Raw genomic sequence first — 569,026 nt, 5'->3', positions numbered from 1 at the left:
TTTTTTTCTCTTTGTCAGTTTAACAGTTTCTGTTTTGCCTGTCACTGTCCCCTGTCTGTTTTCTTACCTGGTTCTTCCCGACCTTGTACTTTCTCCTCACATTCTCCTCTTTCCTCTCTTCCTCTTCGGACTGACAATCATACACAAATAGATTGTATTCAATTAGATGAAAAATTACATTAATATGAAAAAAAAAATACTATTAAGATCACTAACAAAAAGTCCTCTCAGTGTACTTTCAACCAAAAGGCAAATAACCAAACCACATGTACATCTAATAAAAGATAAATATTGAAACACTGATCCAACATTATTGATCATTTGATTTTATACTTTTACCTGAATGTGGCTCCTTTTTTTGAAAAAACTTCCTTATATCCATTATGAATCTGGCTGCCTCTCTGTACACACACACACAACAGAAGTTATAAGATTAATGGGCATCCAGTCAGTTAGCTAGTTAGTATCCATTTCAAACAGGACAGTGGTAACAACAATAGGCTACGGAGAACTTTAAGTTTTTGATTTTAAATAGGCTGTATACATTTCAATGGGAGCAACAGGACGGTGAAATGTTGATGATTTTACTACAGAGTAGGACGGATTGTAGGGTAGCAAACATTGTTGGAAAACACGTTTTCAACAATGCAGGTTACCTGGTGTAATGTTTTTCAGCTAAAAAGAAACATGGTCTGACTCCTACCTAACTATATAAAGAGTAACTGAAGGTTAAATGCAGCTAACATGTCCTGTTTTAAGCCAGGCACTCACACCTCCGCAGCCACCATCGCTCTGGCAGCAAGAGCGCTAGAGCCAGAGCAGGGGAGAGGCGAGCTGGAACAAACCACTTTGGGAGGGGGGGTTATCTATACTTCTGTTGTTAAAATGTTACGTCTCAACCAAGTACTGTATGCTTTTTATATTTTTAGTAGTGTGTCACACAAACAGCAAATATTGTCAAAAAAGTAAGAAATCTTTGGGGGTGCTGTGATTCATCCCTAAAAATGGGCTAAAATCGCCCCTGGATGCAAGTAAAACACAGCAGAAAATAAATAAAACCTGTTGCTCTGTTTTCACCTGTATAGCAGGAGTAGGGCAGGCGGAGGTTTGCCCTGGTGCAGGTGTGTCACAGCGGTCAGTGGAAGGATCTGGGAGTTTCACATTCCCGTGGCAGAATACTGTCGGTACTTGCTCGGACGTTTAGGGTTTTTGTCGCTGTAAAAAGAAGTTTTCTTCCCACGCATCCCACGATTACGGAATCAAACGCAGCGTGCTTACAGGAAAGTAACAGTAATCTAATGACCTTTTTTGCAATAGTAATCCCTTACTTTACTCGTTACTTTAAAAAAGCAGTCGGATTACAGTAACAGTAAGACGTTACTTGTACTTGTAATGCATGTTACTTGTAACTCATTACTGCCCATCTCTGGTAGATAAATAAGAAAAAACATATAAAAACCACAAATATTATTACCAGGCATCCAAATTCAAAAACAACCCAAAAAAATGAGATGCAGACACTGAATATGGGAGCAGGCATTTACACCCATTTAGCCAGATGAGACCTTAGAGAAGTCCAACACTGATGTTGTGCAACGACATGTCCACAATCATTGTTTCAGTTCATCGCAAAGATGAAAGATTAAGTTACAATTATCATGCAGATTGTCTTTATGGACCCAGCTTTGCTGGCATGAACACTATCAAGTAAACACTGGATAGGGTCTTCCACAAGAGTTTGCAAAAGACAAGATTATTTAAGTTCAGTAGCATGACGAAACATTTAAAACAAAAACTATAACAACTTAAAAAAATACAATAAAGTAAAATCTTTACTTTTTTTTAATTAAATTTGCCAAAATATGAACCAAAATGAGGAATTTGTACATGTGTTTATTGAGCGTGTGATGTCTACATCTCTCAAACAGTCTAGTGTAGTTTGAAAATTAAACATTCTCAAAATAGAAACTCATAGGAACAAATAGCCAAAAAATTTATCTCTGGAGACTAACTGAATTGAAATCCAGCTAAAATAAAACAAAATATTAACAACTAATGAAAAACAAACTTTAAAAAAAAAAACAGACACCATTTAAAAGTTTACAAAGGGTGTCCATATACTTTTGGGATATGCAGGTAAGAGACCTGAGCTTGAGAAAAGAGCACAAGAACGCAGCGACCTCTGGTGGTTAATATGAAAACGACAAATACAGAAACCTGCATTTAAATTAATCACATTTTTCACATTATTATTAATATTTAACACATTTAAAATTATTTTAAGTAAGTAAGAAAAATGTATTTATATAGCACATCTCACGTAAATATAACAAAGTGCTTCACAAAAAAGCAAGAAAAAAACAACATATCATATTAATCTGAAGCAATAGACACAACATAACATCATTTATTGTTTGGAAATACTAACAACTGTCACTCAAAGTTCTAAAGCCTCACAATGGCTGCCCCATTAATTCGTTGTACAATACATACTTTTTATGATTAAAAAAATCAACATAACGAAGAGCATGAATTGTTCCTAAGAAAAAGGAAAAGTAGTTTTGTTGTGAACTGAGTAAACTTAATTTTCCAAAATATGAACAACTATAAAATGTGCCCGTCTGTGGTAAGAAGCTCGTTCATCTGATAAACAGTTTTGTTGGTCGCTATCGTGCAGGTGTATTGTGTAGCTGCTGCATGTTATGTGTGCTAGGTTTTCATGCTTTGTGGTCATCTCTGTGCAGCTAACCAGTGGATTAACTTTAGTTGTGTCTAGCTGATTTCCCACTACCAGAGGATCTGAACCAAGGAGCCATTACTTTGCAGTTTTGAGGTGGAATCACTTTGCACGTACTGGGTACAAAGTCGCCATCAAACCTCTTCTAGTAGGTACAAGGAACCACAACCAACCACCACCCATCACTGGTCTCACTAATGCCAAGCCGGCATGTCGGCAGAACCAAGAGGAGCATCAACAGTACAGCATTAATGATGAAAACCAGCGCAGAGCTAGGAAGGGAGATGCACCCAGGGCTGTTCAAGGACAGTGGTAGACCACAGAAAATCCTGGAGGGTGAAAATCAGACCTACATCCAGCTGCAGAGCCACACTAACAACAGCAGCAAGCCCCACCGTGAACGTAAACACCAGCAGACCAACAGACACGCCTCCAGCAGGGCAGACACAGACGGAGGCAGCAGTGGCACCAGCAGTAGCAGTAAATATGTAGTCACAAAGGGTTCAGAGTGGGTTTGAAACACAGACAGTAAAATTATTTAGCTCAGTTCAGTTCAGAAAGTATTAGAAATAGTATCCTGAATACCTTTTGTTCTAAGATTTGGTGCCAGGTTTTTATTTACCTTGATTAAGCAGAGACTTTAATGCCCCAATTGAAAGTTCCTTACTTAAACCATCTTAAAGCAGCTTCATTCAAACTGAGCAACCCTTTATGTTACACAATTAAAGTTATCTTTTTCATTGCCATCCACAGTTAAAGATTTGAATAATTTTGTTCATGCTTAATTCTGCTTAATTTATTTGTTGTTACTGTGACCTCTAGCAGTACATCTGTCCGGATGATTAGGATAACATTGTATTACCGTCATGAACGTCGCTTTTCTGTTTTTTTCTGATAGTAACACATATTTGTTTGCTGTGTTTGGATCCAATGTGATTTCACATGAATATTTTAAGAATTCATCTCTGGTCTTTGGCTCAGATTCTGGTAGTGAACCATCCACATTAGTGATTTTCATTAAAACGTTTGTCCATTTCTCTCTTAGAATTGATTGTAGTATATCTCTGGTCTCTGATAGTGCCCTTTGCACTCTGTCAAAATGCTGCAGACAAAAGGAGTGGATTGTAATAAAGCATATAGACTCACTGAGTGCTGACAGTGAGGGGTAGTTGTGTAGAAACTGGATGTGATCCTCTGTGTGTGAGAGCTGCTTCAGCTCAGCATCTTTCCTCTTCAGCTCAGTGATCTCCTGCTCCAGCTTCTCCTGAAGCTCTTTGACTCGACTCACTTCAGTTTCCTGCTGGGATCTGATCTGCTGCTTCACATCAGAGCTTCTTTTCTGGATGAGATGGATCAGCTCAGTGAAGATCTTCTCACTGTGCTCCACTGTTTGATCAGCAGACTGATTGATGGCCTCCACCTCCTGTTGAAGCAGCTTCACATCTTTCTCTCTGTCCTGGATTCTCTGCTGGATGTTTTGTCGACTCACCTCCAGCTCTCTCTGCCTCTCAGTCCTTTCTGCTGCAGCTGAGACTGTGTCGTGGCCTTTATGTTCATCCACAGAGCAGAGATAACAGATACTCTGCTGATCAGTACGGCAGAACATCTTCATCACCTCATCATGATGAGAGCAGATGTTCTCCTGGAGCTTCTTGGAGGGCTCCACCAGCTTGTGTTTCTTGAATGTAGGTGAATCATAATGAGGCTGAAGGTGTTTCTCACAGTAAGAGACCAAACACACCAAACAGAACTTCACTGCTTTCATTTTTCTCCCAGTGCAGACATCACAGGCCACATCTTCAGGTCCAGCATAGCAGTGATCAGCAGGAGCAGCTTTGAGTCCAGTCTTCTTCAGCTCCTCCACTAAATCTGCTAACATGGTGTTTTTCACCAGGACAGGCCTCGCTGTGAAAGTCTGTCTGCACTGAGGGCAGCTGTAGATTTTCTTCACATCCTCCATGTCCCAGTGACTCTTAATACAGTTCATGCAGTAGCTGTGTCCACAGGAAATAGTCCCCAGATCCTTCAGTAGATCCAAACAGATCGAACAAGAGAAGGCGTCCTGATCCAGATCAACTCTTTTTATCGCCATTTCTCTTCAAAGTCCCAGGGTACTTAAGTTTGCTTCAGTTTCCTTCAGCAGAGTTTGAACTGTAAGCCAAAAGCTCGCCATGCTTGTTTGTTAAAGAGCCTGCAGTAAATGACGTTTATCAACTCTGACACTCAGCCGCTTGCACCCATCTAAAACCTGGCAGGTCTGTGAAGCGGCGGGACACTTAAAATATCTGGACAGACTGAAATGTGCCAGTTCGCTTGTTTTGTTTTGTTTTTTAATCAAAGTCTCAGCAGCACTTCTACCGACCTCAACCAATCAAATATTTGGTTTCATTAGATTTGCACTCCTTGAGTCCTTTTTCAGTACGCACATTCTTCATCATTTCTCTGCAGAGTGCATCAGTTCTGTTGTCTGAGTAAGTGTAGTCAAGGCAGCAGATTCAGACACACATACAATCTACTGTATAGATTTATCACAGTAAATATATCAACAAAGGATCCAAAGTGATATCCTGCTCTTGCATCCAGGTGGCCAAAAGAAAACGAAAATTGTCACAAGCTGTGAAGAAAGTATTGGTTAGTCCAGAGGACCCGTCATCAGTAAACTGGTATTGGCTGGGATGTTTCATGTAAAAACCAACTGTTCATCATCTGAAACCTTTACAGACATATATGTATTTGTATATTTGTATAGCGCTTTACTAGTCCCTAAGGACCCCAAAGCGCTTTACACATCCAGTCATCCACCCATTCACGCACACATTTACACACTGGTGATGGCGAGCTACATTTTACCATGTCGGATCATTTTTCACAAACAGCTGCTTAAAAGCAGGATGAACGCCAAGACTTGTGCGCAGTGGAGTAAATCAGTAAATCATTTAAGCTGCTTTCCAGAAGAAGAAGCTTTATTTATTTGTGGGTACAAAGTCACAGTGAACTGAACAAACTATACGTGCTGTTTCCTTTGTCGGTGTGATTGGATGAAATGTGTCACTTAAAGAAGAGTGACTTTCAGTTTTGTTTTTTGTAATTAAGATCCTTCTGATCAGATCCGTGTTACGCACCAGCTGCTCACTGCAAGATATCTTATCAAAAAGTCTGTGAGGAGCGATAGGGGAGAAATTAATTTCAGTGAGAGCTGCAGCGCCGAACACTCAGACTGTTGAGTCTAAATACAACTGGAATGGTTTTATTTTGTTAGAGTCAATGATTAAACATCCAGACAGTCAAATTTTTAAACTTGACATTCAATCTACAAACAGGTCTGAAAAAGTAATTTTTTAAATGTGTTTTTTAAATAATCAGCTATGTCTTCACTCGCTGTCCGTATTTATTTCACTCTTCTTTCTTTGAGTGTGTTGACATTTTAAAAGTATCTTTGTGTAGCAAATGCTTGACACTTTACTGTCTGGTGAGGCTCACACTGGATTTCTGAAATTCAAAGTTCCTCCACAGATGTAGGAGTTAGAAATGTGCATACAAATTCAAATTCAAATTCAAATTTTATTTGTCACGTACACAGTCATACACAGTACGATATGTAGTGAAATGCTTGGACAACTGCTCGTGACCTAAAGAAAACAAAAAAGGAAAAGGCTATGAATAAGATAGGAAATAAATATGAAAAATTAAAAAGGGTAAATTTAACTAGGAAGGATGGCACACATCAGATGAATTCCAATGACGTTGTAGGGGCGTAGCGTGGCGTCATGGTAACAATCCGCTACAATTTGTCTCACATGTCGACTCAAAGATTTATTGGCCAGATTTTGACAAACAGCTTTATAAAGCTAACGCAGTTTCCTCTTGCTGCCACTTGGTGCCGCCTGTGCTCTTTGTTTCCCTAAAGCAGCTAACTCATCATGAGGCATGATGGTTTTTGAAAATAGAGCATCACACAGGTGATACTTGTGTGTCAAATATGATGCACTTGGCTTTACAAGGTTTATTATGTCACGTGAGACTGATAGCTGTATGTTCTGTTAGTCTGTAATGATGTTGATGTTGTGAGTTTTATACTTGTGTATATTCCCATATTTTTACTGCAACCCTTTTTACAGACCAGACACTGCAGCTGACAACGAGGCTTTAAAGATCCTCTCTTTAAGAAGCTTCGGTGACCCAGCTGTGGCTTTCTATCAGTAAATATATGAGCACCAGGAAAAATAAATAAGCTCACTTTAAAGCGTTGACCTTTATCCATGGCTTTTCATATGAGTAGAGTCAGTTTCAGCTGTATAAACAGCAGCATGACGACTGCAGCCAATTAACCTGTTTAGCACTGCAAACATATACACTGAACCCGGGAACTCAGGCGCGTTTGGAATCACATTAGAATCTGCTAAAGCCATCTGGATCCTGGATTTGAACCCAGGCTCTTTTGTTAATAGTCTTCATATCCTCCCCCGAGCTTGCAAAGGTTCCTCTGGTAATTATCATTGCTGTTGTTTTTTTCTCACAATATGAAAAAACTAAGTTACTCTGTGAAAAAAATCCTTCAGTTTGGTTCTCAAAGGGCAAAAAGACCATCTGGTTTCAGAAATAAGCCAACAAAAGCTACTTTTTCCCATAAAAATAAAACAAAAACTTTATTGTGACTGAGGTTACAATGACTGGAACTATGCGTGGGATGAGTTACCTTTATTTATTATTTGTTTAATCTTAGGAGCAGATAATAACATGTGCATAATGTTAGAGTGAGCTCAGCTCATGTAGCTTAAAAGGTGCAAAACATTCAGTATGTCAGAGTACTAAAGTTTAACGATTTGTTAAAACTACATTTCTAAAACCAGCAAAAACTACAGAGAAATTGTTTTGTGCAGCAGCCACTTTCAGATTTTGTTTGAGTTTTATGAAGTGAACTTCAAACCTTAATGTTGGTCCTTTTATAAGATAGTTTTTTATGTTCCCTTCAACAAATTTCAATAATAACTGCATGAGAAGAGTTTGTTCATGTTTAAGTTTGTGCCAGTGTTGATTGTGTCTGTAAGTAACTAATGAACATGTGCTGATCATCTGCAGTCTTCTGCTGAGTCCTGGGATTCCTCCTGATCGATCAATTCATTACACCTGCACTCCCCAACAGCAGCAGCTTCTCCTGGCAGTATCAGCACTACAGCAACTTCAGTCTGACCACCAGAATAAACCTGATCCAGGAATGCCCCCAGACCAGGACGAGCAGCTCCCAAAGGATCCGCTGCCAAAGTCCTCAGACCAAAAGGTGGTTTGAATGTTGGGGGTGACTGCTGTAAAGTTGAAGCATGAGTGAAGAGGACCAAACACGAAAAGCCAGTTTGAAATAAAAACAATTAAAGCATTTTGGTCACAGTCCTACTTCATACACGCAGACTAGATAAAATAATCAGCTGCAAACCTAAAAATAAACTTCAGTTAAACAAACAACCACGTACCTGATTAACATACAGTTATCCGATGCTGCTGTAGCGCTGAAGCTGTACAGTAGGCCGTTAGGGAGATGTGATATGATCTCCCAGTCTGTCAGCGAGGAAACCACCAGTAAATATTTAATCAGCAATTTAGTTTGCCTTTCAAATATTCATGAAATCTAATCAACTTAATCACGGTGTGATCGTTATTTCACAGCGTAATGAAACTCCCCGCCAGTTCACTCAAGTGTGTCCAGGGTGGCTGACTTCACGCCGTCGCTCTCTAAAACAATAAGACTGACACACACACACACACACACACACACACCTAAAGATGCAGGCACACATGCATCACATAAAAACAATGTAGCTGACTAGGAAAGGAGACGGGAAACCAATAATTAAAAAGATTTGCGTGAAAGGAAGCAAAAAAAGGAAAGAAGGAAGGATAGAAGTAAGAAAAGAACAAAGGAAGGCTAAAAGAAGGAAGGATATAAAAACAATGAAAGAAGGAAGAAGACAGAACGTAGGATAAATATAGAGAAGAAAAAATGAAGGACAAAGGCAGAATGACAGATAATTGTAGTTGAGAAAAAAAGGAACAAATAAAGGACAGAAGGAAGGAACAAAGGAAGCTGCATTGTTTTTCAGCTTTGCTGTTATTCTGCCCCCTGGTGGCTAAAAAGCCACATAAAGCAGCTTTAAAGATTATTGGACAGTTTTTGTACAAAAAAGGAAACAAGATGATCAATATGAAAGATATATTCAACTTCACACTAAACAGACTCATAAATTATTGACACCATCAGCCATAACTCTGACTTTACAGGAGCTGTTTCCCATTTTTAGAAATACATTTATTCCCTTTCTTGCCAGGAGTTAGTCAATAAGACTCTTGGGGGGCCGAGCTAGCTGTCCTCCCGCAGAGCTTCCAGTCTTTATGCAAAACTAAATGTGCAGCTGGGAGTTTTGCATACTGATGTGAGCGGGCTATGAGGCTGCTATTTTATTATCCGAGTATTTTCTTTTTTATGTTACAGCTTCTTCAGATGTTTGGTTTGGGCTTTAAGTGGTTTCCAGAAGTTCTCCCCTGAAGGCGAGATGACACCAGAGGCATCAGATGGATTGGAGTACCCTTGGAGCATTAATTTTTACAAAACTTCTCAAGAGTTTATTTTATTCATCTCAAACTGATTAACTTTTCTGCAGTTTTGAGATGAAGTTGAGCACGTACCAGCAGATTTGATCCCATGTTGGTGAGGGAGAGCAGGAAGTAACATTATGAAGTGTATACACACATGCGCCTCAGAGGAGATCCTGCAGCTTTCTGCTGTGTGCAACAAAATATTATAATATGGCAAGAAATGATAACGTGTACAGCTTCTCCTCCTGCCGTTTCCCGACATCCAATCTGATAAGATGAGATAAAGTGGATGTGAGACTTTAGCATCACGCAGACACAACAGAGAGGCTATTACTGCGTCTGATGAAAAGCAGATAGATTGCACTGTATTCCAGCCTGTGGCTAAGATCCCACAGGGCAGGCAGAATGAGGTGCTCTCCAAAATGAGCTCGACATCGCCGCAAATAGGACACAGCAGCTTCCCCGTGTTCTCCTCGGGCCAAGCATTACTCTGTACATTAGATCCATCTCACCGTTCCTCTGTGGAGAGCTGCAGCAGCATGTACGGGATAAACGGAGGTGTATTGTTGTGTCACCTGGAAACATCCCGTGTTATAGAATTAGCATATTTATGCTTCACAGTCCTCAGTTTCTTTGTCTGGCTTTAACCTGGATTTAATTCTCCACAGTTTTAAACGTGCTGTTTAATTCAGTTTAAAGCTTCTTAACGTGGGATTCTTCAGTGACTGTGGTCATTGTTGGATTCTTGTTGCTTCGCATTAATTACTGTTTTATTGATACGCATGCACACACACACACACACACACACACACACACACACACACACACACACACACACACACACACACAGTGTAAATGACTAGAAAGGGAGAGGGAATGGGGTTGAAGAAAGGAAGGAAGGAATAATTTTAAAAAGGCAGGAAGGAAGGACAAATGGAAGGAAAACTGATAGAAAGAAAAGAATAGAAAAGCAAGAATAAAGGAAATTATGGACAGAAGTAAGTATGGTAAGAAAGGAACCAACAAAAGAAGGAATGGTACAGAGAAAGGAAGAAGGAAGGAAAATAGAAATAAAACATGAAAAGAATGACGGATGGATAGAAGTCAGGAAAAGAAGAAATCAGAAATAAAGGAACCTGAAGGGCATAGAGACGGATTAAGGGGAAAGAAAAGGAAGAAGCAAGACTAAAAAGGAAGGAAGGAAAGAAGAAATTTTATAGAGAAGGAAAAGGAGGAAAGTTAGGAAGACCATAGGGAATGAATGAAGGAAAGGGAAGAAACAAGACAAAAAGGAAGAAAGGAAGAACAATAGAAGGAGAGGTAGAGAAACAAGAAAACAAAGGAAGGCAGAAAGGAAGGATTGAATATGTATTTTATTAAATGTGTAGGAAGCACTCGTGCTGCTCATCACTATGAAACACAACAAGCAGCATTAATGAAGGATAGACTGTATCTAAACAATGGACTTAGCTTCAGGTAATGTAACAAATTACTTTCTATCACTAAAGTTGTTAAATGTTTTTAAACGTTTTTAAACTCTAATGAGTAACATGTAGTTACTGCTGACTGACTCCCTCGGTCTCTCCTTTTTCCTTGTTCTAGAGTCCATTGTTGTTTCCTCCAATTAGAGTCCTAGATGCTGAATTATTATTATTATTATTATTCTCTCTCTTTTTTTTCTTTTAGACAAACCTGCTGCATTCTGCGCTTGAGGCCTTGTTACAGTTTTCATCTTGTTTTCCACCCACCTGCCTTTTCCCTGTCTGAATACCAGGTCTCTTTAGATGAAGCGTGACAACCACTTTGCGTAACGTCAGCCTCGTGGGATCATTAGTGTGAAAATAAACTTTGTTATTTTGTTTTTTTGAGGGGGGTTTCTCTTTATTTCCAGCTCCCGTGTCAGAATGCAGAATTTATAGTCTGCATAAAGACTGGAAGCACTGACAGCTAGGCTGGTCCCCAAAGAGCGTTATATATTATCTCTTGCTAAGAAAGAGAAAATAGCGATGAAAAATGATGAATTAATGACGCTCAAGAAGATCTCACAACCATAAATTTGAATAAATCTTACATATTGATCGCCTGATTGTCTTTTGATGTGCAAATCTGGCTGATTTAAACTCTTTAAAACTGTCATGGGTGACACAGAGCATCATTAGCATCCTTTAAAGCAGAAACTTTAAAGAAATGTTATTACAGCTTTCCAGTGCATATGGGATTCATGTCACCCAAACACAAAAGATCCCAGAATGAAGTTACAACTGCAGCTTTACCAGTTCCATGTCTGTCAGATGCTGCGGGTGTCACAGAGTACAAAGCATTTAAAGTCATGTTCTGGGGCAAAGTCAGTAAAATTTTCCTTTGAAAAAATTCACATTTGACTGTTGACTTTATATCAGCAATGTTTTCATGTGACCACTTAAAATAATTTGAGATTCAGTAATACTTCAAAGTAAATGCCTAAATATGGTCCCAGAGGCATTTCATGGCGTTTCTGATCCGCTGACAGTTTAAAGATGGACTGTGATTGACACTGACATCATCCATTTATTTTAACTCTGTGTTTTGAAGCCTCGGCTTTGGAGTTTGTTGCTTCAAGCCAGAAGTTACCATATTTGGATGAGAAGGTACAAATGTATCCTTTAACAATGCCCATTTTGGTTCGTAAGCTGTATTTTTATATGTGCTTTAAAGTCCTGAGTTTCCTTCCTGGTTAAGGGATTCCCAGGATCGTGCTTAAAGAAGCTGGATCCTGGGAGCTACAGGGAAATTTTAAGCAGACATATCAGTTTGAAAATACAGCATTCATATAGTACATAAATGTATTTGATTGTGAGTCATGTCACGCCAACTTTTCTACATACAAATGAGAGAAACCCTTCACCTCCTCTCCTGCTGAGCCACACTGATGGAAGAAACTGTACACAGTCGTATAAAAACACAGCAGTGGAGCTTCGGGAGTCAGCAAGGTGAACGCTACAGAAAATGTGAATCCCAGAAGCTCGACACGTGGCGATAAACAAAGAGGAAGAACACCTCGTTATAGAGGAGGGCTGAAATGATGAAGTGTGATAGCAGCAAGAGCTAAGTGAAGGTGAGGAGCAAAGCAGAGGGGATGAGTAGATGCAGATGTAACACAGTCAGATTATCAATTTGAGGAAGTGATTGACGGGGATTATACAGCCATTGTTAATTGAAAGTAAGGTTGAAAGGACAGGAAATGAGAGGGGATTATGCAAATGAGACATTATGATGCAAAAGAAAGCTTCAAATGTCTTTTTAGATTCATCATTATGAATAGAAATGTATTTTTGAGCATATGTTAGTATTACGGGGGGTTTGCAGTGGTTCCCAGTCGCTTCCACTTTGTTATAATGCTGATAACAGCTGATTGTGGAACATTTAGAAGTGAGGAAATTTCATGGCTGGACTTGTTGCACAGGCGGCGTCCTATCACGGTAGCACGCTGTAATCCTCTGAGCTCCTGAGAGCAACCCGTTCTTTCACAAATGTTAGTAGCAGCAGTCTGCATGTCCGGGTGCTTGATTTTATACACCTGAATTTGATGATTTGGACGGGAGTGTGAATACCTTTGGCAGCTTAACGTATTTGATATATCACCGATTTTCACACAGGACGCCTTCCTGCTTAGTGTCACCTCCCGGTCTTGAACCAGAGATTGTTTCACATGTTTGAACGTGAACGTTTTAACACTTGATCCTTTTGCATTTGGGTTTAAAGTGCTCCTCTGAACCTGCTCATAAGAAATACTGACGGTGCTTTGAATTCAGCGTTGGCAGGTCTCCTCTGTCATCTTTTAGACAGCACAGCATTGTAAATACACCTTGTCTCTTTGCCTTTTTTTCCCTTTAATTAGGATACAGTTTATGCATACATGAAAATCTTTCATCCTCTGCCTCTTTCTCACTTCCATAGGGTTGGTTTTGAAGCCTGCAGACCTCAAGCAGGAGACACAAAGCAGATAAAAGTGTAGCACGACGAGAAGTTCAGTTTGTCTCCTGCTGTTTCTGAAACAACACAGCGGGAGCAGCTCGCTAACCTACATTTCAAGCTTCAATGTTTAATATGTGCGTGTGTGTATTAAGTGTTATATTGTTGCATGCATGCAGTATGCATAACTGTCACATGTGCAGCACAGTCCATATTTATGTGTGGCCACTGCAGAGTTCTGTGCATTGGTCGGTCTGTTTTAGGCATTTCACGTGTGCTCTAGTATTTTATAGTATGTGCTTATTATTAATTTATCATTTTCTATTAATGCTATGATTTCTGGACGTTTTTGAGTAAATGTGGAAAACTATATTACAAATCTGAGACTGATAGTTTATTTAAAGCCAGAGATTTAACATGTTTTAGCGCTGTAACCATGGGACTAGCTCAGAAACTTATAGGGTTTTATGACTTCCTTTCCACCTACATGTAGAAGTGGTTTCATGCAATCCCCCCTAAAAAAAAACCCAATTTGTATCTAAAAGCTGGCACAGTATCAGACCTGGGTCCAGAGCTGGACCACTGACATCAGTGACTGTGGGAGGAGCTACTCCAAGAAATTCACCAGCAATCTGCAGATTTTCATCACTCTTAAATTACTTAAACAAACTGTTTTCACACTCCAGAAAATTTCAGGGGAGTCACGTCTGCATATTTTCAAAAATTGTCCTTTTCTCATGTGAAGCACACAGCAGGAGGGAGTCTGCTTCAGCATTCGTGTAGGAGCCGTCTGGATAGAGCATGTGGGACGCGTAAACTCAAAAGCAGCACATTGTTTGGACTAGATGCTTCTCTCACATTGGCTCAGTCTGACATCACACAGGTTAGAGACGGGCTGATGTCCAGTGTGACCACATTCTCACGTGCACCTCAGTCAGAGGATATGTGGAACAGTTCAGCGGAGCAGCTCACGTGATGTTCAGTCCTCAAACAGCTGGTTTCTCTGCTCTCTTTCCACAGTCCAACGACATGCATGATAGGTTAGTTGGTGAAAATGATAACTTTGAATCCTCTGACCACATGCTTCAAATGTTCTTCATCTTTCTCAGAAACACTCATATTCCTCTGTTTTCTCCCCTAACATCAATATTCTGATGCTTATGTTTGGTTGTAGCGTTCAGACACTAGTTCAGCGCCTCTGTATGATTTACAAAATGTGCCACTGACCACCAGCTGATGCCACCAAACTCAGTGATGCTGAATCACAGCCCTTTCTCTCCTCGTGATGTCACAACCTCAGCAGTCGCCCGCCTCCTAAAGCCGGCAGCGGGAGAGAGAAGTCAGTCACTGTGCAGGGCTTCCCGCTGCAGAGCTGCACTCTGATTCATTTGTTTCAGACCAGCAGAAGAGAAGAAGCAGCAGAAGGACAAACTAGTATAATAACAGAGGAAAAAACATCTCCTGAATGGCACCGGGGACCTGCAGCAGAAACATGGAGCGGTCAGACCTGAAAGGAAAGTCTAAGAGGAAGAGGAGGAGGAGGTGCAAAGGCAAAGGTGAGTCGAGCAGCTGTGATTGTTAAACTTTATGTGGGAAACAGATGATGATGCTGACAGTTATTTGTGGCAGTATTCAGTGAGCTTGGGTCTTTTTTACTCCACTGATGAAATTCTTACACAGGCTTTGTTTTGCTTTGCCGTTAGAGTTACTGCATTACATTACATCACTTACAGCGAGTGCATTTAGGAAGAGATGTTTTACAATTTACCACAGTCCACCTGCTGTATTTGTGAGTTCAAGAAGAGCATTTACAGGAAAAATAACGCTTATTGCTTTAGTCTCTGCGTTTGGTGATGATTTCAAGTGTTTGGTTTTCTGCTAACTTGAGCTTTGATTTGGTTTTGTCCTTCGCTGCTTCTCTGTCTTTATGTGGGGATTTTCCTGCTGTCTCTGAGTTTTGAATCCTTGTTTGGGTCTTTCTTTGTTTTTGGATCTTGTTTGTGGGTCCTGGCTTGGTTTTGTTATTTTGGGGGTTAGACTGAATTTTAGCTGCAAGCATAGTTTCAGAAATAGTCAGTTGTTACCACTGACAGACCTTTTGGGCTGTTATGAGACTTTTTTAGATATGCTAAATCCCACATGAAGGTGTAAATAAAAACGAATTTAAAACTTCTGGACACCTGGATATTAAGAGCATGTTACAGGGATAGAGCTTTCTAGTTGAGGTTTAACCAACCAACAGATGGAAATTAAGTGGAAATCACTGGTAGTGTGGCCGAGTGGTCTAAGGCGCTGGATTAAGGCTCCAGTCTCTTTGGGGGCGTGGGTTCGAATCCCACCACTGCCAGGCTTTAGTGGCTCCACATGTTCTCCTCCCAAGCTGTGAATTGAGTTTTTAAACTGGTTATATACTCTGCAAATTCACATGAGAGGAGTGGGCTTGGCAGCGCCTAGCCAATCTAAAGAAAAAGTTTCTTCTGTCTACAGTAACTGCTCCCTGTGATGGAAATTGCTTCAGTTTGTCAGCACATCAAAGTGAAATGAATTACATTGAACAGGTTTTTGTTCTGTCTTCTAGTAGCTGTAGTTCCAACCGGGTAAAAGAGACTTAAATGCAGATTAGAATCACATATAAAAAAAAAATTTTTTTTACCTGTTGCCAATCGACAACGGTACCGTTTGCCCTTCATTCACTGATTTTAGTAAATTATGGCTTAACAATCTATATGATACATACAGCATGCTGTAAGGAAAACAGTGATTTTAAACATAAACGCTGAGCGTACCCTGCTCCTGAAGGTTTAAGTTTGTATTCTTTCAGCTGCGGCGTGTGAATAAAGATTAAATATAAAAGTGATTTCATACCTGTTGATCTTGAATCTGTAAGAAATGACCTTCCTAGTACAGAAAACCCAGGATTGATCCTGAGGTTATCCGGATAAGATCCTGCTTCATAGTACAAACTTCTGCTGTGGCGACGCCTTAAGGTACACAGACTTTACAGGCTCTACATCAAGCGGGTCACTGACAACCTGTTATGAGGAATGGATTTTTGATATATCAATAAAAAAAAGGCTTCGACCCTTTGCTCTGCTAAATTTAATATAGCATATTGCAAAAGCATTGCTATATTATATTTGCATTTGCTTAGAACACAACGAACCCTAGCTCCGACCCTAAGTAGGCCATGGTGACCTGGTGGATGTGAATCAGTCTTATTTTGGGATTGGAAATTGAAGCACTGATGCAGACACTGGGATTGTTTCTCCCTCTGGAGCAGTTAAAAAGTCAGGGATCATCTCATCTTATTAACTGCAGTCAAACTCAAACTTCAGCTCCAAATGATGCTAAAAATGCTTTAGTCATCCCTTATGGTCCAGTTGGTTTCTGAGTGATTAAGTCAGGTTGTGCAAACTTCATTCATCTTTATAGCACTGGAAATCGCTCATTTTTAAGCCCATGAATAAAAACTTTACGTGTTTTTATCACCATAATAATCTGCTCGAAGTGCCAATGCTAACACATATATATAGCAACAAATGCAAATAGCCTGAGCTAAAGAGTATTTATAACTGGTTATTTGTTGGTTGATGTGTTGGATTCGATTTTATTAAGATCCGTGTGTCTGAATGACAGAACAGCGAGATGTCTGCGTGCAGGTTTAATGTTCCTGTCAGACTGATGACAAAAAGTCTTCCTGAGGTTTAGGAGCTGGTGTAAAAAGCCAAATTGGTGCAGTTGCTATTTAACCACATGACATCAGTCAGGACATTCACATATCTGCCCTGGTGATTGTTGTTTTCAGCTTTAATTATTGTCATCTTCAGTTGGTGGATGTCTGCAGAGAGTCTCAGGTGTATGCTCCCTCTCTGTCTCCGTGGTTCAGACTCTCCGGAGAACCCTTTCTGCTTGATTTGTTTGTTTGCTGTTTTTGCTCATTCATTTCTGGGCTCCTATCAGCGTTTATAGCTGTAACACAGGATGAGCCAAACCCAACTGCTGATCAAGCAACAAAAATGTGAACAATGCAAGCATGGCAGCGCGGTGCATCTCAGGCATGTTAATCAATTAAAGAAACCAAAGACGAGATCCTCTGCTGCCAAAAATGAAGATGTTACAAGAAGAAGGAGTTACAGGAATACAGCTGCTGCCACGGCCGACTGCGACACCATCACCTCCGTTCATCGCCAAAAAAATAAACACTTGTGAGGAAGGACAGAGGCGATTGTGACTCAAAAGTGTCAATGAAGTTTTCAGTTTGCTCCTTTTTCCACTTTCTGTGTCTAAGAAGTCCCAACGTGCAGCCAAAAATGTTCACTTTCTGTTTACTCGTGTGAGTATAAATGTCTCATCAGGATATGAGCTCCGATAATCATAATTACAGTGGTCTGACCAACAGGTCAGCCTTTTAGGATTACACTGGCATTGTTCTGCACATGATAATCCTCGGTAAATGCTGCAGATTACTCCATGATGGCCACGGTATTAAATCCAGCAGTTATTCAAAGTGCGCAAAGCCTTTTCCACTTTCATTAATGACCCGTTGGCCTTTTTTGTGCATCAAAGCGTGCCCTCTACGAAAAATAAATGCCTCCAGAAAATCATTAGTCCCCACAAATCCCACTATTTTCGGACCACAATGCACTCAGCTAATGCTTCCACAGTATCCAACAATGAGCCGTACTTTAATGCCAGCTGTCATTTTAGAAACAGAAGGTGGGATCTTTTTCTCAAATGGCAAACGTCTCCACTTACAATGGAGCTCTGTGAGCGCGCAGCAGGAGGGAGACTCGTGTCGTGCGACTGCTGTGCGCTCAGTAATTCAGCAGTGTTTGAGTTTCTCTGTTCTTCTGAGACTGTGAGCTTCTAGACAGCTGGATGTATAAGCAAACTGTCACTCAAACAAGTAAATGGGGAGGGGGAAAAGAGGAAGTAATCACATGGGATTACCAAGCCTTTTCTGTTTACAGTGTTACAGAAACATCAAATTTAATTTAAAAGGAAGTTGAATGTTTTTCTGAGATTTCCCGTTTTCCTTTAAGTCTCTTATAAAGTCTTTATGTGCATTAAAAGGTGAGAGAGTTCAGAAAACACTGCTGCTGAACTCTGCGGGAACATTTCCACATGACTGGCAGCAGCGGCTAGTTTGGCAGAGCCGATTCCTCCCTCACAGTTTGGTTCAAACATGAACAGCCATTACGCATCCACCCATATGTGTCATGGTCCTGGGCCATGTGGGCCCAGTATTCTTAGTTTTCATGTATTTTTGTATTTTGTTCTTTATTTAGGCCATGCTTCCTGGGTTGATCTGTTACGTTGTTCCTTATGTGTTTTCCCTTCGTGACTCTTACCCCCTGTGTGCCCCTCTGTGTATTTATGAGCCCTCGTCTCTCTTTGTGCCTTATTCTATGTTTTCCCCAGCCCGTTATGTCTGCGTTCTCCCCGTGCTCTCTCTCCTCCTGTTTGAACCTCTGTGTACTTCCTGCTTTACTTTGCCCATCTCCCATCAGTGTTACGTTCACTCCTGCCGTGTCTTGTTATGATTATCAGTGTCACCTGTGTTCCCCGTGTGCATCCACTTCCCCTGATCATCCCTCATGTGTATTTAGTCTCTGTGTTTCGTACAGTCTGTGTCGCGTCGTCTGTGTTCCCACCCTCCGTGTTTCCACGCCCGGTCTATTGTATTCCAAGTCATAGCCTTACCTTAGTTTATTCCCAGTTTAGGTTTCTGTTTAGTTATTGCTCTTGTGCTGCCCTTATTCTGGTTTGCTTCTTTTGTATTCATCAGCCACAATAAAAGGCTCGCTTTTGTTTAAGTTCACTTCCTTATCACTCGTGTCTGCACCTGAGTCCTCCACGCACTCTCCACTCGGTCCGTCACAGCGGACCGTGACAATATGTGAGGGTTCACGTCGTATTTTTCATCATCGGTTGGGTGAACACGAGGCTCCGCGCACACATTTGTCTACCTTCCAAATCATGGTGAGAGCACAGACCCGTTTCTAAAAGGTGCTGGTGACTGCATGGTGGACTGGATGTTATGTGGACTGTTGTTATGTTCTTAGTCATTAGTTTCAAATCTTACTGAATCCAACATCCATCTATCGATCCGTTATCATCAACTTATCCAAAGCAGCAGGCTAAGGAGGATATTCACGACGCCCTTCTCCCCAGCAGCGCTGAACAGTCCCTCGTGGCCCCCAAGGCCTGATCTCACCAGCAGGTTCTGGGCTTGCTCCAAAGTCTCCTCCCTATTGTTGTGTGCTCAAGAAACCTCTACTGGCTCCTTCCAACATAATGGAGTAGTTCTTCTCTTAGCTCCCACCGGGCGTCCAAGGTCCTCAGCCTGTCAGCCTGCCTCAAAGACAGGGAAACTCATTTCAGGCACTTGAATTCACAGCTTTGCTCTTTCTGTCATTTTTTAAGATTGGATGAATGTTTGGAGCTCTCTCTTCACCACTTTAGCCGAGTATAATGCCTCCAATACTGCTGATGCACCAATCCACGGGTCCACCTCTCACTCCACCCTCCCATTAGTCATGAATAAGACACTTGAGTATCTTGCTTTGGGTTATTTCTCTTGCCCAACTCATAATGATGATGCTGGATATTTTGTTCCTTTTAAATATTTTTATTTAAATGACTGTTTTAGCCTAATGAGAGTTTTTTATGGTGTGGAGTGAAGGTGGTGGAGAAGATGACCCAATTAGACAAGAAGTGAAAGCCAGGGAGGGATACACAAGGAAAAACAATTCCAAAATAAAACAGGAAGATATGATAAACACAAGGAGAAGACGGAGGGAGGGAAAGGCTGGAGACACACAAAACATTAAAAATCAAAACAGGAATAAAAACTCAATAAATCCCAAAAAAATCCAGGACCATGAAATTTATAAACCGGTGGGTTTCATATCGATGACATCTGTTTTTATTACACAGATCAATAGTCACACATGACACTGAGTACTGCACCGTATTGTAGACCCCTAAATAAAGTCCTGAATCTGCAAATGAGCACAGCCCCGTGGAGCAGCACTCGCAGCTTATTCACCTTTTTCTGTCCCCATAATTAAGGCACTCAGCTGTCACCTATATTCCTCCACAGGGAGGAGGTTATTTTGAGATATTTTACAGCAGTTTCAGGAGATCAAGCGAGGCAAAGTAAAAGTCAGAGAAAAGAAATAATGGGAAGCACAATTATGTCAAAAGATGCGCAAAAAGCTCAGAAACAGAGAGACAACAAAACCAGCAGGGTAGTTTTCAGCTGCATCGGAGTTCACCTTGAAATAAAAACATCAGTGAGTTGATTAAAGAGGAAAAAAAATCAAGAACATGTCAAGAACTTTCTAGATGCAAAGCCGCTTCATTTCAGCTCGTTTATTACAGCACGCTGTGAGGACCCTCTGAGCGCAGACTGCAATGAAATTACTTTGTTAATCTGGATTTGTATCTGTTTTTTGTCTGGATACAGATGAACTTTTTGGGGGCATTTCAGTAAAAATAAACTGCCATTTGGCTGTAAAAAAAAAATCCCCTTCTGTTGCCTTTTCAGTCAAATTAACAAACTGTCATTTGTTGGCTGCAAAGTCTCGTTGGAGAAATGATTTGATTGTCCTGCTTTTAGCGAGGATTATGATTCTCCGACATGCGACAAACAGCTGCTGTCTGCTACGGCTCTGTGTCATGACGTGGCGTGTGTTTGGCTATATTTGTATATTGGATGCGTTTTGGATAAGTGAGCTCCATCGTGCAGTCAAACTTAGTGGGGCATGTCAGTGCGCAATTTCACTGATGGATTCTTCAATCGCCACACTTCTCTGGGGCTTGGGCTTTGTGAAACCATTAGCAATATGGTTTGTGCGCCCATTTAACTTAATTGCAGGGATGCTCAGCGGGTAAAGTGTGGCTATAACTCTGCAAGCGTTAGGGGTCCCATCTTCTCTGCAGCTTGGAAGGACAGCTGAGTTTTGATCCCCAGTGGGGCTGAAGCAGTGACAGAATAAGATAGTCACTAATATTTTTATTGCAAAATCCAGAATTCTTATTTTTAAATTGCACTTTTAATAGTAAATTATAAAATAAAAATAGCAAATGTGATTAACTTCAGGCTGACAGTGCTGCAAAAAGTATTTGCCCCCTTCTGGATTTCTTACGTGTTTTTTTGTCACACCTGCGTGGTTCAAATGATCAGACAAATGTTCTTATTTGACAACAATAACCCGAGTAAATACAAAATGCAATGAGATGAGATGCAGCGAGAATTCCAGGGATTTAAGTAAAGGTTGTTGAGTTCTGGCAGGTAAGTGAAGATTAATCCTTTCCTTAGAGGAGCAAACCAGCCTGAGACAGCAGGTGAGTACTAAACACAAGAGGAGGTCTTCAGCCAACCGAACACGAGACTGCAAGGCAGAAAAAAGGCAACGTTAGGAAGCACACAAGCATGACTGAGCCCGATCACCACAACAATCTGGCAGAGAATGGCTGCTCGAGCAGGTGCTCAAGTACTGGCAGGTCATGAGCAAATCAGAAACATGTGTGTTGGCTGAAGAGCAGGAAACTGAGAGACCCTGACAGTTGGTGGAGTCCAAGAACAGAGGCTTGGACTCTAGACTGAGGCAAAGTGGAAGTCACAAAATGTTAAATTCTGTTCGAAAAACATGGATGCCACTGTTTCTAGAATTAAGAGGAGAGGGAGCATTTGGCTTGTTATCAGCTGGTATTGGAGGTCATTAGTACTTATGGAACTGGCAGCTTGCACATCTGGAAAGGCACCATCAGCGTTGAAAGGTATATGCAGGTTTTACATCAGAATATGCTCCCATCCAAACGACACGTGTTTTAGTCGAAGGCTTTGCATCAACAAAACGATGCTAAACCAGCTGAAAACATTTGGTGCAGCGTGAAACAAACAGAACAAACAGGACCCCTGAGCAGCTGGGTTCAATCGCATTCTGCCTTCATTTAGATTTTACACAGAGTCCCAACTTTGTTACAATTTGATTTGTATAGACACAGAAATGTAGGCTGAGACAACATGCCAGTTTGATAGAATTTAGGATCATATTTTAAGGGAACAAGAACAATAACATAGTTGCTACAAAAAGGTTGTGTATGTATTAAAGACGTGCTTCAGGGGAAGACAAAGATTTTAGATGCTTATAGAATAAAACTTTAGGCTCTCCTGTTATCTGTGCACAGTGATCAGAGACATCTACAAGGAATGGTGATGATATTTTCCAGAGATCTGATTGGTCAGTAGGCGGTGATTTCTTACCTGATCTTTAATCTAGAGCACAACAACACTGCTCCAGAGATTATATCTGCAGCATAAGTAACCATGGCGATGTAAGTATGACATAGCAAGAAGTAAACCGTCTCCATAACAGCGAACACCCAGGGTTAACCCCGAAATCACCTGGATAATCCTGCTTTGTAGTACAGACCTGTGGCTGAGTTAAAGCAGCCAGACTTACCCTGTGCAATGACCCCAGAGAGGACTCAAACACAGGACCAGGCAGTCAGAGGAAAAGCACTAAATCCTACTCTTTAATCCAGGCTAATGTCAAAAAGTCAAAAGGGCCAAAAATCTGACATAAACATCACAAGGAATGCGACTGGGACTAACAGGATGCAAAAAATACACAGAGAGAAAATGGAAACACGAGGAAAACGGTGGAAAACTTGACTGTAATGAGAATGAGACAGTCTGATGGGGAATAACGGGGAGCATCAGCTGATTGACAGCAGGTGAGGATGTCTAACTACAGTGCAAAACAAGCAGAGATTACAAATTAAGTCAGGACCCAAACCGGCCCCAGTTAAGACCAAATGTGGCCCAAAGATAAAGACGCTCTGCACACTTTAGCCAGATGGTTTATAAAAAAAAAGTCTAATCTACAGAAAAAAATGATATATTTCTTTCTTACACTGACAGCAACATTAGATTTAACCCACTCATTTCTCTGACTACACTTGGGCCTCGATAAACTAACAAAACAATTAAGCGATTCTCCAGCTGTGAGCCAACAAACACGGCTCACAGTGAGAGATAAGCACCGCCTAATCATTCAAACTGATGAAGTGACAGCGAGTCAGCAGGCGAGGGCATTAAAAGCTGAAGCGAGGCCCATTGGAAGCAGGCAACAGGCTGCCATAGATTACTGCTGCCACTGTTATTGTCTCTCGTTTTAGTTTCATTGCACATCACCGTATGTTTCAGGCAATAATTTCATCACTCGTTTCCAAATAATGATCATCAGCTTGTTGATTTGAAAGCAGACGTTTGTTCCCTGAGTGCGATGAGATGAGACGACGTACTGAACTAAACTTAGGCCGGAGAGAAGCTTTGCAGCCTGTTCTCGCTGTGTGGGGAAGAAAATGGTATCTGACATGGATCTGTGGTGAAATCGCAAACACTTAGCTGCAATGTTTTAATTAGACAAAATGGAAAAATGGGTTTGAAAGCCAGCACAATACATTTGGAAAAATGCAGTCAGCTTGCTGCTATTTATTAAACTTTAGATAAAGATTTTAAACTGTCTTTGTGCTTTCTGCTCTTCTTGACTGCCTCAATATCATCAGTGAAAATATGCAGAAAGGGTCCAAAAGCATTTTATCCGGATTTTGTAGATGTGTTTATCATTTTTAATGGAGATTTGACGCTTGGTGTACTCACCAGGATTTCTTAAATTCGAGTGAGAAGGATGAGATCAAGAACCAGTCAGAAAATTCCCAAACCAAAGAACTGTGAGGTACTGGACTGACACACACACACATATACCTTCAGACACCAAGTGACTTTTTGCACAATACTCAGTGTTTTGCACATTTCTGTTGCACTGTTGTGTCTGTATCGCTCTGTTCTGTCTGGTGTTGCACTCTCTTTGTTTTGATTTTTTGCAATTTTTGCACACTTGCACTTTATCTAGTCCTGTGTTGATTGTTTGTTATATGTCATATGTAGCACCATGGTCTTGGAGGAACGTTGTGTTGTTTCACTGTGTGCTGTACCGCTGCACATGGTTGGAATGATAATAAAGCCACTTGACTTGACTTGACTAATGAAGCTAACACAGAGCAGTCTGGATACAACTGTAACTGTGTGTGTTTAATTCTTTTAGGGGGTAAAAGTAAAGACATTACTTTTACTGCAGAAGCCACAAAATGTTAATGCCCCAAAACCCAGTTTTTATTGTTTCTGTCATGAGTCTTATTTGAACAAATGTCAGAGCAATAGCATCAAGAAACAGCTACAGTTTATTTTCCTTAAAAAATTAATTCAACTTTATATTTTCATATTTTTCACCTGGTTCTCCGTCACCTGCAGTGACTCCATGTCTCACCCACAGTGGGCCTTGCCCCACAGTTGGAGAACCACAAAGTTAATCACAGTGGTGCACATCCCAAAAAGTTGATTCTGTTCATCTGGATGTAGCGTTTGCAGTGGGAGAAACGTTTCATCGCTCATCCAAGTGACTTCTTCAGTCTCAGCTGACTGCAGGTTTCCCCAATCTTATAAACAGTACAGTTGCACAATGACTGAAACCAGCCCACTGAATGAACAATGGGCTGTGAGGTCCGCTGCTTGATTATTAATATGCAAACTGTCATGACCATTGATCAATAGCCATGAGTACCATTCACAGAGTTCACAGCTGCAAGATGGTGAAAGATGTACCCTTAGGCCCCCTCATCAGTTCAGAGATGGTCTTTTACATAGATGGTCTTGGATTTATTTACCTGGATGATTGAGCACACATCAAGACACAGTGGTGCACTTTTTTTTTCAAAATGTGAAAACTGGTAGTTTTACATCTAATAATACCAAAAGTTTTCATTGCATTTTTAACTATTTAAAATAATTTACTGAGGAGGAAACACTGTATCTTCACCCCTTTGTTCCCACAAGGAAGCCTCAAATGGTTATTCTGATTTGACAACACATTTTTATTTGGGGCCAGTTAGATTTTAGATTTCTTAGTTGATGTGACAAGACAACACATACTGTGTCTGAACCACAGCTTCCCACTACCTCATGGGTACGTGGGTTAATCTGGACATGGTGCCAAAAAGAAGCACTTCGCTGTGAGCAGGATTTGAACCTGCGCGGGAAGATCCCATTGGATTTCAAGTCCAACACCTTAACCACTCGGCCATCACAGCTGCTTCCTTTTGCTTCTTTGCTTTAGTTTTTGCATGTATTGTGACACCACCAACTAAATCATTTCCACTGATTTCTGCAGTGAATTTTTTCACTTGTCTCTTTGCATTGTCTCCACCTGAATCTCACCTTTTTCACAGCACAGCTTAGGTTTGCAAAGCTGCATTTAAACAAACCACCTAACCCTTTTGCACAGACAATGTGCAATACTGTGCTAGACCTTGGAGGGGTGATGATCTGGACTTGCAGTTTTTGAGGCAAAAATGAACTCTTCTGTATACCAAAGTCACATGAGAAGCCATCTGTCTGACAGTCAAAACGTGGCCAAAATTGAGTCATGCAACAGCACAATGATCACAAGCACAGCAGCAAATCTGCAACAGAATGGCTGAAAAAAGAAAGAAGGTGCTGCACTGACTGAGTAAAAGTCCAGACCAGTGGTGCAACCTTAAGCAAGTAGTGCACCAACAGCCATACTTGTCAAAAAGATCTTTGGCTTTAAGTTCAGGCATCTACAAATACAGCCTGAAAAGATTGTGATGATATGTTTGGTCGTGGTTATATCTACTAACGACCCAATCAAAACGCAGCGTGAGACATGCTGATTAAGACGTAGCTCATTTGGATAATGATGATGATGTGTAATATCATCAAACGTCTAGTTTCCAATTCTGTATCCATCAAACGTAACGTCCTACAGGTTTTTAGATCGACGTCGCACACTGAAGTGAAATCGCAGTGTGCTCGAGCCTTCAGAGGCAGATGGCTGTTTAACCCTGTGACGAACTGTACAGAGACTTTGACCACAGTGACTCACCTGCTGGTGGACAACAGCGCCGTGCTACGTTTGTCATTCACTTTGGTGCGTTAATCGCTGTTTTTCTGTAACTTTGTAGGAGTATGTGTGGGACGTGTGTTTGTGTGCATCTGTGTGAACAGCGCGCGTTGTATGCAAATGTTTAGCTCATTGGAACATGCTGTCAGCAGTTTGCTCTCTCAGCCCGCCCACACGTGAACGGAGAGCTGATCAAAGCTGGAGGCGTTATCACAGCAGATTTTCCTCACAGGTAGATAAAAAGGATTTTTTTCTACTTTGAAAATCTAATTTTTTCTCAACTCTATAGTGTTTCTTCTTGTAATGAGCAATGAATTAGGTCATGTTTGAGCTCAGCTCTACTGTGCACACCTTCTCTTATCTCCTATAAACAAACTCTAAAATGAACATTGGTGGGATTTTAAGGAGGAGCATTTTGAAATCCATTTCATCGTTCAAAGACGCAAACAGTCTCTTTCCATCTTAAGAAACATAGAAAGAGACATCAAAACTAATCTTAGGCAACACTGGAATCTGTAGAAGCGCTCTTTTTCTACTGGATAATAAAAGAACTGCAAACTCTTCAGCATTTTAAAGGACAGTGACAGTTATCACAACTTTAGCCCCAGCACCAAAACTCAAGACTGCGCTGCTTCGGTTAAAACATCTCATATTAAATTAAACTTCAGCCGGTACACTGGACCACTAAAACAAACTTTTCTGTTCACGAATGTAAGTAAATAACTTACTTACATTACAGTTACAGTTATTACAAATAACTTACTCAAATTATCATCTTAATCAAAAATAACAAAGTGCTTTTCTATTTTTTTTTCTTTGTTTTGTGAAATAGTACATTTGATAATTCATGAATAACAACAATAATTAAATTTTACTATTAAAAATTACAGAAACATAAAAAATATATTGGTGATTACAATAATATAATTAATAAATACAGTATAATGATTAACATACTTTTGAAACAGCTTGCACATTTGATTGGTTACAAAGTCACATGTTGTCTCCATGCAGGTCCATTGATTTGGACCTACATTCCCTCACTGAGCTTCCAGTCCAGCGCCGTAACCTGCGCTTGAATGTTGCATGTAAAGGCAACTTGTGAGGAAATCTAAAAAAACAATGATATATGTCAGTTTATTTAACTGCTCCAATGTGACAAATGGCACATGCAGTTGTAATGGATCATTACTTTAATGTCTGCTAGCAAAACACAGATGAAAGATAATACAGACTAGTTCTGCTGTTTAGAGTAAAAAATGAGGGTAGGACAGATAAATAGCATAAAGTGTGGGTGTAGCTTCTACCTTTTTTCTCTGGGACTTTAGAAGACAGCTGATGCATTTATGGTCATAGTTTCAGGCCATACTGAATGAAAATGAAGTCAGGTTAGTAAAGTTTTATCATTCTGTAAGTCAGAAAGGAGGATTATCTGGTGAAAATGGTTGAGTCCAGGATTTTCTCTATTTTCACTCAGTGGTAGCATAGTTGATGAATGTAGGCTGTAGAGCCTGGACCAAAATCTTCAATGCACGACTGCTTTTTCTTTCCTTGCTGCATCAGGAGGACATCTGGAGGTCACATCGTGCAAACAAACTTCTACTGATGCAACTAAACTGGATTTTGTTAGAAGCTCACCATTTCATGCAATGCATTCCTATCAGCCTAAAGGTCACCCATGCATTGCATGTATTGAAGGTGTCTCCACTACTGAAAAAACAACATCTTAAGTCAAAATTTCAAGTTTTTTCTCAAACCTTCCAGCTATTAACATGTTTTTTTCTGGAACACCTCATAATTGCACAGTGCTCACCGGTAATCATGGCTTTAGAAAGTGTTGCCTGTTATAAATATTATTATTTTAACTTTAGCCACTGGGAACAGGATTCAAACCCGTGCAGTGAAACCCAACAAAAGTTCAAGCCGGAAACCCTAACAGCAGAACAACCACAGCCCTGAAGTCCTGGCCAAGAATGGCATACTTACTGTCTCATAAAAGAAAGACCAGCCTTTTTTCCTCTTTTATATTTGTACTGAGGCTCATTAAAGACAATAAAGTATAAAAGTAAGAAAGGAGCAGGAGCTTTAATAAAATAAGAAAAAAATCTACTCTTACAAATTTCCTTCCTTATACCGAGTCAGTCGATAGGAAAATTAATCCAAAAAGTTTTCATATTTCTTTGCCCTTGAGAAAAGACAGTCCACATTACAAGTAAATGAAACCACTTGCCATTAATTATGCTTAGCAAATGAGATTATCCACAGCTGTCAGCCCACACACACAAACCGGACAGTGAGCGGGTGCTTCTTGCTTCCCCCCTGCCATGCCTAATTTCATTATTCTATTAAATAAGGTTCATTAACACCGGCTGAATGGAGAAACTTCCCTTCTTAAGCTTTGATAAACACAAGCAGTGTGCAATACGAAGCCACGCAAGCTTCCTGCTCTCTCTCTTTTTTTCCCTCTGCTGTTCTGCATCTTCCAGAACATTATGGCCTTTTGCGTGCAGGCAGCAATCATCTGAACGACTAACATCAGCATTTTCTTTTGCACTTTCTGCACCCACTGATGAATTTACCTCAAAGAATGCAAGGACAGAAAAACCTGTGGTGGCTGAGAGGCTAAAGCGAGGTACAGAAATCAGCTGGATTATAACACCGGTGATGTGCGGCCCCAATATTTGATAGGTCGACCTCAACACATCTGCATACCGGTATACAATGATATATACACTAAGGAATGTTTTGTGCACTTTTGTACAATCTATAGCGACTGACTCTCCTTTGGATCCAGCCTCAGGCGGCCACGAGAAGAACTGTGGGGTTGTCTTATTGTTGCTGCTCAAGTGCATTATCACTTTTTTATCACTTTGGTATGACTGCTCCTTTGTCTTCATGTAAAAAAATCATAGTTTGTACTGCAAACACTTTTTTGACATAATTAAGTTGGATGACAAAGACTTCCGTGCACCCCTACCCAGCACCAATCCCCTCCAGTTATTCACCAATTTGTTCTTTGCTACATGCACATGCTCTCTAAAATCTGCTCACCTGTTTTGCAAAGCTCAAGCTGCACAACACCATCGTGTAGATCTGTTCATGTAAAACTTTAGAGGTAGATTAAGCAGACAGTTTGTCACATTGCAACTTGGATAACCTCTATTTAAATCAAGTGGAAAGTCTACTATTTCATTCACAAATGGGTGTGAGTTAATGAAGGGCTTTGTGGACTAGCGAGGGTGTGTTTTTGTGTCTATATCAGAGGATGTCAAGTGAAAGATGATGAAAAACGTGAAAATGGCAGCAAGTGTGGGAAGACGCGAGAGCTCAGTAGATACGACGCAAAGAAAAACAGTTATTAACTTCTTTTTTTGTCTGAAAATAAATGGTCCCATTAGCTGTGATGATGCAGGTCATTAAAACACCTCCAGCCTCCACCTGCCTTCAGAAGCACAGGACTCACATCATTACGTTCACATCCCATCTCACGGCTCTCATTCATATCATCCCACCACTTAATGGCATCACACGCCTAATATAACTGAAAGGTGGAAGGTTAATGCACAATAGTTTAGTGTGCACTCTTCATTATTCTAATGACTTTTAGTTTGCTTTGCAGTGCCCTCCAGAATCAGCAGTCACTTGGGGTAAAAATTAGGAAAATAAGCAGTAAAATTACCCACAAAGAAGTCAGAAAAGTTGCATATTTAATCTGACTCTAGCTTCTTTAATATTACTTTGTTCCCAAAAGAAATATCTCAGTTTAATGGTGAAATTGACACCACTTTTACTTGCATGGAGCACAACTAATTTCATATGATTCTCTGTAATTTGCAGCCATGTTCAGCTCATAATATTGGTTTTTAAAAAATAATTTTTCATTTCAGGAAGCCTTAAAAGTGAAAAATGGCATGTAATAAAACTGCAGACTAGTTTAATGTTGATCCATAATAGTTATAGTTTAACAGGAATTCATTAATAGCTTATGAACAGTATAATTGCTGCTGCTGCTCATATTTCAGTGTTTATGTGAATGTATTCTAACAAGAAATGCTACAAAATAAAAACTCTCAAATGGTACTTGTGCATCAGATAAATGGGAATAAATGGGGTCACTGGTTTGGGGACCAACAGGGATCAGCAGGTGATCTATTATGGTGGGTTTTTTTCCTGAAGCCAAACTCCAAAAACAAAACAAGTGGAAGTTGTAGTGGAGATGGAGTAGAGAGGAAAGGGCTGCATATAGAAAGTAAGGTGTGAGAGCTTTACAGAGGATTGTGCATTTTAAAATCCATGTTGGAATCTGCCAGTAACCTGCCTCAGTACCGCAAGCTCCTGTCAGGCATCCCCACTCTCCAAAATTGGGTACCAAGCCCCAAAAACAACTTGTTACGGCCGATGCCGGTGTGTTGTGGACCCAAAAGCACAGGAGGGAAAACTGAATCAAAGAAAAAATGAGCCGTTACTGTGGCCAATGAAACACATGAAAATAAGTAATAACATGTAACACACACACATATATATATATATATATATATATATATATATATATATATATATATATATATATATATATATATATATATATATATGTGTGTGTGTGTGTGTGTGTAAGGAGAAGAGGATGGATGGACATAAACGAAGGGAAAACACAATAAGTTTAAGAATTAAACTCCACATGCTGACGGGGTATAGCTATACCATTTTGGAAACGATTAATAACTGCAGTTACTGAAGACTCCCCCAAATGGCATGTGTGTGAGGGATATTGTAGATATAAGTTACCATGAGCGATAATAGCCACTAAAAGCAGAAATATCATTATATCCACCAGCAGTACAGATTATAAGATTGACAAAGAAAAAAAAAAAGGTTCACGGGGAAAAGTGCTCATTTACTATCCATCCATCCGTTTTCTTCCACTTATCCAAATTAGGGTCACAGGAGCCTATCCCAGCTGTCATGGGGCAACAGGTGAGGTACACACTGGACAGGTCAGCAGTCTGTCACAGGACTAACACAGAGAGAGAGAGAAGCATTCACACTGATTTTCACACCTAATTTAGAATCACCATTTCAACTAACAAGCATGTCTGGACTGTGGGAGGAACCCAGAGCACCTGAAGAGAAGAACCACACAGACACAGGGAGCGCATGTGAATCTTCTTCATGTGAGGCAACAGTGGTCACGACTGCACCGCTGTTACATCCCCACATATATGTATATAATGATATATAACTTTTTCACCATCTCCCAGATAGCACAGGACCATCATCCTTCTCAAACTAGACATTTGTGCCAGTTTTCCTTAAGTGTATATGGTAAGTCTGCACACTTTCCACTACACTTTGCAGCTGTGATGGCCGAGTGGTTAAGGTGTTGGACTTGAAATCCAATAGGGTCTCCCTGCGCAGGTTCAAACCCTGCTCACAGCGGCTCAATGATGCCATGGGGTTTTTGCAAAATAACAGAGAGACTGGGTGTGCTGGTGATTTTGACCCTCAGTCTTAAAGCAGTTAATTGTCTGCACAGTCTGCAGGTGATAAAGTCTGCGTATGAGGAAGGAGGTGGCAGCTGACACTACAGTTGGAAATCCATACAGCAGAAATTTTTGTGCTGTCAGTTTTATTTAAGCTGTTTAAGTTTCAGATCACATAAAATTACCAGGTTTGGATTAGAAAGCTTAATTTCTTTATGCATGCAAAGAAATTAAGCTTTTTAAGTTAAGCCTTCTTCAGTCTCAGCTGACTGCAGGTTTCTCAACCTTATAAACAGCACATTTGCATAATGACTGAAACGAGCCCACTGAATGAACAATGGGCTGTGAGGTCCGTTGTTTGTGAGGTGACCGAAGAAGTCGCTTGGATGTGTATTGAAACATTTCTGAAAACATTACGTCCAGATTAACAGAATCACATTTTTGGGAAAAGCTTCATTCCTGTGGTTGGTTTCTTGATAATATTGTCCCATACTACCAGCAGTGACAAGGACAGAAGCAAAAATAAAAACAGCCGAAAAACCTTCAGGAGGAAAAGGGAGAGAGCAATGTTCGGTGGCCACCACCAGCAGAAATATTTATATTTTGGGGGGGGTTTCTCGTGTTTTAGCCTAACTATTTGCCTAAAAATCTGTCATCAGTATTATATGAATCATGATAAAACACGCCTACCATGTTTTGGGTGCCTGCAACTGGTCCGTCGGGTTATTGTCTAACCAGAAACACTTCCCTTGTGTTTTTTCCTATTTCCGTTGTCATTTTTCCCATATCCGTTGTGTTTTGTGTGATTTTTCTTATTGTTGGCGTTTTCTTAAATTGCAGTCCATTTGTCCTCTAAGGGCCACCGTAATTTTTTTTATCACCTTTTTCTTACTAGTTTCTTTATTTTCAAATCATCTTGAAAAAAGTAAGTGATTTCCAGGAAATGTTACTTTCAATATACCCTTATAAGTAAGAAAGGATGTGGGTGGATATGCTTGCCGTAATCTTATTCATTTTTACGTATTAATATAATTAATTTGGAAAACTGTCGTAGGGTAGAGGCTGGGTAAAACCTGGACACACGTGGGCAGCCTGTCAGTCGATCACACTTTGAGCCACTCGCCAGCCTTTGGAAAAGATTTTGTGCTCAGTTTAAAATCTCTGTGACTGGGTTAATAATACAAAGCTGTTCATTTAGTTTAAAGCCCATGATGCTTCTTGTGTGAAAGCCTCTGTCCTTATCACAGACACCTTTCAATTACCCCGGCTGGCTCTGAGCCACCTTTCTGTTTGTTTTCATTCAGTGGGAACTCTAATGGCGTTCATGGCTTCCTGCAGCAGATTTTCACTATCACCGTCTATGTGTTTACCTCAGTCCATTTAATTTCTTCTGCAGTTCAGGCCGAATATAAAACTAAGCATCAGAATCATTCAGAATCACAACACTGACTCGCTTCACAAACACAAAATGTCAGAGGACACACTGTATATTTCCATTTAGATGACAATTTATATAAGATGAAAATGACCTCAAGTCTTTTTCATTGTGTTTTTCAGGATGCAGCAGCACGCCGTCAACCTTCATAAGCCCCATAAAACACTGGGATACTGAAGCATCATCAGCTGAGGATGCAGACAGTTCAAGTAAATGCCGTCCCTCCTCTTACTGCACACAACTTGCTCTACATCCATTATTTCAATGTGGTACATATCTAACATTTGAACTGCAGGCAGTTTATGTGGCTATTTTACAAACACAGATGTTGTATCAGCCTACATTACACTCTCAGCCATGTTAGCAGCATGCTGGCTTCATGGACTGCAGCATAAGCCTGTCGGTCATTAAACAAATGCATTGTTCCAAATTTCTCTTTATGAAATGTTCTGATATTAAAATGTTTGCAGACTTTGTTGGATGGACGAATCATTCCGTTGCCCTGACTTTTTAGCACAAATGCTCATCCAAAGTAGGCCAGTGCAACCATTACCTACAGTCACAGGAATCCCAGTGACTCTTTTCCTGCCAAAAAATAATTTTATGCCTCAGCAGCCATTACTGTGAGTGCAACAAATATAGTACAGTCAGTATGAATTATAATAATTTAAAGGGACCTAATATGCCCATTGCCACATCTCCATTTCCTTCGTCTCTAATAGAATAGCTTTGAATTAACAATACAAATTAATAATTATTTGTACTTTCTCGCTGGGCCCCTCAGTTCATCTTCTGTCTAAGCTGGTTTTATGTTGATTGGCTGCCCCTCATAACCACAAGATCTGAACAGCAGATAGGAGAGAGTTGAGAGCTGTGTTTCCAGAGATGCCTGTAGAAATATATGCTCTCATGTTGGCATCATGAAGAACCAGGAGTAACATAATGTCTGAATCTCAGTGTGTAGTCTGAAGCCTGAGCTCACAGGGACGTCTGTATGTATGCCGGGTTTATTATTTAAAAACTTTGGCCAATGGGACAATATGTGTGAGACTGCCACTTCAACCTCATCCTCTGCCTACTGGCAAGAATTTAGTTGGTACGATTTTTCATGATGCCAAAACAACAAATAGGTGGAAGTTCCTTTTGCTGGACGAGCTGTGGGGAAATTGCTGCAAACCACACCCACATATTCTGGTTGTTTCGAAAACTTTCTACATTTTGGGAAGATGTTATATCAAAGATAGAACAGACTATAGGCTTTAAATCAAAACAACGGTCCGTCATAACATTTTATTTAGGAGACTTACCCAAAGAATGAACAAGCAATGACAAATATCTCCTGAAGATTCTTACTGCTGCTGCAAAAAAAGCAAGTACTGGTAAGTGGCTCTGTACTGACCCCCTGTTCTGGGCGACTGGTTGAAGGTTGTTGAGGACATTCATAAAATGGAAAAACTTACCTTTTTGTTAAGGTTGCAAGCTAATACTTATACTAGAGCAGGGTGACATGACCAAAAATATTTATCACGATATACATTCGAAAATTTGCGATAACAATATAACTGACGATATAATTGACACTAGACAAAATACTTTACAACTCCACAACTTTATTAGTGCAAAAAAACCCCCCCAAAAAAATCATTGTATTTTCACTTACACAAGCAGCTTTTTTAAGTGCATTAAAGTTATATAAAAAATTAACAGTGCAAATGCAAATTCCTCGCTGACAGTTTAACCAAAAGGCATTTCCAGTGGAAACTGGCCGACATATCCTCAGCATAACCATGTATAATATCCACAAAACTTAAAAAGAGGTTACACACACACAATACGGTAATATTATGTTGAAGCGCAGTACATATCACTCCCCGAGGCTCCTGCCTACGATAGCCATAATGCTCCGACAATCCATCAAGCGGTGCAACAGATTTTCGGGCGCCGTGTAGCACATAAGATCGTTTCGAGGTCAGTAAACACCACCAGAATTCATACATAAGGCACACGGGATTATAAGGTGCACTGTCGACTTTCAGAAAAATCAAAGGATTGATTTTAAGTGTGCCGTATTTTCCAAAAAACACGGTAATAACGACGGCCCGCTAGCATGCTCTACCAAAAATAGTGCTTTGTTGTGTATCTGACGGATGAAAGCTAAACCAGTTCCCCACCACTGAAGTTGCAGCATTTTTACAAACCAATTCTGCTTCATCTGTTTCATTCAACAATCCGCTTTCGCTCTTCTCATTCTCCGTCGCCGCCATGTGCGTATGTAAACAAAGGCACTGCGCACGCGCGTTTTACCCATATTCTATCGCGATATTTCATTTTCTTATCGTTGCCCAAAATTACACCGGTATTACCGTGAACGGTATGATATAGCCCAGCCCTAACTTATACTACAAGATGGTACAAGTGGTTGAAATCTGTCCAAAATTAGTATGGGTTCCTTTTTTTTCTGTTTGTGCCTCCTCACTATATACACTTCTGTATGCCTCTCCTAGGGTGCTCATACATCTGTAGACGTGTTGTCAATTCATGAATACAATGTTATGTTTTCACTGCCAGAACAGCTTTGTAGAAAAAGCTGTGATTTTCAGTCGACTGCTTGTTTTGTTGTTGTTGTTGTTGTTGGGCTTTTTTTGTTGTTGTTGTTTGCCCTTTTTTTTGTTCTGAAAAAAAAAGTAAAGCCTTTATTAAAAGCTTAGTCATATAAAAAAATGTGGCCATGTTTAATGTGAGCTTTCAGAAATATAACAATATAAACATGACAGAAGACGTAAAGTACAAACTCTGGCTTTACACAGATGATTGCACAACAATCATTTGCTGACACAAACTCTTTATGTACCTGAATGGTTTAAGTACACCCATGACTTAAGTACATGGAGACACAATGGATGTGTGCACTTCAGATTTAGTCTCTGTTCAGACTTTATTGGAAATGTTAGCATGCTAACAAACTAAACTAAAATGGTAACTAGGTAGCTAAAAAAAAAAATCTTACGCCTGGTAAATATTAGCGTATTTGGCATTAACTGTCCTTTCCATGGACAGATGAAACCAAAGTGGAGATGTTTGAGTTCCGGATTTGGCATGAACCACAAAAACTATATCAGCACAAACAACAAGTGGCGAAGGAGGGATGATTTGGGATACAAGCTGAAAAATAAAAGAATCATTGTGTTGCAATGGCCGAGTCAAAGTCCTCAACCTGACTGAAAGGTTGTCACGGGACCTTAAAAGAGCTGTGCATTAATGAATGTCCAAAAACCTCAATGAACTGATGCAACGCTTTAAAGAAGAGTTGACCAAATCACCTCAACATCGATGTGAGAGACTGATGAAGTCTCAGAAAACAAGTTATTCCCTCAAAAGTTGGTCCTATGAGCTTTTGAATCATAGGGTTTACTTGGCTTAGTTTTAGAGTCCAGTTAAAATGTTTTAATCATGCGGCTGTGCGAGAATGCTGATGATTTTCATGTACAATAAAGCAGGACAGGATTTCTCACTGCGAACACTTTGATCTCGTAAACAGGTACCAGCAGTTTGGAGGTGAAGGAGAATCAGGATGACAAATGCCAGGTGGAGCGTGACCTCCTTAGAAAGTATCACCCATCAACTTTTTGCACAACTTTCCCCAGAAATGGACAAAGAGCTTTGAAGAGGAAGCAGCCGCTGGTGGACGGAAAAGACCAGCTGCTCTACCAAAGCCACTCGACCTGTAAAAGAGCAGCTTGGGGTGTGACTCAGAAGAACGCACTGGTGCACCTGAATGAGCTACGACCAGGCCTGCAGTATGATATCACATCAAAGACTGGCCCGCTGCACGCACCGGTGTTTTCTGTAGCCGTGGAGGTAAACGGCTTCCACTTCGAGGGCCGAGGACCAACTAAAAAACAGGCCAAGATGAGGGCTGCAGAGCAGGCTCTCCAGTCATTCATTCAGTTCCCAAACGCCTCCCAGGCTCATGCCACCATGGGGAACTTCACCAGCACACCTGTGGACTTCACAGCAGATAAAGTGGATATTCCCAACGGATTTTTCAAAGAGTTTGAGCCGTCGGTGCTTCGGAACTGTGATCTACTCCACTGCAACGCAGCAAAAAAGGAGGTCTTCTCCAGCATTTACAACCACAGAAGACTTGTTCGTCTAACACTGGACTTGGTGTCCTCTACAAATCCAAAAAGACGAGCAGTCACCACCTCACTGTTAGAGGACCTCAGTCCAGTAGCACTGCTCAATGAGCTGCGACCGGGGCTCAGGTACATGTGCCTGACTGAGAGAGTTCCTGGCAGGCCGATGAAGACTTTTGTTATGGTGGTCAGGTTGGAGGGGCGGGTGTTTGAAGGGTGTGCCCCCAGCAAAAGACTGGCCAAGGCCAGAGCAGCAGCAACTGCCCTACAGTCTCTTTACAACATAAGTCTGGGACCAGAGAGGACCTTCATGGGCCTGCAGGACAGCAGGGCCAAAAATCAGCTACCTCAGGTGAGTATTTTACCTCTACTCTCCTTTTATAAGTGCAGGAATAAAAAAAAGGAGTTGTATATGGAAAGAAGTGGGGGAATAGTTTCACTCAGGTCATCTGTAATGAGTAAATAAACAAATTTTAATGAGTTGATTTTCGAAAACATGTCCTGCTTACATGGATGAAAAACTGTATTGAGCTTCGAGTCACCTACCTGAGCAGACCCAAAAAGGATCGGGGAGCACGTGGACCCGAGCCCCAGCTAAAAGTCAGTCAGTCATCAATCAGTGGGTGGCTGTGGCTACAATGTAGCTTACCATCACCAGTGTGTGAATGTGTGGATGACTGGATGTGTAAAGCGCTTTGGGGTCCTTAGGGACTAGTAAAGCGCTATACTTACCATTTACCATTTAAACAGCAATAAAAATGCAAAGAGATGCAAAATGACCAGGTAAAAGTTAAAAAAAGACTCCAATAGGCAAACATGAGCACTGTGGCTATCACAATATACATTAATTTACATCTTTCTGTCCCATGCATGACTGCATGACTGCTCATAACCGGTTATGTAGTCTTCTCATTGGAGTTTTTATATAATATTACATATCCCATACAGCACCTCATATGTGCCCATGATGATATCTGATTTCATTCAGTGTTAAAGGCAATAGATGTTCAGGTGTTGTTGCAAACGCATTGGTCGCATCTCTTTTCCCACCATGTGGCATTGGCTAAGGCCCCCCTAGCCCTTACCTTTATATCACCTGTCATTCCGAATAATAAAATAATGTAAAATGTTGAAAATACAAAGACATCACACTCTCTAAATCTGCCTTTTTCTCACCTTTCCGGTGATCTTTGTTGATTAGACACAAATGCAGATAAAAACTGAAGCAGACTGGCATGAAAATAATAACTGAATAGTAACTGAAATTATTATTTTTTAAAGAAAACACAGGATTTTGAAGGTAAAGAGATAAACTGACAAAAACTGGGAGCAAATCAAGATGCAGCATCCAAAGCTGAAAAATGAAGCCAATGCAGATGTGCCCAAAACTGCAGCTCCTCTAGGGAATCCAAAAGGAGAGTCAATCCAATCAGATAACGAGGGCGGAAAAAGGGGGAATGCAAACAAAACACATATACAATAAACAGCAATTTCTCTGTTCTTACGTCTCTGTGTGCAGATTTCTCCAACCCTGATCATAATAACATAAAACCAGTATTGATCTGGTGTTGTTTACAGTTGTGCAACACTTGTTTGTGTCTTTGTTTCACAACAGTACCAAGATGTGACACGTTTCACTTTCCCCATTACAACAAGCAAGAGAAAACACGAGGGAAGTGGAAACACCAGGGTAACAAGGCACAGCTGAAAGTAATTAAGACAGTAACAAAGGAAGTCAACCCAACGGAAAAGCACAAGAGACAAATGACTAACCATGTAATCATGAGGATGAAGACAACAAGAGACGACTGGGGTGGGAAGAAAAACCAAAACACATGAAACCAAATACCAACAAACCAGCAAGGTGTCACGGCGGGGTGCGCCGATGTGTGTGGAAACAGGACCCAAAAGCAGATGATGACGAGTAGTTGACAGTTTGAGCAGAAAAGTGATCCTTTATTAGATGACGGCAGGAGTAAACCAGGAAACCAAAGTAAACTGACAAAACACTAAGAAACAAAACACTAAACGGTAGTGATGGGACGTTCTGTATCGAGGCTTCGGAGCGTGTGTCGAGTAATGGAGGGGGCGTTTCCGCGAAGCGCGTATCGAGGCTTGCTTCATTTATGGGAGGAGCTGAAAATGATGACGTCCGAAGCCTCGCTGCCCGGCTGTACCACGTGACTGGTTCATGAAGCGGTTCGAACTTTGCCGCAAATAATCATTTTCCATACTGCCAGCATAAATATACACAGTATACTGCCATCACTACACTATAGGTGTTTTACACACTCCTTTTGTTGTTGACATTTACAGGCTGTGTGCAAAATGCCACACTCTTCAAATTCATGCCAGCTATTATTTTTACGTCCAGTAGGTGTCCTGCTAGAGCAAATGAAGCTTCATGAAGCTTCGCGTTGGGGTGAACCAATTGGATGAAAAGCTTCAGTGCTTCATGGGGCTTCATCTGCCCATCACTACTAAACGGTACTGAGACCAAAACCTAAACTATGACTGTGATGGAAAATAACCAGCAAATACTATGACTAAGACTAATGATGAATAACAGATGAAAACCATAACTAAGACCGAGGTCAAAATAAACAGAACCAGGCTAGAACTAGGGCAGAATAAACAGACGACCCGACAATGGCATGAAGAAAACAAAAGGCTTAAATACAGACATGAGGTGATCAGGGGAAGTGGAAACATATGGGGAAACAGCTGACAGCCATAAACCTAATGACAGGACCAGGAGAGAAAAGCTAAATTCAATTAACAGAGAACACATGACATTGTCAGAATAAAACGGGAAATACTAAAACTAAACATGACAACACAACTTAACAGACCTAATACGTGATGAATAAATACCAAACCCCAAAACATAGAAAACCCAGGAACAATAACCAATAACTGCCTAAACTAAAGGCAAAATAGGAAATAACACAAAAACTAATAACATATCAAAAAATACAAAGAAAACTCAGAGTGCTGGGTCAGAGACCCAGCCTGTGACACAAGGCACAAAACCCGAATCCTTAAAACATAAAGTCCTGTTAAAATCACTAAACATAACTTCTAAACTGAGATCCTGAATGAGGAAAACCACAGTGACAGAAACACACATGACATGAAAAAGGAAAACATCACATCAAAGATGGAGTTAGAAGATGGTCAGAGACAACAAAGCTGTCCCCCAGATGTTTGTTCTGTGCCCACCATTTTTATATTGAGGTGACTAAACGTTAACAAACTGCAACATCGTTCTCCTCTTACATCCTGTGGGTCCTCACTTTGAAACTGTCAGCTTCAAGTCGTGACACTGAATTTCTCCCTCTTCTCTTTAGCATTTGCCATTGTTCGAAGCAGTCTGGATAAATGGGTGTGAGGTGCACCGTATGCTACCAAATGGAGTGTGCTGCACATCAGCATGGCCATCATGTCCTGAGGCCTGAGAGCTGGATGGTGTCCTGCACACTCCTCTGCAGCATCTAAACAGCTTCATTATGTCTCAGAGCCGCGGAGAATTGTCCCCGACGTCTTTTACTGTCGTGCTGCCGTGTTTTATGAATACAAGGCGACTCGTCTCCTCGGATCGACTCCGGGGAGATGAAGGGAGTGACTGGGCATAAACCCTTTTACACAGTTGTTGAAATATGCAAATGATAATGGAGAAAGACAGACATGTACATACTTCATTGAAGCCTGAGGGAGGTTTGATGAGAGGATCCACTGACGGGTGGGTGCAATGGCAACATTTTGGGTGAAAAAGGGGATTCAGATGCTTTGATTTTGAACAAAAAGCACTTTTACATGGCTGTATGCTGATACACCAATAAGTGAACAATTTGCCAAATCCTCCCTCCTCCTCCTCCTCTTTGTGTGGAATTTTTATTTCCCATCATTTAGCATCAGCCCTCCCTCCTTCGCTTCAATATGAGCTGTCTGTCAGACGGCGTGACGCATTAATGAACATTATTACAGCACATTAGGGATGAAGGAGGAGCGGCAGCGGAGCAAGGAGATAGAGGTGGAGCAGGAAGGCGGTGTGAAGAGCATAATAATCCAACAGATAATTGTTTAACACACTCATTACACACGACCTTGTGCCGCTGTCATCCAGAAAATGTTGAGCTTGAGAGTTTCACTCAAAATAAGCTCGCTCAGACCACAGAATAGTTTGAACCTTTAAAAGGTGGTCGTTGAGAACATGCTGGGTTAGCATTACTGGAAGTTTATATGGTTAGAAATATAAAAAAGACATTAAAGTGTGACACTTTCTTTTTAAAGGGGGCCTGTTCTTCTCCTTTCCAGTTCCCCAATACTTCTCCTTAGTTTCTAATAGCATAGCTTAGCATGATCCACTGGCTTTGATTCAGCAGCTCAGTTCATCCTCTTATCGTTGCTCTGACTGATCTGAGGAGTGTGGGTCATTATCAGCAGAGCTTTCACTTGACTTTATCAGACTGCTGTTTTCTTTCAGTTTATTGTTGCTTGATTGTCCATTAAAAGATTTTATTTAAAGGTTTATTCTCTGAGCTCTGAACGTCATCGTGAGCTTCAGCCAGATCTGATCCAATAAATATAGATTTTTTTGTTTGTTTTGAAAAAGCAGAGAAATTTACACAAGTTAGGTTTTTGGGGTTTTTTTTTTTAGCTAACTGGTTATTTACTATTCCTACTGTGGGATGAATAAAGTATTCTCATTCTGATAAATTCCATAATAAAGTACACAAATCGGATCTTCAAATGTAAATCTTGCAACAGAAAAAATATTATTCTGAGTGTAAGTAACAAACTGTTTCCTAGTGATATTTCTAAAAACTCCACCTTTGGTAAAATCCAACATTCAAATCTTCCCACAACAGACTAGAATAAATATTTTAAAGTCCAGACAGTCAGTGGAAGTATAGTTTACCTCTAATCACATCTGAATTTACCATAATATGAATTATTAGCAGTTACTTCAAGGCTCAATTCAGACAGTCAAATATTTAATCTGCTGTCCCCAAACTGAGGGAACAGACTGATGTGCTGGGCAGTCTCTTATCCTGCAAATATTCAGCAGACGGTAAATAGAAGGACATTGAGCAGGGCTGCTGTTTAGTTTAAACCTCCTGTTGTTTTGATGCTGTTCCTTTACCTTACTGTAACCTCCAAGTGCCTCTCAAAAGAGTGACAGGCCTGAAATATCAAACAATAAGAGATATTTTGGGATTGTGACACCTCTTCCTTTGAAAACTGGGGGAGTTAATTGATAGAAAACTCTCGGCCATCGCTGACAAACTGTCGGATTTTCAGACGAGCTCATGCGCTCGTAGTGTTGGGGAATATGGCATTAACACAAGTTTACCCAGCCAACTTTTCAGACAAAGTGAAGGAGCATTAAAAACTGTTAATATCTGTGGGTATTTGATGAATAGAACAAGTTTTATCAACAAAAATGGTAAAAAATACTGCAAAAATGTATGAATCACAAATCATTTATTCATTATATATAAAATAAAAAATACAGTTTTAACAGTCCCATAGTTATTTGATCATCTGCGCAACACTTCATCAGCTAAAGGTACTTTTTGTATTTACAAGCAAAACTAAACTAAAACTTTCGCCACTAGAGGGCAGAGTTTTCCCTTGAGTGTTTTACTGTAGCTGTTCATTGACATAATGAATCACAGCATGCAAAGTTATCCATTGCTGTGTGTGCTCTCTGTGTATCCTTTCTTGTCATGCTGGGATGAGGACAGTTTCACTGTGTTTGCACAGATGTGGAGAACAGCTGCCTGAACAAACACATTTATTTGCTTTGTGCTACAGTTAGCGAGTTGTCACAATCTGGCCAATAGCCAGTGATAAAGAGGAAAGACAAGCTAGGTAGACCACTTTATGTCACTAAAAGATAAAAAAAAGGGTTTTAGTGCTTCCGTTGTAACAGTGTATTACATGGTTACATTCCTAAAGCTTAAAACAAAGACTAACAGGCAACAGTATCCTCTGAATAATGAAGCATCTCGTGATCTTCAACAAAAACACACTTTCAGTTTGTATCCTCCGTTTTCTTCTTCTGTAGTTCTTTGCAGAGTCAATCTTCCACTTGGTGAGAGAGAAATACACAGCGCTCGCAGACAGCTGTTCCTCTACCTCGCACGCCCGACACAAGGTGCTGGCAGGGATCGTGATGACCAGAGGTGAGTGCTGGCGGTATGATGGTCAAAAAGTATGACCGAATTCGACCATGAAGAAGAGGTCAGAGGTCCAAAGTAACGTGATCACATATCATTCCTTACATGCTGATCTGTTATCAGTAGAAAATGTTTTTGTAAAGCAATTCATTGAACTTTGGTATTTATCCCAGTGAACAGCAGCATCATGTAATCTTTGTTGTCATTCATCACACTAGCGTGCTTTCTTCATCAGGTATCTTTGAAAAGAAAAGAGGCATGCACCCATAGGGCATCCTGTGTAGGCTTTGTTTTTCATTATCTGAAGGAGTCATACATCATCTACATTCGTACTTTACACACTCCCACTTAAGTCACAAAAAAGCACTTTGGGCTTTGCTCTTTTCTCTAATTTGTGCCTCGTCGTCTCCTCCATCCTCCAGCCTGAAATTAGTCTCTCTAAATTTAAAAGAACAAATTACAAGTCCAGAGTTATTCCTAAATTGTTCTTTATAACTGCTTCACATCTCCTCCTTAATTATTAAAGATCGTTAATTATTATAATATCTGATTTTATTTTACTTCTCTTCCACTTTTTAATTTTCTCTATCTCTTGCTTTTAAGCCCCGTCTGATGCCATTTCACCTTTATCCTTGTAAACATTTTATTTCTGTTTATTAGATTATAATTCGGTGATGGACTTCATACAAAGTGGTGTAGAATTAAGTGGGAGGGGTGTGTGTGTAGGTTATGTTGCTTTGCTGATGCTGTTGATGCTGATCAGCGACAGTCTGGTGCAAATATCTGAGACAGGGTGGGATTGTTAATGCAGAGACTATAGGAGCTTCACATCTATGACCTTAGGAGCTGTGATCTGACATGGCGAACACCCAGTGAGTTTAAAATATTGCTCTTTATTTCACAGAAATCCTGCATCATAGTGACACAGTTATCAGTCAGTCCTGGTTCTGTTCTCTGGCTCGCTTCATGTTATCGTTCGCTCGGCTTTTTGTCGTCTGAAATTTGACGCAGACGCAGCAGCGTCCGATCTTCTAACAGGATGTTTTGCCACTTGTCTGGGCTCATCATTTAAAGCAATCAAAGAGTCGCCCCGGATCAGAGGCGAGACAGCCCTGTGAATGTTTGATGAGGTCGGATAGAAGCACAACAGCCCCTCTTGGAGACGACGGAGTGATTGTTCAGTCATACACTTTTCATTAGCCCGTCTCAGCCTGTTAACGCTCCGGTTATGACCCGACACAGGCGGAGGGGAGGAAAAGAGGAAATGCCTCATTTTCCTGTTCCCTGAGTGAAATAAGATGGCCCGTTTCAGCGGCAGCATGCCAGAAGTCTCCTTCCATTAGAGCCAATCACAATCATCCTGCCTGTCAATTCCCACATGCTTCATTTCTCTCCCTCCAGGACTCGATCTTCGATCAGCACAGGTTGTGTCTCTGGCCACAGGGACGAAGTGCTTGGACTTGGGTGGTGTGAGCGACTGTGGCTGTACGCTCACCGACTGCCACGCTGAAGTCGTGAGTCGACGGGCGCTGGTTCGATTCCTGTACAGTCAGCTGGAGCTGCTCCTCTGGTATGATTAGCAGTCTCTGATTTTCTTTGTGGCCTTAAAGTGGTTGGTCAAATATCAGCATTGGAGGGTTGGCTGAGTTAAATATGGCATTATAAATAAATCTCATCGTTCACAGATCTGAAGTGGAAATGACACCTATTCTGAAAACTTTGGATAGATTTTCTTATTAAGTATTTTTATTCATTTTCCAATAAAATGTTCATGTTTTTGATAGATGAGGCTTAACATTGTGTCCAGTTTTATGTGGATTTTGTCTTTTTGCACAGTTTTCTAAGACCTGGATTAAACCTAGTGCTGAACTAAGGCTTTAGTTTATAGGACGAGGGTTAATCCATATTACCTGGTGAATTAAACTACTGTGTGTCTGTCTCTGCCCACATCTGTGTCTTCGATGTGGGCTTGAGGTCAAAATACACAGGCCCTCTGATTACTGGTCATTTTTAAAAATGTATTTTGTTCAGTTTTGGGTGATATTTGCTATTAAACCTAGTTTAGCCTCTTTTTGTGTTACATTCGTGTTCATTTGCATTAGAAATGTTAAAAAATATTACTTTGTGTAAGTTTCTAGCTGTATTTTTCCATTAGAAATGTACATTTTTAAGTTTTTTCATTATTTATGTGTGCTGCTGTGTTATTTCACAAAAAAAAGATGAAATTGTTTTCGTCCTTTTTGCTCCTTGTTGTAAAATAGTGTTTTTGTTTTGTTGTTTTTCCTGTCTGATCGTTTCCTCTCTGAAGCAAGTCAGTGGACAGCGAGAATCAGTCGATCTTTATACCAAATAAAAACCGCGGTGATGGCTTCCGGCTGCGGGAGGGCGTCCACTTCCACATGTACGTCAGCTCGTCGCCGTGTGGAGACGCTCGACTCAACTGCCCCTACGAGACCACAGCTGCATGTGAGAGGAACACATTTAGATTGTTTAAGTAAAGCCTCTGCGCATCATTTGCAAAGCTTCTGACCACATCTTCTAAATACTCCCACGTTACACCTCTGCTGATCCAGTTGCACTGGCTCCCCATAAAATTCAGATTCCACTTCAAGATTTTGACTTTGAGATTCAGGGCTCTGCATAGACAAGCACCAACCTATGTCAGAGATCTTTTACATCAGTACATCCCCAGCAGGTCCCTGAGGTCGTGTGATCAGGGCTTCCTGGTCGTCCAACATACAAGGCTGAACTCAAAAGGCGATAGAGCATTTGTAGCTGTGGCCCCCAGACTCTGGAACTCCCTTCCTTTAAGCCTGAGATCTGTGGACTCATTGGTTTCATTTAAAAAACAGCTAAAAACCATCTTTTTAAACTTGCTTTTGGTTGATTTCTGTTTTTCTGTTTTAGTTTTTCTGTGAAGCACTTTGTGATTTCTGTCTTGAAAGGTGCTATACAAATAAAATTGTACTTACTTAAGATTTTTATTATCGTTTTGATCCTACAGGAGCCCATTAAAGGTCCATTAAATCAATTTAAAAAGTGGAAAAACATGTGAAAATCATCTGGATGCTGATTCTGTTGCGTTATCAGATCTAAAGCATCCAGATCCGGGCTTCAGGAGACAGGAATGATGAACAAAAACTAGAAGAAAACTAAAAACACTTCAAAAGTCTCAAGATCAAGGCTGAAAAACAACAGCACAGGGAAAATACAGGGAGTGGATAATTAGGAATAAATGCCATATGAACCAGAACTGCAGGCTGAAATGACAGCTGAACGAGCCCAGGTACACAAACAGATCGTGTTAACAGGTGGGAACAAACAGCAAAGATCAAACGAGAAAGGTGGAAGCAGTGCGAGCAGGGCGCACAATCAAACAGGGAAACAGGATGTTATGGTCCTAATCAGCTTACCCAGCATTTCCAAGTTTTGTTTTTCTAATTTCCTTTGAGATGCTTGATTTACTTCGCACTTATATTGCTGAGTATTTTGTCCTATTTAGCATACTTAGTTCTGATCCTGATTGCTAGTTGCTTTTCTTTTGTGCCAAGTCTCTTACGTTAAATTCTTGTGTCGGTGCTTTCCCGGTTTAGTTTTGCTTCCTGTGTCTCATCTTCTCTGATTCAGTTCAGCTGTGTGTTGTTTTCCCAGCTCTCTCCACTCTACTGTCCCTGTCTCCCCTTGTCCTTTCTCAGTTCTCCCTGCCCTGGTCTTTCCCTGCCCCCATGGTTTAGCACTAGTGTGTTTTCCAGGTTTTTGTTTTCCTATTTTGTTCTTAATGTTCCACCTTTGTGCAACCAGCCTCCAGCCCACAATAAACAGCTCGCCCTCCTTTAATCCTCCCTGCCTTTGTGTCCTGCATGTGGGACAAGCTCATGACACAGGAAGTAAAAACTGCGTGATGTGAAACTAACGATTGTAAATGTTTTTCTTTAGCAGAGATGATGCTTCTGTAAAATACTTTCTTCTTGTGTCAGATCCCAGCAGGAGATTTCGCTGCCACCTCAGGGTGAAGGTAAAGGGAGGTGAGGGGACGCTGCCCATCACGGCACGGAGAGCCAATCAGAAATGGGATGGCTTATCGCCGAGTAAACCTCTCGTTACCATGTCATGTACAGACAAACTGGCAAAGTGAGTTATATTAAAGGCTCAGTGTAGTTTATTCATTATGTTTCTTTACTGCTGTGCTTTCACTTGTGTCACCAACACAGTGGTGTGGTTACCTCTGCAGGTGGAGCGTCGTGGGCCTCCAAGGGGCTCTCCTGTCTCACCTGGTGGAGCCGGTTTACCTCCAGAGCCTAACAGTGGGCACGCTCAGCCACACGGGTCACCTGGGTAGAGCTATGGCACGCCGCCTCGCGCCCATCAAACACCTCCCCTTCCCCTACAGACGACAGCAGCTGCTGCTCGGCTGTAAGTTTAAATGATGATGATGATGAATGAGCCAGAAACCACAGCTCAGGTCTTGTGACACTTAGGGGAGGTCCTGAAGCTGTGCAGAAGTGGGTTCTTAATAGCACTAAATATGCTACGAAAAGTACAAAAGCAAAAGCCGAGTAGTTACCGTGAGCAATAAGAGGCACTAAAATCTGAAATGCCATCACCAATCAAAGGTTGTCATATTAAGAAAAACACAGGTTAGCAGGGTCTTGTGATGCTCATTCACTCTTCAGTATTTTCATTTTTTGACTCTAGGGTAGCTTGGCATGATTCACAGGTCAAAATAATCCTTATTTGTCTGGGCTTCAGTCCAGTCGGATGTTTAATGGGAACCACAGGTTCATGTCTGAGATGATCATATTAGGGATTTCACCTCTGCTGACATCATAATATTTGAAATATGAATTTGAAATCTTTAGGGAAATTGTTCTTGGTTTAAACTGAACGTGTAGCATCCATCCATTTACTTCCACTTATCCAAAATTTGAACGTATGGAGTAAATTTCATTTGACCAGATGCCATTAAATGTAACATTTTATATTGTACTTATGTAACAAACAAGTCTTGGCCTGATGTTTTAGAGATGTCTGAAGCCTGTTGTCAGAAATGTAAGAACCAGCCTGTCTACTCAACAATCAAGAGGAACACAGCCTGAAATGATCCTGAAATAAACTCTGTGCACCTCAATCAGAGGGAGCAGATTAAAATTAAATATGCAAATCAAGATATTTGCGATTCCAGCAACAAAAGAAAATCCATTTGAGCAGAAGCTTTGTTTGTATGATATGCATAATCATATTGGAAGCGAGATTATTAGGTCCAGGTTGGACAGTGGGTGCATCAAATTTACAAAAAATCAGTGTTTTCAGGAGGAAACTTCTACAGGTATTTGTTTCCATGTTTGCCACGCAGGTTTGAGCAGCAGGGACGCCCGGCCAGCAGGGAAGCCTCCCAACGTCAGCGTGAACTGGAGCTGCGGTGATGGAGGCTGGGAGGAAATCAGCACCTCCACAGGGAGGAGGAAGGACTCAGGGACGCCATCGCGGCTCTGCAGGCGCTCGCTGTTTGCCCGCTGGCTGAGGCTGCAGCAGCAGGTGAAACAATCGCAGAGCTGAACCAGTGAAATGTTACACAGCTTCAAACAAGGAGACACCCCAGTCGGTCAGACGAGCTCAGCGCTCATGAAGAATTAGGGTTTGATCACATGGATCTATAAACCTGCATTTTTTCTAATGACCAGCAGGGGGTGGCACCTCTGGTTCTTATTCTATAGAGGTCTGTGGGAAAATTATCCACTTCACACTTGACTTGTGTATTCAGTAAACATGTTCATGATGGGATCGTGGTATTAAATGGTAGCTCCAGGTCTTATTTAATGTAATAAGATGCTCATTTTGTAAATTGTGCTCATTATTAGTATTCAGATGGATGATAAAGCTCAGTATGCTTTAGGGGTGCTGTTTTATTCTGTTAAACTTAAAACTAAAGACTGGGACCATAAACTCTGAGGTATTTCTTCTATACAGCCCCCTGCTGACCATTCAAAAGAACGCAGGTTAAAATGCTTTTTTATATAAGTGAAATAGGGGGAGCTACAATGTGCTGCAGATGCCCTTCTTTAAAAACTGTCTGTAAATGATTATTGAAGCAGCACTGACTTATTCACATCATCACATGACATGAAATGATTATAAATACTAAAAGCGTGCTGGTAAATTAAAGCACAAGTCACAGAAGCATGAATTTCTTAAGCTGAAATCATCTGAGCTCTGCCTCAGACCAAAGCCATCTACATTATAATGATGTCGTTGAAAGAGAGGTCTAATTTCCTCTGTGAAATTAAAATATGTATGCAGAATGCGCTGTGTTGAACCAAATGGCTTCAGTTTAAAGTTTGATGACGGCAGCCAGAGTCGTGGTTATTTAAAGAAGCGTCTGAAATCGCTGCAAGAAAAGACAAAGCCACGGCCCAAGAGAGAGAAAACCCACACTTTACGACTCAGTTTAAAGAATTAAAATGAGGAGAAATAACCTCAGAGTTTGTTATGGATGTGTGATGGTGTGGACGTGCTGGGAGACCAGACAACAAACAAACACATAACTCTCTATAATGCTTTATTATCATTGGTTTGAAGGGAAACTCGATCACTCGCACTCCAGCTGCATCAACACAGATCTCGAGCGAAGGCTCTAAATTAATTAGCTCATAGATGTATTAGAACATTAAAAGTGTCTCCAAGTGCAACAATCGCCGCCCTGCATCAAAAATGGCTGCAGTGCAATTTACAAAAACTGCAGGGTGGCTCCGAAGCACACGGCCAGATGCTGAGGTTGTTTCAGCCTCCAGCAATGTTGAAAACCAGGAAAGATCGCTCATAGCACTGTGACGGTATCACACAATATCAAATCTTTTACTGTTCTGAAGCTATTTGTCCCACTGAAGGAATACAGACAATGTGCTTATTTAAGCCTAATGAAATCTCTTGTAGCAGATCAGCCCAACTTCACTAATCCTCCGAGCATCACTGGTATTTAGTTTTCTGGCTTCGTTTATGTCTGAAGTCATAGGAAAGATGTAGTTTTTAAGAAACTACTTACTACTTTAGTACTTGGGATCAAGCATTTACCCCTGGCACTAAGGGGTGGAGTGTCAGGCGTGATTTGTGACAGAAAGATAGCAGGAGGAGTGGAAGGGAAGGTTTACAACGTGGAGATGGTGGCGCTGACAAAAAGACAGGGGGCTGAGGTGGAGGTGCTCAGATTTTCATTGGGAGTGACAGCATCAGGAGCGAGTACATCGAGAGTACAGTTCAGGCGAAGCTGTGTGGAGACAAAGTGCCGAGGAGGATGGGGTATATTTGGGTATATTTGACAGAGGATGTTAAAGATGGAGCTGCCAGGCAGGAGGAAGGGAGGAAGACCAGAGAGGAGCTTCATGGATGTAGGACATACAGAGGGATGGTGTGTGCTAGACTCAGATGATCTGCTGTGGTGATCCCTAAAGGGAGCTAAGACTTGTTGAAGGTGTTGAATGAATGTGGAGGGTTTTTAACTCTCCTCAGCGTCTGTTTGCTTTCAGGAGTTGAAGACTGGAGATGGAATCAGTTCTGCTAGCAAAGACTAGATGGGTTGTAGATCTTCACTGGTGGGAGGCAGCAGTGCACTTCCAGAATGGAAGCTGGAAGTTACAAACTGGGTCCATTCCTCGGCGCTCCAGGCAAACAAACGCGAATGAGACATCCCTTCATGGCTCTCCAGACTCCATACTTACCCGTTTATACCAGGTGTGAGCAGGACCCAAGTTTCACACTGGACCATAATTGGCTGTCAGACTGTAGGAACTTTCCTCCTTCAGCAGACGGATTTGAAAACCGTCTTTTACTCATTTACATTTTCAGTTTGAACACTTTTCTGACGTCCTGACTTGTCACACTCTGCTGGGTATGACGAACAACATTAATGCCCATCCAGGCATGTCACTCCCAGGTCCCAGCTGCTGAATCTCCACCTCTCCTGGAGCCATCGTTAATGTCATTAGTGCCACCTTAGAGTTTCCTGCGTCATCTCAAAGTGACACCTTTCCATTTCCACTAGACAGGTGTCATTTTGAAGAGGCAGAGAAATATTTTTACCTGAAAATATAATTTAAGAAGTGCAGCACACTGACTGGACTGTCAAACTGTAAAAATAAATAAAACCAGAGAGTTATATTGCAATAAATTAACTGTTTATTTTTGCCTTTCTTTCTCAGCTAATCAACCCTGTAATCGGGGCAGAATCCACAACAGGGACGTATTGTGCTTCCAAGATGTCTGCTCAGTGCTACCAGAGGGCGGTGCAGCAGTTCAGCAGCGCTCTGCAGAGAGGTGGTCTGGGGACGTGGCTGAGGAAACCGCCAAAACTGGGTCACTTCACTGTCAGTGTGTCAAAAACTGAGCGTTAAATGGTGATTATGGAGGCTGCAGGTTTTCCTTTTGGCACCGCATCACGAAGAAGTTTTATTTTATTTATAATAAACTACAAAAGTAAAAGTGGCCTGAACAGAGCTGGGACAGACAAAGTTAAATAATTGCAGATTAATACAACGTAACAACACTGTTAGATAACAGACTAACAGTCTGAATGAACAATCTCCTCCTGTTTTGGTCCTGATGCGTTATAATTAATGCAGAGGGTCAAGAGGGCTTCATGAGGTCCCTAATGTGAATAGCAATTGTACTAATAGCACCTCTCAAATCTTTTGTACAAGTAAAGATAGGCCAGCATATCCTCACCTTCCAGAAGTGTCCTAATAAAGGTCTACAGCTCGTGTCAGTCCTTGTGAGAAATTAAAACAATAAATGTTCTGTAACAAACTTTATCCCAACCTTAACCAACCAGCTGAGCCAGCAACACTGAAATTTTAGCCATGAATCAGAAGAGAGTCCCAACATTGAGTTTGAAAGATTTCCCTCCTCACAAGTTTTGTGTTCTTGTTTATTCTGTTTAGAAATGTTGTGTTTGACGTCTTATTATCTTAATGTAGGCTGGAGAGAGTGCTGTAGGCTCAGGAGTGTGATGGCACACTGCCCCCTAGAGGTAGGTGGTGTGCTTTACAAACTGTAGAGTCGAGGTTTGATGAGCAAGAAAGTCCCGTTTTCTCCTTTTAATCTAACTTTAAAATAAGTCTCTGGAATATCTGTAATTAATGTGTTTCTATGTTAATTTATAGGAAAAACTACATTTTGTTGAATGTGACCTAAAAGAGAACTTCTTATGAAAGCCATCGGTGTTGGATACTATGAAGTTTCCATTATTAGACATGCAGATTGTCTTCTATATTAGTCAACTATTTTTATCACTGGAAATAAAATTATTTGTGTTAGTTTGTGTTGTTTTTATCTACAAATGCACAACAAATTTAAAATAAAAGCCTCCGTCCTAAAAATGTCCCAAGACATTAACACAATATACGCACACACAAATCAGACAGCAAATGTTCAAACAGCACAAATGTTTTATTTTTGTTTCACAAGCGACTGCTTGTTCCTCGTTGCACAGCTATAATCCACAAAACTCAGTAACATTTTCCTTTTTCTTTTTTTTTTTGGAGAACTGTGAGCTGTTGTGTTTTTGTTTTACATCGACCACACAAAACACAGTTTAAACACCGGGAGACCACAGTCTGACGAGGGTTCAGGATGGCAGCTTAATGACGGGCGATGCTCAGTGATCGGGTTTTTCTGATGGCGTGAAAGATGAAACTTAACGTTCGGTTAAAACTGGCGAGTCGTGAAGGTGGTAACAAAGTGGCTCAGTGTTGGTGGAAAGAGCAGTCGAGTGCAGTGAAAAAGTCAACAAGGAAACACACACACACACTCAAACAAATGTTCTGTCATTAAACCAGGGATGACGGCCGGAGGAACAGATTAGAGCCCCAACTTTAAAGATAATGACCACCTCTGCATATACATGCGAGATAAGAATACAACGCGTCGGTATTTACTACAGATTATTCATCTACTTCATGTAATCAGTCCATTTTCAGTCTCTTGTGTGGCGTCACTTTATCTTCAACATCAGAGCACAGCCCTGCACAACAGCCTGAGAGCGCTGCTCGTCATTTTCCGAATCAGTTTTCATTTTTTCCTGATACAATTTTGAGATTTCCTATCAACCTCCTACTCCTAGCACATTTATTTAGATTTCACTGATCTCTGAAGTTCTTTGTGTTCTCGTAAGTTAGCAAAAGCTCTGACAATAACAACATATGCGGCTTAATACAAAATAAATATGAGTAATGCTGGAAGGAAATCCTGTCTGTGCAAACAATTCTAAAGAAACCACAAAAAAAAATGTACAAAACAAAACCTCTGCCTGCGTCTTCCCTGGCATAAGTGACAAAATGAATTCTGTGAATGTGAATGAAAAAAATCACTATCAAGCAACAAAACTGAGTTACACCAGACAAGTGGTAACAACGTGTCATGTTATAAAAAAAGAAACACGTTGCAGCCACGTACAGCCAACCTTTCTTAATATATCACAGTCTGTGACACAAATGTTAAAGTAAGAGGAGTTCAACATTTTGCACACACACACACACACACACACACACACACACACACACACACACACACACAAAAGAAGATTGAAAAATGGTCTCACGATGTCCAACCAAGCAGAAACAAACATGTTTGCAGCCTGATATTTAAAACTGTTCCAGCCTCTGTGGCAGGCTTCCCTAAGCTTTAACTAACACTGAAGTTCAGACCTCTGTGCTTGTTTCACTTTATTCAGACTAATGATCCTTTCACACCTTCTATCATCAAACAGTTCTGCTGGAAAGTAAATATTCAGGGTTGCAAAAGGCGGCAGTAAAGCTCGACCATGTTTACCCACAAACAAACAAATAAAAAGGTATTTTGTTCCCACTGAAGAGATAAAATGTTAATCATATCAGTGTGCTTTCTACAAACCAGTGAACGCTCCACAATTATAAACATAAGTTTTACATGAATTGTGCTTGTTTACTGTGTCACTGCTGTAACTCACGAGTGGAACACACACACACACACACACACACACACACACACACACACACACTACAGAGTCTCCCATTCCCTCAAATGCAGCTTTGGCTGAGTCTTTTAGTGGCAGTGGGAAAGCGAAGCCAGTAACAGTAAACACGTCGCAACAGTGCTCACTTGTTTTGAAGTACCATTAAAAAAATGTGACACACAAGAGAATCCCCACGATATCGTTTCAACACTATTCACTAAAGGGCACTGCGATAAACTACAAAAAGGTTTTACAATCATGTCAGGCATTGGTACAACAGCTGGACTGAGCAGACAAGGGAACATTTCAACAGATCGATCTCTACGTTTGACGACACTTCTTTGATGCTCATTTAAAGTGGATGTTTTTTTTTCCTTTATCAGATGTCTGCACTGCAGAAAAAAAAGTGCATGCCTGTTGGATTCCTGGATCTGGGATAAACACACAGGGAAAAAAACAAAAACAAACAAACATGAAATCTTCATTTCTATCTGAGCAAATCCTGATTTTGCTGTTTAACACCGACTGGCTCCAAACAAAAGTGAGTCTCTAATTAAAATTCTAGCGAGGAAAGGTTCGTCCTGAACATTGCAGCACAAACAGAGCTGCACAAACTGGAGTGAGACAAACCCCTGTGCTGCCAGCACGAGATATTACCCTTTTTCAAAACCACCATCCTGACCATTAAAGTCCTTCAGGTTATGTGCCACCATGTCAGCTGACCAACAGCCAAAAGTTACCAGAAAAACATTTATTTCCAACAGCAGCAGCAAAAAGAAAAACTGTAACAGATACTTTTTTTAAAAAGTGCATCACTTGTTTATGCTTGCTTTGACATAGCTGTGACATCATCACACCAAAAAAAAACTTTCCACCACAGGACCAATCGGGAAGTTTTAGGGTGACGGTTTGCCAGTTTGTCAATGTGGGACTTGTTTCAGGGTCAAATACCAGCTACTACAGCTACTTAAATTTAGAGAATTCTTGAATGGGTTAAACTATGAAAAAGACTAGAAGAAGAACCAGCAAACTACTGGAAGCCAGGTGGAGAACAAGGAAACGGAGAAAAAAGATGAATAATGCAGGATGCCAAAGAGTCATTGCATGCTGACCCATGTTAGCCTTGGCAAAAACCAAACAGTGATGTGAAACAAACAAACAAAACAACAGTAGTACAAATGTCCTAAACATCGATAGGACCAACACATCAAAAGTGGCTCTGAAACACGAACAAGGCCAGTGGATCAGCGTAGTCTGGTAACACACCTGCACATGACTCACTGCTAGACTCAATGCTAGGTTTTGCAGTAGATGACAGCAACGAGCAGTCAGGGGTTATGTACTGAGGATTAATAATAAACCCAACATGGTTTAACTGAAGAGTCTACATTATTTAGCATGCAACGTTAGCTAGTAGCAAGTAGCTAACATTAATATCCATAAACAATAAGTAGCAACTTTTAGAGCTAAAAACTGAAGATGTGCTCAAAACTGCAGTTCCACTACTGTCCACTTGAGGCTGGCTCCAGAAGTGAGTGAATTCACAAAGAGCGCCGTGTTAAAATGCCCAACTTTACCGCATTAAAGAGCCTGTTTATAGCGAAAAACGCTTATAGCCTAGTAGATAGTTTCCTCCCCCATAACAACTCTACACAGGTTTTTTTTTTTCCTATATCCATCCATTTGCTTACTGTTAGCTTCAAAATTGGAGGTGTGGCGACTTTATCTGACAGGTATTGCAACACAGGTCACTGTATGGACATCGATACCATGTTGGTGCCTTTTGGATACCAACACGGTGGCTCCGAGCAACCGTCGCTAATACACTCATCTAAAACCAATGAGTGACATCACAGTGGCTACATGCATCTTTTATATACAGTCTATAGTTCAAACAGACAGTTGGTTATGTGGAGTAGTGTAATGTTTTGCTGCAGTACCAGTTACTCTTGTAAAATTGTTAGCTACTTGCTAAAGTTTCATGATAGCTCACCAACAAGCGGCCACTGGATGAACGTCGGCAGGCTCACATCGAGAACTCGCAGGAGTCATTTTACAGCCTGTATTGTAGCTTACTGGTCCTCAGTTACACTCTCATAACTATTGGTTTTCATTTATTATGCGAGTTACAGACAGAGCCAGGAGCCAAACAAAATGTTTGGAAACTTATTTCAGTTTCCAAGAAAAACGAAGAAAAAAAAAAAAGTCAAATATAATAGTGAATGCTGAAAACGAACGCTTTGTTAGATCCCAGTGCAGGACATGAGACTCAAGCGTTCCAGCAGTGAGGGCTTCCACTGCCACGTTGCATCATAACCTAGGAAATGTACGTGACGCAGAAAGTAAACAAGTTTCACAAATAAGTTTTCATTGATGTAACTCTTGCAGTGTATTAAACAGGGAAAACTAATGATATATAATGAGTGGATCCTTTAAAGCAGCAGACCGCTGTCTTTGTCCAGCATGAATCTGCTGTTAGTGGCACAGATTAGATTTAGAGTATTGCATTTTAAATCAGCATCAAGCAGAAACGTCAGCACGTCACAGATCTGATTTAACATTAACAGAATGCGTTTTTGTTCGCGGCAAAGAAGAAGCTCGTGTGCTTTTTTCATTAGAGATGCACAGGATTTTTTTTTCTCTTTTCCAGATGTTAAATCACTTCCACGCAAAGACCACAAATGTGTTTTGTATATTTTGGCAGCGGTGATTTAGTGAGCGTGACAGATGGAGTAGACAGCAAGTGCAAGGCCTTTTTCTGCTTTACCCCAAACAAAGGAGGAGAACAGAGCTCAAAAGACATCGAGTACAAATACCGACCCCCCCGTGGGCTCAAAAGACGGCTGCTGGAAACGACAGGAATTTCATCCTGTACATTACAACATGAGACAACTTTTCATCGACACAAAGGTACGAGACAAGTTTTCTCCAGCCGCCTTTTAACCCCACTCAAAGGTTTCAGTGTTTGATATTCCAAACAGACTTTTGGTGGCATTTCCCTGTAAGGTGACAGTAGGAGGAGGTCATTTCTCCTGCAGCAGAGCGGGGATGTTTATGTTCCAGCCGATGGCTTGCCGATCAAAGCCACAGGTGAACAGGTTGCAGGTGGTGTTGTCTTCACACCAAGCGGAGCAGCAGACCATGCGCCGGTGACCCTAAATCATAAAACAGAAGACGCGGCAGCTGTGAGGGTGACATTTTTACTTTGACGTGGATCCTGAGCATCCTTGTTCTTAAGCAGTAAACAGAAAATTTCAAGAGGCTGCACTTTTCATTTTTATTTCTGTGGCTTAAATTCTTAGTGGAGGTTTAGTCTTTGTTTTTTGTTTAAATGGTAAATCTCGCACTCACCTGTCTGTTGCTTCGTGGGAGTCGAGCCAGTCGCACCCCGGACATGTCAAACAGCCGGACCTGCCGATTGTCGTGAGGAAGAGCGATGATTTTCTGGTTCACCGACACGCTGATCCTGAAAGGAGTAAACAGGGAACACAGGGTCAGGCTTTATCTGCAGTATATGGTCTAATCAGAGCCAAATCACATTCATATTTGAAAGAGCAGGGACGCGTATGTTTGTGACATTTAAAACTGAGCCTTTTAAGCTCAATTCTGCTCCCTTATAAATACATTTGTAGATTTTTAGTAGACCTGCGTAGTCATTTTAATGTATTCCTTCCTATAATCGTTACTTTTTAATGACATAAATATAAACAGGTTTACACACCTGTTGACTGCAGAGTCTGTGCGGATGGTTGCTATGGGCGACCTCATGTTCTTCAGGTCCCACACTTTGACGGTTCGATCGTCGCTCCCAGACACCACGTTATCTCCCACTGTGAACACTGCTGACGTCACCGTGCTGCCACAGGACGAGAAAACAAGTCCAGTTTAGACTTCAGAAAACTTTCATTTCATCAGCTTCTTGTTCTGTTTCCTTTTAAAGCCGCTGTAACCGTTTCCATTACCTCCTAATTGCAGTTAGGAGGTAGGAACTGAAAACGTAATGTTTTATAGTGGATTTCTTTCAGATATCTATCATCAGTAAAGATAGTGGGTGAAGGGGCAGTGGTGGTATAAAGCCCTGTGCAAATATTAAATGATTTACTAGTCGTGCTTCACTCTGAAGTTGATAGATGGTCACTGTAAAGAACAAACTCTGATTACATAGATCTATCTTCCACCTAATCTTATATCCATCTGTGCTTTCCTTCACTCCCTTGGTAGTAGCTCCAATAAGCTGCTTTAAAGTTGAGAAGCAAACAGTAATTCCAGCCCCGCCCACTTTGCATTAGCATAACGTCACGTGTAACAGGTCGCTGAATTTTCTTCCACCCTCTCTGGTGACCATGTCAGTGTTAGTCTCTTGCTGTGTGCAAAGCTCATTTCACAGGTTTGTCACCAGCAAAGAAGAGCTTGTGCACAAATATGCCAGCAGCTGAAACCAAGCAGCACCAGCACTCAGGAATGAGAACTGACTATTAGTCCCCATAAAGTCCCTCATTAAAATATCCATCTTTACTGTGGCTTACAGCAACAGAAATGACCGTTAAAAATGGTACTGAAAAAGGTTTTTGTCTTTATAGCCAAACTCTCTATTCCTAATACAACACACACGTTAGGAAACATGTATGAAAGTTTGCATTATTTGAGACATAGCTGTATGCATCTATACACCAATGCAAAATAACTGGGCTTCCACTCCACTGTGGTTAATTGTACTACAGCACTCTAAAGTTCTCTTTATGAACCACCTGCCATAAAGGCAACAGATAGAGATGGATGCATGGGTGTTCGGCTTACTCAGTGTGCCCCTGGAACACGTTGACAGAGTGGATGGACGGGTCTCTGAAGTCCCACAGCCTGAAGGTGGTGTCCCTGGACGAGGTGACTACCAGACGCTGGGTGGGGTGTGTGCAGCAGTGGGTCAGCTCCTGGTCGTGCCCTGAAGAGACAGCAGCACACAGTGAGGAGCATACACACCTCCTTTTTTCCCTTCATGTTTATCTTTCTTTTTAAAAGCTGCCATTCTTACACTGAGGAATGTTTTCCAGTGCAGCTACACTGCACCATCTCCCGTTTAATATCTTAATTTATTCCAATTTCACAGAGAGACCTTCATTCGGCTGAACACCGCCCAGTTCAAAACTGACTGCAGCACCTTTAATGACACACAATCCCTCCCAATTTCCTGGTTTTTGTTCATCAGTCAGACAGATACAAACTCCACTGTCTGACATGACATCAGTAGGCAAGTGTAAGCACGTCCATCACAGAGGCAATCAAAAACGTTAGGAAATATTGAATGTTATAGTTTGATAAGCGAGTAGAAATAATGATTTATTTAGACATATGGTAAAATACTTTCTTGTCTGAAACTACACAAACGTGGGGCCTGATACTACATTTCTACACGCCTTAGAAACACCACAGGCCTCCTCTCAGGAGCAGAGGAGGCCTGTGGCGATTTAAACCGATTACATTCTCACTGCATTCCTCTTCTGCTTTGACGTAATTGGGAGAAGATTTACGATTCCCTGCTTTTCAAAAATGGCAGATTCCAAGTTGTACAGGTCATCTGTGTTTTAAATACAAACTGAAAGAATTAAGGGCAACACAATTACATCTCTGAGATAATAAACATCTACTTTAGGGAGATGACTAAATACATGCCAATGAAATAAGATCAGCACCATAAAAGGAAGCAGAATTTCATAACTGTAGTGCAGAACAGATGATTTGAAATGTTTAAACAGTTCATTTTCAACTAGAAAGGAGAACCACAGCTTTGCTCTAACTAACCAAATCTGACAATATAACCAAAAACACTTCACAGAAGTTGGGTCAACTCAACTCAACTAATAAAATGTCATCAAGTCAACTTCAGAGAGATTGAAAGGCATATTTTTCTCAGTGTGGGCTCCACATTTTTATAATAAACACAATATTTCATATTTCAATACTTTCGTCTTCCTACCAGTGAGTGAGTGGACCAGCTCTGACGTCTCCACATCGTACAGATTGGCGGCTCGGTCCCAGGAAGCCGTCACAACCTGTTTGCCCCCAACCAGCCAATCAGCAGCGATCACCACACCCTGATGGCTGCGGAGAGTTGTAGTCGCCACACGGATGGAAGGGCAGTCGTTCGGCCCCTCCGCCTCGCCGTCGGCCTCATCTTTGTCTGAGAAGTCCACGTCGTCTTCACAGGGTGTCTGCTGCTGATGTAGGAGGGAGAGGAAGAGGCGTTGACGACAGGAACACTAACAAGTTTTAAAATATTAAGGGGGAAAGCTTACGCTGATATCAGCAACAGGCTGTGGAGTCGGCAGCTGCACCATGTATCTCCAGATGTGAGCTGTCTGATCTCCAGATGCTGTGGAGGAGGCAGAGATAAAGGGGTAAAACAGCTGCTGAGAGTCAAGGAAAAACTAATAAAAAGAAATAATGCTCCATTTGTGTCCATGTTTTACTTTATGGTTAAAACCAGCAGTAAAAAGACAACAGCACTTATTCGTTGACACTTTCAGTCCTTCTGCAGAAGCCTTCTCGTGTCTGGGTTATGGTTTCTCAGATGTATGGAAACAATATTTCACTTCAGTTTTATTTTTCCAGCTGCTGCAATAAGTACACGCAACACAGATTTGGCTGCTTCAGCTTTAACTCTTAGTTATGTTGATACTGTCGATGGTTACCTGTTAGAGCCATCTGTTCAGTGGGGTGGAACTTGATGGAGTTCACTGTGGAGACACAGATATGCACTCTGTCACATGACAAACACCACTGAGGCATAGTATACCAAGTAATGTTTTTCTGACTGCCAGTTTTATGATGGCTGTTTAATCACTGTGCAATAACAATTTTAGCAGGTCACAATGCTGCAGGATCTACTCCTTAAACAGAAGAGATTATCACGTGCTGGTTCAGCAATTCCAGGGTTGGACATTTCTAACTCTACCTGATCCTTGATGACCCATATATTTGAGGAGGCACTTTCCCGTCTCAATGCTCCACAGCATAGCAGAGTGGTCTGTTGGAAAGCACACGGGACAGTCTGAGTTTTTATTTATTAACAATTGTCCATCACGCTTTAGTTTAGGTCTCAGCTTGGAAAGGAAAAAAAAAGATCTTAAACATGTTTAAATATGTTGACATTGTAAACAACAGAAGGAAAGATAAAGACACATGAACCTCTGAGTTTGAAGACAGAAGATGAAGCTAGAGACAAAACCACCGCCACAGAAATGAAGAAAAAATAAGACTGTATGACGTAAATAAAGTACGAGAGCATAAAAGAAAATACCTGCAGACGCTGTCCCGAGCACCACAGGTTGGGTCCTGGTGACGCTGAGGTCCCAGATGCCGTCCCTGTGACCCACATACTCTTTGACCAGCTGGCACACCGCTCTGGACGTGGTCGCTTTGAAACTGGACACAATCTGATGGTAACATCAAGCCAATGTTAACACTGACCAGGAAATCCCAGATAATCCCAGACGTGTCCCTAACAGGATTCCTACACACCTCACCTTCTCAAACCCCCCCCAACCCAAACATTCCAGGATCCATAATGTCACTAGAGGTGACTGAGGGGTCTTACATAAAAATATGTAAGAAATGTCTTTAAGTCTTTTCCGAATTGGTCAAATCTTTCAACACACCCAGTGTGAGGCCCCAGACAAATGTAAAACTAACAATGGAAATAATAAAAACTAAACAATCAACTGAACTGAAATGTGTAAACTCGCTCTGGAAACTAACTGAAACTAAATTAAAAACTAAATAAATAACTGATAATTCTGTTATTACAAACCAAATCCCTGACCCCACTGTCTCTCCTGACACTTGTCATCTTTCTCTGGGCCCCTCTTTGGCATTTTGGTTTGTTTGTTTTTTATTCTTTAAAGGGGATAAAAGTTTTAAGATGTTACTAAATCTAAAGTTCAATTTGATCACAGATTTTATTGTTAAGCCATCAGTTTCTCGAGCTGTGTAGGAACCCTGGTCTGATGGAGGGAGGGAGGAAGCAGGTCAGCAGGACTGAGGATCACTGAGGAGCTGCTCAGCAGGGTCCTTATAGTATGCCAGTGCTAATTAGCTTTGGTGAACAGCAGTGTTATTCACTGGGTTCAAGAGCTTTTACCAAAATATCTTTGTTCCTGTTTCTTTTAAAGCTCCTGAAGTATCAGACTGGCAATCGCACACTCAGACGAGCTTTAAAACAAACTACCAGACAAACCCAGATGAAAGCATTCGCATTATTCATACGGTATCAGTACTGCGGATCACTAAAACTAAAAAAGAGGGAGGAAAAAAGAAAACAAAGCGGCCAAAGTTATGGTTAGACACGAAACCGAGGAGTAGTTTTTGTCATCTGTATCAAGATTTTGTTGAGACGTTTACATTAAAGATGGGGATGATACAAACAGGACTTCTGGTTCGTTTTGGGCACAGACCACTAAATAAGTTCCAACTGAAACAAAGTAGGAGAACATCAAGACAGAAATCAATCATCTGATACACGAATCAAGAGAAACATTAAACAAAATCTGAAGGATTGAAGACAACAAATGATAGTCAAACGGATGACAGGGTGTGAACCAGCGGTTGTGATTGTTAGCAAGCAGAGCAGTACGTTCTCGTGTACAAAAATAAATAAATAATATGAAGCAAGTAATTTCTTATGTCTTCTGTTATAACACTGGGAATGATATTAATCCATAACTTGTGCACCTGTAACATCAACGCACCATGTTACATTTAAAAAAGCAGCAACAGGGACGTTTGGGGAGGTTTAAGGAAATGCGAAGCGCTGCAGAAGAATTATGGAGCAGTGACTCTCTACAGTTTGTAGTGTCAGAGTGCAGGCTGCCACAGCCACAGTGAGATTTTGCTTTTCTTAGTAAAATAATCAGTTAAAAGTGTGAATTATTTATTTAATATATCACTCCACGGTATGAATAACAGCTGGTCTTCTGTTCGGGGTCCCCCACTCGGCTGCTGGTTTCAGGCTGCTCTGCATAAGTATCATTCTGGCCACCAAAGTCCTCAAACTCACAAAGAGAGCAAACATCAACTTTCTGATGAAGGATCATCAGCAGTGATGAGAGCTGGACATGCAGCTACAGCTGAGCAGTTTTCAACAGAAGAGTCCCCATTTTCTATGTATTAGAAAATAGTATTTTCTAATACATAGTATTTTGACTACTCCCACTTGGGGATCTTAAATTAAATAAATAAATAAATAAAACAGCTATGGTAAGGCTTTTGAGTTTTAGAGTCCCATGCCCTAAAAACTGTGATCATACCTCATGTTTTTACCAGGAAAATGAGTCGTTCTGTCTGGGTTGTTACTTTAATTGAGGAAGTTCAAGTAACTCGGGATTCCTACGGCCAAGTTTTAAAACAAATATGAAGATATGTTTGGGTTTTCTGTCATTTTAAGTCACCCAAATATTTAAAGTCACCATTAATACTGACAGTTAAAAAGTAATCCAAGTAAAAACTAAACGTTTTTGTTTAAAAAAGCAAAATCTGTTATAGGCAAAGACTTTTGAGCAGGCCACACACGTGACTCTGCCAGCAATGATCTACAGCAGCCAGGAAATGCTCCTCAAAAAGCATTTTGAAGCTGGTCCGTGTTAAAGATGCCTCCACAGTGTACCATTATGTGAATGCCGACGGTAGCGGCATAAAACGAAATAAAAAGGTGCAACTGAAAAGGCCCGTTAGGGAGATGATAAAGAGCTGGTTTATCTCACGCAGGTAATGAGAGAAAAGCTCAAAAGCCTACATTTGGATGACCAAGTCTCTTGGGGAGGGAGGTTCGCCCCCCTGGCTGGGCTGTTCATGCATATTGGCACACAAGGGGAAGAAATCAACAAGTTACCCATGAGTCTCCACCCCACAACTCCCAGCTGGTTACGCTGAAGTTGCGGGATCCACCTACTCTGGCATGGCAAGAATTTGAACGCGGCTACAAGCAAAAAAGTGAAAAAAGAAAGCAAAGCAATTCTTTTCTTTAACATTCAAAAGTCATGTGAGCTCACACGGACAAAGCGGAAACAGGCGCTAAATAAACCTCCTCAAATTTTTGTCTTTACTGACTGCAAAACAAGTGACACTGAACATTTTTACTGCGTTGTTTTCTTTATATAATTGAGATGGACAAAATAATATTAAAAATAGACTAAGGGTGCTCTTCATGATGCCAACGAGCTTCGTCTCTCCTCCCATGGCTCAGAAATGATGCATCTATACTGAAGTCTTGTTTTTTTGTTTCTTTGTTTTTTAAATTGAGGTGACGTATACGAGCTGCACCTCTACACGGCACAGTTTACTCTCACTGTGCTTCCTTTGTTGTGCTGTGAGTAAGAATCAACAGATAATAGAACATGGTAAATGTATGATATGAATAATGTGCCATCACACATAATGTGTGATAAACCTGAAATAAAGAAATAATTTTATGGCAAAATGTTGAATCATCACACAAAGTAGTTGTTTATTTTACCACTGACACGCTTACACAGCCACACCGTTTATTACCCTTCAGGTTATAATAATGAAGGTAAATAAACAGCCGAGAACTTATAAGAAGAAGACACTTGTACATAAATTGGAAGGTTTAAAAGGAATATTCAATATAGATTAAAACAAACAGTATTACTACTGCTAATAATAATAATCAGCTATTTTTGTCAGTTCAAGTATTTAATAAGTAACTACCTTTTATCTGAGTTCTGGGGTCATTTATATCAATTATTTTGAGCTCATTTAAGGAAGAGCCACAGTTGGAGGAAATGAGGAAACACGTTAGTATAATGAAAAGCACCCAAAGGCTCACAAAAACTGAACTTCAGATCTTTTGTGAAGGAAGGATTTACAGAAACTCTGTTTAATAAGCAATAATTACAGAAAATTTCCAAAACCTTACAAACTGGTAACTTATAATATCAGATACATAAAACAATTTAATTTACAAACATTTTCGATTTACCTTGCTCGTTGAGGCCTTGTAGGTCGTCTTCAGCTTTTGAGAGAGCTGGCTGGTGCTGTGGCTCGCTGTGAATTTCATACAAAAACAAAAAGAAGTCAGAGAAGTCAAAGGTCAGAGGATTAAAACAATCAAAAAAAAAGATGAGTAATATATCTATGCTACCTATAACATAACTGTACATGAATCTCACCTTTTGTTTTAAGTGCTCCTTTTGCTAAATCTGCCCCTTCAAATGTTTGTCCCTCTGCAGCCAAGCGATCATTCAGTGTTTCAATCTCTCTGCGTACTGAAAGTCAAACATGTCGCGCATTAAAAGACATCTGAATGTGTCGTTTTATTCACCACAGCAGGGTTAGCAAGTTACTCTCCATTGCTGAGTAGCAGCTTTCTGCTTACTTGGCCACAGAAACTGATAAATTCATTTTATTTTGTAGGAATTTATCATTTTTTTCATGCATCTCAATAAAAAAAAAAAAAAGTTAAATGCATTGAATAAAATTAAGAAATGCAAACTGCTTTCGTTTTTGTGTTGGGTCTCTTGCTACACAGTGAATTATTACAAAAGCTAGAGCAATCACTTCTGCTTTCATGGGAACTTACATTCGAGGTTTTCTATGTAGAGGTTTTCAAACTCCCTCTCGATCTGACTGAACAGGTCCAGCAGATTGCTCCTCAGAGACAGAGGCAGCTTGGAGTCCTGGAGAGGGTGGAAAAAAGGAGAGCATTAAAAAAAACGTGGAAATATGAGGGATTATCCAAAGAAGCTGTTCTGGTCACTTGGCCACCTTACTGACGTGCCTCTGCCCACTTATTTTGAAGGATTAACTAAATTATATCTAACTTAATTTCACTGACTAGGGCAAACAAACTGCTTCCTCTGGATGTTTTCAGTGGGAGGAAGATTTCATTACCCTGAATAGAATCGACTTTGTGCCATTTTCTAACCTGGATCATTGAGCATGCATCAGGACTGACTGTGAAACATGACAAAAAATGCTTCAGACATTTGCTGGCGCTGCCCAAAAATAAGGCATTACAAAGACGTTTTCCCTAGGAAGGTAAACTTCTACCATCCTGTTGCAGAGTTCTCCCATAGATTTCAATCCATTCTCTGAGCACGAAAACAACATTACAGAGTGAGAAAGCCTGCAGAACAAGCAGGCTATATATCTGGTACCAACAGCACAAATTTACTGCAACAAAGCACAGGAACAGCCTCTTATCACACCATAAACCTGGAGGAAGGAAATAATCGTGAACTCAGGCTTGGGCAGGAAAGAAGGAAAGAATTAGTAAAATCATCCATAAAAGTGAAAGAAACAGTGAGATGGTTACAGAGCACTGGGGAGGTCTTGGTGCCTTACAGGTCTGAATGTGTTTTTATAGGGCAAACAAACAGGCTTTGACAAATGTATACCATTCTGCAAGACTACTGCTGCTATAAAAGGAAACTCTAGACAGAATTTCTCTTTATCCCATTTTACAATGTGCTTTAAACTTCCTTAAATAATCTATAATGTGTTGTAATGGACTGATATACAAATAAAAATAAATACACAATATCTGACTTTTTTTTAAAGAATGTCATGGGTTAAACTGATATTTAGACGATTTTAAAAAATGTCCATCAATGGGACATTAATCACTGCAGTTTAGGTTAAGAGTCATTTGATAACTGTAGCTTTCAAGTTTCTTTAAATTACATGAAAAGCACAAAAGATTTAACAGAAAAAACCCAAAAGACACAAAAAGAAAAAAAGAAAAAAAAAAGGTAAGCGTGCACAAATTCAGACATTTTTTAGAGGTTATTCCCAAAGGCAACATAATGTGATGGGAAAGTCTGCACAGTAACTGCCTCTGATTAAAAAATAAATAAATAAATCCATCCTCCCTCTTCACCCCTTATCCAGCTCAGAGGTCAGGTCACCAAGCAAGACCAACACAGAGGCAGACAACTGTTCATGCTTTAGAAGCTCTAATAAACTAAACTCGACAATAAGTAAAAAACAAATACCCAAGGACAAAAACTATGATGAAATATATGACACCTGAGGGTGTGCTCACGTCAGGCATTCCACACTGCGCCTGAGCATGCCTGCAAAAACAGCATAGTTGGACACATGTAGCATGACTGGTGATGAACTCTACCCTAACGACAGCCAGCACATGTACAGAGAGGGCAAAAGTCATCACCTCCAAAGATGATGACCACAAAAATGTATAAAAAGATTAACCTTGTCATAGTCTGTAGGAGCACTTTACAAGAGAAGAGTATGTGAGAGGAGAGGGTACATCCTCAAACAACTGTTAAAAAAGTCATTTAAAATAATAAAAAACAAACAAACATAAAAAGCACTGACAAAATGTCCAGTGCTTTAAAAATCAAGTGTTATAAGTCAGATTTGAATCCACCTGAGAAGGCTTTTTCACAGCGAGTAAACAGTTTTGTGTCGCTTTCCGTCTGTAGTTGAGTCAGCAGCTTCGACACAAGCACGGAGTGGAAGAGATCTCCAAGCTTTGGCCAGTCACGATGAAACGGGTCAGTGTGTGGAGCTCTCTTCGTTGTGTACTCTGCACAAAGCATGCCTTCTTTCTTTGACTGCCTTTGTGCTCGCAGCTACTTACATAGAAATCGGTCGTGGGTCAGCATTCAAAGGCTAAAGGGTTTGTGCTACATTTGAGATAATGACGTGAAAAAAAAAAAAGAGGGCTGACTACGACACAATGCTGCATGATGATACATGTACTGCTGCGTGAAGCCACAAGTCTACAGACTAGAGCACACTGAGGTATGAGATCTCAAAGTCCAAAACGACTGAAAATCTTTGCCTAAAATGAATCAAATGAGGGCAAAATGCAAAACATTCTTATGTTTTTAATTAGTCTTATGCTCAAAAGACAAATTCCTTTATATTAATCCTTATTACCGGTGTGGAGAACATTTTACGCACATGTGAGAAGTCAGAATATGTTAACATATATGAGCCTTGATCCCACAGGATTCAACATAACCAGTGGGTCCAATGTTGGGTAAATACACTGGCCAGGTGCTGGAGAGTGACATGTTTCCAACAGACAAGTTCAGCCAGGAACCGACTGAAATGAAACATAACTAATGACTATTATTTTTCTGTTTTCACATGAGTAAACAGATGTTCAAATAAAAGCTTTACATTTGGTGAATTTCCTGTAACCTTTGTTGCAAGTTGACAGCGATACCTACAAATGCAGGGAGAGTCTAAAGAGGCATGATACAGATTTTGAATACAACCAAAATCCACTGATACATTAGGCTATTTCCTTACAGACTCAGGATTAGTATATAAAGAAGGTGATGTAAGATTCAAACACCTGCTGATTCTTCACATCAGTAGAAACATATGCAAGATTGAAGTCACATCCTTCATGTGCATCATTATTTACATAGACCAGCACTATTGTGATTTGCATAAGAACAACTTTTCCACCTCAAGTTCACAGAGCTGAAAACATCCCATCTTCTCTCAAAGACATACTAAACAGGTCACAAACACTGATTTATTTGTAACTGCAAAATGTAGATATTATTTAAATAAACACAAAAGAAAACATCCTGTAATCTAGAAATAGTCACATTTTTTAAGGAGACTAGAAGTGCAGCAACGACCACACCTCACCTCCACCTATTACTAATCAAGCCTAAACTACACCAAACGTATACAACTAATGCTAAAGCTCTACAAACTATGAGGGAAGTTACACTATTATCTGAAACACAGAGGGCGAAACACCTGAAACTTACCTCCATTCTCATGAAGGATTCCAGATTATCAGAGGACTGAGACCAAAAGGGACCAGAGTGAGAAAACAAAAAGTCATGAGGAAGGGATTACACCACGTCTGGTTAGAAACAGGCGCTTTCAGCAGGTTTAAATCTGCAACAGATTTAAACCTCTTTTCACTGCATGATCACAAGTTCAGCTTCCACATTCAGGGAGTTTTAGATTTGCAATTTAAGAAATTTGCACCATTTCTTCTTCTTAAGGTTATGAACCTTTCTTGCAGCAGGAAAAGCACGGATGCTGCTGACAACATTATCAATGTTACCGCTACGCTCAGGTGTCTCAGTAAACTAGAGCTGCTGAATGGTCATAAAGTGATAAAGACCTCCATCTGTGCTTTTCCTACTGTGACATGTGAAAAGGACCAACATACAAATGCAAAAATAAAACAATAAATTACCTTAACTCAAGAAACAAACGCACATTGATTTTGATTCTTGGACTCTACTAACATAGATCAAAAATAATCCTTTTTTTTGTTCACTATCAGTTTTGATTATGTTTTTCTAGTTTCCTTTCTGCTCCCTTTAAGGGAACTTTCTTCTGATTAGCTGTCTCTTACAAATAAAAGGTTTGAACAGCAGGTGCTCAGAGACAGAGCTGTGCGCCTGAGACAATCATATTCATCATGTGCCACATCACTGACATCATACAGAGCCAAGAGTAAAAAAAAAACCTGTCTGAAGCAGGCTGCCTGAGCGTTTGGCCCACGGGGAGTACAATGTTTTACAACCATCAGCTGCAACTTTATATCCACCAGTAAGATAATCATGTATTGACCAAGCATTAACAAACAAGCAATAATAAAGCAATAATAAACCTGGTTATTAAAAAGTTTTACTGAATTTCTTCATATAAAAACACTAAAGTTAATTAGGAAAAAATCCTGCCAACCTAAATGAAACACAGGTCTGAATATCTATTAAGTCTACATGGCAGAGTGTGTTCAACACAGTCAGTCAAGACTGAAACCCAAAACCACATGTATGGGCTGAGCCAACAATGCCCTCACGTATTAAGGCTCACACGAGGACAACATTAATCCACGTGAAGCAGCAAACCCTGCTTTACAGATGCAGCTCAGCACTTTGTCAGACCCGAACAAACGATCCTGATATTTTTATTTTTATCTGAAGGTGCTGGACAGTATGTTAAAGCCAAATGCTAAAATGCCTCCCTGGCAAATAAATGACATGCACTGATCCTTTAAGAAACTGCAATAAAAAGGTGCTTCAGTGATTTTTGTAAGTGGTTAGATTACAGGTACACCAGGCAGGTGAGACAAGCCAGTGAACTGTGTTTCAGTTCAACAGGCTTTAACTCTCCCTGCTCTACATGTGCACCTCTAACTGAAGCCAAGTCTTAATTCAGAGGCTCCTAATCCTTTCCCTCTCCCTTTTTTTCTTGATTTACTCTCGATTCAGATAATTACCTCCAGGTAAGCTGTGTTTACCCTGCATCCTACGAGTATTTCAGCTCCTTATTGGCAGGCCACAGAGAAAGCGAGCAGGGTTTTTAACACCTGAGAAACAGGAACAAACACCACTGAGCTGAACGATCCACCCGAGCGAAGTTCAAATGGCTCAGCCTGTTCTAAATCCATCTGTTTATCCACTAAATGAAAACAATCTTACAGCACTCATCCAGTAATTGTGGCAAGCCAGCAACAATATAAACCATCATGTGTCCTCTAAACGGTTGTATTAAAAGCTAATTGGCTTAGGCTTACAACCAAAGTGCTTACGGGTGCTCACAGAAACAGCAGGACAGCACCAGGCTAATGCTGAAAGACAGCAGAGGAGTGCAGTTTCCAGAGGAGTAGCTGGAAATACAAGGCAGTTTTCATCCGTTCTCAGGGTACAATTTAAGGAATCATCACCTGTCCCTCCAGCATGTCTCTCTGCAGGCCGGAGCGGTCCTGCTCAGTGCTGTTGGTCCTGCGGATGGACAGGCTGTGGGACTTCCTCTTCTGCTTGGCCTGGCGGGCAGCAGCGCTACTCCCGCTCTCCACTGGCATCCCTCCGTTCAAACTTGATGCAACCACAGACTGAAAGTATAAAATCACAAAAGAGAGGCTGACCAAAGGGCGAAGAGAACAGATCCAGTCTTCTTCACTCACTGCAAAGCATCAAGACGAAATCCTAACCACTGCCAAGTACTGCACTTGGCAGTGGTTTTATTTGGCAGCTTCCACGTGTGAATGTGTGAAATGACAAAGTGAATGAGTGTGAAACAGAGTGTTGCTCAGCGAGCACGCTTAATAAATCCCACTGGGATAGAAACTGAGAAGCTAACAACCACATCACAACCTTTTCTTTCAGCTCCAGAAACTGAAAACTGTCTGTGTTCAATATTTTGTTAGAAGAAGCTGAAATGTTCCAGTGAGAGACGAGCAATATTTGGAAGAAAAAAAAAAGATTATGGTTTCACAACAGCCAAAAGCTCATTCAATAATTAGACATGTAGATTTGCTACATTCACTAATAGAAATGTTCTCACTTTATGCAAGAAACGGCTGCACATGCAATATATGAAAAAAAAAAAAAACCTCTGAAATATTCAGTCTTTTTAACTTCATTCTGGAAACAAATAATACATTTGTAAAATGGATGAAGCAACAGGCAGAGAGGTTTTTGGAGAAACAAAATAATTGTTTCCAGATTACAAAGATATATTACTGTAATAAAATCCTGTCTCAGGTAACATTAACCCTTCGGTTATTTATTACAACATTAATCTTCATGACAAAATACAGAGAAAATTACATTGGATTGGACCTTTTGGCAGGCCTGCTCTGGCCCGGATTGTTCAAACCAATCTGCATAGTGCCACACCCACTTTTCTCTACCCAAGGAAACCAGTTTACCTGTAAGCTTACCAGAAAGGAAGCAGTTAAAGTTTTATTTTAAAAAAGAAAACAGAAGGTCTACAATATTAAATCTAAAAAAGCATCAGAATTTCCAACAGAGGAAACTGAAATAACAGCACCAGAGAAGGACGCCAGAGACGGCAGAACACTCAAAAGTGTTTTCTCTGGAGTGACAACAGTTTAAATGTTTTAAATAGGGTTACTTATGGCTCTGAGATGCAATTACATGAAATCTGCAAGTAAAAAAAAGAAAGAAAGAAAAAGAAAAGGTCTCATGTCAAATTTAGTGTAATAAATAGAAGAATGGACAAAAGAGGAAAAGAAGGACGAGGAGTTGTTGATCTGTGAGCCCAGGCCTCAGGTACAAACCTCTGAAGTACATAAAGTTGAGTCAAAATGTCAAACATTTTAATTTGCATTATAAGAGAACTTCAGTAAAGTTAATTTTATACCTACTCCAAGCATAATTATCTGTGGCTACAATAAAAGTACTTAACGAAAGAAAACAGAGTCACTGATGAACTGCAAAGTCCTTAACCCAACACTGGATTAATTATGATCCTGTCATTTGAGCAATTTTAACCCAATATTAATTTTTCTTTTAATATCACCGTTAATGCCAATACCAGTTTATCATGGCACAAGTGGCCAGAAAATCAGTGTTTTTAGATGATTTTATACTTGGGCATTTTTTTAAAAACACATATTTTACCCAAGGAACATAACTTTATGGAGTTGACATCCACCCACTCATGTCTCCTTATGAGGGTGGGCCAGGTCAGTCATTTTAAGGGCTGTAACTAAAATGAATGCAACATTTTTCATGACTTCATTAAATGTTCTAAAGATACAGGAGAGAGAAGAAGAAAAAAAAATCAGGTGGGCAGCACTCACTGACTCGTTCTTGTCATTTCATAAATCAGTGAGAGAGAGCAGAATATTTTCCTCTTTGAAGTGTTCAGGTTGGCGTTTAACTTGTTTATCATGAATCATAACTACAAAACAAAATCCCACACCATGATAGAAGCGGATGATCAACATCCTGCCCACTCCTACTTGTTATGCAGCTGAATAATTTCTAAGATGTTAAAAGAAAGCCTGCTGATCATACATTCATCAGGACCCATCACTTGAGATGTATGTATTTTAAAATAATCTAAATATTACGAATGACAAGTTACTTACCCCATCTGACTTACACAAAAAGCCTATGTGTGTGTTTTGCTCCAGGAACATTTCTGAGGTTTGAGTAATGTTTACACTTCACTGCTTACTGCCAGAAACAGATTATCAGAAGTCGGCTGAGGTGATAAGAACGCCAGGTTGCGTTGGATGACTTTACCCTTTCTACCGAGAAAAGAGGTCTGGCCCCTGTGTGCCAACCAACAGTCATCGTCGACCTCTTAATTTTATTTTTTTCGGTTTTAAGTTTTGTTGGATTTAAGAACCAAAACTACTCAGTTATATTTAACCAACAAAACAGTTGGATTAGGTTCAGGAAAGGACAGTAATTTAGGTTCAACTACACAGAGAAACACGAAAGGAAGATTAATTTTTGGATGTTCAAATCAGTCTTCACACACATCTGAGCCTGGTGTGTGTTACATTTGTCCTTGAGTTGACACAAAGGTGTCTGGATACTAAAACATGCAAATAAGATGCGTTTTTAAATCACCAGTCAGGCTGAAACTATCACAGACATCAGAGAGTCGTCTATCCGTTACTGCCCGTTTCTGAGGAATAAAACCAGCCTTGTTTAGCTGTCTGGTGCCTAGTTCCTCCTGCTGACTGTCACTGGTGTAAGCGCAAAGAAAACAGCGCTAAGGTCACATTATCTTGCATTACATTTGGATAAAATGTTTTTTTATTTAAAAAAAATAGCATTTAAGGTTTTAAAAAGAACGAAGATACCTGGGGGGAAAAGTGGACCTTAACATTAGCAGTTCTAGACAATTTAAAGCGGCGATGCCCAGCTTAGCCAAGCTAACGTTTCCCCGATTAGCTGGTGCTGCCAGGCATGCTAACGGTGAAAATAACCTGCTCAAACATGGAGGCCAACTCACCAGAAAGTCTACAAATACTCGTTTTTATTTCGGGAGTGGATGGGAACTGATGTCGTCGCTAACATTTTCTTCAAGGTCTGAGAATGCTGCGCAGGTTTTGTCCAAAATCCGCGTTGACAGCAGACGGGTACCGTTACGCGAGAAAAGATAACGAAGCCAATTCCGGTCCGAGGTTTTTTCGCAATAAAAGCCTACGCCGGTCACAGCAAAACTCCATCCAGACTTTGTTAGTTTCTTGTTTTCTTGATTGTCGCCACATAAAAACAAACTAGTCTAAATTTATGGAGCTTTTACAAATAAATTACATGTTTTTGTAAATTTGGCTTCATGAAAATTAAATTAGGGCATGAAGCCATTTCAGAGATATAATAAAAGCACTAAAAGCGGTTTTAATCATGCTGGTGTAAATGCTTTCTAATAATGGACATAATGAACAGGGTCTAGGAAAAGGTCCAAGCTCTAAAACCAGGTCTTAAAAATCCCAGAAAACACACATCCGTAAAATGACAAAAAAACAAACAAACAAACAAACAAAAACGTGACAGTAATCGACCCCAAATAGACATAATGGTGGTAAAAAGAGATGACAAATAATCACAGCATAGCACAAAGACATGAACAGCTATCACAAGGAGACACAAAACGACCCCAGAGAGAGAATGGGGTAAAAAGAGATGCAAAATGAGCTAAAACTGTAAAATAAAAAAAATCTAAATGTAACACAAAACAGTATCAAAAAACAACTGTAGGAAAAGATGCAAAAAGGTCATACAAAAAGGATCAAAGAGAGAAAAACAACCGAAATGAGACAGTTACTACCAAAATGTGAACCATCACAACAAAAAGAGTTGAAAATTAACCATGAAATTAAACTAAAAAAAAGAAAAGAAAAAGAGATGATTGGTAGGACTGTCCATGTTTGTTATGAAAAAAATGAAACATTCAACTAAAAGGGTTTGAAAAACATGTTGGTGCATATTTAACACAAGCAAGAAAATGTGTTATTAAAATGTGAAAGTAAGTTTGGATGTGACGTTTCAGTGCAACAAAACTGCACGTTTGGTGCTGCAAAATTGGCACAACTGTTGCACAACTGAGACAATTATCACCAGTATTTTCAAATCAGGAATATAAAAACACAATAAGGTTGTGTCACCACCTTGTCTCTTTAAGATAAAATCACTCCATAGAGAAAAATATGACACCTGAGATATTTTAGCTCCGATGTGTTTATTTGGCTCCCGTGTTAATATTTCTCAAGAAGAGACTCTAAAGGAAGCATCATCATCACTTTATCCAAAGTAGAGCCACATGCGAGCTGTAAGGCAAAAGGTTTCACTTTACTGATACTGAATACAAATCAGCTTCACACATGAACTACTGCAGTAACACAGTAAGACATTAACCACTACAAAGTCTCTGCCATTCAATACAGTTATGTTTTCGTTACAGCTGAGATTCACTTCCATGAGCAAATGCTTGAGCTGAAAATTGGTATTAATATAATCACTAATCATGTAAATGGTTCCCCGGCAATGGTGCCAGCAGAGTGTCCAGGTGTCAACAGTCCAGGAAAAGCAGTTTTATCTGCGATCTGTGGTGCCCGACTTCCTCTTCCCAGCCAGGAGGTGTTTGGGTTTGAGGTCAAACACGTGTCTGTCTGCCTCTCCCTTCTTGCCCTGGCGGTTCATGTCTTTCTGGGATTTCTTCATCATCTTCTTCGTCTTCTTCGCCATCTGATGAACAAACGGACAAAGCCAGCGGTCAGTTTACAGAACGAGGGATTCACTTCATGTCATCTATTACATTTTGAACCCCAGACTAGTTACTGCATGTAATCCACTCCTTCCTGTGATTCAACCGTCACTAATGAAAGCAAAAAGAAACCTTCAAAAAAAATTAAAATCACACTTGATGCTTTTTAAGAGCTAAAAAATAAGAAATAAGAACAATGAAATTGTATTTTTAACCTTTTAAATAAGCTGAAACTACTAGTAACGTATAAAACTGCTGATAAATGCAGTAATTCCTGCACACAACAGTATGCAGTTTAAGTGAATCCTTGTTGGTCAGACAAAAAAAGGAATTCAAAGGTAATCAGGTATTTAGGGTTTCTGCTGGTTTACTGACAGCGCTGCAGTCAGCTCAGCCTAAACTGACCCTCTGAGATTAAACATCAGCGAGTAACATTTAGGATCAAATCTTTCTTTGCAGAAGGTAACTGGATTAAAGGTAAGCTGGCAAAGACTTCAGTTATTTCAGTATTGGCCACTTTGTGATTAATTGTGTGAAACAACTAATGTTTACAGATCTCTGATGTGTCCACCTTTTCATAAAACCTAAAGGACTAATAAGCGAGTCGATCACAGAGCAGATTTTAGTTAAAAGCTGAGCAATTCCACAGCCTCGTACCTTTGCATCTCGTAAACCAGACTGGTCTCGGGGTGGACGGGAGGCGCTCTGGCTGCGGGTTCGGGACGTCGGAGGGGCCGAAGCTTCACGCTTACGCTTCTTAGCGACGCTGCGGGAGCGTCTGGCCTGCTGCGCGTAGTGACTCTGAAAGTACACGACAGGAAACACTTAAGACACAAACATCTCCAAAGATTCACTCATCAAGAACCAGTATGAAGAACAAGAACATGAGACCACATCAACACCATCAACACCGAAGAAACACGTAACCATGGAAACATGAATGAGTTTACAAACTCTTCAATAATGTAAATAAAACAAATAAATCTCAAAACAACCAAACTAATTAAAGAAAATATAAATAAAAAGACACATATTTACCAAAATAAAATGAGTTCAAAGAAGATCATACTGAAACAAACGTTTCACTGTAACTATTCAAAAACCCTTATATTAAAACTCCAACAGTCCACGCACCAAACCCAGCAAGATTTTATCCTTTATTATTAGCAATAAACAAAATAATATAAAAACCTAGCCTCATTCCACGCCCCAGTTTGACAACTTTTTACTATTAAACCACATAGTAAAAGGTTGCCTCTTTTTTATTTGTTACCGTGGGCACCATTGTAATTATAACTTAATATCATTATCATTAATTCAGTTACATACATCCTGTAGGCGCCGATTTCAAATCAGAACTTACATCGTCCTTGTCGTCCATGTCCAGACCGAGGTTACCCATCTCCTTCTCGAGCCGCTTCCTTTCAACCTGAACATACCAGAACAAACACAAACATGAGCTCAGACATCCGTGTGAAACGTGGGCTCAAAAGACAAAAGACAGTCAAAGAACTAAAGGAGTCACCAGCTTGAAGCTTGACGGAGTAACTCTGAGTAAAAAGCTCCACTAGGTGGAGCCTTCAAAATTTGTCCTGAAAGCGGTTCATTTTCCTTTTTCTTTCTTAAACCTGGCTAAATCACCATGGTAACTGATGATGAGCACATAACCTGGTTTCCATGAATGCCACGTTTTTCCACTGATTCTTTTTTCCACTGATGTTTTGAGTGCAGTGTCGATTACTGAGGGAATATGCTTCATATGTGCCCGTTTTAAGACATACCAGCTATAAGGACCCAGCAGCTCAACCTGTGTGCACGCTGTCCCTACATATGTTCAGCCAACGATGTGACGTCTTTATATTTGATTCTAATCTGCTGATTCTCACCTGCTGTCAAGTCTCTTATTCTGCTGGAAGTGCAGCAAATTTTCCATGTTCGAAAAACAGGAATAGCGACCAGCAGAGGTGAGGTGATGAGTAGGAACGCATTCATAATTCTTTCACCTATTTGTCAGCACTTGATACAGTTTAAGCTCTCAGATGTTTGTTGACATCAAAGAAATTAAACACCAACAGGTATTAAAGAATAGGGGGGAAATCTGCTATGTCGGCATATATTTTTATTATGTTTGGAACAATCAATATAAAGTATTTGAAGGCAGCTGTACTTAAATTTGACCCACATCTCAACTCCAGCAGGGTGACGGTGAGTAGCTTAAACTGAGCCCTGCTCACCTTGGTGGCGGTCCTGGGCATGCGAGGTCCATGCACATCCTTTTCTTTCGACTCCAGGACCTTGAGTTGCTTCTTTTCGCGGATCTGTTTGGCAAGAATGCGGATCTCTTGCATCTCCTCGTCCTCGCTCTCTTCGTCAGAATCGTACTCCCCGGCTCGCTCCTTCAGCTCCTCCTCCTTCTCCAGCTCCTCCAGTTTCTGTGAGGGTCGAGAGAAAAACAAACACACATTTAGAGGACAGAGTTTAAAGGGCAGAAACACATTTGACAAATGCCTTATCCCTCTTTTTCTTCATTAAGCCTTTCTGAGAGCATCCTGGAGATAAATGCATTACATTCATGCTGAAGGCCTCAGTGGTTCAGTTGTTATCATTAAAAGCTCAGAATAGGTTATATTTCTTTAGTTGTTCACATTATCTTCTACATTTTGGAATATCAGTGTGGTCGTAAACAACAGCACGAATAGCTCAGGAGTAAATATAGAGGTATGCATTAGTTATAGAGATTAGTGTCCTCTGCTCGTGTAGCAGAAAACAAAAGCACAGAGGAACAGTAGATGACAGGAAAATGCACTTTCGCTACACAGAAATGAACCCAGTCACTATTAATCATAAAGGATCTTGTGGTTTTCATTGTTTAACAGTTTGTGCCCTTTGTTTCTTGGCATGGCGGAAGGACCAGTTAAGGGAAGTAGGTTTCCCCAGATTAATCTGGAGGCTGTTACGTTTTTAATGTGAACTTCTCCTTTGTGGAAGAACACAAACACAGATGTAAACAGCAGGTAACCACAGCCGTTCATTTTATACGACGCTCTAGCCTGCTCAGAGGAAGCGTTCACAGTTGGTGTCCTTGTTTGCACACAGATGTCTGCAGAATCTCAGCAATGTGAACCTTTGCAGGCCTTCGTGCACATGCAAAAGCAGACGCTCACCTTCATGATGCCGGGATCAATGAAATCTGCGATGTTGTGGCCCTCCCACACTTCAGGAATCTTATCACGCTTCTCATCCTCGTTCATTAGATCCCAGTATTCTAAAAAAAAAAAAAAAAGAACGGCAGTGAATAGATGGTCTGAAATGTCACAGCAGCAGCTCCGTTATTAAAGGGAAGCAGTTCTTACTCTGAAGGTCCAGAATGTAGTCATCACCCAGCTCCAACTCCAGATCTCTCTCCTGTAAGAAGAACAGTAAACATTTTACAAACAGCCGCACAGAGAGAATTAAACTCAGCAGAGGAAGAAAAACTCATTATTACTCATTTTTTTGCTATTTAGAGTCAAAGAAAGATTATTGTCTCCGGGTTCGGTAAAATAAGCTAAATATACAATGAAATTAAAGTAAAGAGCTTAAGTAAATGCTTGCCGTCTCTTTTGCTATAAGCCTGAAGTTCCCACCACACCTACCAGTTTGCGTTTGGGTGCGTCCACCTCCATCGCTTTCCTGCGCATCATGGCTCCCTCTGGGATGAACGGAGGCCTCTCCTGAAAACATGAACAGGTTTAACCTTTAACAAATGTAAGAAAAAAAAAAGCAAAAGTCTCACGTTAAACAGCTTTAAACTGTTTAAGAGTGCCATTCAAGAGCTGATTGACTGACCTTCTCATCCCTCTTGGCGGGCATGGCCAGGTGCAGCCGGTTGAGAACATCGTGGACCTTCTTGCCCTTCATCTTGGTGTTGACGCGATGAGCGAGGAGCTGGTCGCACGCCTGAAAGAAAGATGGCAGCCACGGTGAGATCAAATACTTGACACGCTCCGGGACCAGAGCGAGCCCGAGTCGGCTGTTTCTCACCTCGGTTTTAACCTGCATGACGCCCTCCTCTGTCAGGGTGCTGGTCTCGATGACGGGGATTCCCTCTGCAGACAGGTCTGCAAAGATTTTCTGACAACAAAGAGGACATTTAACGCGTTAAGCAAATTCTTAAACACATCCTACACATTCCTGTCTTTGAGATGTGCAACCTGTAAACCACCCACCTGGTTCTCCTCAGACAGCTCGCTGATCTTCTTCACGTCACATTTGTTTGCCACAATGATGAGAGGCTGCGGGGTACAAAAACAATCACCAACAGTGTGAGTGCTAAAAAAAGTCAATTAAACCTGAAAACCCACCAGACCCCCTCAAGATCAGATGTTCTTTTTTCTACAGTAACTTTTGCATATTTGAGCCATGAGAAATTTTAACTTGATACTAGGAAATGTTTCAGAGCTAGATGTCCTCAAAGTAAATAAGGGTAGGTCAAATTTGGCGCTTTTAAAATATGTGGTATTTTTTTCCAGCATCAGTACAGGTTCAAAAACATGTTTAAACAACAAACATTTTTGTAAATCCACCCAAAGTGTCTCTTAGCAAAGTCTCACTTCACTCCCTTTACAACTTGGGGCAGTTTTCTTGTGGCATACAACGGCACAGGCTTCTACACACTTCACTAAACACAATCAGGAGACCGGTTGCAGTTTTTAAAACAGCTTAAATCTCTTTTTTTTTTTTCAGCCCTGAAAGTGTTTGTGAAGTCATCAACAATGATCATCTGAATTAAGAGACACAAATATTAGACCCATCCCTCCTTACTAACTCGTAAAATATTCATAGCATGACGGACATTTTTTGCGTGACTGCTTAGACTGAAGTTCTTGTAGATAACGAATCAGCTGATTTTGAGGGGGTCCAGTGGGTGAATTTTCAGGGACTGACTCATCTGCAGAGCAGTTATGATATGCTGCCGTCTGACCTTGTTGGCGAACAGGGGTCGGATGCTGTTGAAGAGCTCCAGCTGCTCCTGCAGGGTGTGGCCGCACTGCTCAGAAACATCCATGACGTAAAGAACCGCTGCCCTGAGGTGAGCCAGAGCCGTGATGGCTTGCATCTCGATGGTGTTCCTCTCCTCCAGAGGGTGGTCAAGGATCCCGGGGGTGTCCACCACCTACACACAAACACACAGTTAGCATCTGACTAACAACAGGAGGTGGTAGCTTACTAAAATGGTCTTAGGTCAGCCTGTCTCACAATCCACCTTTAGGAGAAAACAGCTCCCACTCCTCCTTTAGAGTGAGGGGAAAGCACCTATGCTAGATTTATCAGGATGCATTTCAAGATGTTTAGTTTGAGCTTAAGTGAACTCTGCTAGGGAAACTGCTTTTAAACCTGAGACAAAACGCTGTGGCCATTTTTGTTTTCCTCAAAATCCAAGCAAAAAAATAAGAAACTCCTGAAGTCCTGAATGTCTTTCCTGCAGGAGTCACATTTATTTTCACAAGATTTCCAAAACTATAACCTAAAACAGATAAAACTAAATGCTGATTTCTACCATGTTTATTTTTCCTGGGATTGTGTGGTCTCGTGAAGTTGTCCAGACTCTCAGCCAACTTTAAGCACATACATAGTATCATTTAGTACAGGCAAATCTCAGCAATAATGATCGTAAGGCTAATAAAAGAAAAACAGCTTTCATATAAATTAAACACAAACAGGAAGAATTTCAGCAGCTCTGCAGGTAAAGAGTTAAGATCACCAATCCCATGTTTAGTTAGACTATCAGTACAAAAGCTGCTCTATTCTGCCCCAGCGTTGCTTATGAGGGGCAGCCTATCAGATGACAGCTGGCTTAAAGGAAGGGAAATCAGGATAAAGTGGCTTGTTTCAGTGAGTGGATGAACTCAACCATGCAAAGCCATTCAAAGTGAGTCCAAGAAAACAATGTGTACTGAAACAAGTGCAAAGCTTTCCTTTTAAACCTCATTTTCACATGCTTTACGTCCACTGTCCTGGAGTTCATTTTTACCAATGAGATGATAACCACAGTAAAACTCAGGCGAGCAGGATCATCTCACCTGCCAGCGGAGGTATCTGTAGTCCATGTGACCCACAAACAGAGACTTGGTGGTAAAAGCGTACGGCTGGACGTCAACATCAGCTCTGGTCACCTGACAAGGAAGAAACCAGTTACACTGTTAGCTACACTGAAAGCAGGCAGATGGAGGCGACTGTTAGTGATTGCAATCTCTGTTCAGTACAAACAGAAAAAGAAACATTAGATTATAATAATTTAGGATTAGGATTCAACTTGTCCTTACACATGTAAATATACAGGGTAACGAAATACAGTCTGAGTCTAATCAGCAGTGCAAGCGCAGTAAGTGCGATAATTTAAGAGTTTAATCAAAATCTTGCTCGTAAAGTTGGCTCAGAGTGGAAATCAATGATGGTGATAAATGTGTCTGGGATTTACCTTGTTGATGAAACTGGACTTGCCCACGTTGGGGTAACCGCACAGAAGCAGGGTCCTCGTGTTTGGGTCGATGCTTGGCAAACGGGACAGATGCTGACGCACTGAAAGACGAGTAACGGTTATGTATGGAGACAGAAGAAACAGACTGAACTACTCAAACTAGGGCTGCTCAATTATGGCAAAAATGATAATCACGATTATTTTCACTGAAATTGAGATCTCGATTATTTGACGATATTTATTTAACAATAACAATGTATTGAATAATGACTTTAAAGACTGTCAAAAAATAATATAAAATAGTGCAAATACTGATAACAGTGCAAATGTTTGCAATATAAAAAATAAATGAAAAATGTAAACATCTATGTTTAGTGAACTTTGCAGTGTTGCTCTGTGGTGCAGCTACATTGTAGCAAAGTTTACACACTATGTCTACTTGATCCACGTCTGACTCCGCGAACCCATAATGTTTACACACCACTTAAGTTTTTTTTTACCTCTCTTTTCAACCAACGGCAGTCACTCTCCTCTCCAAATAACTTCTGCTTAGCTTTCCGAGCTTCCCTCGGGTCCTCTTAATCAGCGGTCCCCAACCCCCGGGCCTCGGACCGGTAGCGGTCCGTGAGTCGTTTGGTACCGGGCCGCGAGAGTTGAGGCTCAGATGTGAAATGTATAGTTTTCAGGATTTTTATCGGTTTTCAGCGTTATTTTGTTATCGTTTTTATCGTTTACTCGGTTTTCCTGGGTCTTTTCACGTGTGTTATGAATAAATTTTCTTTTTTTCGGTACCGGTACTAGTTTTATTTTGTTGTATTTATCCGCGACACCTTAAAGGCCGGTCCATGAAAATATTGTCGGGCATAAACCGGTCCGTGGCGCAAAAAAGGTTGGAGACCGCTGCTCTTAATTGTTGTGACACGTGTTCGAAATGCAGAGAGGTGCGCTCGATTTGCCACACGGAGCAGCGCAAGAGTAAAGCACGAGGGAGGGGCTAATAATCGGCTCAGTCATTTTTAATGATCGTTGAAAGCCCAGATCGTAATCGTGATTAAAATTCGATTAATTGAGCAGCCCTAACTCAAACTTTTCAGCTAAAAGGAAAAGTACGATTTTGGACGGACTCAGCTTCTCAATCACAGCCTAAACTCTGCTCACCTTGCTCCAGGTACTCCAGGCTGGATTTCTGCCGTTTCAGGATGGTGCACATACGCCCGAGAGCAGCTCGCTTCAGCTGCTTACACCGATACAGAGAGTCTCCATACTTCATCAGGCGCACGTAGTCTTTGGCAACACTGAAAGAACAAAAGATGCCTCTTCACTACTTTGTTATAGGAGAGTAAGTCTAGACGAGCGTTGGGGTCGTTACTCAGAAAAGTAATGTAGTACAAGTCACTTTTTTTAGGTAATCAATTAAATTACTTGATTATCCTCTGGAGAAAGTGATTCATGACACTACTTTTTGCATTACTTTGAAACACTCACATAGTTTTGTTTAACAATATAAACCTTCCGAGGACACACAGGAGACGTGTGTGATCATTTTACAGTTTTAATTTTAACACCAAGCTGACAACAAAGTTGAAAACCAGCCCAAACAGAAGCACTTAACAGCGATCAACACATTCGACAGTAGAAATATGTACAGGTGGAAATGGAGGCATCAAAGACGTGAAGTCCTGCTGCTACACTGCAGGTCTGATTACGCTCAGCTTCAGGTTCTTCACGTTGTGTTTGCATGCTGTCTTGCAGATGCTTGCAAGGACCTGACATCCTGTTAGCAGCGGCAGACAGTTTCTTATGTTTGCACTCTACCATCATCCTCTTGTTCTTTGTGCAATAAAAAATAAATAATGGTCATAAGTCAGAGCTCTAGACCACACCATCATTTCAGGAAGAAAAATACTGGCAACTGCCAATGCTTACATGTGATTACAGTAACACACTGATGTAACTAGGGCTGCACAATTAATCTACTGTAAATGCAAGCACTGCCAATAGAACGCAAAGCAAATCAAGCGCTCCATAAATCAGTGCCTGTTCCTGCAGGAGCCACAGCTGTTCTGTAGCTTGAAGTTTCTGAAGGTGTAATATAAATGCATGAAGGCCAAGAAAAACAATGCAGTGGCTGCTAAACTGAATCGTCTAATGAAACCCAGACATTTACAAAAACAGGCCTATTGAGCGCATCAGCATACCCACCAAGCTCACATAGATGCACTGAAACCAGACTCTCATTCTGAAGGTAAGAAATCAATCAATACACTGAGTAACAAAGGCTTTAAGAAAATGGACAAACGATATCTTATCACCTTGCACAAATATTTTTCCAAGGTTCCAAAATATGCACTGTATGCAAACACCACAGAAGATGTCAAAGCTTTAGATCCATCAGTGAAATCCATTAGTGAATAGAGTGAGAGGCTTTTGATTCAGATTTGTACATCAGGAGGAACAAAGATCTGAAAGCAGTGTTCACAGCACAACAATAACCAGCATTAGATTTTAGATAAACTTACTTGTCAATCAGATTCTTGGCAATGTTTAACTGTCCTAAGGCCAACTTGTAATGATCTTTGTCATACAAGACGTTCATTAGATCAGCATAGAAAGGGTGGATGTCCTGAGGAGATGGAAAACATCACGTAACATTAAGCATCATACGAGTTTGACCAGATATTTAAATGAAATGAGTCTGTTTCAAATTTTCTTTTCTTACGTCGAGCTTGGGGAAGTCGGCGAGGATCTGCGTGAGGCGGTCATGGTAGTTCTGCTGAGTGAACTTCACCTTTCGCATGTAAAAGTGTCGGATACGGTGAATCTGGTAATGTTTGTGTACCACCGTGGGCGTCTTCCTTTGGGTTTTGGATAAAGTGACATCGATGAAATCCTGCACAGATTTAAACAGGGTAAAGGTCAGCCATAGATCACCACAAACAAACAATTCATTATAACATCATCTGAAAAAGTGATTTTATTTTTGGCCTCTGTCTTTAATTATTTGGCTATTTGAGGTTTATCAATACACGAATAGTTACATTACGTACAAGAAAATTCCATTTCCCTGTAATTCAGTACATTAAACCTCATATAATCGGTTTTCCTAGAATCCAGCCAGACCTCCCTGAGAAACCAATCAGTTTAATGTTTACTCGGCTACCGGCCAAATCAGGCAGCTTATAACACAATTTTATGTGACGCTTAACACGAATTATAGTGTTTTTTAAAGTTCGGCATACAAGTTATATTAAAAAAACTGTTTGAGGAAAGAAGGCAGAGTCTTTCATGACTGTCTTCTCATAGTAGGCCGCCACAACGTAGTGTTTAAAAGGACTGACACCACCGCAGCCACACGAGAGTCATTGGGCCTGTTTTCATGAGGTGATGAAAGTATCTTATACCTGCCGAAGTGAGCAACAGTGTCTCTGCTCACAGGAAACAGAAACCTATGAAACAAACAGCCTTAAACTTATACAGAGGTAAGAAAACACATACGTAAACCTCCAGATTTGTGAATGCAGTTCTGAAAGCGAAAATCAGAGCTACCACCGGCTAACACAGACTTTTACTGGCTGTTTATTCACATATAACGACATGTCAGACTCAGTGTAGCAGTTTTCTGCCTGAAGTCTGCTTTTCTTAAACATGCTGGTCTCTCTTCAGCCCAGTACGGCACGTGTTTTCTTTTCCACCATCTATTATCTCCTGCCATCTCCCACAGCGAGCCGCACCGAACCTCAGCCGCTTTAAAACGCGATGTTAACAAAAGGTAAAACTTACCTTGGCGGTGGGAACCACCATAATTTTCTTGAAATTATAAAGTGCCATTTTGTCGGGACACGTTGTAGTCCGCTGACGGCACAGGGAAAGAAAGCCCGGAGTTCCGCTACAGCCGGAAAAGACTCAGAAAACAGTTTGTGTGTGTGTTTTTTGGACACCGCCCCCTGGCGTCCGGACACAGACACAACAAAAATAGACACAACCACAAGAAATCCAAATCATCAAAAACAAAAATACTGGTTGTATTGAATCATTTAGATTTATTCAAGAGACACAAAAGCTTAACAGCTTTTTTCAATAACATTTTATCTTATCTATCTGTGTGAGTATGAGATACATAAAAACAACTTAAATGTACACATGCATATTTAAGTACTATTCATTTATATGTGAGTGTATTTATTTACATGCATATTATTACTTCACAATGTACTTTTTAAAGTGATAATAAAGAAATTTATTCATTCATTTAGTGTTGCTGTTTACGTAAGCAGGGTTTTCTTTAGAATATTAAAAATGAAAGAATTTTTTTCAGATTTTCTAAATTATTATTAAACAAAAAATCATATATTGAGATTGATTTACACCCACTGATTCCACCGTATGTCCTACACAAAGGAAGCAGAGTTGAGTTTTTATTTATTTCCTGTCTGTAAAAACAGGTCTGAAAGTAACTTTGGGACTAGGTAGGTAGGTATTAATATGGGAATCTCATTAGGTTTGTTTGCTGTTTGCTCATTACGTCCGAAAAATTACAGTGACCTATTTTATCAACTGATCTAATTTTTTATGGCATTGATACATTTTATGTCAGTGATGCAGTTAATGACATATATGTGTGTGTGTGTGTGTGGGGGGGGGGGGGGGGGTTCTTTTACTAAATTCCGTTTTATTTTGTTTTGCTTAGTCTGAAATATTTGTATTTTTTATTATTTGAATTCATAGTATTTTCTTTGTATTGTCATTTTTATTATTTCAGATTACCTTTTATCTGACTGAGATATTTGTTTTGTCATGGCAATCTACTTTTTAAAATATTTTTTGCTATGTATTTAATTAGGCTTTAATTAATTGTCTTATTTTTTCATTTTTATTATTATTACAACTTCTTTGTTTCTTTGGATTTATTTATTAATTATTCGTTGAATTGGATAAAATTTGGCTATTATTAACACTTCAAGTTGCCAGAAAGTGTCTAATTTTCATTTTAATTTAAGGTTTTGTTATTTGTATTATTTAATAATAAACAGAAAACTTTTTATAGCGCTGTAACTTGGAGTTGGTGACATTTTAATAAAACAATATTTAATAATTAATAATAATTATTTATCATTCACATATATATATGTACGTGTGTGTGTGTGTGTGTGTGTGTGTGCTTGCTGCTTTGACAGCATTGACTCTAGTTTGAAAAACATTCTTGTTGTGATCCGCGCGGAGCGACAAGCAGCCAATCAGCGGACAAGAATAGCCCGTGATCCCGCCCACTCTCCCTGATCACGAGTGGATCCGCGTGCACCCACGGGCAGTGTGGACCAATCAGGACGACCTGCTGCGAGCGCGAGCGAGGAAGAGTAAAAGGAGGGGGGAGGAGGGGCGGGGGCTGGAGCCCTGTGTGACAGCTCTAGGCGCAGAGATAGAAAAACACGCGAAGAGGTATCACTCCGCTGACGGAGAGCGGCTCGTGTTTACATCCGCCTCGATCCTCTGGCTCTGCTCCTCCGTCCTCAGTGAGAACTGAGACTTTAGCGCAAGCTCGGTATCCGCTAACTCAGCACCAGAACAGAAAAAGTCAAAACAGGACAACATTTTTTCCTTAGCACTTTAAAGAATTTTCCCTCAGTGTCAGCTTTCCTCCTGCACTGATGATGAAATATAGCCTTGTGAGAAAGTCTTTCTTTATATTTTGCTTAAAAATGCAAAATAGGTGCAACATTTTACTGAAACACGGCAGCTCACGTGGAAATATGGAATATAAGGTAAAAACAGAGTTTGTACAATTCTTTAGAGCTTGAAGGTCAATATTTGGTACGATCACTTTTATTATTTAACACAGCCTCAACTCTGTTAGTCTTCAGAAGTAGTTCTCCAGGTTTCTTGAAGGACATTCAAAGCTCTTCTTTGGATGTTTGCTGTCTTTTGTTCTGTTCTCTGTCAGGATGATCCAACAATGCTTCTGTAATACTAAGATTCAGGCTCTGGGGAGGCCAATCCATGACTGATGGTGTTCCACTGTTTTCTATCCAGGTATGATTTTACTGCACTGGCAGTCTATTTGGGATCACTGCCTTTCCAGTCAGATATTTTCAAGATGATGTAGCATGAGGGGGTCAAAATCTGATGGCACTATTTCATCAGCATTGATAAGATCCCCAACAATACTTACTACACTATGACAGAGCTTCCAGACAGTTTTATAGACAGATACTGACTGATTTTTAGTCCAGTTCTTGTGTAACCTGGAACACCTCAGCCTTTTCTCCCTGTTTCCTTTGCTTAAGAATGGCTTCTTGACAGCCACCCTTCAGCTGAGAGTATTTCTGATGAGGCTTCAGTAAACAGCAGATGAATTATCCGAAGGTCCAGGATTCACCTCTCAGGTCCTGTGTCAGGTCTTTGCTGGATTTCATGACAGTTTTTAGGCCTGTCACTTGTACAGGTCACTCCGATTTGTTAAGGACACACTGCACATGATGCTTAGGTATGCCATGGTGTCAGCTAATAGCTCTTTGGGAATCCCCTTGTTGTTGCAAAAAGTAACGTATATTCCTGTCAAACCATTGTGGGAGTGGGAATAAATGTGTTTTTTTTGACAGGCTATTAGTAACAAAGAGCCAGAAGATAGAATCTGAAAATTTCTTCACTTGGTTGTCTGTTATGTGTGGACACAACACAGGTTCATCCCGTAAGTTATGTGGTTTTTTCATCCATAGGTCAGTGTAAAGCTGGTGAGGTACAAGGACTGGACTGAAAATGAGTGAAAAAGCAGCCAGTGTCAGCAATAAAAACCCAAAAAACCCACAAATAATCTGTCTCATTTGAAGCAAAACAAATAAATGAGGTGTGACTTGAAACTTTTGCACATTTATTTATTTATTTATTTATTTATTTGTTTGTTTGTTTGTTTGTTTGTTTGTTTATCTATCTATTTGTTACCATTTAAATATTCCTATCTATTTATTGTCACTTAAAGATTAGTATTTAGATTTGTTCATTTGTTATGGTTTTTTAAATTTTCATGTCTCGCATTTATTATGATTTCAAATTAATTTTTTTACTTCTCTTCATAATAGTTTTGTCACGCTATATTCTTATTTTACTGACTCATAAGCTGTTATACTTATTTCCTATATATTTGTTGTGTTTTACTTCATTCTCACCTGCTGTAACAAATTCATTTGTCAGCAGTTATTTTAAAAAGTTGTCTTGTTTGTCTTTTTAAGTCAAAAAGATTATATTTAGAAAATAACCAGTAGCCCACACAGGAGTGGATATACCTTGGTGGCATTGTGAGAGTCATGTTTTTCAGTAAGTTTAATACCTGCTCAGGATGGGTGTCACTTCCACGGTCTCGTGGCTGTCTGTTGGTTTGTATGGCGGGGGAGCCATGTCTGATGTGGTGCTTATCAGTACTGGGGCACCACAGCTGACTGTCCTGTCTCCATTCCTGTTTACTTTTCACTGTTGGGAAAAGAAGTGCTCTGATGACGCTGCAGTGGGTGGGTGTATTAAGGGCTGGCTGGAATTGGAGTGCAGGGAAAAAACCTCCTGAATGTCAGCAAGACAAAAAAGAGTTGGTTGGCTTCCAGAGGAGAGCTACAGGTGTTCACTTGAATGGCAGACTGGGCTGGAGGACCAACATTGGTGCTGTATATGAGCAGGGAATGAGCAGACTCTGCTTTTGGAGGAAGCTCAGTGTGCGGCAAGGGCGCTGTTTACTTTGCAGTTGACTGCTGGGTGGACAGCATCGGTGCCAGAGATGGCAGCAGGCTCCACAGGATCACTGGCCAGAATCTGGAGGCGTCTGAGTCAGTGAGAAACAGGAGGTCACTGAACAAACTGCTCTCCACCATGCCCCATCACACCTGCTCCGCTCCACACTGCAGAGGCAGCAGAGCACATTCTTCCTCAGACGTGTTCAACCTCACTGAATGAAGAACGCTTCAGGAAATCATTCCTACTGCTCTCTGTTAAACTGCATAACGGGTCTGTTTTTCTGTGTCAGGTGAACACACCTGTCATGACAGCAGAGTCCACATACCTTCTTTGATTTATACTGCATATATTATTAATTAATGCCATTTGAAGTACTCTTTCGCACAATCTGAGTCTGAATTTTATATTTTTTAACTTAGCTTCAGTTCTGTCTTCTTAATTTGTAATCACTGTTGTGTATATATAAAAATTCTTTGCACCACCTCAAACTATAAGATGTGTCTTTCTACCTATTATACAGAAACATAACACAATAAACCTATTTAACATGTAGCGTTAGTCTATTGATATGAGGTAAACAATATAAGCCGCCTTTAAAATACTCTTACCCGAATAGAAAATCCTCATTTGTCTTGGACCTTCTTATATTTACGAAAGTCTGTCACAAACTGACTCACCCTCTTAGATCTTAGATATCGAACTTTGAGCTATCAGCTTTCACAGTTAAAGTCCCCAAACTGTGGAAGATTAAAATATTAGGGAAGCAAATGCTACAGATAATTTCAAGAACACGTTTTTATTTACTAGTCCTTTTACCAAATATTGAAATTAAGAATAGCAGTGCACAGCCATGCCTGTTGAGCTCAGCCACGTTTGGTAATCTAGCAGATAAAAACCATTTGCATGCCTTCCTGATTAGTATCAAAATTGTTTCTTATATATATATATATATATATATATATATATATATATATATATATATATATATATATATATATATATATATATATATATCCATAGGTCCCTCATCCTATTCATGTAGCCCCTTCCGCCGGGGTTACTGTGCACTGCCTGGATTGATTACAAGAAGGCCTATGACTCAATGCCCCACAGCTGGATACTGGAATGCCTAGAATTGTACAAGATCAATGGGACCCTAAGAGCCTTCATCAGGAACTCAATGGGGATGTGGCGTACAACACTAGAGGCCAACTCCAAGCCCATAGCACAAGTTACCATCAAGTGCGGGATCTACCAAGGAGATGCTCTGTCCCCACTGCTGTTCTGCATAGGCCTGAACCCCCTCAGTGAGATCATTAACAAGACTGGCTACGGATACCGACTACGGAACGGAGCAGTTGTCAGCCACCTCCTGTACATGGATGACATCAAGCTGTATGCCAAGAGTGAACGAGACATCGATTCACTGATCCACACTACCAGGCTATACAGCAATGACATTGGAATGTCGTTCGGACTGGAGAAGTGTAGTCGGATGGTAACAAAGAGAGGGAAGGTAGTCAGAACTGAGGGGATTGAACTACCAGAAGGCAACATTGCAGACATAGAGGACAGTTACAAGTACCTGGGGATCCCGCAGGCAAATGGGAACCATGAAGAGGCCGCTAGAAAGGCTGCAACCACCAAGTACCTGCAGAGGGTCAGGCAAGTCCTGAGGAGTCAGCTGAATGGTAAGAACAAGATCCGGGCCATCAACACATACGCCCTGCCCGTGATCAGGTACCCTGCTGGGGTAATAGGCTGGCCAAAGGAGGAGATAGAAGCCACTGACATAAAGACAAGAAAGCTCCTGACCATGCATGGAGGGTTTCACCCCAAGTCCAGCACCCTGAGGCTGTACGCTAAGCGGAAGGAAGGGGGCCGGGGACTGGTGAGTGTCAGCACCACAGTCCAGGATGAGACAAGGAACATCCAAGAATACATTGGGAAGATGGCCCCAACTGACCGAGTGCTCAGTGAATACCTCAGGCAGCAGAAACCCAAGAAAGAGGAGGGAGACGAGGAACCATCATGGAAGGACAGGCCCCTGCACGGTATGTACCACCGGCAGATAGAGGAGGTGGCTGATATCCAGAAATCCTACCAGTGGCTGGACAAAGCTGGACTGAAAGACAGCACAGAGGCACTAATCATGGCAGCACAAGAACAAGCTCTGAATACAAGATCCATAGAGGCTGGGGTCTATCACACCAGGCAAGACTCCAGGTGCAGGCTGTGTAAAGATGCCCCAGAGACAATCCAGCACATAACAGCAGGGTGCAAGATGCTAGCAGGCAAGGCATACATGGAACGCCATAACCAAGTGGCCGGCATAGTGTACAGGAACATCTGTGCCGAGTATAACCTAGAAGTCCCGAGGTCAAAATGGGAGATGCCCCCAAGGGTGGTGGAGAATGACCGAGCTAAGATCCTGTGGGACTTCCAGATACAGACGGACAAAATGGTGGTGGCTAACCAACCGGACATAGTGGTGGTAGACAAACAGAAGAAGACGGCCGTAGTGATCGATGTAGCGGTTCCGAATGACAGCAATATCAGGAAGAAGGAACACGAGAAGCTGGAGAAATACCAAGGGCTCAGAGAAGAGCTCGAGAGGATGTGGAGGGTGAAGGTAACGGTGGTCCCCGTGGTAATCGGAGCACTAGGTGCGGTGACTCCCAAGCTAGGCGAGTGGCTCCAGCAGATCCCAGGAACAACATCGGAGATCTCTGTCCAGAAGAGCGCAGTCCTGGGAACAGCTAAGATACTGCGCAGGACCCTCAAGCTCCCAGGCCTCTGGTAGAGGACCCGAGCTTGAAGGATAAACCGCCCGCAGGGGCGTGCTGGGTGTTTTTTTTATATATATATATATTCCTTGATTATGTTTTGCTGATTTATTTTTACTTATGATTATTTGTGTGTATGTGTGTGTATTTCTGATAGGTTGCTTGTTTGATTAAAAGCCTGGTTTAAGATGTAAGTGGCCCCATTTTTAAATATGTGAATACGTTTGAAGCTATCTGATATTATTGGGCTTTATTAATTAAAATATTTATAATGAAGCTCTGGTCTTTGGTGGACACTTAAAAAAAGTTTTTCGGAGCCGCTGAGATGTCCGGTAAATCTGCGCTATAGACGATCTTTGCGCTGCACACGAAAAGGAAAGGAAACGCCGACTTCTCCATTCCAAACCCCCCTCTTCTCTCTCTCATCTTTAGCAGGAGCGAATGTTTGATCGATCGGAAGCTGGAAGACGAGTCACGTTTATTTCTCACTTTTTAGGCTTCCCCTGATTGTTTCTGGACTGGCCTCCCTCCCTCAGAGCCTGCTGTTGACCGTGAGGGATTTTGCTTCCAGACGCCAGTTTTCATCGACTGCACAAACTTGATAGGCAGGCAAGCTAGCTAGCTAGCCACCTAGCTAACTTGCTAACTAGCTTGCAGTGTTGTTAAGGGGGACCTCGTTTTCCTTTCTTTTCCCCCCCTTCCCCGTGTCAGTGTTGGAGTGTTTTTGTCATTGCGCTGTAACTGGCTGTGGGTGGGTCCCCTGACACCTGAAGACTGTTTGCTGGTGAAGTTTGAGCCGGTTGTTCGCAGCTAGCGTGCTCGATACAGCTTGCTAGCTCGCTAGCTAACACCCTGCGCATTTAGCCTGGAAGCCAGTTCGAGGCCTCAGTCCAGCACCACCTCCAGCAGCAGCTACCACAGTGTTTGCAGAGCCGTATAGTGAGAGTTGACAGGTGAGTAAGAAGCTGTTCTCTGTCATTAAGGGGAGAGGGGTGGTAAACACACGGTCAGGGGCAAGTTAGCTCTCTTGCTAACTAACTGATTCAAATCGGTTGGGGGTTGGGGAATCCGCGAATTCACGCCTGAGGTCGCCATCTTTCATTGGATGCTGCTGCAAAACCAGCTAACAAGACATGGCTGCTACTTTGCAGTCGGCTCAACTTTACTACACAGGCGTCGTGGCTACAGTAGCTGTGTTTTTTCTTTAGCCACGCTCAGGCCGCACTTCGTCCTCATCACGGCGCAATTATTAAAGGAGTGTCGCTGAGTTTGGCCCCTGGCATGTGAGCTGCAGTCACTGCCGGCTGTCAGCTGCTAAACGCGCCTGCATTGCGTCTCCACTGGAAGTTGTTATGTTTTTTGACTTGTCAAGTTGATCCAAACAAATGCTTCTCGAGTGTGTGTGGATGGACGGAGGTACACGCTGATTAGCAGCTGATTAGCAGCGTTTACAGACATCCAAGATGTCTTGCGACCATCCTCCACCAGCGGTAAGCAACCGACTATAAATACAGTCCTGTGGACCACCCTTGCATTTTTCACCGGTAGAGTTGAACCTCGGCCTTGTTTTAGAGCACCGGCTGGGGGTCATAAATCACCTGAAGTGATTGAGCAGGGTGGAAACACGACAGGGGAGGAGTGAGCAGAGCTTGTTTTGGTTCAGGCCCTGTCTAAACCTCATGATTGAGTCACTGCATCTGTAGAGGAAATGGGATGTGGTTTGATAAGGATCACTGTTTGTTGAAGGGTTGTATTGAGGGGTTAAAGTGGGGATTCGGGGGGCAGCCTCAGGTGTAGTGGTAGCGGGGTTTCTGGACTCACAATGGGCATTTTTTGTTATGAGAAAAGCGGTTGGTCTGCATCTAATTACTTAACAGACATCTCTTGTTTTCTGGTGTTTTTGTGGATTTGTTCACAAAATATGTACTCAAGGTTAAGTAAATTAACCCACCCTTTAAAAACATTGCTTATTAAAATGTTTATTATCAGTATTGTCGTTTTCCTTTGGAATAACTTTGAAATAAGTTGTTTAACATTGTCTGTATTGTGTGCTCTGAGGTCTGTACTAGGAAGCAGAATTTGGACTTGAGCAAGATAACTTCAGGTGTAACTCTGGGTCTTTGGGGTTATGTAGGTATTTTTGTTGTTAAGGCGATACATCGCTTGCTCCAGAGCAGCTTAAGTTCAAAATAAGAATGCTCAACAGGTACGAAATAACTATCCATTTATCAGTCAGCTCTTTAGAAAGTGGTGCTGCTGTGATTGCTCTGACCTCGGGCAGGAAGGATTGTTTCTACATGACTAAACATCTGCACATTTATTCTCTGAAAGAGTGACACAATGAATACACACAGGTGAGGTTTTTGTGTCTCTAAAAGTACTTACTACAAATACCACTATAGCTGGTCTCCTCACTGCAGTTATAATAACAGCAAGATGAAAATAACTAGTGGCTAAAGGTGATAACTGCTGAACCACTAACCTCTAACCATGCAGTTCTTATGATAGATATAAGATTTGGAGCTTATTCTTATATTAAGTTGCTCATTCAGTGCAACCTCTACCATAGTAGAAGTTGCACTGAACAAAAATATTATTCTACTGCTGTTAGTCCTCTTTAACCATGGGAGACACAAGAAGAATATTTAAAGTACACAAAACATGGATATGAATGAAAAGTTAATGCGCCCTCTGAATTTTGGGGGAAAAAGCAGAAAAGAGAAGCTGCTGCAGCAGGTAAACCAGAGTTCCACTCAAGTTCCACTGTAGACTGTAAAGGTGTTGTGTAGGTCGGATGTGGGTCCACCTCTGCAGTGCTGCCGCTGTCCTGTGGCTGTGCACCAGTGCAGATGCAGGGCTGAGCTCGATTAGACAGCTTTATCTCTCTGTGGCAGTATCATGTCTTAGAATTATGGGAATTGATTAATCTTACCCTGGACATACTCTAAAGTTCTCTTCTTCATTTGATGAGCATCACTCATAGAGACTTGAGGAACACATTTATTCCTGTTTAAAACTATTTTAAAACAATTTGTTTTGTTAGGAAATTTGAAAGTATGTGTCCACCAACCAAGCACCATCACCAGTACTGTTTTATTTTATTTTTTTAAAGGATGGTAAACCAGTATTTTTAAGTAGGGTTTAATTTACTGAAACTTAACTTTTTGTTTGTGAAATCCACAGAAACAACAGCAGCTAGCATAAATAGAAGTGACGTTATGATGTTATGGTGACTAATGCTGAGAGTATTCTGGCACTTTGAGGCGTCACATTAAGTAATTTCCTAATTCTAACCGTGGCTCTGGCCTTTCTGTGTGGAGTTTGCTTGTTATTCCTGTGTATGTGGGTCCTCTCCATGTTCCTCCCACAGTCCAAGGACTGCTTATGTTAAATGGTGATTGTAAATTGGCCGTGGATGTGAGGTAGATTAAATGTGGCCTTGTAGTCTAAAGCTCTTTGAGAGGGCAGCAAGAGTTGAAATTTGCTATAAATGTGTTTTCGCTACAGTTATATGCATACCAGTCGTGCTTATGCATAGGTGCGCATTAAAGTCCCACTCTATGCCAGCAAAAATCCTACACACTAACCAATATGAATCCTGTTTTTAATTTTTGGTCTTTATTTCTTCACAAACTGTTTATTTTATTTTATTGTTTAATGTTCAGGCTCCATCTGAAAGTAAAAAGTAAAAACCTGAAACTTTTTTGCACACATCAACACCCCCCCCCCCCCCCCCCCCCCCCCTTTCCATCTTTAATAATAGAGCTTTGACGTGGTCAGGCTGTATTATCTTCGTATTTTCTAAAATTATAATTTTATCTGAGTCGGTCAATTTTGCTCTCAGCACACTTATGATTGTGATTGGTCAGATGCTGCCAGTGTTAATTAGATTAAGTTGACAATGGCCTTTGTGTAATCAGTTGGCCTAATTGTTGATGTTTGGTGTAGTTAAGCCAGATAAAATAAAGAGATCTGGGCATTTTGTTATGCCTTTTGTAAGTACAGGTATAGTTGGAGTTAGAGTGGGATTGGCTGGGGGGGCTCTCTAAGTTCAGGTACAGTGAGGGTGAAATAAGCAAGAAAAGAATTTGTCTTGAGTTGTTTCTTTTTGAGCAGGCAGTTATGAGCCAGCCTGTGTGTTTATCCAAGTTCAATTTGACTTAATATTTATAAGCTGTTACTTTAAACCACAGTACTACACACTACCAGGTTAGGCTGCCTTATTGCTGTGTGATTAATGAAAATTACTTTTCACTTACAGTTTTGGCTTCTCACAATTATCCATGTTAAATGTTTTGACAGACTGATAATATTTCAGTGACGACCTGTAGAGCGACCAAAGGGAAACGTCTCTGGTCTGGAGTTTATCCTGCATAAAGTAAATATCACACTTGGCTCACTCTCAGAGTGCAGGTGTTTTCTCTAAAAGGCAGTTTGTGTGTTGGTTGAAGGTGTTGTCTCAGGTTAAAATTACAACGCTGTGGGCATGAGATGTATTCCTGCTGGCTGCTTAAAGCTAAAAAATGTAATTGTTGCTGAATTGGAGAGAAATGCGCTTCTTTAATTATATTTTAAAATAAACTTCTGATTTTTTTTTTTTTTTATCTGGATTTAATTTAATTTTAAAATGGTGTGGGTGTGGGGAGGTGTGAGTTCTCTTCTTAACTACTTGCCACAGGAGGGATTTATATGCTTTTGAAATAATGAGTAATTCAAATTGATGAGCAATTAGTGAGTTACTGTGCGTGATAGCAAAAACAGAATTAAGAAAAACTCAACTTGGTTAATATTTAGATGACATTTGATGAACAACAGCTCCCAGCGCAGGACGCAAAATCGTCATCTTTACTGTTTTTGAGAGCAGCACAGTTCACACAGTCTATTTTAGGACAAAAGCTGTCCAACCTTTCTGTGTATTTACTCTTACACAAACAAGGCAGAACATGTTAAATGTTTTAGCTGAATCAATTGGACTGATGCTTTACCTCAGTAACATTAGTATTACCAGTGTGAGGTTCCTGAAGTAGTTTAAAATAGTTTACATTAATGTCACAACAACTGTCATTTTCACAAGTTCTCCGTTTCCTCTGAGTGGTTCTTTCAGTTGATTCATATTTACATTTGTGGCTAGTGATCCAAGTTTGCATGCTTTCAGCTTCATGGTGTGCGATAGTTTCTGACCAGAGTGAAAAGGTTGTTCTCACTACTCTAACACAAGCATTGCCCAACCTTTGGGCTAAACGAAGAGTATTTTAGCTGATATCACAGCCTGGTAGCTATGTCATTTGTTGTGCTATGGGTCAGCTTATATATCAAGTAGATGTAGATCTAACAGGTTCATAATATGATTTCAAGTTTCTGCACAAAAGTATTGAATTTAAAATTTGTTTATAAATTTGGCGGCCAGCAATCATGAAAACGACACAGTCCGGATCAAACGATGACTATTTTTGCTCCAGCAGGAAGCATTTGGTCCTCCACAAAAGCAAAGCCTGATCAGCTCGAGTCAGGATGATTAAAGGAGAGCTTTAGCTCGGTAAGATCTCTCTAGAGGAAGTAAAACTACTGAGGTTTCTGTAAGTGAACCTGTGGAAGGATTATTAGTGTTTGCCTTCAGCTTCTTTTATCTCCAGAGTGCTCACAGGCTTTCACATGGTCTGCTTTCAGCTCTGTGCCGCTTGCCTCGTAGGTGCAGTGCAGAACATCAGTTCAGCGTTGCCTGTTGCAGTCTTCTCCCCCATCTGTACCCCAAAAGCTTCCTGCAATTCATGTAACATGGGCTCTGCCAACAAAAATGGCTGTTAGGGTGTTTTAGGGACAGACTAACACCATTTTTCTTTTCTTTTTTTTTTTCCCTTCCTTAAGCTGTTTACCAAATAAGCTCTTACGGTGTCTGTAGTTTTAAATCTGCAGAAACCGTTTCAGACCACGACCCTTTCTGGAAGAGCTCTCTGAGGTGAGCGTGGTTCAGCCTCAATTGGAACAGGCAGTTGACCGAAGGGCAGCTGACATAGACAAGAATGAGACTTTCTGGCTTTAATCACAGCACCAGGGTTTTTTTTTTTTAATTTATTTATGTGCGTGGTGATTTTTATCAGAGGTAGAAGTTCAAATCAGAACGTCAGCATTAAAGAGCAGTAGTTCGGAAAAAAGGCTGCCAAGACTTTGTTGTGTCAGTATGTCAGTCCTTTAAATGTGTGACAGCAGAAACAGAAAAATACATCACAGAGAATTTGGTACTGAAGCACACAAGGTGACATGAAAACCCAGAACCCCCACACCCAATCGTTGGGTACTGGCTTCCTATTTAGTCCAAAAATAATAAAATAATAGATTTTGCATGACTTGTCAGCTAGTTACACACTCGGGTTGTGTGCAGGTTTCAGTTGTCAAACCGTTTTTACAATGTTAGGTGCAAAGTTTATCACGCAAACAGATGCTTCAATTATTGATGTGAGTTGATGGAGGCTTGTGCTATGCCCCATTCATCACAGCAGCAGTGACACTGTGTCATTATGTGGATCAAAGGTCACCGGCTTTACAGCCACACCATTCTTTTTCTGCTTTGTATGCGAACACAGCGAGGGCCCGTGTCAGGGACAGGCGCCCGATTGTTGGGCGGATTATCACCGCTTTACAAGCAGGACAGAAAAGAAGGTGTTTCCAGTGGTGTTTTGTTTTGTCCCCCCCGTTACACTGAGGTCAAATGTTGTGGAAGTGATCATCCAATCGGGCCTTGGGGATGACAGAGTGATGTCGAGAACTTGACCTACAAAACCTCATGACGTTTGACTCGTGTATAAACAGAAAGCAAAAAGTGCAGCTAAGCGTCCTTTTTACGTGGAAAAGAATTCAGGGAGGCAGGGCTTGATGATGTAAGTGTTTTGCTCGCATTTGTGGCTAAAAATAGATGCACGAGGACAATAAAAAGTATTTAGGAGTGTATGTTCAAATATTTAGCCAGAAGGATGGAGCGTTGTAGCACTGACAGGGGCAGTTGTTAAAGCCCATAAGAGTCCTTCATTAGACCGCCTGAAGAAAAGTGACATTTTTGGCTTTAAGGAAAAGCTGTTTGTTTAGTCTGCTGCGAGCTGTAAATTTGGTAAACTTCAGGTTTATAGAAGCTATCCAATCTCTCTAGCAGACTTACCTGCTATTACAGTTATTTTAAAGCTTTAATAACAAATATTGTCTTACACATTTAGATTTTAAAAACATAGCGGCAAACTAAACGGACAGCTTTTATTTTGACTTATCTTTGTGCGTTTGCTTTATTGCTGTGTGAAACGAGAGAGCAGTGGATGAGAGCAGCTGAAAAGATTATTTTCTTCACGTTTGTTGAGCAGTCAGTCCAGAAAAGACTGTCACAATCACGGCAGGTAATAATCCAACCAATGACGAGTGCTGCTCCTGTTAACTGAAGAAAAACATTTTTGTTTTAATGCGCCTGCTTTCACCGCCTCAGAGAAATGAGGCTGAAGATCAACCAGAAATTACACACATGATCTGTGTCCGTCTTATTGTTGGTTTATTATCAACTTTTCTGTTGAGACAGCAGATTACAACATTAGCATTAATCATTTTTAATCACTCACATGCTGCTAACTGATACAGACTGCAGTTTTTAGCCACATATGTGGAATATGATGATCATTGCCACCTTCTACGATACAGTCTTATCAGAATACTTCACTCATGATATGACAATTTAAATTTTTAAAAATATTTTGCGATGAGTATTGCAATAACACATACTCTACTTTTTCACATTTTGTCAGCTGCATTCTTTCAACACATTTGAAAAAACCCCCGATCACATTCTTTTAACTAATTTTTTTCAGTGATGTCCTCAAAGTTTAACTTAGCCAGTATCTGTTTTATCCTATAAGATAAAGTTATCACACTTAAGCTGTTTTCTTTTCTTTTCTTTCTTCTTCTTCTTTTTTTTTTTTTTTTTTTGCTGCAAAAATTCGACTGTCATGACAACCTGCCATAAATGCTGCCAGACAAAGTCTGTGTGCTCTGTCTGCTATTGAATGGGGTCAAGTAGGCAATTAACTGTGATAAACCATTGACAAGCACATATCTGCTGCTCTCTACATAGACAGAAATTCACATTTAATTAATACATTTCCACTCTGCAACCTTGCTGTTCTATAGGCATATAAACCAGAATACAACTAGCTGGCAGCCTGTTGTGTTGAGTCCCCTCGAATCCTGGTCATTGACAAAGACTCATTTAGACTCATGGCAACTTGTTGGCAATCTGTCTCATTTATGAATTAGCAATTATTTGAAAGCTTCCAACAATTTTTCTGAGTTACTGCAGTCTGTCAAAGTTGCAACTTTGACAGTTTGTTGGTATTAAGATTGCCTCCTATCTGGAAATCTGTGCAATCGCCCTGCCATCATAAGTGGTCATGAGAGTGCAACAGCATCAAGCTCTGGGCAAACATTTTGTTACCACGAGTCTTAATCTGTTGCAGAATGTGAAAAAATTCAATACAATGATTTCTTTCTTTCTTTGTTTCTTTATTTGATTGGCCCAGATTATTGTGTTTCATTACAATACAGATTTTTGGTGTCTCTGTATAGATACAATACCACCATAACAAAATATTGCAATGCTACTATGTATCTTTTTAAAAAAAATACCCCTAATAAAAATTGTCAAAAGAGGTTAAAAGTTCACTTTTTTTGTGTGCCCCACAAGCAGCAAATGTAGCAGGTGTTAAAGATAGAAAACTGTTTACTTTCTATGGATGCACCTGTTGTTTTCAACATAACTGCATGATTGTTCTATGCTGGGATGCACCATCACACACGTACATTTTTTTTTTTTAAATTTTATTTTATTTTTAAAAGTGAGAAAAAACCATAATGTTAAAATTCAGTCCTACAAGCATGAGTGCTGGTAAACCCATAAAAGCACGAGATAAACATCAGCACTGTCATCAGTAAATGTCAGTATCCACAGGCAGCAGGAAATGGAAAATCCTTTATTGAATGGGAATATAAAATACAAAATTTGACCTTGACAAATGCAACCGTTCAATAAAAACAACAGCACAAAAGAACAATTACACATTTTATTTAAATAACTGGCTAAATATTAAAGCCTGCATCGTTTAATGCAAAAATGGCCAAAACATGGCCAAACTGTCGACTAAACAAACAGCTGCTAAATATGAATCAAAGCCACGTTGTGTAATCGAGGCCTATAAAGTAGATGGGTCTAATTCGCCGGTTGTTTCTGTTATGAGTTTCAGAGCTTTTTGTGTTACTGTATTTGTATTATTGCTAATTGATAGCTTGTACATTGGTGTGACATACTTTCAATGTGTCAGAACAAGTTGACGTTTGATTTTTCACATTTTGTCATCACGACTGTCTGAAGTGTCTGAAATTAGAATAGTGGCCTCCGTACATGTCATTAAGCACAGATTGAAATGGTTTGAACAACAGCATATTGTCAGTTTTGCCATTACAATTTTAAGAGAAACAGCAACGTGTTGGTAGTTTAAATTAGTGTAAATTAAGTCTGTACGAGGAAAATATCCACACATGCACCGATTGTTATTCTGTCCATATACAAGCATTAAAAACAATTTGTGTGAAAAATCAGATTTAATAACGCAACTGTCAGACACTACCTCCTGACTCCTTTGTCTTACACATGTACCAGCTGATGATACGCTGATAAACATCCGTTGTTGACTCAGACTTGTTTGTCCCTTCTGCCCCCCTGTAGCTTACTTGGTGACACAGAGACTTCTCCCTGAGGAGCCAAGAAGCAGACGGCTCATGACTTCTGACCAGGACACGAAAGTTGTAGCTGAACCACAGGTGCAGCAAGTACAAGAGGCAAAAGAGAACTCTCATTTGGTGAGTGTAACGTGCAAACACTCATGTTTTTCAGTTGAGCTTTACACCACTGTGCTGTTTTTACTGGAGCCACCTGCTCGGTTTGTTGTAGTTCAATACTGTTCCAGCATGTGTTGAGCTTGTATGCAAACACAGTCATTCAGGGAGTTGTAGCTGCACTTAAACTGAACAAAAAAGGTTGGAACTGATCCTGTTTTTGGTCTGGATACCCTTTAGCTGAAGAGCCAGGCATATTTCTTTGGATCTTTGGCCCTACAAAGGCGTGATTGCTGACTTTCAGCAGTCACTATTGTTGAGCGCAGAAATTTACATGCAAATGTAAGCAAACTTGGATCAGTTCTTGGCAGCAACTTGAGCAGCGCTGTAGACGGTGACTACAATGAAAGATTTTTAAAAACAAGAAAGAAACTGAGGTGGAGCTTAGAGTAGAAGGAGAAGGAGGGGTACACAGTAACACGCTGACCTGGCCCGTGTTCCTGTTCCTCTAAGTCAATAAAGTTGTTACACGAATGAACCGTACAGAAACAATTTGGTTTATGTTGTTTCCAGTTCATTAAAATAATCCATTTGTCTGATGGAAAACATGGCGCACAGTTTTTGGTTGCATCAGGGACATTTTCACACTGGTTTTCAGACAAAGTTTGATGTCTGTGTTAAGGATACACAGCAGCTTTTCATTAATATTCAACAAAAATGTCTTAACGAGGGCACAGTACTAAAGCAAATACATTAGGGCTGTAAATGCATATTCTTCGTATGATTATATATTTGAGTGAGTCTTTGTAAAACAGATGTTTAAATGTGAAAATAATAGATTGTGGGGTAAACATAGATTTGAGCAGAGCCTTACCAGCTGGAGAGAGAAATTATTTTGTCCTTTAAACAGTGTCATAAGTCATAAAACTTTTTTAAATTTATTTATTAAGTTTTTTGTTCTATTAACTGTTTTATGCTGATTTTTATGTGTAAATAACAGTTAATTACTGCATGAACAAGCCTAATGATTGGACCCTTACATCTGATCTACAAACTGGCTCAGACCTGGAAATCACAATAGTTTGATTCTGTGTGGAGGTTTTGGATTCAATAATGGAGCCTTTACAGCTTTGACAGCATTTAATTAATAAAATTATTTTTGATGATGTAAGATCACTTTTCTTCAGGCCATATTTATCTTTTTTTGTAGCTTTTATTTTATTTGCCTTGTTTATCCATGTAAAGCACCTACACAAATGCTGAAATTAAAAATTAGCCAAAAACAAACACAAAAAATCAAGTTCATGTACATTTGAACAGTCCCAGGCCAGTGCAAGTCTGCCTCTAAGCAATTTATTCAAAATCCTTTATTTTAAGTCCTTTCTTTACTTTGTATGACAACCCTTTGTCCCAGTCTTGGAGAAAGTTTTTTTTTTTTTCCTGTCTGAGCTTTCACATCAACAGAATCTCCTCAACAGCAAACACCTCATTCTGTAGCTTGGTGTTTCAATCCTTAGTCAGTGTTTGGTGATAATTTTCTTTGCTGGTGTCAGATATGTCCTTACGATATACGTCCCTTATATGACAACTCAAGTATAGGATCTGAAATGATCTTGGAATCATATATTTCAGAGTCTTTCACCAAGCTTACCTAAAGCTGAATAAATCCCAGTTTTATTTTCCCAAATGTGAGTGTGGTTTGGTTCCATATGACCACATTTTCATAATTTCCAGCATGGCTGTTTAGTGTTTGTCTGTTTGCTTGTAATTTGGAGCATTAAAGTTAACAATCTGGTTCTTCCAACTAAATTCCCTCAATTTCAGTGATTGTGTTGTTGATGTGGTATCAGATCTCTTCTGGGATTTCTTCATCCAGGTCCCGTTTGAATTTATTTTTCATATATAAGGTTATAATGTATGTCAGATGACAGACACTAGTGTGGGAACTGTTTCTTGGTAAGATGTTCCAAGTGTCTTTATAACAGGATGCATTTTAGCCTAATTTATCTTTATGCCATTTATGTTGTAATCCCATATCATGGTTTTGTACACAAAGCCATGTTTATAATTTTTAATTGTAGGATTTTATATGTGATGTCCAGATCACAATCCTTATAGTTTGTGTTGGAATAAGTGAAAAACCTCTGCATTGCCGCAGACAGCCTGTAATAGTTTCTATGCCCTTAGAAACCAATGACATCATAATAGATTTTACCTGAATATAAATACTATACAATCTGTATTTTATATTAAAGTGCTGCCGTGCACTACTTTAGAGTTGTTCTATAATGGGCGTAGCAGTAAAGATACTCTAAAGGTCAGTATTCATGTCGCATTTTCATAATGTCACATGAGTTGTCACAGTGAATTATCTTTTGTGGGGATGGCTTTGGGGCTGTACCATAACATAAATTCTCAAAGTATCGAAATCTAAAAAACAAAAACCTCTTTTTCATATGTAACAATGGAAATAAATGTAATTTAATTTTAAATCTTGGAATATTCAGTTTTTATTTCTGGACTTTGGATTACCTGTCACATTTATTTATCTCTATGGATGTATTTCATAGTAAATCAGCCAGAGAAAGTTTAAGTTTCTCCAGCAACAGCCTGCCTACATTAAACTACATTGGGGGGTGGGGTGTGGTGTATCTCAAACCAGCCAAAATGGCATCATAGCTGCCACAGCCTGCTTTCCACTGCAGCTGATTTCCCACACTGATTGCATATAATAGATGACTGTTCAATAAAGAATCGGGAGGCAAAGAAAAAGGCAACTCTTGTAACTAAATAACCATGACCTGTTTTTGTTTCTCACTTTTCATGGGCCTGTAGCAGTCCTATTGATCATAGCTGTGACATTTTATTTCTCGTTGAAGCGTGAAGGCCAGACACATCAAAGTTTGAGTCCTGTCTTTAGGTAACATGTTATTTTTTTTTTTTAGTAAAATGACTGAGTGGGTCTGACTACACTGTTTTTCTATGACAGATGCTTTGAAATGTTCTAATGTAAATAATCATGGTTTTCATTTTTACACAAAAGGGTTAGAAAACTAATTTAAAAGTCCTCATCGGTTTAAAACTCGGGATTGAGTCTTAAGTGGCTTTCCTGCTTAATATTTGTAAGTTAAAAAATAACACAGTATAAACAGATGTGGTTTCTTCTTTTTAAACACAGAGAAATATCTCAAGTTCTCTACACGTTGTATATTAAAGATGAATCACACCGATCAGTCAGTTTCGTTCTGTGGTCTGCACTGACTGAGCCGGTGCAACGTGTGAAGTGTCATTAACGTACATCTGGGTGTGTCTGAAATTGCAGAAGGTCACCGTGGGTGTCAAGCAGACATTTCCATTATCCGAGTTCAAGTCAAGCATAATCTTTGTTTGCCTCACAAAGATTATGCTTCCCATTAGTACTGTTTTGGAAAATCTTCCGAGGGAGGTGGCACCAGGATTTGTGGCCTCTTAAAGCCTTCCATCATACAGAATAAACAGTTGCATCTTGTTGCAGTCATCGGTCGTTTTGCTCTTTCCACACGAGGTTAGGAAATGTAAATTAAACACACAGTTTAAAAATAACACATTAGCTCTCTGCTTGAATTTCCCCCCCCCCAGATCTCCCACAATATTGTCTATTGGGACAACCCTATGGCACACAATATTTGTGAACTAATAACTCCACGTTAATAAAATATACCGCTGAACAACCTGCTGGGTAATGTTAGTTCGCCTGGTAGCCTAAACAGTCTGTGCTAACAGCTGTGAAAGGCTCCATCCATCACAAGGTAGATGTGACAATGTAGAATGATATGGAGAGCAGAGATACTTTAAATCAGCCTCAATGCCCGGTGTCCTGCAGGTTTTAGATCTCACCCTGGATTAACACGCCTGAATCAAACGAGTAGTTCATTACCAGGCCTCTGGATAACTTCATGACATGTTGAGGAGGTAATTTAGTCATTTAAATCAGCTGTGTCGGATCAAGGACACATCTAAAACCTGCAGAACACCGGCCCTTGAGGCCTGGAGTCTCCCCCCCCACTCCTGCTATAAATCAACCTATAAGAGGTTTTTTTTTTTTTGTTTTTTTGTTTTTTTAAATCCCGGGCAGGGCAGTTGCTCCACGCAGAGCATCTGGGGACCCGAGTGTTGTGCTACGAAGCAAGATCAGTGGGTTCATGAAGTATGTAGAGCTTCTCTAAAGGTGGACTTCACTCAATCATTATAGCAGCTAATGCTGAACACAACCAAGTCATGACTAGGGATGGGTATTGATAAGATTTTCACGATTCGGATTCAGTTTTCGATTCTGTTTAACGATTCGATTCTTTATCGATTCTTTTTAAAAAAGGAGAACACTAAGGTCGATTAGCTTAGAACTTTGTTTTATATCTGCTCTTTGAACAAGAGAGAAATTTAGGAGTAACATGGCCTTACAAACCCAACAGTGAGATCTTAAAAGATCCAGCCTACGGCTCTACAATGGGGTGTCACAGGGTCCCCAGGAAAAAAAAAATGTAAATGTAAAATAATAAAATGAATATTCTTCTGTGGCAATAACAAAGTATAACATCAATTATTCTGTAGCAATTACACAAGAATATCCAGTAATGTCCCTGCCTACAATTAAACACATTCACTTACCGAAAATCGGGGCATCTGCTGTGGCAAATGGGTTCAAGCCTTTTACCACAAACTTAGTCTCTGCTCTGTGACATTCGTCTATCCTGGCCTGAAAGGAGACGCTACCGGTAGACTGCAGCGAGAACTGCCAGCATCTGAGCCAGACTCTGTCTGTCTCTCTCATCATGGTCACCTAAATGCACAGTAATGGTTTTGTAATGAGGCAGATCGCGCTAAAAACACGACATTCATTTAAGGTCATCGCGGGTTTTGTGAGCAAATGCTTTTGCATATTCGTAGTGTTTCGTTTAAGGGAGAAAGCATCTACTTTGCAAGTATTGCAAGTTGCCCTGTTGTCATCCGTTCTCGCAAAGTATAACCAAACTTTTGAGCGTTTGAGCTTAGGCACCGTGTTTCCTGCCAGGTAAATGACGCTCCGCAACGTGGTGACGTCATTCGGGGCGACTGGAATCGATAAAGGAATCGTTTGCAAAAATGGCAAAAAATTCCAAGGAATTGAAACAGTGGGAACCGGTTCTCAACAAGAACCGGGTTTCAATACCCATCCCTAGTCACGATGAGTTTTTTTTTTAAAGTCGCCTAACAGCAACATATCTTCTCAAGTCTTTATGCTTAAAGTGTAATATTGATTCTCAGCTCGGCAACCTGTTGAGCCAGACCTCACTAACACCTCTAGATGAAGGCCAGCACTAGAGCTGCAGCACTGCAAGCTGCATGTGTCACATCGTCCCTGGAATTTGCATGTAGCTAGGTGTTGATGTAGAAAATGTGTAAATGTTTTTATGCTTGGTCCTTGTCTGTTGCCCAGTATTAACACTTCATGAACTGCAGCTACGAGAACACAGGTTGGAAAGTAATTATTTTAATTTGTAGGTTTTCACTGAGAATAATTAATCAATAAACTTTATTTCACTTTGATTTGGTCTAAAACTGAAGTCGTTTTTCTTTGCTGCAAGAAAGACACATGCTGTCACCTTTTGCTGTTTATTTCAAAGCTTTTTAAAGATCACTTGTCTTACTGCTGACATCTTTGTTTGCAGTAGACCATGTTAAGCTTTTGTTTTTGTTTGTTTGTGGAAGTCGTGTTTGACCACCACCAAATTGATACAGTAAATAAACATCGGAAATCCAAAAAGGCTTATAAGGATCCATATTGACTTTTATATTGGTGTGTACGTAAACTGAATTGTGGAAAAACTGCGTCTCTTTTCATTATACTTCAACAGTACTTATGTTTGACAGTACTAATAGCCCACCAGCATGGTTATTTTCACCCTGAAATGCTGCCACTCTGCTCCTTATTTATATGCTAATTATTTTTCATTGAAAACCTTTGGACGTGCATTCAAAAAATACATTTCAAATTTAAACACAAAATGTAACTGGACCTAATATTTTTCCATTTCTGATCACTTAACATTGACTGTTCCACAAGCCTTTCGGATCAGGAAGTGAGAATGAAAGCATCCCAGATTTAAAGCCTGCTGCAAGGGAGAAATACTGCCAGAGCTAAAGTGGTTATTCCTGTGTGTCTTCCTTTTATCAGTGACTCTGCATATTAGCCCTCAATCTTGTCCCCAGAGATTCCTCAGTTCATCTGCACGACCTCTATGCTTTCGTAGGGAACTTCACAGCTCTGCAGGTTTGATTGACAGCAACACATGCGAGCCTGTTGGGGCTAAATGTGGTCACTGGGGTGGGATATTACAGCAGGCTCTGACCAAATACTGGTAAATTCTGGCTGTGACAGTAAATACGCCTTCTCTGTCGTCCACTTAACCAGCTGCTGCTTTTCTCAGGCCAGACGTGTCTGGTTAGACTGAAGGTGGGCGGTGAGGTGTAGTAGCTGTGAAAGCTAGATTTAAAAACATAAGTTTCCTATTCCTCCCCCGGTTGGGTCGAACTGTTTTCCTGAGAAGCGTTTGTGCCACTTTTCTGGTGTGGTGTCTGGCTCTCTTGGCTGGTGGTGCTACACGATTATTGGTTGTATTAGGGTTGGGCAGTGTGGTCCAAAAATAACATTTTAGTGCTTGTATCCTCAATGCAGGCAGAGATGTACAGTGGGGCAAAAAAGTATTTAGTCAGCCACCGATTGTGCAAGTTCCCCCACTTAAAATGATGACAGAGGTCAGTAATTTGCACCAGAGGTACACTTCAACTGTGAGAGACAGAATGTGAAAAAAAAAAATCCATGAATTCACATGGTAGGATTTGTAAAGCATTTATTCGTAAATCAGGGTGGAAAATAAGTATTTGGTCACCTCAAATAAGAAAAATCTCTGGCTCTCACAGACCTGTAACGTCTTCTGTAAGAAGCTTTTCTGTCCCCCACTCGTTACCTGTATGAATGGCACCTGTTTGAACTCATCATCTGTATAAAAGACACCTGTCCACAGCCTCAAACAGTCAGACTCCAAACTCCGCCATGGCCAAGACCAAAGAGCTTTCGAAGGACACCAGGAAAAGTATTGTAGACCTGCACCAGACTGGGAAGAGTGAATCTACAATAGGCAAGCAGCTTGGTGTGAAAAAATCAACTGTGGGAGCAATCATCAGAAAATGGAAGACATACAAGACCACTGATAATCTCCCTCGATCTGGGGCTCCACGCAAGATCTCATCCCGTGGGGTCAAAATGATCATGAGAACGGTGAGCAAAGATCCCAGAACCACACGGGGGGACCTGGTGAATGACCTGCAGAGAGCTGGGACCAAAGTAACAAAGGTCACCATCAGTAACACACTACAACGGCAGGGAATCAAATCCCGCAGTGCCAGACGTGTTCCGCTGCTGAAGCCAGTGCATGTCCAGGCCCGTCTGAAGTTTGCCAGAGAGCACATGGATGATACAGCAGAGGATTGGGAGAATGTCATGTGGTCAGATGAAACCAAAGTAGAACTTTTTGGTATAAACTCAACTCGTCGTGTTTGGAGGAAGAAGAATACTGAGTTGCATCCCAAGAACACCATACCTACTGTGAAGCATGGGGGTGGAAACATCATGCTATGGGGCTGTTTTTCTGCCAAGGGGACAGGACAACTGATCCGTGTTAAGGACAGAATGAATGGGGCCATGTATCGTGAGATTTCGAGCCAAAACCTCCTTCCATCAGTGAGAACTTTGAAGATGAAACGAGGCTGGGTTTTCCAACATGACAATGATCCAAAACACACCGCCCGGGCAACAAAGGAGTGGCTCCGTAAGAAGCATTTGAAAGTCCTGGAGTGGCCTAGCCAGTCTCCAGACCTCAACCCCATAGAAAATCTGTGGCGGGAGTTGAAAGTCCGTGTTGCTCGGCGACAGCCCCAAAACACCACTGCTCTCGAGAAGATCTGCATGGAGGAATGGGCCAAAATACCAGCTACTGTGTGTGCAAACCTGGTAAAGACCTATAGTAAACGTTTGACCTCTGTTATTGCCAACAAAGGTTATGTTACAAAGTATTGAGTTGTATTTTTGTTATTGACCAAATACTTATTTTCCACCCTGATTTACGAATAAATTCTTTACAAATCCTACCATGTGGATTCATGTTTTGTTTTTTTTCTTTCACATTCTGTCTCTCACAGTTGAAGTGTACCTCTGGTGCAAATTACTGACCTCTGTCATCATTTTAGGTGGGGGAACTTGCACAATCAGTGGCTGACTAAATACTTTTTTGCCCCACTGTATATTGGTATTTATCATGAAAGCAACAAGTGAGATGTTGCAGCACTTTTTGATGAGGCGTTTTTCATTTAGTATAACAAATGGAGTTTCAGTTCAGTTCTATTTATACAGCACCAAATCACAATGGTAGTCACCTCAGGGCACTTTGTATTATAAGGTAAAGACCCAACAATAATTACACCAAGACCCGAACAATCAAGCGACTCCCTTTGAGCAAGCACGTGGCGACATTGGGGAGGAAACGCTCCCTTTTAGCAAAAAGAAACCTGCTGCAGAACCAGGCTCCAGGAGGAGCAGCCATCTGCTCCGGTTTGAGCTGGGTTCTCAATCAATGTTGGCCTACAACAATTATTAAAAAAGGATAATGATGATAAAAATGTTAATTGTGCTACATTTATTCATGCTATTTATTTTTGCTACTAACTTAACACCCAGATTTGTCAGTTACAATTTTGGCTTCCTACTATTATGAAAACAAAACCTGGAAAGTCTTGTGATCAGTCACACCTGTTTCCTTAAACACAAAGTGCTTTTTGAGGGCATTTTTTTTTTTTTTTTTTTTTTTTTTTTTTTATTATATCCAAGCGCTGCGGTTTGAAGCTGAGTGTTTCTAGTGTTGGTTCCTGGGCTTTAAGCCACTCCCCTGATATGAGTGTATCTCATGCTCGTTTGTGTTTTTAAAAGGGAAAACACATTCTTACACTCGCTGTTTCTTAATGGTAATTCTTACTGTAGCAGAAACTGGAATTTCCTCAGTGCAGTGAAGCATAGCTGCTGCTGGTACAGTGCAGGTGAAATATGGGGACTTGACCTGAGAACAAGCATTCACAGGGGTTGACTCCTCAGGTTGGGCTTCAGTCAACCTCCTCAAAAAGGAAAGAATGCACAATTGAGGAAATGGGCAGAAAGTGAGCGGATGGCCTTGAGGCGAAGAAAAGTTATTTTTCCCGTGTGCTCCAAAATTAGGAAATGGAAAGAGCCTGCTGGGTGTTTTTTTTTTTTTTTTTTTTTTTTTTTTTTTTTTTTTTTTTTTTTTTTTCCCCCCCCCCCCCACTGTCATTTACAGATGCACATGATTAGAAAGTAGATTGGCAGTGAAAAGGAAAGAGCAAACTATCCTCATGGTTGGGTAGGTCTCAGGTGGGATTCGTTGTGGGAAAAGTGGTCAGAGAAGAAAAATACAGCTCTCAGTTAAATCCACACAGTTCAGCATATCAAGGTTACTGAGCAAAGAGAGAGCACCACATCATATAACGCACAAGAGCTGTAGTTTAGGCCAGGTTACTTTCACATTTATATAATGAGCATTTAAAAGGACCGTAGACTCTACATGACCCAGCTGCTACCAGCTAATTCAGTTTTGAACAAAGGTTTGAATCTAAAGCTTGTGAAACTGTTGAGCCCACAGGAAGTAAAACTTGATCGTCAACCAACATAAAAAAACAAAAGTGTTAACAGTTACTTCCTCAGAATTCAGATTGAACTGCGGGTTAGTCTGCACACTCATTTCTGTCAGATATGAATAAAATTCCGCAACAATTAATCATGCAGTTTGTATCTTTGTAATCTCAAAAAACACTTACTACTGGGCTATGCAGTTATATTAAGGCATGCTTTGTAAATACGATTAAATAATTAATTAAACGTGTTGATAATTCAGTAATGATTGACCCTGTGCACGAGAAAATGCTAACTTCCTGGTTTGAGACCGGATGTAGGGTTGTACATTTCCGGTAGCTTTACTTGGCGGTCAATCGCTACTGCGAAGATATACTCCAAAATCATGTCCAAAACTCGAAAACGGAAAGATCGCGTTAAGTTACAAAGAGCAGAAGGTGGGAACACTCACCACTGTTGTGTCATAAAAAATCTAATGATCAATTTTGACGTTTAAACAGTTTAGATCGATCAGTTGTTTACATCACTCAACACAAGCAGAACTGCATTACTGCAGCAGAAGACACATCATCCACATTCAGAAGCACATCTCTGTATAGTGACTGGTCTCATGATTTAAACAGGCAAATGTTCAGCATTCAAACTACAGGTGAACAATAGTCAAACCAGATGTTTCCCCCATAATGTCGAGATCAGCTAGTCAAGTACACACCTACACAGCATGTTAACAAACCGAGAAAAAAAGCCACACAAAAAATGAATGATTGCTGGTAAGGGTTTCTATACATTGGTATTTACGAAGGGTATGTTGTGACTTACCTTCAAAATTACAGCGGTCCCTCGCTAATAATGCGGTTCACCTTTCACCTCACTGTTTCGCAGATTTTTTTTAGTGCAAGTTTGCATGCTTATTTATTTTTTTTTTTTAAACGTCACATTGTGTCCTGTGCCCTGATCGCTGCAGACGATCTCCTCCGTGACGTCTCTCTTGGGACAGTACAGAGTCGCTGCATCGATCGATAGCAGTGTGACTCTGAAGTGCAGTACTGTATGTCCACGATGTCCACCAAACGTTTTGCACCGTCAAAAAATAAAATCGGCTACTTGATTTCACCTATCGCTGGTTATTTTTAGAACCTAACACCCGAGGGACAGCTGAGAAATATAACATTTGAATCCCTTTTCTCTTTTGCTTTGAGGCGCAGGGAAAAAATATCAACCAGTCGATGAAAATCATTTACAGATATATTGGGTAAATGCCCAAGACATCTATAGAAATGTAAATCGCCGCTTGATTCATTCATTTGCTTAACTTGTTTTGGACCGTAAACAAGGCGCTAATAGGACACCGGAAACAAAACTCCCCACAGGAGTTTCCACACCGGAAGTAGCATATGCTACCGTGCACATAGTCTATTCATTTAAATATAAATTGATTTTACTTGAAACTTGTTTCTCTAATTATTTCATGGTTGCGGTGCTACATTGCATCTTGAATTTGTTTTACTTGTCAATCTAATCCATTAAATTCAGGGACGGGTCTAAGAACCATGTAGTCTAAAAAAATGCTTTGGTTTGAAGTTAGCTTTGGCTCACAACTTGGTCAGAGATCTCAACAAATGCTGGTGTGCTTTTGCAAATGAACTTTTTGGCAACGGTACCATTTTAAAACTGGACTTAGATTTTAGGGTGCTTGACATTCATTCTGGGATACCTGGCTGCCCCACATTAGCCTCAACTTGCTGTGCAGGGAAACTGCTCATCTTGGGGTCCTGTGGATGGATGAATATTTGGTATTTTAAGTAATTATGCGTTTAATTGTGTATTAATTTTATTTCCATTTTAATTCACACATTATTTTCTGTATTTATTTAATTTTGGCACTCCTATCACTCCATACGGTAAGTTTAAAATTGTAACAGTAAAACACCAAATTGTAAATATAATTGTAGTAAAATAGCACTCAGTTTTATGGATAATAATGTGCAAGCCATTTGGTGCTACCAGAATTGTGTTGTTCCTTATTCACACGCATGCGTTCACACAGAGACGGAGTGATACACCATATGCTTTGCACATATGTGTCAGAAACAGACCAGAAATTGAGCGTGACCCATTTTTAGCTGTGCATGTTAAATCAAATCAATTATGGACACAAGCTGGAAAGAAAGTGAGCCTGACGGGAATCTTCACAAATTTTTTTTATTTTATTTTATTTTTTTAGTGGGTCATACGACAGAGAGAAGCTGCAGTTTCACTGCATATGCAGGTATGAAAATGCTCTGTGTATGAATGCAGATGTAATCAAAACTATGGGGACAGAAATGCAGACTAGTTTTTAAGGAGTTATCCAGCTTTGGAAACCGAAGGGGATGTACTCAAAAAGTGTAAATGTAGTTTAGCAACTGGGTAGCCATATCAAAAGATTTCAGATCCTCATTCTTAAATCTGTTGCCAAAGCAGGGAAATGCCACCAATACACAGACACCACACCACTGCTTTTCTCACCACTGTCCAGCCTCGTCAACAAATCTCTTAGATCAGTCTTTTACGACTTGGCTTGCCTTTGCGTTATCGTCTTAAAGAACCACGGTTCTTATACAAATGTGACTAATAATATAATGCTGTTAGTTTTGTTTTCCTCTGGAAGAAGGTTGCAGCGTTAAAGTGAGAAGAGCTAAATGGCTCGTTTCTGAGAGAACTTAAACTTAAATAAATAGAATAAATAGAACTTAAAGGCAAAGAATAAGCTTGCATTAGATGAGAAGTTCAGAAACTTGCTGTAATAAGCACAATTGCCATTTCTTCTAAAGAAATGTTTTAATTCTAACTGAGCCACAGTTTGCTGACTTCTGGTTAAAAGTTACCTCAGCAACCCCCAACACTCGAACCAAGCACAGTAGAAGGTAAAATATATGTTTAGTTATTAAGCATAGATTTAAATTTTAAAAAAAATTTAGCATAATTAAGGTAAAATATCTAAAAATCAAGAAAGCTAAATAAACAAAATAAGGTATCTTTATAAAAACGGCACAGCAAATATCAGATGATGTTACAGTAAAGTGTAGTGACGATACAAATAAACTGTTAGGGATCATACAAAGCTCCTCTAGTCTAAGAATAAACATAGCATCAGTTAAGTTTAAGCCAGTATCAAGCAGCCCACGTGGACTTATTTTGTAATTTTGACTGTAAAACTACAAAATGCAGTTGACCCTGGTATTCGCAGGGGTTAGGAACCACAACCGCCCGCAAAGAACTGAGAACTGCAAATAATTGAGACGTGGAAAACTTCTTGGCACTACCACAGAAGCTAACATCCACAGTCTTCCTTATCTTCACCTCCTCCTCCTTGATGTACTGGGCGGTACTCTGTTCAACATGAAGGAAAATGAATGGCACTCCTAGATTGGCTGCTTTGCAAACACCAGCCAATAGCGTGTCAAATCAAAAAATCTGTGAATAGGCGAATTTTCCCCAAATAATTTGGAGTTACTTTCCACAGAAAAATCTGCGAATACTGAACTGCGTATAGATGGAGGTCGACTGCAGTCATCTTTCTGGAACCATTTGAATAAAAAGCACACACTGTAAAATCTAGGTTCCCCCGTCTGGTGTTCACACAGTACCTTATGAATGCTTTGTGCTACCATGATACACAGAATATCCCTGTAAAGGGCATCTTCTCGTCTTTCCCAAACTGTTTACATTTTGCCTTTAGAACAAGTGGTAAAGGAGTTTAGAAGGCTTGTAAAATGGTCCTGCTGCCAGACTGATGGTTTCAAAGAAAAATAAAAAAAGGTTAAACTGTTCAAATTTGTCTAAATAATGACCTGGGGGGAAAACAACTAATCTGTAGTTGCTAAATTAGTCTAATATTGTAGAAAATGCTGTTAAGGATGATGCATGTTGTAGTATTTGTGATGTGCTCATCTGGCCCATCTGGTCTCCCCAGATCTGTCTGTCAGAGAGGAAAGAGGAGCCTCCGGTCTGCAGACAGACAGATTAGTCCAAATTCAGCTGTTTTTGTTTTCCCTCCCTAAGGACTCTGGTTTGTCTGCTCTGTCTCTCTGTCTGCCTGCCTGCTGGGAGCCCACCTCCATCAAGGAGGGAGAGCAATAAACCCGGTGCTACGTCGGCTGCCCTCCAATGACACGGACTATAACTCATCTCTGTCCACGGTTCGTGATGAATCACATTCTCCTGTTTCCTCCAAAAATACACCCTCAATCAGAAAGGCTGCTAACCTTTCCTTCCTCTGTGAGAGAGGGGAACATTTTAAAATTTTGAAAGGTCAAGCGATGCCCTGGACGTACACTTCCATTGATGTCAGCAGCAGTTTCTATGGCAGCCGCTCGGACAGGAGTGGGAGTTTTACATTGGAGGAAGGATGGATTATTAGCATAGGCGGGGATTTGTCTCTGTCTGGCCAGGCACATCGTGAATGATCTCGTAGTGCCATGTTTGTGAAATACGACTGAGGAACAACATCTCTTGCTGCTCACTTCTTAATCTTGTTGTGTTTTTGTTTCTCTTCCTCCTCCCTTTACTATGTTCAAAAAGAAACCAGTTTGCCCAGCCCTTTATTTTGCAACTTAGCTTGTTAGCAGAATAATATATTAAAGCCAAGGCTCTGGAGGTCTGAATTTGAGTGATGCCTCAGGGTTGATTTAACATGTGGCAGACCGGAGCAGGCATTTCATTTGAGCGCAGGTGTGCGACTCAACGCTGCCTGCACAGCTCCAGCGTTTTGTTTTTTTTTTCCTGGGGAATGACTCAGTGCAACGGCGACAAAACAAAAGCAGAGACGGGTGCTTAACGGGAGCGAGACAGCCAGTCAGCTTCTGCAACGTCAGCCCTGGCCCACCGGGGCAGCCGAGCCTCAGTGCTGTCATCAGATTTGTTGAATCAACCCAGCAGCCTGTATCGGAGGAGGGCAGGCAGAGCGTGGCGGTAGCTGTGATTTGACGAGGATGACTTGGAGAGGGGTGGTGGCAGCCGCTTTGCTCAGACGTTCGCAGGTTAGAGCCTGAGGCAAGCCAATGTCGGTCGGAAGACTTCCTTCCTCTGCCCACCAGTGGACATACTTAGACCTTATCTTTATGTATTAGCCATGGATTGGATGCAGTGGACTCTAATACCACCAGCGGCAGGCAGCGTCTGGCCTGCTGTTCCTCAGGAGTTGAGTGAAACGCTGACTCTGACCACCGCTCTGGGTTATAGCCTCTTAGCCTGTGAGACATGCATGCTGAACTGCCGCTTTGATCCTGTGAGTATTTCCAGCAGACACCAGGGGTTTATTAGCCTGGTTCCTGTCAAAACGATTTTTAGTTTGAGGAGTCTTGTTGTCGATTGAGACTTATGTACAACATGACTGATGAATGCTCGCCTTTCTGATTCTCAGCGTAGACCATTTCGAAGAGTCGAGAAGGCATTACAGAAACATTACAGTGAAACGAGGGGTTCTTTTCTTTTTTAAATGCGGGGTTTAAATTAGTTGATCGTAAAGCACATTTTGACCAGGAAAATGCTTAGACTTGAGTAAGTCGTGCTTACATGCACAGTCACCCAGCCGAAAGGCCAATTTTGAGCCAGGAGAAATCCCGGAAATAGAAACTTCTTTTCTGGGCAAGTGAATCTGTCATTTAAATGTCTTATTTTATACTTTCCCTGTATTTTTCTTTAGAGTAAGCAAAGGGAAAATTGTTGTAGAAGGCTTTGCAGTATTGGTATTCTCACAAACTGTAATGTGAGTTGAGACATGAAAGATTTTGTGAAGACTTTTTTTTTTTTTTACCAAATTACTGTTTGCTATAATATGTCTGGCACATCCACAGTGTTTTATTGGCATATTTTGAAATGTACAGTTCATTGTGCTTATGAATATAAATAAGCAACCTATTTAAAACTGCCTTAAAAAGCAATACATGTGGGGAAAATCGGCTTCTACAGTCTTTGTGCACTTCTCTCTCTTTAGCACTGTTATATTAGCTCGTGTCACTGACAAAATGAGACCCCATAATGTGGGTCACTCATGATGGATTTTAATTGGGTAGAAGGCAAACCCTGATGATTTCCTTAGACACCATCTTGTTGAAATTTTTTATTTTTTTTCCCTTCCCTGTGACCTGGGTGGGTTGATGTCAGCTTGGCTCTTGTGATTGATTTGTAGCAGTTGCAGCGTTTCCTACAGATTCGGTCTTTGATGTTAGCTCATTTGCACTTACACAGGCACAACCATGCTTGCTTCAAATATTTAATTTACTCTGTGACAAATACTGAAGGAATATAATCAGATCAGAGTCTGTGATCACCTGGGTGGACTTCACTTCCACTCGTCTTTGCTGGTGCTGTTGTTCTAACTCTGCTGCGCAAACACGGTGAACTCAACAATATGGTGCATGAAGCAGTTTTCCACCTGCTGCTCTTCTGATTAGAGTGGCCTTCTAGCTCAGAGAGGATCTGCAAAGTGGACTACGGACTGTCGTAGCCAGCTTCAGTCCAACGCAATAGTTTGTTTGAGAGACGGAGAAAATGTCTCACAGGCCGCCACAGCAGGAATGTGGCCAGCGAACCAGAGAGTGGGGAAAAGCAAGACCAAACTTTAAGAATAAGAGTGAGAGGATAGTGGTTTATGTTTTTCATTCAGATGAGTGAACAAGGCAAACATTAGCATATGTGGCTGGTTGGACTACATAAAATCTGTATAGGAAACACTGCTTTGTTGGTGTTCTTTAAATTGCACGGATGAAACATAGGCCACATAAGTCTGTTAGCATGGTTTTAAATATACTTTCAGAACCTGTGAGGTGTATATTTACTAGTAAAAGACAATTCATCGATTACAGTCGTATGATTTATAGTCAAAGTTGATGCCCAAGAAGTTAATGTCATTTCTGATCTTTTTTTAGTAACTACATATACTGATGTGGTGACATACATAAGCTGAAGTTGATTTCTCTAATCGGGCTCTGTTGTTTTGCAGGAATCTGCCAAGGTTTCGGACCTCAACCCCAATGCGAAAGCATGGGCCAACCACATGTTTAGCCTGGACCCCAGCGGGACTGCCGACACCACAACTGCTGCCCTGCAGCCATGGAAGGAAGGCTGCGATAGTTCGGCCGATCCCGGCCCAGAAGGTCATTGATGCACAAAAACTGGCGTCTTATATACTTAGAATCTGACTTTTGGCCACTATAGTGCAAAACAAAGTATAACTGCTCTCCATTTCAGATATATCGAAATAACGCAATACAGAGCATAGATAAGAACATAAAACGTTTCCTGTTTCTAAAACGGTTTATCAGTATAGCACTGAATCATTATTCAGCATTAACAGGAATTTTTCTGCCTATAAATGGTCTTTGTGGCTTATTGTGCATATAACCATGTTTGGTAAATGCATGGCTAAGGCAAAGAGACTGTGTTACCTGACTTAATAGAAGTCTGTGCATTTTTGTGACATTACTAGTGATTTAATAAACCAAAATCTAATTAATCTAACTCCACTTTTTAAACACGCCTTTAGCAGAAGGCCCAAACCCTTTTTATATGCAGGTAAACTCCTAATATGTTAGGCACCATATAAGACAGGGGGTGTCAGACTTGTTATAGATTATGGTCCTCTTTCAAACCCAGTGTTATTTCAAGCTAGGCTAACCTGTAAAACTATTGCATGTTCAACATAATTGCAAAATAATGTTGAACACGTCCCTAAACAGACAGAAGTACATTGTGAAAATATTTACGTGTGGCAGCACAGTGAGAAGTTGGCAGTTTGAGCCCAAGCAGAGCCCTTCTTTAGCATTTTCTTTAGCTAGTGTGGAGTTCAGGTGCAGGTTTGTAATTTCTCACGATTGGACATAGACAACGTAGTAATAGTGCTAGTATTTCATTGAAAAAAAATGGGATGATTAGACTTAGGCAGTCATTGGTGGGTGAGGTATTAACCGCAGGCTGCATGTTTGACACCCAGAATCTTAAATCTTAATCTTAAATATTAAAAAAAAACAACCAAAGTGCACAAAATTGTTCCAGAGAACGTAGCCGTTAAATACAAAATGATTCTGCGCTGCCTCTAGCACCATTCTTCTGGGCTGTAACAGAGATGAAATTGTGTTGCAAGATATTAACTGAAGTTCAAATAAGTTAACTGCAGTCTTGCATAACACCCATGTTGACCACAAGATGGTACATGGAGTAAGTGTAGTGTTCACCATGACACCAACATAATTCAAGCTAGTGTTCGCTCAGCATTCATATATTACTGTTGTATTTTGCTGACTTGTGCTGACTTGGGTAACTAATAGTTTTTACAAATTTACATTAATGAGAAGTAGTCCGTTTAATGCACGTTGGGCTGATCAGCTGCATGAAAACCTTCTGGTAAAACGCTGCCACCATGTGGTGAAAGTTTTCAATTTTCAGAGGGTCTTTACAAAAAGCACCTTTAAATTGTTGCAGGTAAATACTGGACCTGGAAAAAGTGGAGAATTATAGGTTTTGGTGGTTGTGGCAGCGTGAAGCAGGTGAACATAGCCAGCAGCTAATTTATTAATGTAATGCGGAGAAACTGAAAATAGTATACAGCTAATCTGAAGCTGAGGTGTAGAAAAGAAAGTGAAATGTTGGCATGTAGTCTGCTTGCTAAGTCTGGCTCAGCACATTGAAGCGAGTAGTGACAAACGGCACGGTCTGGTGTAAAAAGCTGCTTTGTCCACTCTGGTTCCCTTTTCCCACCACACAGGAGACACCCCTTTAATCATTCATACTCAATCTAGAATGAGTTATGAATATTCCAGCTCCAGTCACCCGTCTTTCTTTGTAAATGACAGTAATCACTCGCTTCAATGTGCTGAGCCAAGTTTAGCCACAGAGGCAACAAGGACATGGTGGTGAAACAGAAATTATTGATTAGTCTCAGTTTGATGCGCACTGACGTCCTGGCCTACTTCATCTTCCACGTCCGCAAAGACATTTATGGAAAATTTATTACAGAGCACTGCTGATTTAATGCAGTTGGGCCATGCATGTAGTGGTCTGTGACGGAAAATTCACACCACGCCTGCAGTGGTAACAGTGATTTAGTCATGATACTGGCTGGTTCCTCTAATGTCCCCATTCACTGTCAGTATGCTAAACCATTACATGCACATGGAAGCTTATTCTGATTCCTTTGTCGACAAACAAAGACGGACTATTAAAGGTTATGAATTTAAGCCACTTATTATCATTCAACAGCCCTCCTGTCACCTGTTTTTCCTTTTACTTTCATATTGACTTCAAACTTGGGTCCTTCATTTACTGTGGACCCATTGTTTAAACAAAACAAAAAACAACCTGAAAGTTATATGGCAGATGATGAAAAACAGGAACTTATTTTATTTAATGGTTCATCTTTTACTTACTGACCTTGGTGCTGCGTTTCAGACTGTAGGCGATGCCTTTCTCACTTAGAAGGCCGTAAAATGGAAAAAATGAAAATGTAGTTAAAAATTAAAAACGTATGTGCTACGTATCAGCAGTAATGGTTTAGTTAGGGGTTCCCATTCTGTCCCACAGGCCCAATGTTTGACACTCATGGGTTAGCAGTTTTTCTGATGTTTGAGTATTCACCATTATGTTTCACACTTGCCTGATGTGGACGTGACTTCAAAAGTAAAGGTCAAGATTTTCAAATATTCAAATTTGGGGTGGGTGTCATTCGTTGCCTAGACGATGAAACGGTGCTTTCCCCATTATAATCGTTCATATTTTATTAATAAATAACAGCATGGTTTCTGAGACTGCTGGGAGTGATGTGCTAAATTAAGACAGATGACACTCACAGAAGCAGCGTGTGAACGTATTTAGCAAAGGCATGTGGACTCGTAGGCTCCTTCACAAGACCCTTGTCTGGAGGACTCGATCACTTGTCGCTTCTAGTTAGCCACATCTGTGTTTATTTTCACTTTTGCGGTGTGCTTTGTGCTGAAGTTTGAAAGAGTAAGCAGGTCTGAGGATTTGAACAGACGTCCCACAGGCCTAGAGACTGTTTAGTGACCTCATCACAGCTTCCGGCCACTAGAGAATGTGATCCTCAACCAGTTAGCGAGTGGTTGCTGGAGATTGACCATTTAAAAATGGTAATAAATGCTGTTGCAAAACCACCTTGTGATTGTTTTGGTTGCCAGCAGGTTGCTGAAATCACCTGTAGTTTCCATGGAAAACACAAACTTGTCTGGAAATACTTAGATTTTCCTCACCAAGCTTTACTGAAACTTGAAAAGTGGAAAGTAATTGGAAACGTTTCCCTTTAAAGTAAAAGTTGTGCCTCACCAGTACAGCCACCAAGTTCAAAGGATGCAACGTTTACTGAACCTCCCACGGATTACTTCCAATCAGAGAGTTCACTCTCTTAAAAGATTTACTTTTTTATTTTTATCTGTGAAGTGGCCTTTGTGCTGTGCTGTTATGGTCGCTGTTATGCTCCTGCCAAGTCTTTTGTGTTTGAAACGAATCTAAAAGATAAAACGAACCATTTCCCACGGGGGACACGGCTCTGAGTAGATGAACTGTTTTCAGTTTAAGTCACTGTACCGTTCAGTCATGTGCAGAGTATTTCCATAGAGCACCCTGAAGAGAGTTTAGCCAGACCTTAAGGAAAATTGCCGGCACTGTGATTTGATGGAGGTTGCTTAAAACCCTCAAACACAAATTAAGAGGAAAATGCTCTTGAATACGATGGCATTACTAGTCCCACACTGTTTAACCCAGTATTAAAATTTGTCCCAATACTGTTTTAATAAATGGTTATGTGCTTAATTACCTGAATGTAATTTTTCTCTGGTTTTAGTATATTATCATGTTTCATTCTGTTCTGGCACATCTCTCCTTTGTGATCTGTTTTCATTTTAATTTGCTGTTGACTCGACATTGCCTTCATACCCACTTTGTTTTTAATTCAGTGTAAATGAAATCCACAGCACTAATTCTCAGGATTTATTGCTAGGCTTATTGCTACGCTACAGCCAGAAATGGTGTTTGTCTGTAGCACAAAATATACAGTTTCTTTCTTGGTACAGTTTATTTGAGAAACATTTCCAGTAAATGTATTTATCATTGCATAATGGACCAAAAAAAACACTTGTTAGTACTGTTATTAGTACAATATTACCAGTAGTGCAATATTTACATTTATGTTAAGATGGATCATTTGTTTTAAAGGCAATACTTGTTTTGTTTAGATGTAATTAGTGCTGTAGAAAAGGTTTTATTTTGGAATTACATTAGTTTTTTGCCCAGCCTTTAATGATTCATAATTATTCATTATTTAAGTTGCTCACATTATCATTGTGTATTTCTATAAGATCTGTTGTGCTCTAAAAGGAAAAGAGCGTTCAGAATGATGGTCTTTGCATCTTAATCAGGAAAAGGCTGAGTTTATGTGCCAGGCCAGATGCTTCAGATTGCCTCTGGTAATAATGTCCATTTGTCATTGCACAGGTGTATTGTTGCTGAACTGGGACAAGGTTGGAAATTCGGCACTTAGAACTTAAAAAGGACACTGCTCTCAATTCACATTGGAGCTGTTTTCTTGCTTTTCCTTATCTTCTGCTATATATGTTCATATTAATCAAATCAAATTTTCAAATGATGAGAGCATCTGTCATGTAAACAGTGTGAGCCAAACACTCAGACTGATCTAAATACTGAGTATCTACTCTGTATGATATCACCCCCACCCACCTGCTGTTCACACCTTCTGTAGCTGGAGGGGCAGCCAATCAGAACCAACACAGTTTAAAGGTAGGGTGTCCTTAAATGGCTGGTTTTAGAGGTTGAGCTGAGGGGCTGGATCAAGGCCCAGTTTAAGATTCCAATAAACTAATTTGAACTACAAACCATGTAAAATAAATAAATAAATAAATAAAAATAACTACTATTATGCTCATAGCCCCCCTTTTAAACATCTGGTGATATTCTTATGCCTTTAATCATTATCATAATGCCCATTGTTGATTGTCACAGGCTATGAAGCCAGTGAAGACAAGGCTTACAAGGAGCCCCTTCTAACCGACCCAGATGAGCCTCCACCGGTACCAGTAATGCTGGCTGAGCCAGCCGCCGTCACTCTGGAGTGCTCCGAGTCAGCCTACACAGAATACCCCAAGCCTGGGCAGCCAGGGCACACAGGTGGGCTGGTTAGTGATTGGTTGTTAGTCAGAGGAGGCTCTGAAGTAGTTGTGTATCAGCGGTGTTTATCCACATGTCTACACATGGATACTTTTGTGCTGATTTTTGATGGGGCGGCGTGGACACCCAAGTTTGTAAACAAAGTAACTTGACGATGTCCACATTTATACCACAGGCACGGCTATTAGAAGGCTTTTAAGGATTTTAAGTGTGTTGGCCTCGTCAATCACACGGGGATCTAAATAAGTTTGATTTCACCTGATCTTGGATAACTCAAGGTTAGAATGAACTACAACCAAACACAGTCGGCTAATGTGGTCGAATATTAAGGGACAGTCTGTCCTCGGGCAGTAGATTTATTTTTGAAGGAGAACAGTGACCGCTTGAGAGGTATTTGTTTTATGTGTTATTTATTGCATCATTAAAATGTCATTGACCTGTTCCAGACACGATCTGCTACGAGACATATATCTTTTTAAGTGCCCTCTGCTTGAAAGAAGTGTTGACAAAAACAACGAGGCTAAGGGAGGAATGGGTGGTATTAAGATGACTGTGATTATACAACCGTGTAGGAGTAGGTTTCTTAGCGCCCGTGCCATTGCTTCCAACACATTAAATTAGCTTGCATGAGTATTTGCTGTGTGTAAATACGACACTTTTGGTGCTTTTCTTCTTTCTTTTTTTCCTTCTCCATATTTTACAACCCTCTCCACCCACATCCCATTTCATTGTCTGGATAGTGTTTAGAGGATTAGACATAAGCTTAGTTGCTCCTTATTTTACCAAAATCTTTATCCTCTATCAACAGGCAGTGATCCCCAGCCTGACAACCCCCAGGAGGGCTTGAGGGAGCACCTGAAGAAGACCCTGGAGTTCTGTCTTTCCCGGTGAGCCAGTAGCTTCATATCACAGTACAGCCCAGAATTTTATGCTTTTCTTTGAATGTAGGGACATCTCCTTCACTAAGCCTCGAACTGTCCATGAGAAACTGGCGTACTGTGCTGAAATCTCAGCCCATCTACTTCAATCATTGCTCAGCAGCTGTTTCATACTTGCTAATGGAGAAAAGCACTTAGATTAAGATCTGGAAGGAAAAACATCTACTTGAAAGTGATTAACACAATGACTTGTGGATGACTGTGTGCAGTCCACTCATGTGTTATTCTGCCTCCTTGAATCCTGTGGTTCCTGATTGGTATAATCAGCACATTAGGCTCAAATAATACTTTCTGTGGCAGTGAAACCTCAGGCGTCCACAGTAGCCTTCATGACGTAAATGTTGTCATCTGCCTGTGCTCCCAAGGGTCTGCATCTGTGCACTCCCCAACTATGACTGTTGGCTGGCTGCACGTGTGAACACGACCTGAAACCCACTGTACCATAAACAAAAATGTTTCTGCTCTATGCTTGCTCTCATATGCTATTAGTTTTCTCCTGGTTTACTCCCAGGGCCCAAATTTTATTTTGTTTTGGGCATCAAGACAAAATCCAGACTTTTAATATGTGGTTTGTTTATTTGCATTTGTGTGTATTTGTTCTACTAGAGAATTTAAGATCGTCTCGAACAACGGTGACTGCCCATGAGATTGCTTTTAAAGTACAACATGGGGCTTTAAACCATAATGAGCCTTGTGCAGTGTCCAGCTACAGGCGCAGTGTGCATTTATACTTGCTCATGGGAGGGGGGATTGTACTGCTGCAAATCTTAACCAAATACCCATCTCATATTATAGTTCTCTTTATTAGTGGTATTAGTAGTAGTAATCTGAAAGCTAAAGGTTAAAAATGAATCCGCCTTCCTCTGTAGACTCGGACATCTCTGCTAGTAAGAGAGGGGACGGCTGCTTTCAGCCGGAGGCAAAGTTTACAAGAAATCTTCTTAATTTAGAAAATTAAGCAAGATGGGGCTTTTTTCTTTCTACCTTCCTTGTTTAAAACAAGCCTGTGACCAATGATGTTTAAGCTTTTTGACCATGACTTTTAGGTTTTGATTACATTTACAGTGACGGCGTTAACAAGGGCTGCTGTTAATTCTAGGAAAACATTTTCTCCCACTCCAACTGGGTCGTAGCACTGCCTCCTAATTGTGTGGATTTTGTGTGTTTCAACCTTTTTGTTGGAGGGACACTTAAGCTCTGTGGGTTGAATGTTGTAACACTGCTCATTCGGACTGTCACAAACTGGGCCACACACTCATTCCAATTAAGGCTTATTAAAGTAAAATAACCATAAAAGAGAAGACTTAAACAGTGGTGGGTGAAGTCAGTATGGTCAGTGGTGTGAATGTCATATTGTATGACGCAACAAAACAAAACAAACGGCCGACAAGATCCAAAAGTGGTGTCTCAGGGTGCCTTCGTGGAGCATTTGTACACTGAATCAGCCGTCTGTCTGCTGTGTGTGTGTGTGCGTCCGTCCGTCCGTCCGTACAGGGTTCATGGGAATCCTGCTTTTTTATTCCCCCTCTCTCTTTGTCAGAGTAAATTAATATTTTCGGTCGTACTGGGAGGTGTGATGGTAATTATATATGTTCCAACATCATTGTTCATGCGCTAAAAGAATTATTAAATCCATCAATAATTAAATGTGTGTGTGCAGCTAGTGTACTGGAAGACTATGTATTGTTTTTGATACCGATCAGGCCTCTTCTCTCTCTCTCTCTCCCCCTTTGGGTGTGGGCGTCAGGCGTAGTCTGAATGAAAGCCTTATTTCATACTTTTGAATGCCTCTGCGGTGGTGGTGGCTTAGCTGCTGATTTGAAAGGAACTGAGGCCTTGAAAAATTCATTTCATTTTCTCCTCTCTGTGAACTTGGAACAAGCCAACAACAATAGCATACTGTTAGCTTCTCCAAAACTACAGTGGAAGTTAAAAGAAAAAAAAACCCAAAACTGATCAGATATGAAAACAAGAAGCTATAGAAACCAAAAGACTACTGCTGGGTTACAAAATACTGGACCATACACACCTACAGTGCATTCTTTTGAGAAAAATCTCACAGTTGCAAAAGCAAAGCAGCCAAATGTGCAACAGCTGTAAACTGAAGGAGTTTCAAAAGGTGCACTTGTTACCAGAAGAGCAGCGATTCAGATGCAGTGTCACCCTCAGCAAAGCTGATGTTTATTACACGTGTAAGAGTCGCTCTTATTTAAGAGCAGCTGTGGGTGCTAATCACAGAATTGTTTATCAGAGAAAATGAAGTTTGTTTTCACTGCTGCACCTTTTGCCACCTACACCATGAAAGTCTAACTAACCTCTCCTGTCTGCGTCTCCGTTTGGCAGGGAGAATCTGGCCAGTGACATGTACCTCATCTCCCAAATGGACAGTGACCAATATGTGCCAATTGTGACGGTGGCCAACCTGGACCACATCAAAAAGCTCAGCACGGACGTGGAGCTGATTGTGGACATCTTACGATGTGAGCGACATGCTTTCAAAGTCACAGTTTTATGCACCAGTTATTTTTCTTGGAGTTCAATCAGAACTCGTCATTGTGCTTGTTTACCTGAACGAGCTGCATGTCAAGAAAACCTTATCAGAGTGAATTTCTATCAGCATGTGGTTGGAGTTGATTTCCCAGGAGAGGTCGTTAAAGTGCATCCAGCAGAGTCTTACCTACTTGTGTTTGATTTGTGCTCGTACTTAGTTTACTGCTTAAATTAATCCTTTCTAGCTTGGAGGCCTTTTTATTTAATGGCTCATTGATCTGTACACTGCCAAGAGTTTTATATTTGAATTTAATCAGGTTACTGTAAATAAACCATCATGTAATTACGCTGCGATTAGGCTTTTTGCATTAATATTTTTTTCTGAAGATGTTCAAGTATGAAACTGCTTGTAATTTACAGATCACCCGTTTGGCCAGTTTCAGGTCCTGCATCCATGATTAGAAATTTTACATATTTATCTATGTTATACAAAGCCTGAGTGCAGCCCCCGTCCATCCTGTCTGAAACAGTCTCTTTTAGCTCCCTTCCCCTGCATTTAAGACAACTTTTTTCCTGATTGGCTGCTCCTCACAAACAGGTGGATGGGGCTGCTGTGCCCAAAGCTCCAGCTATGAGATCATAGCTGGAGCTTTGGGCGCATAGGAGTTAAATACTCTGACCTCATCATTTTAGACTTTGTTCATATTTAATATGAGACTGTTGTACACTCTGGTGTGTGTGTGAGTGTCTGTCATAGAAAATAAGAGTAAAACTGCAAGATTAGTCAGTATTTAATTTGCATTATTTTTTTCCAGCATATTTGAGTCCTCGTAATTTTGTGAATACAGGAGGTACCCACATGAAATTCAGAGCCTGAAAAGCACTTTTAATATCTGTTACACACAGAGTCTAGTCACATCTGCACATGTTAAAATAGAAGTCTGTTAGAGGAGTCGTGCACCAAAATGCACCCAGAAAGTAGATTTGTGGTCTGACTGTTTTGGACCAGTGGCCACGGTGATATCAGCCTTTAAGTTCACAGAAAAGGAAAAAGAAAATCTTCAGAAACAGATTGACAGATCACACAGAATTTCAGCCCACCTGTGAGTTCCTTCAGGACACATAACCAGGAAACGTTTCATAGTTTGAAGGTGAACATTTTGCAAGGTTTCATTAGATCTGTGAAAGTTATTGTACGTAATAAACTAGCTGATTATGAAGGGCTTATTAGGTGGGATGTACCGATTGATCCTTCCTGAAATGGCCCATAACACCTTTTCTTTATGGCTTCCTGCAGCTTTGCCATTGGTCCAGGTGGATGAGAAGGGGGAAAAGGTGCGACCCAATCAGAACCGCTGCATCGTGATCCTCAGAGAGGTTCCAGAGAGCACGCCCATAGAGGTCAGTGCCGAAACAGGATGTCCAATTACACGTCTGTCATTTGACGCTACTGTCATGAGTCAACAAACACTAGAAGCATTATTATTCCATGGAAATGGCTCACGCCTAGAACACAAGCATAGCTTATGTACACTGTAGACGCCAGTCTGGTCTGGGTGTCTGATTGATAGTTTGCCTTTATGGTCTGTTCACATTTGTTTAGAAGGTCTTCTATTTACAGTCCCAGTAGTTAAACTGGGATTGTAAATAGAAATGCAAGTAGATAAATGTTTGCTTTTAGTTAATTAAATTTAGTTCTTCTTTAATATTTTACTCATTTCTGAATTCAGGGGAAATATTCTGCTAATGAAGTTCAAACATGGATGAAGTCGACAGACTCTGAATTATTTAATGTTTCTGTTAGGATGCATAACTTAATATAGTGAATTCTTATGCCTCAGTCACCATAATTAGTTTTTTAGTTATCATATGTGCTTGAACAGTTAACTCTACACGTATCCTTGATTTATTTAGGATTTGGTGTGTTTTATGTCGTGTTCTTGGATATTTTTTAAATCAATCTTTGTTATGCTTAAAGCGGAGTCTGCAGAATGCTGTCACTGTTACACATTAAGCTAATTAAACCATGATAACGAGGTGGTATGACTCCAAAGGAGACCAGAGAGTAGACATTTAAGGTAGACACCTCACCTTTCCAAAATGCAAAGTCGGGATTTTATCCAGTCATGACCCGTCCTTTCCCAGCAAGCACCACAAACCACACATTTTGAGCATTTTGAGGTTATTGAGAAGCATTTTCCTGTCGAGCAGTGACGGTAAAACATTTGCAGAGGTCTTGTGTGATATCAGTAACTCTCTTATCTGCCCCAGCCTGACAGAACATTTTCAGTTCAGCTGACTCCGAGCTAATGACTGTTATCACAGCGGTGCATTTTCAGCTCCGCAGAAAGTCCACGTCAAACAGATCTGGGGCCCGTTCTTCGTACCTCGCTAAGTAGGTTAGCCGGATTAGATTGTTGACGATTTCGCGTGATCCTGGATCAGTCGGTTCCCCGAAGCTCATCCGGGACTTGCTGTCATAGCAACAGAGCCGTAAGCGTAAACCTGCTCGGGAGCAGGTTTACTTTATGTAAACAGGATTAGATCGCGGCCACGCAGGTATGTCCGCTTCATTTATACGAAAGCAACAGCGATAAATAAATAACATCAATGTAACTGAAGATAATGCAGCACTTGATCCTTTTATTGATGTCACACAGATACATACAGGTCATTTCCTAAAAAAGGGAAATGTACTATTAACATTCTATTACATGTATGTGATTATTACAGATGTAATTCATATTTCAGAGTAGTAATTGTAAATTACTTCGTGTAATCAAGATGAGAGACCACGGCTATAAAAGCCAAGGTGGATTTGGGAAGCCTGTCGCAGCCATGTCCTGTCCGTTTACGCGAGCAACCCATTGCGGAAGGTGCAAGATTGATAAGGAGAGTCCTCAGAATTCAGCGTATATTGCGGGACAGACAGGATCCTTTAGCTCAGCGCGACAGTGTGCTCATTGAGAGATATCGATTTTCCCGTGAGGATATTATTTACTTAACCAACTTGTTGACGAGGGGGTGCAGGACCACCACCTGTCTTTTTTTGCTCTGCCCTTTTCTTGGTTGCTGTTATAAACAAACAAACAGATTATTTCAGGCTCTCTTTCCAAGAGACGAAAAGCAATATAAGTGATAAATATTACCATTCTGTAGAATATTCTTATATTTCACTTTTACTTGTTCCCATGTTCTAGTGGGTCCTGTTGTGGCTCTAATGTGAAAGAGGATATAATATAACAATATAATATAATGTAATATAATATTGGATAATATAGTGTAATATAATAAATCTACCCTACCGCCTACTGGTGTTGGCCAGAGGGGCCGATGGCGCAATATGGCAGCCTGGCTTCTGTCAGTCTGCCCCAGGGCAGCTGTGGCTACAACCGTAGCTGCCTCCACCAGTGTGTGAATGTGAGAGTGAATGAATAGTGGCATTGTAAAGCGCTTTGGGTGCCTTGAAAAGCGCTATATAAATCCAATATATTATTATTATTATTATTATTATTATTATTATTAAATTACTTACGAGTTTAATTTGTCAGCAACTTTCTGCCAGCCCTCTCTCCTTGCTTTTGCAGCCTTTGCAGTGTTCCCTTGCGTTCTGATTAAACTCTGAAACTCCTGAAATCCCTCACTCAGGAGTTCTTGCTCTGCTGCCGAAAAATACCGAGCCGAGCGCGCTCCTTCGACATTTTCGCCGACCAATCAGAGGGTTGCCGATCAATGTTTCTACTATCGATGCGTAGCCCCTTTTATGACACCCAGTGATGTCACATTACTGCGTCCAGCTGTACTAATCGTCAACAGCAGGTGTGTTCGGGGAACCGGATTAGCGAGCTCACGGTTAGCGCGATGATTTGATCTTGGATGTGTCATTTGATCTTGGATGTAGTAAGCGACGTACGAAGAACGGGCCCCTGCTCATATAAACAATATTTTTCTATCACATCATTCCCCATATTTCCTTAATACTGGAAAGTACACTAGTTATTTTGCTCAGAGCATCATATTTAGTTGTGAAATATAGAGAGAGGAGCAGCGAAACGTGGTTTTCTGCAGCTTATTCAATTATGGGTTGTTTGTAGTCTAAATCTTACGAGTATTAAATGTAATAATGTACCTTTGGTCCAGTTTAACCTGCGGGAATTTGTGAAGGCTTCTTTAAAGCTTTTTGCACCCACAGAGAGAAGAAATTGGAAAACATGCTTGTAGTGTCTCCTGATGTCTTTACGGCAGATATGAAGTAAATTCATCAAACAGCCAAAAATTATAAGCATCTCTAGAAGCAACAAGGGGTCGCCCAGTAGTGCAGCTCTCTGTGATGCACTTCATGATGCAGCTAAAAAAAAAGGGGGGGTTTGTTTTGCTTGTTAAGAGAATGTGTAAACTAGTACTCTGTGGAGTTCAATAATAATAATAATGACAAAACAAAACCAGAAGGTGAATCTGGCTGCTTGAAGAACCAGTTGGAAAATGGAAAATAGCCTTAATATTGGACACATTCTCTGCTTCAAGGTGTAATTTTGAATGAAGCTGCTTCAGGTTAAACTAATACAGCACTTGTGTAGTTTATTTCCCACGGTGCAAGCTGTGCCAACAAGAGGCCACCTATGAAATCATTCACATATAGCAAAGACTGATCTAATCTGCCATTAGACAATAATGACAGATGGAGGAAGCTTCCAGGTCTGAAGCGTGACGTCAATACAAAGTGCCATCTTATGACCAGCAGGGGGCAGCTGTTCTGATTGCAGATTCTATTGAAAATAAACATGTAAGGCAACATGGTGGCTATGTCCACTTTTAAATCTGTAATTGGGAAACATAACTGAATAGATCTTCATTATTATTTTTTCATAGTCTTGCTGCCCAGCCTGGGCCACCGGGGTTGTAGCAGATCTGTAGTGAAACAGTGGAATGAAATGAGTTTCTCTTGTTTTGCAGGAGGTCGAGGCTCTTTTTAAGGGGGACAACTTACCCAAGTTTATCAACTGTGAATTTGCCTACAATGACAACTGGTTCATCACTTTTGAATCAGAAGCAGATGCACAGCAGGTATCCGTACATGTGGACAGTTAATTTCATGCATTCATTCAGTTTTGATTTCATTAGTAATTTATACTAGTATTTAAATCTGAGTTTAAGCATCAAAGTTATCAGTGAACTTTGTGTGTTTTAAGTCACTAATGCTGTCCTGCGTTTCCTTTGTTTTAAAGGCATATCAATATCTCCGTGAGGAAGTAAAGACCTTCCAAGGGAAGCCAATAAAGGTAGGCTCACATTTTATTGGTTTGAGGCTGAGCTGGAAAGAAAACAATTTGCAAATCAAAAGATGCTCGAGAACCAGATGCACCCTGCTGGTGGTGATTTCAGGCTCTCGTCACTGTCAGTTTATGCATTTTGAGCTATATTCAAACCACTTCTGTTCATGAATGTGGTCTCAAAAGTCAAATATTATCCCCTGTCATGCAAAATGAATCAGCAGAGAAGCACACATCCAACTTTTTTGTAGACAGCTCACAAATCACAGGTTTTTGCTTAAGGGGTTCATTCAGAGGTCTGCTTGTTATTTAAGGACCACATGAAGCGTGTAAATGTAAATTGCATTCCTCTGTACTAAAACAATTTTTTAGATTTGGCTGAAAAACGTTGATCAATACCTCTAAGCCCATGGTACACATGAATATTTATTAACAACCGATGAAACAAACAAATTTTGTGAAGATGGTTGAGAAATGTATTTTTTTATTTGTATTTTTTCCTCAACTGTATTAGCAGTTAGTTATAATATCGATCTCTCTTTTGGGCGCTGGTGCTAATTTCTCTCTCTGTTCGGGCTCTTTCTACCAGGCGAGGATAAAGGCGAAGGCAATCGCTATCAACACTTTCATACCAAAGAACGGTTACCGGCCGGTGGAGGTGAACCCGTACGCTCAGCAGCGCTACACATCCTACTACATCCCGCCGGTTTACAGCCCCCAGCAGCAATTCCCGTTATACAGCCTCATCACGCCGCAGGCCTGGTCGGCCACACACAGCTTCATCGACCCCGCGCTGGTAAGAATGAGTTACTGTGTGTTTATTGGATTTGGGAAAGAAGAAGTCAAACAGGTGCTCAGTTGTGTATCAAAAACGGTAAATTCACAATTGTTTTTGGATTTAAGATTAAATCAGGACCAGCAGATCAGCACCAGGATTAAATTTAGTTACTTGTGTTTAATATTGACTTTTTCGGTCTGAATAATACACTGTGCTTTCTGTAGTGGCTGCTTTATTAAATATAAACTGTTTAAATTGGTGCTATGAAGCATTAATAGGTTTGGAGCCACTTTCACATTTTTAAGACACTTTTTATAAACATACAATATCAACAACTACATTAGAAAACATTAAGTTCAAAAGTCACACAACTAGCTTAATAATTTGTTACTTAAATGCATCTTATTTAACTGTTTTTCTGTCTCCAGGTTACTCCATTTCACAACAACCAGTTCATCAACGGATTTACATCTCACAGTTTCAAACCAGCGACGTCGCCCCTCACTGTCAGACACTACTCGCCCAGGAACAGGTTTGTTATAGTTCAGTGGAACAATGTAGTTAATGTACGTGCTGTTGGAATAATAAATCCAGGTAAACTGGCAGCATCTCACCTTTCTCCACTTGTAAACACACTGGAAGTTCGTCAGTCGTCCTAGCACATCTCCATCACCCTCACACAGGGTGTGATCAGCTGTTCACCCACTAATGTTGTGTGTATGACACACAGCTGTGTGTTTAAACAAACCGAACATAGAACATAAAACATTTGTTTTTACTTATTTGTAATCCCAGGGGTGATTGACAGATTAACCATATGATGATTATTTACCTGCTTATCAAAGTTTTGAGGTTGGTTTTTTTTGGGTTTTTTTAAATTAAGGATTTGTTACAATATGAATTTAATGGGGTAAAAGTCTGTGAAGTTGTTTTCTGTTGTCCAGTTTTGGTGAGCCCACGTGAGTTTTCTGTTTTTAGCTGACAGGAGTGGCACCAGGTGTCGTCTTCTGCTGCTTTAGCTCTTCTGTTTCGAGGCTTGAGGAGATCAGAGATGCTCTTCTGCGTACTTTAGCTGTAATGAGTGGCTTTTTGAGTTCAGGTCGTCTTCCTGTTTGCTTGAAGCAGTCTGGCCCCTCTGCTCTGACATCAACGAGGCATTTTCGATCATAGAGCTGCTGCTCACTGGATGTGTGCTGTTTTTCATTCTCTGTAAACCCCAGAGATGGTTGTGCATAGGGCTGCCACGATTAGTCGACTAGTCACGATTATGTCGACTATTAAAATCGTCGACGACTAATTTAATAGTCGACGCATCGTTTGAAGCTTTGTAAGATCCCAAAAGACGCAGGAATAAGTAGCAGGATTTAAGAGTGTAATAACGGACTGAAACAGAAGATTGCAGCACTGCATGTACAAGGATGCCAGCTGCCGTTAAACCCCGAAGAAGAAGAAGCTGTGTCCCAGAATTCATAGCGCAGCCCAGCGCAGTTGTCAACAATGGCGGCAGCTAGTTAGTTTTAACTTTACTCTTATTATTCTTTCTGGGTCACAAAAAAAACGTTTAACATATTTTCAGGCGAGAATGTAGCTGTGTAAACCTCAAATATCTGCTCAGTTTATCAGGACACATATTTTCAAAAGCGCGCCGACGTTTTCGGAGACGTCTGTTACCCACTAGCTCGTTAGCTAGGCGGGTGCAAGGCTAACTAGAGCCGTGAGAACACCGGACTCCCGGCAAATCGTTTTCAAACCCACCGCCGTCTTTCGCTAGTCAGGTTAAACATATATATAATGAATATGAATGAATGAATATTCTTTATTGTCATTGTCACAGGTACAATGAAATTGAAAGATGTCATTGTACCTGTGACAAGTCACTTAGATAACTTTAAAAATGTTATTGTTTGGCTTTCTTTAGTATTTTATTTGTTCCTGAGTAAATCGGTTTGGCTGAGATTAAAGTTATAGTTTTTGCACAGCTAAAACTGTCAAGCAGACAGCTGATCATCAGAAGTTTGAGACGCTGGAGAATATACTCCGGTGTCCTGTTATATTTTAGAAAGCAAGGAGTTTATTAAACTTCACCGAAACAATCTGCAAATTTCATTAAAAATTAATAAACTACCATCTTGTCTTTATTTTTAGTTAGCACAAACACTTAAAGCTGTAAGCTAATGATAGTTATATAAGAGCAGATGCTGCTGGTGCAATAAGCTGTACGTTTTACGTCCAATGGATGATGATCTGATTAGTCGACTAATCGCAAAAATAATCGGTGACTAGTCGACTATCAAAATAATCGTTTGTGGCAGCCCTAGTTGTGCAGCTAAAATCTCAGAAAATCAGTTCCTTTTGTATTTCGTAAATAAACCATCAGCATATGGGAAATGATTGTATCTAAATAATTTATCCACTTCCAGTTTCACTGAGTTTGTAGATTTTTTACTCCTCCAAAGGCTGAAGACGCAACACAAACGCAAAAATGAAATCTTACCATCTGGTTTTACCTGTCACTTGCGGGGTCCTTCACAGAATGAGTTTATTGTAGGCCCAGGGTTCGATTATTCACTTTAAACCCAAGTTTTAATGCTCACATGGACTCACAAGGTTTTCCTTTTCTGCAGGAATCACAGCAAACCTCACCTGAGGCCGACCATCCCCACAGCGGATCGCAGCACTGGGCTACTGGACAGCCCGAGCCTCTTTGCCGGCTTTCCCAGCGAGAGGCTCAATGGGGCTCGCAGCAGCCCGCCAACGCGACTCCCCACCAGCCAACCCAGAACCAGGTTACCCTCCACTGCAGCCTTCCCTCGTAGGGACACTGTGGGCACGGGGCGAGTAACGGAGCCCGCAACCACAGACTACTCGCTGGGGATCGGCCGAGGAAGGTCAGGCACTGATCATTTACTTGTGTAGAGCAATAACTCTGCCACTCCCCTCTGATAGTGCAGGTTTCCAAAGTGTTATGAGAGGAATTCAACAGTTCACGCTGACACTTTGAATGTGGTTGTCCTAAAGTGAAAACATGAGTAAACTAACAGGCTCAGGTGATTCTCTTTTGTTCTTGGACACAATGTCTTTGGAAATGGGATGCCACACATTTCCTGAAGTTTTGGTCCTCTTAGGGGAAACAGTCAGTACAAAGTGTGGTCAAAATGTTTGGAAATTGAGCTCTAAAAATGAAAAACCTTACCTGATTTAAATTTGGCCAACCTCCCATTCAGAATCATCTTCGCATACACCTCAACCGGCTCGTTGTGGTACAGCGTCCGCAGCACTTTGTGTTGGGCAGCAGCCCAGGCGGAGGCCCTGTCGGACCAATCGCCAGCCTCGATTCTTCAACTGGATTCAATTTTTGTGAAAGTGGAAAAACTAAAAGCGAGGCGAATCGTGCTCCTGCTGTCACTCCTCGCATGACTCACTCTGTTCAGTCTTACAAACTAACTTTAAACTGAGACCCAGCTCCCATCACCAGTGATCGACCTCCATCCAGATTTTGCGTCACTTTAAAACGAAAGACAAGATTTGCCGTCTGGCTAAATTGCAGAGCAAAGAGTGTAAGTGGGCACAACAGGACTTCTAAGAATAGCAGCCGCATTGGAAGCTGTCTGGACAAACTAAGAGATGATGACACTGAACAGGGCATCAGCCAAATTTGAGTGAGGTAATGTTTTGGAGCTTTTTGGCCACACCTTATCCAAAGCTGTTCTGAGTGATCACCTTTATCCTCTGATGAAACATTTATGTCGTGCTGCCAGCGATCACTTCCAGAATGACTCACCATTAAAACAGCAGATGAGCGAGTTTCTTTTAGAGGACTTGAAGCTGATCTGGTGGCCCAACATCTTAAGCTTTACGTTTACTTGTCTCTGTGTTTAATGGGATCTGGAATTATATATTTTTTGCCCTGTTTCGGCTGTTCCTCAAAAATTAATCGGCTACTAAAAGTTTTGCATGTATCTGGATAAAATGATGAAGTGGTGACATTTCATATCCAGGAGGCCAACCTCCTTGTGCCATCACGATTCTGTGCACCAACTGAGGAACAGAAGGGGAGATTGTGGCCATGTTTCACGTTCTGTCAGATGCATAATTACTGAAACTAGTCTTTGGTTCCAACCTATTAAAATCTTTCAGTCTCAACTAATTAATTCTAGGTGACGTTGTGTAAGGTGAAGTCGGTGTTTTTAGATAGAACGGATGTTTGTAAATTGAGATGTTCTTTTTCTTAAAGGAAAAATGTTTCTGCTTCTAGGAAAAAGAGGGACGAAAAGTTTACAGTAAGTACTGATTTTTATCCTCGTCATTCTGATTCTTTTCAAACTTTAAATTCCACAGTTTTTCTGTGAGTTTATGCTCAGTTTAAAGGAAGCAAACCAAGATTAGTACTTATGTATTCCTTACATCTTGAAAGTGAATTGAAGACTGTTTTGTTTCCTGACTCTTTGTTGCCTCTGTGTAGAGAGTGACGCCTCAGTCGCCGCCTCCGCCCCCAAAACCTCCATCTCCAAGCTTCGAGCTCGGTCTCTCCAGCTTCCCTCCTCTGCCCGGAGCAGCCGGCCAGCTCAAAACTGATGACGTCTTTGACAACCGACTAGCCAGCAGCGTAGTCGTCGGAAACTCCAAGGAACGGGTAGGAACTGATGCTAAACTCAAACTGAGCTATAGGTTTGTCAGTGGTGTGTTAAATTATGTATGAATCAATGTAAACTCCAATAAGCCCTGGAGGTTTATTGTTATATTAAATTAAATCTTCTAGTATAAACAAAATATAATACAGTAAAGTGCTTGGTTAGCAAAGATGATAATAGACGCAGGTTTTGTGGTAAAGATGGGTACAATCACAGCGCCTGCTCCAGGAAGCGCCATTTTGCCGGTTTTACTTTTGTGAGGAGAGCAGTGAGCGTGCAAAAGAAAAATACGATTTTCTTAAAGAAAAAACAATCGGGAGTGACCATGACAAGCTGCCACTCAGCACACAGCATGAAAGTATGACAATAATCCACACACAACACACATCAGCCATGTTGGTGATTTGTTTTTGTGAAGGGTCAGCATGGTTTTGGTGCATGATTTTGAATTGTTTCATAAAAGGTGCCCCAGTGTTAGAAAGAATAGAGAATTCATCCAGCTCTTATTGTGGCTGCCACACAGATATTTCATGGTGACTCGACTCAGGCACTTCCTAAAAACAAAACGGGCTGTTCAAACTGCAACAATACCTTTAAATAGTCTAAGGAGCTTGGAAAGAAAAGCGTCTGGACTTCTAAGTTGCTTGAAGACGTTCCATCTCTCATCCGAGAAGCTTCTTCAGTTCTAAGGTCAAATGGTGGAGATTCTCAGATTTAATCCCTGTGGTGGTTCCCCCTCTACCCAATCACATGAGCCAAGGTGTGAAAACAGGTGTGGGTCACAATCAGCCAGGGTTTCGGGTGAACTCATTGTGAAACCTAGCCCCACCCCATCTTGTGATTTCCTGAGGTCAGAAGGCCCAGGATGTGAGTGGGCGTTAAGGCGTCTGGGAAGGGATCTCAAAACTGGATTATAGATGGCAGACGGTTGGTTGTCGTAAACCACCGCCTCTTTGACCCTAGAACTGAAGAAGCCTCTCAGATGAGAGATGAAACGCCTTCAAACAACTTAAAGAAGTCCAGACAATTTTTCTTTCCAAGCTCCTTAGACTACGATGACCTGGATGACTGAGAACCTTCACAGACGTACCTTGAAATATGTTGGAAAACTCTTTATTATTTTTTTAATCTTCCTCAAAATAAAGGTGAGACTCTTGAGAGTAATAATCTGATTCTCGAGTGTGTTGGCTCACGATATGGAGCATTAATCTAGCATTTCTTTATGATATGGAAAAACAGCACAAGTATAAAGAAGGCTTTAGGAAGGCACCACCAACACTGCAATTTTAGCTACTGGTCCTGCTTTTTCATTGTACACTGATATACGCTCACCTGTAAAGAACTTCTCCTTCTGCTAATAAAAAGAACTTGCTGTAATACGTCATTTCTGCTGCTTGCTGTTTGCTTGATGTCGCTGCAGAATGTAAGTGCTGAATCCAGTAGTGGAGGCACTCTCTCTCCAGCGGGTCCCAAAGAGCCTCTCCGGTCCTCAACGTCCCCGATGGCCACAACCTTCCAGCCCTCGCCGACCACCCCGACCACGACCCCCGCCTCGACGCTGCCCCCTTCCCCTGGCACGCCGCACAGTCCCGCTCCCTCCCTCCCAGTAACGTAAGAAGCACTCAGATGTTGTTGACTGCAGCACGTAGAGCAGAGTCTGTTAAAAAGCCATTTACTGACAGCCGTAGGGTAGAAGATAAGGCTGCGAACATACACAGCATTCGCTGAAATGCTGTCATTAATTATCATAATGGTTCTAGTATCTGTTAAGAAAAGCGTGTAACATAATAGCCTACGATTTAGAGAGAGAGAGGATGTGACAGGAAAGGTGCCATCCACCCACGAGAACAGCCTGACATTGCAGGTAAAGACGCAGCGTTTTCCAGGAAGCTTGTGAGCCTATTTCAGATCATTATAGGAAGTAAACGTGACAGAAAATGGAAATTAGGAGTATTAACTACAGAACTGGAAAGGCAGCCACACACCATACCTGCAATGGCACTGTGACAGTTTCTCACAGCTATGAAATGTGTCATTTTGGACATTTTAGTCATGTGGCACCATTAGGCTTCATTCTCTCACCCTGAAATGGGTGAGGGTTGCCACAGCGGGAAGCTCCGGATGTTTTATAAGGCAGAATTTTTATAGTGAATACTTTTCGTGTCTGCTCCTGGGAGCAAACGCTTGCTTCTTAAGCAAATGTGTAAACCACAACACACGCACGTCTTCCAAACTCCTAGTGGTTTAAAATGAGTCCTCCTAAGATATTACCGAGGCTTTGTTTCTTTAAACTTAGGTCTGTGAGAAAACAGTCCTGAGCTGCACAAGAAGATAATGTTGAATATTAGGTTGGCCACATTAAGGTGAGGAGGAGCTTTCTGATTAGATCTCGTCTTATTACAGTCATCAGTTTGCCTCTTCATGTTGCACTGATCACTTCTTTAGCCATTATGTGCGTTTCGAGGACTGCAGACCTCCTAAATGATGTTAAATTCATTATTCCACCCTAATGCTGTTGGCTCATGTTTCTTTATTCCAGGGAGGTGAAGGTGACAGAGGTGAAGCCGAAGGAGGTGCAGCTGTCTGTGGAGCGAGTTCCTGGGACTCTGTCCACTGCAAGCAAATCGGTGCAAGTCAACGGTGCTGCCACAGTCAGTATTGATTCCTCCTTTTTGTTTTGTTTTTTCTGCTCACCGGCGCTTTTTAATATTTGCTGCCTCTCAGACACCTCAGTCACCATTAAATAAATCTCATCCTGAAGAAAAGAAGGCAAATTAATTGCACCTTAATTCTGCGCAGTCTCGTATTGATTTTGATTGCAGACAACTCGATTTCTAGAGGAAAAAACTGTGCATTTTTAAAATGGACACATGTAGCAGCCAAAAAAGCTTTACTTGTAACAAGCCAAAGGCAAATTTCCTCTTACAGCTTTAATTTAGGTCTGTGTGAGGTGTCAGAAGGAAACGGTGCATTTTGAAGAAGAAAATCTGTTTTGATGGAGGGGCGAAAAAAAACAACCCCTGCTTTCCTCTCAGCTTTGGTCTTTTTTTTAATAGCAATAAAACACGAGCCAAGGTCTGAAACGTACTGCTGCTAAAACAACGACCCCACACACACACACACACACACACACACACACACGCGCGCGTAGGAGTGAACAGAAACGGATCTGGCAAATTAAATACAATCAACATGCCAAATGTGGGTTCAACAATCATATCACTGCTGTCATGTTGAACCTCTTAATCTCTGAAATGTTCAGGAGCCAAAATTCTGAATGTTTTTAGCTCAGTTGCCGTGTTTATTACAGCGTTTTCCCAAACTGTATAAAAGGGAACGTTTGTAGTTACAGGCTGTCCCCAGCGTTATATTCATACATGGAAAAGTTTGATTGACATGTGCCTGCATCGGCGTGAAATACATTTTTTCTCATCTCCTTGTTTTCATGTTTGTTGTTTATTAATAAATTATATACACTTAATAAAAATTTGCCTTTGGATTGAATTATCAGCCAAATTCTTTGATTTTCAATATTTTCAATTTTAATTTTTCAGTCCTGACATTAAAGTTTCTGCACACGTTTAGGAGACTGCTGTGTAGTGTAAACCAGCGGCCCCCAACCTTTTTTGCGCCACGGACCGGTTTAATGTCCGACAATATTTTCATGGACCGGCCTTGTCGTGGATAAATACAACAAGATAAAACCAGTACCGGTACCAAAAAAAATAAGATTTATTCATAACACACGGGAAAAGACCCAGGCAAACAGAGTTAACGATAAAAAAGATTAAAAAAATAACGCTAAAAACCCTGAAAACCGTGAATTTCACACCCGAGCTTCAACTCTCGCTGCCCACTACCAAAGGACTCATGGTCACGCTGGTGTAAACCAAACAGTGAGCTGCTGTGAGCAGATTGAGGCAGAATCTGTGCAAAAAAATAAAATCCCAACACAGCTGATGAATGTAAGTAAACAGAGATCAGCTGAGCAGGTACAGAAACTTAAATCCCACAGTTTGCCTGGTTCTGTTGTATTTTTAGAAGCTTCTTTACAGTTTTACTGACTTCGAGCTGTTGTAATGTGGGCAAATTGTAACTGTTATTGGGAACAAAGTCTATCCCTGATGCTTCACTTCAGTCTGTCCTTCTGTTTGGGGTCCTCTCTTTCGGCTCTCTCTGTCACTTTGTGGCTAATGGCTCTCTCTCTGAGCCTGTCCCTGGAGATGTCTTCCTGTTAAAAGGGAGTTCTTCCTCTTTACAAATGTCTGCCCACCAAAACTGTGTCTAAACTCTACAAAAGGGCTAGAAAAACAAAATGGTAACAACACACTATATGTGCACCACACAACAAACATCGACTTGTTCCAAAAGGTGGAGGGAATTTGTGCGGAAAACTCTATTTAGTAGGGGTGCAACGATACACAAAATTCACGGTTCGGTTCGGTTCGATACTTTGGTGTCACGGTTCGATATTTTTTCGATACAAAAAAATGTTCATGCCTTTTTAATTTGTCATTTATTAAAATTATAAATATATATTTTAACTCAAAAGTACAGTTTTTAAATTTAACCCTAACCCTTGTGCGCGTTTTTTATTTTGACAGCGAATGCGCACCTGCGGACCACTTATGTGCACCCCTGGTTATTTAGCTCGTCATATTGCAGCCACAGAAATTCTTTTGTCCATGAAACCATAAAGCTGCACTTTCTTTTTTCCTTATAGTCTCATTTGTCATAACTTCTCCGTTTTGTGGTAAGCTTTTCTTTGGCTGTCACTTCTTCACCCCGACCTGTCTTATTTGGCTCAGCAGAACTAAAATATATATACTGCTACTTTTACACACGGACTCACATAAGCTCAGCGATTCTCTGCGCGATCAACCTCTCACATGTTTAAGCTTGCTGCGGGAGATTTCACTTGTCATGTTTGCATAGTAAGCTAACGATTAATAAGACTATGTCAGAGGAATTGGTGCACAAATTATCATCACTCACAGATCAGTGCTGTCGCTCTCTATACACAGTTCGCACGATTGCAAAGTGAAAGCAAAAAAACAAGCGCAAATTCAAACGCGATTTCAATATGTCACATATTGACAGTGGCTCACCGATGCCAATGACATAATTACCCAGCTACATTTCCGAAAGAATGCAAAAGCATTGACATATATTTTCCTTCCTACAATAGCCCGACGGGCAGGGAAGAGATAGATTTTGGTAGCCCGACTGGAAAAATCGCTAGCTCCGGGACGTCGGGCTAGCGATTTTGCAAGCCCTGTATCTGATTGAGGAATCACTCATCTTTGGAAAAGAGAGTTTATTACAGAGAAATGTCTCTTTCCAAAATAAAAGCTATACTATCCGCTTCTTCTGGGCTATATTCTCAGCAGCATATTAAACATATAAGGAGAATCACGTGCTAACAGCTGTCTAAATGACTCGGCTAAAGTTAGTAGCATGCTTGTTGTTTTTGTCTTTGCACTAGGATGATGTCGGCGTAAATGTGCAGTCATATTCGTTGTGTTCCCACTAGTGCTTTCAGGTTAATCTCGTTGAAATGACCTTAACGCCACAACACGGCAAATCTCCGTTAACGAGCTACCGCCGATCGCTCCGTGCATGGGGCTAGACGGCCAACACGTTAACGAGCTAACTGCGCTAACACATTAGTTCACACCCATGTAATTAAGCATTGCATGGCACATCCAACATACTGTTTTACTTTAGTCCATGACTCGCTTACCTTCAGGGTCATACGTCACATGAAAACCAAAATAATTCCAAACGCCAGATCTGAATGAGGGTGGGGGAGGTCCATCTTGCAAGGAGAGCTTAACTTCTGTCTTGCTAGCTTGCCCTGCGCTCTTCCTCCTGACTATGCTGTCTGTGTTGAGCGCTCAGTGGATCTGCGCTCGACAGTGCAGCCTAGGCGGAGTAGTCGAACGCAGATTCACTGAGCGCTCAACACAGACAGCATCGTCAGAAGGAAAGTTGATAAAATAAATTACAAATGTTGTATTGTTCGATACATATGCGTACCGAACCGAAAGCACTGTATCGAACGGTTCAATATCGATACGAATATCGTTGCACCCCTACTATTTAGATTCTTCATTACTCCACATATTACTAACAAATTTCAAGCGCACCAGCAAAAATGTTGGAGACAGTGTGGTCACCCGAACGCCAATCACTCTCATATCTTTTGGACGTGTACACAATTGACTTCATTTTGGGGCAGTATATCCAAGTTAACAGATGACATCATGTCCTATGCCATCCCTAAGGACCCCAGGATCTTCATCATCTAAAAAGGCCATAACAAGGAATTGGCTTAAGAAGGATCCTCTCCAAGTAGAGCAAGTGCTAGAGATTATAGAGGACATGCATCTGATGGACAGACTGACTTTCTTTCTATGACTTAAAGGTCATCCTTTTCAACAACATTGGACTAAATGGCACAAATATAAGCAAAGACCTGAAGATTCTGTCACTTAATTCAGCTTACCTCTCTATTTGTGTGATGCTTGGACCAATTTGTTGTTGGGGCTCTCCTTCTGGAGACACGTGTGCTACAGGCCTGAACCTTTCCAGGCATTGTATGTGAGATGCATGTGAGGAAGTTCGTTACTGACGCTAACGGACCCATACGGGGATCTAACTCTGATTCTGTCCTGTTCAAGGTGGAAATGAAAACCACTCGTTCACAAACTGCCCGCAGACGAGCTTTGTAAGGATGTGTGCAGAATGTTTTACAACTGTCTTGTGTTTTCCTGCTAGGAGCAGAGGAAGCCCTCCTACGCCGAGATCTGCCAGCGGGTGAAGGATACCCCGACGTTACAGCAACCAACCACCCCTAAGGAAGCTAAGCCAGCCTGCGCCGCCACAGCAGGCGAGGAGAGGAAGTGCCCCGACGCCTCCACGCCTTCAGGGGAGGCCAAGGCCAGAGAGACTTACCACCCCTCCTCCAAACCCAGTTCAACGGGTGCCACCACAGGCAGACCCCCGAAGGAGGTCCGAAGGCCGGGTGGGCGGTGGGCCTCTCCGCCCCCACACCCAGGGAAAACCCCCAACAAAGATTCCCACCACACCCCACCCAAATCCCCGCAGTAGGGTGACGACCTTTCCCTCCCCAAGTCCTCCAACCCCACTACTATGCTCCACAGATGCGTTTAAAAAAATAAAGGAAATACAAGTCAGGGCTACTCGATACTTATATCCCAGAATCACCCGTCACAAACAAGCATAGAGGACGCCTTCTTTTCTGGATCAGGGCTTGCAGACAAAAAGCACTTTACTGTGCATGTAGAGCACCGTTTCTTTTTCTTTATATTCTATTTATTGTTTTTGGTTTTTCACTTTTATTTCTCCTTTTCTCTTTTTGCATTACGTAGTGGTGTCAGCCTGTCAGGTGGCACAGACAACACTGAAATTTGTTCATTCTGTCCAAACGGCCTTGTGGGATTAAATTAGCCGCGCGCGTGTGTGTGTGTGTGTGTGTGTGTGTGTGTGTGTGTGTGTGTGTGTGTGTGTGCGTGTGCGCGCGCATGTGTGGGAAGCAGCAGGGCATTGTTGGAAGCCACCCCAAAGGATGATGGGAAAGGGTGCATAAAACAGACTCCATCTTGTTTGGCTGTCATAATGAGGGGTTTGTTTGCATGTTGAGTGGCAGCATTGTGCAACTTTAAGTGGCTTAATTATGGGTCATTATTAGTCCTTTTGTTTTTAAATACATATTCACATCCATATGCAACTCAACATCACAAGAAGACTTGGATCCTTTGGTTTACATAGAATTTTTTGCAGGTTTGTTTACACTAGGTGGCTTTTATGTCTTTTTGGGGTTTTTTGCAAACCGTAGTTGGCTGTTGGTACAGTAATTGGTCATCCTCCCCTCGGCGTCTTCTCCCTCTGATCCTGTTCTTAAAGGATCACCCCTCCTGCTGTTATTCCCTCTCTGTTTTGCTAACATGCTAACTCACCATAGTGTGCGTCTGTGGCTTAACGTGGGGTCAGCGCTGTTTTGTTTTTTGTTTTTTTTAGTATCACACAGGAAGGGCACATGACTTTTCTCTAAAATGAGGCATCTTGTTGTAACAGTGAAAGTAGGTGAGGTGTTGCTCACACTGCATATGAGTCTGCAGACATTTAACTAGTCAGGAAGCTAAATTCTCTCCCCGCTTTTCATTTCCTGTCAAACTGTTGATCATTATTGTGGAAGGAAGGAAGATGCAGGGCAGGTTTTAGGCTGACAAACTTAAAAATCGAGCGGTGACGAGGAAGCCGCTTCTTCCCATCTGAAAGGGTTTTGTTTATTCTGGAGGCGAGGAAACGCTGGCAAGCAGGAAGGAGGAAATTAACACTAGCTACCAGCTATCAGCTCAGTAAACACGTCTGTTTACAGGCGCCGAACGGAGGGTTTTTTGGTTTTTGTTTAATTTTCTGGAAATCTGCTGAGACACAGTGACTCATCAGGAGGCTGAGATGTGTGTGAGTTTCCTGCCATAAAATGGGACAAGTCCAGAGTTCAGTGTGGCGATTTGATCCAGTGGGAAGTTTCCTGTTCAAACTGTTCAAACCTCCTTTCAAACGGTGGCATGTTTGTAGTTCTTTCTCCTACTTATGGTGCTAGATATCAAAACCTGGAATCTGTTACTACAACTCCTCTGATACTGTAAGTAGAAATACTTGATTTACATCTGCAGACGTTTAATTGCACTGTTGTTGTTTTCTCAGACTCTCGCAAGCAAATTCATGTGATTAATCCTACCTAAAGTGAAAAAAGGGACTAACTTTGTTTTGTTTTTTGGGGAGGAAGTTGGGGAATGACACACACAGTTCAGTTTTCCAGGAGGGAAGTTGACGAACACCCTGCTGCATCATCTCCATTGACACAATCACTGAAGCTTTTTTGTCTTGTCGGTCATGTTGAAGCATCTGTGCAGCATTAAATTTTTGAAGACTGATGCTTAACGTTTTTTGTTCGTTTGTTTGTTTTTGTTCGGTGCTGCTTGAATAGACATGCAGTGGTTTGGATTTTTAACTTTGGGTTTTGGGTCAGTGAGGATTTTGTTGGAAAGTGGTGAAAATGGGGAAGTGGGATGGTTGAATAGACGAGTATATTTTTATGAAGGTAAATAACGAGTGGATTTTTTTTTTTTTTTTTTTCTGGAACGTGGTTTGCAATGTTGAAGTGAGAGAGCGATAATTTGGCTTTGGGGGTCCCATCAGGACTCGTGAACAGCCTTAAACCAAACATTTAAGTGCTGGAAGGTTTGGAGCAGGAAGGTGTGTAAAATCCATCCTTGGGGTGAAAATGTTCCGCTGTTTTCCTCAAGTCTATACCACTAGGATTGTTTATTATTGTTGTTTGGGGGTGTTTTTTTTTCTTCTTTTCTTTCCTCCTCTCTGTCGGCGTGCTTTGTTGTTTTCTTCTAGTTTGTTTGCACTCTTTGATTTCTCTGAAAAAATTGGAAAAGATCAACCGGAGCACACGGGACTTCCTCTGTTGCCGCTTCACTCTGGTTACCTTTGATAAATGGCAGCAGACAGGAGGACGATTTAAAGCACAGAGTAAGAGGAAACATCCTTTACTCACCTCGAGCCTGGCTCGTTTGAAGCGCCGGCACCCAGTTGGTCAGAGCTTTCATGGGACATAATCGAAGCAGTGATTTTATACCAGAGCTGGTGGAAAATTTTGCATCCTGCACCAGAGTGAAGTAGCAAGCTCGCACGTTCAGGGAGGGCAGCTCCAGCTTTGGTTGGAAGGTCTGCCTACTGTAGCAACCACTTTGGCAGATAACCAACCGAGTGTGTTTTTTAATTTGAATGTAACTGTCTGAAAAATGACTTAAAAGACTTCCCTCCCTGCTCCTCGGTCATGTGCTCGGGTTCATCTTTTGAAGTCGTCACCTAAGATGCAAAAACACCCTGAAAAAAATAAATAAAAACCACTGTACTATACACAATATCTGTTTAGGTGGGACCTCGCATGTCTCGCTGAAGTCTTCCTGCAACAAAAAGCATTCTGGGTAATCCCACTAAGAGAAAACAGGAGCCTGGAGAAGGGAAAGCTTCATTTAAAGAGCCTGTACTCCTGGTCAGAGCTGCTTTTGATTTGGATGCTACAGCTTGAGTTTAGTGAAAAAAGAAAATATTTTTTTATTATTTTGAAGGACTGAGATGCACTTGGATGGGTCTATTATTTTCTCTTTTTTGTTTTCCTCATTGGTGGAAATGGTAAAACAAATGTAAATGCACCATATCCACTTATTTATAAAGCAGTGCTGTTTATTCCACAAGAAATATCATTAAGTTTTCTTTTTGGGAGAAGGAAAAAATGATGTATTGAGCTCTCAATATACACACACACACACACACACACACACACACACACACACACACACACACACACACACACACACACACACACACACACACACACACTTATATATATATATATAAGTGTGTGTGTGTGTGTGTGTGTGTGTGTGTGTGTGTGTTTAAAAAAAAAAAATCCATCCAGTGTTTGAGAAACTTGAATTTTATTTAAACTTGAAAAATGACTTTGCCTTAACTTTTCTACAAGACAAGCATAGAGTTTTATTTCTTTTCAGAAAAGATCCCCAAAATGTTAACGAAGCGTGAGATGTGGAAATATTTAGTCACACCAGACGTCACAAGTCTTACTGCGAGAGAGAGAGAGAGAGAGAGTACAAATCTAGCAGCGTTTCCTTTCTTTTCCTACTTTTTGTTTTTTGTTTTGTGTAAAATGTACGAAAAATCTTGGGTCGTTCTTTTGGTTTCTTGTTCAATAGTTTCAGGTTTTTTGGTTTTTTTGTGCAGGGGGGTGGGGGTGGGGGGGGATAAAAACCTTGTAATTGCAAATCTAGTCAATACTGTATTAAATATGTGCACTTTGAAGTGTGTGCTTTGCTTGTACAGATGTAAATACTCAGAAAAATATAAGAGGTACCTTAAAATGATTATAAAAATATATTGATCCTTGTTAACTATAATGTCGCTATCGAGCTGGATGTAGAATATAAAAGAAAAAAAAAAAGACGTGATGTCGTGCGTTCGGAGATATTTTTTCTTTAACTACTATTGTTTTTCAGTTTGGGTGTGCTGAGTTTGATTCCTGCTCCGCTCTGCAGTGTGAGCAGATCATTTATTGTATTTTTTTTGTTTTCGTTCTTTCATTCCTTTTTAAACTTTCGCTGTGGGTTCGGTCGCACCTGGATGCTCAGGTGCGACAGTAACCCCGCCCTCCCTCTCCTCAGCGTTCACAGTCTGTGGTTCCGACAAAGCCGAGTGTCCACCGGCATCCTCTTCGAAGCTCTGGCTTCTTTTTCTTTCACTGATTACAGTTGATTTTGGGGGAATTTTCCTCACAGTGTGTTTGCTTTTTGGACAGTCTGAATGAAGGTTTTTAGCAAAACAAAAACAAACAAAAACAAAGCACTACATGTTGGATATTTACTCTGTTTTTGCCATTGTTGAGTACTCTGCTAACAGTGCCAAAAGATGAGACGTGACATGAAAGCTGCAGCTAAAGGCATTAATGCAAAACTTTAGGTAACACTAACACTTAAGATGAGATGTTCATGCATATGCAGCTCAGTAGGCTATAATCAAACTGCACTGTGTCCACATTGGTCGGGCAGCATGACTAGACTGCAGCTTTTATTTGAGAATATTAGATATCCTCGTTCTGGCTCCAAATATCCACCAACTCTGCTTAACGATGACCATCTGAGGGCTTATTGGTTTTTGTCTGATGAGCTCAAACTCTATTTTCTGCTTTCTGTCCATATTTTAGGATGAGTGAGTATCACAGTTTTGGGGGAATCAGATTTCAGGAAATGAAAAGTCTGAGACCAGGAAGCGATGAAGCTAGGTTAGCAGAAAAACACTGGTCGCCTGGCTCTGTCATGTTTTAAATCTGTTTTAAATTTCACTTGTCAACACATTTGATTTTTGCACATACACCAGTTTAAATGTGCGGAAAAATAAATAGAAACCAAATAAATTGCACATTTCTGTTGTTAGTCAGTGAACAGCACAAAAAAAGGCAACTAAACCTCACAAATCTTTTTGTGTGGCAGACCGATTATTGGTTCTTACGTGTTTTGTTAGATAAGCCATTTTTTGGTTTGTTTTTCACAAACAGAGCCACGTGCTTTATTATAAAGGACAGGCAAATACTCAAAATACATTTTTTTTAAAATTAAGTTTTGTATTCATAGAACAGCTAAAAGCTTTCCTGCAAAGGACTAAGCTTCAGTTTTAAAACAGGAATAGTTTTGCTAGATGTCGTTTCTCAGATTTAGTTTGTTTCACTGGTTCTTGTGCTCGGCCCTGTCATACACCTGTTTATTTAATGGGTTTCTTAGAGCTTTGTTACTGATTTTTGGATTTATCTGTGATAAATCGCAGCGTTCAGATTGTACCAACCTGCACAGTTAGAGCCAGAGATGATCTTGAAAAGCTATTCAACTTCCTCTTCACCTGAAACTGAACAAATTTTGCTGCAGACCAACAGGGGGCACCCTGAGTGAACCAGAGTGAATCAAGCAGGTTTTGTAGTTTTCACAATCATTGATAAATTGTCAGATTAGAAATAAAACAGTTGGTGGGCTTTTAGACCTTGCCCATAAAATTCCGGCGTTCGAATCCTTTCAGATTGACTGGATTTACGACAGGAAACACTCTTTTGATGGTTTTGGTTTTCACACAATAATGAGATGTTAGAAGTGTAGATAAGCCACAGTGGAAACTTCAGTGTGCCTATAATAAGCAGCTGGTCGTGGTGATGCCATCAGGATACCATGGAGGTGGTTCATGCTCCACTGATGTCTCTGGCAGAAACGCATTTTTCTACAGTCGGAAACCTGTAAAAATCTAAAAATTTAGCTTTTATTAATCATTTCAACCACTTCTGTCAGAAACATGGTGAGGGGAAATGTTTACTGGAAGTTCAGAGAGTGGGAAGAGTTGTTTAAGTCCAATCTGACCAACTTCTGCAAATGTTGAATTCTCAGTTTATCCATTTCTCTGTGCGTTTGGGTCGGGGTCCAGTAATCCCTTTGGTCTGATTTCATTTGGTAAGCCTTTCAGATGCTGGACAGAAAACCAGAGCTTTTCAGACAGAAATCAATAAAAAGAAAGCCTGAACCATCGAAGCTGGCCAATCAGCAGCTAAACCGACTTTGACGTACCATCGGGCGGATGCTGGTTTGCTGAAAAGAGGGATTGTTGGTGGACACTTCTTGGTTTAGTCGAGGCGATGTGATGTGTGACGCCCATCAGAAGCTTCCCAGCGAGGCACATCTTGAACACTCGGCACTTGAGGTGGGGGATTATTGCAGCCTGCCGCCAGGTGACGACAAGTCTCGGGCCCTCGGATTGTGCATTTCGTTTAAAAAACAAGGCGACTGTTTGGAGTCGTCATTGCGGCTGTTTGAGATAAAAGTTTCCTGCCCAGGTGTCGATGTGAGCGCGAGACATCCAAGGAGCCCAAAACCATTCGACCTGCTCTGTGCAGTTTTGTTTTTTTTCTCTTCAGATTAATGTTTGTGATTTCTTGTTCATGTTCATCAGCTCCAAGATTTCCTCTACTGAGAAATAAATGTACAAATGTTTTGTTTTTTTCCTATGTGCTTTTTTGTTTGTTGGGGGGGGGTTAAAGGCTCAACTGGAATGAGAGTAGTTTACCTTGTTCAGAGCGATGTTTCTCACGTACAGTACATTTAACACGCAGTTTGAGATGTCTGTTAAAACCATTTGATCACATGTGGACTGCAGTTCGATGTGGCAAAGAAAACCAATAACCGTGCCATTATACAACAGTCGTTTAACCTGTACATACATAGCTGAGCGCTTACCGTCTCGGGCTTTTATTTTTGTTTTTTACTTTAAGATGTGATTTTCCTGTTACTGGAAGCCTGGAGACACCTTCAGTTTGACACCAGTGACTGCAGGAGCGTTTTTCACGCGGTGTAACTTGCGGTGGATCCCTCGCCTGAGGTCGAGGCGTCTTCTGCCTCTGGTGGCCTCGAACTTTGAGAATACAAACTGGGCATCTCTGAACTGTGAATGTGTGCATGTGTGGAAAAAAAATAAAATGTACCACCCAGCTAATCCAGGCCGATGCAAAAGTGACTCTTTCCACAAGCGGGGTACCTCAGACTGGATGGTACCGCTTTCAAAGGGATCTCTTATTCTGGCGGGAAAGACACCGCGAGCTCCGCGCCTCTTCAGTCTTGCCGGCGTTCATCCAGATGCTCAGCGGTGGCATTTTTGAAGGAGCTCCCTTTTCCTCGTGGACTTCTGCATGGAGCGTCACACTTCATATCAGCCTGTTGGTCGCCTCAGACCTCCTTCCTGTTCGTCCATTTTGACAGTGCCATTTTTTTCTTTTTTTCTTTTTGGTTTGTGTTTTTTTGTTTTTTCCTCCACGAGGGTTGCATCTTGTCATTTAAAAAAAAAAAAAAAAAAGACCCCCTTGTGTTTTTGTGTTTTCATTTTGTTTTTCAAAGATGTATAACAATGAATGCACATCAACTGACTGGAAAAGGACTCTATGAACTCACTGTGGTTTAACTCATTAACACTCTTACCATGCTACGCTAACAGCTGTGGACAATCGACGACTCCACCGTGTTGGGGTTTGGACAGATAATTTTGCCTAACGACACCTTTAACAGACGTGGAATGGAGGTTTGCGATCAAGAGGGCTTCTCTCTATTTTTTTTGTTTTGTTTTTTTGTTTGTTTTTGTTAATTTTTTTTGTTTGGGTCTTTTCTTCCATCGAGACTGGAATCAAGCGTACATGTCAGCTATAGATAATTTAAGTTACTCTTGTGTCATGATGTAAACTGTCTAATTTGGAGAAAAAAATGTAGCTTACTGAAAAATAAAGATTTAGGCACTGTTGAGGAGCTGCCGTGTGATTTTTTTTTTTTTTTCTTTCTTTCTTTCCAAAAGGTCTTTTCAAACCTTTCTTGTTAGTTGTTCCATAATTACAGGAACTACAGTCAACATAGAGAAAAATTACACCAAGTTCTTCCCCATGAGCGGGGGGGAGAAAGTGAAAAACCTTTTTTAAGCAATACCTTGCAAAAAAAATCTGATTGCCTTCAGGATGTAAAGTTCAAAGTGGCACTGTTATATTGTTATAAGCATCAATATGCATCACTCAGAATCAGCTGTTTGAACAATGCAATCCAGGATAGAAAGAAAATATCTCTTTGTCGCTGCCGAGTTTTGGCTTTTGGGAGAACTTTTAGAAAAGCCTGATCGTAATAATTCGCAGTAGCAAAGAAGTGTGAAAGGCACAGAGTCGTTCTCAAGCGTTACTCTGAAAGGAGGATGTTTCCAATTTTGGCGATATTGTGATAAAACAGTGATACGTTGTTTGATGTGACGGACATATCCTGGTGTAAAATGACTGGAGCTAATGCCATCGAGAGTATCTGTTTAACCAAATAAGGTTTTGAAATCCATGGAAATCCCAACCATCGCTTTAATGATTCTCAGCGGTGGGGGAGGGGGCAGCAAATTTTTTGGGGTGGCCGGAGCCCCCTTTGGTGGCACCACTGCATGAAGGTCTTTAAGAAGTGGCTTTAGTTTAATTTGTCGTCTTTATGTCACAGGTAAATTGGGTGTTATCTGCATAGCAATGGAAATTATACTAATAATATAAACAAACAACACTTGTCTTTCAATTGAAAACACTTAAGATGTTGTATTTCTTGAACTAATCTTATCTAGACTTCGAACCACGCGGCCAACTGAGCTCCTTTATTAAGCCAATAAGGTGAAAAGTGCGTGCAGTCATGAATAAAGACTGAGGAGTTGAGTTTGACAGGATGGGCTGTACCGACCAGCATGTTCCCATCTTATCCCCCTGTGGTTGGTTAACTTCTCACTTCCTGTTAGCTACTCGTCTCTAGTGTCTGGTGTTTAGTTTTGCTTCCCTCCCCCGTCTGTGTCTTTGATCATCTTCACCTGGGTCTCGTTACCCTCCTGTGTCCCCGCTTACCCTTTTCTCTAGATCCACTGCGGTCTTCCCATTTTTGTCTCAGCGTTTGTCGTCATCCCCATGTGTTGTGAAGTTTTATGGTTTAGGTTTGAGTCTTAATTTCATGGAGTTAATTCTGAATAAACTTTTTTAACATCTGCCTGCCCGTGAGTCTGTATTTGGGTCCCTTTGCCTGAAATCCATGACCAAAGTCCAGCAGGAAGAAACGCTACATAGCGGGTTATAATCTCCACATAAATAATATTTTTAAATAACTGGATGTCGTGTAACTTTTAAACTGCTCAGTTAATTCTACCGTCTGTTATATTATTATAACACTGACAGCAGCAGAGAAGTTCTTAGGAGCTTTAAAACAGAAGAAATGTTTAGATTTTCACAAAGTAACTGAAATATTTTGAAGTTATTTACAAAAAGATGTGACACTGTGTCACTCCATTAATGATGACTGAATAAAGTATCACCTGGATGCTTTGTTCCATTAAAAATGAAAACAAACCCTGTTTCTGGTCTCCGTTGTTGGTCTTCTTTTTTATTTTGAGCTCTACTTCTGGACACGGCTGTGAGGAGCATCCATAACGAGTTTAAAACAAGCTGCCTTTGATTGGTTAAATAAATGTCCACATACTGTGAGTTAAAAGCATCTGGGCTTTAGGAAGTTCCTCTGCGTCTTTGTACAGATGAGAGCGGAAAGCCACAAGATGGCAGCATGCTCACAGAGGACCTCCTTCTTTTCTCAGCTCTGTCCTGTCGGATGAGGATGATCACAAAGAAACAAGCACTTTATTTATTTATTATCCAGCTGTGATTCATGGTTATTACACACAAACTACTAAAAATATTTCCAGATGTTTTTATTGCTCATACTAAATTTGTTTAGTCTGATGTTCATGACTGGATGCCAACATTGGCATGGTCCAAGTCAGCCTGCAGGTAGATAAATGTGATTAGGAAGGACTGAACTCACTACAAAATAAAATATTTGCTTACATCCATGTCTTATACATTTGTTGTATGGATATCATGCAGTGATGATACACTAATTAGTGGATAACATAGACTGTATATAAAAGATGTAGCTTACAGGCTGTATATAAATCCTTTATTTAAACAGACATGAAAAATAAAGGCTGGATATACTGAGAACACGTCGGATGTGGGCGTGGCTGTGACCACCAGAGTTTATTGTATCCACTAGAGGCGCTCCAGCATTATGCATGTCGAGGTTCCCATCATTTGAAAAGTGCACATCATGTTGTATCCAGTAAAGTTTGGAACTAGCGACTGAGACCATAAACCCATGAGGGAAATGTCCTGAGGTCACAGAGAAGTCCCCTCAGATGGTTTAATGATTCACAGAGTAAAGGATCCAAACACAGGCCACAGGAGACCAGGGTAAAGTCCAAAATCTAAACCTGTAATCAGTCTGAGGTCACAGTCAGGTGGGCAGTCGAGCATCCGTGAAGCAGGAGAGAGCATGATGAAGGACAAACTGGAGCATGAGAAATTTCTGAAAACTTTCACTGCAAGTAGAAACGACAATTTGTCAGGTGACTGAAGAAAACAGGGTATTTATATACTGTGGAGGGTGATTAGGTCATTGAATACAGGTGGAACTAATGAAAATTACAGAGGAAAAACCATAGACTGTGACTTTTGAAGCCTCAGTTTCAGCATTTTGGCCACTGCATTGCTGTTTTGTTTTTTTTTTGTTAAGCTGGAAGTGACCTCATGTGGATGGGATTACTCTATCTTGCTGGTTTTGCGTGCTGCATCCATAATGGGCTTGGGTTCAAAGCACAGACACTGATACCTGCAAATTTCTGCAAAGTAACCGAATAATAATCTGAATTTCTGTCATCGAAGCTGAAACATAAACTTATTAGGTGATCTATATCACAAAACAAGTTGTTCTACACCAAACTCGATCATCCACGCCTTTATGGAACTTGCTTTGTGCACTGGTGTGCAGCCATATTGGAACAGGAAGTGGCCATCCCCAAACTGTTCCCTCAAAGTTGGGAGCATGAGATTATCCAACAAGTCTCGATATGCTGGAACTAAGGCTGAGCCCAACTCCTAAAAACAGCTCCACATCACAATCCTCCGATTATTCAGTCAGACAAGTCCCGTTCCCCTGGCATCTACCAAACCCAGACTCTTCCATCGGATTGCCGGATGTAGACGTGTAATTGGTCCCTCTGGAGAACACCTAACATTACAGTAAGTTGGTGACCTGTGCGCACTATATGCCTCAGCATCCGCTGATCCCACTCTGTGACTTTACGTGACCTAGCACTTAGAGTTGCTTCCACTGAATTCCACTTTTCACTTTTCCACCTGAAGTTAACGGTTCGGTTGGGTGACTGAGTACTTTTGAATATAATGTACCATTAAGCTCCATCTGCCGTCTTTTACCTATATGTAATTTTCTGATTGAGTGGGATATCACTGAGATATCTCTGCTGCACCTAAATAAACATTCACCTAGCAGACTTTAAATGAGTGAATGAGTGATTAAATTTCACTGAGATAAAACCGAAAACAAACTATCAAAATGTGTTTCAGCTGTGATAATCTTTCTAATTAACCCTTCTTTGATCTCTTTTCTGCATCGCAGCCTCGCAGACTACTTGTTCAAAAGCACATGAACTACAGCTGACATTTATCCATCTTATCAATTAACATAAATGACAGAGTCAGGTTAACAGATTGTGTGTGTCTGTGTGTGTGATTGTGAGAGAGAAAGTGAATGTGGCGCCCTCTACCGGTGTGTTGTTCATGGTGTGAAAATATTAAGCAGCACTTTGTTTTCATTTTAACTCCTGAAACTTTGACTGAAAATCGATCGGATTAAAAATATTGATTCCTGTGAGTTCAGTCGTGGATCTTTAGGATCACCTAAAGGGAAATTGTGTATGTGAGGCGCGTGAAGGCGGCAATAATTAAGAGGTGTGAGACAGGAAGAGAACAAAATCTGCATTCAAAATAAAAGCACAGCACTGGGGTTTGGATCTTTTGAATTTATTCATCTCCCAAAGTTGTTTCAAAAATAATTTACTCTTACTAGCTATCAACATACATCCGATATTTTTTAGCAATGCATCATATTCTTTACTTTTAACAGACACACACTGGTGAACCGTAACTTGTCAGTATAAACGAGGTAAGCAGTGAGAACAAACCGTAGAAAAAGGAGAATGTTCAAAATAAACAGTCAAAATCTCCAAAATATATATATATCTATAAAATCAGTCAGTAAATAAAATGCATTTCAATGTCTCAGTTAAAAATAATTACATAATCATCCTGACGCCTTTCTTTGAGTGTTTTAACTAAATTCAGATTTTTTTTTTAGCCTGGATTGCTCTTGCTTTACCTATTTTTATTTAAAATAAGGAAACAAGTGACTAAAAATATTAACCTGCTTTTATAGTCATATAACATTTTATAACATACTTTATTCTGGAAATTAAATTAAAACAAAAATAAAAATCCAAGTATCACAAAAGTAACATTGATTTATTTTTTAATCTATAATTTATTAGCTCGTAACTTTTAGTTAAAGCCAGCCTGTGAGTCTGATTTACTCAGGTTTAAATTTGGAGGGTGTGAGAGCCACAGGCAGCGGACTGGGCAAAACAGTTGTTTTCTACAGTCATTGGTCTTAACGCTGTGATCTTATTTTGAAAATACAGGTTCCGGTAGCAGCTCTGCAGTGTTAGCTGTAGCTTGACGCTGGTTTGCGGAGAACGCGCAGAGCCGCTGCCGCACACGGAGCGACGCTGACGGACTCGGTGTGACTGACTTTGGATTTTTGTGGTTTGTGGAGCAGCGTGGGGACTGGAAACAGGGAGAAACAGCCGGAAAACAGATATTTAAGTCGGTTTGGAACGGCGGAATGGCGGACCGGGACCCGGTGCCGCTTCCTGCGGAGGTGCGGGCCAAACTGGCCGAGCTGGAGCTGGAGTTATCCGAGGGTGAGTACTTGGGTTTCACCGCGGAGCTTGGCGGCTCTGCCGGGGCTCTGCTGCTGTTGTTGCTCTGGGACTGTTTGTCCTTGCTGAGTTTGAACTGCTAGGAGATAAAGTGCTGAGCTCCAACAAGTTCAAGTGCATGTCTGTTCACACGCACACACGCTGCCACAATGACTGCTTTAACTGATCTGGATTTGGATGCAGGAGATGTGGCAGTGAAATGGAAACAGAGCTGTCACTGGCTGTGGACAGACTACAGTGCTGTTAGGGGGTTCTTGGATTGAAAGGAGATCATTGCAGGTTCACTCCCCCACACTGACACACAACGTCACCTGACGCCAGGTATCATGGGAATAATACAGATAATAGATAAACATCCCATAAAGTGCTCTGGATGAACTGGAGTGGCTGCTGTGCACCAGAGCTCCACGGTATTGTTGCAGTGAAGCCTGCAGGGCTCCTCATTATTCATAGACTGTTGATTATCTGAAGGAGTTCATCAATCCTTACTCTACATAGTGTCCCAGAGTCCAAACACAGCCACTTTATAGCCAGCATTCACCTTTGAATCCAGCTGTACATCACCTTTTAACACTTAACTGCTTTATTTTGTCTGCTCAGGTTTTCAAAAATTCCCTACAATAATTCCCCAGAGTCAGGTGACGTCTCCAAAATCCACACACATCCACGCTGCTCTGCTAATTCCTGATAAAAATCAAAGAATATGTGTCATTTTTACCCCTAATCTGTTGATCTGTGCATGAATCCTTCCATCACGGCTGATAAACAACCCATAAAGTGCACTTTGAAGCCTCACTGGAGCGCAGGAGGCACACAGCAGCCTGCTGTGGGGATATCCCGGGAATTCTGTGGAGGTTTGTGTTTGTCAGTAGGAAAGTTGTTGTCAGAGAGGTTTTGTTATAAAATCCCGTTGAGCAGAGCCCTGCACGCTGCTTAGATGGTGCACAGGCAGCATGCAGCTGTTAGGAGACACACTTTTCACATGACACACCGCAGCCAGGCAGCCTTTTCTCCAGAGAGGCGATGAATGATTCCCATTATATTCCTGCGCCCCCCCAATAACACTACAGCATGCTATATCGGGTTGTTTTGCAAGATACTGAAATGCAGCTTGGGTATTGATTTTCTCATTAGCCCCCCTCACCACCACCTCCCTCTCTTTCTCCCCCTCCTTCCTCCTTGTTCTTCTTCTACTTCAGATTGATATGTCACATTGCTGCAGACTCACTCTCAGCCTGGAGAGTATCATAGTGTCATATTTCAGCTTCCTGCGAGCAGTGTTTTCCCTGCTTCTCTCCGAGGCTTTGTGAGGCTCGGCCATGTATGGAGAAAGAAGACGGCACAGAGGAAGAGGGAGGGAGGGAGGGGAAGAGATTGTAACAGCTGACTCTGAATGCACACATCGCATTTTAATGTTTCCACCGCTGCTGCTGTGAACGCTGAAAAGATGAGACAAGTAGTGGTGATGAAGAGGAGGGATGGATGGGGCGGGGAAGGTTGCACATATAAACCGCCAACTCGGAGTTCCTCCAGTGTAAACAAGTGCGTCTCTGGGAAACGGGGTCAGATGCCCCGCTGCAATATTTACATGCTTTGTTGATGGCGCGAGAGTCTGCGGTGGCGGCGGATGCAAAGCTTCCCCGCGTCCTGCAGACTTTGACCTAATTTTTCAATTTCCACGCATCATCCCTCCTCCATGCTTTGAAGCCTCTCGCCTCGGGGGAGTGGTGGCAGAAAACGCTGTTGTCAGCACTCAGGTGAAGGCAGAGCTTCACAGGGACCTCGTATCCTGCTGAGGAGCCCTTGAGCAAGGCAGTACACCCTCTTGTTTCCCCCCTAACTGTCATCAGGTGGTGGGAAGCATCCTCAAAGTGCTTCAGGTGATGGAACAAACATCCCCTTTATACACTGCATGAAAATGCTCTCTGAGGAAGTATGAGGATAATGGGTCATATACCTGGAGGATGAGTGCCTTGCTCATGGGCACAAAGTTCCTGTAAAGCTGTGTCGACACCTGGATGCTCACAGTGATGTGGATGGCAGCACAAAGCAAAAAAAATAACCTCTGCTTTTTCTCTCAGCCTGCCTCTCTGCTCAAACCCTACCAACAGTTCCTACATTTCCCAGAATTCCCTCTGTTCTGAGCACCATCAGGGCACAGGTGTGAACTTGAGAATGAATTTTAAAGCCTGCTGGGCGGACGCTAGATTGAGCAGCGCGGTGAATAGTTGTGATTGAGATAAAAGAGGAGGCGACCTCTCACTCGGACGCTGACCTATCGCATCGCTGCAGTGCATCCTGGGATAGCTGGGGCTCTTAGTGGTCTGTAGTCTTTGCAGTAGACCTTCTGGGTGTGGCACAAATGTGGCATGTTTTAATAATAATAATAACTTTATTTGTCAGACTTGGAGAAAATAGAAGCTTGACTGACTTCTCCCCAGTCTGAGTTTAAGAGCACCGCTTTCATTTTGCTGCTGGATCTGATTTTGGAGAAGAAGGGCTGGGAAACGAATGTCGCAAACACCCTCACCCTGCAGGTCTGCAGCCTGGACACGGTCCTCACAGAGACAGACACTCCCGCTGAAACACACAACCCCGCGCTCGTCGTGCAGCTGCAGACTGACGGGCTGTCCTCAGCTAATCTGGCTGCTGGCTGAATATTAAGCTCTGCAGTCCAGCCCAGATAACAAGCTGTCCATCCCAACACACTGCAGATTACACACACACACACACACACACACACCAGGCTGACCTCAGCTGCTCTGCAGTGCTCGTGCATTGTTGTCTCTGCTGTAGTTTTGATGCAGATTTAGGGTTGTTTCCGTTTTCTTTCATTATGCGCTGCTCCAGCTGCCAGGAGGGCACATGCCAGTCAGCTCTGTGGGCATCTCGTCGCCTGTAAACAGCCCAGGAAACATTAAACGCATCATTTCTCAGTCCAGTTTTTGGAGTCTACCTTTGCTCAGGCTTGCTCCGGGTACTCCTGCTTGTCCCAAAGTCCAAAGACGTGCACATCAGATTAATTGCTGATAGGAAATTGTCTCTAGGTGTGAAAACAAACCCTAAACTAAACAAAGACAGACTTTTTCCACTTTTGACACATTGTCTCAAACTTACTCTCCTTGACATCAAGGAGAGGGCGATTCTTTGCATTAGAAAGATTCTAAAATTAAAGGCATACCAGTCTTCTGGTCCGACTTTTCCGGCAGCTACACATTTAACGTTCCACATCCACAATGTTTTTTTTTTTATTTCTTTATTTTTTGAAGTTTCCTGATTATCTGGTTATCTAATAATTTTCACAGGTCTTTGACTCTCCTCTGTGCTGTCAGCCGTGTTGAACTGATACACGATGATGACTGTCTAATTAATTAATCAGCAGATAATTGAAGCTCTTGCTTTGGCTGCAAACGTCCAGCTGCTCGCTGACCTGTTTGGCACGTTGGGTAAAAAAGTGAAAGGCTTCAGCTCGTTTCATTTTTTAGATTTCGAAGGGGCGCGCTCGTGCAAAAGCGAGCTGCTTCATTGGTTTGTAAGTGTATTCATCTCATGGCAGAACGTATTGAAAGTTACTTCAGTGTCACATTTCATTGAATCGAGAAGTGAAACCCTTTGGCGAGCTTGGGCTGATGTTAAAATCGCTCTTGCTTCACTCACATCTGGTCCTGATAAGAGTCCTGTGTGAGACTTCGGCAGTGAGTCTGTTATTCTGAAGCGCTCACTCTTCCCTCTTTCTTTCTTTCCTGAAAGCTCGTTCTGTCCGTGGCTCAGCAGAAGCGCTTCCTCTCAGCTCTGATATTTGAAAAGGACTCCAGTGTTCCTTCTCTGTGATTTATCGCCCGTATTTCGACCCAAAGGCAACAGGTTTAACTGACAGAAGTGTGAATCTGAGCGTGAGCAGTCTTCTGGATCTGTAGGGCCGTTTCCCAGAATTCATCTCTCGGAAACGTGGGCCACCTAAGTTCACGTGGTTTAAAGCGGATCTGAGGTCTGAGTGCTGTTTGGAGCTAGCACTGCGTGACTATCAGTTTTCCACAGGGCTCTGGTGCAGTTTAGGGCAGTGCTTAAGGCTTTATGTCGTGGCTGGTGAAGTCTTGAATAATTCAATCTGAGGAAACGGAGATCTGCATGTGAATGTGCAGACTCGGCAGCTTTCTGGTGAACTCTGAGTTTGAAGGCTTTAGTGGCGTGTGGGTGCGAGCTTTCTGCAAGTGACCAGCAGAAGTGGAAGTCCTGGCCCAGATTTCGCCGTCTGCAGTGAAAAGTCTGAAACGGTGGCTGTTTCTGCACATCGGCCGGTGGCTTCCCAAATTTTATTGACTGAATAATTGTTTTGTCCATCACACGAACGGTTAAAGAATCAATCATCCTGCAGCCGACTGATCCTTTTAACTGTACAGGGCAATTTCTTCCACCGTGATAATTATTATTGAGTTTCAGCCGCAGGTCTTTCGGTTTCTTTGCAGATGAATTCGCTTCTCGGAGTTTGTCAGAACAGGATGTGATGTGACGTTTTTGGCAGATTTTCAGAAGCTTCCTGCTGAGTGACAGCGTCTGTGCAGAGATGGAGCTCTGATCCTTCTGACAGCTCGCTGTGAATCAAGATCTTCTGGGAAACGCCACTGCTGCGTCCAACCCAGCTTTCTCCTTTTGAGTAATTTGAGATGTCATCATCAGAAAAAGGGAAGGCGGCGAAGAATGCACGCAAATAAACACGTTTTTTGGTTTGTTTTTAAGAGCTGTGTGCAGAATGTCCAAAGACTGCAGATATTTATTTGCTGAGCGAATCCTGGAGGTGTAGCTGCTGACTGTCCAGCTCGGTTCTCCTCTTCCTCTCGCCTTTTTTGTTGCATTAACGAAAATCCCCCAAAAGGTAAACTGGAAATGTAAATGCTGTCACTGGGCTCAGATAAATGTCTCCTTCTCTGCGATTCTTTGAAAACGAGCTGATTAATTTTTCATGAAGCGCAGACAAAGATGTCATTTTCCTCCCTAACAGCCTGAAGTGAACCGTGGGATTTCTCAGTGTTAATAAAAGGCCACACTCTCTGAGCCTCCCGCCTCACAGCCTAATGTATTCAGCCGGTGACGTTTTACTGAATCAGGTACAAGTTATGGACTAAAAACTGACACCTTTGCATTTTCCTCTCTCTCTTTGCCTGCAGCCTCACACGTCTTCTATTTAATTTTCTTTAAACTTTCATTTTCTTTTAACGGCCAGAGATTCAGGTGGAGTTCACAAACTCTGACATGTGGCTAAAATGAATGAATTCATTCGGTGAGCTTCCATCAGAGCTGGCCGGAGGCCCGTTTCTGCTCTGCAGTCTGTAGTGATGCAACATGTGGTGCACACATACCTTTAGACCAGGGGTGGGCAACTCCAGGCCTCGAGGGCCGGTGTCCCTGCAGGTTTTAGATGTGTCCTTGATCCAAAACAGCTGATTTTGACCCAAGGTGATATCTAAAACCTGCAGGACACCGGCCCTCGAGGCCTGGAATTGCCCACCACTGCTTTAGACAGAGGAATTAACTGTATATTTACCTGTATGTACTCAGAGTCCAGATTAAGGCTGCCATCTATCATCTATCAGCATTTGCAGAGAGTTTTAGTTCCAGACTAAATGACCAGTGAAGAAGTTTTAACTGCACATTTAATCCCTGCGATGTGTCAATATAAGAAAAACAGCACAACTCAGTTTGTAAATAAAATCTAAAGAAATCTGTCAGCAGTGTAAAAATAACAGAAAACTAATTTCATGCCTTCATCTGCTGAGATGATCACTGACAGTGACGAGGCTCTGATGCCCAGGGAGGAGCCTGGAGCCCGTACCTCATTAATGTCTGCACTGCAGTCGAACGTCTGAGATTCAAGGCGCGGATGTTGCTCTGATTACTGCAACAGGTGGGCGCCGCAGCAGCAAGTGATGGCTTTACACTGGCGGTTAAAACCAGGTGTGGTCCGACCTTCGGACTGGAGATTGTAACAGACTCTGCAACGTAAAAATGAATCACACACACATACAAACATACCCCTCCGACGCTGACTGAGTGAATACTCAATGATTGTGGTGAAGTTTTAAGTCGAGTTGTCTGCAGAAGGAGTTTTATTTACATCGCTGATGACACTGATGATGTTTACGTGGACTTGAGTGTTCTGTGATGACTTGATACTTTGCTTCCCTGATTTCTTTCTCGCAGTCAAACCAAAGTTGCTAATCTGAAAATTATTTATCAGTTGACCAACAGATCGTCTCCATCCGACCCGTCACATCTAGAGGTCCTAATAAGTCATCAGAGGGCTTTTTCATGTTGAGGAATCTGAACTCTGATGACTTTGCTGATGTTCGGCTAAATTAAAGTGTTTCATGAGTCACCTGTGCAGCTGCAGATTTTAAAAAAATTTTTTTTCCCCTTGTAAACTTGTCAACATGCTTTAATTCATTTATCTAATGTGCAGCCTGTTTTCTCTCAGTCAGTGTCCCCTCCCCCCCTGTGTTTTATAAGATGGATAGTACTGAGGGTTTTTTTTTCATTGTTTTTTTTTTTTTTAGCACAAATAGAGTCAACTGAGCAGACTGTACATAAACGATGGCAGTAACAACTATGATATTGCTCATTTAAGTGCCGTTTTGAAGCATCCGTGTTTACATTTCCGCTTTGTTTCTTTGGAGTCTGAAATGACTGTTCAGATAGCAGGGTGGTTATCATGATAAGGTATCAGGAAATGTTAGCAAGTGTGTCCAGATGCATAGTTGTATCACAAAGACACAGATACCTGCTATAGTGCTACACTACACATACACTTCATACATTTCAGCAGAATTCTCTGATAGTTGAGACCTTGAGTTCAGACTCCCAAGGTCAGGTAAAGCCTGGAAGATGGCTAACTGCTAGCTAACTGCTACAGCTAGCTAGGAGCTAGCTAACTGCCACATCTGTAAAAGTGCTTCAGGTGTTTAACTCTTTCCTCCATAAAGACGACATTTGACCACCTCCCCTGTATAATGAGTTTTACACCTCAGTGTGGATCATTAACGAGGTTTTGCGATCTTTTGAATAGTTTCTGGGATTTTTGAAGGCTAGCTGCGCAGCCAAACACCACCCTCACTAACTTCTGATCCACAGTCATAGTCAAAGACCTGAAATGTGACAGAAAGCACTGATTTCAGAGCAGAGCTTCAGGGGTTACTGCTAATAAACTTTGAAGGGTTGAAAAGTTCAGATTATTAATGATGGATGTGCTGAAAGTACTTTTCATATCAACTTTTCTGTCCTTTGTGCACTTTATCCGCTTCCAGGAACAGCATCTCTGCTGGTTTCGAGCAGCTTCTACCTCGTTGTTCATGATCTTAAAAACCTGCTTTAGTTTGCTGCTGTTCCCCTCCTTCAGGTAAAGAAAGCTACATGCACTATTCTCCTCGCTGTCATGTCACTTTAAGGGCTTCGTTTTTTCCTCTCTGATGTTACATTTAGTCTGCGGTTCCTGTCAGCAGAGCTGAAACCACACATCCAACTTTTCAGAGATGAGACATAAATATCAGTCTGTGTTTGTGCAGTGGTCACAGCGACTTCCCCTGCAACATAACATCTCACCTTTAGACCGGCAGTTGCCATAGAGATGTTATTTTCTCTCCTCCTTCCTGGGAGATTATGGCCTGTGGGGATGGAGGGAGGCTGGTTCTACCTTAGAGCGCGGAGCCTCTGTCACACGGCAGGGCCGTAAATTCATATTTGGTGTCTTCGTCGTCTCCCTCGAGCGATATGAACAGTGATTCAGGACTCCACACGTGCAGTCACTTGACGTAAATCTGCCGGCTGTCCTCGCTTGACTCCCGCCGGAGAAATATCCGCTGAAATTGCCTCTTTATTGCAGACGCGGCTGCTGTTAAAAACAGTCTCAGGCGAGCAGCACTTCAGATCCAGCGAGGTGACGCGAGCCCGAGATGATCAGCCTGTCGAGCTGAGCAAACACAACGAATTTACAGCAGAGGAAATACTCCTCTAGGAAAGGAAAGTTGTTATTTTCTCATTCCTTTTTTATTTTTTCCCCCCTCCATAGTTTCAAAAGCCTGAAGGGTTATAAAACATAAAGCTCACTCGGCGCACAGGCGAGCACGTAAAAACTTTCCGCTCCGGGAAGAAAAACAAAATTAAAGTGATGTTTTCTTTCCCAAACAGCGGCGCTATCGATTCCCCAGAGCATCGTCTTTACACACAAACACTTTCTTAGCTGAATGCAAATCATCTCTCTCCTCTTCCCCCAGTGGCCCTTTGTTGTTGTTCTTTATTAAAACGTGTTCTGGTGCTGGCGAAGGTCACAGAGAGACTTGCACAGAAGTGCACGCATGACGTGAACGAACTAGAAGCAACGAACTTGCTTGTTGTTTTTTGAAACGGGCAACTTGGTGACGTGACGGCTCTTAAAAGTGTAAACGCATCAACAGAGAACTTGAATGAAAACACAAGGTTGACAGATACGGCTCCGCCTCCTCCTCTGTGCAGTCCGTCCACATGTTTGTCATCAGCTGTCATCCGAGAGGCGGGTGGCTTCTCGCAGGAGGCGGCCGCATAAATATTCATCTGGCCTCACTGTCAGCATCGCAGCACAACAAATCTGAGGGCTGGAAATGTCAGCGGGTCCAGCGGGCGTTTGTTTCTGCCTGCTTTAGGTTGTCAGTTCTCGGCAGGCGGGAGGAAGACAGGTTGACGTCCGGTCAGAAAGCCGGCAGGAAAAGCAGATTGGGCTGCAGAGGCTGCCGAAGGTGATTTGCTTTAGCGGTGTTGAGGTGGAATTAAGTGGAAAACTCGCTTTTTTTTTCCAATTTAACCGAGTGCCGACTGTTGCTTGTCATTGTAGGCAGAATAACACGAGGCAACCTAAAATAAGATGTCGAGACATTTCAGAGGTATTTATGTGACATCTGCAACAGAAAGCGCTGTAGCAACTTTGTATCTCAAGGAGCTGGAGCAAGTGTAATTATTATCCAATCCTCCCTCGGGCCTGCATGAGAGGAAGAAGAAGAAACAGTGGCCAGTTTTCCTTTCATACAGTCTGTGATTCTGACCTCTTAGTTCATTGTGAAGGATATGCAGACAGTGAAACGACAGTAAACACAACACAGGCTGGGCTTTACGGTGAGAGACCTGAGAGGATAAACAGGAGGGCTTGTGGTGTCCTTTTAACGAAGGCCATATCTTGTACCTCAGCTAGGATAGCTGTCAGCCTGATCTTCTTCCATGAAGTTAACTAATGCATGTTAAACATTTCACATGTAGAAAAAACATAAAGAAGCTTTTGTTTTTAAAAGCTTAAAGACTCTTAAAGTTTGACCTGTTCGTATCTTTTGACTACGGTATGAGCTTTGAGTGTATCCCACTCTAAACGAATACAGTGTAATTTAGCTTTATGCTTAAAGTGGAAAGAAACTCCCTTGAGTCTCCCTTTTTCGCCCTCATTTGTCTTGCTGTCTGCCGAGCTGCACATTTTTCTCTCTGCGTTGAAGAAAGTTGATAACTCTAAATGTTCTTAGTATCCACCGCCAGCAACTTTCCCAATACGCCAAGACGACACTGTCCACTGGTTTTTGGACTGTAGCTTTAAAGCTTGAATTTTGGACCATCCATCCACTGCAACTCACCCGCTTCATTTAGCTTTATAAGTCATTAAGTTGAGCTAAGCACCCTTTTCATACATAATTTACAGCAGTCATAAGCCTGCATACAGTTTTATTGGTTTAATTATGCTTTGAAGTTATTATGAAACGGTAAATTAGCGATAGAGACCATAAGCGTTTTTGTAGAAGGTTGTAAGCATGTTTATTTCTGCTGTAAAGTTGGACATTTTAACTGTACAGTCTGTGGGGATTGACTTGCTCTTGGAGCCAGCCTCAGGTTTTTGCCATCTCTCTCAGAAATTTGAGAAAATGATGCAAAACGAACAACTTTCGCTTCAGAGGATTCGGATGTTTCTGGTTTATTCAGCTTGTTCCTGTTTCTATTAATAATCTGTCAGTTCTCTTTATGATCATTAATAGCTTGTAGCAAGTAAAAAATCTTTTCATGTGACCGCTGTCAAACAAAAACACGACACAAATGGAGTCTACGGCCTCAAACATGTAAACAAACCAGTGTGGGGATTCCTATTTAAAGCTACAGCCATTCCCAGTTTTCCCCCTGAGTCTGGACAACAGAGGTAGAGACTGTAAAGTTGGCGTGACCTAAAGAGTCACAGCCGATTATTGAGAGTGCGCCATGTAAATAAACCAGAACTGTGCTTTAAAGCATCCGCTTTCTTTTTAGTTATAAAAACTTTCAGATAAAACTCGATGTTTTGTCTTCACCTCAACATTTCAGAGCACTTAACCTTTAAGATTTCATCAGAGCGCTCGACATGTTTGAAATGAGAACTGAAGACGGCGCATTTAAGCCTCCTCTGCGTTATCTGAAGGGAGATGGCATTTGTGCTTGCTCAGGCGATTTGTAAAAAGCGGAGTAATGGGCTTCGGCTGCTCCATCTGCCATTAGAGCGATCGGAAGACCCCCCCCAATCAGCATTTTCATTTGCTCTGCCTCCCGCGTCTCTCCGATCAGTGTCAAACCCGAGAGCTCGGCTTTAAAGCTCGACGGCATCTGGTGAAAAAACCCTCAGTCACCTTAACTGGCTCCAGCGAGAGGGCGTTGATCGTAAAAACTTATATTCTCCTCCAGAATCAACTATTAATGAGCTGAGTTCCCAGACTGTGGTGATTATGCGAGCTGCTCTGTGGCGTAGCTGTAGTAGATTTGGGAGTGTTTATTTGGAGTTCAGGCCTGTGTTTTTTATATGAAAGCATTTTCTGGGAGCTCATTCTTTGGCTTTGTGTAGGGATGCAGAAAGGGGTTCTGGGTAACGTATCATGCCGTGCATATCTGCAGCTTGTTGTGCCAAACGCTCAGTTAATAGGAAAGTTGTTGAGTGGAGCCACACCGTGAAGGACTGTTTTCATTATTGATTAAGGCTGAGATTATTTACTTCCTCTGTTAATTATTTTGTGTAGTTGGTGCAAAAATAGCACAATGGTTTCCAGCCACTCAAAAGATGCTGTATATCCAGTTCTGAAGGTGCGTCCAGCAGGTTTTTGGTGTTTTTGCTTGACGATAAGCGGCTTAATTGATCATTTGTTTTTTCTCATGATTTTTCGAGTGGCTAGTCATGTCAGCTTTAAACTGGGTTTGTTTTCTGCATTTGTAAGTAAGAGCTGTGCTGCATTTAGGGTTTTATAGATGGAGAACTCAACCGGGAGACATGAAGATGCATAAGGGTAGGGCTGATGTATTGTTAAAGTGACTGCTGAGCACACTGGTGATTGCACAGGGCTTTGGAAGGCAGACGCTACTGCAGTATTCAAGGCGGGTGGTGATGTTGGCGGGAGCCTGGAGATGTTCTTTAGTTGGTAAAAAGCAGATTTAGAAATCAGTCTGATAAGTAACAAGTCCAGAGTGACTCCCACGCTGCTGGACTTTGAACACAGTAACCTAGAGCAGCTATCAGCATCAAGGCGGAGGTCAAGTACTTTCCAGAGCCACAACAAAAGGCGCAGTTTTATTACTATTAGGTTTGAAAAGATGAATTGAATCCAGATTTTAATATTTAACAGAGAGCTGACAGTGTACAGAGGAGGGAGGTGATTAGAGGAGTGCTGAGATACAACTGTGTCGTCAACAAAACAAATAACTTAAGACCTGGAGACCAGTCTTTGACCTCCTGACAACCTCCTGGTGAGTAAGAAATGCATATCTCCCAACCGGTTAGTGAGTGGTTGCTGCCTGTTGCTAGGTGAGATGTGTCGCAAAGAGGGCCCTGCACCAAAAACTACCTTGTGATTGCTTTGCACGGCAGAAGTTGGCAACCATTTGGAGACAAGTCGGGGTCTTCCATGCAAACTGCAGCAGCAACCTGCTGCCAAACAATTCAACCTCACGTGGTTGTCGGTGGTGCATTGTATACCTCTTTATGACCAATTGCATGCTAGCAACGGCTCCTATGTGTTTTTTCCCTTGTCACCAGTGATTGCTGGGGACGGGTTTGACTGGTGCCATAGTCTGGTGCTTTCTTTCAAAACACCACATGATTCTCCTGCTCACAAGGAAGGACCAGTGCTACAGCGAGGTTTGCAGTCCAGACTAGTTTATTTTATCTTTCGAGGCTGAAAATGTATGGGTGGGCGTGGCCAAAACGGCAAACAAAATATTCTAGAAAAGAAAAATAACTTGCAGGTCTCACCTTCTTGCCTAGCATGAAGAGGAGAAAAGCTATTAAAGGAAAAAGGCTTCGCGCTCCTACAGCTGTCAGGTCTAAGGAAGGTTTAAGGAAGATACTTAGAGTATGTACAAAACAAGCAATTAAGCTTTTCTAGATACAGAAAACCTGATCACACAATACTACGCACTATCCACACAGCATGGTGTGTTTAGAAACAGGAAGTAAGTCAAGCCGGTCCATCTGGGTACCAGTTTAAAGTGAGCAGCTACAGTCTCCTACCAGTGGTCGGCTAAAGGTTACATAATCAAAAACACAGAGAAAAATGAGCAATGTGTTTTCTTCTAATACGTGGTAGAAAGACGAACGTCTCACACAGCCTTTGTTTCAGGTTTGCAAAGTAAAGGAGTTGGTCCACTGGTTCTGGACCAAACCACTGTGAGCCACATATGTGTGGCTTATGTCCTCCTTGTAATTTCTACCCAAGTCTGCTTTGTGTACCTACATAAAGGGAGAAGTCATAATTAAAAGAAGTCTGCAAAATTAAGAAAAAAACAAAACAAGTCATTAACATAAAAAAATATATCGGCGTGTTCTTTCTGTCCCACTGGAAGCGTGCGATAGGGGGAAAAATCATAAAAAGTTAGAGCAGAAAGGGGGGAAAAAACCAAAACCGCAAGTATAGAGCAAACATTTCTGACTCGCATGAGACCTCATTATTTATTTGAAGATAAAGGCAGCACTATGTTACAGGCTGTCTCCAGAAATCTACGGAAGCCAGTTCAAAACCAGTCTCACTCTATTTATCTTTCATTTAGCGTAGATGACGCTAATGTAAGGCGATAATGCACTAATGTAAGGTTTTCGACTTTCATTTACAGCGGTTTAAGATAACAATCAGGACCTCCAGTATTTTGACAAAGTGGTTCTTTCTTATACGGAGTCGGAGAACAATGAATCTAATTAGACCTGAAAATCAGTTAAAAGGTATTAAGATTGAGTAGAATGCTGCGGATCGTAAAACCAACTAAACTTCTTCTTCTGCGTTCTGGTTTGTTAAACGTGGCACCATCGCTGTCTCTCTCCGGCCTGTATTTTGGTGGATGGTTTTGACAAATCTTTATTTGGGGGGTCGAATCTGTTCACGAGGATCTCTGTGAATCTCTGTGCACGAGTTAAACCATTATTATTGGATACATGCCCGGTTCTTTTTCTTAATGGGAAGCCGGCAGCTTCTCTGACCAGCAGCATCCGGCCGGCTGAGCTCGACCACTAAAGGCCGTGCAGGGTTAATCCTGTCAGCCTGTCCGGGAGAGTTTACTCTCTGCCCCCAGTAAGATCACTTAAACTCCCCATCTGTCTTCTAAGGCGGCTTATGAAAGCTGGACCGCAGGATTGCATGCATCAATACTACACACAGTACTCCTGCACGTATTTGTGTATTCAATTGTTTTGAAGAAAATAAACACACGGAGCTGGAAAAAAAGTCTTTGCCTTTTATTGTATTCTAAAAATCTTAGAATTGGAGCCAGTCATGTTTGGGTGTTTTGGTCTGTTGAGTTGAGATATTTCAGTCAGTTTAGAGAAAATTGAATCAAAAAATAAAATCTATTATGACCTCCTTTTATCGTCAGAAATGGTCTGACTGGTCGTGGACTTTTGAGGCTTATTTTTTGTCTTTGGGGGGTAAAACAAACTTTATTATGAATATATTGCCCACTTTTATTTGTACTTTATACTGTATGTATACATATACTGGTCATGCTGGGTTGGGGAGATAAATACATCAGCTAATAGCCAGCTGCCTCGGCCCGTTTCTGGTTGTTTTTTAATTTTGTCATCTTATTTGATGGTTTAGTAGCCAGCTTTGAGGGGTCGTCGTTTTTACACCTTCCAGCCATTTATTTCCAAAGTTAGGGAGCGATCACCTGATCAGCTGTCATGCTACTCGTGCTGCAGACAGCAGCTGGAGTTTCTCTGCGACTCGTCAATGAGTCTAAAAGTAATAAAATAAATCTGAACACATTCAGTGAACGAGGTTTGATCAGCTGTCGTCTGTTTAAGTTCAGCCTGCCTGTCACAGACGGAGAGAGAGAGCAGTGGTGCCCTGGCCAGTGGCGGGTGGTTGTGTAATATATCAGAAGCAACAGTTAAACATCAACTTGTGGAAAGAAAAATCTGAATTATTAGTCAGATTAACTAGTGTTTGTGTCACTCTGACCTTTAAACGCCGAGTTCCTTCCCTGCACCCAAGACAATGAGTGGAAACCTTTAAGTCCACTACTGTTTGTTTTCACATGTTAAAGATCTGTTTCATTCTGTTTACCCTCCTTAAGATCCAGATTTGTAACGACTGGATTCTCGTCACCCAGCCTTGAATTTTCTACTGAAAGTAGAGAATTGGAGTCTCTAATCTCTGCTGCTCCTGTCACGGCTTCAAGTACCGTAACTGCTGTCGGAAAAAATTTCCAACAACCGCATGCAGCTCTGCAACTGTTCTCTGCCATGTTGCTTCTCAGCGAGGTGATGTCACCGCTTGAGCAGGCAGGGTTGGGAGGGGGATTTGGGGAGGTGATGGAGGAGTGTGTGTGTGTGTGTGTGTGTGTGTATGGTTGAGGGGGGGAGTGTTTCTGCCAGGTTGCATCATTAAGCTGCTCAGACAGGCACTTTCAGCCCTCTCATGCCTGTTTTCGTCCCTCTTCGCCACTTCCCGCTTGTTGTCGAGCCGGCGAGGGATCTGCTGCTCAAACAGTGAGGTCTTCAGGGGTGGAGTGAGTGGGTGGGTCGGGGGGTGTTGGCGGGAACGAAAAGGCAAATCGACAACCCTCCTGCTCTCTCGCTCTGAAACTTTTTCTTCATCACGCGACACAAATATTTGCCCAGGATGATGCGTTTCTGCTGCTCGCTGCTCTCCGGCCTCCTGCTGCTCGCTGTAACAGTTTAAGTTTCAGCTTTGACCTTTGACCCCCCGCTAACCTCTAGCTGTGATGAGGGTTTACCAGTGGCTAATCAGCACCAGCTCCTGCGCTGTTATTCCAAACTAGTTTTAAATGAAGGTCCAAAACTTTCCCGGCTTGTTATCAAACGCACCGCTGTGTCTGAACTCCGAGAACAATACTCATAGTTAATGATCACAAGTCGGCGGGGAGGGGTGGTGTCGGCTGCTGAACTCTGCCCAAGTCAGGCTTTGGGGCTTTTGTGTGCACAGACAGCGGTCGGCAGAGTCGGACAATGAGGCACTTAATCCGTTTAAATAGTACAGCTTTATTAGATTCACTGCAGAGGTTTGAGATGTGGAGCTCCCGCAGTGATTGATGCGGTTTGCCAGGAGTGACGCCGAATTCCAATTTTGTTTTTCGGCCTTGGCAACGGCACCGATGCCGTTCCACCCTCATCACTTTTTATTTATGCATCTATCAGAGCTTCGTGTCCTCGGCGGACTTCCTTTGAACTGTTCTAGCTGTTGCTTTATTAAACAAGAAATCGTTTGGCCGGTGCTGCTTTTACCTCGTTTGTATGTCTGTGCACCTGCTTTAGTAACACGGTGCTGTGTTTGCTAATGTGTCTGTGTGTTGCAAAGATATTCAGCAGTGTGATCACAACAGCGCAAGACATAATCGTCAAAATAAAAGTAGATGGGTGTGTTCTGATCGATGTGCACCAAAAGCTAATACTACTTTTCCATATTCCAGTGTTTCTGCAGTTACAGGAAAATCTGAGTAAAGTTTGAACACAGTTTCTAGTCTACGATCAGTGTAATTCCCTGTCATGGAAAATTAAACCATACTATTACTCTGATTGGCTGCCCAGGTATTTTAGTGGGTCATTTTAGCTGCTTGTTTTGCTCTGATTGGTGGAGTGGATCATCTCTCAGACCTCTGGTTAGAGCCGTCGTCCCACTCAGAGTGGATCTCCAGAGCAGATCAGAGTCCACATATGTCAGCTGCAGTCCACGATGATGGAGCTGAAGTTCATCAAATCACAGGTGGGCGAGGTCTCCTCACAAGCCCATCCCAGAAGGGTCATTTATTTTGTTTTTGCAGTTAAATCTGAAACTACCTCCTCTTTGCGAAGCATGACCGGACACAAATAGAGGCTGCACATGTGTTTGAGCGCGTTCCTCTCTGCAGACAGACACAGCATCTTTGTCAGCTAGTTTCTATCCGCAATGTATGCTCGCCTTTCATGCCAGTCTGTCCTGTGAACTGTCTTCAGTGCGTCTCTACAAACACTGCTGGCCTGTGACTCACCCGCTGCCAGCCGCCATGCTTTACAGGGAGCCTAAGGTAAAAAAAAAGGCCTTTGAGTTGCAGTGTGAAAACAGGCTCGGCCTGGCCAGCAGAGAGCGTTCCTTGTGATCTTGTGGCTTTCTGCTTTTTGGTTACTATAACAAACAGCTGGTGAGGCCTGTTTGAATTTTCTCGAACAAGATACCATCACACTTGGTGCTTTCCTTATGTAAACAGTCTGTACAGCACAGTGAGACCGCAGCATACCTTCAGTTAAAGGTGTGATAAGAGATAAATCAGCAGGTCTGAGCTAAAGCTCAGTCAATAATTTAAATCCTACAATAATCAGAACTTTTATTAAGGTGTTAAAGTTTTATGAAATCTGAGTCAAATGTAGGATAATTTTAGAGGACGCGACGTTCCGATGGTTCTTTGTGAAACAGATATTTCCAAGTGTCCTCGGGATACATCTGGGAGGCAAAAAGGTTTTTCTTTTTTTTAAAAACCCACAAAAACTGACACAAGTTTCACAAGGAGAAAATTAGGAGCTTGGATTTGATGACAGTTAGATTCTATTGACGCCTGCAAACAATGGAAATAAGTATTCAGAACTTTCTTAGCTGGAGCTCCAGATTTGGAAAACAACACAGACATTTATTTGCAGTCGGATCTTTGGGTCTGAAACTCCTAAAAGCTGTTTTTCGGTCACAGATGATTGTGACGTAGACGTGAGGTGCAATCAACTGTCAGTAAGTTATGTAGGAAAAGATTCTTGGTGGAGGTGGAGGTGTGGTTTTTAGGCAAGATGTAGTACTTCTTCTAAATGTTGGACCTTCCCCAGAGGACATAAAATGTGATCTGGTCACTGATGTTGATCAGGGTTAATTTTAGATCTAAATAAAAGGCCATAGTTAGTGCAGAAATGTCCTTAATAGACCTTTCAGAAGTTTTCTAAATGTTAAGATAAGGGAGGTAGAATTTAATGGTCTAAAAAAACAAAACAAAGTCTTTTAAACATGATTAGTTAAATGTCTTCTGCTTTAATGTTGACACGCACTCAGATGTGGATCTGTTTCCAACACGTTAACATAAACATGTGACTGTTGTTGGACACTAACAACGATGCATTCGCTGTCGGCTATTGCTGAAGCGCAGAGGTTCAGCTGTAGGAGCTCTTTTGATGATGACCCCACCAACTCCCACAGCAGATACAAATATTCTCGTTATTTTAAGCTAATGCCTTGTAAAATCCCCTTATTGCCTCTTTAGTGCACTGACAAGCCCATATGGCAGAGGTCTGTGGAGTTACCTGCTGCTGCGGTGCAAAGGCCAAGCTAAACTAAAGATATAGTTGAAAATAGGTTTTTAGCAGTCAGCTCTGAAGGTCACAGGAGGCGGCGCAGAAAGAGAGCACAAGTGATGAATTCCATCTGCTTCACAACCTGGAAAGAAAAAAACAAAAAACTCTTCCTCTTATCCCAGGAATGAGCCTAAAATTGCCCTCATCCTCGAAGACGTTCCCCAAACTGGTTTGAACCACTTCTGAGATTAGAGTGCTGTTTGGCTTCCAGAGGAGTTGACGGATAAGAGGAGCATTGTGCAGCGAACGTTAACAATGCCACAGCTCGCTGGAGCCGAGGCCCGAGGTTTGGCTGCTCGCTTGTCTCTCGGTATGTTGGAGTGATAAACTTTTGAGCAGCACAGATGCAAGCCTGCCAGGAAAAGCTCCCTGGCAGATCAGCTGCAGTAACACGTGGACAACATTTCACTGAGCACCTTCCAAAACGACACCACGCTCCCACAGTGTGCATGAAAAGGCCATTGTAGCAGGTCATGCAGCGGTGTGGTTCGGCTCAAAGTGTGCAGAAAGGACAGAAAGAATCTTGAACAGCACCAGATGTTTCCAGAGAAGCTCGGATTGTCTCGAATTCCAGGAGACTTGAAACAGCTGGAGTAACCTGCACAGAGGCAACTGTCATGGAAAGTTTGATAGTGGCTGCCGCACACACACACCACCGTGAAATTGAATATACAAAGAGAGGCTCGGTTCTCCCTCCTCGAAAGCTTAGAATTCTTTGAAGTCGCTCTCCAAACACTGTGGCAGGACACTGCAGGAGACCACACTCGCAGCTAAACACAGATAACATCCTGCAACACCAGAATGTAAATGAACTGCGTAAACTTATTACTCTTCCCTCAGTTAAACCGGAGATGCGCGGCAGGAACGCAGAGTCCGAACGCCACGGCTGAATTAGAGGAATCTCTAAACCGTGGCCTCGAAAACAAACGTTCAGCGAGGAGCTGCTGGCGGTACATCTGCCCAAAAAAGTCCAGACTTGGCTCGCGCTCACCAGAAAGAGACTTTGTCAGGCTCTTCTCAAAATAACAGATTAGGAACAAGTGGAGAACTCCGACCTCTGCCTCCCCCCTTTTGTATACAAACCGTGTCGCTCCGTCTGTAAACGATGGGATCAAACCCCGGACCTGACTGTTGGGAGTCTGGAGCGCAGCCAAGTGTGGCTCGGCAGGGCGTTGGAGGTTTACAGTACTCCAGATGGTGTCTTTTTACATATGTAAATAAAACTGCCTCTGTGCATGACAAACAGAAAGCATCCCTCTCTCACCCCGTGTGATGAAATCTCACCAAGGCAGCCAGGTGCCGATCGTGAATGAGTCCTTAACTGTGTGCAGTTGCACTGCTCAGAGCACCAACCCTGAGGCACCCATGAAGTCTTATACAGAACACAACTGCTAATGCTTGGTTATCATGTGTGTATTCATGTTGATGGTGGAGCTTATTTCACTTTATTCTTAGTCTATAGTTTTGTTTGTCACATGTAAAGCTGCCTGATGCAGGTGGAAATAATCACAATGTATTATTGGCAGCTTCACGGGTCTTATTATTTAACTGTAATAGCACGAATTTCTGTGCATATTGCTTTTTGCCAGCCAGTTATCACCTGTTTATTTATCACAGCAGCTGCACTAGTCGCCATCTTGCTCTATTTGTCGGCATCCTCGGCCTTCTTCTTTGTCCTCATGGAAGGATACATCCCTAATTGTCACCTAGGGCTGGTATTTAACTCTTATTGTGTTTATCAGAAGATGTAAAATCTAACATTTATCTTTCACATTGATGCTTTTTTCTGTCTTACTGTTAGTGTGAGAACGGGTCTAAAGAGCACGAAAAACTGGAGGTGGTGGAGACCAAACCAGAGGTTGAAGGAATGAAAAGGTTTAGACTTGCATTCAACAGGTTGATGCAAAGTTTGTCTTTTTTCCCCTCTTTATAAAAAATTAGTCAATAAAATTTAAATATGTAATCTCTTTTGTCATGTCACGTTTCCTCTATGTCATTATCAAAGCAGGAGATGCTAATCTGTTAGCATCCGAGGTCGGCAGATGGCTCGTCATAGAAAATTGCTGATCAGTTTACAGCAGGGGTGCCCAATCCCAGTCCTCGAGAGCTACCGTCCTGCAGCTTTTAGATGCATCCCTACTCCAACACAGCTGAATCAAATGGTTTGATTACCTCTTCAGCATGCCATCGTGTTTGGCAAAGGCCTGATAACAAGCCATTCATTTGATTCAGCTGTGTTGGAGTAGGGATGCATCTAAAAGCTGCAGGATAGTAGCTCTCGAGGACTGGGATTGGGCAGCCCTGGTTTACAACATGTGAATGTTTTGCTCCTGTAATCCTTCGCGGTCATAAATAATCCTTTCAAAGCTCCATTTTCATGAGTAGACATATGTCACTGGTTCGTTTTCCCCTCCTCTCTTCTCTTCCTTGTGAAATTTGAATTTTAAGGTTGTAATTTTGAAATCTCACCATGCAGAAAAGCACTGACACCTCTTACCGTTGATGGTTTTTGAACAGCGAATGAAACTCATTTGCATTTTTATGCTCTTGGCTGAACTCCATGACCAGGCGGGTAAATTTATCTTGGTGTAATCAACACCGGCCTGAACAAAGGGAAACAGTCTCTGGATAATTATGGAGTCATGAAAATGACTTTGCAGGAACTGCTCATGTGGAAAAGCTGCTGGTTTTCAGTTCGGCTTAAAGAACAGTAACACTGTTGTGTAAGGAAAAATCGAGGAGGGCGGAAAACGGCTCGAGCCAAAAGGTCAGAAGGTCAACTGCGTGTTCGACATGTTCGTGTCCCCGCAGTTTCTCCTGTTAGGACTGAACCTCGAACCAGGAGGTTAAGCGCTCCACTGCCTTAGATTAAAACTCAAACTTGAAAAGTAGCTTTAACTTTTACTTAGCTATGCAAAAACAGGTGTGAGCTACTGTAAAAGTGCTGTAAAGATCAACAACAGCTTTATTTAAGCAAATGGGTTTGAGATGATGAACTTTTTTTGGAAATGTTTTAATGAGGTCATAAATCGAGTGCTTCAAATTTCTCTTCTTCTTTTAGAAACCAGATGAGTCGCCCTCTACTGGCCACGTAAATGAACTGGTTGTGCGTATCTTTTATTTACAGTCTATGGCTGCAGATATGAATTTGGCTGATCGTTGTAACTGTTTGGAAACATTTATTCCATTTAAGTTTTTGAGTTTATTTTCAGCTTTGATTTATATGACTTTCTAGTTGGACTCCACCCAGTGACAATCACAGGAACAGGAAGTCTTTGCATGGATGTCACTGGCTGACACTGGGCTTGACTGGTATGAGGGCTACATTTGATTAAAGGTGCAAATCAACTTCTTTGTGCTTTCAGTGCTTTCGACTCTGGAATCAATTCAGCGATTGTATCTTGCTGTCCAGCACCAAATTCAAACCCATTGCTTTGAATTTATCAAGCTGGGATCAACTTTTTCAGTTACCTTGTTAAACAATTTATCCATAATTATAAATTAATTTAATCCATAGTTAATCCATAAATAAGTTAGTTAATATAAAATATCCTGTAAATCATTTATATAAGGTTTGAAAAGACTCTCTAAATCCAGGATTGAATGAATAAATGGCATAAATGGACTTCCATACATTTGCGACACACTTTTTTTTTTTTATCATTATATAAGTTGCTGCACAAATGAAACTTTGCTTATTCATTACATAGTGGGAAACTGAGCAGAAGTGAATAGAAACCTCTGTTTTAATGAATGATGGCCATTCAGTGCAGCTTTTGACCCTTAAAGAACGGGAGGGAGACCTTTTCGACCCGTCGTCTGTTTATGTGCACAGGGCCTCTCTGAGCGTACAGAAAAGTTTGTGGTGGTGGTAGGGCTGCTCAATTAATCGAATTTTAATCACGATTACGATCTGGGCTTTCAACGATCATTAAAAATGACTGAGCCGATTATTAGCCCCTCCCTCATGCTTTACTCTCGCGCTGCTCCGTGTGGCAAATCAAGCGCACTGCTCTGCATTTCGAACACGCGTCACAACAATTAAGAGGACCCGAGGGAAGCTCGGAAAGCTAAGCAGAAGTTATTTGGAGAGGAGAGTGACTGCCGTTGGTTGAAAAGAAAGGTAAAGAAAAAAAACTTCAGTGGTGTGGAAACATTATGGGTTCGCGGAGTCAGATGTGGATCAAGTAGACACAGTGTGTAAACTTTGCTATGGTGTCGTAGCTGCACCACAGAGCAACACTGCAAAGTTCACATTTTTCATTTATTTCTTATATTGCAAACATTTGCACTGTTATCAGTATTTGCACACTATTTTATATTATTTTTTTAAAGTCATTATTCAATACATTGTTATTCTTAACCCTTTAAAGCCGGTCAGAGCAGCACGCTCGTTCTGTGTAACTATTTTTAAATCCCTGTAGAACCTGAACCGCTAAGCTAGCACAATAAATTTTTTTCCATATGAAACCAGAGGAGTTGTACTTACATCTTATGCCATCAGCTTGTCCTAGGTCACGGTTTCCTTCCACATATAGCTTTGCAAAAATTGCATAAAAAGCGCTTGCAGGAACAAAAACATAATATTCCAGAAACACGCTTTGCCGATCCGATCAGCTGTTTATAACACTTCCCACATTGAAAAAGAAGTCAACGCGAACTATCGCAAGTGACGTCATTTTCGCGGAAAATGTAGTTTTTTTACTTGTAGGCCTTAGAACTCGAATTGCACTGCTGGAAATAGTTTATTTTGATGCACATGCACATTCTTTGCAAATTTGCATCATAGGATTGTTTTTTTGTTTTTCCTGCAGTATATAAAAATTGCTGTATCTCCAAAAATAAAACTATGAAGACACTCAAAATAAATTTCCTGTTGTTGTAAACTATTTTTTGCAACTTTTTTGTATTTAAAGTTTTGAGGGATAAACCTCTTAAATTTCTCCAAGTAGAAATATATGTAACAAAACAAAAACGATTTTCAATTTTTTTTTGTAGTTTATTGCACTTGTTTGCAATTAATGTAGTTACTATGGACTAAATGCATACACATTTTAAAAATATGGGCTATAACAGTTGTATTGATGTATAGCAACGTGAAATGCTCCCACAAATGGCACTACAGCATGTAAAAAAAATATATATATATAAGCTCTGGCGGACGAAATAAATATCGTCAAATAATCGTGATCTCAATTTCAGTGAAAATAATCGTGATTATCATTTTTGCCATAATCGAGCAGCCCTAGGTGGTGGTGGCGGTGTGGTCAGGAGCGGGGTGGAGGTGTCAGCGTCCCTCCTAGCGAGCGTGGAAGTAATTATCGAATCCAGCTAACTGGGTCATGATGGAGACTGATGATTCGTAGACGTCCTCCCTCCTCCGCGAACGCTCAGGCAAAAGCTTCACGCTCAACATCTGAGCCGATTTTCTCTCTTTCCGCTGGAAGGAAGGACGGGGATTTCATCATTCGCTCCTTTCAGGCTAAAAACAAAAAGGCTCTCCATACCCCTCCGCCTCCTTAGCAAACTGGAGCTCACCCGCTCTCCCAGTTTGCTCATCAGTTGCATCAAATGACCTCCCCCTCACTCCAGCAACATTGTGTAATCCTTAACAGCCTGACTTTCCTGTGCTTCAAATGAGGCATTGTACTGTCTTGGGAAGAGTGAGGAGTGTCCTGTGTTGCACAGACGCCTTTGGTTTGTTTTCCAAAATAACCAGGCACTCGGGGAGCTTCGCGTCACTAAGAGAGACTGTGAAAGTGCTTATTAAGCCCTGCTGCGCTCACGCTTTCCTGGATTGGAGACTTCATCCGCAGAACTCTGTAGGAAGGTTTGGATAAATGCGTCCACCGAATGGCAAAAATGACCTCAGATTGTCATGTGGCAGTGAATTCGACCGGTTTAAGCCAATAACAGACATGCTTTGAAAATCACCCAATACTGGCTCAGAGTATGATACGGGCTGTGAACTTTAAAGTATTAGGTCACCCTAGAAAGCTGTGTGCAGATCCAGCTGATCACGCTGTGCTTGCAGTGTTCTGCTTCATCTGTCATCACAGATATTTAGCTTTGACCTTTGACCTCATTATTGCTGGTTGCTTTCATTGCTAGAAGTTACTTTCCTGCAGCAGCTAAAGGCTAAAAGGAGTACTCCTGCAAGCAGTGCTTAGCACAAACATGGAAGAACTTCTGTTTTTGCACATTTTTACAGCTGTGAGCAAAACTTTGCTGAGGTTCTGCTGCTCTTGAACAAAAACTTTGAAGGTATAACTACTTAAAAAAGTCCTGGACCTGTCTCAGTACTTAATGGATAAAGATGGACGAGTAATTTCTGACCTGGAACCTTTTATCTGATGGGTGAAATCCGTCTACTGTAGGCTCGGGCCTGCTGACTCGGGGAGAGGTTATGCGTCACCAGAAGATGATTACTTTTCCCTTTGATTTCGAGAAAAGACCGGCATTATTCCCATGACCACTGGAGTTTGCTTGTTAGGAAAACATAAGCACGTCAGTAACTGTGGCTCTGTGGATTCTCTGCTGGTACTTCAACTCTCTGGGCCTTATGTTGCACGGTGTGCAGGATTGCCTGTTGTTTGTTGCCAAAGCAGCTAAAGAGCGCTGATTTTCAGCCTTGATGTCACCATTATTATAACATATGTTGCAGACATGCTTCTGGTTTCCAAAACAAGACTCTTTGTGCGACTTTTTCCATTAAAGTAAATTTAAACACACATTAGTGCGGGAAAGTTCTTGCCTTGCATTTAGTGGGTTCTGTAGCTGCAAGTATGATTTATGGAGAGCAAGCTGGAGGTGGCAGAGCTGAAGATGCTAATAGTTTCACTGGGAGTGACCAGGACATGTGTAGAGGAAGGATGGAGGATGGAGCTGCAAGGCTGGAGGAAAAGAGGAAGATTACATGTGGAGGGTTTGGTGTGATAGAGGAAGATGCTGAGGGTAGGGTGAGATGGAGGCAGGCGACTCTTAAAGACGATGATTGTAGTAAAAATGTGTCAAAAGGCACAAACAGTCATAAAGTCCAGTTTCCTAATTGGCACCAACGTGTGACTCAAAGCTGCCATGAGTCAGTAAGTCATAGTTTTATGCTTATAATAAAATTTAAATGGACGAGTTATTAATGAACTCACTTTCCACCACAGCCGGATGTGTGGAAAGCAGAACTAACAATCTAAAGGAAATCGACTCTACTATAGTTGACTCCAAGTGGCCGTTGGATGTACTGCAGTTTTTGGTTTGACTGGTTAGCCTCAAGGTTGCTGCTCGGTGTGAATAATTAACCTGGCAGAGTGTGAATGATGCTGAAATATTTGGGTCTGGTCCAGATACAGATTTCTTTTGGGAGGGGAAATCAAATCTTGAGATGTTTAGTTACATTAAACCGTAAACAAACTGTTTGCTCTGCTGCATGAGCTGCAGGCAGCAGCATATAATCAATAAAGTTGGAGTCACTGTATAATGACAGCATTTCTAAATTACTCCAAGTGTTCATATCAGTGCAAACTGTAACAAATATGTGGTCTATTCAAGTCAGGCTTTATTGTAATTGGTACAGTATCATATTAGTAAATGCTTATTACATGTTTATATTTCAGATTGAAACAGTTTCTTGTTTGACGTTTGAATTAAATGCTGAAAAGGTCAAACGTTTGATGTGTAAGTTACTGGATGATCTGCGGCGTTGTAGCTCCGCTCCAGTAGCGAGCGTCTGCTTTTGGCCGGTGTTGTGTTATCTAAGAGGTTGGCTGAGTGCGAGCGGTGCATGATGGGAGCTTTGTGTGTTTTTCATTTTATCTATCCACAGCGGTCGTGTTTCAGTCTAGTGTCTCATAGTGTCTCATCCAGATAATCGCTCCCACTCTCCGCTTCAGGGTTATTAACATTGTGTTCAGCCGGGCTCCAGATTTTTCCTTTTTCTGCTTGTTTTTATCTCCCAGACAAAACAGTTTGTAGGTAGAAGGGTGGGAAAGTGTGTGTGTGTGTGTGTGTGTGTGTGTGTGTGTGTGTGTTAACTATGATAGAGGTACATAGAGGGGCATGTTATCGATAAGAGTCAAATGTCTTATCAGCTGATCAGAACTGGCACAGACATGTTTGGCGCCCGATGTGGAATATGAAATCTCCCGTGTGAAAATATGCGGGGGGAAAAAAATTTTTTGTTTTTTTGTCTCCTTAAAAAATTCATCTTCAGACATATTTTTAGTCTGACTGAGAAGCCAAAACCCAAAGATACTAAAGAAAACTGAAGGTAAACTGATGAATTCTGCTGTTATTTCTTAAGAAAAGCACTAAAAAACAGTCAATCAACAATTAATGCTCTGATTTCTGCTGTCTGATTAAATATGTGACCAAAAAGAAATGGTTAAACCGCATCAGGTATGGCTGTAGCGCTTACATCTTCACTATTGTGAGGGTTAACCACTATGTAAATGTAACTGGTTTATTGGCTTCTACCAGTCAAATTGACTTGAAGGCAGCGGGCACATTTGGACCAATCCAATCCAATCGGCTGCTTTTATGGCTTTTACAGTTCAGCTGGGACCACAACGTTTTCCACAGACTTAAGATGTGGCCCTGACCCAGTTCTGGTCTGGGCTTTACATGTGTTATGAGGGGTCACCCAAATGTCACCACGCACCTGACGTTTGCCCCGTGTAAGGTCGAGTCGAGGCCGAATACAGGCCCAACGTTCCTGCTTATCTGGGCTGTCACAAGGAGATGAAGTTTGGACACAAGTATTGTCATAACGGACACAAAGTATGAAACGACAGTAATCAATGCTTTCCAGTGTTAGTGAGTGCAAGATCTGATCGGATGTGATCAGGGCTGAAAAAACTAGAAGCAGTGAAGCGTGGCCAGGAAAAGGTTTTCAAGTGGCTTTGGCACACGATGCTCCCGTCAAGCTGTTAAAATTGTAGAAGCTGCGTAGCTGCAAAAGTAAAGGCATCAATGAGGCTTAAATTGCAGTGACTGTACAGCCAGCCTCAGTCTGTTGGCTGATGATTTTATCACTTGCACGGCGTAGCTCTAATTCTCCGGTCAGATTAAATCAAGTGACATTTAACGTTTTAGCAGTAAACATGAGAAAAATACAAACTGCAGTTTAGCAGCTTGTTAACGTTTTTCTCCTGCAGATACAAACATGTAATTGTTTCTGTGCACAAACGACATCAACATCATCACAGGTAATCTCATCGTGGATGCAAGTTATACTAAACTCAGTTTGTGTGCGTCTCAGATTTCCTTCAGGGAACCTGTAATAAACTGAACAGAGTGAAGATGGACTGAATGATGGGAGAAGACATACCAGGGTAGTAAAGATGTAGACGGACAGAAAGAACCGCAAACAGGTGAACACGTGGATGAAACTGGAGCTCCTTGGGGTCAAAGGTGGATTCGCAGCTTTGTGAGAGTGGGTTTGTGAGGTCATCTTGGGCTACTACCCAGAGAAAACACATAAGCACGTTGAAGACATGAAGGGCACGCTTACTGTTTATATGTTTGTCCTTTTAAATGTTCATTTATGGTGTTTTCTGTATTATCCAGAGTGTTAGAGTAAAATTTTATTTACAGAGTCGTCAGATTTCAATTATTTTGCTTTGTTATTATTTATTTTTTAAAATATATGTGAGCATTCATGTGGAAAGAGAATAATCCATATCCAGGTTGTTTTTAAAATCACTAGTGCATTTAAATAATGCATTTTTACCCATTTATATTTGGTGAAAATAGACCTAACAACATCAGTGATATGTAAATGTGGTGGTACTGCAGGCCATACAGGAGGGTGCGTGCAGATACACACAGGAGGCTTTGTGTAAATCCAGGATGTCCTGAGCTTCCAGGCACAGATGAGAGGATTAAACTGTTTGAGTCCGGTCGCACGCCGGAGAGGAGGAAGTGCACGCCGAACATAATGCTGGACGAAAACCACGCACCTGCTGGTTTGAAGATGAAGACGTGAACCGCACGGCGCTCTCGGCAAACACAGAATGTAATCAGTTTCATTTCGCCGTCTTCCACAGTCACATTTTATTGATCTACTCCGTTGATTTCATTCATTTGCTTTAAGTGATGATGAACCTCATTGTCATAGCTACAGAGGGACTTAGAGCATGAAAACAACAACAACAACAACAGACAGGCGTCCTTGCAGCACTGCAGCAGACTCTGTTCTCACTGTCGAGTGTTGCCTGCTCGAATCAAGAGCTTCGAGCACCTTTGGCTGCTTCTCACGAACGGCACAAAGATCATTTGATTTGATTTTGTTAGCAGCACCTTCTCATTGACTGAGAGAGTAAAACGCCTCAATCTCCACGTATCTGGAAGTTCTTCATTTCCCAATTAGACAGATAAAACGCTCAGCTCTCAGGTTAAATGCCTCCAAACCTAATTCTCTGAAGTTGTAATTGGATGTATTGGTCATTAAAGGCTTGACATGATTCTTACCAATAAGAGAGCTTCTCTTTAATTGGATGTCTTTAATTAAGCGCTGCAGTTTGGGATCTAAGAAAGAAGAAGCCGATTGTTGACCTTTGCAAAGATCCGCAGCAGGTCCGCCCATCTCGCTCTCTGGTGGCCTTTAAGAAAGATGTGCCTGCTCATTACATCTCAGTTAAACTCATTTCGCTCTCAGTGTGGCTTTTTGCTCTTTTTCTTTTATCTATTTAAAAAGAAAAGAAAAAAGAATAGAAGCTGTTTGACAAAGATTTGTCTTCCTTTGTTTTTTTTCTGCATGGTTAATAGATTTTGCAATTCGAGCTCTAATTAAGTTTAATTTCCAATCACTTGCTGATCTCGCAATTAAACGAAAGATTTAATGTTCCTGACGCGGCAGGTTGTGGCGCTCTGCTTTGCTTTTAGATTTTCACAAGCGAGAATCTGCAAAAGTGCTCAGTCTCTTTAAGTCGTGAAATCTCACCTCTTCGGTTTTCTGCTCTGCCTCCTTTTCCAGCGTGGAAAATACTCCCGAGCAGATGGTCACTGAGGGTTTGGACGGAAGTCAGGGCCATCATCGAATCTGCTGTATGTCCCATGCTGCCCCTTTGGTACTGAATGTGACTTCCTGCTGCCCTTGCACCATATGTTACAGATACGACACGTAAAAATCATTTATTGGTCTCCAATGTCTCACAGTCTCAGTTGTGTTGGTGGAAAAAATATCATGTTATGCCAGACTGAGTGGGGAAAAAAAAGAGGTGATTTAGATTTTTATTCTCCTGATCTCTCATCCTGTGATTGATTTTTCGGTCAAACTTTGGATTTGTTTGTGGTTCGTATATTTTAAGTAATCCAGGGCAAGGTTTCAGTGCCAGTGCTGGAAGGGGAAGCTGAATTATGGCCACGCGGTGTCATGGGTTTCATGGACTGCTTTAGTCTTTTTACTATGACATCTCTAGCATCACAGAGGGATGAAACCATTTCAAATAGTTGGTAATAACTGTTCAAAGAATCATTTTTAATATCTGCAGTGCAGGCTTTTAAGAAAGTCTCTGATAAATATACAACTGGCTTTGTTTGATTTACGACACCGCTCCTCTGCACTACCACAGTAAAAATGTAGTGTGCACGATGAGTTGAAGTAAACTGTCTTTGCAAATGCCCACTATGACTGTTGGGTCTTTTATAGCTGCTACTCTAAGGTTAGGTTTAATAATGCTACAGTGACACGAGGGGAAAACGGTGGTTTGAGACCACGACGTGATCAAAATGATGGGGACTAACTCTGCAACCACTCAGTCAGCTGCTGTCAGTGTGCGGTTGAGTGGGGTTGAGTTGGCTGTTCATCCAGTGTGTTTGAGAAAGGGTGACGAGAAATTGGTGAAAACTGCAAATCTGTTTTTGTTACATGGCCAGAAAGTCACAGACAGAACGTCACAAGACCTGAAGCAGAAGTTCAGAAGTGATGTAGTTGCTGCAGGATGATGATTTAACTGCAAAATCATGTAACCTTTGCCTCATATAGGAATATAACCAGAATACAGTCGAGTCCTGCAGTGGTGCGAAGTGACTGTGATAGTTTGGAGACGGGTTTGGCGACCGGTGCGATCGAAAGCGGTCACTGCAGCTACTTAAAGGTGGTTTCTAACCGCAAAAAAATGTAACGCGATCGCCGAGCAACCGCTGATTTTTCTTTTCCTAGTCATGCATCCTGTTTTTACTGTGAGTGAGGCAACAAAAACTTGTTGTTGATGCAGATTTAAAGCCAACGAATATAGAAAGTCATCTCAGATACTTTGGTTACTTTGGTGCTTCCTGTGTAGCTCTGTGTTCTGCTTTTGTTTATAACATCCATTGTTCACGGCAGGTAAAGGCTGCATGTGAGGAAAACCTTTGATTTTATGTGTTTGTAATGTTCGTGGGTTCTTCGGTGGAACTGTGGAAGCTGCAACAACACACGTCTATATTAACCTTCTTTGCAGACTTACTGTCTTTGATGTTAGAAAAAGAGGACCGGATGTTGCCGTCGCACGCTGCGGTTGCCTCAGTATGACAATGGTGGAACCATCAATACTAACGAAAAAAAATAAAACGACTTATTTGCCGACTCGTCTCGCTCCTCAGGTCAAACACACTTTGAAAATCAGAATCTCTGAATGTGTCAGAAGTGACTTCGTCTAACAGTCACCCTGCTTCGTGTGACGTTTTTCTGACAGCCACATTAGACATGAGCTGTACTGTGTGTCTGTGCGTGCGTGTGTCTTATTGTTCTGCCTACTCTAGTTTTGCCCTTCGGGGATGGAGGTTGGCTTGCGAATTAGGTCACCACCAGTCTTCCTGTATGTTGTCGTCGGTGTTGCCAGGCCTCAGAAAAACATGGCATCTGATGCTGTAACCAGCACGTTGGGCCAGTTTGGGCATCGGTCTGTTGCCAGCTCCTTCAGCTCGTCTGTGATGCTAACAGCTCTTGGTAGTGTAGTAGAGCCGCCCTCGCATTAAGTGACCCTGCAGACGGTCTGTGTTTGATTTTAATTATTATGTCAGGTGTCCATTTTTATCTTTGGCTTTTTAAGGAAATTCAACAGAATAAAATGAGAAGATGAAGCAGATGTCTTCACTGGTTTCCTGTAGTGGAAGTAGCTTAGAAAAACTCTGGCTAAGATTCTCTCTGTGTTTTTTTTTTTTTGTTTTTTTTGTTTTTTCACCCCTCCCATTATCTCTGGTCCACATGCAGGCACCTCCCATAATCCCTTTCTCATAGCTCCAGGCTCAAAGAGCCATGGAGCCGTATGTTCTGCCCTTCTGTCTCAATCCTAATTTTGGGGTTACCAGGAGAGTGAACGGCAAAGAGAGATGCAGCAAGTGGAGTCTGTGTATATCCACACGGGTGGTGGGAGGTTTGCTTGCAGCCTGCTACACACCCCCACCCACCAAGCACCATCACCCCTTTAAACTCAGTTGCCAACATGATCATGAGACCAGATGCTGAGTTTGCACCGACCTACATTTTAGCCCCAAAAACCAAGACGTGGGGGAGGGGCAACATCTAGTCTTTGTAAAGGAATCTGTTGGGTACAGAGTTGGAGAAGCTCAGGACAGATACAAGGCTGTTTAAGTATTTGATCATTGGGCAACAGCCTAAGACCTCCCTCTGTCTGGTCAGGTCCTCCACCTCATCCATCTCATCCAGGTGGAAGCCCGGGAGTTCCCAGATAATCTCTCCAGCATGTCTTAAGTGGATCGAACATGTCTGAGGTGCTTTAGCCAGGAGGAGTTCAGGATGTTTGAATCATCTGAACAGGCTTCATTTGATGTGGAGGAGTAGCAGCTCTACTCCATCCCCCTGCAATCATCTGAGCTCCTCACCTTATCTAAAAGAGATTGCAGACATCCTAATATTCTCCTTATATTTATAATTGAAACATAAAATTGTTTTCTGGAAATTAAATAGTGAAAGAAACAAACCATGAGAGAGAGAGAAAGGAGATCCTTCCTCCAGTCCTGTCACCGTGGTGTCGTCTCTGTGACGTGACTCCTCGGGTCGCCCCTGCTCAGACAGCGAGGTGATGGAGGCTGACAGAGGGTCACCGAGGTCGCATTTCTGACCAGAGGAAACCCCGCTGAGGTGTGCCTTTGCCCCACATTCTCCATAACTCCCAAGGGCCTTTCAGCTCTCCCACTTCCACTCTAATTCAAGAGGCACATGCATGTTTTAATACATATAACAACAGATTTAAAAGAAAAAAAATGACACAATCAGAGAAAGAAGTAATAAAAATAGGGGATTGCGTAATGGAGTGATTACACGGGAGCGAGCGTGGTGAGTGATTGGCTCTCGGCAGATCTTGGCAGCAGGTTACCGACGGCTTGGTCTGGAAACCCGGATAGTGGTGCTTATTGGATGAAACCCAGAGACGGCGTCTGACTGAGATCAGCCGATCTTTAAGAGCGGTGGATTAAACCGTCGTTGCGTAACCGGCAGCTCCCTCTGATTCGATGATACAGGTCGGCGGTTGGTGGGCGGATAATTGTTGCTTTTGTGAAGGTAATTGATGAAGTGATTTTCACCTGGCTTCTGATCCAACAGCTCACGACAGGATGCTCATAAAACTGCAAACAGTCCCTGCAGTGGTATCCAGTGACTGCAAACCATTTGACTGGGTCACTCTCATCTTGGTCGTTGCAGTAATGCTAAGAGAGATCCTGTAAAATGTTTGCAGCCTGCAAAAAGTTGACGAAGCTCCAGTTGGAGAAAGCTGAGTTGCAGTGAGGAGTTTAGCTCAAACATATTTCTTCCACCCTCTGCAAACGCTTCCTCACTTTCTTTGTACGCGATAAACAAAAGCAGCTCTGTAGCTCTACACAGAGTTTCTTTTATCACAGCGCAGCCACAACATTTCACGAGATTCACACAGACACAGCGCAGAGGATTGATTAACTCTATACCCTACACACACCGGCTGCTTTTAACCAATGAAAGCTCGGCCTTTGCGTTTCCTCAGATCGGCTATGGCTACGCTTATTTTTCCCCTGCGACAAAAAGTGTGCGTCTGTTTGAAAATGAAAGTGTGTGTTTGGAGGGGAAGAGTCCAAGCATATGACTGCATTCCTGCACGAAGGGAAGGAGGGAAAGGATGGAAGAGAAAGGGCCAGTGAAAGGACACTGGAGAGGAACTGAAGGATAGAAGATTTATTTAAAAAAAAAGTTGGTGTGAGAAGAGGAGGAATGTGAAAAAGAAGGATAGAAAGGAAAGGAAAGATGATGGAAAATGGGACTGGGCTGGAAAAAAGGGAGCGCCGAGAGTTTATGGGAAATATTTGGAAGTGCAAGGGCAGGTCAAATGGACTCCAGCTCCCATGATGCACTGCAACCTTACAGAGAGAGCTAAACTTTTGATAGAGCTACACTTTTGACCTGAGCTTTAATAAAGCTTTTATTTCAGAAAGTCTACTTCCTCTAAATTTAATGTAAGGCCTGTAATGTAATTCTGTAATTCTGTCTTAGCGGCGTTATTACGAGATATTTCACTCTGGCTATTAAAATATCCTGAAATGAAAAACACTAATCTCAGGAGCTGTAATAAGCCCCATATTCTACTTTTGATTTCCTCGCATATTCTTTGAGGTTCCCTCGAGGTTCGCCCATAAAGGAGACACGTTCATCACCGAGTGAGGGGCCTGCCGACACGGCGCGGTCTTAATCTGTTGTTCATCTTCCTGCTGTCTTCTGTGGATGGATGCGTCTGTGCAGATCGCATAAAGTCTTGCACTTGAACCAAAAATGCAAATAAAGTACAAAGAGCCTCCTGAACTGGTACGCCTGCCCATCTTTGTCTCACTGTTGGACCTGCATCAATCTGTTATTAGCATTTTATTTTGAAAGCTACATTGCTTCTGTGCCATCTTGCATTTATTCACCTCCAGGCTGTTCTCGCTCTCCTTGGTTTCTTCTAGCGACCGCTCCCTTGAGTCTCTGGTTTGTTATCCTGGAGAGATCAGAACAAGGACTACTGTTTCCTGCTGAAACCACTGACGGTGGACGGTGGGCTGGTTAGCACCAAGAAACTTTCAAAATAAAAAAAACTTGGGTATAGCCTCTTTATGGTGGGGTGATTAAGCAAACCAGTTAGTCTCCACCCTGTAGCCAGGAAGTCCAATCAAATTCAGATCATTTTCAGATCAGGAACAACAGAATAATCGCATCGTCAGCAGCAACAGGTCCTTAATTTATGAAAGGTGTGTGTTTCTAACCTTCTCTCACAGGAAGGGCAAACACTTGTTGAGTGATTAAGGGTTAAGAAATGTTCTTGCCCTCAGAGCGAGTATAAGATATGTCACATATTTCCGTGTGAGGCCATTTTTAAAAGAAAGGGAAAAAGACATGCTTATTCCTACCTCTGTCTGGTTTGCATGATTCCCAGTTCAAGATAATCCTGGTTTATCTTATTCTGGGCCTCGTAGTCTGAAACGAGTCATTTCAGCTTCACCTTCCTCTGATTGGCTGCCTGTTATTGACAAAATAGTTTGAGCAGCAGGAGGAAGGGGAGGCGACAAAAAAAAGTCTGAAACTGAGCATTCAGAATATTTTCTGAGCGCTGCATAACGTTCTCATTTCACTGAGCTGAGGCTGAGAGACAGGACTACTGTTGTCCTGTTAGAAAGAATACGATTTCCAAAACTCTACAAACTTCTTAGAGGGCGATAAAAATTTCATCCCAACTACTTTAAATTCCTGTAATCTGTTGCTGGTCGTTGGAGGCTTTCAAACAGACGCTGCTGCTGCTGGCGAGGAGATCACATGACTGCGCCATCAGCACGGCGGAGCCTGGAGTTCAGGCAGCCGCGTGTCACGGTCTCCCTGCTGACGTTAGCAGGACAAATAGAAATAAATAAGAAACATGTTCATGTTGGAATGCGGGACACATGACTGGGAGAAGATGCCCTGCAGTAACGCTTTATCTGCTGAGAAGATCGCTGTGAGAGTTTGAACTTATTTAATGTTTTTTATAAGCTGCCAGCTTTATCAGAATAAGTTAGGAGTTTCTTTGGATGTCTGCAAGCTTCAGCTACAATTATTGATTGAACATCGCCATCTTTTTAATATGGTGTTGACCCCTGACCTTGACAGGGGAAAAGGCGGGAGTCCCACTGTGGCCGTTCAGAAGCTCCTGGGAGTTTTCAGGGATGAGGTCGGCAAGTGTTTTTCCTTGCAGCCTGCAGAATCAGCATGACAGTCATAAGATGTAACAATCGAGATAAAACTATATCAAATTATTGCTTCACAGTGAAACACACTTGTTGTGCCATAAGTCAGATGATTGGATTTTAAAGCCTAAAGAGAAACATCACAGAAGAATATTCAACGCTAAAGGGCCTTTACAGTTTCCAGATGTTAACCCCGTCTGGACAACACGATGATTAAAAGAAACCTGCTGCTGTTATGAAAATTTTCGCCCCGATTGTGCCGCGCCATCACATCTTCACCTCAGTTATTCTCATTCCCAACAGAGCCGGCTTCTTGGCATCGTCGCAGAGTAGATTGAAAAATAATCTAATTGTGCTGACAGCGAATTGAGTCAAATGCACACGTTCTGCAGAATCAACTGCAAGCTGACTGAGCGTGTCTGTGTGTGTCTCAAAGAAAACCAGCCCGTCCTGCAAACACAGGTTTCTGGGTTTGGCCCGTGTTCAGAAATCCATTAGGAGGAAAAATTAGAATACTAGAGCTGGAAGTTGACTGAGTTTTACTCTCCAGAAGCCAGAACCAGCGAGCCGTGAAGCTTTTAGCCAGCACACTGAGTACAAACAACCATGAGGTGTCTCACCTGATTGATGAGAATAAGCTGAGAACAGCAAACCTGAGTGAGCAACCAGGATGTGTATGTTTGTGCCGGCTCAGCGACTAATTCTCTGCACAATGCAGTCACATAATTCATTAAAGTGAACGGTGTTATTATTTAAAATTGACTTTTCTTATTCTAAATGTTCTATTCTGAAGTTTTTCTGTGGGTATTGTGTGCCAAAGGAGCAGCCTATCGCAGACAGGCCAATCCCAGATGGACTCCTGGACTGCACGTACCCAACCAGAACCTGCAGCAGTTTGGATTATTTATAAGTTTCATCAGTTTCTGCAGTCCAAGAAGGTGGAGTTCATCCACTGGATGAGGTGCAGCTGATAAACATGATATACATCATAAAGCATAGAGACTAGCAGCATCCCAGATATACAGTTAGCATGCTAGCGTGTGAACACAGACAGAGGAATGTGGGCCCCTGCTGTGCACAGAGGCTTTTGTTTTGATAGCAGAAGAAACGGAGATAAATGAATTAACACATTCTGTGTTTTGCCTGGGGGTGTCGTCCAGGTCACTTCCTCCTGCGGACCGAGGAGGAAAAGTGTTGGCGGTGAAGTGGCGGAAACACCCAGTGTTACACGCCAGCAGCGGGTTTTGACATCTGCAGAGGCTGAACACCCGGGCGTAGGAGACACGAACCGTGGACATTATCGGATTGTTTTGTTAGTTTAAGGCTCAGAAATCTATGAGCCTATGTAAACGTGGGTCGCTACGGTGATAATCATTGTTTTTATAAGCTAATAGCAAAGGATTTCGCTCAGTCTAGAAGTTCTAATAAAGATAGTGTCATAGTTTGCAGTTTATAGAGTGAAACACGGGAGCAATGACAGCACAAGCTTGCAGCTACATGAAGAGGTCCAACCAGTCCTTCAAAAAATAAATAAAAAAACCCCCCACTGACTGAGGTCTTATATGTGTGAGAACAAATCCAAAGAAAATACAGAAATCCCTATAGTAAAGACCGTATATGACTAATGTGGAACATCCTGTTCACTGAATACAAACACTGATGACAAACGAGTGTTTAAAAGGTGAAACTGTGGTGCCTCGCTGCTTTAGTGTTGTTTTTCTGGCATGAAACCTGTGCGTACTGCAGATTGTGTCGTGTTGAACTTGATTCAGGAAGAAATGAGTGAATATTTTTGCTCCGTGATCATCTCAATGATAAGCTCGTTGTCCTTGTTTTCTGTTCCCTCACAACAAATCACATTTTGCTGGAATTCAAAGGCTGAAAGCCGCCGTGCACTCGGCATTCGGCTGTTTTCATTTTTCTGTCTGCTGCGTATTTGTGTCCGTTAGCCTGCATGTAACATCGAGACAAAGTGTGTGTGTGTGTGTGTGTGTGTGTGTGTGTGTGGCTGTCCAACTGCAAATGGATGGTTTTGTATATTTTTATATTTTGTGTGTGTGTGTGTGTGTGTGTGTGTGTGTGTGTGTGTGTGTGTGTTGCTAGTGAAGGAATGCTCTCTCTTTCTCTGATGACCAGTGACAGATGCCCAGCTTCAGGCGGGGCTAACGCGTGTGTGTGTGTGTGTGTGTGGGACCAGCCTCCAACACACGTTGCAAAAAGGCTCCTTTGTGTGTGTGTGTTGACTGCATGGCTACAAGGAATTGTGGGATGCGTGGGAGAACAGGGGATGAAGTCTTTCTCTTTTTGTTCTTTAAGTCGCCTCATCAAGAACATAAACACGCAGAACCACAGATCCAGTTTATTTAAAGCATTTGTCACCAGTATCATCACATAAAGTTGTGCAGTTTTTTTTTTTAGCTATAAGCTCTTCTCAGTATTTTATTTTTCCAAGAAACAATGTGTGTCATTAAGATTTCAATCACACAGGCTAGACACCGGTTGGCGAATGCCTGGCAACCTCTGGTTGCTAGGGAAAAAATGAGAGTTCCCCAACCAGTTGGCAAGTAGTTGCTGCAGGTTGCCAGGTGTTGGCCAGCTGGTCTCCAGGCCTGTGTGACTGCGGCTCTTAGACTTGTCACAAATATTAGCCAGTGTAGAATTATATACGCCCATAGCGCTTTAACAAATGATTTTCTCAGTGTTCATCCCTGACCATGTGACAAAGATGGTCTTTCCATCCGCTGGGTCTCCTTTCTCTTCCGTTTTCACTTTGCCGAGGCTATTTTCAGCCCTCGTCTTTTATTTCGGAATTATCACGCATCATCCCACTGTGGCTCTTTGAGAGTCCGATTTCAGGCGCCGAGATGGACGACCTTTCCACAGTAGGGAAAGAGTGTTGAATGACCGAGCTCAGCAGCCTTCCACACTTACTGATGTGGTGTAATTGTCTTCTTCTGAGCGGTGTAATTCTATCATCATCTATTCAGGCTGAATGCCAGGGTGGTGATGAATAAATCGTGCTGTAGTGAGACTGCGGGATGAAACGGATACTTCAATTCACCTTCTGTGGTGGATGAAATTCACTGATGGAGAAATTATACCAGCAGTGTAGATTTTCAGCCTTTATTTTGGTGTTAGTTTATTTTCAATAATAATATTACGGTTTATATTAGAGCTGTTTCTTACAATTTGTAACATTGTAGTATATTGTAGTTATTTAATATGGTGTTATTGTCTTGGAGCAACTGTAACCACATAATTTCCTTATGTGATCAGACTGACAACACAAGGAAAACCACAGGATTAAGCTGCAAAAGATTTAAACCTAACTCTGGCACAAGTTATGCTGAATCACCCTAACATGCATTACATTGTGCAATTATGCATTGATCTGTTTCTGCTGTTTACCCTGCTAACAGTCGTTGAGACTGGACAGGTGTGTCTCACAGGTGAAAAACATCAATTTCAGTGCAACAGCAGCATCTGAATTCCTGTCACGGAGCAAGAGATTAAAAAGATTTTCATCTTAACGGCTAATTTGATTCTGACTGTGAATGCTAATCACGACACATGCCCGTTTGCATGTGGAAAGTTGTTCACTGGCAGACTTTTTCCGTCTTCCTTGAAATTGAACCAAGTTCCCACGTAGAGCCACAAAGTAGCTGCAAAAACAACAAAAAAGGAAAAAGAGAAGAAACGAAAAGGCTGCCTTTGGTCTTTCCTTGTGTTTTGGAGGATAAATTAGCTAAATGTCGAAGTATGGGATGAGATCACAAGGCCAGCAACAGTTGGTGGCGAATACAGCTCTCTTTGTACTTAGAGAGCCTGTGTGTGCGTGTGTGTGTGCACGCGGGGGGGGGGGTGTATCTATGACTACCTCATCAACATACCAAACCACAGATAGACACACACACACATACACAGTGGCTATTGTCTATCACATGGCACACAGGACACCACACACACAGTCTTTGAACTTCATCCACTGAGAAACATGCAAACAGGCGTCTACTGTTCAGACCGGGAATGACAATTTTACGGCTAATTCTGCTAAAGAGACACCTGAGTACACACACTTTTGTCTTTCTGTCTTTTTGAGGGGTTTTGTTGACAATGCATCGCCCTTACTCTAACCCAACTCTGCCCTTAAGCCTCAAATGGCATTGTAGAAGTCTGTAAAGTAAAAGCGTTCTGCAAACATTCATGTTACAAAACCTCGGTAACCACCTGGTTAAGTGCCAAAAACTGCAATTCTTCTAATGGCCACAAGCTGCTGGCTCCAAAACTGAAAGTCCCCATAACCTCCCATGTTAAAATATCAACTATAAAGAATTAAAAATCATGTTTAAATCCTACTATAAATAACAGTTTGGATCTTCTGTGTGATAAGCCTGTAGCATTTATGCTATAGGCTCAATTAAGCTTGCTAACTAAGCTAGCTATTGTTAGCTGATAGCTTAGCAGTCCACCCTTTCCTTCAAAAAAAAACATGCTTGAAGCCAAAACACTAACTCTGAGGCTTCAAAATGCCAAGTCCGGACTCTAATAGGGAACGTTACTGTTACAGATGCCATCTTTTATATACAGTCTGTGTCTAAATCTTAAATTGGGCCCTCACAAAGACAGTACACACTCGCAGATACACACACGTTGCTGTGGATAGCATTCCAGTCATATGAACAGCGACGCTGGCAGTCAGACCCTCAGCTGTGCCTGAAGGTCACCATGAACACACACAGAAACACACACATGCCTCCTGTAGAAAACAGGAAAACACAGACTCACATTTTACTCCCACAGTTTCATTAATGTAACTGGGACACTGTTTGTGTTCCTCTGAATATGGATTCATATTTAATGCGTTTGTTCGGGGGTGCCTGGGTGAAACCATGTGAAACAGGCTATTAGGTTATTGTACTGTGTGTGTGATCTTGAACAATGCAGCACTAGGACAGATTCATACACGCTGTTCCCACATGTTCAATTCAATAAAACCTGGTAGTGCTTTCTGTCGTCCTCCCTGCAGCATGTCTTGCTGCAGCCTTGTGCTTTAATCGTTATATTTCTATAAGTGTGTGTGTGTGTGTGTGTGTGTGTGTGTGTGTGCAGAAACTCCAGGGGGCCCTTTTAACCACAGATACTAAACCAGGTACATGTTTATAAAGGAACAATAACCGGAGCTCCTCGATATCAGTTTCCCTGTGAGCCTGAATGTGTCTCAGTGTCAGAGCAGTAGTGGATTGTGTTAGTGACCCAGAGCCATGTGAAACAACATCCTGCTACATAATCCACCTTTTGTGATCACTATTTCCTTCATGAAACTATCTGAAAGTCTTTAAACCAAAGAAATGCTCAACTTTTCTAACAATCGTATTTGTTTTTACTAGAATGTTTTTAAAATATCGATTTTAACAGTTTTCTTTTTGATCTTTTTTCTGCAGCAATATATAAACACACTATTTAAGGGGCGTGTTAGAGACCCACAAAAGTCACAAAGGTTCAAACATGCAAAAATGCAAATGCTTTAATTCCAAACGTCAAATATTATAATTATTAGACTTTACTATCCTCACACTTTAAGCACTCGCTCACACAGGTCAGGTGACTGGAAACAATGTGTAATCCTCGACTGGTTGCTAGCGGTTGCGAGTGTGAAATTGGTTGCAAAGAAGTCTATTGCTTGGTTGGTAGCAGGCTCCTGTGGCTGATCGTAGTTTGCACTTACAAATACTTGTTAAGCTACTGGAGACTGTTTGCCTTTAAAGTAAAAGAGCGGCTTTTAAAATATGTTAATTACAGCGATAAGACATACCTTTTACTTTGAAGGTGAACGTTCTCTGTTTCCAGTTTGTGTTTGTGTACTTCAAGTTTCATGACTGCTAGGACGGTAAACACTTGTGGACAAGTCAGCATCGTCCACACAAACCACAGGTGAACACAGCAATCTGCCAGCAACCAAAGCAGTCACAAGGAGGTTTTCGATGCAGAATCCTCTTGTGAGCGATTGCAGTCTGCTCGGGGAACCCAGCCGGAGGAGGTTTGAATCATCTGGATGTTCACTTTCAACGGCCGCAGAGAAACAGCACAAGTCAGTCAATCCAGCTACAACATACTTCAGATCTAAATTGTCAGCTGGTGTAATAACTCTCAAAACATGAAGCGGTGACTCCTGTACTTGAGCTTAAAGCTTAATTAGTTCTGAGTTATTTAATCTCCGGCAACTCATTTCTCAGGCTACAAAGTAGCAGTGGGAGAGTCTCAGAATAGTGGTGGAAAGTTCTTTTTCATTTAATGGATGTTTAAACAACAGCTACGTGGCCAAATTCCTGACTGGTCGAAAGGATAATGAGGGTGAAGGGCGGAAATGAACTTTACTTGCTTTAAAATAAAGATGAATAATGAGCAGGAGAAAACATTTGGTAATCGGCAGACCTGCCTCGTGTTCTGACATTAGTGTTAAAAAAAATAAAAACATTACCTCTTTTTTTTTTTTTATATATATATACTTTTCTGTATTTTAATTGGCTAAAACATGACGCAATTTCCAGGGACTTTTTGCTCAAAAAAACGTTAATATCTAAAACGTGTGGATTTGGTTAAAGTGTAAAAATCCCCTTTGACTTGAGTGTAACTGAATAATCTGTGTTTGTGTGCGTTTAATTCAGAGACGCTTAGAGCTTTGAATTATGTGAATTTGTAGACATATTAACACACATTAAGTTTAATCGGCATCCTATCATGGAGATGGAGAAGTAAGCGTGTGTGTTTGTGTGTGTGTGCAGCTGTTGTTTATTTAGCCGCCATGGTAGCGGCCGCTTTGCTGCTTCTCATGACCTCGGATGCCTTATTTAGGAGCCCCGTTGCACCCCGGTGTGTTAAATATGGTGTTTCCAGCACATCGTCTGTTTGTCTTTTGACTAAATTTGGGCGGTTCAGGGTTTGAGTTCTCGTGTGTGTGTTTGTGATGTGTTGATTTGTTTCCTTCTCTCTAAATATGTTTCTCCCTGGTTTCTGTAGCCTCTGTCTGTGCATACGTATAATGTGTATTGACCCCGTCCTCACCTCCTCCTGTTTCAAAGTTCAGCTCTTTGTTCTTTTTTAGGAGGGTAAATGTAGACTTTGACTCCTGAGACCTGACCCTCCTTCTGACCCCTGTGACCTCTGACACAGTAAATACACTCAGTACTGCAGGAGGCCTTTTATTCGCTCCTCCACACTGACACTCTGACACTTTATTCTCTGTTTTTTACACTGCTACTTATCAAAATGTCATTTTTTTTAAAAACCACGCTTGAGCTTCTGTCAATCTTACGCTTTGAGTGAGTCACAGTAGAAAGTGGAAACACTGACGCCAATCTCCTGTGTGTCAGGAGTGTATATAAAACAGCCCTTTGAAATAATAACATTAAAAACAGCTGAATAAATGCAATTATACTTGATTACTCTGAAAGTAATCCTGCTCAGCTTACATGTGATCAACTTTTTCAGTCGATCAGGATCTGAAGGTTCTGGATTCTTCAGGAATGTGACGTGTATATATATAAAAAAAAAAAAAATGGTGTCAAATGTGCACAAATATTATATCATAAGAATAATTGTGATGTCCTTGAGAAAATATCCTGCTCCGGATATCCTTGTAGTTGGAGTTTTTGGATGATGCGGAGCCTTGACGGAGGTATTCCACTGTTTATTTTTGCTAATCCTGTTTATATGAGTGAGAGTTAAATTTAGCCCACAGAAACCCGCCTGTGTATAATACATCACAGATCAACAGCACGACGAACGAAAGGATGAAAAAGCTGAATCATCGCATCACCGAAACACTTGAAACTAAAGCTAAACATTGATACAGTCATAAGGAGAGGATTGTTTTCTTACACGGCATTAGTTCAGCCTGTTGTCGTGCTAAATCTTGAGTCATTTAACGCGTTATCACAGTGTGTTTTTGCTGGTCATGTGTTATTTCACGTCATGCATTTCTGACACCATAACCCGGCCCCGGGGTGCCATAATGGACTAGCCTGATGCGTGCACAGTGCAGTTCCATTACATCAGAGTTTTAGCCTGGCGTGCACAAAGAGCTGCCAGCTCGCTGTAGACGTGCTGAACTATCATGCACAGCTAAAGCGCAGGTGAATGAGACTTTTTTTAATTTGGGTTGCTTCCCCTGGATGTGACACTTCCAGGTGAGTCTGCCTGTCTTCTGAGTTCAGTCTATAATTGCAGTCCTGTAGAACAACTTCAAACAAAGTCAGAGGCAGAAAACAAGCTTTCCCTCGTGTAACAACATCCCTGCTGGGTTTAGATAATTCATGTTGTTAGACTTTAAACTGCTGTTGATGTCAGACTTGATGGGGGACATGTGTCCTTGGCAGTGTTGCTTTACCTTAAACACTCACTCAGATAAAGTATTCAGGAGGAGACGACACGGATCCCGACGCTGGATTGGACGTGAAGTGTTGTGAGGTTGAAGTTCATTTATATTTTAGGCTTCCATCTGATGCTGCCATCCAAAATAACTTTGAGCGAGCTGGTTAGAGGCTCGGTGGCTGTTGATGGACGCGGATGGTTGCTGTGGGAATTGAACGTGAGACACTCTTGTTGCAGATCGAGGCTCAGCTGCAAGCCTTGGTTTCATTTTGTCCATCAGAAGCGAGGATGCAATTCAGTTCAATTACAAATCTTCAATCTAAAAGAGCAAAACTTCCACATTTATCAGGAAAATGCATTTGTGGGTTGCAAAACTTGCCAAATCTTCTCTGCCAATCCCAAGCAGCTTATTCAGATCCTGACTTTTGCTTGGTGTTGTTTATTAGACTGGATGATTGGAGTCTGAAGAAACAACTTTACAGTTTATCCAAATAAACAGGGATCTCGGTATCATGTGGAAGAACCATACACATCCACAACAACATCACAACCTGGCACCTCCTCATGCTGGTCGCCAGCTTGGTCGCATGCTGCTGTGGGACTGCATCCCATTCTCCACTGCATTAAAATGGAGAGTAGTTGGAGGAGGGTCCCCAACACCTATAGTGAGTCCTTTACTGCTCTATGAAAATGTAGCTGTTACAAATCTTATGTGTGAGTGTGCTAGGCTGGTGCTGTGCATTAAAAGCAAGGGAAACAAGTGAAGACTGTTCTGCTCAGCAGGAGACCAGGGGGGCAACAGCAGAGCCAACGGACCCCCCCCAACTCCCACAATATCCCTGAGAGGGTGAGGGGCCATGGGTGCCCTTGAGGTTTTATTTGACCTTCAGCTGAACGCACTTCTTTTTATTCTTCAATCTTAATGATGGCGAAAATGAGATGGTTAAAACTGTTGGTTTGTATTTTAATTCACCAGATACGTCAATCAGAAAATTTCATTCGAAACAATCTGAGTAAAACCTCGTCTAATAAAAATGTATGCGTTACTAATACTAAGTAACACATATGAGAACTATTATATACAAAATGAGCATCATATTCTATTAAAGAATAATTGCAACTGTCACTTTGTAACTGAGAAACTGCAGGAAAGGGTTTTTGAGGGTTTCTTTCAGCGAGTCCCCCTACTGGCCATTAAGGAAAATGCAGGTGTATGTTTTTTATATTCAGTCTGTGGTTTGATGCTGAGAAACGTAAAGGAATAAGTTGCTTTAGTCACTGTGTGTTTTGACTTTGATATTTTAATATTAAAAAGCAGAGGGACTGTGGTCGCCGTGTCTTGGCTGATTGAATAAAATCAGTTTAAAAAACTAGTTTGTGGTTGACCCTGAGTAAATAAATGCAAACAAACCCGGATTGTTCTTTTCACACAGCATCTCTTCTCACCGAGTTAAACTGGAGCTGTTGAGGTCTTTAACCTCCATAATATGGTTTGTTAGTTCTTGATCCAATTTGACAATTAGGGGCGATTTTCTAATCACCTCTCCTCTCGTAGGCTGGCCGGTCTCCAGACTTTGTCCTCAGTATTTACCAGAACAGCTCTGGTTTTCGGGCCATTTGTCTTAAGCTTTTGTCTGTTTCTGAAACCAGTCCAGACTTTTCTCTGAACAGCTCCTCAGATTCGCATAACGCAACCTTTGGCTGGAAGTGATTTGCATACATCCCACATTAGCGAGCAGGGGCGGAGGCTTTGAATCATCTGGATGCAAATGTAAAGTAATAGTAAGGGATGAATGCAGTTCCCGTGGCGTGTGATGCCAACAATAAGCTGCTTTGAAACGTCTGAAAAATGTGTTACTGAGGCTTTTTATCTCAGCCTGTCTTGTTTTATTTAGGCTGTTGCTTTTCTGTTTCCCAGAATGCCTTTAAATGAGAATGCCTTTAGTATTTGGGGGAGAGATGTTACTTGGCATGAGAGTTTTCACAAGAGATGAGATAATGCACGACTCCCTCTTTCTTCACAAGCCAACCTTTCTTGCATCTGCAGTCATCTTTCTGCCTCTCTGGCATGTGGAAATTCAGATTTTTCTCCTCTTCTTTGATAGTTTTCTCTCTGATGTAGATGATTATAGAGCACCATGAGAAAAATGATGGCTTTTTGGATTTTCGACATAGAAAATTGTACATTCTATAAGCGAGCATAAATCATCTTTTGAGCTGCTGGGAGTTTGTTTGGAAGTTGGCGTACCACAAAAAAATGTGACGTCAGGTCAGACTGCTTGATTTCTCTCACTGTCTCGGATTCAAGCTTTTTTTTTTTCTTCTAATCTTCGAGTTGTTTCTCATCCTGAAAGGACATTTCACCCCATCATAGTGCGGTTTATTCACTCCTTTCCTAGCTACCTTCATGCTAATTACAGCAAGACAGTGAACGGATTCCCTCAGCTGAACTGTAACGTTTGCTAACTGCAAAACTTCTTTTGATTGGCGGATGTAGTTTGGCAGAAGGAAAATAGTTTCTAATTGAAATTGCTCTCAACAAACATTCAGTAGTTATTTATTTATTTGGGCAATCAAGTCATAACTTCTGGAAGAAGACCATGAATCAAGTGGCTTTTAGTTTTAAAATACTAAAGAGAGGGTAGCTGCCATCTGCAGCGCTGCACAAGTCATCACAAAAACATCTCAAGGAAGGAGTAGCACTACCGGAAAAATGTGTCGTATAGACACATGTGCAGTGTGCTTGTCTTGTCTAGTATAATTTCAAGTTTTCAGACACGCAAATTAATGTTGTGACGTTCAGCAGAAATACTGAAACTGAGACCAGAACTGGATTTATGTGGTAAAACACACACACACGCTTTTCAAGAGGATTAGCTTGTATCCCTCTCATGGGGTCAAGTGGGGTCAAGGGGGGTGTTGAGGGCTTTGCTCTCCGATGATAGGTCGCCAGCATTGTTGACCCGGGAAATCTGGGTAATTAGATGAATCTCAGCACTGGTTAGACGTTGGTGGGGTCAACGGCGTGTCGGGCCGACTGAATATTTTTGCTGTTTGGAATAATTGTTAGCTGTCAGCTTTATTGTGTCTTTTACCTTCTATAAGTTTGATGCACCTCACAGTAAAGATTAGTGTGAATGTGTGCGGTGCAGCTGGTTTACAGAGAAGTAAAACAAACTGCTGTATGCTTAAAAATGCATTCAGAGCAGAGGTTTGTACCTTAGCGTCTCAGCGCTGCAGAAACATAAAAGCTTTATAAGCCGCCTTTACCGTTTCCCACGGCAACCCTGCGTCCAGCCCTCATTACATCCCCGGCTGCTGGACATTATTGCCGGTTTTATCTTCGTGCTCTACATAAATGTTCTCGCTGAGTCCATTTGTCTTTTCGTTTTAAGCAAATTGGCCATCGCAGCAGCTGGACTTCACAGGGCTCATTAGCAGAATTGATGTTTCTCTGCTTCTTGCTCGCTCTGGCACTTTATGACTGCATTTAAACTTGTGTTGTTTTTGTCAAAAAAAAAAAAAAAACAGGCTCATGTCCTGTCAGCTCATTGGTCAGGCTTATATTTTTGCTTAGTTACTTTATTAGACTGTATGTATTTGTACTTTCTGGCCGAGTAATACCTCGGGTTTACTCATTTTTTAAGGTAATCAGGTGATAATGAAGCAATGATTTTCATTTTCAGTGTAAAATAGTTTATTTTTCCTACTTTAGATCAACTTTAAGATGACTTTGATGACTGTATCTTGTCTCTTCTAGATGTTCTTGTTTGAGACAACTTGTGTTTTAGGAAAGTTGCTCTAGGCCTGTGACTGAGGCCTGGTGACTTTAGATGGGTTTAACCTAATATACTGAGAGTCTGTGATTATGTCGTATTTAAGGAGCACGTTCTTTCCATTTGGGTTCAATTTTGATCCTTTTTTTTGTCACACGTCTCACCGATGGCCTCGGCTCGATCAGGACACAATTTAAAACACAAAGCCACAAATAAGTGGTTCATGTGACCATTTATTGTATTATTATCTATATTTTATTATTGTTTTAGAAGTGCAGTGATGAAATGTCCATCTCCAGTCAGTATCGCAGTTCCTGCAATCAGCAGCTAATGTCAGTTAATAAATTGGCTGACTGATGTCAGCAGCCAGCGTTCATCTGTTGTGTCATATCAGTTCTGAGCTGCGTAAACATTCAAAGGCGGCATCATGATGACATGAAAGACCTTCATAAAGAATTTCATGAACTCCTAATCTGTGTTTGACTCTGAGACTAAACGTATGTATGAGGGAATGCACGGCAACAAATTCATTATGCTGAAGTTATTCATATTGAGTTGGATGAAAAATCAGACCTTCTTGTTACTTGCTTGAATCATATCGGTGATATTTCAGTGATAACGGCTGATGTTGGTCCCAAACCAGCATCCGTTTGGATCAGAGTTTCGTTTTTGAAGGTCTGTGTCCACAAGCGCCGACATTCATACTCATCCACGTCTCTTCCACGCGTCTTTCGTCTGTTAAATACGACGTTTCAACAGCAGAAAAAGCAGTCGTGGTGTCACCCGCACTTCAAGGTGACTTGAAGCATTTCTATAGTGATCTGACACTGACGCGTCGCTCGCTCTTTAACTGTATCTGTAGCTCCAGGGTGAAAAAATCTCGAGTGGCATTTGACAGACTGTGTCATTAAGGCCTTTTCTATGCAAATCCCTGGGCTCTGAGTCAGCTCCGTCAGCAGAGTTCATTCCTCAGGTGAAGCCAGACGTCCAGTTTCATCCTGCAGGCCAGTTTCAGATGGCGGGTTTGCTTTGAGCTTAAGGAATCTGGACAGCTAAAGCAAGAGGCGGGTCACAGGTTAAATCCACTGTACACTACACCCGCTTTCATTTTCAGTCTGTCTGAGTGAGAGCGCTGGCTAATTGCCCAATGCAACACACGTAAATTAGTTCTCCAAAATATGACCGGAGGGTAGGATTTTCCTTTGGAGCTGCATTAAATAATTCTGTTTTAAACCTTTATTTATTTATTTGTTTGTCATAGTGAGACCGGAGGAAGATTTGAATGTACAGGAGTTAATTGCCTTGCTTCAGGGCACACTGATGGGATTTCACTGGCTTCAGTTTAAATGATTGTGTCGTGGACTTTATGTTGAAAGGGAAGCAGTTTGGCTGGATGGAGGTTATTAGAACACGGATATACAGTTAAATACATTTCAAATATCCGTCCATCTTTGGATTTTGATGACTGCACCGCTGCTGAAACCAAGCAGATTATTTGCTGTAGTAAGAACACATCTGAGGCAGACTGTCTCCAGATGGGAGAAAGGGCAACTTCAGACAACATCCTGACATTATTTTCCCGACATTATCCAAAGTTCACGTGTGAAAACAGCTTGTCAGAGGCAAAACCCGCACAACCGTTCAGCAGATTTCACACTGCCGCACACAATTTCAATAATTGCCTTTTTTTTTTCTGCACTCGTCTTCACAGTTACCTAATTATCTTCATTATTAATAAATGAGCTGGTGATTAACCCTCTCTCGCAGCCCGGTCCTTCCCTCGTTCACGGCTTTTTGCAGACTCCGTGCTCTCCACCAGCTCAGTGGAAATGTCAGAGTGTGTTTGTGTTTGTGTCACAGAGAGTGAGACTGTGGATGCCACGTTAAAGGCATTGCAGTATTATAATCACATTTGACATTTTAGCAAGAAGTGGGCTGTTGCTGTTATCGAGCCTTAATGATAGTTTGTTGTGGCAGAGTGACCCGGTTAACTCCACGGGGAGGAGGGATGGAGAGAAACTGTGGATTGGAAACGAGTGGATGCTTCAAAACTTTATGGAGAAAGAAAAATAAAGAAAAATAAGGATGCATGCATCTGTCCATCGTCCTTTGTCATTCTTTGTCTCCATCTTCCTCTTTTATCCCCATGTGCTTCTGTAACGCACTCCTCTGCATTCCCATTCTCACCTCTTCTCCTTTCCTATCTTTCCATCCATCCTTCAGATATTTTTACTGTTTCTTACCTCTTGCTTCTTTCTATCCCTACGTTTCTTTTCTTTAGGATTTCTTTTTCCATTGTCTTGTTTATTGGCCTTTCCTTAGCCGTACTCATATCTTTCTGTAACCTTCTTCTCTTCTTCATCTCCTCCCATCCTTACCCATTTCTAATCTACCCTTTATTCTTTCATATCTTTCCTTTTGATCCCATACCCTTTGCTTTTTGTTCTTTTTTTTGTAACTTACTATCTTACATCCTCCCTCACTTGTCTCCTCTTGTCCCCATAAAGTTGTCTCAGCTCTGTCACTTTTCCAGAACCAGTTCTTCCAAACACAAGTTCTCACTGTCTGACTTTGCAGTATGTGAACAGAGGTGAATTGGATCACATAGCTGGTTTTGTGTGTGTGTGTGTGTGTGTGTGTGTGTGTGTGTGTGTGTGTGTGTGTGTGTGTGTGTGTGTGTGGTGACATTGCAGTTGTTGGTCGGGGACACAAGTCAGTCAAGGGAAAAGTATCTCGACAGTGAGACGCACACATTTTCAGCTGCTCAGTTTTACATAATCATTCACCGACGCACACACACGCGCACACACCTCGACTCGCGCGCCTCAGGCAGATTCTTCATATGTGACAAAAGTGTTGTGTAGAGAAACTCACAGAAGCTCACGGGGGGGTCATGATGCAACATGTTTTTATCCTGGGCTGTAATATAATAGCGTTTTGTACATGCCACCTGCACTGCATCTTTGAAGCAGAAGGTGTCCTTTAAAACTGGTGACACTGCAATACTGGCCGGGTAGAATAACTGCAGGCATAAATCACAGGTTATAGTCAGGAAAATGAGGTTTGTGTCATTTGGGACGTTTGTGTTTTGCTTCCTGTAAACTTGCTGATTGTGTTTGTTTCTCCTCTGGTTTTACTTTTGCTTTCCCTGGTTAGGTTTAGACATTAAAAACTGCATTGTTAGGCGTGTGATTCACACCCTTTCATTCTCAGAAATGATGAGTTGGGAGTGACAGACACATCTCACTCACGCCATAACGCGGCACGTCAAGATTCGCCGCCAAAAGACACATTTTTTGTGTGACTGAGCCACACCAGCAGCGTTTATTAACGCATGGGTTGCTTAATGGTGTCTTTCCAGTTATACCAAAGGTGGAGGTGATGGGGTTCTGCTTGGTGGTTCCTTCTGTGTTTCAGGTCACACACACACATGCACATATACATATGCACGCACACCCCCCCGCAGGATAAATGCTGTGATATTAATAGAAGTGTGAGGGTGACACAGTAATCCTGCATGGTGGCGGCGTTCCTCCTCTCTGATATCAGCACATACACACTCAGCACTTTGGACAGAGAGCGAGCGCACGGTGTGTGTGAGTGGTTTACTCAGTGAGGGAAAATACCTGAAGAAATATAAGTTAGTCACATTTTCTCACCCAGTTCTGTAATATAATGTTGTTGATGCGCGAATAAACTTGAACTGTGGCCGCCTACTTAAGAAACCCCAGAAATGTGAAAACGTCTTGGTTTGTAATTTTCAGAGCGACTTCTGTTTTATTTGACAGACTGATTTCCTGGTTTTTGAACTCGAGGGTAAAAGCAGAGAGAAGACTGTCAACGACGTGTGTTGATGGACTATAGACTTGACATATTTCAACTCTGACTCCAAAATTGCAACTTCTCAGCAACAGTTATGGCCTGAAATTGTATGTTCACCTTGAAAAAGTCACCAACTACAGACAGAAATCAGTCGAAATGCTGCTTTTAAGCCCTTTTTGAGTTCTTGTATCTGTTTTGTTCAAATAACAAGATGAAGTGGCAGAGGTACATCCAAGTTTCACTTAACCCTTTAAGACCGCCCATAGAACCAAGTCCGCCAGAGCTTATATTATATTTTTACATGCTGTGGAGCCATTTTTGGGAGCATTTCAAGTTGATATACATCAATACAACCATTATAGCCCAAATTTTAATAATATGTATGCATTAAGTGCATAGTAATTACATAAATTGCAAAAAAGTGCAATAAACTACAAAAAAATTGAAAATCGTTTTTGCTTTTTTAACATATATTTCTAGTTAGAGAAATTTAACTAGAAATACAAAAAAAAAAACTGTAAATACAAAAAAGTTGCACAAAATAGTTTCCCACCACAGGAAATTTATTTTGTGTCTTCATTGTTTTATTTTTGAGATACACCAATTTCTTATATACTGCAGGAAAAACGAAAATAAATATTATAATGCAAATTTGCAAAGACAAGCAGCATATGCATCAAAATAAACTATTTCCAGCAGTGCAATCTGAGTCCTAAGCATCCCAGAAACGACACAGAAAGTCATAAAGTCAAACATAACTTTTAAAAAGACCAGTATAAGCTCATAAGGCCCTGATAGTAAAAAAACTACATTTCCGCAAAATTACGTCACTTCCGGTTTTGGGCAGGACACGGCGGACATGCGATAGTTCGTGCTGATGGACGTAGGAAGCGTTACAAACAGCTGATCGGATTGGCAAAGCGTGTTTCTGGAATATTATGTTTTTGTTGCTGCAAGTGCTTTTTATGCAGTTTTTGCAAAGCTATATGTGAAAGGAAACTGTGACCGAGGACAAGCTGATGGCATAAGATGTAAGTACAACTCCTCCGGTTTCATATGCAAAAAAACTTATTGCGCTAGCTTATGTGGTTGCAGAGCTACCGGGATTTAAAAATAGTTAAGCGAAAGGGAGGTGCCCGCTCCGACCGGCTTTTAAGGGTTAAGTATCAACTCATCCAATCAGATTTGTACCTTTGTGCCATACAATATGTGGCTGTAAATTGGAGAGATTTGCTTGTCCAAGAGAGCAAGATTTTTACAAGGCAGTGCTGTTCATGAATTAAAAACCCTCAAAACAAAACGAAACACATGGATAGTGATAAAGTGAAACTTGGATGTGAATTCCAAATTTAATTTTTTTACACTTACCCAGAAAATTACAGAGTAAAAACTTCAGAGATGACGTTGTTTATTTGTTGAATGCTTTTAGCTCATATATTTTAGTTTAATAAGTGCATGTCAGGAACTTTAGGGCTTCAGTGTCGTTCGTATCTAACTGATGTCTCCGCCTGCTTCACTTTGCTCTGACAGTCTTGCTGACCGCTCGACCGCTTTACTGGCTTGCTGATGCCACACATGTCCACTAATCAGCGGGGCAAGCCAAGTGAGTCAGTGCAGCTCTTCAGCTGCTACGACAAGCTGTGACTTCCAAAAGAGCAAACGCACACTCGAGGATCAAACGCACACACTCAGTGGATTCGTGGGACAGGACTCCTGACTGTTCTTGGGACCGACCCAGTGTGTAGCTGCAGGGTTCTGGCTATACTCTGGACGCTGGCAGAGCATAAAACATGTGACTCAGCGAGTTATCAGAGCTGGCTCTCTGTTCTCCCAGCAGCCTTGGGGCGCAGCACATCTCACAGCCAAGACCTCAGTAATATACAATGGGTTTCAGGGCAGAAACAACACATTGACTAATTTAAAAGAAAGAACCAGAAATTAGTTTAACATACTGAATGTGGAAGAACTCAAATTTGTTTGTTTACCATTTAAAAGAGTAAAAGAAGCTTATTCAAACAGGAGAAAGCTCATGATTGAAACCAGGCTTTGCTTATTTATATGTTTCTGGAATCACCACATTGAACCTGATTTGGTGGTAAGCAGTCCACTAAAGAGCTGTTATCAGTATTAGTGTTAATAGTATTATTGCTAGTAGGTGCTTCAGTCTGCCTTGTAGGAGGCTTGGTAGGCTCCATTGACATCAGTGATAAATGGACTGCAACACAGATAAGGAAGACATGTAGTGCACATAAAATCTCCTGTGGGAAATTCTGTAGTAAGATTGCAAATATAAGTTAGATGCATCCTAATATAACAAAAGTCCAAAACATGACTGAGGATTCATGTCTTAACACCCAGATGTATTATAATTCTTCATGTCTGATGTTAACATACCACAGTGTTACATACAAACATCAAACTCCATGACACCAGTGCTGACCTTGAATGTGAAATAAGCCCTGTGCTCAGGAGTTTGATCAGCTTTGTCTTTTCCTCTTAGTGACTGTGAGTCGGTTTCAGGTTCCTCTTCTTGGCATCAGTTCAGTTGACCAGTTTAAGTAGGATTAACTTCAAAATGGGATCGATTGTTTTAGATGACACTCTGTTCATGCCTTCTGCTGACATGCTTCTCTTTCTGCACCTGACCATATGTGCATTGCAGAGAGGACCAGTTGTCTGTTGTGGTGTTATGACTGTATTTGTGTTTTCGTGGATGTATGTGCGTTTGGCACATACGCTGAGTTTCTATAGAGCCTGAGGGATGAGAGGCCCACAAACTGGGCTTTTTGCTTTAATTAGTTCAATAAAAGCACCAATCCTCCTGACATCTGACCCACGTTAACTCATGGACTGGACATACACACACCCACAACCACCTACACACACAATGGACAACTGTACCCTCAAACACACAATAATAACATGGACTGAACCACCACTCACAACCACTAGCACTTTATACAGCCTCTGTAGGAATTATATCTCACTTATCTTAACTGCACTACTGTATAGCTCTGTGTAAATAATCATTCTGTACATTCAATAATCTTTAATCCTACAACTGTTTACAACTTGCATAGTTCCCATTTCTGTATAGCTGTATATCTCAGATTTCTGTAAAGTTATTTATTTCATATTCTGTATAGTTTTTCATATTTATATCCTGTTCATAGCCTGTACATAGCTTGTACTCACTACAGCCTGTACATACTTATAGTTATAGAATATTCACAACATACTTCATACCGTGTACATTATAACATAATAGACCCATTTGTGTAATATACTTACATATCTATATTATTGCTAATATATATTGTAATATATCTATATCACTAAAGCACTTCTGGATGGATGCAAACTGCATTTCGTTGCCCTGTACCTGTGCATGTGCAATGACAATAAAGTTGAATTCTATTCTATTCTATTCTTATTCTCTGCTCTTGTCCTAATGACCGGGTTCACTTAATTACTGTCACTGCACGGCAATCAACAACATTAAAACCACTTGCCTTATTATTGTGATGGTCCCCCTCGTGGCACTCTGGCCTGTCAGGGCGTGAACGCAGGATGTTTGCAGCAGATCCTTTGGGTCGTGTGGGGTTGCCCTCTGTGGATAGGCTTGCTGAGTTGGTAGAAAGTGGGAGCTAGGCTCTATTATCAATAGCCATCATTTCATCCAAAGAAAATTGATATTTCAGGGTAGTTTGTGATCCAATTTTATTGTCCTGTATATATTCTGACCCTTCTTTTCAAGCTTTAAGAAGAAGAAGGTACTTTTGGCAGCTCCCTTGTTGATCTGGTGCTGATTTTACAACACATGCACGGTTTACATCCGCGTTAAAGCATCAAAATCAGCATCTAAGGTTTCACAGCAGAGCGCTGTATTGTAATGAGGCTCTACATGTTACTCACTTTGTCTGTCTGTGGTTTTTTCCTTATGGCAGCTCTGTGTACGCTGCCTAAATAAACTCAAATTTCATTATATAAAAGGACAAAAAGCACCAAAGTATATGTTAAAGTATATATTTTATCCATGAAGTTCCCATAAAGTAATTGCTCAAGAAAGCTACCCAAACTATTATTCAACTGCAAGCTTTGGAAATCTAATATCTGAATCCATTGGTTACAGGGTCAGTCGACTCAAATTACCTGTGCTCCACTATAATGAGTATGAATGGAATTTCTTTTGTGGCCTTCAAGGCTAAATTAAAAACCAATCAGCTTCTTTTTCCAGAGGTCAGATTACCGATTCCCCTCAGTAATCCACACAGTATTTATCCAGCAGAATATAGTTTTAATGGAAAGTGTTCACAGTGAGTTGATGATTCATATGTCAGGGCTGTCATAATCGTATGCTTGCATTGAAATTCCCCAAATCATAAATCGATTTAGAAAAGGATCTGCAAACGTTTCTGTTGCCTGATTTTAAAAAAACCCAAATTACCAGAATCTAAACGTCTCAGGATGTTTGTAGTTAAAAGCTACATTTGTTGCTGACTCCAGAGAATTGTTGGACCTTAATGATAAACGTGTAACGCTTAGAGGAATATTTCATAGCAGTCCTTGTGCACTTTGTTGATTTTTCTCAACCCCCAGGAAACATGCATATCAGTGTATCATAATTAACTGAGCACTAATTCCCTCTCTAGTGGCCTCAGAGGGCCCTACTTGGGTTATACTGTTAACTAGAGCTCTGATAATTTATTTCAAATTCTCATTTTTAAATTAATGCTGCCTCAGTCACTGCTGTGATTGATGTGTTACTGCTTGAAGGGATGGTTAATGGCCATAAACCTCCACAGGGACAAATCACCGTGTCAACAGTGTCACCGACACGAGTCTATGTACGTTTATTTGATTTAGATGTATTTCTAAATAATCACATAATCCTCGCATTGTGGAACGGCTCTCAATTTCTTTCCTGCTCAGTGAAACCCGAGTGGATTCGGAGGCAGCGCTGCAGGGCTATCTTTGGACTGAAGTAGATTGTGCACTTTAGTATTTAAGGAATGTTTCTTTTTTCTGTCGCAGAATAGCCATTTTTGGACTGTGCTCAGCTGGTGTATAGCCTCTCTTGAGAGTCTCTCGTGCTTGTTGTGTAACAGCACAGAGCTGTTTTAACTGCTGCTGCTACCACCCTGCATGCATGTAGCTTTGTTTCAAATGTCCAGCATAAAAAGTCTGCCCATAAAATTGTCTTTAATATTGAAAGTCTGCTCTGCAACAAAGTATTGAAACTGGTAAGCTTAATCATATTTGGTGGCATGGCTCTGAACTGGGACTTCCCAGTCCATCCATCTGTGGCTAATCCAATGACAGCATTATGAGAAGTCAGACACAACACAAGGAGGAGCTTGGTTGGAGATGGGTTGCAAAGCAGGTTGCAGAGAAAGCAGTAACTAATTAGCTTTGGTTTAAAACTCAAACATTGTATTTATGTCTCTGTTGCTTAATCCCACTCGGGCTAATTTTAATGGTTACAATAAAGATTACAACAGTGAAAGGGTTATTTAAAATAGTAGCCATTTTACTAACTAAAAATGAGGAATTGCACTTTTTTTTAAACTTTGAAGTTAGAAATTTCATTCAAGACAGATGGCAAATAACCAATAAAGCACTGGCCTAAAAATAAACTGGATAAAGTAATCTAAAAGTCACCTGGAGGCTAAAATATGTAATTTTTAAAACGTTTTGAGACAAATTATTTATTGCAATTTAATGGCTGGACAAAGCTGTTGTAATAAAAGGATTTCCATCAGGCCAACATGAAGGAAAAGCCCCGACCGGGCATTAATCTGGATTAGCTTGGTTTAAGTGTGGCGGAGCCTCGTTCACATAAAAACCTCAGAGGCCTCAGAGTCTGCTCAGGTAATTACTTCTGAAAGTGAAGAGGTTAGATTGTGTTACTTAGCATCACAGCTGAATAAGATCGGAGGCTCGCTGGCTTGAAAATAAGGAGTCTTTCGTGCTTTGCGGATATTTCAAGGACTTTTGGAACTGGGTGATTTCTTCAGCACCTGTCCACTGAAAAGTTTTTTTTATTTCAGCTGTACTCTGAGCCGTGTGATTCATTCATACCTGGGGAACCTTGAGTGCTTTTTGGAAGGATTTTCCCAGAATCTGTTGGAAATATTAATGAAGTACTGAAGATGAGTGCAGTTAAATGTGAACTCACTGACTTACTTTCTCTGGGGTGTAGCATAGAATAAGACTGGTGTTTTTGTCATATGCTAATATACTTGTACTGCACATGTGTAAGTCACTCATCCATTATTTATTTGATTCCTACATTTAAAGATTTCATGGAAGTCTAACAAGATGATTAATTTTTATTAAGAAACTATTTAAATGAATGCAATTCCTTCTTTCATCTTTATCTTTTTTTTCTCCAAACATTTATTTGTTTTTTCAAAACCATTTGAACGGAAGCATAACCTTTGTCACTTTGGTAAATGGTAAATGGTAAATGGCCTGTATTTATATAGCGCTTTACTAGTCCCTAAGGACCCCAAAGCGCTTTACATATCCAGTCATCCACCCATTCACACACACATTCACACACTGGTGATGGCAAGCTACATTGTAGCCACAGCCACCCTGGGGCGCACTGACAGAGGCGAGGCTGCCGGACACTGGCGCCACCGGGCCCTCTGACCACCACCAGTAGGCAACGGGTGAAGTGTCTTGCCCAAGGACACAACGACCGAGACTGTCCAAGCCGGGGCTCGAACCGGCAACCTTCCGATTACAAGGCGAACGCCCAACTCTTGAGCCACGATCGCCCGCACGATCACCAAATACAACTTTGGCTGTTGTATTTGGTGTTTTGGAATATTTGTTGTCCTGGCGGGAACGTTAGGTTGACGTGTGGATATGTGGAAAAACTGCACAGTTTGAAATGTGTTGGCTGCAGCAACGTTTTCTATGACAGCAAACTCACGGTATCTGTTTTTGGTTTGTGTGAGTAGCTGGATAGTGTTGTCACATAAGTCTACCTGCAAGCAGCAGGTGAACCACTGGAATCTGCTGGCAACCAAAGCAAGGACATAACCGTGAGGGTCCTAGCAATGAATGGTCATTTCTCTTTTGCTGTACAGTAAAGTTGTTAAATTTGACAAATTGGTGGATTTGGGCTATAAAAATATATTTTCCAGGCTTATATTTAGTCTCATGAGCTTGTCTGCTCGTGGACAGCCTGCTCAATCAGCTTTTGTTCACATCTTTTCTTTGCAGACCACATTAGAGCTTCCAGTTTCTTTAGGAACCAGTTTGCCTAATCTCAAACTCCTAACTTGGTGGACTGGTTGCAAAGTCCAGTTCTTGCTTCATCAACTTACAGTTTTCAAGCAGTTCTTGCATCTAGAGACTTCACAAATCCCACAATAATATGCTACATTGATTTTTTTCTTTTTCTTTACCTGATCCTCTGGCGATGAGCTACTTTCCCCTCAGCGGAGGGTAGACTGACCTGTCCTTTTACATGGGAACTGTACCCCGACCCCCTCCTTCATTTACTGAGAACAGGAAGGATGTGATAAACTCTCATTGGGAAACAAAATCGCTCACTGTGCTCTGCTTTGTCCTGCAGCCCATTCATGACCACAGTGTTTTAATAGAGAAAAGCACCGCGTAAAAGGACGGCATCATCAGTGAACAGAGTTATTATCTTACTCACAATGGCCAGGGAGGGGTCAGGTTTCTGTATAGTTAATGGAGGTCTAGTGAAGGACCTTGTTTTCTGGCTAGAAGTGTTCTTGCTCACGCTGATGTTGTTTATTTGGGTATAGGCGAATTAGTTATAGGAAAAATCTGAATCCTAATATTGTCGGATGACTTTATATTACTATGGCTGATTCTTTTTGCCATAGACAAAGAGCACATTTAGGTCTCTATCACATTGCATTTTCACCACCTTTGTACTGCGTGAAGACGGCTCTTTGTCAAGATCCGTCTGATTTATTTTGCACGTGTTAAAATAACTCCTCACCTGCTCCCACGGACTCAAATCCTCCTGCTACATCTGGTTTTACATACAACATTACAACAGATGCTTCAGTGACCCAGTTTGCTCGTGAGGAAATTCAAAGTTCACAGATCTGTGGAGCCGGGATTATTGAAGCTATAAACAGAGGTGGGTGCTCTCAGTACAATAGGGAAGCAGGTGCTTGGCTTCTGTTTGCATTTCTACACCTTGAAGAGTCACCTATTGTTTGTTGACTCAGTGATGTCAGTCGTTCAGCAGCTTCAAATGCAAGAGATGAACTTTTCCCTGAAAATGGAAGACAAATATCTATGTCAGCTGGGTGGATTTGTTGACCTTCTACACTTTTGCATACAGAGTTTAGGTTCTATGTACATAATTGAAGTCCTTTTGCCGCCGCTGGCAGTGGTCCTGTTGTTTTGATTTTATTTTTCTCTCTCCTACCTCTGCCTCACTGACATTTTGATAGAGATTTATGATTTTATCACTACTCCAGACAGGTTAAGTGCTCAGTATCACTTTTTTTCCCTTTCATCTTGCAAAGAAGCTCTGCTTTTGTTATTGTCATCACAAAACTTGCCAGCTGCACATTGCTCCTATTAGCAGTCTGCAGCACAGGCTGAGTCTTCTCGCTGAAGCTCTCTGCTGTTCAGCTTTTTTCCTCTGGGTCGTCTGCCTTTCTTTCTCTGTCTGTGATTGATGCCTGACAGGGAAGTCGAGCGGAGGCCATACAGACTTGACTGCTCTGCTAGCTGCTATTGATTCTTTTTCACTTAAGCCATAATGAAGTATTGGTCAGCCTCGGTGGGTGTCAGCAGTGCTTAGGGAGGCAGCAGGTGAGCGTAGCCCCGAGACACTAGACTTAATTACAACTGGTCCTTGTGTGTTCAGCTTCCCTTTGAGATGCATTGATGGAATTAGTATAGCGGTGGAGGAGGACAGAGGAAGGAGGACGAAGTAGAAGTCTGCTGCAAGTAATCATGAAATAAGTTTTAATTCCCTCTCAGGAGGAACGCCAGATGTAAGAGAAGCATAAAAATAGGGCAAAGAGTCGGACGGGAAGAAAGCAAGACTGCAAAGGTCAATAATTTTTATATTCAAAGAAGAGGAAATGAGTATGTTTTAATATAAAAGAGAAGAACCCATGAAGCCTTTCAGCCTCCTGTGCACCAGAAGGAGGCGGCACCAGTTTTTGAATCAAAAGCAGATACCTGTCTGGCACCAAACAGTGGCGGAGAGATAAATTTAGTGGCAGGTTTCTGAAAAAAATCCATTAAATTCTTCAAAAATGGAAATATGAGCATCTATAGTTCCATATGGAATAGTCAGACTCTGTCTGCACATGAAGAACGGGTCGTAAATCCAAAATTAGGGTTGAATTTTCAATTTCCAGCTAAATCCACTTCAGCTGTGGTGGAGAGATAAAGACGTAGGCAGAGTTTTGTTGGTGGTGACAACTGAAATTTCAGGTGGTTATAAAATTAGGGTTGTATTATGTCGTGCTCAGTTATTGTTGTAATAGTTTATAACATAAAAATAACTTGCTTTCTGGAAGCAAGAAAAAATAGTCTGTTAAACAACAAAAAATATAAATCTGTTTTGAAATTGCCATAGAAAATAAAGAAAACGCTCAAATGTCTAAAGTGTGTGATTCACTGTCATTCAGTCACCATGAATGACGTGCTTGAGTATGTGCTCTGCCAGTTATACAAAGAATTGTCATAGAAGTAAAAACTGTGCCACTGATGCTTATTCTGCACTGGTTAAATGGTAAATGGCCTGTATTTGTATAGCACTTTACTTAGTCCCCATGGACCACAAAGCGCTTTCAGTCATTCACACACACAGTCACACACTGTTGATGGCAAGCTACATTGTAGCCACAGTCACCCTGGGGCGCACTGACAGAGGCGAGGCTGCCGGACACTGGCGCCACCGGGCCCTCTGACCACCACCAGTAGGCAACGGGTGAAGTGTCTTGCCCAAGGACGCAACGACCGAGACTGTCCAAGCCGGGGCTTGAACCGGCAACCTTCCGATTACAAGACGAACTGCCAACTCTTGAGCCACGATGGTTACGTTTCATGACAGAAACTGTGTCATCTTATTTGGCAAAGTAATCAGTTACACCTGCCTCAAGTAGTGGGATTACAAGATCACTACACCATGGTGATGTGGTCTCCAGACACTGATTACCTTACTGTTGCTGTATACACATTCAGTTCTGAAAATGTTTTCCTTTAAATCGAGCTAACTTAAAATTAAAGCAACTGGGTTTAATCAGGTTATTTTTGTGTGGAAACTAACAGGCACATCATGCTGATACTTGGGGTTAGTGCTGAGGACAGGCAAACTGCATGGCTAAAAATGACATTTGGGGGGATTCATTGCATTGACTGGCTCTGCTACTCACACAGTTACAGTTCTCTGAAGGCTAATCTGCACACAGGTAGCATACATGTTGGGATACATACCAGAAATATCCCCAAGGCACTCATTTTACATGCACATTGGAAACATATGCTTGTAGCAAAACCTCTGCATTATTTATTGCATGCTCCCAACAACATATGCCTCCTAACTGTCGCCTCATACAATGGAAATGATTTGTTACGCCCTCTTTGGGAGACCGTGGTGGTTTATGTGTAGATGTGTGTCGGCGGGATATCTTGAACCACATGTGAAAAACGATCATTAATATTCATGTTTCTTCTATTAATCATAGGGGTCTCCAAAGAGGCTGTCACATAGCGCAACACTGGCTGGTTTATCCACAAGCAAAACATGGTTCGTTTCTACTTTTATGTTTTGCACTTGGTTTAGTTTTTTTCCTCACTCTTGGATTTGTTTGGTTTAGGCACTTAAAACTACCTGGTAGACTGAGAAAAACGCTGTGGTCTGGTTTTAAAATGTGCCCCACTGCCAAAGGGCACCGTGGACGTAGCTGACGCATGCCAGCGGCGACTTTATTTGACGCCCCAGGAATGAGAGCGGCCCGGGGTATCATAGGTGCATGGCCAATGCCTGCATGCTTGCATGATTCAAACCACAGATTCCTTTTGGAATGACGGAGTTTAAATCCCACTCTGATGTTCTTCAGGTCATTGTGGTCCGAGTGATTCAAAAACTCTCACACCTGTCGCTGTAGCTTTTGATCTTTTAGTTTTACTTGACTCTTAAACCAAGAACACCGAGTGGAAACCAGTGTGCTCCTTCAGTGTTGTGCGTGATGTCATTTCTCTTTGTCCTTATCCAAAGACATTTTGATGGAACATGGCTGCTGGACGGATAAGATTTGAGGTTCTTTATAGCGACAAAGCCAGCAGGACTCTATTCCACCTTCCTCAATCCTGAGGAAATGTTGACTTTGTGTTTGAGGCTGCCTGAGGGAGATTTAGCTCTGAGCACACTGCCCATAAATGGCCACGATACACACCGAGAGAGAGGATATAAATGGGGATGGGGTGGCGGGTTGGATAAGAGGGGGGAAAAGAGCTGGAGAGAGGAATATAAGGAGTGCAACGGGAGGGAGAAGGATTATGAAAAAGTGAGAAAGGTAAGAATGAAAGGGAGGGAACTCAGATGTAGATTTAAAAGAGACATAAATAGGAGAGGAGGGAATGCCAAAGGAAATGAAAGGGAAGAACAGAGCAAGCGAAAGGAAAAAGTGGTCCGCCGGCCAACCTAAACACAGGAAACGCCAAAGAAACTTCTTTTGAGAGCAGCCGAGATTCACTGGTGAGCTTTATCCTTGAGTGACCTGAAGGGGGGTTCTCTTTTCTGCAGCAGTTTACATTAAAGGTCTTCATGGGTCTACTGGCTTCTGAGAAAACCAGACAAGATCCAAGTTGGACTTGAGCCGCTCCGTCTCAGTCTCTTCCTCATTGATATAATGGCTATAAATGGATCCGGGCACGATCATCTCCAAACACGTGAAAGTCAAACGCATTCTTATTCCCAGACCATCAAATGCTGCCGTTTCATCAGAGGCTGACTGTGACGCAAACAAACGCATAAGGTGTCTTTTTGCCTCTTATAACTTGTTTCAGCAGCACCATAGTTCAGCGGTTAGGTCCTGGGTTTGGATCCACCATCTGGGCGGAGTTTCCACAGTTTAAAGACATGCAGTTAGTGGGGTTAGGTTAGTTAGTGATTCTAAGATGTGAATGTCAGTGTTAGTGGTGTTTTGTGTTTCTGTGTTGGCCCTGTTACAGACTGGCGACCTGTACAGGGTTACCCCGCCTCTTTCCCTATGGCAGACTCCATTGGATAATTGGAAAGGCGACAGATGCATGGACGGGATTGCTTCTTTCTTCTTTGCTCATCCTCTTCCACACCTGTGAAGACCTCTTGTTTACTTCCGTAGTGTCTTTCTGTCATCATTTATCAAATGCAGAGTTTTCCAGCTGCCTCTTATCTCACTTTTTGTTTTTCATTGTGTTAATGAAGATTAAAGTCCGCCACCAACACAAAGGCTGTTTGCAGTGCTTATGATGCAGTTTTAAGGACTTCAGGTTTATCTTGCTTTAGCCTTTTATTTTGAAAAATCATCAGAATTCATAGTCAAACTGTAAACAGTTACTCTTGCAGAGAACAGGAAGTGTTGGCCTTGATTTCAGTGGTCTGCTGGCTGTTATGCTTTCAGCTCATAGGAGTTTTATTAGTTATTCTCTATGTAGAGATAATAAGGTGTACATTCAATTTATGCTGTAAGTCTGCTGTTAATTTTGCTATTTTGTAATTTCCTTAATAAATAAGAAAATAAATAAGTGAAAAATAACAAATGTTAAAGGAGAAACAGTGAGCTCAGGTCAGATAAAGTGGTAATGGATCTTTAACAAATGGTGTCCTAGAAAGCACAGAGACTGTACATGTCTCTCTGCATGCATAATATATGGGCATTTTACAGTACTGTATACAGTAGAGTGAGTGTGTGTGTGTGTGTGCCAATAAAGATTGCATAGACTGCATTTTTGTGTATTTTTGTGCAGCGAGATGCACATTTCTGCTTGGAGACATTACTTGCACCAAGTGTATGTTTGCACATGCCAACCTGGGTGTGTGTTTGTGTGTTTGCATGTGTGTGTGTCTGGCCAGAAGGGCCCTGTCACCCTGAGCGGCGTGTGAGGTGAAGTGACAGATTTGGATCAGCAGGGAGACCGGCCGTTCAACTGTGCCACGGTTAAATAATACAGCAGCTCTAATTTATTCACCTGACTTATGGAGACAGCGAGCGTGTTTCCAGGGAGCGTTTTTCGTGTGACACAGTCTGTGTCTGAGGACTTCAAGTCAGACACCCAGCAGAGACGGCAGCCCTTCAGACAGTCTGGAGGTCAGTCAGAGAGACGACGCGCTGACTGGAACACCTTTAGCAGCACGCTGGATCCTGCCTTACTCCGAAGGTAAATCCAATAAATCATAACATTAATATCGTAACATATATCATTTTAAGGATCAGAAGGAGTTAAAAGTTGCTTCTTTGTGCTAACTATGGCTTTTATAAGCTATATCAGTGTTTGATAGAGAGAACATTAACTTGAAAGTAAAATAAGAAATTTGAAGATCCGAAATTTGAAGATTAGATTGAGAGAAATTACAGCAAACATGGATTATTTTCTAGGGCTGGAGTCGTGCAGTTGACACGGTTGATTGTTTGTATTCAGTATTAATAAGGATGAAAGCTTCATCAGTAGCCTTCTGGGATTGATTCATTACTTTTGCCCCCCCCCCCCCCCCCAAAAAAAAAAATTGCAACTGTGGACCTTTCCAAATCTAATGGTGACCGATTCCTTAATTAATGTTTACATTTACTGAATGTAAACCTCGAGTTCCAAAGTTATTGACAACATGTGAAAGAAAGCACCAGTGGAGATGGATCTAGTAAGAAAACATGGCCAAAAAGCCGAGTTTTATTGTGTCTTAACCATCAGTAACGCGTACGAGTGTAATAGAATAATCGGACTTGTTTGTGTTTGCGTGTTCAGCCAGTTTTTTCATGTTTACAGTTTAGTGCTTTGAGTGCGAACGTGTCAGGAGTGGCCATAATCTCACCAGCTGCAGCGTTTCAGTAGTAGCAGCAGCTCCACCTAGACCAAACTAGTTGTAACGCCCCCAACCTCAGAACCACCTTATTACATCCAGGTTACAATTTAATGAGGCAGAACATCCGTGGGTGGGGATTTTGTGCTCACAGCTTGAGCTGTGTTACTTAGATCACCTTGTTGTGGATTTCCCCTCTTGTTGACGTCATACAGAGCGAGAGCAGAAAAACGTATCTGAAACTGAGCTTTTGCCTCACGGGGATCACTTCTACACACACTGACGTATGTGAAATTGTATTTTATGTGAGAGAAAAGAGGAAATGTGGAGGAAATCCCCTTGCATGTGAAGCATGTGAAGATAAAAGTAAAATTTGGGATTAAAGAAGCAACATGTGACTTCATCTGTATGTGTTACAGTTCAACATGCAAGTGGAGGATCTGGTTACAGTTACGATGCCTGTTATTTAAACCATTAGAGGCCAGAGAGGAGAAAAAAACAACTTCCAGACTCACTCACACTTGGTCCTTTCATGACACATTCAGGAACTGACAGCCACTGATAAGAGCACTTAAAGGTCGTGTGGGTGTGGGTGTGGGTGTGAGTGTGTGGTCCAGGCTGACTTATTTCAGCTGACACCTGATTTCACAAGTGTCAACTTCCTCAGTTGCAGTCCAGGCTTTTGAGGTCATGTTTGGTGTCACATTGGTTTACATGCACAAATAAGGTGACGTAACACCTGCTCATCCACTTCCTTAATAACCAACTACAAAACATTTAGTTGATATGATACAACAGCATGCTTAATTACATATAAGCCATCTGACAAGCTGAACGTTGTCTCAGTGATTTAAAACGGGGTGTTTTGATTGGTTTTTATTCTGGTTTGTGTTAAAGAGAAAAACAAGAGTATGTGCATCCCAGCGTTTGGTCCATTGTGTGTGGTGTGGATGGGCGTGGAGACTATCTGGCTCATATTGAGGTCAGATGGAGAAGTAGAAAAAAGGGAATAATACTCTGGAGATCAAATAAAGGATGAAAGAGACGGCAGCAGCGAGGTAGAGACAGAAGACAGAGGAGGAAGCACACAGTAGGTCAGGCTGTCAGGGAGAGGGAGAGGGAGGGAGCGAGGTAGACGGAGAAAGTGGTGAGAGGTCCCCGATGAGGAGATGAACCTGTTTCCCCAGCAGGAGGAGGGGAAGGAGTCTGTCGACGGGATTTGTTCCAGCGAGTGTTAGTGGTGTTTTAGGCAGCATGAAAGATTCATGGAGATGAAAAGGCTCGCCGGTCGTCTGGTTGGACAGTCTGATGGGGACGTTGGTGGGGGAGGAAAAGACTGGGAGGAGCTGGACTGGTGCACATCCTGCAGACTGACAGATATACAGCACGCTCAGAAAGGTACGAGTTTTAAAAGAGGCCAGAAAAAAACTTGTTACAAGTTGGTCTTTGGTGTATGCTGCAGCATCGTGATGCTTCAGTGATTTAGTTTTCCCGTGAAGGATGTTTAACCTTAAAGTAACCTGCTGATGTCTAGCGATTGCAGTGCACAGTTGTTTTGAATGTAGCCTGGTGTGTGTTTTATCACTAGTGGCACCGAAGAGCTGTGGTTTTTCTTTGGTAGTGCTCGGCTAGCGTGCACACGGACTCCCGCTGCACACAGAAGCAACTGGTTGAGGCAGTCTGTGGTCCCGTTCGCACATTTAAGCCATGATGTGACTCTCATGAAACTTTGCAAATAAACCTTTTTCTGTCCACTTCTCTTATGTGTAATTACAACTGGGTGCAAAGGGAAACAGGATGTAGAAGAGATGATGAAGTATGATGTCTCTGCTTGTTTCCTGAAGATTCTAGTTGACCTATTGGCTCTGACTAATCTGACATTTCTGTCTGTTTCGTTAAGATTTTGTTTTCTTTGACTAGTTGAGCAGACAGTTTCTCGGTTTCTTCAAAGCTTATTGAATATGGTGCAATACAGTAATATTTCCAAAAACTAGAAGGCCATTTTAATCGAGCACTGCAAAAGATTCCTGTTCTGAATTAGAACTGCTTTAGGGTTTGGGGTCCTTTCCCCAGGAATCAAAAGCACTGTACCATCTGAAGCCTGCTGGCCACCTCTGGTTGCTAGGGAAAAATATGTACTGTATTCCCCGATTGGCTGACAAAGTCTTGCTGGAGGTTGCTGGAGTGTGTCTGGGTGAAACTGGTTGCAGAGGGGGTGGTGCACCAGAAACCTGCTTGTGATTGCTGGTTGGTTGCATTGAGGATGGTGACAAGTCTGTAAACACTCACTAACTAATCATCAAAATTCAACACGTTTCTTTAGGCAGAACTTTCCCTTTGAAGGTTTGTGTCACCTTTTTTATGAATTTCATTACTGCTGACAAGTGCAAATTATGGGCAACTACAGCAATCTGCTGGTGATCACATCAAGGTTGTCATTGAGACACCATATAGCTCGTTGCAACCATTTTCCTCTAGAGACTGCCAGCATCCTCCATCAACCAGTTGCCAGCTGATTAGGGAATGTTTATTTTTCCCGGGGGTTGACACGGGGTTGCTGACCAGCCTCTGGGCTCATGTTTCCAGGTACTCTGGCTTCCTCCCACGGTCCGAACACCGGGGTTAGGCTAACTGGTCATTCTAAATTAGGTGTGAGTGTGAATGGCTGTCTTTCTCTGTGTTAGCCCTGTGACAGATTGGCAGCCTGTCCAGAGTGTACCTCACCTCTTCTGTAGTGTAAAATCAAGTTTACATGCTTGATCTCTTTCCTCTGTCAGGGTGGGTTTTACTCCTTTTGGATTTGGTTGATACGCCTTATCCTTGCATCAACACTGAAACAATCACAGGAAAGGTTTTTGACTGAGAGTCCGTTTTCTCATTCCTAAAATAAGGAAAACAGGCACAGCTGTTCCTGGAAGTGGACGACAGAAGACTGTTTCTGCCCGTGTTTTTCAGCAGCAGCCATTAGCAGCATAGCAGAAGTTCCTCCGTCAGTCTGTCATCAGGTTCCTTTCAAAGGACCACCTGCCGAGGGAAACCACGCTGAGGGACTGCAGCCAGCTCCCATATCTGTGGGTTTACCCATCAATCTTTCAGTGAAACAGTCCATGTTGTTGTTTGTTATGACGAGCACATGACGACGAATGCAGGGAGACCCGATAGTTACTGACAGGGTCTAAAAACTCCAGGTTATTGGGGCCTGTTCTAGCAGCACTGTTAACACCTCTGGTTTTGTGTATATATAGCGCTGAAACGTCACCAATGTTTGGCTATAGCTTCAACCACTCTGCGTTATCTCTGTTGGCTTCTGTGCTGCAATGCTAATCTTGTCTGGTGTGACGGAGTGCCAGCAGCTTTAAGAGGAGGTGCAGCTCCCTGTTGAAGGAGGCATCTTCCTCTCGCAATAGCACCTTCACCTCTGGCCATCTCCTCCTCCTCCCACACAGCCTGCTGGGTGTCTTATCTGGCCCAGAATAAGCAGCTGTTGCCCTTTAGCTTTAAAACAGATAAGCTAGGCTAACAGTTTGATTTGAAGCATCAGCATCACAGTAAGGTCACGAGACATTCCTGGGCTCTAGATAAGCCTCTGGCCAGATTTAAGATCAAAACTTAATTAAAGATTATTTTAAAAAGCCCTTTTTTATATAGTCTTTTACAAGGAAAGAAAGAAAGGGCATGCTAGGCTACATGCTAACATGCAGTTATACTGTGTCATACATGCTAGCTCTGAATATCTGTTCTTGCCTTGAAGATTAATTGAATTTTTTTTTGTTCCATGTGTAATTTGATTAATTGTTAGTTTATTCCATTATATTTACATGTTAAAACTTTGTGTAATAACTTAAATTATTCCACTAGAATCTCTGTTTTACTCCACATTCATGATCTTATCAGCAAATTCAATTATTTTTATATAAAAAAACCTTCTTTGTCTTCCCATCAGTTTAAATGGACAAAGCTGTGAATAATAGTTATCCAAACCAAAATCTGGCGAAGGTCAAAACTATAAATTTTTTAACTTTATTTTTCCTAAAATTTCCAAACATCTGGATTAATATTCAAAAACAAACAGATTTATCTGTCTTGTTTATTTTCTATGTTTTTAACTTCAAGTCAAGCTGTGTCCATTCTTTGAATTATTGTGGTTTACTAATGATGCAGATAGATAAATAGCAGCTTCTTCATAAAGGCCCGGCCTAGTTGCACTCCTAGGCTTGCGTGGCTGTGCTGAATGGGAGTCTTTCCCTCAGCCTAAGAAGGTTTATGGATGATGATTTTGGACAAAATAGTGCAAAAATGTTTATTTTCAGGTTTAATGTCAGAAACTATTCACTGTTTCATGGCCATAGTTTTGTGAGATTTTGCAGACAGTGAAGTTAAAGTAAGATTATAAATATCGGAAAGTTGAAGGAAGCAGCTGGCTGCCACGTTCTGAGCCTGGTTCTTGCAGAGGTTGATGGTTCTCTCTCTGATGATTTTAAGGTCTTTGGCTTACAATATAAAGCACCCTGAGGCAACTCTTGCTGTGAACTGGGGCTGCATAAACTAAATTGAATCAAATCGAACATGGTTAAGGCCGAAACTGAAGCATATCAGATACCAAACTGGCATGCTAACAAAGCTATCATTCCTGCGGTGGGGTTCAACCTTCAGGTGGTTTTCTCAGCGCGGCTGCCAGCAGCTGACCTTCTTCCGTAAATTGATTTTCTGTTCCACTTCATTCCTTTGCGAAGGCGAATGGCTTCGGATAGACAGATTCGGCCAATCCTGCGTCCCTGACCCGCCTGCCGTCACAGTCATCATAATGCATCAGGTCTGTCTTTTGCTTTTGCTGCGTCATGCTGCTGCAGCTGAAGGAGGGAAAAGGTCAAGGATGCAATTTTACAGTTAATCAACTTCAGTTCGCAGCACTGACGTTTACACTAGCAGGAAAGTTGAGCCACCAGTTCTGGGTGAAAAAACACTGAAGCAGTGGAGTTTGATGTTTATGTGTTATTCAAGCCAGTATTGTAAAATGAGTGATGATTGGCATTTTAAAGCAGAAATACTTCAATATTTTCTGATGGTTATTCGACTATTCTGCGTTCTGTCAGCCTGGACTCTGCTAGTTAGCAGCATGATCTCCTTCAGCCACTGTCTGGGATAAAGGCCTGCATGTTACCAGACAGGGCTGCTGTGATTTAACATTCATGCAAGGTCCAGGTTTTTGCTCTTTTTACTGACGAGACTTAATTTCCTTTGTTGTTTATCCAGACAATCATAACAGGAAAAACTGGAAAACATCCATAAATGTTCTCAGAATTTTGACATGACACTTAGTGACTCACTGGAGTTCATTTCATTTGTCTAACGGGTTTTCTTCAAGTATATTTCATGTGCTTCACAGTGTTCGAGTTGTTCCTCTAACTTTGCACTCAGAGCTTCTTCCTATTACAGAATTATGAGACATTTTACAAGACTCGTCCTGACTTTTGATAGAGCGGCGCTGCCAAGGTGGCGTCCTCAACGAACGAGCTCCTAATCGTGTAACGTTTAAACCAGAGAGTGTAATTAGAGATGATGAGGACGAGCGAAAGGTAGCTCGGTTGTTAAGCTGGAAGGGCAGATGAGGACTCTGGATGGAGCCTGAGAGCGCGTGTTCTTTTTATTCCTGCAGAGTTTTCAATCACTGGAGAATCTCAGTCCGACTTCTCATTAAATCCTTTCGAAAAAGTTTAGTTTTCAGTGTTTCTGAATCAAAGGGACCCACTGGTCAGTGGGTCCCTTTGATTCAGAAACACTGAAAACTAAACTTATATAAAAATATATAAGTAAATAGATAAATGTATGTGCTATAGATGAGGTTCACTGAAAAAGTAAAAAATGTAGTTCAATTCCAGATGTTTGTTATACTCACCATTTTTTTTATCTTCTATTAAATTTACTTGTGCATTCAGGCTACAGGCATAATTTTGGATTGCACATGTAGAGCAGCAGCATTAAAGCGAGTAAACCTGCTTCTTCTTCCTCTTTTATGCTCATAACTCTTAAACTCTGAGGTATCATCTTCGAACAGCCACATCTGTTCCCGTGTTTTAGGGCCAAAGGGATTTGTTGGAGTGTAATGGATAGATGTAACACAATACAGGGATTATAGTGGCACAGTGTTTTCTTTACCTTAGATTGCTTCTCTCCCTTTGAGCCCTGAAACAAACACCAGCTGGAGCTGGTGATGGAGCTGAACACTGATTCACCTTTGCCGGGTCCCTTTAGGACCTCTCGATTTCTGGCTTTGCGAGGCAGAGGCTGCTACCGCCTTTATTATGAACCCAAACTGTTTTTTTATGATGCATAATACTCATTGCTGCACAATAAATGGTTAATATATCTTGGGGGGGAAAAGTGCATACCAGATTGATATCAAATCTGGTCTGATTTAATCCAAGATATTATTTCCTTGTTGTGACATTTCCCTCACGTAGAAGCTTGGAAATCACTCTATAAATCAGTATAACAGGAAACTTCCTGTGCAGAGTTATTTCTTCAATAAAACCCAAACAAATTTCTTAATAAAACTCATGCAGTGCTGCAAAATACAATTTTCACCTGAGGGAGCGTGCACACTTTAATATCTTTTCTAGTAAATGTGAAATTTTCAATGAGGCTGGGTCACGGGCGGTCACCCGAGGTATTTACTAACTTATCTGCTCTGTGGTAGCATGTGTACCACGATGAGTTGCCTGGTAATATGTCTTATTTAAATCAAGTAGAAGAGAAGCACAATAGACAATATTAAGAGTGCAGTCTGTGGTAAAACGTGTGCACATGTAGTGCAAGTGTGTACGGTGTCTTGCTAAAGGCATGCAAACGCTCAAATGATGCAAGTTTTCCCATGCCTTCCATTTTCTGCACCAGCTCACACACGTTCTTCCTCGTAATACATATCCCAGTGCACGGTTTTACTGCTCGCTGTGAGGCTGCGGATCAGTTATGCTGCTGATGAAGTGGTGAGATAGCGAGGGGAAGTTGTTTTTTTCTTCCTTTCTTTTTTTATTTGCACAGTGATGGACTGTTTCTCAGGATGAGCTTGACTGGGATCCCCCTGTCTCAGCTGGGCTAGCCTGCTAAATGGAGTGTGTGTGTGTGCTGGGGTAGCATGCATGACCCGTTTACATGTTCAGGTGCTCTACCCAGTGTCTTTGTGCATCTGCATCATTAGTACGTCTTAAATTGGTCATTTAAGCAGACGTTGTAGTTCCGTTTCCTAAAACTTAAGCCTTTATTAAATGATTGGAATCATCAACCCATCGCAGCTTTTGATGGGTTCACACAAAAAACTGTACACAGGCTTCAACGTTGCGACGCTCCACAGGAGGCAAAAGCGAAACAAACTGGAGGATCTCAAAGTGCACGTGAGCTGCGGTGTCTTGGTTGTAAATCTTTATGCCCCCGTCACCTTTCCTGCCTTCCAGTGTGGACTTTTCCCTACGGGATCGTTATCTGTCTGAATCAATTGTTACAGCAGTTGGTGCGCTCAGACACACGTGTGACAATAAGGCTTCTGAGAAAATGTGACACTCTTGACTTTATAACAATTGTCAATTTTTATATATATAAATTTTTTTGTTTTAATATATATAATATACATTCTCCCCCCCCCCCCCCCCCATGTTGTATCAAAACCTTAATCACATATTTATCATTTCTAACCACATCATTTTGCACCATGAAGCAGGGATTTGAATATAAAGGCTTCTGTCAGTTACATTTCATTTTGTTGTTGAATCCAGATGACCCGTTGGTGAGGAGTGCAGACATCGTGTTGGCTCACAGGAGATATTCTTTGCAAACAGGCTGCTGATGCTCACGAGCTACAGCAGATTATCCACTTACTAGACTGGTGCATTTTCAAAGTGCCCTTGAATATGGTACAGAAAGCCAAATTGCCACCAATGCATCCATCGCTGGAGTATTTGTGCGTGATAGACGAGGCTCTTAAAAGCGCATGAAATCAAGTGATGCAGGAATGTTTCTCATACTGTCAGTACTAGTACTAGGAAAGCACTACTTTATCATTTATGCACATAGTGAAATCGCACACCTCAGCTCATGCAGCCAGTGCTTACCTGAGGTTTCACTGTAGGTGAAGTTTAAGCTGGAGCTGTGCACTCAGGTCGTCACAGGGTAAATAATTCATGCTGAAGCAAAAACGTTTCTTTTTTAATGACACTTTGTAATAAGCCGCTGTGTGTGTTTGCTTTTGTATCCAGCTGTAACACGCCTCTTTGACCGCACGCTGTTTTAATGGGGACTTTATGGACTCGCGGCTTCCTGTCAACTCTGTCGGAAAACTTTGCAGTTGCCTCAAACTTCTTTGAGCTGGCAGCGCCGCATAAAAGGCTCAACGACATCATTCAGTGTGAAGAACGATATGAGAAGCAGTGTTTGCTTTATTTTAAAATTTGTTTTGCTGCATTTTTTCACTCCAACAGTCGACCCACGTTTGTGCTCAGTAGCTTAATTGTCATTTAATGAAGTCGAGAATGAGTTGAGTCTGCAGCAGTTGAGTTGAGGTGAATAAATGAGCTTCCTGGAGGTTAATAAGCTGGGTTTTTCTTTAAGTTGGGCTATAGAGGTCTGCACACGTTACTGTTGTTATTGGTGCCCATTTATAAGGGATTATTGGAAGAGCAATGAGCAGCACACAGCATTCAACATTCAGCTTTTTTGTTTTTACCATTATAAGGAGGTTATCTATCATGAAGCACTGTGTGTAGGCTGGTCGTACTTGTCTTTTTGAACGCATTTGTTCACAAAATGTAAGTTTAAGTAGTTAAACACATGATTTTAGAGACAGAGAATATCAAGAGTGCAGTACTGGTGTATAAATGCGATGGGATGATAGAAAGGAGTAGATGAACGGTGCTGGGTGGGTCATTGCAGATTCCACAGCAGCCTAACTCAAGCTGTCCTTAGTTAGCAGCATAACAAAGAGACATCAAATTAATTGTAGTGGCTTTCTGATGATCCCAGGCTGGGAGCTGGTTCCACAGGAGGCCGATTTCTACTTTACAAACTCTGGGAAACACAAGCAAAGTCATACTGCAAGTATAAAATTACAAACCGCTAACAAAGCGATGTCTTAAGTTTTACTTGAAGGCCAGAGACATTCCTGAGTTAACAGAGGGGCAGAAATCTGATAAGGGAGAAAGAAAAGGGACCATTGTGATAAATCCACCCGTAATAACAACCTGCCAACTCACAAGCAGGTTCCATTTCTCTGAAAGTGTGTTTGAGAAAATGTTCAGGCCGTTCTAAAATAGCTGGTAGTTGATTTTAATTTGATGCTCAGAGGCCTGTTGTTACAGTCTGAACCGCAGGATGTTAAAATAAAGATTTTATGCTTCTGTGTAAAATGAGAGGCCGCTCTGTTGCTACAGTCTGTCTCCCTGTGGGATTATGGGAAGTGTAGGCCTATTGTTAAAGCTGTTCAACTAGTATTTATCTTGTGACAGCGAGGAGGACTGAGGTCAGTGTGTGTGTGTTTCTCAGTTTTCCTTCCTCCAGGCTCACGCTGTATGTGAGTGCCTCTTTCTTCATGTTAACATATCATCACTGTGTGTGTGTGTCAGTGGTTTCTGTCTCATCAGGATGTCTGTGTCCTGACTGGTTCGCCTTCTCAGTTCCCCTCTGCCTCTTTCCCCCCACATCCTGTTTTACACACATGGACACACAAACACACACCTGGCTCCTCGTTCATCTGAAGCTGAAAGCACCGACACTGCTGAGGCTTTTAAAAACATCACTCGCATACAGTAATCACTGATTACACCAGAATACAGCTTGTTGTTATTTTTAGTGATGACAGTTTGAGAATCCCTGACAGAAGGCTACAGCAGACTAAAGGAAGAGTGGAGTAACTGGAAAAAATGTACTCGCTGATATGATGAGCTGAAGAAACAAGAGAAACGAGGGGCTGCATAAAAAGGAGACAGACAAATGAAAGTTTTTAAGACAGAGATAAAAGGTCTTATAGACAGAACGAACTTTAACCCCGATCTTTATTGTACGCTGAGCTGTACCTGTGTGAAGGAGCATTTCCATCCTGAAACCTTTGTGCGCTTAAACTTAGTCAAAACTAAGTAAATGGGTATCTATGTATTTACTAAGATAATGAGTAGAGATATTGGACTGCCCTTAAATGGTTGAGACTTTTGTGCACCTCTGTTTTCCCGTTCCAGCTGTTTAGAGACAGCACAGCTACCATGTGTCTGGTTAAACACACAATTTCAATTCAATTTTATTTATATAGCACCAAATCACAACAACAGTCGCCTCAAGGCGCTTTATATTGTACAGTAGATCGTACAATAATACAGAGAAGAGCCCAACAACCCAGCCCAATTTTTACTCTTTGAGTGTGCGTGTGTGTGTGTGTGTGTGGGTGGGGTGGGGTGGGGTGGGGGGAGAGATATGTGTGTATTCACATCATTTATGTTAATGAGAGTGTGGGGAGTGAGTTGGAGGGTGGGGTGGGCTGCTTTTAACTATGTAAAGCACTTTGTGCTACATTTTTTGTATGAAAAGTGCTTTATAAATAAAGATTGATTGATTGATATGACTCCCTATGAGCAAGCACTTTGGCGACAGTGGGAAGGAAAAACTCCCTTTTAACAGGAAGAAACCTCTGGCAGAACCAGGCTCAGGAAGGGGCGGGGCCATCTGCTGCGACCGGTTGGGGAGAGAGAAGGAAAACGGGATAAAGACATGCTGTGGAAGAGAGACGGAGATTAATAACAGGTATGATTCAATGCAGAGAGGTCTATTAACACATAGTGAGTGAGAAAGGTGACTGGAAAGGAAAAACTCAATGCATCATGGGAATCCCCGGCAGCCTACGTCTATTGCAGCATAACTAAGGGAGGATTCAGGGTCACCTGATCCAGCCCTAACTATATGCTTTAGCAAAAAGGAAAGTTTGAAGCCTAATCTTGAAAGTAGAGATAGTGTCTGTCTCCTGAATCCAAACTGGAAGCTGGTTCCACAGAAGAGGGGCCTGAAAACTGAAGGCTCTGCCTCCCATTCTACTTTTAAATACTCTAGGAACAACAAGTAGGCCTGCAGAGCGAGAGCGAAGTGATCAAATGGGGTAATATGATAAAAAATATATGCAGATTGATGCTGTTGCTTTTCACTTTAGGTCTCAGTCACACAGGTCTAGAGTCGCGTCAGCAACCACTTGGCAAAATCCAGCAATCGCTCATCAACTGGTTGCTGAACGTTGGTTAGCTGTCACTGGTAGAAATCAGGTACAAACAGGGTGCTAACTGCTTGTGATTGCTTTTGTGTAGCAGATCGCTGCAGTTGCATGCAGTTTGCATGGAAGTTGCTGAAATGTCTGCAAACACACACCTCTAAGTGTTAGTGAAATATTGAGAAAGTCTGCCTTCAGAGTAAAAGCTACCACTGAGCAGGGAGCTGACGACTATTTGCAGACAAACTGATGACTGTAGCAGCGACATCTGTGGCGGCAAGGCGGGCGCTGACCGGTCTTTATGGCTGTGTGACTGAGGCTGATTACCAGGTCGCTAACCTGAGGAAGTGTTGGCTGTATTCCTCTGCTTTTTGTCTTAGGTCAGCTAAACTGTAAGAGCAAAGATCTAAGCACTGAAGGCTTTGTTTCCAGGGAGTAATGCAGAACTTCTCTCCTTTTACACATGAACAAATGCCAAGTGATTATCAGAACAGTTTCTCATTTTTATCTCAGCCATCTAATCAACCAGAATATTGTTTCAGGGTAATCACGGAGCTGCTGTACACAGACTGATGAGTTTAATAGTTTTATAGTATCCAATTATCAGTGTAGAAATGGATTTATCCATGTATAATATAGTTTGTATTTGTTCCACTTTTATAATAGTTTAAACCTGTCTGAGAGAAATGTAGCTCGCTGCTACGTGGTAAAGCTGACAGTGGTTTAAATATTTGTTAGTGGTTAAATTAATAATGTCAGCACAGTCGAGGTTGTTTGAGGAAAAAAAAACTATTCATTTCTAGGACTCAGTATTTGTGCTGCACAGTGTTACACAGGAGTAAAAGCTGAGCACACTGTGCTTCCTTCAGCTCTTCACCGAGCTGGAACAGCAGCATTCAGCCTGACATGTCAGTTGGTTTTCCAGGTAAATCTGGGCTCCAGGGGACGTGCCCCATCACAGCCGCACCAGCCCGCGTGCTAATAGGATAAACACCAGTGTCCTCTTGCAAAAGAGTCCCAGTGTTTACCCATCTCACCCAACCGTTTGGACGTTATTCAGGTAACAGTATTTGCCCAACATTCACAATCACAGAGATTGTCCTGAGGGTTTTGGATGAACAATCATCACCATTAAGACCCCAGATAATGAGCTTTTCTTATCCTTGGTCTGGCTTTGAACAGACTTTGATGAGGACAAACGGTGAAACAGCTGCACGGCCTTCGCTTTAGGTTTTCACTGAGGCAGTAAGAGGACAGGCTGAACACAACTCGTGCTGTCTCTTCATGCAAATACTTTTGGTTTGACGAGTCGAGTCCAACAACATCCGCCCAAAATTTAAAAACAATAATAATAATTATTATTGCAAAAGGTCCAAGGATCTGTTCCTGGACTTTTAAATTCATATTTGGACTAAATCCATACTCCTCAAGAACTCAGAACATAAAAAAATAATGCTTTATAATGGTGACATTATCTTCAGTTCGATCAGGTTTGGCATTTCCATACAGGGCTGTGGTTTTTCATCATATTTCCTGATAAATCAGGAGACTCCGTTTATCTTTAAAACATCCCTTTGCAATCAGTAAATCTCACTCTGTGTGTCAGGCTGTGTTTGTGGGGGTTTTAGGATGTAGTGGATGCAGTGGAGTGGATTTTCAAAAAGTTTCCAGAATAAAAAGAAGGAACTAAAAATGGTAAATTACTGTTAAATCTCAAATCCCATCCTGGCCTCTGCTGTCTGCTTTTAATGTTGGTCATTGAAAGTAATCCTTTTATGTTAGGGACGAATGAGAAATGTTTATGAAATTGGCATACAGTAATTTAAAAATACTGGTTTGTGGTGTTTAAACTGTCCCTTTCATGTTTTTTCTTATTTCCTGTCCAGTTATATGCTGCTACAGCAGCTCCTGGCTTGTCTTTTTTTAAACAATCATATGTTTTTGTACGATATCATAGCGATATCTCCAATACGGCCACACCAGGAACGCTGAGTGAGCACAGGAGGCGAAATGAGCTCGAGACAGAATGAAGTGAGGGGCTGTATAAGAAAAATAAAGAATGTTTTGCTTCATGCATCATCGGCACTCAATAAGATGTTAAATTTATCTTTTTGTGCCAAGACAAACTGTCGTGATTGAAGGTTTGCTCCCCCTTTTTTTAAAATCCTGCGATTTCCAAGACTTCCAGTGTCACAAAGTTGTGAGTCAGTCCGTCCTTCAGTGCAGGTGTGAACACCTCCTGATTAGCAAAAAGCAAGCACACTGCAGTGTAGCATCAGCGCTTGAGCAGGAAACTGTGTCAGTGCACACTCTCAGAGCCACAAACACCACCTGTTGATCTCGCTGTGACGATGGCGACGGCTGCCTCTTGTTGTGCAGCTGGGTGTATTTGCAGCAGAGCGCCCGCTCCTCTTAGATGCGGCTCATCAGTATGCGTCGGGGTTTGGTTGACGAGTCTGGAACATGTCGCTGCGGTGAACACGTCACAAATCATGACTGCGGCGCTGTCTTCTTCTCCTTCTCGCCTCAGCTCGATCGATCGGTCCGATTTTTGCCCGTGCATGAAACGGACCGGCTGCTGTGAGCCAGGTTGTGTTACGGTGTGCGTTTCCCTCTTCCTGTCTGTTTCGTTATCTTTAGCTGCATCATTCGCTCACCTCCCCTCAATTCAAGTGAATTCAATTCATTAGAATTCATTGCCATGAATGTTACATGACCTGAAAACAGGGCTGGGTATATATGACTGTAGATGTACGACACACATGTTGGAGAGCCTTTCTTCTTCTTCTTTTCTTTTTACTCCTTTTTGCGTCTCCTCGTCTCTCTGTGAAGCTGTGGCTCGTGGGAGCGGCCCCGAGCGACCCTGTGGGATAAATCCATTTTAGAAACCCGAAATCCTGACAGGTAGTTTTTTTTTTTCTGCATGAGAAAGTGAGAGAGAGGGTGAAAACGACGGAGGAGTGCGTGCATGTGCAAACACACATTCAGCAGGGAGCAGAGAGGGAAGCAGGCAGGAGCCTCCCAGGCATTTTACTCATGTAGAGAATGTAATGAAATCTGAGCCACTCTTCCTCCCCTCTCCTCCTCCTCCTCTTTTTCCTCACTCCCCTCATCCTCCTCCTGCTCTACAAATATGGCAGTGAGAGGACAGCAGAAAAAGGCACAAGCTTTGGTTGGTGAAGCTTGTGGTAATTGTTAACTCACTGGCTTATTGTGTCGTGTTCACAGGAGAGGCTTTATTGGTTTAGTGGGTGTGATTGATTATTCTGATTCGCTCAAAGGAAGACCTGATGATTGGTTACTGTCACATATAGTATGACATCATGTGGCAGCACATTCAACCGTGACAATATACTCGTATTGACTGTCAGTGGATCTCAGAGTGATGAGTAACATTTAGAGGCACTTTGCGTTGTTGTGATATTCAGACTTGAACTTTTTTCGGGAGCATGTGTTGCAAATTTTAGCAAATTAGGAAGCATAATTTTACTGTTCTCGTTACTCTTCAGCTTCATTCAGCAGCGATTTGTGACGCCTTAAAAGTTAGCATCCCGTCTGTGTTTTCAGAAGTTGCATTAAAGTTGTTTTCACTCTAAACGTCTTATAAATTGTTTAATTTGAGTGAGTATTACAGGCCCAAAGAGCATTGTTTGGTGGTTTAATAGAATTGTTTGCTTTTGGATGGACCCGACCCCTGTGGGAACTAATTACCCATAATAAACTATATTAAAAAAAGGAGTTTAAACCAGCTCTACCTCGACCTGCTACAGATGGGAAATGCCTGCATCTTGCTGCAGCAGCGTTAATGTGTCGTGGTTGGGGACAATTTTAGCAGGATTCTTTCTTTCACTTAAGCTTCTTCAGTTCTAAGAACAAGTGGTGGAGAGTCTCAGGTATTTAAACCTTAGTGGGAGTTTCCCCTCGAGAGGATTGTTGACCCGCTATTGATCATGTGCCTCATCACATGATCCAAGTGGTGAAACAGTGTGTGGGTCATTATCAGCAGAGGTTTCAGGTGAAACCAGACCTGCAGGATTAACGTGTTCTTTCATATTGTTTACACCAAATTCTGTGTCGTGGTCTTAGTCATGCTTTCTGTAACCCTTTTGGACCTTTCTCTGTAAACCAGGGGTCGGGAACTCCAGGCCTCGAGGACCGGTGTCCTGCAGGTTTTAGATGTGTCCTTGATCCAACACAGCTGATTTAAATGGCTAAATTACCTCCTCAACATGTCTTGAACTTCTCCAGAGGCCTGGTAATGAACTTATCCTTTGATTCAGGTGTGTTGACCCAGGGTGATATCTAAAACCTCCAGGACTCCGGCCCTCGAGGCCTGGAGTTCCCCCATCCCTGCTGTAAACCAGAGAGATGTTTGTGCGGTAGATCAGCAGTACTGCACAATCTCACACCAACAATAGGTTGTCTTGACCACGCCTCCATACCTAAATGCTTTAGGTTGCTACCATGTGATTGGCTAATTAGATATTTACGTTAACAAGTAGTGGAAGAAGTGTTACAATGTGTCAATGAGTGTAAAGATCAGATAAAAATAAGACCATAGCAGCATTTAAAAAGGGACCTGACCTTCAAAGGTCAGATTTAAGAAAAGGGGAACTACTTCCATCCTAATCAAACTGAAATGTCCCAGTGAAACCACACCAGTAACATTGTTGATCATCACTGCGTACGTGAGAACCAAACTGTGTGTAAATCCCCAGCTCACAGATGGAGCTCCTTTGCGTTTCTAACCCCTGGAATAGAAGATGCTAACTACGTTTCAGACAGGGATTACATTTTGCTCTGTGTAACCGTTGCAACAAACCTTCCTCCGATGAGTCGGCCTGATACACTCGTCCACTCTGGACTTACAAGGATTAACAGTGTATGTCCCAAACCTCTCACTTTCCTTTAATTTCTGCCTCAGGCTCTTGGGCCCTTCCTCCTGTCTGGGCTGTGCCCCGAGCTTTACACAGTCCAACCGTCATATCAACACTTATTTCCTGTCTGTGAGGAAACCGATGTTATGATTTCTGCTGAAATTGAAAAAGGATTTGTCTTGGCTTCAGTTACTTATTAGAAAGAAAAAAAGTACCTAAGGCTTGGACAGGGTCAGCTGACATGTAGGAAGTAACGGTAATGAAATCAGGGAATTAAAAACTGGTTTGAGGTCCTCGGTGATGAGTCTCTTATGGGAAGTGATGATTGGTGTCTCTGAAAGGTTGCTGGTCTGATAACTGATGCTGGCATGTGTTGATGTAGAGTACAATAATAGATTATTGGAGGAATGCAGATAAATTAAGCAATATTAAGACTGTCCCTTTAATCGAACGACCTCTAGTTAGAATCTGCACGTGTTTACTTTGCTCTGCCAAAGCAGGAAAACGCCTCCTTACAAAAAAAATGGTTTGTCTATTCTGACGTCTCTCTTTATTAGCGTCTTGTTTGGTTTCTTCAACCATAATCACATAAACAGATACCTGTAGCTGGATGTGTGCGGAGGCTGCATTCCACCTGTCACTTTTTGAAGAGCAGCTGGAGGAGACGTTATGGGAACAACGGAGGGACGAGGAGGGATTTCTTCCCAGTGCGCTCCCCCTCTGTCAGCTCTCCTAAAACACCATCCTTCCCCACATCAAATCATTTTGCTGGATTTTTATTATTTTCACCTTTTTTTTCCCCGTCTTTCTTTTTTTTTTTTTTTTTTTTTTTTGTCTTTTAACCGAGGTGAATGAGAAGGTGGCGGACACCATGTGAGGAGGTGGGTGGTGGTTTATGGATCTTAATGGGCTCATCTAAATGTAAATGAGTACCGAGGAGTACACAGGATGTCTCTTTCTAACGGTCTGCTGCTGGGAAAGCAGAATGTTTAGAAAGAGGTAAATTGTGTTGAGTTGCAGAGTTCGTCTGAGCTCATTTTAAAGGCAAGACTGAGGACGGGCACCCAGAGGTGCTGTGTGTGTCATTTTACCATCACTTACTTATGATAACATCAGTTTGGAGACATTAGAGTAAAGACACAGGATTTGTCCTAAGAGATTTTGAGCCCGTGTGTCAGATCAAGAGACTCTGAGGTTTCAGCCTGCACTGCATAAAACAGAGCGGGCACTTACTGGACGGGTTGGCAGGAGGCACACTGGCAACAGCACTAACAGCTGACCACCTGTTTTGAATAAATACTGGCTGTTAACAGCTCCATTGATCTTCTGTTACAGGCTGAGTTTATAGAAGAGGTGTAACCTTAACATTTCCATGTGGATTTGTGTTAAGAAGGTTTCAAACAGCCATATTTGAAATAAGCCTGTTGACTGTTTTACCCAATTAAAGAGCAGAAAAGAAGGGCCACAGATTCCTAAATCTGCCCTTAGATGGAGGTACGGTTCTGGCTGTGAGGCTCGAAGGTGTTTAGTTTAAGTTCACAGATGACTAAGAACAAAGACGAAAACAGTTTATTATGGTCTGTTAGTTCTGGAGAAGAGACTATTTGGGATATACCAACTGTGAAATTCTGATTCAGGGATGTTTAACTTAACCAGCTGACCCACAACGATGTTTTTCTTGTGCTTTTCTTTGTTTTGTTTTTCCCGGGAATCAGAATATTTTATCATAAAAAAAAAAAAACTATTGAACTATATGTTTGGTTTTGCTGCTGGAGTCCATCAGACTGTTTGTGTCGGGGTGGGTTTGCTGACACATGTAGAAGTACACCATCGTGTTTCCAGCTCGAAAAGATTGTTAAAATGAGTCCATGTTGGAATCACAACAGTAGAATAAAACTTCTGAAGGATCTTTATGAACTGAGTTTCTTTTCATGTAATTTCTGTGAACTTGTATCTGTATTAGTCTGATGTAGTTCATGCACAGCTGTTCCCACAGTATATATTTCCAAGACAGGAGAAATATTACTTATATTTCATCGAGGATTGTAATGCTAATATATTGCTGTATTATATTGCTCTTATTGCACTAAAGACACTATCTGGTATAAAATAGTCATAATTTGTGTATATTTGACCAATGAATGACCAGCTGCTGTGTTAGCAGGTCAAACAGGGAATTGGGTTGTTGATATCTGCCCACCACTGCAGATACAACCACCCATGGCCTTCCTGCCTGAGTGTGTGTGTGTGTCATGGGGATTAGCTACATTAGCCATGTTAGATACACACATGTGGCTGGCACAGATGCTGTGGAAACTCAATCTGTACAGTTGGAACGATTGGGGTCACCAGAGGTGGTTGAGCGCCAGCTGTGTGTGTGTGTGTGTGTGTGTGTGTGTGTGTGTGTGTGTGTGTGTGTGTGTGTGTGTGTGTCCCTGCTGGCATAGCTAAGGTTTCTGGGATCCCAGTTGCCAGAGCCCAGTCTGAGGCATTCACGGCTGCAGGGTGACGTCCAGCTGCAGTTGCTGCTGCTGTTGTTACTTAATCCAAATGAGAGGGAAACAAAGTGCAGCAACACCGTAAACTATTCAAACTATGTTGGACTGTTTGATGTTTTTGTCTTAATTTGTTGCAGATGATGTTTCCCGCTTTTACGGCCTGAAATACACATGGAGCGAACACGCTGAGGCACGGTGCACTAATTATTACCATCACATGATGTTTATTTCTTCACTAACAGCCCGATAGTCTCGAGTCTGGTGTTTACATTTGAAGTGCTAAATGTTACCTGAATTTATCTCAGTTTAGCAGCTAATGTTTAGGCGTGGTTTTTAATTCGGCACGGTCCAGCACAGGGGATGTCAAACATAAGGCCAGGGGACCATAATCGGCCTGGCGAAGACTTTAATCCAGCCCCACAGGACTGCTTTTTAAAATGTGAAGAAAGACAAAGATTTTGGACTTATAAGTGTGTTTTAATGTATTTTACAGCTTTATCTTTACTGATAAAGACCTCCCACATGACCATTAATGCTACACCAAAGTAATTAGTTAATAGAAAAGTTAAATGGTGGAGAATTTTCTGTAAATGAACAAAAACTTTCAGTTTTTTCAGCTCATGGTGTAAATTGAGTTTGAGATTCTGGTCCAGACTGTAACTTTAATCATCCTGACTTCATCATTAAATCCTAAATAGTCCAGAGTTTTATTCCTGAATAAAAGTGCAGATTTCTTCAGTGTGACTTTGGCATCGCTCTCTTCATGGATGAGTTTAAGGGAAAAAATGCTCCCTTTTTTCTATCTGATATTTTAAATAAATCATTATTTAACTTAAATTGTTCTGTTGTTGCCTCTTAACATGCAAAATGACTTTCATTCTCAGTGAGGATGGCGTCTTTTTCTGAGTACTCGTGCTAATATCCGGTTTCTGCACTCAAACCAAAAATATCCTCTTTTTTTCTTCACGTCTTTGAAAAAGAAGAAGAGTGAAAGGTTTTGAGGTGTTTTTGATGTGCTAAGTGTTCTGTCGAGTAAACCCTGTGATCCTTCCTCTGCACGATCTTATTATTTTCTCCTTCCTCGTCTTCACCATCAGCTCACCCTGCAGGCCATTTTTCAAATACCATTGCGACTGAATCTGAGCTTTTGCCGTGTTTCACACCCAGTTCCTGTGGTCGCATCAGACTCCTCTGGCAGTCACACCCTTGGATTTCCCGCTTGTGCAGCCGCACAGCTTCAAATCTGCTCTGAACTGTAGGAATCTGGGATAAACTGAAGGTTGACTCGTTGAAGGGAAAATGTGCTGCTTTCAGTGTCATTTCTGCTTATAGAAGATCACTTTTTTTTTTCTTCAGTCTTCCGTCCACATGAATTCCACTTCAGATGTAAAATGACGGCGCACTCTGCTGCCAGACTCACTCATTATCTCGTTGCACAGAGAGAAGAAAACTTTTTCCTCCTTTTTGAAGGAGTTTCGGGAAAGTCGATGAGACGTCTCGTCCACCCATCCAACGCAAACCGACTCCAAACTCATCTGCCCGCTTTGCTCTGTGGCAGCTGGCATTTCTTCCTCTCTGGTTGTCTAATATTTATGGTTGCAGCCATGTTTGATTTGGGCTTACGCCTGGTGTGTGAATGGCGCTTCATCAACGTTAGATGAGTTTCTGTGCTCCAGCGTTCTCCAACACATTGAGCAGTGTTGGAGTCTATTAGCAGCGGTTGTGTGAAAGCAATCCGAACAACCAAAGTGGGATGGAGGGATATGAGAAGGCAGAGGGAAAAAAGATTCATAAACAAAAAGAGGCCTCTGTGCTGCTGCAGAGGAGGAACGGCGTCTTCTCGAGTGAGAAACTGAGTGGTAGTTTTAAAGGGCCGCACTCCTCTCAGATTAAAACCACATTGTTTTAGCAGCACACGCTGGTATTTCCTCTCAGTCGGGCCGCTCAGAGCTTCTGGGTGGAGCACGGGAGGGGGGAACGCGAGTGCCTAAGCAGCACTGCAGCTGACTATCAACAGCAGCACATGGAAATGCCTCGGCTGCTCCCACCGTGCCAGGCTAGAAACAACTGTAATATTCTAGAGAGACAGACATCGCCAGTCGTTAGGTCCTGGAGGGCTGAAGGGTGCTCTGGTTGAGGTTCCCCGGCTCCATCTGTCAGCTGGAATAAAATTCAAATGCAATTCTGGCTAGCTCGGGTTTGCAGGGATCCCTGTAACACGGGCAAACCACAGCTTGTTGCATTTCTGTGTATCAGAGTTTTCATGTCATTTCGGCTGAAAATGGGAATGATCTTGCACCTCCTATCTCTCAGATCAGTTAAACAGCTTCAGAATAACACTGATTTGATCATTTGCTGGGCCAGATGTGTGCACACCTCTGACTTTTATTTATCTTTAAAATGAGCTGCTTCTGAAATCTGCAGTAATAAAACCATGTGGCTGGTGTGTTGAAGATGCCTCTGCTGCTGCCAGCACAGCTTGGACCAGTCGGTTCATGGATTCCGGACTTTATGGGGTGTCCTGCTGTGCCTGGCACGAGGATGCTGGCAGTGAATGGTTTGGGGATTGTGGATTGCAGGGTGAGGCATAAGCATGGACTGGGCTCGTTCCAGTGCTTCCAGTTTTTGTGGCGTGGGTGCAAGGTTTTCCCAGCAGAGCACTGAAGAAGAGATGAGTGGTATTGACTTCAAGTGTTAGTGGTCTTAATGTTGTAGTTAATTATTAGTTATTAGCCATAGTTACTCACTTAGATGGTCTGGTTAGAAACACCACCAACAAAGTTGGTGGTGTTTCTATCTGATATTTATCACATTAAACAAACTCCTTATAAAACAGAGATGGACACAGTAAATGTCTATGTAGTCAGTTTTACATAATATACATAATATACAGTTTTAATAACTTAAGCAGTTAGACCAAAGTCCTCCTTTGATGCTTTATGCTGACTAGTGACTGCAGCCTAGTGGCTCACGTTATTACCCAGAATGCCATTTGGCAGTAAACACTGTAGCACCGATTCTGCGATTTCTGGCCGGAGATGCGTTAGTTCCCATGAGCGTTCAGGAAGAGCTCGCCGTATCTGGTGTCTGGCTGTGAAAAGCTAAAGTGGTGTTTTCACAGATCCGGTGGATTATACAGTTGTATGTGTCTATATGTGAGCATATGTGTAATCTTCAGGGATTAAGATGACTCCAGTCCAGCCAGAGCAGAGGGATTGTGGGCAGCTGTGATTGTGGACAGCGAGGTTTAAAAACCCCAAACAGCGATTTTAATCCAAAGCTGAGAGGAAAACTGTAACAATCCTCACACAAGCTTATTTTTCTAACCGTTAGCACAACCCCTGCTCTAAAGGGCTTATGATCGGTTTAACCTGGAGATTTATTTACCCATTGAAAGCTAACTGAGCACACATGTTCTTTTCCAGCAACGCCCTGCTCCAGAACTCACACATTTACACAGCCAGTCGTCTGCCGGAGGCCAGCGAGCTTCTCGACTGGAGCCAACTGGGACATGTTTATTATTGAAAGAGTCCATGACGGGATGGTAGCTGCTAAGAGTCTCAATAGTCTCTTTCCACACCCAAACTTTCTAACCACGTGTAGACATTTGAACTATTAACCTCAGGTATTCTGAACTTTTAGCGCCTGATCGGCACCTTTTGCTTTGAAAAGTCCAGCCATGTCTACCCAGAGCTATAATGCACTTCATTCACATACTCATATACTTAATTATATTATATGCTACTATAAACTAAAAGCAGTGTTGCCGAAGCAGTATGCTACACTGATTGGCCACGAGACTGCTGCTGCTTTATAAACAAAAACAATTTACCTGCTTGTCACTGATTATGTGTCCTTGTTGCAGATGTTCAGTTGCTGTATATGTGTATAGTTACAGGTACGTGTTTTTGTACGAGTGTCACCTGTCTGAGTTGTATCATCGGTGACCTGAAGTTGTTCTCTAGCTCTTGTATGATGTTCTTTACATGTAGCGGATGACTGAGTGAGTAAAGTCGCCCTTTGGCTTGTGGTACACGTTTGAAGATCTATTAATGAGGCTTTTGTTACCTTCTTATTTTAAAAGTTGAAGATGTTCGGATAAAAGCGGACACGTCGGCAAGTTTTCAGCTAACAGTAGCACTAGCTAGCCTGCTATCTGTCAGCTGGTTTTAATGCGTTTTCCACATTGCTGTGACACACCCCTTTATCCATTCATGCATACACAGAGGGTTGCTGTAACCTTTTAAATTCATGGATCAATATAACGTTTTACTTTCAAAACTTACGATGGTCCCTGTGCTCAGTGTCCCCCTCCCCTTTGGTTGTTCCACACTTCTGCCAGCATGTCTGGAGTCACTGGAACCACTGCTGTTGTTGTGCTGCTACTTGTGAATCCCTTCTTTTTAACCGTACACGTTTCCATTGTTATTGGTGACCAGCTGCGTTTGTTTAATCATGCTGCAGAACTTCAGAGAGGTAAAAACCTTAATAATAAACTGTCCTCAGACAGTTTACTGACATCCACGTGACATTGATGATGTGCTGCTTAATTATTCTGAAATCACTCGCAGGTATTTGGGATGGTTGCTAATGTTAGATATGGAAAGCGCTACAAACCAAAATGTTTAAAATCTTAATTCCTAATCCTGCCACAGCTACACGCTCAGGAGGCGTGAGGCTGTGTAACCACTGGGACAACAGTCGAGCTTTGGCCGGCTGTATCTGCTGCACTGCACCTCTCTGTGCTGTTGTACATTTCCTGGCTAACACAGCTGCTCAGCCACTCTGCACCCCCCTGAGATCGCAGTCAGCTACACCAAGAGCCAAAGTCTGGGTCACCACTTCCTCCATCTCCTTCCCTCCTCCTCCTTTTCTCCAAATTGCAGCTGGCGGATGTAATTGAATTAAAGAGGAAGCCTCTTCTTTGGGTTTATGTGTGCAGGAGTGCGGTTGATGTGATGTACAGCAGGAACACGGGAACATGTTTTAATTGCATATCAATAATTTTATTAGTCGCTGTTAGGGAGAGGTGACTTTTTTCTTCTTTTGTTTAAGAGTTCACTATCTGTGGTGTTTCAAAAGCTCATACCTTATAGATATACTCTCTTTGGAGCATCCAAGTACAACAGCTGTCCGTCCATCCAATTTAATACGTCTGCCAAAGCAATCAAGAGTGTTTGCTTGAAGAAATGTTTTTTTTTTGCTCAGTCGATAGTTTCCACTCTTCCTTGTCCAAATCATTTCCTCCTTTTATTTCATGGCCAAACTCTCGGGCGTTCGAGAGTAAAAACACCCCTGCCAACAGTGACGTCACCCCCGCAGACATCACGCCGCTCCAGTCGTCGTGATCAGCCGGGTTCATCATTGAAAATCTTCCCTTTTTGTGTATCGATTGCTCACCACTCATCGTGTTTCTGAAAGTACCGGAAGGTCGCGTAGTTCAGGGTGCTGTACGCTCCGTTTCTTCCTGTCCTGGGGTCAGCGTGGGCAGCAGCTTTGGATCAGATTTCAGCTGCTGATGACGGACACACAGGTTTTTGTTGTCTTTAAAGAAACAATCTGCTGTTAAGTGTCTGAGAAGATGGTGGATTTTTAGAGAATATTGTTGAATGCAGGAATTAATTACTGCACCACTAACTCAATATCGATATACTGAAGGAAAAAAACCCAAAAATCAATGCCTCGAGCTCCAGAAGTCTTGGTTTCTATTGTTTTGTTCAACATTCAAACATCTGAAACCACTTGCAGTGTCATCACTCCATCTTTCTGCTGTTAAACAGTGTGTTCGATATTTTCCTGAAAAGCTTAATAATGATTTTCCAAGCATGGAAATGCTGCAGCTTTTGCGTTGGATGGATTATTTTTAGAACACGATAAATCGACATATCTGCTGATACACATCATGTTGTTGTCCTTTCATAAACTGACCACTATGCAAGCTCGCAGCACGTACCGTAATTACACTTTTAACTGAATAACCTCGTGTTCTACTTGCTGTCAGAAAAGTGACGTTTTTGCAGCAGGGAGTTAAAGGGAAAGATGTTAGACTTTCCAGAAGCATCAGCAGAAAAACAACAACAATCTTCTGTGAACAGCTGGATTTTTTGGCAGGGCGTTAGCCTCATAAAGCAAATTGAACCCAACCTTTTGTGCTGTTTGCAGAAAATTGCACTGAACGAGGCAGCATTATATTCCTAAAAAGAAGTGCCTGTACGAGGGTGTGTGGCCTCCATTAACACATTCTGCAAATTGGGAAGTGTGCGTCTATTTTGAGGCTGTGCGGTCAGTCCTGTGGGTTCCTTCTAAGTAGCTTTTAGTAGGGTTTGATAAGACTTCAACACACACACACACTCCTCACGTCACTGTTAAAACCAATAGTCTTACAAGGTATTAAACCTCCATTTTCATTTTCCCTGAAGCAGCTTTTGTTTGAAGGCGTGTGAAACGCACCGGCTCCCCTGATAACGCAGCACTTTGTAGGTTATCGACAGGCAGAGGTCTGCGCTGAAGTGATCTCTATCAGATCTTTCCAGCGATGGGCCACAGACTTTTTCACATGCCAGCTCAGATCAGGTTATATCTTTAATCCTTCTTTTACCTGAAGGGCTTTCAAGATGTTTCTTTCTTCACTGCAGATGTGGTTCGTGATGGATTTGGAGATTATTTGTCATCAGTTTTAGCTCGGACAAAGAGACAGAGGGCAGCATGGAGCAACGTTCATGCTGGGAGGGAGGAGAGAGATCGTCTTTTATTTTGACACGCAGGTTGTCGAGCTGTTTTTTTTTTGTTTTTGTTTTTTTTACAGGAAACTGAATCCCTACCAGCATTTGGACTGTTGCTAATCTTCTGACCTCAGAAAGCGCGATGAAACAAGCTTATGAAATATAATATTTTAACAGTTTTACAGTGTGTTATAAAGCATTTATAAACAGTTTATACCCAGGTACCACTTGCCTTCCTGTTTAGCGATTCGTCATGGATGTATAGTCAGAAACAAATTAACAGTTATAAATTTGCCTGCAGCTATGCAGTAGTACTGTGCAGTAATTTAAAATGCATTAAGGCATTTTTTGTGTTACTGGTTTGAAATTTAATCTCGAGTTGGTGCACTCGTGTCGATACACTTCGTATGCAGCGCTGCATAAAAATACAGACTAAATCAGAGCAAACGTAAAATCAAAAAATAAAATAAATGCATCAGCAATGTTTCAGAAACTGATGAAATTTTAAACAGGCAAAAACACATGAAGTCTGGACTCCCACTCCATCTTTGGAGGCTTCTTTTCTCGAGCAGGTAGAAATTTGAGGTATTTTTTTCATGTCAGAGTGACGAGCAGCATTTCAGATCCCACACGTCAGTTAATCAGTTATCGAGCGATGCTAATGGATAAATTAAGCTTAGACCGAGCGCCAAAACCAAAGGAGGTACTTTTGACTGGACCTCGGAGCTTCCCCACTGCTATCAGACTCTTGAACAGCTGATTTATTTTAACAGCAATAATAATTTTTGCACATCAGGTCATCTCACATATCAAACCAGCATATTAAGCTCATAGCTCCTTTGCACATAAATATATTTAACACTTCAACTTATTTTTTTGTTTCCACTTATTATTAATGCTTTTTCTTTGCACACGTGACAATAAACACTTTGAATCTTTGGAGCTTCTGCAGTTTTTGCTCCTTTCTTCTCAGGATCTACGGCTCATTGTCAGCCGAGTGTGTGAATCTGAGGAGGCTTCAATTGGACTCCATGATCGGCGTGAACTCCAGGCCTTTTGTCCTCTTAGCACCATCACTGTGATGAATCAAGGGGCCACTATTTAAACCTGTTCTAGTTTTGTTGGTTAAAGTTTTGGTTCTAGTTTTGTTGGTTAAAGATCACACACTTTTAAAGATAAAAGTGTGTGATCTGCGGTTCCTGCAGCAGAGGTGAGAGGGAGGTTTATAACGGAGTGAGTGACTGAGTACGTGCATCATTTATGTGTTTATCAGAAATCCAACTGTCACCATCTCGGCCCTGAAGGTAAATATCGTCTGACGGCCGGCTCGACTTGAAGCACAGGTGCAAGCTTGTGCGTTTATGTGCACGAAGAGACGCCGGCAGTGTCAGATATCAAAGGTGATCCTGTTCTATTTTGGGAACCTCTTTTGTAGGCAAATTTTTACCGGCTATAGGATCTCCACACACACACACACACACACACACACACACACACACACACACACACACACACACACACACACACACACACACACACAGATCTTTATGCTCAAATGTCTTTAAAAAACATTTTCTCTTACTGTAAAAACAGCTTCCACGTGACATTTGTCCGTGTGTTTCCCTGTTCTATTTAGGGAATCATGACAGCATGCAAATTTGTTCTGGCTGCAGGACCTGCACGCTCTCACTGTACACACAGCTCTCACAACCTGTTTAAACCTGGCATCCTTTAAAAAAAAAAAAAACTCTCACATCACCTTTTACTGCTAACTCGAAGCTGCTGGCAGCAGCTGTAGGGAAGCAAGTCTTTCTTTAAACCTGTCCAGGGTTGACACTGACTTACTTAACCTGGGATGTGACCGAGCTCGCTTATTTGTGTACTGCAATCCGATCACAATGCATGCATGCGGCATAGCCAGTGCATTTAAATGGCGGCTGTAAAAAGCAGAAATGACCTCCAGCTTGTTCAGCTGTTCACTAGGTGTTTAAAATCTTACTTTGATTTGCTGCTTAAAGTGAATGTGACTGACTCCTTCGTTATAGTTGTAGCTGCAGCCCCTTGTCATTTCACCTCCTTCCTCCCTTCATGAGAGCTCTCTTCTGACTTGCTTCCACTTGTAAACGAGATTAGAAAAGCAGATACTCATATTAGGGATATCCCATCTCACTGACATCACGCAGAGCCAAGAGCAGAAACAACCTTTAATAAAGTTTGAGAGCAACCTGAAGCCTGAGCCTCATAGGGTCATACTGTGATGTCACAGAGAGACAGAAATGAAGAAAAAACCATTATAGGGCCAATCCAATAATCTGTATTATTGTTGAGACATGCTGAACACAAAAATGTGTTTTTGGTTTTTTCTAAATTGATTTGTAACATCCGCTGGGTGCATGTTTCAGATTATGTGTCTTAATCTAGTGTAACGGACATGTGACGATCAGCCTGGGTGATCTACTGAAAAAAGAACAAAAAACGCTGACCTTGTGACCCAAGTCATCCTCAGTGAGTCGGTCCGATCCGGTCACAAGATGCCTGAGCAGGCGGGGGGACTTTCCTCGGACATGTAGGTCAGTTTGCTGGAGTTCGGCGCTGTGAGAAGTCGACCCCTCGGGACAGCAGAGATGACCGTAAACCTTCAGTCTCTCTGTTTTTGGTCTAACTGCAGGAAATGAAGTCACTCCAGAGGATTTGTTTTCCTGGATGATGACTTCATTATTCCGGTTTTATTAAGTTTGCTTTTTCAATGGAAAGCGATTCTACAGCTGTAAAGTCCCGTTTTGTAAAATCTGGATAATCGCACACGATGATGTCCCGTTTTAGAAAATATGTAGACAGTGCCTCGGCTTCGGCCTCTATTTTGAGCGTGGGGATATTCAGATATGTTGGATTTTCCAGTATTATTTTCTTTGCAGCAAGCATACACCAGGGGAACCCCCCAAGCAGAAAGGAATGAGCAGAGAAGCCCTCAAAGACAAACATCTTTGTCTTTGAAGCAGAGGTGGTGGTCGCTCGTATACAAGAGCAGATGAGGCCAAAATTCCTGATTTTAACACTGTAGCTCTGCACTTCAGAGAATCAGCTGTCAAACAGATGCCCTGGATTTGCTTTTTTATTGAGTTTTGATGGTGGCACTCCTTTTTACTTTTGAACCATGCTGGCTGCTTTATGTGGCGGCTAATGCTAAAAAATTCTCATAAGACAGATTTCAGGGGGACATTTAAGACTATTATAAGTGTTGGGGCCACACTTGTGAATCTTTGAATCGGTGGGTTTTATTTAGTCCCATTTCCCTAAGTGTGAAAAATCTGTTGTGCAGTCTGCCTTCTACAAAAACCCTTTGAAAGAAAAAGCTCACTGAATTTGAGTTCAGTGCTATAAAGGATGCCACCTATGCAGGAATCAATGCCCACCCCCAAATCTGAAATAAATAAAATCACATTTTTTGATAGTTCAGGCTTTTCACTTTGACACAGTCGAATACGTCCAGTTTTCAAACCATACTGAACTGTGCTCTCATGTAAGAAAGGATGTGAATCATTGTTTCAGATTTTCCTGTGAAATTCAGCTCGTTCCAGTTAAAATAAAGATATTTGAGCCAATCATTACAGTAAAAATTGAATCTTCGTTGCCCCTCCTGTGTGCTGGCAGTCGTTGTAACCCCAGGAGAAGTTACGGATCCCGAGTGGTCGAAGGCTCGAGATGTGAGGAAAAACCCGGCAGCAGGAGTGTGTGTGTGTGTGTGTGTGTGTGTGTGTGTGTGTGTGTGTGTGTGTGTGTGTGTGTGTGTGTGTGTGTGTGTGTGTGTCCTCTCTTACCTCACTGTGAAGTCAGCTGACAAACAGACCAATTTGTTTATGGGGCAGCATGTTTAGGCAGGCAGTGTTGGACTGTACCAACAGGGTAGGGGTGTGTGTCCATACTGTGAAATCAGGTGAAAAGCAGTTTTCTTCCTTCCAGGACTAAAAATGGAGGGTACACGGTGAAGTCATTGTCAGTTCACAGCTGCAGAGTGTGTGTGTGTGTGTGTGTGTGTCTGTGTGTGTATGTTGACAAGAAAAGGCAGCGTCAGTAGCTGAATGTCAGCAGACACCTTCAGCCCTTTGTCTGTGCAGACAAGGTCGACCTGCTTCCTCCTTAAAACTAATAAGCTGCTTGTCTTTGAGTGTGCATGTTAATTGAATGGGTGTGTGTGTGTGCGAGAGAGAGTGTGTGTGTGCTGCCAGTGGGGAATAAGCAGCCAGTGTTTCCACACACTGGTCCACAGACGAGGACGGCGGCTCGTCTGAGCGGAGCATGAAGCTCAGTTTGCTGCTGTCAGTTTTTTATTCTTGCTGACCGAAATGCTCGGTGAGTAGACGAAAGCTGTGTGTGTGTCTGCGTGTGTGTGGAAGCTGATTTTCTTGATCTAATTATCTTAATTGGAATAAATGTCTGACTTCAGGGTGTTTGTTTTTCTCATTGGTGAATGGCAGGAGTTTGAGTTTTGTGTTTTTAACCACGTAAAACTTTAAAATGAACTTTGCTGTGATCTGAAAGTTTTCGTTTTTCAAAGACAGCAGTGACGATGTAAAGCGCCGTGCGTCTGCTCTGCAGCTTTCCTCGCCGTGTGTGACTGCTGGCCAGCTTGCTTCGGTGCACCTATAACGTCATACGGACTGTTGGCCCTGATTCTGTCGCTGGTACGATAGGCTTTGCACCTGCTTCATGACAAACAAAGAATGTAAATACTGGGCGCTGATGTAACCAAATAGAGGAGATGAGCAGGTTTTTACTCTGAAGAAGCGCTGTGAGCGTATCCAGTGATCGTTACGTGATTATTGCAGTCAAAAGAATTCAGATTATTGTTGATTTTAACTCTTTATCACGCTATGTTCTTTTTTTCCTCTAGAAAATAATTAAATTTGAGTACAAGATGGTGAACTGAGCATAGATGTAGTTCACACAGGCCTCTGAGACGATCTTGTAAGATTTAGGACCGACTATGCTGACTGATCTCAGTGCAGCTACACATCAGCTGATGGCTAACCTGATCCCCTTCTGCAAGGCCAGAGGGAACGCTGTTTAAGATATCTTAAGCCTGCATTATACTCCATTGCAGACATGGACAGCTGGAGGCCCGACGGCTGAGTAATCATTCCTGTTAGTTATTTCACATCAGCTTGAAGTCCATCGCCTGGGAATCCTGTGTAGTTGGTGCATTGTAATGTTAATTGTCCACAATAATATACAAAGTTTATGACCCAGGTGCATCCTAGTGGAAATTATAAGCCCTGCTTTAGTCTGCAGGAAGTTTGTGTACATCTGCAAGCCCCTTCACAACCCACCTCCAACATAACCTCTGTTTTCATGCTGGATCCGACTTAAAAACAAATTTCTTTATGCTGGAAGCTGCTTTGTTTTGTGCTGCGTCTCCCTTCCTTTATTTGTAGTTGAGTCTTTTTGAAGAGCTGAACAGCAGGAAGAACTCTGGGTATACAATAATATAAAACAAATAATATGAACAAATCAATATTTAGTTATTATCTGGCTGATCAATCTTCAAACTCATTTTCTGTTCTGTTGATTTCAGTCTCTTTCAGCTGATGGTGCAGCTTATTGCACGCTGATAAAGAGCAGTGATAAACTGGTTTGTTGACAGTTGGGATTAAATACGAGATAACCAACCGTAAACCAGGGACAGCAAAGATCTGTTTAGTTTTCTTCTGAAAATGTTGAGAAATCTTCTGCAGAACGTCTCTGAGACACATTCAGGATGTTTTTAAGGTAAATAAAAACCTCCTGTTCTCACAGACTTTGTTACTAACAGTGTTTTTATGGGGGAGACTTCTGTGAGCACTTTGCCGATGGCCTGCTGTTGTTGCTGCTCCTCTCTCCTTAATGACATCAAGGCTTTGCACTCTGTGTTTTACTGCACATGAAGCTGAAACACTATTTGGTCTCAGGGCCTTTGACCATTTTAATCCAGAACAGAGAGATGTGTCAACAAGTCAGACACAGGTGTGATCGCCATTTATGCAACTGTAAGACTGGAGACAGTATCTGAGGTTCTCAGGCCTAACAACCTTTGTCCTCTGATTTTGGGTTTGCAGCACCTTCTGATATTAATTGTTTAGCTGCAAAGGTGCTATTGGAATAAAGCTTACTCCACATTAGTAAGCTGTTTATATGATAGTGGCAGTCACAGAGCAGAAACGGAGCCATTAAAAGCACCTAGAGTTGCATCAGTACTGAGTTAGTACAGGATAGAATCGGAGGTCAGGACAGGTGAAAGCACCGTCGCTGAATTCCCGGGACAGCTCGTCATCTCTGTGGCAAAAAGTTTAGAAATTTGTCACACTCACTGTGGACATTCCCCAGATTCTTGGCTCCGAGTTTCAGGTCTATGCCTTGAGTGCAATACAACCACCAAATCAGATTCCTTGGATGCCTCTGACATCTTTATCTGCATCAGCATCTGGCATATGAGATTTTCCACCATAATGAATTCAATAGAAACATTTTCCTTTTTGCAGGTTACAGTTTTTATTTTTGCAATGATACACAAAACTGGCACAAATTCTGGCTGAAACTCACAAAATGTATCAAATGAACCTGAGATTTGTTTAAAGCCTTTGATGTCATTTTTGCCGCCGATTCCAACTGAAGCAGCAAGTTGTCTTATAATAGTCGTCTTATTAGCAACAGCACCGACGGTTTAATTAACTTTGTATTTGTTAGACGCTTCGGCCCGAGTGAACACCATCTGTACTCGATGAAGGCACGTGTTCCAGACACATTCGTTTCCTTTCTCGTTTCATGCGGTCGAACATAAACTGTAACGGGACTTTCCACCCAGTCCTCCTTATTGTGCGTGTAATGGTTTTGCTGGCACTAGAGTAAGTTTAGCTCTGTTTTTCCACAAGCGCGCAGGACGACCATAAATCATTTTAAACTGCGTCCACTGATTGAAATCCAGCATACATGTATTTGTAATTGTCATGTGCCACGAGGAAGCACGGTTACACGCTCCTTTCTCCAGTTTTATGACGGCCAGAGGAGGAATTTTGTTAATGTAGCACCTTCGTCAAGTTGCGCCACGTGTGCTTCGTCTCCGCCTCAGACTGAAGAAGAAGGTGTTGTGTCTGTGCTTACAGGTTTTGCTGTCGAATCTGTTTATTAGGGAAGGAAAACGAACTCTTTTAAACATCACGAGGCACAAACGGGCCAAGAAACTCCCACAGAGCCGCTGTCCGGGGAAAATGTCATAACTGTAAAATGTAGCAAGTCAAAGAATCATAGAGGAGCAGCCTGACACCCGCCAGACTTTCAGGTCGAAGGAGATGGTTTTCTCAGCTCCTTACAGATGAAAACAGCCCAGAGTTTTGTTTTCTCAGCTGACAAAACTCAAGTTTAAAACCATGTAAAGTTTTAATGGTTACCGACACACAGGCTCAAAGTGTGTGTGATTGTACCTGTGTGGAGGTGAGCACTGAATCAGCATGTTGTTACTGTAAACACCTGCTGAATGTGTGTGTGTCTGTGTGTGTGTGTCCTGCCTTCATCCCCGGAGGAGCCCTTGGGCGTTTCCTCCAACTGTTGTTAATGAGTGTTTGTGTGGATTTTCTCTGTGTTTAACTTCCATCATCAGTCATAACCATTGGCAGCGTTTCATAAAAAATAAAAACAACTTTCAAAAGCAGGCACAAATAAAAATGCCCCAATTTAATTATAAAACATTTATTAGTTTTGATTGTTTTTGCTCCACCAGGTCAGTTTTTGGTCCTTTCTTTGAAGGAAGTTAATCGAAGTTGATGTTGTTGCACTTTGCCCTCTATAAGCTGGAGTTTTGCAATGTTAACAGAACAGATTCAGACTAAGCGGCCGTGAGTTCAGTTCACTGAAACCTGCATCTCTGAAAGAGAGCACCAGTGTAAATGATGCTGGTGCTCTTCACCCAACAAGCTTTTTTATTTGTATTCTTGCAGAGATCCAAACATTGATGTTATCTTTATGCATCGATTGTTTTCATTTTGCTTTTACTACAACTGCTGCTGTCAGGCTTGTTGTGACACACACACACAGACGGTTAGCTTTTCCTTGAACATGTGGAAATAATCTGGCTTCAGATAATATTACCTCTTGTGATGTCACTGAAAACGACAAACATGAATTTCATCAGAGGAGCATTCGGAGGATGTTTCCACAGTTGTTGGATGGATCGCACTGATGACTTTGATGACTCTGACTTCCCCTCTGCAGCACCATTGTGATAAAATGTTTCCAAAATATGTAATTTGTGACCGAATGACACTTCCGGCAGCTGAGTGGGCCGACTTCCTGTTGGCTCTTCTAGAATATTGGATTGGCGATTCATTTTGCAGCGTTTGAGATGATCAGAAAGCTTTTTGAATCAGTCAGCATCACGTGGGTGTTGAACTTAACACATTTTTTTCTACTTTACAAAAGTTACCCAAAACTTGTGTCGCCTTTTGCTGGGAGTTGTTCTTCACTATTGATTGGCTAAAGCGAGGTTTTGAATGAGGCGAGTAATTTTTTAGTCTTATGGGTTTTATGAGTTTCCATGAAAGTTCCTGCTTTCTTTTAGATTAGATTAGATTAGATTAGATTAGATAGAACTTTATTAATCCCTCGGGTGGGTTCCTCTGGGAAATTCGATTTCCAAAAAAGCACAGCACCGACAGAAGTTACAGAGTTACAGAATATTATATATATATATATATATATATATATATATATATATACATACATACACACACACACACACACACACACACACACACACACACACACACACACACACACATAAATACAGAGACAATATAAATAAAATATACGAAGGGGATAAATAGGAATAAAAATAAAAATACAAGTGAATTGCACATTTCAAGTATTGAGTCTATTGCACTGTTGACTATTAACAAAAGTATTGCACAAAAGGTATTGTACAGTGAGGTGAAGAGGCACTACAGCTTAGTTGTTCCCCCGTCCTTTGTCCTCCTGTTTCCCCTCCCTCTCCCCTCCAGAGAGGAGTTAAACAGTTTGATGGCGTGTGGGACAAAGGAGTTTTTAAGTCTGTTAGTTCTTGTCTTGGGGAGAAGCAACCTGTCACTGAACAGACTCTTCTGGTTGTTAATGGCCGTGTGCAGAGGATGTCTGGCATTGTCCATAATGTCCATCAGTTTCTTTAATGTCCTTTTCTCTGCCACTGTCACCAGAGTGTCCAGCTTCATGCCGACCACAGAGCTAGCCCTCCTGATCAGTTTCTCCAGCCTGGATGAGTCCTTCTTTGCTGTGCTGCTCCCCCAGCACACCACAGCATAGAAAAGTACTCCAGCAACCACTGACTGGTAAAACATCCTCAGGAGCTTCCTGCAGATGTTAAAAGACCTCAGCCTCCTGAGGAAGTACAGTCGGCTTTGGGCTTTTTTATACAGGTGCTCTGTGTTGCATGACCAGTCCAGTTTATTGTCCACCCACAGCCCGAGGTACTTGTACTTGTTGACCACCTCCACCTCCTCCCCCTCTATCTGAACCGGCAGTGGACCTTCTCTGGACCTCCCGAAGTCCACAACCAGTTCCTTAGTCTTTGAGGTGTTGAGTTGCAGGTGGTTTGTGTGACTCCATGCGACAAAGTTCCTCACCAGACTTCTGTACTCCTCTTCCTGATCATCCCAGATACACCCCATGATGGCTGTGTCATCTGCAAACTTCTGAATGTGGCATAATTCAGAGTTGTAGCAGAAGTCAGAGGTGTACAGGGTGAAGAGAAGAGGGGACAGCACAGTTCCCTGTGGTGCTCCTGTGCTGCTGACCACAGTGTCAGACGTGATGTCCTTCAGCCTGACGTACTGTGGTCTGTCGGTGAGGTAGTCGGAGATCCAAGCCACCAGGCAGGGGTCCACCTCCATCCTGTTCAGTTTTTCCTGAAGCATACAGGGCCGGATGGTATTAAAGGCACTGGAGAAGTCAAGAAACAGGATCCTGACCGTGCCTTTTCCCCCATCCAGGTGTGAGTGGGCTCTGTGTAGGAGGTACAGGATGGCATCCTCCACTCCGACACCCGCCTTGTATGCAAACTGTAGTGGGTCCTGGGCATGTTGTACCTGTGGTCGGAGGAGGTTGAGGAAGAGCCGCTCTAGAGTCTTCATAAGATGTGACGTCAGTGCCACCGGTCGGAAGTCATTCAGCTCATTGGGCCGGTTCTTTTTGGGGACCGGGACGATGCAGGATGTCTTCCATAGGGCGGGCACTCTCCCCAGTCGCAGACTGAGGTTGAAGACTCGTTGTAGCGGCTCCCCAAGTTCAGCAGCACACGCCTTTAGCATCCTAGGACACACCTTGTCTGGGCCTGCTGCCTTTCTGGGGCGAAGCTTCCTCAGTTGTCTCCTGACCTGATCCACTGTGACACTGGGAGATGTTTGGGAGGAGGGGAGGGGGGGAGATGTCTTGCTGCTGAGAGAGGGATTGGAGGAGGGGGGTGTCATGGTGTCAGGAAGGGGGGGAAGCGAGGGAGGTAGGAGAGTGGGGATTGGACTCTGTAGTGAAGATGAGGGTGGGGGGGTTGTGGGCTGGTCAAACCTGTTGAAGAAGTTGTTAAGTTCGTTTGCCTTCTCCACAGTCCCCCCCACTGTGCTTTTCTTGGTGTTGTGGCCTGTGATGGTTTTCACACCATTCCAGACCTCCCTCATATTGTTCCTCTCCAACCTCTGCTCCACCTTCCTCCTGTAGGTGTCCTTTGCTTCCCTCAGGCAGCGTTTCTGCCGTTTTTGTTCTATGCATTTGTGCTTGTACTCTGAAACTCTTCTTTCTGTTTGAGAGAGAGAACAAAAAGCTTTTTTTATTAGTCCCCAATGGTCACATGACAGAATTGTTTCTCTATCCTTCCTTTTTTTTCCCCTCGTTCACTTCATCCTGTTCTACTCTACACTAAATATTCCATCTATTCCATATTTTAGTTTTTTATCTCCTTCCTCTCACGCGTCTGTTATCTGTAGCGTTGCAGTGTGGAAACAATAAAATCAACTGTTTCCTTTTTAGGTGCTGGATAGATACACACACACACACACACACACACACACACACACACACACACACACACACACACACGCTCAGTCTTCCTCTCTTCCCGTTTCTATTTTGTCAGTGTCATTATTTCCCTGCTCTCTCGCTCTCGTGTGTTTTTTCCTGGTCTCTGTTTCTCTTCCATGTTTCCGTCTCTTCTATATCAGCCTCTTCTTTTGTCATGGCTCGGTGTCTCTCTCTCGCTCTCTCTGTCTCACACTGTATATGGTCATGCAGGCTCAGCTGGCTGTTTCTGCACAAACTGACTTGCAGCACTCATCCTTTCACCGCAGGAAGGTGATTCAGCAGATCAAAGTTGTTCTCTGAGGCTGCGATTGAACGCGGAGCACGTTTGACTTTTGCTTTTCGTGAGCAAAAGTGTTTTTGACGTAAACGGGATAGTTTTGTTAAATTCTGCTGTAGCAGCATCAGCTTTTATAGATTTTTCTTGTCCGCCAGATGCTGAACTTAACTGCAGTAATTTGCAGCTAAATCTGTAGGTCCCTGTAAGACGAAACTAGGTGCAGCAGTGGTGGATGATGGTGTCGGGCAGCCTTTCAAGGTGTGGGTTGAGGTCAGAGCTCTGTGGGAGTTATTTAATGTCTTTATGGAGCTGACTTTCTTCTGCAGGACGATTGTTGTGTGGAAACAGGAAAGGGCCAAACACAAACTGTTGAAACTAAGCTGCAAGAACACATTGTCTGAAATATAACTGCACGCTGTAGCTTTAAGATTTCCTTCAACTGGAACTGAAAGACCACCTCAGAGTGAAACTGTCCAGAGTGCTGTGTTTAAAGAAGTCACGGCAAACTCCGCGGTGAGCGCGAGGTCCGTGTCAGACTCTATCACACAGATTTTTACACGTAGTGGAACATGCTAGCCCATCAGTTGCTATGGTGACTTCCGTGGCACCCACACTGTCCTGCAAGTGCGCGAAGGAGTGATTTATACATCGACCACTCAAAGTGCTTGACATCAAGGTCGGGGTTAAGAGCGTGCCAGTCTGATGTCTAGCGGGGAGTCGGGGAGGGCGCTTCCAGCAGTATGTAAATATCTGAGTGTCAATAATTCATAGGCAGCTTATAGTGAGGTTTTACGGCTGTCATCATGCTGCTCCATGCATATTTCAAAACACTGAAGCACTCAGACACAAACACAGGACTGTAGCTGGATTTGTCCCTCGCATGGGGCTGAAACATTGGAAACAAAAGGCCTGCTGTGTGGTCCAACAGTGCTTTCTACCACAGCCTGGTGATAAGGGTGACAACTGTGTAAACGGTACACATTTATGATTAAAGGACTAGATGCAAATTAAGTGATACCAGGTGCTCTTAGCTGTGTCCTTTAATTGGTTTAGTTTTCCTCTGTTACCTTTGCTCTGGCTGGAGGGTAGAGAAGCAAACTTGTGGTAGAAAAGTTTGATTCCCAGACTTTCATTTTCCCTTAGATGATTCTGGGCCATGGGTGCTGTTTGGCAAGAGGTAGCATTAATAATAATGACAGTAATAATGCTAGTATAAATGTGCAGATCCAGACTGACCATGCACAGAAGCTGTTACTGTGTTTATGTGTATTTGGCCTTTGTTTAGTTCATACAGCCAGTTTTTAAAATCATTTTAATTCCATTGATCAGTCGTCATCATGTCTGTGCTAACTGTTCAATGCGCTGCTCGTGCTGAGCCGTCCTCTGCTCTTGGTGCTTTAGGCGTCTTGAATGTGTAAAGACGCTGCAGGCTGAAGTACTCGCCCTCTAACATGACGCTGTGCTTTCTGATTGGAGGTAGAGCGCCTTGTGGTCATAAACATTTCCAGAGATGTGTTCTGCAAAACTGTGGAGGTTTCTTTTTCAGATATGGTTTTGGTTTCCAGAGCTCTAATTCTGTTGTTCATTTTTCACATCATCATTAAAGAAAAGCAATAAATCAGCAAATTCATAAAATCTGGATTTTTCTTTTTTGATTGTCCAGTTTATTGTTTTGGTTTTTAATGAACTGAAGGATTGATTGCTTCTTTCTCGTCTGTGTTTAGCCTTTTAGATTTTTGACTCACTCGAGCTAAATGTGAAGCTCTTTGTGTCTGTTTGTGTTTGGAGACAGTTTAAGCTCTCGGGGCTTACACCACCTCACTCTGACCTGTGAAAACATCACCCTAAATCCATTTTGTTCTAACTGAAATAGACGGACAGTGAGACGGAGGGAAGAAGTTACAGAATAGCAGAGCCTGAGTCATCCTTCCTTCCCCTGTGCCTATTTAAAGATCCTCATCCCTCCATCCTCATCATCTGCTTCTTTATTCCTCACCCCAGTCTGAGAAAGGAGGAGGACCTCTCATTCGCTTTTGATCTTGCTTTGGAAGTTTCTGTTTCAGTTTGTCATACGAGTATACCTCTCATCAAGTCAAACGCCTAAGATCGAGGGAGAGGCTAGAAATAATCCTCCAGCTTAGATGAACTTAATTGGAAGAGAAAATATGGCAAAATATCAACTTATTAACTGAAACTGTTGTAAACACAGTTTGAGTGTGTGCCCTGACCTTTGACCTGCTCTGTATACTGTACTTGCATGCACAGGTTTCCTGCACGAGCACTAGCTTGCAGAAAAATAACTTTAATCCTCACAAAATCAGTAACATAGTTTCAGAGTAATATGATACTTGACTCTAAATTCAGTGTGTTTTGGTGCTGAACAGCACCAACTGCTGGTTGAGGATGAGCATAGTTTCTTGTGTTTTATGGTGTTTTATAGACTTCATGACAAAAACTTATCTCATTATTACTACCTGTCCTTTTTAATCCTTGGTGTCTCATCTTTTTCATTTCTGACCTACTTTAAAAAGGCTCAGAGAGGTGAAAAAATTCTGTATTTCCCCGGAAAACTGAGTCACAGCAGCCATTATAACTCTGTGAAAACTTTTTATTTTATTGTTGTAATCAAAAGAATCACATTCAGCTTCTTTCACAGGCACATTTTAGTGTCTCAGCTGTGTTCATAAGCAAAAGTACGTGTTTTATTATGAGGCTTATGACTGTTTTTTATGTGTGTATGGTTTGTATCTATTTTATTTAATATGTTCCTGCTTGTTATTCATCACTGGGCTTGGTTTCAAATCCAACGTTGTCTTCACAGATTTTTTTGATGTGGTTTGTTATACGTTTAGGAAAAAGCGTGAGTATTCCAACCCGTCACTTCCTTCTTGACTAAAACGGCGCTGGCAGCAATGGCGGCCCCTTCCTGGGCATGATCCTAAAAGCCTGGCAAGTCTTTCTTATTTTCCGCGTGTAAACCTGCAGTAACGTGGAAAGTTGCATGAATGCACTGTTTATACAAAACCTGATTGCATTAGACAGCATTTATCTTGCGGTAGTTTAATATACAGCCACAGTGTGTTTGACTCTGTGCCTGACAGAGTGACTGACAGGCTGATGGACCGCCTGTCCGACTGGGTGGATGATTTTTAACACAGAGCTGACTGACATGTTCATTTCACTCGGTCTCCGCTTTGCTGATAAAACTCCAATTAAATCAAGAACATGCTAACTGAGTGTTTGTGTGTCACCTCCTCAACAAGTCAATATCTAAAAGACAAGGTCAGACCTCCTCTGTTTACCCACACGTCTTCACCTCCCTCAGTGTATTTTCCAGTTCCTCTCTCTCAGCAGGGTAGTTGGATCCCCTGCCAGAGATGATAATTATTGCCATGTGCCTTCATGCTACTGAAATCTCTCTCACACACACATACATTGTGCTGACATCATCGCAGATCACGTCTGTGCCCACAGCCGGTTTCTTGATCCCAGCCAGTTACTCACATGTTTGTGCGTTTAAGAAGGATTTGTCAAGTCAGCCACGCAAACCGCTTTTTCTGTGTTCGACAAATCCTCTGCAGGTTTAGCGTCACTCAGGTCTGCTTCGTGCGTCGCTCGCTGCTTGGGAAGCACACTCACCCGATTTTTTTTTTTTTAAATTATTAATTTTTACTCAGACATCCTCCAGGCAGAGAAATCCTGAAATTGCTCCGCAGCTGATCATTCGGCAGCTACAGTCGTCACAGAAATTCAGAATATGTAAATAGCAGAGCATTTAGTCTGCACGAAGAATGTTTGGTATTTTTAGAGTCCTGCATTTAAAGCAGGGACTGTGACTTTTCTACCCTGATTGGTTTAAAAGAGTGGATGTTCATACTAAACACAGTCAAAAAGAGTGAGAATCTCAGCTTCACACTGCTTTAAACGGCCAGTTTGAGTTTTTTCCCCTCGGTGCACCCGTGGCTCAGAAAGTATGGGGGGGTCATCCAGTCCCACCGTGACATCCACTCACTGATGTGAGAACCACTGGCTCTGCATCATATCACTGCGAGCAGATGTGTTCATTTGATGTGAGCACAGAAGCCCCACCCACTCGCTGTTCAAACCTTCTGCTTGTGAGTGTTAGCCAATCAGGGGTTCACCAGGGCCCCGTATCGGACAAATGCGGATTATTTTGGACTGTGATTCTCATACAGCTGCTGTAGTGGAGCCCAAATGTAACAAAATATGGAGATGGGTGTAATTATTTTTGTTATCGTGCCTTAGAAAACATGTGTTCTGTGACCTGCTTTCTAAAACCACGAAGCACATTGAACATGAGCATTTAATTAACAAAAAGCCACACACTGTAAGAAGTGTGTAACATCACCGAGACAAACTTGCTTGTCAAACACTGCTGCGATGCTCCTTTTTTATATCCCACAGAATGTACAAACGGTACGCGCACAAGTTTGTTGTGGAAGTTCATCCTGAATCTATTCTCCAGCCCTTCCGGTCCTCTCCGTCCTCTTTGCTCCGAACATGTTGAATCCAAATGTCCCTGCAACTGCACACACAGACCTAACTGGAAAATTCCTCTGAAGTCTGCAAGCACCAAAAACTGTCTGGACCTACAATTCATCAAGTCACGTGGACTCTGCAGACTCGTAGAGAGCCTGCTTGTCATGCATAAAGCAAATATTTTAATTAGACGTTTGCATCCCGTAAAAACATTTTATCATATTTTAAGTTGATTCACCTCAGGCAAACACATGCATTTTTCATCCACTTGCTATTTTGCTTGTATAACATGGCTTCTTGCAGACTAGTGGAAAGAAAATCTCCAAAATACACATTTAGGTTTTATTTCACTGAATTTTGTTGCTTGTTTCTACACGTTTGATAGATACTGCTTCATTTTCAATATTGAACATAATATTTCAGAAAACTAACAAGACAACAAAATCGTTTTTCTTGTAAAAGTTATCAACTAGTAAGCTTGATTCAGAACCGGATTTACAAAGTCTTTTATCCCAAACAGCGCGATGGAAACCGACTCTTTCTGGCTGTTGACATAGTTTTTTGTTTATAGGGTAAAACCGTTTGATTCTAATATGTCAGCTAAATGAAATCTTCAGGTTTTTGTAAATTAGCACATATTCAGTGCATATTTAAAACTGATGCTTAAGAAAATGGAAACAAATATCAAAAACAATATAAAGAACATCAGCTGGCCTCAGCTCCCATAGACGCACATCCAAGTGTCTCCACCAAATACATTTATACAATAATGACTTGTTGGCTCATTGACTCTCCCTCAGTCACTACCATTCAGCATTTCACAAACTACAAAACCTCCTCAGACTCTCCAGCTTTCATACTGTAACTTTATTTGAAATAGAGTAGAATTAGAAATAGAATAAAGACTATATTGTATTTACTGTTTATCAGTGTATATATAATATATTTACCTCTATATAAATATTAATATAAATGCATATTGTAATCTGGGGCCCGTGTTGGTTCTTAAAACTCTAATTCCCATAATCCTTCACTCTGTGGCTTTCTGCCTTTCTCTGAAATTGTTACTTTGTTTTTTCCAGCTACATTTACTTGGAGTATAATTAGGGGTGGGGTCACACTCATTTGGTCTGTTGTGTGTTTATACTCAGCAGTCGCATATTTACTTTGCAGTGATTCACCCCCAAATTTTCTGGCTCTCTCTTCTTAACTTTCTTTTGAAATGCAGCAGCCCCTCCCCTCCTGGTGATCTGACAGTCCCCGGAGGTTAAAACCCAATGCTGGGAATCGTTTATAAAAGTGCTATTGGATTCAGATGTGCTTTGTGCTGCGTGGAAATCTGCTGATGGTACCGTAGCGAGGTTTGATTTATCGCTCGGGGAGATCGGTCAGCAAGCTTTGAGGTGGTTTGTCGCACTGTGAAAGGTGAATCAGCTGCACCTGCAGTGCTTTGAGTTCCTCATTTATGCACATTCACATTCATTCAAACAGAATCATCTGGTCGTAAGCAAGCGATAAGCATACCGTGATCTCTCTAAATGCTGTAGTACCTTAAATTGTTTTGCTTTTTCAGGGGAAATGTATTCAGTTCATTGCAGTCTTATTGTTAATTTGTCATTGTTTTTTTAAATTATGCTTGTAGGAGCTGGAACAGTGAACATTTATCTAAAAAAACATAAAAACCTGCATGCCCAGTGCAGCTTTAATGATCTCTGAATCTTGAAGTAAAGTTTAGAAAACATTGATCATCCATGTTTTACTTAACACTGACTTTGGCTCTCTCGCTGGGTATTGCTGTATGAGAATAAGGAAAGTAAAATTTGCTCTGTCTTTCTCTCTATGGCAGGTGACATCACACAGAAGGGCTATGAGAAGAAGCGATCCAAGCTGATTGGAGCCTACTTACCTCAAGCACCAGGTAAAGCAGGCTGTTCTTTAAAGCTTCATCCTGCCCTTTTAACTGAACTGCTCACTCACACACACTGTGCTGTTTTAAACTATAGTAGCTTTGCATGATTCACAGTTCAAAATAATCCTTATTTATTAGTCCAGCTGTTCTGATTGGCTGCTCCTCATAAACAGAATATTTGAATAGCTAGTGGGCGGGGCTTCTGTGCTCACAGCCAGAGCTTTGTCTGAGATGATGATAGCTGGTATCGTTCAGAGGCAAGGCGAGAAAAACTTGTCTGAAACTGAGTGTTTAGATTAATCTTGAGCCTAATCTTCAAGGATTACTTGTACGTACACTGACCTCATTATTTGATACCCCGACCATGTTGTTCTCTCTCCCAGTCTCACACAAACACAGCAGCGTAAAAGAGAGGGCGATAACAGACACAATTTAATGATGTATAAACATTTGGGGAGTGAAAAGAGACCAGTGGAGAAGAAATACAAGCAACAGCAGCATAACTGAAGGATGGTCCAAGGTCAGCAGCCCTCACTGTAAGCTTTATTAAAAAGGAAAGTTTGGAGTGTAATCCTAAAACTAGAGAGCGTGTCTGTCTCCCGAATCCAAACTAGGAGCTGGTTTTGCAGGAGGGGGGAGCCCGATAGCTGAAGGCTCAGCCTCTCATTAATAACAGCTCCCAGTAATAGCTTTTGTAGAGCCAGTGTGTCTGCTGGTCTCCAGTGACACTTCAGTCTCTTAAAATGTTGTGCATGTCTGAGAGTGTCCGGGTCTTCCCATTTGATCAGCGTGGATGAGGGCCGACCTTCCAATAAAGCAGTGACAGCTTTTCCACGATGGATCCATCGTTGTGGGTTCTTTTGATTCTGTCCTTTCAGACTGCACTCAGGGGAGTGAAGCGCACACATCTGAGCTACTCTGTGTGCACGTTTAGACATCTTTGTGACCAACAGTCACTGATGGGGACAAAACGCCCGTTCCCACGAGTTTGAGGCTCAGTTTTGGTGTCAGGGTTACAGTTAGGTTATGGTTTAGGCTGAGGGGTAGGATTATTGATGGTTAGGGTAAGATGTCCTCACTAAGATATGAAAACGAGTGTGTGTGTGTGCATCATGAAACCTTCTTTTGTCTTTGGCTGAATACGGCACTTTTTTCTCTCCTTGTCGATGTTTAACAGGACACACAGTAAATCCCATTTTGGGCAGCTTTGTCATCACAGAGATTTTCACAAGTAAGGCAGAGCTGATCGTGCCTTTGTTTTGTTGAAGGTCCTCGTAAGAAGATACACATTTAACTTTATTTCAGTGTTTCGTCTAACAGACTGATAGTAGGGGTTTGTTTTCAGAATGACTGTGAAGGATGGGACTGAAGTGAAAACCAGCAGACACACTGGCTCTGCCAAAGCTATAACTAGTAGATACTGGTGTGTGTGTGTGTGTGTGTGTGTGTGTGTGTGTGTGTGTGTGTGTGTGTGTGTGTGTGTGTGTGTGTGTGTGTGTGTGTGTGTGTGAGAGAACAAGCATATGTACTCATAGGCAAGGAGAATGGCAGGAAGTGCATTATGGGATGGAATGAGGAGTGTGGGATGGAATGAGGAGTGTGGGATGGAGAGAATGTGTGGTATTCACATCCAGACCCAGCGGGGGGTCGTCCCCAGTTCTCTGGGAGGGGGGCAGATGACACACACTCCTCCTTGTGTTGCTTGGCCGCTAACACATTCACGTTTAAATCACTTCTAAGAACATTTCACCAACTAACACTGATTTCCTGGAGCCTTACCTGAACTGTAACTACAGTCTCTACCCACCTAACCTTAACCCTAACCTTAACTCTAACCGTAACCTATTGACAAACCAGGTTGGCAGTGAAAGGCATCTGAGTCCATGCAGGATGAGTAATACAAGAACAACCCAGCATGAATCCAGCACTCCTCATTCCTTTCAGTCCTGTAATGTACTCTTCTTGTGCACACACACACACACACACACACACACACACACACACACACACACACACACACACACACACACACAATAACCCCTTTTTCCCATTTTTCAGACCCTCTCTAGAACACACTTAACAACACAATACTCCTTTTCTCCTTCTGTAACAAGCACACACACACCAGCACAGTTTCCTTCCCCGTGGTGTATTTCAGCTTTAATCCGCACTGCTTTGTATGGAGTCAGGGTGATATAGTTTGATTCTCCTTTTCCCTCCAGTACTGAGAATTTACCACTTTGATGTCATTACATTCAGCCAAAATAGAAAAAATAGAAAATGAAAAACTTTCCTTCTCTTGCATTTACTTTAAGTGAACTCTAGTGTACAGCTGTAGACTCAGAGCACTGATTTGGGGTCAGTAAGATAACTTCTAGGGTTTTTTAAAAAGAAATTTGAAACATAAACTGTCTTCAAGGATTAATTTCACCAGCCAATAAAAAACTATTTTTAAACCCATGATGATTTGAATCAATCATTATTAGAATTTCCAATTTGATTACTTGAAAGTACTTGTAAATGTGGATTTTGGTAAAATTCTAGGATACTTAAACTAAACTGTCGGCTGGCTTGTTACTGTGCACAGAATACTTTTAGACCAAGGTGTTCATGGTCCATTTCCAAATCTCAACTATATAAAAGTTACTCAGCTCATCTCTAACAGAGGGCCTAAAACCTCTGTGGAAAAGATAATAATAATAATAATGTGATAATGGTTATTTATAAAGCCGGTTTTGACTATAACCACGGACCTTGGTAGGAACAGTACTGTAAACTGATAAATGTAGCTTAAAGCTCAATTAGATTAGAGTTAAACACCAGTCTCCAGCTGCATCTTACTCTAACTTGGAAAGACGAGGCCACGACCTCTGCAGCGACCAGGCCTAAGTAAACCGAGTGTGGACCCATTTTCCAGCTGCTTCAAATTGGTGTTTTAAACATTTTCCCCGTATAATAGCTAGTTTGTCCCAGTCGCAAGCCTTTTCCAAGTCTACAAAGCACCGTCGAAATGGTTGGGCAAACTTTCATGAGACTTCTGTGGTTCTTTGAACAAATGAATAACTTGTTTGGCCCTTTCATGGCCCAGATTATAAAATGTCCTTATGTTTGTTTGAGCTAGCAACAGAAGTTTCTGACAGCCCTGTCGACTTTTGCCAGAGTTGTAAGAATTCCCCCGAGTTCTCCAAAACATTTTCCTTCACATGATGACTACGGTTAGAGTTTCTAAAAATAGCTGCGGTTACATGCCAACAAGTCTTCTCCTGTTTCATGACTTGGCAAACTGACCTGCTTTTACAAGCCTGTATATTCACGTTTATCACATCATCACACTCTTTGTGATTATCTACAGGTATATACTGATTGCCTATCAGCCACTATGCTCTGTGACTATTTAGGCATATGACTATTGGTGCTTACACACCACAGTAAACTGATTATCTGTGTCATACCAAGGTTTTTGTCACTGGCATATTGTTTCTGAAAGCAGGATATGTTTATATTTGTGACGGGTAACCGGAATAACTATGAATTACAGTGAAAGCGATGTAAAAATGTACGCATTGTGTAATTCTGGTTAACACCTCAGACCTGAAAAATCAGACTTTACAGGAACTACAAATTGCTTTTTGAACGAAACGAAAGCCTCCAAGTCCTGTCTGCAGTGTTTGGCTTCATATTGTGAGGCGCACCTCCAGCCTCACTATGATATACCTCCCTTGAGGAAACACAGGCTTGTGGAAGCAAGTGCAAGTCTTCAGGAAAACATCTGCTCTCGCCATCAAGAGGTGATGAAGTTGTTCTGTCGCACTGATCAGCACTGCATCTGTTATCTCTGTTCCAAAGACGATCATAAAGGTCATATCAAAGTCTCAGCCGCAGCAGAAAGGGCTGAACGGCAGAGGGATCTGCTGGACGCCACTACCTGGAGGTGGAGAGGAGCGGGAAAGGCGTTTTAGTAGCAGTCTCATACAAGAGTATCGGCAGAACGGGGAGCTTCGCTGAATGCGTGTTTGGGAACAATGACAAGTCTTGGGCTTTAGACTGTTTCAAAAATAGCTACGAATTCAAGTATAACAACATTAGAACCCCGATCCCAGGTACCTGGTCCTCCAGGGTGGGAGTGTACCTGGATCACAGTGCAGGTGTTTTGTCCTTCTACAGTGTCACCGATACCGTAAAACTCCTCCACAAAGTCATGACGAAGTTCACTCAGCCGCTCCGTATCGGACTTTGGCTTTCAGAAGGAGCCGCCGCTGAGCTGTGCAAGCTCAAGTAGGCGGGTCAGGCGCGATCAGGTTTGATGTTTAGCACTTTGGTGTGGGAGCTAGAAAACACCTATCAACTGCAGAGCTCTGATTTCAGAAAACCTGTAACTACTGACAGAGTTGTAACCACTTCTACTTTGTAAACATTGTACGATGCCTCATGAATGTCCTCCTATGTTTACATTTATCTATTCGCATTTGCTGTAATACTTTTAAATACATTTTCTGAGAGGAAATAAAGTAATTTCGTACAAATTTATACATTTGGTGTAATATGAATATTTTCTTTATGTAGTTATTCTGCTGACTTCAATGAATGTATGCACATTCAATATTGTGCATATAGCAAAGGCACAGTTGTGATCTGTCTGTGGTCTATAAAAGTTACTTTCTCACAGCACATTACGGTTGTCAGTCCTTCTGTGTCGTGCTTCAAGCATGCAAAACATTTGTTGCATTAGATGCCAGTAAGGAGAGGGCATTTTCTGTAAGAGCACATTATGTAATTTCCTGAAAGTGAAAAAACCACATATAGTATACTTGGTTTCTTTTTTTAATTATATTGCTTCCTGAGCTTTTTAAAAAAAAATTATGATTGCTGTAATCAGCATTAACCATGTTGGTGTTGGCACAGGATGATGTGCAGTGTTGTTCCTTTATTTGGCTTTTTTCCCCCTCATATCTTTCTCAACCAGCCAAAGGACAAAGAAGCTTAACTGTGTTAGTGTTTATTTCCAGCAAATCTCTTATTTGTGTAAATAAAAATAAATTAAATGTGTTATGTTGATGGTCTCACTGGTTCAACATCGATGACCTTTACTATGGGTGTATGAAAACACCTAAAGAGACACGCATCATGTAACACCACACCCTGCACATAAACAACTGTTTATAAAAGAAAGGATAACAACATACAGTGTATAAATATACATGTGGACTGGTTCTTGTATAGTGCTTTTCTACTCAAACTGAGCACTTCATACTACTTTCCACATTTATATAAACACTTTGTTTTGTGCTTAGCGTGTGTAAGTTCTTTCTATCTAACATTCAAACTCCGATCGAGGCATCAGAAAGCAAACTTGGGGTTATAAGTATCTTTGCAGACAGACTTGAGCAGATGGGGATCGAAGCACCAACCTTCAGATCAGCAGGTGACCTGCTCTGAATCCTGAGCTTCAGTTCGTTTTTGGTTTGCATTTTTGAGCTTTTCCGTTATTGTATATGTAACAGGTTTGGCGTTATAAAACAGCCTGTTGAACAGTTGTATAGCCTGTTTTTAGCAGCCAAATAGACAGCTGTGCAGTCTGTGTGCAGAACGAGTATAAGGAAAGGAAGCAGGACAAAGAGCTAGTTGACTGAATCGGGAGAAAGGGAAATCCATCCTTCTCGGTTCCCCAGAGGAAACAAGAAGGCGAGGTGTTTTCCAGATCTGTCGTTTATTCCTGTGCTTCCTGGTAGTCGTTAATGATTGGCTAATCAACTTTTAGCTTTTCGCCTGAGCAACAGCGGCACTCTGAGCCACGCTGAGAGCTCTAATGAAGACAGACGAGGGTAGAAGTATGAAGCTGAGATAGATGGTCATAGATCACCGGCTGTGGATCGGTTGTAGCTGTCAGTAACAGGGTGGTTATTATCATCAGACTTATTGATTGCTGTGTAGGGAGGTTGTTTTTCTGAGTGAGTGTGTTTGTGCATGCTTAAAGATATGTGTGTGTGCACAAGTGTGAACCAAGACTGATCTGTTGTGTATGTTTTAGATTTAGAAGTTTAAAATGCTTCTAGTTTTTTCTGATTTCTGATACAGATTTTCTTTAGGAGACTAATAACTGTGTTGTGATAGAATAACTAAAGCCAGTCTTGCTTAAAGTAAGTGTGATGATTTACATCTGAGGACTCTTACTTTTTGAATCACAAATTGTTGTGTCGACTGAGACGACATATTTTGCTTACTGTGCAAAAGTCTTGAGCCACCTGCCATTTCTCGAAAAGAAATGGGAGTAGCGATTTATTGAACTGTGCAAACATTCATGGGAATACAGTATATAAGACAAAATCAGTGTTTTATACAAGGTCAAAGTCAATATTTTTTGACCACTTTTATTCTTCAACACAGCCTGAAATCTTGTAGACAAACCTTCTTTTCCTTTCTTGAAGTAGTCTCCATGAATCGGCCGCTTTCTCTGCTCTGGGGAGGCCAGTCTGTGGCTGATGGTGTTTCATGTGTTCTCGGGTTATGACTATTTTTAAAACAATATTCCAACCACTCATGAATATTTGTTTGTGACCAACAGTGGAGAGAATCACCTTGATAGACTTTTTCACAGCTGACATTTGGGCTGGTGGTAGCAGGTGTAATCAAGTTTATTACCAGGCTTCCATTTGTTAATAGCTGCTTCTCATTAATCCTTGTCAGTCAGCGAGCATGCAAAACACCAGGTGCCTTGAGATCTCTCGCCAAAATGTAATGTGATGATTGTTTATGTCATTAGATACAATTTTAATCAGCATCCCTGTGCCTTAGGAATGGATCCGTCCATGGGCCAGGAGAGGAGAACACCCGTCACCCCGTCGTCGTCCTCCCGCTACCACCGCCGACGGTCTTCTGGCTCCAGAGACGAACGTTACCGATCAGGTGAGAGGCAGGTTTTGACCTCTGACCTTGTTGGCATTTAGTTGTGTCCCTGTTATCTTTCAAATATGCCTCATTGTTTCCCCTCACACAGACCAGGTTAATTGAAAAATAGTTATGATGTCATCAATCACAGAGAAATATTTGTTCACGACTGTTAGAGAAGTGAAAGGTAGATTTAAACTGAAGGACTTCCCAGCTTCTTCCAGTAAAGTCGACTGATTATAATTTGGAGTTAAGATAAGATAACCTTTATTAGTCCCACACGTGGGAAATTTGTTTTGTCACAGCAGGAAGTGGACAGTGCAAAAGTTATGAGGCAAAAATTAGAATACAATAAGAATAAATACAGTACACAACTGTACAGAATAGAATAAAATAAAATACTATATACAGTAGAATAAAATAAAATAAATATACAATAAGATAAAAATAGAATACAAATACAAATACTATATACAACTGAGTAAAAATACAACGATGACAGAAAGGATTATTGCACTTAGTATTATTGCACATGTATGGATGTGTGTGCTTGATCAGTTAAAGTCTTTATTATGGAGTCTGACAGCAGTGGGGAGGAAAGACCTGCGAAATCTCTCCGTCCCACACCGTGGGTGCCGCAGTCTCCCACTGAAGGAGCTGCTCAGTGCTGTCACAGTCTGCTGCATGGGGTGGGAGACGTTGTCCAACAGGGATGACAGCTTAGCCGCCGTTCTCCTGTCACTCACCACCTCCACTGGGTCCAGAGGGCATCCTAGAACAGAGCTGGCCCTTCGGATCACCCTGTTCAGTCTCTTCCTGTCCCCAGCAGAGATGCACCGCCCCAGCAGACCACGCCATAAAAGATAGCAGAAGCCACCACAGAGTCATAGAAGGTCTTCAGGAGTGGGCCCTCCACCCCAAACGACCTGAGTCTCCGCAGCAGGTACAGCCTGCTCTGCCCTTTCCTGTAGAGGGCGTCTGAGTTATGAGTCCAGTCCAGTCTATTGTTCAGATGAACACCAAGGTACCTGTAGCTGTCCACAGCCTCAATGTCCATACCCTGGATGTTCAGTGGTTGCAGTGGAGAATGCTTGTGCCTGCGGAAGTCTACCACCAGCTCCTTGGTTTTACTGGCGTTGATCTGGAGGTAGTTCAGCTGGCACCAGTCCACAAAGTCTTGAGTCAGTCCTCTGTACTCCTTGTCGTCCCCATCAGTGATGAGGCCGACTATTGCAGAGTCATCAGAGAACTTCTGCAGGAAGCACTGGGTGGAATTGTGGGAGAAGTCTGCAGTGTAGATGGTGAAGAGGAACGGAGCCAGAACCGTTCCCTGTGGGGCCCCCGTACTGCAGACGACCCTGTCCGACACACAGCCCTGAGTCCTCACATACTGTGGTCGGTCGGTGAGGTAGTCCAGGATCCAGGTAGTGAGGTGATGGTCCACTCCAGAGTTCACCAGCTTGTCCTTTAGAACCGAGGGAAGAATGGTGTTGAAGGCACTGGAGAAATCAAAGAACATGATTCTCACAGTGCTTCCAGCGGTCTCCAGGTGAGCGAGGGAACGATGTAGGAGGTGAATGACGGCATCATCCGCTCCAATGCCAGGCTGGTAGGCAAACTGAAGTGGGTCCAGTGATGAGCTTATTAGGCGCCGAAGCTGAGCCAGGACCAACCGCTCCACTCCAAGGTCTTCATCAGGTGGGATGTCAGAGCCACCGGCCTGTAGCTGTTGAGGTCCTTGGGGCGTGAAGTCTTTGGCACTGGTACAACACAGGAGGTTTTCCAGAGCTGTGGGACTCTTCCCAACCTCAGGCTCAGGTTGAAGAGGTGCTCCATCAGTTCTTGACTGAATAAATTTAAATATCATTGATGAAATCAGGTTTAATAATTGCTATAACTTAATACTTCATATTACTTCTTTTATGCAAATACATGTACTTGTATTTCAGATCAGGCAAAACTGATTAGTGTTTGGTGGTTTTTGGATAGATTTTGGCCTCTGAAGGTCTTGAAGTATTTTGCTACCAGCTCTGATGACTTTCTCAGACATCAGGAAAACCACATCTTCGTTGATATCTTGAGTCTTCTTGCTACATGCAGAACGAGCTACAACAAATCCAGTGTTTGCTTTACATCTATGCAATGAGCTCCTGACAAATCTTCCACAGCTCTTGTAAGATGCGGTTCAGTTTCGTTCCATCTGGTGTTGACTAAAGATTAATACAGGATTAACTCAGGATTTCAATCTTTTCAGTGGCGTCTTATTCAAAAGTAATTTGTAGGAATTTGTTCTACTGACATCAAGCGATGGTAATACAGATAGACAGGAAACCAATAAGAAAAGAAACAATGTGGTGTTGTAAAGCTTGAATTCCTTGACAGGTGGTGGAACTGGGCTTACTTTATTATTATGTCCCTACAAGCTGTTGGAGAATTGAAGCTATTAAAGTTTGATCTGATGCATAATAAATCCTGACAAAACCCGTTTAACCCAGTGAACTGAAAAAGAAGAGCCATGTGAGCACCTTTAAATGCCACATGCTCGCTTTCACACACTGCACAGTCACACTCAGTCAACCGGGAGACAATAAATGTGCACTTGAGATTTAAATTACCTCTGTTCCCCTTATATAAGCACATCCACAAGCCAAACAACCGGACGTCTGTGAGCCCCGTTCGTTCTGACTAATGTCTTAATATGTCACTATCGGGCCAAACGCCCGTTTGCTCTGTGTCGGCGTTTGTGGCGTTTGCCTTTTTTTGGCAGTGGGCACCATTCAAACAAACCCAGCTGTGGCTCTGTATGCAGCACTCTATCTCACTCTTAAAAACACCAATTTACGAAACATCTTCGCCGACACGCCCTGCACCTAATCCAGTCAGAAACCACAGGGCCTCATGGGAGCTGCTGTCAGGCTGGGAATGTTTGTGCACGTAAACTGAATGAGAATAAATGGGAACATGGTGCTCGTTGTAAAGAGAACCGTGCAGCACAAACACAGAGAAACACAGAGGATAGTCCTGCTCTTGTTTGCTGCTCTGTCTCTGTGTGCTGCTGCTGCAGGGTGGACTCCATCTAATTTGTATGTTTGCACTGGACATCAGAGCTCTTAGTGCATGCATGATAACATATGATGCATAGTTAAACCTTTTTTAAATGTGATATTATGTAACTAAATATTATAGAATGCTTTTTTTAAGGAACTTAAATGCTAAGAAGGGGTAAATTTAGCCTGTTGCTACAGTTATACATAATAATACATATATAATATATGTATTAATTCATCCTCTCCCAGTTACATCAGTCGGCTGCTCTCCAGCCCTGATGTTTGACGGTACGTTGGTCTAGGAGTAGTTTGGGGGAAAAAATATATAGTGTATAGCTTTTAAATTCACAATTCTCACTTTGTATTATACAGAAGCATTAAATGCTGGGGGAAACCAGTAACCTCTTATTTTGGATAACCAAATCTTAAGCACCCTTTGAGTATCTGCAGAGTAATTTTCATTTGTGCCGACAAAAAGGAATTCAACAGCTAACACTGAGTTAGCTCACTGAAGTGTAGTTTTAAAAAACATCTCTGATTATGTGATTATTCATTATATCACTGTGAATGAGAAGGATCTAACAGAGACTTTTTATATGTCCTGCATATGTTTCCAGATGTGCACACGGAGGCGGTGCAGGCAGCCCTGGCAAAGCACAAAGAAAGAAAGATGGCGGTGCCGATGCCTTCGAAGAGGCGGTCGCTTGTGGTCCAGAGCTCCATGGACGCCTACACACCACCAGGTAAAGGACACACTAAACTTTCACATTTGAAGCCAATGAACGAAAATGATCATTTTAATAATTAGTTTTCATTGCCTGATCCTGACTGTGTGCATATTGTGAATGAATTCTGACAATACCAGGAGTTCAGCTGGTTTTTCAATAATACCAACTAATGAAAAGAACCAAACGAAGCTCAAACAGCAGGAGCTGTGTCCTTGTGAGGCTCAAACTCTCAGGAGAAAACAGAAAGAAATCTTTGTGTACTATTGATATAAAAAAAAGTTTATTTTTACTCTACCAATACTGAGGCAGAAACGGTACACTTTGTTTGGTTGTAAGTACTAATGGAAAAGTTAATATACTAGATAAAGGATGGAAGATGGAGCTGCCAGGCAGGAGGAAAAGAGGAAGGCTTCAGAGGAGGTACATGGATGTAGAGAAGGACATGCAGAGGAGGGTGTTAGGGATATGGCAGATGAGTCGATGTGGTTACTCCTGAAGGGAGCAGCTGAAAGAAGAAGAAACTTCATCTAAAAGATCAGGAAGTTTTGATGTGTTGTGTTTAAACACGGGGCAAGGTCAGTTTCTGACATGTTGGTGGCACCGCAGGAAATATAGTTGGTAAGATTTATCCTCCATCACTACAGAATATCAGCAAAAAATTGATCAAAATCAAAGTCAGCAATGTTTTTCACAAAGAGACAGAATGTAAATATCTATAGATGCTATCTCATATATTCAGTGGCTTCATGTTTATTCTGGCTCTGTCTCTCTGCAGAAGAGGCTGTTTTGTGCCGTTTCTATCTTCTGTAAGTTACGCTGGTTTTCTCAGAAGGTGTCTCCTTTAGGCCTGAAATGAAAAGCCCGTGAAATGTCACGTTATAGCCCGCCATCTGTCACATCTGCCAACTTTGGGATTCAAGCTGTCAGTCGAGTTACTCTGTCATTGACTGACTCTGGCAGCAGCTGGCAAACCGCCATGCTCATTTGCAAATGTGATTTCCGTTTATGTTGATGCACGATGATTTTTAAATTTCAATCATTTACCAAAAATAAAGAAAAGATCAGTTTGCATTAATATTAAACAGAAGAAATCCCCCAAGAGCAGAGGAGTAGCTGCAGTATCGATCTCCGTGTGGTAGTGACATTGGTAATGAATGAATAGGACGAGCCGTCATTGACTGACGTGTCAGCATCTTCTATAAAACCTGGAGACGGATGGGTACTCTGTAAGCTAACAGCAGTGCAGGAAACGTGAACCACTTTATTTTGCTCATTAGAAAGTAGATTTCTCTAAGTTCTGCGATCTGCAATCTTCTGACATCTAGTGGTGCGATTTTATAAACTGTACCCTTTTAAAGAAAACAAAAACTTAAAAATCTGCAAGAAAGATGATGTCATTGCTGTTTACCTTGTCTGTGGGTTTTCTGTATCTTAAACAACAGATGAATATTTGGTTTTAAAAAAAAGTCATAAAATTAATTGGGACATCTGGCATTATTCTATATTTGCTCAGTGCTTTCTGGCTCTCTCTAGCTCAGGCACTCCTATGATTATCTTTGGCAATCCCACTGCTTCCTGCTGAATACACAAATCTTTCAACAAATTGTTTTGTTTTTTTTCCCTGGCAAAAAAGAAAAAAGAGAAAAATGCTCGGTGATTTCCCCAAACAGCTGAGGACTATTTGTAGTGATGGATTAACACACATTTACTGCTTGAGTGATTATTTGGGGCAGCAGGACGATATATGTAGGACCGAGTCGAAGTAAATTATGACTTCTGAAAAGAACACATCAGTCAGTGCAACAGTGTAACTCACTGTGTTTTTAGCAGTTCCTGGACAAACAATGGACCTCTGTGCTTTAGGGGATGATGGCTTTGGATGCAAAATACCTGTTTGTATTGAATCTTATGGAAAGAGTCCAGTATTGACTTAATGCTAGTTAGCTAGCATTGATGCATGCCAGACTGATGATGATAACTGCTGACCACAGTTTCACTGAAACAGAATCTTAACCCAGCTCAAGTTTTATAATTCAAAATTCAAAATGGCAATGAAACCTTTGTTGAGCAGACTTTTTGCAAGACTCACATGCCACATGCTTCAAATGTGCATACGCTTTTTCTGCAAGAATGTTCATAATACTACACACAAACACACGTCTACGTGATTTCCGGGTATTTTTACTGTTGTGCACAAATGAAGATAAACAAGCTGCACACATGACACACAAACTGCACATAATTCATCGTGCAGATTTAGAAAGACCTTGTGGGAGCATTAAAGGCAGTCGCACACATACAGGCACTTGTGCGCACGCAGCCACACACACATTTCTGTCAGCCAGCGAGGTTCATGCGAGGACAGCCGAGTCGTGTGTTGCTGAGCAGCGTGTCGTATCGTGCGGAGATGACAAGTGAGAGAGGCCTCTGATGTGCTCTCATCGGGTTTTGACTGATTTTCACAGCTGCATTTTCTTAATTTTTCCAACGCATCGTGAAATATATTTCTGTGGAACCGCTTTGTGTCACTTTCTCGTTTCTCTTTCTGCATTTTTCTGAGTATTTGCTTCGTAAGTCAGCTGGCAGCGTTGCGCTTTCAATATATTTTGTCACTGGAAGTCTCCCCATCTCGCTATGAGCAGGATAACGAGATCCACATTCATTAATCAAGTGTGTTAGCACAAAGCATCATGGGAAGACTACATCCAGTCACATGGTGTTTTCTAGTGCTGTCAGCTGTATCAATGACAAATATGCTGACTTTCAAAGTCTCGATTGCACACGTTAAATTGTAAAAGCAAAAAAAAAAAAAACACCATAAAAGCTCTAGTACACTGATTTTCTTTTTTTTTTCTGCTTTCAAATTCAATTCTTCTTCTTTTTAAGAAATACACAGTTTGGTCATCAAACTCTACATATTTATATTATTTGACTCAAGCTTTGCAGCTCCTCCTGCAGTGCACTGTTTGACACAAGCTGATTAAGCCCTCTTCACCTTTAAATCAGTTTTATCCTGTCTTCACTAACAAAAGGTTTGCATGGTGGGTGTTGGAGGCTTCTGTGTTCACAGTGCCTGAGACCAAATTGAGGATCTCCCCTCTGTATATCATACAAAGGATTTGTGTAGACATGCTTTCATGTTAAGCTTCTTATTGATCTTTTAAGATTTGATTTACTAACACAGGAGCAGTGACGAAACTCTGATGTCTTACACTGAAACATTTATTGTACTAAGATCAGTGTCAGGGAAAATTACTATATAATCTGCACGAGTTCGAATGGTAATGTAAATCTTATCCAGATAAGATTTAACTTTAGTTTAAGGAAACAGCTGAAATCTTGTGTTTACTTTTCACCTAAGATTACACGAAGGTTGCTCCTCACGAGCTTTAGAGAGTCTGATTCATTATAGTTTTGCTAACGTCGCCACGCTACCAAATTCTTACACATGCATCATAGCATGTAACGTGAAAGATGTCACTCTTAGTGACTAACTTTATAAAATACTAAGCAAATGTGCAGCTGATATTTAGCATCTTTCATTCATCTCATTGTTTTGGTTCACCACCCGCTTCTCACCCAACAGCAGACGGGAAGCTCTTCACCGGTCGCCCAGAGCTAAAAGCAGAATGAATACTGGAAACAAACATTAGTCCTCGTTGTTGTTTGTTGCTCTAAATTTACCAGGTGTTTTGGTTTCACTTTGACCAACTTCAGCAGCTGATTCCATGTGGTTATTAAAACAAGAAAAACAAACCAAAGCATCAACTTCATAAATGTGAAGATGAACGCAGCTAAATGACAAAGTAAAGGCTTTGACTTAAACTTCAGGTTCCCAGATGGTTTCACCTGTTGCACAGGTACAGAGTCCCAGCTGCATATGTGTGTGTACTAAAGTCAGTCACACTGGAGCGCAGCAAACCAGTTTAACCCTTTATCGGGTAAGGAACCATTTATAGTTAAAAAGATCAAACGTCTCATAGTAACACTCTTGGGTTGAAATATTTGAATTTTCAATTTTTTTGGTTTTTTTTATTGTTGGACTTTCCTCGTCAGTCGCACAGTTACCTTCTCTCTGCATCTGCCCTGCGAGAAAACACACACGTGCACACTAATCGAGTACCTTTGTGTGTGTGTGTGTGTGTGTGTGTGTGTGTGTGTGTGTGTGTGTGTGAGAACTAGGTCAGCTTCTGTTGTTATTCATATCACCACTACTAGCCTCATAACGCCGTGGGCATTATGGAAATGCCATGCAAAACTTGCAGAAGCACACACCCGTGTACGCACACACGTTTTAGCTTTCACACGCACAAACAAGTTTGTGTTCCTCCCCTGCAGCGACTTTACCCAGAGGGGGGGAGTAGGGCTTACACATCGACACCTCTGTTTGCACCGGTGTTTGGAAAGATCCTTTTTTCCCCCACGGTTTGGATAAAACTTCAACCCTAATGTCCATCCTCATCTTCTCTCTTCCTCAGACACCTCCTCAGGCTCAGAGGGCGAAGGTCAGGGGGACGGTGATGAAGAAGAGGGAGGAGAAGGTGAAGAAGAAGACGGAGGAGGCGGCGGAGGAACCTCGTCCAGCCAGGAAGGAAGCATTAGCATGGAGCACTGGATCAGCAGGGCAATCCACGGCACCTCCTCCACCACCACCACCACCTCGTCAACAGCCTCCTCGTCCTCGTCCTCCACACGCAGCGGCGGGAGCGGGGCAGCGGCCGGCAGGCTGGCTGACGTGCTGGCCCAGCATGTTCACATTTCCTCCTCCCACCACCACCGCCACCACCATCACCACCACCACCACAGTAAAGGTAGGTGACTTGGCGCAGTGCTGACATAATAGTCTAACTTTTGGTCTCGGCGTGGCACACGGCGTCCTACAGGGAAAATAAAACGATCATTAGCAGTTAGCGCTGTGTCATTAATGTGAAGGCCAACGACTGCAGTGAGTCTGTAAAGCTGTTTAAGTCAGTTTCAACTGAAAGGGAACATTTTTAAACATGAATTCAAGCCTCAGGCTGAAAAAACAGGCTTTCTGTCACGTCTGTCAAAGAGGTTTACATTCAGCTGTCCACTGTGTGGCCCTTTGCAGCTTTATCTAATGACGCCTTACAGTTATTCACAACACCTTTAGTAAACTACAAACTCCTTTAGCAAAGGTGGAAGACCCTCGTCAAGGCAGCTTCAGCTAATCCAGACAGTGTATACAAAAATACAAAGCTTCTGTTAGCAGGTCTCGACACTCCTAACGAAATCGGACTCTTCTGGACAAACCAAAACAACCCAACCGCTCTAAGATTTAGATTTTTCCCGAAGTTTCCAATTTTGTTATGTTCGCCAAGTCGTGGTGTGTGCTTACTGTTACAACGTTTCTAGTTATTCGTCTTTCATATGGGACCAAATAGACAATCAGGACAGGGTTAATATTCACACACATTTAATCCAGATCATTGCTTAATTAAACATTGTTTTAAACATTATATGAAACTTAATCAGGTACAAATGACATCTTTCAACCCAAGAAGTTAATAAAAGTTTATTTTATTATGCAAAGCACAGTATGGACTCTGAGACGGCTGCATATAAAAACTAAAGCTCCCATCAGAGCCTTGTTTCTTATATATTTTCCCCCTTTTTCACCTCATCAAGAACAGAATAATAAAATAATAAGCAGAATAATAAACATAAAGGATTCAATACTTTGTGGGAGACCTCAAATCTCCCTCAGACCCCTTGAAGGTCCTTGAATCCCAGACTAAAAAAAAACAGCAGCTGAACTTAAAACAGAAACTGTCCTGTAGTTTTTTCTGACTAAAACTGAGTCAGCAGTTAATAAAAGATGTTCTCTACCGAGAGAATCTGGACGTAGCGTTTCATCTTTGAGCTTCACAGTAAGATGTTGATGGCAGTGTTCAGCTCAAGGTCCTTTTTTCTTGTGTTCTTTGAGTTTGTAAGTGGAGTTTGTAACTTACTGTGTGTGTTTGTGGCAGTTCTGCTGTCATTCTCCTGACAGCCAGTTTTCTCTTTTTGTTTTGTTTCTGCTGCGCTTTCCCCCCCTACTGCTCCTTTTTCAGTTTTCATACTTTCATTGAAAAATATTTTTGAGTCTCGTGACCTTGACGCCTGCACAAACTCAGCACATTCTGTAATGATTTAACAAAATCTGTCTCATCAGTAACAGTTTTTGTAGTGTCTCCGTTTATTTCCTTTTGACACATTTAAAGACACCGTTATACTGATGATCCTCATGCTTCATGTGCCAACGGCCAGATAACAGCTGGAATCAAACCATGAGACCAGGATGTGTCATGCTTTTGTTCTTATTTCTACTTATCTGATTTTTTTCTGCCATACCAACACGATAAACTGAAGGAAGTAACGTAGTTACTGGTATTCATACTGTTTGAATTGTAATTACCAGTATCTCTCGATCCAGACCATACCAGCTACCACGACATTAGGAAAACTGCTGACTTGACAGATATCCTCCACAAGGAGGGAAAGCCACAGGAGGTTGGTGAAAAGGCCGGCCGCTCACAGCCGCATCGAAGCATATCGACGGAAAGTTGACTGGGAGGGAAAACTGTGGTAGGAAAAGGTGCAGAAGCAACCGGGATGACCGCAGCATTGAGAGGATTGTGATGACAAGTCGATTCAAGAGCTTTGGAGAGTTTCAGCTGAGTGAGCGGAGGCTGGTGTCAGTATCTCAGAGCCACTACACACAAATGTCTTCAGGAAAGGACCTACAACAGTTTCAGTCCTGATATCAAACCACTGCTGACGCAGAGACACCGTCACAGTATCTTATCTGGACTGAGGAGAAAAAAGACTGAACTGTTTCTCAGTGGTTCAAAGTCCTCTTTTCAGATTAAAGTCAGTTTTGTATTTTATTTTGAAATTACGATGTTAAAGTCTGAAGAGTGAAGTTTCCACAGTCTGTGAAGAGTTGGTGCTGTTGGTGCTCCACGGCGTTTTATCAAGTCTGAAGTCAACCAGAAGATTTTAGAGCTCTTTCTGCTTCCAGCTGATGATGAACTTTTTGCATATGGATGGTTTGCTGACCGTGTTATTGCTGGGCTAACTCGCCTGGCCTGAATCCCAGGGAGGATCTATCAAAGCAACCTGGACGTCAGTAACACCTCAGCAGACGCACCCTGACCTGATCAACTCCACACACCACTACACCGATACAGTAATTCTGTTAATGGAGCCTCAACCGAGTACTGAGTGTATAAATGAAATGAAACTGGACACGTCTCTATTGTCAAACCTTCCTTTGAATGATCTTAAGAAATATTCTAATAATTAGAGGCACTGGATTTCTTATTTTAATGACCTATGAGCCAAAATCATCTGAATGAAAACAAAAAAGATGCTTCAGTATATTACATGTAAAGGAAAAAGAAAATGAAGTTTATCATTTTAAATTAAATGATGAAAAAATAACCACCACAGCTTATTTAAAGTATTTCTGAGAACGTTTAGTAATACGTCTCAAAAGGATCAAGGCCCTGCAGAGGCTTGCTAGCCTGTACAAACTATCCTGAGAATGGTAATGTGTTTTAAACCTCAGCAGGAGAAGCAAATATGACCATTCATCAATCAGAAATTCATTGTGACCTGTCAGGATGCTGGGACGATGTTATTTAGTGGGCATTTCTGTTCTTTCCTCTTCCTGTTTGGAGAATTTTCACACAAAGTTTTTAAGCATACCTGCCAAAGGACTGAATGCGATTTTCCCAGCACACCGTTTCCCTGCAAAACTGGGAGGGCAGGACATTCTGCCAGCGCTACAGCAGGGTGGAAGTTGGTTTCCAGCAGCTTCAATTCATGTCGAAAACATGGCGCAAACATGAAAGTGAAAAACTGGCTCGCTGCTGCCACAGAAACCCATTTGTGCATTTCCCTGACAGCCGAGGACTGAATGCTCTGGCGGAGACAGGTTTGTTTTCACGCTGGCACGGCTGGTATCCAGCTCTGAAGATAATGCACCGGCAGACACAGAGTCCCCCCCCGCCAGCTCCACCCAGCCTACATCCAGCTCCTTCGCTGCTCTGATGGGACGACGCCCTTAAAAAAAAAAAGTTTAATAAATCCTCTACTACTGTTCGATGATTTTCATCATAACCGAGCAGGCCTGTTTAGCTCTTCTCCTTCCCGTGTTTTTATTTTCTGCCGTGTCTGTTTCTAATTAGCCGGGCACTCCCCCAGTATATATCTGCTCCCATGCTTTTCTTTCTTGCTTTGCCAGGTCTTCTTTGAACCTCAGTCGCACTTTCAGCCATTTCCCCGTGAGTTTGTTTCTGCATTCCTTTTCTCCCTTCATTCCTTCACTTTGGCCCTAGTTGAATTTGTTTGCGTGTGGGCTGTATTTTGTATTTTTGTTGGTACGGTGGTTAGTACTGTTGCCACATAGCAAGAAGGTCCTGAGTTTGATTCCAGCAGCTGGCCAGGTCCTTTCTGTGTGGAGTTTGCATGTTTTCCTTGTGTCTGTGTGGGCTCTGGACTGGTGCAGTTGGTGGGGTTATGTTGGGCGTACCCGCCTCTCGTCCTGTAGTAGCTGGAATAGACTACAGCCCCCTCTCTCCCCTCTTTGGGTATCAGAGTTTGTCTCAGGGGTCCGGGCATGTATTTTCCTGCCCTTGCTGCAGTTGTGTGCCTTGCTTTTGCAATTACGTGTGTGACCTCTTGCCTCACAATAAAATGTATGCATTTGTGCATTTGTAGCCATCAAAGCAATAATGGCCTGTGTGAGGAATAAAGATGGGTACGTGACCCAGTTGAGAGTCATTGTGTTTCGGTCTTTGTCACCATCCCTGAGGGCTTTATACCCACAGCAAAGACTTTTGTCTGCAAGAACTGATAATTTACTACCTGTCAGGTATCTCTGCTGCTTCATTTCTTGCTTCACTCACACTCTTTCTGTGGACTGAATACAGAAAACGTGGAACTCACAGCTAAGGGATGATGAATGACGACAGGTTTTCTTGTATTTATAAACCCCGGTTACATAAATATTCATGGCTGGAATGAAGCCTTGGCATCGTTGCGCATAATGCAATTAGCAAAAGGCACAAACTGCATCCAAATGTTGCCCACATTTTAGCCAGATTTCCGCCCACAACCATGCTTTGTTATAAACAGCTGGTGGTGCTAATTCTTCTGAGATCATTTAAAAGATTAAAATAAGAGTCAAACCTCAAAATGTGCATAAAACCAATAGATGGAAACGCACTTACAGGTCAGCGATGTCTCGTTTCAGGTGATGAGAACATTCCTCCGTTTGTTTTTTACTTCTAATCGATGACTTTGACTTCCTCCCAGTCTGTACTGTGGCTGGTATACAGAGGCCTGTTGCTGACAGGCAGTTGAGTCCTGGGCAGCGTCTTTGGTTGCATAGCTAACCCTGAGAGTTGCGGATTTCCATTACATCACATCATGTTGTTGTAATTTTTCCAGCTGGTTGGTGTAAAGTTTCATTGAGCCTGTTCTTTTGTGAAGTTACAGAGTTCATGTTTATCACAGAGGAAATCCTGAGCGGTGTGCACACGTGTGGGTTGAAGCTCTGCTTCTCGTTTCCTCGCTCAAGGCCAACACAGCCTAGATCTGTGTGTGTGTGTGTGTGTGTGTGTGTGTGTGTGTGTGTGTGTGTGTGTGTGTGTGTGTGTGTGTGTGTGTGTGTGTGTGTGTGTGTGTGTAAAATCTTAGGAGAGTTTATAAACAGAATCATTCCCCCCCTTGTTTTTTATTCAGCTCTTATCAGAACTGCTCGGTTTGCCTGTGACGATAACTTTTTGTTCTCTCATATCTCCCCAATTGGTCATCGCTCCTTTCATCTCTCCACATTTTCCTCCAGCCTGCAGATCTTTTTCACAGGATCATCGCAGACGATCTGGTTGTTATTGTTGACTCTGGGCTGAGTTCAGCTCCTGTACAGAACCTGTGTGTCTGTGCTTGTGTATGTGGTTGCTGTTCCTGTGTGTAATGTTGAATACAGCAGCATTTTGCTGTCCAAACAGCAGGAGAAGAGGGTAGCCTATATGCTTATATAGTAGGGGTGGGGGAAAAAATCGATACTATGTAGTATCGTGATATTTTGTTTGCTAATAATGTATCGATACAGGGACAGCAGAAATCGATATTTTGTTACAAAAAAGGTTTTTGTGCTCAGAGCATGTTGATCCTTTTTCTGAGCAAGAATCCTGACATTCCTTCACTGTCCAAATGTGTTTAACTTGTTTTTTGGCAGCAATAAACATGACAGTTTACTTCTTTTAATTTAAGAAATGTTTTATTTTAATTAAGTTTAAAACTTTTATTTAATGTAAAATTATATTTAGTTTTAATTTACTTTCAAATTCTTCAGTTGCTGAAGGGGCTGCATAGTTTTCATAAATTGCATAGTTCAGAATAGCTATAATTGTACCAGATGGTTGCATTCAGTTAAGTTGGACTAGACTGTAATACAAACCGTTCAGTTTGTCAACAATAAAACTGACTGAAATGAGAGAAAGACTGAGTGCGAGACTTTGATATTAGATAAAATGAATATTGATAAAGTTTACTTTTATGTACAGAATCTGAATATCGCAAAATATTTTAAAAAATTGCAATAATATCGTATCGTGCGGTAAGTATTGTGATAATATCGTATCGTGGGATGTATGGTGATTCCCACCTCTATTATATAGTTATATATAATACAGTACAGATATACCTGCAATTACTGTTTATTAAAATTAGAGTAGGTACAATAAATTAAGAGTAAAATCGGAAGCAACCATCTGACAATATTGTGTAATGAAGTTTATATTCTATAGAGTATAGTGCTGTAATATTTTTATAGTAAGAAATTGTTTTTGTAGATTATAGGTGCACATTCTTTACTTTATTGTAATTTAACAGGAATCTTGTTCGTGTATTTATGAAAAAAGTGATACTTTAAAGTAGGTAATACCGGTACAGTGTTAGGCAATGATAAGAAAATGAAATATCGCGATAGAATATGGGTAAAGCGCACATGGCCTTTGTTTTCATACGCACATGGTGGACAAAGCATGGCGGCGACGGAGAATGAGAAGGGCGAAAGCGGATCGTTGAATGAAACAGATGAACCAGAATTGGTTTGTAAAAATGTTGCAACTTCAGTGGAACCGGTTTGGTCCGGATTGTCATAATTCACAGTGACACAAAGCGCCAAAATAGCTGAAATGAAAACTACAGCCTGATGGAGCATTTCTCACAGAACATCCAGCTGTGTGCAGCTGAGTGCTTTAATGCCTTGCACACTGTTGAGAACCAACAGCAGATATAATTTCTTTAAATTTAAAAGCCATGTACGCACACAGCTTACGTCAAGAGTTTCTTTCCTCACCAGAGTTTTCCTATTTTGGCTTCTTTTTGTAAAGTCCCGTGGAAAACACTCTCCTGTTCCCACAACACTCTGCACTGTGGAGAATCTTCACATTATCCAGTTACAGTTTAATCTGTGAACTCAGATTTTGCGTTGATGTGCTGTGTTGTGTCAAAAACAAAGACTTGAGAGTTTTAGCGAGAGGTTTGCGATTGATGCCACTTTTAAAGACTCCCCTCCCTTCTTGTTCCTCACATGCAGGCCTTTTAAGCCACCTCTCCTTGAGAAGGAGGAGGGCAGTGCCAGCTGGTATGATAGAGAATGGAAACTCTGGTCCACGACGCTCCGGTAAGTTTCAATCGGAGCATGGCTGGTGGAGAGCCCAGAATGAGGGTCAGTCTCCCGCCATCCCTTGGCACGAACAGGGATGTCGTATTTCCCCCCTCATAATTTTCAGCTAACCTTCTCTCCACAGTGCCCTCCATCATATGCCTGCTGTTCGAGCTGTGCCCCTCCTCAGTTGTTTCCCCGCTAATTAAATTTGTGCCTAGCCATGTTGTATAAGTGCAGAGCAGAAACCATCAATGCTAACCTTGATAGGAGTAGCATTGAGTTGTTGTGGTAGATGCATGAAAGCAGTTTGTTTGTGTGGATTTGAAAAAAGGCTGTGCTTACAGCTTTTGAAAGTGTGAATTGTTGATGAGGAAAATCAACAATGCTTTTAAAGAAGCTGGATAGCAGCTTGTGTGACTCTTTCCTCTTTTCAAGGTTCTTCTGTTTGTCGTTTTTTATTGATTTGCCTAATTATGCAGCATGATTTTAGTTGTTTTCTCAGCCAGAGGCAATCTGCTTTCAAAGCAGCTTTTCATCTAGGCCAGAAAGCAGATGGTAGAGGAATGCAGGCTGCCCGTCCGCTTCCTTGTTTTAGTTTTTGTCTGTAATTTTTTTTCGTGTTGTATTTTTTGCAATCTGCTACCTCAAATCATAGATACTATATCAAAGAAACCAGCACGACATGTAACAGCCAAGAGTTGTGAACTGAAGACGCTTCCTGCTTTGCACCACTCAGTGCCTGGCATGTAAAACGGCAGCAGCACAGGATGATGCGCTCATTTACTGAAGTGACTCCTTGCACCATTCCTGTTGGACTGCCAGAGAAAATACACTTATCCATGGTGGAGCAAACAAGGAGCAGTCACTTGAAGAAAGACTTTAAGAACAGACCTCTAATTAACCATTTGTCATTGTCAAAAACTAAAAATAGACTTTGAATCCACTAACACTGCTCTGGAATAGTTCCCATATTCAATGTGATTAAGGCGTCTAGATGAGGCCGACTGGGATTTAACAGGAGCTTAGCCCCCCTGTCAGTGCTGTATATCTGCAAGGGGAAGGTCGGTGGTCTCTAAGGGAAGAGGAAAACAGTTTGGGAACAACATGATGAATGAGATGAGGAAGTGATTCACATCTTGATCCTACATTTAGTTTTATTCGGTTACTCATTTATGTAGTGCCAATTTAATTAAAAAAAATCTGTTGCTTTGCATTCAATATGGGGGAGAAAACCCTAAAGATCCTGTAGAGGAACTTAGCAACAGCGGGGAGGAAGAACGTCCCTATAACCAGACTGGAGGAGGGGACGCCATTTAGAGGCAGCCAGGAGTCAGAGAAAAGAAAAGACCAAAACAAAGAGAGAACAAACAGGACAAAACACAAACTGTGGGAGAGAGCAGACAAAGTTAATGAGCTACAATAGTGACATGAATCATTATTAAACACCTGCGAGTGATTTTTGACTGACGTCTCTCCACCACCACCATCGTGGAGACGAATAGCGTTCCTTCCTCTGCAGCTCCAGAAACCTGGAGAATCAGTGCAAAGGTCCATCGAAGCTGTCGTGATGGCACACGTTGGTTTTATTTCTTAATTAGGCTTTTCATTAGTTTTCTATTTTTCTTTTATCTAAGGAGTGCTCCCTGACTGTGGCCTGGCCCGAGTTTCTGCCTCTTTATTAGCACAAACAATAAAAGCAAATTCAGCAGTGATAGTGATGAAAACACAAATCGAAGCTACTCCACAGATTATAAATTATGGAACAACTGCTGTAATGTAATATGAGATCGTCTGCTTAACCTATTACTTGAGAGTAATCCAGCAGCAGCATGGCTGAGGGCTGCTTTACTGACTGAGTAAAAAAGTGCATTACAGTAGCTGTTAGAGATAAACGAGCACCTCCAGCTTCTCTTAAACGGTGCATCTAAAAGTATTAATACTTCTTAGGTGGAAAAAAAGATCTAGAGATGTGTTTAACATGGCTGCTACTCATGTTGAACTCATGATTCACTTGGTTTAAATGAAAAGATATAGCTGGATATCATCGGCAATTAAATCGCTTTAATAGTAAAATTCCCATCGAAGAAAATATAAAATTAAAAGCATCATGGGGCAATTCAGCAGCTTTCTTCTGGTGCTTGGGAGGAAAAAAGTATCAGTGTGGACACGCACATGTATTTGTGTTTGTAAATTTTGGGAGGAGAGTATTTAAACGAATCATACAAATGTGTTTACTGAGGTTTGCAGCAGCCTGTTGACTGTTACATATGTGCAGAAGAGCTGCAGCTTCACATGGAAGAGCAGGCATTTACACACACGATGCAATAACAGAAACTTCTTTAATATGCCAATGAGTCAGGATCGGATGGTAAATAAAATTTTGTGTTCTTCTGCATACGTAGATCAGCTGTTATACACTGATCTAAGGTAAATATACTGGAATACTTTAGAACAGCGGTCCCCAACCTTTTTTTGCGCCATGGACCGGTTTATTTCTGACAATATTTTCATGGATTGGCCTCTAAGGTGTTGCGGCTAAATACAGCAAAACAAAACCAGTACCAGTACCAAAAAAAAGATTTATTCATAACACACAGGAAAAGACCCAGGGAAACCAAGTTAATGCTAAAAATGCTAAAAAAAAATAACGATAAAAACCCTGAAAACCATAAATTTCACACCCGAGCCTAAACTCTCGCGGCCCGGTACCAAACAACCAGTCCGTGGCCCGGGGGTTCGGGACTGCTGCTTCAGAAAAAGACAGATTCAAGGTGTGAGATTTATTTTGCATAAAACCTACACTTATACTTTTGTTAGTATGTTTCTCACTCATTCAATGGGTTTGCTCGTTTTTCACCAGCAGCATTGTAAGACAGTGGGGAAATATCAGACATAGTCCCCAAATCATCTAACAAAATAAAATATAAACCAGTTTTAAGATGTGCCTGAAACACCAGCGGTCACTGGTGTTACAAAGAATCAAAGCATCCCATTACCCCCTGCTAACACAATGTTGTTTCAAAAACAAACAAAGGCTGGTATTTTCTTGTCATTCACTGCGTTAAGCCCCAAATCAGCCTGTTTCTGCAGTGAAGTTTGAGTTCTATTGATCCAGCATAAACAGCTTGGTTTTATCTTTTTGTAAGAAATACATTAGAAATACTATGATGGAACTTTTTGTAAAAATCATGCATTTATTTACTCAAAGATGGATTTAATGCCCGATTCACAAGAATGCATGAATAATTAAACGTTTTTGTCCAGTGTAAATAGGCAGCGGACACAAATTATAGTGAGGGTACTTCCTTTTCAAGAGAAAGAAAGAAAATCCCAAACTTTTCCTTGTGAAGCACATTTATCCACAGTAATGCTTCAACAAGATTCACAGAAATTGATGGAGACATTTTCAATTGTGGGGCTTGCAAACTACCAGCCACAGATCCTTGAGCCCGCACATTAAAGTGTCCTGTCCCTGAAACAGCCTCAGCCTCTCTGATGGATATTCCAGCAGTGAATGAGGCATTCATCATCATCGTCCTCATCCTCATCCTTAGCCAGTGATGATATTCAGCTCTGTCTCAGGTCTTCATAAAGACGACCTGATGAGGTCACCGGAGGTGCAAATATGTGTGCGTGCATGCACACACACATATTCTCACAGATGCTGCACAACAAGTGCCTACAGAGAATATATGTGTAGCTCAAACCGTCAGCCCAGATGTTGCAGAGACAGTGTGCTACAGTAATTAGCATGCTTGTGCTGGGAGCTGCATTGTTGATATGCAGTCCATGTCTGGATAAAGAATTCAGTTTCTCTCCAGCTGGCTTGGGCTCAGTGCTTTGCTAGAAATCATCCCTGCTTTCTCTCACTGTGCACTTATATTTCTGTCTTTCCAAGCCGTTCACTTCATATTGAGCTCAGCGGCTCTCGGCTTTATTTGTTCGAACACATGAAAGAGTCATGACATTAAATGGATAGAACCAAATAAAAAACAAAATGAGTAAGCTCTTGGTGTTTTACATTTAGCACAAGTCGTTAGAGCTTAAAATGATTAACATTGTGTTGTGAATTAAATATTTAATTTGGTCATTGGTAATTCACCTCATTATTCTGGATAAAGGAGACATAAGCACAAATAAACAACTGGGAAAAGATGCATCAGAACTGCCTTTATTTTTGCAGTATCGACATGTAGACGTCAAAATGATAATGGCTAAATCAACCTATTCACATTTCACCAGTTTAAAGAAATATAAACAAAAACAGGCTATAGATGGGGCACTAAATGAATGACTGAATCCATGAAGTGCTTCTCTTCAATTCTTGTGGGTTTATTTATGTAGAACCAGCTGACAATGGTCACTTCAAAGTGTTTTACACCATAACAGAAGATGCTGCAACGCTCTGACATGAGCAAACACTTGGCGACAGTGGGAAGGAAGAACACAAGTCAATGCCATTAGATAATAAAAACACAAGGAGTGAATCCACATACAGAAAGTTCATTTACAGAGAACAGCAAATATAAGGTTATATATAGTTGGTGGTGGATGGAGCCAATAGACCTTTAATCAAAGCCAAATGAATAATGCAAGTCAATGCTGACAGCTCTCAATAGAATAAAACACAATGATGTGAAACCAGAAACCCAACCTCGTCTCATCATCCGAAACAGATGCTAAGTGACGTAATGAGCATCCTTCGAAACATCTCAGTGAGTTTAATCGTGGGCACGGGATGGAGTGAATTACATTAACATGAGCAGCACTTGTGAACAGGACCCCTCAGTCATGACTCGCTCTGCTGCCTTTTCACAGCAGGAACCTTCACGCCGTGAAGTAGTTTGATCTCCTTTGTCTTCTGGTCCTTGACTGAAGCAGCGGTGCATCATGCGGGAAGCTGTGAATGGGAGCAGCGAGGCAAGCGTTCACATATAAATCATCCAAAGTGGTGACCTCTCTTTGAAGGTGTTTTAGAAGTTAAGCAAAGAGGTGCTCCTTCAGTCCTGCTATTCTGGAGTTGAGGTACAATTTGAAATGACGACTTTTAGTTCCCTTGAGCTGTGTTTCAAACTTAAAGGGTTTAAGTGTGTTTTGTTCAACACTAAAATATAACCGAGATGGACTCAATGGTTGGATAGTGTCCCAGTATTCTCAGAAAGTGGTTAATGTCTAAGACGCACCCTACAGATGTTTCAATGCACTTTGCATCCTGATTACCTCTGTGATTGTTTTTCTACATCTGCACTTGACCTCTGACCTTACAGGAGGCCCGATAAGGAGAAGCTGGAGGGATTTCCAAATGCACGAAGCACTAAATGCCAAAAATGACCCACAGTGAACATTAGGGAACCTTGCAACTCTGAAACCCAAGACTACAAGATCAATCTCAGCGTGCTATAAATGTTAATGCAGTGGTAACCCAATGCAAATGACGCACATAACGCAGCAAAAACAGCAATGCGTAGAACCACAAACCTACTTTTGGCTTTGTGGGGATGGCTTTCTATTGGATTAACTTGAAGTGGGCACTCTGACTCAGTGCAAAGATACAGTAAAGGATACGTAAGGATATACCTACACACATCCCAATTTAGATTCACCGCGCATCCTCCTGCTATCATCATTTCATGCTTCGACCACTCAAAGTAAAGAAGCCCTCGGGCAGAACAGTAAACAGCGTTTGATGTTGCTGAACTGCATCCCAGCCTCATAAAAGAGGTAAATTCGAAGAATTTAAGGAATGCTATGTGCTTTGAAACATTAGGCACAGCAGACAGGTTGAAGCAGTATCTAAATGCAGCACAAAATAGGGTGAAAAACAACCAGAAATGAATGGTATGATGTGGGTGTTGATGGAAATGGAGTCTTTTTTGTTTCTTTTTTTTGCTCGAGAGAGAGGCAGATGTTGCAGTAGAGGGAGGTGGTGGTGAAATGAGCGGTTTGTGGAGCGATCAGTGAGGAATGATTGGGAGATTCTGGAGGGATTTGGTGGTTCTGGTGGATTTTTGCTCTATTTTTTTGAAGTGTGTCACATCTTTAAGCCCCCGACATGATTCGTCTTTAAAGATTCTTTGGTAGTCAGTGAATTTCTTCCTAATTTTCTTTCTCTTGTGGCTTCCAATAGTGTTTTTATCCACATATCTTTAAGAATTTTACTAGAAATCATTTTATTGCCTTTATAGCAGGTTAATAAAGTCTACATCTTGAACTTTTCCTATAAGCACACAAACAAACGTTACTATTGCTTTGCTATACTTTCAATGTCCTTCCTAAACTACCTGCTGCATGAGACAATAGGTTATGGAACCGTCTTTAGTAAAACAGACTAAAATATCTAAAGCATTAACTTTGTTAATTATCTGAATTTCATTGACTGTCTGTGTCACTTCCTGTCTGAAAGCCTGTTGAAGCCACAGCTGTTTTCAGGCACTGATGTTTCGCCTCTGCTGGCTCAAGAACTGGTGATTCAACCGACATTTAAACTGACGACTCCGCTGCTTTCAGTCTTTACAACTTAACTGACACCTTATGTCCTTTCTGCATGCACAACACTTATTAATATTCAGCCGATGTTTCAGTTGTCTCCAGTCGTTATCGGTTAATCAACGTTTTATTTCATCAGTTACTTTTTGTTTAACCGTTCGATCGACACCTCAGCTGCTTTAATGCTAACAGTTTCACTGATGTTCATCTTCATCTATGACTTCTTGTGTCAATTTCATTTAAGTAGAAACTTCTTTAGTCTGACATTCAGCAGATATGTTTATAATTTACTGGGTTGTGCTGGGTTTCTGATCCACATTTAGAGTGTAGTAACAGCAGGATGTGTGAGGGTACTAACCCGCCTCCCTATTTTCTCACATCCCAGAGAACCACTCTGCCCCTCCAGATGTCACCGGCTACACCAACAATACCGCCAACACCACCGCGACCGACGCCATCCAGGTGGAGAGAGCCCCCTGCGCTGGCACCGCAGCCCAAAGACAGACGCCCAAGTACGGCAACGCGGAGCTGATGGAAACTGGAGACGGTGAGTCAAGACTGGCAAATATGAACAGTTGCTCGTGTTTTTCAAGGTGAAATTCTCTGATTGTGTCGCATTTTCTTTGGGGGAATGCATCATATTTTTTGTCTTAGTGGATGTGAAGAACATCCTGATCATGATGAGAGAAGAAGAGCTGAAGGCTAGAATGTTTTGTTACTTTGGATTCATGTGAGGCTTTTATTGTGTTTTTTGTTGCTTTTGTGTTTCAATGTTTTCGTTTTAATTTTTCTTGCAAAAGTAAAACCAAAAAAGTTCATTGGTAATAATTTTCTGCAGGTGTTTCTCTTCTTCTTATCACAGGCAGGTGTATAATCTTGTAGTCTAAACAACACAAACTGTATCAGCAAAATCCAACAAAGAGTTTATCTTCATTCATGGTTATATAAACCAGCTCTTTGTAGTCCAGGGGGGATCGGATTTGGTTCGTAATGCCTTTTAGCACTGCAAAAGATGAATCCACAGATTTCTGCAGAGACCTCAAAGATGACAGAGGTTGGCAGTTTGCTGGTTCGTAGTTCAATAATTCCTTCTCTGGAGGGACGCGAGGCTCCAGCAGACTGAGTTATTCATCAGACAATACACTGGATGCTGCCGCGGGCCAAGATGCTGAATGCATGAAGTGGTTTGATAGATCAGATGCCAGAGTTTGCACACGGGGCCCTGTCGGGATGTTTGGTTGGAAGAGTTGCAACAAAGTAGACAGGATTTCATCTGAAATAACACTTTTTATTGTGTTGCTTCCAGTCGGGCTGCGCAGACTTTTATTTCCAAAGATGAGCTTTAGTTGAAAGATGTTTCATCATTAATACTTAGTGTTTGGATTTTTGAGGATTTAACATTTGATTTTAGAGGGTTTCCTGTGGTAGTTTTTAAAAAAAGTATTATATTAAATTTTTAAGGCTTTTTTATCCTTGAAGGGTGTTTTCCTTTTTGTAACTTGTGTACATTTATCCAGACGTCCATTGTTTTAACCACGTATGCAGTTCAGGTTTGCAGAGGGAGCCCAGCCCAGCTGTCATTGGGCAAAAAACAGGATACACTTGGACAGGTTGGTGAAGTACAGTATAAAACATGAGATTTGCAGTATGCAGTGGATCGAGTGGATCTTGCGATCAGGTATCTAGAAACCCCAAATTTGAAAACAAAATATAATTTATCAGATGAATAAGAGTAGAGTCCTTTTTCTGGGTAAAGCAAATACTGCACCTCCTCTTGTCACGCTTCATTTTCGTCTGCAGCGCCTCGTCGGTCACTGTTGCGACATGCATCCGTTGTTCACCATTTCATTCCCGCCCTGTTTCACCCGCTTTATGTTGAAATGTGGAGCACGTGTGCAGCATGTGTGGGTGGATTAAAATTTGCACCGCCAAACATTAACGTGCACTTTATGCATGTTCTTAATACATTTTAAGGGGCAGAAGAAAATGTTTGGATAAAAGAAATGTACTTCCTGGTGAGCTGCTGAGGTCAGTCGCAGTTTGAGTTTTACATGAATGTACATTAACATCCACCCACGCACGCACAGCTGGTGTGAGTGTTGCAAGCTAACCTCTAACATCGGCAGTTCATACAGTGCAGTGGTCTTTTGCAAGGATAAGTACAATGAATTAAATGTTGCATCTTTTGACTGGATAAATGTGAAACAGCCAGGGATGGAAAAAAAGACGCTTCCTTTGTGTTCAGTTGCTTGAGAAAAGCCTGACGAGAGAAAAGGCAAAAAAAACCAGCATAAGCACCCGAGGACTGCAGGGGGGTGAAAACAAAAGTATTCGAGTTTCACTGAGTAGCGCTCCTTTACCTTCACACACAGACGAAATAATAATCTTAACAACATCACGTCTGTCTTTGGTTCACCCTGCAGCCCAAACCAAGTCTGCCAGTACATCTGTTTACATCCACATTTAGACTTTCATTTTCCTTCTTTGTCTTAAGGCTACAAACTCTGTGGGTTTGAAAATGGCCTTAATGAAAGAGCAATTTGAGCCCACACCTCATCTCATACGCTATTTTTGCATTTTGAGTGTCATTTTGTACGGCAGCTGTCATGATTGCTCACTCGAGGGCTCTTCAGTGTAGTGTTAAAACTTGGGGATTTTTTTCTATCACGGATGAAACGGTGGGCTGCTCAGTGGAATCCGAAAGCAGCGACTACTTCACGTGTGCACCTGTGAAAGCGCAATTAGAAAGTCTAAGCTACGACTTGGATTAAAACGTGTGGTCTTTTTGTGTGTTTGTTCACGCTCCACAGGTGTTCCAGTCAGCAGCAGAGTTTCAGCCAAAATACAGCAACTCGTCAACACTCTGAAGAGACCCAAACGGCCGCCATTAAGAGAGTTTTTCGTCGATGACTTTGAAGAGCTTTTGGAGGGTAACAGCTTCTCTTTTCACTCTTAAAAATACTTGAAAATACGTGTTTTTGTATATTTTGATTCATGTTCTTGCAAAAATGTGTGAAGCCAATTAAGGAAAGACTTGGTTGCCCCCTGGTGCCTAGACCACCCCCTCATCCACATTAGAAGATGGGATATGAACATCGAGAGTGGTCAGCTAGCTGTTGTTCTCAAAGAGGATGCTGCACCAAAAACCTCCCTGTGAATGCTTTGATTGCTACCAGATTGCAGTGATTTGCTGTATTTTGCATGGAAGGTGCTGACTTGTCTGCAAACACTCCCTAAGCAGTAGTGAAACCTATGCAACACAAGCTGGAAATGGAGAACCTTCAAAGTAAAAGCTGTCCCCTACCATTCCAACAACTTTCCAAAGGGGAAACGTTAACTTTGTATCATAGTTTCTTCCAGCAGCCAAGAGATTACACATTTTTCCTTGGTGACCAGTGGTTGCCAGGGTGTCACCAACCAGTCTCTAGGTAGCGTGGTTAGGGGCTAAATTAGGTTACTTAGCTTAGCTTTTTATATTGGTGGCTTTTTGGGTGATTCCCTGACGTCTAACAGTTGAGTGAGTGAAACTGTAGTTATTATTTGTATATTACTTGGAGCTAATTAGCATGTTAATTAGCATGTGCCTGTGTGATGCACTCATACAGTTTATGCTAACCTAGCTTGTTAGCATTAGCTGATAACTTGGTACTCCAGCCTATCCTGATATTTTGGCTCCCCCCCAACACAGCTGGAGCCAAAATGCAAATCTCCAGGCTTAAAACAAATACGTAACATTACAATGATTCTGCCAGTCTTTCTTTCAGTGTTGACCTAAAGTTGAGTGGTGGTAAAAACATATATTTTGCTAAAACTTTTGAAAAATAATCTATGCAGACAAATGACTGAACCTCATTCCCTAAAGTCTCCTCTGACAAAGCAGAGTCTAACTGATGAATATTTCCTTCTGTTTTCAGCATCAAACGCTGCATAGCCAGAAGTTAATTCATAATTTAAGCATGAATAGCAAATGTTGGAAAGACTCGGTTTGGTTCAGTATGTCGTTGAAATTCATTAGCAGGGCGTTTTGCTTGATTAAAAGCTCTTTCCTGTGAACTTTCTGTCTTACAGCAGTGGTGACACGCAGTAAATGTTTCATTATTCCTAACACGCACATTTCTACATGGCTGTATAATACAGTGAACTCATAAGAATAAACAATTCTGTATTATGATATTCTATTGATTTATACGGGTTAATTTAATATCAGCTTTGTCATATTGTTCATAAAAGGTCGCTGGTTGACATTATGTCTTTTCAATCTATTAAAAAAGCATAAAAGCAAAGTTAAAGATATTTGATGTCCTGTAATCTGCAATAAAAGTTGCAGATCGTAAAGAACCAAGAAACATAAATGTATTAATTTCACTGTGACCTGAACAGCTGGACTGATTATTTTAGGAAACTTGACTTAAATGGGAGAAAATAGTTCATTTGTGGTGGTTTGATGGTCGGGTGAATATTTTGGACGTGGTTGACGTGACCACCGTTTGCCTTTAAAACGTTTTACAGTAGTGGGCAGGAACGTTCCTCTTAGGAAAGTTCCTAGATTCAGGCGGACTCATCCGTCTCTTCCTGTAAATCCAGACTGACCTCACGATGTTGACCATCTGTAGCAGGTCTTCCATTTTTTCCTCATGTGGCACTGGGTGTATGTCTGGCCTTGTTACCATGCTGCAGAATGCATTTGTGACCATATTTTCTCCACCTTATTTCCTAAAATAACTGGTCACTGTAATTTAAACAAACATTTAAAAGATATTTTAGTGAGTATTTTTGGTGCTTGTTAAATCAATCTTATACATATTATAAGTAAAAATGACTAAAAATTATTTTCTTCTTCTGTTTTCTCGTGCTCACTTGCAGTCCAACAGCCAGACCCTAACCAGCCCAAGGCTGAAGGGGCACAGATGGTACCCATGCGGGGTGAGCAGCTGGGCGTGGTGACCAACTGGCCCCCTTCTCTGGAGGCAGCCCTTCAGAGGTGGGGCACCATCTCTCCGAAGGCCCCGTGTCTCACTACCATGGATACTAACGGCAAGCCGCTCTACGTCCTCACATATGGTAAGTCTTGGAAATCCTGCATCGCGGCATGTCATCCCAAAGGTCAAATCTTCGGATCTGAGCTGAAGGAAAAAGGGTTGAAATATTTTTGTGTGAAGACGAAAATCCGAAATGAACATCGGACGCCTCACATGACCACAAATAAATCGTCCTAGCGACCAGTCTTCAAAATACTGTCATAACACACGATGAAAGAGAACAAAAAATGTTTGTAATATGTGCATAAAAGAGGGTTTTTCTTTTTCTTTGAACTGCATCTTGTTTTCGGCACATATGGTGGCTTTTCCAAGCTGATTAAGTGTAGCACCAAACAATGTTTAACACCCGCTGTGTGAGCATAATTCCCCTAATGGCAGCCAGACAGGGTGCTAAGCACATTAGCAAGTGTGAAGAAAGATGCCTGAAAAGAAAACTGCTCTGCTATAGAGGGTGGAAAAGTTTTTTTATCCTGAAGGTTCAAACTTTGAGAAAATGTTTTAAGATGAATTGTTTCCTGTGCGACTTTCAGCACAGCTTCTTGAAAAAATATGAAAACCTTCCTTCTGTGCCCTCTAGTATTAGTTTCTGTACACAGACTCGGCTGACTTTGGTGCTCTGTTTCAAACATTAATGGTTATGGACACCGATCTTTGCTTTTGCAGAAGCAAGCACTGCTAGACCACAGTGCATCCTGCAGAAATACAAATCCTATTTAGCCTCGAATCGGTCAGCATAACGTAAACATTAACTAAAGCAAGTCTTTAGCAGCCATAAATGAGAACATGTTGCAAAGTAAACAGTAACATAACCCGATACCAAACATGTAACAGCCTTCTGGCCCCCAGCGCTGCCATCGTCCCAGCTCCCTAAACACATTCGCTGCAGCTGAATCCCATCACGTCGTCCCCCGGCTCAATGCCACAGTTTAAATCTACACCCAAATTGGAACAAGTTCTCTTGTTCTTCGCTTGAAGGCGACCGAGTTATTCATCTCCCAAACAGCAGCAGAGAAAACGACTTCAGGTCCGGAGGGTATGAAGAAATTTAGCTGCCGTGAACAGAGCTGCTTCTCTCAGGGTCCTCATGAATTTAGAGTCAAACCTCCCAGCTGTACAGAGGGGAGAATGAAATTACACTGAGAGGACTCCAGACACATCACACCACGCATACCCAGCATCACACAGGCATGCACCCAAATGAATTGGAAGAAGCTCTCAGATCTTTTACTTAAAGCTGCAGCGTGCCCCCCCAGTGACAACGAAGAGGTTTCATAACAAGTAAAAACCTCCGTCTAAGTCTAAAATAGTCAGTATATTACAATAATGAGTAGACTAAAGCATGCTAGTATAATTTTGTCCATAATCTTTACTGAGCCTTCAGGCTTTACTAAATTTCAGTTGGGTGTTTGTGTTAGAGGTGGATATATCCAAACACTGATAGCATTGATACCAACGCTGGTATTGGATCCATACTAGCGCGATAAGATTGATACATTGTTTCTGTTCAGTATGCAGTCCACTGAATTGTGTTAAATAAATTCTTTTTATGGAAACGGGAAAAAAAAATTCAGCCATCAACTATGAAAAATATCTGAACTGTCATGTCTTTTGTTTATATCCTGTGGCACAAATTTAAAAAAACAGAATTTGAACCGAAGGGCTTTAGAGAAAAAAAATAAGTCTCCAAAATAGACAAAACGCTAAAAAGTTGTTGTGGAAAATAATCATAATCATAGTAATCTCAGTAAATCACAATGATTAAGTGGTCATTAAAAGCAGGTGCTTCAAAATAATGATTCATCTCATAAAGCAACACACACTGCTCTGCCCTACATAAGCTTGTTTTGCCCCCTCAGCTGTAAAAGGTTGATGGGGTGTTGTTGTCACCCTGCCGGGCAGGTAGACAGGCGGGCAACACGGACACCCTAGTACAGCGGTCCTCAACCTTTTTTGCGCCACGGACCGGTTTATGCCCGACAATATTTTCATGGACCGGCCTTTAAGGTGTCACGGATAAATACAACAAAATAAAACTAGTACCGGTACCGAAAAAAAGAAGGTTTATTCATAACACACGTGAAAAGACCAAGGAAAACCGAGTAAGCGATAAAAACGATAACAAAATAATGCTGAAAACCGATAAAAAGCCTGAAAACTATACATTTCACACCTGAGCCTCAACTCCAAACCAAACGACTCACGGACCGGTACCGGTCCGAGGCCCGGGGGTTGGGGACCGCTGCCCTAGTACACGGGTGTCAAACTCCAGTCCTTGAGAGCCGGTGTCCTGAAACTTTTACATGTGTCCCTGCTGCAACACACCTGAATACAATTAGTAGGTCATTAGTAAGATTCTGTAGACTGACTGCCTGCCAATGTGGCAATTCAGCCATTTGATTTGTGTTACAGCAGCTCATGCGTTAACATGATGCAATAAAAGTACTTTCAGAACTACATTTTTCCAAACACATTTACTTGAGTAGGGTTAGGGGTTACCACTTCAGCATGCAGTCAAGTTCTATAGAGTTTTGCCAAAGACCTACTAATTTTATTCAGGTGTGTTGCAGCAGGGACACATTTAAACGTTTCAGGACACCGGCCCTCGAGGACTGGAGTTTGACACCCCTGCACTAGTATGTGAAATTGAGAGCAAAGCGGCGACCTCAATCTCAAATTCAAGGTCAGAGGTCAAGTTTTCTGAAAATCTTGTGAATGCAACAAATCTGTTAGGAGGCTGAGGGGTACACCTGGCCGTGCCATTATTTTTATATCTATCTTCACTTGGAATCGGATCAATATAATATGCACAACACTAGTGTATGTATTTGTCCACCCAGCCCATCACCTGACACCTATTTCTTTTTTAAATGGCAACACTCCTTAAATGGGTCCTATCAGAACAAGTGGCCAGTCCAGTGTTTCTCAGTAAGAGGCCTCGTTGTGTTCTGATTCAAAATGATGAAGGTATCTAAAGATTCTCAGGAGAAGTTGAAGTACGCCTAAGTGTCATTTCTTATCTCTGCTGATGTTGATGGCGCTCGAGCACCTTTGTCGCACGCATGAGTTCACGCAGGATTAACATGAATAGGCGGCAACTTTACTGCAGGTGCTTCAAATTGGCACTGGATGTGTTTGTGTGTTTATTTGCGTGTGTGACTGAACTAACTGATTCGTGGGGAGCGAGCTCGCTGCCGATGATGAGGCGATATGAGCGCTCACCAGACTGTGAAATGTCTTCAGCCAGCGCTCGGAGACCGCCACCAGAGACAAAAACACGGTGAGATTATGTGTGCGTGTGTGCAGTGCAGTGCTGAATCTAAAGTTCAGCCATTCTCTTTCCATGTCTGCCGCATCTTTCATTCCTGTCGTGTCTTCCCTTTGATGTCGGCCAACAAAGACAAACTTGTTTTGTATCTTCCTTTCGAGTCGTCCTCCGCCTCTGGAGAACAGAGAGAATTCATGATACAGAATTCTCCGGCTGTCCTTAAACTCAACCCTCACCGCTCTGCACTGCAGATAACCCCACGTAAGAGGCAGGAGACAGACATATTTCTATTTCAATAGACGAGAAGTTTCTCGGCACGCTTTGATCCTGTGGTGTTATTCTCCAACAAATCACATTATCGATAAATCTGCACGGATTTGTGTTCAGCGTGCAGAGGAAGCGTAAACTTTTTATTTCTCTGTGTTTGGGATGCTCTCGCTTTGATGTCTTCCTTTGATTACCCTTCTGTCCATCTGCTTTTGTTTGGAGTGTTCTCTGCAAGAAATACAAATCCTGTTTAAGCACCAGAGTTCTGTCTGCAGATGTTAGCTCATCATCTTTTCTTATGTCTCCACTTAATCCTTTACTTAGAGGCAGCGCTACTGGTAGTAAACAGTATGTTTAACAATCTCATGGAGCAAATATGGAACTTTGAACTCTTTAGCTGAATAATAATGTTTTCTCCATAGACTGTATATAAAAAAGGGACGTAACCATCATGACATCATACATTCGCTTCTGGACCGATTTGAAGTCCCAAAGTTAGCAGTTTGGCCTCCTTCAAGTTTGTTTTTTCAAAGTATAGAAGGGATCATATTATGATAAGATAAGATAACTCTTTATTGTCATTGCACAGTCATACATAGTACAGTAGTACAATGAAATTGGAAAAACTGTCCTACGTCGGCACTACATATAACACAACACGACACGATATGACACATCACAACGCAACAAACAACACAACACAGTATATTAACTTAGTATAAAAAAGAAGAATAAGTGTATGTGTATTGCACACTGTTAGTATTGCACATTAATTATTATTGCACCTTGTTATAAATATAAATATTATTGTTATTGTTTTAAACATTGTTACCTCCCCCCTAAAAAAGTCCAGGGAGGTATCCAGTCAGGTCAGCTATTTACATTGATTAGGGCTATTGCCCTGTCGTAAAAGCTGTCCTTGAGTCTATTTGTTCGTGACCTCAGCAGGTCCCGATGAGGGTATTATGAGCTAACAATAGCAATCTTCATATTTTAATAACATTTAAATTGGTGAGTTATAATTCACCACACAGCCTGCAGCCATGTATATTAATGCTGTAAGGATGGGCATTTTAACAGGAAGTCTGTGGGGATTTATGCTCTTGTACAAAAAGCCTCAAGTGGTCATTAGAGGAACTACATCTTTTTATTTTTTATCTTTTTGCACGCCCACGTTGGCTTCATTTTTAAGCCCTGGAGTTTGCTGCATTATCTTTGTCTTTCTAGAATAAAAAAACAAAACCAAACAAAAGTACTTTAAAGTTTTCTTAATTAAAAAAAAAATCAACCAATGAGAACTCACAGGAATAGACTTTTTTTTTTCTTGTACTATAGCATTGATTAGAAGGACATATTTAAATCTTTAGGATTTATTTCAAGATAAATGATAAATTTCATAACTTCCATGCTGAGTTTCAGCTTTCTTATTTTTGGACTCCAGTCCAAAAATGCACAGCTTCTCTCTACTAGAGCAGAGAGAAGCTGTGCATTCTTCACAGTCCAGAATCATTATATTCATCATTATGTTTTATCTCATACTGGGAATTGGTTCAGATCCTTAGTTTATCCCAAAATCAATAAGAGGCAGTCAGAGGAAATAAAAGTCCACAGGTCCACCAGTAGATAAGTTCGTTTATAATTTTCTCCAACAAGCTTTCCTGACATCACCTGTAAACAACGGGACGTAGGGTGCTTCGCTTTTAAGAAATTATGTTTGTAGCTGATGTTTGTCTGCAGTTAACTTTGCTTTTTGTGGTCCAAACTGTCTGTTTTCCTCCTGGGATCCTAAAGCTTTTCTTCATTTCATTAGTTCAGACAAACACCAGGAAAAAAAACTCATTTAGCATAAAAAAAACAAGAAAGAATTCATGCTGGATCGCCCATGCATAATATCTGCATCTGCCAGTCTGAATTAGGGGGGGAAAAAGAAATAGGAAGGAAATTGATTCCATTGTTGTGAGTTACTGCATTACAGAGCGGGGTCCGTCTGCCAGGGAAAATGAAACCGATCAGAAAGATCAGATAATATTTAATAACTTTATATTTACAGGGAGATTGAAAGTTCCTTTGACAGACACCTTCTGTAAGAAGAAAGTATTTTTAAACTGCTTTGTAAGCGCTTGGTTTGTGCTACCTAAAGTTTAAAGTAACAGCTGCACTTATCTAGACACTGAATCTCTTTATCTGTTTAGTGTCATCCTAATGCAGCCTATATGACTTCCTTTAATGTCCCGAGGCTTTGACCATAACTGCAAAGTATCAGCCTGCATGGATCCAATTACACCAAAGTCACGAGGAGCATTTGATTTATTGGATGTTATGAAATCTATACGATTACCTTCATAGCAGTCCGCCCACAAGGTGTACCGTCAAACTTCAAAGTATTTTAAAAATCACGTGTCATATCAGTGCTGTAATTTGTTACATATGGGGGCTCATGTTGTCATCCTCTGTTCCCACAGAGATGTTTCTTTCATGCTTTTATTGGGTACAGAAAGGCTTCCTGACAGTCCACCTCTTGATCTCTAGAGGACGTATTTCATCAACAACATCTTGAACTTGTTATCGGTCACTTCAAACCGTTTCTCAAAGACGTGCTTCACCTTTTATCTGTCTGCACGAGCTATTGTGTGACGTCATCGTTTAAATGTTTTTGCAGGTAAACTGTGGTCCAGAAGTGTGAAGGTGGCGTACAATCTGCTGCACAAACTGGGAACCAAACAAGAACCGCTCGTGAGACCTGGAGACCGGGTGAGTGAGGCAAAAGCATTCATGATGGGCTGAGATGGAGAGAGCCGCAGAGAGAACAAAGGGGAAGATTTTCCAAGGGGGGGAAATGAGTGCGAGGCCACAATTGGGGGAAAAAGAGAAAAGGATCTGCAAGTGATCTGGTAACACAGAAACAAGCAGTTATTTCCAATAATGCGTTGGAGGGTCAACAGATGTGACTTTATGAGACACCCAGTCAACCGTCAGACCTCAGTTCTTGACGTGGGAGTTGTTTTAGTTTATTTTAGCTCGCTTTGTTTGGTTTCTGTGTTATTTTTTTAAATTGTTATGAGTTTAGAGTAGGTTATGTAATCCAGTATGTTTGAGACACTCCCATGTAGTGTCAGTAAGCGTGTGCACAAGGGCCTCATGCAGGAACTGCACTGTTTGCAGCTCCCACATTGGCTTCAGTTTTCAGCTCCGGAGGGTGTTTTTGTTTTAGTTTATATTTCTTGTTTATTTGTTTTTTTAAAAACTGAAAGGATTGATCGGAGAGCCTGTCACTGTCCGTGGTACAGAAACATAAAAACTGTGCATCATGAGGCTCGCCGAAGTGTTAAAGTTGATAATATGCTGCTTTACTTCACGCAGAAAGAACATCGGGCTAGTAAATGAAGGTTGTTGTAGCGACAGCAGACACATTTTTTCTAGTTCATGTTGTCTGTGAGTGAAAACAGCTTGTGGTTAGAAAACAACTCTGTGTTCTTCTTCTAACAAAATATTTTGCAAAGCGTGTTAAGACTGCATTTGTCATTCGGTTAAGTATTGTTGCACTTGGCTACTAATTGACTGCTGTAAACTTTAGAAATTGTTGCTGTATGATTCATTTCAATGCACTCTTTTTAAAATATTGCAACTTTAAGTGAAATTCATATGCAGTAAAGTTAGCACCAAAAGAAGTGTGACCATACGTTTCTATGTCTAACGTTTCACTGCAGGTTTTCTCTTTTTTAATCCTTTCAGACAGATAACGGTGCTGAAGGTCGCTGTGTTCCTGGATAGTAATTATAATTGATTTTCATTGCTATCACCGGGCAGTCAGACTGGTTTACCGTTTCATTACATTTTTCCTTTTCAACCTTCTGTTTTGTTCAGACCTCTCAGTAACAAGTGACACATTTTTCCTGCGTATGACACTTTTCATCAACAAGGAAGCTGTCAGAGCGGTTTCCTGAAGCAATTCCTTTTTTCCACCATCAAAGAAATGTGTCAATTTAGTTTTTTTCCACCCAGAACCTTTGGTGCGTGTCCTCCCCTCTCGTCTCTCGCCTCTCTCCTCTCTCCTCTCCTCGCCTCTCTCCTCTCTCCTCTCCTCGCCTCTCTCCTCTCCTCTCCTCTCTCTTCTCCTCTCCTCTCTCTTCTCCTCTCTCCTTTCCTCTCGCCTCTCTCGTCTCTCCTCTCTCCTGTCTCCTCTCGCCTCTCACCTCTCTCCTCCTCTCCTTTCCTCTCTCCTCTCCTCTCCTCTCTCCTCTCCCCTCTCTCCTCTCTCGTTCTACAGCTTCACTTTAATACTCTGTAACAAGAAAAATGCTACATCATAATATTTGTAAGAAGTTATTCCAGTGAGCTATTATGAAGCGTCCTGTATAAAGAGCTGGACTCACAAACATCAGCCTCTTCCCGCTTTGTTTCTTTTGGTATTTGTAAATCAAAAAGCAGCGAGAGAGTTTGTTGACGTCACCTCTCAGGATTTATGCAAAATCCGCCACATGGAGGTTACTTAATACTTTAAACATGGACTCTTGCATTGTGCTTCCTTTCTTCTGTTCCATGCTAATCATCACATTATGCTCAGAGCCCCCTATTACCCAACACTCCACATGCCTCCACACATGAAATCATGCTTAAGTGGAAAAAGGTTCAGTAATGCTCCCACATGTTTCTGCTGCCACGTGACACCCATACTTCTTGCCCCTCGTTCTTCTTTATTTTAAGCTTAATTTCCAGCTCAGTGGGAGACTGAGTCAAGACTGGCTCCATGCCAGCGTGTGACGTTTTCAGCCAGAAGGCTGTGTGTTTAATTACATTGCAAATTCTTTCCCCTGTAATTTGTTTAGAAGACATTTTTGCTGGAGCTTTTAGAGAAATTACACTGCATATTTTCAGTATCTCACCTGAGCAGAGTGCTTTGCAGAACGATTAAACAAATAGGTTTCAACAGGAGAATGTTTAGAAAGCCGATGAGATTTAATTACACGCGAGCAACAATAAAGGAGTTGTTACTTTATGAAATTACGTTAGAGGTTTTGTGTTTCTGTGCAGAGAAACAAGTTCAGTAAGGTTTCAGGGAATGATGCTGCTGAAGAATCAGATAAAACTGTGGATGTGGTTTCTCTTTAACAAGTCCTCTTGTGCCAAGTTTTGTTTTTGAATTACATTTTTAATATGACATCATTATTGCAGGGGACTGCTGATCCAAACGGACTCCAACTCTGGCAAAGAGCATCAAATGGCAGTAATTTTCATACAAAATGAGTTTTTTAAAAAGCTGTGGTGTCATGTGACACGGGGGGAGTCATTACAGAGGTGAAAAAACTAAAATGAGAAAGGAGTAAAAAACATTTCCCAGAGGCTCTGAGCACCACACAATCATCAAGTTCGTTAAATTCAATTTCTTTTATTTTTTTATTATTACATTCACTTAGATCTTTACTTTTAAATTACTTTTTAATGAGAGCTTTCTATATTTTAATCCTTACCAGCACCGAGACCTGAATAATGTCATCTCGTTCTGTCATTTGGTCTTATGATGAATGACAATAAAGAACTTTCAACTGAGAAGTGTTAATCCCATAATGCACGGTGCACTCAGGAGTACCTGTCCAGTACGGATGGATGGATTGTCTGAGATTTGCACCGAATTTCTCTTTTTTTCCTATGTTTGTCACATGCATACCCTCCAAATCAAAACATGCATATGATATTTCTTCTGGTGTTTAAGTTTGAGGTTCAAAGCCATCTCCACTGTGATTGTGCTGTAGAAACAGGTAAAGGTATTTACTTATTGAAGTCCAGGCTCTGGCTGCTGGGCTGGGGGCCAGCGTACACTCGTCTTTAACACCGCTCTGGGTTCTTCACTAGCTTTGTGTTAGCATGCTGTCTGTGCAGATACTTATATTTGCAGTACAATGCAGTTATTTCATGCATTTTGAACTTCACCATCACACTTTTGTCCTTCTGTGCAATAATAACAAAAGTATCATATTTCATTCCCGATTGTATACAAGTGCACAGGAAGTGTTTTTTTCTTCTAAGCTTTCATTGTGCAGATAATTGAAGGACCCATGCTTGTATTAACATCATTGTAGCTGTGATGTCCATTACCACTACAGAACACAACGCTGCAACATGTAACTAGTTAATGGCCTAGTGTGTTGCATTAGAGCTGTTCTTTTTGTGTCATCGCTGTTATGCAAGTCTTGTTGAGATCGGGTTGGAATAATTTCGCATTTACTTGGTACCAAAGAAAGCTGGTGCAACAGCACATCTTTACAGTTCTGACATTGTTCTCCCACCGAGATCATTTTTCTATTTTCAGACAGATATTCCTCTTTATTCATTCAGTACCTTCTAGTCTTCTAGCCCAGCTTTCTGACTTTTCATGAAGCAATGAATAGCTCTGCATGTTTTGCATCAAGAATTTCCATGAATGTATGGCAGTTCAGTTCAATTCAGTTTTATTTATATAGCACCGAATCACAATAACGAGACTCTTTAAATTGTAAGGTTAACAACAAAAGAGAGAAACGCATTTGACGGAAGTGGGTAAGAAAAACTCTGAGCCAGGCTCGGGGAGGGGCGGCATCTGCTGTGGGAGAGGGAGACGGGACGAAAGTCACACTGAGATATGCGATGTAAAGAAAACAAGTGGGCAGCTCACGTACGTGCAGTGTTTCCTGACATGCACTCTGCAGCCTTTACAAGCAGAAAACGTGAAGCTCTCGGCTGTCGTTTACAAATGAAACCTGACCCGCTTCAATGAGGCGTGCACATGTCAACAATAGCCCTGTTAAAGCATCATTACACCACTCTCATTCATTCAGGTGCACTTAGCTTATACCGCCAACTCTCTGCCACACACACACACACATTAACACACTCACATCCACTCTTGTGGTGTACTGTACTGTATATGGAAGCTATTAAGAACTTAAGCAGGGGTCCACCATTATCATCACAGCATGCAACTGGAGCTGAACTGGACCAAAATGCTAGAGCGCGAGATAACAGCCTAGCTGTGACGTAGAAAGCTGGTTGATGGGTTCATGCTCTGTGGACACGATAGTGGAGAGAAGTTTGTATCTTTGCACTAGTACTGTAAATACTGTACGTCACCAAACTTATGAAACACAGTCAGAAAGTTGCGAGGAAGTGAAAGACACAAGGTGATGGCATTAAAGGAGAAATTGTCCAAATTTACGTTAGCGCAATTTCTTTAGGTGCAGCTTGTTTACTGAAAGAAATTAAAATTTTAGCATTGAGTTTTAGTGTATTCTGTGTGTTTTTAACAAGAGCTGTTTAAAACGGCAACCAGTAGTTCAGAGGTTTAAGTTGAACCTCAATGTGCTAACAGAAGGTTTGAAGACAGACGACTGGAATGAGAGGAAGGACTGTGAGCAGGAGAATGTGAAGTAAAAGATATTTGAAAGTAGAAGAGGTATTAAACAGAACAAAGAAAGCAGAAGGAGAGGAATAGAGGAAGTGAAAGAGGGAGGGATGTTGACCAGATGCCCCCTAAATGATTCAGTTTTGTTGTTCTCTGGTTCTCTGGCGGCAGCTCCTATCAGCCATCAGCATCCAGCATCACAGACACAAAACATGCTCCTTTCCTGACTTCGTTGCTGCCTTGTCTGCTCTGTCTCGTGCTCTCTCTTAAGTAAAACAAAAACCTCTGAAATCCTTTCAGATGTGATATTTCAGGCTATGATTGGTTTAAATGTAACTCCTGGTTTGGTTTGAATAACCAAATATTTTTTGTTTATTGCTTTAACCATCAAGGCAACATCATAACTTTCCGTCCATCCTGAAATTTCCAAAGATTTCTTCCCGTTTTAATCTGTAACACATGTATTATGTCTCATTCTGCCTGTAGGTGGCGCTAGTTTTCCCTAACAATGACCCCGCCTCCTTCATGACAGCCTTCTATGGCTGCCTGCTGGCTGAGGTGGTTCCTGTGCCAATAGAAGTACCGCTGACCAGGAAGGTAAGAGGAAAACCGTCTAATTAAAATTTAAGGAATAGTGAAAAATATGTGGGCGTTAAATATTACTATATGGTGAAAAGTATTTTGTAATATTAAAAAAAAGGCAAAACACCAGCCAGCAAACTGCAGTTTAATACAAGTAGAAGAAACCTTAATACTAATTTACATAAAACTGGATATAAACTGTTTTTATTAAAAAGAAATGGAAGCAGTATCCTTAATAAAACAGTAACTTTTATTATTTTTTGCACCCATGCTTGTTTTATTTAATAGTGCAGTCCTCAATTTTTCTTAGTATGGACGGTTCTGAAGACTGTAAAGCTGTTTAAGGGTCAGGTCATTGATGTAGTAGTTTTTTTGGCTGTTGCAGTATTTTCTGTTCAGACGGTGATTGTTGAAAAGGTGCGATGTGATTTCCAATGTTTGTGTGGCCAATAGCAGTGTTAACGGGCCACCGTGACTACAGGCTTCCTCGATGATTAATGGCGTCACGTTCGGGGATCTAGTTCAGAATTCAGGGAGCGTTCGTGGACCTTTGAGTGTCATGTCTCCTCAACAGCATCTAACAAAAAGGAGGCTGTAAACTAATCATGGGGTTGAAGGTTGGATAACCACCCCCTCCACATGTTTTGCTCAAGTTCAAGTCGATCCTGACAGGAGGTTTTGGATTTCTTCATTGCTTCATAGCTGGTGTAAGAGTCCAGGTTACTGCATGCATTGATTTCAAACAGCAAAAGTGATTGACTTGTTCTAATAAAATCTTCTTAGCTTTAGCAGTTCATCAAGTAGGAAATGTGACGCACACCATTTGTTTTTTGCTGTACTTTCACTGCATCGGTGGTGCTGGTGCGCTGTCTTCAGGCACAGGATGTTTGCATATAAAGGCCACAACAAAGCTCAATGTCTTGGCTGCTGCTCAACAAGAAAAGGATCCATGCCCGAGCTGAACTGTAGGTAACTGGATTACCAGTCTGCAGTGCTCAGTTATCAGGTACCTTGCAGTTTGTTTCGAATCTCTTAGATTACCAAATACCCAAGAAAACAAGAATAATTCACACAGGTTCAGACATGCTCTGCTTTATATCATGAGGAGGGGATTGGTCATTAAAGGTTGACAATGAGGAGTTTCTATTGTTGGAAGAACAATTTGATAACATTTCTATTTAAATGTCGTCTTATTTTCTGAAGTGAAACTGCATGAGCAGGTTGAACAGAGGACGTGCAGCAGAGTCGTGCAGAGCTAATTCACACCAGTCAGTGGAGCTAATGCAACACTGGGGGGGATAGCACTGAAAACATTAGATTAGATTAGATTAGATTAGATAGAACTTTATTAATCCCACGGGTGGGTTCCTCTGGGAAATTCGATTTCCAAAAAAGCACAGCACCGACAGAAGTTACAGAGTTACAGAATATTATATATATATATAATACACACACACACACACACACACACACACACACACACACACACACACACACACACACACACACACACACACACACATATATATATATATATATATATATATATATATATATATATAAATACAGAGACAATATAAATAAAATATACAAAGGGGATAAATAGAATAAATAGGAATAAAAATAAAAATACAAGTGAATTGCACATTTCAAGTATTGAGTCTATTGCACTGTTGACTATTTACAAAAGTATTGCACAAAAGGTATTGCACAGTGAGGTGAAGAGGCACTGCAGCTTAGTTGTTCCCCCCTCCTTTGTCCTCCTGTTTCCCCTCCCTCTCCCCTCCAGGGAGGAGTTAAACAGTCTGATGGCGTGTGGGACAAAGGAGTTTTTAAGTCTGTTAGTTCTTGTCTTTGGGAGAAGCAACCTGTCACTGAACAGACTCTTCTGGTTGTTAATGGCCGTGTGCAGAGGATGTCTGGCATTGTCCATAATGTCCATCAGTTTCTTTAATGTCCTTTTCTCTGCCACTGTCACCAGAGTGTCCAGCTTCATGCCGACCACAGAGCTAGCCCTCCTGATCAGTTTCTCCAGCCTGGACATGAGTCATTGGAAGGCACTTTGTGATTCAACACAGAGGCCGCTGAGCTTTGAGCTGAGGTGTAATGAGAGCCAAATGTCTCTGAAGAAGCGACTGCGCTGCTGCTGCCGTACATTTGTTTGAGTCATCGTTTGGACTGAGCGTAGCTCCGCATTGTAATATCCTCTGGGAGGAACCAGGAGGGCTGGTGTGAGTCTCGTAGTCAGTGTGGATTTCTGATGATCAGCCTAGTGATCACTTCACTACACCTTCCTGTCAGGCTGATTGTTTACAGAGAAGCAGGTAAATTATGATGTGCATCGAATCTGCAGTGAGCAACGAGGAAACAGCAGCAGGAACCGACAGAAACGCCATGTTTCCATCGTGTTTTCCCACACGGTTTTCCATCTTCTCACGTTGACTATTGCTGTTTTATTTCATTAGCAATGTTTCTATTGCACCCAGCGAGAGCTGTTTATCTCACTGTGGCAACACCTACACTTACTAATTAGCATTTTAAAGTTTGCTATTCAGTGCTTAACCAGGAAGAGAGGACTCCCGAGATCTGAGATCTCCTTTGTGCTTTGTCCAACTTAGGCAGCAGCTTAATCGGCATTGGTTGCATCATGAAAGATGCACCTTATATACTTACTTTGAGGCTAAATCTCAGATAAAGGTATGAATATTGTGTCTAACAGAGAAGGCAAAGAGCAGACGTAACATTTGCAGACTGATGTAACTGCCTCAGAGTCGTTAAAAGCAGCTTGATTTCAAGCAGAGGAAGCAGTGAGCTTTAGGGGAAGGTAAAAGAAATCATTCTTGGGAGTTTCAGGAATAATTTCTTATATGTAGAAATTAGTTTGTAATATCACAGTTGAACCAGCGAACCTGACAATTTCACATAATCAGCACTGTAGATTTCCCCTTTCATGACTCTTATAGAACAGAGAAGCTGATGATGACCACAAAGCACTTACACATTGATTCCAATCCTGCTGATGACTCACAGATCAATGGTCTTTGTCTCTCTGCAGGACGCCGGCAGTCAGCAGATTGGGTTTCTGTTGGGGAGCTGTGGAGTGACTGTAGCTCTGACCAGTGACGCCTGCCATAAAGGGTTACCCAAGAGTCCCACTGGAGAGATCCCACAGTTTAAAGGTCAGAGGCACATGAAATTTATTCGTAAAAACATCCATACATGCATCTTTAATCCTCATACAAACACAAGTGTTGAATAAATCTAGACTGCAGTGGGGATTGTAGTTTAGAAATAAAATCAGCGTCCGTCTTTAGAAATATGCAGAAAAACTGCAACTTTTAACCGAAACCATTAAAAATCTTTAACCTGCTTTTTAGGACAAGTTCTGCTCAAATTTGAGTTTTTCAAATGCGTCATTATTTTAAAGAATCCATTTAGAAAGCAACTGTATTCAAATAATTTTAAAAAGACATCGGGACAACCTAAAGTTGTTAGGCAGTGGTGTCAAACAGAAGGCCCGGGGACCAGAGTTGGCCCTCCAACGAATTCAATCCGACTTCTCTGTATTTTTACAGCTTTTCTTACTAATAAAATCCTCCCTCATGGCCATGGACTAAAGTAATTAAATAATAGATAAACAATTGATTGTTAATTAATGTGTAATTTCATACATTTATCTCTTAAAGCTTAAACCCAAAGAGTCGTCCTGACAGATTTTTTTCTTTACTACATCACTATTTCTTTATCATCGAGAAAACAACTGAGACATAGTATTAAGACGACACTTTGCTTTATATATATGAAGATAGCTGAAGGATTCAAATTCAAATTCAAATTTTTATTTGTCACGTACACAGTCATACACAGTACGATATGTAGTGAAATGCTTGGACAACTGCTCGTGACCTAAAGAAAACAAAAAAGGAAAAGGCTATGAATAAGATAGGAAATAAATATGAAAAATTAAAAAGGGTAAATTTAACTAGGAAGGAATAAAATATAAATTAAGGTTAAAAATGAAATAACTGTACAACACAAATTAGAAATTCGATGTGTAAGTAAATGTCTTTACAGATTGACCCACTTAAGGCCAAAGTGGGCAACTGGTTTGACATCCCTGATTTAAGGCAAACATGAGGCCTGCAGGTCAGCTGTGTCAGGGTTTCACTTTTTCTGTTAACTGTTTGATCTGATTTCTGCTGTGTGTGACATGTAAATGAATTAAATCCAGATGTGTTTGGGTCTGGATGTGATTGTCATTTTTCATTGTGGCCCTCGGTGAAATTGAGTTTGACACCCCTGCAGGGAGGTGGGACAATCCATTCAAACAAAGCACATCGTGAAAGTAAAAGTGCATCCTCTGCCAAAGCTGCCAAAAAGCTCCTTTTTGCAGTTTTAAAGAAAGTGGTCCATGTTTTGTTGCTTTGCTCCAAATCTCCACTAGATTTATGAAATGATCCTCAGTGATTTTTAGTATAATCTCACTGGCAAACAGACGAGCCGAGCAAACTCTCTGTGAGCAATCACAAAATTCCCTCTCAGCTCTTTCCATTTCTTGAGCTGCAAATCCACAAAAAATAACCATAACCTTTATTTAAATCACAAATTCGAATCTTAATCCACCACCAGACTCTTGCAATTATCAGGACTGAACATGATGTCCTGACAATGCGGCGTTTAAAACTTTCAAACTGGCTGACTGATGACTGCAGACGGCTGGGTTTGAGTAATGGATGACAAGGAGACGGAGAGAGAGAGTCAGAGAAGTGGTAATGCAAGTCGATAGCAAAATAACTGACACGACTGAGGGAAGAGAAAAATGGATGCAAGTCATGTGATAGATGGAGGAAAAAGAGACGTTAGCGGTGAACGAAAAGAGAGAATCTCCTGCTGATTAATAACCACTGTTTGCTTTGCAGTAATGGATGTATAAATAGCAACATCATGCTAGCAGATTTTATTGCTCCTTATTCAGCCTGGATTTAGTGTGTGTGTGTCATTAAAGTGGAGTGCTCCCCTTATTGATCAGCAGGCTATAAGCTCATCTCGTTCTGATTGTTTCTTCTGTCTCGCTCCCCTGCAGAGTCAGCAGCAGTAAATTCAAGCATTAACAGCCTTCATGTACTCGGCAATCTGCATTCACTCGTTTTCATCCGAGCAACAGCTCAGCACGGAGAAAAACATCCTCATAATAATAATAATTTGTCTTTGTGAGGGCGCCAGTCGCTCTTACAGCACAGTTTTCACACGTTATTGTTTTGCTTATATTCACAAACGGGTGCGATTGCGACTCAGCGTTAAAGGTTGGTAATTTGATCTGCGTCTCATCCAGGATGCCAGAATGAATCACACACTGACTCTGAGTTTATGTCTCTTTGAATTAAAGCATCTGCAAAGACAATTAAGAGATGAGGTGCAGCAGAGTAATGAGACGTGAACTGAGAAACTTTTTGTTTGTTTGTTTTATGACTTCAGTCTCAAACAAACTCTGTGATAGTTGTCAGTTGTTCCAAGTTATTATTCAGCATTCTCAGTTTTCCATGACTCAATGAATAAGGCTCAGTTTGCAGCCCACACTGTAACTCACTACATACATGTGTGGGTGGACGTCACATATTGGTTTGTGCGGTGTTGACGTTAGCCACGTTAGCTTATGCTACAGTAACACAGTAGTGACTGGAGACCACAGAGTGGACTGCGACCAATCACAGTCAGCTGCCGTCTTCAAATCGACTTTGGTGCATCGAGATGGTGATAAATTAGCAATAAGATGGAATCATTCTGCTGTTAGTTCTCATTAAGTTCACATTAACTGCTTGTACCTCATACATTTATACATTTTTCCATTAAATTCTCAAAGTGACGACGATTTAACTGCACAATGCACTCAGTAACTTACTGTTATTATATAGAGATATAACCAGAACACTAATCTGTCTGTTTGGTAGTTGGGGTTTGGTCCACCAGGGCCTCCGCTCCTGGACACATTGCCCGACCCCTACGGCACCTGCTGCAGGACATGGGCTTACAGGAGGATGGGCCCATGTCCCTTTTTCGGGCTGTACCTGGCCAGGCTCCATGGACTAAGGCTCAGCCACCAGATGGTCGCCCTCGGGCACCCTCCCCAGGCCTGGCTCCAGGGCGGGGCCCCAGTAACACTATCCCGGGCAGGGTGAACTGTTCCCTCGATGGTCTTGTCATAGGGGTCTCTTGAATCGCTCTTTTCCTGGTCCCTCACCCAGGACCAGTTTGCCACAGGTGACCCTACCAGGGGACAAAAGCCCCCCGACAACATAGCCCCTGGGATCCCTGGGACACAGATACCCCTCCACCATGATAATGTAGTGATTCATGGAAGAGTTGATGTGGTTCGGGCATCTGACAAGGATGCCTCCTGGGCGCCTCCTGGGTGAGGTGTTCCAGGCATGTCCCACTGGGGGAGGCCTTGGAGCAGACCCAGGACACGCTGAAGGGATTATATCTCTCGGCTGGCCTGGGAATGCCTTGGCGGTGTTCCCCTGGGCAAGCTGGAGGAGGTGGCCAGGGAGAGTGATGTCTGGGCTTCTCTGCTTAGGCTGCTGCCCCTGTGACCCGCCCCCAGAAGAAGATCGATGGATAATTTGTCTGCATTTTTATACTTGTTGTCTTCGTGTAAATAAAACCTTGTTAGATAAGATAAGATAAGATAAGATGAGATAGAACTTTATTAATCCCTCGGGTTTTTTTTTTTGTTGCACTGTCAGCAGCTGTTGCAGCAAAGCAGTGAAGTCCAAAGTTTCAGTTCTGTCGAAGAGAAAAATCTAAAAGCATTCATGTTGCTTTCTGTTCCTTTTCATAGTCAAATAATAGAATAAAAAAAAAAAGGCTAAGTGGAGTAAAATAATCCTTTAACCAGCAACACGTGAACGTTAAAGGGATGTTTGTTTTGTCTCCATGGGCGTTCAGGCTGGCCGAAGGTGATGTGGTTCGTCACGGAGTCCAAACACCTCTCCAAACCACCCCGAGACTGGTTCCCACACATCAAGGAAGCCAATCAGGACACTGCCTACATCGAGGTAACTCAAACGATGACAGAAACACAGATGCATGTTCTCGTCAGGGCATCAAAACATTTCCACCCGTGTTGTTTCAGTCGTGAAATCAATGCTGCTACATGTCCTCCAGCTTAGAATCTCACCACAGCTCGGTGGACGCTTCGCCGCTCAATCCTGTCGTCCTGTCTGATTGATTTGAATCTAACGTCTCTAGTAATTGCACGGGCAGCCAGGTGAAATGTCTCCCTGATTGCTCTGCAGCTTGAAAAAGGCTTAAAGGAAAATGATTAAAGAAAACGGACGATTGAAAAATGACCTTTTATTTTTAACAGAAGCCACGAATCAGTCGAGATGGGCGAAAGTATTGCGGTGCACTTTATAGTGGCTTAAAAAGAAATGTTAGTTTTTCAGTGACATTAAAAAAGAAAAATGTTACGACTCAAAATGATTCATAGCTTTAAAAGCGACCAATAATGTGCGTTTGTCCGACTGATGTCAGACTTTTCAGACAAAGAAAGAAAGTGTACTTTATTGGTCCCCGTGGGGAAAATCCCTCTCTGCATTTAACCCATTCACTCAGTGAAGCAGTGGGCAGCCACTGGGCGCCCGGGGAGCAGTGTGTAGGGACGGTACCTTGCTCAGGGGTACCTCAGGGTAGTTGTTCAGGGGAATCGAACCCCCGACCTTCTGATCATGGGGCCACCACTCTACCTACTGAGCTATCCCTGCCCTTATTAGATCTTATTTTGTGCAGACTCTCACTGATTACTGTCACTGCACAGCACTCAGACATCATTTAGGTTTTTGGGAAGTTAGTGTAAAAAAAAAAAAAAAGCCTTAAATTTAACAATCAATATTTTTAAAAATTGCTTATTGGCTGAGCTGCAGACACTAATTTGACTCCACTAAAAAACTGAAACGTGGACGTGGATGTTCTGGGTCTCGTAGATACTTTAAGTAAACACAGTCTGTAAATAAAAGATGGGGAAAAAAGTCTGTGGGGGAAGCGGTCGTTCGAGGAACTGCAGTTTTTGGTGCTTCCACTCTGGCTCTCGTTCGTGCTTGGAAGAAGCACACGTGGAATTTTTGTGTATCGACGATCGTCACGCACGCGGGAACAAACCGCCTCGTCACTCTGCTTCTGTTTCTGTCTGTCCAGTATAAGACGTGTAAGGACGGCAGCGTCCTCGGAGTGACGGTGATGAGGATAGCGATGCTCACGCACTGCCAGGCCATCACACAGTCCTGCTCATACACAGAAGGTAGTACACACATTTACTCTTGTTGATTAAACCTCTGAACAGCGCTGCTGTCCTGCTACGGTCGGCTGTTTCTCTCCGACGCTCAGATGTTGAAGTTTGACTTGCTCTGTTTCTGTTTCTCAGCTGAGACCATTGTGAATGTACTAGACTTCAAGAAGGATGTAGGACTGTGGCACGCCATCCAGACAGTAAGAAAACTTTTGTATGAAACTACAATTCCAAGACGATAGTTTTGTTAAACAAACTCTTTGCCTCAAATATGAATTTACTTAAAAAAAATGTAATTACAGTTAAAAAGCTAGTTTGTGCCCCAGAACTTAACATATATAACATACATGACGTGAGACATGCTCTGTAAAATCTACTTAAATTACTAAAAGTTCCCAGTTCACAGTGTTTATTGCAGTTGTTATATGAATTAATTTTAAATGTATATATTTACTGCCCAGTTACACTTTCCTCCGCCTCCTGGTGCTGAAGTTCTGCATCTTACCCCGTTTCGATCCACCACACGTGCACATATTCAGTCCAGCTGTGATTATAAATACCAGTTCTCCACCCAGTCTGGCTTTAATGTGCACCTCGAAGTCTTAGCCAGACTAAAATGAAGCCAAATCTGACACCATCCGGGTACCAGAGGCAGAACAAACCTGAGCGCGCTGACTTTTGGCCTCAGTTCGCTCAGTTCAGCGGCTCTCTGCCGTCAGATTAATGCAGTGCGGTAAAGGAAGCAGCATTTCTTTCCGAGCTGCGGTGGAGTGTAACGTGCCTTTGAGAAGAAAATACTCAGGTCAAGTACTCACGTACAGTATGTGAGTAAATCTGAGCTGAAAATAATCAGCTTTCTGTCCGTTTCACTTCTTTAACTCTGCACATCTTCATCTCTGTTAATGTGTCTCTGTGTGCGTCTGTCAGAGTGTGATGAACATGATGCACGTCATCAGTATTCCCTACGCCCTCATGAAGGTCAACCCGCTGTCCTGGATCCAAAAAGTCTGCCAGTACAAAGGTGACATAACATATCTGATGAGTCTCCTTCTGTTTGAAATGACAAATTCAGTAATTTAACCGGCGATGTTTTATTTCCAGCTAAGGTGGCCTGTGTGAAGTCGCGGGATATGCACTGGGCTCTGGTGGCCCACCGGGATCAGCGGGATGTCAATCTGAGCTCCCTGCGGATGCTTGTGGTGGCTGATGGTTCAAATCCCTGTAAGCTAACAGTCTTTTTAATATATGTTTAAAGTGTCTCCTTTACCTGCTAAATATCCAACTCACATTTATTTGTACACTGATAATGTTTAGTGATGTAAGATTGGTTTTTTAGGAGTTGGGAGCTTCACTGTTAGTGTCCAAGGTCAAAGTTGACCTTCAGAAGAAATATCTAGAAGCCACATCAAACAAAAGGGCATGAAAAACATCATAAAACATCAAAGTTAGTGTAGGTCTTACCCTGTGTTCTCTGAGCGCTCTTATTCCAGATATGTTTTAGTGGGTTCAGATCAAATGACTGATGAGCTGAAGAGGCATTTCCCCTAAAACATTGCTGCTGGATTGTTCGTGTACTCACACCTGCAGGGCCCTGTTTAAGTGTTCAGTGTATCCAAGTTACCTGAAAAACATTTCTTTATTTAGATCCTTTTCAAAAAAGTTAACAAGAGATGCGTAAAAGGTTACATTTGGAGCTGTGACTGGTTTATTTTATTGGTTAGTTTCTAAAAGCTTAGAAATGAAGAAGTAATCATTAAAACCAGCAATGAGCCGCCTCTGCTTTCGCAAAAAGCCTTTAAGTGTTTGATTGTCTCTCAGGGTCGATCTCGTCTTGTGACGCCTTCCTCAACGTCTTCCAGACGAAAGGTTTGAAGCCGGAGGTCATCTGCCCGTGTGCCAGCTCCCCCGAGGCGCTGACTGTGGCTATACGCAGGTACACACACTCACACATACTCTTTTCAGCTGTATTCACCACAAGACACACAGATATAATTAGTACAAATTTATTTGCTTTCTAGCATTTAAAGACAAACTTTTAGCGAGATATTTCTACTTTATAATGGCTTTAACCTCCTTCCACTATCCTTTTTTACTATTTTATGACCTTAAATTTACAGTTTCATAGGTTTTAAAACACTAAACTTACACTTACACCTCTTTAATCATCCAGTCTGTAGTTTAACATCTGAACGCCACATTTACAGTCAGAGCAGCTGCCAGTCACATGTTGGCTTTTCATTTTTTTATTGATTAAAACACTTTGAGGCTGAGTGTTTGCATCTCTGCTTCTGTGTGCTAATAAAGAGCTTTTCCTCGCTGGGTGTGGGGGATTATGAGCTCTGTGTTTAGAGGAAAACCTTTAAACTTCACTCACACATGTTTATATGGTATTTGTGAGGACCTTCACTGACACACAGCAGTTCTTAGCCTCTAATCCTCACTTCAGCCTAAACTTAATTACCCTTAAAATGTCCTGATAATGACTGGGGACAGAGTAAGTGCTCTCCTCCCTAAACTGTCCACACTTTCTAAAAACACCCGAACTTTCCAAAAACACTGAAGTTGCTTCCTCTTTTCTAAAAAGACGTGTCGCTGTCCTCACGTCGCTGAAGTATTTTGACTTTGTTAAAGTACTGCAACGTTTAAATTGCACTTCCTAAAACTTCTTCTTCTTCCATTAATGTGCTTGAATTATGAAAATGTCTTCAGCCTCCAAAGAGGTCCAGTCTTTCAAAAATGGCCCCAAATGTAACCGTTTTTGAAAATGTCAGTTTTCCAAAATAACTTTTACTGCCTCCATAATTTAAACAGTCTCCTGATTCTAGAAATGTTTCCATCAATGCTGTTGTGTCATAAATATATCATTTATTTTCATGATATTTTGATTTTCAGGTTATTTCCCTGGACTGTCTTTACTTCCCCAAGACGTGTCTGGACTCTAAAACTAATTTGTAGCTACTTACTTCTTACACACACTTATTTCTGATAAATGTTGTGTTCTCCCTCCTGCAGGCCGCTGGAGGAGGGCACCACCCCTCCTGGTCGCGGCATCCTGTCCATGCAGGGTCTGAGTCACGGCGTGATCCGGGTCGACTCGGAGGAGAAGCTGTCGGTGCTCACGCTGCAGGACGTCGGCTCCGTCATGCCCGGAGGTGAGACAGATGTCCAAAAAGCAGAGTTTGAACCGAGCACTGCTGAAGTTGTGATACTTTTTTTAATGTATATATATAATTTACGTTTGTCCGCTAAAGCCAAAGAGTAGTCTGCTTTCAGCATGATGCCGTCATGACTCTGAGCGATTGTTTACTTTATTTTTACATCTATCGAACCTGCGCAAGACTTTTGCTTGTTTTGTTTATTTACTGCATGATTTCAGGATTTGTTTTTAAGGAGTTATATATGTTTTTGGTATTGATGCACTTAATTAAGACCTTAAAGGTAGAGTTAAGGTCATTAAGGTCAAAAAAGAGACTCACTGTTGTCCTTATTTCTGACTTACTTCATTCTGCAGGTAAGAATCACGAAATTAGTCAACAAGAGAAAACGGTTTCCTTTCCCTGATGGGAGACGGAGTATTTCCTCCGTGCATGGGAGATGGAGGAGGAAATACCTGCCTTACAAATACCTGATTTGAAGTCTGGGAATAGTTAAAACTTTTATTTTAACTTTGCTGTAAGACGACACTGTAACCAGTAAGAAAGGATTACCCAGAGCGTCTGTCTTTCTGCCTGTAGGTCTGATGTGTGTAGTGAAGCTCGAAGGTGTTCCCCAGCTCTGTAAAACAGACGAGATCGGAGAGATGTGCGTTTGTACTGTTGCCACGGGGACCTCCTATTACGGCCTGGCCGGTATGACCAAGAACACGTTCGAGGTGAGAGCGTGAATGCTTCGGTTGTTTATTTATCTTGTGTGCGTTTTGTTTACATGTCGTGTCTTTAAAACCTCTGCAGGTCTTTCCCGTGTCCAACAACGGCACTCCCATCAGCGAGTTCCCCTTCACCAGGACCGGCCTGCTGGGATTCATCGGACCTGCAGGTCTGATCTTTGTTGCTGGGAAGATGGACGGTCTGATGGTGGTCGGTGGGCGTCGGCACAATGCTGACGACATTGTTGCTACGGCGCTGGCTGTGGAGCCCATGAAGTTCGTTTACAGAGGACGGTAAGCGTTAATATTGCTTTAATTTCTAAGCAGGTTGTTTCTCGTTATTGTGGAGCTTGTGTTTAATTTAGAAAAGGGAGATGTGGTTCAAACACATTAACGCAGCAGCGCCACTATAAATCCGCCCCTTCACAAATATTATAAGCTGCTGATTGGACTTTATGGTCATTTTGGTGGCTGGCTGTGTGGAGCGCAGTTAAACTGCATGCAATGAAATGTGCTAATTCTGTGTGTTCTGCAGGATAGCAGTGTTTTCCATCACGGTGCTCCATGATGAGAGGATCGTGGTCGTGGCTGAGCAGCGGCCGGACTCGACTGAGGAGGACAGCTTTCAGTGGATGAGTCGAGTTTTGCAGGTATGCTCATATTTCAGACAGGATTGTCATTTCCTGCTGCAGTAGTTTGATTTTGGCTGCCTGGCTCTGTACTCGTACCTCTCTCCATTATGATTATGATTCTCGATCAGGTATCAGTGGCAAAGGGCTCATCTGCAGGGATATTTATTCAGTTCAGTTCAGTTTTACACTGGTTGCTATTGAGAGAGCTACTGTAACATGAAGTAAACTAGCAGGACTTAATCCCTGTGATGCCAGTTTTCCATTGTACAACAAAGAACTGTTGAGAGAGTTGACACGACTAAAAATGAGTCATCTCTGACAGATTTAGAAGCAAATTTGGAAAAGAAGAGCGTATAATCCTAGCTATGGTGGTTGCTATAGAGCAGGAGTGGGGAACTTCAGGCCTCGAGTGCCGGTGTCCTGCAGGTCTTACATCTCACCCTGGGTCAACACACCTGAATCAAAGGATTAGTTCATTACCAGGACTCTGGAGAACTTCAAGACATGTTGAGGAAGTAATTTAGTCATTTAAATCAGCTGTGTTGGATCAAGGACACATCTAAAGCCTGCAGGCCCGCGAGGCCTGGAGTTCCCCCACCCCTGCTATAGAACAAACCTTTTATTTAGACTGCCTAACTGCATCTGTACCCCATGTGGCTAACCGGCATGTTATGTTCTTTTACATGTTTGTGTAAAAGAAAGAAAGAAAAAAATTGTATATACTGATTTTAAATAATATCAACAATTATCAATAAAAAAACAATATGGTCGGTAGAGCATTGATTAGATAATTCACCTATTTAAATATACTTGAAAAGCTTGGGACACCATTCATCTGTAGTGAGTGTACTCAGACAGCAAAGTGACTCCGGACTAGACCCACTCCCACTAAAAGTGTATATATCCACGTACACTGACAGTACACTGTTAACCTCAGCTGACAATGATGTGTGAGAAGTGTCCATGTGTGTTTACTCTGGAGCAGGCTGTAAAACTTTGTGGAAGGACTCTGGTAAAATTAGACGACTTAGTGAAGCTCATTTCTGTCTGATGACAACATTTTTTCTGTTAAATAACCTCAAAGAGTTACTGAGTACTTTTTAACCTGTAATTCTGAGAATTCTGTTGTCAAAAAGTATCTGTGAGCTGTTTTTACCATTAGCCATGAATGACTGATGGGATATTGTCGTCAACCCACTGGGTTCGGTAGTGTGGACACCCAAGTTTGTGAATGCGATAACTTGAAAACGAGCCAACGTAGGATTTTGGAGTTCAAAATCTAAAAATCTAACACAACTTGTCTTTTTGTTTTTTCATCAGAAGCTGGAAAACTGCAGAATAGAACCAGCCTGGTCCTTTAACACAGCAGACACATTTTAACAGCCCACTTGCTGAAGTGACAAAACAGCTCTCACAGCCTCCTTCACTCCCAGAGTCATATAAACACACACACAGCTTGTGATACTATATTATGCATTCATACTGTATAGATAAAACCTGAGCTCACAGTCTCTGAGCCAGCGTGGCGACTGTGGCAAAGCTATAAAAGCCGTCTGGAGTTTTAACTGCTGCAGTAAAACCATTTCTCTTTATTCCTTCACCGCTGCAGATTCCGCCCGCGTGTTTTTCCATTTGGTTTGTCGGGTTGCAGAAGCAATCAGCGATTTCAAAAGAAGCTGAGATGAAACGATGGAGCAAAAAACGATCAAACACTAATATTATAGTAATCAAAGCAACAGCATAATAATATGATTTATTATCTTAGTTATTACCTTCGATACATTGTTTCATCTATAAATCTAAGCATACCTCTCCCAACACGATGTCTTCCAGGCGATAGACGGTATCCACCAGGTGGGGGTGTACTGCCTGGCTCTGGTCCCCTCCAACACTCTGCCCAAGACTCCACTGGGTGGCATCCACCTGTCCGAGACCAAGCAGCTCTTCCTGGAGGGGGCGCTGCACCCCTGCAACGTGCTCATGTGTCCGCACACCTGCGTAACGAACCTGCCCAAACCCCGGCAGAAGCAGCCAGGTACAGTACGAGGACGAGCGAATACGTGGGAGCACAGTTAAGGGATCCTCGTTATAGAGGCTCTTATAGCTTATAGAACAACTTGATGTCACATATAAACACACTAGATGTCCTTAAGTGGAGTTTTTACACACGCAGGATTACTTTTGTGGGAAAGGAGTGCTTTAAAGAAACCAGTAAGCTTTCTAAGCTGTTTCACTCACTAAATCTGCGTGACTCAAATCAGTGTGAAACATCACAACCCCTCCTGCCTCCTCATCTGAGCTTGAAATGATGGGCAGCATGTCACTGTATGTGAATGTGACTTCTGATAAAATAGCCGAACGCTGGCTTCAGTGATTGGATGTGTTCACCGTTTCCAGCTCAGGCAAGCAGAGGTGTCAACCGGAGTTTAGATGGAACGACCCAAACAAAGAAAAGAGAATCGAAGACAAAAATGTTCCAAGAAAGCACAAATTTAAAAAATCAGCTTCTCAATTTGGCCGCCCCACTTCCAGGGTCCTGATGTTGTGCGTGCTGACTCACAGTCGGTCTGTCACGGCCCTGTGCGGCGCTCGATTACATCGCAGCCATTGTTGACAGCTGTGCGTTTCCTGCCGTGACAATTCAATCCGTATTTTTGCATTTATACCAGTAATGTTTTTTAACTATCGTTGACTGTAGTCAGATAAAAATGTAGAATCCGTTTATTGTATTTGCTGAATGGGCGGCTTGATTCTGCGTGCAACAATTTCTTGTTCATACCGAGCTCTCGTCCCCGTCTCCCTGCTCCTCCTCCAGAGATCGGTCCTGCGTCTGTGATGGTCGGGAATCTGGTGTCGGGAAAGAGGATTGCCCAGGCCAGCGGCAGGGATCTGGGTCAGATCGAAGACAATGACCAGGCAAGGAAGGTGTGTGTGAGAGGGGGGTCTGCTGGTTTTCTGCATCATCGCCATCATCATAAACATTACACACACAAAGTACACATAATTAGGCATCTGGCTTCATTTCATGGCTTACTCCATTACGACTTATTCTCATTAATAACTCACTCAACAGAAAGTGTTAATGGTACCTTAATGGAGTCCTTGTCTGCCGTGTAAAGCACTGTAAACAACTCTCGCCTAATTTAATTGGTCTAATTAACTTAGTTGTGCTAGTTTTTGAAGCTTACTGAGTTATGTTGAGTTATCCTTACCTTCGTCCAACAGACTGAGGAGTGTGTTTGTGCGTACTTGTTTCCTTTTAATAATTCATGGCTTGTTTTTTGAAGTACAGAACACTTTGCATTGGCAAAGCCTCGCAGTGCCCCGTGGGACTATTAATGTTTAACTCTGCTTGTGCTGTGATTGTTATTTCAGTCATTCCAGTCATTTTGTTGAGGCTGTGTGATGTGGTTTCCAGTGTTTGCGTAGCTGACAAAAATGTTAAGGTTTAGCTGTTGTTGGCCACCATGACTGAGGCTCCTGCAGCGCTGAATAAGTGTGAGTGTTCATGTTCCGGGTCGGTGCCCAGATGTTAATAAAAGCAGCGTTCCTTTAACGCTGCGCAGATGTACGGCTGAGGCTCGTCCGGCTGAGCTGGCTCTGCTTGACTTGAATAAGGGAAGAGAGCCTGTATTACTTATATCAGAAGTGAACTTTGGAGCCGGCTAGCAGAGCGGCCGAGAGCTCTGTTCCCCATAATGGCGAGACGGGGCGGTGAGCAGAAGACAAAGACCTAAGGGAGCGAGTGGGAGTGTCAGTGTGGAGTCAGTCGCACAGGTAGGGAGGGGCCAATATGGATGCATTGAAAAGTGGGAAACATTATTTTAAAATATTTTAAATTACTGAATAGAGGACAAGATTTAGGACTCATCAGGCAAGTTGGGGAAAGAAAAAACCTTGCTAAGGAGCAAAATTAGTTTTTCTCTTCCAACTTTAGCATCAGCACCACACTTATAGGGAAACCCCCACTTGTGGTTAAATACCTGGGACTCTACACGAACAACTGAAGAAGCCTCTTGGAGGAGAGGAGAACTGTCCTCATGAACAAAAGGACTCAGGTTATATAAACTGCATTTAACTGTTTTCCTTTGGCATAAGACATTAAGTTCATGTTAGTCATTCTCACTGAATAATTAGTTAGTATAACTCGGCACGCTTAAGTTGTCTTAGATTTTTATTTTATTGTATTTTTAAGAAAAGCCAAATTTTTATATTCCTGGTGGATCCACAGAAGAATGATGAGTTTTGGGGCTTAAAAAAAGCAAACATGGGATTTTTTAATCATCTTTTTTTTTGCCTGGTATGTTTAAGCATCTGTACAGAAAAACTCAGTATTATGCAAGAACAGAAAGCGGGCAGCATGCACAAAAGTAAATAAGGAAACCAAAAGAAAACACAGATGAGACAAAATGAGGTGATTTAAATACACAGTAGAGAGACGGAGAGATTAGGAGTGATGAATAGCAGGAGGTGGTGTGCCTTACTGACAGAAGCGATTTTCCTCTCGTCTCTCGTGCTGAAAATGTCATCAGTCAGCAGTGTTGGGAAGGTTACTTTTAAAATGTATTCCGTTACAGAATACATGCCCCAAAATGTATTCTGTAACGTATTCCGTTACGTTACTCAATGAGAGTAACGTATTCTGAATACTTTGGATTACTTAATATATTATCATGCTTTTTACAACAACGTGAATGTACTATTGCTGTGTGATTTATTACTATTACTGAAGGTCCGCGACTCCGAACTGTAGTAAAGGGACCTCTGACTAATACGGCGGGGTCCCTGTCGGCTCGTAGCCGAAAAATAGCTTTACTTTGTTGTGTGGGTCAACTTTTCTTGCGAGAGACAGAGAGAGGCGTTGAAAGACTGCTCCAACGGAACTTATTGTTTTCGGAGGAAAACACGAACAGTCGAGTCGTAACAGCTTACTTACAACTGGGCTCGTCAGGCACTCTTCTTGGCTGCAGTGGTTATTATTATATTTACATGCTTCCAGCTCCCGTTTTTGCTCGATGACAACTCGTACCTTTCCACTCGCCTTTTTCTCCCTCCTCGCGCTCACAGACACATAACGTGTATGGCAGTCCATTCTCCCTGCAACACGGACTACACTGCCCATGATGCTACATTCTTTAGAGCTATGCTTGTAGCATTCTGCCTGTTAGCTTAGCACAACAACTACAACGAAAAGGCGCTCTCTCACCCAGGAAACACACAGTCGCAGAGAGAGAGAGAGCGTCACCCTGTAACCATGGCAACCGTAACGCTGCCGCCTGGAACGAAAGAACGTAGCTGTCAAACAAAACCCAAACAGTCCTGACCCGCGACAATATGAAACAGGAAAGTACCACAGTGTAATCCATTTATTTCAACAAAGTAACTGTATTCTGAATACCACCTTTTTAAACGGTAACTGTAACGGAATACAGTTACTCATATTTTGTATTCTAAATACGTAACGGCGGTACATGTATTCCGTTACTCCCCAACACTGTCAGTCAGGCAGCCGGCAGCAGAGAACGCACACTCTGTAGACTCTGATGAAAAGAGACAGGCCCTAAATAATAACAACCACCACCTCCACCGCAGCGCGCTGGGAGGCTGCTGCAGCCTCAGCCTCGCTCTCAACATGCCGCATGTGTGTTTGGATGCCGACAAACAGATGAGATGTCTCCTGTAGTGTGTGTAGATACAGCTGTATTCAAAGGTTACGACACCTATCGACGACTGTCGAGGTGAGGAGAAGTGAAGCCGACATTAAAACACAAGCTTTTCTTTTTGTTTCTTCACTGCATGGTCGTTGCACAGCGTTTGCACAAGTTAAACCGAGAAGACCACAGATAAGTTAACAGGCGTCCATACGCAGGAGGAGCACCAGCATAGAGGCGTTTTCCACAGATATAGAAACACTAGTGCCTTGAGTTCTTGGTTGGTTAAGGCTGCTTATTGAGAAGCTATGCACTAACAATTGATTCACATCAAATTCTAACTTTTTTTGTAATTTTTCTTCTCACAATTTAAATATATTTAATCTCAAATCAGCAGTTTCCCGTATGTTCCTAAAACATCCAGATTTCTGTTCTGCCACTTAGGAAACTCTGCTAAAATAAGACAGTTCACAAAGTAATGACAAATGAAACTGGGATGATCCCAGCAGTGATGATCCGCTCAGACTGGGACACAAACTGCGGCTCGGCTCGACTGCAGAATAATCCAGGAACGGGTTACATATTTGCTTTAAATGCGTTGATTGATGTTTTGAAGGCAGGTTTAATTTGAAGAGTGTGTTTGTGTTTTAGTTTTTACTGTGAAAATCCTGAAGCGTGCTGAGGGTGACGCCATCTTTACTCTAGAGAAGGATCAGGACGTAGGGTTTGTGTTTACTGCTGCTGCTTGGCCTCATCATCATTGTGTTTATTGGGACATTTGTTGTCTGATCCGCTCATTCATTCATCGCTCCACTTTACCCCACTTCCTCCCTCCATGTCCATCCCACTGAAAACCAGGCCCTCTGTGCGGATGAGTGAAACAACCCCAACTTCCTGTATTTATTAAAATGTTTTCTGTGTAACTTCATAGAGAGTAAAATATGATTCACTACGAGTGTCTTCTCACATTCCTCTTCTAATAATGTTGATTTGCCCGGCGATGGTTGACTGAGCACTAAACGCTCACACTGAGATGAGCTCAGCCTCTGTAGACAGGACTGCTTGTCTCATGACTTCATGGAAAATTATTATTTCATTACGGCTGTTTCCATAAAGCAGCATGAAAAAAACAAACAAACACAAAGAAGAAACTGTAACTTATGGAAGAGGATTAGAGCCACTGGGGAAAAAAGGAGGGGGGTGTCCTTCTTTGCAAGAATTCTGACGTTAAACTCAGAATTCTATCAGCAAGTTTCAAGTGTTTCTATTTTTCTAATAACTCAGGCTTCTTTTTGCAGACCCTAACAATCAAAGTGAATAAAATCTGTGGCAAATGCTGATTTCAGCATTCACACATACAATGGTCACCATAATTCAGTAATATCCAAAAAGGAGCTTTTATTTCCAGGTTCTAATGCCAAAAGATTTTTTAAAAACATAATAGCTCTTAAGTGGAATTGAAAACTACGACAGGCTTGTTTTGAATGCTGTGCATACACTGTGCACATGTTAGCCACATAATTAAAAACACCTGCCTAACATTGTGCTGTGAAACACCTTTTACCCTTCAGGGAACGGATGTGGGACCGCTGGCTGTGTCCTGTGTTGTGTGACTGGGACACTGGCAGCAGGTCCTTTGGCTCCTGTGGATCAAACTCTCTGGCACATCCCCCAGATGCCTGTGATGTTTTGGGATTTTAGGGTTCGGTGGTCAGGGTAACACCTTGTCTTACTGCCTGGTCTATAGCAATGCCCGTGCTGGTGGTAAATGTGCAAAGATACAGCCTCATAAAATCACACATAACAGAACCCAAAGTTGTTGGGTTGTTTTAAAGTTGTTTGGCTGTTTGAGGCTTTGATCCTGCCTGAAGGTCTTTGCATCTTTACCTCAAAATGATCCCTTGGCATTAAATTCAACATAGCCTAAGAGGAAAAATGTAATATCTCACTTCAGACCACCATACAAACAGTTTTCTAGCTTCGTAGTCGGCGCAGTGCAACAGATGCCACTAGAAGGGTTTAGCAGTTTTCTTCATCCAAGTGATGTAATACCGGCCAGGTGGCTGCTGTGTCGTGTTTCATTGAAGCGATTGTCCTCTCTGATAATGACATCAGATACAACTGAGCAACTCGGTGTTTTAGCCCGAGAATTCGGCACCCTCGCTCACATGCTGATAAAATGCTACAATACGAGACCAGATTTGTATCTGCAGACAGAAGCTCTTTGTGTCGCTGTCTCTCACAGATAACACGAGCTTTATCTGCAGGCAGGTTCCAGTTCTTCCAGGCTTCGGGTTTAACTGCAGGCCAAAGCATCTTTTACAAACAGCAACAAACAACTTTACCCTCCTCCTGAAGGTTAAGCACAAAGCCCGCTTGTGTAAAGCAAACGTTTGGATCCCCCTCGTTAATACATGTGCAGCCACGGAGCTGCAAGGTGTTTAGGACATTTCACCACGCAGCAGATGGCAACGTATGAGGGAGCTGGAACGGAAGCAAACTCTAATTTGCTGTTATGAAAGTTTCATGAAAGCTCAGAGCTGAGCCCACAAGCAGCTGAGTGATGTTTTCATCAGAGCAGAGAGACCTCCTTTAAATCTTTGCACCCCCTCGAGGTCTGCCATGCGTGAAGCTGGTGGCGAGCAGATGACGCCATCTTTCGTCAGCCAGACTCTGAGGGTTATAATATCGAAACTGGAAACTTGGAGCTGAGCGATGGTTTCAGCAGCAGAACGCTGTGGGTCATACCGCAGTGTTTGAAGAGTCGTTTAAATTAACAGTTTTGATAAGTGAGGCATTAATCTGCTCACAGCTTACATTAAAAACCACAAGAAAGCAGCATTAATCACACACATGGATTTTACTTTCACACACGAGATACATTTTACTGTTATTCGAAAGGATTCATCATATTTATGTCTGCGGATTTGCTTTAACAACCTCTGCTCGAGCAGACACGCTGAGATAAACCCACCGAGGTTTATCTCTGAGGTTCATCAGAGGACAGACGCCTTCAGGAGTCGGTGGAGACCAAACCTGAACTCAAAGTGAGCGTCTGTTAGTTGATAGTGCTGTTGCTATTTTTTCATATATCTATAGATTCTATAGATATTCTAATAGATGGGCAGCGCGGCGGCACTGGGTTTGATGCACATCTGGCCTTTCCGTGTGGTTTGCATGTTCTCCCCGTGTCCCTCCGGGTAATCCGGCTTCCTCCCACAGTCAAAAGACATGCAGTTAGTGGGGTTAGGTTAACTGGTGATTTTAAAACGGCCATAGGTGTGAATGTGGTTGTGAATGGTCTCTGTGTTAGCCCTGTGACAAGCTGAAAACACCCCACCTCACAGGTGGAAGAGGCTCCAGCCTCCACCTCCCTGAATTGGCCAAGCAGAAGAGAATTGATGGGCGAATAACTGTTATCAGGATTGTTTTATTAATTTATTTATTTTTGGACTATAATAATCAGGAAATAATGGCTGGACACAAAAATCACGAGTTAAAATATTGTTTTGTCTGTGGACACCAGAACTGTTAAGATGGTGATTCAAATTTGTAACATTTCCATTTGTCAACTTCAAGATTCAGGATTCGTTGTCACATTCATAGTTATACAAGTACAATACGCAGGGAAATGTGTCCTGATACGCTCCTCGACTGTGCAAAAAGAGACAGAACATTATATACAGTGAGTGAATGATATACATTATATAAATAAAATCTGGAAATGTACACTTCGAAATCTGAGAATGTTCATTGTGTGAGGTGTTGACGTGTCTTGTGCCAGGATCAGGCCTGACATGTGAATGTGGTAACAATGAGTCTGTTAGGGCTGATATGACCAAAATCTCATATCCCGATATAAGACATCTATCGTCCTGATAATGATATAAATCACAAAAATGTAACATTTTCTGTAAACTCTGTGAATCTCGGGCAGCTCGACTTGCGGGAAGTGTTTCCAGCTGCGCGTCATGTAGCTGGAGTCGAGTGTTTTAACCGATGCATGAAACTATACATCTTTAGACATAAGTTGTAACGGCCGCTGTTTTCTTTGTGAGTATTTATTACACGGTGTGCTGCGGGGAAAGGCCTGTTCTAACGTTTGAGTCTAAGGTTTATTTTTTTAGCACCTGGCGGCTCTTTTTTACTTCTCATCCGTAAATAATCTGCTCTTTCACGTGATTCAGTTTATTTTGAAAAGTCTCAACAGGATCTTGAGCTTTATTGTGAAAGGTTTATGTGGAACATAAACAAGCGGACACGCGAAGGTGTTACCGTCGTTGTTGCTAACGACAACGCATAAAAACAGGCGCTTGTCCGTCTGTAGTGTGGTTATATTAAATATAAGAGAAAGAGAGAACTTTAAGAAATTAATATAGCCACTACAGTGACCATCAAAACGATGAAAAAATATTGCCGTAAACAGTTTATTTTGCGACAGCACGAAACAAACGATAGCGTAAAATGAAACGATGGACGTTTTTATATCGTCATCCGATATATATCGTTATATCGAACAGCCCTAGTCTCAGTCACATATGGATGATGGGGGGGCTGAGACAGAACTCATTGTTACCACATTCTGAAGTTTTGCTACAAATTATTACATTTTTAAAAACGTTGTTGCTATCATAAAGGTTGCTGGCATTATTAAAGATGTCCTAATTACTGATATACAGCGTTATAATGAAGTGCTTTTCTTTGAGGTGGCGCACAGCTTTGAAGTTATAATTAAAGATTATTCAGACTTTGTAATGATTATCCTCATTTGCTAAGCAGAAAGGTGGGAGAGATCCTGTGGGTACGAGAAGGTAAACACACAGCCCGTACAGCAGGTTAGTAGCTGTTACCTCCTCTGGATTGTCCGCTCGGGTTAGTTTCAATCAATAATCATCTGCTCCAATCAGCACCTGATTAGGCTTTAAAAAAACATCTTCCTTCAACTGTCTCTCTCTCTCTCTAAATCAGCAGGTTCATCACTAGAGTCTCCAGAGAGCAAAATATGTGTTACTTTTAATTCACTGGTCCTAATAAATATCAAATGTGGCTGATCTATTTTGTATTCAGGGTGTGAACAGAGTGGGGCTCATCTGGGATTTGGATCTCAGGGTCTCTGAAATCTGACCAGAATGCTTCTCCTTTATTTCAGTGCGTGCCGTATTCTTTCCTCACAGCTGAAAAAGTGTCCACGAGCAAACCTCCGTGGGCTCTGTCGATGAGGAAAAAACCTCATCTCCTCTTCTGCAGCTGCAGGAGCAACAGTTTACATACCATTAAAGCTTCTGTAGCAGTGTAATTCAGTGTTGTGTAGCTGGTCCCAGTCGGTGAAATTTGCAGTACAAATCAAGCGCACCCGGCCTCTTCCCAGATGTGACGGACACGGTGCGGTGCAGAGGTTCATTTGTTTTACGGTCGAAGGATTAAGAGTCTGAAAGCCAAATTCTCATCTGTCACCAAAGCGTCTGGCAGCATGAACACACACACAGACACACACATATAAAGTGATGTTCTCTGGCAGAGCAAAGCTCAACAGGCATGACTTTCACTCCAGCAGCAAATCTTGAAAAATTCATGAGCCCAGAAACAAACTCGCCCTGTCTCGAGGCGTTCTCTCCTCCCAGCTGTAATTTCCATCACGCTCGCTTTTTGTCTCTGTTTTTGTGAAGAATGAAGATCTTGTTGCCTTTCCACTAACATCGCCCTCCTTCCTCCGTATTTCTCTGACAAATTAAGTGCATCACCTTAATTTCCCCGCACGCTGTCGAGTCACTGAGCTGCCAAGATCTCATTTTATCAGGATACTTCATCAGCATTCGGTCTGCGTCTCAGCAGAGCTCCAACGCTGTAAAACATATTGGGAGCAGAGTTTTTGCCATTATTGGTTGCCGTCACAGGGCTCGTTTCTAAGAAAACGTGCTCGCGTGATAAACTGTGGTGATATTTTAGCTGTAAAAATGCTGCCATTTAAAGAATTTACTGGTGGTGATAACTGAGAAAAGTTCTTCCAATCTCCCGTTTTATTCACGGGCATCTTCATGCACATTTTAAGATGTTCAAGTCAGCTGATCACCTGTTCACGAGCTGAGATTTAGACAGTTTTGCAGCTGACTTTGGCTGTTTGTATGCCACTTGTACGTTCACTCAATTTGATTCAAAAACCTTTTTGAACTCTGTTGCATTTTTAAAGCATCGGTCCTTCCAGCTGCAGGTCTGGGGTCACTGGGGTGCATTCAGAGTTTCTAGTAAATTAAATATTGTCTTAAAAAAAGACATGCAGTGAGTTTCCATTAATAAAAAAACATGCATTTGCCAGACCTCTAACATATGTAACAACTTGATAGACTGACACTATAATATATGTGTATGACAGATGTTTAATACAAGTGATGCAAGCAGTCGTCTGTCTAAACCTGGACCGCACATGTCATGTTGGGTTGCACATGGCATCTGTTGTTATTGCTGTTAACCGGAGCTGCTCTCCATTCCTGAATAAATGCAACTCACAGTTATGCAGTGGTCGTTAGTTTGGCTGCCTCTGATGAAGTATGTACCAAACATGTTCAGTAGGGGGCGTATTGGGACTGAGGACAGGCCATGTGGAGGTTTTCCTTCCTGCTGTGATTGGTGCTTGCTAGTAGAGGATTGTGTGATTGGAGGGGTTTTCCCTCTAATGTTGTAGGTCTGCACCTTCACACTGTTGTTGGGATTTGCATTTACTTGAAATGAACTGAAACAGCTGCGAGACCCGGGTGCTTCCATCCCTGCCATCCCGGTGTCTCTGTCCAGTCGTTTCCACCAAGGACCATCAGAGGTGGTTCTCTGCTGCAGCAGCAGCTCCGATACTTCTGCTAGCATCCCGCACGTCTCCAGCCCGACCCCGGTCACCTTCAGCACAGATGATCTGAGCGTACACTGTTTTTGTTATGTTTTTGGGTTTCAAAGAGACTAGAATGATTCCTTCAATCCATTTCTCAGATTGAAAATTCAGAAAGAATGTCGAGTGCTGCTCTGCTGGATATTTCATGGTTATTATTTATGGTTACAATTTATAATCTCATTGTTTTTACTGATTGTGTCTTTTAGTTCCTCTTCCTGTCTGAGGTGTTACAATGGAGAGCCCAGACCACTCCAGACCACGTCCTGTACACACTCCTCAACTCCAGGGTGAGTCCTCACAGTACACACACACACACTCACACTGTATGAGATGATATTGATTTTATAGAATCTTACCAAAAATAGTATGATAAGGTCAGCAGGGGTGTTCAGAAATGGCTTATCTTTCTCAGTCTTGGCAGACAGAGCTTCATAGTTTGTTTAAATAATAATATTTTAAAGCTTTAAAATATTAAATCTACATTATTCTGTTTTTTTGCCTCAAAGGTTTGCTTTAAAGCGTGATATAAATCATATGTTATGATATAGAACTCCTAAATAATCTAGAAAATGACTTAAGGAGCTGAAGTATAGGTGACGTGTATGTATTACATGGGAAGGAGCTTTAACAGGAATCAGTTGGGCTGTTTGAAGCAGTGCGTGTGCTTTTAAAGGGAGGCAGAAATGAAAAGAAGATGCAGGTCTTTCTTTCTGCTCTGTGTTGGCTGAAGAAAAAGAATCCGGGCTGGGAGGTGTTCACCACTGTTAGTTTGCATAATGGCAATAGGATCCGCCGGGTTGTTTACAGCTGTTCACCGCTGAGATGCTGCAACGGAAAATGTGACATGACACTTACTGATGCACGCTGCTGATTGCATGTGTCAATCTTCTGTGTGTGTCACCTCCCCCAGGGTACGATAGCCAGCTCTCTGACTTGTGTTCAGCTGCACAAGAGAGCAGAGAAGATCGCCGCCATGCTGGCTGAACGGGGCCACCTGCAGGATGGAGACCACGTTGCACTGGTCTACCCTCCAGGTAAACACTGACAGCAGGTCAGCTTGCTGTACTTGTGTCTCTGCGGTGACACTGCAGGATGTCATAGATTTACTGAAATCCCTCAAATTTTCAAAATAAAAGCTGATCTGAACCAGGAAAAAAAAAGCTTGGAAAAGTGTCCTGATTAATATTAATGTACTACATGGACAGATGTACCTGGATTCGGAGCCACACACAGACTCAGCTATTGTTACATAACGGGAGCAATATGAGCCCCGACCCTCTATGACGAATATATTGGGTAAATGAACAAATCGATGCAGACAGACTTAGGAAACTGTTTTAGAGAACTGAAGGTTACACATTAATCATTTTAGTTTTTGAATCTTTGACCTACAGTTGTCTTTTATTGCTGTGATTGCTGATTGGTCCAAAACAGCAGATTGGACCTTTTTTTTATTATTAAAAACAATTAAAAATTAGAAAGAAAAGACAAAAATGCCAAAAATAATAATTTAGACCAGTGCTTATGTTAATGTTTATTAATATTTACTTTATAACGGAAATTGTCATTTGGAATCTGTTTTTAATGATTTTAAATGAGCATCTATTAATTTAAAAATCAAACCATCTTTCATTTGAATGCATTTTTTCTTCCCTTCTGTTTAACTGAAGTTCAAAAAACACAGAGTGCAGATGAATAAATGAAAATGATTTTAAATGCAACTACAGGACACACATAATACCACACAGGCTGTAACCAGCATTCATTCTGTAAAATTATCTGATGCTAAAAGTTGTGCATTGAAAAAAAATAAGTAGAAGTTTTTAAACAGAGTCTGACAAATGTTCAGAAAGTATTAAAATAAACAGACTTATGTATAAAATTGCCCCTTGTGCCTATGCATTATATCTTACAATTATTATTACTCATTCACTAATGTAGCAGTGCTCATTTTTTATTAATTGAAAAAAATGTGAAAATGATGCATGTTTGATTTCCCACAAGCCGAAGTTACACTTCCACAGTGCTTCTTTGGGACGATGGAAAATAATAATTATTTGGGCATCGAGCGAAAAACCGTCATTGTAATTATGACAACATATAAAGTGTTTGAGTGGATAACCTTATTATACTTTCAGTGACTGCCCTATATAAGCAAAAGAAATGAAAGGATGGATGAAGTTTCTAGAGAACGACTTGTACTAAAATGGGTTAAATGCGACTTTTTTAACGATCCTTTAAATTGTTGACGTTTAACAAGGACAAACTTGGGATGTTTTAAAATGAGGAATGAAGGACGCGGCAAACATGTTCAGTGAGTTCGGTTAGATCGAAGAGAGCGCCGCGGGGAAAAACAAGGAGGACGCAGGAAGTGTAATTACCCTCTGAGACACAGCGCGCCGTGTCCATCACAGTAGGACAGACGCAGCCGTGCAGGAAAAACAACCCGACACGATCAGATTTTCTTAAAGCTGCATTCAATTAACGGCCCCGAGGGTCCATCGCTCAGTATACGGCACCTTAATACCTGTAACTAATTTAAGTTTTCCAAATTCACCCCCTCTTATTTCTTCTCTCATCTCTACATCCTCTCCCAGGAATCGACCTCATCGTGGCGTTTTATGGCTGCCTTTACGCCGGCTGTGTGCCAATCACGGTGCGGCCGCCTCACCCGCAAAACATCGCCACCACGCTGCCCACCGTCAAGATGATCGTGGAGGTAAACCAACACTGTGACGGCTCTAATCACTACTCTGTGGTTAAAGTATTTGAGAAAAACGTGAATGATCATGTAGGTGCAAGTCACCGCCCCCTCTACACCTCACTTCCTGTTTTCTTAATTTAAAAATTAATGAGAATATTTTGACAGCTTCAGCAGTTTATTCTTAGCAGATGCAGGTATTTCTAAGAAAACCTGACATGTGGATGTAGGCGAGGGTTTAAAAAGATAAAAGAAACACACAGACAGTTGTTCATTTAAGTAAAGGCCAAATTACCTACAAATCTACTTTTCTGTGTCTGTAAATATAAAAGATATTGATTTCTTAGATGACGTAGTCACAATAACTTAAAACTGAAAACTTTTAATATTTACTATATTCATTCCTGAGATTCTCACTCCAGAACTTTACGACCTTAAAAACATAAAATTCTGGGAAAGCTGTTGTTTTACTTTGAAAAGCCCAGGAGTGCATTTCAGGCGGGAACTTAAAAGTCGTAACGTAGACTTAATGCCAACGAAATAGTTGTGACGTGGACATAATCCGTTTAATTTGAGTGTTATAAAAATGATTTCCAAAAGCTACATAGACGTTGATATCCTGGCACCTTTGGCAGTTTATATTCCAGGTTTCATCCAGATTGAATGACATGTTTCGGAGGAGTTAGAGGACAGACGTGCATACGTACACTGTGATCATTATAATAAGATTATTATTATTAAACCAGCCCAAGAAAAAGTGAACAGATGAATCGTGTGAATAACGGGAGGTGAAGCTGAGCTGAGGAGCGATTATTTCTCCGCACTGTTGGAGTCGTTCAGTTACTGCTGATCTGTTTTTTATGAATGATCTGTGCGCGCTGAATCGTGCAGGTGAGCCGGTCGGTGTGCGTGATGACCACGCAGGTCATCACTAAACTGCTGAGGTCCAAAGAAGCCTCGGCGGCCGTGGATGTCCGGACCTGGCCTCCTGTCATGGACACAGGTAGGCGATGTGTTTTTTGAGGGCACCCTGCAAGTGATTAAACACAGTTTGGTTAATGAACAGGTGATCAATGTGAATAAAAAAACAAAAAAACAGTGACTGAGTAATAAAACTAACACTAAGCTGTGTATTTTATAATTCATCATCTCTGACGTGAGAAAATTGATTGTTTCCTTTAGACGATTTGCCAAAGAAGAAACCTCCTCTGCTGTATAAACCGTCCAACCCCGACACCCTGGCCTACCTGGACTTCAGTGTCTCCACCACCGGCATGCTCGCTGGAGTCAAAGTAAGCACACACTCACACACACTACACCAACACACAGCTAATGATGACATTTAATGTTGTTTATCCACATTAGCAGCATAGCTCCAGTTATTCCCAGCAGAAAAAACACATGGTTTGGAGGAGAGCCAGAGACTTTTATTTTGAAACTCTTCTTCTATCAAGAAGAGATTTTTACTCTGTTATTATTCGTGTGGTGCTGAAGAAAAGCTTAAAACAGGAGGAAGTGCTGACGTGTTTTTGTGCAACGGAGCCTGGAAGTCTGTTCGAGGGGAGCAGATAGATGGTGGTGACATTTTAAAGATTAAAGTGATTATTGATTCACTGCAGTAAAACAAACCTCCATCCTGTGCTCAGCTCGTTGCTGCTGTTCATCTGGTGTGTGCGTCTGAGTGAAAGTGAAGTCATTTTCCTGTTTGGCCTCTAATCTGCCTGCGGATGCTCACAGAGAGAGAACGTAAACTTAAAAATCTGTTTCCATAAAATCGAAAGAAACTAAAGCAGTAAAAGAAGTTATCTTGTAAACTTTTCGTCTCCTAAAGTTTTGCTGATCGAAAAGAATATCAGAAAATGTCACAAACTAACAAAATCATTTAATTAGACGGCTTTTCCTGATAAGATAGTCCAGATAACGTCCACAGTCCCAGCTGAGAAATATAAACCTCTCCAGCTTGTCCTGGGTCTACCCCGAGGACTCCTGCTAGCGGGACATGCCTGAAACAGTTCATGCAGGAGCAATCCTAATCAGAGGTCTGAACCCTCCTCAAGCAGCTTCTCTCGATGCGGGGGAGAAACAGCTGTGCGCTCAGTCCCTCCCAAGTGACTGAGCTCCTCACCCGTCTCTAAGAGAGAGTCCAGAGGAAGCTCACTCCTGCTGCTTGTGTCTGGGATCTAAGTCCTCCGATCACTAGGAACATATCTATCTATTGACACGTTTGTGATGAAATGACACATAATGTCAAATTTTGCTCTCTTGCTGTTGTAAAGAAATAAAGACATGAGATCCTGATTATCTCCAAAAGGTAATGAGTCCTCCTGACCTCCATGGTGGAGGTAAGCTCGATTCTCCTTGAATCATCAACACGGCTGAAGTGACGATTGACACTGCTGCAGCTATATTTTTGGACAAGTACTTACGCAACTTCATTAGTTTGCCCAAGGACACTAGAGGAGCCAGGCATCAAACCACCAACCTTCCTACCTGAAACCAAACCTCCACTTCTTACTTTCACACAGCTTCACATGGTGCGATCGTGTCTTTGTTTCTTTTCTGCTCGTTGTTTTGTGCTCAGTTTGCCACAAATGCTAATTTTCATACTGTTCACACCAGCTGTGAGTGTATGCAACACACACACACACACACACACACACACACACACACACACACACACACACACACACACACACACACACACACACACACCATTAATGAATTCTTTGAGAAAAACACACTAATCAGAATGACAAAAAGAGCAGGACAGGAGGAAACAATGTCAGCGTATTTTCTCGTGTGCTGCTAAATTTCCCGTCCATTATGTTTAACCACTGTGCTTAATGAGCAAATCAGTCAAAGCCGGGATATTAACGATGCAACTGGTGCCGAAACACAATGGGCGCAAACAAGACCGCCAGTTCACGTGGCCACTGCCGCCTCCAGACTGTTGTTATGCTAATTAATTCACTTTTAGTTCATTAATCATTTTTATCTCAACCAGTGAAAGAGGTTTGTCTCAATCCTTTGGATTTTCTTTGCTCCAAGTTGAAAACCCCACAGCCGATTCTCAGTTTTGCTTGAAACACCTCCCAGCAGCACAGAGACGATCTCCACAGGTCTCCACTGACTGAAACAAATAAACAGCACAGAGTTTTCAAGCCTACTTTCATAATTTTTTTTAGTAAAAAGTGCACTGACAAAGAAGAAGATTTTCATGTGAGATTTTCTCCTGCAGATGTCTCACACAGCCACCAGTGCCTTCTGCCGCTCCATCAAGCTGCAGTGTGAGCTTTACCCGTCCAGAGAGGTCGCCATCTGCTTGGACCCGTACTGCGGCCTGGGCTTTGTCCTCTGGTGCCTTTGCAGGTCGGCAATCGTAGTTCCTAGTTCTTATTTAGAGCTAAAATGGAAGTTTTTAGCATTTCTTACTTTCTGAATGTTCCTGTTTGAGGCTTTTATATGACCAGGTTGTTTCTGTTTTCTCTGCTCTTTAAGTTTCAGTATAATTAATAATCACTAGTTTGTGTTTTCCTTTGTATTCATGACTGACATGTTTGTAGCTCTTTAATCATGTAACCGTGCAGCCTCGCCGTACTCGGCGCTCTCCTCTCTGCAGTGTGTACTCAGGTCACCAGTCCATCCTGATCCCTCCGTCCGAGCTGGAAGTGAACCCGGCTCTCTGGCTGTCAGCCGTCAGTCAGTACAAAGTTCGCGACACCTTCTGCTCCTACAGCGTCATGGAGCTCTGCACCAAAGGCCTCGGCCTGCAGACGGACTCGCTGAAGGTAAAGCGGTGCGGGCGGCTCCGTCTCACGGAAACCTTGGTTGAATTTAACGACCGACAAACCTTCTGACTGTGAAATCCTTTCTGTCCCGTCAGGCTCGAGGGCTGGACTTGTCTCGAGTGAGGACCTGCGTGGTTGTAGCAGAGGAGCGTCCCAGGATAGCCCTGACGCAGTCCTTCTCCAAACTCTTCAAGGACCTGGGACTCCACCCCCGAGCCGTCAGCACCTCCTTCGGCTGCAGGGTCAACCTGGCAATCTGCCTGCAGGTCTGTCCGACTTCCTGCTTCTGCTTTGCCTTCGAGCATTTCTTGGTGTCACGTTTAAGAACCTAGCTGGGGTTTTTTTTTGTAGGACAGGCATGTTATTAGCGGTTGTGCTCAATATTCGGTATTGAAGAAAGAATTCCAGGAAGCACCCTTAACCCTCACTGTGGCATCTGCAGCTTGGGTACATGTGAAACAAGTTTCTCATTAACAAAAACTAAGATCTGATTCAAACGAGGACTCAAACATGTAAAAACTCCATTGTTAGAAGTTTGTAACTGAGAAAGGAAGATTTACATCATCTTCATCACATGAGTGCGGTATGTGCAGATCAGGCAGCCTGAGATTTTGCAGAGTTTAGGGTATCAGAGAATTTATCCTTTCATATTTAATGATACAAGGGTATTCTTGCGTTTAAGGCATTAACCACAGTTCTCTGATCCCTACATCAGAAATTATTATGCATTAAGTAGAAAAGTGTGAAACTGGGTGGAAACCCCCCCAAATATCTGTTCCAACGACATTAACTCTATCCTACTCGGATGAACATGAGGGAAATTCAACTTAACAGCAGATAAATCACATTAAACCGAGGCTGTGGTTATATCTGCTCGTCTACTTTAATCCACGAGGTACAAGGAGGATTTTGTCCGTTATTCGGCTGAGCAGATGGTCGTCACTGTCAGTCCATCACAAGTGCAGACGACGGTCTGATGCGTTACACCTTGACAGGATGGAGTAGGAGAAATGTTGAACTGTTTGAGTCCAGCTGAAGTAAACCAGCAGACGTGCGTCACGTTTCAGGCACCGTGGTACAAAGCACGGTTGATATCTTAAAGAAGCTTTTCCTAAAGACGCCAAAGAACGTATGTGGAGCTTTCCTGTTTTTCACCTGCCACAGCCGCACGTACTTGGAAATTTGAAAAAGAACAAAACTTATGGAATATGAACGTTTGATCCTGTGCTTCAGTCTGTTGTCTGGTATAAAATACTGTAAAGTGATTACAGTAATACGGATTGATCACCTCCAGTGAGATCTTCTGGGAAAGCCAGTCAGAGGAAGCTGTTTGGCTTGATTTGGTTTATTCATCCGACTGCTGTGTTTCATGTTTTTCCTTATATGACAGTACCTGTGGGACTGCTTGTATGGTGAGGTCTGAATAATAAGCTCTGAGCTATCTTTGGTGAACGGCACGTTTACACCACTGTCCTTGGTACTGGGTGCGTCCCAGATCTGAGTATCAGAATGAAACCAAAGAAGAGTCGAGATGACTGAAGATGCAGCATTTTAAAATATCTGTCTCTTAGTGTTTGCCCCTGAGCGAAGCTTAAAGAGTCTTAGACCTACAGATGTGGTCAGAAGTTTACATCTACTCCAACTTTTTTGGCCAAAAGCTTGTTGATGGGTACCACACGGTCTGGTTGAGTTGCGACTTGCTAAGGACTATTTTAACCACTTTCTGGTAGTTCACTCCCCTCAGTTCTGACTATCTTCCCTCTCTTCGTTATCATGTGTGGTGTGAATCGATGGTCTCGTTCACTCTTAGCATACAGCTCGATGTGTACATGTCATCTGTATGGCTGACAACTGCTCCACTCTGTAGTCAGTCTTGTTAATGATCTCATTGAGGGGGTTTATGTCTATGCAGAACCGCTATAGCTCAGGACCAACGTAGGTGTGGACCACGTCAGGGCCTGTCCCTTTCTTTGATATGTGCCACTGTGATGGTTACTAGAGCCTCTTCAGGGTGGTTGCTGTGGTTAGATCCACTGAGCTTGTCCTGTGCTCTTCCAGTATTGCTCTGTCTCATATTATTTCCCTGCTACTGTGTGGAACAGCTGGTTTCTCCTGCCTTCTAACGCCTTCTCTTCAAGCAGAGGCCAAGTTCAGCCTCCAGCAGCGTAGATCAGCTGGTTAGCAGGTATTGTCCGTAGTGCTGCATTGGTAACCTATCCTACTGTAACTCAACGATCACTTGGGGCTTGGTACCCAATCTCGGGGTGGGGGTGATGATATCATCGTAGCATGTTTGTTGTACCCCTTCTGTTGGGTATCAAAGATTCAATTTAACGCCGTCTGCTGGGGTTACTTGTGTAGTAGCGTTCCAACACACGTCTATTGCCCAGTGATACCTTCTTGTTCCAGTAGCCACTTCCTCAGGGTGCCCTGGCTCCTCAACACCTGATCTGAGCCGGTATGACTTACTGCTTCAGGTAGGCTTGGTTAGACATGGGGGGGTCTAGCCCAGGACCCTTACTGGATACGGACGGCCCAGGCGGGAATTCGTAAACTTCAACTTGTGCACCTTATTCTTCTTTTTCCAAAACAGGTCATTCATGTTCATCACAAGTGGATGTAAACAAGCAGATGAGATGAAAAATTATATTTTTACAAAGTGTGATGTCGAGCAACAGAAACAGCAGTTCTTCTGTGCTCGGTGTTTCTGTTGTTTCTTCGAGGCCTGCTGGGTAAACACCGAGAACAAGTCGAAGATGTTTGATTTCCCCACAAGAAAAGATCACAGATATCCAGCCTTTAACGAGTTTTTAACAGTCAGCAAATCTAGCCGATCTCTGCTGAAGTGCAGTTTTGTTCACAGCTTCGTTTATCACTTGAAGGATTTCTGCAACTCCTGCTCAGCTGAAGCCTGTAAGAGTGTTCGGACCGCAATGCAAGAACGTCTGAATGTGCCGTTTTTGCAGATGCGCGGCGTTCATCCGGAACAGTCGGAGGGTTGGACACTAAAAAACAAAAAGTCATTCTCTTCACCTGCAGAGCGGTTTTTCATTTCCTGTATGTCTCAGGTTCAGGACCATCCTCCATTTCAAGCTGATCATTGCTTTTACATTTCAGATCTGATTTGCAGCTTTCAGCCACGTCAGGAATTAAATGAATTGTTAGAAAAGTTATTATATTATAACGATTTTACAGACTTAATGGGGAGATATGAAACTCTAATATAATTTAGCCTTTTAATCGTCAGCGAGTTTAATTTGCAGACTCGCACGCTAACACAGTCGTAACACTGAAATCGTCACACACTAACTTACTGTAAGCTTTAACTTTGTTTGGCAGCTTTAAATGAGCAGATTAACATTTGGCTGAAGACTCTTTTCTGTTCTTACTGCTTGTTTTGGTTTTCTGAGTTTTACCCTTTTGACATTTTTTTCTTACTTCCTTGTTTTGTGCGTAACCCCACCCACATTTCTCATACTTGGTTTTGTCTCCACCTTCCCTCCTTCTTTACTTCCTCTTCTACCCCTTCACTTTCCTCCTCCTCCGCCCCCTCTTTGCTGCTGTAGCCTCACAGGCTGGGAAAACTTGCCGACCAGGTAGGGAACCACCATCAACCTTCCCCGCCCAACAGCAATAACCGCCACCATCACCACCCCACTGCCTGCCAGCACACCTCTCATCAGATGGCTTTAGATCTAAGTTTAAGAGACGCTTGGCTGGGTCTCACGGCACTTAGTCAATATCAGGGACACTGGAGCAGCTTTACTCTGTGGATTTCGCCCACTCAGTATTTTGGCTGAACTTTGACATGAGATGAATAATTATACTTTCCAGGAGAAAACCCCCCAAATCTGTAGATGTGTTACTCACAGCTGACACGTCTCCAGTCAGATGAATTATAAATACAGATGATTGACATCTGTTCTGTTCCCAGCAACAAAAAGAACAAACAGCAGAACATTTGCAATAAAATCCATCTTAGAATAGCTCAAATAAAGCAGCATAGCCACTCTGCTATAACCCACAAATTTGTGAACTAGACCTTTAGTTGGGCTGGAGAGGAGCCCCAGACAACAGTGACTCATCGATCACAAGCTAGCCGCGCCCTGCTTTAACTAGGCCATAATTTATAAAATGCTACACCAAAGAAAGGTAGTGATTAAGACCAAAGACTCATTAGGAGACTGTCTTCCAGTGTAATCAGCGGGTGACGCCCCTCGTCTCTATCTGGAGTCACCCGCTCCCGCTTTCACGTCTCTTCTTCCGTCTATGATTCTGCTCTGATTTGCATGTATGGCTCGATTTTTTTTCATCATAGAAACATGCAAGCAAATCTTCCTTTATATGGAAAAAGCATAGAGGCTGTAGCCATAAAACTACTGCATATAAATAACATAAGACTGAGTAAAGAGACAGATGTAAGGCAAGTGGCATTATAAAACAATTAAGGAAAGGAACCACCAAACAATAGGCTAGTAAAAAATTATCAGATCTATAAGATTATTAAGACTGTAAAGTAGATGGTCATGAGAATTTGCATAATTAAGATTAAGGAACTGACCTCCCAGCCCATTGTTCCTTCAGTGGGCTGGTTTCAGTCATTATGCAAATGTACTGTTTATAAGATTGAAACCTGCAGTCAGCTGAGACTGAAGAAGTCACCTGTACGAGTGACGAAACGTTTCTCCCACAAAACGCTACGTCCAGCTGATCAGAATCCGCTTTTGGAGATTGACTTTCCTGGATGATTGAGAATGCATCAAGACGTTTCCACTGCTATCAACAAGCTCGTTAGCCGCAGCAGCTCAGTGCTGCAGCTAACTCCCAGAAATCACGAATATGTGACAGTGCAAGGATACATGTGCATGTGCCTCTCTGTGGTGTGAGTCCAGCACCAAAGGATGTTTGCTCTGCCTGTTCCAATCAAATTTCCCTTTGCCAATAAATCACTGAATACTCTTGAAGCGGTCACTGCCTGAAGTCTCTTCAGAGAGGGCGTTTGCATTTTTGCACTGTGGGTGTGTGGGCGTAAGACTCCCAGGATGCCGCTGTGTGTCCGGTGGTGGGTTTTTAATCCTGGATTAATGGAGGGATGGATGGAGGAGAAGAGAGGTCGGAGAGGGGGATCCTTAATCTCGTCCTTTTTCGCTGTCTTAATTTTTCTTCAGTGATTTCACTCATTCAGAGTACAGTAGTCGGCACAAAGAGATCTGACTGAATGCATGTATTGTGCAACCTCTGTGTACTTTAGAAACAGTGAATTTGTCCTGGGTGGGTCGTCACGCGGGTATAATTGCAGCTACTAATCACTTTCCCCTTCTTTACTTTATCGTTTGCATGTCAATCAGGTAGAATCTGACTTTGCAGAAAGTTTGTTGATGTGCATTTATTTTTGAAATTGTTTGACTTTCCTTCTACAATCACTGCTGTTGCTCCCACATTGATCGTTTCACACGGTTGTAAATGCTGTAGATCAGGGGTGGGGAAGTCCAGGCCTTGAGTGCTGGTGTGCTGCAGGTTTTAGATCTCACCCTGGGTCAACACACCTCAATCAAATGATTAGTTTGTTCCCAGGCTTCTGGAGAACTTGTTGAGGAGGTAATTTAGCCAATTAAATCAGCTGTGTTGGATTAAGGAAACAACTAAAACCTGCAGGACACCGGCTCTTGTTGCCTGGAGTTCCCCACCCCTGCTGTAGAGGGTCGGGTTCCCACCTTCCCACCCAAAACATTTACGTCCCTCCTTCAGTGGAGGTAAAGCTTTTCTTTATGACCACACAGCATCCACTGCAGTCTGCTAGGAGTCGATAAGCTGTAGCAATTTTTGCATAAAAAGCCTTTTTTGAATAAAAAGGACGTTTTGTGAGTCTGTGGTGTTCACACTTTCTCTCGCTGGTGTTTCTCAGGGCACCTCAGGACCTGACCCCACAACTGTTTATGTTGATATGAGGGCGCTGCGACATGACAGGTAAGTGTCCTTGCTGCTTTGTTAGAAGCTTAACAGATACTTTTGCAGAAAGATGTTCGGTGTCTGAAACCTCTTAACGACTGCTTTGGTCACCAGTAATTTGCATGAAAGATGCCAACTGCTCTCCAAGCAGTAGTGAAACTGAGAAGCGTGACGCAGACTGGAAATGGAGACACATTCAGAGTGTGTTTCAGCATTAATTAAAAAAATACATTGTCAGATGGTTCAACAAACACAATATTTTCTTCCAGGTATTTTATGGCTCACGTTTCTTCAGGCCGATGGATTTTCGTGCTCGGCTGGAGTCGGCAACACCAGCCTTGTGTATTTTTTAGATGTTGTTTTCATGCACTGAATCGGTTTTCCGTCGACTCTCACGCGGACACAGAGTCTATTCTGTGCTGTAAAGTCTTCAGCCGGTGTCCTGCGGGATTTCAGCGGCGCCGCAGCGCTCTGCCGGACGGCTTCGCTCGTGAAGTTTGTGAATGAGAGAACACGACTCGGCGAGCGCTCTCAGAATAAATAAAGTGCTCAGCAAAGATTGTTATTGTAATGCGAGGCTTATTCTCTGCAGCTCAGAAGCATCGCTGCAGGCTGACGGTAAAAAAGTCTGAATATAATGAGAAGCTGGAAGTTTCTCTGAGACAATATGACATGCACACTGTCACCCTCACAGCCTCTCCACAGTGTGAGAGGGGTGAACTTTAAAACCCATCAAACCCAGTCTGAGTCACATTTCCTGCTGGGTAACTCCGCCATTTGTTTTGCCAGACTGCTGCTTGTCAGTGAGACAGCTCTGACTCTTAATGAACCAGCCAGGGCTCAACATCAGTGTCAGATTTCAGAGGAGAAACGCCGTCAGTTTTCCAGCTGGTGGAGATGGACAAACACATCCGAGATAACAAGCGAGACTCGGACTTATTCAAACATCTCTGACGAGAAGGGCCTGCGGGATTAAAGGAACAACGGCGAAACGACCAGCAAGAAACCGGCACAAACTGAAAAATGCATTAATTTGAACTCGTCAGGAGCTTGTTACTCATCCCTGAAGCTCCCCAGACGCAGTTTCCTGCTCCCTGATGCAGCCCGTCATTACGGTGCTCAGCCTGTGTCTGCTGATTTCCACACAGAAAAGTCGCAGCACACGAAGCAGCAGGGCCGTGCAATCCCGCTGTGTATAAATATAACTGTCAGTGTGCATGATTACATGTAATCACTGCTGATTTAAGCTGGCCCGAGTCTACCACAGGCTCTCCGTGTTTGCAGTCTGACAAACCACTCGTCCTGGTTTATTTTTAGTTTTACTGTTTCAGCTTTTTCCCACAATTCTGTTTTTGTTTTTTTACATCACATCAACATTAGCCGTTAGCGGTCAACAGTCAGAGTTAAGATCCTGTCCAGAATCCTGATTATGGGATGTTGATTAGAGATAATACGCAACCGACTAACAGAAACGTCCCCGTTTGTCTGCTCTGCAGGGTCAGACTCGTAGAGCGGGGATCGCCACACAGCCTGCCACTGATGGAGTCTGGGAAGGTCAGTTTTATCTAAATTTAACGTTTATTAACTTTTTCAAAGAAGCTGTTTTTGGTCTTTGCTCGATCTGCGTCTCTCTCTTTGAGCAGATCCTGCCGGGGGTCAGAATCATCATCGCCAACCCAGAGACCAAGGGACCAATGGGAGAGTCACATCTGGGAGAGGTTTGTCTGAGCTTTAATGGTCTTCTCTATAAACAGATATTTGTACGTGAAAATAAAAAGGCTTCTGGTTTTCGGACTTTGGTCCAAGCTCCTTTGACCAATCGTGTTTGAGCATCAAAGTCCTCGAAGTTTTTCCATTCTGGGGGTTATTTTGAATTATCTGTTTAATTGAACAGAGACTCAACTTTCATATCTGCATCCATAAAAAGATATAAGTGCATGAAGCAGGACCCAGATAGCCTTTATGCACCTGCTGAGGTCAGCAGAGTAAGTGATCATTAACCTGAAATATTTACTTTTTTTTTTTTAAACTCATTGAATTTGATCAATTAAACCTAATATTTACCAATTTCAGTAGAAAAGGTGCGCCTGATAAGGTTTCCTTTGGTAGATGGTGGAAAACAGGAATATTTCTGTCATTTAACAGTTTATCTATTACTTCATTTCTTTGGTTTAGCATGAATGGCCATGGGGGGGGGGGGGTCTTTATCAGTAAAAAGCTGTACATGTGAAAAAAAACCCCAAAATGTACCCCCTCCTGTGCATTTTCCATTGGGCCAGATTGGAGTCCTTGCAGGGCTGATTCTGGCCCCCGGGCCTTATCTTTGTTTTCTCCTGGAAGCTCTGCAAGTGGAAATGACAAGAATCTGGGACATGAAGTGAAAACATGGATGTTTGTCCACATCTGTTTGACGTTTATAGAGGAAATAATCCCTTGACGATTATTTTCTGCTGTATTATTTGTGCGTTTGCAGATCTGGGTGCACAGTGGCCACAACGCCAGCGGTTACTTCACCGTCTACGGGGACGAGGCGCTGCAGTCCGACCATTTCAACTCCAGGCTCAGCTTTGGAGACACGCAGACCGTCTGGGCTCGGACCGGATACCTGGGCTTCCTGCGCAGGACGGAGCTCACCGACGCCAGCGGAGGTCAGGGCGGGCCGTTCGTCGAACACGGTCGACGTGGTTAATGGGGCTGCGGCTGACCTTTAATGATCTCGCACAACAACAAGGAATAAACGATTAAACGGCTTCAGCGCTGATTTTAAGTGCTGCCGGCTCCTCCTGATTGGCTCTTTCTCTCTGCTGAGATCAAGTCTGATATTTAAAACACTCAAATGTTTATTTCCAGCTCATAACAGTCAGATATTCAGACATCTGCAGAAAACGCTGAGTTTACTTCGTGACTTTAATCTGTGCAGGAAGACCGTTCACGTTAAAAGCTTTGATAACTCGTACATTAATCTAAAAGCGCAGCATGGTGGCTTGAAAGGAAATCTGTTCGTGTCCACAGAGCGCCACGATGCCCTGTACGTGGTCGGTGCTTTGGAGGAAGCCATGGAACTCAGAGGGATGCGTTACCACCCCATCGACATCGAGACCTCCGTCATCAGGACGCACAAGAGCATCACAGAGTGGTGAGCATCAGCCAATTATGACATTACAGTGTCTTTATGAAAAAATAAAAAAGTGTGTTCAGCTCTCGCCACGCCTTTACATACGATATGTTACTCGATGTGGTTTCTTGACATTTTTTCACCAACTTTAACCTTGGACGCTAACAATCAAGGTCAAATGCTTTGCCATCCTAGGTACTCATGTCCCCCGAGGCCTAGCACATTGTCTTGAAGTTTGAAGAATAAAGTTATTCCAGGTTTTCACATTTGTTTTGCCTCGATCGAGCTTTTATTAGAATCTGCTGTCACACCAAATTTGAACGTGATATCTTAAAAACTGTGGATGAGAGCTGCCAACACGTCGATTACACACTCCGCCCCTTCTGGGGTGACAAGAATTCAAGTTTTCGTCATGTGTGTCCGCAGCGCGGTGTTCACGTGGACCAACCTGCTGGTGGTGGTGGTGGAGCTGGACGGTTCGGAGCAGGAGGCCCTGGACTTGGTCCCCCTCGTCACCAACGTGGTGCTGGAGGAGCACTACCTGATCGTGGGCGTGGTGGTGGTGGTGGACATCGGCGTCATCCCCATCAACTCCAGAGGGGAGAAGCAGAGGATGCACCTGCGGGACGGCTTCCTGGCCGACCAGCTGGACCCAATCTATGTGGCCTACAACATGTAGCGCCCCCTGGTGGCTGAAGAATTATTGAGGAAGATGCAAAGACAATTCTGCTCCAGAGACCGAAGGAAGGAAAAGCGGAGCCGAGGCAGAGTTTCCGGCACGAGGGGGAGGAGGTGGTCGACCTTTTTGCCCTGAATTTTGGTGCTTACTCCCAGGCTGCGTAACCGCTGCAAACTAGCTCCCAGAATCCAGCGCTGGCATCTAGATTGCATTCAGGTCATGCTCAGTCTGAGAGGAAGTGCGGTCCCCGGGTCGTGCCGACTGTTTACCGAAAAGTGGAAAACTCGCAGCAGTAGAGGACAATCGTTAGGAAAGATCCCGGCTTTTAAAGTGCGTGTGGCTCACTCTCTATTTTCATGTTATTTGCTTTCCTTAGGCTATTTTTTTGAAAAGGATATTTACACACAAAGAGAAAAAAACCCTAAACGATATCGACCATTACAAAGTGCGACATATGTTTTGATACGAGGGTGAGGGGAGCGCGTCGCAGCCGCCCCCCGGTTTTACGATGAGGTACGTTTCTTTCGTATTTTTCTTGTTTTGTTTGGAATCGTTATTTTCTGAAGCCCCATCTCAGCTAAAGTCGGCGTGCTAATTTTCATATACTAACAGCTGCAGCCTTCAACTCAGTTTATTTTTCCGTACAAACTAACGGCTTCGACCGAAGCTAAACACAAATTCATATCATGTAAGTATGTACAAACAGAAACTGATTTAATTTATTTTGTTTCTCTGTTAGAAGTATATGACGAGACGTTCGAGAATGTTTTGCTCTTGAATATTTGCTAATATTACGAAAAAGAAAAAAGCATTGTATTATCTTGAGTGAAACAAACTCACATCAAGCCTATTATTGAAAATAGAAATATATGATTATAGATTATATTGAAGATGAGCGTAAGGACTAATCCCAGACAAAAGCAGAAGGATGAGGGGCCGTGCGTCTGCACGTTGGTCTGAAATGTGTCGGTCAAATGGAAATTATAAAAGCGATGCTCCGAGTTTTATTCCAGCTTTCGTGTGAAGAGTTCTGATCCTGTCCTGGGAATAAACAGAAACGTTGTTTTTATGCTCTTAAATATTAAAACAAATCCCTAAAAGTTCCCAAAAGTTATTTTTTATAGTCGGCTCTTTTTCTAATAACAGAGGATGAAAGTAAAACTTTGCCAGAAATGTAAAGAATCAGAAGTTTAGGTGCTATTGAATGTTGCTCTGTTTGAATTTGCCTTTATTTTAGATTTCCATCTATTATTGGGGCAACTTTTCCAGCTCAGTCACGGGGATAATTATTTGCCTACAAGGGGATGGAGAGCATTGAGTGTCAGGGCTGTTACAGTGAAGTTCATCGCAGTAACCAGGATATTTGTAGCTAATGTGAGCATTTTAGATTAATAGTAAATAATGGAAAATTCATCTACAACTTTGTTTTGTTGACTTTTTAATCATTTTAAAAGCCTAAATGTCTCGTACGGTCTCTCAGTCAAAGTAAAGTTGTAAATTTTAGATCCTGACAAATTTATCACGTTTGCCAATTTATCAGTAGGAGCGTTTTAGATATACTGATCCATGAAAATTAAAGAAGAGCTGGGAGAAATGCCCTCCATACATATGGATGAGTCAGCTGATCCAGGCTGGAGAATAGTGAAATCTGTTTGTTAAATCCTCAAATATCAGTATCGCTCTCAAGAATTACAAAGACATGATTTCCTTCAGACAGACCATGAGAGTGGGAAAGTGGTTTGATAGCAGGGATTAAGAGGCGGGGATTGAAAAGTAAATTATGATATGATAGTGGCACATTACGTTGCTGTTAACAGTAACAATAAAGTGTGTGGCATCACGTCCCCCTCGTTTATAAGCATCAGCAGGAGAATGAAGACTGATTCAAAGTATTTCACTAAAAATATCGATATTTGGCACTAGTATCAGCATGTTGCTGTGTTTACATTTTAGCCCCCTTCAGTTTGGAACTACAGATCTCGTGACTAATGCAGTCCAATAATTTATAACAAACGTCTTTTGAAAATGCATCATCTGAGTCAGGAGATTCGTTGCCATCTAGTGGCGACTAGAGGAAATTACAACAGGCTTGTTTTTGGTGTGGTTGGCGCCTTTGGGTCAGAACTCTTCACGCGTCACGTTTCTCTGGGAACAAACAGGTTTACTGATCTTTAAAATGTTAAGAAGTAGGAACATCTGTCGCTTTTCAAACTCACAGCTGGACCGAAACGTTCCTTCAGACAGACCGTCAGCAGCGCTCGTTGGACTCGTTTTATCACCCCCGGCTCGGAAAAGGCGAATCACCCCAAAGTGGCAGTTGTAAATATCAAAGTGGGAAGTCCTTCATATTTTTACACGGACTGATCAATCAGGGCTCATACAGTGATGTCACAACAGGAAGAAAGGTGTTTTTGCCAGAGACCCTTTAACTCGTTAGAGCTGCGGGGAGGTCGGAGCAGGAGGGCCTTCTTCATCGTCTTTGGCGGAGAATGTTCTAGTTTCAATGCCAGGATTTTTTTTAAAGTAAAAACAGCACTTTCTTCAGTTTGTTTTTCTTTCTTTTATCGGCAAAATGTATGTCCCTTTTTTTAAGGTTTGAAAATGTCTTATTTGAGTTGACATAAAATCTTTCAGTTAAATAAACATTTCAACAATTTTGACAAGAATTTGATGTTTGTCTTATTTACTGTTCTGCAACATTGTTGCTGTATGCATCACACACGGTGATTCCTGAGTTTTAAAATGTTGCTGATTGAAAACTTTCATGAATATTCCACATTCTTAATTACATCTGAGAAGCTATACAACATGAAACTATAGTATTGTGCAAAAGTCGCGCAGGTCGCTCTGTATTTTGGAGACAAACATGTTTAATTCTTTAAAGTGGCCTTGAGCTACAGTTCTCCCGGCAACACAACTTTGCAAAGAGCCTTTGTCTTTTGGGCAGTTTTACTAGCAGCTTGTTGCTAAAACACTGTTCCCTCCTCAATCCATGAAAAACGCCAACCATCCGGTTGTTCAGTCTGACGTCACTAGCCGTGTCTGGGTCTAAACTCTGCTGCAGGTCCATATATCAAACGATCACTATGGCATTACTGAGAGTTGAAAAACTGTCTAAAGTCTTTAATCTTTAATAAAATGATCAGCGTTCTGCTCTACCAGGTGTAACAATTGAGTTTAACATCCAGGCATCCATGAAAACGGAATTTATGACATTTAACGGAGTTTAGCAGGAAGTTAGCAGGGAGTTAGCTCGCTAGCTTCTATCTAAATACAATATAGCATGTCCTGGCTGCGGGGTTTTGGAAACAAATTAAAACGTACAGCTCTGCTATCACTTCCAACATAAATGAAGACAGAAAGCTAAACAGCAGTGACGTTTGTAGGGTTACTGAAGTTTGGCTAGCTGGTATATAATGATTTGCTACGTGACCGCTAGCGACACAGCTATGTTAGCATAATATAAACAAGCTAACTTTTTTTCCACTCGATAAAAGTTAACGTGAGTGTTCTCGGTGGTCAGGAACAAATGTAATCACATGGCAGGATGCTGTAAAAGGACCAAACTTCAGCCAGGAGAACAACTGAGATAATCCATCCACAATACGAGGTTAGTCATTCATGTACTGCTGCATGGGCTGGGCTGTAGTTACATCCTAAGGTTTTAAAAACTGAGCTTAAATAAATGATTAGTGGTAATAAAAGCCGAGGGAGGTCAACAGTGATCACTGACTGTTTTAGGAGCTTTTTGAGATTAAATCGAATAAAAATACATAACATTAAACATGTTAACAACACAAAAGCCATATTAAACGCAGACTACTTTAGGCCCGGAAGTAGGATTCGTCACGTCATCACTTAATAATCGGATAGCGGTTGGGGTGGCTGTGGCTCAGGTGGTGGAGCAGATCCAGTGTTGCTAACTCCTCAGTAAGGAAAATCGCTATTGGCTGTCTTAAAAGTCGCTAGAAGTCACTAAATGACGTCATCGCCTAATTTGCATAATTGGTCATGCTAATGTAATTGTAACCTATGTTGTTGGAGAGAGAAATAACATCGTGGAAGAGAGAGTGAGTAAAAAACGTCTTAAACGAATTTAAAATTTATTTAGAACTACAAATTAAATTTCTTTTAGCAATTATTTTTTTAATGTCACAATTCCAACCCTGTTCCTTTATCCGGGCCTGGACTGGCAAAAGTGACCCGAGATTGGCACTCTGGTGGAGTTACTTTGTGTGTTTATAAGTAGTTTTAAACCTTGTGATCCACAAAACAGCATAACAGTAAAAGAAGAACTGACTGCGTTACAGTCAGTGCGGAGCAGCGGCTTTGCTCATAAGCGATTCATTTGCAGTCTGGAAGCATGGGTGAACATCTCCTGCCCTGGTAGCAGCTGGGGGAGGACTATCCTCCGCCCGTGAGCGCTTTGGCACGGGTGAGGTGCCCACGGCAGCACCGCTGCTTGTTGAGAGTGAAAGCGATACGCGCTTTCACGTCAAAAAGTCGTCATAAGTCTCTAGTAACACCAGAAAAAGTAGCCAGATTTGTTGCTAGTCGCTTTTTAGAAAAAAAAGTCGCTAAGGGGCTCTGAAAACTTGCTAAATATAGCGACAAAGTCTCTAAGTTGGCAACACTGAGCAGATCAGCTACTGATTGGAAGGTTGGAGGAGCCAGGAATCGAACCACCACTCTGCATGCCAAATATCCTAGGGCAAGAGACTAACCCCAAATTGCCCTCCGATGCGTTCATCGGAGTGTGAATGTGTGAATGCTTATTAGTTACACTACATCACGATGGAACAATGAATCCAAACGTGAAAGTTTGGTTCGAATCATCGTCAGGACAAAAGGTACAACAGTATCTGTAAAACAGGAGACTGTTGTGAATTTTTGCTGCTTCAGCCCGCGGTGTTCGAGATCTCGTCAATAAGAACACAAATTTTATAGTCAGACTTTTGTCCACCAAGCACGACCATCGGGTTATTTTCACGATGACAGTGATCCCAAACACTTTTCCAGTGCAGTAAAATCATGTCTGGATAGCAAAGCAAAGGTAATGATGAAGAATAAAGGTGGTCATACAAAATACGTGTTCAAACAAAGACTTCCAAGTTCGTTAGAATCGTACAAAACTCTTTTAGCTTATACAGTGCATTTTCATTTCAATAAACCACTGCAACCAAACCAAAAGCAAAATCTAAAATGAGCGGTGGGCCAAGGGGTTTGCAAAGTGCTGCACATTTGCCGTTCTGTGCACTGCTGCTATCTAAACTCTTAATACTGATCACCTAAATATTACTGACGTGGGAATTATATCACTTATATCATTCTTACCTTTAATGTCTTGATGTTGGTTTTTCCTTCAGCCACATTTGGAAATCTGAGTTTAAAGAAACAGTCATTTTTAAATAGGAACCATTTACAGTTAATCAGCATCATACAGAGTAACTTACTGGTAAACAAGTAAACAATATTAAACTAAAGTAAAAATGCATTTCTTAGATACAACCTGCATTATGAAATGCATCATATCCTCAAAAGAAACCAAAACAGACTCTGGAGAACTTGTTGATACATTTATTTCCTCCATGTTAGCACATAGAATATATTTATATACATATTGCTAGCTAAAGTGTCAAAGAAAAAGGGAGAAAACAAAAGAGCATAGAAAATGTTAAGCCACGAGTAAAAGTTTACATATGGACAGAACAACAGGAAGTGAGAACAAAGAAACCTTTACACTGATTTTATTCCTGCTAAAAGTACTTAAAGTACAAAGAGGATCCATGTAGTACACAGTATGTACCAAAATATCCCGAAATAAGAACAGCGAAAAGGCAAATATGATTGGACAATTTGATCGATTCACTCTTATTCAAGCTGAAAACAGCATCGAGAGAGGGGGGATATAAATCATTGTCATATTGCATTACTCTGAAGGAGTGCAATCACGCCTTTTCTTTTGTTTACGTGAGGGGAAGAAACCGAACGAGGAGCTGGAGGTACACCTTTACTCATGCAGTTCAAAAAGCAGAAATGCAAACTGGAATGGCATCAAAGCTTTACACGTGGCCAGAAAAAGAAAGGTTTAACATAAAAAAAAATCACGTTGAAAGCTTCATGGCTGGATGGACAAATATAAAAACAATAAGAAAAAAAAAAATCAAAGCTGCAGCCTCGCAGGTCACGTGTAACACAAACCCCGCCTCCGGTTTGGAAAAGGTCGGCTTTAAAAAGAGATGCTGAAATGTTGAGACACACTGAAGAAGCTTAAAAGAACAATAACTAAATCTCTCTCTCTCTCACACACACACACACACACACACACACACACACACACACACACACACACACACACTCTCTCACTCTCACACACACACACACACACACACACACACACACACACCTGATATGATTGTAAAAAACTACAACTAACAGTCATCCGCAGGGGGAAAAATCATTTACAATGTACAAATAAGATGACGGAGGGGACAGAAGGATGTTTTATTTACACGTAGTGCACTGAAGATGAGAACTGTGAGCTATGAGAACATGACAGGAGTAACGCACACATCACATCATAAAGGATTTAATGAGTTTTCATGTCTGAGGGACGTTTCAGAGGAACAACCGTTACCGTAAATTCTCTAATAGTGGGCAGCCCAAAAATCACGGGTTAGGTTCATTATCAACAAATTCAGTAAACGGTAAAATCAACAATGAATGAATCTCATTAGTGAGGCTGTGTCTCTGTGTTACACACTTTCAATCTGTCAGAGCAACTACTGCACAGGGACAACAAATCTTAGTCGTCTCTGGTGACGTGTGATTAATTCACACAAGTCTTAATTGTGTCTCCTGATTAGTAAACAGGACTAATCTGATGGTTAAAAAACAAAAACAAAACCCGAATGCAGTTTCCCCACAAAAAAGTCAAAAAGATCATCGAATAAAAAAATAAATGATTTTTTTTTAAATCATTAAAAGTTATGTTTGAGATTGTTGCTGCAGACATTCGAGATCTTGATTTTATTAATGTCTTTAGCTGTGTTTAGAAACATAAAAGCTACACCAGCCTACCCATCAAACTTCCTGTTAATGAAATGCATTTCCTCCAATTTCACAATAAAAGCTGTTCAAGGTAAAAGTAAGAGCTCATAAAAATGTCGCCCTACATGGTAGCATGCAGTGAAGTGTGCAGATCACATAAAGTAAATGTTGATTACCAAATCGGTTTTTGAGGGTTGGTGAATAAATTTACCTTTTTGTTAAAGTGTTTTTGTAATTTTTTAAGTAACAGAAGTAAGAAGTATGTAGTTTATTTAGTATTTGTGTGAACTGGTCAAACAAAACAGGCACTTTATAGTGAAGAGATTATTTTAAGCTCCGTTTTAGTTTGTGTTGTTGCATTTTGTCACAATTACTACATTAAATAAGGATTCTATGACAGTGTTTTTGCACCGCTCAGATGTTTCATAAAGAAGACAAACATCCAGCACAGTAACAAGTTTTAACCACTTTGTTACATCAGAAATCTTCTTCTTTGAAAAAAAAAAAAATGGGCCCGATTAAGTAAAACCCATTTAACAGAGTCTGTGTGTTCACTGCACATTACCGGACTTGTTAAACTCAATTCAGCTCTATATTTTCTACTAGTGTAGCTTTTCGTGACTCACAGCTGGAAACCCCCACAATTATTTTTTGTCTTTAAAAAAAACAGACAAACAAATGTTACAGAAATGTTCTATTGTTATTTGAAAAAAATCAAAAGAATAAAGTGTAACAGCCTGATTAGCTGGTGATCATTGGGACAAATATTGCATGTTGCTGTTGGAGAAAGCTGATCTCTTCAAACATTCGACTGCTAAAACACAGCACGTAGTGCATACAAGGATGGAGGCTTCGTTCACAGCCAACAGCACTGAAACTACAGGGCTGCCCACCATGTGAGAATTCACAGCGTCTTATTTTTCATATGTTAAAGGAAAAAGGCAACTTGGGGTAAAGCAAGTTTCTCTCATCTTTCATAACTGAAGAAACAGTCAAACAAAAAACAAACAAAAAAAAAAAAAATCCATTAAAAACTGGCAATTTTATTGCCCCATCAAAAGAATTCAAATAAAAGTGACTCTAAGCACCGTAATTAGACATCAACACTCAACACTGAGCACAGGGGGAGGAAAAGAAAAAGTTTGATCATTCATATTTGCATATTTTTTATATTGGTCCATCCATTATCACTTCTTTATGGAGACCAGACGTCTGGTCGTTTTTTCCTGCTTGTTTTCCCTTAATGAATGAAAAAAAACTATGAAACTATCTACATGCATGTGGCCTCACTGGGTGAGAGGATGAGAAGAAGAAACGGGCACCGACCACCAACTACAGCATACGCAGTGAAAGAGTCTCATAGCTAGTCACTTCAGATTAAAGGGGGGAAAAAAGATGATGAGGAATCTCGAGTGTACGTCACTAGAAAAATGACACTGATGACGCTCCGGAAAATATACATCTTTTTTTTTTTCCTTTTTAAATACACTGCAGGAGGGCGAAGAGAGGAGAGGAGTCGCCGCCAGATGTTCTCAGGTAGGTTCATCAAAAGGTGCGACTTTTTTTTGGCAATATTACAAGCATTTGGGTTGTTAAGAAAATGAAATGTGCAAACAAAAAAACTAAAAAGAACCAACAACAAACCACCCAACAACAAAACTGTCAAATCATGTAACCTCTCTAAGATCCAGCTCAGGAAAGATTGCTGTACATCCCCTCGGCTTCAGTACAAACTCAAAACTTCCTGGTTTCATCCAACTCATAAAAAAAAAAAAAAAAAAAAACACACACTCTAGTCCCCCCAAAAAAAGAAACCAAAAATGTGCATAATTACAATAAAAATCTCTCATGGAAGATTTTTTTTTTTTGGTCGGCATCTTTTAAAGCCGACTTTTTGACCCTGTTCCCAATAAGTGACTTTAGGACAATAAAATTTTCAATAAAAATGGTAAAAGGTGCTATCCACCGCAATCGATTCGTGAAAAGAATAAATTGCATTAAAGTCAGCGAGCCTTTTAATCCACAATTTAATGTTTTTTTGTTGTTTTTTTCCTTTTTAAAACCGTTTTCTGTATGAAAGCGGAGTCAGTCTGATGCTGCGATGGTGCTTACGGTACCTTTTTTTTTAAAATGTTCTGTAGGATCGACGGCGTGCGCTTTGCTGCATTTACAGTAAGAAAAAGGTTTCTTTTAAAAAGTCAGGTAATAAAATGTATTCAGTTAATGCTCACCTGTTCCTACACACTTAAATAACACATTCTCCAACACAAAATTAGCACTTCAGTAAAAAAAAGAAAAGAAAAAAAAAAAGAAGAGGGAAAAAACAAGGTCATAACTCGTTCGAGTCATGCTGTTGAACAAACTGTTCACTGTTCAGAAAAAATAAAAGCGTAGAAAGTAAAATCAATACAATGGGTACATTAAATAATAGAAACAAAACCGCTCCGCACGCACAAAAAACCATCGGGTCCACAAAGTTTTCAGGAAGGCAAGTCGAGAAGCAGGAGGGAGAAGAGTGTTTGTGTTTGTTGTAGACACTGACTGACAGGAGGAGGCGAGGACAGAGCCAATGGCGTGCTGTGTAAGGTCGGGTAGGGGCGGGGCTTGTTCATTCATCTCTTCCTGCGGCAGGTTCGTTTGTGGTCGGCGTGCCAGTGCTCCTGCTGACATTTGATGGAGCAGTACGAGGTGTTCCAGCAGCAGTGGTACATGGCCTCCTCCTCGCAGTTATAACACTGCAGGCACAGGAAACAGCCAAAGGTAAACAAAAACAGGTAAACAAGACCTCAGCTGCTTTTTTCTATTAGTGCCTACTCTGTTCTTCCGTTACAATTTAGTACCTCCTAATGTGGTCGTTGTCATAGCAACACGACTTGATATGTGGCTCGAACGCAAAGGTGGACGTCGAGGTGAGAATATACCCGCTGCTCTGTCTGAATTTTCGTCAGATTCTGCGAACATGGCGTCATTTTTTGTAGCCTTTTCCCTCGTAGCTGGTTTTCAAAAATGGCGGTTTAGAGAACCAGACGCTCGCATGTCTGCTTGAGTGACGCTGCTGACCAGCCAATCGGTGGCATGCAGGCTGACGCCGTCACATTTCAGTACCTGCTCAGACAGCGGCGAACTGAGCGGCTCCGAGTAGGTACTAATGGAAAAGGAGCTATAATAATAATAATAATAATAAAACATATATAATACACTGGTTCCAGGTTTTTTCTTGTGATGACCTTAAATCTGCGTTTTAAATCACTGACACTGGGATTTCTTTGGGTTGTGAAAATCATCTTGGACAAAAAAAAAAAAAATTGGAAGATTGTGTTTGTGCGTTTTTATAACTAATAAAAGAAGAAATCTTCTTTATATTCAGGCACACTTTAAGCTCTCGGTTAACTGAACTCACCCACTGCTTCTTCTTGGTCTGGGAGATGAGCTGTTTGTGTTGAGCCACCAGCTTCTTCACCTCCTCCACCAGCTCCTCTTTGCACTTCTCCTTCACCTGCTTACATTTCCTCTCCATCTCCGCCTGAGCTCCAGCCACCGCCTTACTCACCGCCTGGCGTTTCTCCTCCTCCATCTCTGCACGGAGCTGTAGAGAACACGCACACTTAGGTTTGGAACTGGTCCAAAGTGCTCTCCATCATTAGAAGACAAACCCGAGTCGTTTCATACAAACGCACCTTCTCCAGAGCTTCTCTGACGACCCTCTCAGTCTCCCTCTTGTTGTCGGCCTTCATCATCTCCTTCACGTCGTTGAAGACCTTGGTGTACTTCTCGTGGCACATGTTCTGACAGGCACCATCGCTGTTGGTCTGCGTGCCGCGATGCAGCGTGCGCGGCGACCCCCCGTTGGCCTTCTTGGTCTGCGTGGACACCGACAGCTTTTCTGGCTGCTGCGGTGCCGACGACACCGGGATCTCCTGGCTGGAGCTGACGGCCTCCATCTCCGGCTCCGGGTCCTAAGGGAAAGGATGTGATGTCTCTTAGAAGAAGTGACAGCAGGATGCTTCTGTGCCAGCTGTCACACAGATTCCTCCATCTTGGCCTGCAGCTGGTTACAGTAGTTCCTGCTCAGCTATAAGCCACTCTAACCAGAAAACATGAGAGCTGAGAGCTTGCAGCTCCAATCCAGGACAGACAAAATCTGAAGTATCAGTATCAACCTGGATTTCTCTTTGAGAAAAAAAATTAATGCATTTAAAAAAAAATTATTCCTCAAAAATAACTTCAAGCAATTTGAGCACAAACCCTGTCTGTCTGCAAATGTTTGTTCCGACCACCGAGGAGCTTTTGCATTCTTGATTTAGAAATTTCCACCCACTCGTTGCTGCGGATCGCTTCAAGCGATGCTGAAGTGGTTCATGCTGGATTTCAAAGTCTGCTTTTGATCACTGCCCTGAAGAACCCACTCATTTCTTTTACTTCACTTTCCTGCACAACATTTGCACCCACAGCTTGCTGGGATTTAGTGAGATGTCATGTGTCCCCTCTACATAACCCCAAATCAGAATATTTCCACCCTCATGCTCATGCCATGTACTTAGCATATAGCATCAGGTTATAAATCAGTTTGCAGCCAAAGAACACAAAATATATAACAGCTGCTTACACTGACTTCTTCTTTGGGCTCAACCGTGTGACTCCGACGGCTTTTCTTCGCCTTGGGCTCCTGGCTGCCTTTGAGCTGGGGGGAAAAACAGAAAGGGTCAATAATCAGTGAGTACGCTGGCGTCCCAGCAGGCTTTCTTAAATGATGACAGAAAAGATGGAAACAAAGGATATTAAAGAAAGTAGTTTAAAAATAACCTTTAAAGGCTGGTAAAGACCGTTTTAAACAGTTCACAGATTATCATCATGTCTAAATCAGTACTCACAATTAGACTAATTTAAGGAACTCGGGATCTAATAAGGAATTTCTCATAAAACAAAACAAAAATCTACCAAAACGAAGTCAATAAAATTTTTATAGCTGCTTTTTAAGTGTATAATTCATGTATTAACCGATTTAAGCATTACAGTTACTGCTCCATAGAAAATATCTGATTCAAGTTTGTTTCCATGTGTCCTTAATAGTTGTGTCAGTATGATTTATGTTTTATTAGCCTCATAATTTAAGGATTTGCATCCAAAGGAACTCTGAAAATTACAAAACCCTCAGCCAACAATGTAGCAGTTCAGCCACCAGAGGGCACTGTTTGTTTTATTTTAGTCTAATCTACCCGAGTTGGGTTTATTTTAGTGCCAAGTTGTGTTAAAGTTTTATTGTGTTTGTTTCCGTAACTAAACTTTTTTTATTTAATGCAACAGCTTTTGGTTTGGTAAGTTTACGATCAAACTACCTGTCGCTTCGGTGTGTTTAAGCGTTTTAGGACGAGTTTGAGGCGTGTGGTCGCTCTAAATATAAAAGGTGCTATAGAAGAGAAACCCTCACAGGAAGTGTAAACACGACTCAAGGTCAAGTTGTGAATGTTTGCATCTTTGGGTACTGTGTAGAAACTTATTAGCCCTTTGTGACGAGTTAGTTTATATCCTAATCAGGTCTAAGCTTTTTCCTGTTATGTACTTGTTATTTTTAAAGAAAGCATGTCCTCATATGGGCCAGTGCATTTATTTTACAGCAACACAGTATAAAGTCACTACTGACTCTATACTAGTACGCAGAGCTGTGAGGAACTTAGTTTGTTCTTTTGAACTACTACATTGTTGCAGAAACATTGTAAACTACACTGCACACCCAAACCTCAAACAACTTCATTCACACAAACTGGAACATTACCGGGTCAACTGTCATAGTTTTCACATGATGAAAACTGGAAACAAAAAGGGACAAAGCATTTATTCCCAGAGGTTCGACTATCCGGTCAAAAATGTTAATGCTGCTCTTTTCATCCAGGGAAACTGAGAACCTTCCAGGCCTTCGTGTCAGCTTCAAAACTGGCTTTTGTACTTTAAAAAAAAAACAAACAAAAAAAAAACCCTCATTAAGTTTTAAGGAGGGCTTTGAAACAGAGACAGCATTAAAAAGCTATTTTTGAAAGTAAGACACAACAAAAAGATTGTTTCCGGGTGTACAACTGATACTGGGCCCATCCAGGGTGTACTGGAGAGGTGAATGTCTCAGCATGTCACTGGAAAAGCTCAGTAGACAGCTGGAGAGAGGGAGGTCAGGCCATCTCTTCTTTCTCTGCTGCCGCAACAACCCCGAAGAAAACGAACAGAGATTTTTGAAAGCGCAGGAAGTATGCAGACGTGGAAGACTAACGGAAATCAAAACCCCATGAAGACATTCTCTTGGCCGTCTTTGGCCTCCAACATCTTATCCTGTAATTCACAAAGTAGAAAAGGGGATTAAAAGCGTGATGGCTCCACTTACATGGCGGACCTGCTCATTGCTGGTGGAGGAGATGCTGGACTCTGCTTCGTCCGTCCGCTCCATCCTGTCCGTCCTCACGCTGCCCTCCTCCTGCTGCTGCTGCCGCTGACTCTGTTGGTGTGGCGGGCTGCCGTCCTCCATCTTCGTTTTCCAGAAGCGTCCTTCCTTCAGGAAGCTCTGGTACACCTCCAGCTCTTCACACGCTTTTTTCCAACCATTGCTGCGCTTCACCTGCAGCTGCTGCACGCTCACCTTGATGTCCTGGATGTTCTCTGAGGGGATCCACGCTCTGCAGGCCAACAAAGAAGAACAACCATTACGATTGACAGGTTTCAAGCTCTATTCAACTTCAGTTTAGTGTTGAGAAATGATTTTAAAAGTAATTTAAAGTAAGAATCTGGTGTAAAACAGTCACGGCATGCGGCGCTGTCTGAAAACAATCAGAGGAGTCATGCTGTGCTTTGTTATAGTTGTGCTAACCTCTGGTGTTGATGTCCAAAGAAGCGTACGTCCACCTGGTTGTCCTCTCTCTGCAGGACTTTGGCTGGCCAGTAGCCAAAACCTTTCATCTTGGCCCAAACCAAGTCATGGCTGGGGCTCTGCCACGCAACACAGAGAAAACTTATCAGGAACAAGATGCAACAGACGTGATCAGCTCATTTACAGAGATCGTTCTGTAAATGCAACAGACATTCAGCGCACAGTAAAGCTGCATTTCTCAGCTGCCGTCAGCACAAATATTTGCACGAATAAAGATCATTTTTCTGCTGCTAAAAAGAATAAAGTGGAAATTTAGCCTGTTGAAGCCACTTTGTTTATACTCACACAGGGATAACAGAACCAGTTGTCGGGCCGGGCGTTCGACAGGTAGAAACAGTTCTTGCATAGCAACAACTCATTCAACTGGAAGACAGAGAGAGTGGGAGGAAAGAGAAAGGAGTGCTCATTGTCCCAAAAAACACATCTCAACTTGTCACTAATTAAAGTTAATGAAAGGAGCTGCGCGATGAACTCCAAACTGGAGTGTAAGAGGAAACGATAAAAAGACGATACCTCGTGACACGTGTCACTGAAGAGCAACCGTGCAATCTCGGCCTGGTCGCTGTGAACTGCAACATACAAAATAAGACAGCAAAACCTCTCAGTCTGGTCACATCAAGGTTAATACAAGAAAAATCCCAAACCTCAACTAAAACATCAGGACATGAAACACTTTGGGTAGTGATAGTAAACCTAATGGTTTCTGGTGTTAACTCCAGGTTTGATACTCAGTCTGGTTTTTGGGATCACTCTGAATTCAAACCCAGCAGGCGCTGCTGTTAAACAATATTTTAATGAACATCCAAGGAGAAATTGTGAGGTTTAATAATGTTCTGCAAGTCATCTTGTTGTTATGGTTCTTTTTTGTTTTTTAGCCTAATGAGTTCAGCTCGTGGAGACGATTCTCTAAAGCTTCATTGAATGTATTTAAAAACAAGCATTTGTTTCCTTGTTTAAAATTTGAGATTCAGGGCTTTCAGATTATCAAATAACAAAATTTTGTTGAGCCGTAAAAGCTCGACACGTGTTACCGGTGTGTTAATTAGCCAAACATAACAAGTAAAACTCTCTAATGTTAAGCTATAAGCAAACCAGGCCACAGTCACATGACTTCAGCACCACCACCAGCAAATCCTGTCCTCTGTGTGAGGACATCAAATGTCCCCAACAACTTACAGTCTCAGTCTGACACTTGCTGACATTCATCCTCTGATAAAAGCTACAAAATTCAGTTTGTTTTTTTAAAACAAGGCGAAATTGTCTAAAGCTAGAATTAACCACAGATCTTAAGGCAGCAAAACAAACAAACAAACACACAGAAAACCATTTCAGAAGCGAGGCAGATTAAAAGGACTTAAATGTCCAGGTGTACCCTGACTTTCATCCCACCACAGCTGGGACAGGCTGCAGCATTCCTACAACTCTGACATGGATAAGTGGAAGAACATGGATGGATGGATATACTGAAAAATTGTCAAATTGTCCAAAAATGATTCCATGCATTCAATTTATTGATAAAAACATTTAAAACAGACTAACACTAAATTTAATATTCGTTTTATTAAAATTGAATTCTTGTAAGATTCACTCTTTTTACAAAACAGTCAACATTTGGGAACTTTTTTGCTTTTTGTTAAGAGGAAACAGGGTTTACTTTAAACTCCTCAATCTAAGGTCGGTGTGTTTCATAACCAGTATGTGGCGACACATTGAACCCACCTCCGTACAGTATGGCAGTGTTGTGAACAATCATCTGAGCGTCTGCTTTGAACTCTTCAAAAGTCTTGTACTTTCCTTCAGACAGATTCTGAAAGAGTCACAAATATTGAAAAGAAATTTATTCAGGAGGAGAACGAGGACAAAGAGTCCACTCACATGCTGAGTGTGTGTTAGGTGAGTGATACAAAAGAGGTTACCCCACACACCCCCCCCCCCCCCCCCCCTTTGGCAGGAGCTGGATGTGATGCACGCCTTACCACAGCACAGCCCTGCCTGTCTGACCAAATCTTGCAAAATGGTTATTTGCAAACCATTCCCAGTACTTAAGACTCAAGTCAAATTTATTTGCATAGGGCCATTCCTCATCTTGCTAACTTTTTCTTGTGTTATGTGTTTGCATCACTGAACTGTACATAATACAATGTAACAAGTGTTCCTTTTAACATTTAAGGTTTCATGTTTGCTCCACTTGATCAGAGTCAATTTCTGTGGGGAGGAATTTGATCTTCCCCAATCAAACGCTGGTACCTATGTGAGTCCAAAGTCTTTCTAGCGCTGATGAGATGCCATGCTAAAGTAGCAGAGTTTTGAAAGCGGAGCAGAACAATATATTAGACAATACTGAGAATAGATTCCAGTGCACATACTTGGTTCCACCTCACAGCCTGAGAATAGCTTGACAAGGGTGTTAGTCCCATCACAAGCTGATTAGCTAATCAATAGTCATCTCAGAGAGCTCACTGGAGCGTTCGCTTTTCAGCGGAGAAATTACACAGTTTCATACCACGATGCCAGAACCCACTCAGGAGTGGATGAACTCAAAGTTCTGGACCCTGGAAAGTTTTTAGACTAAAACAAAGTTAAAAAAGGGGCTTCAATGTAATTCACAGAGATTACCTCCAGGTCTGTTGAAAAAAAAAAAAAAAAAAAAAATGTGGAAAAGAAAAATCAGCTTCTAAACTAACTGATGTCCAAATCCAGCTCACAGAAACAAGCCTGACAACCCAGATGTTAGGAGAACCCAGTACATGATTCTGAAAACAGCCTTGAAATCACAACCTCTGCACAGTGAAGGTCAAAATGGCTGTGAAAATAACACAAATATACTTAATCAGACAAATGTAAGCGGAGCTGTGATGATGCCGAGCTCCACTGTACCTCTTGGATGTTGGAGACGTCCAGTGCAGTGTGGATCAGTCGTCTGTACATGGGATGTTTAGTGTCTTTGCCTTTTTTGTTCAGGTCCACTGCCTGCAACGTAGACGAGGTGTAACGATAAAACGCAGTCTGACGTAGAAAAGCAGGGATGTGTTAGAGGAAGGTGACGGAGTAATGAAGGAGGGGGAGCTTGGGAGGTCTACATCGATAGAGGCAGCATGCGGGGTTAATGATGAGATTTAATATGCCTTTAAGAGGGAGACGGGGGGAAGATAAAGGAGAGAGGAGATGGAGGGACTAAGTGTGGGCATGGAGACGTAATGGGAGAAAAGATGAGGGGAAGGGTTGTATAATGAGGCCTTTTTTTACTATTACACTGATTCAGCTCCATATTTTTATTCTCGGACTTGAAAACAATCAATATTTATCATTAGTTTTTCTGCAGCTCCTCAGTTGAAGTTCGCGTCCGTCCACCTTTTAAGCCAGCACTCTACTAATCGGCTGCTTCTCACGAGTAGACCGTTTAAACATTAGGTGGGCGGGGCTTCTGATGTCACAGCCAGAGCCGCGCGTGCCTGAGATGAAACGAAGCATTCAGAGCAGCCTGAAGCATGACTTTTTGGCTCACAGGAATTTCTCGCACATATGCTGGTCTTATTATTGAAAAACCTCAGCGTGAGCACCCACAGCTGTATATGTGTAACTACGGTAACGAAACAGGAGGAAAAAGGATTTGTAACATGCAAATCTTGTAAGCTGGATTTCCATAGTTAGGTTTGATGACAACAACAACAAAAACAACCAGGAGTAAAAGTACAAGCTGTTCTCACCCTCTCCTTCATACGCTGGACAATGAAGCGCAGGTATTTACACATCTCCTGTTTGTTTAAGTTCTTCTTTTTACTTCCCTGATGATGTGCAGAAAGAAAGAAAAAAACCAGACAGACATCACATCACTGCAGGAAGTGTTCTGACAGTGTAATAGAAATACATTTCAATATTAAGTCATTATGGCCCCTGGCAGCTGTTAGAAAGGCAATATCCTGAAATATTAAAAGATAAAATCCTGTTGGAGAGAAACAGAAAGCAGTGTGGGACAGAAACGACTCTATGTGTGAAAAAAAAAAAGACTAAGACTGTAGGATCATCTGTTTGTAAAGACCAGCCTTATTCTTAATCATCAAACAGCCCAGAATCTGTTCACTTTCTCACGAACGTGCTTGCACTCTTCGAGCACCCACCCTGCAGACGACGCACTGCCAGGGAGATCCTCCGTCTCTGGGCTTGCACTCGTCCGACAGACACTTGAGATGATAGACTCGGAAGCAGTTGTCACATGTTAGGACGTCACCCGGTAGGTGACACTCGAAGCAGTACCAGTCGTGGCTCTCCGTCTCCCAGTCCTGCAGCGAAGACACAGCAAAGCACAAGTTTGGGTGACCCCCCCCCTCCAACCCGCCAACCACAGCAGGGGAGGAAATGATTTTATTTTTTTTCCTATCCTCCATCCTTGATTAAAGCTAGCTCACTAGGATGTCAAGCAACAGAGCAGAGAGACCAGTTAATTCCTGAAAGTGTCAGGATTTGCCCCACTGAGAAGCATCAACCTGTTTACTCAGCACTGACAAGGACCATCAAAAGCCTCAATTTTATTGGTTTAGCGCGCCATCGTAATCAAGATTTCTATATGGATCCTACTCGTCCTTTTTCCTGATTTGATGTCTGCGATGTGACTCACTTTCGATTTTAGATTTAATTTTTTGTAATTTATTGCTAGAGGACACAGGGGAGTCAGGTCAGATATAAACCCTAAGAACAAAAACTGACTGGTAACCTACAGGTAACATAGTCTACTGCTTTTTTGCTGCTCATGTTCAGATATGTCTAGAAAATATATGCAAATAGATTCTAGCACATGTGACTGAATAGCTGGTGGTATGATTGTAATATTAGGAACACTCGCTTCCCGAGTGCATTGCAGCAGAAACTTTTAAATACATCATTTCATTGAAATTCTACAGGAATCCTCTATAAATGCACACTGACCAAACTTCCTCACATAGCCTGGGAAAAAAAACCTTTTCATCCTGAATCTGATTATGGAGACACACTCTGTGCATCAGCAGTGAAGTCATTTAGCCCAAAAAAGCTAATTTGGACAAATAACACTGTCCTTGTGATAGCTGAGTAAAAGGTCAATGATTCAAAGTGTGAATCAGTAAGATCATCTGGGTGGAAATATCTTTCCTCTCAGAAAATATGTTAAGCTGGTTTTCAGAAAGAGCCCTTCAAGCCTTTTTCCCTCTTTTGTGGATATACAAGAATGAAAAGAAAAAAAGTGGTTGTGCCGAGTTCCTACAAGGTGTGAATGTGGTGAACGGCCTGAGTGATGAACACTACTACGGGAGGGAATCATTCGATTGTTCCTAGATAAACGCAAACAGGGAAGCGGCAGGGCAAAAATGCAGTTTATCTATAAATCAATGCAGCTGTTGAACAACTACAAAGAGGCTTCACAAATGCTAATATTAAAGTAGTGAAGGTTTATTTGGCGTTCTTAAATTATAAATTTATTATTTTTGTCGACCTTTCCTTTTCAAAACTTTTGTTTTAATTGCTTTTTTGTGGTTTGCTCAATTTTAATGAATGCCTGCTACTTCTCTCGGCAATTACTGGCTAGCCTTGGGGCCGGGCATCAATCCTCATTAGTAGGACCACAAACGTGTTTAAATTTCTGTAATGCTCTGTAATCTGGTTTTCTTATGCTAATGTGCAACATTTAACATTTCCCTGCGATGGACTTTAAGTAGAACTGCACAATACAGCTATTGCCATATAATTCAGCCATATTATTGTATCAGCCAATACCCAGCTGATCCTCCTCTATTCCCTGCTAAAAGTAACACAGTCAAGTCCGGCAATTTGTGACCTGTGACACAGTTTTTACGAAGATGGTGCAACAGATTAGAAATGAAATGATCAAGACTGCAGATTCTCAGCTTTAGCTCAAAAGTCTGAAAATAGAAAATACTGTGCTAACCACTGAGGGTGATTTTATTTTTCATATGATAACTTAAAGTTATTCTTGTCGAGTAAGAAGCCCCTGCTACGTCACCAGAAAGGAGTTTCCTCCTGCTTTTATTGAACTATAATTAAAAGTTGTGTTCATAGAGAACAGCCTGTGAATGGATGATGTGCAGGAGCATTCCACGGCGTATCCGTAGCATTCAGCAGGTCAACTGAGTTGCGCCGAGACGGGAAGTAAAAGCACTAGAAATTCACGTACTTATCAGCCTGTCAAGAGTCCAACTCCTCCCACTCACAGCCTTGCCGACACAGTGGGTCCAGCAGGAGTCGTGACTGAGTGCAGCTCAAAAAAAAGGAAATGCAAAAAAAAAAAAAAAAAACCCCCAAAAACAGCACTTCTATTTCTCTTGATTTCTTCTCCATGTGCTGCTATAGTTTAGGGTTTGAGGGGGGTGAAGCACACTGGCTAATAGCTGCAGCAATGACAAAGTAGTAAAGAGTTTCTGATGAGGTCTGTTTGCCTTCTGCTTGCTCAATACTGAAGAAAATCTTTTTAAGAATGCATTTTCCTAAACAATCCTGACAAGTCTTTAAACAAAAGACGGTAACAAAAATCGAAAGTGCAGGAGTGTAACCCGCTGCTTCATATAGGGGATGAAACTAGCCATAAAAACACCTGCAGGACTCATTTGTCCTGCAGGTTTTTCGCATTTCTATTTTTTTTAAGCATCTCTTTCGGACCTTCAAATGCATCTCACTGCATCAAAGTATATCCTAATCCCTAAAACTCATCTGTAGGAGCCAGGGAAGCAAAAGGACATCAGGAGTTACAACTGAGGATGAACAGCTCAATCCTTTGCAGAACTCTTTTTACTGGTGAAGTTTAAAACAAATATATTAGTGTTGGAAGAAGACTTTATGAATAAGCTGTTCTAGTTATGATCAACTGTTTGTTTAAGCAATTAAATACTGTTCTCCATCTGTAACTGTAAATAAGAATGTTTATCAACTAGCAAAAAAAAACCAAACAAACAAAGGAGCCCTAATGTTGTTATGCCACACATCATTATTAATCGATGTTTAAAATAAGGCTCCAAATCGAGATGTTGTATTGCCTCGAACTCGAATGAAATAAGGAACTGAGGACGTATAAACTCAAAGGAGACGAGGAAAGAAAATCAGAAAGTGATCCTCAGGTTTTACTTGCATCCGTTTTTTTTAAAAAGATTGGAATAATTTAATAGCTGATTGCACAAATTAATTACAAATTACAAAATGTAATTGCTGTTTTTATAATTTTATTCATTAAAAAAAATAATAAATCTATGAACAAATTGATGGCGTGTTTAACAGAGCTGAAAATAAATTAAATCATTAATTGAAAAATTCTTTAAAGAACAAAAATTTAAGATAATTTTTTTTGGGGGGTCGGGGGGGGGGGGGGGGGGCATAATTTTCAATGAACCCCTTGAATTAAAGCTGAGAGTCCGTCTATCCCATCTCGCTTGCGTCGCTTTAAACCCACAGTGGTAATGCGCAGATTCAAACCTGCACATCTACATTGCCATTTCAGGCACATACAGGATCTCACCACTGTAGCAGTGATCGTGGTCAGACCACATATTTTCGTCCAAAGTTTATCTGGGAACAAAATGAGCTCACACGAAGTACAACCTCAAAGATTCCCAGCTGAACAGAACTGAAGGAGGGTTCAAAATTTAAGTCCGCGTAGATGTAAACACACTCTAAAAATCCATGCACCGATTCGTCAAAGGACTTCTAAAGCGTAATAGTCTCTTCACCCACACAAACACTTGAAAAACAGAGAGATGGTGCTCGTGTTCTGCTGAGTGTCAAGAGCCACTTCACTATTGTTGGACTGTCTGATGAAAGACAAGTGGCTGACTTCAAAAAGCCAGAGCTCTGTGAGCCAAGGACACGACGTCTGTGGTTTCAGCAAAGTGACTTTTAACACAAGTGCGGACAGATTTGGGCCCAAGCACAACAGATATTATTACAATAACAACGTTTGAATACAGACTCGGCAACACCAACACTAAGATAGAGATACGACTATAAAACTGTGCTTAGCTAAAGTTCAACTCCCCCCAAAAAAAGCCTTTTATGAGTTCCAATCACAGACTTCTCTTAACCGTGAAGCGCTTCTTTGCTTTTTGGAGGGAGAAATGTGCCCCGACTATAAGCTGCCAAGGCGAGGGCTTTGAGAGCGATAGAGGAAGAACCGAGGCAGTGAGAGTTGGCTGCCTTTAGCTTTACTCTGGTTAACAGCTCTGTACTGTCAGTGTCAAGCTGGGACACTCCACAGAGCCGGGCAAGGTCGAGCAACAGGGCTAGCATGCCTTATTGTGACCCACAAAAAACAACTCCAGGATTCATCTCCATTGTAAGGCTTCACTCCCAGCCTACAAACACAGATCCATCACTACAGCACCATCAGTGGGCATTTTTGTTTGCCTTTGAGCAGTACCACCATTACTGCAATGTCAAGTAGCTATGGTTTGTACTGCTGCCTGATGATAGTGACAACTGAATAAGTAGTCGTGACTACTTAGTTGGGTAGAAAACCCTGACAAGGGTTTGCACTGCTGATGGTTTTTTGGTTGCCCCAGTTAAAGCAACTAACAGAATAATGAGCTGACTGAGATAATTTATCTCCATTTCAGTGGCTCAGAGGATCAAAGGCTGCTAATGCTGGTTAGCTAAGCAGTGGCTTTTGTTACATAGGTTACCATGTTAAGCTAGCCCGCATCAAACTCAGTCAAGCTCAATAAGAATATCTGAATGAAAAATGTCTGTGTCGCTATGACGAACAAAGTCCTTTCTGTTAGCATTTCTGATCCTGTCTCTCTCCACAGGCCCAAGTTAAATGTTTATTCTCAGAGAGAAGCACTAAGTTTGAGTTTTTCCAGCTATCAGAGCAGTTTGGAGCCTATGTTCATAGCGTGCAGACGTTTTAAACCTTGCTAGGGAGGCAACATTGCAACAATGGCTACTTACTAATTAAAATCTCACAAATCAACATATTTAATAGCAATGACACATCAAATATTAAATCTTATCCTTCTATAAAGTTATTCTATTGTTCAAGTTGTTTGCTAAAATATTTGATGGTAAAATTTTTTTATCTTGACACATTAAATAGCCTCTCTTTTGGTGTCAAGTGTTTCATTTCCTGTGTGTATTAATTGTATGTGAGATGGCCCACCCTTAAGCACCACGGCAAACCCTGCACTCAGTGATGTTAGTTACAGTGTTTATGCACAGTAAAGAAACTGATCAAAGAGCATATCCACTCAGAGGCCTGTCAAGCGTTCAATAAAGTTTCAAAAACAAATGAAATTCGCTCGGGAGGATCTAAAGAATGAAAACAGTGTTTGAGCAGCGAAACTCGCTGAACGATGTCAAAATAATGGGTTAGTAGCTGCAATGAAATAATGTGCATGTAGACTCTTTTACTGTGTGTAACTACTGTCAAAGTGCATCAATACATCACATCATGTTCATTACCATGCATCAAATGAGTAGATTTAAGTCAGTTTAATAACCAAACTTTCAATAATCAACAAGCATTTAGGGGACGTTTAATGAAATTGATCCTGTAAGATCAGGTGAACCTGGATTTAATCCAGCCTGGCTTGAGGGAATGCTTTTAAAACTGAACTTTAATTTTTTTAAAGAACCTATTTGTGCTATTTTTGAAAGTTATGTTGTTGTGCAAATGCCATGGTTATCTGTTAGAGGACCAAATAAATCTTGAGGTCAACCAGAGGACACAGCTCACGCCAGCTGGACTGAATCCAAGCACCTGCGGTGGGAGAACTGGCCTCCATCTAGGCCCTGCTTCAGAGTGCTGCTCACATTCAAACTCTGGTCTGTCCGCTGAGTGATTACTAACCTGAAAGAACCAGTCGGCCGTGTTATTAGCAGCAGGCACGGAGGAAACTAAAGAGCACAACCACACAAACCATAATCACCCAGCTCCCCTCCCACCCCCACCTCCACTGTTTCATCAATTGAAAATGAAGGAAAAAAGAAAAAAAAGAAAATAAGCATGCCAGACAGAAGTTAAGACCACAGCAGAGCACACTGTTCTTAGAAGAACTACAACTACCAAGACCAAAATACTACAAACTCACAAATGCTTGCTACCAACCTGCGGCTATGCTAGCATTGCTTGTCATCTCACATGAGAATGTGATTGAGTTTAAGCAAACACCAATTGCTTTTCAAGCCATAACTTGATATTTGAGTATGTTTGGCTGGGTTTTTTTTTTTTTTTAAAACATCAGGAGACTTTGTGTTATCAAAATCAAGCAACAACACACCTGTAGATAAGTAGCAAGCACATATTTCATAAAGATCACTGATCACTTCCGCAAGAAATTTGGCCACGCAGACACAGCGCTGCAACGGACTTTCATGAAGCTTTTCACAGCATAACTGAATGACAGCATGTAATGTCTGGCAGTGCGATTACTGCTAACTCTAGGCCAGCAAGCAGAATGATTTTCAAATGGAAACCGGATGCATAAATTCATTTACGGTGCAGCAAGTGGACTCAGTCAAAAGCACTGCACAAAGACTCGATCTCTTACTTTCAATCTCATTTTAAACGGCTTCTAACTTTTGCACCAACCAGACCATACTGTACGCTGTTTAGCTTTTCTGCAGCCTGCTTAAAAAGATTCACTCAAATCCCCGACTGCACTGCATGTGGCAGAACTGATTTCTCACAGAATGATGTTAGTTGAGAGGAGGGGAAAATGAGGGGAGCAAATGAGAACAAACCCTGGATTTGAAAATAACGATGCAGCCCTTACCTTGCTTCCCTCGGCTTTTGGATCCTGTGATTGCAAGTGATTCAGAGAGTAGTGTTTAAAAGTCCTGCTAAAATAACCTGGGCTCCACTGGAGCCTCAGTGTCATGTCCCTTAGAGACCCATGCCTTTCTCCACTCACAAAAGTATTCTGTGATGACCCACAACATATAAAGAGCCAGATCTATCAAGCTTTCTATGTTTCCATGACTCTTCTCTGGTCTGCAATCATAACAAATAAACCTGTTCTATTAAATCTGAAGTCAGTGTGAACTGTTACATGAGCACATGGAAGTTACAGTTGTTTTAGAAAGAGTAGAAAACTTAGTTTCCTATCAAATCAAATCACAGATTTGTGTTTTTCCTGCATTATGTTTCACTGTAGCTCACTCATGACTGATGATGCTAATGTTGTTTAACAGGTAAAGTGTGACATTGATACAGCCAGTTTTTGTACCCTAAAGAAACAAAAACAGTAGGATTAAAAACAGCCACAAAATACTTTACCCCCCACTTGCATTTGCAAAGTAATGCACACCACAGCCTTTTGAAATACAGATGGAAAAATACACAAAGGTTCTCCCCAGACAGTGATAAATTGAAATAGTGCACTCTGCACAAATACTGTGACAGACTGACTGTAAGAATCACTACACTGCGAATACTGCCTCACTACTAACTGGGGAAATAAAACAAGTATTGCAAATTTCAAAAGAAGTCTATCAATAAAACTGCAGAGCAGATGGCTTCCTTCTCAAGGCAAACGACAGCAGAAGCTGATGGAGTATTTTCTGCACATGCACGCTGAGCGGTAATTATTGAAGCCTTGTATTAATCTGAAATACCACTCCTTCCTACCCAGCTACCTCTGCTGTTTGGCACTTACTGCTTAAGAACGTGCCTGTATATCATCTGTGAACATAGTAAAAGACGTACTGTGTGCATGCTGTAAATTCATTACTAAAAACCAGCAAATATTTTCATTATAGACAATGGCTTTAATAGGTTTTATAGGATTATTGAGATTTTCCCCTAGCTAAAACACAGGACTAAAAATGATCGGTAAGGAAACGATACAATCTGCCAACTCTTACAGGCTGCTAAAAAGTGTCAGCTATCAGTCAGATCAACACTCAGCTGTGCAGACCCAACTACTACTTTCTATTTGTGGCCATTAACACAAACTCAGACATTAAATTCACAACTGCTTGTGAACTTGATAAATTGTAGTGGGCTCACCATCTCATCCCCAGGCAGCCAGTATCCCTCTTGCTCGATGCCGGCCTTGGAGCCCTTGCAGCCAACGGTCAGGGTCTCCACCACCAGGCCGTCCTTCACAGCCAGGCTCAACTGTCTGGCGGTTTCCTTCGGATGCATGCCAAACACACGGCTCAGGTACCTGCAAAGTCGGAAGTGGAGATGTAATTGAGGAAAATCAGAGGCAGCTGTGCTAATGACAGCCATTTTTTAATACTGGCTAAAGATGAACATTTAAAACGCGAGGCAGGCGGAAAACACAGCAAAAACATACTTGGATTAATACTGCTGGATGGGACAAAGACCAACACCTTTCTCATCCCTTAAACCAGCTCTAATTCGTGTACACATCCGTTGGAGAGGCTGCATTTTCCCCACCATGTTTAAATTAGCCGTCTCACTGTTTTGTAATTTTCCAACAAAACCCCAGAGCTACATAAATTAATTTACAATCTTCGGAAAACAGATTAGGGATACGTGTGGTATTTAAAATTGCAAGCAGAGGAGGACTTTTTCCATCAGCTTCCCCTCTCACGAGCGTACATTTACAAAGCCGATTCCTGCAGCTGCTCGCTGATTGGTAGGACAATTCTCCGAGCAAGGTCATGTATCGTCTACTGGGGCAGTCAGCCAACAGACAGACCACAGGATTTCCTCCAGAAAGAGTTGTTCGGCTGGCATAGGCCCAGGGGTGGGGATAGATAGTGAATACAAGTCAGAGAGTATTACCAAAGGATCTGAAATCAATGTACAAGGGTCCTCTGACCAGGATAGCGGAAGCTCTACTGACTACATGACATTTCTATTTCTATCTTTCTCTCTCTACACCATCGTCCTCCGAACCGCAGCACTTAAAAATAATCAACTTTTTTCCTGTTAAGTTCACCGAGTTTTAATCTCAAATTGCATCAAATGTATGATGTTGCAGGATGACAATTTTTTTTCCAGCTTAATATCTGTCCTACTCTAAGCAATGCACAAGTGCAACTAGTCCAATTTTTACTATAGTACAATATGGAAAGTAAAAGCTTTATTCAGCTCCTTTAATCCTTTTTGACTTCAGTCATTTTGTCAATTAAAATGTCAGATAACAGTTTTTAAACAGTTTTTTTGACTCATTTGTCACACAAATGAGGCAACATTGAAACAAATCAGCCAGCAAACATTCACAATTAAAAAGATGGAACCATCTAATGCTTGGTGCTTTGGCATAAAGCACAAAACGGTTGCCAGATTAACAACATAGTTGCAGATTAAGAGATCTCCTCCACAAATCATTCCAGCTCTTGTGACTAGTCACACCTGGATTTAATTACCAGCCCATTCCAGTGTACGTACGCACCTTGTTTGGTTAAGTTGGCAAACAAACTGACATGGATTTTATATAAAGGTTTTACAGCAATTAAAGACACCAAAAGCAAAGAATTCAAAGGAATGCATCTTTTAATGTTTTTTCCCTTTATTTTAACAGATAGTTATTTTGTTAGATCAACAGAATAAAAACAAAATTTTTATAAATTTAACTAACCCATATTTTGGGTATTTAAAGTTAGCAGTTAGGTTGGTTAACATGTAACTAACTGATTCTAAGCTGCCTGATAGGCTGGTTAAAGATTAGCCTCTGCCTCACCAACTTTGTTCTCCTTCTACATCACCCATCACCTTTATAGCCACAAAGCCGACACGGTGAAATTAAGCTGCAGTGGGGCTGTAAAGAGAGGGGAGGTTGTACAGGAAAGCTGGTGCTATCCGTTGCATGCCAGTGCTTGCCGTTACCATGACAACACCCACTCGCCGCCAGTATTCATTTGGCAAGCCGCCAGGTCCCAAGGTGTTCGCCAACTTGCTGAAAAGAGATGTGCCAAGTGTTTCATTGAGTCTGTGCTCCATCCGCCAACTGAAAGGAATGACTGATCAGCAAGGTCTGCTTTGGGTGATTTGTCATCAATTTGCATAGTCTGAACAATGTGGAATTCTCGCAGCAGATAAAAACCAAGATGGTTAAAACGTCGTGACCCCAACCTGCTGCAGATTTAAGGTTTCTACAGCAGGAGCGAAGCAATTAGAGGGAGAGCTGACCACATGGCGAGAACAGCAATGAGCGAGCAGCAGCTGGAGACTGTCAGAACTTAACAGCTGCCAATCAAGGTATTGATCCATGTCTGGTTTGCCCTCCAGTATAAACAGGGCACAACACAACACCCAAAGCTTTGCCTTCGCAGCTTGAGGAAAAAAACCCAACTGTGAAATAGAAACAGCAATGCCAGACTAGGGGTGTGCAATATCAACCGGGACTCGTACTTTAGTCAATTATACGAAACCAACTTGTCACAACAAAGGACCGTACTAGACAGTTATCAGAAATAATAGCCACTTAAACTAATTGTTCATGTTTTACTGATGTTCAACAGATGTTTACTATTGGTTTTAAGATTTTTAGTGCAGAGACCCATCTGTCCTGGCAGACAGCAGCTGCATCCTTCCCCGTCTGGAAAAATAAGATGCATGACAGCCTCGTGAACCAGAACGATTTTACACGGCTTTGATCTACAAAATGACCCCGCTCGATTTACGCTTCGTCAGAGTCGACGCCATACAACTAGGGCTGCCACAAACGATTATTTTGATAGTCGACTAGTCACCGATTATTTTTGCGATTAGTCGACTAATCAGATCATCATCCATTGGATGTACAGCGTACAGCTTATTGCACCAGCAGCATCTGGTCTTATATAACTATCATTAGCTTACAGCTTTAAGTGTTTAAGGTCTGTGCTAACTAAAAATAAAGACAAGATGGTAGTTTATTAATTTTTAATGAAATTTGCAGATTGTTTCGGTGAAGTTTAATAAACTCCTTGCTTTCTAAAATATAACAGGACACCGGAGTATATTCTCCAGCGTCTCACACTTCTGATAATCAGCTGTCTGCTTGACAGTTTTAGCTGTGCAAAAACTATAACTTTAATCTCAGCCAAACCGATTTACTCAGGAACAAATAAAATACTAAAGAAAGCCAAACAATAACATTTTTAAGTTATCTAAGTGACTTATATATATGTTTAACCTGACTAGCGAAAGACGGCGGTGGGTTTGAAAACGATTTGCCGGGAGTCCGGTGTTCTCACGGCTCTAGTTAGCCTTGCCCCCGTCTAGCTAACGAGCTAGTGGGTAACAGACGTCTCCGAAAACGTCGGAGCGCTTTTGAAAATATGTGGTGTCTTGATAAACTGAGCAGATATTTGAGGTTTACACAGCTACATTCTCGCCTGAAAATATGTTAAACGTTTATTTTGTGACCCAGAAAGAATAATAAGAGTAAAGTTAAAACTAACTAGCTGCCGCCATTGTTGACAACTGCGCTGGGCTGCGCTATGAATTCTGGGACACAGCTTCTTCTTCTTCGGGGTTTAACGGCAGCTGGCATCCTTGTACATGCAGTGCTGCCATCTTCTGTTTCAGTCCGTTATTACACTCTTAAATCCTGCTACTTATTCCTGCGTCTTTTGGGATCTTACAAAGCTTCAAACGATGCGTCGACTATTAAATTAGTCGTCGACGATTTTAATAGTCGACATAATCGTGACTAGTCGACTAATCGTGGCAGCCCTACATACAACCTAAACAAAGTGTTGGGGAGTAACGGAATACATGTAGCGCCGATACGTATTTAACCTCCTAAGACCCAAACTCTTCCATGGCATGCATTTTTTTTTTTTGTGTCCCGTTTGGATCTTTAGCCATCAGAATTGTTGTCTTAAGGCCAAGAAAGATGCCAAGCAGATTTATTTTACCAAGTGGATCATCATGGCCTTGCCATATTGGTCCATTTGATTGACCTTTATTATAATTATGAATTTATTTTATTTTCAGTTGCTACAAACGGGACAGACATGACTGGGGGATAGGACAGGGAGAAAGAATGAAAGAAAGAGAGGGAGAGAAAGAAAACCAAAGGGGAGAAGAGACGGTGAGAAGGGGGGGAGAAAGAAAAAAAAAGAAAAAAAAAAGAAAAACAAACAAACAAATAAACAAACAAACAAACAAACAAAAACAAAACACCTGGGTCACCTGTATGGAGAAAAAAAACAGAAGAGAAACATAATAATTAAAAAAAAAAAAAACCAGCACCATCACAATAAACTAGCTAGCAGTAGATATCAGTAGATGCTAAATAATAAACGATATTGTGCAGCACGCAAGATAGACAGCGCACAATGTGCTTTGAGGCAGCAGCCAAGAAAGCTGTAGTCCGTGTCTGTGAACACCCGTGTGTACACCTGTGTACATACCTGTGTGGATCAGCATGGCATGCATTTTTAATTTCTCTTTGATATCTGGGCATATTGGGACCCGATGAATGTAAAAACAAAGAATTACCAGATTTTTTTTTTTTAACCTGATTTTTGTTTCTAAGAAAAATGAGAGCCACATATGAGGATATTTGTTTAAAATTTCGATAGAACAGTAGCAGAATAATGTCCTCGTAAGTGGATATCAGGCCATTGTTGAGCAAAATTTAGTATTTTGGTCTAAATAACCCATAATGTGATGTCCACATATGTGGACGGCAGGTCCTAGGAGGTTAAAATACAAAATATGAGTAACTGTATTCCGTTACAGAGTTATTTTCCTGTTTCATATTGTGGCGGGTCAGGACTGTTTGGGTTTTGTTTGACATGTTCTGTTGTTCCAGGTGGCAGCGTTGCGGTTGCCATGGTTACAGGGTGACGCTCTCTCTCTGCGACTGTGTGTTTCCTGGGTGACAGAGTGGCTTTTTGTTGTTGTGCTAAGCTAACAGGCAGAATGCTACAGGCATCGCCCTAAAGCATGTAGCCTCATGGGCAGTGTAGTCCGTGCTGCAGGGAGAATGGACTGCCATACACGTTATGTGTCTGAGCGCGAGGAGGGAGAAAAAGGAGGGTGGAAAAGTACGAGTTGTCATCGAACAAAAACGAGAGCTGGAAGCATGTAAATACAATAATAACCCTTCAGTAATAGTAATAAATCACACGGCAATAGTACATTCGTGTAGTTGTAAAAAGCAAGATAATATATTAAGATATATTATATTTCAGAATACATTACTCTTATTGAGTAACGTAACGGAATACGTTACAAAACACATTTTGGGGTATGTATTCTGTATTGGAATACATTTTAAAAGTAACCTTCCCAACACTGCCTAAACAGTGCATAAACACTTTCTCCACAGGTGTGTGAATATTAACCTTGAAGGCCGACAGTGGCGCCCGTACAGTTTATGATACTAGCCACACTCTGTAAACAACACAGTCTCTGTGCCATTTCATCCATTGGAAAGAGTCAGTGTTGGGATTGCTATTCAAAGAAAGTAATGTATTACACATTACTTGTTACTTAAAACAAAAACAACAAAAAGTAATGCCCTATATTACTTATTTACTCACCTGAGAAAGTAATTCTTTCCATTACTCATTACTCTGTGACACTGTCACATAATTACCCCTTAACACTATAACGCTGACTCAATTCTCTATCTCAACAAGGATAGATATAATCTTTTTTTAAGTGTCTTGTATGAACACAAACCCAACAATGCAGACCAAATCTGAAAACCAACCCAAAGAGACTTTGAAGTGATGGCCACACTTTGAACTACAGAAACATGAAACAAGCCTGACAGCTCTTGCTACCTACTGAAGATCAGGCTCTGGCTGCTGGGCTCGGGTCAGCATGAACTCAACTACATCACCAGCTTGGGTTCTTCGCTACCTTTGTGTTAGCATGCGGTCTGCGCAGATGCCTACAAAAAGTCCAAAATCTGTTTTCTGTCCTTGGCGCAGTTTAAACTTTTTATGAAATGAAAATAAAAACAATGTCTAAATCTGCACTCCAGCTGATTACAGCCAAGTGCACAGGAAGAAGACATGTTTGAATTTTTTTTCCTGTTTACTCAGAATGCAGATAATTGAAGAACGTTTGTAATGCAAGTAATGGTGTAATTGTGACTGATGACTGAATTTAGTACAGTAAGTCTCCTGAAGCACATAAGGTGCTTACAGTAATGCAGTACTCTGGATCACATTACACCTAGCACTCCTGGACACAGCAACATTTCAGTGATATTAAAAATGTTTTTGAGATGTGAAAAACATGATCAACTGTTCACATTCATAAACAATGTTTCACCTCTTCAGTTAAACTGCTCAGTTTTACTGTTTGAGTTTTACACTAGTGCAATTTTTTTGGAAATATGGTTGTATAAAGGGATGCTCAGTGACTCGACTAAAGTAGGTTGTAGCAGACGCGCCCCACTCAGATAGGCGCCTGCTACACCCGTCCAACCCTGAAACCAACACCGAAACTAAAGCCGTGCACAACTGAGGATACAGACACAAGCAACACAGATTTTAATCATCGTAAAATACGCACATCAAATCAAGCGCACACCGCATTAAGAACATTTTCACTGCTTTTTGACCTAAGTGAGAGCCCTTTCCAGCAAGAAAACTACTCAGACACAAATGCACTAGACTCTGCTCTCAAAACTGCTTTGTCACAAAACATGGAAGGTGTTTGTCTACCAGCCTCAGTTAATTAGTGTTAATATACAACTTGTTTTTAGTAAATCAGTTAAGACTGGGATCAACACGTTAAAACGGCAAAGCCAGTCAGAAATCATCAGCTTTTATATTTATTGTATTATTTCCACAAATCAAACTTTGGAAACTGCTGCCACACATGCATTACTGAAGTTAGAGGATATATGTAAGATATAGTTAAAGTAAACTTTGATTCATTACTCATTGTTGAAGCAGGGGTCAGTCTCGCTCTGCAGACAGAGCTGCCTGACTCAGAGCGTAATAAGCAGAAACACGACATAGCTTTAGAGTAGAAATCTTTTATGTAACACATGAAAAAAAACAAAAACTATAGTGATTAAAAACTAAACGCTGCACAGTCCTAAAAGACATCGAACTAGACCTGAATCTATTACAATAATAACTGATTAGTCCACCTATCCCTGAATGACGCAGTTGTTCACCAAGCAGGCTCTTGAATGTGACGGTTTAAAAATAATTGTTTTAAGATCATCATCTTGGTCTGTTTACATCTAGAAACTGATTAAACGAAACCACGTAATTACGGCTTGTAGCTGTAGAACAAAGTGATTACAGATATGACGCATTTCATTTTGGGTACATTTAAAATGAATTCAAAAACAAACATGAAGAACAATCCCTCAAGGGCATCCCACAAGGATAAATGGTGCTCATTTGAATACGATAACAAGCCAAAGGCAACATTAACGACAACTGCACAAAAGCATCTGTTATGTTGATGATAATTATTTGGCCACAAACAACAATCAAACAAATCGGAACACTTGTGTTTAGCATTTTGATGCTTTTCTGCTGGATATTATTTTGTAGTGGAAAAAAAAAAAAAGTTCTTGATAACATGTTCACCGTTTTCTACCACTTGGAATAAAGGACCAAGCAAACAAATTACTGACAATGATGAGACGCAGTTTCAGCCCTACAAAAATAAAAATACAGAAAGAAATTTGAAAGCTTTTTAGATTCTAGACATCTTAATCTAGAGAGATTAAGATTAAAGATTAAGTAGGAAGAGTTTTTCTAAGAGCTTCAAATATCGGTCACCCTGGAACATCAAAGAACCAAACCAAACAAATGATTCAAACAGCTCACCATATCAACATGAAGGTAGTTTGAGCGATGACATGTTAGCACAGTGATGACCTAAGGGGATAAAATGTCTTCGCACTCTGCCTTTAATGACCTAAAACACTGACTGGGGAGCTGACACAGCCATTTATGTTCATAAATAACATTACTACATCCGTGTTATCTGCTGTGGACTTACTTTGAGATCCTGTCCATGTTTGCGATTTGTTTCTGGTTGCGTATGACCTCGATGGCCTCCCAGACATACTGGACGACCTTTGGGTCCGCCTGCCTCTTCTTCACCACACGTGACATGATTTCCTTATTCATGACAACTGTAAGAAACAAAGACAAAAAAATATTGATCAGCAGTTATTTTGCTTTTGTTTAATAAATGAACAGAAACTTACCGGTAAACAAAATACAAAGAGGCACACAGACTGCTCCAACATGGCAAAAAATCACAATCATGAGTATAACAGAAATGAACTGCTGATTATTTAACATGATTGTTCAATCATTTCATCAACATCAAGCATTTATTGGTCTAGAAAAATAAATCTTTTTCAAGGGGACTTTATTGAATTTTAATATAACCTCAGTCAGAAACAAATATATTGGGGGGGGGGGAGATAAATCCAAGCATTTGTTCCTGACCACCGAGAACACTCACGTTAACTTTTATCGAGTGGAAAAAAGTTAGCTTGTTTATATTATGCTAACATAGCTGTGTCGCTAGCGGTCACGTAGCACATCATTATATACCAGCTAGCCCAACTTCAGTAACCCTACAAACGTCACTGCTGTTTAGTTTTCTGTCTTCATTTATGTTGGAAGTGATAACAGAGCTGTACGTTTTAATTTGTTTCCAAAACCCCGCAGTCAGGACATGCTATATTGTATTTAGATAGAAGCTAGCGAGCTAACTCCCTGCTAACTTCCTGCTAAACTCCGTTAAATGTCATAAATTCCGTTTTCATGGATGCCTGGATGTTAAACTCAATTGTTACACCTGGTAGAGCAGAACACTGATCATTTTATTAAAGATGAAAGACTTTAGACAGTTTTTCAACTCTCAGTAATGCCATAGTGATCGTTTGATATATGGACCTGCAGCGGAGTTTAGGTCCAGACACGGCTGGTGACGTCAGACTGAACAATCGGATTTACCTCATAAGACAACACTCACATCACTGGATGAGAGCACATACATTTCAGAATATTTTTCTTACCTGGTAGACTGGTCGGGTAAGCTATTAAACAAATTAACTTGCATTCATTACGGTTTGGACAGTTATTGTAAATCTTCTCCAACTATGAGCAAAAGGTGAACGTAATGAATACACACAACTTTGTGTCATTCATGGACAAATTACACACAGGTGTAAATCTATAATACATTTATTTGAAGTTTATTTTTTTTGCCTCTAACAAATGTTTCCTCTGGTGACATTTTTTATTTAGGCCTTGCTGACATTAAAACTAGTAAATCATCACAAAAGCAGCAAAACACAAGTTTACATTTTGCCTGATAGAGACACGATGTTTTCTTTACAAATGGTTGCATAGTTTCAGATCACCTGATAGTCACCAGGGGCGATGACAGATAACTAAAACCAAAGATTGTGCAGAATCCTGCGCGACTCTCCTTCAAGACATTACACAGGTGATGTATGGTACTTGAGTCATCACCTCATACCTCACAAATAGTTTTACCCAAGTATTCGGACCACATACGTCCTTCACATTAAAGACGTCACTAAAAACTGTGAAAGGAAATGCTTCAAGTAACAGTAACAAGTGTCTGATGCATATCCAAACCTCTGATTTTCATCAGCATAAACTGGACCATCAGGACAGACGTGTTACTTAGAAGAAAACATTGTTCCTCCTTCCATCTCATCTCAATGTTTAAGAGGAAAAAGCTTGTACCAATGTTTAAAAAAATGAAATGAAAGCTGAAACATGGCAGCTATTTTTTTTTACAACATTTTTAAAAATGCTTACACAAGCAGAAATCTACCTAAAAATGTAAATACACCCTACAGTTACTTTAATTAAACCCTGACTTTATTTTACAGTATGAAAAACTATAACAACAAGATGAAATATTATGATCTTAAGCTAATTGCTTATGCTTATGAAGACAAGAGATATATGCCAGTGTGGTTTGTTTTAAAACCACATGCAGTCACTAGTTACTTCAGTTTTTAATGCAATTAATTTCTCCTGAAACTAAATAAACTCAAACTGGTTAGGTTGACTCCTTAAAATGGTGCACAGGCCTGGCCTACCCTAAATATCTTAAAAAATTCAAATCCAATTTTATGCGGTGCTCCTCTTAGCCATCCGTGAAACTTAAGATGTCACTTTCATAAACCGCAGCCAAAAGCTAACCATAATACTACTGAAAGAATTTTAACATGAACGAAGAAGCTCGGCTTTAGTGCACTTGTGGTAGAAGAGGCTGAGACAGATGTCGACAGGCGATGTTAATTCTCACCCCTTTCTCATGAGAGAATGGACCGTGGTTTATGTCGAAAGCACGTAAGAACGAGCCGCATATTTGTTGTTGGGAGCAAAACAAACAAACAAACCACCTAAAAATAAATGCAGATTCGGTTCAAATCAGCACAAACAATGCAAAAACGCTGTCTGTGACAATGCAACACTGCATATATCGGTCATAGTCAGTCAGAGTCATTAGGCGTGAGAGTTGATGTTACTGCTCTGAGTGTGGCTTCTTAAAAATACAGAGTTGATGTTTTAATATTGCAAAACCAGATCACATGAAGCACCTACTATAGACACATCTGGAGTCCACAAAATGCTACTGGCAAGTGTTTCTACAACTTTATTTTATATTAAAAACAAAACAAAAATGCAATTTAAAATAAATAACCTTAGCCTGTGATATTTACTGATATCCGTGGCCAGAGCTCATCTGTTGCCAGTCAATTTTGCAAATAGTGTAATAAAGGGATTTAAAAACAGTTTCTTTGTTCTTTTTTTCTCTGGCACAAAATGTGGCTTAAACACACACACACACACACAAAATAAAACAAGGCAGTGTTGGAAAATGGTTAAAATAAAAAAATAATCTGGATTTTACACCTTAATTTGTGTAACACTCGATTTTAAAACTGGCAATTTTTTGCACTGTTGACGAGAAAAAACTGTTTATGTTTTATGTGGATTCTGATAGTGAAACACAGAAAGTGCACAAATATTCTGATGTTCACATTCAAATACAGGGAAACGTAACCCGGCATCACACCATAGCTGAAGGCAAAACAAAATGAGGTGACACTGAGTAATGTGAGCTACCCTATTCTGTGTCAAGCGCAGTCGGTGTGAACGGGTGCCACCTGTGCAATGATGCCCTCGTTTCCTCCGTTCAGCCTGTGCCTCTCCTGAGATCACGCCGCGTGATGACAGGACGGGCGGCTCTGCACGCCGGCGTGCTCACACATCAATTAAGCAAGGTGTGCGACCCAGGAGCCCAATTAGCAGACAGACAGCCCAGGCTGAGTGGGCTTCGTGGCTCTCGCGGTAAACAAAGACGACACACCACGCTGCTGTTCCCTCACTAGAAAACTGACAGCCCCACCGGACGTTACGCCAAGAAGACAATCATACCCACTGGTTAAAACGCCGATTAAATCCACTTGACGGGCTCTAGGTTTAAAGAGGGCAACGCTGTCTAAACATTTTAGCACGACTCTCTGCCATTTACCGTTAGCCCGCTAACAGCAAGCGGGTCATAATAAAAGCTAGCGGAGGATCCCCGCTAGCTAAAACTAATGCATTACAACGCAGTGATTACCATAACCGCACATATAATATTTAATTTAAAGAACACACTTGTCATAACTTGTACCGTCAGCAACAAAGACAGCCGCGGCAGGCCACGGGCACTGCAATTGAAGGAGCTCACTTTAGCCACTAGCAGGCTGGCTAATGTCCAACTCAAAGCTTGTCAGGACAAAAAAAAGTCAGCTTTCCCCCCAGTGAACTCAAACCAGCTCGATTACATTGTAGACTAAATGCGAGATAACCTAAATACCAGAAAAGTACATAACAATAATAGGTGATTGTCGGCCATGCGATAGTTATGAGTAGATTTAATCAGCAAAGCTAGTAAACTGTTACGCAGCTAGCGTTAGCTGATGGGCAGCTAAAACATGCCAGCTTTACAGGAAACACTGGTGAGATTCACAATCACGGCAACAGACTGGGAGTGGGAGCACACACTGTGTTTGGTCGCTACAAACTAGGCTAACTAGTTACCTACTCGTTTATTTTGAAGGGCGCCATGTTCACAGTCCTCCATCATGGGGACAGGAAAAGAAGCCACGGCTAAGCTAACGGCGTTAGCGCATGTAGTTGCTGGCTAGCTAGCCGCAGTGTTGTCACACAGAGCCTGAGCCATTTTCTCCAGGATTCAAAAAAATAAAATAAAATAAAACTCACCTCCGCCTCCGTGTCACAAGCACAAAGCGCTGCAGAAAATCCGTTGAGGATTGGACTCGAGTCAGCTTACATCAGTAATTTTCGAGCTACTGGGGTCTGTTGGTGAAGGTCTGTGTCCAGCTTGGCTGAGAGGTAAACACGGGGCAGACGGAGCCGAGCGGAGCCACAGGGAGAACTCTAGTGGTGGAATCGGAATCACTGCAACCCGCTACACCTGGAGCCAGCAGCCGGGAGATTTCAGGGCATCTCCATGTCAAATCGATGTGCGTTGGGGAAGCTGACCTTCAAGGCTGCCTGTCAGACACGCTCCCTGAATCTTTAAAAATTATTTTTTTAACAAGATATTAAAAAAACAAGAAGTTTGACAGTATAAAATATAATATTTTTTCCACTTCAATAAATAAATAAATACGTGTTTTTAAAAAATTGTCAGATTCAAAAATAAATAGCGTGCTGGGGCTTCTCGAAAAATAAACAAACAAAAACACAATAAAAGACGAAAGCTTGGAATTTGTAAGGTGGTAACAATTTAGAGCAAATTCCAAATTCTTTTTTTTACTTTAATGAATTAATGGCAAACGATTAATTCATTTATCTAATGTCAGGCTTATAAACATTTTTGGTCTGTATAATTACCTGAATAGCATGTTAAAATAAACGTATTATGTTGTTTTTAGTTATTATTATTACTGTGTATTTATTTTTAATTTTCCATTTCAAGATGGATGAAACAGTTGGGGGAGCTAGAGGATAAGGCAAACTTATGTTCAAACCATCAAACAAATTTTAATATAAGATAAAGATAACACAAGTAGATACAAAATTTAGTTTTGAAATTATTATTTCAATAATTGGGGGGGGGCTATCCACACCTACCTTGCTCTGTGAGGAAAAGTAATTTGACCCCTACCCATGAAATCATAAGAACATGGTTTAACTGTGATTAAGCACATTAAAAAAGATTTAAACAAATGTTTAATATTATATGGATGAATTATTTTACTACTCTGTGAATATGTTATTGGACTTCTTTCTTTCTATATATTGTGATGATCATTGATCTTTAATAATTTGTAAAAAAAATTTATGTATTTTAGTGTTGTTTTTGTCCAGTTCACACTGGTTTGACGGTTAATGGAAAATATTTCTGAAGGAAATGTTCATGTTTTTAGGAAGGCTGTAATCATTCAAAAATGATGGCAAACCACGTCCTTCCAGTATATCTACAGCATAATGTCACAGATGAGATCATCACTGCCAAACTGGTCTGTCTGCAGTGTAGACCTGCTGTCCAATGAAAAACATTGAACACTATGGATAAAAACGGTCCCATGTGAAAATGTAATTTGATCACTGGCCATTCAAAATTTCTTGACATCAGTTTGTGCCCTGAAGCTGAAGTGCACTTGAGCGATGCTGCAGGACAATGATCCGAAACACATCGACAAGTCTACAAAATAAAAGCTTTGGAGTGTAATAAATCAAAGTTTGGACTTAAACGAGACTGCGATGCTTTCGCATGACCTTTAACATCCTGTCCATGTTTGAAAACCCTCCAATGTTTCTTAAAAAAAAAAAAGGTTGTGGAATTGCGTAATCAAAGTCTGGATTTAAATCAGATTGGGATGCTCGGGTGTGGTTCTTTTTTTGCATGCAGAATAAAGTGAACCAGAGTCAAATTCCTTTTTTGTGCACAAACTTGACCAAATAAAGATGATTTTGATTCTGACTCAAGAGATTCTGCAATAAGGAGTCAGCCAAAATTGCTCCATGACAATGCAAAAGACTCATCGTTAGTAACAATAAATTCTTGATTGGTGTTGATGTCTGGTACGGGAGGCCCAACCAGTTATTAGGTTTCAGGGATAATTATGTTTTGATGTTGAAAAACAGAAAGCGTCAGAGTGAGTGCAAAGGAATACACAAGTCAGTTTGTAAGTTCACGAGCTCTCAACAACACTGATTATTTCTTTTATTTAAGCTTCATTTGTTTTAGTACAATGTAAAAGCCGACAACAAAAACAGCAAATGGCAGAGATGAGATTATTTTGACTTCTTAAACGTAACAAGCAGATTTTCTGTTTGTTGTTAGTTTTTCAAAAGTAATGATAAAAGTTCACCTCCACTTTAAAGACTGCAGGTGCAAATAGTTTGACGGTTAATGGAAAATATTTCTGAAGGAAATGTTCATGTTTTTAGGAAGGCTGTAATCATTCAAAAATGATGGCAAACCACGTCCTTCCAGTATATCTACAGCATAACGTCACAGATGAGATCATCTCTGCCAAACTGGTCTGTCTGCAGTGTAGACCTGCTGTCCAATGAAAAACATTGAACACTATGGATAAAAACGGTCCCATGTGAAAATGTAATTTGATCACTGGCCATTCAAAATTTCTTGACATCAGTTTGTGCCCTGAAGCTGAAGTGCACTTGAGCGATGCAGCAGGACAATGATCCGAAACACATCAGCAAGTCTACCTCTGAACAGTTAAAAACAATTAAAACAACAATAAAATGAAAGTTTTGGTGTGTCCTAGTCAAAGTTTGGACCTGAATCAGATCATTATGTACCCAAACATGCCATTCATTTTTGAAAAGCTTCCCTCATTTCTATGATTACATAACTCTGGAAAGTGTAGTGGGCCAAAATTCTCTCAAGATGACGGGAAAGAGTCATCGCCAGTTATTGTAAATGCTTGATTGCAGTTGTAACTGCCAAGGGTGGATCAACCAGTTAGTACGTTTCATTGGGAGCCAAGTATGTTTAGGTGCTGACATGTGGAGAAAGTGTGAGAGTGAGTACAAAGGTTTGCATCACAGGTGTGTTTGTAAGAGATTGAAAAGTGATTACTTCTGTTACTTGTGCTTTATTTGTTTTAGTACAATAAAAGAAACAAAAAAGACAACTATTATGAGAGATTAGATTATTTTCACTGGGTACATGTAGCATGCAGATGTGCTGTTTGTTGCTTAGGCTTTCAGGAGCAGTGATAACAAAAGGTTCACCTCTCCTTGAAACTTTACAGGTAATGGAAAGTTTTCTAAGGAAATCTGTATAAAATCTGTATAAATTGCAACGATGACCCCCAACCACCATCATCCAAGAACGTGACAGCTTCAGTGTAAATGACCACAGCAGACCCGATGGCATTAAAGGGAGTTTTTCCTTCCCACTGTCGCCAAAGTGCTTGCTCATAGGGGTTCATATGATTGTTGGGTTTTTCTCTGTATCTATGAAGCGCCTTGAGGCGACTTTTGTTGTGATTTGGCGCTATATAAATAAAATTGAATTGAATTAACATGCTTTTCAGCATACTTTATTAAGTATGGGGGGTGCTTCAAAAATGGGATGAGGAATGGAGAGCAAGCTCACTGACACCAAAGACCCAGCAGAGCCTTGGTTGGTTTGTGGAGACTGGGGGGGTGGTTGTGCCTGTAGAGTTCCTTAAACACTTTAAGGTGTAGGACTGTCACATCAGCACGCATATCAATTTTAAATGACACGTTCTTGTTATTTATGCTTAAGGAAACATTCCACGGTTCATCCTCACACTTAATGCTACCAAGGAACAAACCGTGTTCGTCCTCTTCGACCTCATGCACAGTTTTGGGTGCCCTGCATATGCGCCTGTAATGTCCTTTTTTCCACATGCATGGCATTTTACTTCATGTGCTGGACAATCTTGCTTTGAATGGGATGGAGCGCCACCACATTTATGACACGTTGACCCTTTTTTGCTGTCTTCTCAGAACCCACGTGTTTTAGCTTGACGACTATCAGTCTGGAGAGGTTTTGGTTCTAACAGGCTTACGACTGATTTTATGCACTCTATCTACGGACTGAGCATCGCTAGCCTCAGCTCTAGAGTCACCTTATAAGGAGGATTGTTGTCGCTTTACATCTTCACTTTGCCTCGCCATGGTGATTGCCTTCTGCAGGGTCAAATCTGGGTTAAGCCGCGTGCGTTCTGACCGTTTGTCCGTGAGACCGACAACGAGCCTGTCACGTATCAATTCATCATGTAGCATCATGTGTTCTGCTAGTGCATACAGTGCAGTCACAGAAGCATCCACCGTCTCATTTTCTCCCTGTCGGCGCATGTTGAATTTGGCATGTTTGTGGATCACATTCTTCTTCACAATGAAAAAAGCCTGGAATCCATCACGTACCCCCACATACGTTGCTCAGCTGTTAAACTCAGACCGCGAAGCACATCGTCCGCCTCATCTCCCATGCAGTAACTTAAAGTGTTGACTTGGTTCTCCTCCGAAGTCACGTTCAAATTACTGGCGAGACAGAATCCCTCAAACTTCCGTATCCATTTGGACCACACCTGCGGCTTTGAAAAGTCGGATGCTGGATGTCACACTCGGCCCTGCCTGCGCTCTCTGTGCAGTTTCATCTGCCATATTCTCCCTCTCGTTTTCAGTGAGCTCCGCAAAATACCGGTTCGTTCAGTCGAGGCTATATGGATCAGTACAGGACTTCTGAGACCATGTAATGTTATTGATTATACGCGGGTCCACTGTGTGATTCATAAACAACTCTTCATTTTTCCGTTCTTACTCTGATCCACATAACATCCCATTATTGTTCAAACCCACGGGTCTCGCACTCTAGCTGCCTAACTACACTGACTGACTCTAACATCTATGCGATTACACCACAAAGCTGAAGTGCACTTGAGCGATGCTACAGGACAATGATCCGAAACACACAAGTCTACAAAATAAAAGCTTTGGAGTGTCCTAATCAAAGTCTGGACTTAAATGAGACTGCGATGCTTTCGCATGACCTTTAACATCCTGTCCATGTTTGAAAAAGGAAAAAAAAGGTTGTGGAATTGCGTAATCAAAGTCTGGATTTAAATCAGATTGAGATGCTTGGGTGTGGTTCTTTTTTTGCATGCAGAATAAAGTGAACCAGAGTCAAATTCCTTTTTTGTGCACAAACTTGACCAAATAAAGATGATTTTGATTCTGACTCAAGAGATTCTGCAATAAGGAGTCAGCCAAAATTGCTCCATGACAATGCAAAAGACTCATCGTTAGTAACAATAAATTCTTGATTGGTGTTGATGTCTGGTACGGGAGGCCCAACCAGTTATTAGGTTTCAGGGATAATTATGTTTTGATGTTGAAAAGTGCAGAAAGTGTCAGAGTGAGTGCAAAGGAATACACAAGTCAGTTTGTAAGTTCACGAGCTCTCAACAACACTGATTATTTCTTTTATTTAAGCTTCATTTGTTTTAGTACAATGTAAAAGCCGACAACAAAAACAGCAAATGGCAGAGATGAGATTATTTTGACTTCTTAAACGTAACAAGCAGATTTTCTGTTTGTTGTTAGTTTTTCAAAAGTAATGATAAAAGTTCACCTCCACTTTAAAGACTGCAGGTGCAAATAGTTTGACGGTTAATGGAAAATATTTCTGAAGGAAATGTTCATGTTTTTAGGAAGGCTGTAATAGTTCAAAAGAATGCTGCACCACATCCTTCCAGTATATCTACAGCATAACGTCACAGAAAAAGATAAACACCTCAAGCTGGTCTGTCTGCAGTGTAGACCTGGCACCCAATCAAAAACCTCTGACTCACACATACAAAAACAAGTAAACACCAGGTACTGAGGTGTTATGTAACTGACTTGATAAAACCACCTGAGGAAATACTGTCCTCAGTTTAAAGAGCAAATTCTAAAAGATTATATTTAAAAGAAAACTTAAAACTGTTCTGGCATGAAATTCAAAATGAGTATATGTTCATATAAATAATTCATTTCTTAAAAAAAAAGAGATATCTATATATATATATATATATATATATATATATATATATATATATATATATATATATATATATATATATATATATATATATATATATATATATATAAGGTCTTGTATTGTCTCTGTCCCAGCCGATGAATTGGAAAACAAAAAACAAAAAAACAGTAACTAAATAAAAACAAATGCTACTTGAATACATACAAATATTCAACAGACCTTTAGAACAACTTGTAGATAAACGTTATCTAGTACAGTGCAGAACTGCTACAACACTGATTGTGATCATTTACAGATACAAAATAATAATAATATACAGATGTGAGCCAACTCATGTACAACTTTAAAAACATGTCTGTTTCAGTTTAGTAAACTTAGCAGTGTTTCCAAAGCAGTGAAACCAGAGTCCAGCATAGAGCGGCTGAGTGAATGTGGTCTGGACTCTGTGGAGGAGAGTCATGGTTTCAGAGACGCTGTAGAAGGACAAAATACCTGCTCTGTGATCCAGGTACACTCCTACTCTGGAGGAACGAGGACCTGAGACACGAGTTTGGATGTTGTTGTGCCAAAATGTATAAATGTTGTTGTCACAATCTAATGACCAAGATTTGTCATTACATCCAAATCTACATTCATTCCCACTCCCTGTTCTGCTGATATTCTTGTATGCGACTGCTACATAAGCTCCGTTTCCTCTCCACTCCACCTCCCAGTAACAACGTCCAGTCAGACTCTCTCTACTCAGGACCTGAAACCACCAAGTGAATCTGTCTGGATGATCAGAATAAGACTGTTGTTGTTTCATTAATGTTGCTTTTCTGTTCCCCTCTGATAATAACAGCTGTTTGTTTGCTGTGTTTGGATCCAGTGTGATTTCACATGAATATTTTAAGAATCCAGCTCTGGTCTTTGGCTCTGGTGGATCTGACAGTAAAACATCCACTTCAGTGACTGTCAGTGAGATGTTTGTCCATTCCTCTCTCAGAATGTCCTGTAGTTTATCTCTGACCTCTGACACAGCTGCTGTCACATCCTCAAAGTAGCTCAGAGGACGGATATTGATGCTGGATGAGTCTGTAGACTCACTGAGTGCTGACAGTGAGGGGTAGTTGTGTAGAAACTGGATGTGATCCTCTGTGTGTGAGAGCTGCTTCAGCTCAGCATCTTTCCTCTTCAGCTCAGTGATCTCCTGCTCCAGCTTCTCCTGAAGCTCTTTGACTCGACTCGCTTCAGCTTCCTGCTGGGATCTGATCTGCTGCTTCACATCAGAGCTTCTTTTCTGGATGAGATGGATCAGCTCAGTGAAGATCTTCTCACTGTGCTCCACTGTTTGATCAGCAGACTGATTGATGGCCTCCACCTCCTGTTGAAGCAGCTTCACATCTTTCTCTCTGTCCTGGATTCTCTGCTGGATGTTTTGTCGACTCACCTCCAGCTCTCCCTGCCTCTCAGTCCTTTCTGCTGCAGCTGAGACTGTGTCGTGGCCTTTATGTTCATCCACAGAGCAGAGATAACAGATACTCTGCTGATCAGTACGGCAGAACATCTTCATCACCTCATCATGACGAGAGCAGATGTTCCTCTGGAGCTTCTTGGAGGGCTCCACCAGCTTGTGTTTCTTTAATTGAACCACATCATAATGAGTCTGAAGGTGTTTCTCACAGTAAGATGCCAGACAGAATAAACAGGACTTGAATGCTTTCATTTTTCTTCCAGTGCAGACATCACAGGCCACATCTTCAGGTCCAGCATAGCAGTGATCAGCAGGAGCAGCTTGAAGCCTAATCCTCTCCAGCTCTTCCACCAACTCAGCTAACATGGTGTTTTTCATCAAGAAAGGCCTCGGTGTGAAAGTCTGTCTGCACTGAGGGCAGCTGTGAGCTTGCTTTGTATCTTCTGCATCCCAGTGGGCTTTGATACAGTTCATGCAGTAGTTGTGTCCACAGGGAATAGTTGTGGGGTCCTTCAGTAGATCCAGACAGATCGAACAGCAGAATTTTATGTGGTCGTTCTGAAATTCTAGCTCCGCCATTTCAGCTCTCAGTTTCATGCACAGCCAACATGTGTCTCTGTCTGCAATAATAGAAAAGTTTGTCTGAGCTTGCAGACAGACAAGCTGGTTACACCCACTCACAAATTTAAAGAAGCGTGAACGTGAAGGAATGAGGAAATATGTACCGCACGTGGAAGAGGGAAGTATTATCAGGGTTGGGTTTTTTAAAATTTTTTTTAGATACAGTTGTTCAAGATGCTCGACATGTTTTCATTTACAACAAACAGAAGTTTAACATAATTACGTGCTTTAATGACGTACATGTTATGATGCATTAATTATGTTATATTTCCACGTTAATAATGTGCTTTAGTAAAGGGCACACCTATCGTAAGTCAGCAATGTTAACAAAATACTTGCTGTGCCGCCAATATTTGGGACACAAAACATTATTTTTTATATCACAAACAAACAGATAAGTAAAGACCAAGAACACAACAGAAATCTACCATCCAAGTTTGCATCTGGCCCTTCTTGTTTGCTGGGGTCATGGACACATTGAGTGTCACTCGAAGCAATTCAATTCAATTCAATTCAATTCAATTCAATTCAATTCAATTTAATTTATATAGCGCCAAATCACAACAACAGTCACCTCAAGGCGCTTTATATTGCACAGTAGATACAGAGAAAAGCTCAACAATCATATGACCCCTATGAGCAAGCACTTTGGCGACAGTGGGAAGGAAAAACTCCCTTTTAACAGGAAGAAACCTCCGGCAGAACCAGGCTCAGGGAGGGGCGGGGCCATCTGCTGTGACCGGTTGGGGTGAGAGAAGGAAGACAGGATAAAGACATGTTGTGGAAGAGAGACAGAGGTTAATAACAGATATGATTCAATGCAGAGAGGTTTATTAACACATAGTGAGTGAGAAAGGTGACTGGAAAGGAAAAACTCAATGCATCATGGGAATCCCCGGTAGCCTACGTCTATTGCAGTATAACTAAGGGAGGATTCAGGGTCACCTGGTCCATCCCTAACTATATGCTTTAGCAAAAAGGAAAGTTTGAAGCCTAATCTTGAAAGTAGAGATAGTGTCTGTCTCCTGAATCCAAACTGGAAGCTGGTTCCACAGAAGAGGGGCCTGAAAACTGAAGGCTCTCCCTCCCATTCTACTTTTAAATACTCTAGGAACAACAAGTAGGCCTGCAGAGCGAGAGCGAAGTGCTCTAATAGGGTGATATGGTACTACAAGGTCATTAAGATAAGATGGGGCCTGATTATTTAAGACCTTGTATGTGAGGAGCAGGATTTTGAATTCAATTCTGGATTTAACAGGAAGCCAATGAAGGGAAGCCAAAACAGGAGAAATATGCTCTCTCTTTCTAGTCCCTGTCAGGACTCTTGCTGCAGCATTTTGGATTAGCTGAAGGCTTTTCAGTGAGTTTTTTGGACATCCTGATAATAATGAATTGCAGTCGTCCAGCCTGGAAGTAATAAATGCATAAACTAGTTTTTCAGCGTCACTCTGAGACAGGATATTTCTAACTTTAGAGATGTTGCACAAATGGAAGAAAGCAGTCTTACATATTTGTTTAATATGTATGCTGCAGTGTCTTTAATCTAACCGCTGTGTATATTGCCACCAGATTATTTTTTTTAAATCATGGAAAGGGTTGCATCTAATTTGTTTCTCACCTCTCCTCCCGGCTACACCTGGCCTCCAGCTGGCAAAGGCCCAGGAACTGCAAAACCAGTCTGAGTCTTTATGACATCTTTTTATGGTAAGGTTGGTGAAAGGGAATGTGCCAAATGTAGTATCTGTTGGTTTTAAACATTTGCAGAATCGGAGTATTGTCTTAATATATTTGTCTTAATGTTCCCGCTGTTAACTTATTATCATTATATTCGAATGACAGATTGACTGGCTATTTGGTGAAGGGCTGCAACTCCTCGAGGATCAGTGTGTGCCAGTTTATGATAGAGAGTGGACCGTAGTGGCTTATTGTCAGGGGCCCCCGTTAAAGGTTTTTTTTCCCCAGTGCCGAGTGGTTTCTCTGTAGTTAGGATTACCTTTAAATTACAGATGTTATTCTTCTTGGTTTCTTTGTTAAAATCTGTTCTGGCATTTATTAGTGACTTTTGTTGTTAAAATTTGTGTACCTCTTGATAAAATGTATGCAGCATATTAGGTTCAAAATTCAACAAGCTTGCTAGACTCATATTTACATGCTTGTCACACTGGGTTTGTGAGGAATCAGAGCATAATTCGTAAACTGTGTGATTTAAAATGAAAAAAGGAGGGAATCCAAATCAACTCAGAAGCAAATTAAGTAACAAAAGCAAACCTTTTACGAGTTCAACACAAAACAGGAAATCCAACTTATGCAAAAACAGACATCTTGACAACAAGAAGCTCTATATACTAGAGTTGGATTAGATAACAGGACAGATGTGGGAATACTGCACTGAAAAACGAACGAGGGGCAGGCAAGCTCAAAGAACGAAAAAAAAAAGCTTGAAAGTAAACACAAAATTTAAGATGTGAGAAAACAATCCAGGTAAATATGCGCCTTGGACTATGAAGCAAGTTAAACAAATATCTAGAGTAGCTTTCTATCATCTGAATTTACTTTACCCTTATTAAAGGTTACACAAAGCTGGTTGTCAACTCAGTTCTCCCAATCTAGCAACTGGCCTGGTCACATGTAAGTGGTGGTGTCGGCAGCATCCGACCAGTCACAACTATGGATGGAAGTATACTGGCTGCAGGAGGGCTGAAGGTTTAATATTAAAAGCACTGTATGAATACTTTAAGCGAGGTCAGTATTAATCTACTCAAAAATGCAGATCGTGTAATTTAATAAACTTGCCAATATCACAACTCTATCATCAGGACAAAGATAAACTGATGGACTATAACTGAGTATTATATTAATGTTTGACAGATGGTTTTAGTTGTTATTCCTTCAGCTGCAGCTCAGATTTGAGAGCAACTAAATAATTAATATTAAAAACAGCATTCAAATGTAGGCTTAATCGTGCATATATATATATATATATATATATATATATATATATATATATATATATATATATATATATATATATATATATATATATATATATATATATATAAAACACCCAGCACGCCCCTGCGGGCGGTTTATCCTTCAAGCTCGGGTCCTCTACCAGAGGCCTGGGAGCTTGAGGGTCCTGCGCAGTATCTTAGCTGTTCCCAGGACTGCGCTCTTCTGGACAGAGATCTCCGATGTTATTCCCGGGATCTGCTGGAGCCACTCGCCTAGCTTGGGAGTCACCGCACCTAGTGCTCCGATTACCACGGGGACCACCGTTACCTTCACCCTCCACATCCTCTCGAGCTCTTCTCTGAGCCCTTGGTATTTCTCCAGCTTCTCGTGTTCCTTCTTCCTGATATTGCTGTCATTCGGAACCGCTACATCGATCACTACGGCCGTCTTCTTCTGTTTGTCTACCACCACTATGTCCGGTTGGTTAGCCACCACCATTTTGTCCGTCTGTATCTGGAAGTCCCACAGGATCTTAGCTCGGTCATTCTCCACCACCCTTGGGGGCATCTCCCATTTTGACCTCGGGACTTCTAGGTTATACTCGGCACAGATGTTCCTGTACACTATGCCGGCCACTTGGTTATGGCGTTCCATGTATGCCTTGCCTGCTAGCATCTTGCACCCTGCTGTTATGTGCTGGATTGTCTCTGGGGCATCTTTACACAGCCTGCACCTGGGGTCTTGCCTGGTGTGATAGACCCCAGCCTCTATGGATCTTGTACTCAGAGCTTGTTCTTGTGCTGCCATGATTAGTGCCTCTGTGCTGTCTTTCAGTCCAGCTTTGTCCAGCCACTGGTAGGATTTCTGGATATCAGCCACCTCCTCTATCTGCCGGTGGTACATACCGTGCAGGGGCCTGTCCTTCCATGATGGTTCCTCGTCTCCCTCCTCTGTCTTGGGTTTCTGCTGCCTGAGGTATTCACTGAGCACTCGGTCAGTTGGGGCCATCTTCCCAATGTATTCTTGGATGTTCCTTGTCTCATCCTGGACTGTGGTGCTGACACTCACCAGTCCCCGGCCCCCTTCCTTCCGCTTAGCGTACAGCCTCAGGGTGCTGGACTTGGGGTGAAACCCTCCATGCATGGTCAGGAGCTTTCTTGTCTTTATGTCAGTGGCTTCTATCTCCTCCTTTGGCCAGCCTATTACCCCAGCAGGGTACCTGATCACGGGCAGGGCGTATGTGTTGATGGCCCGGATCTTGTTCTTACCATTCAGCTGACTCCTCAGGACTTGCCTGACCCTCTGCAGGTACTTGGTGGTTGCAGCCTTTCTAGCGGCCTCTTCATGGTTCCCATTTGCCTGCGGGATCCCCAGGTACTTGTAACTGTCCTCTATGTCTGCAATGTTGCCTTCTGGTAGTTCAATCCCCTCAGTTCTGACTACCTTCCCTCTCTTTGTTACCATCCGACTACACTTCTCCAGTCCGAACGACATTCCAATGTCATTGCTGTATAGCCTGGTAGTGTGGATCAGTGAATCGATGTCTCGTTCACTCTTGGCATACAGCTTGATGTCATCCATGTACAGGAGGTGGCTGACAACTGCTCCGTTCCGTAGTCGGTATCCGTAGCCAGTCTTGTTAATGATCTCACTGAGGGGGTTCAGGCCTATGCAGAACAGCAGTGGGGACAGAGCATCTCCTTGGTAGATCCCGCACTTGATGGTAACTTGTGCTATGGGCTTGGAGTTGGCCTCTAGTGTTGTACGCCACATCCCCATTGAGTTCCTGATGAAGGCTCTTAGGGTCCCATTGATCTTGTACAATTCTAGGCATTCCAGTATCCAGCTGTGGGGCATTGAGTCATAGGCCTTCTTGTAATCAATCCAGGCAGTGCACAGGTTGGTCAGTCTGGTCTTGCAGTCTCGGCTGATTGTTCTGTCTACCAGTAGCTGGTGTTTTGCGCCTCTGGTATTCTTGCCAATCCCTTTCTGTGCCCCACTCATGTATTGACCCATGTGCCTGTTCATCTTAGCCGATATGATGCCTGACAGGAGCTTCCATGTAGTACTGAGGCAGGTTATTGGTCGGTAGTTGGAGGGGACCGCTCCCTTCTTGGGGTCCTTGGGGATCAGGACCGTCCGACCTTCGGTTAGCCATTCCGGGTGTCTCTCGTTAACTAGCAGCTGGTTCATTTGTGCTGCCAGACGCTCGTGGAGTGCAGTCAGCTTCTTCAGCCAGTAGGCGTGAACCATGTCGGGCCCTGGTGCTGTCCAACTCTTCATACTGGAGACCCTTTCTTGGATATCTGCCACTGTGATGGTTACTGGACCCTGTTCAGGGAGGTCGCTGTGGTCTGCCCTCAGATCCACTAGCCACTGAGCATTGCCGTTATGGGTTGCATCCTTCTCCCATATGCTCTTCCAGTATTGCTCCGTCTCCAGCCTTGGTGGTGCTGTTCTCTTATTGTTCCCTTGCCACTGAGAGTACACCTTTGCTGGTTCTGTGGAGAACAGCTGGTTTATTCTCCTGCCTTCTATCTCTCTGGTGTACCTCCTCAAGCGGCTGGCCAAGGCTGTGAGTCTTTGCTTGGCAGTTTCCAAGGCCTCAGGTATGGACAGCTTGCTGTATTTCTTAGGCACCTTATTTGTCGCACCTTTCTGCAACTCTGTTAGTTGGCTAACCTCCCTCCGTGCTACTTTGATCTTGCCCTCTAGCCTCCTTCTCCATGGAGGGTACTGCCCCTTGTGGCTGTTCAACTTGTAGCCAAGCATCTCACTGATCACTGCTGCCGTATTGTAGATCAGCTTGTTAGTGTCGGTAATCGTGGTTGTAGGTATTGCCCGTAGTGCTGCATTAACATCATCTAGCAGACCTTCTGAGGGTACTTCACGTAATCTTGGTAACCGGCTACGGGGGTATATATATATATATATATATATATATATATATATATATATATATATATATATATATATATATATATATATATATATATATATATATATATATATATATATATATATATGTGTGTGTGTGTGTGTGTGTGTGTGTGTGTGTGTGTGTGTGTGTGTGTTAAAATAACGCAGTAGACTGTTGCAGTTTATTATTATAGGATTAGTTTGGATTAAAGTTTATTCTGTACTGGTCCATTGCTGCCCCCTAGTGACTAATGGAAAACAGAGCAGCCGTTTGTGAAACTGATGTTGCAGAGCACGTGTCTGTTTTCTGTCTTATCTTTTGTTGCGGAGCACACTCAGCCAGAATGTAAATAACAATTTTAAGGGGGAGCTAAAGACTTCTTGTCATCTTTTACCAGGTGGCAATGGTGTCTAAAATTACCTGAACCTCATTTACTCATCGCCACGTTTACTGATGTCCTGGATTTTTCAGAAACATCAGTGGAGTGGGAAGCTAGGCCTAAAGAGACTGACAACCATCTTACCTGGAGGACTGTGATGTGTGGTATCCAACCAGCTAACAAGAACCATCTCACTTTGAGAGTAGAGAGTGTGCTGGGATGATCCCATCTGTCCAGTAAAAAGTGTTTTTCAAGTTCTTTCAAGTTTATTCAAGTTACCAGAATTACAGTTATCAGGGTGCTTCTTAGATGACATTGACAAAACTATTCTTTGAGGTTAAAGCCAACAAGGGGAAAACAACTTCATGAAAACATGCTGAGACTTATAGAGGTGGTAATTAAACTGCAGCAAAGACCTGCTGCCCATTCCAGCAGATTCCCTTCATACGTCTGTCTCAGAATTAGATGTTATATTTGAAAGGAAAGGTTGAAAAATCTCTGTCATCTTTTCCTCTTCACGCCCAGCAGGACAGAATACAGGAGCAACATTTAATTTGGACTAAACGAGTAAACTGAATGTCAGGCGACTTGCATTAAAGTTGCAGCAACTGACTCCTACCCACTGCTGCGTTCTCTCCCAGCTCATGCGAGCCCACACTGACCCGTCAGACTGGTTTGAATTTGATATCCAAGTTGCTGACGGTAAAGCAGAGATGGCAGGGATAAAGATGAGAACAGCTTGTCACAGATAAAACAGATAAAGCCTAAATATTCTTCCATTCTACTCAGTACTGATCCTGTTACTACAGCTGCAGTTGCTCCACAATTAATGACACCCTGTCTCATTGGGCCTCTAGCGTAAAATCGACCATCTTATTGGTACTGTCATTCAATAAAATACAGTAATAATGAATAATAACTGACCATAACCATTTGAAAAGTTGTCTTGTAGAGGTGCTTTACAGCTGCTCTCACAGGGATTCAGGTTGTTTTCTTTGGAACAAGAATTGCTGGAATCCAACACAATGACATGGCTTTATGTAAGCGGACATAGTGTACATAACTCTGCAAAACTAGGTCGCTCTTCCTGACTGAAAGACAACAACAGAAATGAGCTGAAATGAGCAACTTTCTGTGGAATGTCAGTCGTCGTCTTCTTTCGGCCACTCCCTTCAGGGGTTGCAGATCATTTTCCTCCATCTCTCCCAGTTATCTTCCTCTGTCACACCAACCCGCTGGATGTTTTCCTTCACTGCATCCATTAATCTTATCTTTGGTCTTTTACTCCTTTATTTCCTCCATCTCTAACCTCGTCTATCCTGGTCTTCAGCTTTGCCACCTCTAAGTCTCACTACCACTGTGTAAACCTTCCCTTTCACTCTTGCTATTGTCCTCCTGTTACAAATCACTCCTGTGCACTGTCTGTCTTTACATGGTTGACCTCTAGCCAGTACACATTTCAAATCCTGGACTGAAAGTCAATGCCAAGATGCTTCCTGGCACAAAGTGACAACATTCAGAGCTACTGTTAGATTGTGAGGCACATTTTAAAGGAGGAGAGAAACAATTTAGCAGAAAATTCAAGGAAATGTGATCTACTCTGTAGGAGCAGCTGGCTAAACAACAGATAAGTTTGAGCAACATCATTTTGAAGGCATGTGTGAGATAAGATCAGTAAACTCAGCACTGGAAGTCTGTCGTGGCACAAACTGTTACAACAGAAGTACTGAGGACTGTGCTGCAAAGACAGAGTACTGGAGTCAAAGACATTAGGTTTTGTGTTATTTATCACTCATTTTATTCAGTGACAATATTTCCCAGAGAACTGATTGGTCAGTGTGCGGTGATTTATATGTGTTGATCTCTAATCTGGAACCTAACCAGTGTTACACCACAAAGGAAGTTAACACAGGCTGGCTTAAATTGCCTTAGCTGGCTCAACAGAACATGAAAACCACATATTGCCTTAGCACACGTCTAACATGAATCCACAGGTTTAGATTTTTCATTACCCACTAATGTTGTTTACAGTTCCCAAGATATTAAATAAAGTTTTACTCTTTGGGACACACCATACACTGATCTGACAGCTGGGTAACCTTTGAACACAACGTTTTTATATTTAGAGCACTCAACCCACATCCAGCAGACTCATCTGGTGTATAATAAAATGCTCTATAAACCTCTACACTTACTACATTTTCATGTCCTTTTGAACTGAGCTCCTGCTGAGAGTCTGCAGCAGCATAACCTGTGCATCGTGTTTGTGTTTAAGTCCGAATCCGAACACTCTTTTAAATCCCAAATTGTTAATAAAGCTCTGCAAACAGGACCACAGGAACTATAATACAGACCGAGGCATATTTATGCAAACGTGGAATGCATGATAGCAAAAACAACTGTTTCTAAAATATTTTTTAATACAGTTCAACTATATAATTTCAAATATTCTTCCTTAAAGTGAGATAACACATTGTTTCAGGTGTGTTTAACAGACACGGTTGCAGTTAAAAGTGATTTACAGAAGTCAATGAACAGCTTGCAGCATTATCCATGGTTTACGACACACTTATACACACGTATGTGTTTAAAACATGATGCATTGAGTATTTCTTCTTCAGTCACCTTCTTAACTCACTACCTCTCTGCATTGAATAATATCTGATATTAATCTCTGGCTGTCTTCCACAGCATGTCTTTATCCTGTCTTCCTTCTCTCACCCCCAAGTAGTCGCAGCAGATGGCCCCGTCCCTCCCTGAGCCTGGTTCTGCCGGAGGTTTCTTCCTGTTAAAAGGGAGTTTTTCCTTCCCACTGTCACCAAAGTGCTGCTCATAGGGGGTCATATGATTGTTTGGTTTGTGTCTGTATGTATTATTGTATTATTGTCTACCTTACAATATAAAGCGCCTTGAGGTGACTGTCGTTGCGATTTCGCGATGTGTATAAACAAAATTGAATAGAAAATTAAATTGAAAACATGAACAAAGTGAGTTGCTATAGAAATGTGTGATTATTATGATTTTGTTAAAGAAATGTGTACAAGTATGTGTAAAAATAAACAATAAGTGAAATGAAAATGAATGAATTAATAAAAGAGTCAGCTTGAATTATTTCTCTGTAATGAAGCTGTTTTAGTGAAAGAAAAGGTCTATCTGACTGATGAATGTCCTGGGTTGTTCTGCTCTGAATGAACTTTGACCTTTGTGGTGTTTTAGGAGGAAAACCACTTCAGTTTTCTCCTCAAACTAGTTTCACATATTCTGTATCAAATCTGAGTGAGATCCTGGAATGAAGGGTTTGTTCATGCCTCAAAACTTTTCATTTAAAAAAGCATCCATTTGTCCACACATTAAAATAAATTATGTCATCATTCATTACTTACATAGAAGAAACAACTTGTTTGTTAATTTACAAAACAAGAAAATATTTTGTCTCCCAAATGATAGATGCAAATGTAATTATATATTTAGGATATGATAAACAGAGTATATGTGTTAAAGGCAGGTCTGGTGATTACTTTAAGACCTGTGAAGTGGAAGAGAGACAACAACATAGATATACATAAAAACAAATGTTAAACAATCATTTAGAGCACAGAGAAGTTTTCAATTTCATTTTATGAAGTCCAAATTGTCAAATGTTTCACTGACTTTCCATCTCTGTGTTGTAATAAAAGACAAAGTGTAGATTTAAACACACCTCATTATGGATGACTTCAGTCTATCTGATTTCGCAAAAGTTTCCTGCATCACCTTCAAGCCAAAGTCCGACATAGACTGGCTGACTGAATGTGGTCTTGACCCTGAGGAGGTGACTCATGTTTTCAGAGATGGTGTAGAAAGACAAAACACCTGCACTGTGATCCAGGTACACTCCTAATCTGGAACACCGAGGACCTGAGACAGGAGTTTGGCTGTTGTTGTACCAAAGTGTATAAGTATCTTTGGAAAAATTCAATGCCCAAGATTTGTCATTTCGTCCAAATCCACATTTTTTCCAGCTCTGCTCTCTGTTGATACTCTTGTATGCGACTGCTACATAAACTCCTCCCCCTCTCCTCTCCACCTCCCAGTAACAACGTCCAGTCAGACTCTCTCTACTCAGGACCTGCCAACATTTAGTGAATCTGTCTGGATGATCAGAATAAAACTGATCTTGTTTCATTAACGTTACTCTTTTGTTCCCCTTTGATAACAACAGATATGTGTGCGCTGTGTTTGGATCCAGTGTGATCTCATGTGAATATTTTAAGAACTCAGCTCTGGTCTTTGGTTCTGGCTCCACTTCAGTGACTGTCAGTGAGATTTTTGTCCAGTCCTCTCTCAGAATGTCCTGTAGTTTATCTCTGACCTTTGAAACAGCTGCTGTCACATCCTCAAAGAACTTCAGAGGACGGATATTGATGCTGGATGAGTCTGTAGACTCACTGAGTGCTGACAGTGAGGAATAGTTGTGTAGAAACTGGTTGTGATCCTCTGTGTGTGAGAGCTGCTTCAGCTCAGCATCTTTCCTCTTCAGCTCAGTGATCTCCTGCTCCAGCTTCTCCTGAAGCTCTTTGACTCGACTCGCTTCAGTTTCCTGCTGGGATCTGATCTGCTGCTTCACATCAGAGCTTCTTTTCTGGATGAGATGGATCAGCTCAGTGAAGATCTTCTCACTGTGCTCCACTGTTTGATCAGCAGACTGATTGATGGCCTCCACCTCCTGTTGAAGCAGCTTCACATCTTTCTCTCTGTCCTGGATTCTCTGCTGGATGTTTTGTCGACTCACCTCCAGCTCTCTCTGCCTCTCAGTCCTTTCTGCTGCAGCTGAGACTGTGTCGTGGCCTTTATGTTCATCCACAGAGCAGAGATAACAGATACTCTGCTGATCAGTACGGCAGAACATCTTCATCACCTCATCATGACGAGAGCAGATGTTCTCCTGGAGCTTCTTGGAGGGCTCCACCAGCTTGTGTTTCTTTAATGGAGCCACATCATAATGAGGCTGAAGGTGTTTCTCACAGTAAGAAACCAAACACACTAGACAGGATTTCACGGCTTTTAGCTTCATGCCAGAGCACAGATCACAGGCCACATCTTCAGGTCCAGCATAGCAGTGATCAGCAGGAGCAGCTTGGAGTCCAGTCTTCTTCAGCTCCTCCACTAAATCTGCTAACATGGTGTTTTTCACCAGGACAGGCCTCGCTGTGAAAGTCTGTCTGCACTGAGGGCAGCTGTAGATTTTCTTCTTTTCCTCTTCATCCCAAAAGCCATTAATACAGTTCATGCAGTAGTTGTGTCCACAGGGAATAGTCACCGGATCCTTCAGTAGATCCAAACAGATCGAACAAGAGAAGTTTTCTCGGTCCAGCTGAACTCCTTTCTGCGCCATTTCACCCAACAGTGTCAGCGACTGTCTGAGTTTCTTTTCCTTATAACCAAAACTACGCTGAGCTGTTATGTAAGCAACATAACCTTCTGCAGTAAATGGGTTCTGCCAGCTCTTACGCAAGACCACCTGTTGATCAAACTGCAGAATTGAAGGGAAAAAGCAAACATGTGGACCACAAAGAAATAAAGTGTTAGAGAGTGAGAAGAATAGGAGGGATTATCAGGTTTTTAAAAATTTTAACTTTAAGACTTTGGTCACCTTAATTTTTAGATGGTAAATTAAAAATAAAGTTGTATACAAGCGATTACTAAAACTAGTAAGGTACAATGCAGTCAGGCACAGCTTTGGCAGCGTTTCCAGTTTGTGTACTTTGAATGGCATCAGTCATGTTTGAACCTATAGCAACGCAACAAGAGATCCTTTCTTTCAGTAAACACAGTGTACTAGGCTTTTGTTGTCAAAGGGAGGATGGATGTTATGCAAACTTAAGCTGCATTAAATGAGCTCCTATATAAACAGTAGCTTGATTGATAACATACAAATACAAATATAGTTGTCACCTGACTCTGCAGCTGAACCTGTTGGAGACCGATCCAGAGCTGAGTGAATCTGGCTGTATGATAATCATGTGATTTGATTTCAACAATATGAAGAGGCTGCGGGACATAAATGAAGGTTAAACAAGTTAACTTGTGTTATCCACAATCAAACAAGACCGTCCTGATAAGTTTCAACCTTTGAACAGTTTGTATCTTTGAACTGTGATTGACTGGCCACCAGAAATTCAGAGAAAACGACATACAGAGACCGTGTTGAAAATGTTGATGTCAGGAACAAACCGAAATTACAGGGCCAGTAAATGTAGCTTGTGAAAATAGTTGAAAAATTAAAGGGAAACGTCATCCCATGACTCCAATCACACAGAAAATGTCTAAAGCAAGTCCTGTTTTTCAATTCTACAATGTTAGTGTCACAGTCTGCGAGGCAGGAGGAGCAGACACAGGCAAGGAGACGGGACTGAACTGGAACAAAGACCGAGTTTTTATTTGGCTGGTAACAAGAGATACACATGAAACTGTGAAGACTATGAAAAACAAAGAAGCTATGACAACAATGTCTTTAAACTATGACATTTAACTATGACATGCGCTATGATCTTAAACTATGACTAGACGTGGAAACACAGATGTTCTGACAAAGACAGAATAAAACACAGACTAAATACACACCAGGACTGATCAGGGGAAGTGGAAACACACAAGGAAACAGCTGACACAAATGCACATAATGACACACAGTGGAGTTGTAAAGCTAAGCACACTGACCAAGGGAAACACAGGACCTTTACAAAATAAAATAGAAAACATAGACAAGACAATACCAGCTTAACAGATTTGGCAACTAGACAGGAACCCAAACACAGACAGTGATAAATAATGGCCGAGCTCATCCTCAACTAAAACCGAAATAAGAATCACACAAATTATAATCACAAATCGAACATAAGACAAATACAAACTACACTCAGATAGCCGAGTCAGAGACCCAGCCTGTGACAGTTAGATGGTACAGCTCCAGACCAAATAACTGAGTAACGAACGATACACTCGTACAGGACGCCATGATTTATTAGCAGGATGAAGGCAGGGTTGTGCATCACTTTCAGGCTGTTAACCTGCAGGAAGACAAAACTTCACTGAAACTTCAGCAGCTTCAGCATCATTAGTAAAGACAGATTTAAATATGTGTAATATCACACTGTGTCATAAACTGTAATACTGATGCTGCATTCAGGGACCATGGGACAGATGGATTAGAAAAGTTACCTGTTGAAAAAGATCATAGAACACTTTATTGCTGCTGAAAACAGAAGGAAATGATGTAAAAATCGTGTTTATTATAAAACCCTGACCTAGAGCGGCTGAGTGAATGTGGTCTGGACTCTGTGGAGGAGAGTCATGGTTTCAGAGACGCTGTAGAAGGACAAAATACCTGCTCTGTGATCCAGGTACACTCCTACTCTGGAGGAACGAGGACCTGAGACAGCTCTGGTCTTTGGCCCTGGTTGTGTGAGTAAAGCCTCCACTTCAGTGATTGCTAATGAAATAAACTTTTTTACTTGTGGTGCTTTTTTAAAAGACGCTTATAAAACAGTTGGAACAAATTGATTAAAATAGCAACCCTGTTTTGAGCCCCTTGCTGCTCCTGATGTGGATGATTAGGTTTTGCTGTTTGTTTTGTGAATTGAATAAATAATTTGGGGTTTCATCAAACACAAGAAAACAATAAATAAGAGAATACAGTCACTTCATGTACTACACATACGATGTGTTTATTTTTATTCTTATTTATTACCAGTTCTACTGTCTTAGTCTGTGATGCTTCTTCATGGTTCGAGCTCCAACAGAAGCTGAGTTTCAACCCTGTTTTGAGCCCCTTGCTGCTCTTGCTGTGGAGGTTTTGCTGTTTCTTTTGTGATTTGTGTTTTTTTTGGAGGACTTGGGTATTGCCCTTAAGGTGGACTAGAGTAGCTGCCTTGGCAGAGGTTTGCACTCTCAGAGTGCTTCCTGTTGACACTGGTCTGCTCTGGTGGCATCCTGTCCACTCATATCTTATCTTCCCACTAAAGAGCCATTTCAAATAAATGAATCTTCTTATATGGTACAGTACAGTTCAGCTGTGGGTGTGGCAGCCTGCTATTGAATGTACAAGACTTATCCGTAGGTTACGGCATGACATTGAAAACAATATAAATACATATGTACGAGCTAAAGCTGTTGCTCTCAGTCCCTCTCAGACCGAGCGTTCTCTATTGTGGCCCCGAAGGTTCGGGATGATCTTCCTCTTCACATTAGGCCGTCTACATCAATGGTGGTAAATCTCATTAAAACTCATTTTTATTTGCTGGCCTTTGACTCAGTCGGTAACTGGAACTGTTATTTTATTGTTATTTATGTACAGTATTTGTTATTTTTATTGTACTTTTTATATTTCTGCTGTACAGCACTTTGGTCGGCCATGTGTTGTTTTTAAGGTGCTGTATGAATAAATTATGGTATGTATGGGGTTACTTGAGTTCATATATGTATTTAACAATACAGCTACAATACAGTAAAAAGCATAAACTTTAAATGGCCTTCTGTCAGGGTTCCTGGGTCGCTGACAGAGTGTTTTCTGTTTATGTTTGGTTCCTTTTTCACCTGTTCATATTTCCTGCTTGTCTGTGCCTCCTGTCCACATGCATTATGTTCTAGTTCTCTTCCTGTGTGTCATCAGTTCAATCACGTTCAGCTGTGTATTCCCTTGTTGTGTCATTGTTGATGTTGCCGTTACGGTCGTGCGTGTTTTCAGTTTGGTGTTCGTTCATGTTCTGTTCATCCATTCTCAATAATAAACAGCCTTCAGTTCATCACTCATCCACGAGTCCTGCGTTTGGGTCCTCTTTTCCTTCCCTCCACACCATGAAGCCTGACACCTTCAGTACTGAACCCTGATTTAACCCTTATGACCTCACCGGGCATTTTTATTCATTTACTTGAACTTTTTTGTTGTTTCCTTGTCTGTGTTACAGCTTGTTGGATGAATTATTTCCAGGAAATCTACTTTTAAGTCAAATTTTTGAAATGTAGTGCTTTTTACCCTTACATGTCATCCATACAGTTGATGCATTTTGCATGCTTTTGATTCTTTGTCATAAAATCCTCATACAACAATATGTGTTGTTTTTTTTTTTTTTTAGCTTTTTTTTCATAAATGACCTAATCAGCTTGACCCCTTTTCCAAAATGATCTAACATTGAATTATTTTCAGGATTTCAATCATTTTAATGCCAGTTTAAATATTTAAATTATTAAGAATTTATTCAAACCAACACAAAAAAACTAAATATTTTTCATGCAATAAATAGTTCACGGATGTCACATGATTACATTATTATTTTTTGTGTCATGCAAAGTACATCCATGGACAAAAATGTGCATGAACAAAATCTGTTCATTTTCTCATATGAATATAATCTCATATAAATCGTATTCCCTGATTATGAAACGGTTTCAGTTCACTCTTAAACTTTATTTTTTTGTGGGAGATCCTAGAATCAAGACAAAGGACTGTGACATTCTTTTAATTATTAAAACCTTCAATTTGTTTGTCAGCTTAGACAACAAAATCATAAGTATTTGGTGTGCTAAACATAAATATAATTCTCTATCCTTTCTTTATATACTGATACAAAAAACTGTGTGAACATTTCTTTAAAGGGGGTCTGCCCACGTCTCTGTTCTTGAAAGTGGAATAGAAACAACAAGATAAAAATACATCAATACAAATATTCATTTACACATTTGGAGCACAGAGATGTTTCCATTTTCATGTAAAAAATAATTTTACAAATTAAAAACATTATGAGGGATGATAGCCTCCATGGCTAAACAGACAAAGGAATAATCTCCAGAGAATAAACTGCAAAACATCAGGAGAACAACTGGAAATTTTGAGGTACCACCCACAATGTTGACTGACAGCTGATCTCTGTGCAGAACAGAAATGGCGCAACAATGATGGAGAAAACATTAAATGCAGATTTATATGAATATGAAATTCTATTATAATTTACAGAATTTAGCGCTTATTACACCAGAGTAAAGCCAGAGTCCAGCATAGAGCGGCTGAGTGAATGTGGTCTGGACTCTGTGGAGGAGAGTCATGGTTTCAGAGACGCTGTAGAAGGACAAAATACCTGCTCTGTGATCCAGGTACACTCCTACTCTGGAGGAACGAGGACCTGAGACAGGAGTTTGGATGTTGTTGTACCAAAATGTAAAACTGTTTTTGTAATAATTGAATGCCCAAGAATTTTCATTACGTCCCAATTTGCACTCATTACCCCACCCTGCTCTACCGATATCCTTGTAAGCGACTGCGACATGAATTCCTCTCCCTCTCCACTCCACCTCCCAGTAACAACGTCCAGTCAGACTCTCTCTACTCAGGACCTGACACCAATAAGTGAATTTGTCTGGATGATGGTAATAACACTGTTGTTCATTCATTACTGTTACTTTTCTGTTCCCCTCTGACAATAACAGACATTTGTGTGCTGTGTTTGGATCCAGTGTGATTTCACATGAATATTTTAAGAACTCAGCTCTGGTCTTTGGTTCTGGCTCCACTTCAGTGACTGTCAGTGAGATGTTTGTCCATTCGTCTCTCAGAATGTCCTGTAGTTTATCTCTGACCTCTGACACAGCTGCTGTCACATCCTCAAAGTAGCTCAGAGGACGGATATTGATGCTGGATGAGTCTGTAGACTCACTGAGTGCTGACAGTGAGGGGTAGTTGTGTAGAAACTGGATGTGATCCTCTGTGTGTGAGAGCTGCTTCAGCTCAGCATCTTTCCTCTTCAGCTCAGTGATCTCCTGCTCCAGCTTCTCCTGAAGCTCTTTGACTCGACTCACTTCAGTTTCCTGCTGGGATCTGATCTGCTGCTTCACATCAGAGCTTCTTTTCTGGATGAGATGGATCAGCTCAGTGAAGATCTTCTCACTGTGCTCCACTGTTTGATCAGCAGACTGATTGATGGCCTCCACCTCCTGTTGAAGCAGCTTCACATCTTTCTCTCTGTCCTGGATTCTCTGCTGGATGTTTTGTCGACTCACCTCCAGCTCTCTCTGCCTCTCAGTCCTTTCTGCTGCAGCTGAGACTGTGTCGTGGCCTTTATGTTCATCCACAGAGCAGAGATAACAGATACTCTGCTGATCAGTACGGCAGAACATCTTCATCACCTCATCATGACGAGAGCAGATGTTCTCCTGGAGCTTCTTGGAGGGCTCCACCAGCTTGTGTTTCATTAATGCAGCCACATCATAATGAGGCTGAAGGTGTTTCTCACAGTAAGATGCCAGACAGAATAAACAGGACTTGAAGGCTTTCATTTGTCTCCCAGTGCAGACATCACAGGCCACATCTTCAGGTCCAACATAGCAGTGACCAGCAGGAGCAGCTTGGAGTCCAGTCTTCTTCAGCTCCTCCACTAAATCTGCTAACATGGTGTTTTTCACCAGTGCAGGTCTCGGTGTGAAGGGGTGTCTGCACTGAGGGCAGCTGTAGTTTTCCTTCTGATCCTCTTCATCCCAGTGGGTTTTAATACAGTTCATGCAGTAGTTGTGTCCACAGGGAATAGTCACCGGATTCTTCAGTAAATCCAAACAGACTGAACAGCAGAACCTTTCTTGCTGTGCCATTTCACCTTGCAGTGTCTAATTGTCAGAAAAAAGGAAAGTAGTTGCTCACCACAGACATGCTGGTTACACCCATCGAGGAACTAGAAAACATGTGAACAAGGAAATTTATGCACCACCGAAGTGGGCGGAGTCAACAGTGGTTTTTCCAGGAACAGGAGTTTCTGAAGAGGCAGGACATGTTTGGCAAGTACAGCCATACAAACCTGTCACAGTAGAGAGGACATAAATGCAAGACAGATCTGTTAAGAAACAAAACGCGAGCCTTCATTGGCTGAAGAAAGACAGAAGAATCCCCTAAAAGGACATTAGAATCACACAAAACAGGAGGGAGAGGAACGTGAAACAAACAGGTTAAAGAACGGACGCTGTGATAACCACAAAAAAGAAAACCACACAATGATGCAGACAGTTTTTTTTTAAAGCTTAGAAAATCAAAATCATAAGTCAAAGAATAGAACATTTGGAGTTTAATCAAACACAAGAAAACAATAAATAAGAGAATACAGTCACTTCATGCACTACACCTACAGCATGTGTTTATTTTTATTCTTATTTATTCATATTTATTACCAGTTCTAATGTCTTAGTCTGTGATGCTCCTTCATGGTTCGAGCTCCAACAGAAGCTGAGTTTCAACCCTGTTTTGAGCCCCTTGCTGCTCTTGCTGTGGAGGTTTTGCTGTTTCTTTTGTGATTCGTTTTTTTTGGGGGGGATTTACTCATTTGTCTCGCCCATCCTGGTAAGTGAGCCAGTACAGATAAAAAAAGAGTTGTGTGTTCCCCTTAAGGTGGACTAGACTTTTTTGTCCTTTTTTATGTTTATGCATTGATGTGTTTGCTTCTTACGGGCTGCAGTGAAACTAATTAGGTGTAAAAATCAAGAACAAAGTTTGTTCTCTTCACTTATTGTGCTTTTAACCTGTTACAGTGCAGTGAAATTGTTCTCAGCCTGCTGTTGAGATTGCGGAACAACTGGGTATTGCTTTGTTTGTCATGAGCTGATTAATTCATGTGAAACAAAGATTGTTTTTTTTTCCCATTAATCTTCATTGAACAGAAGCTTTTTGGTGTAACCTGTCCTGGGTACTAACATATGTTGTTACTGCAAGCCACAAAGTGCCTAAAGCTACAGTTTTAAAAGCCTTCTTTGCCAAGTTGTCTGTCATTTGTATGCACAACACTGATTCTTTCCTTGAGTTGCGTGTTTTTTTTATGCTTGAAGGATTATCAGGTCAATGTTAAGCAGCTTAAAAGTGTGTGTGGGGACTATAAAACACTATCACAAACCCTTCAGAATTATTGCTGAAGGACATTAAATTTTTTTTTAGAAAGTCTGGATCCTGGAAAGCAAAATATAAACAAATGAAGGGTGACTCAAAGCTTTTACACAGCACTGCAAGTCTTGTAAAAGATTTTTATTATTGAATATATAAACCAATTTTTCCACACTGGTAGAAACAACATTATTCTGGCATTGTCATCCTCTACTTAGCACATTGTTCACACGTATATGTTCTTGTAGGAATACACATTGGGGCATTCCACATACTGAAGACTTGATTAGCTGTAAACACGTGCTTTCAAGTTTTAAGAAAATCAAATCAAATAATAATAGATAATAACTTTATGTATCTACAGCTGGTTCCTACACCACAGGAATGAGGTCTAGGAACAAATTACTCTGTATCAAAGGTGGTATTCTAGATCTTTTAGGACAATATTGTGATTTAATGTGTGAAACAGAATTCAATTATTAGTTGGTCAAAAGTCAATGATGTTGCAGTTTTACACTTGCATCATTGAATCTATCCTCACCTCCTCCATCACCATCTGCTATGCTGCCCATGGACAAAGGCTGGCTGCAGTGCGTCATCCACTAAGGAGAAGGTGATTGGCTGCCCGTACAAGATCACCTGAGACAGGCAAGGAAGAGTGCTGCTGACTCTTCCCACTCCGGACATGAACTGTTTGTCTCCTCAGGGTCCATCAGAACTAACAGCTCAGAGCATAACAGCAGTTTCTTTCACCAGGCTGCTGGACTATTAAACACCCCCCCCACAACTTTGCACATCATCTTCTATTTATTCTCCCTCGCTCCCATTTATGGCCTTTTCATGCATTTTAATTTCTGTTATAATATCTGTGCATATGACTCACTCATATCACTGTGACTCCAGGACAAATTGCTTGTTTGTGTGTAAACCAATTCTGATTCTGAGCTATGGTTTCCCGTCCTTAACATAGATGGCCTCCTTCACTCTGCTTTGCAAAGAGCCTGTCCTTTGTGATTTTACAATATGAGTATTGTTGTCCTCAAAGCAGCTGAGGAGGAGGAACGGGCACTGCGTCAAGTTATTTTAGTTAGTTAATGCAGGTAGTTTGAAAGTTCTTAGATCGTTAGTAGAGATGTAGAGAAACCAACACCGCGAGAAGATCTGTGACTTCACTTATGCATTAAGCTTTTCTTTGGTAATAAATATCCTGATTTATCAAACTTACCCAGAAAGACTTGTTGGTAGGAGTTTATTTTGTTGCTTATAATGACTAACTGCCTGTCAGACACTCACACTCATTGTTTCTTTCCGTGTTTATTTATATGCTCAGCGTCAGTCACAATGCACAATAGCTGGAAAAACCAGTATGTAAAAAAAAGTAAAAGTTCTCTACGAGTCATAGGGCTGATCATTTTCTTATTTAAAAAAGTACACGTAGTGTGCGGTATAGTGCCATAGTTACTTAACTTATGAAGCCTAGTTTACTTTTGAATAAACAATTTCTGACAGATTAGAAATTCAGGGTTCAGGGTTTAGCATATGTGTTCGTTACCATGTTGATGTTGAGCCTAAACACAGACAAGGCCACTAATTATGTGTTATAGATGATTCCTTTAAGATTTATATTTAACTGTAAAACATTATTTATAGTAAATGTTGTTATTCTCTGAAAAACATCAGCAGGTGAAGCAGTCGGTATATTAGGTGACAAAAAACTGGGAAGGGTGAAAGGCAAGACTTCACTGAGCAACAAATGATTGTCACCTGTTTACCATCAAGCCGATCATTAACAGGAAGCAGCAGGTGCAAAGAAAAAAATCATGGGCCGTAATGGAAAGCTCAAACTGTCACTACCTTATTAACTACTTATCTAGTATAATTTCTGCATTTCTGCATTATTATTACTATTTTTTTCACACTTTGTACTGCACTGTGTTTTAATCTCACACCTGGAGTGTGAGACAGTCTCAGGATTAAACCACGACAGGCCAAAGATTAAATCGTTGGGTGTGGCACAACAATGTGTTGAAAAAGAAAGTAACGTTTGCCAACAAATTTATGGTTTAAATATTTAATTCCGACAATTAACTATAGTAAAGTATAGTCATCTATCAATTGAGCTTGAAATGTTTCCCTTCATTTGTTTATAATAATGTTTAATAAAATATACAAATTAAGAATTGTGTAATTTTATACTAAAAATGATAATAATAGTATATAGTGATAATTTGCAGTCAATATATGACACCGTTGTCCATGAATCTGTAGATATAATTACACAGTTATTACACAAGGTTTGATCGTTACTGTGAGCTACAGTGGGGATGAAAGACAATCCTGGCAAAAGCCTCATTTAATACTGTAGCTTGTGTTTAAGTGTTTAATAAATCAGATGAACACATTCAGATTTTTAATTATTTTTTACATGTGGAAACTGCACGTGAGTCTAACGTTCTGGGTGAAAAAGTGCACAATAGAAGTGAAGAATATAACATGGCATGGTGGAGTGGGTGGGTGTGTTTATCATGTCCTCCTCCCTCAGTCCCAACTGGGCACTGCAGAGCCTGGTTCTGCTGGAGGTTTCTTTGCTTTAAAAGGGAGTTTTTATTTCCACTGTTGCCAAAGTGCTCCAAACTTCATCTTCCTGCACTTGTGTGAGTTCCCAGCTCCTCTGTTAGCAGGATGAAGGCGCCCTCTTGTGTTGACCTCAGTTCACAGACTTTAGTTGTCAACCTGCAGGAAGATGTGTAAAAACTAAATGTCATAAAACACTTTTGAACTAACTTAAAAAAAAATCATAACCCCCAAAACCCAAACTGTCTATGTCACGGTTAGCCAGGCAACCATGTGGAGAGAAGAGGCACTGACAACAGCGCAGCTGTGAGTGAATTTATTTAAAGTGAAAGGCAAAATCCAAACAAAGTCTTAGACAGACAGAACCTGAACTGGGATAAACTAACTAAAAGAACATGAGGAAGGTAGTAAACGTTATGAAAACCTGAACCCCGGGAACGAAGAGCCTGAGACACAGAAGCAGAGCACCGAAAATAATACTGAAAACCAAAACCAAAAATCAATAATAGTACAAAACTCAAAACACTGGGTGGCAGACGCAGGACTGTGACAGTCTTAACAAACAACCCCAAAACAAACAAAAACTGTTTGTTTTGTTTGACTGACAGCTGATCTCTGTGGTGTTGAGAAATGCCACAACCAGCATGGAGAGAAAAAACAATAACGATATATTATAGATTAAAAAGCAGAACAATATGAAAGATTTTGATCTATTTCAGTTTAATAAAACTAGCAGAATCTCCATGAGTGCAAACATCCGGATATGTGATTTCAGAATCCAACAGGGATTCAAGCATGTCACCATTGTATAAAAGTAAAATACAACAATATTAGACAATACCAAAATACTTCATTCTACTTGAGTTTAATGAACTCAGCAGTGTCTCCAAAATTGCAGTAAAGCCAAAGTCCAGCATAGAGCGGCTGAGTGAATGTGGTCTGGACTCTGTGGAGGAGAGTCATGGTTTCAGAGACGCTGTAGAAGGACAAAATACCTGCTCTGTGATCCAGGTACACTCCTACTCTGGAGGAACGAGGACCTGAGACAGGAGTTTGGATGTTGTTGTACCACAATTTATAACGGTTTTGATAACAATTTAATGCCCAAGATTTGTCATTATGTCCAAATTTAGATTCATTCCCACAATCTTCTCTGATAATATTCTTATACGAAACTACTACATAACCTCCTCTCCCTCTCCACTCCACCTCCCAGTAACAACGTCCAGTCAGACTCTCTCTACTCAGGACCTGATATCGTACAGTGAATCTGTCTGGATGATCAGAATAAGACTGTTGTTGTTCCATAAATGTTGCTTTTCTGTTCCCCTCTGATAATAACAGCTGTTTGTTTGCTGTGTTTGGATCCAGTGTGATTTCACATGAATATTTTAAGAATCCAGCTCTGGTCTTTGGCTCTGGTGGATCTGACAGTAAAACATCCACTTCAGTGACTGTCAGTGAGATGTTTGTCCATTCGTCTCTCAGAATGTCCTGTAGTTTATCTCTGACCTCTGACACAGCTGCTGTCACATCCTCAAAGTAGCTCAGAGGACGGATATTGATGCTGGATGAGTCTGTAGACTCACTGAGTGCTGACAGTGAGGGGTAGTTGTGTAGAAACTGGATGTGATCCTCTGTGTGTGAGAGCTGCTTCAGCTCAGCATCTTTCCTCTTCAGCTCAGTGATCTCCTGCTCCAGCTTCTCCTGAAGCTCTTTGACTCGACTCACTTCAGTTTCCTGCTGGGATCTGATCTGCTGCTTCACATCAGAGCTTCTTTTCTGGATGAGATGGATCAGCTCAGTGAAGATCTTCTCACTGTGCTCCACTGTTTGATCAGCAGACTGATTGATGGCCTCCACCTCCTGTTGAAGCAGCTTCACATCTTTCTCTCTGTCCTGGATTCTCTGCTGGATGTTTTGTCGACTCACCTCCAGCTCTCTCTGCCTCTCAGTCCTTTCTGCTGCAGCTGAGACTGTGTCGTGGCCTTTATGTTCATCCACAGAGCAGAGATAACAGATAATCTGCTGATCAGTACGGCAGAACATTTTCTTCACCTCATCATGACGAGAGCAGATGTTGTCCTGGAGCTTCTTGGATGGTTCCATTAGCTTGTGTTTCTTTAATGGAACCACATCATAATGAGGCTGAAGGTGTTCCTTACAGAAAGATGCCAGACAGAATAAACAGGACTTGAAGGCTTTGATTTTTCTTCCAGTGCAGACATCACAGGGCACATCTTCAGGTCCAGCATAGCAGTGATCAGCAGGAGCAGCTTGGAGTCCAGTCTTCTTCAGCTCCTCCACTAATTCTGCTAACATGGTGTTTTTCACCAGGGCAGGCCTCGGTGTGAAAGTCTGTCTGCACTGAGGGCAGCTGTAGATTTTCTTCTTTTCCTCTCCATCCCAGTGGGTTTTAATACAGTTCATGCAGTAGTTGTGTCCACAGGGAATAGTCACCGGATCCTTCAGTAGATCCAAACAGACTGAACAGCAGAATTTTATTTGGTCCATTTGATTCATGTGCTGTGCCGTTTCACCGTCTCTCAGTGACTGTCAGACAGTTTGACTTTCTCTGAACAGAAACAACCTCTGTGCTCTGAAGGGAAACAGATCTCTGCTCTTGTTCACCTCCTACAGGAAATGAGGCTCACCAGCAACTGCATTTACACCATGTTGTTTAGACCCATCCTGATACAGACACATCTGTGAAGGGAGGCACTAAAAATATCTTGGCAGAGTGACAATGAGTTGTTTATAAGAGCCAGGGTATGGCTGCAGTTCTATTGTGCAGTCACAGACACACTCTGTTCTATCCAAAGTTTTGTAGAATTCAAAATGTTATTTGAGTTTTCCGATCTCCTTGCTGTGCAGCTTTGCCCTCACTGACTGACACTTTCTGAATTCCGTAGCAAAAAAAAATTGCTACTCGTGTTCACATCTTAAAGGAAATGAGACTTACTGCACATACACCATAAATTTTAGATACACCCTAATACAGATTGGTCCGTAAATGGTAGGTACCACAAGTCATAAAATCACGAGGCACTGTTTTCAGGGTGTGTTATGTTTGCATTACAGTGTGCTGTAACAACTGCGACCTAGTTAATCTTTGATAGATGGACCTGGAGATTTGACATTTGGAATGTAACAACCAGGGACTTTGTATTTGTTACGTTTTTAAAATCTTTATCAAAATTAATGAAGCTATAATGAATTAAGGTCACACTTTAAATTTTAAATCGTTTCAATGTTAGTTCCTTCCTGCACTTTGTGAATGAGACACGGCTCCTGTTGACCTCTTACACAAAATGAGGCTCTTTAGCAACTATGTAAACACCATGCATTTTCAATACAGGCTTAAACAAACTTGTCTGTAAAGGGAATGTAACACAGAGTCATAAAGAGCTTTATCTGTGACAGGCAGGGTGTGCTATGTTTTCTTCATGTCATGCAATAACAACAGTGACCTAGTTACACTTTGGTTGTTGGACTTGTTGGAGCTGTAACATTCAGCAAGCAACACCAGGGGATTTTTAAAAAAAAATTTTTTTTTTAAAACCTAAGCAAAAACATTGCGTTTCAATGAATAAAGACCAAACTTTATATTTAGAAACATCTTCATCCAAGTTCTTTCCCACACTTTGAGAATGAGGCATTGGTACAACTGTACAGTCACACTGTAACAAATCAAACTCATTTTTAGATGAGAAGACTGTATGAGAAGCATTACACCAGATATTTGATATGTATTTTGTTTATTTAACACAAATCTAAACTTTGATGTCGTCATGGTCCTGGGTCATTAGACCCAGTGTTTGTGTTTAATATTGGTATCATCTGCTGCTTCACATCAGAGCTTCTTTTCTGGATGAGATGGATCAGCTCAGTGAAGATCTTCTCACTGTGCTCCACTGTTTGATCAGCAGACTGATTGATGGCCTCCACCTCCTGTTTCTCACAGTAAGAGATCAAAAATGCCAGACAGGACTTGAAGGCTTTGATTTTTCTTCCAGTGCAGACATCACAGGCCACATCTTCAGGTCCAGCATAGCAGTGATCAGCAGGAGCAGCTTGGAGTCCAGTCTTCTTCAACTCCTCCACTAAATCTGCTAACATGGTGCTTTTCATCAGGACAGGCCTCGCTGTGAAAGTCTGTCTGCACTGAGGGCAGCTGTAGATTTTCTTCTTTTCCTCTTCATCCCAGAAGCTTTTAATACAGTTCATGGAGTAGCTGTGTCCACAGGGAATAGTCACTGGATGCTTCAGTTCTTCAAGATCTCTGCTCTTGTTCACCTCCTACAGGAAATGCTGTTTAGACCCATCCTGATCAAACACATCTGTGAAGGGAGGCTCTAAAGAATGATTCTGACAGAGATACAAATGGCATTTAAGGAAGGCAATGTTTGTGTTTGTCTGATGTGTTTGTGTGATTTGCAGGAGCATGCAGCAATACGTTTGACCCAGTTAAACTTTGATACAGTGGGATGCAAAAGTTTGGGCAACCTTGTTAATAGTCATTATTTTTCTGTATAAATCGTTGGTTGTTACAATAAAAAACATCAGTTAAATATATCATATAGGAGACACACACAGTGATATTTGAGAAGTGAAATGAAGTTTAATGGATTTACAGAAAGTGTGCAATAAATGTTTAAACAAAGTCAGGCAGGTGCATAAATTTTGGCACTGTTGTCATTTTATTGATTCCAAAACCTTTAGAACTAATTATTGGAACTCAAATTGGCTTAGTAAGCTCAGTGACCCCTGACCTACATTTACAGGTGAATCCAATAATGAGAAAGAGTATTTAAGGGGGGCAAACTGTAAGTTTCCCTCTTTTAATTTTCTCTGAAGAGTAGCAACATGGGGGTCTCAAAACAACTCTCCAATGACCTGAAGACAAAGACTGTTCACCATCATGGTTTAGGGGAAGGACACAGAAAGTTGTCTCAGAGATTTAAGCTGTCCGTTTCCACAGTTAGGAACATACTGAGAAAATGAAAGACCACAGGCTCAGTTCAAGTTAAGGCTCGAAGTGGCAGAACAAGAAAAATCTCGGATAGACAGAAGCGACGATTGGTGAGAACATTCCGAGTCAACACACAGACCAGCACCAAAGACCTACAACATCATCTTGCAGCAGATGGAGTCACTGTGCATCGTTCAACCATTTCAGGCACTTTACACAAGGAGATGCTGTATGCAAGAGTGATGCAGAGGAAGCCTTTGCTCCGCCCACAGCACAAACAGAGCCGATTGAGGTTTGCTAAAGCACATTTGGACAAGCCAGCTTCATTCTGGAATAAGGTGCTGTGGGCTGATCAAACTAAAAATGAGCTATTTGGGCATAACAAGGGATGTTATGTATGGAGGAAAAAGAACACAGCAGTCCAAGAAAAACACCTGCTACCTACAGTAAAATATGGTGGTGGCTCCATCATGCTGTGGGGCTGCGTGGCCAGTGCAGGGACTGGGAATCTTGTCAAAGTTGAGGGACACATGGATTCCACTCAGTATCAGCAGATCCTGGAGACCAATATCCAGGAATCAGTGACAAAGCTGGATTTTTCAACAAGACAACGACCCGAACCACTACTCAAAATCCACTAAGGCTTTCATGCAGAGGAACAAGTACAACGTTCTGGAATGGCCATCTCAGTCCCCAGACCTGAAAATTACTGAAAATCTGGGGTGTGAGTTAAAGAGAGCTGTCCATGCTCGGAAGCCATCAAACCTGAATGAACTAGAGATGTTTAGTAAAGAGGAATGGTCCAAAATACCTTTCAACCACAATCCAGACTCTCATTGGAACCTACAGGAAGCGTTTAGAGGCTGTAATTTCTGCAAAAAATGTGGTGTCCAAATTTATGCACCTGCCTGATTTTGTTTAAACATTTATTGCACACTTTCTGTAAATCCAATAAACTTCATTTCACTTTTCAAATATCACTGTGTGTGTCTCCTATATGATATATTTAACTGATGTTTTTTATTGTAACATCCAACGATTTATACAGGAAAAATAATGACTATTAACAAGGTTGCCCAAACTTTTGCATCCTACTGTAATTTTACACAAAACACCAGTTTGTTTAAATTATTTAAAATGTTCAGCAAACTTCTATCTTCTATCTAATGAATAAAAATGCATTGTGTGATCCTCTTGCACTGAATCTGTGAGACACTGTAAGATGAGCCCTCGGTTGTCATAAATCCAGTCCCACATCCATGACAACGAGATGTCCTCGATGTGGCATCATGCGGGCAAAAAAAACACAAAGCACAAATAACATCACATGATGAGGCCTGTGGGTGTTTTAAACTGCTGGGAAGTGATGAAAGAACAGCACTTATTGCCCTCCTCCTCTACAGAGCGATAGTTTCTCTACTTGAACACAAATGGCCTCCTTCCTTTTGTCAAACAGCCTGTCTGTTTCTCAGGATCTGTACATTGTCCTCAACACCGTATAACAACTTACTTATTCTGGATTGAGAGTCCAGACAGTCAGAAAAATGGAGGGATTTAAAGAGGAGACTTTAAAGTCTTTAAACTTAAAGAGGAGACTTTCTTGATTTTCAGTAGCCGAATGACTGAATTAAATTCACAAAGTATCTTTAAGTTAAAAAACTGGCTCACTATAAAGTGCCGAACCACAAAAAACAGAACAATAAAGACAAGCGTCTTTAAAGATGACTCAAAAACAGTTGTAGGAGCAGTTTTATGAACCATGTTCTGTTAATATACTGACTGACCAGCAGCAACACTCTGACTCAGTGTTTCCATCTGTGTTTATTTCCATCTTTACATGAGAAACATCACCTGAACAGTGAGAGTGATAACTTCAGTTAAACAAAAGTACTTATATTGTGTGGTATACTATGATACTAACTTATTGTAAACATATACTGCTTAAGAGCAACACAGCAAATCAAAGAGTCACAACTATAAACATCCAATGATGAAACACACGTGATGCATTTAAAATTTAATTGTAAAATTCGAGGACACAAACCAGAAACAAAAGCAAAGAGTTAAAAGAAGACATTTGAAAATGAAAACAAGACGTCACTGAGCAACAACCTGACAGAACGAGAGCCAACAGTTTACTATCAGAACTGAGGCTGATCATTAACAGGGAGCAGCAGGTAACAAGGTCATCAGCAGTGGAGGAAAGTATGGAAGTAATACTCAGCTTCATATTTGAAGATACTCGAGTATCTTAGCTGCAGGTCTGGAACAATTTACATACGAAGTCATATTAAAAACATGAAAAGCTCCAATAACTCCAAGTAGGAACAAAGACATTTAAAGTTATCAAATGATCCACAGAGATTATATAACCGTACAAAACACGAAACGAAAATCTGGCATCAGAACTGTTTTAAATTTCCTCTCATCCATTTGTTTCTCTTTGCAAACCCACTGAAAATCTAACTCTACATAAAGCAGATCAAACCACTGAGACACAAATTAAATTGCTGCTTCCACTTGGATGCATCAGTTTCAGGACTCTAATAACATCATATATAAAAATATAGCAGATTCAGGCATTATTTTACTGCCGTGAGTAAATCTACTTTGTACTTTACTCTGTTTTACATAATAAGTCTAAACAGCATTTCCTAAACTCTTCAGCTACCAAAAAAACAAAACAAAGACTAAAAGGTCATAGGTGATGATGATGATGGTGTGGAGGAGGAGGTGAAATAAAAAGTCACTGTTGTCATAGAATACTGTGTCTCTAGATACTTGCAAGTCTTGAATACCACTTCTTATTCTTGAAATGTAACAATGATGATAAAAAGAAAAAAAATAATCTTGCAGGTCGTCTCATTTATGCTCCGAGCTCAATGAACTCTGCAGTGGCTCTGTGATATCCACTGAACCAAAGTCCAGCATAGAGCGGCTGATTGAATGCGGTCTGAACTCTGTGGAGGAGAGTCATGCTTTCAGAGACGCTGTAGAAAGCCAGGACACCTGCACTGTGATCCAGGTACACTCCGAGCCGGGACGTCCACGGGCCCGAGACGGCTGTTTTCACGCTGTTGTGTATGAATTTGTAGCTGCTGCTGCAATTACACTCCAGCGCCCAGGACTTGTCGTTGAATCCAAACGCGCACTCGTTCATGGACCCCTCTCTGCTGATATCTTTGTATGCCAGCGCCACTGTGACTCTCTTCCTGCACCACTCCACCTCCCAGTAACGACGGCCGGTCAGGCTCTGGTTACTCAGGACCTGCCTCCACCTAATGAATCTGTCCAGGTGAGTAGGATAAGACTGCTCCTCTCTCATTAATGTCGCTCTCCTGTTCCCCTCTGATAATGACAGCTGTGTGTTTACGGTGTTGGGATCCAGCGTGATTTGGAATGAATATTTTAAGAAGTCAGCTCTGGACTTTGGCTCTGTTTGTGGGTTTACATCAACCACGGGTGAAACATCCACCCAGGTGTCCCTCAGGATGTCCTGTACTTTAGCTCTGAGCTTGGACACAGCTGCTGTCACCTCCCCAAAGAAGCTCAGAGGAAGGATTTTGGTTCTGGGTAACTCTGTAGGTGGATGAGTGAATGAAGGAAGGCGATGCAGAAACTGGTTGTGATCCTCTGTGTGTGAGAGCTCCTCCAGTTCAGCATCTTTCCTTTTCAGGTCAGTGATCTCCTGCTCCAGCTCCTGCTGAAGCTCTTTGATTCGATTCTGTTCGGCTTTCTGCAGGGATCTGATCCGATACATCACATCAAAGCTTCTTTTTTTGATCTGCTGGGTGAGTTGATCAAAAACGCTCCTGCTCTCCTTCAGGGCTTTATCTGCAGAGAGATTGATTTTCTCCACCTCCAGCTTAAGCAGCTTCACGTCCTTTTGTCTGGTCTCGATTCTCTGCTTGATTTTTTGCCTGCTTGACCCCAGCTCGGTCTGACCGTCACCGTTCATTCCCACATTAAGTCCACTGTTCTTCAGCTCCTCCACCAACTCTTCTAACGTGGTGTTTGCTGCCAGGTCAGGCCGCGCTGTGAAGGACTTCCTGCACTTTGGGCAGCTGTAGGTGGCATTCCTGTCCTCCTTATCCCAGTGGGAATTAATGCAGTTGGTACAGTAGCTGTGACCACAGGAAACAGTCACCGGATCCTTTAACAAATCCAAACAGATCAAACAACAGGTCTTTTTATCCAGAAGGACGCCTTTCTCTGCCATTTCTCCCCGTAAGTGTGGACAGAAACACGTGTGTGCGCTCCGATTCAAACCAAACCCTCCTCCTCTGGTTTCTGTTTAGCCGCAGATCTGCGTTTGAATGGAACCTTTCAGCTCACGCAGTCACGCGCTGGTTACACCCATCCTCACACTTGTAGATCGGCGACGGGGAGAGCGTGAAGACGAGCATGCGCAGAGCATGCGCAGTTAGAGCGGGAACGGGTTGTCTTAAAGTGGCAGTTTCATTTGAAGATAAAATGAAAATAGAATTCACATCGTGAAAAGAGATGTTTAATTTATTTTTTACTGTAAAACTGAAATATTAAAAAAAAGGCTGACGGAGGAAGAGGAAAGACAAATGATTTTAAAGTTATAAAATCAGAATCATCTTTATTACCATGTATGTGCCAAAAACCTGTGACAAAGTTGGCCTGTCTGTCAGAACTCTGGCAGTTTTTCAGCCAACAGGCCCTTAGACGGGCAGCCCAATCATCAACGACCCCTCTCACATTCTTCACCCCGCATTTCAGCGGCTCCTCTCTGAGCGAAGCCTCCGCTGCATTTCCTGCAGGACCGAGAGGAGGAGAGCCACCCTGCTTTTTAACTCCAGCCGATAAGACGATTTCCCACACCAGAAACATAAACTACACTACACTCTTTTTGTGCTGCTGACACTTTACTCACGTTTAGTCACTCAGTTATTTATTCAGCTATTCAGTCACTTTAATTTTAAAACTGTGTAATTTTAAAACTGTGTATACTGTATATTCTGTGTATTTATTATCTCACTCTTATTGCCTGTATCTGCCCTGCCCTTATCTTCAACGCCATGCTGCTCTGTTGTATCTTAATTGCCCCTTGGGGATAAATAAAGTCTTTCTGATTCTGCGCACACATCCAAGGAAATGGGTTCTGTTTCTTTGCTTTTCAGTAAACTTATCAGAAAAAACGAACAGACAGCAACAACATGTATAACATATTTATGTGTACAAAGATACTGGAATAAATAATGGAGTAAATAAGGGATGGATAACTGGTTATTATGAATACAGAACTTGAGAATATAACTTGATGACATACATATATATCTGCTTAAGTGTTTGACCAGTAAGCATCCTGCCGGGGGTCTGGTAGTGGGGGCTGTGATGTCCTACAGGGCGACAGGTCTGTAGTCATTTAACTCAGTGACAGAGGGTTTTTTTTTTTTTTTTAGACCGCGATGATTGTGGAGTGCTTGAAGCAGGAGGGGACTTCACACAGGTCCAGGGATCTGCTGAAGATCTGTGTGATGATGGGAGCCAGCTGGTCAGCTCAGACTTTGGGGCAGGAGGGTGACTCACTGTCTGTTACCTGTGTTTTGTCTGCTGAAGAGTTACCTCACATCTTCTTCACAGTGTAGATGGTGAGTCAGTAAGGAGGGGTGGGTGGTGGTGGGAAGTGGTGTGTGATGTGGTTGGAGAGGGTGAGGGGTGTGAAGATGTGATCGTTAAACCTGCAGGAAAACATTCAGGTCTTTGACCAGTTGATTGTTCTCCCTGGTGTGGGGGGATGGTCTCCTGTGGTTGGTGATATCCTGCAGTCCTCTCCACATTGATGCAGGGTCGTTACCTGAAAACTTGGCGCAGAAACTGATGGAAGATGTTACAGCACCGGTGAGATCATCAGGTCTGTAGCTGTGGCCTCAAAAACACTCCAGTCTGTGCTGTCAAAGCACTAATGAATTTACATTGGTTGTTAAAGGGAAAGATTAAATATATGAAAAATAGAAAAACTGGAAATTCTGTTTATGTGACACTTTTAAAAGCATAGAGAAAATAAAGAGAGTACAAAATAAGCACATAAAGTGTACGTGTCCTCTTTAGGAACATGAAAGTGATCTTTTTGTCAGAACACACATTAACAAACTGTAGACCCACCAGATGAGACCCTGAAACTCCAATGATGCTGATGGATGTGGCCCTCTGACCTCACACACTAATTTGTTCATGAAGACAGAGGTGTGGTTATTTTTCACCACTGTTGTAGATGAAAGCTTTTTAAATGTTTATCATATTTTCTTGGTTAGAAAAGACCAGAGAATGACATAAAACACGAGTTCAAAATATGCTGCTGGAGGTCAAAGAGTCCTTAAGTCTCATGGGTGATAAATTTTAACAAGTCCTGGTTTTAAATTTGGAGTTTCATTATTATTATTTTGTGTCTGAGTCACTTTTTATGGAGGCTTCTGTCCAAAGTGAAATGTCTGAGGGCTGAAGCTCTTCTTCACTGCTTTTAGTCGGCATTAAACAAAAGTGCATCAGAGTCAACATCTGGTAAGAAATGAGACACAGCAGCTGATCGAATCATTTCATGTTGAGATCTTCAGACAAAATGATCATGAATACAAATAAATGACAGCAGCCTCCAGCTGCTCTGTCGTCACCATTACTGTTTCATGATGTAGTTGTTCTGCTGAAACTGACCTATTTTTCTCTTGTTATGAAGAGTAATACTGTGGTTTTAAATGTGGCCCATATGGTGCATTTACAAAGCTGTTGATTTTTTTTCGTTCAAGAGGAATAAAAGGCTTGGATCTGTAACTTTATTTAGCAAAGTTAGAGAGCCAAGCTAAATGAAAGAGTTTGACTCAGCCAGTCACATTTTTAACAGGTGCTATGAAAATGTTAACATCAGGAATAAAGTGAAATTACAGGGACCAGAAAAGGTGTGGAAAAAAAGACGTGTATTATTGCAATCACCCCCAGAGAGGCGCTGTAGATGACAGACAACATATTAAGAGAGTCCACATAGTCATTTTATGAGATTTTTACTGTTCATGTTAAACCATGGTGTTTGCTGATACAGTGTTAGTCAATTATTTAGTTTGGAGTTTAATCTAACTAATGATGCTTTGATCCAGTTTACCAGGATCTATGACAGTGCACTTTATGATAAAGGCTTTATTCAGCCTAAAAACATGGCAGAATGTAAAACATGTGGACAAACTGAGCTGAGGTGCTTTAACCTCCTCTACATCCCTGTTAGCAGGATGAAGCTCTTGTGCATCACTTTCAGATTTCACTTGTTAACCTGCAGGAAGACAAAACGTAACTGAGCCTTCAGCAGCTTCAACATCATCAGTAAAGACAGATTTAAATATGTGTAATATCACACTGTGTCAGTTTGTTCACAGGAGTCACAACCTGTAACACTGATGCTGCATTCAAGGACCATTAAAAACATTTTAAAGGACTTAAGAACATGAAGAAAATGTGACTTGTTTCTCTGTAATGAAGCTGTTTTAGTGAAGAAAGTTGAAAGGTCACAGAGCGACTGCTGAATCTTCTGCTCTAAACATGAACTCTGAACTTTGTGATGCTTCAGGAGGAAAACTGCTTCAGTTATTCTCTCAGATTAGTTTCATATTTTCTGCATCAGATTTGAGTGAGATCCTGGAATGAAGACAGAAGAAAAGACTTTGTTCAAAGTTTGATTTATAGTCAAACCTTCCAGTTTATTCACACAATAAAACATCAACACAATATATGAATTCATTCATTAAAAATCACAGTTTTTCCTCATTTGTTTGATGATTTTGACAAAAACAAACACAAACACACACACATGGTCTGCCATACTCAAAGAGAAATGTCGACATTTTTCAAGACAAATATTCCAGAAACATTTAGAGGATAGAGAAGTTTACATTTTGATGTGGAGAAATATTTTAGTAAATCAAAAATGATGATGAGCAGTGATAGCCTCCATAAACAGTCACAGGAAAGATCTCCTTTAAAAACTGAGAAACATCAAGAGAACAACTAGAAGATGTGGAGGTACCACCCATAATGTTTGACTGACAGCTGATCTCTGTGCAGAAATGATGGAGAGAAAATAAAATGAAACTAAAATACAGATTTAAACCCACAATATGAAAGACTTCAGTCTATTTCACTTTAATCAACTCAGCAGTATCTTCACTATAGTAAACCAACAGTCCAGCATAGAGCGGCTGAGTGAATGTGGTCTGGACTCTGTGGAGGAGAGTCATGGTTTCAGAGACGCTGTAGAAGGACAAAATACCTGCTCTGTGATCCAGGTACACTCCTACTCTGGAGGAACGAGGACCTGAGACAGGAGTTTGGATGTTGTTGTACCAAAATGTATAACTGTTGTTGTCACAATCTAATGACCAAGATTTGTCATTACATCCAAATACACACTCATTCACACTCCCTGTTCTGCTGATATTCTTGTATGCGACTGCTACATCAACTCTCCCTCTCCACTCCACCTCCCAGTAACAACGTCCAGTTAGACTCTCTCTACTCAGGACCTGTTTATACGAAGTAAATCTGTCTGGATGATCAGAATAATGTTTTTGTTTCATTAAGGTTGCTTTTCTGTTCCCCTCTGATAATAACAGCTCTTTGTATGCTGTGTTTGGATCCAGTGTGATTTCACATGAATATTTTAAGAATCCAGCTCTGGTCTTTGGCTCTGGTGGATCTGACAGTAAAACATCCACTTCAGTGACTGTCAGTGAGATGTTTGTCCATTCCTCTCTCAGAATGTCCTGTAGTTTATCTCTGACCTCTGACACAGCTGCTGTCACATCCTCAAAGTAGCTCAGAGGACGGATATTGATGCTGGATGAGTCTGTAGAATCACTGAGTGCTGACAGTGAGGGGTAGTTGTGTAGAAACTGGATGTGATCCTCTGTGTGTGAGAGCTGCTTCAGCTCAGCATCTTTCCTCTTCAGCTCAGTGATCTCCTGCTCCAGCTTCTCCTGAAGCTCTTTGACTCGACTCGCTTCAGCTTCCTGCTGGGATCTGATCTGCTGCTTCACATCAGAGCTTCTTTTCTGGATGAGATGGATCAGCTCAGTGAAGATCTTCTCACTGTGCTCCACTGTTTGATCAGCAGACTGATTGATGGCCTCCACCTCCTGTTGAAGCAGCTTCACATCTTTCTCTCTGTCCTGGATTCTCTGCTGGATGTTTTGTCGACTCACCTCCAGCTCTCTCTGCCTCTCAGTCCTTTCTGCTGCAGCTGAGACTGTGTCGTGGCCTTTATGTTCATCCACAGAGCAGAGATAACAGATACTCTGCTGATCAGTACGGCAGAACATCTTCATCACCTCATCATGACGAGAGCAGATGTTCTCCTGGAGCTTCTTGGAGGGCTCCACCAGCTTGTGTTTCTTTAATGGAGCCACATCATAATGACGCTGAAGGTGTTTCTCACAGTAAGATGCCAGACAGAATAAACAGGACTTGAATGCTTTCACTTTTCTTCCAGTGCAGACATCACAGGCCACATCTTCAGGTCCAGCATAGCAGTGATCAGCAGGAGCAGCTTGGAGTCCAGTCTTCTTCAGCTCCTCCACTAAATCTGCTAACATGGTGTTTTTCACCAGGACAGGCCTCGCTGTGAAAGTCCTCCGGCACTGAGGGCAGCTGTAGATTTTCCTGTTTTCCTCTCCATCCCAGTGGGTTTTAATACAGTTCATGCAGTAGCTGTGTCCACAAGGAATAGTCACCGGATCCTTCAGTAGATCCAAACAGACTGAACAGCAGAATTTTGTTTGATCCATTTGATTCATGTGCTGTGCCGTTTCACCGTCTCTCAGTGACTGTCAGACAGTTTGACTTTCTCTGAACAGAAACAACCTCTGTGCTCTGAAGGGAAACAGATCTCTGCTCTTGTTCACCTCCTACAGGAAATGAGGCTCACCAGCAACTGCATTTACACCATGTTGTTTAGACCCATCCTGATACAGACACATCTGTGAAGGGAGGCAACAACAAGTCATAAATGCTTATTTCATCAGTGCCAGGGTTTGTTATGTTTGATTTACAATATGCAGTTAAAACTGTGACCTAGCTAACCTTGTTAACTAGTAACTTAGCCTATACGAAATGCCTTGTGGCGATGATTTAAGTAAGGTAAAACTTTATTGGTATAGTACCTTTTGAGATAATAATAAAGCGCTCCATGATAACGCTGGTTACACCCTTGTGCACAGGTGTCAAAACTCCAGTCCTTGAGGTCCTGAAACTTTTACATGTGTCGCTGCTCCAACACACCTCAATAAAATTAGATTAATTAGCAAGAGCCCTGACTGCATACTGAGGTGACAATTCAGCCATTAGATTCATGTTATAGCAGCTCATGAATGAACGTGGCACAATATAAGCATTTTTATTGTTGAAGTACATTTTTTCCCAACACTTTCATTTATTTAAAACTAGAAAATGCATTTTCTGAAGAAACTGCAGTGTGAATGCTGATAACTGAACGTTTTGAGTTGAAATAATTGCTGAATGTTAAGTTAAAAATGTTGAGGTTTAGGGGTTCCCACCTCAGCATGTAGTCAAGACTCTTGCTAATGACCTACTCATTTTATTCAGGTGTGTTGCAGCAGGGACACATGTAAAAGTTTCAGGACTTTGACACCCCTGCCCTTGTGGATTAAACAGGATGAATTTGTTACACTCTTAACTCATCTAAACAAGGCATTTTGTAGAGGGTACAGCAGCCATGGCAGTTTTTCTTGAAACAACTAATCTCACGTGTTGACTTTTTCTCAAAATAAGCATGGGAACAACTGTCTACAATAAATCAAACATGTTTTACTCATTATGTAAGAATTATTATACAAATGACCAGTGCCAAGTGGGCTGCCACAAATGATGATTTTGATCGTCGACTAGTCACCGATTATTTTTGCGATTAGTTGACTGATCAGACCATGCATCCATTGGACGCACAGCTTACTGCACTAGCATGACCCATCCTCCAAATCCGGGGAAAAGGACGACGCATTTGTCGGAGTCTTCGTCGCGTCGCTGTAACGCATTTGGCCTACAAATGCGGCCTCCGAAGGATGCCGCCCCTGAATTTGGACAGAGCTACGATGCCGGAGACTGCTTCTTCTTCTTTTGCCTTTAACGGCAGCTGGCATGCTTGAACATGCATTGCTGCCATCTTCTGTTTCAGTCCGTTATTACACTCTTAAATCCTACTGCTTAGTCCTGTCTTTCAGGATCTTACAAAGCTTCAAACGACGCGTCGACTATTAAATTAGTGGTTTACGATTTTGATAAACGACGTAATAATGACTAGTCGACTAATCTTGGCAGCCCTAATGCCAAGTGTACTGTGGTGTAAAAAAGTCATTAACTGCATGCTTGCTTCACCTACTTAGCTTTAGTATTTTAATTTCTTAACTGGACATCCAAAGCTTTGCTCACTGCAGCTGTATTGCGCAGTTATGTTACACCCCTGAAAGCAGAGGGGAAATTACGAGTGATTTTCAAGTGATTCTCTCATGCAGTAGTTTAATGCAATGAAAAATGAACATAAGTAATTCACATTGCGTACTGCTCAATGTCACACAGTGGAAGAAAGAGCTAATTAATAACCCAAAAATAACAATTGAGTGCTTACTATTTGTATCTGAACATGTTTCTGTACAAAATAGATAACAATAGAAACGTTTGTAGCTCCTGCCGTTAGCTTAATGGCCATTGTGCAACTGAGGCTCAAAACCGCGGTCTACCCACTAAAAATCTATAATAAAATGTTTCTGAAGCTCACAAAATAACGAAAGACTACCTATAAAATATCTCAACAACGTACAGAGTATAAAATATCATGTTTTGACCACCATTACCTTAAAACACGGAGGAAAGAATGACGAGGGTGATTTTGAGATGCTTCTCTTCTGCAGTAGTTTTGTAATGAGGAGAGAGCGCGCGAAAGCCCCCTGGTAGAGAAAGAAGCCATTACCAATCGATCCCAGAAAAGACTTACTAGCCGATTACTGATGTACAGATCGCAGTTCTCTTGAATCAAATGACAACCATTAATGCAACATGAAAAATAACCAATTTAAAACAATTTCGCAGTGTATTTACATTGTTTTCAGGCTTAAGAATTTGTATTAACTGAGTGCCTTTTTTTTTACTGTCAACTCTTTTAGTACAAAATCAACTTATGAATAACACCTGTATGGAGTCTTTTGGTACTGCTAAGGGGCTATAAGGGTAGTTTTCCACCCTGTCACAGTTACAGCAGCACTTTGTATCATCCACAGTCCTGAAAATTTTGGTGCATTGTTGTATTGTTTGGTTATATTTTTAAAAAATTTGAAAACGAAAAAACTTTTTGTTATTCGTGAATGTATTTTACTGTATTTATTACCAGTGCAAATAATTCAATTATTCATAATGGACACTCCAGTTTACAAAAAACTTGAAGGAATTTAAAATTTAACAAATTATAGATAAAAAGATCAAAACTAGCCATTTAAATCCTGCCTCAGTTTTTGTAGCAAATCTTAAAAAGAATATTCAACATAAAAATGTAAACACATCTGCAGATATTTTCCTATAGCAGAACATCTTTATCACCTCATCATAACCGGACTTGAAGGCTTTCATTTTTCTCCCAGTGCAGACATCACAGGCCACATCTTCAGGTCCAGCTTGGAGTCCAGTCTTCTTCAGCTCCTCCACTAAATCTGCTTACATGGTGTTTTCCATCAGGACATGTCTCGATGTGAAAGTCTGTCTGCACTGAGGGCAGCTATAGATTTTCTTCTCTTCATCCCAGAAGGGTTTTAATACCGTTCATGCAGTAGCTGTGTCCACAGGGAATAGTCACCGGATCCTTCAGTAGATCCAAACAGATCAAAATAGAATCTTATTTCGTCCATCTGATTTCCTTGCTGCACTATTTCACTTGTTTTTAGTGACTTTTGAACAAATAGCTGAGAGTACATTTTAATGTGCAGCCTCAGAAGGCGAACTCATGTTACATATGAAACAGGACATAAATAGGCATTATATCTGAAACAAATTAAAACAATGCTTTGAACACACTTCAGATCTGAAAAGGGAAAAAAAACACATGCTGGATATCTGAGCTGATATGAACTGAGTACTATGTTAGGAACCAAAGGATTTCACATTGTATGATGGAAGTGAAAACTGAATTGAACTGAATCTCCACCCAGGTCTCAAAAACATAATGTCTGGTGAGGTTTTTCAGGGGGGGTTATGATTAAAATGCAACACCGCAACCTAGGGGAATTTCACCGCTATGAAATATAAAGATTGTAGTTTCAAACAAGCCAAACAAATGATAACGCAGGCTCGAATACACTACTGATGCAGACTGGTTTCAATATCAAAATACTTTTATTCAATATATTTGTTAAAAACAAACAAACAAATACAAATAAAACAGAAGTTAAAACAAGTGCAGCATGAATCAGTATAAAGGTTGACTGTGAAGTAAAACAACCAAATATTGAGCTGGACTTACCAGTAGCTGAGGACCATGGGGAGAAAAAAGGCACACGTACAAACCAACCACCTATATACACAAGGTGGTGTAAAACAAAAGGAATGTGGAAAACAACCCACTGGCATGAAGGCCCCACGGCTACTAGCTTATCCTACTTTTAAACCTGTAATAGGACACTTAGCACCAGGCTCATTGCTCACAGTCATACAAGAAGAACTACTAAAATCTACTCCAAGCATTTTAAAACATCACACATGCTTTTAAAACAAAGAAAATAAAAAATACACAAGTCAAATAGTAATTTACACTCCACAGGTGAATGATGGTTGTTATATCTGATCCTAGCACAAACACACTTTGTGCTAGAACACAATGCAGCATGGGGCCATCTGTGGCGACTGGAGCAAGTCAAACAGACAAATAGCAGATGTAAGCAGACACCAGCAAGACACACGTGAAGAGATCCTTCGAACCCAACGACGTAGGCAAAACAGAAATATAAGAATCAGAATTGTGTTTATTGGCCATGTATATGTGCGGTAGATGGTGACTCACAAGCACAGCAATGTAAATCACACACACACACACACACACACACACACACACACACACACACACACACACACACACACACACACACACACACACACACACCAAATTAAGGATTGTACATTAACATATGTTATTGTGGAAACTGCTATCGGGACCATACTGAATTTAACCAGATAAATATTTGATATAGTGAGAGAAAGAGAGTAAATGACAAACAGACATTATAATTCATCATACACTGAGAGTAGCAGACTAATCAATAAAACACCTCTTCCAATTAATCTAATAATTCATTCAGCGTCCATCTGTTTGTTTTTTATGAGCTTTGTTTGATTTGATAAGTATCTGAGCCTGAGACCACAGGACTGTGAAATCGAATAAATATTATGCTGAACAGTCCAAAAGATTCAATAATCTTTTAATCTTTTGGAAATTTTCCCAATTTCTACTAATGAATGTTACCTTGTTTCAGGATACATAATACCTGCCGTTATCTAAAGACACATCTGCTTACCTGTATCATTTGCTTGTTTCTCCTTTTCTGTTTTTTTCTAAACCGAGGACCTGATGGCTTTGATCTTTTCTTGTCCATTTTTGTCCATCAGGAATTTTTCACTCCAGCATCAACACCTAATAGACCTACACCTTGTGGCCCCTAGAGACAAAGCAGCACGTACAAACTCCAAAACACGTACAAAACACAACGGAAGTGCTCCAGGATGCTAGGGGCAATGTTGAGCTTTGTACGTGATTTGTCTCTAGGGGCCACCGTATATATTTATATGTAAACATATATAAATAAAACCACAATCTTTTTTACATTAGTAATTCCTTTTGTGCATAATTTCATATTTTTGTTGATAAGAAATTAATTAAAGCAACAAAACAACCCGAAGAGCCGGTTAGGAGCCAAAAGAGCCGGTTCTCTAAAAACAGCTGGAATTTCCATCACTAGCCCTGTGGTGTTCAGGTGTATAACGTGGTGTGGAGGTGTGTATGCAGCAGCACCGAGGTCCTCAGCTAATTTTAATTTCAAATATGTGTCTTGGGCGTAACTTTGTTTATGGCAGCCTGTGTGATTCATGCTGTATTCACCTTGCACGCTAAGGTGCTGGCCAATTAAATCATCAGGAAGGCCGATGAACACCCGCCAGGCTGCATAAAGTTTGATTAAAATCTGCTGCAGAACATAACTGTGAATTCTGACAGCCAATTTCACATGTTAGTGTTTCAGTCACTAAAGACTGGCAGTAAATGGAAATGTCAAATGATTCATTACAAGGAGCTGCCAACTTTAGAGGTTAATCGTGACAAATCTTTTCCTTCACTCAGGTTAGCTAGTAGATTGCGGCTCAAGCAGTGAACACATGTTATCTCTATTCGGACTTTCCCAAGTGTTCTTTATTTTTTGCTCTTGCTGTTTTCTTTTATTAAGCAGCTTTAATCTTGTCCCAGCTGTGGTTCAGGTGGTACAATTGGTACCAGTCACAGGGTCAGTGGATTGGTCCACAGTTTCCTCCAGTCCACATGCCAAAGTATCCTTGGACAAGACACTGAACCCCAAGTCCATCAGCGTGTGTGAATGTTGGCTAAAGCCCTCAGGCACAGATAGAAGTGCTGCATGAATGTGTGTGACTGGGTACATGAGACATGTAGCAGAAAGTGCTGTGAGTAGACAGGACCTATGCAAGTACGACATCATTTACAAACAACCAACACTTTTCATTTTCACTTTTTTTCACTTTCATTGTGTTTTTATTTTGCCAGGGTGCATGCCTTAATTTCTCTCATCCAGTGTTATGTTGAATTATTCATCATTCAGTCTTACGTGGAGTTCAGGTCCAGAGATCATAATTGAGGCCAAACGCCACTTTTAAGATATAGGGTATAAAACTTTATTTTTAAATAAAAAGGGCAGTGATGCTAAACCAGCCTTTAGTTATGCTGCTATCTCCTTAAATCTAGTGTTGCTAGCTATTTCCCAGGCTAACTGCTGCTCAGTTCCCCAAAACAAACAACCACTGAAAAGTTAAAAATGTGCTCTGATGAAATGATCAGTTTGGCTGGACTCTCTGCTGTTGCAATAAAGTAATAATGTCTTAACATCCATCCATCCAGGGTTTCTGGAGATGAGAGGATTTAGAGGTTAGCAGTGAAATAGCTCGATAAAGGAGAATCCATGTTCTAGTATTTCTGAAACAAACAAACAAAAACGTGGAAAACCATCAAAACTTTGTATGAAATGTAAGGAAAGTTGTGTCTGGTCATTTATTTCTTTGTTGTAAAAATGCTTCTTGGCAACAAATCTTATGTCAGTTTACCTAATATGACATATGTAGTAGCAAATAATAAATAAATAATAACCTGTGGTATGCTTACACTTGATCTACATGCAACTATACAAACATGTCAGGATTATTATATTGACTGCTTGATCTACTGCAGTGACAACACTGAGGCCTCAAACCTGTCACGATCCTGGATCATTGACGCAGCGTTTTCAGTTTTCTTGTGTTTTGATGTCATTTTGTATTATGTTTCATGTTTAAGTCGTCTTTGGTTAAGTTGATTCTCTAGTGCCGAGGTTGTCCCTGTTTAGATTTGTATTAGTTAGTATTTCCCCCCTTGTGTCTTTGGGGGTGACTTTCCCCTGCAGGCTCATCTTCTCCAGAATTGTCCTGATCACACACAACAAATAAGAGACGAGAAAAAATTGTACAACCACCAGATGGCGAAAGAGTCCCACTGCAACTTTAAGCCATGAAGGATGTGTCTTGATGTTTGCTTGTGATAAATCGGCTTTATGTGAGTCTTTTTCAGAAAGTAACAGTAACACAAATGTAAAAGGAGCCAGTTTTTATTTCTTCATTTTTAGATGTATTCACTCAGGATCAGTTTGAAACCATTGGTTGAGACAGTATGTAGTTTAAATTTAAATATTCACCTGAAAGCTCTGAATTATTCACCTGAATAAAATAAATATGAACTCTTTAGAATACTGGCTTCTGTTTGTTTGAAAAAAAAGCTTTTGAGCTTCAGATAAGATCAAAGATAAGGCAACCGCTGCATCACAAACACAGACATTAGAATAAATAATTAAAATGTATTATTTATTAATTAAAAATATTTAAAAAACAAAAAGAACAAAAGCTAAACCTGCAAAATTCAAGCACCCAGAAATTTCCCTCTGTACTATGATGTATTATATATATGAAGAAGTGCGGTTATTGTTCATCAGCTTTGAACTGATGTTCATTATATGTCTTTAATCAGTAAAGTCTCGCTTTGCTAGAAATAAATAAATAAATAATAAAATTGTAAACATGCAGCTGTATGTTAGAAGTCAAAGGGTCCTTAAGTCTTCTGTAAATTGACGGGGATCAAATGAAGGACACAAGTATCTGTTCTTACTCTAATAAATGCTGCTTTAATATCCAACAGACTATTTTCCTTCCTCATCAGCAGTAAACAGCTCGACTGCGTCTGTGCATTTGTGTCCTCCATACTTGTTTCCACAGACATCTCAGGCTTGATGCCACGATGCAGTGTAGAAACCTGACAACCCTCTGACTCATGTTCAAATGTTCAAGGACATTTCTCAGGATCATGTATGACCCCTTTTTGACATTTGGACTTTCATTAATAATATTTGTGTTTCTGAGTCATTTTTGTGGAGACTTCTGTCCAACGTAGTGTCCAAATGAAGCCTGAAGCTTTTCTTCACCCTCTTGTCAGATGGTCAGCAACAAAACTCTGTTCCAACCAATGTCTGATAAGAGATGAGACACAGCAGCTGAGCAAATGATCATTTCATGCTGAAGACATCCTCAGACAGAATTAAACACATACATAAACACAGCCTGGTGCCAATAACACAGCTAATGACACTGCTGTATCACTGGCTTTACTGATTAAAGACCATATCTGAAGGAAATCTTTGAACACAACAGAAAGTGACCTTTTAAACCTGCGACACTGATGCTGCATTCAAGGACGATTAAAAACATCTGAAAGGACTTAAGAACATCAAGAAAATGTGACTTGTTTCTCTGTAATGAAGCTGTTTTAGTGAAGAAAGTTGAAAGGTCACAGAGCGACTGCTGAATCTTCTGCTCTAAACATGAACTCTGAACTTTGTGATGCTTCAGGAGGAAAACTGCTTCAGTTATTCTCTCAGATTAGTTTCATATTTTCTGCATCAGATTTGAGTGAGATCCTGGAATGAAGACAGAAGAAAAGACTTTGTTCAAAGTTTGATTTATAGTCAAACCTTCCAGTTTATTCACACAATAAAACATCAACACAATATATGAATTCATTCATTAAAATCACAGTTTTTCCTCATTTCTTTGATGATTTTGACAAAAACAAACACAAACACACACACACATGGTCTGCCATACTCATAAAGAGAAATGTCGACATTTTTCAAGACAAATATTGCAGAAACATTTAGAGGATAGAGAAGTTTACATTTTCATGTGGAGAAATATTTTAGTAAATCAAAATGATGATGAGCAGTGATAGCCTCCATAAACAGTCACAGGAAAGATCTCCTTTAAAAACTGAGAAACATCAAGAGAACAACTAGAAGATGTGGAGGTACCACCCATAATGTTTGACTGACAGCTGATCTCTGTGCAGAAATGATGGAGAGAAACTAAAATGAAACTAAAACACAGATTTAAACCCACAATATGAAAGACTTCAGTCTATTTGAGCTTAATCAACTCAGCAGTGGCTCCATAATAATAAGGCGACAGTCCAGCATAGAGCGGCTGAGTGAATGTGGTCTGGACTCTGTGGAGGAGAGTCATGGTTTCAGAGACGCTGTAGAAGGACAAAATACCTGCTCTGTGATCCAGGTACACTCCTACTCTGGAGGACTGAGGACCTGAGACAGGAGTTTGGATGTTGTTGTACCAAAATGTAAAACTGTTGTTGTTACAATCTAATGACCAAGATTTGTCATTACATCCAAATTTACATTCATTACCCCCTCCTTTTCTGCTGATATTCTTGTATGCGACTGCTACATCAACTCCTTCCCCTCTCCACTCCACCTCCCAGTAACAACGTCCAGTCAGACTCTCTCTACTCAGGACCTGCCACCATCTAGTGAATCTGTCTGGATGATCAGAATAAGACTGTTGTTCTTCCATTACTGTTGCTTTTCTGTTCCCCTCTGATAATAACAGATGTGTGTTTGCTGTGTTTGGATCCAGTGTGATTTCACATGAATATTTTAAGAATCCAGCTCTGGTCTTTGGCTCTGCTGGTGGATCTGACAGTAAAACATCCACTTCAGTGACTGTCAGTGAGATGTTTGTCCATTGTTCTCTCAGAATGTCCTGTAGTTTATCTCTGACCTCTAACACAGCTGCTGTCACATCCTCAAAGTAGCTCAGAGGACGGATATTGATGCTGGATGAGTCTGTAGACTCACTGAGTGCTGACAGTGAGGGGTAGTTGTGTAGAAACTGGATGTGATCCTCTGTGTGTGAGAGCTGCTTCAGCTCAGCATCTTTCCTCTTCAGCTCAGTGATCTCCTGCTCCAGCTTCTCCTGAAGCTCTTTGACTCGACTCACTTCAGTTTCCTGCTGGGATCTGATCTGCTGCTTCACATCAGAGCTTCTTTTCTGGATGAGATGGATCAGCTCAGTGAAGATCTTCTCACTGTGCTCCACTGTTTGATCAGCAGACTGATTGATGGCCTCCACCTCCTGTTGAAGCAGCTTCACATCTTTCTCTCTGTCCTGGATTCTCTGCTGGATGTTTTGTCGACTCACCTCCAGCTCTCTCTGCCTCTCAGTCCTTTCTGCTGCAGCTGAGACTGTGTCGTGGCCTTTATGTTCATCCACAGAGCAGAGATAACAGATACTCTGCTGATCAGTACGGCAGAACATCTTCATCACCTCATCATGACGAGAGCAGATCTTCTCCTGGAGCTTCTTGGAGGGCTCCACCAGCTTGTGTTTGTCAAATGCAGGACATTCATAATGAAGCTTAACATGTTTCTCACAGTAAGAGACCAAACACATCAGACAGGACTTGAAGGCTTTGATTTTTCTTCCAGTGCAGACATCACAGGCCACATCTTCAGGTCCAGCATAGCAGTGATCAGCAGGAGCAGCTTGGAGTCCAGTCTTCTTCAGCTCCTCCACTAAATCTGCTAACATGATGCTTTTCTCCAGGACAGGCCTCGGTGTGAAAGTCTGTCTGCACTGAGGGCAGCTGTAGATTTTCTTCTTTTCCTCTCCATCCCAGAAGCTTTTAATACAGTTCATGCAGTAGCTGTGTCCACAGGGAATAGTCACCGGATCCTTCAGTAGATCCAAACAGACTGAACAGCAGAATTTTGTTTGATCCATTTGATTCATGTGCTGTGCCGTTTCACCGTCTCTCAGTGACTGTCCGACAGTTTCACTTCCTCTGAACAGAAACAACCTCTGTGCTCTGAAGGGAAACAGATCTCTGCTCTTGTTCACCTCCTACAGGAAATGAGGCTGACCAGCAACTGCATTTACACCATGTTGTTTAGACCCATCCTGATACAGACACATCTGTGAAGGGAGGCACTAAAGAAATATTCTTACAGAGCGACCAAGAGCCAATCACATGATGCAGGGTGTGGTATGTTTGGTTACAACATGCAGTAACAAGTCTGACACAGTTAAAGTTTAATAGTTTATCTTTACTTGGTACTTTGAAATGTGACAGTCAACACTCAGTGATTTCATTCTATTTTTCAAAAAGTTCAGCAAAGTTTAGGATGCTGTGATGAATAAAAATAAATGACACTTTATATTTTGACATTTTCTAATCTTAGTTCATTCTCACACTTACAGAATGATGCATGGGAACAACTGACTCCACTAAATCAAACCTATGTTCAAATGAGATTATGATCATTAAATAGTAACAAATATTTAAATTTAGCAACAACAAATGCAGATCAGTCCACAGTGTTTACAAAAACAAACAAACAAACAAACATTATTTTGTAGTCTTTACTGTGCACACAGTCACAGTGGATTTAAAAAACCTGAACTGTTTAGTAATTTTTCACAAAGTGTCCATGTCAGTAATTCATTCAAAATGTATTTTGGTCTTAAACTGATCCAGTAAATGTAACTTTTTCTCACCTACTTAATCGAGTATTTTAGTTGTTTAACTGTCATTATAACTAAACTGAACATCCAAAGCTTTTCTCACTGCAGTTTTGTTGTGCAGTTATAGCAGCACTTTGAATCATCCACAGTTTTATAGAACTGTCTGTTGAATTGTTGTTTTGTTTGGTGCAATGCTTGCTTTTATTTAAATATTGATGATAATTTGATATATTTGATTATTTATTACTGGTGCAAACAATTCATTTCTTCATGGTGCAAATATATAGTAGACTCAGGAGTTTAACTCAGTTTTCTTGGCCTTTGTTTATCTGTCATCAAGATCTAAGACTTAGTAAACCTAGTATCAATTCGCACTGGTCAGTTTTTTTATCCCAAGAATAAACTTGTGATAATTTAAGCAAAAGCAATTTCAAATTCTTTGCCAAACTGCTTCCAGTCCTGATGTCGGGGACTCTTTTTCACCACTGTGTTGTTGTCGTTTATAGATTGTAAGAGCAGGACTGCTAAAAGAAAGGCCAGTCCTGAAAAGAAGACCCCAATAAAAAGGAGGAGGGTCGCTGAGCAGGCTGGTCCTTCCACCAGCTCAGATGTGGTCAAAGGAGTGAAGCGCAAGGTTGTGCAAGATGAAGAGGGCACAACAAAGAAAGCAAAGAAGGCTAAACTTCTCGACCACATGAGCGGTGACAAGGAGCAAGCATCCTCCTTGTTGGACTCTGGTAAAGGTAGGCTAATTAGTTGAATAAGGGGGTAGATTAAGTGTGGTTGCTAGGTTTAAGATATTAGTGTTTAGTGTTTGTGTCTATCATCCAGTGAGCTGATGTGCTTTTGGTGTTTTCCACATCTCCAGACTTGAACAACAAACAGGTGTGTGCAAAAAATGGCAAAAGAAAGGCCACGGGAGACAACAGAGAGTCACCCAAGGAAAAAAAAAGGAATGTGGACCAGGACAAAAAATCAGTGGCAGACCAAAAACGTAAGTAGCAAGCAGCTTGGGTTTTATATTCAGGGGAAGGGCAAAAGGAACATTTAGGCTACAGAGGAGAGTAATTTGTGTCACAGCTGTAATAAAACAAGATTTGTTGTTTTGTCTGTTCAGGTGAATTCCAAGCCAGATATGTGGAGGAGCACCAGCTCGGAGAAGGAGGCTGCGGAGCAGTGTTTGCTGGCTACCGGATAGAAGATCGTTTTCCAGTAAGTGTTCAGATGATGGTAGTAAGACAGGCAGTAACGCAGATAATGGATAATATCGTAAACTGAGACGTCTGCTGTGTTTCCACCTTTCATTATGTCATACTGAGGAAATGCTCACCAGTGCTCTGTGTCTTCTAGGTTGCCATCAAACACATTCCCAAAAATAAAGTCTACTGCAAAGTGGCGGTAAGCGTCCAACACTTGAATCAGTTTTACATTACTGGATTGAATGCGGCGTTCCTCATCATCCACTTTGTTGTAATATTTCAGGATGAAAGCGGGAAGAAGCTCTCAGTGGAAGTGGCCATTATGGTTAAACTTGCAGGTGAAGCAGAAGGGTCAGTGGGAATATCTGCACCTGTGTCCTTGCTGGAGTGGTTCGACCTTGGCAAAGAGCTGATCCTGGTGCTGGAGAGACCTGTCCCCGCTGTGGACCTGCAAAAATACAAAGCAGAACATGGAAGAACTTTAACAGAGGACAAGGCCAAGGTAGGTTGACTGGGAGAGCCTTAGACTGTACAGCATTCAATCAAGGCAGAAAAGCATTAACTCATTATTGTGTTTTTCATCTTTTCCAGGTCATTCTGAAGCAACTAGTTGATGCTGTAAAGGAACTTGAGGATAAACACATCTTTCATCGGGACATCAAGGGACAAAACATTCTGATTGAGACCGGCTCAGATGTGCCTCGAGTTCGCATCATTGACTTTGGACTGAGCTGCTTTGTTAAGCAGCGATCTCTGTATCGCATCTTCTATGGTAACATATTCTGCTCCTGCTTTTCACAGATGTAACAATTTGTGTCTTTTGTTTTAGAAGAAATTGCAATTGTGTCTGTTTGTTAGGCACTCCTCTTCACATCCCTCCCGAGTGGTACATTAGGAGCTGCTACAGGTGTGGACCCACCACGGTGTGGCAAATGGGAGTGGTGTTGTATGAAGCGCTTCATGCACGATACTTTAGTACCGCGAGGTTCCTCACAAAGAAACTGAGCATCAAAAAGCGTCTGTCCACAGGTAAGAAAACTTCACACTTCCAGATTCACTGATGCCTTGGATCACTAGAACTATCATCTTCATCTTTTTGATCTTTTCTTTCTTTCAAGAATGCCGGAATTTCTTGGACGCATGTTTAGCTTTAGTCCCGGAGAAGCGCCCAACACTGGAGGAGCTCCAGCTTCACCCCTGGCTAAGATAACACACACAAACACACAATTCACACCTTATCATATAAGTATGATACGTTGTCGTAACTTCCTTCCTTTTTTCTGTTGGACAGGAATAGATAGAATGGGTCAATCTTAAAAAAAAAATAAATAAAAATTTGGCTTTTTTGGAGTTCCTGTAACCCCCCCAGCCATCCCAGGAAAGGGGATCTCTCTTTGAATGGGCTTTCCCGAGGTTTCTTCCCATCGATCTGGCCCCCTGGGGAGTTTTTCCTCGTCTTCATAGAGAGCTTGGGCTGGGTCAGGAGCTCCATCAAAACTGTCTTTATTTGATGACATTAAAGTCATCAAATAAAGATGTGTTTTACTTAAAGTAAAATTTGATCAAAATAAAACTTGTTTAATTCATCTTTGCTGAGGATTCTCCTTCATTACTATTTTGTTTTGTTTTTTGTTTTGTTTTTTACCCATGGTGCATTTTGACAAATAAGAAAACTGAATCAGGTTAAAGTGTGCACAAAGACAGTCACACTGCAAATGATCTGAAGACTTGCATCTGTTGCTCTAACCCCCAACTAGTTTAGACAGATTTCCTGGTTCTACCAGAGGTTTTTTCCTTCAAGAAGGGAGTTCTTCCTTCCCACTGTTGCTGAGTGTTTGCTCATAGTGGGTTGTAAAAGCATAAAAGTTAATAAGAGGCATTCATAGCAGAGTTATCACAGCGGGAACTATATAGCTTAAATGTACAATTTCTACAGGACGAATTATAACTTCATTATGTATAAAAGCTCCTGTGGATAATTACTCCTATTTGTAACTTTACACAAGAGAAAGTTTGCTGTCACACTATTTATAACAGGTTGGATTTTGTCCTCTGAGTTGAGCCTTTGGTTGCAGTTTATTGAAGAATTTCCTCTAAAGTAGCTGTTGATAAAGATTTAAAGTCCTGTTTATATACAGAAATATGCTTTAGTTCATGTTTTTTTACATGTCTGCCTCAGTGGATCAGTAGAAGATCTGGCACAGGAAACTAGATGATGAAAAAGGGTACGAATACACATATATATCTATATAGATACAGATATATATACACACACACACAGGTTGCAACGTAGTATTTTCATTTTTTCTTAGCATTTCTTTAACGTCTTGGTGCAAAAGAATACCTGCATTTGTGTGTAAAGAAATGTTACATATATACTCAAAACAGTTGGAAAAAAGAACTACAAATTTGGAAAGGAATTTATTCATGTTCTTACTCATAGATGGAGTACATGGTTTAAAAAACACTGAGGAAACAGATATGAGGCGGCTGTATCAACATAAAAAAATTAATACAGTTAAAAATGAATAAAAAGTTGCACGCTTAAACTTAGTTCTCTACAGTTTGTACAATTAATCCATGTAACAATAGGTTCTCTCTTAATATAGTAGTTAATTAAAATATCTTTACATAAAATACATTTTTAAGTATTCTCTGGTGGAAGTCTGTTGTGGCTTATGTTTTTTTTTTTTTTTTTTTTTTTTTTCTAAATGACATCAGAAACAGCAGTATGCGACATTACGTGATGGCAGAGCTTCAGTTCATCCTTTGTCATTTTTTTTTTTTTTTTTTTTTTTTTTTAATAAATAGGACAGGGGGAATGAATGAGAGAAAGAGGGGGAGAGAAAGAAAGAAAACCAAAGGGGAGAAGAGACGGTGAGATGGGGGGGGAAGAGAGAGAAAAAAAAAAAAGAACTCCTGGGTAACCTGTATGGAGAAAAAAACAAACAAACAAAAAAAACAAACAGAGGAGACAGCAAACAACAAAGAGCAACATAATAATAGAGAACACAAAGCACCATCACAATAAACTAGCTAGTCATAGATATCAATATTTACTAAATAATAAACGATATTGTGCAGCACGCAAGATAGACAGCGCACAGTGTGCTTTGAGGCAGCAGCCAAGAAAGCTTTAGTCCGCGTCTGTGAATACCCATGTGTGCATACCTGTGTGGATCAGCATGCTTGCATTCCAAAGGTTTCTCCATGTAATGATCTGCTAGGGAGTGTGGGGGGGCCACAGCCCCGTCCTCCAGGGTGTGAAGCGGGTATGGAGGAGATCAAAACTCCAGACATCCAGAGGCCCCCAGAACACAAGAGACCATGGAAGACCAACAGGCTTATGTTTCTAAATGACACAACCATAAAGCAGCCCACAGAATATACAAATATGTCTTCGATAAGTGAATGTTGGCTCCCACAATGGCCTGTTAAGTTATTGCAAAAATAATTTACTGCATAATATGTCAGATTAGAACATGTTATAAGCACAAACTGAAGGGGAAACAATAAAAACAAAAATTAAAATACTAAATGAAGTTAAAGGATATTTCTTACTATACTATATAATTGTATAATGTTGCGTTTGATTGCAAATGAAAACCCACCAAGAAAGAAAGAAAGAAAGAAAAAGAGAGAATAGAGTTTAATTTATTCCAAACACATTCTTTTCTTTTATTTACAGTTTTTCTCAGTCGCTTTGGTGCGTTTCTCAGAACACCATTAACATTTGCACAGCAGTTAGTGCATTTCCCAAAACAATTAGTGCAAACTGCAAAACCTAGTGGATAGCCTGCAAAAGCACGTCACATGCACAGAATTGATTATCCATACCTCAAAAGCAAGTATCCATGTCAATGAAACTGTCAGTGCCATCAAAATGAAAAGTCTTGACACCATCTTTATGAACAAGATAGTCAAATGGCATTGTCATGTTTCCACTATGACAGTTTATAATTTCAGTGTTTCCCATTGCAAAAACAATTGGTGACACCTGAAAATGCTGACGACAGCACTATGGCCTACCTGTACAGCCATCTGAAATGTGCAGTAAAGTCACTGTAGATGTTATGGGAGTCTTGGGAGTAACTGAGACACTGAATACGTACGTTTCACATTTCCATTGTGTAGAAGTGTTTGTAATCCTACAGAATTGTGCAAAAGAAAAATATGCTACAGTCACTTGTGCACTGTAGAATACATGTAAACATAAAATCACCCATTTGGTAGAGCTGTGCACTAATGTGAACAATAAACAGCACATGTAACAGTACAGTAAATCATTCTGGCACATCCAGACGTTCCTGTCTGTCTGGCCACATATGTTCATCTACATCACAACAGATGTTATCCCTCGCAATGCAGCGAGGAAAGTATCTCCTGGAGTGGCGAATCCATCCTCTGCAGGACCCTGCTGTGATGTCGTCACATGCTGCATCCATGGCTGCAAGCAGGGCCATTTGCTCATGTGGATTTCATTTGTCTTGAGTACTCTGTCAATTGTTGAAATTGGAACAGATTCAATATTGCCAAATACCGTGTAATTCTCTATGACAGCGCTTTGTATGTCTCTCAGCTTTATTGCATTGTTTGCAATGACCATTGCACAAATGGCTTCTTCTTGCTGTGGGGTAAGAAGGGGCCCTCTTCCGCGAGGTTGTCTTACAATCCTATGTGGTGCAGAGTGAACTTTTTGTGAAATTGCAAATACAGTACAGTAACATGTGATGTGTCTGAGATGGCACAGTACAGTACAGTGTATTACTGTTTGCATACCTGTTTTCCCTACGGAATGTTTGAATGATTGAACTGACAGTAGTTCTTCCAATATTGGGTTGCACCCTTCGACCAGCCTCCTCCATGGTGAGGCCGTGATTGACAACATGGTCCACAATTGTAGCCATTATTTCATTAGGAATCCGCCTATATCTGCCTCTTCTCCCTCTTCCTCTTCCCCTTCCTCCCCGCATCCTCACCCCTCTTCCACGGTGCTGACCTTCCATTTTGTGTCACAGAAGTGTAGAAATGGTACACACTAGCTCCCGCGCAGTTTATATATGCTTGCCAATTGGGGATTCACAGGATTCATCCATAATTGACAGTGAACAAGTTGTTTGTCATTGGTTACAACTAAACTTTCACACGCCTCCTCATGAGTGACAGCTGTAATTCACCTGAGATCAACTGTTCAATTTCGGAGACATTTCCAGGAAAAATGATACAGAAAGGTATAGGATTTGCTTGACAGATGGCCAATATTTGGCATGTGATAACTAGTTCAACAATTTTGTGTGTGATGACTCAAGCAATGGATGTATGACTATTAGTTTTATTGGGAACGACTATTCAGCATCCATAGGTATGATTACTTTTGACTGACATGACATAAGCAAATGGAAATGTCAGAAAGCAGCAGGGAAATGTATGGAAGCAACTGATTCATGTCCAAAATCATTTGCAGTTTGTTCAGAGAGAGGAGAAATTGCTACTATGATGTGCACAAATGACTGAGTGTTGTGGAGGTTGAACTAATAGTTATGAGAATTTCAATTCTGATCTGAGAAACGCACCAAAGCGACTGAGAAAAACTGATCCAGTAAATGTAACTTTTTCTCACCTACTTAATCGAGTATTTTAGTTGTTTAACTGTCATTATAACTAAACGGAACATCCAAAGCTTTTCTCACTGCAGTTTTGTTGTGCAGTTATAGCAGCACTTTGAATCATCCACAGTTTTATAGAACTGTCTGTTGAATTGTTGTTTTGTTTGGTGCGATGGTTCATTTATTTAAATATTGATGATAATTTGATATATTTGATTATTTATTACTGGTGCAAACAATTCATTTCTTCATGGTGCAAATATATAGTAGACTCAGGAGTTTAACTCAGTTTTCTTGGCCTTTGTTTATCGTTTCATTTAAAATCTTAATGGGTAAATCAGAATCAGAATACTTCATTAATCCATTAATTAAGCAGTAGATATCAGTAGATACTAAATAATAAACGATATTGTGCAGCACGCAAGATAGACAGCGCACAATGTGCTTTGAGGCAGCAGCCAAGAAAGCTGTAGTCCGCGTCTGTGAATACCCGTGTGTACACCTGTGTGCATACCTGTGTGGATCAGCATGCTTGCATTCCAAAGGTTTCTCCATGTAACGATCTGCTAGGGAGTGTGGGGAGCCACAGCCCCGTCCTCCAGGGTATGAAGCAGGTATGGAGGAGATCAAAACTCCAGACATCCAGAGGCCCCCAGAACACAAGAGACCAAGGAAGACCAACAGAGGGGCAGCCGCGCCACTGTCCCAGTAAAAGCTGAGGAGAGTCCCAGGTGAGGGCTCACTCAGCAGCCGCGGAGCAGAAGCGATAGTTTGTGAGTTGCAGTGACGCGCCCGTGAGCTCCGCCGGCAGCCAGCTGTGCCTGAGTGACCGAGCCCCGGGCCGAGAGGCCGGGGCACCCCACCTCCGAAGTGGCCCGAGCGAGTCCCAGGTTCCAGGCCCCGATAAGCGGCCGCCAAGGAGTGAGCCGGTGTGTACCCGGACGCCCACCCCCAGACACAAAGAACCACCAACGCACCGACACCTGAGGGAGTCCTCCACTGGGGTTTATAATAAATATTAACTGAGAGAGAAAAGATACACCAAAGCTACTCTAGGGTAATAACAAAACGAGGGAAATTAACAAACTACATCTAACTGTTTTGGATTCAGAACAATTATTTTCAGCCTTTTATAAGGATTAAAATTTAATTCTGTATTTATTTTGGCAGCTTGAACTAGTTAAAGAAGATGCTGCCTATCCTGACATTTACATGATAAGTCAAAACTACTATTTAAGCACAATGACGACAGACTCCAGGCAGACAATCCTGTAAAACATGCAAATATGAAGCATCTCTGATGGCTCAACACAGTAAGAAGAAGGGATGGAAATGATGTATAACTAGTTCAATACTGGAATCGGTGTTTTAAGCTGTGATGTAATAAACTAGTGCTGGGAAAATGAAAAAGAAAGAAGACAAATGTTTCCCTTTTGTGTTTTCCCGATTATGTGTCCGATATTTAAAAAACAACAACTATCTATCATGTACAGACTCTTTACAGGAATAAACCTGAAACCAATTGTTCTGCTGGGGAAGTTTTGTAAGCGGTACGAAGTTTAAAAACCACCATTCACCTGAGGGAGGCTCCCAGGAGCTCAGGTCTGACTGGTTTCAGCGACCAGAAACTGGAATGTACGGTGAGCAAACTGTGTTAAAATGCAGTGACTGATAAAAGACGGATGAGCACCATCACCATCACAATTAGTTGATCAATATTCTCAATAATATAACAAAAGGCTTTCTTACAGACTGTATTATAATACAAATGCAAACCACACATGGATTATTGCATGGTCCTGAAGCCAGCAGCGCCCTTGGTCATGAGATTGGTTTTAAATGTTTGCTGTATTATTGTTTTTAAATCATTGGAGTATACAGATTTTAAAAGTGTTTTATGATTACAATAGTTCGTAAAGTAGCAGAAGTATTCACACATCACAGTGACGGAGGTTAAAGGTTAATTATCAACCTTCTGTGGAGGAAATAAGGTGCTTGTTGTGCACTACGTTCAACATTTTCCTAATGTACCTTCAAACAGCTAATACCGCTTGAGCATTCCTGTCTGTGCCTAATGTCGAGTCATAGTCATGTAGTTTCTCTTTTCAAGTTCTTCTTGATGAAAATCACACTTTAACCTTTGACTTTCATAAATGATGTGACAGACTTAACACCATGTTAAGTCTATTTGGCAAATTCTGATCAATTATGAAGGATTATCCAGAATATTCTGACCGGCTACCTTTGATAACGCAGAAACAGAAATCTTGAGTTGTGGTATCAGGGTGCTCAGCCCACAGATATTGAACTTCACATACCCCATCTGCCTCCATTTGGGACTGCAATGGCCTTAAAAACCCTACACATATCTTCCCTACTTAAGTGCAGCCTTTTTTCTAATGGAATTACAATATCGGCATCTGGCCTCTGACTTCTCATCAATTGTGTGGGCGTCCTTTAGAGGACATTTCATCGGAATAAAGGCAAATACGGGTTTGCCTTTATCTGCAGAAATATGTGGCCTGTAGCCAGTGGGTGGGGCACCACATGCTCGCTCTCACTGTTAGATTGGATAGAAAAGTCTGCAGCAGGACAAGCGAATATTAATGACGTTTCTGAGTGTTTCGATTCCATCAAGAACAAAAACAAATCTTAGCTAACCAACACTCACTGGGTTTTAGTGGATTACTATATTTCACAGAAATATTACAGAAACAGTTTCTTTGGTACAATAATCCAGCTGTGCAGAAATCAGGGAGTCGGGAAGAAGCAGCTCATTAAATTCTGTGCTTGTTTAAGACTGAAGCACATATTATATCATCATAATACCAGAGCTGAACTGGATGACTCATTCCTCATTAAATTACTTCAGATGTTATTTAAAAAAAATATATATATATTTTATGGAAGTAAAGCTGCTTGTGCTGCCACCTAAACCAATCATAACGTGGCCTCAAATGTTAAAGTAACCTTATGAGCAGAAACTGATATAAGAGACTATCAGTTATGGAGACAAAGATAAAGGCAAAAAAAACCTGTATTAAATTAAATAAGCAAACTGATATGAATGAACCTTACATTTAGATAATACAAATCATCAGCAAGAATAATAAAAAACAAGCAAAAACAAATAATAAAACAAATCTCAGCTAACGTGGAAGCTACACTGCAAGGTGGTCTGTTTAATAAATAAAATGTGACAGGTCACATACAGGACCATTAACATCTCTGTAAACAGAACTCAGCTCCCACAAAGCTCCAAATGAAGAAAAACTGCATCTGCATGCAGAGAACTGTTTGTGGAGACATCCAGCATATCGACGCACAGTGAGTGAATGATGAAGAACAAACCATAACGAGGGGCAGGGCTACTACACTGCATTGTGTCCATCAGGTAAAAAAAGAAAAGAAATCTGTTGGCTAATCTACACCATATCAATAACAGCTTCCTTAAGGTTTTAAAATGCACTGCAGCTGCATTTTAAAACATATCTACAAGCAATGCCAAAGAAACACACAGGTATGAGTACAGAGGTACTATGAAGGTAGCTCACTTCTTACTGGAGTATATCACCATAGTGACTTAAACTGTAGAGCAAACCTGCTTCAGAGCAGGTTGTGTTTGAGATTACGGATCAACAAGTATGAAATCACCACTTAGCTACCAATCAGTTCTCTGGAAAACTGCTTTACAACAAGTACCTGAAAGATCCCTTTGGACTGCTGTGCCATGGATAGTGGGAGGATCTTTCCATTGATGAGCATCAGTAGTCTAATCAGTTTAGATTCTTAAATTCGACTTCATTCTTTGACTTTTCCCATTTGTCTGCAGAACAATTTCACAACATTTTGAATTCCTCTATAAACATTAATCTCGTTTTTTCTTTTGTCTGCAACGCTTGTCCCTAGCATGTCCTCGTCCATGAAAGCATTTAATCTTATCTGAGCAATTCCTCTTGGTCTCCTGTATCACTGCTCATCATTCGACATGCTTTTCCCAGTATATCCACGGCCATTTTTGTATTTATGCTTGTATTTTCTCCCAGACTGGTAAACATCAACAGAGCTCAGCAAAAGAACTTTTAGTTCCTATTTGAACTTTATTAATACAAGTGTTTAACCTTTTCATGTTTATAGTTTTATCTTTCTTTGTAAAGTCAGCTGTTCTGCTGCTCTGTATGTGATTGGTCAGATGACCCCAACGCCACCCCTTTCATGTAAACAGGCTAGTAGCTAAAATGGGAAACCCTGGTTTACCTTATAGAGTTGATAACTAGCGTCATGTGATCACTTAGTCTGATTGACAATGTTGGGATAAGTTAATCAAGATAACAGAAAGATTTCTTGAGTATGATGAACAATGAATTTAACTCCTAAATGTGACTTCCTAACACAGAATGTGATGATGTCATACGCTTTGTACTTTGATGTGTGGTGATTGGAAGTGTCTGTGTGGTGCAGCCTGGACAGACCAGACCAGCTGCACCACACAGACACTTCAAACCTCACCCGAGGACAAAAAGCACAAGAACAACAACAAAAAAAGAAAGAAAACAAACCTTAGAAACATGCAGGGTTACAGGAGAAGCCAGCCGTGCAGAGTCTGAATTTAACTCCTATTTATGACTTCCTACCAAAGAATGATGATGGGAGAATTTCGATTTATTTATTACGCATTAGTTTTATGGGTCTGTTCCACTTAAGGTCAGATTGGTGTCTATGAACCAAAATGAGTTTCACACCAAGACTAAACTCGTGTCATGGTTTGCATTATGCAGTGGTTACAGTGGTGACACTTATTAGACTCTGAAGTCTGTGCACCAGTTTTTCAGGGTCCTATAGGTGCAATTGTTGCGACCACTGTAAATGTGACACCATCACAGAAAAATTGTATAAAATCAGAAGAAGAAAGAGAACTCTAATATGATGGCTGCACACCAGCTGGATCATTATAACAACATCACATCACATGAGTAACTTCAACATGACGAGACTTCAAGGACTCCAACAATGTTCATACAGTGAGGATAAATAATGTTTTTTTTTATTATTTATTATAAAAAGGACACAATATAGATATATAAAATGCAGCCAGAACTCCAATAACTAACATGTCCATTAATTTGACACGTTGATTTATATATAATTTCTTTTTCTCTCTTAGCTTTTCAGCTCCACATTTTTGCCATTTCTTCCACACTCAACTCTTTTCTACAAGCTGAGCACACAGTGAAGGTAGGGGAGGGCTGGTGGCATTAAGAGATTTGATTGGGCAATCTAGGGGCCAGTTAGTTCTTTCCTTTGGTGAAAGTTGGGCTCTTCAATTCAGCATGGTACAACTCCAAAGATTCTGCAACATCAAACCCTCTGTCTGCTAATATTACATCCAGTTACAAGATGAGCTTCCCGACCCCCTGAACTACAGATGCCCTACATGACTGTTAGGACAACTTATGTATTGCAAGTATGCAGTACTAAGAATAACTTGATGTTTCTGACTTTGCATTATGAATTGTTTATCCACTGACAAACATTTCAAGTTCTACTAAATTAAAAAATAATTTGTGGTAACCTGATTAGGATTCAAAAAGAATAATTAACAACACTTCTTGTAATGGTGTTAAAATCAGCCCAGCTTTTATTTTCATATGCAAAAAGTAAAAGCAAATCAGCCAACATACTGGACACATAATTGTCAATTATACTGTCACCATTGTTACTGGTATTGAAAGCTTATTGATAATTTGTCCAAGTAAGGAATGCCCTCTCACAAATGTCATGTGACAACCTCATTGGCTTACGGAACTGTGATGTCACACACATTTAGAATCTTACCACCACTGTGATCCTTCGATCCTTTGATCCTAAAACCTATAAATAGGGGTGAGACGCAAGAACTTTTAGTCCGTTATTCGCAGCATTTATGTTTGCAGCATTCAAACGAACGTTCGCCAGAGAAGCCCTTTTTGGATCCTTTTCAGAGTCACTGTTAACAGATTCCAACATGTCTCCAAGAAAGCAGAAAAAAAGAGAAAACGTAAAGCCCAGCGCTCCTCTTTGCAATCGAGAAGACGATACGCAACTGCAGAAGATGTGCTTGGAAGAAATGCATGAGGAAAATCTCATGAACAATCACAATACGCGACACCCGCCCCAGCCAGAGTACACCAATTACATCTGGGAAAGTTTTTTTAAACAACGAACGGAGATTATCTTACTGAGAGAGCACTGTGAGAGAAGGACCGCTGAAGCAGATAAACTGTTCAGACAGCTTCTCGATAAGGAAGATATTATAAAGGAGAAAGAAATGGAACTCCTAGACATGCGGGGAAGGATCTTTGAGCTCCAAGCAAAGCTTAATAAAGTACAAGAAAAACCAACAGAAGAAATCCTCCAACAGAAGAAAAACGAGAAAGAGAGGGAAAAAAAGATTCAGGAGCTGCAAGTAAAGCTGGATGAAGCTCTGCAAAAAAATCAAGAACTCCTCCAAGAGAAGAAACAACTGGTCATAAAACTCCAAGGCACTGAGATAAATGAAAAAGTGCTGAAAGGAAGGGTTGAGTTTCTTCGAAAGAAAGCGCAACAGACCATGAAAAAGGAAGATATGGATTGCAAGCTTCAGGACAGCGAGAAACACAAGGAAGCCTTGCAAATAAAGCTTGAAGAAGCTCTGCAAAAAAATCAAGAACTCCTCCAAGAAAAAGAACAAATGGACATAAAGCAGCGCAAACTGCAAGGCATGGAGGGAAAGTACAAAGCACTGCAGGCGAAGCTTGATAAAACACTGAACAAAAATAAAGAGTTGCTTCAAGAAAAAAAGCAACTAGAAATTAAACAGAAAGAAACGGACTCCAAGCTTGAAGGCGTGGAGGAAAAATACACCGCGCTGAAAATAAAGCTTGATAAAACAGTGCAAAGAAATAAGGATTTCCTACAAGACAAAGAACAATGGGAAATAAAGCAGAAAGAAGATAAACAAATTCTCCAGGACTTTGAGAGGAAAAACCAACAACTGCAAGACTGTTATAACCAACTGAACTCCAAAACAACTGAGCTGGAGGGGGAAAAGAAAAAAGTGCAAAAACAATGCTCAGAGATGCAGAGTAAGCTCAGTGACATGCTGAGAAAAAACACAGAACTGGAGAAACTTTCCAACAATTTGAAGTGCAAAAACACTGAGGTGCAGATGTTAAAGCAGCAAGTAGAGAAAACAAACAAAGACCTGCAGTGTACACTTCAAGAACTCGAGAGAAGTCAGCAGCTACAAGACGCACACAACAAATTACAACACAGTTATACAGAGATGCACGAGGCAAAGCTTATGCAGGAGGCCAAATGTAAAGAACTGAAAGAAAGGCTGGAAGAAAAACAAGGCAAATTAGAAGAAGTGGAGACAACATGCAGGAAACTTGAGAAGGAAAACACACAAACAATTGATGAGTTACGAACCCTCATCCTAGAGAAAAGAGTGCTCGTGGAAAAGATCACGGAAAAGAAGAAAAAACACTTCCGCTTCTTCTGGAGAAAGAGCACTCCTGCTTTTTCTACTTTTTCTACTTTTCCTTCTGCTGATGTCACCCCGTCTTCCTCCTCCACCGTTGCATCGTAATTTTCACCTTAACTCCTAACACCTGCCCCATCTCCCCCCCCCCCCCTCTCTCTTTCACCCTCACCCCCCAACCAGTCCCGACAGTTGACTGGCCCCTCTAGAGCCTGGTTCTGTCATAGGTTTCTTCCTTTAAAGGGAGTTGTTCCTATCCACTGTCGCACCCAGTGCTTGCTCAGAGGGCATAGTTGGGGTTCTCTCTCCTCTCTTTCCTCCTTTCTATCCCTTTCCTTTACCCTCTTCTTTAACCCCCACCCCTCCCCCTTTTCTATTCCCCCGCTTTTCTATTTCCTTAATAATTTAATAATAAACACAATTGGCTACATTTTAAATGTGTCTGATCAACGTCTTCATTCAAGAATGAATTGTCTTTCTCACGGAGTCATGTGTATTTTGTGTTTTCCTCGGGCTGGTGATCCCCGCGGTCGTTCAGCCCCGGAGTCCAGAGTTTTAGTGTTTTAATCACATTTAGTGTTACATTTTAGATCACCACAATAGGATATCCATAATTTAGGATTCAGGCATTTGTTTTAGTTCAATATCGTAATCATTCTATGACTGAGTAGTTTACAGAAGCTTCAGTCTGCACCAATAACTTCTGTTGGAGCTATTTGTTCTTATTTTTTTATTATTTTGAAATTAGTTAAAGTTTGTTGTTAGTTTACTTATATTTTGGGGTTTATTTACAAGTTTATTTGTAGGTTAATATTTGTTTCAATGTTTTGTTTGTTTGATGTTACCTTGTTAAATTAGTCAGTAAAAGCTGTAGGGCCATTTTGTTTCTATAAATAAAGAGACTGGTATAGGACCAGCATGCACTGGGGTGAGCCTATGGTTTTTTACTAGAGCAGGAGAAGCAGCAGGACGTAACTAAAAATGGATCTTGTTATTGCTTGCCAAACTGGATAAAATAAACCATAAGAACGCAACTTTAAAGTTTGGACAGTGGACTTCTTTTGCCTGCGTACGAAATATTATCTCAGTGCAGCAGTGGCTTGTGGACTTTTAATTGTGGGATGTTTGGTTTGTCAAACAAAAGGAATTGCCACTACAAAAAGTAAAAAACCTGCCCGTGGACAAAGGAATAATCCTTCATTAATGGATATGTTGGATATATGGATTTCAAGGATCACCGTCGAACTCGAATAAAAGTTACTGGATCGTCTGTAAGTACTCCAGACGGATTTGATGTTGAAGCCTGGATCAACATGTCACTCGTTCATCAAAGCTGGTGAGTGACAATATTGTTTAAGCCGTAAAGGAAAACGGTGAAGCTATTGGAGTTTAAAGACATTATTTCACTACAAAGACTGATGAACTGAGTTTTGATGTACTAAATTTGTGCATAATAGGATCACTAATTGAAACATGCCAACGCCCTCTGTGGAAATGTTTGTTCGGTGCAATCATGTTTGCGCTTTATGCTATGGATTCTCAGTGTGCTGTGCATCTTTATAATGTTTGAAATAATCCAAGAGGACAATAAAAATGTCGGATATTAAGAGTAAACAAGAGAGTAAACAAGAGGATGACACTCAGATGCAAGCAGAGAAAAGAAGCATCAAATTTACGCCAAAAGGTTTGGATTTGTATATAAAGACATGCCAAGAAAAGCGGAGTTCAATGTGTAAGCAAGCATCTAAGTACATGGGGAAAATTTCTGCTTTAATGACCTCACATGAGAACGTTAAGGAAGTGTCTTCGGAATTTGGGAAGTTTATTAAATGCTATCAAGATGCAAACGCTTTGCAAGAATCCTTTTTAAGTTTGCCACTGCCAGAAGATGAAGTGAAAAGGCAAAGCGCACATTTTCAGTCTAAGGTGACAGCATTCTCTGTTTTTATGGACAAAGTAAAGGTTTGGTTGCAGGAAGCAGGCGAGCCGTATACTGAACAAAGCAATACTGCTCTTAATGATCAAGCTGTTGAAAGTTTGGATGAAATAAATCCTGAAGACAGTGTCTCTAATATCTCAAGTGTAAAGCCACCTTCGAAAACATTGTCACAGCAAAGTCGAATTTCATCAACATCTTCCGCACGCATTAAAGCTGCGGCTGACAAGGCAGCGCTCATGGAGCGACTCGCTGCATTAAAGAAAAACATTCTATTGAAGCGCAAGAGGAAAAACTGAGAAAAGAAAAGGAGAAATTATCCTTGGAAACAGAGTTGGCAGCAACTAAGGCAAAGCTTCGTGTCTTAAAAATAAACTCAGTTTGTAGCTCTGAGCGTTCTGATGGAATGAACTCTTATTTTGAAAGAGGGCACGTACAAGAAGCGCCTTGTGCTGATACATTTGTTCCGGCAGAAAGAGATTACTCTGGTACAAATTCTACATCTGAATCACAAGTAATCGTACCTCAAAACTCAATCAACTGGAAGCAGAACAAATTCCACTGTTCTGCATAGTTGTTTGTTTTGTTCACACAGCAATCATTTACTAGAGAATTGTAAGCAGTTTAAAGCTAAAATTCATCGGGATAAGCTGACTTTTATCAAGGAAAGGGGAATTTGTTTTGGTTGTTTAAAAGTTGGTCACATAAGCAAAGACTGTAGGAGTCATTTGAGACACAGCAGCTGAGCAAATGATCATTTCATGCTGAAGACATCCTCAGACAGAATTAAATACATACATGAACACAGCCTGGTGCCAATAACACAGCTAATGACACTGCTGTATCACTGGCTTTACTGATTAAAGACCATATCTGAAGGAAATCTTTGAACACAACAGAAAGTGACCTTTTAAACCTGCGACACTGATGCTGCATTCAAGGACCATTAAAAACATTTGAAAGGACTTAAGAACATGAAGAAAATGTGACTTGTTTCTCTGTAATGAAGCTGTTTTAGTGAAGAAAGTTGAAAGGTCACAGAGCGACTGCTGAATCTTCTGCTCTAAACATGAACTCTGAACTTTGTGATGCTTCAGGAGGAAAACTGCTTCAGTTATTCTCTCAGATTAGTTTCATATTTTCTGCATCAGATTTGAGTGAGATCCTGGAATGAAGACAGAAGAAAAGACTTTGTTCAAAGTTTGATTTATAGTCAAACCTTCCAGTTTATTCACACAATAAAACATCAACACAATATATGAATTCATTCATTAAAATCACAGTTTTTCCTCATTTCTTTGATGATTTTGACAAAAACAAACACAAACACACACACATGGTCTGCCATAAAGAGAAATGTCGACATTGTTCAATACAAATATTCCAGAAACATTTAGAGGATAGAGAAGTTTACATTTTCATGTGGAGAAATATTTTAGTAAATCAAAATGATGATGAGCAGTGATAGCCTCCATAAACAGTCACAGGAAAGATCTCCTTTAAAAACTCAGAAACATCAAGAGAACAACTAGAAGATGTGGAGGTACCACCCATAATGTTTGACTGACAGCTGATCTCTGTGCAGAAATGATGGAGAGAAAATAAAATGAAACTAAAATACAGATTTAAACCCACAATATGAAAGACTTCAGTCTATTTCACTTTAATCAACTCAGCTGTGTCTCCAATTCGACAAAGCCAGAGTCCAGCATAGAGCGGCTGAGTGAATGTGGTCTGGACTCTGTGGAGGAGAGTCATGGTTTCAGAGACGCTGTAGAAGGACAAAATACCTGCTCTGTGATCCAGGTACACTCCTACTCTGGAGGAACGAGGACCTGAGACAGGAGTTTGGATGTTGTTGTACAAAAATGTAAAACTGTTGTTGTTACAATCTAATGACCAAGATTTGTCATTACGTCCAAGTCCACATTCATTACCACCTCCTTCTCTGCTGATATTCTTGTATGCGACTGCTACATAAACTCCTCCCCCTCTCCACTCCACCTCCCAGTAACAACGTCCAGTCAGACTCTCTCTACTCAGGACCTGAGACCACCAAGTGAATCTGTCTGGATGATCAGAATAAGACTGTTGTTGATTCATCCGTGTTGCTTTTCTGTTCCCCTCTGATAATAACAGCAGTTTGTTTGCTGTGTTTGGATCCAGTGTGATGTTACGCGAATATTTTAAGAATTCAGCTCTGGTCTTTGGCTCTGGTTGTGACAGTAAAACATCCACTTCAGTGACTGTCAGTGAGATGTTTGTCCATTCCTCTCTCAGAATGTCCTGTAGTTTATCTCTGACCTCTGACACAGCTGCTGTCACATCCTCAAAGTAGCTCAGAGGACGGATATTGATGCTGGATGAGTCTGTAGACTCACTGAGTGCTGACAGTGAGGGGTAGTTGTGTAGAAACTGGATGTGATCCTCTGTGTGTGAGAGCTGCTTCAGCTCAGCATCTTTCCTCTTCAGCTCAGTGATCTCCTGCTCCAGCTTCTCCTGAAGCTCTTTGACTCGACTCACTTCAGTTTCCTGCTGGGATCTGATCTGCTGCTTCACATCAGAGCTTCTTTTCTGGATGAGATGGATCAGCTCAGTGAAGATCTTCTCACTGTGCTCCACTGTTTGATCAGCAGACTGATTGATGGCCTCCACCTCCTGTTGAAGCAGCTTCACATCTTTCTCTCTGTCCTGGATTCTCTGCTGGATGTTTTGTCGACTCACCTCCAGCTCTCTCTGCCTCTCAGTCCTTTCTGCTGCAGCTGAGACTGTGTCGTGGCCTTTATGTTCATCCACAGAGCAGAGATAACAGATACTCTGCTGATCAGTACGGCAGAACATCTTCATCACCTCATCATGACGAGAGCAGATGTTCTCCTGGAGCTTCTTGGAGGGCTCCACCAGCTTGTGTTTCTTTAATGGAGCCACATCATAATGAGGCTGAAGGTGTTTCTCACAGTAAGATGCCAGACAGACTAAACAGGACTTGAATGCTTTCATTTTTCTTCCAGTGCAGAAATCACAGGCCACATCTTCAGGTCCAGCATAGCAGTGATCAGCAGGAGCAGCTTGGAGTCCAGTCTTCTTCAGCTCCTCCACTAAATCTGCTAACATGGTGTTTTTCTCCAGGACAGGCCTCGCTGTGAAAGTCCTCCGGCACTGAGGGCAGCTGTAGATTTTCTTCTTTTCCTCTTCATCCCAGAAGCTTTTAATACAGTTCATGCAGTAGCTGTGTCCACAGGGAATAGCCACCGGATCCTTCAGTAGATCCAAACAGACTGAACAGCAGAATTTTGTTTGATCCATTTGATTCATGTGCTGTGCCGTTTCACCGTCTCTCAGTGACTGTCAGACAGTTTCACTTCCTCTGAACAGAAACAACCTCTGTGCTCTGAAGGGAAACAGATCTCTGCTCTTGTTCACCTCCTACAGGAAATGAGGCTCACCAGCAACTGCATTTACACCATGTTGTTTAGACCCATCCTGATACAGACACATCTGTGAAGGGAGGCACTAAAGAAATATTCTTACAGAGCGACCAAGAGCCAATCACATGATGCAGGGTGTGGTATGTTTGGTTACAACATGCAGTAACAAGTCTGACCCAGTTAAAGTTTAATAGTTTAACTTTACGTGGATGTTTGAAATTGAAGTTTTATAGGACTCTCTGTTTAATTGTTGTTTTGTTTGGAGCGATGGTTCTTTTTATTTAAATAATTGATGATAATTTGATATATTTGATTATTTATTACTGGTGCAAAGAATTCATTTCTTCATGGTGCAAATATATAGTAGACTCAGGAGTTTAACTCAGTTTTCTTGGCCTTTGTTTATCATTTCATTTAAAATCTTAATGGGTAAAGATCATCATAATTACATATGAAATTATATGTGCAAATTATATGTTCCATTACACTTTTAACAGCACAGATTATACAGCAAACATCAGATTCATGGATGGAGCCAGAGGCTAAATGACTGTTCAGTCCTCTTTAGGAAACGATCTTCATATGACGACAAACACGACAACAATCAGCTGTCAAACTGTACAAGAAGTTCACAGTAATGTAAAAGAAGTTATATCACTTTATTTTTAAATGTACGCACTCAGGGTCAGGACTGAAGACACTGATCGAGAAAATACTCTAAATATAAATATTCACCTAAACATTCAAAATTATTCAATTGCATGAAAAGAAATATGAACTCTCTACAATACTGGCTTCTGATTGGTTGAAAAAGCAGGTGCTGAACTTCAGAAGAGCTAAACCTGCAAAACGGTGTAAACCCAGAGTGGATGCTGCCCTCTGACCTTTCAGAAGTACGATCTTTTTATGAAGACACAGAGGCAGAGTTATTATTCATCACTTTAAAGATGATATTCGTTACATGTTCTTCACTCGTTGTCTAGTAAAGTCCAGAGAATGAGACACATGATTTCAAAACATACAGCTGCATGTTAGAGATCACAGAGTTCTTCAGTCTTATGAGAACTCATGGAGACTAAATGTCAGACACATCAACAGTAAATGTCGTTCCTCCCCCGTCAGTTTGTGTCCTCCACACTTGTTTACACAAACATCTGAGGTTTGAACAGTGTGCAAAACCACATGTTACAAAGCTGCTGAGCTACTGAATACTGGAATATTTCATTCAATATCACCATCTGACCAAAGGACAAACACAGAGAGGATTAGAGCGCCAAACTTTGTTTCAAACTGTTTCAGATTTTAGAGGCAAAAAGCAGAATTTCTACCTGGACAAAGAAATCAAAGCAGGAGCAAAACAAGCTTTTTACATTTATTCAAAGGCATTATGTGAATGTACTCTGAGCCACAGCCTCCTAAAGTAAAGACATTTGATCATCTAAACCAGACAGAGTCATGTTTTCAGCAGTGTCTGTATCCTCCATATAGACCATGCCATGGTCCACCTAGGGTGAGCAGGTGTCTGACTTTATGTGGGACTACACAGCGCTCAGTCCTTGTTTGCCTGTGCCACACACACATTGAGCCAATGTCCAGTTTTTTTATTGACTCTAGTTTCTGTCGATCGGTAGGCCCACAAAAAAACCCTGTACAGGAAGTAGATTTCATCTCTCTGATAAAAGGAGTTCTAATCCCTGATCCTATGAGTCTGAGCCAGTAGATAATATTGATATGATCATATTTATGCCTTTGTTGTTTCACAAAGGGTTAAAAACATTCACAGGTTGGACTGTGGTTCTCCTTTTAGCGTCTCTGCTGGAATTTTAACTGTGAACCTCTTAGATCCAAACTTCTGAACTGCTCATCTCACAGAGGACAAAAGGGAAGAACCCCGAATCTCTTCTTCACCTCACTTTTATACCTGCTCACCCTTTCTCCCCCCTTCCCTCACTGGACGTCACATCTGCACACTTGGGCCAATCAGGTTGTTGACATTTGATCATCTGATGTGCACCCACACCTCATCTCTCTCTCTCTCTCTGACTCACAAGATTTAACACAAAGTTTAAACTTTAAAATCACTTCATTACATTTTCTTTGTTATTCTTAACACAGAAAATTCACATTCAAAAACTTAACACAGAATAAAACAGAGTAGCCAGTAGTGGGACATGGTTCCAGCAACTCTGATGGTGACGGCCCGTTTGAAGCTGAAGCTCCGGCACATGTGTCAAAAAATCAACACACTGCTTCAGAAACGCTGTGCTGAGGCTTGGTTTGACTGAACAGAGTCACGTGATCAATGACGACTGAAGCTTCATTCAGCACGTCACTGCTTCAGTACCTGATTCAATGATTTATAAGGAATTGAACCATTGGTGGGATTTGTGCCGTGTTTTGGTGGTTTTGTGAGAGCGAATCAGTGTGTGACATAATTATAGACATGGAGCCAGGAAGAGAGGACGCTCTGCCTGTTCCTGAATAAAAACCAGTTCATCAGCATTTCTGCTCCCAGGTCTAAAATGTACATAAGAAATATGATGTACACATAATTATAATGATATAACTTATAGTATATTATATATAAACGTACCAGTCTGCTGGTTAATTACATAATCAGGTGGAGGCAGTGACCTCACAACCTCCTATAAGCTTTAAGTTAAGGTTACTTTATTTATACCCACAGGTAAATTTGCTTTACAGAACAATGATAGCATTTGGCCTCCCTTCACAAACACACACACCTAATGAAACCTGACAAAACACATATTTAGTAATTAAACAAAGGAATCAAATCAAAAACAATTCTTATAGAGTTCAGTGACAGCAGCAGGGACAAAGCTGTTTTTATAATGCTTTGTCCTGCATCTTGGAACTAGAAACCTCCGTCCTGAAGAAAGAAGCTAAATCCACCCCGTAGAGGATGGGAACCATTTTTAAGGATTGATTAAGTCATCTGTGGTACCTGTTTAGAGTACAGGGAGTCTAAACAGGCCTGTGACTCATCTATCAGACGACTGGACCATCTCACTAACTAATTCAGTCAATTTTTCTCTGTCACAGAGGTCTGACTGAACCATGGCACCAAACAAAAAGATAAAACAGACTCAATAAAAGAACAAGAAAACAAAGTTCAAATCTTTCGCTCGATGTGGAAATGAGCAAGTTTCCTGAGGCAGTAAAGGCACTGGTGACCTTTTTTTACCCTTTCTCAGTGCGCACTCGCGGAGCAGATTCTCCACACGGAACGGACATTCCCGGACTCTCTCATCATTGCTCTTGGGGACTTTAACAAAGCCAATCTGAGCCATGAGCTTCCAAAATATAAGCAGCATATTAAATGCCCGACCAGAGAGGAGAGAACATTAGACCACTGTTACAGTACGATCAGCGGGGCCTATCGCGCGGTGCCCCGCGCTTCACTCGGACTTTCTGACCACGTCATGATCCACCTAATCCCCGCGTACAGACAGAGGCTGAAGCTCTCCAAACCTGTCGTGAGGACTAAAAAACTGTGGAGCAACGAGGCTGTGGAGGAGCTTCGCACGTGTTTGGAGTCTACAGACTGGGACACAATGAAGGCTGCTTCTAACAGCTTGGACGAGTTTACGGACACTGTCACCTCCTATATCCACTTCTGTGAGGACAGCATTGTGCCATCACGCACCAGGGTGAGTTATAACAATGACAAACCCTGGTTTACTCCTAAACTCAAAAAGCTGTGGCTGGAAAAGAGTAAGGCGTTCAGAAGCGGAGACAGGGACTGCTACAGAGAGGCCAAGTACAGGTTCACTAAAGAAGTGGACATTGCCAAACATCAGCACTCTGAGAAGATGCAGCAGCAGATCTCAGAGAATGACTCGGCATCTGTGTGGAAAGGTTTTAGGAATATTACAAACTACAAGCCTAAAACCCCCCACTCCACTGATGACTTGCTCTTAGCCAACACCCTCAACGACTTTTACTGCCGTTTTGACGAGCCATCAGGCAGCCTTCACACCTCCAACGACCCCAACAATAGAGGCACTTTGGACACTCATTCCCCCACCTCTCCCCCCTCCATAGAGCCATCACCACCTTCAAACTGTTCACCTGCAACACCCGCCCCCTCACCCCACACAAAAGAGGATTTCACACCACCTCCTCTGACCACAACTCTTCATATTCATGAAGCAGATGTGAGGAAGCAGTTTAGGAGTCTGAATGCTCGGAAAGCTCCCGGCCCAGACGGTGTGTCTCCTGCCACCCTCAGACACTGTGCAAACGAGCTGGCCCCAGTGTTTTCTGGCATCTTCAACTCCTCACTGCAGGCATGTCATGTGCCTGCCTGCTTCAAGTCCTCTACCATAATCCCTGTCCCCAAGAAACCTAGGATCACTGGACTAAATGACTACAGACCCGTGGCTCTGACATCTGTGGTCATGAAGTCATTTGAGCGCCTAGTTCTCTCCCATCTCAAGACCCTCACGGCCCCCCTCCTGGACCCCCTGCAGTTTGCATATAGAGCCAACAGGTCTGTAGACGACGCCATCAACATGGCCCTACACTTCATCCTGCAGCATCTGGACTCCCCAGGAACCTACGCCAGGATCCTGTTTGTGGACTTCAGCTCTGCCTTCAACACCATCCTTCCAGACCATCTCCAAGGCAAGCTTTCCCAGATGAATGTGCCTGATCCCATCTGCCGGTGGATCACTGACTTCCTGACGGACAGGAAGCAGCATGTGAGGCTGGGAAAGAATGTCTCGGACTCCCGGACCATCAGCACCGGCTCCCCTCAGGGCTGTGTTCTTTCTCCTCTGCTCTTCTCCCTGTACACCAACTGCTGCACCTCCACCCACCAGTCTGTCAAGCTAATCAAGTTCGCAGATGACACCACCGTTATTGGGCTCATCTCGGACGGGGACGAGTCTGCCTACAGGAGGGAGGTTGAACGTCTGGTGTCTTGGTGCAGCCACAACAACCTGGTGCTGAATGCCCAGAAGACAGTGGAGATTATTGTGGACTTCAGGAAGCACACAGCCCCACTCCCCCCCATCATCCTGACTGACACCCCCATCACCTCTGTGGACTCATTCCGCTTCCTGGGTACCACCATCACCCAGGACCTGAAGTGGGAGCCCACCATCACCTCCGTCATCAAGAAAGCCCAGCAGAGGATGTACTTCCTGAGGCAGCTGAAGAAATTCAACCTGCCAACACGGACGATGATGCAATTCTACACTGCAATCATCGAGTCCATCCTCACCTCCTCCATCACCGTGTGGTACGCTGGAGCCACTATCAGGGACAAACAGAGACTGCAGCGTGTTGTGCGCTCTGCTGAGAAGGTGATTGGCTGCAGACTCCCATCTCTGCAGGACCTGTACACCTCCAGGACACTGCGGCGTGCAGCCCGGATCTCAGCTGACCCTTCTCACCCTGGACACAGTCTGTTTGACCTGCTCCCCTCAGGCAGGAGGCTCCGGTCCATTCGCACCAGAACCTCTCGCCACAAGAACAGTTTCTTCCCCTCTGCTGTTGGACACATGAACAATAACCACATGACTGTCCCCGCCACTAACACATGACCCTACGCTGTGTCACTGCATCATTTCATGTTTGGCACTGATCACCACCTGCACTCATGTATATATCTTTCTACGTAGCACTCATAATTCTTATTCTCATGTATATATCTCATGTATATCTCATGCACATATCTTTCTTTCTACATAGCACTTTAATTCTTATTGTCTGCACTGAAGCACCGCAGCAATTTCCTAATGTTGTAAACCTCAACATCTGGCAATAAACCCATTCTGATTCTGATTCTGATTCTGATTCTTTACAGACCGATTTGCAATAAAAGTTCAGTTTTTCATTGATTATGGTCCCAAGATATTTATATGATTGCACTTGCTCTATTTTCTGACCTTTAATTAAAGTGACTCTGTGCCCATTTTGTTGTTTCCTAAAATCAATAACCCTATCTTTTGTTTTAGATATGTTCAATTGGAGATAAGACTCCTCCCACCACTGAACAAAGTCATCAATGATTGGACCGTGGTGAGTTTCACCCTCTTTCAGTAAGCTGACAATAACAAAGTCATCTGTAAATTTAATGATGGCCCTGTTTTCATATCTGCTCTGACACGTGTTTGTAAAGAGAATGAATAATAAGGGCGATAAGAGACCCTGGAGGAGAAGCTGTGGAGGAGAACACTGGGTCAGACAGAACCCCATTTATTCTCACTCTTTGTGACCTGTCAGTTAAAAGATCTAAAATCCAGCAAACCAGGTTTTTCCTGATTTCAAACTCTTCTAAAAGTCTTTTCATTAAAATATGGGGCTGTATTGTATTAAAAGCTGAAGAAAAATCAATGAAAAGAAGTCTTGCAAAAGTCCCTTTACTCTCTACATGTTTAAGAATCAGATTTAGTCGAGTCCAAAGCGCGTCCTGCACTCCTCTGTTGGGCCTGCACGCAAACTGCATTGGATCCAGCTGATATTCAATCTCTTCCATAATCACATTTCTGATGACTTTTTCAAAGACTTTCATGACAACTCAGGTGAGGCAACAGGCCTGAAGTCATTCAGGACGTTTGGACGACTAGATTTAGGGACATGAACGACGACAGCTTCCTTCCAAAGCGAGGGCACATTTTGTATTTGAAAGGATTTATTGAAAATAAGCTGAAATTTAGGACTGAGCTCTTTAGCACAAGATTTAATTAGGCGGCACTAATGTTATCAGGGCCCTGGCTCTTGTTCACATTAACTGTATGAAAGGCCTTTTGGACATCGCTGAGTTCAGTGATGAAGTGTTGAGTATCTTTCAGTTTCTGTTTCAGTTCAGAAGAACTAAAACGAGCATCAAGCATATTCAAATCTCTGTCTGACTTAAAACCGTCTACAATGATCTGACTGCTGCTCTGGGGATTTTGAAACCCTGATATGGTTTTCATACAAGTCCAGGCAGACCCAAAATTTTTTGCAGCAAATTTGCTTTCAAGAAGGTTTTTGTAGATCTGTTTTGCTTTCAAGAGCTCGATTTTCAAGTCTTTGGTGACTGCCTGAAAGTCAGTAACAGCCCCCTCTTTAAAAGCCTGTCTCTTTTTCCTTAAACAGGATTTGATGCATTTGGTGACCCATGGCTTATTGTTAGGGTACACTTTAGCACGCTTAAGGGGTATAATCATGTCTTTACAAAACCTGCATATGAGCTAACATCCACCAAAGCATCAAGACTGAATAAAAACTTCCCAATCTGTAAATTGAAAACATTCCTGCAAGGTAAGCACAGATTCTTCTGACCACATGATTGATTGATGATAACATAATTTTATCACCCCCCGAAAATTCACGTTCAAAGCAACATATCAGCCCGATATCACACAGAACTGTCACATGACATCAAACACAAGCTGTCAGCTCTGCAGAGTGGGCAATCATAATGAAGCAGTTCATTATAAGCTGCAGACTCAAGCTGCTCTTCATATATTTGCCCACCAGATGTCACCAAAGAGGACTGTGATGAAAGCTTCGAGTAATGAACCGTTTTTCATTACAAGCTTGGCCAACTGACTACAATCTACAATAAACTAATATGGCTTTTCATCCTCTCTTCAATCACTTGGTACCACCAGGAACCTTTAAATGGGCACTCAAGCTGCCTGGAGACTGTTTTGTCGTGCACATCAGAGAAACCACAGGTAAGACAATCTTATCCAAAAGGTCAGTGTAACAGTATTGTTTTCCACCAGCTTAACCAAACTTCCCACACTAACTGAAATTTCTTTTCCCAGGCAAACATTAAACAGCAGCAGCTGGAAAACTGGAAAACCTAAAGCCAACTAATCAATAAAACACAACAAACTTTTGTATGAGTGAGTATTGATAAACTGAGCAGAATTAAACCTCAGTGAAACCACATATAAGTTCTGGTAACTGGCACATATTTATGTTTAATATGTTGTTTTATATTTTGATCAGTTTCAGGTGTTTGTGCGACTGTGTTAACCATCAGTAAAACCACATATAAATCACACTTCTGTGTTTAACAATTACAACACTTGATGCTGTTTTTCTGATTCAGGATTATGTGTGTGATGAGTTGGCCACACAGTTCTTATCTTTCTGCTTCAGACACACACAAAACTGCCGAGGTTGAAGCTGGCTTCAGTCTCTTTCTACCCCAGGTCTCACCACATTTCCAAAATGTAAACTCTGAGTCTCATAAGAAATGTGGTTCAAAAAGATGTGCTGATCTATGAATGCATCCTTACTGAAAGCTAAAGATGTCCAGCAGACAGAAACAGCAGCTGAATGAACAGTTATCATGAGCGAGTGTACAAACACTATCACAGGAAATAACAGAAATAAACTGTAGTTTCCATTTATACCTGTAGTATTTTTTCAGCTCCATGTCATCTTCCAATATGTCAAAATATGATTTCATTGTATCTTAAACAAATACAAACTTCTTTCTTTTCCCAGAATTTAGACAAATGAACAAAAAATAAATGATTATTTATTTAGGTATTAAAATAGGAAAAATCAGTTTAAATTAGAGCACCATTAAAACAAGAAATTAGCACAGAAATGCCAAAAGACAAAAACAGAACAATAAAGTGTCTTTAAAACTGATTCAAAAACAGTTGTAGGAGCAGTTTTATGAACCATGTTCTGTTAATACAGGGAGTGCAGAATTATTAGGCAAATGAGTATTTTGTCCACATCATCCTCTTCATGCATGTTGTCCTACTCCAAGCTGTATAGGCTCGAAAGCCTACTACCAATTAAGCATATTAGGTGATGTGCATCTCTGTAATGAGAAGGGGTGTGGTCTAATGACATCAACACCCTATATCAGGTGTGCATAATTATTAGGCAATGTCCTTTCCTTTGGCAAAATGGGTCAAAAGAAGGACTTGACAGGCTCAGAAAAGTCAAAAATAGTGAGATATCTTGCAGAGGGATACAGCAGTCTCAAAATTGCAAAGCTTCTGAAGCGTGATCATCGAACAATCAAGCGTTTCATTCAAAACAGTCAACAGGGTCGCAAGAAGCGTGTGGAAAAACCAAGGCGCAAAATAACTGCCCAAGAAGAAGATTCAAAATTCAAGAAGCTTCTTCAGTTCTCTGAAGAAATTCTGAACTGAAGAAGCTTCTCAGATGAGAGGTGAAACATCTTCAAGAAACTTAAAGAAGTCCAGATGCTTTTCTTTCCAAGCTCCTTAGACTGTAGTTAAACTTCACACACTGGACTTGTCAGTCACACATCCTTCGCCAGTGGGCATTCCCAGAATGATCTTTCCCCTTCTGACGCTTAGAATGACCAAATATGTGCAAAATGGACAATTCAACATGCCACCATGTCAGTCTTTTATTAAATATGACATGAAACAAATGACTGAGCCATTAAATTTGTCACAAAGGTGTTCACCTAATTCCAGGCAAATGGAATAGACTTCTATGGGACCATAAGTCTTTTTGCACTTTGACATTTGTTTTACTTCTCAGATCTGTAACCTATAACTTTTATACTGTATGTGTTTTGATCATAGGAGTCTACAGGGACTTACTTACTTTTAGCACGTTTAGCAGTTGATGTTGGCTTCTTTTTCAGTACTGGAGCTTCCTGCTCATTGAAGACTTTTCTAAAAGGAAATGCTTAATCCAAAATGGCGTTTTAAGGGCTTGGATTAATGTCAATTTCAGCAAATATTCTTTCTTATGTTAAAAGAACATGGATCTCTGTCAGTGATAACTTCTGACTTTATAACTCAAATTTTAAGAGAGAGCTTCACTGCTAAGCTCTCATCTGTGTGGGTGTCACGGTTCGCTTGAGGACTCACACGCAGGACTCAGAGGCACAGTCAGTATTTATTACAGTTCCACCAGGTGTATATACAAACAGTGCAGGGGATAGTGCTATATACAAGGCGGTGACAGGGAAAAGGCTCCGGGGAAATCCAGGTAGGGAAAAGACACTTGCTCCTCTCCAAACACTCACACAAAAAGGGAATCCGCTCGGGGAATGCAGAGTCGGGTCCAGGGGATCTATGTACAGAAGGAAACACACGTTAGAGGTTTTGCACAGGGAAGCAAAAGAGAACTTGCTCAGAGCCGGGCTGCACTGACGCGAGTCACACACAACGATCCAGCGATGAGTAGAAGCCACTCCCTGGCTTAAATGCTGGCTGCACTGATGAGGCCCAGGTGTTTCCTCTTCAGAGTAAGTACTTGAGTAATTTTTGAATAACTTTAATTTTGTAATGTGCATATTTTATGAATAATGATGTTTCAGTACTTTAATCTACTGAATAAGTAAGAATTAGACTTAATAATCTTTTTACTTTAAAAAGGGAAATTGTGTACAATCTTTTATTCTCCAGAATGCACATAATAAAAATGTTTTGGGGAATGTATATGCTTTTTAAAAACCAATTGCTTCTTACCTGATGCATGCTATAACTTTCAGCAAAACTGAACTAAAATTTGTTAACAAGCTTACCAAATAAGAAATGTTTTGTCAATTTTCTTTGCAGAGCGACTGGAAAGCCGGCTGTTATCAAAGCCCACATGCCCTAAAAAGGAGGGCGCGCTGGCCAGTAATGAGTTCATCACTAAGTTTAAGATAAGAGTTGATCAGAATAGAGGCGATGATGAAAGTCTGGAGCATCAGTTGGAGGCTGCCAACCTGTCTGATGAATCGTTCGAGGCCCAGACAGAAGTCAACGGACAAATATGATCACAGACATTTTAAAAACGCGAGTTGAGAGTTAAGGGGGAAAAATATTGTAATAATTGCACACTAAGATATAAAGTGATGGCAGCGAGCACAGTGTTGCAGGATTTAATTAAAAACACATCTGACTAAGACCAACTGAAATTTAGAGTTGTGTATAATAAAGTTTATTCATGATTAATAAAACAAATCTGTAATATTTTTCTTTCTCTTTTGTCCATTTGAATCTCGCTACAGCTTAAATAAAAGAAAAGAATGTGTTTGGAATAAATTAAACTCTATTCTCTCTTTTTCTTTCTTTCTTTTTTTCTTGGTGGGTTTTCATTTGCAATCAAACGCAACATTATACAATTATATAGTATAGTAAGAAATATCCTTTAACTTAATTTAGTATTTGTTTTTTAATTTTTGTTTTTATTGTTTCCCCTTCAGTTTGTGCTTATAACATGTTCTAATCTGACATATTATGCAGTAAATTATTTTTGCAATAACTTAACAGGCCATTGTGGGAGCCAACATTCACTTATCAAAGACATATTTGTATATTCTGTGGGCTGCTTTATGGTTGTGTCATTTAGAAACATAAGCCACAACAGACTTCCACCGGAGAGTACTTAAAAATGTATTTTTATGTAAAGATATTTTAATTAACTACTATATTAAGAGAGAACCTATTGTCACATGGATGAATTGTACAAACTGTAGAGAAATAAGTTTAAGCGTGCAACTTTTTATTCATTTTTAACTGTATTAATGTTTTTGTTGATACAGCCGCCTCATATCTGTTTCCTCAGTGTTTTTTAAACCATGTACTCCATCTATGAGTAAGAACATGAATCAATTCCTTTCCAAATTTGTAGTTCTTTTTTCCAACTGTTTTGAGTATATATGTAACACTTCTTTACACACAAATGCAGGTATTCTTTTGCACCAAGACGTTAAAGAAATGCTAAGAAAAAATGAAAATACTACGTTGCAACCTGTGTCTATCTATCTATCTATCTATCTATCTATCTATCTATCTATCTATCTATCTATCTATATATATATATATTCGTACCCTTTTTTCATCATCTAGTTTCCTGTGCCAGATCTTCTACTGATCCACTGAGGCAGACATGTAAAAAACATGAACTAAAGCATATTTCTGTATATAAACAGGACTTTAAATCTTTATCAACAGCTACTTTAGAGGAAATTCTTCAATAAACTGCAACCAAAGGCTCAACTCAGAGGACAAAATCCAACCTGTTATAAATAGTGTGACAGCAAACTTTCTCTTGTGTAAAGTTACAAATAGGAGTAATTATCCACAGGAGCTTTTATACATAATGAAGTTATAATTCGTCCTGTAGAAATTGTACATTTAAGCTATATAGTTCCTGCTGTGATAACTCTGCTATGAATGCCTCTTATTAACTTTTATGCTTTTACAACCCACTATGAGCAAACACTCAGCAACAGTGGGAAGGAAGAACTCCCTTCTTGAAGGAAAAAACCTCTGGTAGAACCAGGAAATCTGTCTAAACTAGTTGGGGGTTAGAGCAACAGATGCAAGTCTTCAGATCATTTGCAGTGTGACTGTCTTTGTGCACACTTTAACCTCATTCAGTTTTCTTATTTGTCAAAATGCACCATGGGTAAAAACAAAACAAAACAAAATAGTAATGAAGGAGAATCCTCAGCAAAGATGAATTAAACAAGTTTTATTTTGATCAAATTTTACTTTAAGTAAAACACATCTTTATTTGATGACTTTAATGTCATCAAATAAAGACAGTTTTGATGGAGCTCCTGACCCAGCCCAAGCTCTCTATGAAGACGAGGAAAAACTCCCCAGGGGGCCAGATCGATGGGAAGAAACCTCGGGAAAGCCCATTCAAAGAGAGATCCCCTTTCCTGGGATGGCTGGGGGGGTTACAGGAACTCCAAAAAAGCTAAATTTTTATTTATTTATTTTTTAAGATTGACCCATTCTATCTACTCCTGTCCAACAGAAAAAAGGAAGGAAGTTACTACAACGTATCATACTTATATGATGAGGTGTGAATTGTGTGTTTGTGTGTGTTATCTTAGCCAGGGGTGAAGCTGGAGCTCCTCCAGTGTTGGGCGCTTCTCTGGGACTAAAGCTAAACATGCGTCCAAGAAATTCCGGCATTCTTGAAAGAAAGAAAAGATCAAAAAGATGAAGATGATAGTTCTAGTGATCCAAGGCATCAGTGAATCAGGAAGTGTGAAGTTTTCTTACCTGTGGACAGACGCTTTTTGATGCTCAGTTTCTTTGTGAGGAACCTCGCGGTACTAAAGTATTGTGCATGAAGCGCTTCATACAACACCACTCCCATTTGCCACACCGTGGTGGGTCCACACCTGTAGCAGCTCCTAATGTACCACTCGGGAGGGATGTGAAGAGGAGTGCCTAACAAACAGACACAATTGCAATTTCTTCTAAAACAAAAGACACAAATTGTTACATCTGTGAAAAGCAGGAGCAGAATATGTTACCATAGAAGATGCGATACAGAGATCGCTGCTTAACAAAGCAGCTCAGTCCAAAGTCAATGATGCGAACTCGAGGCACATCTGAGCCGGTCTCAATCAGAATGTTTGGTCCCTTGATGTCCCGATGAAAGATGTGTTTATCCTCAAGTTCCTTTACAGCATCAACTAGTTGCTTCAGAATGACCTGGAAAAGAAGAAAAACACAATAATGAGTTAATGCTTTTCTGCCTTGATTGAATGCTGTACAGTCTAAGGCTCTCCCAGTCAACCTACCTTGGCCTTGTCCTCTGTTAAAGTTCTTCCATGTTCTGCTTTGTATTTTTGCAGGTCCACAGCGGGGACAGGTCTCTCCAGCACCAGGATCAGCTCTTTGCCAAGGTCGAACCACTCCAGCAAGGACACTGGTGCAGATATTCCCACTGACCCTTCTGCTTCACCTGCAAGTTTAACCATAATGGCCACTTCCACTGAGAGCTTCTTCCCGCTTTCATCCTGAAATATTACAACAAAGTGGATGATGAGGAACGCCGCATTCAATCCAGTAATGTAAAACTGATTCAAGTGTTGGACGCTTACCGCCACTTTGCAGTAGACTTTATTTTTGGGAATGTGTTTGATGGCAACCTAGAAGACACAGAGCACTGGTGAGCATTTCCTCAGTATGACATAATGAAAGGTGGAAACACAGCAGACGTCTCAGTTTACGATATTATCCATTATCTGCGTTACTGCCTGTCTTACTACCATCATCTGAACACTTACTGGAAAACGATCTTCTATCCGGTAGCCAGCAAACACTGCTCCGCAGCCTCCTTCTCCGAGCTGGTGCTCCTCCACATATCTGGCTTGGACTTCACCTGAACAGACAAAACAACAAATCTTGTTTTATTACAGCTGTGACACAAATTACTCTCCTCTGTAGCATAAATGTTCCTTTTGCCCTTCCCCTGAATATAAAACCCAAGCTGCTTGCTACTTACGTTTTTGGTCTGCCACTGATTTTTTGTCCTGGTCCACATTCCTTTTTTTTTTCTTGGGTGACTCTCTGTTGTCTCCCGTGGCCTTTCTTTTGCCATGTTTTGCGCACACCTGTTTGTTGTTCAAGTCTGGAGATGTGGAAAACACCAAAAGCACATCAGCTCACTGGATGATAGACACAAACACTAAACACTAATATCTTAAACCTAGCAACCACACTTAATCTACCCCCTTATTCAACTAATTAGCCTACCTTTACCAGAGTCCAACAAGGAGGATGCTTGCTCCTTGTCACCGCTCATATGGTGGAGAAGTTTAGCCTTCTTTGCTTTCTTTGTTGTGCCCTCTTCATCTTGCACAACCTTGCGCTTCACTCCTTTGACCACATCTGAGCTGGTGGAAGGACCAGCCTGCTCAGCGACCCTCCTCCTTTTTATTGGGGTCTTCTTTTCAGGACTGGCCTTTCTTTTAGCAGTCCTGCTCTTACAATCTATAAACGACAACAACACAGTGGTGAAAAAGAGTCCCCGACATCAGGACTGGAAGCAGTTTGATGGCAAAGAATTTGAAATTGCTTTTGCTTAAATTATCACAAGTTTATTCTTGGGATAAAAAAACTGACCAGTGCGAATTGATACTAGGTTTACTAAGTCTTAGATCTTGATGACACTTGTTGCTCTGTTTTTACTGTTGAGTCCAAGAATAAACCTGTCACATTATTTTACCAAAAGACAAAGTGCCCCAGTAACCTTTCTTTGATTAGACATCTTGTATTAAAGCTATTTTCAATCAAACATATGATTCAATTGCTCTAAAAACGATTCACACAGTGTCAACGTTTCTAGGATTTGGATTTTACCAGGATTTGATTTGATTATTTTACTTACCTTGATCTCCTGGATCTTTCTTATCTGCCTCAGTCGTAACTTTTCTTGTTTCCTTTTTCATTTTAATTTTTTGAGAACTTTTAAAATAGAAAATGTCACCTTAATGAGTGAATAGTCCTTCAAATGTCTGGATGCTTGACTTTTCTAACTAAGCTGTATAAGTCAGTTCTGTAAGTGAGCTTTAAAAGTAAACTCCGGAGACTATGGCAACACAACATAAGAAGCTTGCCTTTTAGTGACATCACTGACTGCCAGTAAAAGTGTTCCAAGTAGTTTAAAGAAAAACACTCTGGCAGACAAAGCCATAATATTTCATATAATTCAGTAATTTCACATTAAACTTTCTTTCATTATCCTTTCATTATTTGTTTAAAGACTTGATGTGTGGATGCTACTATGAAGACTTCTAGTTGAGCAAACACTAATAAACACTGACTAGTTTATCTGAGATAAAATATAACTGACTGCAGCCTTTATTCCATGTGTTTTGTCTGTGAATGCCCCCATGTACACATGTAACCTCCACCCACTGCAACACCAATAATGTCCCGGGGCAAAGCGGGGTTTGGTGAACCAGGAGCTGTGCGCAGCCCGTGTCCACCAAGGCCTGGTGTATACCCCCTTGACACCTTATTAGGATGCTGTACCTCCATGACTGCCTGGCATGCTCTGCTCCTTCTGCCCTGGCAATCAGATGATCCTCAGCCAGGGTGGCTTGCTGGTCAATGGCAGGGAACCCCTCGGGTGGGCCACTTTGTCCAGCAAACCAATGACTGTAGAAAACATGGATGATCTAACAGTTCTCCAAAAGTACATAAAGTACTTACCTAAAAAGCAGTTAATGTCATGTTGCATTTATTTATTGTTATTACATTGTTTTACAGCAGCTAATTAAAAACCATCATCTTAACTACATGTTTTGTTTTTTTGTTCTTTGTTGTTGTTGTTGTTGTTTTGCAGTTGTCCTGTAGGTGATGGTGTAGCACAGAGACTGAACTAGTGGCTAGCTAACATAAGAAGGATGTACTTGAAATGTACTGTACTTGAAACTTGCATCTCATCTTTGCAGCGCTCACTTTGAAGAGAATGTCTTTACCAAGGACTCACAGGTTAAGTAACTTTACAATTGTCATATTACAATATATAATTTTAGAGCATGATTACAGCTCTGCCATCTTGATTGAAAATTAAATACATCTGGAATACGAACAGCTGATCGGATCGGCAAAGCGTGTTTCTGGAATATTATGTTTTTGTTACTGCAAGCGCTTTTTATGCAATTTTTGCAAAGCTGTATGTGGAAGGAAACCGTGACCTAGGACAAGCTGATGGCATAAGATGTAAGTACAACTCCTCTGGTTTCATATGCAAAAAAATTATTGCGCTAGCTTACGCGGTTCCCGGTTCAACAGGGATTTAAAAATAGTTACGCAAAACAGAGCGTGCCCGCTCCGACCGGCTTTAAAGAGTTAAACATGTAACAATCGAATTGCATCTTTCCATTGCCAGCCATCTCATTTTGTACAAATCCAGTCAACTCTTCCAAGTTTGTGTATTTTTTAAACCCTTACAAGAATTGAAATGTGTCCCAAATATCTGTATCCCATCAGAGGCAAGTTTCTTAAAGGAGAGGTAGTAGCTGCTCCACCATAGGACCAGTAGGACCTCCAGCACACAATGAACACTTAATTAACATTAACACATTTATTAAAACACAATTTTAAACAATAACCCTTTTCTTTTAGTGTGTTTCAATTTGTTCCTACCGCTCCATTGGAACAGTGTACTATCCAGTAACAGCATCCAGCTGGCAGAAGCATACACCTGCAGCAAGGAGAATCTACCAGGCAGGATAGCGCAGCGGAGTCATCAGATGAGGATGATCATGAAGTGGTTCATCCAGCAGGAACAGGATACCAAAAGGGGAGGGAAAAAACACAGAAAGCATAGTCATGACTAACTCAGTGTCACTAACAGCTCATCTAGCAGTCTTAACATCATAAAGGTACAGGCTGGTCCATATAAAAAATATTAACAGAAAAAATAAATGCTGTTAACCAAATTTTCTTAGGCAAAAGCACATAATCTTGATATTTGACCTTGTATCAGCCGCCATATTGGAAAGGTAGCCAGGTTTCCTTAGCTGCTAGCTTGCTAACAGTCTGCTATCCAGCCCGGTAATAACTTCATTCACATATTTTACAACATTTAGCTTTCTTCCTTAACAAAAACATCGCAGTTGTGGATTTGAATCTCGTTGCAGCATAATAAGACCCAGAACATTCAATTTGAACATGTGCTGCAAGCTAACTCCCCAGAGGAGTTCATGCAATGGCCAATGCCTGTCGGATTCGGCTCATGACTTCTCTGTCTAACAACACATTAAAACATCAGTTTCAAGTACAAATGTTTCATAAACTTATCTACAGCGGCTCATATTAAATGTACCCAAGTTTCCAGCTGGCAGTGGGCACAAGAACAACACTCCTCATCAGATCAAGGGAGGAAAAGAAAATTCTAGAGCTGAGCTGGGTGGCTGCTATGTAGGGTTGCCAACTCCCTGAAAAATAAATAAGAGACACCTCGTGGCCAGGGCCGGGCAACCCAGTTCACCCTTCCCAGTGTGGTGAATTTTGTAGCCCTTTTTTTGTGTGTGAAATTATTTTTTAACCATTTGACTTGAATTTGATTTAAGCAGATGCATATTCTTTGTGATATGACCATATGGGAAACAAATGATCATTTAGCCATTTATTTTTAGCTCAAAATGACAACATTAACACAGTAAAACAGGTCTCTTTCTTAAACAGAAGCCTGTCATGCTTAACTTTTGAGAATATAAGTAAATCTTTCTTTAAAAGAACTGTCCTGCTTAACTTAAAATTATATAAATTAATAGAAAACAATAGAACGAAAAATATTCTTGTAACAGTGCACATATAGTGCATTTAGTACAATTGGCTTCAGTTGAGGTATTATTTCAGCTTTTCTAATGCTAATCAGCTGCTCCTGTTTGTAAACCCACTTGATCCCATGATTACGCATCATAACTCATCATCATCATTAATCTATGTATTACTTTTATGTATTAGTCATCTATTTGTTGTAATCATCTATCCTTGCAGTTGTTTATTACACAAAATAAATTATATTATCACACTTCTGGCCACATAGCGCTGATATTCACTGCACATGCCCATATTAACCTTAACCAGAGGGTTTGAAAAAAACAAACCAGTGTTTACATACCATATCTGCTTCTGCCGTGGCCTGGTGGACAAAAAATTGGTTAAGGGTTCCCCGAGCTTTCACGCCCTTCATGTGCTTCATGTGCCCACCACTAGAAGCATGCCTATGGAAAAAGTGCGCCGGCACACAGTGCAGTGCGCTTTATAGGTGTTATCGTGCATTTTCCCAGCCAGGTGTTTCCCTTTTCCCATTCCTCCCTGTACTTTTGCAGCCTTTTTTTTCTTTGTCTGAACAAACAAACATTGCTGCTCTAATGCTGGGCTCACACTGTGCGATTTTTGGCCCATTTTGAGTCGATTTTTGAGTCGTGCGACCGATTTGGTGATCGGCCCGATTTGGGCCTTCATCGTGCATCGTGTAGTATACGTGGGGTAACGAGAAGCGATTAACACCTCACGACCAGCTCCCGATATCAATCGCTCGGCTAACACTGCTCACGCGCAAACACGTAAACGTCGGTGAAAAAGATGGAGCAGCACGGCTGTGCAGCGTGTGAACTGGACACAAGCGATGGAGGCACAACTTGTAGAACTTTGGAAAGCTCATCCGAGCCTTTTCGATGTGGCATCACAAAATTATCACGACCACAACAACCGTGAATATAGTTGGATTTACATGCTGCTCAATCACAGCTGCCTGATCATGTTTTTCATTAGCAATTTAGCAAAGTTGATGTTGGTGGTGTGCGTGTCTGTGTGAGTGAAAGACAGAGAGAGCGAGCGAGCGAGCGACAGATTTTCTGTTATAACCTTCATTTTATGGACGCACAGTGTGAGCGCTCAGGTCGCATCAGAGCATCGGGCGGTATAGTGTGAGACCTGCATCGTGACCTACCAACTTCTAACCCCTGCGCGTCAATCGTGCAGTTTGAGCAGGTGCTGAATAACGTGACTGAAAAAATCGCACAGTGTCTGCCCAGCTTTACTGCCCAGGTGTACTGTCGTCCGAGACTTGCACCGCAGTGTCGGCGTTTGTTTCCCTGTTGGCCATGCTTGTTGTTGTGGTCATCTGTTGTCTTCCGGTATTTTCTCCGTAAGCGACCTTTCCTCGACCAATGAGATGAGCGGTAATCTGAATTGTCATAAGTTTGCTGTCAGCTCATTGGTCACAAAGCAGGAGAGGGGCTGGGAATTATGTTTTCAAACAAAGCGTTAATTCCATTAACATTTATAGACTACTTTTGATTCTCACTGTATTGCGGGACAAAGTGCGTCCCTTATTAGCTCAATACGGGACGTGTACTTTTGTTTCGAAATACGGGACCATTCCGTTTTTTAAGGGACGGTTGGCAACCCTATCTGCATCACAGGTGACTCCACTCATCCGTCCAACACCTTCTTCAGTTTGCTGCCATCAGGAAGGAGACTGAACAGCCTTCGGGCCAGAACCAGCAGACTGAGCGACAGCTTCATCCATCAGGCTGTCAGGATGCTGAATTCACTCCCTGCTCTCACACACGAACTCCAGACCTGCATTAACCTCTTTCCTCTGAACCCCCCACCCCCCAAACATATGAACTCTGACCCAACACTATTACTTTTTCACTGTCCGCCCCACCCCCACTTGCACACAAACTTGTCCACAATCACTATGATTGTGTTGGACACTGCTGTTTAAATAATTGTATAGTATTGTATTGTGTTGTACACAAAACTTTTATTTTATTTTTATCCTTTTATCTTTATATTGTTTTAGTGTACACTGGGGGCCATGGGAGGATTGCAATTTCAAATTCTTGTGTATGACTGTACGTATATGGTCCTTGACAATAAAGCTGACTTTGACTTTGATATAAATCACACTTCTGTGTTTAACAATTACAACACTTGATGCTGTTTTTCTGATTCAGGATTATGTGTGTAATGAGTTGGCCACACAGTTCTTATCTTTCTGCTTCACACACACACAAAACTGCCGAGGTTGAAGCTGGCTTCAGTCTCTTTCTACCCCAGGTCTCACCACATTTCCAAAATGTAAACTCTGAGTCTCATAAGAAATGTGGTTCAAAAAGATGTGCTGATCTATGAATGCATCCTTACTGAAAGCTAAAGATGTCCAGCAGACAAAAACAGCAGCTGAATGAACAGTTATCATGAGCGAGTGTACAAACACTATCACAGGAAATAACAGAAATAAACTGTAGTTTCCATTTATACCTGTAGTATTTTTTCAGCTCCATGTCATCTTCCAATATGTCAAAATATGATTTCATTGTATCTTAAACAAATACAAACTTCTTTCTTCCCCCCAGAGAGCCAACAGTTTACTATCAGAACTGAGGCTGATCATTAACAGGGAGCAGCAGGTAACAAGGTCATCAGCAGTGGAGGAAAGTATGGAAGTAATACTCAGCTTCATATTTGAAGATACTCGAGTATCTTAGCTGCAGGTCTGGAACAATGGTTTTATTTCCTTTCCCATTAAACATCTCACACAGCCCCTCATCTGTGACCCTTAGCAAACCCACTGGATATCTACCTGTACATAAAGGAGATCAGATCAGTTCCATCTAGACCAGCTGTAACAGGAAAATGCTGCTTACACTTTGATGCATCACTTTCAGTTTGTCATATAAGACAATATATCAGATTGAGGCATTATTTTCCTGCAGTGAGTAAATCTACTTTGTACTTTACTCTTTTCTTTTAGGTAAAGGCTCTAAACAGTACTTGTACACTGTGGAAATCCCATAAGAACGTCTCCTGAACTCTGAAAAATAACAAAACAAAGACTAAAAGGAGGTCATGGGTGCTGATGATGATGCTGATGATGATGAGGAGTAGCATGCATTTAAAAAGTGACTGATGTCCTAGAATACAACAGAACAGTGTCTCTACAAACTTATGAAAACATGACAGTCTTGCATTAGTTTGTATTCTTATGATTTCAAAAAACGAGGGAAAAATCTCCTTGAAATGCACAATTCCTTTTTGTTATTTCTTAGTGTGTGACGTATTTTATTGGCTTTATGATTGGTGCAAACAGTTTCCTGATTCATAATGGAAATAGATTTTAGACACAGGAGGAACACGCAGTGATCAGCAGGAGCAGCTTGGAGTCCAGTCTTCTTCACACTGAGGGGGGACATATATGCAGGAACAGTTGTCATAACTGTTACAACCACCAGATGGTGAAAGAGTCCCACTGCAACTTTAAGCCATGAAGGATGTGTCTTGATGTTTGCTTGTGATAAATCTGCTTTATGTGAGTCTTTTTCAGAGAGTAACAGTAACATGTCTGATTATGTCTTTAATCAGTAAAGTCTCGCTTTGCTAGAAATAAATAAATAAATAATAAATCTGTGCAGAAATGATGGAGAGAAACTAAAATGAAACTAAAACACAGATTTAAACACACAATATGAAAGACTTCAGTCTATTTGAGCTTAATCAACTCAGCAGTGGCTCCATAATAATAAGGCAACAGTCCAGCATAGAGCGGCTGAGTGAATGTGGTCTGGACTCTGTGGAGGAGAGTCATGGTTTCAGAGACGCTGTAGAAGGACAAAATACCTGCTCTGTGATCCAGGTACACTCCTACTCTGGAGGAACGAGGACCTGAGACACGAGTTTGGATGTTGTTGTACCAAAATGTAAAACTGTTGTTGTTACAATCTAATGACCAAGATTTGTCATTATGTCCAAATTTACATTCATTACTATTCCCTGCTCTGCTGATATTCTTGTATGCGACTGCTACATAAGCTCCTCTCCCTCTCCACTCCACCTCCCAGTAGCAACGTCCAGTCAGACTCTCTCTACTCAGGACCTGACAACATCCAGTGAATCTGTCTGGATGATCAGAATAAGACTGTTGTTGATTCATAAATGTTGCTTTTCTGTTCCCCTCTGATAATAACAGCCATGTGTTTGCTGTGTTTGGATCCAGTGTGATTTCACGCGAATATTTTAAGAATCCAGCTCTGGTCTTTGGCTCTGGTGGATCTGACAGTAAAACATCCACTTCAGTGACTGTCAGTGAGATGTTTGTCCATTGCTCTCTCAGAATGTCCTGTAGTTTATCTCTGACCTCTGACACAGCTGCTGTCACATCCTCAAAGTAGCTCAGAGGACGGATATTGATGCTGGATGAGTCTGTAGACTCACTGAGTGCTGACAGTGAGGGGTAGTTGTGTAGAAACTGGATGTGATCCTCTGTGTGTGAGAGCTGCTTCAGCTCAGCATCTTTCCTCTTCAGCTCAGTGATCTCCTGCTCCAGCTTCTCCTCAAGCTCTTTGACTCGACTCACTTCAGTTTCCTGCTGGGATCTGATCTGCTGCTTCACATCAGAGCTTCTTTTCTGGATGAGATGGATCAGCTCAGTGAAGATCTTCTCACTGTGCTCCACTGTTTGATCAGCAGACTGATTGATGGCCTCCACCTCCTGTTGAAGCAGCTTCACATCTTTCTCTCTGTCCTGGATTCTCTGCTGGATGTTTTGTCGACTCACCTCCAGCTCTCTCTGCCTCTCAGTCCTTTCTGCTGCAGCTGAGACTGTGTCGTGGCCTTTATGTTCATCCACAGGGCAGAGATAACAGATACTCTGCTGATCAGTACGACAGAACATCTTCATCACCTCATCATGACGAGAGCAGATGTTCTCCTGGAGCTTCTTGGAGGGCTCCACCAGCTTGTGTTTCTTTAATGGAGCTACTTCATAATGTGGCTGAAGGTGTTTCTCACAGTAAGATGCCAGACAGAATAAACAGGACCTGAAGGCTTTCATTTTTCTTCCAGTGCAGAAATCACAGGCCACATCTTCAGGTCCAGCATAGCAGTGATCAGCAGGAGCAGCTTGGAGTCCAGTCTTCTTCAGCTCCTCCACTAAATCTGCTAACATGGTGTTTTTCATCAGGACAGGCCTCGCTGTGAAAGTCCTCCGGCACTGAGGGCAGCTGTAGATTTTCTTCTTTTCCTCTCCATCCCAGAAGCTTTTAATACAGTTCATGCAGTAGCTGTGTCCACAGGGAATAGTCACCGGATCCTTTAGTAGATCCAAACAGACTGAACAGCAGATTTTTGTTTGATCCATTTGATTCATGTGCTGTGCCGTTTCAGCGTCTCTCAGTGACTGTCAGACAGTTTGACTTTCTCTGAACAGAAACAACCTCTGTGCTCTGAAGGGAAACAGATCTCTGCTCTTGTTCACCTCCTACAGGAAATGAGGCTCACCAGCAACTGCATTTACACCATGTTGTTTAGACCCATCCTGATACAGACACATCTGTGAAGGGAGGCAACAACAAGTCATAAATGCTTATTTCATCAGTGCCAGGGTTTGTTATGTTTGATTTACAATATGCAGTTAAAACTGTGACCTAGCTAACCTTGTTAACTAGTAACTTAGCCTATATGAAATGGCTTGTGGCGATGATTTAAGTAAGGTAAAACTTTATTGGTATAGTACCTTTTGAGATAATAACAAAGCGCTCCATGATAACGCTGGTTACACCCTTGTGCACAGGTGTCAAAACTCCAGTCCTTGAGGTCCTGAAACTTTTACATGTGTCGCTGCTCCAACACACCTCAATAAAATTAGATCAAGTAGCAAGAGCCCTGACTGCATACTGAGGTGGCAATTCAGCCATTAGATTCATGTTATAGCAGCTCATGAATGAACGTGGCACAATATAAGCATTTTTATTGTTGAAGTACATTTTTTTCCAAACACTTTCATTTATTTAAAACTAGAAAATCCATTTTCTGAAGAAACTGCAGTGTGAATGCTGATAACTGAACGTTTTGAGTTGAAATAATTGCTGAATGTTAAGTTAAAAATGTTGAGGTTTAGGGGTTCCCACCTCAGCATGTAGTCAAGACTCTTGCTAATGACCTACTCATTTTATTCAGGTGTGTTGCAGCAGGGACACATGTAAAAGTTTCAGGACTTTGACACCCCTGCCCTTGTGGATTAAACAGGATGAATTTGTTACACTCTTAACTCATCTAAACAAGGCATTTTGTAGAGGGTACAGCAGCCATGGCAGTTTTTCTTGAAACAACTAATCTCACGTGTTGACTTTTTCTCAAAATAAGCATGGGAACAACTGTCTACAATAAATCAAACATATGTTTTACTCATTATGTAAGAATTGTTATACAAATGACCAGTGCCAAGTAGGGCTTCCACAAATGATGATTTTGATCGTCGACTAGTCACCGATTATTTCTGCGATTAGTTGACTGATCAGATCATGCATCCATTGGACGCACAGCTTACTGCACTAGCATGACCCATCCTCCAAATCCGGGGAAAAGGACGACGCATTTGTCGGAGCCTTCGTCGCGTCGCTGTAACGCAATCGGCCTACAAATGCGGCCTCCGAAGGATGCCGCCCCTGAATTTGGACAGAGCTACGATGCTTCTTCTTCTTTTGCCTTTAACGGCAACTGGCATGCTTGAACATGCATTGCTGCCATCTTCTGTTTCAGTCCGTTATTACACTCTTAAATCCTACTGCTTATTCCTGTCTTTCAGGATCTTACAAAGCTTCAAACGACGCGTCGACTATTAAATTAGTGGTCTACGATTTTGATAAACGACGTAATAATGACTAGTCGACTAATCTTGGCAGCCCTAATGCCAAGTGTACTGTGGTGTAAAAAGTCATTAACTGCATGATTGCTTCACCTACTTAGCTTTAGTATTTTAATTTCCTAACTGTACATCCAAAGCTTTGCTCACTGCAGCTGTATTGCGCAGTTATGTTACACCCCTGAAAGCAGAGGGGAAATTAAGAGTGATTTTCAAGTGATTCTCTCATGCAATGAAAAATGAACATAAGTAATTCACATTGCGTACTGCTCAATGTCACACAGTGGAAGAAAGAGCTAATTAATAACCCAAAAATAACAATTGAGTGCTTACTATTTGTATCTGAACATGTTTCTGTACAAAATAGATAACAATAGAAACGTTTGTAGCTCCTGCCGTTAGCTTAATGGCCATTGTGCAACTGAGGCTCAAAACCGCGGTCTACCCACTAAAAATCTATAATAAAATGTTTCTGAAGCTCACAAAATAACGAAAGACTACCTATAAAATATCTCAACAACGTACAGAGTAGTGATGGCCCGCTTGAAGCTGACGCTCCGGAGCGTGTGTCGAAAAAAACAACACACTGGTTCAGAAGCACTGTGTCGAGGCTTGCTTCGTTTGGCAAAAGTCACGTGACCAGTGACGTCCGAAGCTTCATTACGCACGTAACTGCTTCGGTACCTGATTCAAACAGATATAAGGAAGTGAATCATCCACGGGATTCGTGGAGTGTGTTGATGGTGACAGATAGCGACGAGGTGATCATTCCACTGACAGATATGGAGCCAGCGAGGAAGAGAGGACGTTCTGGCGTGTGGGAATATTTTGAGTTGATTTTGCTCAATTCATTTTATCTGCCGAAGTGAAAAACTTGAAATGTCCAAAATCATGTTTTCATAATGGAAATATCATTACAGCATATGACTTTAGGAACACTTCCATGTGAATTAAAGCTGATGAAGACTACAAAAATGTATTTGACACTATACGTACATTACATTGCTACAGTTTAGAAAATCATTTTGTTTATTGTTTTTAGGTGATAGTCTGCAGGACCCAGGAATACCTGCATATCTACCAACTTGCAGTGTAGTTCCTGCACTCCACAGCCTCTTCTGTTCCATGCAAGTGGATTTTCTCCAGGGCAGGAGAAACTATTTCTAAGAAAAGAAACAGACTCAGCCAGCGCACAGTAACACTAATCCTCTTGTTAACTGTAAATAACAAAAGGGCTACCTTACATTGATCATGTTTTTACTTTGCAAGTTCTTGATTAGGGGTGGGTTTTGATTATCGCTTTTCTGATTACAATCCATGCTAAATTGAATAAAGTGATATTGATTCATTAAAATCCCGTGTCGATTTGTAAATTAACGTTATTATGCCTGAAACTCCAGCATCTCAGGCTAAACCTCACAACATGTCGTCAAACACCATGCAGCTAAAACAGTAACTGGGAGCAGGTTTACGGATTCTGCATACAAGCGTGAACACAGAGCGCGGACCCGACGCGTCAGAGTCAGATTTTGATGTGTCGGCGGGTCCGCGCTGTGTTTGCCTCTTTTTTTTCGCTGGCTTCTGCAGCTGCAGGTTTCATAACTCTCTGTTTACATCTCTAATTAAGTCTCACATATGTCAGCTTTCTTTTAATAGATACGAAATTATGGATATATACTGTTAAATGATCAGACTTGTAATATTTCTGACTGAGGCAAAACTTTCCAGATTCCAATCAAATTGAATCGGATCCTGTATCGAATCAAAAGGATTCTACAAATCAGTGACGATGCAGCCGTACTCAGCTCCCTAAGCATTTTCCCTTTCCAGTTCACAATCAATCCCACCCCTAGGTCAAAAATATGTATAGGACAATTGGCCTAATCTAATATTTTGTATGAACCTGTCCAGCTGTCCAGTGATTAAACGACAAGTAGATGGAGGCAGGACTTCACAGCAGGGGCATACTCCATAATGTGCTGTGCATTATCATATGTATATTATATATATTGCTCACTTATTGTATTTACCAACATCAAGGAGTTATGAGCAAACAAAGGCCACCATAGTGCATGTTTAAATAGGGAAAGTTTATTGATCAAAATGTATTACGCAAATACGCATTACATTTTTTTCAGCCCCCCAATCGAGAAAACAAAACCAATTACATGTTCAAAGCAACGGAACGGTGGCCCAATATCAGAGAGAACTCCACTCTTGAGTGAGCAGTGATAATTGAGCAGTCCGTTTTATTTTGCAGATTCAAGCTGCTCTTCAAAATTTTCACCACCAGATGTCACCGGAGAGGACTGTGTTGAAAAGCTTCGAGTAATGAACCGTTTTTCAATACAAGCTTCAGTGCTTCGGAAAGCTTCATTTGGCCATCACTAGTACAGAGTATAAAATATCCTGTTTTGACCACCATTACCTTAAAACACGGAGGAAAGAATGACGAGGGTGATTTTGAGATGCTTTTCTTCTGCATTAGTTTTGTAATGAGGAGAGAGCGCGCGAAAGCCCACTGGTAGAGAAAGAAGCCATTACCAATCGATCCCAGAAAAGACTTACTAGCCGATTACTGATGTACAGATCGCAGTTCTCTTGAATCAAATGACAACCATTAATGCAACATGAAAAATAACCAATTTAAAAAAACTTCGCAGTGTATTTACATTGTTTTCAGGCTTATGAATTTGTATTAATATCCAACAGACTATTTTCCTTCCTCATCAGCAGTAAACAGCTCAACTCCGTCTGTGCATTTGTGTCCAAATGATCATTTCATGCTGAAGACATCCTCAGACAGAATTAAACACATACATAAACACAGCCTGGTGCCAATAACACAGCTAATGACACTGCTGTATCACTGGCTTTACTGATTAAAGACCATATCTGAAGGAAATCTTTGAACACAACAGAAAGTGACCTTTTAAACACTGAGTGTCATCCTCACCTCAGTTAAGTCTTCAGCTGTTCTGTGGTCACATGACTGTTTCACTGTACACATCAACTAGTTGTTAAACTGTAATAGACTTCATTTGAAATGATTTGTTGTTAACAAGTGTAAGGAGATGATTGTCGACTTCAGGAAGACTCCACTCACACATCACTCAGCATCCGTGGTTCCACGGTAGAGACTGTTACCAGCATCACGTTCCTGGGAGTTCACATCTCAGACAACCTCACCTGGACCACCAACACCACCCCCATCACCAAAAAAAGGCCCAGCAGCGCTTCCACTTCCTGAGACGCCTGAAGCGGGCCAACCTCACTCCTCCCATCCTCACCACGTTCTACAGAGCACCATTGAGAGTGTTCTGACCAGCTGCATCTCCGTGTGGTTTGGCAACTGCAATGCTGGTGATCTTAGCAAACTACAATGCATTGTTAAAGCAGCTGCCAAGATCATCGGAACATCTCTCCCTCTGCTACAAAACCGCTGCATCAGTAAAGCCTCCAGCATCGTGCTTGACCCCTCTCACCCCTCACATATACTCTTTTCTCTCCTTCCATCCTGCAGACACTACTGCAGCATCGGGGCCTGATCCCCCAGACTGCGGAATAGCTTTTTCCCACAAGCCCTCAGACTCGTGAACTCCCTCTCTCCCCCACACAAACTGCTAACCGACTCTTTTGCACTTTACACACCACTGCCTCTGTAAGACATGCTGCTCTATGGACATTTATTTACTCCAGGTTTACAAGCTGCTACACTGGTCACTTTAAACTCCAAACTGTAAATTCTAATTGAGAAGTTTCTTGATCACCTTAGACTTAAGCTTTTATTTATTTTCTTCTCCTTTCTTTATCTATTTATTGCCTTTTTTACACTGATCTAACCAGAGCCCCATAGTCTTGTCTCCCTGTATGCTGCACCAGATATAGTAGAGATTACAATAAAGTTTCTTTTGACTTGACATTGACTAATACTGTAGTGAAGATAGTTGAAAGGTCACAGAGCGACTGCTGAATCTTCTGCTCTAAACATGAACTCTGAACTTTGTGATGCTTCAGGAGGAAAACTGCTTCAGTTATTCTCTCAGATTAGTTTCATATTTTCTGCATCAGATTTGAGTGAGATCCTGGAATGAAGACGGAAGAAAAGACTTTGTTCAAAGTTTGATTTATAGTCAAACCTTCCAGTTTATTCACACAATAAAACATCAACACAATATATGAATTCATTCATTAAAATCACAGTTTTTCCTCATTTGTTTGATGATTTTGACAAAAACAAACACACACACATGGTCTGCCATACTCATAAAGAGAAATGTCGACATTTTTCAAGACAAATATTCCAGAAACATTTAGAGGATAGAGAAGTTGACATTTTCATGTGGAGAAATATTTTAGTAAATCAAAATGGTGATGAGCAGTGATAGCCTCCATAAACAGTCACAGGAAAGATCTCCTTTAAAAACTCAGAAACATCAAGAGAACAACTAGAAGATGTGGAGGTACCACCCATAATGTTTGACTGACAGCTGATCTCTGTGCAGAAATGATGGAGAGAAAATAAAATGAAACTAAAATACAGATTTAAACCCACAATATGAAAGACTTCAGTCTATTTGAGCTTAATCAACTCAGCAGTGGCTCCATAATTATAGTAAACCAACAGTCCAGCATAGAGCGGCTGTGTCATGGTCCTGGGTCGTTGACCCAGCGTTTTGCGTTTTTTCTGATCTGTATTAGTTAGGGTTAACCTGAAGTTTGGTGTATTGTCAGCCCTACCTGTGTCTGTCCTTGGTGCTCTGTTCATGTCCCCGTGTTGTGTTGTACATCAGTCTGTTTCCTGTTTTATTTTGAAGGCTCGTGTTCTGGATTTCCTGTTCTGTTCTGAAGGTCTGTGTCTGTTGTTATTGTGTTCAGCTTGTCTCCTCCGGTCCCCAGGTGTATTAGGTTCAGCTGTTCTTCCCTCCTGTGTGTGATTACCTGATTACCTTGTGTGTGTATATTTAGTGGGTGTCGGTCTGTGTTCGTTGTCGGCTCGTCTGCGTTCATCCATGTATCACTGCACTCATCCGTGTATTTCTGCGTATCTCTGCATTCATCTGCGTTCTATGGTGTTCCTGTCTCTGCGTCTCTCTGCCCCGCACCCCTTTTGTATGGTCTCAGGTTTGTCATTTAGTTCTCCCAGTTTAGGTTTCTTCAGTTGTTTTGTCATGCCTCACTGCCTGTTTCTGCCATTGTCACTTTGTAAATAAACATCACTCGTATCATCAGTCACTGCTGCATTTTGGGTCCCCCCTTTCCTCCACACCACACGGCTCACTCCGCCAGCCGTGACAGTACGACCCGACCAAACATGGACCCAGCAGCATCCGCACCGTCCCAGGAGTTTCGGGAGGAAGTGATCGACAGCGTCTCCAGGTTGGTCAACCTGTGGCTGGAGCATGAGGAGGAAGAGCTTCACCACGCTGTAGAAGCTAGGCTACAGCAGCTGATGTCTGCTCACTGCTGGCTACTCGACTCTCTTCACCCGCTCGCACAGGACTTCATCCTTAACGAACTTCACCTCCACCCTCCAGCCGCTACCGCTTCCCAACCCAGCCCGGCGGTGAAGATTTTGCCCGGCCCGCCGGAGGTTTTGCCCGGCCCGCCGGAGGTTTTGCCCGGCCCGCCGGAGGTTTTGCCCGGCCCGCCGGAGGTTTTGCCCGGCCCGCCGGAGGTTTTGCCCGGGAGGAAGCGACGATTGCGTCGCCCCACAGCCGGAGGTTGGGACTTCGGAACTGCTGGCTGTGGTGAGTGGAAAAGACACTCCGTCTGTTTCGCCAGCTCGCATGACTGTTTATTCCGGGGCTGTGTTTGTTGAGCCAGCTGCCCAGCCGGTAGCTCGGTTAGCTGCCCTGCAGCCGCTACCTCAGTTAGCCACTCAATCTCCACCTCCATTACAGTCACAGCCAGACCTATTAGACACCTTGTTACAATCCGTGGCTCAGTCAATAGCTCAGTTGGCAAGAGACTCATCAGCGTTATTACCAGCTCAGCCACCATCTTCACCAGCTCCGCCTGTACTACAAGTCCAGTCCATCCAACCGGAAAAGCACTGTTTTTCACCTGTTCATGTCAAGCAGAGAGACACACCACATAACGCAGTAGTCAGTCCGCAACAGCTGGCCAGCCCAGAGACTGTGACGCACTCCAGGGCCTCCCCAGAGGCTGGGTCCCAGCCCCCGGCCGACTCTGGACCCCTGGAGGTTAAGAAGCCAGCTGAGGACTGCATCCGGCTGTCGCTGCCTGAGCTGAGTCGATGCTCTGTGCAGCTGCAGTCTGCTTTGTGTTTGCCAGAGGCCCGTGCGCCTGCTGGTTCTGATCTGTTCCTGCCAGAGGCCCGTGCGCCTGCTGGTTCTGACCCGTACCTGCCAGAGGCCCGTGCGCCTACTGGCTCTGTTCTGTGCCTGCCAGAGGCCCGTGCGCCTGCTGGTTCTGAACTGTGCCTGCCAGAGGCCCGTGCGCCTACTGGTTCTGACCTGTGTGTTCCAGGGGCCCCGGTGCCCACTGGTCCAGAGACTGTTTTCGCTGGGGGGCCCGAGGAGCCCGTCCAGCCTCCTGCCTCGTCAGCTGGAGGTTCAGGAGAACCTAGCCAGCCTCCTGTCTCGTCAGCTGGGGGGCCCGAGGAGCCCGTGCAGCCTCAAGACTCGTCAGCTGGAGGTTCAGGAGAACCTAGCCAGCCTCCTGCCTCGTCAGCTGGAGGGCCCGAGGAGCCCGTCCAGCTGCCAACTGCAGCCTCATCATCCTCGCCAGCTGCAGCTTCATCCACGCCACGGGCAGCAGCAGCTTCTTCCACGCCTGCAGCGCTACAGTCTCCGGCTTCCACGCCGTCGCCTGCTGCAGCCTCATCATCCTCGCCAGCTGCAGCCTCCGAGCCTTCATCCTCGCCCGGTCCAGCTTCGTCTTCAGCATCGCCTGGTCCGGCTCCAGCCTTCGTGTCTTCAGCATCGCCTTGCCCGGCTCCAGCATCCTCGTCAGCATCGCCTGGTCCGGCTTCTGCTTCAGCTTCGCCTGGTCCGGCCTCTGCTTCAGCATCCTCATCAGCTGCCTCGTCTGGTCCAGCCTCTGCTTCGGTCTCGTCTGGTGCTGCGACGGCCACGCCACCTTCGGGTCCCAAACTGCCGCCTCGACATCGGCGGTCATCTGCCAGGCCGCTGGTGGAGCGTCATCGTCAACATGGACGACCTCCTAGACGCCGCCGCTGCCTTCCGCGCGGTCGGCCTCCAGACTTGTGTCATCGCCGCCGTTGCCGTCCGCACGGTCGGCCTCCAGACTTCTGTTATCGCCGCCGTTGCCGTCCGCACGGTCGGCCTCCAGACTTCTGTCATCGCCGCCGTTGCTGTCCGCACGGTCGGCCGCCTGAACAGTTTCCCTGTTGCCGCCGCTGCCGTGTGCACGGGCGGCCCCCTGAACTGCCTCCACTCCGCCACCGCTGCCTTCCGCTCGGTCGGCTTATGGATCTGCGTCGCCGACGTGGCCGGCCTCAGAAGATGAACTGTCCTGGACTTCTGAGCTGTCAGCCCCTGGGCCGGCCTCCTGAACTGTGTTTTTGTCCTTGTACTCCAGCATGTGTGTTTTTGTTTTGGACAATTCCCTCAGTCCGCTGGAGCTTGTTTTGCTCTGTGTTGGTCCCTCTGTCCTGGGCCCCCACCGCCCGCCCTGGGTTGGTCGTTTGTTTTTGTTTTTGGCTGTCTGGTGCCAGCCCTTGGAGGGGGGGTACTGTCATGGTCCTGGGTCGTTGACCCAGCGTTTTGCGTTTTTTCTGATCTGTATTAGTTAGGGTTAACCTGAAGTTTGGTGTATTGTCAGCCCTACCTGTGTCTGTCCTTGGTGCTCTGTTCATGTCCCCGTGTTGTGTTGTACATCAGTCTGCTTCCTGTTTTATTTTGAAGGCTCGTGTTCTGGATTTCCTGTTCTGTTCTGAAGGTCTGTGTCTGTTGTTATTGTGTTCAGCTTGTCTCCTCCGGTCCCCAGGTGTATTAGGTTCAGCTGTTCTTCCCTCCTGTGTGTGATTACCTGATTACCTTGTGTGTGTATATTTAGTGGGTGTCGGTCTGTGTTCGTTGTCGGCTCGTCTGCGTTCATCCATGTATCACTGCATTCATCTGCGTTCTATGGTGTTCCTGTCTCTGCGTCTCTCTGCCCCGCACCCCTTTTGTATGGTCTCAGGTTTGTCATTTAGTTCTCCCAGTTTAGGTTTCTTCAGTTGTTTTGTCATGCCTCACTGCCTGTTTCTGCCATTGTCACTTTGTAAATAAACATCACTCGTATCATCAGTCACTGCTGCATTTTGGGTCCCCCCTTTCCTCCACACCACACGGCTCACTCCGCCAGCCGTGACAGGCTGAGTGAATGTGGTCTGGACTCTGTGGAGGAGAGTCATGGTTTCAGAGACGCTGTAGAAGGACAAAATACCTACTCTGGAGGAACGAGGACCTGAGACACGAGTTTGGATGTTGTTGTACAAAAATGTAAAACTGTTGTTGTAACACTCTAATGCCCAAGATTTGTCATTACATCCAAATTCAGATTCATCTCCTTTTCTTCTGATATTCTTGTAAGTGACTGCTACACAAACTCCTCTCCCTCTCCACTCCACCTCCCAGTAACAACGTCCAGTCAGACTCTCTCTACTCAGAACCTGAAACCACCAAGTGAATCTGTCTGTATGATCAGAATAAGACTGTTGTTGAATCACTGCTTGCACTTTTCTGTTCCCCTCTGATAATAACAGCTTTTTGTTTGCTGTGTTTGGATCCAGTGTGATTTCACATGAATATTTTAAGAATCCAGCTCTGGTCTTTGGCTCTGGTGGATCTGACAGTAAAACATCCACTTCAGTGACTGTCAGTGAGATGTTTGTCCATTCCTCTCTCAGAATGTCCTGTAGTTTATCTCTGACCTCTGACACAGCTGCTGTCACATCCTCAAAGTAGCTCAGAGGACGGATATTGATGCTGGTATGTAACCAAACATACCACACCCTGCATCATGTGATTGGCTCTTGGTCGCTCTGTAAGAATATATCTCCCTTCACAAATGTGTCTGTATCAGGATGGGTCTAAAGGTGAACAAGAGCAGAGATCTGTTTCCCTTCAGAGCACAGAGGTAGTTTCTGTTCAGAGGAAGTCAAGCTGTCTGACAGTCACTGAGAGACAGTGAAACGGCACAGCACATGAATCAAATGGATCAAACAAAAATCTGCTGTTCAGTCTGTTTGGATCTACTGAAGGATCCGGTGACTATTCCCTGTGGACACAGCTACTGCATGAACTGTATTAAAAGCTTCTGGGATGGAGAGGAAAAGAAGAAAATCTACAGCTGCCCTCAGTGCCGGAGGACTTTCACACCGAGGCCTGTCCTGGTGAAAAACACCATGTTAGCAGATTTAGTGGAGGAGCTGAAGAAGACTGGACTCCAAGCTGCTCCTGCTGATCACTGCTATGCTGGACCTGAAGATGTGGCCTGTGATGTCTGTACTGGGAGAAAAACGAAAGCCTTCAAGTCCTGTTTAGTGTGTTTGACATCTTACTGTGAGAAACACCTTCAGCCTCATTATGTAGCAGCTCAGTTAAAGAAACACAAGCTGGTGGAGCCCTCCAAGAAGCTCCAGGAGAACATCTGCTCTCGTCATGATGAGGTGATGAAGATGTTCTGCCGTACTGATCAGCAGAGTATCTGTTATCTCTGCTCTGTGGATGAACATAAAGGCCACGACACAGTCTCAGCTGCAGCAGAAAGGACTGAGAGGCAGAGAGAGCTGGAGGTGAGTCGACAAAACATCCAGCAGAGAATCCAGGACAGAGAGAAAGATGTGAAGCTGCTTCAACAGGAGGTGGAGGCCATCAATCAGTCTGCTGATCAAACAGTGGAGCACAGTGAGAAGATCTTCACTGAGCTGATCCATCTCATCCAGAAAAGAAGCTCTGATGTGAAGCAGCAGATCAGATCCCAGCAGGAAACTGAAGTGAGTCGAGTCAAAGAGCTTGAGGAGAAGCTGGAGCAGGAGATCACTGAGCTGAAGAGGAAAGATGCTGAGCTGAAGCAGCTCTCACACACAGAGGATCACATCCAGTTTCTACACAACTACCCCTCACTGTCAGCACTCAGTGAGTCTACAGACTCATCCAGCATCAATATCCGTCCTCTGAGCTACTTTGAGGATGTGACAGCAGCTGTGTCAGAGGTCAGAGATAAACTACAGGACATTCTGAGAGAGGAATGGACAAACATCTCACTGACAGTCACTGAAGTGGATGTTTCACTGTCAGATCCACCAGAGCCAAAGACCAGAGCTGGATTCTTAAAATATTCATGTGAAATCACACTGGATCCAAACACAGCAAACAAAAAGCTGTTATTATCAGAGGGGAACAGAAAAGTGCAAGCAGTGATTCAACAACAGTCTTATTCTGATCATCCAGACAGATTCACTTGGTGGTTTCAGGTTCTGAGTAGAGAGAGTCTGACTGGACGTTGTTACTGGGAGGTGGAGTGGAGAGGGGGAGGAGGTTATGTAGCAGTCACTTACAAGAATATCAGAAGAAAAGGAGATGAATCTGAATTTGGATGTAATGACAAATCTTGGGCATTAGAGTGTTACAACAACAGTTTTACATTTTTGTACAACAACATCCAAACTCGTGTCTCAGGTCCTCGTTCCTCCAGAGTAGGAGTGTACCTGGATCACAGAGCAGGTATTTTGTCCTTCTACAGCGTCTCTGAAACCATGACTCTCCTCCACAGAGTCCAGACCACATTCACTCAGCCTGTCACGGCTGGCGGAGTGAGCCGTGTGGTGTGGAGGAAAGGGGGGACCCAAAATGCAGCAGTGACTGATGATACGAGTGATGTTTATTTACAAAGTGACAATGGCAGAAACAGGCAGTGAGGCATGACAAAACAACTGAAGAAACCTAAACTGGGAGAACTAAATGACAAACCTGAGACCATACAAAAGGGGTGCGGGGCAGAGAGACGCAGAGACAGGAACACCATAGAACGCAGATGAATGCAGTGATACATGGATGAACGCAGACGAGCCGACAACGAACACAGACCGACACCCACTAAATATACACACACAAGGTAATCAGGTAATCACACACAGGAGGGAAGAACAGCTGAACCTAATACACCTGGGGACCGGAGGAGACAAGCTGAACACAATAACAACAGACACAGACCTTCAGAACAGAACAGGAAATCCAGAACACGAGCCTTCAAAATAAAACAGGAAACAGACTGATGTACAACACAACACGGGGACATGAACAGAGCACCAAGGACAGACACAGGTAGGGCTGACAATACACCAAACTTCAGGTTAACCCTAACTAATACAGATCAGAAAAAACGCAAAACGCTGGGTCAACGACCCAGGACCATGACACAGCCGCTCTATGCTGGACTGTTGGTTTACTATAATTATGGAGCCACTGCTGAGTTGATTAAGCTCAAATAGACTGAAGTCTTTCATATTGTGGGTTTAAATCTGTATTTTAGTTTCATTTTATTTTCTCTCCATCATTTCTGCACAGAGATCAGCTGTCAGTCAAACATTATGGGTGGTACCTCCACATCTTCTAGTTGTTCTCTTGATGTTTCTGAGTTTTTAAAGGAGATCTTTCCTGTGACTGTTTATGGAGGCTATCACTGCTCATCACCATTTTGATTTACTAAAATATTTCTCCACATGAAAATGTCAACTTCTCTATCCTCTAAATGTTTCTGGAATATTTGTCTTGAAAAATGTCGACATTTCTCTTTATGAGTATGGCAGACCATGTGTGTGTGTTTGTTTTTGTCAAAATCATCAAAGAAATGAGGAAAAACTGTGATTTTAATGAATGAATTCATATATTGTGTTGATGTTTTATTGTGTGAATAAACTGGAAGGTTTGACTATAAATCAAACTTTGAACAAAGTCTTTTCTTCCGTCTTCATTCCAGGATCTCACTCAAATCTGATGCAGAAAATATGAAACTAATCTGAGAGAATAACTGCTGCATTGCAGATGTGTTATACCCCCTGCCCAGCCGAATGACTCTCAAAAAGAAAATTTTGCAGAAAATCAATGTGATCGCTTGGATCACTGGAATTATCATCTCGATATCTCTTGTCCTTCTTTCATTTCAGACGTCTTGAAAACAAGTTTTAACAAAGTCCTGGAGAAGTGCCCAATGCTGGAGGACCTCCTGCTTTACCCCTAGCTCAGATAAACTCCTCTCTGACACAAACACACACGCATACTGAATTCACATCTTGCCATACAAATGTGATACAGTAACCAACTTTCTTTCTTTCAGAAAAAAAGAAAATTGGGAGATTCAAAATTTTCCTCACAGTAATGTTTGCATCAGTCTATCAGATGAATCCCCTCCAAGTCCAATATTTACATCAGTTACAGTGATAATGCTTGGTGTCTACTTTCAGCCACCGCAGTAGAATGCCAGGAATGAATCTCATTGAAATTGTAGTTGCATTTGCTATTTCATTTAATTGTCATGGATGATACACAGACAACCCAACAGCAAACAGAGGAAAACAATGGGCTTAAATACACAGAGGGATAAATGAGGGAATAAGACACAGGATGAGAGCACAGCTGCGAGAAATCACAAACAACAAGACCATGGGGAAGGAAAACTGAAAACACTAACATAGTCTAAGGAGCTTAGAAAGAAAACGTCTGGACTTCTTTAAGTTGCTTGAAGACGTTCAAGCAAAGTTTAAGTTCTTTTCATCCGAGAAGGTGAAACATCTTCAAGCAACTTCAAGTCCAGATGCTTTCTTTCCAAACTCCTTAGACTACGATGACCTAGATGACTGAGAACCTTCACAGACATGAAAACACTAACATAGCACACAAGACTATCAAAGTAAAACAGCAAACAAGAGACTTTTACAAAGACACAGAGTTGACACAGAGACATGACTGACTGGGGAGAAATTGGGGAACATGGAAAGAAGAGTGACTAGACATGACACGTGGGACACAGGGGCAAGGCAAAGTAACAGAAACCTAAAGCCTAAGAATATAACACAAGAAGAAAACAATAAAGAGAACCAAAAACATACATAAGAATAATCAATGAATATAAATGAACAAACACAAAACACTGGGTCACAGACTCACTACCATGACAGTTAAATGTACAATAATAAATACTTTAAATCAGATGACAATGTAGCTGACACTGTGTTTATTAGTGTGTGGTCAACCACAAATCTTCATACTGTCATCCATACATGAGGTCTTTATACAAACGATGAAAGATAATGAAAGAAACTGTTTAATTGATATGAAATGATTGAATTATATGAAATATTATGGCTTTGTCTGCCAGAGTGTTTTTCTGTGAACTACTTTGAACTACTGGCAGTCAGTGAAGTCACTGAAAGGCAAGATTCTATGTTGTGTTGCCGTAGTTTCCAGAGTTTACTTATAAAGCTCACTTACAGAATTCAGTTAGAAAAGTCAAGCATTTGAAGGGCGCACATTTGAAGGAGTATTAACTCAATATTAACTCATTACGGTTTACATTTTCGAGTTTAAAAGTTCTCCGAAATTACAATGAAAAAGGAAACAAGGAAAATTACCACTCCAGCAGATAAGAAAGATTCAGGAGATCAAGGTAAGTAAAATAATAAAATCAAATCCTGGTAAAATCCAAATCCTAGAAATGTTGACACTGTGTGAATCATTTTTAGAGCAATTGAATCATATGTTTGATTGAAAATAGCTTTAATACAAGATGTCTAATCAAAGAAAGGTTACCGGTCTTTTGGTAAAATAATGTAATAAGTTTATTCTTGGACTCAACAGTAAAAACAGACCAACAAGTGTCATCAAGATGTAAGACTTAGTAAACCTAGTATCAATTCGCACTGGTCAGTTTTTTTATCCCAAGAATAAACTTGTGATAATTTAAGCAAAAGCAATTTCAAATTCTTTGCCAAACTGCTTCCAGTCCTGATGTCGGGGACTCTTTTTCACCACTGTGTTGTTGTCGTTTATAGATTGTAAGAGCAGGACTGCTAAAAGAAAGGCCAGTCCTGAAAAGAAGACCCCAATAAAAAGGAGGAGGGTCGCTGAGCAGGCTGCTCCTTCCACCAGCTCAGATGTGGTCAAAGGAGTGAAGCGCAAGGTTGTGCAAGATGAAGAGGGCACAACAAAGAAAGCAAAGAAGGCTAAACTTCTCGACCATATGAGCGGTGACAAGGAGCAAGCATCCTCCTTGTTGGACTCTGGTAAAGGTAGGCTAATTAGTTGAATAAGGGGGTAGATTAAGTGTGGTTGCTAGGTTTAAGATATTAGTGTTTAGTGTTTGTGTCTATCATCCAGTGAGCTGATGTGCTTTTGGTGTTTTCCACATCTCCAGACTTGAACAACAAACAGGTGTGCGCAAAACATGGCAAAAGAAAGGCCACGGGAGACAACAGAGAGTCACCCAAGAAAAAAAAAAGGAATGTGGACCAGGACAAAAAATCAGTGGCAGACCAAAAACGTAAGTAGCAAGCAGCTTGGGTTTTATATTCAGGGGAAGGGCAAAAGGAACATTTATGCTACAGAGGAGAGTAATTTGTGTCACAGCTGTAATAAAACAAGATTTGTTGTTTTGTCTGTTCAGGTGAATTCCAAGCCAGATATGTGGAGGAGCACCAGCTCGGAGAAGGAGGCTGCGGAGCAGTGTTTGCTGGCTACCGGATAGAAGATCGTTTTCCAGTAAGTGTTCAGATGATGGTAGTAAGACAGGCAGTAACACAGATAATGGATAATATCGTAAACTGAGACGTCTGCTGTGTTTCCACCTTTCATTATGTCATACTGAGGAAATGCTCACCAGTGCTCTGTGTCTTCTAGGTTGCCATCAAACACATTCCCAAAAATAAAGTCTACTGCAAAGTGGCGGTAAGCGTCCAACACTTGAATCAGTTTTACATTACTGGATTGAATGCGGCGTTCCTCATCATCCACTTTGTTGTAATATTTCAGGATGAAAGCGGGAAGAAGCTCTCAGTGGAAGTGGCCATTATGGTTAAACTTGCAGGTGAAGCAGAAGGGTCAGTGGGAATATCTGCACCTGTGTCCTTGCTGGAGTGGTTCGACCTTGGCAAAGAGCTGATCCTGGTGCTGGAGAGACCTGTCCCTGCTGTGGACCTGCAAAAATACAAAGCAGAACATGGAAGAACTTTAACAGAGGACAAGGCCAAGGTAGGTTGACTGGGAGAGCCTTAGACTGTACAGCATTCAATCAAGGCAGAAAAGCATTAACTCATTATTGTGTTTTTCATCTTTTCCAGGTCATTCTGAAGCAACTAGTTGATGCTGTAAAGGAACTTGAGGATAAACACATCTTTCATCGGGACATCAAGGGACCAAACATTCTGATTGAGACCGGCTCAGATGTGCCTCGAGTTCGCATCATTGACTTTGGACTGAGCTGCTTTGTTAAGCAGCGATCTCTGTATCGCATCTTCTATGGTAACATATTCTGCTCCTGCTTTTCACAGATGTAACAATTTGTGTCTTTTGTTTTAGAAGAAATTGCAATTGTGTCTGTTTGTTAGGCACTCCTCTTCACATCCCTCCCGAGTGGTACATTAGGAGCTGCTACAGGTGTGGACCCACCACGGTGTGGCAAATGGGAGTGGTGTTGTATGAAGCGCTTCATGCACGATACTTTAGTACCGCGAGGTTCCTCACAAAGAAACTGAGCATCAAAAAGCGTCTGTCCACAGGTAAGAAAACTTCACACTTCCAGATTCACTGATGCCTTGGATCACTAGAACTATCATCTTCATCTTTTTGATCTTTTCTTTCTTTCAAGAATGCCGGAATTTCTTGGACGCATGTTTAGCTTTAGTCCCGGAGAAGCGCCCAACACTGGAGGAGCTCCAGCTTCACCCCTGGCTAAGATAACACACACAAACACACAATTCACACCTCATCATATAAGTATGATACGTTGTAGTAACTTCCTTTCTTTTTTCTGTTGGACAGGAATAGATAGAATGGGTCAATCTTAAAAAATAAATAAATAAAAATTTAGCTTTTTTGGAGTTCCTGTAACCCCCCCAGCCATCCCAGGAAAGGGGATCTCTCTTTGAATGGGCTTTCCCGAGGTTTCTTCCCATCGATCTGGCCCCCTGGGGAGTTTTTCCTCGTCTTCATAGACAGCTTGGGCTGGGTCAGGAGCTCCATCAAAACTGTCTTTATTTGATGACATTAAAGTCATCAAATAAAGATGTGTTTTACTTAAAGTAAAATTTGATCAGAATAAAATTTGTTTAATTCATCTTTGCTGAGGATTCTCCTTCATTACTATTTTGTTTTGTTTTTTTACCCATGGTGCATTTTGACAAATAAGAAAACTGAATGAGGTTAAAGTGTGCACAAAGACAGTCACACTGCAAATGATCTGAAGACTTGCATCTGTTGCTCTAACCCCCAACTAGTTTAGACAGATTTCCTGGTTCTACCAGAGGTTTTTTCCTTCAAGAAGGGAGTTCTTCCTTCCCACTGTTGCTGAGTGTTTGCTCATAGTGGGTTGTAAAAGCATAAAAGTTAATAAGAGGCATTCATAGCAGAGTTATCACAGCGGGAACTATATAGCTTAAATGTACAATTTCTACAGGACGAATTATAACTTCATTATGTATAAAAGCTCCTGTGGATAATTACTCCTATTTGTAACTTTACACAAGAGAAAGTTTGCTGTCACACTATTTATAACAGGTTGGATTTTGTCCTCTGAGTTGAGCCTTTGGTTGCAGTTTATTGAAGAATTTCCTCTAAAGTAGCTGTTGATAAAGATTTAAAGTCCTGTTTATATACAGAAATATGCTTTAGTTCATGTTTTTTTACATGTCTGCCTCAGTGGATCAGTAGAAGATCTGGCACAGGAAACTAGATGATGAAAAAGGGTACGAATACATATATATATCTATATAGATACAGATATATATACACACACACACAGGTTGCAACGTAGTATTTTCATTTTTTCTTAGCATTTCTTTAACGTCTTGGTGCAAAAGAATACCTGCATTTGTGTGTAAAGAAGTGTTACATATATACTCAAAACAGTTGGAAAAAAGAACTACAAATTTGGAAAGGAATTGATTCATGTTCTTACTCATAGATGGAGTACATGGTTTAAAAAACACTGAGGAAACAGATATGAGGCGGCTGTATCAACAAAAACATTAATACAGTTAAAAATGAATAAAAAGTTGCACGCTTAAACTTATTTCTCTACAGTTTGTACAATTAATCCATGTAACAATAGGTTCTCTCTTAATATAGTAGTTAATTAAAATATCTTTACATAAAAATACATTTTTAAGTACTCTCCGGTGGAAGACTGTTGTGGCTTATGTTTCTAAATGACACAACCATAAAGCAGCCCACAGAATATACAAACATGTCTTTGATAAGTGAATGTTGGCTCCCACAATGGCCTGTTAAGTTATTGCAAAAACAATTTACTGCATAATATGTCAGATTAGAACATGTTATAAGCACAAACTGAAGGGGAAACAATAAAAACAAACATTAAAAAACAAATACTAAATTAAGTTAAAGGATATTTCTTACTATACTATATAATTGTATAATGTTGCGTTTGATTGCAAATGAAAACCCACCAAGAAAAAAAGAAAGAAAAAGAGAGAATAGAGTTTAATTTATTCAAAACACATTCTTTTCTTTTATTTAAGCTGTAGCGAGATTCAAATGGACAAAAGAGAAAGAAAAATATTACAGATTTGTTTTATTAATCATGAATAAACTTTATTATACACAACTCTAAATTTCAGTTGGTCTTAGTCAGATGTGTTTTTAATTAAATCCTGCAACACTGTGCTCGCTGCCATCACTTTATATCTTAGTGTGCAATTCAAATATATACTTATTACAATATTTTTCCCCCTTAACTCTCAACTCGCGTGTTTAAAATGTCTGTGATCATATTTGTCCGTTGACTTCTGTCTGGGCCTCGAACGATTCATCAGACAGGTTGGCAGCCTCCAACTGATGCTCCAGACTTTCATCATCGCCTCTATTCTGATCAACTCTTATCTTAAACTGAGTGATGAACTCATTACTGGCCAGTGCGCCCTCCTTTTTAGGGCATGTGGGCTTTGATAACAGCCGGCTTTCCAGTCGCTCTGCAAAGAAAATTCACAAAACATTTCTTATTTGGTAAGCTTGTTAACAAATTTTAGTTCAGTTTTGCTGAAAGTTATAGCATGCATCAGGTAAGAAGCAATTGGTTTTTAAAAAGCATATACATTCCCCAAAACATTTTTATTATGTGCATTCTGGAGAATAAAAGATTGTACACAATTTCCCTTTTTAAAGTAAAAAGATTATTAAGTCTAATTCTTACTTATTCAGTAGATTAAAGTACTGAAACATCATTATTCATAAAATATGCACATTACAAAATTAAAGTTATTCAAAAATTACTCAAGTACTTACTCCAATACTCACATTATTCAAGTAAATTTAATTTTTGCCAATGTAATGTCACATAAAATCTTAATCTGAATAAGGGATTTGAACCCCACTGTCACGGCCAGGGGATCAGCAGGCCGCTGACTAGTAGTGTTCTCTCTCTCGCTCTCTCGCCAGGGCGGAACTCATGGTGGGTTCACGCCCTCGGCCCACGCCCCTCTGAAGAGGAAACACCTGGGCCTCATCAGTGCAGCCAGCATTTAAGCCAGGGAGTGGCTTCTACTCATCGCTGGATCGTTGTGTGTGACTCGCGTCAGTGCAGCCCGGCTCTGAGCAAGTTCTCTTTTGCTTCCCTGTGCAAAACCTCTAACGTGTGTTTCCTTCTGTACATAGATCCCCTGGACCCGACTCTGCATTCCCCGAGCGGATTCCCTTTTTGTGTGAGTGTTTGGAGAGGAGCAAGTGTCTTTTCCCTACCTGGATTTCCCCGGAGCCTTTTCCCTGTCACCGCTTTGTATATAGCACTATCCCCTGCACTGTTTGTATATACACCTGGTGGAACTGTAATAAATACTGACTGTGCCTCTGAGTCCTGCGTGTGAGTCCTCAAGCGAACCGTGACACCCACACAGATGAGAGCTTAGCAGTGAAGCTCTCTCTTAAAATTTGAGTTATAAAGTCAGAAGTTATCACTGACAGAGATCCATGTTCTTTTAACATAAGAAAGAATATTTGCTGAAATTGACATTAATCCAAGCCCTTAAAACGCCATTTTGGATTAAGCATTTCCTTTTAGAAAAGTCTTCAATGAGCAGGAAGCTCCAGTACTGAAAAAGAAGCCAACATCAACTGCTAAACGTGCTAAAAGTAAGTAAGTCCCCGTAGACTCCTATGATTAAAACACATACAGTATAAAAGTTATAGGTTACAGATCTGAAAAGTAAAACAAATGTCAAAGTGCAAAAAGACTTATGGTCCCATAGAAGTCTATTCCATTTGCCTGGAATTAGGTGAACACCTTTGTGACAACATCAACACTGGCAGGAGTTCAATCTGCTCTCTTAAAAAGAAAATCTGACTGTATAAAATACACACACTATTGCTCTAAAGTTTTAGACTGCTGGCTACTCCATGTTTTCAAGCTTACTATCAAAATATATGGACTTATAATGAATAAACTTTGTACTTAATGTCACAGTATTTTGTAATCTTACTTCCTTCTGACACTTTTGGAATAAGACATGGGAACAACTGTCTCCAATAAATAATACTAATTACCAAGTAACTTATTCATAATGGAAACTCTAATTTAAGAATTTAAAAGATGACACCATCAAAACCAAACAAACAGTCCATTTAAATTACTACCGTTTTTGTAAGTGTGTAAGAAATCTTCTAAAAATTCTTTTTTGACATATAAATGGAAATATAAGTGCAGACATTTTCTTTGCAAAATGATAAATAAAGTCTGTGTGATAAAGGAAGGTATGTGAAGTGTAAGAGAAACAACAACACACAAATACATCAAAGCAAATATTTAACAAACATTTCGAGCTCACAGAAGTTTACAGTTTCATGTAAACGTCAGTCGTGGCCTTTATGTTCATCCACAGAGCAGAGATAACTGATACTCTGCTGATCAGTACAGCAGAACATCTTCATCACCTCATCATAACAGGACTTGAAAGCTTCAGTTTTTGTTAAGTGAAATTATTATACGTGTTGAAGCCCTTACTCTTAATGTCACAGGGGGAACTTTGGTTGAGACTTTACGGTACAACTTGTTGTGACATCATTACTATGTTTGTTACGGGCTCTCACCATGATGGTGGGGCGCTGTATGTAGATGAAGATGGACTCTGCTCTTTATGTTAAATAAATATGCCCAAAGGCTAAAGAGTAGTGATGGGCAAAGCCAGGCTTCAAAACAATCTGACACCATCTCCACAGCGACACCTGCTGGACAATTTGGTTATTGTCACATCTTGATGATGCTGTTCTGTGAAACAGTGACACAGACGAGCCGTGCACAATTAAAACAAAGCTACTTATTATATCAGACAGTCAATAACTGCGATCAACACATTATTTTGGAGAAATTCTCACAGAACGAAGGAAAGAAAAATGATGAGACTGTTAAAGACAGCAATCTGTGAATGTAGTGATCAGTGTGCTTCAGCAAACATCTCCATCTGTTAACATTCGTGTTGCTCACAATAAATCGATTTATAAAGTAACACATACAGAGAAAAGACTGCAGTGTTTACTATAATAGCCACACAGGTTTACGGCTGCTTTTGGGCTCAAAGTTTGGATGTGTTTGGTTGACTTTTCAGTTTTCTGGGAGTTCGTGTCTGTCATCAGGTTTTTTCTACACCTGTCAAGCAAAGCTAGAAGCTGGCATAGTGTTAGCTTTGATTTTTAATCAACTTAATATTTATATATTGAAATGAAAAGACTAAATGTGTTGTCTTTCTTTATAAAAAGTTAACATTCATCACATTTTCTGACCAATCGTAACTCTCCATTTCACACACATCTTTAAATCATCCTCTGCTGAACAGCCTGTGAAGCATGAAGAAACCTTCCTGAACTTTCCACTGCTGTGGATTTTCCATTTTCTAACATGTTTTGCTGTCAGTCTGGAGTTTTGGTTATAATGAACCTGCATTACTTCAGTTGTTTTTGAGTTATTCACAAAGAAGCATCAGTGAGAAAAAAACAGGAAAAAACTCTGTCGTGAAAAGAAGAAACAGATCACGTGTAATTAATGAAAGTGTTTTTCTAGCTTTTCTTTTTTACAGTATAAATATATTCTTCACGGTGACACAGTGAGTAACAGATTATAGTGAGGATGACGTCACTTAATACTGAAAATAACATTTTCTGTTGAAAGTAGAAAAAAGATCGAGTCAGAGCTGAAATTCCCGCCTGTTTTATTTTCTCACTGTATTACCCTTCAAGGACCTGCAGCTCAGTAAAGCGTCCCTCTGACAGCCACACCCATCTGTTCTCTGATTGGATATTTAAATTTGTGATTGACATGACATTGACCAATCAGCTGAAAGGAAGAAAAATCGGGTCAAAATTCGTACTTATAAGTTGAAACTTGAGTGCAGTTTCACTCGTGTTTTTCTGCTTTGTATCTGTAACCAGACCTTAACAAACAGAAATTGTAACATATGTAAATATTTTTACACACAAATCGTTTTTACACGCACACAAATTCTTATCTACAAATGCAAAAATATATGCATTCTGATTTACAAATAAAAATATTTATGACCACAATTTGAGCCCATACAGGAGGAGGCTCCACCTCTACACACACACACACACACACGCACACGCACACACACACACACACACACACACACACACACACACACACACACACACACACACACACACACACACACAGAGGAAAGAAATAAAGAGCAAAAGGTGGAGAGAAAGATAAAATGGTAGCTTGGCACATGAGGACAAGAAGACCACAGCAGCTTCTGTTCCACTGCTATACATATACTGTACTTATTGATGAAAACTTCCAATAGGACCTTCAGTCATTTCTGACAGGAAGTTTATGCCCATCCTTTAATACTTATGGACGAGGTAACATCAGGCAGCAGTCACATGCAGGTTTGTGTCCTACTTGCATAAGGTGATCTCTGCACATCCAGAATATGCTCACCTCATGGACCTGAAACTTTCCATAATGCTCTCCAAGGCACATGATCTCACATGTGAGGTAAACCTAAGCAGCTCCTTAGACTACCATGAGCTGGATGACTGAGAACCTGCACAGACATCTGTGAGGTAAACATGTTTTTCTGTGAGCATCATTAAGTCAACTCTAGGTTTCATGTGCTGATTCGGGTGCTTTACATTTATTCTGTTTTAGAGCAGGTGGAGAGAGGGAACATGATGGGAGCAGGTTCCACTTTGGGTGAGGAAGTGGAATAAGTGATTACCTTTTTGTCTCAGCTTGTCATCACAACTAAATTCATGTTCAAATGAAGCTTTTTACTGTGACGCTGATATCTGTATTTATATCATTAAGAATCATTAAAGATAATTTAAGGTATGGTTGGCATTGTCTCCAAAAATAAGTCTTTTGATGTGATGGCTGTAAGGAGCCATAATCTTAATTAATGTTATTGATATATAAACCCTCTAGGTTTTTAAAAGCTTCTCTGTGGCAGTGCTGCCATTTAAAAAGTGCTGCCATTTAAAAAGTAATTAGAAAGATTCCTGACTGACCTGCTCTGTTGTGTGTAACCTAAAGGGTCTGATTCAGGTCTGTGATGTATATTGAGTCAGAAGCTAAACACACTGCTGAAACACCTGAGGGTGGTCTGTGAGGAATACATCCCAGGAATCATGGAGATTGTGCTGACAGAGCTGGATAATTGAAGATGATGCAGGATGAGCGGTTCAGGAATCAGTTCTCATGATGACGATGTGCAACTGCATCTCACCATTATTCTCTACATAGTTGGTGACATTTCCCATATTTAACAGAATAGTAATTTTGATTTGCATTTTCTGTTAACAACAGTAGAGGCAACAGAAGATTCACACTGATGGATGAAGCCCATCAGTGTGAATCTTCTCTTCTGCTACAACGTCACCTGCTGTCTTCAATCCTCCATACCCGACAGTAACAGCTGACTGTTGTGTTGAGCGTCTTTGTGAGATCTGTTAAATGTAAAGTTCATAAATCCACTACACTTTTTGTCAATGTGTGTTTTTCTGTTCTCATTCCTGGAGCTACCAAAAAGCAGAGGTGGCAATAGTGCAGACGTTCTGTATTTCAGTAGAAGTACAGGTACTCGTGTTACTCAACTAAGAGTAAAAAAGTTCAGGCTCTGAAATAAAGCTTCTGTGTAAGTTCAATAAGAAAGATCTATGGTCCCACATCTGTCCGCTCCCCGGTGCTGCCGACTGAATCTAAGCTTTATCACTTCCACTGTCAAACTGTTTGTGTCATCACTGGTCTGGTCCAATCACATTCTCCCGGCCTTCTCCCGGCCAATCACCATTCATGCTGCATACTTTAAATCTCACTGTGCATCTGTCATTCTTTCACTTGTTAACCTGCAGGAAGACAAAACTTCACTGAGCCTTCAGCAGCTTCAACATCATCAGTAAAGACAGATTTAAATATGTGTAATATCACACTGTGTCAGTTTGTTCACAGGAGTCACAACCTGCGACACTGATGCTGCATTCAAGGACCATTACAAACATCTGAAAGGACTTAAGAACATCAAGAAAAGGTCACAGAGCGACTGCTGAATCTTCTGCTCTAAACATGAACTCTGAACTTTGTGATGCTTCAGGAGGAAAACTGCTTCAGTTATTCTCTCAGATTAGTTTCATATTTTCTGCATCAGATTTGAGTGAGATCCTGGAATGAAGACAGAAGAAAAGACTTTGTTCAAAGTTTGATTTATAGTCAAACCTTCCAGTTTATTCACACAATAAAACATCAACACAATATATGAATTCATTCATTAAAATCACAGTTTTTCCTCATTTGTTTGATGATTTTGACAAAAACAAACACAAACACACACATATGGTCTGCCATACTCATAAAGAGAAATGTCGACATTTTTCAATACAAATATTCCAGAAACATTTAGAGGATAGAGAAGTTGACATTTTCATGTGGAGAAATATTTTAGTAAATCAAAATGATGATGAGCAGTGATAGCCTCCACAAACAGTCACAGGAAAGATCTCCTTTAAAAACTCAGAAACATCAAGAGAACAACTAGAAGATGTGGAGGTACCACCCATAATGTTTGACTGACAGCTGATCTCTGTGCAGAAATGATGGAGAGAAAATAAAATGAAACTAAAATACAAATTTAAACCCACAATATGAAAGACTTCAGTCTATTTGAGCTTAATCAACTCAGCTGTGTCTCCATAATTATAGTAAAGCCAAAGTCCAGCATAGAGCGGCTGAGTGAATGTGGTCTGGACTCTGTGGAGGAGAGTCATGGTTTCAGAGACGCTGTAGAAGGACAAAATACCTGCTCTGTGATCCAGGTACACTCCTACTCTGGAGGAACGAGGACCTGAGACAGGAGTTTGGATGTTGTTGTACCGAAATGTAAAACTGTTGTTGTTACAATTTAATACCCAAGATTTGTCATTATGTCCAAATTTACATTCATTACCCCATCCTTTTCTGCTGATATTCTTGTATGCGACTGCTACATAACCTCCTCTCCCTCTCCACTCCACCTCCCAGTAACAACGTCCAGTCAGACTCTCTCTACTCAGGACCTGCCACGATCCAGTGAATCTGTCTGGATGATCAGAATAAGACTGTCCAAATAAACTGAATGTTGCTTTTCTGTTCCCCTCTGATAATAACAGATGTGTGTTTGCTGTGTTTGGATCCAGTGTGATTTCACATGAATATTTTAAGAATTCAGCTCTGGTCTTTGGCTCTGGTGGATCTGACAGTAAAACATCCACTTCAGTGACTGTCAGTGAGATGTTTGTCCATTCCTCTCTCAGAATGTCCTGTAGTTTATCTCTGACCTCTGACACAGCTGCTGTCACATCCTCAAAGTAGCTCAGAGGACGGATATTGATGCTGGATGAGTCTGTAGACTCACTGAGTGCTGACAGTGAGGGGTAGTTGTGTAGAAACTGGATGTGATCCTCTGTGTGTGAGAGCTGCTTCAGCTCAGCATCTTTCCTCTTCAGCTCAGTGATCTCCTGCTCCAGCTTCTCCTCAAGCTCTTTGACTCGACTCACTTCAGTTTCCTGCTGGGATCTGATCTGCTGCTTCACATCAGAGCTTCTTTTCTGGATGAGATGGATCAGCTCAGTGAAGATCTTCTCACTGTGCTCCACTGTTTGATCAGCAGACTGATTGATGGCCTCCACCTCCTGTTGAAGCAGCTTCACATCTTTCTCTCTGTCCTGGATTCTCTGCTGGATGTTTTGTCGACTCACCTCCAGCTCTCTCTGCCTCTCAGTCCTTTCTGCTGCAGCTGAGACTGTGTCGTGGCCTTTATGTTCATCCACAGAGCAGAGATAACAGATACTCTGCTGATCAGTACGGCAGAACATCTTCATCACCTCATCATGACGAGAGCAGATGTTCTCCTGGAGCTTCTTGGAGGGCTCCACCAGCTTGTGTTTCTTGAATGCAGCCACATCATAATGAGGCTGAAGATGTTTCTCACAGTAAGAGACCAAACACACCAGACAGGATTTCACAGCTTTTAGCTTCATGCCAGAGCACAGATCACAGGCCACATCTTCAGGTCCAGCATAGCAGTGATCAGCAGGAGCAGCTTGGAGTCCAGTCTTCTTCAGCTCCTCCACTAAATCTGCTAACATGGTGTTTTTCTCCAGGACAGGCCTCGCTGTGAAAGTCCTCCGGCACTGAGGGCAGCTGTAGATTTTCTTCTTTTCCTCTTCATCCCAGAAGCTTTTAATACAGTTCATGCAGTAGCTGTGTCCACAGGGAATAGCCACCGGATCCTTCAGTAGATCCAAACAGACTGAACAGCAGAATTTTGTTTGATCCATTTGATTCATGTGCTGTGCCGTTTCACCGTCTCTCAGTGACGGTCAGACAGTTTCACTTCCTCTGAACAGAAACAACCTCTGTGCTCTGAAGGGAAACAGATCTCTGCTCTTGTTCACCTCCTACAGGAAATGAGGCTCACCAGCAACTGCATTTACACCATGTTGTTTAGACCCATCCTGATACAGACACATCTGTGAAGGGAGGCACTAAAGAAATATTCTTACAGAGCGACCAAGAGCCAATCACATCAAGGTTCAAGGTTCTTTATTTGTCACATGCATAGTTATACAAGTATAACACACAGTGAAATGTAGCCTGACACACTTCTCGACATGTGCAAAAATTTGGGGGGGGGTATAGAGGAAGAACATTATATATATATATATATATAGTATATACACTGGGTGAATGTGCAGTAGTAGCAGCAAGCAGGTGAATTCTGTACATTAATATGAATAGACATCTGACTATTTTACAGGATAGACAATATAATAATATTTAAAATTAAAGGAATTTGAAATGTACATTGTGCCTTGGTTTAGAGTGTCTGGAAGAGAGTCCTGTCTCAGTCAATTATAGATGATGTGAGAGGGCGGGTGTGTGTGTTTAGGGCACGGATGGCTTGGGGATAGAAGCTCCTCTTGAGTCTCTCTGTCCTTGCCCGGAAGATGCGGAACCTTCTACCAGATTGCAGAAGTTGGAACAGTTTGTTGCCAGGATGGGACGGGTCCTTCAGTATCTGCGCTGCTCTAGTCCGGCATCTCCTGGTGTAGGTGTCCTGAAGCGGGGGGAGAGCAATCCTGCAGCAGCGTTCTGCTGTACGGATCACTCTCTGGAGAGCTTTTTGGTCCTTCACACAGCTGTTCCCAAACCACGATGTCATGTTCTGTGTGAGGATGCTCTCCACAGCGCCTGTATAGAAAATCCTGAGGATCTTTGGAGAGACCCTGAACTTCCTCAGTTGTCGTAGGTGATACAGGCGCTGCCTAGCCTTTTTGGTCTGGACCTGAATGTGGGCAGCCCATGTCAGGTCTGAGGAGATGTGGACACCAAGATACTTGAAGGACTGCACCCTCTCCACTGGAGCTCCATTGATGATGATGGGCTTGTAGTCTCTGTGCTGACCCCTTCTGAAGTCCACCACCAGCTCCTTGGTCTTGCAGACGTTCAGCTGGAGGTGGTTGTCCTTGCACCACGATGCCAGATTCTTCACTTCATCCATGTAGGCCGCCTCATCGTTGTTGGAGATGGCACCCAACACCACTGTGTCGTCAGCAAACTTCACAATGGTGTTGGAGCCATGGGTGGCCACACAGTCTGAAGTGTAGAGGGAGTAGAGCAGTGGCGAGAGGACACATCCCTGAGGTGCTCCTGTGTTGATGGTGATGCTGTTGGAGAAGCACCTGCCCACCCTCACCACCTGAGTTCTGCCAGTGAGGAAGTCCAACACCCATGCACACAGACGGCTGTTAAGTCCCAGATCCCTGAGCTTTGTGAACAGTCTGCAGGGCACTATTGTGTTAAACGCTGAACTGTAATCAACTGTAATCAACAAACAGCATTCGCATCACATGATGCAGGGTGTGGTATGTTTGGTTAGAACATGCAGTAACAAGTCTGACCCAGTTAAAGTTTAATAGTTTAACTTTACGTGGATGTTTGAAATTGAAGTTTTATAGGACTCTCTGTTTAATTGTTGTTTTGTTTGGAGCGATGGTTCATTTATTTAAATATTGATGATAATTTGATGTATTTGATTATTTATTACTGGTGCAAACAATTCATTTCTTCATGGTGCGAATATATAGTAGACTCAGGAGTTTAACTCAGTTTTCTTGGCCTTTGTTTATCGTTTCATTTGAAATCTTAATGGGTAAAGATCATCATAATTACATATGAAATTATATATACAAATTATATGTTCCATTACACTATTAACAGCACAGATTATACAGCAAACATCAGATTCATGGATGGAGCCAGAGGCTAAATGACTGTTCAGTCCTCTTTAGGAAACGATCTTCATATGACGACAAACACGACAACAATCAGCTGTCAAACTGTACAAGAAGTTCACAGTAATGTAAAAGAAGTTATATCACTTTATTTTTAAACGTACGCACTCAGGGTCAGGACTGAAGACACTGATCGAGAAAATACTCTAAATATAAATATTCACCTAAACATTCAAAATTATTCAATTGCATGAAATGAAATATGAACTCTCTACAATACTGGCTTCTGATTGGTTTAAAAAGCAGGTGCTGAACTTCAGAAGAGCTAAAGCTGCAAAACTGTGTAAACCCAGAGTGGATGTTGCCCTCTGACCTTTCAGAAGTACGATCTTTTTATGAAGACACAGAGGCAGAGTTATTATTCATCACTTTAAAGATGATATTCGTTACATGTTCTTCACTCGTTGTCTAGTAAAGTCCAGAGAATGAGACACATGATTTCAAAACATACAGCTGCATGTTAGAGATCACAGAGTTCTTCAGTCTTATGAGAACTCATGGAGACTAAATGTCAGACACATCAACAGTAAATGTCGTTCCTCCCCCCGTGAGTTTGTGTCCTCCACACTTGTTTACACAAACATCTGAGGTTTGAACAGTGTGCAAAACCACATGTTACAAAGCTGCTGAGCTACTGAATACTGGAATATTTCATTCAATATCACCATCTGACCAAAGGACAAACACAGAGAGGATTAGAGCGCCAAACTTTGTTTCAAACTGTTTCCGATTTTAGAGGCAAAAAGCAGAATTTCTACCTGGACAAAGAAATCAAAGCAGGAGCAAAACAAGCTTTTTACATTTATTCAAAGGCATTATGTGAATGTACTCTGAGCCACAGCCTCCTAAAGTAAAGACATTTGATCATCTAAACCAGACAGAGTCATGTTTTCAGCAGTGTCTGTATCCTCCATATAGACCATGCCATGGTCCACCTAGGGTGACCAGGTGTCTGACTTTATGTGGGACTACACAGCGCTCAGTCCTTGTTTGCCTGTGCCACACACACATTGAGCCAATGTCCAGTTTTTTTATTGACTCTAGTTTCTGTCGATCGGTAGGCCCACAAAAAAACCCTGTACAGGAAGTAGATTTCATCTCTCTGATAAAAGGAGTTCTAATCCCTGATCCTATGAGTCTGACCCAGTAGATGATATTGATATGATCATATTTATGCCTTTGTTGTTTCACAAAGGGTTAAAAACATTCACAGGTTGGACTGTGGTTCTCCTTTTAGCGTCTCTGCTGGAATTTTAACTGTGAACCTCTTAGATCCAAACTTCTGAACTGCTCATCTCACAGAGGACAAAAGGGAAGAACCCCGAATCTCTTCTTCACCTCACTTTTATACCTGCTCACCCTTTCTCCCCCCTTCCCTCACTGGACGTCACATCTTCACACTTGGGCCAATCAGGTTGTTGACATTTGATCATCTGATGTCCACCCACACCTCATCTCTCTCTCTCTCTCTGACTTACAAGATTTAACACAAAGTTTAAACTTTAAAATCACTTCATTACATTTTCTTTGTTATTCTTAACACAGAAAATTCACATTCAAAAACTTAACACAGAATAAAACAGAGTAGCCAGTAGTGGGACATGGTTCCAGCAACTCTGATGGTGACGGCCCGTTTGAAGCTGAAGCTCCGGCACGTGTGTCAAAAAATCAACACACTGCTTCAGAAACGCTGTGCTGAGGCTTGGTTTGACTGAACAGAGTCACGTGATCAATGACGTCTGAAGCTTCATTCAGCACGTCACTGCTTCAGTACCTGATTCAATGATTTATAAGGAATTGAACCATTGGTGGGATTTGTGCTGTGTTTTGGTGGTTTTGTGTGAGCGAATCAGTGTGTGACATAATTATAGACATGGAGCCAGGAAGAGAGGACGCTCTGCCTGTTCCTCAATAAAAACCAGTTCATCAGCATTTCTGCTCCCAGGTCTAAAATGTACATAAGAAATATGATGTACACATAATTATAATGATATAACTTATAGTATATTATATATAAACGTACCAGTCTGCTGGTTAATTACATAATCAGGTGGAGGCAGTGACCTCACAACCTCCTATAAGCTTTAACTTAAGGTTACTTTATTTATACCCACAGGTAAATTTGCTTTACAGAACAATGATAGCATTTGGCCTCCCTTCACAAACACACACACCTAATGAAACCTGACAAAACACATATTTAGTAATTAAACAAAGTGAATCAAATCAAAAACAATTCTTATTGAGTTCAGTGACAGCAGCAGGGACAAAGCTGTTTTTATAATGCTTTGTCCTGCATCTTGGAACTAGAAACCTCCGTCCTGAAGAAAGAAGCTAAATCCACCCCGTAGAGGATGGGAACCATTTTTAAGGATTGATTAAGCCATCTGTGGTACCTGTTTAGAGTACAGGGAGTCTAAACAGGCCTGTGACTCATCTATCAGACGACTGGACCATCTCACTCACTAATTCAGTCAATTTTTCTCTGTGACAGAGGTCTGACTGAACCATGGCACCAAACAAAAAGATAAAACAGACTCAATAAAAGAACAAGAAAACAAAGTTCAAATCTTTCGCTCAATGTGGAAATGAGCCAGTTTCCTGAGGCAGTAAAGGCACTGGTGACCCTTTTTACAGACCGATTTGCAATAAAAGTTCAGTTTTTCATTGATTATGGTCCCAAGATATTTATATGATTGCACTTGCTCTATTTTCTGACCTTTAATTAAAGTGACTCTGTGCCCATTTAGTTGTTTCCTAAAATCAATAACCATATCTTTTGTTTTAGATATGTTCAATTGGAGATAAGACTCCTCCCACCACTGAACAAAGCCATCAATGATTGGACTATGGTGAGTTTCACCCTCTTTCAGTAAGCTGACAATAACAAAGTCATCTGTAAATTTAATGATGGCCCTGTTTTCATATCTGCTCTGACACGTGTTTGTAAAGAGAATGAATAATAAGGGCGATAAGAGACCCTGGAGGAGAAGCTGTGGAGGAGAACACTGGGTCAGACAGAACCCCATTTATTCTCACTCTTTGTGACCTGTCAGTTAAAAGATCTAAAATCCAGCAAACCAGGTTTTTCCTGATTTCAAACTCTTCTAAAAGTCTTTTCATTAAAATATGGGGCTGTATTGTATTAAAAGCAGAAGAAAAATCAATGAAAAGAAGTCTTGCAAAAGTCCCTTTACTCTCTACATGTTTAAAAATCAGATTTAGTCCAAAGCGCGTCCTGCACTCCTCTGTTGGGCCTGTACGCAAACTGCATTGGATCCAGCTGATATTCAATCTCTTCCATAATCACATTTCTGAGGATTTTTTCAAAGACTTTCATGACAACTCAGGTGAGGCAACAGGCCTGAAGTCATTCAGGACGTTTGGACGACTAGATTTAGGGACATGAACGACGACAGCTTCCTTCCAAAGCGAGGGCACATTTTGTATTTGAAAGGATTTATTGAAAATAAGCTGAAATTTAGGACTGAGCTCTTTAGCACAAGATTTAATTAGGCGGCACTAATGTTATCAGGGCCCTGGCTCTTGTTCACATTAACTGTATGAAAGGCCTTTTGGACATCGCTGAGTTCAGTGATGAAGTGTTGAGTATCTTTCAGTTTCTGTTTCAGTTCAGAAGAACTAAAACGAGCATCAAGCATATTCAAATCTCTGTCTGGCTTAAAACCGTCTACAATGATCTGACTGCTGCTCTGGGGATTTTGAAACCCTGATATGGTTTTCATACAAGTCCAGGCAGACCCAAAATTTTTTGCAGCAAATTTGCTTTCAAGAAGGTTTTTGTAGATCTGTTTTGCTTTCAAGAGCTCGATTTTCAAGTCTTTGGTGACTGCCTGAAAGTCAGTAACAGCCCCCTCTTTTAAAGCCTGTCTCTTTTTCCTTAAACAGGATTTGATGCATTTGGTGACCCATGGCTTATTGTTAGGGTACACTTTAGCACGCTTAAGGGGTATAATCATGTCTTTACAAAAACTGCATATGAGCTAACATCCACCAAAGCATCAAGGCTGAATAAAAACTTCCCAATCTGTAAATTTAAAACATTCCTGCAAGGTAAGCACAGATTCTTCTGACCACATGATTGATTGATGATAACATAATTTTTTCACCTCCCAAAAATTCACGTTCAAAGCAACATATCAGCCCGATATCACACAGAACTGTCACATGACATCAAACACAAGCTGTCAGCTCTGCAGAGTGGGCAATCATAATGAAGCAGTTCATTATAAGCTGCTCTTCATATATTTGTCCACCAGATGTCAACAAAGAGGACTGTGATGAAAGCTTCGAGTAATGAACCGTTTTTCATTACAAGCTTGGCCAACTGACTACAATCTACAATAAACTAATATGGCTTTTCAATCCTCTCTTCAATCACTTGGTACCACCAGGAACCTTTAAATGGGCACTCAAGCTGCCTGGAGACTGTTTTGTCGTGCACATCAGAGAAACCACAGGTAAGTGTCACAGGCTGGGTCTCTGACCCAGCGCTCTGAGTTCATGTTTGTATTTGTCTCATTTTGTTATGTGATTAGTTTTGTGTCATTTCCTATCTGTCTTTAGTTTGGGCAGTTATTGTTTATTGTTCCTCTGGTTTTCTATGTTTTGGGTTCTTGTATTATTCATCACGCATTAGGTTTGTTAAGTTTGTGTTCTCATGTTTTAGTTTTAGTATTTCCTGTTTTATTCTGACAATGTCATGTGTTCTTTGTTCATTGTATTTAGCTTTCCTCTCCTGGTCCTGTCATTAGGTTTATGTCTGTCAGCTGTTTTTCCCCCATGTGTCGCCACTTCCCCTGATCACCTCATGTCTGTATTTAAGCCTTTTGTTTTCTTCATGCCATTGTTGGTTCGTCTGTTTATCTCACCAGAGTTACAGTTATAGTCATAGCCTGTTATTTTTCCACCTCAGTTATAGTTTTTTGGTCTTAGTACCTTTAGTGTTTTTGTTTCTTAGTGTTTTGCCTGTTTGCTTTGGTCTCTTGGTTCATTCCCTGCCGTCATCGCAATAAAGGTTCACTTTTCTGTTAATCATTACAATTCCTCGTCATCATCTGCTTTTGGGTCCTGTTTCCACATACATCGGCGCACCCCGCCGTGACAGTAAGACAATCTTATCCAAAAGGTCAGTGTAACAGTATTGTTTTCCACCAGCTTAACCAAACTTCCCACACTAACTGGAATTTCTTTTCCCAGGCAAACATTAAACAGCAGCAGCTGGAAAACTGGAAAACCTAAAGCCAAATAATCAATAAGACATAACCAACTTTTGTATGAGTGAGTATTGATAAACTGAGCATAATTAAACCTCAGTGAAACCACATATAAGTTCTGGTAACTGGCACATATTTATGTTTAATATGTTGTTTTATATTTTGATCAGTTTCAGGTGTTTGTGCGACTGTGTTAACCATCAGTAAAACCACATATAAATCACACTTCTGTGTTTAACAATTACAACACTTGATGCTGTTTTTCTGATTCAGGATTATGTGTGTGATGAGTTGGCCACACAGTTCTTATCTTTCTGCTTCAGACACACACAAAACTGCCGAGGTTGAAGCTTCAGTCTCTTTCTACCCCAGGTCTCACCACATTTCCAAAATGTAAACTCTGAGTCTCATAAGAAATGTGGTTCAAAAAGATGTGCTGATCTATGAATGCATCCTTACTGAAAGCTAAAGATGTCCAGCAGACAAAAACAGCAGCTGAATGAACAGTTATCATGAGCGAGTGTACAAACACTATCACAGGAAATAACAGAAATAAACTGGAGTTTCATTTATACCTGTAGTATTTTTTCAGCTCCATGTCATCTTCCAATATGTCAAAATATGATTTCATTGTATCTTAAACAAATACAAACTTCTTTCTTCCCCCCAGAGAGCCAACAGTTTACTATCAGAACTGAGGCTGATCATTAACAGGGAGCAGCAGGTAACAAGGTCATCAGCAGTGGAGGAAAGTATGGAAGTAATACTCAGCTTCATATTTGAAGATACTCGAGTATCTTAGCTGCAGGTCTGGAACAATGGTTTTATTTCCTTTCCCATTAAACGTCTCACACAGCCCCTCATCTGTGACCCTTAGCAAACCCACTGGATATCTACCTGCACATAAAGGAGATCAGATCAGTTCCATCTAGACAAGCTGTAACAGGAAAATGCTGCTTACACTTTGATGCATCACTTTCAGTTTGTCATATAAGACAATATATCAGATTGAGGCATTATTTTCCTGCAGTGAGTAAATCTACTTTGTACTTTACTCTTTTCTTTTAGGTAAAGGCTCTAAACAGCACTTGTACACTGTGGAAATCCCAGAAGAACGTCTCTTGAACTCTGAAAAATAACAAAACAAAGACTAAAAGGAGGTCATGGGTGCTGATGATGAGGAGGAGGAGGAGTAGCATGCATTTAAAAAGTGACTGATGTCCTAGAATACAACAGAACAGTGTCTCTACAAACTTATGAAAACATGACAGTCTTGCATTAGTTTGTATTCTTATGATTTCAAAAAACGAGGGAAAAATCTCCTTGAAATGCACAATTCCTTTTTGTTATTTCTTAGTGTGTGACGTATTTTATTGGCTTTATGATTGGTGCAAACAGTTTCCTGATTCATAATGGAAATAGATTTTAGACACAGGAGGAACACGCAGTGATCAGCAGGAGCAGCTTGGAGTCCAGTCTTCTTCACACTGAGGAGGGACATATGCAGGAACAGTTGTCATAACTGTTACAACCACCAGATGGCGAAAGAGTCCCACTGCAACTTTAAGCCATGAAGGATGTGTCTTGATGTTTGTTTGTGATAAATCTGCTTTATGTGAGTCTTTTTCAGAGAGTAACAGTAACATGTCTGATTATATGTCTTTAATCAGTAAAGTCTCGCTTTGCTAGAAATAAATAAATAAATAATAAAATTGTAAACATGCAGAAGTCAAAGGGTCCTTAAGTCTTCTGTAAATTGACGGGGATCAAATGAAGGACACAAGTATCTGTTCTTACTCTAATAAATGCTGCTTTAATATCCAACAGACTATTTTCCTTCCTCATCAGCAGTAAACAGCTCGACTGCGTCTGTGCATTTGTGTCCTCCATACTTGTTTCCACAGACATCTCAGGCTTGATGCCACGATGCAGTGTAGAAACCTGACAACCCTCTGACTCATGTTCAAATGTTCAAGGACATTTCTCAGGATCATGTATGACCCCTTTTTGACATTTGGACTTTCATTAATAATATTTGTGTTTCGGAGTCATTTTTGTGGAGACTTCTGTCCAACGTAGTGTCCAAATGAAGCCTGAAGCTTTTCTTCACCCTCTTGTCAGATGGTCAGCAACAAAACTCTGTTCCAACCAATGTCTGATAAGAGATGAGACACAGCAGCTGAGCAAATGATCATTTCATGCTGAAGACATCCTCAGACAGAATTAAATACATACATAAACACAGCCTGGTGCCAATAACACAGCTAATGACACTGCTGTATCACTGGCTTTACTGATTAAAGACCATATCTGAAGGAAATCTTTGAACACAACAGAAAGTGACCTTTTAAACCTGCGACACTGATGCTGCATTCAAGGACCATTAAAAACATTTGAAAGGACTTAAGAACATCAAGAAAATGTGACTTGTTTCTCTGTAATTAAGCTGTTTTAGTGAAGAAAGTTGAAAGGTCACAGAGCGACTGCTGAATCTTCTGCTCTAAACATGAACTCTGAACTTTGTGATGCTTCAGGAGGAAAACTGCTTCAGTTATTCTCTCAGATTAGTTTCATATTTTCTGCATCAGATTTGAGTGAGATCCTGGAATGAAGACAGAAGAAAAGACTTTGTTCAAAGTTTGATTTATAGTCAAACCTTCCAGTTTATTCACACAATAAAACATCAACACAATATATGAAGTCATTCATTAAAATCACAGTTTTTCCTCATTTGTTTGATGATTTTGACAAAAACAAACACAAACACACACACATGGTCTGCCATACTCATAAAGAGAAATGTCGACATTTTTCAAGACAAATATTCCAGAAACATTTAGAGGATAGAGAAGTTTACATTTTCATGTGCAGAAATATTTTAGTAAATCAAAATGATGATGAGCAGTGATAGCCTCCATAAACAGCCACAGGAAAGATCTCCTTTAAAAACTCAGAAACATCAAGAGAACAACTAGAAGATGTGGAGGTACCACCCATAATGTTTGACTGACAGCTGATCTCTGTGCAGAAATGATGGAGAGAAACTAAAATGAAACTAAAACACAGATTTAAACCCACAATATGAAAGACTTCAGTCTATTTGAGCTTAATCAACTCAGCAGTGGCTCCATAATAATAAGGCAACAGTCCAGCATAGAGCGGCTGAGTGAATGTGGTCTGGACTCTGTGGAGGAGAGTCATGGTTTCAGAGACGCTGTAGAAGGACAAAATACCTGCTCTGTGATCCAGGTACACTCCTACTCTGGAGGAACGAGGACCTGAGACACGAGTTTGGATGTTGTTGTACCGAAATGTAAAACTGTTGTTGTTACAATCTAATGACCAAGATTTGTCATTATATCCAAATTTACATTCATTACTATTCCCTGCTCTGCTGATATTCTTGTATGCGACTGCTACATAAGCTCCTCTCCCTCTCCACTCCACCTCCCAGTAGCAACGTCCAGTCAGACTCTCTCTACTCAGGACCTGACAACATCCAGTGAATCTGTCTGGATGATCAGAATAAGACTGTTGTTGATTCATAAATGTTGCTTTTCTGTTCCCCTCTGATAATAACAGCCATGTGTTTGCTGTGTTTGGATCCAGTGTGATTTCACGCGAATATTTTAAGAATCCAGCTCTGGTCTTTGGCTCTGCTGGTGGATCTGACAGTAAAACATCCACTTCAGTGACTGTCAGTGAGATGTTTGTCCATTGCTCTCTCAGAATGTCCTGTAGTTTATCTCTGACCTCTGACACAGCTGCTGTCACATCCTCAAAGTAGCTCAGAGGACGGATATTGATGCTGGATGAGTCTGTAGACTCACTGAGTGCTGACAGTGAGGGGTAGTTGTGTAGAAACTGGATGTGATCCTCTGTGTGTGAGAGCTGCTTCAGCTCAGCATCTTTCCTCTTCAGCTCAGTGATCTCCTGCTCCAGCTTCTCCTCAAGCTCTTTGACTCGACTCACTTCAGTTTCCTGCTGGGATCTGATCTGCTGCTTCACATCAGAGCTTCTTTTCTGGATGAGATGGATCAGCTCAGTGAAGATCTTCTCACTGTGCTCCACTGTTTGATCAGCAGACTGATTGATGGCCTCCACATCATGTTGAAGCAGCTTCACATCTTTCTCTCTGTCCTGGATTCTCTGCTGGATGTTTTGTCGACTCACCTCCAGCTCTCTCTGCCTCTCAGTCCTTTCTGCTGCAGCTGAGACTGTGTCGTGGCCTTTATGTTCATCCACAGGGCAGAGATAACAGATACTCTGCTGATCAGTACGGCAGAACATCTTCATCACCTCATCATGACGAGAGCAGATGTTCTCTTGGAGCTTCTTGGAGGGCTCCACCAGCTTGTGTTTCTTTAATGGAGCTACTTCATAATGTGGCTGAAGGTGTTTCTCACAGTAAGATGCCAGACAGAATAAACAGGACTTGAAGGCTTTCATTTTTCTTCCAGTGCAGACATCACAGGCCACATCTTCAGGTCCAGCATAGCAGTGATCAGCAGGAGCAGCTTGGAGTCCAGTCTTCTTCAGCTCCTCCACTAAATCTGCTAACATGGTGTTTTTCATCAGGACAGGCCTCGCTGTGAAAGTCCTCCGGCACTGAGGGCAGCTGTAGATTTTCTTCTTTTCCTCTCCATCCCAGAAGCTTTTAATACAGTTCATGCAGTAGCTGTGTCCACAGGGAATAGTCACCGGATCCTTTAGTAGATCCAAACAGACTGAACAGCAGATTTTTGTTTGATCCATTTGATTCATGTGCTGTGCCGTTTCAGCGTCTCTCAGTGACTGTCAGACAGTTTGACTTTCTCTGAACAGAAACAACCTCTGTGCTCTGAAGGGAAACAGATCTCTGCTCTTGTTCACCTCCTACAGGAAATGAGGCTCACCAGCAACTGCATTTACACCATGTTGTTTAGACCCATCCTGATACAGACACATCTGTGAAGGGAGGCAACAACAAGTCACAAATGCTTATTTCATCAGTGCCAGGGTTTGTTATGTTTGATTTACAATATGCAGTTAAAACTGACCTAGCTAACCTTGTTAACTAGTAACTTAGCCTATATGAAATGCCTTGTGGCGATGATTTAAGTAAGGTAAAACTTTATTGGTATAGTACCTTTTGAGATAATAACAAAGCGCTCCATGATAACGCTGGTTACACCCTTGTGTACAGGTGTCAAAACTCCAGTCCTTGAGGTCCTGAAACTTTTACATGTGTCGCTGCTCCAACACACCTCAATAAAATTAGATTAATTAGCAAGAGCCCTGACTGCATACTGAGGTGACAATTCAGCCATTAGATTTATGTTATAGCAGCTCATGAATGAACGTGGCACAATATAAGCATTTTTATTGTTGAAGTACATTTTTTTCCAAACACTTTCATTTATTTAAAACTAGAAAATCCCTTTTCTGAAGAAACTGCAGTGTGAATGCTGATAACTGAAGGTTTTGAGTTGAAATAATTGCTGAATGTTAAGTTAAAAATGTTAAGGTTTAGGGGTTCCCACCTCAGCATGTAGTCAAGACTCTTGCTAATGACCTACTCATTTTATTCAGGTGTGTTGCAGCAGGGACACATGTAAAAGTTTCAGGACTTTGACACCCCTGCCCTTGTGGATTAAACAGGATGAATTTGTTACACTCTTAACTCATCTAAACAAGGCATTTTGTAGAGGGTACAGCAGCCATGGCAGTTTTTCTTGAAACAACTAATCTCACGTGTTGACTTTTTCTCAAAATAAGCATGGGAACAACTGTCTACAATAAATCAAACATATGTTTCACTCATTATGTAAGAATTATTATACAAATGACCAGTGCCAAGTAGGGCTTGATCATTTTGATCGTCGACTAGTCACCGATTATTTTTGCGATTAGTTGACTGATCAGACCATGCATCCATTGGACGCACAGCTTACTGCACTAGCATGACCCATCCTCCAAATCCAGGGAAAAGGACGACGCATTTGTCGGAGCCTTCGTCGCGTCGCTGTAACGCAATCGGCCTACAAATGCGGCCTCCGAAGGATGCCGGCCCTGAATTTGGACAGAGCTACGATGCCGGAGACTGCTTCTTCTTCTTTTGCCTTTAACGGCAGCTGGCATTGCTGCCATCTTCTGTTTCAGTCCGTTATTACACTCTTAAATCCTACTGCTTATTCCTGTCTTTCAGGATCTTACAAAGCTTCAAACGACGCGTCGACTATTAAATTAGTGGTTTACGATTTTGATAAACGACGTAATAATGACTAGTCGACTAATCTTGGCAGCCCTAATGCCAAGTGTACTGTGGTGTAAAAAAGTCATTAACTGCATGCTTGCTTCACCTACTTAGCTTTAGTATTTTAATTTCTTAACTGGACATCCAAAGCTTTGCTCACTGCAGCTGTATTGCGCAGTTATGTTACACCCCTGAAAGCAGAGGGGAAATTACGAGTGATTTTCAAGTGATTCTCTCATGCAGTAGTTTAATGCAATGAAAAATGAACATAAGTAATTCACATTGCGTACTGCTCAATGTCACACAGTGGAAGAAAGAGCTAATTAATAACCCAAAAATAACAATTGAGTGCTTACTATTTGTATCTGAACATGTTTCTGTACAAAATAGATAACAATAGAAACGTTTGTAGCTCCTGCCGTTAGCTTAATGGCCATTGTGCAACTGAGGCTCAAAACCGCGGTCTACCCACTAAAAATCTATAATAAAATGTTTCTGAAGCTCACAAAATAACGAAAGACTACCTATAAAATATCTCAACAACGTACAGAGTAGTGATGGCCCGCTTGAAGCTGACGCTCCGGAGCGTGTGTCGAAAAAAACAACACACTGGTTCAGAAGCACTGTGTCGAGGCTTGCTTCGTTTGGCAAAAGTCACGTGACCAGTGACGTCCGAAGCTTCATTACGCACGTAACTGCTTCGGTACCTGATTCAAACAGATATAAGGAAGTGAATCATCCACGGGATTCGTGGAGTGTGTTGATGGTGACAGATAGCGACGAGGTGATCATTCCACTGACAGATATGGAGCCAGCGAGGAAGAGAGGACGTTCTGGCGTGTGGGAATATTTTGAGTTGATTTTGCTCAATTCATTTTATCTGCCGAAGTGAAAAACTTGAAATGTCCAAAATCATGTTTTCATAATGTAAATATCATTACAGCATATGACTTTAGGAACACTTCCATGTGAATTAAAGCTGATGAAGACTACAAAAATGTATTTGACACTATACGTACATGACATTGCTACACAGTTTAGAAAATCATTTTGTTTATTGTTTTTAGGTGATAGTCTGCAGGACCCAGGAATACCTGCATATCTACCAACTTGCAGTGTAGTTCCTGCACTCCACAGCCTCTTCTGTTCCATGCAAGTGGATTTTCTCCAGGGCAGGAGAAACTATTTCTAAGAAAAGAAACAGACTCAGCCAGCGCACAGTAACACTAATCCTCTTGTTAACTGTAAATAACAAAAGGGCTACCTTACATTGATCATGTTTTTACTTTGCAAGTTCTTGATTAGGGGTGGGTTTTGATTATCGCTTTTCTGATTACAATCCATGCTAAATTGAATAAAGTGATATTGATTCATTAAAATCCCGTGTCGATTTGTAAATTAACGTTATTATGCCTGAAACTCCAGCATCTCAGGCTAAACCTCACAACATGTCGTCAAACACCATGCAGCTAAAACAGTAACTGGGAGCAGGTTTACGGATTCTGCATACAAGCGTGAACACAGAGCGCGGACCCGACGCGTCAGAGTCAGATTTTGATGTGTCGGCGGGTCCGCGCTGTGTTTGCCTCTTTTTTTTCGCTGGCTTCTGCAGCTGCAGGTTTCATAACTCTCTGTTTACATCTCTAATTAAGTCTCACATGTGTCAGCTTTCTTTTAATAGATACGAAATTATGGATATATACTGTTAAATGATCAGACTTGTAATATTTCTGACTGAGGCAAAACTTTCCAGATTCCAATCAAATTGAATCGGATCCTGTATCGAATCAAAAGGATTCTACAAATCAGTGACGATGCAGCCGTACTCAGCTCCCTAAGCATTTTCCCTTTCCAGTTCACAATCAATCCCACCCCTAGGTCAAAAATATGTATAGGACAATTGGCCTAATCTAATATTTTGTATGAACCTGTCCAGCTGTCCAGTGATTAAACGACAAGTAGATGGAGGCAGGACTTCACAGCAGGGGCATACTCCATAATGTGCTGTGCATTATCATATGTATATTATATATATTGCTCACTTATTGTATTTACCAACATCAAGGAGTTATGAGCAAAGAAAGGCCACCATAGTGCATGTTTAAATAGGGAAAGTTTATTGATCAAAATGTATTACGCAAATACGCATTACATTTTTTTCAGCCCCCCAATCGAGAAAACAAAACCAATTACATGTTCAAAGCAACGGAACGGTGGCCCAATATCAGAGAGAACTCCACTCTTGAGTGAGCAGTGATAATTGAGCAGTCCGTTTTATTTTGCAGATTCAAGCTGCTCTTCAAAATTTTCACCACCAGATGTCACCGGAGAGGACTGTGTTGAAAAGCTTCGAGTAATGAACCGTTTTTCAATACAAGCTTCAGTGCTTCGGAAAGCTTCATTTGGCCATCACTAGTACAGAGTATAAAATATCCTGTTTTGACCACCATTACCTTAAAACACGGAGGAAAGAATGACGAGGGTGATTTTGAGATGCTTTTCTTCTGCATTAGTTTTGTAATGAGGAGAGAGCGCGCGAAAGCCCACTGGTAGAGAAAGAAGCCATTACCAATCGATCCCAGAAAAGACTTACTAGCCGATTACTGATGTACAGATCGCAGTTCTCTTGAATCAAATGACAACCATTAATGCAACATGAAAAATAACCAATTTAAAACAATTTCGCAGTGTATTTACATTGTTTTCAGGCTTATGAATTTGTATTAATATCCAACAGACTATTTTCCTTCCTCATCAGCAGTAAACAGCTCAACTCCGTCTGTGCATTTGTGTCCAAATGATCATTTCATGCTGAAGACATCCTCAGACAGAATTAAACACATACATAAACACAGCCTGGTGCCAATAACACAGCTAATGACACTGCTGTATCACTGGCTTTACTGATTAAAGACCATATCTGAAGGAAATCTTTGAACACAACAGAAAGTGACCTTTTAAACACTGAGTGTCATCCTCACCTCAGTTAAGTCTTCAGCTGTTCTGTGGTCACATGACTGTTTCACTGTACACATCAACTAGTTGTTAAACTGTAATAGACTTCATTTGAAATGATTTGTTGTTAACAAGTGTAAGGAGATGATTGTCGACTTCAGGAAGACTCCACTCACACATCACTCAGCATCCGTGGTTCCACGGTAGAGACTGTTACCAGCATCACGTTCCTGGGAGTTCACATCTCAGACAACCTCACCTGGACCACCAACACCACCCCCATCACCAAAAAAAGGCCCAGCAGCGCTTCCACTTCCTGAGACGCCTGAAGCGGGCCAACCTCACTCCTCCCATCCTCACCACGTTCTACAGAGCACCATTGAGAGTGTTCTGACCAGCTGCATCTCCGTGTGGTTTGGCAACTGCAATGCTGGTGATCTTAGCAAACTACAATGCATTGTTAAAGCAGCTGCCAAGATCATCGGAACATCTCTCCCTCTGCTACAAAACCGCTGCATCAGTAAAGCCTCCAGCATCGTGCTTGACCCCTCTCACCCCTCACATATACTCTTTTCTCTCCTTCCATCCTGCAGACACTACTGCAGCATCGGGGCCTGATCCCCCAGACTGCGGAATAGCTTTTTCCCACAAGCCCTCAGACTCGTGAACTCCCTCTCTCCCCCACACAAACTGCTAACCGACTCTTTTGCACTTTACACACCACTGCCTCTGTAAGACATGCTGCTCTATGGACATTTATTTACTCCAGGTTTACAAGCTGCTACACTGGTCACTTTAAACTCCAAACTGTAAATTCTAATTGAGAAGTTTCTTGATCACCTTAGACTTAAGCTTTTATTTATTTTCTTCTCCTTTCTTTATCTATTTATTGCCTTTTTTACACTGATCTAACCAGAGCCCCATAGTCTTGTCTCCCTGTATGCTGCACCAGATATAGTAGAGATTACAATAAAGTTTCTTTTGACTTGACATTGACTAATACTGTAGTGAAGATAGTTGAAAGGTCACAGAGCGACTGCTGAATCTTCTGCTCTAAACATGAACTCTGAACTTTGTGATGCTTCAGGAGGAAAACTGCTTCAGTTATTCTCTCAGATTAGTTTCATATTTTCTGCATCAGATTTGAGTGAGATCCTGGAATGAAGACGGAAGAAAAGACTTTGTTCAAAGTTTGATTTATAGTCAAACCTTCCAGTTTATTCACACAATAAAACATCAACACAATATATGAATTCATTCATTAAAATCACAGTTTTTCCTCATTTGTTTGATGATTTTGACAAAAACAAACACACACACATGGTCTGCCATACTCATAAAGAGAAATGTCGACATTTTTCAAGACAAATATTCCAGAAACATTTAGAGGATAGAGAAGTTGACATTTTCATGTGGAGAAATATTTTAGTAAATCAAAATGGTGATGAGCAGTGATAGCCTCCATAAACAGTCACAGGAAAGATCTCCTTTAAAAACTCAGAAACATCAAGAGAACAACTAGAAGATGTGGAGGTACCACCCATAATGTTTGACTGACAGCTGATCTCTGTGCAGAAATGATGGAGAGAAAATAAAATGAAACTAAAATACAGATTTAAACCCACAATATGAAAGACTTCAGTCTATTTGAGCTTAATCAACTCAGCAGTGGCTCCATAATTATAGTAAACCAACAGTCCAGCATAGAGCGGCTGTGTCATGGTCCTGGGTCGTTGACCCAGCGTTTTGCGTTTTTTCTGATCTGTATTAGTTAGGGTTAACCTGAAGTTTGGTGTATTGTCAGCCCTACCTGTGTCTGTCCTTGGTGCTCTGTTCATGTCCCCGTGTTGTGTTGTACATCAGTCTGTTTCCTGTTTTATTTTGAAGGCTCGTGTTCTGGATTTCCTGTTCTGTTCTGAAGGTCTGTGTCTGTTGTTATTGTGTTCAGCTTGTCTCCTCCGGTCCCCAGGTGTATTAGGTTCAGCTGTTCTTCCCTCCTGTGTGTGATTACCTGATTACCTTGTGTGTGTATATTTAGTGGGTGTCGGTCTGTGTTCGTTGTCGGCTCGTCTGCGTTCATCCATGTATCACTGCACTCATCCGTGTATTTCTGCGTATCTCTGCATTCATCTGCGTTCTATGGTGTTCCTGTCTCTGCGTCTCTCTGCCCCGCACCCCTTTTGTATGGTCTCAGGTTTGTCATTTAGTTCTCCCAGTTTAGGTTTCTTCAGTTGTTTTGTCATGCCTCACTGCCTGTTTCTGCCATTGTCACTTTGTAAATAAACATCACTCGTATCATCAGTCACTGCTGCATTTTGGGTCCCCCCTTTCCTCCACACCACACGGCTCACTCCGCCAGCCGTGACAGTACGACCCGACCAAACATGGACCCAGCAGCATCCGCACCGTCCCAGGAGTTTCGGGAGGAAGTGATCGACAGCGTCTCCAGGTTGGTCAACCTGTGGCTGGAGCATGAGGAGGAAGAGCTTCACCACGCTGTAGAAGCTAGGCTACAGCAGCTGATGTCTGCTCACTGCTGGCTACTCGACTCTCTTCACCCGCTCGCACAGGACTTCATCCTTAACGAACTTCACCTCCACCCTCCAGCCGCTACCGCTTCCCAACCCAGCCCGGCGGTGAAGATTTTGCCCGGCCCGCCGGAGGTTTTGCCCGGCCCGCCGGAGGTTTTGCCCGGCCCGCCGGAGGTTTTGCCCGGGAGGAAGCGACGATTGCGTCGCCCCACAGCCGGAGGTTGGGACTTCGGAACTGCTGGCTGTGGTGAGTGGAAAAGACACTCCGTCTGTTTCGCCAGCTCGCATGACTGTTTATTCCGGGGCTGTGTTTGTTGAGCCAGCTGCCCAGCCGGTAGCTCGGTTAGCTGCCCTGCAGCCGCTACCTCAGTTAGCCACTCAATCTCCACCTCCATTACAGTCACAGCCAGACCTATTAGACACCTTGTTACAATCCGTGGCTCAGTCAATAGCTCAGTTGGCAAGAGACTCATCAGCGTTATTACCAGCTCAGCCACCATCTTCACCAGCTCCGCCTGTACTACAAGTCCAGTCCATCCAACCGGAAAAGCACTGTTTTTCACCTGTTCATGTCAAGCAGAGAGACACACCACATAACGCAGTAGTCAGTCCGCAACAGCTGGCCAGCCCAGAGACTGTGACGCACTCCAGGGCCTCCCCAGAGGCTGGGTCCCAGCCCCCGGCCGACTCTGGACCCCTGGAGGTTAAGAAGCCAGCTGAGGACTGCATCCGGCTGTCGCTGCCTGAGCTGAGTCGATGCTCTGTGCAGCTGCAGTCTGCTTTGTGTTTGCCAGAGGCCCGTGCGCCTGCTGGTTCTGATCTGTTCCTGCCAGAGGCCCGTGCGCCTGCTGGTTCTGACCCGTACCTGCCAGAGGCCCGTGCGCCTACTGGCTCTGTTGTGTGCCTGCCAGAGGCCCGTGCGCCTGCTGGTTCTGAACTGTGCCTGCCAGAGGCCCGTGCGCCTACTGGTTCTGAACTGTGCCTGCCAGAGGCCCGTGCGCCTACTGGTTCTGACCTGTGTGTTCCAGGGGCCCCGGTGCCCACTGGTCCAGAGACTGTTTTCGCTGGGGGGCCCGAGGAGCCCGTCCAGCCTCCTGCCTCGTCAGCTGGAGGTTCAGGAGAACCTAGCCAGCCTCAAGACTCGTCAGCTGGAGGTTCAGGAGAACCTAGCCAGCCTCCTGCCTCGTCAGCTGGAGGGCCCGAGGAGCCCGTCCAGCTGCCAACTGCAGCCTCATCATCCTCGCCAGCTGCAGCTTCATCCACGCCACGGGCAGCAGCAGCTTCTTCCACGCCTGCAGCGCTACAGTCTCCGGCTTCCACGCCGTCGCCTGCTGCAGCCTCATCATCCTCGCCAGCTGCAGCCTCCGAGCCTTCATCCTCGCCCGGTCCAGCTTCGTCTTCAGCATCGCCTGGTCCGGCTCCAGCCTTCGTGTCTTCAGCATCGCCTTGCCCGGCTCCAGCATCCTCGTCAGCATCGCCTGGTCCGGCTTCTGCTTCAGCTTCGCCTGGTCCGGCCTCTGCTTCAGCATCCTCATCAGCTGCCTCGTCTGGTCCAGCCTCTGCTTCGGTCTCGTCTGGTGCTGCGACGGCCACGCCACCTTCGGGTCCCAAACTGCCGCCTCGACATCGGCGGTCATCTGCCAGGCCGCTGGTGGAGCGTCATCGTCAACATGGACGACCTCCTAGACGCCGCCGCTGCCTTCCGCGCGGTCGGCCTCCAGACTTGTGTCATCGCCGCCGTTGCCGTCCGCACGGTCGGCCTCCAGACTTCTGTTATCGCCGCCGTTGCCGTCCGCACGGTCGGCCTCCAGACTTCTGTCATCGCCGCCGTTGCTGTCCGCACGGTCGGCCGCCTGAACAGTTTCCCTGTTGCCGCCGCTGCCGTGTGCACGGGCGGCCCCCTGAACTGCCTCCACTCCGCCACCGCTGCCTTCCGCTCGGTCGGCTTATGGATCTGCGTCGCCGACGTGGCCGGCCTCAGAAGATGAACTGTCCTGGACTTCTGAGCTGTCAGCCCCTGGGCCGGCCTCCTGAACTGTGTTTTTGTCCTTGTACTCCAGCATGTGTGTTTTTGTTTTGGACAATTCCCTCAGTCCGCTGGAGCTTGTTTTGCTCTGTGTTGGTCCCTCTGTCCTGGGCCCCCACCGCCCGCCCTGGGTTGGTCGTTTGTTTTTGTTTTTGGCTGTCTGGTGCCAGCCCTTGGAGGGGGGGTACTGTCATGGTCCTGGGTCGTTGACCCAGCGTTTTGCGTTTTTTCTGATCTGTATTAGTTAGGGTTAACCTGAAGTTTGGTGTATTGTCAGCCCTACCTGTGTCTGTCCTTGGTGCTCTGTTCATGTCCCCGTGTTGTGTTGTACATCAGTCTGTTTCCTGTTTTATTTTGAAGGCTCGTGTTCTGGATTTCCTGTTCTGTTCTGAAGGTCTGTGTCTGTTGTTATTGTGTTCAGCTTGTCTCCTCCGGTCCCCAGGTGTATTAGGTTCAGCTGTTCTTCCCTCCTGTGTGTGATTACCTGATTACCTTGTGTGTGTATATTTAGTGGGTGTCGGTCTGTGTTCGTTGTCGGCTCGTCTGCGTTCATCCATGTATCACTGCATTCATCTGCGTTCTATGGTGTTCCTGTCTCTGCGTCTCTCTGCCCCGCACCCCTTTTGTATGGTCTCAGGTTTGTCATTTAGTTCTCCCAGTTTAGGTTTCTTCAGTTGTTTTGTCATGCCTCACTGCCTGTTTCTGCCATTGTCACTTTGTAAATAAACATCACTCGTATCATCAGTCACTGCTGCATTTTGGGTCCCCCCTTTCCTCCACACCACACGGCTCACTCCGCCAGCCGTGACAGGCTGAGTGAATGTGGTCTGGACTCTGTGGAGGAGAGTCATGGTTTCAGAGACGCTGTAGAAGGACAAAATACCTACTCTGGAGGAACGAGGACCTGAGACACGAGTTTGGATGTTGTTGTACAAAAATGTAAAACTGTTGTTGTAACACTCTAATGCCCAAGATTTGTCATTACATCCAAATTCAGATTCATCTCCTTTTCTTCTGATATTCTTGTAAGTGACTGCTACATAACCTCCTCCCCCTCTCCACTCCACCTCCCAGTAACAACGTCCAGTCAGACTCTCTCTACTCAGAACCTGAAACCACCAAGTGAATCTGTCTGTATGATCAGAATAAGACTGTTGTTGAATCACTGCTTGCACTTTTCTGTTCCCCTCTGATAATAACAGCTTTTTGTTTGCTGTGTTTGGATCCAGTGTGATTTCACATGAATATTTTAAGAATCCAGCTCTGGTCTTTGGCTCTGGTGGATCTGACAGTAAAACATCCACTTCAGTGACTGTCAGTGAGATGTTTGTCCATTCCTCTCTCAGAATGTCCTGTAGTTTATCTCTGACCTCTGACACAGCTGCTGTCACATCCTCAAAGTAGCTCAGAGGACGGATATTGATGCTGGTATGTAACCAAACATACCACACCCTGCATCATGTGATTGGCTCTTGGTCGCTCTGTAAGAATATATCTCCCTTCACAAATGTGTCTGTATCAGGATGGGTCTAAAGGTGAACAAGAGCAGAGATCTGTTTCCCTTCAGAGCACAGAGGTAGTTTCTGTTCAGAGGAAGTCAAGCTGTCTGACAGTCACTGAGAGACAGTGAAACGGCACAGCACATGAATCAAATGGATCAAACAAAAATCTGCTGTTCAGTCTGTTTGGATCTACTGAAGGATCCGGTGACTATTCCCTGTGGACACAGCTACTGCATGAACTGTATTAAAAGCTTCTGGGATGGAGAGGAAAAGAAGAAAATCTACAGCTGCCCTCAGTGCCGGAGGACTTTCACACCGAGGCCTGTCCTGGTGAAAAACACCATGTTAGCAGATTTAGTGGAGGAGCTGAAGAAGACTGGACTCCAAGCTGCTCCTGCTGATCACTGCTATGCTGGACCTGAAGATGTGGCCTGTGATGTCTGTACTGGGAGAAAAACGAAAGCCTTCAAGTCCTGTTTAGTGTGTTTGACATCTTACTGTGAGAAACACCTTCAGCCTCATTATGTAGCAGCTCAGTTAAAGAAACACAAGCTGGTGGAGCCCTCCAAGAAGCTCCAGGAGAACATCTGCTCTCGTCATGATGAGGTGATGAAGATGTTCTGCCGTACTGATCAGCAGAGTATCTGTTATCTCTGCTCTGTGGATGAACATAAAGGCCACGACACAGTCTCAGCTGCAGCAGAAAGGACTGAGAGGCAGAGAGAGCTGGAGGTGAGTCGACAAAACATCCAGCAGAGAATCCAGGACAGAGAGAAAGATGTGAAGCTGCTTCAACAGGAGGTGGAGGCCATCAATCAGTCTGCTGATCAAACAGTGGAGCACAGTGAGAAGATCTTCACTGAGCTGATCCATCTCATCCAGAAAAGAAGCTCTGATGTGAAGCAGCAGATCAGATCCCAGCAGGAAACTGAAGTGAGTCGAGTCAAAGAGCTTGAGGAGAAGCTGGAGCAGGAGATCACTGAGCTGAAGAGGAAAGATGCTGAGCTGAAGCAGCTCTCACACACAGAGGATCACATCCAGTTTCTACACAACTACCCCTCACTGTCAGCACTCAGTGAGTCTACAGACTCATCCAGCATCAATATCCGTCCTCTGAGCTACTTTGAGGATGTGACAGCAGCTGTGTCAGAGGTCAGAGATAAACTACAGGACATTCTGAGAGAGGAATGGACAAACATCTCACTGACAGTCACTGAAGTGGATGTTTCACTGTCAGATCCACCAGAGCCAAAGACCAGAGCTGGATTCTTAAAATATTCATGTGAAATCACACTGGATCCAAACACAGCAAACAAAAAGCTGTTATTATCAGAGGGGAACAGAAAAGTGCAAGCAGTGATTCAACAACAGTCTTATTCTGATCATCCAGACAGATTCACTTGGTGGTTTCAGGTTCTGAGTAGAGAGAGTCTGACTGGACGTTGTTACTGGGAGGTGGAGTGGAGAGGGGGAGGAGGTTATGTAGCAGTCACTTACAAGAATATCAGAAGAAAAGGAGATGAATCTGAATTTGGATGTAATGACAAATCTTGGGCATTAGAGTGTTACAACAACAGTTTTACATTTTTGTACAACAACATCCAAACTCGTGTCTCAGGTCCTCGTTCCTCCAGAGTAGGAGTGTACCTGGATCACAGAGCAGGTATTTTGTCCTTCTACAGCGTCTCTGAAACCATGACTCTCCTCCACAGAGTCCAGACCACATTCACTCAGCCTGTCACGGCTGGCGGAGTGAGCCGTGTGGTGTGGAGGAAAGGGGGGACCCAAAATGCAGCAGTGACTGATGATACGAGTGATGTTTATTTACAAAGTGACAATGGCAGAAACAGGCAGTGAGGCATGACAAAACAACTGAAGAAACCTAAACTGGGAGAACTAAATGACAAACCTGAGACCATACAAAAGGGGTGCGGGGCAGAGAGACGCAGAGACAGGAACACCATAGAACGCAGATGAATGCAGTGATACATGGATGAACGCAGACGAGCCGACAACGAACACAGACCGACACCCACTAAATATACACACACAAGGTAATCAGGTAATCACACACAGGAGGGAAGAACAGCTGAACCTAATACACCTGGGGACCGGAGGAGACAAGCTGAACACAATAACAACAGACACAGACCTTCAGAACAGAACAGGAAATCCAGAACACGAGCCTTCAAAATAAAACAGGAAACAGACTGATGTACAACACAACACGGGGACATGAACAGAGCACCAAGGACAGACACAGGTAGGGCTGACAATACACCAAACTTCAGGTTAACCCTAACTAATACAGATCAGAAAAAACGCAAAACGCTGGGTCAACGACCCAGGACCATGACACAGCCGCTCTATGCTGGACTGTTGGTTTACTATAATTATGGAGCCACTGCTGAGTTGATTAAGCTCAAATAGACTGAAGTCTTTCATATTGTGGGTTTAAATCTGTATTTTAGTTTCATTTTATTTTCTCTCCATCATTTCTGCACAGAGATCAGCTGTCAGTCAAACATTATGGGTGGTACCTCCACATCTTCTAGTTGTTCTCTTGATGTTTCTGAGTTTTTAAAGGAGATCTTTCCTGTGACTGTTTATGGAGGCTATCACTGCTCATCACCATTTTGATTTACTAAAATATTTCTCCACATGAAAATGTCAACTTCTCTATCCTCTAAATGTTTCTGGAATATTTGTCTTGAAAAATGTCGACATTTCTCTTTATGAGTATGGCAGACCATGTGTGTGTGTTTGTTTTTGTCAAAATCATCAAACAAATGAGGAAAAACTGTGATTTTAATGAATGAATTCATATATTGTGTTGATGTTTTATTGTGTGAATAAACTGGAAGGTTTGACTATAAATCAAACTTTGAACAAAGTCTTTTCTTCCGTCTTCATTCCAGGATCTCACTCAAATCTGATGCAGAAAATATGAAACTAATCTGAGAGAATAACTGCTGCATTGCAGATGTGTTATACCCCCTGCCCAGCCGAATGACTCTCAAAAAGAAAATTTTGCAGAAAATCAATGTGATCGCTTGGATCACTGGAATTATCATCTCGATATCTCTTGTCCTTCTTTCATTTCAGACGTCTTGAAAACAAGTTTTAACAAAGTCCTGGAGAAGTGCCCAATGCTGGAGGACCTCCTGCTTTACCCCTAGCTCAGATAAACTCCTCTCTGACACAAACACACACGCATACTGAATTCACATCTTGCCATACAAATGTGATACAGTAACCAACTTTCTTTCTTTCAGAAAAAAAGAAAATTGGGAGATTCAAAATTTTCCTCACAGTAATGTTTGCATCAGTCTATCAGATGAATCCCCTCCAAGTCCAATATTTACATCAGTTACAGTGATAATGCTTGGTGTCTACTTTCAGCCACCGCAGTAGAATGCCAGGAATGAATCTCATTGAAATTGTAGTTGCATTTGCTATTTCATTTAATTGTCATGGATGATACACAGACAACCCAACAGCAAACAGAGGAAAACAATGGGCTTAAATACACAGAGGGATAAATGAGGGAATAAGACACAGGATGAGAGCACAGCTGCGAGAAATCACAAACAACAAGACCATGGGGAAGGAAAACTGAAAACACTAACATAGTCTAAGGAGCTTAGAAAGAAAACGTCTGGACTTCTTTAAGTTGCTTGAAGACGTTCAAGCAAAGTTTAAGTTCTTTTCATCCGAGAAGGTGAAACATCTTCAAGCAACTTCAAGTCCAGACGCTTTCTTTCCAAACTCCTTAGACTACGATGACCTAGATGACTGAGAACCTTCACAGACATGAAAACACTAACATAGCACACAAGACTATCAAAGTAAAACAGCAAACAAGAGACTTTTACAAAGACACAGAGTTGACACAGAGACATGACTGACTGGGGAGAAATTGGGGAACATGGAAAGAAGAGTGACTAGACATGACACGTGGGACACAGGGGCAAGGCAAAGTAACAGAAACCTAAAGCCTAAGAATATAACACAAGAAGAAAACAATAAAGAGAACCAAAAACATACATAAGAATAATCAATGAATATAAATGAACAAACACAAAACACTGGGTCACAGACTCACTACCATGACAGTTAAATGTACAATAATAAATACTTTAAATCAGATGACAATGTAGCTGACACTGTGTTTATTAGTGTGTGGTCAACCACAAATCTTCATACTGTCATCCATACATGAGGTCTTTATACAAACGATGAAAGATAATGAAAGAAACTGTTTAATTGATATGAAATGATTGAATTATATGAAATATTATGGCTTTGTCTGCCAGAGTGTTTTTCTGTGAACTACTTTGAACTACTGGCAGTCAGTGAAGTCACTGAAAGGCAAGATTCTATGTTGTGTTGCCGTAGTTTCCAGAGTTTACTTATAAAGCTCACTTACAGAATTCAGTTAGAAAAGTCAAGCATTTGAAGGGCGCACATTTGAAGGAGTATTAACTCAATATTAACTCATTACGGTTTACATTTTCGAGTTTAAAAGTTCTCCGAAATTACAATGAAAAAGGAAACAAGGAAAATTACCACTCCAGCAGATAAGAAAGATTCAGGAGATCAAGGTAAGTAAAATAATAAAATCAAATCCTGGTAAAATCCAAATCCTAGAAATGTTGACACTGTGTGAATCATTTTTAGAGCAATTGAATCATATGTTTGATTGAAAATAGCTTTAATACAAGATGTCTAATCAAAGAAAGGTTACCGGTCTTTTGGTAAAATAATGTAATAAGTTTATTCTTGGACTCAACAGTAAAAACAGACCAACAAGTGTCATCAAGATGTAAGACTTAGTAAACCTAGTATCAATTCGCACTGGTCAGTTTTTTTATCCCAAGAATAAACTTGTGATAATTTAAGCAAAAGCAATTTCAAATTCTTTGCCAAACTGCTTCCAGTCCTGATGTCGGGGACTCTTTTTCACCACTGTGTTGTTGTCGTTTATAGATTGTAAGAGCAGGACTGCTAAAAGAAAGGCCAGTCCTGAAAAGAAGACCCCAATAAAAAGGAGGAGGGTCGCTGAGCAGGCTGCTCCTTCCACCAGCTCAGATGTGGTCAAAGGAGTGAAGCGCAAGGTTGTGCAAGATGAAGAGGGCACAACAAAGAAAGCAAAGAAGGCTAAACTTCTCGACCATATGAGCGGTGACAAGGAGCAAGCATCCTCCTTGTTGGACTCTGGTAAAGGTAGGCTAATTAGTTGAATAAGGGGGTAGATTAAGTGTGGTTGCTAGGTTTAAGATATTAGTGTTTAGTGTTTGTGTCTATCATCCAGTGAGCTGATGTGCTTTTGGTGTTTTCCACATCTCCAGACTTGAACAACAAACAGGTGTGCGCAAAACATGGCAAAAGAAAGGCCACGGGAGACAACAGAGAGTCACCCAAGAAAAAAAAAAGGAATGTGGACCAGGACAAAAAATCAGTGGCAGACCAAAAACGTAAGTAGCAAGCAGCTTGGGTTTTATATTCAGGGGAAGGGCAAAAGGAACATTTATGCTACAGAGGAGAGTAATTTGTGTCACAGCTGTAATAAAACAAGATTTGTTGTTTTGTCTGTTCAGGTGAATTCCAAGCCAGATATGTGGAGGAGCACCAGCTCGGAGAAGGAGGCTGCGGAGCAGTGTTTGCTGGCTACCGGATAGAAGATCGTTTTCCAGTAAGTGTTCAGATGATGGTAGTAAGACAGGCAGTAACACAGATAATGGATAATATCGTAAACTGAGACGTCTGCTGTGTTTCCACCTTTCATTATGTCATACTGAGGAAATGCTCACCAATGCTCTGTGTCTTCTAGGTTGCCATCAAACACATTCCCAAAAATAAAGTCTACTGCAAAGTGGCGGTAAGCGTCCAACACTTGAATCAGTTTTACATTACTGGATTGAATGCGGCGTTCCTCATCATCCACTTTGTTGTAATATTTCAGGATGAAAGCGGGAAGAAGCTCTCAGTGGAAGTGGCCATTATGGTTAAACTTGCAGGTGAAGCAGAAGGGTCAGTGGGAATATCTGCACCTGTGTCCTTGCTGGAGTGGTTCGACCTTGGCAAAGAGCTGATCCTGGTGCTGGAGAGACCTGTCCCTGCTGTGGACCTGCAAAAATACAAAGCAGAACATGGAAGAACTTTAACAGAGGACAAGGCCAAGGTAGGTTGACTGGGAGAGCCTTAGACTGTACAGCATTCAATCAAGGCAGAAAAGCATTAACTCATTATTGTGTTTTTCATCTTTTCCAGGTCATTCTGAAGCAACTAGTTGATGCTGTAAAGGAACTTGAGGATAAACACATCTTTCATCGGGACATCAAGGGACCAAACATTCTGATTGAGACCGGCTCAGATGTGCCTCGAGTTCGCATCATTGACTTTGGACTGAGCTGCTTTGTTAAGCAGCGATCTCTGTATCGCATCTTCTATGGTAACATATTCTGCTCCTGCTTTTCACAGATGTAACAATTTGTGTCTTTTGTTTTAGAAGAAATTGCAATTGTGTCTGTTTGTTAGGCACTCCTCTTCACATCCCTCCCGAGTGGTACATTAGGAGCTGCTACAGGTGTGGACCCACCACGGTGTGGCAAATGGGAGTGGTGTTGTATGAAGCGCTTCATGCACGATACTTTAGTACCGCGAGGTTCCTCACAAAGAAACTGAGCATCAAAAAGCGTCTGTCCACAGGTAAGAAAACTTCACACTTCCAGATTCACTGATGCCTTGGATCACTAGAACTATCATCTTCATCTTTTTGATCTTTTCTTTCTTTCAAGAATGCCGGAATTTCTTGGACGCATGTTTAGCTTTAGTCCCGGAGAAGCGCCCAACACTGGAGGAGCTCCAGCTTCACCCCTGGCTAAGATAACACACACAAACACACAATTCACACCTCATCATATAAGTATGATACGTTGTAGTAACTTCCTTTCTTTTTTCTGTTGGACAGGAATAGATAGAATGGGTCAATCTTAAAAAATAAATAAATAAAAATTTAGCTTTTTTGGAGTTCCTGTAACCCCCCCAGCCATCCCAGGAAAGGGGATCTCTCTTTGAATGGGCTTTCCCGAGGTTTCTTCCCATCGATCTGGCCCCCTGGGGAGTTTTTCCTCGTCTTCATAGACAGCTTGGGCTGGGTCAGGAGCTCCATCAAAACTGTCTTTATTTGATGACATTAAAGTCATCAAATAAAGATGTGTTTTACTTAAAGTAAAATTTGATCAGAATAAAATTTGTTTAATTCATCTTTGCTGAGGATTCTCCTTCATTACTATTTTGTTTTGTTTTTTTACCCATGGTGCATTTTGACAAATAAGAAAACTGAATGAGGTTAAAGTGTGCACAAAGACAGTCACACTGCAAATGATCTGAAGACTTGCATCTGTTGCTCTAACCCCCAACTAGTTTAGACAGATTTCCTGGTTCTACCAGAGGTTTTTTCCTTCAAGAAGGGAGTTCTTCCTTCCCACTGTTGCTGAGTGTTTGCTCATAGTGGGTTGTAAAAGCATAAAAGTTAATAAGAGGCATTCATAGCAGAGTTATCACAGCGGGAACTATATAGCTTAAATGTACAATTTCTACAGGACGAATTATAACTTCATTATGTATAAAAGCTCCTGTGGATAATTACTCCTATTTGTAACTTTACACAAGAGAAAGTTTGCTGTCACACTATTTATAACAGGTTGGATTTTGTCCTCTGAGTTGAGCCTTTGGTTGCAGTTTATTGAAGAATTTCCTCTAAAGTAGCTGTTGATAAAGATTTAAAGTCCTGTTTATATACAGAAATATGCTTTAGTTCATGTTTTTTTACATGTCTGCCTCAGTGGATCAGTAGAAGATCTGGCACAGGAAACTAGATGATGAAAAAGGGTACGAATACACATATATATCTATATCTATATAGATACAGATATATATACACACACACACAGGTTGCAACGTAGTATTTTCATTTTTTCTTAGCATTTCTTTAACGTCTTGGTGCAAAAGAATACCTGCATTTGTGTGTAAAGAAGTGTTACATATATACTCAAAACAGTTGGAAAAAAGAACTACAAATTTGGAAAGGAATTGATTCATGTTCTTACTCATAGATGGAGTACATGGTTTAAAAAACACTGAGGAAACAGATATGAGGCGGCTGTATCAACAAAAACATTAATACAGTTAAAAATGAATAAAAAGTTGCACGCTTAAACTTATTTCTCTACAGTTTGTACAATTAATCCATGTAACAATAGGTTCTCTCTTAATATAGTAGTTAATTAAAATATCTTTACATAAAAATACATTTTTAAGTACTCTCCGGTGGAAGTCTGTTGTGGCTTATGTTTCTAAATGACACAACCATAAAGCAGCCCACAGAATATACAAACATGTCTTTGATAAGTGAATGTTGGCTCCCACAATGGCCTGTTAAGTTATTGCAAAAACAATTTACTGCATAATATGTCAGATTAGAACATGTTATAAGCACAAAACTGAAGGGGAAACAATAAAAACAAAAATTAAAAAACAAATACTAAATTAAGTTAAAGGATATTTCTTACTATACTATATAATTGTATAATGTTGCGTTTGATTGCAAATGAAAACCCACCAAGAAAAAAAGAAAGAAAAAGAGAGAATAGAGTTTAATTTATTCAAAACACATTCTTTTCTTTTATTTAAGCTGTAGCGAGATTCAAATGGACAAAAGAGAAAGAAAAATATTACAGATTTGTTTTATTAATCATGAATAAACTTTATTATACACAACTCTAAATTTCAGTTGGTCTTAGTCAGATGTGTTTTTAATTAAATCCTGCAACACTGTGCTCGCTGCCATCACTTTATATCTTAGTGTGCAATTCAAATATATACTTATTACAATATTTTTCCCCCTTAACTCTCAACTCGCGTGTTTAAAATGTCTGTGATCATATTTGTCCGTTGACTTCTGTCTGGGCCTCGAACGATTCATCAGACAGGTTGGCAGCCTCCAACTGATGCTCCAGACTTTCATCATCGCCTCTATTCTGATCAACTCTTATCTTAAACTTAGTGATGAACTCATTACTGGCCAGCGCGCCCTCCTTTTTAGGGCATGTGGGCTTTGATAACAGCCGGCTTTCCAGTCGCTCTGCAAAGAAAATTCACAAAACATTTCTTATTTGGTAAGCTTGTTAACAAATTTTAGTTCAGTTTTGCTGAAAGTTATAGCATGCATCAGGTAAGAAGCAATTGGTTTTTAAAAAGCATATACATTCCCCAAAACATTTTTATTATGTGCATTCTGGAGAATAAAAGATTGTACACAATTTCCCTTTTTAAAGTAAAAAGATTATTAAGTCTAATTCTTACTTATTCAGTAGATTAAAGTATTGAAACATCATTATTCATAAAATATGCACATTACAAAATTAAAGTTATTCAAAAATTACTCAAGTACTTACTCCAATACTCACATTATTCAAGTAAATTTAATTTTTGCCAATGTAATGTCACATAAAATCTTAATCTGAATAAGGGATTTGAACCCCACTGTCACGGCCAGGGGATCAGCAGGCCGCTGACTAGTAGTGTTCTCTCTCTCGCTCTCTCGCCAGGGCGGAACTCATGGTGGGTTCACGCCCTCGGCCCACGCCCCTCTGAAGAGGAAACACCTGGGCCTCATCAGTGCAGCCAGCATTTAAGCCAGGGAGTGGCTTCTACTCATCGCTGGATCGTTGTGTGTGACTCGCGTCAGTGCAGCCCGGCTCTGAGCAAGTTCTCTTTTGCTTCCCTGTGCAAAACCTCTAACGTGTGTTTCCTTCTGTACATAGATCCCCTGGACCCGACTCTGCATTCCCCGAGCGGATTTCCTTTTTGTGTGAGTGTTTGGAGAGGAGCAAGTGTCTTTTCCCTACCTGGATTTCCCCGGAGCCTTTTCCCTGTCACCGCTTTGTATATAGCACTATCCCCTGCACTGTTTGTATATACACCTGGTGGAACTGTAATAAATACTGACTGTGCCTCTGAGTCCTGCGTGTGAGTCCTCAAGCGAACCGTGACACCCACACAGATGAGAGCTTAGCAGTGAAGCTCTCTCTTAAAATTTGAGTTATAAAGTCAGAAGTTATCACTGACAGAGATCCATGTTCTTTTAACATAAGAAAGAATATTTGCTGAAATTGACATTAATCCAAGCCCTTAAAACGCCATTTTGGATTAAGCATTTCCTTTTAGAAAAGTCTTCAATGAGCAGGAAGCTCCAGTACTGAAAAAGAAGCCAACATCAACTGCTAAACGTGCTAAAAGTAAGTAAGTCCCTGTAGACTCCTATGATTAAAACACATACAGTATAAAAGTTATAGGTTACAGATCTGAAAAGTAAAACAAATGTCAAAGTGCAAAAAGACTTATGGTCCCATAGAAGTCTATTCCATTTGCCTGGAATTAGGTGAACACCTTTGTGACAACATCAACACTGGCAGGAGTTCAATCTGCTCTCTTAAAAAGAAAATCTGACTGTATAAAATACACACACTATTGCTCTAAAGTTTTAGACTGCTGGCTACTCCATGTTTTCAAGCTTACTATCAAAATATATGGACTTATAATGAATAAACTTTGTACTTAATGTCACAGTATTTTGTAATCTTACTTCCTTCTGACACTTTTGGAATAAGACATGGGAACAACTGTCTCCAATAAATAATACTAATTACCAAGTAACTTATTCATAATGGAAACTCTAATTTAAGAATTTAAAAGATGACACCATCAAAACCAAACAAACAGTCCATTTAAATTACTACCGTTTTTGTAAGTGTGTAAGAAATCTTCTAAAAATTCTTTTTTGACATATAAATGGAAATATAAGTGCAGACATTTTCTTTGCAAAATGATAAATAAAGTCTGTGTGATAAAGGAAGGTATGTGAAGTGTAAGAGAAACAACAACACACAAATACATCAAAGCAAATATTTAACAAACATTTCGAGCTCACAGAAGTTTACAGTTTCATGTAAACGTCAGTCGTGGCCTTTATGTTCATCCACAGAGCAGAGATAACTGATACTCTGCTGATCAGTACAGCAGAACATCTTCATCACCTCATCATAACAGGACTTGAAAGCTTCAGTTTTTGTTAAGTGAAATTATTATACGTGTTGAAGCCCTTACTCTTAATGTCACAGGGGGAACTTTGGTTGAGACTTTACGGTACAACTTGTTGTGACATCATTACTATGTTTGTTACGGGCTCTCACCATGATGGTGGGGCGCTGTATGTAGATGAAGATGGACTCTGCTCTTTATGTTAAATAAATATGCCCAAAGGCTAAAGAGTAGTGATGGGCAAAGCCAGGCTTCAAAACAATCTGACACCATCTCCACAGCGACACCTGCTGGACAATTTGGTTATTGTCACATCTTGATGATGCTGTTCTGTGAAACAGTGACACAGACGAGCCGTGCACAATTAAAACAAAGCTACTTATTATATCAGACAGTCAATAACTGCGATCAACACATTATTTTGGAGAAATTCTCACAGAACGAAGGAAAGAAAAATGATGAGACTGTTAAAGACAGCAATCTGTGAATGTAGTGATCAGTGTGCTTCAGCAAACATCTCCATCTGTTAACATTCGTGTTGCTCACAATAAATCGATTTATAAAGTAACACATACAGAGAAAAGACTGCAGTGTTTACTATAATAGCCACACAGGTTTACGGCTGCTTTTGGGCTCAAAGTTTGGATGTGTTTGGTTGACTTTTCAGTTTTCTGGGAGTTCGTGTCTGTCATCAGGTTTTTTCTACACCTGTCAAGCAAAGCTAGAAGCTGGCATAGTGTTAGCTTTGATTTTTAATCAACTTAATATTTATATATTGAAATGAAAAGACTAAATGTGTTGTCTTTCTTTATAAAAAGTTAACATTCATCACATTTTCTGACCAATCGTAACTCTCCATTTCACACACATCTTTAAATCATCCTCTGCTGAACAGCCTGTGAAGCATGAAGAAACCTTCCTGAACTTTCCACTGCTGTGGATTTTCCATTTTCTAACATGTTTTGCTGTCAGTCTGGAGTTTTGGTTATAATGAACCTGCATTACTTCAGTTGTTTTTGAGTTATTCACAAAGAAGCATCAGTGAGAAAAAAACAGGAAAAAACTCTGTCGTGAAAAAAAGAAACAGATCACGTGTAATTAATGAAAGTGTTTTTCTAGCTTTTCTTTTTTACAGTATTAATATATTCTTCACGGTGACACAGTGAGTAACAGATTATAGTGAGGATGACGTCACTTAATACTGAAAATAACATTTTCTGTTGAAAGTAGAAAAAAGATCGAGTCAGAGCTGAAATTCCCGCCTGTTTTATTTTCTCACTGTATTACCCTTCAAGGACCTGCAGCTCAGTAAAGCGTCCCTCTGACAGCCACACCCATCTGTTCTCTGATTGGATATTTAAATTTGTGATTGACATGACATTGACCAATCAGCTGAAAGGAAGAAAAATCGGGTCAAAATTCGTACTTATAAGTTGAAACTTGAGTGCAGTTTCACTCGTGTTTTTCTGCTTTGTATCTGTAACCAGACCTTAACAAACAGAAATTGTAACATATGTAAATATTTTTACACACAAATCGTTTTTACACGCACACAAATTCTTATCTACAAATGCAAAAATATATGCATTCTGATTTACAAATAAAAATATTTATGACCACAATTTGAGCCCATACAGGAGGAGGCTCCACCTCTACACACACACACACACACACGCACACACACACACACACACACACACACACACACACACACACACACACACACACACACACACACACACACACAGAGGAAAGAAATAAAGAGCAAAAGGTGGAGAGAAAGATAAAATGGTAGCTTGGCACATGAGGACAAGAAGACCACAGCAGCTTCTGTTCCACTGCTATACATATACTGTACTTATTGATGAAAACTTCCAATAGGACCTTCAGTCATTTCTGACAGGAAGTTTATGCCCATCCTTTAATACTTATGGACGAGGTAACATCAGGCAGCAGTCACATGCAGGTTTGTGTCCTTTCATAAGGTGATCTCTGCACATCCAGAATATGCTCACCTCATGGACCTGAAACTTTCCATAATGCTCTCCAAGGCACATGATCTCACATGTGAGGTAAACCTAAGCAGCTCCTTAGACTACCATGAGCTGGATGACTGAGAACCTGCACAGACATCTGTGAGGTAAACATGTTTTTCTGTGAGCATCATTAAGTCAACTCTAGGTTTCATGTGCTGATTCGGGTGCTTTACATTTATTCTGTTTTAGAGCAGGTGGAGAGAGGGAACATGATGGGAGCAGGTTCCACTTTGGGTGAGGAAGTGGAATAAGTGATTACCTTTTTGTCTCAGCTCGTCATCACAACTAAATTCATGTTCAAATGAAGCTTTTTACTGTGACGCTGATATCTGTATTTATATCATTAAGAATCATTAAAGATAATTTAAGGTATGGTTGGCATTGTCTCCAAAAATAAGTCTTTTGATGTGATGGCTGTAAGGAGCCATAATCTTAATTAATGTTATTGATATATAAACCCTCTAGGTTTTTAAAAGCTTCTCTGTGGCAGTGCTGCCATTTAAAAAGTGCTGCCATTTAAAAAGTAATTAGAAAGATTCCTGACTGACCTGCTCTGTTGTGTGTAACCTAAAGGGTCTGATTCAGGTCTGTGGTGTATATTGAGTCAGAAGCTAAACACACTGCAGAAACACCTGAGGGTGGTCTGTGAGGAATACATCCCAGGAATCATGGAGATCATGCTGACAGAGCTTGATAATTGAAGATGATGCAGGACGAGCGGTTCAGGAATCGGTTCTCATGATGACGATGTGCAACTGCATCTCACCATTATTCTCTACAGAGTTGGTAACATTTCCAATATTTAACAGAATAGTAATTTTGATTTGCATTTTCTGTTAACAACAGTAGAGGCAACAGAAGATTCACACTGATGGATGAAGCCCATCAGTGTGAATCCCTTCATAGACGGCTTTGTGCAAAGCACCTCCTGCCCAGTTCCACCTCTCATCACTCAAGCTTCATTCAAGTCACCTTCATCTCCATCACCAGCATCTAGGCTCTGGGGGGTCCTGCTCTAATCTGTTTCACAGCTGGAGCTCCGTTCTGCAGAGAGACAGACCACCAAACACCTTTGTACATTCTGTTCATCAATAAATCATCTTCATTCTTTCTGATGATCTCTCCTTATTTAAATGAATGAATGAATGAATGAATGAATGCTTTATTGGCCATATGCAGGTTGCCCCACAGAGGAATAGGACCCCCCCCCCCCCCCCCCCCCCGACTTATACACACAACAAAGACATCACATGGGAATACAGTCGGAGATCGGCAGCGTTGCAGAGAATAACATTGAAAAAAAATTACACAACAATGGGATGAAGCCCATCAGTGTGAATCTTCTCTTCTGCTACAACGTCACCTGCTGTCTTCAATCCTCCATACCCGACAGTAACAGCTGACTGTTGTGTTGAGCTTCTTTGTGAGATCTGTTAAATGTAAAGTTCATAAATCCACTACACTTTTTGTCAATGTTTGTTTTTCTGGTCTCATTCCTGGAGCTGCCAAAAAGCAGAGGTGGCAAAAGTGCAGACGTTCTGTATTTAAGTAGAAGTACAGATACTCGTGTTACTCAACTAAGAGTAAAAAAGTTCAGGCTCTGAAATAAAGCTTCTGTGTGAGTTCAATAAGAAATATCTATGGTCTCACATCTGTCCAGGTGCTGCCGGCTGAATCTAAGCTTTATCACTTCCACTGTCAAGCTGTTTGTGTCATCACTGGCCTGGTCCAATCACATTCTCCCGGTCTTCTCCAGGCCAATCACCATTCATGCTGCGTGCTTTAAATCTCACTGTGCATCTGTCATTCTTTCACTTGTTAACCTGCAGGAAGACAAAACTTCACTGAGCCTTCAGCAGCTTGAACATCATCAGTAAAGACAGATTTAAATATGTGTAATATCACACTGTGTCAGTTTGTTCACAGGAGTCACAACCTGTAACACTGATGCTGCATTCAAGGACCATTAAAAACATTTGAAAGGACTTAAGAACATCAAGAAAATGTGACTTGTTTCTCTGTAATGAAGCTGTTTTAGTGAAGAAAGTTGAAAGGTCACAGAGCGACTGCTGAATCTTCTGCTCTAAACATGAACTCTGAACTTTGTGATGCTCCAGGAGGAAAACTGCTTCAGTTATTCTCTCAGATTAGTTTCATATTTTCTGCATCAGATTTGAGTGAGATCCTGGAATGAAGACAGAAGAAAAGACTTTGTTCAAAGTTTGATTTATAGTCAAACCTTCCAGTTTATTCACACAATAAAACATCAACACAATATATGAATTCATTCATTAAAATCACAGTTTTTCCTCATTTGTTTGATGATTTTGACCAAAACAAACACAAACACACACACATGGTCTGCCATACTCATAAAGAGAAATGTCGACATTGTTCAATACAAATATTCCAGAAACATTTAGAGGATAGAGAAGTTTACATTTTCATGTGGAGAAATATTTTAGTAAATCAAAATGATGATGAGCAGTGATAGCCTCCATAAACAGTCACAGGAAAGATCTCCTTTAAAAACTGAGAAACATCAAGAGAACAACTAGAAGATGTGGAGGTACCACCCATAATGTTTGACTGACAGCTGATCTCTGTGCAGAAATGATGGAGAGAAAATAAAATGAAACTAAAATACAGATTTAAACCCACAATATGAAAGACTTCAGTCTATTTCACTTTAATCAACTCAGCGGTGGCTCCATAAACATAAATCCTCAGACCAGCATAGAGCGGCTGAGTGAATGTGGTCTGGACTCTGTGGAGGAGAGTCATGGTTTCAGAGACGCTGTAGAAGGACAAAATACCTGCTCTGTGATCCAGGTACACTCCTACTCTGGAGGACTGAGGACCTGAGACAGGAGTTTGGATGTTGTTGTACCAAAATGTATAACTGTTGTTGTAACAATCTAATGACCAAGATTTGTCATTACGTCCAAAAACACACTCATTACCCCCTCCTTTTCTGCTGATATTCTTGTATGCAACTGCTACATAAACTCCTCCCCCTCTCCACTCCACCTCCCAGTAACAACGTCCAGTCAGACTCTCTCTACTCAGGACCTGCTGCCATCCAGTGAATCTGTCTGGATGATCAGAATAAGACTGTTGTTGTTTCATAAATGTTACTTTTCTGTTCCCCTCTGATAATAACAGCTCTTCGTGTGCTGTGTTTGGATCCAGTGTGATTTCACATGAATATTTTAAGAATCCAGCTCTGGTCTTTGGCTCTGCTGGTGGATCTGACAGTAAAACATCCACTTCAGTGACTGTCAGTGAGATGTTTGTCCATTCCTCTCTCAGAATGTCCTGTAGTTTATCTCTGACCTCTGACACAGCTGCTGTCACATCCTCAAAGTAGCTCAGAGGACGGATATTGATGCTGGATGAGTCTGTAGACTCACTGAGTGCTGACAGTGAGGGGTAGTTGTGTAGAAACTGGATGTGATCCTCTGTGTGTGAGAGCTGCTTCAGCTCAGCATCTTTCCTCTTCAGCTCAGTGATCTCCTGCTCCAGCTTCTCCTGAAGCTCTTTGACTCGACTCACTTCAGTTTCCTGCTGGGATCTGATCTGCTGCTTCACATCAGAGCTTCTTTTCTGGATGAGATGGATCAGCTCAGTGAAGATCTTCTCACTGTGCTCCACTGTTTGATCAGCAGACTGATTGATGGCCTCCACCTCCTGTTGAAGCAGCTTCACATCTTTCTCTCTGTCCTGGATTCTCTGCTGGATGTTTTGTCGACTCACCTCCAGCTCTCTCTGCCTCTCAGTCCTTTCTGCTGCAGCTGAGACTGTGTCGTGGCCTTTATGTTCATCCACAGAGCAGAGATAACAGATACTCTGCTGATCAGTACGGCAGAACATCTTCATCACCTCATCATGACGAGAGCAGATGTTCTCCTGGAGCTTCTTGGAGGGCTCCACCAGCTTGTGTGTTTCAAATGCGGAGGATATAAAATGAGGCTGAAGGTGTTTCTCACAGTAAGATGCCAGACAGAATAAACAGGACTTGAAGGCTTTCATTTTTCTTCCAGTGCAGACATCACAGGCCACATCTTCATGTCCAGCATAGCAGTGATCAGCAGGAGCAGCTTGGAGTCCAGTCTTCTTCAGCTCCTCCACTAAATCTGCTAACATGGTGTTTTTCACCAGGACAGGCCTCGCTGTGAAAGTCTGTCTGCACTGAGGGCAGCTGTAGATTTTCCTCTTTTCCTCTTCATCCCAGAAGCTTTTAATACAGTTCATGCAGTAGCTGTGTCCACAGGGAATAGTCACCGGATCCTTCAGTAGATCCAAACAGACTGAACAACAGAATTTTGTTTGATCCATTTGATTCATGTGCTGTGCCGTTTCACCGTCTCTCAGTGACTGTCAGAGAGTTTCACTTCCTCTGAACAGAAACAACCTCTGTGCTCTGAAGGGAAACAGATCTCTGCTCTTGTTCACCTCCTACAGGAAATGAGGCTCACCAGCAACTGCATTTACACCATGTTGTTTAGACCCATCCTGATACAGACACATCTGTGAAGGGAGGCACTAAAGAAATATTCTTACAGAGCGACCAAGAGCCAATCACATGATGCAGGGTGTGGTATGTTTGGTTACAGCATGCAGTAACAAGTCTGACCCAGGTAAACTGGTTTAACTGGTTTAAACTGTTAAAAGTAGTTTCAACTGGGACAGCCCAACTTTTCTTGAATTATGACAGTCAACACTCAGTGAGTTCATTTTATATTTCAAAAAGTTCAGCAAAGTTTAGGATGCTGTGATGAATAAAAATAAATGACACTTTATATTTTGACATTTTCTAATCTTAGTTCATTCTCACACTTACAGAATGATGCATGGGAACAACTGACTCCACTAAATCAAACCTATGTTCAAATGAGATTATGATCATTAAATAGTAACAAATATTTAAATTTAGCAACAACAAATGCAGATCGGTCCACAGTGTTTACAAAAACAAACAAACAAACATTATTTTGTAGTTTTTCCTGTGCACACAGTCACTGTGGAGTTTAAATGAAAACATCAAGATGTGCTTTTTTTTTTTCTTTTTTTTTTTGCCTGTCCCATTTGGTTCTTTAGCCGTCAGAATTGTTTTCTGAAGACCAACAAGGATACCCAATGGATTTACTTTGCCAAATGGATCATCGTGGCATTGCCGTATTGGTCCATTTGGTCGATCTTTGTTTTTATTATTTATTATATTTTATTTTCAGATGTTACAGACGGGACAGACATGAGTGAGGGATAGGAAAGGGAGAAAGAAAGAGGAAGGAAAGGAAAAACAGAAGGGGAGAGGGACAGTGAGAAAGGGGGGGAGAAAAAAAATAAAAATCTCCTGGATCACCTGTTGAGAGAAGAATAGAAAACAAGCAAAAAAACAAAAAAAAAAAAACAAAGCAACATACTAAACACAACACCATCGCATTAATCTAGCTAAGTGTAAACAGCAGTAAATACTAAATATTCAATGTTGTTGTGCAGCACGCAGGACAGATGTGCTTCGAAGTAGCGGCCAAGAAAGGTGTAATTTGGGTCTACGAGCAGTGAACACCCGTGTGCATACCTGTGTGGATCAGCGCGCTTGTATTCCAAAGGTTTCTCCATGTAACGATCTGCTAGGGAGTGTGGGGGGGCCACAGCCCCGTCCTCCAGGGTGTGAAGCGGGTATGGAGGAGATCAAAACTCCAGACATCCAGAGGCCCCCAGAACATCAAGATGTGCTTGAAATGCAAACTTTCAAGTTTAATTAAAGGTTTTAGTAAAATATTGCCTGAACTGTTTAGTAATTGGGATAATACATCACAAACTATCCTGGATTCCCCACATTACTCATATCAAAGGCAAAATATCGAAGTCTCTGGCAATTCTCTATAAGGTCAAGTATCTCATAAATCAAACATCATTATATACTCTCTATTGTTCTATTATACTTCCGTACATGACATACTGTGTGGAAGTGTGGGGAAACTTGTATAATACACACACTTATCCAATATACATTCTGCAAAAAAGAGCAATAAGGATAATAAATAAAGCTACTTCAAGAGAACCATCAAATCCACTTTTTATCAAATTAAATATTCTCAAATTTAAAGATTTGGTTGACCTCAGAACTGCGCAAACAATGTACAAAGCAGCAAATAAATCTTTGCCCCACAACATTCAGAACTTGTTCCAAATAAGGCCAAATACTCATGACCTGACAGGAATCCTTGTGTTCAGCAAGCCAGTAGTAAGGACAAATGTAAAATATCAGAGCATTACAGTCAGAGGAGTTAGTGTGTGGAACACCTGTACAGATGAAATCAAGACAAGTACATCAATACAAAAAATTCACACGATTGTTCAAAAATAATAAATTGCATGAATATAGGAAATCTTCCTCTCAGTGACTAAGTTGTCTCATTGTGTCCTCATCTTTTTTTTTTTTTTTCCAATAGATCAAGGCCTGAGTAACCCAACCTTAAGTGTTAATTAAGGTTAATTAAGGTGAGGAGGATGTGCGGAGGTGCTTCAGGAAGGTGAACGCACGCAAAGCTACTGGTCCGGACGGGATTCCCGGCCGCGTCCTCAAGTCATGCGCGGCTCAGCTGGCTGGAGTGTTCACGCACATCTTCAACCTTTCCCTCTCTCTGTCTGTAGTCCCAGCCTGCTTCAAAATGGCCACCATCGTCCCTGTACCCAAATCCTCCACCATCTCCTCATTGAACGACTGGCGACCTGTAGCCCTGACCCCCATCGTAAGCAAATGCTTCGAGAAGCTGGTCAGGGACTTCATCTGCTCTGCACTACCCGACTCACTGGACCCTCTACAGTTCGCATACCGCCACAACAGGTCCACTGATGATGCCATAGCCCTGACACTACACACTGCCCTGTCACACCTGGAGAAGAGAGACACGTATGTGAGAATGCTGTTTGTAGATTACAGCTCAGCATTCAATACCATCATTCCCTCGAAGCTGGACAGGAAACTGCAGGATCTAGGACTGAGCAGTTCCCTCTGCAGCTGGATCCTTAGCTTCCTGTCTGACAGACGCCAAGTGGTCAGACTGGGCAGCATCACCTCATCCCCCATCACACTGAACACTGGTGCTCCACAGGGGTGTGTACTGAGCCCTCTCCTATACTCACTCTACACCTACGACTGCACGGCCACTAACAACTCCAACATCATTGTGAAGTTTGCGGACGACACTACAGTGGTGGGTCTTATCACCAACAGTGATGAGACAGCTTACAGGGAGGAGGTCAGCGCCCTGACCCACTGGTGTCAAGACAACCATCTCACCCTCAACGTCGCAAAGACAAAGGAGTTGATAGTGGACTTCCGGAGGTGCAGAGAAGTACACACCCCCATCACCATCAACGGCGCTGCTGTGGAGAGAGTGAGCAGCTTCCGGTTCCTTGGTGTATATCTGGCTGAGGATCTTACGTGGTCAGTACACACAAACAAAACAGTGAAGAAGGCGCAGCAGCGCCTCTTCTTTCTCAGGAGACTGAAAAGATTCGGCATGAGCCCCCGCATCCTCAGGACCTTCTATCACTGTGCCATTGAGAGCATCCTCACTGGATGCATCACCACCTGGTATGGCAACAGCACCGCCTACAACTGCAAAGCTCTCCAGCGAGTAGTGCGGTGCTCTGAACGGATAATTGGAGGTGAGCTTCCCTCCCTCCAAGACATCTACAGGAAGCGGTGCCTGAGGAAAGCGGGGAGGATCATCAAGGACTCCAGTCACCCCAGCCATAAACTGTTCAGACTGCTTCCATCAGGAAGGAGGTTCTGCAGCATCCGGTCCCGTACCAGCAGACTGAGAGACAGCTTCATCCATCAGGCCATCAGACTGCTGAACACGTCATAGACACCTCAGCTTCACTACTGGAACTTTAACATTATGCACTCCATACTGTACAGTAACGCCACTGTTTTGCACATGTCTCACTCTGTATATTTTATTTTATATATTTTATTTATTGTTTACTCTATTTAATTTGTAAAATATGTGTACACACACACACACACACACACACACACACACACACACACACACACACACACACACACACACACACACGTAGAAAAATATTTAGTATACACATCCAGAAATGCATATACTATTATATATTGTACATATATTTATTATTTTCAGATTTAGTCATTCTTGTATTTTGCTTGTTTACATTATTGTAGGTGCTGGTCACATAGATATTAAACAAGCTCAGAGATTAAGCGAGTGTTATAGACAGGGTGATTAGTTTATGTAAAAATGTAGTTTGTTGTTGTTCTGGTTTACGTGCTGAAAATGGTTTTTATTTGTGTATGTTCAATGTGTTAGACTTGTACATAGTTAACCATATATGATCAAGTAATGTTGAATCCTGGATATGGATTTGTAAGCAATGAAATTTGAAATAAGGGGGTAGGAACAAGAAAAGTGTAAACTTTATCCTACTCCTTTTCCAGCACAAGCATTCTGTAGACAAAGATATTTACATGAAATCTTGATGATTTTTAAGTTTTTGTTTTATATATTTGCATGTTCGAAATAAAATTCTATCTATCTATCTATCTATCTATCTATCTATCTATCTATCTATCTATCTATCTATCTATCTATCTATCTATCTATCTATCTATCTATCTATCTATCTATCTATCTATCTATCCATCCATCCATCCATCCATTTTTCACAAAGTGTCCATGTCAGTAATTCATTCAACTGTATTTTGGTCTTAAACTGATCCAGTAAATGTAACTTTTTCTCACCTACTTAATCGAGTATTTTAGTTGTTTAACTGTCATTATAACTAAACGGAACATCCAAAGCTTTTCTCACTGCAGTTTTGTTGTGCAGTTATAGCAGCACTTTGAATCATCCACAGTTTTATAGAACTGTCTGTTGAATTGTTGTTTTGTTTGGTGCGATGGTTCATTTATTTAAATATTGATGATAATTTGATATATTTGATTATTTATTACTGGTGCAAAGAATTCATTTCTTCATGGTGCAAATATATAGTAGACTCAGGAGTTTAACTCAGTTTTCTTGGCCTTTGTTTATTGTTCATTTAAAATCTTAATGGGTAAATCAGAATCAGAATACTTCATTAATCCATTAATTAAGCAGTAGATATCAGTAGATACTAAATAATAAACGATATTGTGCAGCACGCAAGATAGACAGCGCACAATGTGCTTTGAGGCAGCAGCCAAGAAAGCTGTAGTCCGCGTCTGTGAATACCCGTGTGTACACCTGTGTGCATACCTGTGTGGATCAGCATGCTTGCATTCCAAAGGTTTCTCCATGTAACGATCTGCTAGGGAGTGTGGGGAGCCACAGCCCCGTCCTCCAGGGTATGAAGCAGGTATGGATGAGATGAAAACGCCAGACATCCAGAGGCCCCCAGAACACAAGAGACCAAGGAAGACCAACAGAGGGGCAGCCGCGCCACTGTCCCAGAAAGAGCTGAGGAGAGTCCCAGATGAGGGCTCACTCAGCAGCCGCGGAGCAGAAGCCAGGGGGAGTTGCAGTGACGCGCCCGTGAGCTCCGCCGGCAGCCAGCCGTGCCTGAGTGACCGAGCCCCAGGCCGAGAGGCCGGGGGCACCCCACCTCCGAAGTGGCCCGAGCGAGCCCCAGGTTCCAGGCCCCGATAAGCGGCCGCCAAGGAGTGAGCCGGTGTGTACCCGGACGCCCACCCCCAGACACAAAGAACCACCAACGCACCGACACCTGAGGGAGTCTGCCACTGGGGTTTATAATAAATATTAACTGAGAGAGAAAAGATACACCAAAGCTACTCTAGGGTAATAACAAAACGAGGGAAATTAACAAACTACATCTAACTGTTTTGGATTCAGAACAAATATTTTCAGCCTTTTATAAGGATTAAAATTTAATTCTGGATTTATTTTGGCAGCTTGAACTAGTTAAAGAAGATGCTGCCTATCCTGACATTTACATGATAAGTCAAAACTACTATTTAAGCACAATGACGACAGACTCCAGGCAGACAATCCTGTAAAACATGGAAATATGAAGCATCTCTGATGGCTCAACACAGTAAGAAGAAGGGATGGAAATGATGTATAACTAGTTCAATACTGGAATCGGTGTTTTAAGCTGTGATGTAATAAACTAGTGCTGGGAAAATGAAAAAGAAAGAAGACAAATGTTTCCCTTTTGTGTTTTCCCGATTATGTGTCCGATATTTAAAAAAACAACAACAACTATCTATCATGTACAAACTCTTAACAGGAATAAACCTGAAACCAATTGTTCTGCTGGGGAAGTTTTGTAAGCGGTACGAAGTTTAAAAAACAACATTCACCTGAGGGAGGCTCCCAGGAGCTCAGGTCTGACTGGTTTCAGTGACCAGAAACTGGAATGTACGGTGAGCAAACTGTGTTAAAATGCAGTGACTGATAAAAGACGGATGAGCACCATCACCATCACAATTAGTTGATCAATATTCTCAATAATATAACAAAAGGCTTTCTTACAGACTGTATTATAATACAAATACAAACCACACATGGATTATTGCATGGTCCTGAAGCCAGCAGCGCCCTTGGTCATGAGATTGGTTTTAAATGTTTGCTGTATTATTGTTTTTAAATCATTGGAGTATACAGATTTTAAAAGTGTTTTATGATTACAATAGTTCGTAAAGTAGCAGAAGTATTCACACATCACAGTGATGGAGGTTAAAGGTTAATTATCAACCTTCTGTGGAGGAAATAAGGTGCTTGTTGTGCATTACGTTCAACATTTTCCTAATGTACCTTCAAACAGCTAATACCGCTTGAGCATTCCTGTCTGTGCCTAATGTCAAGTCATAGTCATGTAGTTTCTCTTTTCAAGTTCTTCTTGATGTCATGGTCCTGGGCCATGTGGGCCCAGTATTCTTAGTTTTCATGTATTTTTGTATTTTGTTCCTTATTTAGGCCATGTTTTCTGAGTTGCCCTGTTGTGTTGTTCCCTAAGTGTTTTCCCTTCATGGCTCTCTCCCCCCTGTGTGCCCTCTATGTATTTATGAGCCCTCGTCTCCCCTTGTGGTTGTTTCATGTTTCCCCAGCCCGTTACGTCTGTGTTTCCCCGTGCTCTCTCTCCTCCTGTCTGAACCTCTGTGCCTGTACATGTCATGTTCAGTTCACCCCGCCCTGTCTCGTTATGATTATCAGTGTCACCTGTGTTCCCCGTGTGTGCCCACTTTCCTCGTTTACCCTCTGTGTATTTCTGTCTGAGTCTCCCTCTGTTCGGCGTCGCGTTCTCCCTCATGTTGTGTGTAATTCTCCCCGTGGTTCGGTTCCCTTGTACAGTTCATGCTTTAGTTTTCCCAGTTTTAGTTTATTTGTATTGCCTCCCGTGGCCAGCAATAAAGCTGTGTTTTTGAGTTTATCCCCGTGTCTGCGAATCTGCATCTTGGGTCCTTCCCCTGCCTGCCACACAATGTATCATGACAGAAGAACGCGACCACAACATGGACCCAGCAGTTCACAACCCCTCCGCGGACCTCCAGTACGATCTGACCATGTCAGACCCAGCGGACAGTCCGGACGAGATTGGGGAGGAGCTGCAACGGCTCTGCCGGCTCATGACGCGCATCTGTGGGTGCACGGACCCCAGAGTGGTGTCCACCGGGTTGGCGGCCATTGACGCAATCCTCCAGCAAGCGCCACAGCTCCGGCGGTTTCCCCAGCTTTTTGAGGCGTTCGACTCTCTGGCCCCCCTGAAGGAGGAGCTTCGCGCCCGCACGCTGGCCCAGAGGGTGTTAAACGCCGCCTCCGCACCTACGACTCCGACCCGCAAACGGTTGTCGTTGCCGCTGCCTCGCGAGCCGGAGGCAGTCAGAGTAGGGACTCTGAGGCTCACCGCTGCACCGCCATCAACTCACAGTTCGTCTCCGCCACTGTCAAACTACATAGCCCAGCGCACCGAGATGGTGGAGGCCACAGATTTCGACGACGATGAGCGACAGCAGGTATTGCTAGCCTTACGGGAGGACGAGCTTCGTTGGAAGCCCTGGCTCATTTCAGAGGAGGAACTCACACCTGTTGCACCGCCTCGGACCAGCCGCTCGCCCTCCCCACACTGCTCAGACCTTACTTCGCCTGCCTCTTTTCTGGCAAGGATGTGGGCGGACGACGAGGAGATCGCCGCCACATCACCCTCTGCTTCGGTGGCTCCAGCATCCATCGTACACACTTCCAGAAAGAACCGGCGTCAGCGCCGCCGTCGCGCACTGCTACGTCCTGTCTCGCCCTCCACGAAGCGTCCCGCGGACGCTGTGGGGGTCCTGGACGTCGATCACGAGGGGCAGCAGCACGCCGCAGGCGCACAGCTAGTGGAAGAGTTCGGGAGGGAGCCGTGGCTCGCTCCTGATCATGACGAGCGCTCTTTCCGGGGGACTCGACTGGCTCTTGGGGGTCCCCGGAGTTGCCAGGGACTTCCACCGCTCACCCCGCCCGCTTCCACGGATAAAAAGAAGCGGCACTCTCGCCACCGGCACCCTGAGCCTGCCATTTCTCGGACAGTTTTTTCTGAGCCTGCTCCTTTTCCTGCTCGTGTTTCTCCTCCCAGGTCAGTTCAGTTAGCTCCCTCGCAGCCACCCTCAGTTCAGTTAGCTCCCTCGCAGCCACCCTCAGTTCAGTTAGCTCCCTCGCAGCCACCCTCAGTTCAGTTAGCTCCCTCGCAGCCACCCTCAGTTCAGTTAGCTCCCTCGCAGCCACCCTCAGTTCAGTTAGCTCCCTCGCAGCCACCCTCAGTTCAGTTAGCTCCCTCGCAGCCACCCTCAGTTCAGTTAGCTCCCTCGCAGCCACCCTCAGTTCAGTTAGCTCCCTCGCAGCCACCCTCAGTTCAGTCTCCAGTAGCTCCCTCGCAGCCACCCTCAGTTCAGTCTCCAGTAGCTCCAGTGCCGCCTGTAGCGCAGGCCCCAGTAGCTCCAGTGCCGCCTGTAGCGCAGGCCCCAGTAGCTCCAGTGCCGCCTGTGCTGCAGGCCCCAGTAGCTCCAGTGCCGCCTGCAGCGCAGGCCCCAGTAGCTCCAGTGCCGCCTGCAGCGCAGGCCCCAGTAGCTCCAGTGCCGCCTGCAGCGCAGGCCCCAGTAGCTCCAGTGCCGCCTGCAGCGCAGGCCCCGATAGCAGTACGGTCCGCTGGTCAGCTTAACATCCAGCCAGGGGTCTCAAATCTCTCTGGCTCTGCATCAGCTCCTGCTGGGAGCTCGGATGAGCTCATCCAGGACTCCGCGGCTCCCACGCCGCCATCTACCTCGTCAGCTGGAGGGTCCGAGGGGCCCGTTCAGCCTCCTGTCTCCGCTGGAGGGTCCGAGGGGCCCGTTCAGCAACCTTCCTCGTCAGCTGGGGGTTCAGGAGAACCGCACCAGCCTCATGCCACGTCAGCTGGAGGGTCCGAGGGGCCCGTTCAGCCTCCTGTCTCCGCTGGAGGGTCCGAGGGGCCCGTTCAGCCTCCTGTCTCCGCTGGAGGGTCCGAGGGGCCCGTTCAGCAACCTTCCTCGTCAGCTGGGGGTTCAGGAGAACCGCACCAGCCTCATGCCACGTCAGCTGGAGGGTCCGAGGGGCCCGTTCAGCCTCCTGTCTCAGCTGGAGGGCCCGAGGAGCCCGTCCAGCCACCTTCTGCTACGCCTGGCTCAGCCTGTGCTTCGTCCGCTGCAGCTCCGGCCTGTGCTTCGTCCGCTGCAGCTCCGGCCTGTGCTTCGTCCGCTGCAGCCTCGGCCTGTGCTTCGTCCGCTGCAGCCTCAGAGTCTTCGTCCGCTGCAGCCTCAGAGTCTTCGTCCGCTGCAGCCTCAGCCTGTGCCTCGACTGGTCCCGCCTCGACTGGTCCCGCCTCGACTGGTCCTGTGCCCACCGGGCCTCGGCCAGTACGCCTGACACTGGAGAGCCGCCGCCGCTGCCTTCGCCGCCGCCGCTGCCTTCCGCGCGGCCGGCCCCCTGAACTGCTCCGTCGTCTCCTTCGCCGCCGCCGCTGCCATCCGGCCGGCCTCCGGACCAGCTCTGCCACCTGTGCCACCCGCCTGGTCGGTCCCCCGACCGTGTGACCCGTGAACTCTGGTGCCTGTGGGCTCTGGGTCAGCCCCCTGAACTTTATTTTGACTATGGTCATGTGCTCCCGTGTTTTCTGTTGTTTATTTTGTTTCCCGTTCTGGTCCCTCCGTCCTGGTCCCCCGCCCTGGGTGGGTTGTTTTCTGTTTTTGTTTTTGTTTCTCGGGTTTGGGCTGTCGGGAGCCAGCCCTTTAGGGGGGGGTGGTGTCATGGTCCTGGGCCATGTGGGCCCAGTATTCTTAGTTTTCATGTATTTTTGTATTTTGTTCCTTATTTAGGCCATGTTTTCTGAGTTGCCCTGTTGTGTTGTTCCCTAAGTGTTTTCCCTTCATGGCTCTCTCCCCCCTGTGTGCCCTCTATGTATTTATGAGCCCTCGTCTCCCCTTGTGGTTGTTTCATGTTTCCCCAGCCCGTTACGTCTGTGTTTCCCCGTGCTCTCTCTCCTCCTGTCTGAACCTCTGTGCCTGTACATGTCATGTTCAGTTCACCCCGCCCTGTCTCGTTATGATTATCAGTGTCACCTGTGTTCCCCGTGTGTGCCCACTTTCCTCGTTTACCCTCTGTGTATTTCTGTCTGAGTCTCCCTCTGTTCGGCGTCGCGTTCTCCCTCATGTTGTGTGTAATTCTCCCCGTGGTTCGGTTCCCTTGTACAGTTCATGCTTTAGTTTTCCCAGTTTTAGTTTATTTGTATTGCCTCCCGTGGCCAGCAATAAAGCTGTGTTTTTGAGTTTATCCCCGTGTCTGCGAATCTGCATCTTGGGTCCTTCCCCTGCCTGCCACACAACGTATCATGACACTTGATGAAAATCACACTTTAACCTTTGACTTTCATAAATGATGTGACAGACTTAACACCATGTTAAGTCTATTTGGCAAATTCTGATCAATTATGAAGGATTATCCAGAATATTCTGACCGGCTACCTTTGATAACGCAGAAACAGAACTCTTGAGTTGTGGTATCAGGGTGCTCAGCCCACAGATATTGAACTTCACATACCCCATCTGCCTCCATTTGGGACTGCAATGGCCTTAAAAACCCTACACATATCTTCCCTACTTAAGTGC

At 41.6% G+C, this 569,026-nt stretch overlaps 18 protein-coding genes and 3 pseudogenes across 41 annotated transcripts; 8 read left to right on the top strand and 13 right to left on the bottom strand.

The window, feature by feature from the left end:
• Positions 1–3,831: 3,831 nt before the first annotated feature.
• On the bottom strand, positions 3,832–4,829 carry LOC308383593 (E3 ubiquitin/ISG15 ligase TRIM25-like; the record flags this gene model as incomplete). The annotated part of the gene is made up of 2 exons (XM_080861636.1): positions 3,832–3,839; positions 3,884–4,829. The coding sequence occupies 2 exons, from the start codon at positions 4,827–4,829 to the stop codon at positions 3,832–3,834; spliced, it is 954 nt and encodes a 317-aa protein (XP_080717762.1).
• Positions 4,830–14,699: 9,870 nt separating this feature from the next.
• Positions 14,700–52,566, top strand: LOC308383502 (double-stranded RNA-specific editase B2-like). Its single transcript, XM_080861515.1, has 10 exons — positions 14,700–14,832; positions 33,309–33,395; positions 36,725–37,674; positions 43,396–43,513; positions 44,909–45,077; positions 45,816–45,973; positions 47,485–47,638; positions 47,739–47,920; positions 48,861–49,042; positions 51,700–52,566. Exons 1-10 carry the CDS (start codon positions 14,742–14,744, stop codon positions 51,889–51,891), a joined length of 2,283 nt encoding a protein of 760 aa, XP_080717641.1. The 5' UTR covers positions 14,700–14,741; the 3' UTR covers positions 51,892–52,566.
• A 360-nt stretch (positions 52,567–52,926) lies between these two features.
• Positions 52,927–75,289, bottom strand: LOC308383527 (WD repeat-containing protein 37). Of its 2 annotated transcripts, none has more exons than XM_080861564.1 (14): positions 74,232–75,289; positions 71,179–71,346; positions 66,079–66,175; positions 65,669–65,764; positions 65,479–65,543; positions 61,783–61,918; positions 61,438–61,509; positions 61,175–61,219; positions 60,779–60,855; positions 60,460–60,700; positions 59,286–59,427; positions 58,210–58,344; positions 57,840–57,954; positions 52,927–57,643 (listed from the first exon to the last, which is right to left on the bottom strand). In XM_080861564.1, exons 2-14 carry the CDS (start codon positions 71,314–71,316, stop codon positions 57,512–57,514), a joined length of 1,491 nt encoding a protein of 496 aa, XP_080717690.1. In that variant the 5' UTR covers positions 71,317–71,346; positions 74,232–75,289; the 3' UTR covers positions 52,927–57,511. The 2 variants fall into 2 exon arrangements, with proteins under 2 accessions (XP_080717690.1, XP_080717691.1); XM_080861565.1 differs by having other exon boundaries at positions 60,460–60,697.
• Positions 75,290–75,442: 153 nt separating this feature from the next.
• Positions 75,443–86,366, bottom strand: gtpbp4 (GTP binding protein 4). Its single transcript, XM_080861522.1, has 17 exons — positions 86,227–86,366; positions 85,166–85,336; positions 84,966–85,069; positions 83,605–83,741; positions 82,447–82,547; positions 82,049–82,141; positions 80,950–81,141; positions 80,195–80,260; positions 80,010–80,099; positions 79,815–79,925; positions 79,622–79,699; positions 79,340–79,391; positions 79,151–79,251; positions 78,221–78,418; positions 77,350–77,415; positions 76,644–76,787; positions 75,443–75,967 (listed from the first exon to the last, which is right to left on the bottom strand). The coding sequence occupies exons 1-17, from the start codon at positions 86,272–86,274 to the stop codon at positions 75,815–75,817; spliced, it is 1,905 nt and encodes a 634-aa protein (XP_080717648.1). The 5' UTR covers positions 86,275–86,366; the 3' UTR covers positions 75,443–75,814.
• Positions 86,367–93,335: 6,969 nt separating this feature from the next.
• larp4b (La ribonucleoprotein 4B) lies at positions 93,336–153,875 on the top strand. Of its 3 annotated transcripts, none has more exons than XM_080861513.1 (17): positions 93,336–93,901; positions 102,700–102,833; positions 119,510–119,663; positions 124,534–124,698; positions 125,507–125,585; positions 127,980–128,116; positions 129,424–129,527; positions 133,080–133,190; positions 133,352–133,405; positions 133,986–134,192; positions 134,603–134,706; positions 136,799–137,062; positions 138,430–138,454; positions 138,637–138,807; positions 140,226–140,416; positions 141,345–141,456; positions 145,586–153,875. In XM_080861513.1, exons 2-17 carry the CDS (start codon positions 102,753–102,755, stop codon positions 145,916–145,918), a joined length of 2,292 nt encoding a protein of 763 aa, XP_080717639.1. In that variant the 5' UTR covers positions 93,336–93,901; positions 102,700–102,752; the 3' UTR covers positions 145,919–153,875. The 3 variants fall into 3 exon arrangements, with proteins under 3 accessions (XP_080717639.1, XP_080717638.1, XP_080717640.1); XM_080861512.1 differs by having other exon boundaries at positions 138,409–138,454; positions 145,586–153,874; XM_080861514.1 differs by lacking the exon at positions 124,534–124,698 and having other exon boundaries at positions 138,409–138,454.
• Positions 153,876–158,600: 4,725 nt separating this feature from the next.
• LOC308412381 (disco-interacting protein 2 homolog C) lies at positions 158,601–356,490 on the top strand (the record flags this gene model as incomplete). 8 transcript variants are annotated; one of them, XM_080906695.1, is made up of 39 exons in its annotated part: positions 158,601–158,827; positions 266,868–266,939; positions 273,723–273,833; positions 277,480–277,605; positions 282,069–282,401; positions 289,205–289,291; positions 296,148–296,309; positions 298,573–298,692; positions 300,626–300,823; positions 306,993–307,084; positions 312,195–312,305; positions 315,346–315,469; positions 319,236–319,345; positions 320,484–320,586; positions 320,710–320,774; positions 321,502–321,595; positions 321,676–321,795; positions 322,393–322,507; positions 323,587–323,726; positions 324,309–324,445; positions 324,525–324,733; positions 324,975–325,089; positions 326,905–327,106; positions 327,887–327,996; positions 337,806–337,886; positions 338,510–338,633; positions 340,197–340,318; positions 341,192–341,303; positions 341,483–341,592; positions 343,539–343,669; positions 343,920–344,088; positions 344,184–344,354; positions 347,655–347,684; positions 349,994–350,055; positions 351,534–351,591; positions 351,681–351,755; positions 352,511–352,685; positions 353,050–353,173; positions 353,579–356,490. In XM_080906695.1, the coding sequence occupies 39 exons, from the start codon at positions 158,749–158,751 to the stop codon at positions 353,829–353,831; spliced, it is 4,932 nt and encodes a 1,643-aa protein (XP_080762821.1). In that variant the 3' UTR covers positions 353,832–356,490. The 8 variants fall into 8 exon arrangements, with proteins under 8 accessions (XP_080762821.1, XP_080762815.1, XP_080762820.1 ...); XM_080906689.1 differs by having other exon boundaries at positions 158,607–158,827; positions 327,887–327,987; XM_080906688.1 differs by lacking the exon at positions 158,601–158,827 and adding an exon at positions 225,089–225,221.
• Positions 356,491–361,546: 5,056 nt separating this feature from the next.
• On the bottom strand, positions 361,547–392,125 carry zmynd11 (zinc finger, MYND-type containing 11). 3 transcript variants are annotated; one of them, XM_080906697.1, is made up of 17 exons: positions 391,933–392,125; positions 387,659–387,794; positions 379,772–379,931; positions 378,537–378,560; positions 377,522–377,611; positions 371,910–372,071; positions 371,499–371,576; positions 370,669–370,761; positions 369,511–369,598; positions 368,305–368,360; positions 368,077–368,154; positions 367,732–367,850; positions 367,261–367,540; positions 365,488–365,562; positions 364,559–364,837; positions 364,282–364,467; positions 361,547–363,616 (listed from the first exon to the last, which is right to left on the bottom strand). In XM_080906697.1, exons 2-17 carry the CDS (start codon positions 387,787–387,789, stop codon positions 363,494–363,496), a joined length of 2,022 nt encoding a protein of 673 aa, XP_080762823.1. In that variant the 5' UTR covers positions 387,790–387,794; positions 391,933–392,125; the 3' UTR covers positions 361,547–363,493. The 3 variants fall into 3 exon arrangements, with proteins under 3 accessions (XP_080762823.1, XP_080762822.1, XP_080762824.1); XM_080906696.1 differs by having other exon boundaries at positions 367,252–367,540; positions 391,933–392,123; XM_080906698.1 differs by lacking the exon at positions 377,522–377,611 and having other exon boundaries at positions 367,252–367,540; positions 391,933–392,123.
• A 5,938-nt stretch (positions 392,126–398,063) lies between these two features.
• Positions 398,064–417,724, bottom strand: LOC308383592 (uncharacterized protein; the record flags this gene model as incomplete). Its single annotated transcript, XM_080861635.1, has 4 exons — positions 416,035–417,724; positions 411,980–412,032; positions 409,799–411,557; positions 398,064–399,793 (listed from the first exon to the last, which is right to left on the bottom strand). Exons 1-4 carry the CDS (start codon positions 417,659–417,661, stop codon positions 398,064–398,066), a joined length of 5,169 nt encoding a protein of 1,722 aa, XP_080717761.1. The 5' UTR covers positions 417,662–417,724.
• Positions 417,725–422,363: 4,639 nt separating this feature from the next.
• LOC308383591 (E3 ubiquitin/ISG15 ligase TRIM25-like) lies at positions 422,364–430,787 on the bottom strand (the record flags this gene model as incomplete). The annotated part of the gene is made up of 2 exons (XM_080861634.1): positions 429,350–430,787; positions 422,364–424,061 (listed from the first exon to the last, which is right to left on the bottom strand). Exons 1-2 carry the CDS (start codon positions 430,697–430,699, stop codon positions 422,364–422,366), a joined length of 3,048 nt encoding a protein of 1,015 aa, XP_080717760.1. The 5' UTR covers positions 430,700–430,787.
• Positions 430,788–434,152: 3,365 nt separating this feature from the next.
• Positions 434,153–439,426, bottom strand: LOC308412389 (tripartite motif-containing protein 16-like). Of its 3 annotated transcripts, XM_080906706.1 has the most exons (3): positions 439,093–439,426; positions 438,354–438,446; positions 434,153–436,463 (listed from the first exon to the last, which is right to left on the bottom strand). In XM_080906706.1, the coding sequence occupies exon 3, from the start codon at positions 436,278–436,280 to the stop codon at positions 434,622–434,624; it is 1,659 nt and encodes a 552-aa protein (XP_080762832.1). In that variant the 5' UTR covers positions 436,281–436,463; positions 438,354–438,446; positions 439,093–439,426; the 3' UTR covers positions 434,153–434,621. The 3 variants fall into 3 exon arrangements, with proteins under 3 accessions (XP_080762832.1, XP_080762833.1, XP_080762834.1); XM_080906707.1 differs by lacking the exons at positions 438,354–438,446; positions 439,093–439,426 and adding an exon at positions 437,882–438,347; XM_080906708.1 differs by lacking the exons at positions 438,354–438,446; positions 439,093–439,426 and adding an exon at positions 437,449–437,868.
• Positions 439,427–444,701: 5,275 nt separating this feature from the next.
• On the bottom strand, positions 444,702–446,943 carry LOC308412384 (tripartite motif-containing protein 16-like). The gene has a single exon (XM_080906700.1). It carries the CDS (start codon positions 446,920–446,922, stop codon positions 445,255–445,257), a length of 1,668 nt encoding a protein of 555 aa, XP_080762826.1. The 5' UTR covers positions 446,923–446,943; the 3' UTR covers positions 444,702–445,254.
• A 1,283-nt stretch (positions 446,944–448,226) lies between these two features.
• LOC308412402 (serine/threonine-protein kinase pim-2-like) lies at positions 448,227–450,063 on the top strand (the record flags this gene model as incomplete). Its single annotated transcript, XM_080906733.1, has 8 exons — positions 448,227–448,397; positions 448,523–448,648; positions 448,772–448,866; positions 449,005–449,052; positions 449,137–449,355; positions 449,445–449,625; positions 449,712–449,882; positions 449,972–450,063. The coding sequence occupies exons 1-8, from the start codon at positions 448,349–448,351 to the stop codon at positions 450,061–450,063; spliced, it is 981 nt and encodes a 326-aa protein (XP_080762859.1). The 5' UTR covers positions 448,227–448,348.
• Positions 450,064–464,898: 14,835 nt separating this feature from the next.
• On the bottom strand, positions 464,899–467,464 carry LOC308412387 (tripartite motif-containing protein 16-like). Its single transcript, XM_080906704.1, has one exon. The coding sequence runs from the start codon at positions 467,209–467,211 to the stop codon at positions 465,550–465,552; it is 1,662 nt and encodes a 553-aa protein (XP_080762830.1). The 5' UTR covers positions 467,212–467,464; the 3' UTR covers positions 464,899–465,549.
• Positions 467,465–476,815: 9,351 nt separating this feature from the next.
• LOC308412398 (serine/threonine-protein kinase pim-1-like) lies at positions 476,816–486,704 on the bottom strand. 7 transcript variants are annotated; one of them, XM_080906722.1, is made up of 11 exons: positions 485,673–486,704; positions 484,190–484,263; positions 483,071–483,196; positions 481,790–482,026; positions 481,539–481,664; positions 481,321–481,415; positions 481,135–481,182; positions 480,832–481,050; positions 480,562–480,742; positions 480,305–480,475; positions 476,819–480,215 (listed from the first exon to the last, which is right to left on the bottom strand). In XM_080906722.1, the coding sequence occupies exons 3-11, from the start codon at positions 483,087–483,089 to the stop codon at positions 480,124–480,126; spliced, it is 1,188 nt and encodes a 395-aa protein (XP_080762848.1). In that variant the 5' UTR covers positions 483,090–483,196; positions 484,190–484,263; positions 485,673–486,704; the 3' UTR covers positions 476,819–480,123. The 7 variants fall into 7 exon arrangements, with proteins under 7 accessions (XP_080762844.1, XP_080762842.1, XP_080762847.1 ...); XM_080906718.1 differs by having other exon boundaries at positions 476,816–480,215; positions 480,832–481,182; positions 483,071–483,250; XM_080906716.1 differs by having other exon boundaries at positions 476,816–480,215; positions 480,832–481,182.
• Positions 486,705–489,195: 2,491 nt separating this feature from the next.
• Positions 489,196–494,680, bottom strand: LOC308412397 (tripartite motif-containing protein 16-like; annotated as a pseudogene). The gene is made up of 2 exons (XR_013974711.1): positions 494,635–494,680; positions 489,196–490,895 (listed from the first exon to the last, which is right to left on the bottom strand). The product of XR_013974711.1 is annotated as a tripartite motif-containing protein 16-like (transcript).
• A 6,619-nt stretch (positions 494,681–501,299) lies between these two features.
• Positions 501,300–504,030, top strand: LOC308412392 (tripartite motif-containing protein 16-like; annotated as a pseudogene). Its single transcript has one exon. The product of its transcript is annotated as a tripartite motif-containing protein 16-like (transcript).
• A 1,858-nt stretch (positions 504,031–505,888) lies between these two features.
• On the top strand, positions 505,889–508,508 carry LOC308412403 (serine/threonine-protein kinase pim-2-like). Its single transcript, XM_080906734.1, has 8 exons — positions 505,889–506,466; positions 506,592–506,717; positions 506,841–506,935; positions 507,074–507,121; positions 507,206–507,424; positions 507,514–507,694; positions 507,781–507,951; positions 508,041–508,508. Exons 1-8 carry the CDS (start codon positions 506,418–506,420, stop codon positions 508,130–508,132), a joined length of 981 nt encoding a protein of 326 aa, XP_080762860.1. The 5' UTR covers positions 505,889–506,417; the 3' UTR covers positions 508,133–508,508.
• Positions 508,509–516,363: 7,855 nt separating this feature from the next.
• Positions 516,364–532,234, bottom strand: LOC308413015 (uncharacterized protein). Its single transcript, XM_080907796.1, has 3 exons — positions 530,615–532,234; positions 528,585–530,433; positions 516,364–518,262 (listed from the first exon to the last, which is right to left on the bottom strand). Exons 2-3 carry the CDS (start codon positions 530,248–530,250, stop codon positions 516,575–516,577), a joined length of 3,354 nt encoding a protein of 1,117 aa, XP_080763922.1. The 5' UTR covers positions 530,251–530,433; positions 530,615–532,234; the 3' UTR covers positions 516,364–516,574.
• Positions 532,235–540,794: 8,560 nt separating this feature from the next.
• LOC308412391 (tripartite motif-containing protein 16-like) lies at positions 540,795–543,628 on the top strand (annotated as a pseudogene). Its single transcript has one exon. The product of its transcript is annotated as a tripartite motif-containing protein 16-like (transcript).
• A 2,134-nt stretch (positions 543,629–545,762) lies between these two features.
• On the top strand, positions 545,763–548,003 carry LOC308412404 (serine/threonine-protein kinase pim-2-like). Its single transcript, XM_080906735.1, has 8 exons — positions 545,763–545,961; positions 546,087–546,212; positions 546,336–546,430; positions 546,569–546,616; positions 546,701–546,919; positions 547,009–547,189; positions 547,276–547,446; positions 547,536–548,003. Exons 1-8 carry the CDS (start codon positions 545,913–545,915, stop codon positions 547,625–547,627), a joined length of 981 nt encoding a protein of 326 aa, XP_080762861.1. The 5' UTR covers positions 545,763–545,912; the 3' UTR covers positions 547,628–548,003.
• An 8,084-nt stretch (positions 548,004–556,087) lies between these two features.
• Positions 556,088–558,272, bottom strand: LOC308412383 (tripartite motif-containing protein 16-like). The gene has a single exon (XM_080906699.1). It carries the CDS (start codon positions 558,222–558,224, stop codon positions 556,557–556,559), a length of 1,668 nt encoding a protein of 555 aa, XP_080762825.1. The 5' UTR covers positions 558,225–558,272; the 3' UTR covers positions 556,088–556,556.
• Between the last annotated feature and the right edge of the window lie 10,754 nt (positions 558,273–569,026).

The sequence above is a fragment of the Rhamphochromis sp. 'chilingali' genome, assembly GCF_963969265.1.
Source record: "Rhamphochromis sp. 'chilingali' genome assembly, chromosome: 16".
Lineage (NCBI taxonomy): Eukaryota > Metazoa > Chordata > Actinopteri > Cichliformes > Cichlidae > Rhamphochromis > Rhamphochromis sp. 'chilingali'.
The sequence above is the reverse complement of the archived record's forward strand: the minus strand, read 5'-3'. Positions and strand labels throughout refer to the sequence as shown.

Coding starts and splice junctions, on each gene's coding strand:
- LOC308383527 (XM_080861564.1), bottom strand. CDS start 71,316: ATGCCAGTGGAGAGCGGGAGTAGCGCTGCTGCCCGCCAGGCCAAGCAG. Junction 65,765..66,078: donor CTACATAGAAAACCTCGAAT/GTAAGTTCCCAT, acceptor TTTGACTTTCAG/TACGCAGAGAGATTGAAACA. Junction 57,955..58,209: donor ACAGACTCTGCAGTCAACAG/GTGTGTAAACCT, acceptor TACTCCTTTCAG/GATCAGCGTGTCGGTGAACC.
- zmynd11 (XM_080906696.1), bottom strand. CDS start 387,789: ATGAATAAGGAAATCATGTCACGTGTGGTGAAGAAGAGGCAGGCGGAC. Junction 371,577..371,909: donor GGCAGTGCGTCGTCTGCAGG/GTGGGTGCTCGA, acceptor GCACATCATCAG/GGAAGTAAAAAGAAGAACTT. Junction 369,599..370,668: donor ACGTCTCCAACATCCAAGAG/GTACAGTGGAGC, acceptor TGACTCTTTCAG/AATCTGTCTGAAGGAAAGTA.
- gtpbp4 (XM_080861522.1), bottom strand. CDS start 86,274: ATGGCACTTTATAATTTCAAGAAAATTATGGTGGTTCCCACCGCCAAG. Junction 81,142..82,048: donor ACAGATACCTCCGCTGGCAG/GTGAGATGATCC, acceptor GTTTGTGTGTAG/GTGGTGGACACCCCCGGGAT. Junction 79,392..79,621: donor ACGCACCCAAACGCAAACTG/GTAGGTGTGGTG, acceptor TTCTTCTTACAG/GAGAGAGATCTGGAGTTGGA.
- LOC308412389 (XM_080906706.1), bottom strand. CDS start 436,280: ATGAATCAAATGGATCAAACAAAATTCTGCTGTTCAGTCTGTTTGGAT.
- LOC308383502 (XM_080861515.1), top strand. CDS start 14,742: ATGGCACCGGGGACCTGCAGCAGAAACATGGAGCGGTCAGACCTGAAA. Junction 33,396..36,724: donor TGAGGATGCAGACAGTTCAA/GTAAATGCCGTC, acceptor TCTCGTAAACAG/GTACCAGCAGTTTGGAGGTG. Junction 45,078..45,815: donor CAGCTGGAGCTGCTCCTCTG/GTATGATTAGCA, acceptor TCCTCTCTGAAG/CAAGTCAGTGGACAGCGAGA.
- LOC308412398 (XM_080906717.1), bottom strand. Junction 481,665..481,789: donor CTTGTTGGACTCTGGTAAAG/GTAGGCTAATTA, acceptor CCACATCTCCAG/ACTTGAACAACAAACAGGTG. Junction 481,416..481,538: donor ATCAGTGGCAGACCAAAAAC/GTAAGTAGCAAG, acceptor TTGTCTGTTCAG/GTGAAGTCCAAGCCAGATAT.
- LOC308413015 (XM_080907796.1), bottom strand. CDS start 530,250: ATGAATCAAATGGATCAAACAAAAATCTGCTGTTCAGTCTGTTTGGAT. Junction 518,263..528,584: donor TGAGTTGATTAAGCTCAAAT/AGACTGAAGTCT, acceptor CGTCACTGAGAG/ACGGTGAAACGGCACAGCAC.
- LOC308412404 (XM_080906735.1), top strand. CDS start 545,913: ATGAGCGGTGACAAGGAGCAAGCATCCTCCTTGTTGGACTCTGGTAAA. Junction 546,431..546,568: donor GGATAGAAGATCGTTTTCCA/GTAAGTGTTCAG, acceptor TGTGTCTTCTAG/GTTGCCATCAAACACATTCC. Junction 546,920..547,008: donor TAACAGAGGACAAGGCCAAG/GTAGGTTGACTG, acceptor CATCTTTTCCAG/GTCATTCTGAAGCAACTAGT.
- LOC308412384 (XM_080906700.1), bottom strand. CDS start 446,922: ATGAATCAAATGGATCAAACAAAATTCTGCTGTTCAGTCTGTTTGGAT.
- LOC308412383 (XM_080906699.1), bottom strand. CDS start 558,224: ATGAATCAAATGGATCAAACAAAATTCTGTTGTTCAGTCTGTTTGGAT.
- LOC308412403 (XM_080906734.1), top strand. CDS start 506,418: ATGAGCGGTGACAAGGAGCAAGCATCCTCCTTGTTGGACTCTGGTAAA. Junction 506,718..506,840: donor ATCAGTGGCAGACCAAAAAC/GTAAGTAGCAAG, acceptor TTGTCTGTTCAG/GTGAATTCCAAGCCAGATAT. Junction 506,936..507,073: donor GGATAGAAGATCGTTTTCCA/GTAAGTGTTCAG, acceptor TGTGTCTTCTAG/GTTGCCATCAAACACATTCC.
- larp4b (XM_080861512.1), top strand. CDS start 102,753: ATGACTTCTGACCAGGACACGAAAGTTGTAGCTGAACCACAGGTGCAG. Junction 119,664..124,533: donor GGCCGATCCCGGCCCAGAAG/GTCATTGATGCA, acceptor TGATTGTCACAG/GCTATGAAGCCAGTGAAGAC. Junction 134,707..136,798: donor CACTACTCGCCCAGGAACAG/GTTTGTTATAGT, acceptor CCTTTTCTGCAG/GAATCACAGCAAACCTCACC.
- LOC308412387 (XM_080906704.1), bottom strand. CDS start 467,211: ATGAATCAAATGGATCAAACAAAATTCTGCTGTTCAGTCTGTTTGGAT.